At 46.1% G+C, this 576,716-nt stretch overlaps 1 protein-coding gene across 1 annotated transcript; it reads right to left on the bottom strand.

Annotated features, from left to right (window-relative positions):
- Window positions 1–136,891: 136,891 nt before the first annotated feature.
- On the bottom strand, window positions 136,892–480,484 carry LAMC1 (laminin subunit gamma 1). The gene is made up of 28 exons (XM_086955666.1): window positions 479,663–480,484; window positions 326,449–326,753; window positions 304,781–304,911; window positions 301,615–301,781; window positions 301,145–301,333; window positions 294,638–294,755; window positions 285,533–285,631; window positions 274,673–274,809; window positions 263,791–263,913; window positions 263,080–263,269; window positions 248,657–248,769; window positions 247,864–248,085; window positions 247,097–247,285; window positions 235,894–236,139; window positions 235,649–235,802; window positions 234,293–234,435; window positions 232,264–232,442; window positions 225,522–225,678; window positions 195,991–196,196; window positions 185,954–186,033; window positions 185,466–185,603; window positions 184,752–184,896; window positions 183,750–183,899; window positions 183,406–183,520; window positions 172,855–173,054; window positions 172,294–172,452; window positions 147,757–147,856; window positions 136,892–140,504 (listed from the first exon to the last, which is right to left on the bottom strand). Exons 1-28 carry the CDS (start codon window positions 480,030–480,032, stop codon window positions 140,248–140,250), a joined length of 4,782 nt encoding a protein of 1,593 aa, XP_086811792.1. The 5' UTR covers window positions 480,033–480,484; the 3' UTR covers window positions 136,892–140,247.
- Window positions 480,485–576,716: the final 96,232 nt, after the last annotated feature.

Here is a 576,716-nt window from a genome sequence, read left to right as displayed (position 1 = left end):
ACATAGGCAATAAACCCAAACCCATGTCAGTCTGAATCCAGGTCTATATTCATCAGATCATCAAGATGTTGCTGTAGCATCATCCTAGTACTTAGCAGCTCTCTCTGGACAGGTCTCCTCGCACACAAAGTAGCACAGAGGCCACATATAGCAGGAGCACACTGTACACAGAGACAGAACAGGAAAAGGATAGCTAAGATCATCCCAATGACCATCAGAATCTTCCATCCCCACGTGGATTTCAATCCCCAAAACCATCCCATCAACGACCAATCTCCCTCGTCCATATGTACAGACTCGGAGATCTTATGTAGCTTTGAAATGGCCTGGAAGACTGTAGGAGCGTTGTCTGGAATGAAAACGCAGCAGCTCGATTAAATCAGTTTACACACTCCACCTCTGCCTGCAAGTATGACATCAAGAGCAACTCTGTTCTGAAGTGTCATAAGTCGATCCGACTGGAGCTCAGCAGTCAAGTTACTAAGGGCACCGGCAGTTTCGACTATGGTGGACTCAACCACTCTCGTCAACTGGCGAATGTTCCTGCTGTTAGCCATCGGTCCCCAGAATGGCAGAAAACCCTTAAAGAAATCTCCCAACTCTTGCCCTGCGGTATCTTCCTTACTGAAGACACCTCTAGCAACTCTCGTCTTATGGTAATCTGCCGCAGCTGTAAAAGTGGGAGGCAAAAGGAAAGAAACAAAACATGTGCCCGAGAAGTCAGTGGGCAACCATGTGTACGCTTTATCGTAACAGATGAAATAGGTACCCTTAGCAGCTAGGAAAGCTGGGGAAGTCTGAGACGCAAATGCATAAGTCTCAGTGCAGACACTCTTCCCTAACTGAGCTCTCGGATTCTTGCCATTACCTTGCAAACAATATTGACCCTGATGGGGCAATATCCAAATCGGTGGAGAGCTTTTCGCTCGCTGCTTAACACTCAGACTAACTCCATATCCAGTAACGTTCAAACCAATGTATGCTTGTGTCTCATCTCTGGGGATAGTCTCATACAAACTAATTCCTCTAATCATATCGACTATGCCCTTGACCAGAGCACTAGTCTTCGGACTAGCTTTCACGGAACGTTGGGGATAGACACCATGAGCATAAATGAACATCGTTCTATATGCCCAAATAGAACCATTGTAGCTGAAAGGCAAAACCAGGTAAGGAATACCTTTATCGGTCGTATGGGGCATTAGGCCACAAACCCAACAATTTGTCGTGTTCATTACTAGCTGGTGTTGGTGCAGGAGTTGAACAAAGGAATTGTTAGCAAATTCCAGTCTTCTAACGATTTCATGTTCGGGCAGAGGGTGAAAAGAATAAGAAGAAATAGTAGGAGGAGGTATAGGTTGCGTAGTGGGGATGAACGTCACCTGAAAAGAGAATGTCACATATCCAATTAAAAACATCATTAAACTAAGCAACATAAATAAACACAATATTAAAAATCGTTTTCGGGTCATTAATTTACAAATTTTGCTCTTAAAGTTTATTCTTTCAACAGGTCTCTCCATCTCGAAAAACTCCATCCTCTCTAATTGCTGCTCGCGATGCTAGGGTGTTCTATGCATAGGAATGCTTCTGTCAGCCCTGGGCAACTCCCTTAGGCCAACCAGAACCGTCGACCTAACGTCTTCGGCTTGCATTCCAAAGACTTCGGCAACCACGATCCTACAGTTGAACCCGGATGGCGGTTCGAAAAACAAAAATCAAAGTAGTTCCTCGGAGGAGAGTTAACCTGCAAAATCAGAAAAAGAAAACTTTATATTTGTATTTGTCCCGCGATTCTTGGTCGCAAATTATAACGCTCTTTGCCAGGCAATGTCTGTTCTCGGAAAAGTAGCTCAGGTTCAACAGTGTTCAAACGGTTCAATGGAGGCACAGCTTCTTGGAGAAGATCGTCACTTTCTTGCTCAGTGTTCGTTTCAATCAAACGGGCATCGCTGAATGGCAGAAAACGAGGCACGGTCTCAGTCTCAGAATAAGGAAGTCCTTTCTGGACCCACCGGTCGTACGGCATAGGCAAAGGAGCCTTCTTGCAATGTACACCGTGGATCCAGTTCTTTTTACCGTGCACTCGTACTGCAGAACGGGTAGATAACAAAACCAGGTAAGGTCCTGTCCAGCGGGGCTGCTCGTTCTTGGTTCGCTGAAAATTCTTCACGAGCACCCACGCGCCAGGTTCAATGGCGTGCCCTGGAACTTCAGAAGCTTGTGGCAATGAATCGTGAACCTGTTGATGCAAAACACACAATTTAGCCGTCAATTCATACAGGTAGTCAAGCAACACAGGATGTTCTATTTCACTAAATTTTGTCGGCCTCGGCACTCCCCAAACGTTTGCCGGGCGACCAAACACGATCTCATACGGACTCAAACCCATTCGTGAATGCACAGTCATTCTAGTGGACAAAAGGGCTAGAGGCAAGGCATCTGGCCATTGTAAACCAGAGCTCGCTTGAATTTTGGCTAACTTCAATTTTAGAGTGCCATTATAGCACTCGACTAGACCAGCTGATTGGGGGTGATTTGCAGCGTGAAACTTCTGCCGGATACCTAACCCATCACATACTCTCTTCATCACTTGACCCACAAATTCACTCCCATTGTCACTCCAGATCATTCTCGGCAAACCGTACCTAGGGAAGAACTCCTTAATAAGGGCTTTCGCTGTGGTCCTTCAAAGGGTAGGCTTCCACCCATCTAGAAAAAGAGCAAACAACCACTGACACATACTTTAGGTTGTTGCACCTCTCCATGTGGATGAAATCTAGCTGCAAATCCTCAAACGGATACATTGGAGGAGCAAAATGACCAGCTGGAATTGGAATTCCCTTACCAGGATTGTACATCAAACACACCATACAGTTCTTAACCAGATTCTCTGCACACTTAGGAATTCCAGCAGTCTGCCATACCAGAGCTAACAACTTGCAAATCCCTTTCACGCTGATATGAGCCAATCCATGAGCCATTGTAACCACTGGAAGCACATACGCATCGGGTAACAACCATCTTTGATGCTCTGACAGATCAATCCAACAACCATTCAAATCCAATTTACCCTTGCTCTCTCTCCATTCATTCAACTCTTTCTCTGTGGCTTCAGCTTGGATGGATTTCACACTCTCAATCGTATCTTCACACATACTTCCATCTGGAACCCATCTCGCCGGACCTGCAACATACATTCGACTCATCACATTTCTCGCAGTTTCTTTCGCGACCTCATCTGCAAACGCATTACCACGACCAACATCATCCGTAACTTTCTTATGTGCACTGCATTTCACAATTGCTACTTGTAATGGCAAAGTAAGAGATTCAAGAAGTTCATTCACCAACTGACCATGCTGGATCTTAGTCCCATGCGACGTCAGGAAACCACGCTCTCTCTACAAACGTCCAAAACTATGAGCCACACCAAATACATACTGGCTGTCAGTATACAAAGTCACTCGTTTTCCTTTCGCCAACACACACGCTCTCGTTAATGCAATCAACTCTGCTGCTTGCGCTGAATTATGTGGGATACGTGCAGCTTCAACAATCGTATGCAAAGTCGTAACACCATATGCCGCAGTCGTATCACCATTCGGAAGCTTGAAGCACGAACCATCAACCCACAAGGTACCATCACACTCTGGAAGAGGAGTATCCCTAAGATCTATCCTCCCTTTCGTTTCTTCCTCAGTCCTAAGGAAACAATCATGTTGTTCGATATCGTCTGTCTCAATTGAAATCAGCAACAACGTGGCTGGATTCAATGTGTTGCATCTCTTTATATGCACATGACTCGCTAACAAGGTCAATTCGTAACCCGACAACCGAGCACTAGTTAAGTGCTGTGTCTTGGTACGATTCAACAAGGTATCCACTGCATGTGGAACCATCACAATCAGTGTATTATCCATTACTAAACCAGCAGACTGTCGAATCGAAACAGCCGCTGCTGCTGTAGCTCTCAAACAACTCGGCAACGCTCTAGCTACCGGATCCAAAGTCGATGAAAAATAAGCACATGGACGCTGCTTATCGCCTAACTGTTGAGTCAAAACTGACAATGCACATCCCTCTCACTCGTGGACATACAATGTGAAAGGCTTACTGTAGTCGGGGGTACCCAACACAGGAGCTGAACACAACGCATCACGTAATTCTGAAAAGCTCTTCTGACATTCGTCAGTCCAACGAATAGGATTTGGAGTATCCTTAACAGTAAGAGCTATCAAGGGCTTTGCAAGCAACGAAAAATTAGGGATCCACTGTCTACAGTACGACGTAATACCTAAGAAAGCACGTACTTCTCTCTGTGTCGTAGGCACACTCATTTTCGTAATCGCTTTAATTCTTTCTGGGGTTAGTTTCTTTCCCTCCTTCGATAAGAGGTGACCTAAATAGGTAACTTCTTGTCGACCATATTGCAACTTCGAAAGAGAAACCTTATGATGGAAATCAGACAAATGACGTAACAACAACAAAGTAGCCTCTGTACAGATCTCTTCATTGTCAGCGGCAACTAACAGATCGTCAACATATTGAATAAGAGCAGCACCATCAGGTAAAACCAACAAATCAAGTTGCGTCTTCAAAGCTTGGCTATAGATCGATGGACTCGCGCAATAGCCTTGAGGAGCGCTCTTAAAGCGGAAGCTTCGTCCTCCTAAAGAGAAGCCAAAGATATCCCTACTTTCTACGGCAATCGGGATGCTGAAGAAAGCATTCTTCAAGTCAATCACCAAAAACCACGTGGCTGTAGCTGGGATCAAAGTCAGTAAAGCGGTGATATCAGGTACAACAGTAAATTGCGGAACTACAATCTTGTTCACCTCGCGGAGATTGATCACGAACCTATATACAGGAGGCTGTGAAGAATCAGTTCTCTTCAGAACAGGCAAAACCGGACTATTGCACACATTACCTCTTGTTTCCTCAATCACACCCTTTTCAATCAGATCATAGATGATCGCCAGAAGTGCTCTTTCACCATCACTTGAAATGCGATACTGTGGAATGCGTGGCAATCTAGCATTCGCCTTCAACGTCACAACATATGGCGGAATCTCTAAAAGACCCACATCGTTCGGACCAGTAGCCCAAAGAGAGTCAGGGAGAGAAAACAATTCAGGTGGAAGTCGATCTTTAGATAAATACATCGGAGAGATCACTCTCTTACCCAATGTAAGATGTACTCCCGAAGGAGAACAATATAGCGTCGCATATAATCTCTTTAACAAGTCCAATCCCAACAAGTTCTCACCACAACCAGTCGTCAGAATGAGGGGTGCTTCGAATTCACAAGGTCCAACAGAAATAGACAACGGACTAGAAATCGGATTCGTAACCGGGGCTCCAGAAAAACCTACTGAAACATACTTTAAGCCAGACAAAGGTGCGCCAGGGAGTTTAGAGTGCATGATAGAACTCTTCGCAGCACCAGTATCCAACAGAAAAGGCTCTGACACACCTGATGCAATCACTTCGACATAGGGTCCACTCTGATCTACTGGAACTGAAACAACTCCCTCTCTTTGTCTATGGCTGTCCTAGCAATCATTACCATCCACATCCTCACCTTCAACATAGTAATCGTCTGCATAGTACTGTGCCGTTCTACCAGACGCACCATTCTGCTGATCAAAGCTATTCATAGAGTTCTGTGGAGGCAAAGAACGCGTATTCTGACCACGACCTCTACCTCTAGAAGCTTTTTGAACACCTCGACCTCTCACACTAGAAGCACCATTTGTGCGCTGTAACAGAACCGGACAACTACTCTTGAAATGACCCTCTTCTTTGCAATATGCACAATGGTTAGGGCCTACAGGAAAACGCTGTTGAGAAGACTCGAACCTTTGCGAGTTTCTCTGATATTGCTGAGGTCGCTGATAATCGCGCTGATTATTATGAGGCGGATAAGCTTGCTGTAGAAGAACTTTAGTCTTCAATTCCTTAGTCTTCCTATCCGCTTTCTCTATCTCATCCTTGTTCCTTTTTCATAGTACTGGGCAGTAGCCAAATTCTGCGCTGACGTAGAAACAGCCCAAGCACTCTCAGAATCCTTCAGCTTATTGCACAATTCTGGAAGCAAATGATGAACAAATTTGTCAATGAACAACCTTTGACCACCTTCGGTACTCATGTCCTGACCACTGTGGTCTACAAATGTTTCTTCGAACCTAGTGAAAAAGTCGGACACAGTTTCGTCTTTCTTCTGCTTGCATGCAGACAACTTGTCTCAATTAACACGCAAAGCAGGCATTAAAGTCTTCATATAATCAATAATCCTACCAGGTAGTTCAGCAATTATATCTTCAGGCTTAGCACCACCTACTTGTCTAGTATCTGCAGCTCTAAGATTATCCCATGTATCACCTAATTCCTGCGCATGATCCGTGTGATGAATCTTTCCCAAATAGGTTGTGGAACAACATTCCCAAACAACATGTCTATATCTGCTAGATTCATGATACATGAATCCGCAGTTTGAGATAGCTCCTTATAAAACCCTGCTGGATTTTTGCGCGGATCAGGCAAAGTCTGCTGAAGAGCTAAAACTTCTGCACGTTTCCATGGAACATGTACCCAAACAAGTTGAAAGTGTGGCGGAATCGCTAGATTAGAAGCTGCATCACCAGGCCTCCAAACTGGAGGAATCTCACGTATCGGATATTGACACGCCTTTCTCCTAACCGACGGATCAGGATCAAACAATCGCTGAGAAGGAGATTCACTCCCAAACGACAACAACGTTGCAACTGCTTTCTCAACCTCGAGACCCAGAACAGTACCTTTCGCAAACTCAGAACATACACGATACAACTCAGGCAGAGTTTGTCCTACCTCACTATCTTCCCATTGTTTACGAAGAAAAGAACACATCATATCAAAAACATATCTTTGTTTCGGTGCTTCCCATTGATGGAAAACATCCATAACACCCTCAAGATCATAGTGCGAAGGATACGTAACCCATTTACGCGCTAAGTGATCTAACAATGTCCTTTCATTAGCATCAGGCAATTGACTACGCGATTGTCTACGCTCAACAACAGGAGGCATACCCAATGAACCCAACAGAGGAGAAAAAATACTAGCAACCGCATCAGTCATTCTCTGTCGAGCAGAAGGAGAAGGTGACAAAAGAACAGGAGACGGAGCAGAATGAGAGGAAACCAAAGACGGAACAGTAACAGGAGGAGTAAACAAGACAGGCGTAGGCGTAGCAGACGAAGGAGGTAGCAAAGGTGGCGACCCTTGAGAAGGCTGCACCAAAGGAATAGGAGCCAACGTAAGAGGAGCTGGCTGTTGAGGAATCACAGGTGGCAAAGCAACCGGAGGTTGCGCAACTACGACTTGTGGGGGTGCCGTAACATTCTGTGCATAAGGGGGTGGCGAACTCAATAGATGCGACATTAAAGGATCTTTCACAAGAACTTTCTTCTCTTCTTGCTGTTGAGGTGGCAAAGCTGGGTAGCACTTGTCTACCGCTAGTTTACGCTGCCTAAGCATCTGTTCGCATTCTTGTTCTTCTTCATTATCCCTAAACTGTATAGCAGCTTGCGCCATTGACATACCTCGTTCTCGTTTATTTTTCTTCGCTAACTTTCTGTTTGGCTTCCTTTTGTCATATGCGGAAAGAGTCAAACATTGCCGGCCGGGCTTTCTTCTTGAACAGTTTGACTTCGAGATTGTTTAGAATCTCAGTTTCAAAGCTACCATAACAGGGCCACTGTAGGACACCGTCTTTCCTAGTATATTTAACCCACATCTCATTATACGCGATGGGGCCCACTCCATGTTTTACGTAGAGCTCATAGGTCGGAGTTCCAATCGGAGGAACCGGACACGAATCCTCCAATCGGGAATCCATAGTACAACCAAAACCAAATATCTTTCCAAGTCTGCTAAGACCAGGCATCTTCGCTCACTAGTCTAGCTTCAAACTTCAAGGGAAATCTCAAAACTGTAGTCTCGTGAATACACGAGTCCCTCGGCTTTGGGGCCTGCAGGTACTAAATCAAAGCAATCCCGAAGGATACCCAAACAAAACTAAGGACTGGGAGACGCTCCACTCATACTTAACTGAAATGTCGATGGCGTCACCAGAAGACCCGTCTATTGTCTCGCTCTACAAATCATCTAATGGCTCCAAGACAGGACGACAGTCAGGGCAGCAGTCCTTCGTAGCCGTCGGTAAGCGGGGAACCTCGCAGCAAAGACTTTCGGACCATGACGACATACAGGGGTCGATGAAGTGGCAGGCCTTCCTCCAGAATTTCCACACGAAGCTCCTCACGATCTTCGGGCTTGGACCGGTACCGCTGAAGTCGCCCCACGTTGGGCGCCAACTGAAGAACCGGGTTTTAGAACCCAGTGGCGCCAGGGATAACACCCGATGTCTTCGTATTCCCCTGCCTCGGCAAACAGAGACACAGGACACTTCTTGATGACGTCAAAGACCAAATTTATTGGCTGCAACCAGGAACAGAGGTCTACGAAGCACAACACGCGGGGTTCGCTAGAGACTGCACAAATTCATGGAGCGGAGCATCGTCTTTTATGCCAAAAATCACATTCCTGGCTAGCATCAATTACATACAAACTGACCAATGGAACGGTGACATTTCAAACATATCGCATGACGACAATCCCACTTTCCGTTGTCCAGTCCACCAGAAATGACCAAGCAAATTCCAATATTCCTGTTCGATCAGGCCGGACAAACCCATCATAAACATCACATCAAATCATCACAAACCCAAATCAATGATTAAGCCATAAAGGAAGGAACAGAAGCAGATGAGAAGCAAGATAGAAGGGTGTGTGCATGTACCATAAACTCAGCAATGTCCTGCTCTTTGATCTCTATCTGACCAGCTGCTTAACAAGGAACTGGCTCAGCGAGGTCAGCCTCGGGCAAGGGAGTCAGTTCGGCCAGGTCACACAAAAGTCAGTTAAGGTGTACATGTCCCAAAGACTCGTTCGGCCATAGTCATCGGCCTATGTGAGGGCAACCACACAAAATGGCTGCCGCACACAAAATGGAACCAGAGGGTTCAAACGAAATCCCTGAATACGTAGTGTTCCCATTGTTTGGTTATGACAAAAACACTCGTACATTCCGCACTCGTGATTTGCAGTCCGCTGACATCAAAATCGTCTATATCCGACGACCTACATTGATCGGGTTCAGAATCACCGAACCACAGACCCTCAGAGTTATAGGACCACAGAACCACACATGAAAGTCCCTTGTAAAAGGTACCATGGGTACCAAGGGCACTATGACCAGGGAAGGCCTCCAAGGGCTGCAGCACATATTGCGCCACCCTTAGAGGTCCTATACCTAACACACACACTGCCATTGCAGGTTGTGTGTTTTGGTGCAGAGAAAAGTGAAGAGTCGGCATGGCACACAATCCTGTGTGCCATGCCTGCAACCCATTGCCTATAGTATAGGTATAGGTACAACACCCCTCTAGCTAGGTGCACTATACCACTGGTGAAGGTATAGTTGCATGATCACTGTGCCCCTACAGTGTCTATGTTCATTCGTATACATTGTAAGAGCAGTAAAGCCATAAAGAGATTATGATCTGGGAGCTTGTCATTACAAACTCTACAGCACCATAATGGCTTTACTGAATTCTGGGAAGTTTTGTAGCAAACGTCTCTGCATAATAAATCCACACTGATGCCAGTGTGGAATTTATCATACCATGCACTCAGAGGGCATCTTAGAGATGCCCCCTGAAAAACGACCAGCCTCTGGTGGGTATCCTGATCATTGGTAAACACCAGCCTGCCACCACGAGACATGCTTCTGGACCCCTGGGGTGAAAGCCTTCAGTCCCTGAGCCCAGAAACAAAGCCTTTCCTAGGCAGAGCTGGTCAACCCCACCCCCCCCCCTTTGAAGGTCAGGAAGAACCATCTGTGGCAGGGGTGCTTATTTATTTATTTATTTATTTAAGGGCTTATATAGCGCTAATATTGACTCCCGAAGGAGTATCTCTGCACTCAAAACGCTCAAAACGGACGGAGGAGGAGAGGAAATGGATCTAAAAAATTCACAGCTTAAAGGGCTTTGTCACCTATGTAACGAGGCCCCCAGCCTCTCCTGCTATCAGGAGCAGGCCCCATTACTTTCTCACCTCCTTTTTGGCTGGAAGACAGACGGGACAATTTAGAACAGCCCAGAAGGGGGCCCAACTCTGCCAACCCCTCCCCTCAGGCAGGGGAGGCGAGGTGAAGCCCACTCTTTAGTGCCCGCCATCTTGCAGATCAGGATTAGGGATTGTGCCCACTCCCCCACGTGGGGTGAACACACCAAGGGTGTAGTCACACTAAGGTCCGTAGCCCACGGACAATTGACCTTGAGAAGCTTAAAACACCCACTAGAAACAGTATTTAGGGGGCAGCCCTGAACCAAGAAGACACATTTCCGCAACCTACAAAGAAGAAGGATGAAAGAAGATGCCCAGCAGAGGAGACTGCAGGGAAGAACTGGCTTGGCCAAAGCCCTACCAGCCAGTCTGCAGTTTCCAGAGACCCTGCGCCAAGAGTCACCTTGTCCTCCAACCAGAACCTCCAAAACCCCTAGGAGGACAGACTGCCTTCAATGAAGACTGGATCTCCTGTGAACAGCAGCTCTGTTCAAAAGAATCTCCAGAGAAAGACTCAGAGCCTGCTGAGGACAAAGACACCAGACGCCTGGAACCACCAATGCATCCAACGCCCACGGCCGGAGTCTGAGTGGTCCACCAGTCTCAGCAAGTTCCCCCAGCACTGCAGAGTCCGAGACTCCCGTTGGTTTACCCCCTCGGGCTCCCTAACGTCACATGCAGCCTCGGCATGGAGACCCCCCGCCCCCACTAACCGCGAGTGGCCCAGTAAGGTGAAATCCGACCTCAAAAGGCACCCCTGCATCCGGCCGCCCTGCTCCAAGGAGGAAACTACCTGAGGCGTACCTACGTCCCTGAGCCCTCCAACTTACCTGCCCAGCTGTTGGTTTCTCCTGGAAGACTTCCTGGACTGAACCTGCAGCTAAAAAACAAAAAAATGGCAATCTCCATGGAAAAGAACAGGGCACCTGACCCCCTGGCTGCCCCAGTGCCGCTGTGGGTCCTTGTGTGCTAAATAGTATCCCCCTTGCCCTGAGCCTAAGTCCAGGAGCTTTTCTCCCACAACCTTGTTTCCTGCTTGTGAACAGCCTCCAACTGGAGTCTACCATCCCCCAATGGATAACATTGGGCCTCCGCACTGTGCACCCGGCCACCCTAGTGCAGCTGAGGGTGCTTGAAGTGCATCCATGACCCCAGGGGAACCCTGGTTCTAACCCCAGAAAACCAACATCCATACCTAAGTACTTACCGTTAAGTCAATAACATTGTTCTCTCCCATAGGACTGCATTGACTGCTTTCTTGTGAAAATTGTTGGTGTGGTGTTGGTTTGTACAAACCTTAAATTTACAAAAAACTGATTTACTTACCTTTCCTCTAGAAAATGTCCCCGTTTGATATCTAGGCATATAACACTGAGTAGAGAAAGTAACTTGAAAAGTAACTTGAAAATTAATTAGAAAATAAACTGTAAAGTAATTCAAACGGCTTTAAAAACAAATGACTTACCTGTAACCCATCCAATTGCATTCAACTGTACTTAACTGCATTATTCATTCAAAGTGTTACTATACTTACCTGTTCAAGGCCTGGCTTGGTTGTAGAAAATGAAATACAACTAAATAATATTTTTATACAAACAGACTGATCTGAGCTCAGTCTTTGAGCGTGTGACATCATTTCTTGCCTGAGTGTGTACAATAAATGCTTAACACTACACTCTGATAAAGCCTTACTGCTCGCCCACACTACCACAAATAGAGAGTAAGGTATTATTGTTGTTATGTTATTGTTATATGTACTTCTAAAGCGCAACACTCATCCAACAAGGATATCACGGCGCTGAAATTGAGCAGTAAACCATGGGCAATTACCAGAGACTACTGTTTATTCTAATATAGGAAATAATGCAGTTTTTAATTTTTTCTTAAAGGTGATGTAACAATCCGTAAGTCGGAGGTTGATAGGCAGATCATTCCAACACTTGGCAGCAAGGTGCGAAAAGGCATGTCCACCCATCCTGGATAGTTTGATTCGTGTGGTGACTGCTTTGGCTGAGGCTTGTGAACGTAAGTTCCGAGCTGGAGCATAGAGCTTAATTCTATTCCGCAGAATGTAAGGACCAGTATTATGTAAAGTTTTATGAGCAATGCATAACATTTTGAAAGATGCTCTTTGCCTCATAGGCAGCCAGTGTAACGCTCTCAAGCAGTTGGTAGCCGAATCATACTTTCTTTTATTGCAGATAGCTTTAGCTGCCGCATTCTAGACCAATTGTAGTTTTGAGAATAAGTAATCCGCCATACCAACAAATAGCGAATTACCATAGTCCAGCCTACTAACTAGTAGAGACTGGACTAGGATCTGTCTGCATTCCAATGGAATCCAGGGAATGACACGTTTCAGCATTTTTAGTATGGCAAATCCTTTGCCACATATTGTGGTAACATGATGTTTCATAGATAAAGTAGTGTCCATCTGGATTCCCAAGTTTCTGGCGGACGAGGTTGGGTTTGGCGGAGTGCCTAAGGTATTTGGCCACCAAGAATTGTCCCAAAGCTGTTTAGCTCCGCCGAAAAGGTGGATTTCTGACTTGTCAGCATTTAGTTTCAAGTAGTGACCGTGCATCCAATTGGATAGCTCTGACAAGCAGTTATGCAGTCTATTTTTGGCGTCTTCTTCGCCATTTAGGGTTACCATCAGCTGAGTATCGTCAGCGTAAGAGCAGATATTGATACCCCATTTTTTGCCTATAGACGCCAATGAAGAAACATAAACATTGAACAATGTTGGGCTCAATGTTGCTCCTTGAGGCACCCCATATTTGATCTTCCGAGGAGTAGAGGTAAAGTTTCCTAAACAGATGGACTGGGATCTATTCGATAGAAAAGACTCAGCCAGTTCAGGGCTTTACCTTGTATTCCTTTAGCAGCTAGCATATGTATTAGCAGTTTGTGAGAAACGGCATCAAACGCCGCTGATAAATCAAGTAGTATCAGGGCGACCGTTTTGCCTTTATCAACCTGCATTCGAATATCGTCCATCACAGCCAAGAGCGTTGTCTCAGTACTGTTATTTGATCTAAAACCAGTTTGAGAGACGTCCAGCAGGTTATTGATTTCCAGAAAACTTGACAACTGTTTAGTTACCAATCTTTCTAAAACCTTAGATAGGTATGGAAGCTGTGAAATGGGACGGTAATTGGCTGGATCGTTTATATCCGCGCCAGCTTTTTTCAGTAATGGGATTACAGCTGAATTTTTCCAAACTTCTGGGAATACAGCTTGCTCCAGGGAAAGATTAAGAGCTTTTGTAACTGCTGGACAAATTATGGGTGTTAATTGGGAAAAGATATAGTGTGGACAAACATCCCATGGCGAACCTGATTTAATTTCTAACATGGCCTTGCTAACCTCATCTTCAGAAAAACGGCCGAAAGTAGAGCAGCTGGCCTGCAGAGTAGAATCAACATGATACTCTACATGGACCTGGCTGTAAAGGAAGCATATATTTTATCGATTTTTTCACTAAAAAAATCACTAATTTTAGAGCAGTTTTCGTGTGAAGGAGTCAAGTTAGAGGTGAGGCTAGGGGGATTGCAGAGTTCTTTTACTATTTTGAAAAGCTCCTTGGACGAGTTTTTATTCTCTAGTATTTTTTGGGAAAAGTAGTCTTTCTTTGCTTTACGTATGGCTGTATTGTATATTTTCAGTTGATGTTTATAGGTGGCTCTGTCTTCGGGTGTTTTACTTAATCTCCATTTGTGTTCCAGTGTAGTACATTTTCTTTTTTCAATTTTTAGGTCTAAACCATACCATTTCTCAGAGATTTTCCGTCTAGGTCGATCTATTGCGTGGGTCCGTGAACAATGATCCAGCGCTTTCTCTATGTTGCCAAGCAATTGACAAATTTCTTCCTCACATGCGGTTCCAGAGTTGGAATTATGAAAAAACTCTTCTTTAAATTTTTCCACAGAAAACTTACTCCAGCATTTTGTAGAGTTAGTCGACTGAACTAACGGTCTTTTATTTTTTATAGGTAGGTTCAAGGTAAATTCTATCCTATAGTGATCCGTCCAAGTCAAAGGTGTTATATTTGTGATGGTAGTATTTGTTATGTTAGTGAATATAAGATCTAACATGTGCCCCGCTCTATGTGTGAGGTATGCTATTTTCTGCGTCAATTGCATAATTTCCATATCGGTTGCAAGGCGTTTAGTTAGGGGATTGTCATGTAGATCGAAATGAGCATTAAAGTCGCCGAGGTCTATAATGTTTTTATAATTGAGACAAACTGGAAGAATTTGTTCCAGGAGTTGGGTGCTAAAATCAATTGTACTACTAGGAGGATTATAAATGATCGCACCTCCAAGGATCACCTGAGTATTAATAGAGATGGAGAAAATCAGGACTTCATGTTTACTTCATGTTTACTTAACCATCAGTCTGTTTATTATCTACTTTTACCTCTGCCTACTTTTGGGGTTCCACAGGACTCTGTGTAGACTATACCTTACTTTGGTATAGTATATACAGAGCCAGCTTCCTACACTTTCTCCCAGTGCATACATATCACATGTTGTGCAATGGTCTCTATCCTTACACAAAGCAAACCCTTTATAATGGAAAGCATGGATGCAGTCGAGTGGCGAGACAATAGAGAAGGTAGGGATGATATTTAGGGGAACCCCTTAAAAACACACCATCTATCCCACTCTAAAAATGTAACCTTAGATAATTGTGAGAAGAACATCACCTTCTTCAGAGAAGAGCATCACCTTCTTCGGAAAAGAACATTACATTGGCCACGACCCCTAGCCAACAATAGGACTGTCCATAATGGGTGATTCACTGTTGTATGGTCAATCAAGCACCAATGCTGCTCCGTTTCTCTGCTGCACTGTTCCCCCATAAAAACTACCAGCACGGCTTGGAAGTAATTTTGGATGTCTTGCAACTCCAGTCTCCAAAATTGTGGAGTGAGGAACATCAGCATCTTAGCGTTCTGATGGCCTTACTATTTCAAATGAAGTTGCTGATAAACCGCTGAGATACTTAACCATTAAGACAAGGATCGCCACTGTGATTGTTAGGAACAAATAACATAATTTGGGGAGAGCTGATGTACTGATTTCTGTAACCCATACAAGCTGAGAGATAGCCCCTTTTTGGCAGATCTGAAGTTCTTGCTGGACCACTTTGGGAAGCAGGGGTTAATAAAGCTCTACCATTTTGAGTATAGGTGGGGCTAATTGTATGCCCAAATAACTGATGGATTCGTATGTCAACTACAGTGAGGATCCCCTCTTGGCCCTTTGGAGTAGCTAGATTCGAGGCCTCAGTTTTAAAAATGGATTGTGAATCCCAAGGCTTCAATGCACCTTTCTAGGTATGACATAATAGGGGGAAGAGACTCTGAAATGTTCAATTTTTTTAAACTTGTGCTTAAACAAAAGGTTTAAAGACTGAAGAATACGCGAAACCAAAAAGTACCTCTCAAATATTATTTTATATTACAGAAAGCACTAGGTTTGAATAATCAATCTTAAATGAGTGTAAGTTTAAAAGCAGGAAAACACCATTGTGGCAAATAGACTTATGCATTTTGAAAAGTAGAGAGAGTCAACTTACAAACCTTGAGGCAGACTGCATACATTGTTTTAGAAAAAAATATCTTACAGTTCTTGGTTACTGCTGAACTTCTCTGTAGGGCAGTGTTGGGACAAAAAAGTCCCTTGTATAGTGACGGACATGTACCCCTCACTTGAGTGACCCAGTTGTGGTGGTATCTGGATCCTTTGTAATGATTTTTATTCATGAGCAAACACAGATCACTCCTGTTCCTTATGATCTAGGACTGTCTCATGGATTGTGGTCTGCTTAGATCGGGAGGGGCATACAAAGCGTTACGTAGCATGAGCACAATGGGGGAAGCATGCCCTCTTCTTAATAATCAGTAGAGCGAACATGTTGTCTATTTGTGTCACTAGAGTGATGCTTTTTGGCCCACTCCAGTAAAGTTCCACTGCTGTGCACTTAACTCAATCCTTGGCCTGCATTGTATTGCTTGCAGAGCGAGGAAGTAAGTTTACTTGAGAGATGGTTCAATGCAGGAGAAATATCGTAAGTGACTGTGTGTGCACCGGAGTATGTATGTGTGCTTGAGAGATGGCACAGTGCAGGAGAAATAGCGCTGTTTGCTTTTGAAAGGATGCAACTGGTCCAAGGGGACTGGACACATCTAAGAAAGGAGACGGGACGGATACGAGAATCATAATGAGTAGGGATGGGACCCTTTGATTAACTTTTAAAGCACATTTCACTGAGGCCGACTTTCAGATGTGAACTTCTAGGTACTCATGTGGCCTTTGTTTAGAGCTATCACGTTTGGAGACTGTCCTGCTGTGATAGACTGCTCTCTAGAGAAGATCACAACAAAGAAGTGGGCCTTCAAAGTGAGCAACCTCCGGAACACGAATTTTAAATGCAGAGACCCTAAATCACAAGTGTGTCTAGAAATGGATTATAGAAAGGGCACCTTGAGACCCCCAAGTTGTCAAACTGAAACTGTGCATCAGCTTTAAGAAGCTCAGCGCAAACTCTGCCGGTTGTAACCAGGTCTGAGTACTACTGGTGTGCTAATCCCCCATGTTGGGTGAGGAAACATCACCCAGGAGGATCCCTAACACTCGCCTGGAACACCAGCTTCTGCCTGACCCAAGACCAGTGGGCCCTGTGAGGTGCTGGAGATTGTGGGATCCTATTGCATGGATTTTGGGAGCGGAGTGTAAGATTCTTGTCCATCCGGCCACTGCACCGACCGGGTTGTCGATGCACAAAAGTTTGCGACCTCCAGTGAAGAATAAGGGTTACCGCACAACCGTCACTTTGTTTGTGCCGTTCATGACCCCCATATGCCAGGGAGGGGCCACGGTGAATAAAGAGGGCTGCCACCCTTTATGTGCTGAGAGACCCCCACCTGTGTGTCAACATAAAGGAGCACTGAAAGAGGAAGAGGGCTGTTGCACTGCCCTCACGTGCAGGGGAGAAGACACCATGGACCATGACCCATTGAGAGAGAGCGCAACTACTTTAAATCTGCATCCGAGAACATCAGAGATCTGCCCATGAAACCCAGGAGAGATTTACCGCATCAGAGAAGAACCAAGGACAGCAGCCTCTGTGACTGTAGCTTCACCCTGTCTGGACACCATTGAATGAGAAAGGGGTGCCCGGAAACTGTGAACTGCTACTCCATGAGAGCAGGTAATACCGTTGGACAGGTTGTCAGGGTGAACATGCTCTGAATTAACATGCTCCAGCGCAGAGACTCAAGGATCTTGCCAAAGAGCCCCATAGAATGTCTGAGACTAAGACTCATTAGCAGAGCTTAGCTTGGATGTCACCGCACGTTAATGGGAAATAATCATCATCCATAAATGCAGAGGTGGGACTGGAAATCTGACCAGGGTAATACTAGTGGGTTTGCCTCTAGACGGCTGTGTATATTGTTTGCAGTGTGTTGAACTGTACTTTGTAGATAAATACTTATTTTTACATAAAAACATGTATTTGAGTGGACCATCATTTATTGGGGTGGCTGGATGTATGAGTTGTGAGTGTATGCTCATCATACACCTACCTCCTCCCTGAGAGGTCTTGGAATGCTCAAACTGCACTACCACTGCAAGTCATGTGATGTCTGGGTATTTGGCCCAATTGCTAAGAGCCTATAGTAGGCTGGGCCCTGGGACATCAGGAGTAAAAGGCATCAAACATCACAGTAGGGGCCCAGTATTTCCTGCTTGACCCGTAGCCCTATGAACTCGGTTCTCACAGTCTCTCTTATTAATTCTAGATTCAGGGAAACAGAACACCCTAAAAATTCATAGGAAAATTCTCAGCCACGATTTCTATTATTTCTAGTCATGTATAGATCCAGTGGCGGTCTAGCGGGAACCAAAGGGAGAAGCTTCGGGGAGATAATACTTTTGGCCCTTCGCTCACCTGGTAAAAATGTGTAGAATGTATCGCTCCTTAAATAGTAATTACCAATTACATATGAGACACTAAATTTCTGGGTGAGGATGGGACACGGACAGTCTGGGGAGTGCATATCCAGGAGTCTGGTTTGGCTCAAAGTGGCAAATCACCACACAAGACAAGCCATCAACCGATGTAATTCAGGCAACAAATGTCATGAAGAAATATGATCAAGACCTTAAAATGAAAATGTATTTCTCAACATTTCTCAGTGTCTCAATTAATTATATATGAATAAATCACTGAATTTAGTCACATTTATTGAAATTAATATTTTTTTAATAAAAATTTCAAGAACATCTCCATGTTCTGACAAGATTAACATAAATTACCCAAAATGTCCAAAGGACCATACCCGACACACTGAAAACCAGGCAAGTCATCCCCATTCTAAAAAAACCCACTCTGAATCTGGAAACTCCAGATAACTACAGACCCATCTCGAATATCCCTCTTCTCGGGAAAGTACTGGAGAAATGTGTGCAGCTATAACTATGCCAACACATTGCCAATTTCAATCTAATTGACGAATTCCAATATGGGTTCAGGCCTGGGCACAGCACTGAAGAAACTACTCCTCACATTATTGACGATGCTCTCCTAGCCCTTGACCAAGGCAAAACCTGTCTTCTGATCCTTCTGGATCTCTCCTCGGCATTCGACACGGTCAACCACGAGAAACTCCTTGAACGCCTCGAACACAGGAGGGGCTTAGGAGGTAGCGTCATCAAATGGTTTGGTTCCTTCCTCCATAACTGCGCACAGAGATTCCTTGTCAATAACAACCTATCTGCTCCATCCATGATCTCCATCGGGGTCCCGCAAGACTCCACTCTGTCCCCTTCTCTCTTCAATCTCTACCTCGAACCTTTAGCTGAAATTCTCCACTCGGCCAACATCTCCTTCCACATGTATGCTGACGATACCCACATCTACATTAAAATCTCCTCTATTGAGGAGATCACCTATCTAAATGACACCCTGAAACTGACTGTCCATTGGCTTGCTAACAACCAGCTCAAACTGAATGCCAAAAAAACAGAGTTTCTTCTCATCTCACCCCCAAAAAAATCTGCAGAAATCCTAGAATGGACCAACTCCATCACAGCACTAAACGGCTCTCCTACCATTGTCTCTTGGTATTATTTTGGACCACCACCTGAATGTGATGGAACACATACACACAATGGCAAAAACTGCTAGATTTCATCTGAGCTACTTGAGAAAACTAAAACCCTTGCCTGGAACTGCCGACCTAAAAACCGCTGTGCAGGCGTTAGTTATCTCCAGAATTGAATATGGCTGCTCAACACTATCTAGCCTACCTAAGACTTCGACTGCCCCCTTAAAAGCATGCCTCAATGCAGCAGCCAGACTCTTATCCGGTTCAAAACATTTTTACCATATCTCTCTACACCTGAAGGCTTTGAACTGGCTTCCCCTTGAAGGCAGAATTCATCTCAAGCTTGCCTGCATCACTCACAAAGCCTTGTACACAAACTCCCCAGAATATCTCACCCAGAAACTTGTGGTATCTGGGAGATCCAGAAACTCCAGATCTGCTAGAGACTGCGTGCTCCTGTCAAACCCCTTCTGCAAGGCAAAAACATACAATTGAGCATTCTCCAGAGCAGCACCAAGAATCTGGAACTCGCTTCCTTCCTGTATCAGAAAAATACTGTCTCTGGCGCTCTTCAAAAAAGAATCTAAAACCTTCTTAATGAGCAAATTCCTCCAATAACGCCCCCTTTGTGCACTTTCGTGTGACCTGCTACCTGTAACGACTCTTACTCCTTCCAATGCTCCCTGTTCCTGTTTTTGTACATACCTTTCTCATCCTATTGTAATCAAATCGCTTGCCAATCTTGGAACTGTATTGACCCTTGTATATTTCCACAGCTTGTCCTACTTTTGTAATTTCCCCAACCCCCATCCTTGTATTCTGCCCACGCCACCCTGTACTTGGAACTGTACCATTTATTGTATACATCTCCTCCTTTTGCCTTATTGTACTCAAGTCATCGCGAATTGTGGAACTGTATTGACTCTTGTATATAGCCACAGCTTTGTCCCACTATTGACTTTTCCCTATCCCCCATCCCTGCACTTTGCCCTTGCCTTCTTGTACGTATCATATCTTTCCTTGTAAAGCGCTCTGATACCCTAACGGGTCATGTTCGCGCAATATAAAACTTCAAATAAAGAAATAAAATCACACCTTAAATAAAACTTACCCTATACACACACATTCATGCACGTAGTCCTAAGATGCATCTGTGTTTCGAATGTTTTCACAGATACTAAACATCAAACACAGTTGAAGATCATGCCTGTCTGAAACCGTGAAGCACTTCACACGCCCATTCTTGAAGAGCTGTTACCTAAGAAGTAAACTCTGTGGGGGCTCTGAGACCTATTTATTTTTTGCTAATAAATTAATTTCACTTATTGAGATCCTTAAATATGCTCTCGCCTCAGCTGTGCCAGACATAACATTAACATTGATTAGCATTTCCTGCCTTGCCTTTCTCTGCTGGCTTCTCTTGCTTGACAATCCAACCGATTTTAGGACAGGGTCAAAAACCTCACTGACTGCAACTAATTAATAAATAAAGAGGTCATAGGGACCCCAGAGAATTTGCTCTGCAGGTTACAGAACTTCAAAGGAGACTTCGGTGAGATATTCTTCTACTGTTTAAAAATGGGTTTGCACTTAACAATGCAGGGGGGGGTATTGTCCTCTTCATCCCCATTCCAAAATCTGGGGGGATGTATCCCCTCTATCCCTCACGGTCCTAATGCCTATACTAACCACTACCAAATGCTCATGGAAGTAGGGTATCTGTCTAGGGCTCAGCGGTAAGAGTCGCCAGGACTGAACTGGAAATAGAGAGAAGACGAAATTATAATAGTAGGAAAGGAAATAAATGAACAAGAGGCAGCCAAAGAAGAGACTATGGCAAAGACAATAATTCTAGTTTATAACTAAAAGTGTCTCTTTCTTGATTTGTGAGTTTGTGGGTGTAATGCTAGAAATGTGGGTGGCTGCAAGAATGAGTCAATGGGTGACTGAATAAATGAATGAATAAGAGCGAGGATGAGTGCACAGTACACAGATGATGAGTGAGTGAGTGCCTAAACTCACCAATTAATGAAGGGGCACTTCCAGTTTAGGCCAGACCTAATGGCTTTGGCATTGCTTGTTTACGGGCTGATGATTCAGTGCAGCACTTTGGGGAAAACACCTCAAAGTGGGGTGAATATAGTTACTGCTAGGAGGGCTGGATGACGTTTTTTCCGAGGTACCTCAATGTCATGTCAGCCAATGGGGAGATGGAGTAGATGCTACCTTTTCATTGTCTGCAATTAAAAAGGAGAAGGCATAATGTGAAAGAGTATGAGAGAAGAAGGAGCCTGTGGGGGTGGGATGATTGACTTTACCTGTGAAGGATGTGATGAACCACTTTACATGTGAAGGGTGTGACGGTCCACTTTACCTGTGAAGGGTGTGATGAATCACTTTACTTTTGATAGGAGTGAGCTGGATTCGATCACCATATACCAGCCACTCTACTTTCATCTTGTTCAGCACACTGCACTGCTGCTTTCAGTGTACTATACTGAGGGCCCTAGTTATCAAGGGGTTGCATCGCTGTTGCCCCATGCAACATGGCGCATGCATGATGCAACCGCAAAATGCAATTTACCAAGCCACACAAGTCTACTTTGCGTGACCCTGAGTAGCTTAATAAATCAGGAGTAACGCAGCGCAAATCGCTGTATTGCGTTACTCTGTGCCTGGGAGACGTTCCATGGGCGTTGCGTGGGTGTTCCCGTGCAACACCCATGGATATTGACGCATCCTCAGATTTACCATTATTGGTAGATCTGGGAATGCACCAAAATGCAATACCGTCCCAGAGGAGGCTTAACAAGGAAAAATATCTTTATTTCTCCTCGTCACTTCCTCTTTCTATGTGTGCTGCATTGTGCAGCACTCATAGAGGAAAATGCCTGGCTGTGGGGATTGTTTATGTGCAGGAAGTTGCCCCTTCCTGCATAAAAACAATCCTGCAAGCAACATAGGCACCCTCACACCATGTTGCAAGGGTGCCTGCATTGGCGCTATGCAGTGCATTGTGCGCCAGGGCTGGGAAAAGGCAGGAATGTACCTAATTGTGATAAATACGACGTATTCCTGCTCTTTCGCTGTAATGCGATGAGACCCACTAATGGAAAGCAATGTGTAGACTCCAAGTCCAGTAGTCCACGGTAAGCGAACAATAGTCTTGGAACAGACAGGGCATGTGATGTCGAGTGGACACGACCGAAAAAAATCGACTGTGTACCCACCGACAATCAGAAAATCGTAGCAGTCTATAAAAATGGACATTTCATTTGTATCTGTTTTATTACCTACCCAGGTTTTGAGCTCTTAAAGAAGGTTAAACTCTATCAATAACAAACAAAACATTTAGTTATGTGTAAAGACTTGACCTCTAACATATGCATCGGCTACCTCTGGCTGTTGCCATTGTGGTTTTGTGCTTTATAACATCATTAAATATTTATTGCAAAATGTGTGCTCAGTCTGATCTGATTTCCACAAGGCGGCCATATTCCGCCTTAGGGGAGAGGTTGGCATTCTTCCTAAATGGACGCCATCCATTGGAACCATATTGTTAAGATCACCTGTGTCACTTCTTCATTGCTGGGTGTGTGGCGCTGGACTGATGGGAAGGACAGGAGGGGTCGTGGCATGGATGCTTCACCATCTGCCAGCAGAGAGAGTCTCACTGCTCTGCTGGGGTTAAAATGTGCCATATTAATTCCTATGCATTGAATGATTTAAACATAGACCCCTATTGCCCAACCATGGGCCACCTAAAAGACCTGCCCAGCAGAGCCAATCAATGAATCATTTATAAAGCGCTGCAAATTACCCATGAGGGTTTCGAGGCGCTGGAGTTTCTCTCTGCTGCATGGTGATCTGTTCGTTCAAACAGCCAGCTCCTGAGTCCTTTCCTGAATTCCCGAAGCGATGAGGTGGTCCTGGGGTGCAGGGGAAAGTGGTTCCAAGCGTTGGCCCTGTGTGGAGGCGTGTGCCTCAATATGCTTTATTTGCTGCAACAGACGCGAATGACAGGAGCAATGTGTGTTTTTATCGATGCTCCAAGTGGGCCTTAGACCTGGTCGGGCAGGATGGCCTGATGTATACTGCCATCCTGAATAGAAGAGGCAGTTGCTGAAGTGGTGCAGGCAGGACCTGCCACACACCCGGAGTGGGGGTAAAGGTGACTTTGACAGTAGCAATATGTCAGCACAAATAGAACCTTGTTCACTGACCTATGTGGCATTCTGTATTTTTTCGGTAGGACGCAACCTAAGGGGCTTATTAGCTGGATGGGCTGCCATGAAGTCATGAAAGTCACGATTGCATTATCCTCTACATATCCTGCCAAGCGGGGCTGGTTTGAAGATTTTTGTCAGGCCAATTTTGTTTTCCAATCCAGCACTAAGCACTAACCTGTTTTGAGATTTAGATAAGGCATCAGCTCGCATAGGATTCAGGACAGTAGTGCCGTGATTGCACAGCACCATCTAGTGGCTAAGTTGAGATATGCATCAAATAAAACCACCAGAGAAGGTATGAGGAGCTGAGCCACCAGTATGTATCAATACTAAATAACAGAGACATGTCAGGCTCACATAGGGGTCTATTTACAAAATGTATTTTGTTGTACTTTTAATAGTACTACAGTACTGCTACTCATGAACTACATGGGCTCTTTCTTGGACGAAGAAGTGCTCTTGCAAAATGCAAATTGGAATATCCCGCCGCAAGGGAAACCTCAATCATGCAAACAAGCCAAGACTGGACAAATGACCCTGGAGGATTTGGAATATCTCAATTTGAGAGCTCTAAATGGCAGACTGCCCGAAGATAACCCTCCTGTAACCACATACAGCTCCACAAAAACAAGCTCAAGTCTGGACTACACTTTTGTCTCACTAGGGCTTTTCCAACAAATTGCATCTTTCCAGCTGGGCAATAAAGGCGATAGTGACCATCGGCTCAAGAAATAGAATTGAGAACAGTCATCCCAACATTCGAACGCTGTCGGGAGCTTCAAGGACTAATCGCCACCATCAACCTAAGACAATTCAAATTCAAAACTGCCGCAGGCAGCGAGATGCTGGAAACCGCAAAACAACATTTCGCTGAGAGGGTCGGAGATGGTGAAGTTGAGAAATGGAAAAACTTCCTATCAGTGATGGAATCATACGCGACTAAGACCAAACCACTAAACCAGCAAAGATTTAGTGACATGAAGCCCATATCACACTCTGCAAAAAAATAAATTAAGCGCGCAAAAAAAAAAGGATTTACCAACTACTGAGACACCTCCGGTATAGGCCCAGCGACATAATACAACTACAAGCACTACGGAAACAAAGGGCAGTCCTCAAAAAACTAAAAAGGGATGCGAACAGAGCTATGGAGGAAGACCTCTGGGCCAAACTTCATGCCGACGCCAAACATAATAACAGCACCAGATTCTGGAGCACCATAAATCGATTTATCCACAACAATCACGATGACATCTCATCGAACATCTCAGAGGAAGTCTGGGTAAATCACCTCAGGTCCCACTTCCATCAAGACACAGACTGTAGAGCACAGGGTTAAGCATGCCAAAATGAAGCACTAAGCCATACGACACCTAAGCCCTGGTCCAAAAACAACCCTGCAGACTCTGGGAAACCAATGTCAGACTTACCAACTGAGGACTTCCGAACTAATCACATAGGAGCCATACAACGGCAGATAGAAAAAGGGAGAAGAGAAGGTGCTCCTGGCCCAAATGGAATACCTCCAGTACATTACAAACAGGAGGCAATCTTCTGGGCAGAAGCACTGGACCCTCTCTTCAGAGAAATTAGATTGTTGAATACCCTGCCTAGTTCTTGGAGAGGTTCAATCATTTCATAAATCCGGTGGGAAGTCGGAACCAAAAAACTACCGATTGGTGGCAGTATTCGATAACGAAGCTAAATTTTTTGCCGGCCTGTTACTAGAGGAACTTCAGGCATGGGTGGAAGAAAAATCTGCAATTCCCCTACAACAGACTGGCTTCGCAAAATCGGTCAGGACAATGACTAACATTTTAAGCATGGCTATGCTTATGGACAAGGCTGAGGGCACACGGTAGTCTCTACATCTATGCTTTATTGATTATAAAGCTGCCTTTGACCAAGTAAATCGCACCAGACTCTGGTCTAAATTGCACAGCTGGGGGCTGCTTCAGCCCTTACTAAAACTAATAATAAATTTACACACAAATACGTGGCTACAGGTGAAGCTGGGCAACGGCACGCACCTGTCAAGGTGTATCCCCACAGAAAAAGGGCTGAAACAGGGTTGTGTTTTAGCACCCACTCTTTTTAATCTGTATATTGCTGATCTAGCCCCGTTGCTAACTAGCTGCAACACACACGCCCCGAAACTAGGAGTCACCTTACTTCCCTGTCTCCTCTATGCGGATGACATAGTCCTGATTAGCAAAACAAACGGACGGCTACAACATCTTTTAAACACAACATGGGATTTCTCCGAAGCTAATGACCTAACGATCAATTTGGACAAAACAAGAACAATGACAGTTGTGAAATAAAGGCGGCAAACCGCTGCCTGGTTTTGGGGAGAAACTAAAGTAGAGGGCACAACCGAATACAAAAATGTGTGTGTGAAGTTGGACACTGGAGGCCGTTTTGTGGCACAGAAGAACAGCATAAGGCACAAAGGTCTAGCACTAGCAATCTCCCTAAAAACATTAAACTCTAAACTAACGGGCCCATCGATCCTGCCGCTCGTGGAGGTGGTTCGGGCAAAACTTTTGCCAACAATCACCTACGGTAGCGAGGTACAGAAAGGCAGGGACCCGAACATACTCCATGCCACAGTAACAGCGGCATATAGGGTTATTTTTGGGCTCCCAAAATATACTTCACCTGCGCACTCAGACTTGAATTTGGCGTTTTGAAACAATCACTGGCTAGACAAGGGGCTTTATCATTGCATGGGACAAAGTGCGAAAAGCCGAACAGGGTACGCTAAATGAACAGCTGTGGAAGGAGTTACAAATGCACCCCACACTACCAGCTGCGGAATATCTACATAGCAGTCTACACAAATTGCAGCTAAACCAACTTTGGGAAACACAGACAACTACCCCAACTCTTAAAAAATGAGTGTGGAAGACAGTGAAACTCCTCTCATGGCTGGAGGACAAGGACGCACTCTCAAAGAGAGCCCACGGTTGGATGACCCTGAACACATATATGAAGCCGGGCGCTCAAGCCTACTTCAACCTGGGATACAATAAAAACATTAAAATTGCTTTCATGAAACATAGATTTGGATTGCTCCCCTGCGCCCAGCATCTCTCTCCCTGGCTTCGCAACAAAGCAGGCTCTGTGTGCCACTTATGTTGATCGGATCAAGAAGACATGCTGTATCTACTACGCTCCTGTAAAGAACTCACAACAGCACGAAAGAAATTTCTGAAACAACCTTTCAATCAACGAGGGATCCGCACCAGGAGGCAAGCTCTGTTTGCATGCTTTGTACCCAGTGATCCACAATTGAACTGCAGAACAGTAAAATATTCGAGATTATGCAGAAGCAAAATGACAGAAATGCAGACAATAGGAACCTAGTCAGATAAAATATGTGCAAACGTGCAGGGGTATGAGGACAATTCGAACATATAATCCAAGTTAGCAAAACTAACTAGATATTTATTTTACTACATTTGCACAAAATTAGAAAGCTCTTTCAGCACGGTTTTAGATATAAGAGTTTTATATATGTACGTGATAGTTTTTAATTGAACATACTTTTTGTACTGCAATAGTTTTAAATAACTATGCAAATAAAATTACTTGACTACTACTACTCAAGAACTACATAATGCTATTCACAAACCAACGCACCGAGACCTCCAGTACAGCCTTTTCCATCTTTCCTATACAAAGAGCTCCACCACAACTTTACAGATCTCCACAGATGTAGGTCCACATTTTAGTAGTAAATGTGGAAGGGTGGGGGAGTGGCTAGAAAATAGGGCATACTTACACCTAAATGGAAGGGATTTAGTGAGGGGCATGCAAAACAAAGCACCCACCTCCTCAAGAGTCAGCTCATTGCTATTCTTAATCTGCACTCCTAAATTCACACAGCCAAAAAGATCCCAAAAGAGTTGTACACATGCTCCCGCCATCCTTGGAGTCTGTCAAGCACCACACATGGCCATCCACAGGCACCTAACATATTCCCACAGAAAATAATGGAGACAGAGATTTAAAATAGCAGCCCTATAGGGAATAATGTTACAAATACAATTGTTTTGAATTGAAAACAGTAATATAGAACTTTTGTTTAATTTGAACAATTATTATATTATCAAAAAATCAATACACTTCTTCTAATAATAAAATGGTAATAAACTTGAAAACTTTTGGTAAAAATTATTAGTAGCTAGCAATAATTCTATAAATAATCTCAAATAAATTTCAGTTTTAATTACATTTATAAAAGGAAAATCTAGGAGGGTTTGCTCTTAAATGTATTCTTTACAGATACTTTTTAAATTAAATATATTTTAACTTATTCATTATTTAATACACAATTTAAATGTGCTGTAACATTTTAGTTTATTACTTCCAGATTTAAAGTAAATATATACAATTATTTCCCATTCATCTTTAATAATAAAATGATTTTATTATTTTTTTAAAGTTTGATCAACTTCAATACATTTGCAGATTCTTTACCAAGGGCAAGTCTTCAAACCAGTGGGGGAGACTTCTGCCTGTGTGTGAATAGTTACAAGCAGCAACGTTGCACTCTCAAATCCTGTTCCAGGAGAACCAGTCCAGTAGGTGCGCACTCAGGAGTACCTTTACACTCCGAAATGGGAAGTAGCAAAAAAGTGTAAAGTCAGTACTTGGTGTGGTGATAGATGTACAAATTAGTAAACGTGTATGTGGACATTTACCTTTGTGAGTAGGGCCCTTACTTTTCAATATCCCAGCAGCCCCTGTAGAGGTGCTGCGGGCAGATGAACATGAAAGCAAACTTCACTGGTCTGCTCAGTGGAACAGTAAGAGCACCCGGTGGCTTCCTACTTCTATCGCAATCAACATGTCATGCACATTTTGGACTGCTTTTTGTTCTCGGACTGTTCCTTTCATCTGCCAGCCAGTCAGTCTAAGATGAGCCAGGTGGTAGAACGATGGTTGGGCTCCAGCCTAATAGAAAACGATGTCCTTTAGAGAAAGTTGCTATTAGAATGGAGAAGCTGATCGCTCATGGAAAGCAAGAGCAAGAAAAGGGCTTTGTGTGAGGATCAAATAAAAAGTAATATTCACAAGACAGCAGCCTGTGAGGGTCCTGCCTCAACAGAATGGTGACTGCTTCTTCAAACAAGCATTGGCAAAGCCAAAAGGTCTCGCCCTGCACAGCTTTGCATAAACATGCATGCGCGCACTTACAGAATGGCATGGCCAGGGCCTGCCTTTGACTTGGGTGAGCAGGGTCCAGGGCGCCTAATTTCAGAGGGGCGTATTGAGTTTCCCTTTATCCTGCTTTTTTACAATTCATTTAATTCTAAAGTCACCGGGGCCTTGCTGCATAAAATCTACTCAAATCCGTTAGTTCCGGTCGCTTCTCCTCTCCTTCTCACTCACACTCCTTACTAGGGCCCCTCAATTCTTAATTAGTATCTAAATAGGCAATTCATTTGAAGGGAGAAAGAGGGGAGCACCTTACTTATGAACATAGTGGTGAGAGATTCACCTGAGAGCTCTGCACCGAAGAAAACAATAATGTAAAGAAAGAGTAAGTGGTCCTAAGCGTGCAGCGTCACTCACATTACCTGCCACTGGTTTTATGTATCCTTTAAAAACAAAAGTGTGCGTTGTACAGTGTCCTGTGAACATCCGGATCATGTGCAAAGTATCACACTTCTGAGGCAGAGTCATCACTTAAACGCTCCTCTCGCCCCCTTTTTTATATGTCTTCAGTGTTGCAGGTTTCTGGTACCGGTCCTCCAATCCCTTGAACCAGAAAATCCTCTTTAAAAAGGTGTTGAAATGTCGAGGACTACTGTTCTTTATGCCCATAAAATAAGCAAACTGCAGCAGGTAGTCTGCACTTTAAATTGGTCATTTTGTTTAAGAGGGATCCCAACTGTGTGGCACACATGTTTTCAACCCCAGAAGGATTAAGGGATGAGTTGGCCATGCAGTGGATTGAAACTGTTGTGCTCAACCTAGTGAGCTACCTTGCATACTTTTCTTAAGTGCTTACACAGGTTTATTAAAATGGATGCACCCTTCCACATTGACCAAAGAAGGAAGAGCCTGAGCAACTTAGGCTCATCTAATCCAGTGTTTGGAAGGTCGGAATGCGTTGTGCGGGACTAGTTGGCTAACAGACTACTAGAAACGTATTTAATGGAATAAATAGACATTTCAAAAGAGACGTGCGTTGGTTTTGACAGTAACTGTTGAGGGCACCTGCCTATAGCAAGGGATTGTGTAATGTCCACCTATTGATTTACATGATCAAAATTTACTTGAAGGGGCAGGTGGAAAAACATTAAGGCTATAAATGTGCCCTATACAGTTTTATGAGAGATAGACCATGTGAAATTCGGAGCCTAAGTATCACTATTGCTTCAAAGCGGGCCTGGTGCAGGCACTGAAAACAGTGTAGTGCAATAGTGGCCTAATGTTGCAAGTGGACCACATCAGCTGTGAAAATGGGCCACGACCTCTTAACAAATGTTGAGCAATTGCACCTATTTGGTTATTTATTTATCACAAATTACCCACTGAGCCCCGTTATATACAGCACTTAGAAAAGGTTACAGGGAAAACCTTGGGGAGAGAGGAGGAGTAGCAAGAAGAACGCTATCTTAGCAAAGGCCGGCCCTGGAATCTGACTCAGATTTTTTCTGTTTACTGAACTGAAGAGGGGTGGACGTCAAGATGGTTGTGGAAGTGCTCGTAGAAACGTTGGAGGTGTTGTTTAGGGTGGTAGTGAGCAAAAGAGGAGGTGTGCGTGCCTACTAATCGGATTCCAATGTACTAACCTGTAAGTAATCGCGCCAGTTGCTATGACCTATGGGGCAGATTTACAAGCCCCTTGCGCCACTTTTGCGTTTATGGTTTTAGTACTACTGAGGGCGATAACTCTTATATACGGAAGTACATAACTATATATAATTCCACGGCGAACCATAGGTCAGCCCTTTCTTAATTACCTCTTATCTGCCTAAGAAAAGCAGTTCACTAATTGAGTTGTTTTCAATTCGTGGGATTTAAGCTGAGGATCATGCTTGAGGTGAGATTGTTTTCTTGCCTCTGTTGCCGGGATACTAGTGGTACAGTTATCTAGGAAATAGCCAAGTTTTCAACTGTCTTGGGAAGTGTATATGGTCCTTTGTGTTTCTAATAATGACTGATAGTGAGTTCCAGAGCTTGGTGGCTTGTACTGAGAAAGCAGTGCCTTCTCAGATTTCTTATTGTAAGGTGGTATGATAATATGTGGTACAAGTCTGGAGTGCAGTGTTCTGTTTGGTTTGTATTGCTTTAATTTAACTTGTAGTATGTGCTTGTGCACTAAGCATCTCTCACCAGCAACCCGTTCCAATTTGCATTCTTTTTTCAACAATCAATTGTGCTTTGGCAGTGGGTCTCAGATGCATCCTATTGGCTTTGCCAACGTTTGCTTTATTTAGCCACTGTTTAGTATAGTGTTATTTCCAGCACCAGTCATCGTCCTTGCTTCTCTCCCGAGCAAGGTATACCAATTTATACTTCTAGGTGACAGCGCCAAGTCACTAACACTCCCACTTGCACGCTGATGTGGCAATACATAAATAATCATCTATGGCTGGTGAGAGCTACTCGCCAAACCGGCCCTGGGTTTTTTTACATTCCAGGTTGGCGAGTACATGGCCGTTAGGCATGGGCGGAAAATCCGTTCCGCTCGCGGATTTTGCGGATTTTCGGGAAATCCGCAATCCGCGAGATTCGCGAATCTCCCGCAAAATCCGCAAATCCGCGAGCAGCGGATTTTGCTCGCACTGCTCGCACTGTTCGCGTGAGTTCGCGCCCCGCGAATAAGTGCAAAATTGCAGAAATACGATCTTAGCAAAACTGAAAGTAACTACTTACCAGGTTCAAAAGTTCAGGCTCATCATTAGTAGCCATTTCCTGTAGTGCTTCCTGAGGGGCCCCTCCAGAGTTCAAATGCCAGTTGAAACTGTTATGTGACCCTGCTCTGAACCTCAGAATAGTTACACATATGCCACAAAGGTCCTGAATTACAGCTAAGGGAGACAAGCAGGAGCCAGGCTGGAAGTTAAAATCCATTAATCAGCCCCTAATTCATTATTGTCAGTTGGGGCAGGGCAGGTGTTGTAACTAATTTTGCAACAATGAAAGCATTTAGCAAGTGCAAAAGATCACTAATCAGGGCGCACTAAGGAAGCAGGTGCCAGCTAAAAAAATATTCTGTGACACATTAATCAGCCCCAAATTAATTCAGGTCACTTGAGGCAGGGAAGGTGTGCTTTGCTTTGCCGAAAATAATGTACACTGGACAACCAGAGGGTGTGGTGATGAAACAGAGGGTGGCATGGGTGGGCCAGAGGGTGGCATGAGTAGTCAGAGAGTGGCAGTGGTGACAGAGAGTGGCAGTGATGAAGAAGAGTGTCCCAAACAGGCTGGACACGTAGAAACAACAAGTTCGCAAAACTTGCGACCCGACAGGTAAGTTCGCAAATTGCGAAATTGTGAAAAACCCTCGCGAACTGGCAGAAACACGGGCGAACACAAAAAAAAAAAATCCGCAAATTCGCGGGAATTCGCGGATTTTGCGGATTGCGAATCCGCAAATCCGCAAAATTCGCGAACGCGAGATCCGCAAAATTCGCTCATGCTTAATGGCCGTGCAGTTTGGACTGGAGTGTTCCTATTGGACGGATTTGCATATGGCTGGGCCAAAATTGAGGTGCCATGGTGAGGGAAAGAGAACGATGGGTCGGAATGCTAACTCGAGCGATTGCCACTGGTCACACTCATTACAAGCATTCTTCCCATCACCTTTTGTGTCTGATGTGGTGCCCTAAGTGGTAAGGGTATGCTCAGATGTCTGTCCTCTGCTCACTATGCAACTGACACCATGCTACACCCTACTGATGAGCCCCAATCTGAGTGAAACCGGCCTTGGGTTACTTATGTTCCAGTTCGGTGACAACATTACCTGTTAGTTTGGGCTGCACTGTTCCTAAAGGAGTTGGATCAAGACTTATTTGCATATGGCTGTGTTCAAAATGATCTGGCATGGTGGGTGAAAGAAAGATGGTTGGAATGCTACCCAAAGTGATTGCCAGTGGTTAGACTTATTGCAAGCATTCCTCCTATCAGGTTTTGTGTCTGGTGTTTTTCAGAACAGATTTGGCAATGATGTGCCTTCCCGCAGTAAGAGCAGAAAGATAGAGAATAGTTTTGTCTTGATATCCCTTCCTAGAACACTAGTGCATCTCTGGTTGACAGTCCAGAGTCAGAAGGTGTTGTGGGTTTCTAAATCATTGGGTAAGGCTTCTGCTGCGTCCATTGCATTTTCTCAAGCATTGGATTCCTGCATCACAGGTCTTCAACAGTTTCATTCATTCCAGCGGCTTGTTTCTCTATCCATGCTTCTTCAACGATCGTTCAAGCTGGATTCTCTGGCATGGGATCTACCCCTTCATCCTGGATGTGCATTGTTGGTTAAGTACAGATACCAGCTCAAGGATCGGGAGTGACTCTACAAGATCCGTCTGTTCAGAGAAGAAAGAGATCAAGAGATAGTCTTCTCTCTTCAAACTAGAGGGAGGTATCTGACATTTTTGGGCTTCATAACATTTTTAGTCTCATCAGGATGATCAAAGATTCAGACAGAAAATATAGAGACTATGAACTATATAAGTCGGCAGAGAGGGACACGATCCAGGTCTCTCAGTTTGGTAGCAATACAGCTAGGATCCTGGGTAGAGCTTCAACTGGTTTGCTTGAATGCGGTTTGTTAGATTTGGGGGTCTCTAGTTGGCATAGGTAGGTACCTGTGACAAATCGTGACCCTTTTGTCTAGTCAGAGTAAGGGGGTCCACTCCTAAAATAACCCCTGCTCACCCCCTTGGTAGCTTGGTACGAGCAGACGGGCTTATCTCAGACGCAGTGTGTAAAGCATTTGTGAACACATACAGTAACCAAGTGACAACACTACAGATGGACACCACACAAGTTGTATATTAAAAATAAGTATCTTTTATATAGATTTAACACAAGACCAAAAACGCCAAAAATCCACAATACTGTACTTATAATGGTAGAATTAGCTTAGTTCTCTTTAGATCTTAAAATGCACTTTGAGTCAATGTACCTTAAGATGCTTAATGCAATACAACGAAAGTGTTGCAGGGGACGGTGATGCGTCGGTTCTACTCTGCGAGGGGAGGTGATGAGTTGGTTTCTTACTGCGCTTCCGTGGCGATGCGGCCCATAACGCCGTGATGTGATGAAGGTCTGGTGCAAAGAAACAAAGATGGCGTCGTCTTCTTAGTGCGACACAATGCGGACAGCGACAGGCCCTGCGACACGCTTCCCGGTGATGCGGCGGCGTCTGCTGCGACACCGATCCTCTTCTCCGGCAATGCGCAGTGCTTCGACAATGATGCGAGCCGCGATAGGCCCTGCGACACGCTTCCCAGTGATGCAGCGCCATCTGCGGCGACGTCGATCCTCTTCTCCGGTGATGCGAGGGCGCTTTCGCATTGTGAAGCGACAGCGGCAGTTCGGCATCACGCTTCTTGTTCGCGAGTCGGGCTTCCGGCTCCTTGCGACATGCAGTTCCTCAGAAAGCCTAGCACAACTGCAAGCACTTACAAAGAACTCTTGGGTAGCTGGTGGGTGAAGTCTGTTGTCCCTGAGACTTCAGCAGGAGGCAAGCTCTTTTTTCACGCCCTTGGAGATCCTTCACAAGTTGATAAAAATACACACAAAGTTCCCCTCTCCTTTCTTTGGCCGTCAGGCAACCACTGCAGGCCAATCCCCCACGCAGCACTTCAGCTTAGGGATAGTCTCTCCTCAGTCTCTCTGGTTCCTCTCCTCAGCAAAGGTTTCTACTTGTTTACCAAAAGTGATCTAAAGTTCTGGGTCCCCTCTTTTATACACAGTTTCTCTTTGTTCTCTGAAGGCAGAGAGGCCTTTGCCTAGTCCAAACCAGTTCTGGTCAGTCCTGGAGCACTGTTTAAATAACTCCTTCTTTCCTTTCACAGTGCAGGGCAGAGACATCAGATGCACCACATGAGGTGGAGCCAGCATTGTGGAGGGAAGGCACAGCCCTATTCAGGTCCCAGGTGCAACTCCTCCCTCCCATCTAGATGCAGATCTCTCTATTCAGCACTGTGCTGACTCACCCTGTCTCCTGGAATCCCCCAGCCCCTGTCACTGAAACTCCAGAGAAGGAATACATAACCTAGCAGAGGCAGGCTTGGATAGTTAGACAAGAAAATACCTACTTTCTAAAAGTGGTATTTTCAAACACAGAATGTTAAAACCAACTTCACTAAAAGATGTATTTTATCATTCTGAGTTCAGACATACTAAACTCTAATTCCTACCTAGTTCCCTGAGTCAGTTAGGATTATAAAATGTAATAATCTAACTGCCCATTCTGGCCTTTGGGGAATTGGTAGCCTTGCAATAGTGAAAAACGAAAATGGCTGTAATTCACTATTAACCTCATAGCTGCTATTACACATTCCTCCCCAGTGCTGCGCTGTCCATTAGAACTAGTGCTGAATGGACGTTCAATGGTCGTGCGCAGCACTGGGGAGGTAGCGCTGCTGACGACCATTGGCCGTCAGCAGCACTTAAGGGGTTAGGACATGCCACACACATCAGGGCTTGTCGTACCTTATACTTACAATACACCCTGCCCTTGGGCCTACCATAGGGGTGTCTGATATGAAGAAAAGGGAAGATTTAGGGACTGGCAAGTGGGTGCACTTGCTCAGTCATCATGGCAGTACCAGACTGCACACAGGCTCTGCAATGGCAGACCTGAGACACACTTTTACAGGCTGCTTCTGTGAGTGGCACAACCAGTGCTGCAAGCCCACCAGCAGCATTTGGTTTACAAGCCCTGGGCACACTCAGTGCACTGTACTAGGGTCTGACAAGCAAATCAAACCAGCCAATCATGGATTCGCTAATCCATACATTAATTTACAATAGGGAGCACTTGCACTGGGCAGCAGTGGTACGGTGCCCAAAGCATCTAACACCAGCAAAAACACATGAGGCAACAGCAAAAATGGAAGGGAGACCCACGCCAAGGTGCCAAGTCTAACACATGTCCCCTCCAGCTGAAATGTGTAGAGAACTACCCGACCTCCTGGGAGTTTTTATCACTAAGGCGGAAAAATCTGGACAGACCATCAGCATTGGCGTGTTCTGTACCAGGGCGTTGTTCCACCGTGAAGTCCATCACCTCTAGGGAAATAGACCACCTCAGCAGCTTTGGATTCTCAACCCTCATTAGCATCAGCCATCTGATGGGTCTGTGGTCTGTCTGAACCCAGAAGTGAGTTCCAAACAGGTATGGTTTCGCTTCTTCAGTGCCCAGACCACAGCAAATGCCTCACGTTCAATAGCACTCCACCTCTGTTACTGTGGAAGTAACCTCCAACTGATGAAGGCTACGGGTTGATCTAGGCCCTCCTCATTCATCTGTGAAAAGACAGCCCCCACACCATGGTCTGAAGCGTCTGTCTGAATGATAAATTCTCTGGAGAAGTTGGGTGCCAGGAGCATGGGCACCGTGCACATGCCAGCTTTCAGGGTCTCAAAATCTTTCTGACAGGTGTCAGTCCAAATCACTTTCCTGGGCTGCTTCCTGGAAGTCAGCTCTGTCAAGGGGGCAAAAAAAATGTTGCCATACCCCTCAACAAACCTCATGTAATACCCAGGGTGTCCTAAAAAAGGCTCACACCTCTGTCTGGGTTTTGGGGGGTTCCCAAGGCAGGCTGGTTTCAATCTTGGGCTGTAGGGGCGCCACCTGGCTGATCCCAACCTGGTGTCCCAAGTACACAACTGAACTCTGCCCGATCTGACACTTACTCGCCTTGATCATGAGGCCTGCCTTCCGTAACGCCATCAACATTTCCCAGAGATGGCGCAGGTGTTCTTCCCAACTGGTGCTGAACACTGCAATGTTATCCAGGTAGGCCGCACTGAACTCTTCCAGTCCAGCCAACACCTGGTTGACCAACCTCTGAAAGGTGGCAGGGGCATTCTTCATCCCAAAGGGCATAACCCGGAACTGGTAGAGCCCCTCCGGTGTGGAGAATGCTGACCTCTCTTTTGCCTCATCAGTAAAGGCGATCTGCCAGTACCCAGACGTTAGGTCAAACGTGCTGAGGTACCGTGCAGCCCCTAGCCTATCAATGAGCTCATCAGCTCTGGGGATGGGGTGCCCGTCAGTCCTCGTGACTGAATTGAGCCCTTGGTAGTCCACACAGAACCAGAGTTCTGGCGTGGCACCCGGTGCGGCAGCCTTTGGGACCAAGACCACTGGGCTGGCCCAAAGACTGTTAGAAGACTCAATCACCCCTAGCGCAAGCATCTTTAAGACCTCCTCTTTGATGCAAGCTCTCACCCTGTCAGTCACCCTATAAGTTTTGTGCTTCACAGGAATAGTATACCCAGTATCTACATCATAGATGCACCAATCAGTGACAACAGGAACCAGGGAGAACAGATGAGAAAACTGTCCCAGCTATGGGCGGCAGTCATTCTGTTGCTCAGGGGACAGGGTGGAAGAGAGATTCACACCATCTATTGACAAATATTGCTCTGTTGAAGACAGTAGGTCATGAAGAGGCTCGGTCTCCTCCTCCATTCCAGCATCTGTTGCTAGGAGCATGCCCACTTCAGACCTCTCCAAGTGGGGCTTCAGGCGGTTGACATGCAGGACTCGCACAGGATTCCTGGGAGACCGCAAGTCTACCAAGTAGGTAACAGGACTTTTGTGCTCCACCACCTCAAATGGTCCGGTCCACTTATCCTGGTGCGTGCAGGGCTTCACCGGGGCCATGACCCACACTTTCTGACCAGGCTAAGCTCTACCAGAGTGGCATTCTGGTCGTACCACTACTTCATCTCCTCCTGGCTGGCTTCCAGCTGTACCTCAGCGAGTAGTCTGAAATGCATAGTCTGGTTCCTGAAGGCCAGCATGTAGCTATATACATCCTGGGGTTCCTGGGAGATTGCTCCCAGCCTTCCTTGACCAGACTCAGAGGTCCTCTCACTGGGTGACCATAGAGAGCCTCAAAGGGACTGAATCCTAGAGATTTTTGAGGCACCTCTTTTTTTTCCCCTTTTTTTTATTGCAACTCATAGAGAAAAAGATGCACATTGTTACAAAAAAAAGGTACCAAATATAACAGAACGAAAAATTATTTTCAATAAAAATAAAAGAAAAAATTCCATCAATCTAAATCTTAGCTAAATACATATAACACACTGAATGTTGCAGAAACGGAAGACTGCTTTAAACACATAATAACCTCCACTTACTTAATTAAAGTTTGCTGTGGAACATTAACAGAATGAATATCAAGTAAAATTAACGGTGCTGTTAAACGAGGGGAACAAATCAATTTAAGTTTCATAATTTTGTCCAGAGCCGACCAATTTCTGATAACATAGGACATACAAATAGCATATGTACCAAATCCGCAGCAAATAGTGCACACTTGGGGCATTTAGTTTGTTCAGTATATACGGCATTTGTGGACCATTTGGATATTTTTTCTGGAGTTTGGTAAAGCATACAAGTGGTTTTAAACTGCTGAAGCCTTAAACTAGAAGAGGAAGTGGAGTTATAACTGTTACGAAGTGATAAGTTGATCAAATTCGGGGTGATATGAATTCCTAACATTTGACTCCATTTTCCCGCTAGTTTAGAACAATCACTAACTTTATCTAAATTAAAACATTTATACCCGATACTAATTAAAGATTTATTCTTATCAGAATACAAACAATCCCAGATATCCGAATTCACAAGCTCAAAAAGTTTCATCTTACGAATGAGAAAATCATACAGTTGTATATATTTAAACCTCATTAATTATGTAGCCTTATATAAAATCTTGAGCGACTCAAAACTAAAAAAAACTTTCGCCCCATATAAGTCCCCCAGTGTTTTTATACCACATGTGGACCAGCTATTACAGGCACCATCGTTAAAAATTCCAGGGAGCCCAGGATTTCCCCATAGTAGAAGTTTAGGATGATAAAAAGAGGTATGGCAAAAAGCCAAAATATTGCGCCAAATTTTAACTAAATCCCTGGTGGTCTTGAATCTCACCCTTTTGAAAAAGTTAGGATCGTGTACCCTAAGCAAAAACAAGTTGGAATCCGTATTTAACATGAAAGTAAAAAAGTAAAGTTGGTTATCTGTGTTAAGTAGGCCCCGTAAGCGTCCCAAAAAGGTCGCCCAGAAATACAACTTAAAATCGTGGAAATTCAATCCCCCATTATCCGGTGCGGCCTTGAGCAACTCCATAGAACGCCGGGCTTTGGGGTAGCCCCAGATAAAGCTGCTAAATATTCCGTCCAATTTTTTTTAAAAGGAGTTACTAAGAGACAAGGGAATAGAGCGAAATAAATAAAGAAATTTGGGTAATATTTTCATTCTAATCAAGTTAATCTTACCAATAATATTAAGGGGAATTTTATGCCATTTTTTTTTAACAATGTTGTAGTAGCTTTCACTAAAACATCATAATTTACAGTTTTTATTTGTTTAATTTTAGCCGAAATTTTCACCTCTAAATATGTAGCCGTCCGGCATAGTCCAGATATCGCCACCTCTGGTTTATAGTTAACAATTATTTGGGTTTTATTTAAATTTAATTTATAGCCAGAGACATCACCAAATCTACTGGCTTCACCAATAATTCCTTTAACTGCATTTACAACATCAGTAGAATAAAGGGCGATATCATCGGCATATGCCGTTATCTTCAATAAATGAGGGCCCCTCTTAAAAGGAATAATATCTGATTGCATCTGTAAAGCATAAAGAAAAGGTTCAATGGATAAAGCGAACAAAAGTGGTGAAAGGGGGCACCCCTGACGAGTGCCCCGAGATATATAGAAACTAGTTGATGTCAGACCTGCATAGCTAACTTTCGCCGTAGGGTTGTCATACAAGGACTGAATCCAACTTAAAAATCTGCCACTAAAGCCTAAGTTAATCATTACCTGCCGAAGATAATCCCACCCCACTCGGTCAAAAGCCTTTTCTGCATCCAGCAAAAACATACCGAGTGGGGTGGATTCTATCTCTGCGATGTCAAAGGCAGCAACAGCCATATTGATTTGAACAGTAGTATCCCTACCAATTACAAACCCATGTTGTTGCAGGTTAACAATTTTGGGTATTAGCAGCTGTACTCCAATACATGTCTCCTTTGATTATCGGTAATAAAATCCCCACTTCTTTGGCACAATACCCAAATATTTTTGAACTTGTATTGGGCACCGAAGCTAATCACCATCTGTTAAAAATAATAGAACCAAGCTACTATAAAAAAACAAAATTTAAGATTCTAACAGCAGCATACAAAGCTTGGCGAATTATCAAAAAAGTGGTAGGTATCAGAAAAGTTACAAGATACACTCCATTAAATTCAATTCACTGTTTCCCTTCTATATTTAGAGACCAGGTGATGAAAAAATGAAACACTAAGGGGATTCTTTTTCTCTCTGACTTATATACAAATAACTATGATTCATTACTTTCTTTTGGTGAACTTCAAAATAATTTCAAAATTCCTTCTCATGATTATTTTAAATATTTACAGATTCATAGCTCTTTACACTCACCCTCTAATATAGCAAGGCAGGATTTAATGCCAAATTTGCTTATAGATAGTCTAACCAATCATAAAAGAATAGGATATTATTATAAAATGTTAATGACTTACCTCCCGGATGACTTTAACAATCTGTGCGATAAATGGGAAAAGAAATTAGGTACAAAGGATCTATTTTTAAAAGATTCAATTAAAATGGCTACCTCTATCCTATTTTCTGGGCGTACTCGTACTCAACATTATATGATTCTGTGTGACCTTTATTATACACCTGCAAAAGTTTTGAAATGGGGGTCTATTGCTGGAACTAACTGTAATCCGTGTAATATGAGAGGGGCTGACACAATACATATGTTTCATTCTTGTATAAAGCTTGCTAGGTTAATTTCTGATATTCATAAATTCATCGAAAACATTTTCTGTAAAACTATTGCTATATCACCTGAACTAATATTATTTGGCGTCTCCAAAGACTCAATAGACCTAGAACAAATCAATTTATTATTTATCATGATGTCTGAATTACGCGCATGTATCACACAGGATTGGATCAGCCCAGAACCGCCGTCGTTCTCTACATGGAGGGGCCGTCTTCTAGCTAGATACAAACTTGAAATGGCAATATATGCTACTAAGGGAAGAAAAAGGAAACTACTTGGCATAAAAATTTGGACACCAATTCAAAAATGGACTGATGGAGTAACAACTTAATAAGATCTTTTCTTCTTCCTTTTATTATTTTCTTTATTCTGTATTTCTTTTGAATATATATTTTACAATATGTATATGAATACTTTGAATAAGAGAAGGATATGTCATAATCTGTATAAACTTGCAACTCAAATATCAATAAAAAAAACAAAAAAAAACAATTTTGGGTATGAGAGGGACCAATCGAGTAGCTAATACTTTAGCAAACATCTTGGCGTCAGCATTAACTAACGAAATAGGGCGGTATGAACCACAGTCCTCCGCCGGTTTATCTTTTTTTTAAAAGAAAACCAGTTTGACAACATTGCAGGAATGAGGAGCCTTTCCATTATCTCCAATAAAGTTAATAAATTGATAGAGAAGAGGTAATAACTCTTCAATACAGATCTTATAAATTTCCACAGGTATGGCATCTTCCCCAGTCGCTTTTCCCGATAGTAAAGCAAGAATCGCCTGTCTAATCTCTAACTGGTTAATATGGTTAGATAGCTGTCCAAGCTCAGGTAAATCTAAATTTCCTAGAATATTGTCATCTAAGTAATCCTGAATATTAGTCAATGTCGGATAACCTTCTGGGGTATATAGTTTGTTGTAGAATTTAGCAAATTGATCCAGTATCTGTATTGGTTGTTCATATGTGATATTATTTGGTCCAATCAGTTTTTTAATCAAGGTATTAGCTCTCTCATCCGCTGCTTTGTAAGCTAATAGTTTCCCAATGTTATCCCTGCTCTCATATTGAGTAACATGATACTTATGCAGTTGAATGCTTCTTTTATCCCAGAAAATTGTCTTAAGGGTCGTTTTTAGCCTCCCTAGCTGTAGTCCCAATTCCAACACATTAGGAGACCGAACCCAGAGAGCCTCAGCCAGCAAAAATTCAGCCGACAGAATCTCATTGATCAACAGCTTATCTTTTTTACGCCGTTCAAAATTCTGTCGGAGGATAAATTGCTGAGTGAACTCCTGGATGCTTGCCTTACAAGCATCCCAGACAGTTATACATGAAGTGGAATTCAGATTAAATTTGATGAAATCTAAAATGTGTAATTTAAGTTGAGAAGTGAATAAGGTATTTGTAAACAAATGCCTGGGAAAAGAAAATGCCCGAGGTGTTGGATAATTACGTTCTATATTAAATGAGAATGGGATAAGATTATGATCGGCTGTAACACGAGGGAAAAGTTCTATAAAGCAAGAATTCATGAGATTATCGATGTCCAAACCATATTAATATGAGAACACAATCTGTGAGGGGCCGAATAATATGTGTAACCAGGTATATCAGGATAGATATTAAGCCAGACATCTTTGATGTTATGAATTTGTCCTAATTCTAAAATAGCCGCCCGAGTTCTCCGCATGCGTTGGAAAGCATCTCGCCTAGTGGTGTCCAATCGGTAATTCATTATGCAATTGAAATCGCCCATAAAAACTAATTCTCCTTCCCATCCCAACAGTTCCATGTTCAATTGATAAAAAATTAAAGCATCATCAGTATTAGATCCATAAACCACAGAATAAACAAATTTACATTTCTCAATCATTAATTGCACAATAGCCCATCGGCCCTTCTTGTCACATGCGGTTTTACAAATATCAGTCTTGAAACGTTCGTCTTTGAGAATAGCAACTCCCCTTATGGAGGCGTTAAAATTAGAGCAGATTATTACCTCACACCCCAGCTGCCCCAAGACCTTTTTATCTTTATATGCAATATGTGTTTCAGACAAAAAAACAAAATGGGGATTATACAGTACTAATTCTTCCCTTACCAAGCGTCTTTTACTTTTGTTATTAAGTTCTGCAACATTCCATGCTAAACATCTTAACGGTAATGACATTTAAAAATAGAATTCAAATTAATCTTTTCATTCTGTAGCCATGCTTCATGCAGCCTTCCCTGAATCAGATTCGAAAAATCTTTCCTCCTGAGTTGCTTTTTCCAAAAAAAAAACCAACCTCCCACCTCCCCACCCCCCTCTCCCTCTCCCCCAACCTCCTCTCCTCCCTCAGAAGGGAGCACCCCCCAACAACTGCTGCCGAAGTTTTAGCAGCTAGCTAGCGAAGCAGCAGTCAGCTCAACCTACCTTTACCCAGCAAAAAAAAAAAAAAGGGAAGACCCAAAATAAGGAAAACCAATCACCCCCCCAAAGAAGTATAAAAACTATAAAGGGCTAATTTTCATAACCCTTTAAATTAGAAGAGTGTGGCTAATACCCTCTCGGCTTCCTTTACATCAGTAAAAAAATATGTGCGTCCTCCCTTGATAACTTTCTAAGCGAGCAGGCTCCTGAAGGAACACCTGTCAGCCTAGAGATTTAAACGGATCTATGAGTTTGAGCAATTGCCACCGCCTATCCATAGTGGCCTTACTAAGATCCGATCTTACAAAAAAGGACCAATTTCCTACAGTGTCAGGAGAGTTTGGTTTAGCTTTAAATGAAACTGCCTGTCTCAAAAGGAAGGTACCAAACTGAATAAGGAATGGTCGGGGGGAATTTACTTTGTTTATTCCTCTGAACAAGAGGCAACCTATGGACTCTCTGGAGTTGGGAATCCCAATCCCAATCAGAAAGATCTGTAAAGGCCTTCTGGAATAAACTCGCGACAAATGCCCTAGGGTCTTCCCCTTCAATTCCCTTGGGTATACCAAAAAGTCTCAGATTGGATTGCCGTTGGCGATTTTCCAAATCTTCAACTTTTAATTGTAAAGCTAAGAGCTGTAAATCGTGTTGGCTAATAACAGATTCGGTTCGAGCTAACCCCTCTTCTACCTTAACCACCCGCTGCTGTAGCTCATCCATCTCTTTTGACAATCCCCCTATCTTAAGGGCGATATCCTGTAAGCAGCTATGTAGCTTGGTAATATCGTCCCGTAATACCAAAGTGTTCCTGGGCTTCTTTCCGTTGATTAGACAGTGTCTGCAAGATCATATCCAAAGAAGAGTTAGCGGATGCCAGTTCTCCTGTTGATATTAATCAGGTCGAATTTACAAGTGTAGAAGCTCTTGAAGAGGGTGATAACCCAGATGAAATTGAAGACATTACATCAACAGAGTGTGTAAAAGCTTTAGCCAATAAAATATTTGATGGGACTACCCAGATAGGAGTGCCAGTTTCAAGATGAACAGCATCAAAAGTCATTTCCGGGGATGCCACTATAGGAACCGGCTCTTCAACGGGGATGTATGGTATATCTGTAGTTGGTAAAAAATCTTCTGATAGTCAATCAGAGACCTGGGCCCCTTCGTGATCAATCGGGCTCGTGCCGGATAATCTCAATGTCATACCAATGAGACCGAGACCAAGCCCCTTTCCCTTCTTGCTTTTGTTCTTTGACTTAGCCTTAGCCTTGTCTCTCCTGGTTATCAAACATTTTGCAGTGTCCAGTGGGGAGCCGGTCTCTGTAAGATCTTCATATTCATCATTTGAAATCTCCTCCCCCCCTACTGCTTCCCCCTCCAATTGAGGACAGACAGTAATGGCATTGGCTGCCCCTATATTCAAGTCCAGTAAACCCTCACGGGTTCCAGCTTCGGTAATAAAAATAACATCCTCCATCACGGCATCAGAGGGAGCCAAAACTGTATTATCCCCGTCCCTTGAGGAGCCACCACGGAGGGAAGAGACTCTGCAAGAACTAGTATGTGCATTTCACAAGCCCGGGGGTCTTCCGGAAGTAAGGCCTTAGTGGGGGCAGTGCTTCTCGGCGCTTCTTCTACTGCCTCCCCTAAGTTAATTTTAGCAGTCTTGTCGTTTATAGAGATAGCAGAGGAGGCAACAGTAATATTAGAGGTAAGCACTACCAGTACTGGGGGCCGAAGAACTTGCTTACCGGCGCCAGATACAGCTGGCTCACCACCTAGAGAAGGAGGTACCTCCCTTACAGCTGTCGATTTAGAAGTCCCTGCGGCAGCCTGCGGAGTTGCTACACTCCCGGAGACCGAGGCCCCCACAGCCCCCAAGGCCATATCCAACGCGATATTTTTGTTTGCCCGCGTTGACCTCGGTGCGTTCTTGGGCGCCATCATCCATGCGGCGGCTACCGCAGAGCCCTTCACTTTCGGCTCCGAGCACCCCTGTGCAGTAGCAGACAGAAACCGAAGACCAAACCAGCCAAACACCGAGCCCCCGATCCACCGCGGGATGGCGCGCCGGGTGATCAAGGAGCAAGTCCGTAGCAACCGCAGCATCAGTTCCCCTCTCCGCTCTTCGCTACTCCCCGGAACAGGTAAGATCGTCGAGCCTCCTGAGTAGATCACAAGGTAGATGGTCAGAAGTAAAGCAAAATCTCCCGGTCCGATAAAGGTAGGGAGCACCACCTAGCTGCTGCTACTCCGTGGCGTCCTTAGTCCGCCATCTACAATTTTTGTGGCACCTCACGGTGTGCAAACAACTGGCATGGTAAGAGGATGTCCCACTTCAATCAATCAATCAATCAATCAGAGTACTTGTAAAGCGCGCTACTTACCCGTGAGGGTCTCAAGGCGCTGAGGAGAGGGGGGTCGCTGCTACTGTTCGAAGAGCCAGGTCTTGAGGAGTCTTCTGAAGGCGAGTAGGACTTGGGTCTGCCGTATGTGTGTAGGGAGGGTGTTGCAGGTCTTGGAGGAGAGGTAGGAGAAGGATCTGCAGCGGAAGGTCGTACATTGGATGTGGGGGACAGCAGCGAGGGTGAGGCTGGCAGAGCGGAGCTGGTGGGTGGGGGTGTGGAAGCTGAGTCTGCTGTTCAGATAGGCTGGTCCGGTGTTGTGGAGTGCTTTGTGTGCGTGGGTGAGGAGCTTGAAGGTGATCCTCTTGTCGACAGGGAGCCAGTGTAGGTTTATCAGGTGGGGATGATGTGGCTGCGGCGGGGGACGTTGACGATCAGTCGGACGGAGGCATTTTGGATGCGTGGTAGTCGTCGTAGGTGTTTAGCTGGGATTCCTGCGTAGAGTGCATTGCCATAGTCCAGTCTGCTGCTGACCAGGCTGACCAGGGCATGTGTCACCATTCTTCTTGTTTCGATCAGGATCCACTTGTAGGTCCTGCGGAGCATTCAGAGGGTGTTTCAGCAGGAGGAGGAGACGGCGTGGACCTGTTTAGACATAGAGAGGGAGGAGTCGAGGATGAATCCTAGGTTGCGTGCATGGTCGGTGGGTGTTGGTGCTGTTCCCATTGTGGTCGGCTACCAGGAGTCGTCCCAGGCAGAGGGGGTGGATCCGAGGATGAGGACCTACGTCTTGTCCGAGTTTAGTTTCAGACGACCGCTCCTCATCCACTCGGCGACGGCCTTCATTCCATCGTGGAGGTTGGTTTTGGCGGTGTGCGGGTCCTTAGTGAGGGAGAGGATGAGCTGAGTTTCGTCGGCGTAAGAGATGATGTTGAGGTCGTGATGGCGGGCCACTTGTGCGAGGGGGGCCATGTAGACGTTGAACAGCGTCGGGCTGAGGGATGAGCCCTGGGGGACGCCGCAGATGATGTCAGTGGCTTCGAATCAGAAGGGTGGGAGTCGGACTCTCTGGGTTCTGCCTGAGAGGAAGGACGTGGTTCAATCAAGGGCCTTCTCTTGGATTCCGGCTTCTAGGAGGCGTATCTTTAGAGTGCAATGGCATACCGTGTCGAAGGCGGCTGACAGGTCCAGGAGGATGAGGGCTGGTGTTTCGCTATTGTCTAGTTGGTGCCTGATGTCGTCCGTGGCGGCGATGAGGGCTGTCTCGGTGCTGTGGTTGCGTCTGAATCTGGACTGGGACGGGTCTAAGTTGTTGTTGTCTTCCAGATGGCTGGCCAATTGCATGTTGACGATTTTCTCAATGACCTTTGCCGGGAACGGGAGCAGGGAGATGGGCCGCAAGTTCTTGAGGTCCTTGGGGTCCGCTTTGGGCTTCTTGAGGAGGGTGTTGATTTCGGCGTGCTTCTAGCTTTCAGGGAATGTCGCTGTTTCGAAGGAGATGTTGATGACCTTCCGTATTTGGGGTGCGATGGCTGCGACTGCTTTGTTGAATACGTGGTGTGGGCATGGGTCTGATGGAGATCCTGAGTGGATGGAGTTCATGACCTTGCGTGTCTCGCCGTCGTTGATGTTGGACCAGGCGGTTGGCTCTGGTCTTGTTCACAGGGGAGGTGGCGTCTGGCGTAGTCGGGCGCTCGTGGTGTTGAACCTGTCGTGGATGTCAGCGATCTTGCAGTGGAAGAAGATGGCTAGTGAGTCACAAAGTTCTTGTGAGGGCGGGATGTCGTTGGTGTTAGCGCAGGGGTTGGAGAGTTCCATTACGATGCTGAAGAGTTCTTTGCTGTCGTGTGTGTTCTTCTCCGAGTGGTTTTTGAAAGAGGATCTCTAGGCTAGTCTGATGAGGTGGTGATGTCTGCGGGTGGCGTCCTTGTGGGCTGCTTGGTTGTCCGGTGTGCGTTCGTGAAGCCATGTCTTCTCCAGTTTCCGGCATGCGCATTCGGAGGTCTGGAGCTTGTCAGTGAACCAGGTGGCTCTCTTGCTGGTGTGGCTGTTGGAGGGTTTCTTGAGCGGAGCAAGGGTGTTGGTGCAGTCATCGATCCACTGTCCGAGTTTGGGGCTGCGGCGTCTGGGTTGGTGGGGTCGGTGGGTGGGTTCTGGGCGAGGGAGGTGATCAACTGGTTGTCGGTGACTTTGCTCCAGTAGCTGCGAGGTAGCTGTTGGGTGCGGTGGTGTGTGGTTGGTTTCTTGAAGTTGAAATGGATGCAGCGGGGTCGGTCCAGTGGAGTTCCGTGGTGTGGTCGAAGGTGTCGTGGGAGCCTGTGGAGAAGATGGGGTCCAGCATGTGGCCGGCGGCGTGGGTGGGTGCAGTGACGAGTTGTCTGAGGCTGAGGTTGGCGAGGTTGTCGATCAGGGTTGCGGAGTTGGCGTTGTTGTTGTTGTTCTCGAGGTGTAAGTTCAGGTCCCTAAAGAGGATGTAGTCCTTGGAGGCGAGTGCGTGGATGCTGGCGAGGTCGGCGATGGAGTTGCTGCACTGAGCCCAGAGGGTCTGTAGATGAGTGTTCCTCTGAGGGTGGTGTTGGGGTCGGTGTGGATACGGAAGTGCAGGTGTTCGGCGGTGTTGAGGGTGTCGTCTGCGTGGGTGGTGCCCTTGAGGGTGGACTTGTGGACGATGGCTATTCCTCCTCCGATTCCGTTGACGCGAACCCTGCGGGTGATCTTGTAGCCGTTCAGGATGGCTATGGTGATGTCGGGCGCCGAGGAGTCGTTCCACCAGGTCTCGGTCAGGAAGGCCACGTCTGGGGCGGAGGTGTCCCTGGGACTTCAGCAGGAGGCAAGCTCTTTTCTCAAGCCCTTGGAGATCCTTCACAAGTTGATCAAAGTATACACAAAGTTCCTCTCTCCTTTCTTTGGCAGTCAGGCAACCACTGCAGGCCAATCCCCCAAGCAGCACTTCAGCTTAGGGATAGTCTCTCCTCAGTCTCTCTGGTTCCTCTCCTCAGCAAAGGTTTCTTCTTGTTTCCCAAAGTGATCTAGAGTTCTGGGGTCTGGGTCCACTCTTTTATACACAGTTTCTCTTTGTTCTCTGAAGCGCAGAGAGGCCTTTGCCTAGTCCAAACCAGTTCTGGTCAGTCCTGGAGCACTCTGTTTACATGACTCCTTCTTTCCTTTCACAGTGCAGGGCAGAGACATCAGACGCACCACAGGAAGTGAAACCAGCATTATGGAGGGAAGGCACAGACCTACTCAGGTCCCAGGTGCAACTCCTCCCTCCCATCTAGATGCAGATCTCTCTATTCAGCGCTGTGCTGACTCACCCTGTCTCCTGGAATTCCCCAGCCCCTGTCACTCAAATTCCAGGCAAGGAATACACAACCTAGCAGAGGGAGGCTTGGATAGTTAGACAAGAAAATACCTACTTTCTAAAAGTGGTATTTTAGACACAGAATGTTAAAACCAACTTCACTAAAAGATGTATTTTATCAGTTCAGGCATACTAAACTCGAATTTCTACCTAGTTCCCGAGTCAGTTAGGATGATAAGATGTAATAATCTAACTGCCCATTCTGGCCTATGGGGAGTAGGTAGCCTTGCAATAGTGAAAAACGAAAATTGCTGTAATTCACTATTAGGACATGCCACACACATCAGGGCTTGTCCTACCTTATACTTACAATGCGCCATGCCCTTGGGCCTACCATAGGGGTGTCAGATATGAAGAAAAGGAAAGGTTTAGGGACTGCCAAGTGGGTGCCCTTGCACAGTCAGCATGGCATTATCAGACTGCACACAGGCTCTGCAATGGCAGACCTGAGACACACTTTTACAGGCTGCTTCTGTGGGTGGCACAACCAGTGCTGCATGCCCACCAGCAGCATTTGGTTTACAAGCCCTGGGCACACTCAGTGCACTGTAATAGGGTCTGACAAGCAAACAAAACCAGCCAATCATGGAATCACTAATCCATACATTAATTTACAGTAGGGAGCACTTGCATTGTGGCACTGGACAGCAGTGGCACAGTGCCCAAAGCATCTAACACCAGCAAAAACACACGAGGCAACAGCAAAAATGGAAAGGAGACCCATGTCAAAGTTGCAGGTCTAACACTGTTCATTTTAGAGGTCAGAGCAATCTTCAAGCAGACTAAGCAGAATATTTTCTTACTCAAAAAGATCTGTCCTTCTCGTCAGAGACATGCAGATCCATTTGCCAACGGTAGGCAAGACCATTTCTAGATCAATTTGCTCCCCATAAAATACACAATTCCCCAGATTTGTCTCTTGTTTTCCTGTTCCAGGGTCCCTAGAAGGATGCTGTATACACACATTTTCTCAAATTCATTTTATTCATCGTCTCCTTCACATTCAGGGAAAGGCAGCAGAAGTGACAGACGTTCCTCCTTTCTGGAATCGCCGAGGATGGTTTCCTCTCTTGGAATCTATAAGTGTCTCCAGCTTGCATCATTCCTTTGGTTCCCTTTCTTCTTTGGGCCCCAGCTTGTCTTCCCATTCAATACCTGTCTCAGTGGGTCGGGAGGTTGAGAGGGCCGGTTTAAAGACCAGAGGCTCCCAAGTCACCTTGCTGATGCCATCCAGGATCTAGATGCCGTTCGACCACAAACGTATTTTCCGTGCACTGAGGGAACATTCAAACCTGCTGTACATTTAAACATTTGTCTCTTGTTCGGTGTGATCTTTCTTCTATTTGTCAGTTTCAGAGACACCTCACAGATTTACTTAAAAAATTCAGTGGGCAGCAATTGCGCCATTCTGTGGACCTTAAGGAGCATTTGGTGAAGATGACTTTTTTTATTGCTAGAATTTTGAAGGGTTTGCCTACTTCCAGATATTTAGTGAATCCATCTCTTCATCCACATCCTAGGGTCTTGCCTCTTGATTTGTAGTCTCTTCGGGGCTCTCCTTTTCAGCCTTCAGGTTGCAGATGTTAAATGTTTAACAACCAAATTAGTTTTACTTGTAGCTATAAAGTTTCCCCAAAGAATTTGTAAATTCGGGTCTCTTCTGTGTTGCATCCATTCCTCAGAAATGTGGATGATGCTATAATTTTGAAACTTGATTGAGTTCCTTACATAAAGGTGCATCCATGGCTCATAGGAATCAAGAAATTGTGTTACCTATATTTTTCCCACTCCTTCGCGGTCATCAAGGGATATTGATTTATTTAGCTAGGTCCAAATCTTTCCAAATATCAGCTCACCTTTTTGGGGCTTTTGGATTATTGAGGGCACGGTTGCAAGGATACCTCCTTTTCCCTTAGGAGATGGATTCATTTTGTGATCTCTCTGGACTATTCTTTGTCTGAAACCCCTCTTTCAGTAGATGTTTAAGGTAGATTCACCAAGGAGATGGCTGTGTCCTGGGCAGAGACTACCCGAAGTTTCTCTGCCTAACTTTTGTATTTGTAGGGCAGCCATTTCTGATTCGCCTCATATGCTGCCAACCACTACCGATTAAGTGGTCAGGCTTGGAAGGGTGTTCTTTGGACAGGGGGTATTGCGTTCTATCCTGTCTTAAATCCGCATGAATTTTTTTATAAAATGTTTTTTGGTTCACTAATATATTCGTTTCTTGCAGTATTACCAGCCTCTTGTATATTTATTACTTTTTTTATTAGCTTCGAAGACAACTGTGCTTTTAGTATACTTTTTAAGTAATGACTGAGATAAGGACGATGGGTTGTTGGGATAACGTCTTAATTCCTTACCGGTAATCTTCGTTATCCTTAGTCCTAATTGTCATTGTCAGAGTCGTTACAACGACACTGGCCTTCCCCACACAGAGGGCCTTCAAGTGGGCTTGCTAATGTCAAGAAATAGTCAGGGTAAGTTATCTCTTAGTGCGCTCTTTGATGAGTGGAGTCAGTTAGCTTCATGCTTCATCGTCATTTGCTACAGTCTAGAGGTGAAATCATGACTGTGATGTTAACAATTATTACTATTGATAATGAATATCACCGACAAGTATCGAAGGATACTTGCATGTTTTTCCCTGGTCCTCATATTTTTTTTAAATCCCCTCCCTCTTTTTGCTTTCTCGCATCCCCATTCCCCAGCTCCTCTTTTTGTCCAGCGCCTCCACCCTTCCCCATGTGCTCTACATACAACACCCTCTGTCTGCTCATCCCTTACTCTCCGGTCTGACGCCACATCCTGCGCTCCGCTTTTAATATTTTGTTTTTATTTTTTACAAGGGCCCGGCTAGCAGCTGCAATATGCTACCAGGTCGCTTGTGTCCATTTATTGTGCTTCCCTGCACTCTGTTTTAATTTTTATTTATCATTGGAAACAAGCTGTTGGCCATGTTGCAATGCCAAATTCAAAATGCCAAAATGGCCCCCATGTCTTACAATGCATCCGTCACCACTCATATGGACGATATCTTGGAAAAGCTTTTCTTTAAGAGAAAACCCATTCCAAGGTGGCTCGCATGAACGTGTCATGACACACTAACATTCATTTTGGCATTAGCTAGAGCAAGTAAAAACAACCATTGATAAAGCCAATGGCTCATCTTTTTACAGCCAAGACCTGTTGGCTTTGCCAACACTAGATGGTAGAGTTATGAATCGGAAAAAAACATTTAAAAAAATCTTTTTAATATACTTTCTTAACTCTGCTGGACTGAAGATATTAAATTACACAGTGAGTGAGAACATGCTCTAATTTTCGAAGACATGCCTTGAATGACACAACATCATGTCCTCAAACTTTTTAATTCACATTTGTCAGTATCACTTGGATCTCATACCAGATATGTGATCAGGTGGATAGGGGAGAGAATGTGGGGTCACGGCTAGAGCTGCCAACTTTGTAATCGGTGAGCCAGGTGTGAATTTCGGCAACGGCGCAACATCCTGTGATTCTGGGCACATCAATTAACCTCCTCGTGTCTCAAAAAAAAAACAAGCATTTACAATGCAATGGTTTTGCCTTTGTTAAAGTTAGAGCTATTGGCATTGCTCTTGACATTATTTTTATTTATGTTTTTTTAACATAAATAAATGGCATTATCATTTACAATGCCACTAGCTTTATCTCTCGCAAATGACACACACAAACACACATAGAGCCCCCCCACACACACACCCACACAGAGCCCCCCACACATACAGCCACACAAAGCCCCCCACACACACAGCCACACAAAGCTTCCTACACACAAAGCCACACAAAGCTTCCCACACACACAGCCACACAGAGCCCTCCACACACACCCACACAGCACAAGCAGGCAACAGGGGCACACGGAGGCACAAGCAGGCAACAGGGGCACACGGAGGCACAAGCAGGCAACAGGGGCACACGGAGGCACAAGCAGGCAACAGGGGCCCACGGAGGCACAAGCAGGCAACAGGGGCACACGGGGGCACATGCAGGCAACAGGGGCACATGTGGTATAAAAGTAGGAGCCCTGCTCCTTGTAAATTAGATCCTGCTTGTGAACCAAGACGCCCCTCTGCCTGAGGAGAATGACCCAAGGAAGCTGAAGGAGAGAGCCTGTCCCTATCCTAGGGGACTAAACCTGCAGTGGGAACCTTGCTACCAAAGGAGGAGAAGACCCCTTTTTGAAAGACTTTACTTTAATTTTACTTTCAACAAGCTCTTGTGCTTACTCGCTGACCTCCAAGGGCCTGGAAGTGAGCTGGCCCCCTGACCTGAGCCCCAGGACCATTGGGCTCTTCCCCCCTGCCTTCGCTGAAGAGTGCTGACCTGCCTGTGTCCCCGCCGCTGGAGCCGTCGCTGAATGCGCCTCAAAGACCTGCCCTGTGAATCTAGCCCGTGCTGTGCCGCCTGACTCTGTGTGGCCCCGCTCCTCCTCGAGCCGGAGTCCGCACCGTAGCCTAATTTGGGCCGCCTTGCACTGTGCTACCCATTTTTTCCCCCACGAGCTGCATTGCCACTGACTTCAAGCCGCCCGGACTCGCCAGCCTGTGACCTGCACTCTCCAGCCCCCGAAGTTGCCCTGTACCGCCGTACGCTCAGTCCGCTTGAAGCGTACACTTTGGCAAGGTGCCGCAGTACGCCCCGTACGCTCCGTACGCTTGAAGCGTACACTTTGGCAAGGTGTCGCAGTACGCTCCGTACGCTTGAAGCGTACACTTTGGCAAGGTGTCGCAGTACGTTCTGAGCGTACTCCTGAAGCGTACGCCTGTGCTCTGGGCTTGCACGCCTCGTGGAAACAAGCGTCCCCCAAGAAGACACGGCTCATACGCCGCCATCGCCAGCCTTTCCTTTTGGCCCAGCCCAGTACGGTGCGTACCTGGAAGACGTACTGCACCGAACTGCTCTCCCCGTGCTGCTTTGAGAGCCGTCCTGTACCTTTGACCCCGTACAGGCCGCTCCGTGCCACCTCCCTGCTCTGGAGCCACTGAGCCCCCAAAGGATCGCCTGTGCCCGGACCCTCCGCTGCGCCCCCCTCGAGGTCCCGCCTAGACGCCCGGCACCGCGGCGCCTCTCTACGGCCGGATCTCCACGGACAGCCCGCCGAGGAACGTCTTCTTTTGCCCCGCAGCTATTCTTCAAGAAAACAGGTACTTTGCGCATCTAATCCCCGGGGCCCACCGTGGACGGTGACCAGAGAGTCCGTTTTTGTTTTTGACAAACCTCCTGCCTGTTAATCAGTAGAGGCCCCACCCGGGAGTCAGAGCCGATCCTGAAAAGCATCATACTTTCACCAGTGTCTTCCGATGCTGTACACCGCTTCACAGTTAAAAGGGCAGCTCAGCCTCAGGGACACAGCAAAACGTTGCGCACCCGTTCAAAGCACGGCCTGTGCAGGAAGGCGTGTGCCTTCAATGCCGGACCAGATTCGGGGGCGTTCCCGAGACTGACGTCGCCAAAAGCCAAAAATTCTCGGGAACGCCCCCGAATCTGGTCCTGGATTGACGGACAGAGCCCTCTCCCAATGGCTAGCCTCCATTTATGGAGCTAGCCAATGGGAGGAGGGGGCGTATACCCGACCCACACACACAAATCATAAGGTTTTTTGGCGCATGCGCACTACGTGCGCATCGCCAGTCAAAACCTAAAAATGATGTGGCCTTGTGTAATGTCATTAGTGCTTATGTAAAGAGCAGCACCTTCGGGGCGAGTTTGCGCTATCATAAAACTGGGGAAAATACTGCGTTTCTCCTGTGGGCATCTCCAGCACTTCAACATCTAGACTGGTAAATTCACTGATATAATTATCTGTTTAGTTAAGCAGGCCTTACATCTGCCACCTCTTGTTCCGACTCTATTTAAACCCCCCCACTCCTGGGTCGGATTGGGATCACAATTTGGCCCGGGCACTGACGAAAAAAGTGGCCAACATTCACGGGGCATGGCCCACATTCGCGGCTGTGCCCTTTCATGAAACACACAAGGAATGTAAGGGGGAGGATATTGTTCATGGGAAGGACACAGGGCCAAGGTGACAATGTCCTACAAGCTGAGCACCTGAAAAACAGCCAGGCCCTTTCTATTACCAAATTATTCTCAGCCCTCCAGCGCAGGAACATCTGAAAAAAGCAAAGCCCCTTTCTCTTAAAATATTATACCCCAGCCCTCCAGTGCATAAGCATCTGAAAACAGTGAGGCCCCTTTCTATTACAAAAGTATTCCTTAGCCCTCCAGCGCAGGAGCACCTGAAAACAGCGAGGCCCCTTTCTCTTAAAAAATGATTCCCCAGCCCTCCAGTGCAGGATCACCTGAAAACAGTGAGGCCCCTTTCACTTGAAAAATTGTTCCCCAGCCCTCCAGTGCAGGAGCACCTGAAAACAGTGAGGCCCCTTTCACTTGAAAAATGATTCCCCAGCCCTCCAGCGCAGGAGCACCTGAAAACAGCAGGCCCCTTTCTATTAAAACATTATTCCCCATCCCTCCAGCGCAGGAGCACCTGAAAACTGCGAGGCCCCTTTCACTTGAAAAATTATTCCCCAACCCTCCAGCGCAGGAGCACCTGAAAAACAGCGAGGCCCCAGCTATTTGTAAATTACTCAGCCCTCCCCACCCCTTCAGTGCCTCAGGGCAATGGCGTGGCAGGAGAGGGGCTAAAGCAAAAACACAGCTTCTGGGCCATCCATGGGGGTGGGGGGGAGGACAGTTGAAGATGGTGCGAGTTCCCCAAATCACCAGACCCCCATAGTGAGACCCATTCTTCTCACCCACTATGCCCTGAATGAGAAGGGCTGTGGGCGAGGACTAATGCAAGCTCTGTTTCTGGGCTGTGTGGGTCCCAGGGGGGCATAGGTGAAAATGGCTCATAGGCCTGAGCACTACCTGGACCCCTGGGAGGCCGATTCTGGCACACAATCACCCCTCCCCAGCCCACCATCAGCATGATTGCTTGGCAGGGCAGGGGGTCAAGGAGAGGCCACAGCTGATCATCGCTGAACGGCCAGCCGCACAGCGAAGCCTATCAGTGCTCTCTGTGGACTGGTAAAGGGGAAAAAAACGGCCCACAAATTGCACTGAGACACCAGCCCTTTGGCCCATGCCCGAGTGCCTGCAGTGCCAATCCGCCCCTGTCCCACCCCCCAGAAGTGTGAGGGAACTTCTCATGTTACCAAATCGATGCACACCTTTTTGCCCCCAAAAAACTTACCTTAAATATGCAGAGACAATCAAACACGATAGCGTTCAAAGATGCGAAATGTATACACAAGCAACGCCTTGCACACCGCTTCTGCAGTTCAAAGATAGAGCCAGTCAAACATGTCTGCCGGCCTCCACGGACTGCACGCTTCCGGATTTGGCAAGGAAGGGTGTTGTTATATGGGTGACTGCTGTTTTACCTGCAGGATGCACTACGTAAGCACGTAGCCTGGTGGAGGACTTTTTTGCCTACGAGGAACAAAAATGTGAAAGCCCAAAACTGGCCAAATGGCCGTACCCCAGAGCAGGTGTCCTGCCCCCCGGTGAGTAAACCTTAACAAGGTCTGTGTGGCGAGATACAGGCAGCGGCGAAGGGATTCCACCAGCAAGTACAGGCCAAGTCCTGCACAGTCAGCACACCCTTCCCGTGAGGGAGCCACACACCTCTCACTGGACCACATCTCCACGGGACAGGGCTACACCGCTTCAGGAATAGGTCTTGCCTTTGATCAAGTAAAGCTATTTGCTTTGCTAATGGTATTGTATAGCAAAGCATGGCTTTAACTTAATCAAAGGCAAGACCTATTGCATTTTCAATGCTTGTTTTATTTGTATCTTTTAACAGCATACAGCAGTCACTTTCTCTCTAGACGGCTTCGCAATGGTTATATTTCTTGTCAAAACTCTTTTTTTTTTCCAAATGCAAGTGAAAAAGGGACATTAATTCAAAACACGTGAAAAAATTGCATGATTTGCGTTTGGTAAAACTATAATGTTATGAAGACCTACCTTTCTACCCCACTCTTTCCTCGATTTCAAAGGCAGTGCCATTTAACTGTAAGCGGTTAGATAAATCCCTCTCAGTACCAGTCAAGAGAAACTAACTGTTGTCGAGGAGATTGACGGGGTTGCCTCTGTTGTATCGCTCCTGTATATGACTGACCTGCCTCCTTCACACAGACGCTTCCCCTCCCAGTCATCTATTGGTTTTATAAATGTGAGTCATTTTACTTAATGCATATAATTAATTGACACCCAGGCTAGCCTGGATAGCCGCTGGATTTGGTCTTTTTAATCCTTATTTCACTGCAGTTTCCCTGTCCTCTGATGTTCCACTCCTTCTGAGCTCCCTTGTCTTTACCACAGTCAGACCCTGCACGACTTATTGGTAACCACCCTTTCGACCTATTACAAAGTTCTCATAAGAAAAATATGGATCGTTTTGACCATAACTGATTAATTTATTATTTTCTGTCCAGATTGTCTGCCCCACCTGGTTCTCCACCGTCCTGATGAAGACCCTCTAGTAAGGTCGTATTAAGTACCTACAACGATTTTGGGTCGAAACGTCGACGCACCTCCCCTTTCCTCAGCTTCTGCCATTATTTGTCATTTTTGCCTTTTCCGTTGAAGCATGAGATTGTATTGATTTGTGAACCGTTGGTCCTGTGCCATTTTTATGTATGAAGGCTAAACTGACCATTAATTTGTCACTTGTCTAGTTCTCCCACACTTTTCCATCACTACCCTGGCCCTTCCATTCCTCTAGGGGCACTAATTGTGTATACATATTTATGTATTTTATGGATTACATGCAAATTGACTGCATCTGCTTGTTGTGATTAAAAACAATGTTGCTAATTTCTAGTGAATTCAGTTTATAACCTATTGATATTGCTTTGCATTGTTCTTCATTGTTCTGGGACCACTTTGTCTGTATCATTTAACTGTAAGCGGTTAGATAAATCCCTCTCAGGACCAGTGAAGAGAAACTAACTGTTGTCGAGGAGATTATTTCCCGTTAACAACTATGTGGTAATACCGCCCCATTAGAATGTGAGAAACACATCTGGCACACTCATGCCCCCTACAACTCCCGGACCCTAACTTTACAATGCTACTAAAAACGTTGCCCGGATTGGTGTTGCGCTTTATCATGTTTGGGAAAAAATGTCACGACACTGGTAACCTCCACTGTTACAAAGCAAGCCCTCCATATTAAAGAGAAGTGGTCAAAATGCGACTGCGCCTTTTTCTTATGTTGCACGCAGCTCAAAATTGACACTCTACACTTACTTCAACTTAAAGAACAATCTTTCCACAGAAATTGATCAACAGAGGCTTCTCTCAGTCTCTTCATGCACTATAGAAGTTGCTGTGTTGCAGCCGGGTCAGAACCACATCTTCTCCCGCAGACCTCCAGGACGACTACAGCATCGTCCACACCCAGCATGCCAGGCACGCATCATACAGCATTGGCCTGGTGTCAGGAGATGAACCAGACGCCCGAAAATGTTGGTTTTATTGAAGAGATGCCTTTGGCACCTTAGAACGACTTTCAGTGCATGCTCCTGTGAGTGCTGAGAGGGCGGTGCCAAGGGCAGGGAGGGGCGAGGGCCTGCCCAGGTTTGTGGATTGAGGGCAGTAGACATCTCGCAGCCTGCCCAAGGACACAGATAGTATTGTAAATAATACCTATGAGTAAGCATTTGGGGAATTTCTAATTTTCTCCTTAAAATATTTAAGGACAGGAGGTATAACAGTAAAGTAGGCCCACATTTACCAACAAGTACCTTCCCCGGAAGAAGGTCTAGGCAGCCTACCGGCCGCCAAGCCGGGGGAGAAGCTATGCAGTGTCGGTGGGAGTAACAGCTTCAAGCCTGCCGCCAATAGGAGCAGCAGCAGCGGCGGCTGTTCCAAGGGCTGTCCACATGGGCCGTCGGAAAAGTGGACGCCAATGAGGAAAAGTGTCCTCCTTGTCTGCATTTATTTTGTATCAAGACTCCATTATTTTCGCATTGCCATTTTGTGTCACATACCTCTGCACGACCCTCCTGGTCATTTCAGCTGATGTCTGATGAAATTCTAACTTTCACGACCTCCCTGCCCTTCCTGCTTCTTGTGGTTTAATTTGGCCAATTTAGAAAAAGGGAACAAAGAATTGGCCTCACCACCCTCGGACTGAACTCCTGCACACATCCATCCTGTTTCGCAAGACTTGGTCACACCACCGTCCCAGAACTTGTTTCTTTCACATATCCTGTTGTTCAAGATCTGTCTGTTCTCTCACGTACATATCCTGTTTTGCAAGACCTGTCCGTAACCTTTGTACCATCTGTTGAAGCCCCCGTCCTGCCTGAACAAAGAATGGTGTAACTGCATTTTGACTTGGGGGGCTCCAGGCCCCACCCAAACTGGTTTCTTAAGGTGGGAAATGTGTATATAAGGCCTGTAAGCTGCTGAGTGAAGCAGCAGCCTCCTCGGTCTTGTCTCCGACGAGCTGGGGACTGTGCTTTTAGTATACTTTTTAAGTAATGACTGAGATAAGGACGATGGGTTGTTGGGATAACGTCTTAATTCCTTACCGGTAATCTTCGTTATCCTTAGTCCTAATTGTCATTGTCAGAGTCGTTACAACGACACTGGCCTTCCCCACACAGAGGGCCTTCAAGTGGGCTTGCTAATGTCAAGAAATAGTCAGGGTAAGTTATCTCTTAGTGCGCTCTTTGATGAGTGGAGTCAGTTAGCTTCATGCTTCATCGTCATTTGCTACAGTCTAGAGGTGAAATCATGACTGTGATGTTAACAATTAATACTATTGATAATGAATATCACCGACAAGTATCGAAGGATACTTGCATGTTTTTCCCTGGTCCTCATATTTTTTTTAAATCCCCTCCCTCTTTTTGCTTTCTCGCAACCCCATTCCCCAGCTCCTCTTTTTGTCCAGCGCCTCCACCCTTCCCCGTGTGCTCTACATACAACACCCTCTGTCTGCTCATCCCTTACTCTCCGGTCTGACGCCACATCCTGCGCTCCGCTTTTAATATTTTGTTTTTATTTTTTACAAGGGCCCGGCAAGCAGCTGCAATATGCTACCAGGTCGCTTGTGTCCATTTATTGTGCTTCCCTGCACTCTGTTTTAATTTTTATTTATCATTGGAAACAAGCTGTTGGCCATGTTGCAATGCCAAATTCAAAATGCCAAAATGGCCCCCATGTCTTACAATGCATCCGTCACCACTCATATGGACGATATCTTGGAAAAGCTTTTCTTTAAGAGAAAACCCATTCCAAGGTGGCTCGCATGAACGTGTCATGACACACTAACATTCATTTTGGCATTAGCTAGAGCAAGTACAAACAACCATTGATAAAGCCAATGGTTCATCTTTTTACAGCCAAGACCTGTTGGCTTTGCCAACACTAGATGGTAGAGTTATGAATCGGAAAAAAACATTTAAAAAAATCTTTTTAATATACTTTCTTAACTCTGCTGGACTGAAGATATTAAATTACACAGTGAGTGAGAACATGCTCTAATTTTCGAAGACATGCCTTGAATGACACAACATCATGTCCTCAAACTTTTCAATTCACATTTGTCAGTATCACTTGGATCTCATACCAGATATGTGATCAGGTGGATAGGGGAGAGAATGTGGCGTCACGGCTAGAGCTGCCAACTTTGTAATCGGTGAGCCAGGTGTGAATTTCAGCAACGGCGCAACATCCTGTGATTCTGGGCACATCACTTAACCTCCTCGTGTCTCAAAAAAAAAACAAGCATTTACAATGCAATGGTTTTGCCTTTATTAAAGTTAGAGCTATTGGCATTGCTCTTGACATTATTTTTATTTATGTTTTTTTAACATAAATAAATGGCATTATCATTTACAATGCCACTACCTTTATCTCTCGCAAATGACACACACAGAGCCCCCCCACACACACACCCACACAGAGCCCTCCACACACACCCACACAGCACAAGCAGGCAACAGGGGCACATGGAGGCACAAGCAGGCAACAGGGGCACACGGAGGCACAAGCAGGCAACAGGGGCACACGGAGGCACAAGCAGGCAACAGGGGCACACGGAGGCACAAGCAGGCAACAGGGGCACACGGGGGCACACGCAGGCAACAGGGGCACATGTGGTATAAAAGTAGGAGCCCTGCTCCTTGTAAATTAGATCCTGCTTGTGAACCAAGACGCCCCTCTGCCTGAGGAGAAGGACCCAAGGAAGCTGAAGGAGAGAGCCTGTCCCTATCCTGGGGGACTAAACCTGCAGTGGGAACCTTGCTACCAAAGGAGAGGAAGACCCCTTTTTGAAAGACTTTACTTTTATTTTACTTTCAACAAGCTCTTGTGCTTACTCGCTGACCTCCAAGGGCCTGGAAGTGAGCTGGCCCCCTGACCTGAGCCCCAGGACCATTGGGCTCTTCCCCCCCTGCCTTCGCTGAAGAGTGCTGACCTGCCTGTGTCCCCGCCGCTGGAGCCGTCGCTGAATGCGCCTCAAAGACCTGCCCTGTGAATCTAGCCCGTGCTGTGCCGCCTGACTCCGTGTGGCCCCGCTCCTCCTCAAAGCCGGAGTCCGCACCGTAGCCTAATTTGGGCCGCCTTGCACTGTGCTACACATTTTTTCCCCCACGAGCCGCATTGCCACTGACTTCAAGCCGCCGGACCCGCCAGCCTGTGACCTGCACTCTCCAGCCCCCGAAGTTGCCCTGTACCGCCGTACGCTCAGTCCGCTTGAAGCGTACACTTTGGCAAGGTGCCGCAGTACGCCCCGTACGCTCCGTACGCTTGAAGCGTACACTTTGGCAAGGTGTCGCAGTACGCTCCGTACGCTTGAAGCGTACACTTTGGCAAGGTGTCGCAGTACGTTCTGAGCGTACTCCTGAAGCGTACGCCTGTGCTCTGGGCTTGCACGCCTCGTGGAAACAAGCATCCCCCAAGAAGACACGGCTCGTACGTCGCCATCGCCAGCCTTTCCTTTTGGCCCAGCCCAGTACGGTGCGTACCTGGAAGACGTACTGCACCGAACTGCTCTCCCCGGAGCCGTGCTGCTTTGAGAGCCGTCCTGTACCTTTGACCCCGTACAGGCCGCTCCGTGCCACCTACCTGCTCTGGAGCCACTGAGCCCCCAAAGGATCGCCTGTGCCCGGACCCTCCGCTGCGCCCCCCTCGAGGTCCCGCCTAGACGCCCGGCACCACGGCGCCTCTCTACGGCCGGATCTCCACGGACAGCCCGCCGAGGAACGTCTTCTTTTGCCCCGCAGCTATTCTTCAAGAAAACAGGTACTTTGCGCATCTAATCCCCGGGGCCCACCGTGGACGGTGACCAGAGAGTCCGTTTTTGTTTTTGACAAACCTCCTGCCTGTTAATCAGTAGAGGCCCCACCCGGGAGTCAGAGCCGATCCTGAAAAGCATCATACTTTCACCCGTGTCTTCCGATGCTGTACACCGCTTCACAGTTAAAGGGGAAGCTCAGCCTCAGGGACACAGCAAAACGTTGCGCACCCGTTCAAAGCACGGCCTGTGCAGGAAGGCGTGTGCCTTCAATGCCGGACCAGATTCGGGGGCGTTCCCGAGACTGACGTCGCCAAAAGCCAAAAATTCTCGGGAACGCCCCCGAATCTGGTCCGGGATTGACGGACAGAGCCCTCTCCCAATGGCTAGCCTCCATTTATGGAGCTAGCCAATGGGAGGAGGGGGCGTATACCCGACCCACACACACAAATCATAAGGTTTTTTGGCGCATGCGCACTACGTGCGCATCGCCAGTCACAACCTAAAAATGACGTGGCCTTGTGTAATGTCATTAGTGCTTATGTAAAGAGCAGCACCTTCGGGGCGAGTTTGCGCTATCATAATACTGGGGAAAATACTGCGTTTCTCCTGTGGGCATCTCCAGCACTTCAACATCTAGACTGGTAAATTCACTGATATAATTATCTGTTTAGTTAAGCAGGCCTTACATCTGCCACCTCTTGTTCCGACTCCATTTAAACCCCCCCCACTCCTGGGTTGGATTGGGATCACAATTTGGCCCGGGCACTGACGAAAAAAGAGGCCAACATTCACGGGGCATGGCCCACATTCGCGGCTGTGCCCTTTCATGAAACACACAAGGAATGTAAGGGGGAGGATATTGTTCATGGGAAGGACACAGGGCCAAGGTGACAATGTCCTACAAGCTGAGCACCTGAAAAACAGCCAGGCCCTTTCTATTACCAAATTATTCCCAGCCCTCCAGCGCAGGAACATCTGAAAAAAGCAAAGCCCCTTTCTCTTAAAATATTATACCCCAGCCCTCCAGTGCATAAGCATCTGAAAACAGTGAGGCCCCTTTCTATTACAAAAGTATTCCTTAGCCCTCCAGCGCAGGAGCACCTGAAAACAGCGAGGCCCCTTTCTCTTAAAAAATGATTCCCCAGCCCTCCAGTGCAGGATCACCTGAAAACAGTGAGGCCCCTTTCACTTGAAAAATGGTTCCCCAGCCCTCCAGTGCAGGAGCACCTGAAAACAGTGAGGCCCCTTTCACTTGAAAAATGATTCCCCAGCCCTCCAGCGCAGGAGCACCTGAAAACAGCAGGCCCCTTTCTATTAAAACATTATTCCCCATCCCTCCAGCGCAGGAGCACCTGAAAACTGTGAGGCCCCTTTCACTTGAAAAATTATTCCCCAACCCTCCAGCGCAGGAGCACCTGAAAAACAGCGAGGCCCCAGCTATTTGTAAATTACTCAGCCCTCCCCACCCCTTCAGTGCCTCAGGGCAATGGCGTGGCAGGAGAGGGGCTAAAGCAAAAACACAGCTTCTGGGCCATCCATGGGGGTGGGGGGGGAGGACAGTTGAAGATGGTGCGAGTTCCCCAAATCACCAGACCCCCATAGTGAGACCCATTCTTCTCACCCACTTTGCCCTGAATGAGAAGGGCTGTGGGCGAGGACTAATGCAAGCTCTGTTTCTGGGCTGTGTGGGTCCCAGGGGGGCATAGGTGAAAATGGCTCATAGGCCTGAGCACTACCTGGACCCCTGGGAGGCCGATTCTGGCACACAATCACCCCTCCCCAGCCCACCATCAGCATGATTGCTTGGCAGGGCAGGGGGTCAAGGAGAGGCCACAGCTGATCATCGCTGAACGGCCAGCCGCACAGCGAAGCCTATCAGTGCTCTCTGTGGACTGGTAAAGGGGAAAAAAACGGCCCACAGATTGCACTGAGACACCAGCCCTTCGGCCCATGCCCGAGTGCCTGCAGTGCCAATCCGCCCCTGTCCCACCCCCCAGAAGTGTGAGGGCACTTCTCATGTTACCAAATCGATGCACACCTTTTTCCCCCCCAAAAAATTACCTTAAATATGCAGAGACAATCAAACACGATAGCGTTCAAAGATGCGAAATATATACACAAGCAACGCCTTGCACACCGCTTCTGCAGTTCAAAGATAGAGCCAGTCAAACATGTCTGCCGGCCTCCACGGACTGCACGCTTCCGGATTTGCCAAGGAAGGGTGTTGTTATATGGGTGACTGCTGTATTACCTGCAGGATGCACTACGTAAGCACGTAGCCTGGTGGAGGACTTTTTTGCCTACGAGGAACAAAAATGTGAAAGCCCAAAACTGGCCAAATGGCCGTACCCCAGAGCAGGTGCCCCGCCCCCCGGTGAGTAAACCTTAACAAGGTCTGTGTGGCGAGATACAGGCAGCGGCGAAGGGATTCCACCAGCAAGTGCAGGCCAAGTCCTGCACAGTCAGCACACCCTTCCCGTGAGGGAGCCACACACCTCTCACTGGACCACATCTCCACGGGACAGGGCTACACCGCTTCAGGAATAGGTCTTGCCTTTGATCAAGTAAAGCTATTTGCTTTGCTAATGGTATTGTATAGCAAAGCATGGCTTTAACTTAATCAAAGGCAAGACCTATTGCATTTTCAATGCTTGTTTTATTTGTATCTTTTAACAGCATACAGCAGTCACTTTCTCTCTAGACGGCTTCGCAATGGTTATATTTCTTGTCAAAACTCTTTTTTTTTTTTTCAAATGCAAGTGAAAAAGGGACATTAATTCAAAACACGTGAAAAAATTGCATGATTTGCGTTTGGTAAAACTATAATGTTATGAAGACCTACCTTTCTACCCCACTCTTTCCTCGATTTCAAAGGCAGTGCCATTTAACTGTAAGCGGTTAGATAAATCCCTCTCAGTACCAGTCAAGAGAAACTAACTGTTGTCGAGGAGATTGACGGGGTCCCTCTGTTGTATCGCTCCTGTATATGACTGACCTGCCTCCTTCACACAGACGCTCCCCCTCCCAGTCATCTATTGGTTTTATAAATGTGAGTCATTTTACTTAATGCATATAATTAATTGACACCCAGGCTAGCCTGGATAGCCGCTGGATTTGGTCTTTTAAATCCTTATTTCACTGCAGTTTCCCCGTCCTCTGATGTTCCACGCCTTCTGAGCTCCCTTGTCTTTTCCACAGTCAGACCCTGCACGACTTATTGGTAACCACCCTTTCGACCTATTACAAAGTTCTCATAAGAAAAATATGGATCGTTTTGACCATAACTGATTAATTTATTATTTTCTGTCCAGATTGTCTGCCCCACCTGGTTCTCCACCGTCCTGATGAAGACCCTCTAGTAAGGTCGTATTCAGTACCTACAACGATTTTGGGTCGAAACGTCGACACACCTCCCCTTTCCTCAGCTTCTGCCATTATTTGTCATTTTTGCCTTTTCCGTTGAAGCATGAGATTGTATTGATTTGTGAACCGTTGGTCCTGTGCCATTTTTATGTATGAAGGCTAAACTGACCATTAATTTGTCACTTGTCTAGTTCTCCCACACTTTTCCATCACTACCCTGGCCCTTCCATTCCTCTAGGGGCACTAATTGTGTATACATATTTATGTATTTTATGGATTACATGCAAATTGACTGCATCTGCTTGTTGTGATTAAAAACAAGGTTGCTAATTTCTAGTGAATTCAGTTTATAACCTATTGATATTGCTTTGCATTGTTCTTCATTGTTCTGCGACCACTTTGTCTGTATCATTTAACTGTAAGCGGTTAGATAAATCCCTCTCAGTACCAGTCAAGAGAAACTAACTGTTGTCGAGGAGATTATTTCCCGTTAACAACTATGTGGTAATACCGCCCCATTAGAATGTGAGAAACACATCTGGCACACTCATGCCCCCTACAACTCCCGGACCCTAACTTTACAATGCTACTAACAACGTTGCCCGGATTGGTGTTGCGCTTTATCATGTTTGGGAAAAAATGTCACGACACTGGTAACCTCCACTGTTACAAAGCAAGCCCTCCATATTAAAGAGAAGTGGTCAAAATGCGACTGCGCCTTTTTCTTATGTTGCACGCAGCTCAAAATTGACACTCTACACTTACTTCAACTTAAAGAACAATCTTTCCACAGAAATTGATCAACAGAGGCTTCTCTCAGTCTCTTCATGCACTATAGAAGTTGCTGTGTTGCAGCCGGGTCAGAACCACATCTTCTCCCGCAGACCTCCAGGACGACTACAGCATCGTCAGCACCCAGCATGCCAGGCACGCATCATACAGCATTGGCCTGGTGTCAGGAGATGAACCAGACGCCCGAAAATGTTTGTTTTATTGAAGAGATGCCTTTGGCACCTTAGAACGACTTTCAGTGCATGCTCCTGTGAGTGCTGAGAGGGCGGTGCCAAGGGCAGGGAGGGGCGAGGGCCTGCCCAGGTTTGTGGATTGAGGGCAGTAGACATCTCGCAGCCTGCCCAAGGACACAGATAGTATTGTAAATAATACCTATGAGTAAGCATTTGGTGAATTTCTAATTTTCTCTAAAATATTTAAGGACAGGAGGTATAACAGTAAAGTAGGCCCACATTTACCAACAAGTACCTTCCCCGGAAGAAGGTCTAGGCAGCCTACCGGCCGCCAAGCCGGGGGAGAAGCTGTGCAGTGTCGGTGGGAGTAACAGCTTCAAGCCAGCCGCCAATAGGAGCAGCAGCAGCGGCGGCTGTTCCAAGGGCTGTCCACATGGGCCGTCGGAAAAGTGGACGCCAATGAGGAAAAGTGTCCTCCTTGTCTGCATTTATTTTGTATCAAGACTCCATTATTTTCGCATTGCCATTTTGTGTCAAATACCTCTGCACGACCCTCCTGGTCATTTCAGCTGATGTCTGATGAAATTCTAACTTTCACGACATCCCTGCCCTTCCTGCTTCTTTTGGTTTAATTTGGCCAATTTAGAAAAAGGGAACAAAGAATTGGCCTCACCACCCTCGGACTGAACTCCTGCACACATCCATCCTGTTTCGCAAGACTTGGTCACACCACCGTCCCAGAACTTGTTTCTTTCACATATCCTGTTGTTCAAGATCTGTCTGTTCTCTCACGTACATATCCTGTTTTGCAAGACCTGTCCGTAACCTTTGTACCATCTGTTGCAGCCCCCGTCCTGCCTGAACAAAGAATGGTGTAACTGCATTTTGACTTGGGGGGCTCCAGGCCCCACCCAAACTGGTTTCTTAAGGTGGGATATGTGTATATAAGGCCTGTAAGCTGCTGAGTGAAGCAGCAGCCTCCTCGGTCTTGTCTCCGACGAGCTGGGGACTCTGTTCCATAGGCCGGGCTATTCGAATTAAACTTGGTTCCTCCTGCACAGGAAGGCTCCTTTGTCTATATAAGGAGGGTATGGAAGACTTGGGCGGTTCCCCCACCGCCGAGACCCAATAAGTGGGTATAAACGGTTCATCAAATGGCGCCCAAACAGGTACTCCACGAGCACGACGGTCAGGCCCGGTGGATGTGAGGAGGTGCTCGGAGAGACTCCGACGGAGGTACCCTACCCGAGGAATTCTTGCAGTCCGGTAGCCGAACGACTTGCCCGCTGTTCCTACCCACCCAGTCTGGGCCACGTAACCGCGTCCTCGCTGGAGTCCCCTAACAAAGTGATTTCTGGAACAGGACACAGCCCTACGCAGAAGAGAACTACCCCTGTCTGGTAAGGGTGGACTGATCACCCACTGACTCTGTATGATTCTGCTGTTATTGAGTTTTGCAAAAGCCAAGCCAGCGAGGTGAGTTTTTTAAAACCCGCTGCTGTCTTATCTGTTTACAAGCATGCAGAGCAGTAGTAAGTTTAAGAAATTATGTTGTTGTATGTGTGCGCAGTACTCCCAGCTGTAGGCGGCCTGTCTGCTTCCTCCAGAAGCGACCCCTGGTCACAGCATGTATACTAAACATGGTCCTTCTGCTATAATGTTTCCCCTTTTTCGACCAAATACACTAAATGAAGTAACTCAGAATTACAATGGCCGCCTTTGGGTCTTTTGACCTGCAAATTCTGGCAAATCTAGAGGAACAGCTATTAAAACGGAAGATTTGTCCCTCGATGTTTGAGTCTGTCAGGTTGTGGAGGAAGGAAATTGAGCAGAGAGCAACGAGAGAAAAGGCACTAGAAAGGAAGCCGTAGTGGATGTCAATGGCTGACCATGCTACGGAGGGTACAGAGCAGGAATATCGTCGTAAAAATATCGACTAACATAAATATCGCTGCAAAAATATCTACAGGAAGAAACATCGATGACAAAAATATCGTCTGACCAGAAAATCGACAGACAGGTAAGTAATATCGTTAACATTAATATAGTTGTAATAAATATCGTTTACAAAAACATAGTTTACAATAATATCGTTTTTTAAATAATTATAAGTAATGTAGTGTTTTTAATGATTATTTTTAGTCAAAGTAGTATTTTTAGTAGTATATTATTATTTAATAATGTATTTTCAGTTGAATTCAGTATTAATAGTTCCGTAGCGGGTTGTGGGTTTATAGGGGAGTAGGGTGGGAAGTAATTTAAATATAATGAAATAATACATTAATTAATGTTTTAAATGAATATAAATTGTGTAATAAATAATAGTTAATTAATTTCAATTAGTTAATTGAATAATAATTATGTAATTAATTATGTTAATTTTTTAATTATTTTTAGGTGTGTGTACAGGATTTTTTTAGTGAAAATGGTTTTGGGTAAAGGGGTATTTTTAGGGTTCAGGGTCAGTTTTCAGTTTTTGGGTAAAGGGGTATTTTTTGGGTTCAGGGTCAGTTTTCAGTTTTTGGGTAAAGGGGTATTTTTAGGGTTCAGGGTCAGTTTTCAGTTTTTGGGTAAAGGGGTATTTTTAGGGTTCAGGGTCAGTTTTTAGTTTTTGGGTAAAGGGGTATTTTTTGGGTTCAGGGTCAGTTTTCAGTTTTTGGGTAAAAGGGTATTTTTAGGGTTCAGGGTCAGTTTTCAGTTTTTGGGTAAAGGGGTATTTTTAGGGTTCAGGGTCAGTTTTCAGTTTTTGGGTAAAGGGGTATTTTTTGGGTTCAGGGTCAGTTTTCAGTTTTTGGGTAAAGGGGTATTTTTAGGGTTCAGGGTCAGTTTTCAGTTTTTGGGTAAAGGGGTATTTTTAGGGTTCAGGGTCAGTTTTTAGTTTTTGGGTAAAGGGGTATTTTTAGGGTTCAGGGTCAGTTTTTAGTTTTTGGGTAAAGGGGTATTTTTTGGGTTCAGGGTCAGTTTTCAGTTTTTGGGTAAAAGGGTATTTTTAGGGTTCAGGGTCAGTTTTCAGTTTTTGGGTAAAGGGGTATTTTTAGGGTTCAGGGTCAGTTTTGGGTTTTTGGGTAAAGGGGTATTTTAATTATATATATGTATTATTGTTGTTATATAAAGTAATGTGTAAAACTAATTTATATGTCCACATTTATTAAGTTTATAATTAAAAAGTGTAGTACATTTTTTTAAAATAGTTAAAAAATAAAAGTAATGTAATGTATTTTGTTAATAGTACTTATATTTATTTATTATTTAATGTAATTTTAATTATTTTAAAAAGTCGATATTTTTTACATCTATATTAATTACAACGATATTTTGGAGTCGATATTTATGTACTTACCTGTTTAAGTATAGGGTGTCGATAGTTTTGTAAACTATATTTTTGCAACGATATTTATGTCAGCTATATTTTTGTTATCGATATTTTAACACCCTACCGCTACGGAGTACTTACAGGACCGAATGGAAAAATCTGTAGAGATAGCTGATAGGGAACATAGGGCACGGGTGCAGAAGTGCTACCCGGCCCGCGAAGAGAAAGGACAAGGCTTTATAGTAGGGGAGAAGAGGGAGACTTCCTGCTCGATACCATGTTGGAAAGTCCTCCTGCTTATGCCCCCATGCACCCTGCGCTGACAGCCCCTGGCCTGCAGGCAGCTGCACCAGCCGGACTGCACACTCCTGTCCCTACTGCCCCTCCTACTGTTCCCCCCGTCACACTACCCCTGTCCTCGCCAAAGGAATGACGAGTCTCCATCCGCACAACCGCTGCGGCTTTACCCCTGCCTGCCCCTTCCCTTCTTTCCCGTGGTCTACGGTTATGCAGGATTTATATAGATTATTGAATCCCCTCCGACTGGCTTCCTTGTACTCTGCAGTCAGCTTTTCGTCCCTTCGAGAGGATGACCTGCAAAAGCAACAGTGTAAATGTTGGATAAATAGCGGGAATATTTATCCATTTAAAGAAATATGGTCCACCTTTTCCCAGTGGACGATTATGGAACCGACCACCTGGGCTGAATACATGTGTACCTTCGTTATGCAGATACCTATCGGATTAGTGGACCTCAGGTCACAAATAGAAAGAGGCGATGTGCAGGGAGAGGGGATGTTTGGCGCTATGTCTGCTTTGATAGCTTACCGTCATATGACCACCTTCCCCAAACCCCCTCTAGAGACAGCTATGCCAATGAGAGAGGCGGCCCCTGTCTTTGTTAACGCACTCACCGATGCTCAAAATCATGGCCGAGGGCCTGTTGAAGCCCACTGGCGTAGGCTATGGGTTCATGTCCCTTGGAAAAGGTCAGAGGTAATGCAGTTGAAAGGGCAGTTACCGGATCCTTGAAAAAATCTGGCTGCCTTTTACAAAGAATTGGGCCAGATAACACCTGCTGGTACACTTATTCTTGAAGACATCAACTTGCTCTTTGGTACAGTCGTTCCTACTGAAATTTGGGATGAAATTCGACATACTGACCATGAAGTAGAGCTGGGAGGTAAATGGGCTAAACTAGAAGCTATGGAAGACGCAAGGGCAGGGGGGGGGGGGCATCCTGATTTTGCCCAGTAAAATAATAACACTTATGAAAACATTTTTGCCAGAAATAGTCATTAACTGGGATAAGATAAATGCCTGTAGCAGCGAAAAGATGAAAGTGTGGCTGACTTCTTTACCCATTTTAAAACAGAATACAAGGGACATAGTGGCTTGGACCCCCGGATCCCAGATTCTAGCCCAGTATTTGTCGATAAGTTTGTCAGCAACTTGCTTCCTGAGATTTCCGCCAGGCTCAAGAAGGTTGAGAGTACATGGTCTGCCCTGACTATGACTGGTATCTTGGCTATGGCACAGTATCACAAGAATAGGGAGAATGAAGATAGAGAAAAGGAAAGTAAGAGGGCTAGGGATCTTAAGACTAAGGTACTTTTACAGCAGGCTTACCCTCCCCAGGGTCCTGATGCCCGCGGGAATTTCAGACCACAGCCCCAACCCCCTCTGAGGGCTCGGCACCCTACCACCTCAGGCCCTCAACGCACGGGAGCCCTCCAAACAGATCAGTGGGCCTATTGTAAAGGGTACGGCTATTGGATAGATGAGGGTCCCGTATTAGCTGAAAACATCCGAACAGGGAAGACTCGGCCTCGTGCTCCTAGGGAGGGGAGGCCAACTAGGGACCGTGGCCCGCCCCGAACACAGAACAAAGAGCATAGAACCAGGGATGACGCCCCTGTCCGGCAACGCCCGGCCAATAGGTTCGATGGATACAAAGCAACACACACTTATTACAATCATGATTATGATGAAGTTGATGAGACAGGGTTCTATCAAGCATAGGACAGCCAGGAAAGGGGTATTACTAGAGTGCAAATTCCAGTGGATCAAAGGGTCCCGTATGTTCATATGTCAGTCGTGGGGAATGATCAGAATTTTCTTCTGGATACTGGGGCCACCAGGTCTTCTATTGCAAGTCTGTCATGAATGTCTCCGTGGGTTTCGCAGGAACACCTGTGACCAGCCCCGTCTCTGAACCCCTCTCTCTCGATATTGGCCTGCACATGTTGACGCTTCCTTGGTCCTCACTAAAGGTTGCAGTGAAAACTTATTAGGCCTGGATTTACTGAAAGCTTTGTATGCGCCCATATCATGTAGTCCGCAAGGTGTATCCCTAACAATTTCCCCCACCAAAGCCTCCTATATGTATCTGTCCAGTCCCCTCCCACCAGAGTTGCAGTCTTTACCTTCCTCCCTCTGGGCATCATCAGACACTGATGTCGGCTGTCTCAATATACCCCCTCATGCGGTGCGTATTCAGCCCGGCACCATCCTTCCCCGTCTTCAACAGTATCGACTGCCCGCGGAAGGAGAAGGGGCCCTTTTAACAATAATATCTGAATTGATGGACAAGGGCGTAGTGGAGGAGACACGTGGTAATATCTGTAACAGTCCCATTATTCCGGTTCTTAAAAATATATAGATTTGTGGTTGACCTGAGAGCCCTTAACAAAATAACGATCTCCCAATACCCTGTTGTCCCCGACATTACAGCCCTCTTGACGATGGTCCCTTCTGACGCCACGCACTTTTCTGTCATAGACCTGCAAAATGCCTTTTTCAGTATTCCTATACATCCTGACAGCAGACATTTTTTTGGTTTCTCCCTTGGTGGGCGTAGCTTTAGATTTTGCCGCGCCCCTCAAGGCTTCACAGAGAGCCCCAGTATCTATAGTAAAGCTCTCAAAAGTCAACTAGATTCCTTGGAACTCCCTGATAATTCCACACTGCTGCAGACTGCTGCAGTATGTTGATGACCTCCTCATTACTGCAAATTCCGCCCGACATGTAAAGAGGCTACCCTCTGTTTGTTACGCCACCTTGCCCTCCATAACCACAAGGTCTCTTTAAAAATGCTTAAATTTTGTCAAGAGAAGGTGACCTATTTAGATCATCTCCTCTCGAAGGAGGGAAGGCAGCTCACCGCTGATCGTGTAGCCGTTATCAATACTATGGTGGCCCCACGGACACAAAAGCAGGTGTGAGCCTTCGTAGGTCTAACCTCATACTGCAGACAGTGGATTTCCAATTTTTCGGCCATAGTCAAACCTCTTCTTGCCCTCACTACTAAAGACATATCAGACAGTTCCTTTCCATGGACTAGAGAGCATATGCAGGCCTTGCAGGAGTTTAAAAGAGCTGTGTGTACTGCTTCAGTCCTCTGTACTCCTGATTATAACAACAACAAAAATTATTTTTGTACATGAGACAGAGGGCTGTGCATGCGCTGTCTTGACCCAGATATTCGGAGGTACCCATCGGCCATGTGCCTATTTTTCAGCCACCTTAGATCCTGTTGCGAGGGCTCTCCCAAGATGCCTACGGGCGACAGCTGCGGCTGCACTCATGGTCCGTCAGAGTGCGAGGATTGTCATGAACTCCCCTGGACTGGTTCCCCGTACTGTGGGTACCCTCCCTAATAACACCAAGACACAGTACCTCACTAGCGCACGACTCACAGGATATGAATTGACACATTAACATCAAGAGATGCACTGTACTGAATCCCGCCACCTTACTCCCACTGGACACTCAAGATGCTTGTTTAGATCCACATGACTGTATATTGAGGACAGACGAGGAGACAAAGGGACGGGTCGACTTACAGGATTCCCCAATAGACCCAGAAGGTACACTGTATGTGGACGGATCATGTCTCAGAGGGCCAGATGGTAACACATCAGCCACCTGCACCCTCACGACATTGGAGCAAGTAGTAGAAACAGCTCAGATGCCGCAGTGTTCTGCTCAGGCTGCAGAATTAGTGGCCCTCACTAGAGCCTGTGAGTTAAGAAAAGGAATAATGGTTAACATCTACACTGACAGCCAGTATGCCTTTGGCTCACAACTTTGTGAGATTGTAGAAAGAAAGTAATTTCCTTACTTCACATGGGACGAAAATTCAACATGGCCCCCTAATTCACCGATTATTAGATTCCCGGACATTTCCCAGAAAGGTAGCTATTATAAAATGTAAAGCACATAAGAAAGTGACGGATGATGTTGGAAAAGGCAATGCCCTGGCTGACCAGACAGCTCTTAAGAAAAAGGAAGGAATGTATGTGGGAGGTCCTGCCAGGTGGGTGGCAGAGGGGGGCATGGTTGAAGATACAGTACAGAGTGTGATCGATATTCAGTCCCATGCTACCCCTGAGGAGCTAAGGATGTGGACGGAGCATTTAGCGGTAAAGGAAATAGAAGGTTGTTGGGCCAGTATCACTATGGAGAGACAATGGATGTTGCCCGACAGTCATGTGCTACCGTAAGTAACGATGGCCCATGGCCCTGCACACATAAGTGCGAAAGGGATATGTAAGTTGCTGGAACCCACCTGGTATAACTCAAAGATACCAACATATGCTGAGAGGATGGTCAAAACATGCATGATTTGCATTATGTACAACCCGGGAAAAGGTACAGTAACCTCTGGAGGAGGATTCTCCCCCCCTACCTTTCCTTTCGAAGCCCTCCAGATAGATTTTATCCAGATGGACAGATGTAACAATTTAAAATACGTCCTGGTGGTTGTCTGTACCTTCAGCCGATGGGCGGAGGCCTACCCTGTCAAAGACTGCACCGCTATCACTACTGCCAAAATACTATTGAAAGAATACTTCCCACAATTTGGTTTGCCCTGTTTGGTCTGGAGTGACAACGGGACATACTTTACAGCTCAAATAATGGAGTATGTCTGTTCAGCACTGGGTATGAAACATAAATTTCATGCAGCTAACCCCCCCCAGTCAGCAGGTCTCGTGGAGGTGTATAATGGCATCCTAAAGACTAAAATGGCCAAGAGTGTACTCGAGATAGGTGTCACTTGGGTTGATGCTCTGCCCCTGGCTCTGATGACTGTCAGGACAACGGCCCATACCAGGATAGGACTGCCTCCCAATAAAATTGTGTTCGGTAGGCCTGCCAATGTGTGGGGTGTTCCACGGCCCCAGAAACTGTCTGATGTTGAATACCCTGTGTTGACTGATTATCTATACAGTTTGACTAACACCTTTTGTACTCTTTACCACCAGGTGCATGAGGCCATACCTAATAAAAGCGAGAGCCCAGGACACGTTATCCAACCTGACAACTGGGTTCTGATTCGCAACTTTGAACGTACTAAGAGCCTCGAGCCCCGCTTGACACAGCCCCGTCAGGTGTTACTGGCCACCCGCACTGCCGGGAAAGTTGAAGGTCGGAAGAACTGGATCCATGCGACGCACTGCAGACGAGTGCCTCTGCCTCTCCCCTATGATCAGTGGGTGTGAGAAGGACGAGGAGACTCAGACAGAAATAGTCATGACTTTTGTTCCATTCAGCGATGCAAGATTACATTTCACATCTACGGAAGCAGAGAGTGGCAGTATACTAAAGGGAAAGGTGGAACACTCCCCTCACTCTGCTCAGCATCATGAACAATTATTCCCTGACCATACTGATCCTACTTCTACCCGATATAACTTGGGTTCCAGAAGGAAGGCTTACCCTTGAATTCGCTCAGGTACCTATAGGCTGTGATCTCCCGGTGCTGGTATGTTAGACTAAGGTACGCCCCTAGGGCTCTTGGCACCTGCATCCAGTGAAACCACCAATCACAGACAGCCGCTACAGGTCCCTGGCTTAGTACAGTGGCAGCCGTCCAATACACCCAAGTCCAGAAACGATATGTCAGTCTCCTACATGGCAAGTGCTTCATGGCCCACGTGGTGACACTGTTTGTCTCAATCATCTTGTCTATCATCGGTTGCATGTTACTGATCTATTATCCTGTTACCCAACCAACTCCTACCCCGACTCCTGCAGAGCATCAGTATTTCACGATACCCGCCCACAAATTACCCCACTGTGCAGAATTTTTCAATAACACCTTTGTCCAGATGTTACATCATCATCAGCTGATCATAAATACTTCCAACTGTTGGGTATGTGGACTGATGCAGCATGCTATAACACAACCTGTCCCATTCTTTCCTTATCCTTTTTCCATTTCTGGGTCCTGTCTTGCATGGTGGATGTTGATGCAGGAGGCCTATACTATCAATGGTACTGCCAATTCTGTCCTTGGAACATTTCGAGATGACTTCTGGCGAAACAGGTCTGGCAATACTAACACCCCTTTTTGCCCGACCGGCTCATCAACATTGCTATTACCAACGGATGAACGCGGTCAGATGGTGGTATTTAACTCAACTTCTCGACAAACATTTACTAATTTTTGAGCCAGAAGGCTACTACCTGATGTACGAAACACTCTGAATGTTATAAATGTGCGGGGCCGTGTCTGCATCCATGGCTTAGGAACTAAGAAAGTTGCTACTAGTATCTGTGAAATCATTAAAACTTTAAACTCTACGTCTCCTCCAGAGTTGGTGGCGTCCCCCCAACACTTATTTTGTCTGTGGCACAGCAGCCTACACTTAGCTCCCCCATAACTGGTCTGGTACCTGCTATCTGGCCTTCCTCCTTCCACCAACGTATTCTACCCATAGAGATTACCACCTGTTGATGAAGGGCACTTTGCGCTGCTCACCTAGGGGTGTTATATCGGCTGAGGATACAGTAGGCCGGGTAGCCAACGACTTCTTTAAGGGTTTCCTCCCATTCTGGGGCCCAATGGCTAACAGTCGGGCTATACGAGGACTGACCAGGGTCCTTGAGGCCACCATCACAGAAACAGCTGGTGCCCTCTCCAACATCACTACAGAGCTGCAGGCAAACTGCCTTGTAACACTTCAAAATCGTATGGTCCTTGACATCATCCTCGCTGATCGTGGTGGTGTGTGTAAATTGATTGGCTCCAGCTGCTGTGTGTGTATTCCAGATCACGCACCCACAGTTTATGATGCCATCCAACGTCTGCATCCCATTTCCTCTGAAATTCATCAGGATGAAGGCAACTGCTCCCTCACAGGCTGGATCTGGGGCTTCCTTTCCCAATGGGGATGGAGGGTCCTCATCTTCCTTGCCTTGGGAATGGCTGCCCTAGTCTCATACTGTTTGTGCATTCAGTGCCTGCCAATGCTCTGTGCAACGTGTATTCAAGCTCTCAAGCCTCAACCCTCTAATATTCACGACACCAATATGAAAATGATGCTCCAACAAGAAACCGATGATCTCATGAATATCGACGTTTCCTAGAGTATTTGCCACTTAATGGCAAAAGGAGGGTCTGAGGAAAAGTGTCCTTCTTGTCTGCATTTATTTTGTCTATCAAAAAAGGGAGCTCAGAGGGAAAAACCAGACAGGGTTGCCCTCCACTCAAAAACTGATCAACGACAAAAACCCTGTCTTGAGGATGATAGTTTTTCCTTTAGTTTTAAAGACTTTGGACCTAGTGCAGTGAAACGTCCCCTTAACAGTTATCAGTAATAATTGACTGTTCTGTTATAATATTAACTGACATAATTCACGTCCTCAAGACAGGGTTTTTGTTGTTGATCGGCATTTATTTTGTCTCAGGACTCAATTATTTTTGCATTGCCATTTCGTGTCAAACACCTCTGCACGGCCCTCCTGGTCATTTCTGTTGATGTCTGATGAAATTCTAACTGTCACGACCAACCTGCCCTTCCTGCTCCTTGTGGTTGAGCCAATTTCGAAAAAGGGAACAAAGAATTGGCCTCACCGCCCTCGGACTGAACTCCTGCACACATCAATCCTGTTTCGCAAGACTTGGTCACACCGCCGTCCCAGAACTTGTTTCTTTCACATATCCTGTTCAAGATCGGTCTGTTCTCCCACGTACATATCCTGTTTTGCAAGACCGGTCTGTGATCTTTGTACCATCTGTTGCAGCCCCGTCCTGCCTTAACAAAGAATGGTGTAACTGCATTTTGACTCTGGGGTGCCAGGCCCCCACCTAAACTGGTTTCTTAAGGTGGGAAATGTGTCTATGAGGCCTGTAAGCTGCGGAGTGAAGCAGCAGCCTCCTCGGACTGGTCTCTGACGAGCTTGGGACGCTGTTCCATAGACCGGGCTATTCGAATAAAACTTGGTTCCTCCTGCAGACGAAGGCACTTGTGTCTCCTTTTTCTATATAAGGAGGGTATGGAAGACTTCGGTGGTTCCCCCACCGCCGAGACCCAGTAAGTGGGTATAAACGGTTCTTCATCGGGAACGTTGACGAGAGTGCGCAAGTCCATTTAAAGTGAAAAAAAGATGGTGTTGGGCTGTCTAGGCGAGTGTGTGTGTGTGTGTGTGTGTGTGCACATCGGTCTGTCCGTGCACCTGCATTTTTTGTCCCTCCTTATGCCTGCACATCTAGCTTGAATCGATTATAAAAGGCCTTTGCATGGCGAGAGCACGCTGTGCGCTAACTCCAGGCGAGACCTAAAAACGACAGTACGCGGGGCTTCCACTCACCACCAAAGGTGGAAGAAAGGGGTTCGAATGACATCAGTGAAACAAGTTCTCCACAAAGCTCCCCTTTGATCTCATATGTAGAGAACAATTTGATGAATGGATAGGAGTGCTCGTGTGTGTGTGTGGGAGGGGGGAGTGGATTTGGGGAGGTTACTGTGAAAACAGCTTATCCGAGTCATGTGATGGGCACGTATTAACACATTCATGAAAGAGAAGGAGGCCCTGGTGTTTTTCTGTAAGCCGAAAGTGCACCTTGATAGACTGTATGACAGGCCCTTTATTGGCATGGTAAAATATGCAATTCTTACGTCCTCTTCCCCATTCATTGTGGTTTTACTTGCCATCTAGTTGGAATCAGAAACTGCTTTCATAAATGTTTTAATACCAGAGGAGATCCAAGCTCACAAGACAACCAGGCTCTTAAAACAAAGCCTGGAGGATGCCAGGAATGGGATGTTGATATAAATAGACTTCGGCTAATACCCACAAAACCTGCCATTAACCTGTTCATGTTGGTGAGTTTTCTGGTAAATCTAGAAGCAGAAGCCCTATCCTGCTGAATGAGCAGTTCCTATTGCTCAGCTATTCGGCGGGCCATGCCCCTATTGCCAATCTCCTGGTGGTTCGGCATCCACTGGTAAATAAGTTGCTTTATAGCTTTAAATTTGTTTCACACCCTCAACCTTCTACCTAACCACTCTGTCAACAATACATTGATATGTATTATTTAGATGAAACTATTCTCTTCATCTATCCCCTCCCTTAGGTGTATTATGTTTTGCATATAATTTTGCTGAAACTTTTGTCTCTTACTCTATCTACTCCTTCATTGCGTAAAGTCATTGTTGGATGGATGAGTTTGTATTCATTTAAGTTTGCATATATAGTTTTCTCCTTTCCTGAGATTCAGTGTTTGTATTTTGTGACCAAATGCTGTTGAGCATAATCCTTAATATTTTACATAAATTCATTATTAACCTTACCAAGAGTCTGTGATTATTTTATTTACTATCTGTTGGTAAGGTAGTAGCTATCATTGCCATCAACTATTTAACTAATTGGTCCATCCACCAAGTGGAAGGAAAGTTGATGTAAAAGTTAGTTATGATGTCTCATTTAAATAAATGAATAGGAAAGAATTGAACATACATATAAATTGACCCCAGCGCATCAGGGATTCAGGGTGAATCTGTATGGGCCATTGTAATATGATGTCATTGTCAGTCAGTCAGTCAGTCAAAGAAACTTTATTCGGTTATTTAAAACCACAAAAGCAAGACATAGTATACAAAGCAAGTTTAAAATTCAATTAAACATGTATGAAAAAGACATTACTACACCTTCATAAAAGCACAGAAAAGAATTTTGTTTAAAATAAGTGTCTATGTCAACAAAGTTAAATGATGTCCAACAAGATTGTACAAATGTCAAATTTGGTTATTTAGAATAGCAGCCGTTCTTAATTTATTTTGTCTAGCAGCTGCTGCCAGAAAACAAGCTACCCCATATGTTGTCTGTATCAAATTCAGCATCTGTAGATATAATAATGCTGGCCGTACCTGGACAAAGTTCAAATCTTTCAGAATAGGTATCAGGAATTTTTTGCGAGCCACCAGGTAATGTTCACAAAGCATAACTAAGTGAAAGGTGTCCTGTATAGAGAAACAATCGCAGGTACAGGGGGGTAAGTTTTCTGGTAAGCCCCACTTTGATTGTGAGCCGAGCACAAGGTGTATTAGATTAAACCTGAACCTTATAAGTAGAAAGCGATGGTAAGGCTTGGTAACATATTTCAAATAAGGTTCCATGGCTAAAGTTGAGGAAAGTTGGAAAAGTGAACGTACCATTGGTTTACCTAATTCAACCGTTTCCCTTTCAGACTCCAACAGGTTTTGGAAATGCAGCTTGACCCACTTTACATCCTCTTTTTTTAAATTGTGTGGCAGAGAGTATATTTCTGGACGCCCTAGCCTCGCGCATGCCGCTCTAACATACGCCAGCCACGGGATGTTATTGGCTTTATCCAGAGACAAACAATCTTTGAGGATACAATGATTTAGACTAATTTCCTCGTTTGTCCAGGTTTTAACCCAGTATATCACTGGGGCCATTTTTAAGAGGTCAGTAACATGGCCCAAGCCTAATTCATTATGAATTGTATGTATAGGAGAAGATTTAGGGAGTGATAATATGGCTCGTAAAAAGTTATTTTCTGCAATCTGAATACCTGGGCATGAGACATAGCCCCATATGGCAGCCCCGTAAGAGGCAATTGCCAAACATTTAGCTTTATAGATACGGGTCATAGCTTCCATGGGTCTTGAGCCCAGTTTTTTAGAGAAGTGCAGGAGGGCTGTAGTGGATCTAATGACTCCATTCTGTTTTAATCTCATTTGTACACCCCATGTTCCTTTCTCGTCGAAGGTGACACCCAAATAACAAAAAAAAGGGACCCTGGAAATTGGTGAACTATTACAGCTAAAAGACCTGATCTTCGTGTGTTGTTTACGTGAACCAGTAACCATAACATGAGATTTGTTCGAGTTAATCTTAAGATCGAGTGCTTCCATAAAAAGGCCAAAATGATTTAATAGTTTTTGAAGGCCTGTACCAGTCCGAGCTAAGAGGACGGCATCGTCCGCGTATAGGAGGACCGGAATAGGTACCCCCCCCATACGCGGAATGTCTGGGGTGACTGAGTTCAATGAATTGCCCAAGGAGTTGATGTACAGTGTGAAAAGGAGAGGTGCCAGGATGCAGCCTTGTCTGACACCTCTCCCGGACTTAAACTTCGCTGTGCACCTTCCATCCCTGTTCACCCTAACAGATGCAAATAAATTTAAATGGAGGTCGTGCAGAAAATTAACCAAAATTGTGTCCAAACCCATATTACGCAAAGTAGTCCACAGTTTTGAACGATTGACCAAATCAAAAGCGGATGATAAGTCCATAAATCCCAAATAAAGGAGTCCCCCCTTCACCACAGTGTACTTGCTGATAATTAGGTGAAGGTTAAGACATTGGTCCATAGTCCCTCTATGTGCTCTGAAACCATACTGTAACTCCGAGAGGATCCTGTTCTCTCCAAGCAAATCCTCAAGCCTCTGCAGGATGACTCTGCCCAAGATCTTAACGGCAGAGTCTAGCAGGGAGATTGGCCTGTAGCAAGCCGGGTCCCCCCTGTTCCCTTTCTTGAATATGGGGACAATAATAGAGGTGGACCAAGAGGAAGGAAAACCAGCTGTGGGTATTACATTAAAAACATTTGTTAGTATCTTCGACCAAAATTGTGGGTATTGGATGTAGAGATCTGCAGGGACCCCGTCAGGGCCCGGGGCTTTGTGTTTACTTGTGTCTCTGATCGCCCTTTCAACCTCCAAACTACTAAATTCCATAACCAGGTTGGAGGGTTTATGGACGTTATCAGTTAAACCAGATGCTGTGGATTCATAGATCTTTTCGAAGTGGCCTACCCATCTGCCATCTTCTATCACACAGTCCATATCGGTCTTCCCATCATTGGAGAAGAAAGGCTGGTTCACAATGGCCCAAAACTTTTTGCTATCTCTCAATACGTCCGTAGATAATTGGCTCTCCCAGGCTTCCTCCTTAATTCCAGATTTGCGTTTGAGAACTGCAGTTTTGTAATCCTTCCTTAGATTGGCCACTAAAGTCCTGTCCCTAGGTTTTTGTTTTAGAGCTTTCATCAGAGCGCTATGTTTCTGCGAGCATTCTTTATTGAACCATTTCTGGGGTTTCTTGATCCTTTGCCCGGTAGACCTTAACTCCAAGTTCTTAGCAATCCTTCCGCATATCTCCTCATATGCGACTACTACATCCGGGCCTCGAGCAGTTGAGTCCAGACATACTGCCATATCAGCCTCTGACTCTTGGGCAAGTAAATGAAAGAGTTGTTCAGGGACTATCTGTTCCCATTTTAGGCGCCTTCCCTGGTCTTTAGCTATCAAGTCCCTTGGGGCTGCCACATCTGTTGGATTATGGGTCCGGAAACAGTCTAGGTCCAGCATCAGGAGAACAGGATTGTGATCACTGAAACTAGCAGTGACCACCATGTACTCGCGTGCCTTAGCTAGTACCCCAGATGAAACAAAAATGAAATCTATAATGGTATTGGCGTCTTTCCCCACGAAGGTTGGGGCTCTAGGATCATTCTTACTTTGAGCAAATTCAAATAAATTTAAAGTCGCCAGGAAGGACTCAAGACACTCACCCTCAATTGTATGCACAAAGTGGGGAATGGCTTCCGTCGGTGAGCCCCCATAACTATCATTGAGGCAATCATCCTCACAGGGGTGAATATTAAAATCACCCAGAATAATCATCTCTGGGGGGGAGGTGCAGTCGTTTCTATGGGCTGACAAAAATTGTAATAAGGAAGTCAGATGTTCATTAACAGATGTAGACTCCCTGGAATTATAGAAATTAACTACTAAAAAAGTTTGGGAGCCAGGTAAGGTCCACTCCACGACTAGCGTGTTTGCGGGTGCAGATTCTATTTGTTTGAATGCCCCTACCAGCTCCAAGGAACACAGTGTAAGTAGGCCTCCTTTTGCTCTTCCTCTTGCACTAGAAGCTGCGGGGGTAAAAAAACTAGAAAAGCCATCTAGTGCAAAATTGGTTGTGGTGTCCCAGGTTTCTTGCAAACCCACTATGTCGTATTGTTTTACAAACTCTTGCCATATGGGATCTAGCGCCTTTGCATTTAAACCTGCCACATTCCAAGTAAGAAATTTACAAAGCGGCAGGAGTGCGGCTGGGAGAAAAGATGGTGTGCTCCGGCTCTTCGCCTCCAACAAGCTATCAAGGGGAGTAGAAAGAGGTTTATCCATAATCAAAGCCGCAGTTGCCACTTCCTTACAAGGGAAAATTAAACTGGTCTGAGGTCCCCTTCCCTTTGGAGGGCCCTGCATATGTCAGTCCACCCAGTCTGTATTTGAGAGGCATTCAAAACGATTCGCCATTGGGAAGTACAGAGCATTGGCAGGTCCATTTCGCTGTTGGGGGTAATGATATAGTTGAGAAGGATGCGAGCCAAAGAAAGGGCCGCCTTGCGGTGGTCTGCCTCCTCTATTCCCAACCAAGTTCCATCCCCCATCCCATTCCTCCTCCCAGCCAGGGGTTTGTGGCGCCCAGGGAAAATTGGGTCTCTGTCTGGGTTTACGATCATGAGGGCCCTTAAGCCAGCTCCATCGGTTGTCGGCTTGATTTTCTGGGAGGTAAAAATATGAGAGAGGTCTAGCAGTTACTGTGCTCGCCTGGTATCTCGGGGCCCTTCTGCTGCAAATAAATTCTACTACCTCAGTGTTCTCGAAAGTAACCACTACACAATCCCCTGGAAGGTTTTTCCTATTATCTCCTACCCATGGAGCTCTCTCTATCATCAGAATATTACAGGGAATGTTTGGCGGAAGGGGATAGTTGTTGGCTAACCAATGGCATACTTTATTTTTTAGAGTCTGGTACGATTCTTGTTCGGTTGCAGGTATTTCAGTGACCCCGGTAAGTATAACAACATAGGGACAGATGGATATTTTTCCGGGCCTTACATTTAACTTTATCAAGTGCTTCAGGGATTACGGGTTGGGATAGACCATCCCTAGAAGTAGCCTGAGGAGTTAAATTTGAATTGTTTTTGGAGGGTATATGGACAGGATCAGTTTTCTTGGTTCCCTCTACTGTAGGGGGCTTATTGTTAGGGATAGTCTGGATTGGAGTATTACTACGATTCTTTGGCGCCCCTTTAATTGTCTCCAATGTTTTATTAGGGATCGCCTGGGGTTTTAGTGATTTAGACTGATTAGAAGTCTGGACAGTTTTATTGTTTAAGGAGAAACTGGGAGCACTTATGTCCTTGTGTATGTTTTTTAGGACAGTTTCAAGACAACGTAGTCTTACCTCTATAGGTTCTAACAGTGATTTCAACATATTGAAAATCACAGAATTATTAATAGTTAAACCAACCTCCTCCTGTGATGGCACTATAGGAGGAGGATTACCAGCGTCTACACTAAACTGTAAGATTTCCTCCAGACTTTGATCGATTAAGGTGTCGTCTGGTAGATTTAGGGGTAAACCAACCTTATTTAGAAGTGTCCCCCCTGTTGAGCTAGATGGAGCATCTGACAGCTTCTCACGGTTAGGGGGGTTGGGGTTGGGGTATGTCAGGCCCTTCTTTCGTTTGAAGGTGGTTTGTTTGTTACCCTTCTGTTTCTGCTTAGGAATAGCCCCTTCAATCCTGCCCCTCTCAGTGTTAACGTTAGTAGTATCACAGGTGTTTAACTCTTGCGGTTGTGTTCCACTCAGAGTTAGAATATTAAGGTTAGGTGAAGCCTCCAAGTCCTGGTCGGTATCAATGTTAGTATTAGAGGCATCCATGGCCCCAATGTCGCCGTGGCTATGTACTAGAGCCTGGGTTTCTGGACGACAAACAGTAGTAGGTGTTTGGGCCTGCGCAATCAGACCCAGTGATGAGCGTTTGGCCATGGCCAGGTCTTGTGAAACTCTCCTGTCCATTAGTGTAATTCCCTCGTCAATTAATGCGTGTGTGCGGGTAATGAAATCGTCCAAGGTCCCAGTAAGTTTTTTAGCACTAGCAACAGCCATGCTTCTAGTTTTACGAGTGGACATAACCAGTATGCCCTAGGGATACAAAGCGCAAGTAGGATAGATGCAATCAACCAGGGTCAGTAGCCCAGCCCGGCCTCCTCTGGCCTCTGAGGGCCACAGAGGGCCCGCCCTTTGCCCGGGCTTAGCCCCGGGCGCTCCCGCGCAGCGGGGTTCGTCACTACTTATGGGCGTTGATAGGGGAGATGGGATTAGGGGACGGGGCGGTCAGGGAGAGCGGGCCAGGTGACTTGGCCTCGGGGTTGCCGGGACTCCTGGGAAAGTTAGTCCCGGTCCCCGCGCTCGCAGCCCTGTCGCTCGCGCACTCACCCTGCAGAGGCCAACCCTTGGATGGGCAGACAAAGGCGAAGCGGGACCCGCGAAGCGGGTTCCGCGAGGTGCAGCAGGAATCCTTCCCTTGATGCAGAGACAGTCGATCCCTCCTTCTGGCAGCACGGAAAAAGTTTATTTGGCGTCCCAAACAGCAGCGCAGGCGGAGTCCTTTTCTTCGGCAATGCGGGGCGGGGCGGTCAGGGAGAGCGGGCCAGGTGACTTGGCCTCGGGGTTGCCGGGACTCCTGGGAAAGTGAGTCTCGGTCCCCGCGCTCGCAGCCCTGTCGCTCGCGCACTCACCCTGCAGAGGCCAACCCTTGGATGGGCAGACAAAGGCGAAGCGGGACCCGCGAAGCGGGTTCCGCGAGGTGCAGCAGGAATCCTTCCCTTGATGCAGAGGCAGTCAATCCCTCCTTCTGGCAGCACGGAAAAAGTTTATTTGGCGTCCCAAACAGCAGCGCAGGCGGAGTCCTTTTCTTCGACAATGCGGGGCGGTCAGGGAGAGCGGGCCAGGTGACTTGGCCTCGGGGTTGCCGGGACTCCTGGGAAAGTGAGTTCCGGTCCCCGCGCTCGCAGCCCTGTCGCTCGCGCACTCACCCTGCAGAGGCCAACCCTTGGATGGGCAGACAAAGGCGAAGCGGGACCCGCGAAGCGGGTTCCGCGAGGTGCAGCAGGAATCCTTCCCTTGATGCAGAGGCAGTCAATCCCTCCTTCTGGCAGCACAGAAAAAGTTTATTTGGCGTCCCCAATGTCAGTTATTACTTTTGAATGCTCTCTGCTGGATCGCAATGGAGGTTTCAGCTGTCCTATAGGCTAGTCCTGGGAAAAGCCTCAAGCGTTGCTCCTTGTTGTGTCTCTCTCAGGCTGGCGTCTTCACAACCGTCTATGCTCATTGAGTATTGATCCCACATCAATTATTGGTGTCACGCTGGATCACATGCAGATCACAAGGTGCACGTAATTTAATAGGTCAGTGGGTTACTGCTTTTGTCAGAGACCCTATTGTTACTTGCAGTTAATAAGATAAAATCATAACATAGAACAGTTAGGTATTAACTGCCATGCAAGAGCTGCATGTAAACTGCAATGTATCAATTAGAGGGTTATGGTTTTTCCCCAGTCTTTGATGATCCTAATGTTGCAAAAAAGGGTTCATTTGGGTAGAAATCAATTCTGATTATTAAAGAGAACCCCCAACCATGGTATTACGTTTTAAATCTGAGTATGTGTTTCTCCAGACCAATCACTATTTAACTATGCTGCCTACTAGTATGGTTGTCATGTGACTCCTACACCATGTAGTCCTTTGTCTTATGTAACATTTCCTAAACAGTGATTTGCACAAGTATGATTGATTGTCACTGTGTAATATGTACAGCTCTGCCCAGAATCATGTTCCCTCCACAGCCATTATTTATTAAATGTATCTGCTTTAGCTGTATATCTATTTATTAGTCTTCAATTGGAGTGTTTGTATTTACTTATCGTTATATTGTACCCTAGAACTTTTTCTGTAATTCTTATTTTTGCACATTGAATTGTGTTGTTTTTTTAACACTGTTATTCTGTGCCCTTGAACAACTCCTGTAATCCTGTCTCTGCACATGTAAAGGGCTCTGATACTCCGGGTCTAGCCACCGCTATATAAAACCTTTCAAATAAAAAATAAATACAAATTTTTCTTCAGAATAAGTTCATTGCTCCTAGATTTTTCCAAGCTGGACCTCACAATAAGGCCTTGTCCAGAAAACAGCTATTAGTTAAGTTGACCAAGCTTCTGTGCCTGGCTTTCAGTAGAGAAGGATATCTGACGTGACAGCTTGGATCAAGCAGTCAGACTTTATGCACCTAAGGGTGTCACGTTTGTTTTGTCACAGAGGAAAAAGTCTGAGCCCAGCCAACTTCCTAGTCTAGTTTTTTCGGGGATGTGATGCTTTGCGTAGTGATTCGCTTACAGGTGTAGGGGACAATGTAGATCCTCTCCTTCTGGCCAGCTCTTGATCTCATTTGTATGATCATATGCACCAGTTTCTTTGGTTACTTTAGCCAGGTGGATCTTGTCAGAAGCTGGAATTGATGTCGCCAATTTCAGAGCTGATTCCGTCAAAGGTGCCACTGTCTATAAATCTCACTCTATGGCATAATGCTGTAGGACATAATGTGAATAGCTAACTGGTCCACAGACTACGTCTTTAAGGAGTTCTGATATAACCCGGTAAGCATTTCGTTTTCTACTGTGACTGATGAGCTTTAAACTTGCATAATGGGAGCCTTCAGTCTTGATATAGAATCAGAAATTTTCTAGTATACGTGAACAAGAATTTTCAAATGAAACTGCCCGGGCTCCAGTCCTGGCCAGAAGAACCCCAGTGCTCAGTTTGGGTAAACCATTGAGAAATGCCCACAGTATACCTGTACAATTGTTATATTCCATATAGGTACTACATTACAGCCTCAGTAAACTAGTAACCCTTCACCTATATTCTCTCCCTACATTACACTTGTCACAGTATACAGGGACTGACCTTTTACCAAGATATTAAACTGCATTCAGAACGGGGGTTTTCCCTAGTTCGAAATCACATACAATATGCATGAGGGTTCTTTGAAGCACAGCATGACAGCCATTCCCTGTATACAATCTATGTACAAAGTTCATGCTTAAGCCAACACAGTAATACAGCAAGGTAGGACCCCTAGGGGGACCTATGGGTATATATACATCATATCATGCTAAGATAGCTAGAAGACATTGAGACTTCCTGGCCAATACACTGACCAGAGACGCTGAGGTTCCTGCATGCAGACGCTCCAGCTCGCCGTGGTTCAACATCCATCGCGGGGTGTCCAGCTTGAGACCAGGACGGGGTCTCATAGTCTCACTTCAGGTAATGGGGTTGACTGAATCCTAGAGGAATTCTTGGCTTAACACCTACACCCATGCTAGGTAAACTCAGGAACATCTAGTTAGGGAGGCATCGTAGGAGTACACATCTTCTATCATGCATTTTATATACTTGAATGTATTCATGATTTTAGTAAGATGGTAGAACTATACCATCCTTTTACCTTTATAGTACTGTGAATCATTTACATCTTATACTGTCTAACAGCTGTTGCAGCACATCTAGTCTGCACCAGAATAACAACTGTTCAATAAATGATTATTGAACACGCCCAGCTTGTTTTATTCGGTGTATCTCTCTCAGACAGACTAAGTTAGCACGAGTGACTGAGCGGAAGGTAGTATATTGTTTCCATGGTCCTGAGAGATCAGGGTTGTCATGTTCGATGGTTGCAGAGAACTATTCTCTCCTTTGTAAGAGGAGATTCTAGTGGCACTGTGAGCTAGTTGGTACAAGAAGGCCAACATACCTGGTGGGGGTGATCAGAGTTCGTCTGACATCAATCCTACAGTGTATGTTGTCTAAACGTGTAGACCCTGTATACTTTTATAGGAACTACATGACATGGAGCCGCCAACAATGGTTGGGCACTTATTTAACCGTAGAATCTAAGTAGTTCAGTGGTGCTATTCTCAGAAATCCCTATTCACAAAACACCAGAGACGTCTGGAGTGGGTAGGCTAAAACTCCGCCATAGCGGAGTAGGCGAAAAATCCTATATATTAGCTGTTGGTTAATCAAGCTTGAAGGACACAAAGTTCCTAAAATTGTGATTGTGCAAAACACCTTATCATAGTTTCCTTTAAATGTTATTTTGTGTTCTAAACACAGTGACTAACCAGGACATAGACCCACTAGAGCAAGCAATACCCCTCTCAGAAGACGAGGAAGATGCAAACGCAATACAAAATGTGGCAAACATTAGAAATGCAGTCACCCTGAAACTGCTTGCGCATGGTCCAACACCTGGGGGTGGCTTAGTAGCTTTCACGACTGAGGCACACAGATCGTACAGAACAGAGGTATTTTAATCATGGGTTACATTCCCAGCAGCAAATGCAAGAACAAAAACATTTCACACCTACACAGAAGGTGATGCACCAATGCAATACTGTCTGAGGACACTGAGGTTCCACTCACGTACCAGGCACACTTATACTGGTTTAAAGGCGCCCTACCACATATATGAATAAGTGTAAAACTTGGTCCACACTGAAGAGAAGGAGCGACATGGCCAATATTAGCATCCTACACACCACATCCGGACATTGAAACAATCCCAGGACCAGACTTACTCATACTTCACAACGAATTAATAAAACTTTACAGAAACATGACGCAATAAGTCATGAGGACATTTACAATCTACTCATCAATGGCAACAAGAAATACAGCTCAAGTTCAAAATACAGAGACTAAAATTACACCATAAATGTTCCACGCAGTAATGGACAAGATGCCCGCAAAATATGAACTAATGCCATTCTGGATAGCTCAGAAAATAACACAGCTAGAGGCAGTGTTTCCAAATACTAGCGCTTATGAAAAACACAGAATGCTCAAAATCTACTTTCCCATAGGGATAACACCACAGATAGAGGATTTTACCTAGTGGGGTAAAGTTTTTGCTGCCATATATACCAGAACTCATGGTATCCCGTCATTAGCAGTACTACCATGCGTATTAAGACAAATACAAAATGAGTATGGAGCAGAGCCTGCTCTGAACTTGGGGATGAAGTTACTAGGTAATTATGCCCAGGTATCAGCCATAATATTAGGAAATATTAAAGGGGAGGCAGCATCAGTGGTCATCTGCCAACACCTAAGAGAGATCAGTCTTTTACAAAATGAGCACAAACGACCCAAAAGAATTGAAACTGCGTATTTAAAATTAGGAAGGGACAGTTTGGGTGGAAAAGCGTTAAAACCACAACTAATGGGTAGTCAAGAGGAGGAGATATTCCAGCAGACACCTACTTCTTCTCAAGTGAGGCAATAACAAAAAAACAAACATTAAGGAAAATAGATCTCAATCCTGAGGTAGATCCTCCTCCACAGGAGGAATAGGGATAACATTAGGAAATCTGACAGGTATCAGGATACTGATACACGTTCCTCTCGTTCCTTTCAGGGTTCATCGAAAAGCTCAGAGAGGGAAGGATGGTCAAACAGACAAGAAGAGCATTCAAAGTCCAGAGACAAGCAGAACGCTCAAGACTATACTTCCAAAAACGAAGATTAAGCCAAACCAAAACCACAATTCAAAAAGAAGAAGATTGCATGTCTAAAGATCAGACATGCCCATAATTCTGTGGACTCGACTACTGAACGGGCAATGGGCTCCGACAATGCTAGACAGTGCAGCAGAAGTAAAAATAGCTTGAAGAAACTGATGGAATTTCAGGTGACTGCGGACTTGAATGATTATATCACGGTGGAAAGACGTGATACTAGGGTAAGTGTCCCACATAAATTGTATGAAATAACACTCCAGATGGAGGGGGACAAATGTGGGACAGTTAGAGGTCTCTTTTGGGAGAACCTGACGTTTGGCTATGACAAAATTGGCCGCCAGCATTCGTCATGGATTGCCCTAGGGGAGAAACTGTAATTTTACCAGCATTTTCTGACCACGTTCCAAAATATTTAAAATATACATATGCGCAGGAGTGGGCGGAAGCCCAGGCTTCAGCATTATACGAAAACCATATTGGATGGGAGGAAGATTCAACCTACCACATTATTCCACAAAAAAATACTCCAACAGGACAATGGCTGTATCCTATAAAGCAAGAAGCTAAGAAACAAGTAAGGGAGATCTTGGATCAACTTGAATATCAAGGGGTGATTGAAACTTGTACCTCTCAAATGAACAACCCTTTGTTTCCAGTATCGAAACCAGACAATTCATATCGTTTCGTTTTAGATTACAAACATTTAAACACTTGCACTGAGACATTTGCAGTTCAAAATGCACACAGTGCTTCATTAAGGAATAACATTGTGCGGAGAAAATTGATATTTTAGATGAAAGGCTCCACATTAATACGTCCAGTGCAGATAGCCATAATATAGCACCTGAGAACAGATATTTGACAGCATTCTCAGCACTAGGGTCCCAGAGGCAATTCTGTCCACTCCCCCAGGGGTATAAGAACAGCCCGGGGTTATCAGTCAGAGAAACTGAATTACTTCAAAATCTGGACGAGGAGGCATTGTCCTATGTGGATATTTATCCAACAGACGGTGACCTGGAGGAACATTTGAACAGAGTGAATACCATAATTTTGGGATTTGCCTCTGAGGGTTATAAATTTAACTTTAAAAAAAATTTGAAAATAGCAGACTTTCACATCCTATTTCTAGCATATGAGCTTTCAAGTGAAGGGAAAACCTGGCAGCTATTTTTTTTTAAAGTGTGCGCTGCTCCAACTTCCAAAATCATTCAAACTTACAATCAATCTTGGGATTCTTGAACTTTAACAGAACATACATTTTGGATTACGCAGAAAGTGTAAAACCTTTCTACGATTTAATAAAACCTGATTTTTCAGTTGTGACAATGGACATAGGAACACACAGATACACTTTGTTCCTTACAAACTGACATGATAGCTTCAAAACACTTACAGACACCCGTAAACGTACGCAACCTGGTGATCCAAATAGTTGCGGGTCAATCTGGGTACACCTATCTAACATATAAAGAAGGTGAAATGGTACCAATATCATACAAATCTCATTTGTAGACTGCTGTAGTTGGAGAAAGAGCCCTGGCTCAAGGCAAATGTGTAATAGTAGTTACACCAGTTCCAGCCTTAGACGTGGCAACAAAGCAAGCGTTCCCAATGCTAAAGCCTTACATCCAAGATGGATACAATGGGCTAATTCTCTCACTGCAACAGATGTAGATTACAGGTACGACCCAAATTTAAAAACACAAGCATTTCTGCAATATGAACAAGAATATCCTCTACCAAATGAAATAATGTCTCTAGATCAGTATGAATACATTATTTGCACTGACGGTTCTGCGTAACCGGCGATAGGGAGTACAGCAATACAGCGCTGCATGTGCTATCATTAAAGGACGGATGCGGGATGGAAACTTTCATCCAAATTGCACAAAAACACTGTTTCTTGGTGAGTGCATAACACAGATGGCACAACTAAAAGTACTTATACTGGCAAATACGGATCGAGAATTCCCCACACTAATCGTGTGCGTTTCCTTTTACTGTGTACAGTCATACAGTGAATATTTACATCACTGGGGACAGAATGGGTTTAAAGATGCAAAAGGTAACACATATAACCACAAAACGCATTGGGAATAGGTATTGGAGTTGAAAAACGAACTACCAGGAGCTCATGTGATAGATACGCTGAGTCAACAACATGATGGCATTCACGTTAAAGGAAATTCATTGGCTGGCGAAGCTGCAAAGGGGGCTGTAAGCACGGCTTCCCTAGCTGTAATCACTCGTTTTAAAAAAGAGGATAGACTGTGAGATAATGGTTGTAATTATTGCCACGCGCAATAACACAGCAGTACCAAAAAGATTACCACTCAAGTACTCATACAAGTTAGAAGCAAGCAAAGTTCAATTTGCTCAAATTCCCGGAGTGGGGGATAGAGTAATACCAAATATGGATGGGAGGTTAGGAATAATTCTAGCAGCGCACAAGGGTATAGGTTCTGCACACGCAGGAGTTTCTGCAACTGTTTCTCTATTGAAACAAAACTACTGGTGGCCTGGACTAAGAAGGCAGACTAAGGACTATGTCTTAAAATGTGACATCTTATAGCAGATGAAAGGCTCCACATTAACACGTCCAGTGCAGACACCATTACTAATATCAGACAAACCACCCACGTGTGTTTATTTGGATCACTGGGGCCCCTTACAATCTGATGGGGCTTACAAGTATATCATGGTTGCAGTGTATTCCTGCTCTAGGTTCCTATGGGTGTGGCCCCAGCGCTCTGCTGACGCTCGAAATGTTAAATAAAGATTTACGAGTCTTTATTGGGACATACATAATCGGCACACTACATTCTGACCATGGCCCTGCGTTTAGCTCTAGGGCTTACAAGGAAGCTAGTATTAGGCTCAGGTGGAAATTGGGTAAAACATCTGTATGTAGTCCAGAGGGCATTAAACAATCGGCCAATAAGCTCTCTAAGGGCGTCATTCCTTATGAGGTCCTATTTGGCATGAGAATGTGGGTACCTGATCTTGATTGTGAAAACACAGTGGCAGATGACAAACCTTTCGACATCCATAAACATTTGGCTGTTTTAGAGGACCTGAACGAAACCAGTGCACTACAGAGTAATGTCAATATAAAGAAGAACGCCACTGGGGAAGTAAAAAGTGTCATGGCAAGACCTGTCTAGATCCCTAAAGTCCGGGATCTGGTCAGAGAGAAAATAGCGGACAAAAAAGAATTTGGACCATCATACAGAAAGCCAGTACCTGTCTTGGCAGGTGATGGAACAAGAACTGTACTTCTGCCACCTCTTGCTGGTAAAAAGGAGAAATGATTTGTCTCAATTGACCTAATCAAACAACACTATGTGACCTATACTGAGCATGTAGGCCACGTGGAATCCTAAGTAACAGACACCCTCCTCTCATAACTATACAAGAAGTTCAAACAGAAAGACATATCATGTTTGAAGGGTCACCTACACGTAATGAAGGACTAAGCAACAATGCAATGGAACTCGTTACTCTTGATACTGAAGTTCAAAATGAGAACTCCACTGAAAGACACATTTCAATTCGACCAAACATGGATATCTACGTCAACATACCCCAACAAGAGCAAGCTACAGTTCCCACAAAACCTCCAGAACTACAGAAAATTGATCAAACTGCATCTGGCTATTTCATTGACTTTGACACCTTTTCATTAGATCCAAGCGAACCAGAAACTATGCCAACCCAAAAAAACTAATTTACAGTGCTTTAAGGATTTTCTGAACTTTTTTAAAAAGACTTACCTGGTATCACCTTGGGTAGAACTCTGGGTATCTACAGGAATACTTTTATTTCTCTTCTGGATTGGCCTGGTAATTGTTTTTAGTATGCTTATTAAAGGAACTAATCTTCGAGAAAGCTCTGCGGAACAAAAAATGAATGTGATCTTGAAACCGCATCTATCAACATCATGTAAAAAGAGACTTGTCATCAAAAAACATTACAGCAGTTCCTATACCTGATGGTATAGTATGGGACATGGTTGATTACAATATAATTGGCCCGACTGAACTTTCAAAATACCACATTTATTTAAAATATCATTGAATGACATCATTACCTCCAGTATGTTTTCCAATGATTGGGATTATTTAACTGTAAATATTGTTGTCTGATTTAGAGAAATCTGCTGCCTTTTCTAATAATGAAATGTTAGGATGCACATCAGACTTTGAGAAAATATATTGCTACCAACATTATGGTCATCACTTTCTGCATAAATCTGATTACGCTAGGAATGTTTTCACATATCACCAATGGGAACATTGCCCAACACCTTCAAAAAGCAGTTCAAAGACATTTGCACAAAAATTTTCAGGGTTTAGCATGTCAGACCCAGCTTCATATTACTGTAAGGTTGCCCCTACACCGGCACAGAAAAAAATGCTGATAAACACCAAACGGAAGAGTTACTTACCTTCGGTAACAATATATCTGGTAGAGACACAGTCTAGCCGCAGATTCCTTATCTTAGAATATCTCCTCAGGTGTCAGACTGGATCTGGAAAATCCTTTTCCCCCCCAGCAATATCTCTGCACGTCGGGAGGTGGCGTCGCCCGGCTCTGTCTTGACGTCGTCCATGGAAGTGACATCAATAGAGACATATAAGCCCCTCCCGGAGTACTGACGTCAGTTTTCTACAGGAAACTTTTCCACGTCACAATGCGAAGCCATGCAAAAAACTGCGATAGCATAGGAACAGTGTGAGTTACAAAAGAGCAACATTGATGGAAAAAAACAATGATACGTAACGTGAAAATGAGAGTCAAATCATTTGGAATGAGAAACGATAAGAAGCAGAAAAAGCGCCCACTAACCAGAGGGACTGAAGGGAGCTCACAGAGCACTTGCTGCAAGCAAGGGCTCAACAGATTGCCAAGTGGTGTCCCACTTCGAGAGGGTAACGGCTGCCGCACAAAATATATGACAAGCCAGGCCAAGCATGTCACCACCGGAGGGAAATTAAAAGAATCACAATATGGAATCAACATGTTGCAAGACAAGTGACTAGAAGTGAACGACCACCAGAAAGTTCACTACACACACCCTCCAGAGAGTGAATGACTGTAGCACCAAAAAGAACCCAACGACTGCCATAGAAAGAAGGAGGCACAGGTGTGGGCGATGGGAAGGAATAAAAAACAGAATAACTCCATGCGTGAAGAACACAGGTGGAGCAACATGAGAAGGGCGTGAAAGTAAAGATCTTAACCACCTAAAAACGTGGACGGCCTCATGGTTAAACGATGATCTTAAGAAGTCCAAGAAACTCTGCCGCTCCCTCGAAAAGGCCTGGAAAAAAGACCCAACTACTAGCACCAAGGACGCCTTCAAAAACGCCACCCGCACTCACCACCAACTAATCCGAAAGGCCAAGAAAACAGCATTCAAGGATCGACTAGACAACAACGCCCACAACAGCAAGGAACTTTTCAACATCGTCAAGGAATTTTCCAATCCCTCGGCCAACTCTAACGACATCACCCCCTCTCAAGCCCTCTGCGACTCCCTAGCCTCATTCTTCCACAACAAGATTGCAGACATCCACAACAGCTTCGACAACCAACCCGGAAACCAACCCACCCTACCTTGTGCTGAACATTCTCCCCCCGTGAACACCCTTAACGACTGGAACCCAATCTCCACTGAGGACACAATCCGCCTGATGAATTCCATCCACTCAGGATCCCCCACAGACCCATGTCCTCACCACATCTTCAACAAAGCAGACTCCGTCATAGCACCGCACCTCCGAGACGTCATCAACAGCTCCCTCAACTCCGCCACCTTCCCGGAAGACTGGAAACACGCTGAACTCACCGCCCTTCTGAAGAAACCCACAGCGGACCCCACCGAACTCAAAAATTACCGCCCCATCTCGCTCCTTCCATTCCCGGCCAAAGTCATCGAGAAAGCTGTCAACAACCAACTCGCCGCCTTCCTCGAAGCCAACAAATCCCTCGACTCCTCACAATCTGGCTTCCGAGCAAAACACAGCACTGAGACCGCCCTCATCGCAGCAACAGACGACATTCGAACTCTACTGGACAATGGAGACACAGTCGCCCTCATCCTCCTCGACCTCTCTGCAGCATTTGACACAGTCTGCCACAGCACCCTTTTACAACGCCTCAATAACATCGGAATCCAAGGAAAAGCACTTGAATGGATCACCTCGTTCCTCACCGGAAGAACTCAGAAAGTCCGCCTCCCACCATTCAAGTCCGAGGCCACTGAAGTCATCTGTGGCGTACCACAAGGATCCTCACTCAGCCCCACCCTCTTCAACGTATACATGAGCCCCCTCGCGACCATCGCCCGCCAACACAACCTCAACATCATCTCCTATGCGGATGACACTCAACTAATCCTTTCTCTCACCAATGACCCCAGCACCGCCAAAACTAACCTACACGAAGGAATGAAAGAAGTTGCCGAATGGATGAAACAAAGCCGTCTGAAACTGAACTCAGACAAAACAGAAGTCCTCATCTTAGGTACATCCCCCTCTGCATGGGACGACTCCTGGTGGCCGGAAGCCCTCGGAAAGGCACCCATCCCGACAGACCACGCACGAAACTTAGGCATCATACTGGACTCTTCACTCTCAATGAATAGACAAGTCAGCGCCGTATCCTCTTCCTGCTTCAACATTCTTCGCATGCTGAGAAAAACATTTCGCTGGATCCCCACCGAAACAAGGAAAACAGTCACCCATGCTCTGGTCACGAGCCGACTGGACTACGGAAACACCCTCTACGCAGGCATTACCGCTAAACTCCAGAAGAAACTCCAACGAATCCAAAACGCCTCAGCCAGGATCATATTAGACATCCCACGCAACGAACACATCTCCGGTCACCTTAAAGACCTCCACTGGCTACCCGTCAATAAGAGGATCACTTTCCGACTGCTAACCCACGCACACAAATCACTCTACGACATCGGACCAGAATGCCTCAACTCACGACTGTCCTTCTACACCCCCTCCCGCCAACTACGTTCTTCCAGCCAAGCCCTCGCCACTGTACCTCGCATCAACAAGACCACCATGGGCGGCAGATCCTTCTCATACCTGGCTGCTAAAACATGGAACTCACTCCCCGCTTACCTTCGCCTTACCCAGAACCACCTAGCATTCAGAAAGCAGCTTAAAACGTGGATATTTGACAAGTAATCTTCCTCCCCTCTCTAAGCGCCTTGGGACCCTCTGGGTATGTAGTGCGCTATATAAATTCTCTGACTTGACTTGACTTGACAGGTGTTAAGGAATCTGCGGCTAGACTGTCTCTACCAGATATATCGTTACTGAAGGTAACTAACTCTTCCATCTGATAGAGATATCTAGCCGCAGATTCCTTAACTCAGAATAGATACCAAAGCCATACCCCATAGGAGGAGGGTCTGCAAAACAACCACCAAGTTCCAGGAGAACATATTTGTCAAAAGGCTGACAAAACACGGTGGGAACCGCAATGCCAGGGCAACTGACATTAAACCCAGGGAACTCCATAAGAAACATGAACAAGGGATGGCAAAGACACCAAAATCTGATGAGGGACGGTGTAAGAACTCGCTTGCCCAGACTGGGACGAAAGATCAGTGCCAATGTAAGAACCAATGCAGTGACCCCATCAAAGAAGGATCCCAGCACCGGTCCTTATGATCCCTGAGGAACGAAGCTTTAAAGAGGCAAAACAACATGACAATGGTAGAGCATACCGTCGAACATACACCACAGTGGATACCAAAATGAAACAGGGGATAGTCCGTAGACTGTCCGGCCAAGAACAGGTGCCATAACAGGAGGCCCGTGTGTGTAAGAAAAAACACAGATCAAATGTGCACCCCCTAGGACATGCAACAACAGTGGCAGGGCCAGACCCAGTCAAGTCAAGTCAGCGAATTTATATAGCGCGCTACATACCCAGAGGGTCTCAAGGCGCTTGAGGAGGGGTGGGGAATTACTTGTCAAATATCCACGTTTTAAGTTGCTTTCTGAATGCTAGATGGTTCTGGGTAAGGCGAAGGTAAGTGGGAAGTGAGTTCCAGGTTTTAGCTGCCAGGTAGGAGAAGGATCTACCTCCCATGGTGGTTTTGTTGATGCGAGGTACAGTGGCAAGGGCTTGGTTGGATGATCGTAGCTGGCGGGAGGGGGTGTAGAAGGACAGTCGTGTGTTGAGGCATTCTGGTCCGATTTTGTAGAGTGCTTTGTGTGCGTGGGTTAGGAGCCGGAAAGTGATCCTCTTATTGACGGGAAGCCAGTGGAGGTTTTTCAGGTGACCAGAGATATGTTCTTTACACGGGATGTCTAATATGAGCCTGGCTGAGGCGTTTTGGATTCGTTGGAGTTTTTTCTGGAGTTTAGCGGTAGTACCGGCGTAGAGGGTGTTTCCATAGTCCAGTCGGCTCGTGACCAGAGCGTGGGTGACCGTTTTCCTAGTTTCGGTGGGGATCCAACGAAATGTTTTTTTGAGCATGCGAAGTATGTTGAAGCAGGATGAAGAGACGGCGTTGACTTGTCTGTTCATCGAAAGTGAGGAATCCAGGATGACGCCCAGGTTCCGTGCGTGGTCTGTCGGGATGGGTGCTTTTCCAAGGGCTTCTGGCCACCAAGAGTCGTCCCAGGCGGAGGGAGAATTACCTAAGATGAGGACTTCTGTTTTGTCTGAGTTTAGTTTGAGACGGCTGAGCTTCATCCATTCGGCTACTTCTTTCATTCCTTTATGTAGGTTGGTTTTGGCGGTGTTTGGGTCTTTGGTGAGGGAGAGGATTAGTTGAGTGTCATCAGCGTAGGAGATGATGTTGAGGTTGTGTTGGTGTGCGATGGCTGCGAGGGGGCTCATGTATACGTTGAAAAGGGTGGGGCTGAGTGAAGATCCTTGTGGTACGCCGCAGATGACTTCAGTGGCCTCTGACTTGAATGGTGGAAGACGGACTCTCTGTGTTCTTCCGGTGAGGAACGAGGTGATCCATTCTAGTGCTTTTCCTTGGATTCCGATGTTTCTGAGGCGCTGTAGAAGGGTGCTATGGCAGACTGTGTCGAAGGCTGCGGAGAGGTCGAGGAGGATGAGGGCGACTGTGTCTCCATTGTCCAGTAGAGTTCGAATGTCGTCTGTTGCTGCAATGAGGGCGGTCTCAGTGCTGTGTTTTGCTCGGAAGCCGGACTGTGAGGAGTCGAGGGATTTGTTGGCTTCGAGGAAGGCGGCGAGCTGGTTGTTGACAGCTTTCTGGATGACTTTGGCCGGGAATGGAAGGAGCGAGATGGGGCGGTAGTTTTTGAGTTCGGTGGGGTCCGCTGTGGGTTTTTTCAGAAGGGCGCTGAGTTCAGCGTGTTTCCAGCTTTCCGGGAAGGTGGCGGAGTTGAAGGAGCAGTTGATGACGTCTCGGAGGTGCGGTGCTATGAAGGAGTCTGCTTTGTTGAAGATGTGGTGAGGGCATGGGTCTGTGGGGGATCCTGAGTGGATGGAGTTCATCAGGCGGATGGTGTCCTCAGTGGAGATTGGGTTCCAGTCATTAAGGATGTTCGAGGGGGGTGAAGGTCCAGCAGATGGTTGGGTGGGTTGGTCTCCGGGTTGGTTGTCAAAGCTGTTGTGGAGGTCTGCAATTTTGTTGTGGAAGAATGAGGCTAGGGAGTCGCAAAGGGCTTGAGAGGGGGTGATGTCGTTAGAGTTGGCCGAGGGATTGGTAAATTCCTTGACGATGTTGAAAAGTTCCTTGCTGTTGTGGGCGTTGTTATCTAGTCAGTCCTTGAAGGCGGTTTTCTTGGCCTTTCGGATCAGTTGGTGGTGTATACGGGTGGCGTTTTTGAAGGCGTCCTTGGTGCTGGTGGTTGGGTCTTTTTTCCAGGCCTTCTCAAGGGAGCGGCAGAGTTTCTTGGATTTCTTAAGATCATCGTTGAACCAGGAGGCCTTCTTGCTGCCAAGTTTGCTTTGTCTTTTTTTCAGTGGTGCAAGGATGTCTGCGCTGTTGGATAAACATAGGGTGAGGTTGGTGGCGGCTTGGTCGGGGTTTGAGGAGAGGGCTGGGGGGTTTAGAAGAAGCGATGAGGAGATCTGGTCGATGGTGATTTTGTTCCAGTTTCTTTGCAGAGTTGGTTGGGGGTGGTTGTTGGGTTTGGGCTTGTTGTAGGTAAAGTGAACGCAGCTGTGGTCAGTCCAGAGGAGAGCCGTAGTGTGGCTGAAGGAGACATGATTGCTGGAGGTGAAGATAGGGTCGAGTGTGTGACCTGCGATGTGGGTGGAGGTGGTGACAAGTTGTTTAAGTCCGAGGTTGGCGAGGTTGTCCAAAAGGGTGGTGGAGTTGTGGTCGTTGTTCTTTTCAAGGTGAAAATTGAGGTCTCCCAGGAGGATGTAATCTTTGGAGGGGAGCGCTTGTGGAGTGATGAAGTCCGTGATGTCCTCACTAAATTGTGCGCGGGTCCTGGTGGTCTGTAAAGGAGGGTGCCTCTGAGTGTGGTCTTGGGGTCGATGTGGATCTGGAAGTGAAGGTGTTCAGAGTTGGCGAGATTGACGTCAGAGCTGGTTGAGATGTGGATGGATTTCTTATGGACGATAGCGATTCCTCCTCCTGTGTGGCCGGTGCGGTCCTTGCGTATGATTTTATACTCTTCTGGGATGGCAATGGTGATGTCTGGGGCGGAGGAGGCGTTCATCCATGTTTCTGTTAGGAAGGCGACGTCCGGAGAGATGGTGTCTAGTAGATTCCAGAGGTCGATGGCGTGCCTGTGGACCTAGTATGCAAGCACCTCTGCAGCGCCCAGAACAAAGAGACAGGAATGTTGCCACATACACGTGAAGTGACGAAACCCTAAACAGGGGAGTCGCCTAATCGGTAGTACAGTACCAGTGTGTGGCATAATAGTCACAGAACGCAGAAAAAACAGTCCGCCGCGCCCCGCCTTGGTCTGCAGTGAGGCAGGCGGAAACATAGACCACAATACTGCCAGTAAAGGATTGAGAAAAGGCACAGACCAAAGCCTGTCGCCAAAAAGAATACACCACCAAAAACTGACACAGTCTACCAACAAGGAGAATGTCGAGAATAATACATGCACAGTAATGCCACCTAGAGAAGCAACTGGAATGGGAGTAAGAACCCACACCTCGAGAATAGCTGGGGTGGAGCATTGATCCAGTGGCAGAAAGTTATAGACAAGAGCCACTCCTTGAAGAACTAAGAAATAGGAGGCAACACACAGCAGAGACAGAGCCGGTGGGAACTCCCCGTACCCTAGGCAAGAAGCCAGACAGTGCTTGAGCCACAAGAAAAGACGTAGAGCACAACCTTAATGCACCAATATAGCAAGTATTCACAGAATACAGAAGAGACTGTTCCGGACAGAACAGTGCCCCCCAGGGGCGCATGTCCACCTGTAGAAAGGTAAGATGGGCACAGCAAGGCTGCAAGAACACACCAGAAAAGAACAGGCGTTACAAAACCCCCAATGAAAAAGCAGAGAAGGAGGCTCTCACGGAGGCGGGGATGTATTACGGACCAACCGTAGATAACCAATTGTAACCCCTGTAGAGAAACCAACTCCATGGATCTTACCAGAGGACACATCCTACAACAGTAGGAAGAGTCAACTTGCGTCTAAAATTCCTGGGTAAGGAAGAGTAGCAATATAATCGCCAACAAACACCCCACATAGGGTAAGGCACAACCCTTCAAAAGAAAGGGTAACACAGCTATCCAGCTGCACCAGAATAAGGAAATAACACGACTGAACAGCCACCCAATCCAGAGCAACTTGAACCCTTATTGGGTAACAGAAAAAAAAGTGACAACACCATCAAGAAACCAGAAATCCCCCACGAGGATTAAAACCTGGAAAGACAATCAAACATAGACGGGAGGAGCCTGACCGCCGAATGAGCATGGTCGTCAAAAAGAGTGACCCCATCAAATGGTAGATCTTTAGGCCGCTCCTGAATATGCTCTGGAAAAACACCATCACGCAACCATGCATGGCGGCGCAGGACAACCGACCTGGCTATAGCACAACCCACAGATTCAGTGGTGTCCAAGGCAGACTGAATCGAAATGTGCGCCATATAATGGCCATCACAGATTAGGCGGGCCAGATCTGCAAAAGAGCTCTCCGGCAAGGAGGGTAGGAGCTGCTCGACAGAGTCCCAACGGGCAAATGTAGCCCGAACAAACACACACAACGAGTTTAGGGACCGGAGTTCCTAGTTGGTGGATGCAAACACATCAGGGCCACATGATTCCAATCACAGAGACTCCCGAGTGGGAGGATGCAACGGAACAGAAGTTGTAGAGAGAGCTGTCTGAAGCACAAGTCCTCCAGTTCCAGGATAGAGGCTCAAACAGGAGGGGTCATTGGGAGCTGGGCGATGGTGATGTGCCACAGCACAATCCACGGGGTCCCCCGAAGAGGGCATCGCCCATGTCCCGAGAAGGATGTCAAATAATGAGTCCGCAAATGGAAACAATGGCTCAATGTCCACTGCGCCCTGGTGGAGAAGATCCAGCAAAGGCTCCGAAGGTCGAGAGACTGAGGGCGGCTGCATCCTCAAAATGTCTGCAGCCCTGCAACAGCCCTGACAAATGTCCCACTAGCCTCCGTAGTCCCGTGAGGCTGTGACAGCAAGTCATCAGTAGTTGACAGAAGCAAGCTTATCCAGCCACCTAACAGAGGCTCAGCATAAGGATGAGTAGGCCAATGCCCCACTGGCGCCCGCTCCGGAGAGCGTTGAAATGATTGAGGGGGTGGGGAATCCACTGGAACCATATCCTCCACCATTAAAGCCGGAGAAGGTACCAGCATCAAGGCGACGTCGAGTCGGCATCTGCGACCTCCGAAAAGGCCTCGACTGGCTGAGTCGAGCAAGCATCGACGACCTCCGAAAAAGGCTCGACCGGCTGGAGTGGGACCGGCGTCAACTCAACATACCCTGAGGTGCAAACCTGCGGGGAGAGAGTGCGCCGAAGCAATGTCATGCACTGCGCCGCAGCCACCTCCAGCGACGCCGCAGGGAGCCTTGGAAGGCTGTGCGAAGACACTGTTGAAAGGATAGATAACGTTGCAGCGACTCCAGAGTCGGAGGCAGGGCACTCCGTCGGAGCCAAGGGTAAACCCACTGGCGGAGTCCCTACCCCCCTGTGGGGCCCGAAGGCGCACCAAGGAAGAAGGAAAAGCAAGATAGGCCTGCAGGGCCCTGCAGTAGTCCTCCATCTGAAGTCGAGTCGCCCCAACACCCGGAAAAGGGGGATATGCGGGGTCAGACTCCTGGAGACCAGTGTCCGGCAAAGACCGGGAACTGTGGGCCCCCTGACATGATGTTGACGTGAAGCCGACAACTTCTGCGACTTCCGTTTGTGCTTATCTGAAATAGGCAAATGACGCCAACCGTCCCGGGACCTGCCCGGAACAGGAGCGTCCTCAACAAATAATGTTCTTGAATGAAACAGTTCAACAAACAACTTGTCTTGGATTAGCCAGGAATGAAGATTTGAATACACCTCGGGCGCCAGCACCATCACACACTGAGGATAACATAACATCAGAAAAAAAGCTTACAGTAGATGACATTTTGAAAAGCAATAGATCAGACCCCGATTGGAAGGAATAGTTGGTTTGGCCAGTAGACACTAATAACTGTCAAGAAAGATTATTGGGTAAAACTAAAGGATTTAGTATTAATAGGCCAGATCTATGTTCTGTGCAAAGACAACACCCAGGTGTAGTGACATCAAACAGTGTTGGGAAGTTATGCCTCGATTGGCTACAAACCGCAACACTCACACAGAACAACAACACTTATCCTTACTTACAGGGGATGTGGACCTACGGGATTTTTTATTATGTCCTAGGAAACCATGTCGCAAACGTTTCTAGTATGCTATCTACAATGAGATTTGGAAGATTTCGCAGAAGGCCACGGAAAGATTAAGAGAAATAGATCGTATAAATCTAGAGAAAGCTCTAGCAGTGGTCGATAATGGGTTAACAACATTAACCTCCAGGATATAGTCACTGAGCAACATTATATCTTCTGCTATCAAGTTTCTATTGTGCTATCTACAATGAGATTTGGAAGATTTCACAACTGGAGGCCCCGGAAAGATTACGAGAAATTGATCGTATTAATCTAGTGAAAGCTCTAGCGGTGTTCGATAATGGGTTAACAACTAACATCCAGGATATATTCGCTGGGCAACATTGTATCTTCTGCCATCGATGTACTAGAACAAGATTTGTCTATATTACAACACGGGCACTCACAATTATGTTCTATTATGTTACTAAGCTGGACACTGCAATCTTTGCGCGCAGGCTATGATGCATGGTGTTTCATAAACAGCACCTCCCTGTTTTCCTCATACAATCTGACAAAAAAAACGATAGAAATGGCACAGAGAGGAGCATAATATACCATGCTGCGCATTGAAAAACTGGACAGAATAGCATTCACAGTGGCAGAATCACCGTCCACAGAATGGTTAATCCATGGCCACATAACTCTTTCGGTCACAACCTTTCAATTCTAATATTGCCTAGAACGAATGCAGGAAGGCAGATATGAAGAAATGGATAGGGAATTCATCAAGGAATCTTGGAAATTACCATACAGATTTGAATGCCAGAGTGGGGAAAAAGAAGTGTTACTAAGCGGTACTAACTACGAGAATACCTTAAGTGGATCACTTATATGCCAGGATATAATGCTTAATGGGGCCTGTAATGGTTCAGTAGCAAATTTGTCCTGTCACTCAGAGAGTGCCCCAGCTGCTGTGATCACTCCAGTATTCAGACTATTTTCGAATTCAGACTACTGTTGGAGGACTGCCGCTGATCCATTTTTTCTAATAGCAGGTATCCTGACTGTCGTGTTTCTGCTATGCAATGGACGTCCCAGTCACCAAGGAGATGGAAACAGTACTCTTGGAGAGAAAATACTGTGATCGCATTGGTACAACTTCTAGGCACACCTCGCATAAGGGAACAAAGTGCTTCTTGGTTCTTGTCGTTTACACTAGTCTGGATGGACTGCATCTTACCTGTTGTCCCATGCCTGTTTTGTGGAGAAGAATGCGTGTTTAATCTCTGTCTGACACTCCCATCATGTGCGCGACTAGATGTTGCCGCTTTACTGGACCCAATAACGGCCCATGTTTTGCAGTGTCCCCAGCATTTTCCCTTGTTGATGTCGGCATTCTTAGAGCCACCGCAGGTAACATCAGCGCCTGTTGGTATAGACACTGGCTCCTCTTCTGACACCCAGGCCTTGGATTGGCACAGGCTGCCCCAGCACTGGCTGTGGACAATACGGAAATCATCTGTGTTCAATAGACATAATCTGTGAGGTGTTATAGTGACCACCAACTGCGGAAGCAAGCAATGAGAATGTCGCGTCTACCAGCCAGGACACAAACATTTGACTCATTTGGCCCGTCATGTGCTGGGAAGAAATTCGGCTTTTGAAAAACAAACCAGAAAAATTTAAACTATCAAAAATGGACATTCCTTTCACGCCTGTATGGCTTTCAAAATGCTTGTAGTAGTTCGGACTATACCTACGGACATACTAGAGCAGTAGCCTATCTGTCAATTTTTAATACTTTCCCTTTTTAAGAATTTTCTTTTTAGATTTTTAGGGAAAACATTTTTAAAGACGTTTTGAACACAATAAGAAACTAATGTTTATATATTTGCGTACGAGTATCTAGAACACCTAGTAGTGCGTGCAGAATTTCAAACTATGTCATCCATTCGGAAGAGGAGTGGGTGTTATATTCCATATAGGTACTATAATATAGGCCTTAGTAAACTTGTTTTGCTTTTACTTAACTCCTGAGGCTTGAGCCGGGAGGTTGTTTGTTTTAATATTGTGCTCCCCCTTTGTCACGAATTTCCCGTGTGTCCTCTCCCTCCCCCCTGCACTGAATCAATAGTGTTTGTTGGTTTTAATGACACACTAGCGCCGAACTTTGAAATTATTATTTGCTGAACTCTAGCAAATAAACTGCATACTTGCCTGCCCTGGGGACGCGGTCGACTCTATGACCGGTATCAGGCAGGACTAGGATAGTTGGAGAGTCAGGCAGCGGCCATCTTTGTGAGAGCTCGCGCTGCACGTCGCGCTACCGAGCGCTTAAAGCCAGGACAGGTTCGCGGAAATCCCTGATTGCTTTTACTTAACTCCTGAGGCTTGAGCCGGGAGGTTGTTTGTTTTAATATTGTGCTCCGCGTTTGTCACAAATTTCCCGTGTGTCCTCTCCCTCCCCCCTGCACTGAATCAATAGTGTTTGTTGGTTTTAATGACACACTAGCGCCGAACTTTGAAATTATTATTTGCTGAACTCTAGCAAATAAACTGCATACTTGCCTGCCCTGGGGACGCGGTCGACTCTATGACCGGTATCAGGCAGGACTAGGATAGTTGGAGAGTCAGGCAGCGGCCATCTTTGTGAGGGCTCGCGCTGCACGTCGCGCTACCGAACGCTTAAAACCAGACGTTCATGGCTCCGCGCAGCGGACGCGCATTGCGGGCGCGCCGATCGCGCGCCGGAGTCAAGCCAGAGTTCTGCCCGTCTGCGCCCGTCCGCGATCGACCGGGACGCGGGGCAGGACACCCTGGACCCAATTACTTAGCTCTTGTAACTAACAGGACAAACTCTCAACAGCGAATCCATTACACACGCGCTACTCTACTAGAAATAGGTAAGACCCCTATCAAACCATGTTGGCACTCCGCGGACCCTAACGCGCTACCACCACAATGCACCACATGTAATCATCCATTGCAGACTGTCCCCAACTGCAATTCCCACGTGCCTAATCTAAAACTGATGCTATTAAACTGCAGATCCATGATAAAACATAAATTGGAACTAAGTGATCTACTACAGAAACAAGACTTTGACGTTCTGTTTCTTACTGAAACTTGGTTAGAGGAATCATCATCCCCCGATATACTAGAGACAGTTCCGTTGAATTACAGCTTACTGAGAATCGACAGACCCAAACAGCGGGGCGGAGGTCTTGCAATGATTTTCAAAAAGGAATTGGAATGCACCCTCACTAATAAAGCCATTATTAATAGTGAAAGTGGAACATTCTCTATAAAAGTGAATCCGTCAATGACCATTATTGGTCTTCTCATTTATCGGCCCCCGGGCAATGCTACCCCTTTCTGTAACCAGCTCATAGAAACAGCCACGCAATTAGCCATAAAATATAACAACTTTATGATTCTAGGTGACCTGAATCTTCATTTCGAAGACACTAATGCTAAGGAAGCCCAATTACTCAAGACAGCTCTCCACGCACTGGGAATAACACTGCTTTCTACTTTTCCCACACATCAACATGGTCACCTTTTGGACCCTGTCTTTGCCACCTGGGAAGGTGTCGAAATACATCCCCCGTCCCAATAATTTGGTCTGATCACTACATGATTACTTTTAACATACCTACTAATAAGACTACGAATAGTGTGAACAAACCCTTGTACACTAAGCGTCGTAACTGGAAAAATTACACCCCTGAACGTTTTATCAACGAATTAAAAACTCATCCCCCACCAACAGGACAATCCCTACAAGATACCTGGAACAATTATGAACTATGGCTGAGCATGGCACTAGACAAAATTGCCCCATGGACTTCCAAGCCCCCAGTCAGGAGAACAAAATCTGAACCTTGGTTCTCAGAAAAATTAAAAACAGCCAAAGCCCGCTGCAAAGCGATTGAAAGAAAATGGAGAAAAAATTATTCTACTGAACTTAAGGAAACCTATAAACTGGAACTAAAATCTTACCAGAGATTAATAAGAGAGGAAAAAAGTCTCTTTTATCAGAGCAGAATCGAAGAAGCCACCAATCCAACAAAAGAACTATTCCGGATCTATAAGGAACTTACAGATACCTCTAGATTAGAGACCCAGGACACATACTCAAACAATTTATGCGAACAAATAGCGGATTTCTTTGTCAAAAAAGTAGAGAAAATTCACGCCACCTTTCCCATCCCCTCTACATCCGGAAAGGAAACGTCCCCCTCTCAAAAAACCTTCCTCACCCAATTTAACACACCTGACAAAGAAATCCTGTCTAGCATAATCAATAGTATCCACTCTGGCTCCCCTAATGATGTGTGTCCTCTAGAAAAAAGCAAGGACATCATGGACCATACCCTCATGGATCAAATAAGTCAGATGATAACCCTCTCTTTTAAAGAATGCTATGTTCCGGAAGCTTGGAAAACTGCTCAAGTTATCCCTCTCAAAAAAAAACCCAACATCCCGGTTACCCAATTTCAAAATCTTTGGCCAATCTCCCTCTTGCCACAATGTGCCAAGATAATCGAAAAAGTAATAAATAAACAACTGATGGCTTTTTTAGAATCAGAAAACGTACTCCATCCTACTCAATCCGGCTTTAGATCTAACTATTCCACGGAATCAGCTGTTTTGTATTCCACGGAATACATCCGCAAGATGGTGGACGAGGGTGAGACAGCAGCGTTGGTCATGCTAGACTTAAGCGCAGCTTTTGACACTGTGCTACATGCCACGCTGCTGTCCCGACTCTCAGACATCGGAGTAAAAGACCATGCTCTGGCGTGGATTAAATCTTTCCTTACGAAAAGATCTTTTCAGATACACTGCCCACCCTTTAAATCATCTTCTCGCGACGTGAGCTATGGGGTTCCACAGGGCTCCAGTTTGAGCCCCACACTGTTCAATATCTATATGGAGCCCCTGGCTCAGGTCGTAGAGAACTTTGGGGTGGGCATTGTCAGCTACGCCGATGACACCCAGCTCATGTTTAAGCTCACTCCTGACACCGAGAAATATGCCTCCAATTTCTCGGAATGCATGGCTGCTGTCGCCAGGTGGATGGATAACAACTGCCTCCGGCTGAATGGAGATAAAACAGAGGTGTTGGTAGTAGGAAATAAAACCTCTCTATGGTCGCAGGCGTGGTGGCCCACAACATTGGGCGATTTTCCACACCCTGTTGAAAAGGTGAAAAACCTTGGGATTATGATCGACTCTGATTTGTCAGGAAAATCCGAAGTTAACAAAATAATAGGCAAATGCATCGGTACGCTAAGAATCTTAAGAAAAATCATTGATCTCATCCCTACTGAAGCTAGAAAAACTATCGTACATGCGCTTATTACACCTCATTTGGACTATGGGAATGTTCTCCTATTAGGACTGAACCAAAAACATCTTCACCAGCTTCAATGCTTACAAAATGCGGCCGCTCGCATGGTACTGGGCCTTCCCAAAAGAACATCTGCCAAGGGGGCCTTGTCCAAATTGCACTGGCTCCCTGTTAGGGAAATAATCAAATTCAAGAGCCTTTGCTATGCCCATAAAATTGCCCATAACAAAGGTCCCACCTATCTAAGAGATCTTCTGACTATCCATCGCCCAACCAGAGACCTTAGGTCCTCAGGAATGTCACAATTTAAAATCCCACGTGTCCACAGAGCGAAAGTAGGCGGCCGTTCTTTTCGCTACCTTGGAGTAAAACATTGGAATGCTCTACCTGTTCATTTAAGAATGGAACCCTCAGAGACTCTTTTCAGAACCAAACTAAAAACCCACCTCTTTCCTCAATAATTGTTTTCTCTGACCGCCCCTTATCTATTCTCTGTGAGTTTTGTTGGCAATTAGCGCGGGGATACACAGTTGTGCAGCCATGCGCTTTACAAATCTTTTATTATTATTATTATTATTATGTTACCCTTCACTTATATTCTCTTCCTACATTACACTTGTCACGGTTTACAGGGACTGACTTTTTACCTAGATATTACTCGATTCAGAACGCAGGCTTTCTCTAGTTCGAAATCTCCTACATTATGCATGAGGGTTCTTGGAAGCACAGCAGGACTGCCATCTCCTGTATAAAAATCTAAGTACAAAGTTAATACCGGACATCATCCTTAGGCCGAGACAGTAATACAGCAAGGTAGGACCCCTGGGGAGACCTATGGGTATATATACATCACATCATGCTAAGATAGCTAGAGGAGATAGAGACTTCCCGGCCGACACACTGACCAGAGACGCTGAGGTTCCTGCATGCAGACTCTCCAGCTCGCAGTGGTCTAACACCCCTTGCGGGGTGTCCAGCTCAAGACCAGAACGGGGTCCCACAGTCTCACTTCAGGTAATGGGGCTGACTGAATCCCAGAGGAATTCTTGGCTTAACTGCTACACCCATGCTAGGTACAATCAGGTACATCTAGTTAGGGAGGCATCGTAGGAGTATGCATCTTTTATCAGTTGTTTTAAATACTTGAATATATTCATGATTTTAGTAAGATGGTAGAACTATACCATCCTTTTACCTTTATAATACTGTTAATCATTTACATCTTATACTGTTTAACGGTTGTTGCAGCACATCTATTCTACGCCAGAATAACAACTGTTCAATAAATGATTATTGAAATCGACTAGCTTGTTTAATTCGGTGTATCTCTCTGAGACAGCCTAAGTAAGCACGAGTGACTGAGCGAAAGGCAGTATAGTGTTTCCACGGGCCTGAAGGATCAGGGTTGTCATGTTCGATGGTGCCATAAACTATTCTCCCCTGTATACTTTTTATAGGAACTACACAGCACAATGTCACATTCTTATGGTCAACCGCTATGTCCAATCACTGAAGTGCAATGAAAGCATGCCATCAATCTCTTTATAAATATGTGGATTTGTCTCAAGCATACACCTCATCACAAACAAACAGAAGTGCTGTCATGCCCGGCAGTGGTAAGCACGCTCTCTAAAGCTGGTCAATTCTGATCCATAGGGAGTACTTTGCAGCTGATAAAGGTCACCAGATAGTCCTTCAGCTGAGAGGGAAGGAGCATGTAGGGGTGTTCATACCCAGGGGTCTTCAGAACAGGTGCTTTGCCTAGTGCCTGTTTTGGATATTCAAATACCTTTGGTTAGTCCTCAAGACAAATAACTTTCTTTGACTGCTTTTGGAGGTTAGCGCTGTCAAGAAGACAGCTATCATACCTTAGTTGGTCTACATGTCCCAGCAGTGAATCGGCCACATTACAACGCATGCAATACATCGAATGCCATTCCAACGCGGTCATTACAACAACCATGTTGTTACATCGCATGTCATTCCAACGCATGTCGTTGCAACGACTTGCTGTAGGGGGGGTGCTGGATTTTGGAATAGTAAAATTTACTATTCCAACACCAGTCTGTGCAACATTAGGGAAGGTGTTGGATTTTAAATCCACTACTTTCTGCCCCCTACAACAAGTCGTTCTAACAACTTGCATTGTAATGGTATGCGATGTAACAACGCAGTTGTTGTAATAACCACGTTGTAATGGCATACAATTCATCGCATACATTGTAAACAATGTTTCCCCCCAGCAGTAACAAATGCGACCAATGAAGTGTTTCACCTGAGTTTTGGTAGTGGGAACCCCCACCCACAAATCCAGCACTGCTTTGATTTTCCCCTCCATGTGCCTAACCTAATACCAGATGGACCAAGAAGATCTGACCAGTCTGACCCTTGACTGCCTTGTCAGTATGCACCCCATGCTTCACAGACAAGAGTTTAAAGGTGTGTTGCATGACCTTCTTGCATTGCTCAATACATCAGTATCATCGAGGTAATCCAGATAAAAGGCCTGTAAGCCAGGTAGCACATGTACCCCAGTCTCTACAAGGTAACTGATGCATTCTTCAACCCTAAGGACATTACTTTAAATTGGTAGAGGTCACAGTAACATGGCCTTTTTTTGCTACAGAAGTTAGGGCGACTTGTCAGCTGCCACTGGTAAAATTAAAATGCCTGAAGTAACTATGCTGCCTACTAGTATGGTTGTCATGCGACTCCTACACCTTGTAGTCCTTTGTCTTATGTAAGATTTCCTATACAGTGATTTGCACAAGTATGATTGATTGTCTCTGTGTAATATGTACAGCTCTGCCCAGAATCCTGTTCCCACCACAGCCACTATGTATATAAATGTATCTGCTTTAGCTGTATATATATTTATTAGTCTTCAATTGGAGTGTTTGTATTTACTTATCGTTATATTGTACCCTAGAACTTTTTCTGTAATTCTTGTTTTTGCACATTGAATTGGAGTGTTGTTTTTTTATCACTGTTAAACTGTGCCCTTTAACAACTCCTGTAATCCTGTCTCTGCACATGTAAAGCGCTCGATACCTCTCGCAGGAAGGAGAGGACGCCACGGATCCCAACACCATGGCCCTGGACACGGGTCGTGGCTTAAGGCGAGTATCTAAGGGGATCATTTTGGTGGGGGTGGTGGGGAGGCGCGGGGATATAGTGCATACGTGTGTTGTTTTGTCTTTGTACCTCTGTGATTCCCTCATGCCTTTTTTCTCCCTCATGTCCCGTCATCCGGTGGTGGTTGCACCCATCTAAAAGAGTCCATAGAAAACCAGCGTTAATCCCAGACATGTTATTTTTCCTTTCTTTTTCCTTCTGTTGATTCTACCCTGCAACCCAGGACGAGAGAGAAGCCATGTAATCCCTGCTACCTCAAGACCCTGAGAGGCCAAAAAAAGAGCCCGAAGAAACAGTGAAGGGACTTGTTCTAAGCCCACTGGTTGTTTCTTTTCTTAAGACATTTATGTTGCCTTGGTCAAGACTGCTGTTCACCCAAAACGGGATCAAAAAGACAGGATGAAAAAAGCATTTAAAACCTGTTCTTGACGTGTCCCTTGGTCCCTTCTGCCCCACAGTCCACCCCAAACCCTTACACACTCGTTATTCAGAAATTAGTGTGTGCTTTTGCCTGAAAAGTTAAGGCCATGACCACAGGGCCCAGAAGGGACCAGTTTCAATGTACATTGCTTGCATCCTTAAGAAACATAAGCAGTATGGTTTAAAAAGACCACATTCGTGAATACACAGCCGCTGTACACATTTTGTTTTCCAATTCCCTCATAACGTAGGTATTTCAGTACCCCCATGAATAGGGCACTTTCCCACCCAGGGAAAGCAATGCTGTTCAAAGAAAGACAAGAAAACAAAAGTAGAGCTTCACTGGTAAACACTGTAAAGTGGCTCTAATATGTTTAGGCATGAATAAATCAATCTGGCACCTTGCAACCACTCTGTCTTGCTTTAGTTATTTTCCATATTTTTAATGTTTTATTTCTCTCCACCTCGAGGCTGCACTTAGAAATTGAAAAATGTCATAAAAAATTCCAGCAAAAGTGTTTTTCTTCATTGGATCCATTTCACAGGGGAGCAAATAAACAAAAGGAGGAAAGAGAAGGTAATACCTGTTTCTTGAAGCCTGTTTTCACTAAATGAGGACAAGCAAGACAGAAAGAGAGGGAATAGGGGGAACAAAGAGAGGGGGCTGGGCAGCAGCCAGCGGCAGGAGAACTGGACACTGTCCTAGTCTACTCTGGGCATGAAGGAAAAGACAGAGTCCTGCCTTTTCAGTCTCTGCCTGGTCCGCCAGTCCACAAAAGCGGAGCCTTAACTAGTGACCTTGGTGATTTCTGCCGTTCGGGTGGCATTTTAAAAATAAGAAAGTAGGGGAACGGTCTCTATGAGATTTAAGAAGTTGGGCCACGCTGTACCCAGTCAATCCCGCCCACTTCGACCACTGGTGCAGCCTTTAGGGCTGTAAGGCCTGCTAGAGGGGTGACAACCATGCCACAGGAAGTGTTGGTGGGCATGGCACACAGAAATGCGTGCCATGTTGACTTTTTAGTTTGGTCTGCATTGTCAGGGTGGGGGTGTTATGGTGAGGCGTCTCCGAGGGTGGCATAATACATGCTGCAGCCCTCAGAGGCCCTCTCTGGCCGCAAGGTCCGTGGTACCAGGGGTTCCTTTCACAAGGGACTTGCATGTGTCCCCAAACTGTGCCAATTGTGGAGACAAAGGTAGTGTTGGGAAAGAACACAGGCACTGGAAATTAGCAGGGACCCAGGGCACCCTCAGTCAAGTTGGCATCATGTATCGGGCAAAAATTTAGGTGATAACCATGCAAAAAAAAAGGACACTTTCTTACAAGTACCATTCATTGTTCAGACTCCTGACTCATATCAGTGAGGAACACATCATGTACATGAAGGGCCTATAATATAATGGGTGACTCTTGTTATATGAATTCTAAGAGACACAGATTCCCCATGAGCCCACTGAAAGGAGAAAACTAATTCAATCCCATCTGTTCCTGCCACAGTAAATTATCAGCCTCACTTCTAGGATATTATTATTACTTTTAGGCTTGTCTTGGGGTACCTTATTTTGGTTCCCTGTGTTTTTATCTGAAATAACGTTTCTTCAGGTACAGGACACCTTCGGGGTCTGTACTAGAATGCCAAAAATATTGCAAATATCTTGCTGCCTTCCTTCAAACACATATCATGCTGTATTACTGGGGAGAACCCCTGCCCCTTCTCTACAGGTTGTCCCTCGTGGCTATGCAGCACTGTACTATTTTTATTCATGGAGGAATATCTACTAACACCTCACACACTCTTCAGATTCGCAACCAAGGATCTGGACGTGCTCAGGGTAAAGTCAATTGACACACGCAATTCGCTGTCCCTTTGCCTAGCTGTCAGCCTCATCAACGGATGCCGCAGGCTTAGCCGTTCCTCCTTAAAGGCACCTTGCAGATTTCTTGAATCTGGGATTTAAGGAGCCGGGTGTCTGACTTATTCAGAGTGAGGCTTGCCAGTGCAGATCAAAAATGACCGCCTCTTTACCACGTAAGGATTCACACACATCTGACCCAGTCCTGCCACTACTCCTGTACTGGTTCTCTGTGATCTAACAGGGATACATGTGAACAGTCCCGAAGGGACAGTCTGGGGCAGAAGAGATGAACTCCTGGCTGGCTGAGCCACAAATGTTCTCGAAATAAAGAAAAGACGACAGTTTTAATTGGCAATAAAGCGCGGAGTTTAATACACTTGCTAGCAAGTTAAGGGTCAGACAGCTCGCAGACCTGTAAGCTGAACCTCAGAATACAATGGAACGGGCAGATTTTTATATACCTTTTAAAGGCAAATACGTCACATGCATAAATATTGATAGATCATTCTAGCATGGAATCATTGGCAAAAAAGGTAATACTATTCTATAAAAATAACTGATCACATGACTACTGCATGCAGCTTATCTACACATGTGGTTTGACTCATTTCTACAATAGCTTGGTGTTCTTGGCTTGTCTGGTTTTGAAGAATTAAAGTACAACTCCAACTGTCCACTGCTTTCTGAAGCCGAATATCCGGTCTGTCCTGCATGTGTATTCAGCTTTCTCGGCATATTTTCTTAAACACGTGTTCCCCCCAATATGGGCAGGTGGCCACTGCGGTGATGTCTAAACATATTTCCGTTGTCTACAAAAACATGCATCTGCGTTCTTCCCTCCAAATCTTAACCCTTTTTATTCTGCTATTGTAATAAGACTGGGCCGGTATCTCTCCTTTACTATGTACATGTGTAGACATTTTCCTCCTGATGTTTTCATGGACAGGTACACTTTCTTTATTTTATACACGAGGGCCCAAAATCCACATGAGCACATTGCAAAACGTGGTCTGTTTTCAGTGAGAAATGTGATGTGTGCATGACGCGTTTTGGGTTGTTTCCTGTTGCAGGCACTAGGCCTAACCACGCAAGTGAGGTACCATTTTTATCAGCAGACTAAGAGGAATACAGAATAGCAGAACAATTACCAATTGTCTTTCTCTGCATTTGTGCCTTCCAAATGTAAGAAAGTGTGTAAGAAAAGTCATTTTGGAAAAAACCCTCTAATTCACATGCTAGCATTTGGGCCCACAAATTCAGAGATGTGCAAATAACCAGTGCTTCTAAACTACATATCTTGTTCCCATTTCAGAAATACACAGGTTTCCTTGATACCTATTTTTCACTCTATATTCTACCAAATGAATTGCTTTATACCCAGTACATAATGAAAAACCATTGCAAGTTGCAGCTCAGTTATTGGCTCTGGGTACCTCAGGTTCCTGGTGAAGCTAAAAGAGATATATATATATATATATATATATATATATCCCGCAACCAGAAGGGTTCAGAGGAGGACCCCATGCTTGATTCACCCCCAAATAGCCAAAAACAGACTCAGCGGGTGTGGGGGAAGCTGGTGCCATTGGCAAATCATCTCTTTCCTATTTTGATTGCTCCTGTTTCGATATTGATGCATCTTTTCCTTGACTGTCCCTCCATGTCTTGGATTTTTCGGGGGTCTTTACCTCTGTGGTGTCCTTCTCGATGGATCCGAGGGTACTCTTTTCTCTGGGCACAGCGGCGGTCTCTTCCGTGCTTTGACACCAAGACTCCCTTTGAGTTCTGATTTTCGAGACACTCCTAAGTTTTTCGAGGACAATGATTCTCCTGCCTCTTGAGATGTCTTCTTACTCCCTTTTGTTTCAACTTGTATGATCTGGATGTCGGTCTGTCTCTCTCCCACTGGTCCTTCGGTGACATTCTCCTCCTCGTCACTTGAGAGGCCCAAGTCTCAGAGATGGTGGTAGATGTTGGCCGTGCATGTTATGGTGGGCTCTTCTCTACCTCGCCCTCACCCTCAGAATCTAATTTGGTGTGAACACCGAGCACACGTTACAGTCTTCATTACGGTTGTCTACCGGCAGGCAGAGTTTGCAGGCTGGGTTTTGCTCTTTCTGGGGAAACTTGTGATGTCAATTAATGCAGAACTGGAACTGTGTTTTCTATATCACAATGCACAGGGAGCCCCTGCATGTGCAGTCTCTAGATTCAAGGAGTGTGCTCCCTTTACTGGAAAAGGTTTTGCCGGTGCCTTCTCTTGACATTTCCTTCACTCTGGTTGACTATCAATGTGTATTTTTTGTGGTATTTTTCCTTCCAGCTGTTGGAGCGCCTTCATCATACATTTTTATTTATTTTATTTAATGCTATTTTCTATAGCACAAACTTTACCCGAAGGTGTCAGAACACTTTACATAAGAACCAGTTGAAAAACATAAGGACTTAGAATTACATGTGTTACATAAAAGATACAAACAGAAAAAATTGCAAATGTACAAGACGTAAAGTCACACGGAGGAGATACAAACAGAAAGGATTATTGCAAATGTACAAGTAGTAAAGTCACTCAAGGAAGACATACGAATGGATATACTCTAAGAGTCACATAGGAATAGTAGAGAGTACAAAGGTCTACTGCATATACTAGTGATTAGAGTTATCTCTATATACACATAGTAGATTTTCTCAGGGGGGAAAAAAAAAGCAGAGTTCCATTAAGTGGGTTCCGTAGGGGGATGAAGTCACGGCACCAAGGGAGGGTGGGAGGGATACAAGGGTATGGAGAAAAGGTAAATCCGAAAAGGGAAGAAACATTTGAGGATCGTCATGGGGAAACGAGGGAAAAGGGTAAAAGGGTAAAAGACGAGGGAACGGACAAGATGTTGGGTCGGGGTCCAAAGAAAAGCGGCCGAGAGCAGCAGCAAAATGGCGGCCAGGACAAAAGCAAAAGTAAAGAAGTCCATGAGAGTGTGGCAGGAAGGAGACCATTGTAGGAGAGTAGGGTCTGCTATCCTATGGTCACCCCAAATGTTTGCTTTTTGCTTCACTGGTTTACGACTTAATGTGGCTGTGGGCCTGCTAATCAGACCCACAGCCTGCTGTTCTCCCTCTAAATTAATACCAATGCACCCTAGGTGCATTACCAATTGGAACTGGTTCACCTTATTGCCCCCTGTAACAGTGTACCCTAGGTACCCAGGGAATAGGTGTTTCCAAGGCCTACCAGGGGTTGCAGCATGTATTGTGCCACCCCTGGCCTGGCCTCCATATTTGACACAACTGGCTGATCACTCAGCTGGGGTAAGTTGGTGTAATCACCTCTTACTTACATGTAGTATATCTATATCTAACATATATGGACACATGGTGACCTATAAGTCACTCCTATGGAAAGCCTTAACAATCCTGGAGGCAGAGTGCTTGGTTTTATGGGAGATGGTGCTCTAGCATGAGCTGAGCTTGTCTGCAGCTGTCGGGAACAACTCCCTTAGCTGTTCCGGGATATTGCCATACCATATACTCTTAAGTGCATTATAATCCTTGCGGTTACTTGCTAACTTTGGTTTGGCTTTATCAAAACATGTCGAGTAAGGTGTCATACGAATTGGAATACTACCGCCTCGCCAGTTCTGGCGACGGGGGTAGCATTCCACCCTTCTAGAGGGACACGACATGTACATAACCTGAAACCCAGATAAAGTTAAACATGAGCCTCAGCATCACAAAAGGGATGCTGCCACCACAGACACGAGTCTGACCTCCTGCTGCTGGGAGTTCTTCCAGCTTGGGAGGCTTGGACAAAGGGTTTCCTGTCAGGGGAGGTGCTTGCACCGTCCCAGACAGGATTTTGTGTAGTGGGTTTGGGAGGGCTGAATAGAATGAGACATGCCTGGGGCACACAAGGTGTCCCTGTGCATAAGCCAGTTCAAACAAGTGCTGGGGCTTTCCAGCCCCAGTCCTGGCGCGGAACTGGACAAAGGAAAGGGGGTGTAACCACCTCCCCTTCCTGGTCCCACCCAGAGGAGGGACCTAGCAGGTGATCCGGCCCCTAGATTTGAAATAAGAGTAGGAGCTGTGTCCCAAGACTTCAGATCATCCTGAACTCGACTTGAAACTAAGAAGAAAACTGGACTTCAACATTCTGCTGCACAGAAGACTGAAGAGCATCTCCCTTGGGGCCAAGGTGTGACCACCCTGTGAATACAGGCACCACCCAGCAACGCAACGTCTGCTTTGCCGCCGCCTCCCGCCGGAGCCCGAGCCCAGAGCCCGACAAGACCTGGATTCCCAGACATCTCAGAGCCCGATCCACAGTCCCTGAAAAGAAGAGACCCGTGGAGGCACCGAGAGACGTGGGACCGGTCATCTTGGAAGATCCACGAGAAGCTGACTGCGCAGCACCCGAGGCACCCTCGATGCCGTGCTTTGGGGTTTGAGAAGCCCCACCACCGAGCAGCACCTGCACCGAAGATCAGCCCCCCAGCATCTCCACAATCTGCGTGGGGCCCTTTTGCATTTTGTCACTTGCCGCGTCATCCCAGTTACTAGCCCATTGGCTGGTGGCCATTTTGGCGACGAAATCTACCATCAACACCACTGGTCTGGTTGCTCCAGACTGGCCCTCGCTCTTCTGAAAAGGAGCACCTGCTCTGACCTTGCTGGTCCGAGTAAGAAGCGATCTTCGAATCCTGCGTGGGTTGCACTTGCCAATGTTGGTTTGCTCCAATCCGGAAGCCGACACCGCCGACAGCGAGAGCCTTCATGGGACAGCTCGTGGTCCACTCCTGGACATCCTCGGTGCCCCAGAGTCCATGTGGCTGCGGAGACAAGCTTCTCGACAACCACCTGATTGCGCCCGACATTGCCTGGTTCCTTCCTGGTTTCATCCTGGTTTCACCCTGGTCACTGCTGAGTGACCCAGACTCTGTCCTCTCTGCTTTCAGGTACTCTACATCTTCGATCCACCCATGGATCAAACCGGACACTTCTCTTCTGGATGCCTGCAGCATCTTCATCTCCAGGCACCATCGAACTGCGTGACGAAAGCAGACACACTTTGGCACCTAGGCACCCGCTTCCTGTGAGTGAGGTAACTCATGAACGCCGGTGCTCCTGTATTGGTAAACACCTCTAGTGTCCAAGTCTAAGGTTTGGTAATCCTAGTCCAGTCGGAAGACTCCTAAAACTGTAACTCGATAACTTTTACGCACCATTGACTTTGCATTGGTGCATGCGTGTGCTTTAAGCGCTGCACCAGAGTCCCGCGGGCCTTTCCCGACTTCATCACTGCCTGTCCCGAATAGCCCCAGCGATTCCCAAGGCCCTAGGCCTTCTTCCTTTTCGATTAGTGATACTTATACCACTATTTTAGTACATGGTTTGAGTAGCCACCAGGGCCTATCCATTTTGTGCAACTTTTGTATATTTAAACAGTGTTTTGTTTTACCACATTTGCTTCTGTGCTCATAAAGAGCATAGGGGATACTTGTAGTAAATACATATATATATATTTTCAATATATATCTGTGTGGTGTCCTTTCATTTGGTATTCAAGGAGAGTGTATATGGTAAAACAGCTGGCTTCACATGCCCCTTGAGTTAAGCCTTTAAGGCTGCTTAGTCCATGCTACCCTTAGGATATCTTGCCTATAAGGTTGACTTACAACCATCAGCATAAGGGATTGTTTGGACTGATACAAGGTGCCCCCAGAATTGGAGACATCATATATCAGGCCAACTTCTCACAACCAGCTCCAAAAATGGCTGGATGCACAAAAGTCACCAAAGTCAAGAGTCCAATGAGGAACAAAAGAATCAGAAGATGGTGACCAAATGTGGGCGCTTCTGGAGGAAGCATGCCACCATCACAAGGGGACACCAAATGAAGGTCCGTCGACACCCAAAAACAAAAAGATTAGAAGGACAAAGAATTTTAAGGAGAATTCCAGACCCAAGCACTAGTAGGCAGAATAATGCACAGCATGTGAATCCAGAAAAGATTCATGCAGTAAAACCTAGGGTGGCATTGAGAGAATTTCCCGAAAGTCATCCGTTCCATTCCCATCTGAGCCTCCAGATTATCCACGGTCTAATAACGAAGGAGCTCAAATCCCTTGAAAGGTGTGGGTTATGAGACTGGTACTTGACAGAAGTCAAACATTGAACGGCATGAGGGCCAGTAGTAAAGAACGTGGAATAGGTCAAGTCCTGGAGCCCCATCGGTACATGTCCGAACCAGATGGCTGAGAAAAACAATCTAACAATGGAGTTGGTACTCATTCACATTCCAAAATAAGGGAGGAGTAGCAAGGTACCACAGTGCAGAAAAGAGCTGTGCCAGGGAGGGGTTTAGCTATACAGCTCGGTCTCCTCCTCTGTTTTCTCATGCTCCTAGGTTGCTGTGTATAACAGTATCCCCCTGACGTTAGCTGTGTGCTAGTGCGTTACAAGTTTAGGCGATTGCCTGTTGCAAAATGGTATTTTTGATAGTATTTTGTTTTTATGTTTTAACTACCATACTTCTTAGCAGAGTGCATAAGTGTGACACAATTGATTTCAGCACTGTAGCGCACATTACAATGGACTGTACATGCCCACTGCCACCCTCCCCTGTCACTCGACGGGGAAAACCCAGATAAATCCTAGACATTCACTGGCTATGGCTCCCATTAAAATAGGAACATGGAACGTGTGGGGCATCCACAGCCCGGAATGCCGTTATCTCATATATTCTTACCTGAAGCGCCATCACGTACAAATAGCACTTCTTCAGGAGACACATTTAGTTCAAACAGAAATTGCTTGACTCCATAGGCGATGGAGGGGGCAACTATATGCGACATGCTACTCTGCATATGCAAGGGGAGTCTTGGTGTGCGTGAGGCCAGGGACTCCGTTTAAAGTGATAGATGCTCTGATAGACAGGGAAGGCAGATATGTCATAGTTAAAGGGGTCCTCAATGGAAAACAAGTAGTAGTGGCATCACTCTATGCACCCAATACTGAGCAGGCCGCCTTCTTAGATCACATATCACATAAACTGTCCATATGGCATGAACTCCCTGTGATTTTAGGTGGTGACTATAACTGTGTGCTGGACGTCTCCCTGGATCGGTTTTTCTCCCCATTGCCTGGTACAACCAAACGCGCAGCTGCGAAAGTGCTAGGACATTGGGCACTATAGTGGTGTTTCTCCGATGTATGGCACCACAGACACCCACAGGACAGGGTATACTCATATTCTGGGGTGCATAGGTTACACGTACGATTGGATCATTTCACGGTATCAAACGATCTCCTGCCATGTATCTCAGACTTCACATACACGGGGCGTACACACTCTGATCACAATCCACATTTTCTGGAGTTACAGTGGGAGGCTGAGTTGCCACCGGTTCCTATTTGGCGCCTTCAACCAGATGCTCCTCTGGATGCGTCCTTCCGGGATTTACTGGCCATCACTATGGCACAATATTTTGAGGAAAATGCGGGCACAGCTTTGTCTCCGCTGGTGGAGTGTGACGCCCTTAAGGTGGTTGTTAGGGGACACTGTTTGGGGGCACAAGCAGGTATGAGCACACAGCTGGATAGGGAAGTCGTAGCTTTGGAGCTCAGGCTGGACGATGTAGAGCAGGCGGCTACAGACGACGCCCAGGGGCGGCTAGGTTCTCTTCAGGAGGAGTATGCACGCTTGCTGGAGCGACCGAGATGCCTCAATTATGCCGCGCCTTCGGCGAGGACCCATCATATAGGCAATAAAGCAGGTAAGCTGCTCTCGTAGCTCATTCGGCAGAATGAGTCGTCAACGCCCATAGTGTATTGCATATACACAACAGGACATCCATAGTGCGTTTGTGACACACTACCAGGATTTGTATAAATCGCGCGTACAAGGTCATGCCCCTGGAGATAAAGACGTATCTGGACGGACTAGACTTGCTGCCGCTGACACGTGCACAAAGCGAGGAACTGAATGCCCCTCTCCATTCAGATGAACAGTATATTTTTTTTCCCTGTCCAACAGGAAGTCCCCAGGGCCAGACAGACTGCTGACTGAATATTACCAAGCATATACACACATCCTAGCACCACAACTGTTAAAGGTGTATGAAACAACGCTAGAAGACACCACCCTTACTGGTACGTAAAACGAGGCCCTGTTGGTTTCCCTTCTCAAACCTGACAAGAATCCTGACCTCTTAGGCTCCTATCGCCGGCTAGCGCTCCTCAACACGGATTATAAATGCTTTGCCTCTCTCTTAGCTAAAAGGCTTTCGCCCCTTGTTAAGACGCTGGTTCACCCAGATCAGAACGGTTTTGTGCCAGCGCGCTGTACTTCCCTAAACATATGGAGATTCTTTAGAGTGCAACAGTATGCCACATATGTCTGGCCTCGGTCGGGCTACCTGGAACTGGATCTGGAGAAGGCCTTTGATTCTATGGAATGGCCCCATCGTGTCTGTTCTGGGCAAATATGAGTTGAGGGAATACTATTTGGTTCGCCTTTTTTACCAGAGGCCCTCAGTCTGGGTACGCACCGGTAAGTTAATTTCCGATTGTATTAGGGTAAGGCGGGGGACCAGTCAGGGCTGTCCACTGTCGTCGTTGCTATTTTCCCTGGCCATGGAGCCTTTAGCGATGTTGCTCCGGAGAGACGGCGAGGAGTGGGGTATACAGTTGGGTGATGGGATACATGCTGTTTCCCTTTACGAGGACGATCTGTTGTTGGATATTCGGGATGTCACTGCAATACCGGCGTCTGTAGCAGACATACTTAGGTCATTTGAGGAGCAGTCTGGACTCCGGGTGAATTGGGCTAAATCAGGGATTTACTCGATCCGTGTCACTGTACCAGAAGTAACTGACTCTTTGCAGGATGTGCCCCTTACTTGTTACACTACCACATTCAGGTATATTGACATTTTCATTCCTGCTCACCGGAAGACCTAATGCATGGTAATTTGATGAGAGCGATGTCAGCCTTACGAGCCCAAAGGCAGTTCTGGAAGACACTTCCGTTAACTGTGATGGGCCGCATTGCCTTGCTGAACAGGATAGTCCTCTCTAAACTGCTGTACTATTTTTCAAACCTCCCCCTTTACATTCCACCCAAAACATTTCGAGACCTGGAGCGACTATCCCGGGACCTGATATGGAACAAAGGAAGGCCGCGTACAGCGCTATGGAAAATGTATGCTCCAATTAGCCACGGCGGATAGTCTGTCCCTAATATGGAATTGTACTATTTGGCTGCCCAGCTGCATTGAGCAACAAAGTGGCTGAATGACAGGTGCCTGGAGGATACAACTACCATGCACCGACCCTGGACCCATTCTCAAGTCTGTCACCTGTTCCACCCCATAGCCAAGCTCCCTCGGCCATTACAGTTACACTTGGGTTTGGCCCATAAATGCTACAAAAGAAGATTATATCTCACCCGTACGACACCTCTTATGCTCAGACTCTGCCATTGCTGGGGACGCCAAGAAGCAGGTTGGGCACCCCAGAGGCGGCCCTGGCAGCCTGGCATGCAGCGGAGCATGACACATTGGGCGACTTATACAGGGATGGGGCATTAATACCATTGGAGGCGCTAGTCGAGCACAATGACTTGCCAGCAGATCAATTTCTACTACACTCTTCCCTCCTGAAGGCTCCGCCAGCTGTTTGGGTTGACCTGACGATTGAGCTGCCAACGCATTAGTACAATACCTACACGTAATGGGTGCGGTGTCACACGTTGTACACTAGCTGGCGGAGGCGCTTCTTACACACATGCAGAGGCTGATGCAGCAACTCAGAATCGGATGGGAGGGTGACAGGGGTCAGCCTTGGACAGACAAGGAACGGGATGCCATATTAGCAGGCGCCTGGAATATACCCAGGAACTTGAAATTCAAACTAATTCAAACGTACATCATACAAAGGGCATATATCTCACCGGACAAGATAAATCTGTATTTCCACATCGCCACTTCCGCATGTCCACGCTGTCAGCGGATGCAGATTTGCTGCACATGCTGTGGACTTGTGCATCACTCCACAACTATTGGCGAGTAGTAGTCACATTAGCCACATGTACAAACATGGTGATGCTGCTGGCATAGGAGGTTTGCCTTTTAGGGCTTTACACCAGATCCAAGAAGTCTAAAGTCACCTCCAGGTTCCGAGATTTGGGCCCCATCACGGCTAAACGTCTCATAACTAAAAAATGACCAAATATCGCCCCACCGGAGACACTCAGATGGAAGCGTTTATTCGCAATATGGGCACAAACTGAAAGTACGGCATTACATAAGGAGGAGACAGCATGACTTTGTAAATTGCCCATTGCACAGAGCTGGGACACACTGGTGGCTGTCTTGCAGACTTGCAACCAGATAGCGGCTGACACTACATTATCTGCAAATCAATGAAGCACCCCTGAGACCCACATCTCTTGATCAGGGAGTGGCAGCACAACCCAAACACCATAGACTGGGCAGGTGTTGTTTACCCCACCCTGATATGGATAGTCACTAGCATCTCACCCGCCTCAAAGCATGGTAGTCCTAGTAGCTGGCAAACTAATATTCCTTGATGTGTTCAATATTTCACTTATTCGCCATACTTGTGGCTAGGCGGAAATGTACTGATAATATTTTTTTGGGGTAATTTAATGATGCACTAGCAATATTATTTGTATTTCATGGATGGCAGATATGTTTTATAGGTTTTAAGTTTCAGTTTATATCTAATATTTGTTGAAAATGTGATTTATTGTTGTTAATGGGTGACTATTACCTATGCTCTATCCTCACATTAGACCCTTCTCCTATTAAACAGGGAATAGATGAGAAGGTCCGATTGTGACAGTCTGTAGGTATACAGCGCGTATGCGCGAAACCAGGCCAGGACTGCTTCGATGAGTTGTGTCTAGTGAACATGGTGAACAACAACAACACTATTTGATAAAAGTATGATGCAATCACACTGTGAGCAATGGCATGCAGAGGTATTGGTAAATGTTCTCATGTGAGATATAACTGTTTGTAGTGGTGTACAGCATATTGTGTTTACATATTACTGTGCGATATACTACTACTCTGACCATGGGTTTGCATTTCTGGTCTGATTCCAAACATATCTGTACGAATTGACAATGACAGTCATGTTAATGTAAAATACCAATAAAGATATTTAAACAAAAATTGGTAATTGGCTATACTGAAAATCTTGCATGGATTTGGCACTCCTGGAACCTACATTGTGGAAGCACCATAGGTCAATGAAAGTTCCCCTACAAAATCTCCAAATCCTAGTCTAGATTCAAAACTTGATGTCAGGCCTGTTTCGGCCTGTTTCGATTATAGAGACCAGTTAGGACACCTCCACCATTAAAGGGTAATTATGCATTTAATTTGCCCCTAAATCTTGGAGTTTTTTTCGTAATTAAGACTAGGAATTCACTGATGACAAACTTGTGGGTTCGGGGCCAGATTTTACACAAGCATTTCACCTATGCTCCTCAAAGCAACTGCAAACTTCATGTTGATCTATACAAAGGAACACTTTTTTTTTAAGTCTCTCAAACACCTCTCTTGGGTAGGTCACAATCTGCAAAACGTTTACACTTAAATTTGCAGATTGATATTAAAAAAGGTGCTACGTCTAGCAATCATTAATTATGCTGCCTTGATTTTTTTCATTTTCTCCCAAAAATTATGTTTATGCACTGCAAAGTAGCAACCAAACCAAATGTGGGAAAAACTAAAAGGCACAGCAACATCTCAACCTAGGATAGGTTTCTTACTACAGGCACGGACCAGCTTACATTCAACTTGTTCAAAAAACATTTCAAAGACAACTACTGTAAGAATTTCCAACCTAACCACTAGATACCACAAAATGCACAGCATGTGAATCCGACCTGCATACATAATGCAAAATTGATTAAAATCTGATAGAGACGTCCAACCACAGATTCCTTACCTAAGAATTATCCCCAGGCATCAGAGTGGATCCAGAAACTTTTTGTGAGCAGTACTCCTGTGTGCTGTAGGTGGCGTTCTGCTCTGCGTGACGTATTCCACATCGGAGTGACATACACAAAGCCTATATAGGCACCATCCCAGTGCGCTGTCAGTTCATTTCTTTTCATGCTAGTCAAAGCAGATACAGAGACAGCTACCCCTAAGTCTTGTGATGACTAACAAAATAGTTACTTACCAGTAGTAGCTTTGCAGCTTGAAGAGTTTTCTGGATTCACAAGCTGTGCATTATTCTGCCATCTAGTTGTTGGGCCCGGAATACTCAATAGTTGGGGTTTGGTTGGGGCGTCGACCACCATTTGGTGCTAGGTCCATCTCTTGTGCAATGTCAGACAGCACCCCTTAGTTCCTCTGCATGATAGCCATCTTCAAATTCTTTTCCCCCTTTTTTCTCCAGGGTATGTCTTAAATCCTGTCATTTTTAGATGTTAGTTCTTTGATTTAAGTGATCTTTACCCACCTGTTTGTATTTCTCCTCTGAGGGGAGGTGGGTGGGTCGCAAGTGAATCCAGAAAACTCTTCAAGCTGCAACACTACTCCTACTGGTAACTATTTAATTTTGCAGCATGAATCCTTTTCTTGATCCACATGCTGTGCATTAGATTATGTAGCAGTTTCCCCTTTCTTGGGGTGGTAGTGGTAAGATGAGGAAGACTTTGCAAACCAGTGTTGAAGTACCTTTTGTCCCACTTGCGTTTCCTTAGTCATTTGTATATCCACGCAGTAATGTTTGGTAAAGGTGTGTGGGAATGCCCATGTTGCCGCAGCACATATAGTGTCTATTGGCACATTGGCCATGAAGGCTAAGGTTGCCCCTTTTTTGCAAGTTGAGTGGGCTTCTGGCCACGTGTTTAGTCTTTACTGTTCAGGCATAGCATACTTGAATTGCCTCTACAATCCAACGTGCAATAGTCCCATTTGACAAGGGTGCTCTCTTATTGGACTGAGTGAGAGATGAACATTGATTGCCTTTACGGAATTGTTTTGTCTCCTGTAGATCGTATAGTACAGCCCTTCTTAGGTCCAGGGTATGAAGGCTTCTTTCTAGTCATGTATGTTGGTTTTTGAAGAAGACTGCTAGCTGTATGCTTTGGTTCATGTGGAATTTGCTTACTACCTTAGGTAGGAATTGAGGGGTTGTACTTCGGATAACCTGGTGGATTTGCATGTATGCTTCCTCAATTGTTAATGCCTGTAGTTCACTTACTCTCCATGGAGATGTTATAGCTTTTTGAAAGGCATTCTTTATAGTAAGACATCTGAGTTCTGCTTTGTGTATGTGCTTTAATGGTTCTGTCATTGGTTGTGTTAGGACTGTGTTTAAGCTCCACATTGGGGCTGGAGCCTTTCTTGGGAGTGCAATCTTCTTGGACCCTTTCAGGAATCGTATGATGACTGGTGCAGTGAAGAAACATTTACATTAACCTCCCCTGGTGTAGGCTACAATTGCTGCCAGGTGCACCTTGAGGCTTGAGTAGTTGATGTTACTATGAAGCAAGTGTTTAAGATATACGAGCACGGTTTCCGGTCTGGAATTCAAAGTTAGGGTATTGTTTTCTGTACACCATATGGTGTACCGTTTCCACTTAGCTTTGTAGCATATTCTTGTGGTCTGTTCTCCTGCCTCCTTTAGTATTTCCATTGTTCTTTGCAGTAAATTCAAATGTCTGAACTTTAAGTATTCAGGCGCCAGGCTGCTAGGCTGAGTGTCGCCGGTTCTCAGTGAAACATTTGACCCCTTTGCATTATGAGAAGGCCCTTGTCTGCCTTGCATTTGATCATCTGTCCCCTGGACAGTTCGAATAGGCTCGAGTACCAAGTTTGTCTTGCCCATTGAGGGGCTAGATTTGTTCCCGGTTGTCTGGCTTTCCCCAATGCTCTTTGCAGTAGGGGAATCGGAGAAAAAGCGCATGGAAATGTCCTAGACCAGTTTAGTGACTGTGCATTCCCTTTTGATAGGTGGTGTTGAAACCTGGGGGCGAAGGATTGGCATTTTGTGTTTCTCCATTGTTGCGAATAGGTCTATTTCTGTAGTCCCCCCAGTGGTTGAAGACCTGTTGCAGGATCCTTTGCTTTATCTCTTATTCGTGTGAGCTGCTGATCTGTCTGCAATTCAGTGTTGTCCTTTCCTGGCAGGTGAATTGTCTGTAGGCTGATTCTCCTTTAATTGGCCCATTTCTACATTACCTAAGCCAGCTTGCTTAGGGTAAATGATTTAGTTCCTCTCAGTTTGTTGAGGTAAAACATCGTCGTGGTATTGTCCGTCTGGATCAATATTGTCTTCCTTCCTATGTGGGTTTGGAATGCCTTTAGTGCCAGGAACACCGTCTTCAACTCTAGGAATTTGATGTGCTTTATGGTGTCTACATCATTCCACTAACCCCATACCTGATTTCCTGAATGTGCTCCCCAACCCTTGTGGGACACATCTGTTGTGATGGTCACCGAGGGAGTAGGTAATTTGAAAGGTCTGCCTAGTGTTCTGTTCTTGGATGCCCACTATTTTATCTCTGTCTGAACCTTTTCTGTTACAACAAGATCCTCCCAACTCCCTGTAGTTTGTGACCAACTGTTGCATAGCCACTCCTATAGAGAGTGCATGTGGAGGTGTGCATGACTGATGAGGGGAATGCATGATGTTATCATGCCCATGAGTTTCATGACAGTTCTCACTGTCAGACTGAACCTTCTCGTAGAGGCGAGTTTGACGGATAGTTTGCATTCTCTTCTGGGTCAGGTATGCCAGTGCAACCTTGGAGTTTAGTCTTGCTCCTAGGAAGGTCTTTTCTTGTTCTGGCTTTGTTGATGACTTCTTGTGGTTTATTGAAAAACACAATTTTTGCGGTGTAGTGATCACCAACGTGTGACATCTTTGCTTTGAATTTGCCTTCACCTCCCAGTCGTCTAGGTAGGGATTGATGTGGATTCCTCTCCTCCTTAGGGATGCTGCAACCGCTGCTAGACACGTTGTGAAGACTCTTGGTGCTGATTTTATCCATAAGGGCAGGACCTGAAATTGGTAGTGAGTGTCCTCGCGAAAGAACCAGAGGTATTTCTTGTGAGATTGGTTCATGGGGATGTGCCGATAGGCGTCCTTTAGAGCTAATGTTGCCATGAAATCTCCTGTTTGTAGCTGTGGGATTACTTCCTGTAGGGTTGACATTTTGAAATGCTGTGTGCAAATGAATTTGTTAATGAATCGGAGGTCTAAGGTAGGTCTTTGCGTGAGATCTTGCTTTGGTGCCAAGAAATATGTGAATAGTTTCCTTTGTTGTGTTCACTCCTTGGTACAATCCGTATTACTTGTTTTTGTAGGAGTTCCTTTATTTCCTGTCTTAATTGTAAGAGCTCTGTTCCTTGGAACCTATTCTTTTTTGGTGGGTTTGGTGGGGGGTTTGTTTGTTAGTTCTATACAAAATAGCTGTGGCATACAACATTTAAAGTCAAACTGTCAGTGGGAAGGTTTTTGCATTGATGTAGGTGGGGCGCTATTCAGCCTCCCACTACTGTTGTTTAGGGGTCTTCTGCTGTGGCTAATTCACTTTTTGAGTTTGTCCTTCCCCTCTCGAGGCTTGTCCCCTAGCTCTTCCTCGGTCCTGAAAGGACTGCCTTCGTTGTTTGTGCCAAGCTTGGTATCTGGACTGTTGGCTTGATTGCGGTCTGCTGTCCTGTGTTTGATATTGTTGTTGACCTGTTGAGAAGACTCCCCTTCCTGTGACTCTTCTGAGATTAAATCCTACTCTCTTGAAGGTGCCCGCTGGCTGTCCTCATTGTCCTCCTTTATTTGTTGAAGGGGTTCATCTACCTCACTTCCAAACAGGTAGTCTACTTTGAAGGGTTTGTTAATGATTGAGGTATGGACCTCTTGCTTGAAGCCTGAGATTCAGAGCCAGGTGTGCCTTCTTAACGCTGTGCCTGTGCACATTTGTCTGCTGGCTGTATCGGCTGCGTTTAGAGTTGATTTCAGGCAGCGGTTAGGTTTCTTCCCTCCTGTATGATGGATTTTGCTCTTTTCTTATCCTCTTCTGGGAGCTTGTTCATCAGTTCTTCAATGTCGTCCCATTGTTGTTGGCCATACCTGTTGAAGGTATCATCTGCTTTCTTGATGAGGCTGTTGTAGAAGACTATGTCGGCTGATGGCGAAGCCTTCGAGGATAGCTACAGACCTCTTCTTCTGGGTCTGTGTCGAGGTTGTTCCATTCTTCCTCGAACATTCCAGAGGCTTCCTCCTCTTCTGGAGGATGAGGTTCCTTTTTGATGTCCTCTTCGTGAGATTTGGGGTTTGGCAGAGCTTCAAAGGTATTTTCTGTGGCCTCTCCAGAGTCGTCTTCGTCGCTAAAGAGGCCCAAGTCCCTCAGCGATGGTTGTTTCTGGCTTTGGAGCATGGCTGCGTAATCGTTCTCCCTCGGATTTCAACATGCCTTGAGCGTCTTCGACACGAACACCACGCAGGCCTCGCAGTCTTTATCCTTGTGACCCCTCGGCAGGTAGAGGTTAAAAATGTCATTTGGATCGAGTTGTGCAAACTTGTGGTGGGAATTTGGGCAAAATTTGAAAGTGGTATTTTGCATGGTCCTTACCTTGCCCTCTTTCGATCCATCTGCGCCGTTGCTCTTTGAGGTCCCCTGACGGGGAAACGTGTCCAGAGGTCTCGCTTCCTCTCCGGTGTCTTCAGTCAATGACCAATGGTTTCTCACTCTAAGTCCTTAAGTCTTTCGGGGATTTCGTTCAAACCTTCGGAGTGCCTTCTGTTGCTTACAGACCAAACGGTAGAAAAAAGAATCTGAAGGGGGCTACCACACTTAGCAACTTCCGGGGTGCCATCTGGTGTCACATAAGGGATGGACCTAGCACCAAATGGTGGTCAACGACAACCCAAAAAACAAAGACAATTCCGGACCCAACCCCTAGATGGTAGAATAATGCACAGCATGTGAATCCAGAAAAGGATTCATGCTGCAAAACCTTTTCATCGACTTTTGTTGAAGTTTTTTTTAAAGATCTTTCTCTTGGTGTGCCAGGGATGTCCACGAGGAAAACTGGCTTGAAGCCCTGCGCAGCCTGCCAATGACAGACGTCGGTGACAGACCCATAATCTTGTTTGCCTCTGGTGCTTGGAGCACGATCACGATGCAAAGAACTGTGTCAACTGCCGTGCCATACTCTCCAAGGCTTGAGGGAGCGGTCCCTCAAGCTCCTTGCTGCTCAACGTACTGTGAGCCAACGGTCTAGATCCCGGTTAAGAAGGTTCCAGGACTGATTGAGGAGCCATCGATCTTAGTCACAGTTAAATAGCGGATTCAGTCCGATACAGGGTTTTTATGTTTTTACAGATAAGCTTTTTGAAAGACATAACAATACTTGTAGGATAAGGTTACAAATATTCACTTTATTATAAATAAGAAATACTGTTTTATACATACAAAACTGCAAGTGTTGTGTTTTCCTTCTCCCCTTCCCCGGACAGCAGCGACCACAAGTTAAGGCATAGGGATTTAGTCCAGGAACACAGAATGGGCTCACAGCACCTTGTGCTGGGACTCGGATCTCATATCCACCATCATGCTGACCCAGGGACCTCCCTGGTAAAAATAAAAGCTTCAAGGAAGGTAGCTGGCCACTGTGAGACTTATTAAAACAAAGGATGCTGAATCAAAACTAGATCCATTAGACAGTAAAAGTGACTACGGAAGCCTCAATTTTTTTTTTAAAAAACATAAAACTGCTGCTAAATGTATTGCACCATTACATGAGAGCAGAGTAAGGTACTGAACATAAATTTTCCCTATGAAGTATTTTGAATTCTTGTAAAAAGTAAGACAAATTGCTAGAGAAAGTGAGGCAGAAGCCAAAAAAAAGTTATACCTCCACTCAAGTCCAGTAGCTATGGTGTCTTGCCCATTACTTAAAGGCACGGCTCTGCGGTCATCAGCCTTTTGACAGACTCCAGTACTGATGTGTAGCACCTATTGTATCTATGGGAGGCCTGAAGGCACAAGAATACTCTGTAACAAACTCCCCATGTCTGCATGGTCACCACTCCAGCACAAAATGTGCAGGGTTCACACACAACCAGTGGCATTGCCATGTTTGGGGTCAGATAACACTGGGTTCAGAAAAGGACACCCAAGCAGTCAGGTGGAGTGTACAGACACTGTAAATATAGCATAAAATATATATCAAACACAAAGAGGTGACTGAATAAGGGCATGAAATGTTACTTGAGCTTCAGCGCCAAGGAATAATAAAACATCAGTTGTTCTCTAATCAGGACTGATTGCTACAGATTCACATGCTTGGTAGAATATCCGTACCAATGTTGCCAGTATGAGTCAACTACCCCCATGAAGTCAGTAAGACTAGAACCCAAACACCACTGTAATTTTTCTTCTCATGTAAAACCAGACCACATTATTATATATATATTTTTTACAACAGTTAACAGTGGTAAGGTTTTAGTATTATATAGCAGACTTAAGTGAAGCTGGCCCAATTCACTCCAAGGAGGGAATCACGGTAATCTATAGAAGATGACCATTCCAGAAAGCCTTTGTTAATGGAAAGGATTTATGTTAGGAATAAAGAGAACTAAAGTCAAAATGCACACTAACAAATGGATAAGGGCACTGAAGAATTCAATTTGACATGGAGGTTTTTATTTGAACTGAGTGGCCTACTCCATTCTGGAGCTTGTGTCCCTACAGGAATGACTTCCCAAAACAAGTGATCCCCAGGTCATTCCATCCGAATGTATGAGAGCCAGCACTCTTGATAACAACAGCATAGTACAGATGTTCAACATGAGTGCACCGCTTGACAAAGAATATTGGGAACTTAAAGATAAACAAATTACTAATCTGTGACATGGTATTTCAGCATATATTTCAAACTTCTTTCCCACAAATACTGATTCCAGATACTTTCTTTTCCTTCACTGATTTTACATTCCATAAATGTCAAATGCCAACAGATTGTTTAACATCACTTTTAGGCAGGCGCTGCCCCTAAAAGAGCGAATCTCAGCTCATGCAAAGCATAGGATTCATGAAGTAGTGCATCATGAGTTATATATTACTCATGATTTTTAATAGGTTCTAAGCACAGGGAGGTTGGTTGGGCCACCGGAAACTAAAGAGGATGCTCATGCTTGAGGATCACTCTTTATTCAGTGCAGTATCTCGCAGATGCCTATGCTTTATAGACGACAAAGTGATTACTGCAATTTGAAAGAAAGCATTGCAAGTGGTTATCCTGCCCTAACGGAACAGGGTAAGAAACTTGGTCCCATCAGCACATCCTTCTACGTGCCCAAATCCATAATATAATATTGTAAATGGCCATCAGTGTGAAACATGGAATGACATCTGTTATTCACTGCTGTGCTGGTAGAGAATTTAAAACATTGTTATCAAACGATTGTTTCAAATGCTGTGAAAGCACAAAGAAGAGGCTATTGCTATACACTAGACAGACCTTCAAAGCATAGAATGACAGGCCAAGACAAAGGGCCCCATTTGGACACAACAGATCAGAAAGTGGAAAGAGACGGTCCACTGAAGTCTTCCCTGCATAGCTCACCTCTACCAGTTCTGCACAGACCAAAGGGAGCAAAACCCCTTCCCAATAACACTAAATAGTCAAATGCCATTTCATGCCACCAAACATAAAAACCATCTCCACTTTAACAATATAACACTCTAGTGGTCACTTAAATTCTTCCATAAAAATTGGAAGAACTGAATACTAGGATGTTCAACTGAAACTGAAAATACATGCTTTGATTCAGGGACATGCAACTTTAATGGCCTTCCCTTTGCAAAATTCTAAATAGGAGATCTACCATGTGAAGTAAATACATTTGGGCAATACTGTCAACGTAATTACTCTTTAGACCACACCTGTACAGTGTGTCCATGGAGCTTGGATAAAGTATGGTAACTGTTGTAAGCTACAACTTGTATAATATTCAGCATCCCATAAGGATTAGATGAGACCCATCTAGAATAAGCTTACCAAAATGCATTGGTTGGTGATCACTTTCTAGCCCCATATACTAGATCTGTCAGCATATGTTTCTGTTCTACATTCAGGATGTAGATCTGTATCTCAGGTGCGCTACAGATTCAATAGGCAAAGCTGAATTTCTATGGTCCACCAAAAGACATTCGCTGGGCTTAGCCATTCACAGAATTTGAAGGTCAAAAACATACTTCGCTATGAGTAGAATTGTATTTTAGTGACCAGCTCGATTCTGATCTGGCCATGGAAATGTGTTTGACTACCCTCAACTTCTCGACCTCAGACCATGTAGAGAAGGGGCCAGATCCTTAACAGGATCCAAGGATGCCCACAACATAAAATGAATATAAACAGAACTAATTTACAGTCGGGGAATTCACATGAACATCTAACATGCATCTGATGCCAAATCCAATGCACAAAGACAAGCACTCTAATGGTTGAAGGCCAAAAATTTATTTCCTAAGAGGTGTAAACGTTGAGCTGTTAGAGTATAAAAAATGCACAAGAAAAAAAGAAACTGTTCTTCAGTAAGCAGTATAGGTGCTGCGTAATTCATGAAAAATATTTGCTCTTGAATTTTGAAATTCGAACACCTTCTCTGGCCTACTCGGATGTATTTGCACAGATCACCCAATTGTCTAGGTAAGAAATTATCAAGAGGTTTTGTTTCAGAAGGAAAAGACCTGCAGAAGGCAGACACTAAGGAAGAAAAAAACTGGATGGAAAAACTGGTGATGATTCGGTCCCATCACAAATCTCATTTTCATGAGATGTCAAAACTGGGTGCGAATCAGATGCCACAAGAAGTTAAATGGCCATCAGTAATGGCACCCTATGCTTACATTTCCCCTTGAGGAGTTTGTAAAGCCACAGAAGACTGTGTAGCCCATTCTTTGTCTAATGAAAAGATAGGAAGCTGCTTGACCCGTTCAGGGACTTATTTTATAGCATCCAGGAGCCGTGAGGATCTTGCTGTAATAGCCGAGAACGTTGTGAAGACATTTTTGGAGGAGTAATTTGGGTATGGTTTCAACAAATTGTTGAGCATGGCAGTGATTGATGGAATTTAAAACAACTTATTTGAGAAAATGTGGACAGGTGATAGCATTCCTTAAAGTGCGCCTATTGTTGGCGAAAAGGTTTTACTTGATCTGCCTGTTTATCATCTAACCTAACTAACATTCATTGTTTATCCTTGAATTTTCTGACTGCAGCCATTCAAAGAGAGGGATTCCTTTGCTAGGCAAGTCATAGGTTTACTGCTGAACCTTAATCGGAGTCAAGATCAGCACTACACTTTGTGCTATATCACTAGTGGCACGTCTGACGAGACACTATAGAACATATAGGAAGGTTGGATAACCAACAGTACTCTAGGACCATGATGAAACCTACACTAAGATTGGACTATAAAGTGCCTAAGAAGACATTGTCAAAAATATGACACTGTATTTTAAGGATTTTTTGTAAGGAGCAAAGATCAAAGATGGTTGCCCAGTTGGCAACTCCAACAAATATTTTCCTCCGTCTGGGAAAGTGTAGGTTAAAAAAGGGCACTGGTAAAACTGAATAAAATGTTGGTGTGGTAGAGGAATAAACCACACAGTCTTCAAACCCCAAAGCAAAGGTCCTCTGTATCATGCTACCACCAGGTATTTCTCTTATGGGAAACAGGAACGATGATCCAGGAGGTGGAGCGTGTGCTGTAATAAAATAATGAACATTCTCAAATCTTTAAAAATGCATCTTTTAAAAAACACTAAAAAGCACTTACTATGAGTCAACTGCCTTGAACCTGGGAACCCTTTATCCAAATAGAAAATGGGGTTAAATGCTTCTAACTCCTTGTGGTAGCAGAGAGCATTTTGATGCTCAACTAGACCTCTCAGGATCCATTTTACCTACCCTCCTGAATGGGCTCCATTTGTTTATTTAACCATCAAAGGTGCTCATGGAATAAAAAATGTTATTTCTCGAAGAACTCATCTTAAAATACATTCACCTGAATGAATATCGAAAACTAAAAGTTGAAGTAAGATTAGCTTACTGATCTTGTTGTACAGAGCCATGTTTGTGCTGGCTACTAAGAAGTCCCTCAAACGGAAGCGTTGCAATTTCAAATCAAGTTATTGGTCGGGCACTGCGACCTTCAAGATGAAGGTACAAAGGAGTCTAACTAAATAGACTGTCAGTCACATGATTCAGCCAAGCTATCACAGGTCAGCTACAAACCATTCTGCGAGATGTGGAGAAATGTACTTTATCCCACCTACATAAAGATGGCATGCCGCCCTCTTTCTCAGGACACAGAGGTATCAAGGGGATCACTGGGTGTCAGAGGGTACATTCAAGTTGCATGTCCACTGTCCTTCCGCCACACATCTGCTGCACGTCTTGAAAATCAGATCCCTAGCTCGAAGAAGTTCACAACTCAAAGTTGTATACATCTTAAGGCAAAGAATTCCTTTCAAAAAGGCGCCACAAAAAATTAACGTGGCTAAGACTTGAGTTTTTTTTAGGCAAATCAAGCTACAAGAATAAAGCAAGAGAAAATCAGTGAAAAGGCATGAGGTAAATTAGGTGTTTTGCATTCTAGCAACATCGTACACAGGATTCAAAAGATGCCCTCTAGTATGGCAGCTCTGTCTGGAACACAAACATGTTTTAACCCCAAGGTGGTGGTCTTGTACTTGGTCACAGTAGGATTATATTCTACATGAAGTCTACTGGCTGAGCCTAAGATCGACGCAAATGTAAACTTTTATTTAATTGTTGAAAATATTCCTGGAACCAAAAACTAGGTGGCCGAATAATGCACACCATGTGAACCTAGAATAGGTTCATGCAGCAAAAATAAATAAATAAATAAATTGCGTTTTGAAAACATCCTCTTAGAATTCTATAAGGGTACAGGGAAGAATACTTAAGCAAATTAAATTTGAGGACGAGGTCTAATGAAGAAAAAGTCTAAATTACATTGACTTCAGAATCTGAATTTCCAACCCAGCACACTTTCCTAGCCGAAGTGGCAGGAAGGATAGAAGAGTACCTCTAACCACCACCTGTCCCAGATCTGAACATCGAAGCCAAATCTACCTAGCGCCGCAGACCAAAAGGCTCTCATTGTGCTTCCCTATTATCGAATTCAATGATTTTTTTTTAGACAATCCAAGTGATCGAATGTTTAGCAGAACAAAGATTTTCCTGATTTATGGAGGGAGGGGGTGGTGTGACTGAAAGAAAAATATGTAGTCAGAACTCAGGATAACTGAAGACTTGCTGTCCCGTCCAGCCTGATTTCTTTTTCCCCATAACAGCATTAGCTGGCTTTAACTAAGTCTATACAAAAGGCCTTTTCCCGTGCTTATCACACAGTCTTTTAGTCTACTGAGAGAGCGCAATAGAAGCTTGGAATATGCCACTATTTGGAAAGTATATTTAATTTTGTTCTTCATAATTGATTGGGTTTGTGACAAAGGTCCCAGAGAACAGGAACATAAAACAGTGCTCGGACTTTGTGCCCAGTTTGGGGGATAGCGCCCTCTTTTTTCATAATAATGTTTTTTGGCTACAAGAAACGCTTAAACGTAGCTCTCTAACACTCGGAAGGGGATATTTAAGCAAGCATGTGAATCTATGAAACACCCCATGCTACAGAATCAACATACGCTGGTGTGCTTAGACGGTGAATGAGCAGCAGATTATTAGGTGTAAGGAAGAAACAGGTATATTTACAGAGAAAGAAAATCGACTTTTCCACACATCAGGGATACAAAAAGAGAAAAACATTCACACAAAAATATAAATTTGAAATAATGTATAGCACCAGTGTGTCAGATGATGTTTCCACTTCGCTCCTAAATGGACTCCACTTCCTCCCTCAAACCATAGCACCCTCCTCCCTCAAAAAAACACTTTTTTTCCACATTTCAGCAACCCAGGAGCACCAATGTGTGAATTAATGAGGAAATAAGGTCACTACCGGAGGCACCTCTGTTGTACCCACCCCTGGATTATTAACTAGGAGTGCAGCAGCCTAGCCTGAAATGGACACCGTCGTTGGTGTCAACTGTTAGCACTGGAGGCAGGTGCAAGACGGCCTGGTGTTAATACTATATACAGGCATCACTCAGACAACCTTACGAGAGTGGACGTGCCATTAGGAGAGTGGTGGCCGGTTTACTAGCAAAAAAGTATAAAAATACTGACTATGGACTTCAGATGAAACTCAACTTTGACAACCAGGTTCCATGAGGATGGCAAAAAGCACATCAATGGGTTGAGAATGAAACACAGACAACCATGAACATCATATGGAGGAAATAAATGAGTTAAAAACTGATCTTGATAAAACTGAGGAGGCAGCATCCTATCAGGCAGTGCTAGATTTTAGCAGGACGCATTGGAGTGCCTGCAGCTCGGTCCAGAAAGCCTATCTTGTTAATAAAGTTAAGAGGACCCTCTAGGTAAGTATATCTACCTCAGCAGGGCCAGTCTCCACTTGGCCAACGCTCCCAACTAGCTGAGTCCCTTCAAAGTTTTAGCATGTGCAATGCATCTGATGTCTTCCATATGACTGCTGCGATAATACAGGCATCACTGGTTGCCTACATCCTGGTTTACCAGCACTTCTATACACATACACTCCCACCCATCAGCGTGAAGGTATCTGTGCAGCACATATACTAATAAGACTGGGCCTGAAGCCTTCAAGGCAATTTGCTCAACCACGCATTCTATGCTGCCAATTGTTATCACGTATTAGCTATTTGTAGGATGGTCCAAGAGTGAGAATGCTTGTACTGGCCTTCACCATTCAAGTGCTCTCCTTCATATATACCCTCTGGGACTGTCTGGATGGACAGAGGGTAGGCCTGAGGAACAATCACCAGTACCCTAGCAATGAACACATTCGTGAGGACAGGTAGGGTAGGTTACATGGTCACAATCACACTTAAGTCCAGAGGGTTTCCAACCTCCATGCAAACAACGGATTGGGGGAGGCAAAGGAGCGTGGAGTGTTCAAAGAGGACATTTTTGTTAACCCACAATTTATGATTCACGGAACCCGGAGCAATTTTCTTCTTTAAAATGTGCAACCCTTTTCCAGATTTCAAAAACAATTATTGTAGCATTTATAATAGACTGTGAAGAAACAAGTGAATCCGGCTTGGAAAAGGGCATCAACTCGGTGTATTGCTCCACAATCACAGCTGTTGAGCTGAGTGCTGGGGGATATATTCCCCAAGGAGGCTGCAGGCCGGTGGCTCTAGGGTTTCTCTATAGTTGGCGTGTTGAAGCAGCCGGAGGGTAGTGTTTTCTTAATGTCCTCCAAATTGCTAATGTCCTTGATTATGTCACTGATGTCCCTTTGGTATGAAAGGATGGAATCGTTTTGGAGGCGGGCAGCCTCTTCCAGCTCTGTGACTTTCCGGTCCAGGTCACTGTCTTTCAATTGATCTTTTGCACCTTTCAGTTTGTCCTCAATCTCCGAAAGCTTGCTCAGATCCACAGGATCCAACTGCCCTGTATGGGAAGAAGCAATGATGAATGAGAGGAGGGTTTTAAATGGATGATTTAAGTGCTTCAAAACTCCTTCACCACCTCACCCCCCCAGTCCCTCAGCATTATCTGATAATACATTGGCTCAATAACTTCCTTAACACCAAATTGATCACAGAAGGAAAATGTTACTTACTCTGTAATGATCTGTTCATGGCATGTAGTGCTATAGATTCATATGCTGTGCATACTTACCAACTAGTGTTGGGCCCGTATGTGAGCAAGTTATTTTTCTTTGAAGAAGTCTATCAAGTCACGAGGTACTGAGACTCCTCTCTGCAATAACACACATGGTAGTCACCTCCATTGTTTGATTGTTTTCCTGCATGGCGGTTGTGGATGGAATGTGAAATGAAGTGAAATATAAAGAGATGTATAAAGAGTTGTCCATGAATAAGAGAAAAATTAGATAATAAGAGACTGCAACAGCCACAGCCGTCTGGGGAGGAGGGTGAGTGCATGTGAATCTACAGCACTACATGCCACGAATAGATGCTTAAAGATAAGTAACATTTTCCATTCAAGGTATGTGTGGCTGTAGATACACATGCTGAGCATAGACGATAAAGCAGCCATCACAAAAAGTGGTGGCTAGCCTGTTGGTGTTGCAGTACATTGAAAGAGCGTACAAAGAATTTCCTGGCCAACATTTGCTTTTTGGCAGGCTGGGACATCCACACAGTACTGCTTTGTTAAAGTGTGTGTTGTGGACCAAGTAGCTGCTTTGCATATATCAGCAATAGGGATGTTCCCCAGCAAGGCCACAGAGGCTTCTTTCTTCAGAATGGAGTGTGCTCTAGAAGGAGTGTATAGAGTTCTCTTTGTTTTAGCATAGCATGCCTGGATGCATTCAACTATCCGTATGGCAATGCCTGACTTGGATATAAAAAAAGTGGCACAAAAGGGGGTGGTAATTGACGGAGCATCTGAATCAATCAAACACTCACACCCAGTCAAAAGATCTGGGTTTAATCCATCACCATTCTTTAGCCCACTCTGCCACCCCAGTTCAGACATGACTATATGCAAATCAGTCTGACCCTGTGCCTCATGGGAACGGTCCAGCCCGAACTGCCAAGCCATGTCTTCCCTGGACCGGAAACAAGCTTCCGAGGACCGGTTTCTGGCATTCCATCCGTCTTCAGCCCGGCTTGCGGCCATAAGTGGGGTGGCAGAGTGGGCTAAAGAACGGTCATGGATTAAACCCAGATCTTCTGACTGGGTGTGAGTGTTTGATTGATTCAGATGCTCCGTCCATTACCACCCCCTTTTGTACCGCTTTTGGCCGCCATAAGTGTGGCAGGGTATACTCAGACGTGAGTCCCTTGCTCACTTTGCCACTGGATTCAAGCAAGCCGGGCTGAAGACAGCTGGAATGCCAGAAACCGGTCCTCGGAAGCTTTTTCCGGTCCAGGGAAGACATGGCTTGGCAGTTCGGGCTGGACTGTTCCCATGAGGCACAGGGTCAGACTGATTTGCATATAGCCATGTCTGAACTGGGGTGGCAGAGTGGGCTAAAGAACGGTGATGAATTAAACCCAGATCTTTTGACTGGGTGTGAGTGTTTGATTGATTCAGATGCTCCGTCCATTACCACCCCCTTTTGTACCTGACTTGGATATAGTCTTCCCTTTTTGGAGTTCGGAGAAAGCAACGAAGTACATGAGATCTTGTTTTACATCCAAAGTATGGAGAGCCTGCTCCGTAACTGAATCAGGTTTGGAGAAAAAACAGGAAGGTCAATGGACTGATTAAGGAGGAAGTGAGGAACTAACTACCTTAGGGAGGAATGTGGGGTTGGTGCAGAGGACAACACTATCACTATATACTTAAAAGAAAGGTTCTTCCAGGGTTTAGGCCTGAAGCTCACTGACAAGTCTGAGTGCGTTGAAAGCAACTAGAAATGCCACCTTCCAGCAGAGGAACTGAAGGGGACAGGTGTGGAGGGGCTTAAATAAAGGAACCATAAGTTGTACAAATACAATATTTAAATTCCATGATGGGTGCTGGTGGGACCTGGGGAGGAATTACCTTTTTGAGACCCTCCATGAAAGCTTTAATGATCAGTATCCTGAAGCGAGAGAGAGATGTGTTGTCCATTCTGAAGGTAGGCAGCAACGGCACTTAGATGTAATCATATGGAGGTAAAGGCTAGTTCGGAAACCAGCAAGTGAAGAAAGTAACAGACAATATCTTTTACTTTCGAAGGGTCAATTTCTTCTGAGGGACAGCACTAGGCAAATCTCTTCCACCTGGCCGCATAGAAGGCACGGGTGGTAAGTCTGCATGCTTCTTTGAGAATGCTCATGCATTTAGGCAGAAGATTATGGTATCCAAATTCTATGATCTCAGGAGCAATATCCAAAGGTTGATGAACCTGTGATCTGGGCGCCTGATTTCCCCATGGTTCTGCATGAGAATGTCTGGCTGTTGGGGAGCCTCTTGTGCAAAATAAGTGAGGGTTTGAGCAGAATCGTGAACCAGGGCTGGCCAGCCCGTGTGGGTTCCACCATGATGAGCATGAGGGACATCTGCTGAAGCCTCTAAACCACAAGAGAGAGAACGAAAAGCGTTAGTCAATACCCCTTGTAGGAAACTTGGTTTTTGTTGCAGTAGCTCTTCCACTTTTTGCCTAGTTTTTAATGCAACTTTGATTCAAGTGCACTTGGTTCCAGCTAAAAAAGTCCCCAGTGCTCTTTCCCCCAAAACAAGGTAACTGGTCAATTGATCCCCAATTGACCTGGCCTTTAGCAGCTCTGCAAGTCACTGGTAAGTGGTACCCCTGGTACCTAGGGCATAGGTACTAAAGAGAGTCCCTAAGAGCTGCAGCATATATTGTGCCACTCTAAGGGACCCAGCACCTAACTCTACCAGACTGCCACTGCAGGCTGTGTGACACAAGGTGCTCTAAAAAGTGAAAACACAACATGGCACATATCCCCTAAACACTGCACCTAATATTTATGTCACCATTACAGCAGGCTTTGCATCCCTAAGGCAGGGTGCATTATATTACAAGTGATAACATATCTGCATGTACAGATATGTTCCTGTGCTGGTCAATTCCATTACTGACACCAAAATGGAACAGGGAAGCCATCTTAACCCCATGCATGCGGTGCACTTTCCCGCTGTGTGCTAAGGAAAGCAGAATCCCATTGTTCATGACAAGCTCACCTCGTCATGAGCACACGACCAGTGTGCTGCATGAGGAGCTGAGCTCGTCATGAGCAGCGAAGGGGTTAAGGTATGTACACAGCACTGGTCAAAATGAGTTACCAAGCTGCGTAATGTATTCACTGAAACCTATGGTACTGGGTATTCAACATCTCGTATTAATAAACCCACCCTTATTCCAGTGATGCATTTATTACATGCAGCCAGCGGCACCTTAGAGGTACCCCTGAAAACCTACTGACTACAAGTGTACTGGCTGAATGGTGCTGAGCAGCCTGCTGCTAGCACGGACGGGTTTCTGACCACTGCAGGCGAGAGCCTGCGCTCTCCGAGGGTCAGGGTTATGCCCATGTCTGACAGAAAGTAGTCATATAGAGGGTGTAGACATCCCAAATATAAGTAGCCCATTGGCTACTAACTGTCACTTCTTAGCACCACTAAATTAAGTATTTATGAGGCACCCCTGATGCCAGGAAATCAGATTCGATGGATCCAGAAGAAGAGGACAAAGAAGAGCCGCAAGACAACAAGAACTGAAGACTGCTGTGGACGTTTGGCACCAAACGCTACCTGTACGAGTCTTGACAATTGTAACTGAGTGAGTCATCCTGCAGCTGAGCAACTACCAAGAACCCCGGTAGTCTGCCCGTGCTTCGCAAATTGTCAGCAATTGGAGTACAGGAGCTACTCCCCTGCAGTCTGCAGGCACCTAAGAAGCAGACCCAGTTTACTGTGTTGCCGCTCTCCAGCCAGTCTGAAGCAGCAGCAGCACCCTAGGAAGAGGTACCTGTGCTCCTGAAGGTCAGATCGGTCCCTCCACTGAGTGAGAGGACCAATATCTGGGGTACTGGACCCTTGCAGGAGCCAAGGCCTGTTTAAGTCCAGTCGGGCTCTTAACAGCGCTGAGACTGAGCAGCCATAGAGGGACGTCAGCACCGCAGACACACACTTGCAGAGTGGCCCAGTAGTCCTGTTTTTGCACCCTCAACCAGCGAGACAGACAACTGCAAGGCCATAGGACCCACAGAGCCCAGCTGACATTTCCACTCTGCACCCAAGCACCCCAGCCCAGGTACCGACAAACCGGCTGTGCCCTATTGTTCCCAGGACCCTAGTGACCTGAGCCCCCTCCCCTGCTGGGAGCTCCGGACTGGTCCCCAAGTCCCCCTTTGCAGAATGTTTCTAAATGGCCTCCTTTCTTTCCACTAGCCTAGTGCACAAAGCTACCAACCAGACCATCACCCCTGCACCTGGACGCCCCAGGGTAGGTAATGAATTACTGCTGGTGGTACTTTGGGCCTATGCCCCTTACAACCCTATGTTCGGAAAGAGACCCTGCCCCCAAGAAACCGACCTCAAATAACTGAATGCAACATATGTCTTTTCTGCCACATGGAAGAATTGCTGTGCAAAGACGTGTTTAAATGAACTGTTTACCTACTAACTGTATTTAAAAAAGTACTTGCTTGATAATTAAGCCCCGGTATCAAAATGTATATAAAAATGTATTTTTCTAAATTGGTCTCGGATTTATTCTTGAGTGTATGTTTCACTTATTTCCTCTACGAGCACAACAAATGCTTAGCACTACCCTCTGATGAGCCTAAACTGCTTGCCCACAATACCATGAAAGGGAGCTTTTAGTGTTCTAATTTTTGCCTCCTTAAACCAATAAGAGTTGCCTGGACTCTTTACACAGTGTACCTCATATTCGTCAACTATATAAAGAGCCAGCTTCCTACAGCCACCCAAAGGGACCCACACTAAACCTGCAGGCAGACTGCCTCTGCAGGATGTCGGAAATGGTGCAAGCCATTTAGAAAAACATAACATTGCCCACTCTCAGGATGCAATGCCTGTGTACACTGCATTTACTATATGTAAGTCACCCCTACAGCAGGCCACAAGAGCACTCAGTCATGGTGGGTTATATTACATGTATGGGTACATCTGCATGGGTAGATATGCACCTTTGATGCATATATCCATTGCTAGACATTCCAAGTGTTCAGAAAGCCATTCTGATGACGTACTGAGCACTGGCCATTATGAGTTACCCAGCTACATAATGGCTTCATTGAAAGTACTGGCGTTTGGTATCAAACACCTTGTCCTAGTACATCTATACTGATGTATCAGATTTATTAGGACCTGCACACAGAGGGCACCTTAGAGGAACCCCTTGTAGTCCTACTAGTCTTTTAATGTGTCGGCTGACTGGTACCTTCCAGCCTGCCGCCACAGACGGAGTTCTGACACACTTCAAGGAAGAGCCCATGCTCTCAGAGGTCAGGAACAATGCCTGCTCAGCAGCAGAAGTTGTTCTCACCTCTTCCAGCAGGATGGCTAACAATTTAGCACTTCAAAGCCTTTGCATCTTTGAAATGCAACCCTGGCTTCTCCCAAGACCTGGGAATGCCACCCCTGCCCGGGGGCGCATTTGGTACCAGAGAAGGCAGGAAATTAGTTATTCAGGAGGAGTGTTGCACCCACAGGACATCCATACCCCTAAGGTGGGCTACCTTAAGTAAATAGCCAGAGAAGGGTTTCACCATTTTGTTTTTGGTGAAATAGGGACTTCTGGGTCAGGATTATACCCATCCACACAGGAAGTGGTCATGTAGTGGATGTAGCCACCCTAGGGGTAGGTAGCCTATTATCTACTACTTCGTACTCCCCTAAATTGAGCATTTCAAGTCCCTTTGGCATCAACAGTGAAGCGCTCTAGGCTACCATCACGACCAGCATTTCTACACCCGGACACCTGAGGGAAGGTAAAACACACCTACTGGTGGTACTTTAGACCTTGGCCCCCGTAGCACCTTAAGTCCCAAATGGCACCTCAAAACACCGCTTGCAAGAACCGGTTTGCTATCTGTGTTTTCTCCAAAAGGACAACATTGTAGCGTTCGAGGCTAATGCCTCAAAAACGTTATGAGTATTTTTGTATTTTTTTCTAAAATCGATATCTCCACTTGTACTGAAGTTATTCTAAAGATCGTGGTGTATAAATTACAAAAATGTACTGTATTTTTATTAATTGGTTTTGGATTTCTTATGGAGTATGTGAACCATTTACTGACAGTGTGTATGAACTTTTACTGATTGTGTGTGTGCGCAACAAATACTTAACACTTCTCTCTAATAAGCCTAAGCGGCTCAAGCACACTACAACAAATAGAGCACTCAGGATTATTAAAGTAAGCCTTGGAAACCAATAAGAGTTGTCTGGACGTTTTGCATGGTGTGCCCTTTCATTGGCGTCACTACATAAAAAGGAAGCTTCCTACACCTTTCCTATCGGGTGAGGTAGGAAAGCCTTCAAAACTAGGTGAATGGCTAGAAGTTCCAGGTAGTTGATGAGGAAGTCCTGAATCTTCAAATCATGCTTTATTCAGGTGTGTTTGAAACCATGAGAGCACAGTATTTAGAAGTCATACATACAATAATCAGTCAAACGCAAGAATACATTTATAAAACATAAAAGAATCAATCTTAACATACCTCAATCTCATCAGCTTGTAAAAAACAGGCAACATTAAAAATTACCTATGAGAATAGCTGTACAAGCATGAAAGCAGCACATACTTGTGAAAATGCCATAGCTTTCAATAAACGAAACAAGGTTTTTCTTGGCCCACCAAAAAACCTACAGAACATCGTAAAATGCATTGTATCTTGGAGACAAGGCCCAGTGAAACAACCACATGCCATCCACTTGGGAATGCTAGCGATACATGCAATAGATTGAGTCTAAATCTGGTAAGCAAAAAGTATTTCAAGTTATTTTCACAATTGTTTAATAATGCTCAATCAACTGGTCGTATTCAACAAGACACCGCTGTACTGTTGGTTTTAACAATTCCTACTGTTGTCTAGCCACCTTTCTTCATTTTAAAAAGTGATCCTTCACCCATTTCCGATCATCCTTTAGCACATCTCTAGGGATAGAAAATAGTTCAACCCTCCCCATGATTTGAAGCAACTCTGCTGCAATTTCATAATAATAAGATTAGAAAAATAAAATACAGATTTATACCTAGCTGCTTGAGAAGATCGTCAATGATAGTCAGAACTCCATTCACAGAACTCTTGGCTTTCCTTGCATTTTCTTCAGCTTCTTGGGCTGCCTGTGAAGCCTGATTAAAAAAAATATATATATTCACACATTTAATCTTAAAATGGTCAGGATAAACAATTACGCAAGCAGAAACAGGAGGTAAATTAAGATGTTCTTTCAGAAATAGCACTGATTGTTTAGTTGGCTTATTCAAGGATTTATGTGAACCTCAGGAGAACCTGCTGGGCCCAAGATTAAAGTTGAGATAATTCAATGGTACTAACGCTGCATCAAGCAATTTCACAACTTAAGAGAACAGGAGACAAACCAAAATAATACATTTGAACCCTTATCCCAGTGGTGTCTGAAGTCCTGGATACCTCTGATCAAAATGGCAGAGTTCCTGACACTGAGAGGAGTAAATGCCATGCACTCTACTGAGAAACACACTAGCATAGCACAATATATTCAGAAATGACTGTCTTACTTCTAACCTACTGTGCTTCAGTATGACCTGAATAACAAAAGAGAGTGCCAGTACTGATAAACTTAACTTAGAGGTGAGAGTAATCCTCCACAGACAGAAAATCAAATTCTAGAAAGGGAATGCTTCTTAATCGCAATTTTATTATATAAGAAAATTCAACAATGTTTTATAAAAGTCATTTTACATTTGAGGGAAAAGAATTTTTAGGAAAAAGTCAAAACTGAGAACGGACACATACAAGTACAATCACCTGGGATGAACCACCATTCAAAACTACAATCATATCACATTCGCCACACATTCAACACATACAAACTTAGCGCAAAGATACCATATATACATTATCTACAGGGGAAAAAATATATGTACAACTGGAACTGCCTTCATTAAACAAAACCATTCACAATTGATTAGAAGATAGTACAATACCAAAGAATTTTCCAATTTCAAACAGTCTTTGCAAAATGAATGAAAAATAGGTAATGTACAACAAATGGCAAAGAGTCTCTACAGGGACGTGGCCCTTAAATCAAAATGGCAGACCAGCGAAGAGATGGCCCATCTCTTCGCTGGTCTGCCATTTTGATTGTACTTGTATGTGTCCGTTCTCAGTTTTGACTTTTTCCTAAAAATTCTTTTCCCTCAAATGAAAAATGACTTTTATAAAACATTGTTGAATTTTCTTATATAATTAAATTGCGATTAAGAAGCATTCCCTTTCTAGAATTTGATTTACTCTCTTTTGTTATTTATGTTATAGGCTCAGCCTTGCTGATTAGAGCCAACCCGATTCTGTCAGTATGGTCTGGACAGTACAATTCCTGAACCACTAGAGAAGTATTTTAGATCCCATTCCATCCTTCTGCATAAAAGGTAGAGACTATCACAACGGAAATAAAAATGTATGTAATTATGACCCTTAAATACAGGCATGCAGCCCAGATGATGCAATCAGTGATTTTGTGATCATCAATCCTAAAGGGTGAACAAATATTTTACCCCAGCTGTTAAGGAGCATGACAGTCTACCATGAAAAAGCAAATCCTGACAGGCAATTATTGATCTGTAATTTAAAAAGTGATGAGACTAAACAGACAGCATGCCAATTGTCATCTTAGCTGCATACATACCCCTTAGGCTTTTGAGAAATTGGCTGTCAAATATTGGGAAGTGCTGTATAAATACTACTCACTTGCCAATTTAATTCCTCTAACTAGTGGCTGGAAAATATTTTTTTTTAAGATAAAAAGTACGTTTTGACAGACCTGTCAAAAAGGAATCACTAGGACATCAACTAGAGGCCTACAATGGCACCGACTTTGAAAGCACATTCAGTTATTTTGCACTGGCACAGTCATAACGGAGTTAAGTATGCATGGTCAAATATATAGACTAACAATTCTCATGTGGGAACCCTTCCACAACATGGCGACGATGGTTAATCATATGCAAATATGTAAAAACAAACTTTTTACTTACTGGATGGTGTAGATTTGCAACTTGAAAGTCTCCTTTTTACCCTGTGGCCACCAACCATTTTTGGTTTAAACCCCTCCTCATGTGATGTCAGAAATACGCCCCAGAAATTACTTGACACAGCCACCATCTTAAGATTCTTCGATCTCTCTCTCTGGTTGACAGTATCCTCTTAAGTTGAGTTTGTATATACACCTATACTGCTTGAGGTGGAGAGGTTGCATGTGAATTTAGAAAATGCTTCAAGCTGCAAAACTACTCCTACTGGTAAGTAACCATAGCATTTTGCAGTGTGAATCTGGTCCGGATTCACATGCTATGCATTGACTACAGAGCAGTTTTCCTCAATGTGGGTCGGTTGGGGTCTTTACAGTGTGTATTTACAAACAAATGCTTCAGTATTCATTGTCTCACTTCTTCTACCCTATTGATCTGAATGCCCATGCAGTAGTGTTTTGTGAAGGTATATATTAATGGCCATGTAGCAGCTGCACAAAAGTCATCTAGCACTACACTGCTTAGTAAGGAGAGTGTTGCTCCTTTCTTTCACGTTGAATACGCTTTTGGCTTTTCTGTCAGGGTTACTCCAGTCTTGTGACAATATTGTATTATTTGTACTATCCACAATGAATTTGTTCTTTTGCTGACAAAGTCCTTTCTTCCCATGTGTGAAGGATACAAAGAATTGTTCTCCTTTCCTGATGTTCCTTTGTTCTCTCTGAATGATACACAATAGCCCTTTGTACATCCAACGTGTGAATTGCTCTCTCCGCTTGCATTTTAGGTTATTGATTAGAGGTTGGAGGTCAATTGCTTGATTGACTTGGAAATTTGATAGCAACTTTGGTACAAATCTTGGGATTGCTCTCATACCCACCTTGTCTCTCTGTAAATGGAGGTATAGCTCTTAGGTGGTGAGCAGTTGTATCTCACCGTAGCAAGGTGATCGTGTTGAGAAAGGCAATTTTGAGGGTTAGAAACCTCAGTTGTGCATTCCTCCTGGTTCAGCTGGGCAAGGCCCACATTAACACCATCCCTGCTGATTGAATTCTCCTCCTGTGCTGGCCCTTATTAAAGTGGGTGTGGTCGTGACGGAACCATTCCGTCATCAGCACAGACCAACCGTGACTGATGACGGAATGGTTCCGTCACAAGCATCGAAGGGGTTAAAATTTGATGTAGGCATTGGCACGCTTCTTGGGGGTGCTACTTTCTTTACCCCTTCTAGGAAGAGGTTCACCAGTGGTGTGGTGAAGACACTTCTAACAAGCATTAAAAATGCAACAGGTCTCGCCTTTCATTAACTTAAAGCCGTTTGCTTTGCTATACAATACCATTAGCAAAGCAAATGGCTTTAACTTAATTATAGGCGAGACCTATTGCATTTTCAATGCTGGTCCTTCTGGTCTTCCTTTGCCTTTTTCTAATAATCTTTCCATTTCCTTTCTCCTAACCGTTTTCCCAACAGCTCCTCTAGTACTTCATCTTTTCTATGTTCCTTCCTTCTTTTTCCTCCCTCCCCCCATACGTCTTCTGGTCTTCATTCCTTCCTCCATTTCTTAAACGTTCACTCTGGCTTTCTTTATTTACTTCTGTTTTTTTTTGTTATATTCCTCATTTTCTTGACCTATACAGGCATATCATAATTAGAATTGGCATTCCTTCCACCAGATCCAGTACTGGAATTTTGTCGGAAGGTAGAGAAATAGAAGGGCTAAACGTTGCGTGGGGCTTGATCAGTAAAGAATAAAAGAAAAGCGGAGGAGGGAAGAGGCTAGAGAGGGAAAAAAATAGAGACCGCGGATGGCAGGAGCAGTTAAGAATAAAGAGATAAAGACGAGAAGGCGGGGAAGATGAGGCGGAAAACAGGGAAGTATTCAGATAACCAGAGAGGAAGAGGTTCGAAGAGAGAACAGACTGACATATGTGGCTTTTAAACATGGAAACCTATAAAGCCGACCCGCAGTGGCCATCGAGCCGGGTTAACAACTGTTTGAAAAAGACCAGACTACTACATCACATCTCCAGTCTCAACGTCATGTTGACCATCATACTAAACAGTACTGTAGTGTGGGCGATATACACTTGGTGAAGTCCGCACGTAGGATCGAGCATGCAACACAGTAGCCCACTCTAAGGCCCATGGGAGCTGGTTCTCAGCCACACATTGTAGAACTCCTTGCACTGCTTTCAGTGTCTCTAACATGGCGTCAGACTCCGGGACACTGTTCCAGAACTCACACAGCCTCTCTCTGCAGGAAGGGAGCACCCACTCACAGTTCGCCCGCTCAAGGGCGTTCTCAGGTCGCTGGAAGTACACAGGCATGGTGACTTACTACGAAGGGCTCCCCTGGTCCGGCGGAAATCAGAGGGCACGTGGCGGCAACAGCAGGATGTCCCGGCCTGAGGAGGAAGAGAGGGCGGTTGGGGTTGCTGACGCATCCACAGGGCCGAGGCGCAGAAGCATTACAAAAAGGAAACAGAAGCCTCCATGAAATGGGTAACACAGAGAAGGGCGCTAAAATAACCATCATGGCCTTTCCCACGGTGTACGATTCAAAGCAGTTTCGTAGCATAACAGGCATGTGATTAGAATAAAAGTGGAACTTGTGTAAAAAAGATTGTCATGGGCATTCATTTCACCTCTTTGGGGGGGGGGGGGGGGGGGGGGGGGGAGGAGAGATAAGATGTGGCGTAATGGCCAGTGCTACCGACTTGGTGGTCGGGAATGCTGCAGGTTCTAGTCTCAGAGTGCGTCCAAAGTCATTAAATTCCACCGTGCCTAAAAACATGTATGTGGCGTACATGGTGATCATGTAAAGCTCGAGTTGGTGCTATATAAAATTGCAATCACGACCGCATCCTCCCCGCACTGGACGACCTGCCAGACCCACTTGTCAGATTAGGGGCTCCTCCGATGTCTCAGGGATGCATCTCCCCATATGTGGATCATGTCATTGAATGATTTATGACAGACCCCGGGGGCTACAAGTGTATACGATGGAGCGGTATGCCACACAGTTGTATGTGAGCACAGCCCTAGGGCTGTACGCGACGGGACCAGAGGTGGATTCAGCTGCAGGGGGTATATGTGGGCGGCCAGGATATATATGGGGTGGTCGGGGTATATGTGTCAGGTCACAGCTGCTGCCCCCCCTGATATTAGTTTGAGTATTTCAGAAGCTCTGGTCGCCTACTAAAAAGCAGCGGTGTCCGTGTCCCCAGAATGTGCATGTGGTGATGGACAGCAAGGACCGGATGTGGTGACAGACAAGCGGAAGCCCAAGAGGGGGACATTTTATAAATGGGCTACTCAGCCTTTTGCCACGGTTTCCTTCCTAGTGCAGGGGACGAGTGCCTTCCAACAGCAGCAGGTCAGCCTGGTGTACAGTGGACACAATCAGCCTGCGCAGTTATACCTGCATGCTCCTATATGTATACATCAACCCTCACAAATACACACCTCCACACACAGATGACTACACTACAGACCTCTGGCACCCACTCCATACCGGCCAAGCACATGTATGCACACAATCCACCCACCCACAAGCCCAGTTAGGACATCCACGTGCACGCACATCAAACAGCCCCCCCAAACAAGCAGGCAATCGCACATCAACATCGTGCCCGAAGCATACAACGGTAGCAACGTCCCTAGACCACACCAGAGGCATTGCATTGGTGTTCACTGCCGTGCCCGACAACACCGCACCTGCCAGCCTGCCAACCGCACGGGCCACTTAGTGTCTGGCAGCACGCCGGCTGCAAGGCAAAGAGGGGCAGGCAACAGTGTTTCCATCGCTCCCCGCCGCGATTAAGCTCCATGAAGCCACGAGCTACAAAAGAAACTGGTCGGGATCACAGAGTCGCCAAGCTAAGTCGAAGAGAAAAGCACCCTTGCGGCGGGGAAGGCAATAACAAAAATGGAAGCGTCTGGAACTTCATATGTCCTATAGCGAAGCGAGAAAGAAACCTTGCCAGTAACATCTGTGCCGACCAATGGCCGCCCGACAAGAAAAGTCAGCGAGAGCGGGCCGTGGTGACAGGGTGCCCAGCGCAACAAGCAAAGTATCGGAGCAGCCGCAGACAGCAGAACTGAAGGTCAATAACGGCAGGCATAATAGTGAAGACATTATTCCGGCCCCAGCCGAACCACAGTAAAAGCTTCCCAGCACGGTACAGGCGGCCTTACTCGCCACAACGTAGTTTTCTGTTTTTCTGCCGTCCCACTTGGACGGCCTCGGCCTGCTTTACTTTGGTTTTTATCTTTATGGGGCCATCTGTTTCACTCCATAAAGATAATAAAGCTTTTACGGCTGAAGGAAGTCAGGACAGTCCGTCCAAGTGGGACGGCAGAAATAGAGAAACGTGTACGTCACCACAAGCTCTTCCCCAATGGCCGGCCACCGTTTAATATAAGTGGTGACACCGGCTAATGGGAACAAGCATTTGCAATGCAATAGGTCTCGCATTATTTAAGTTTGAGCTATTAGTACTGTAAATGGCAATGTTTTTATTTATGCGCTATTTTAATTTTCTTTGCATAAAAAGGTACATACAAAATATGTGTTGTAGAAAAGTCATTTATGCAGTATTTAAATTTTCTTTGCATAAAAAAAGTACATATACAATATGGGTGACCGTAGTGGGCACCGGGGCACTCACCTATATTGAAGCCAGGCTCTGGGTGATAGGGTCATAATGGGCTTGGGGGGCTCTCTCAATTAAAATAAGATACGGCCTCGGGGATGGGAATACCGGGGCCTACTGAGGCCATGCAGCCTCCCTCGTGATGAGTCGTCCGTCACCCATGGAACTGGGAAACCTGACAAGACTAATTGTTTCGAGTATTTTCAGACCTCTCAAATTTCAAGGAAAAATCGTGAATAGCGCATGCCGTCTAGGTGTTTGATTTACTTTATGGGACTTGTATTCCTGCTTATCGCCTTATTAAATCTGGACACCTCCCACAATGCAGAGCCTCAATATCTGGACTGACGGGCTTTTACTCAGAACGGACCTATATAAGGGCTCTGCATTTTGGATCGAGGCATCAACAATGGTTTATGCATACTACGGTTTATGCAATAAGCATGAAGCTCGCGCACAGTGAGCTTGGTTGCTTTTATTTGAGGGAAAAAAGCTGAATGAAGCCTTTGCCTCACTGTGTTGAACAGGTGGCAGCTGAGCCGTCGTGCCCCTGCCAGAGACGCCATGGCAGTGCGTTCTTGCTTCCTTGGAGAGCCGTGGCTCAGGAGCGCCCGCCGGCGGGAGGACGCTGCCGGCTTTGGTACTGGCGCCGCGGCTTCCCTGCCCCTAGTTACGACCGAGGAGTCTGTCAGAAATGGACAGGAAGAGCGGAGTTCACTCACAGAGGGAGTGAGTAAGCGCCGCTGCTCAGCTGTTTCCGTTGCTGGGGATGGGTTTTATTGGAAGCCGACGAGCAGAATTTAAGGAACGCGCCTTTCTCCCTGTCTGGTCTCCGCTCCGTATCAGATCATTGCGTGGCATGGGGCGCCAGATGTAAATGTCCACCGTCGGTCCGTGTTGTATGGTGATTTGTAGGGACATACAATGAACCAGGGAATTTTTCTTGGAGTGCTGATTTCAGTTTATTGTTTTCATTGATCTCTACTGAGGACCAACAATTGTTAGGTTGCATTCGTAAGTAGCTTATCCAGGCCAGGTTTTTTCTTTGCCTCCTGATTGTAGTCACTGCTTGGGTCATTAATTCAAGACTGCGTGTACCATAATGCACAGAACACAACTCGACTGGATAAGATTCAGAATTTACCAGGGGAGACGTTCTGAAGCAAATGTGCTGATGCATGCTGTCTCTTGTACTGGGCCGAAGATGCCGGGCTGAATACAGATTTACATTTACATTACATAGCTATTTAACATGTTCTCAATTGAGATAAAAGTACATATATATTTGATGCTATAATTCACATTTCAGGAAAAATGCAGCCCAAGTTAATTAGTATTAAAACTTCTTACTTTCACTTTAAGGCATAGCTGGGAAGTGGCTGCAGGTCATGCGTGACGCCGCCTTCCCGTGGCGTGATCGCTTTTCAGCCATCACTTTACACGCAGGGATTTATAATGGAAATATATGATGCTAAACCACTGCAAAGCTGCTCTTGCCGAAAAGGCCACATGCCATGGAGGAGCTTGTCAGTTATGCACTCTTAAAATAAAAAAAAGAAACAAATATATCCTCTTTAGGCGAAAATGGAATGTATAAAGATGAGCAATCCGAGGCGAATCATATCTGCAAAGGTCTCTTAAGACCATCCGTGCCCAAAGTTGGAAGGGGCCAATGTGTCTAGCTGTCTAATGACATTTGACACGTTAGAAAAATTGATATATGTACAAAACGATTCATGTTGGGCCTCGCATGATAGTGCAGAGAGAGATGCTATTTAAGATGTACGCTACTGGCCAATTTGGAAGAAACCGTTGCCAGTCTCCAGAAAAACCCCTGCTTAAGGGCGTGCTGCAGTCCGCCGCCGGCCTGCAACCAGGAAGTCAGGCAGGCCGGGCGGGACAACCGGAAACAGGAAGTAGGAGGGCGGGAGCCTACCCCGCCTCCCACGGAAGAGCCGCGATTGTTTGGAGCACCGGAGCAGGCAGGAGCCTACCCTGCGCCCCGGTGCCGAAGAAGGGAGGAAGAGTCCTGCTGCCGGTGAGAGCCGCTGCACCAAGGAAGCCGGTGAGTGGGGCTTCGCCTTGTTGCTGGGCTGCGAGGGCGGGGGGCATGTGTGTGTGCGCGCGCGGCGGCGGGCTGTGTATGTGTGAACGTGCGTGTGTGTGTGTGTGTGTGTCTTGGAGTCTGTGTGTATGCGTGCGTGTGTGTGACTGTGGGGGGGGTTGCCTGTCTGGGTGCCTGCGTGTCTGTGTAAGTGTAAGTGCGTGTGCGCGTGTGTGTGCATGCATGCATGCGCGTTAGGCTGACTTGCTGGGAGTATGGGAGGGAAGTGCGCGGCGCAGGACGGAACGTGCGCGTTCGCGCACCCAAATCTGCTCGTGACAGTTTCTTGTCCTCCATTCCCCCGTGTCCGATAGCTATAAGTCTCCGACCCTGGACGCATCCTTCGGATGCGAATTCCAGGGCGAGACCTAAAAAGGGGCGGGGCTTAAAGCCCATTACTGAAACCTCGTGAAAACAATAAATATCGCCAGCGAGACTGCGCATGTGCCTGCTCTAGCCTTCGACCTAAAAAGGGGTCCCTTTTCACCTGAAATATTTATACACAATGTTATCAGAAACCAGTAGTAAACAGCACTTCCTATTTTTTTTAACTGATCAAAAATAAAAAATAAAAGATTCAACATATATATATATTTATAAATGTATCCGTTTTGATGTGTTTAATGGCTTTCTAGGGTTTTAAAAGAAAGATTTTAAATTTATGTTCACTTGTATTTTAATCCTTCTTACAATTTAAGTAGGTCTATTAAGAATAATTGGTTTTTCATCTGGCCCTTGATTTACAGGTGGGTCCTGTTAACCCCCGGTTTCCGATAAAGAATGTATCAATATTTCAGGTGAAAGGAAAACACTTTTTGTTTTTTGTTTAGAAACCCTGTCCATTTTCTTTGAAATAGGGTGACTCCCTTGTGGTTTGTGGTGAAGGAACCTCTAACCAGTATGCCTTTGTGTATACAACCAGTAGCGTCCGGCAGGGGTGGAGAGGTAGGGGAGAGGGAAAGGGGGCAACATTTTATTTTAAAAACTTGCCTCCTGCCCGCATCCCATCTCTCCACTCCTCCTCCAACCGGAACATGAAGGACCCCAGAAACACCCAGGATCCCCTGAGCCAATCACAACACTGCAATGCAGCATTGCGATTGGTCTGAGCGCCGTGGTTTGGCGCTCAGATGGGAAATGGGGGCCTGGGCATGTTCTCCATCCAGGCTGTAATGCAGCCTGGGTGGAGAGCATGCTATGTGCACATGAATGTTTGGCCAGCCCGAGACGGCTGGCCAAACATTCATGCACATGAAGGGAGTGAAAATGAATAGTTTCTTACCCGTCGGTGTAGTTTTGCAGCTTGAAGATCTTTCTGGATTCACTATGCTGTGCATTATTCCGCGGTCTAGTGGTTGGGTCTGGAATCGTAGTCTTTTCTTTTTCTTTTTTCGTAGCCCAGGTGGGCACAGACGTCCCACCTTCTGGTGTACTTCCTGTGACGTCGGCATACTTCCTGCGGAAGCTCCCACCTTTGGGCGCCATCTTCGGATTCTTTTTTTTGTTGTTTTTGTGGTCGGTTCATGAATCCTTGGCAATGCTTTAAATTCTTCCTTAAAGGAAATGATTTTCCACTTTGTCTCTCAGAGTGTCGGTTTGTATTTTATTCCTTGTATTTCCACCTTCTTCTCCTGCCTCATCTTTCTGGCGGAGGTGGGTGGGTTCGCTAAGGAATCCAGAAAGATCTTCAAGTTGCAAAACTACACCGACAGGTAAGAAACTATTCGTTTTGCAGCTTGAATCTTTCTGGATTCACTATGCTGTGCATAGACTTTGTAGCGGTTTGTTACGTTTGTGGCGGCTGGGTGGAAGATGAGCGTTGGTTGTTAAATATATGTTGAAACACTCTGTCCTACTTGTGCTTCCTTGTTCATCTGTATATCCACGCAGTAGTGCTTAGTGAACGTGTGCACTGAGGCCCATGTTGCCGCCAGGCATATGTTTTGAATCGGTGTGTTAGCCAGGAAGGCTATTGTTGCTCTCTTTTTCCTGGTAGAGTGAGCTTGTGCCCCCTCTGTTAGTTCTTGGCCTGCCTGCTTGTGGCAGAATTGTATTGTTTGTGCGATCCATCGTGCAATGGTGCCCTTTGTTACTAGTCTACCCAGGAAACTGCTTGCGAAGGACACAAATAACTGTTTTGTTTTCCTGTGCTCTTTAGTTCTTTCCATGTAATGCATTACTGCCCTTCTAGTGTGCAGTGCCCTCTCTGCGCTTGTGGATGGTTTCTGAAAGAAGCTTGGTATTTGTATCGTCTGGTTCATGTGAAACCTTGACACCACCTTTGGCATAAAGCGTGTGTCAGTTCGCATTACCACCCTATCATTGTGTATTTGAATGTAGGGTTCCTGCAGTGTTAGCGCTTGCAGTTCGCCTACCCTGCGTAACGAGGTGATTGCCACTAGAAAGGCTGTCTTCATTGTGAGCATTTGTTGTGATGCCTTATGAATGGGTTAGAAAGGTGCCTTCATAAGCTCTGTTAGGACTAAATTAAGGTTCCATGGCAGTGGTGGCATCCTCTTGGGTGGTGCTATTCTTTTAGCCCCTTCCAGGAATCTTTTTACTACTTGTGATGTAAAGAAGCTCTTTCCTGTCTCTCCTCTTGTGTAGGCTACTATCACTGTTAGGTGTACCCTCAGCAAGGTGAAACTTGGGTTTGATTTGAGTAGGTGAGTTAAATATTTTAGCACCGTTGATTCCCTTGTCATCTTCTTGTGCAGTTTCTCCTTAATACACCATTCTGTGAATCTTTTCCATTTTGCCACTCAGCACCTCTGTGTGGTAGGCCTTCTTGCCTCTCATAGCACCTGCAGTGTGCTCTCCGGCAGTTTCAGATGTGCAAACTCTATGAGGCTCTCTGGCTCTGGGTGGAGTACCTCTCCGTTTTGCATGGTGAGTAAGTCCTTTCTTTTCCCGAATTTGTCTGGCGGTCCCTGCGCCATCTCCACGATTTGTGAGAACCATGACTGCCTGGCCCACTGTGCTGCCACTAAAATCAGCGTCATGTTGCTGGTTCTGCATTTGCTGAGCACCCTGTGCATCAGTGGTATCAGGGGAAAAGCATAGGCAAATATTTTCGACCAGCTTATCCAAAGGGCATTCCCTTGTGATTGTTATCTGGTTGCCTGGAAGCACAGTATCAGCATTTTGCATTCTGGTGTGTTGCAAATAGGTCTATTGTCAGAGTCCCCCACTTCTTGAATAGCCTTTGCGTTTCTTGTGCATTGAGCTCCCACTCGTGGGATGCTGATGCCTGTCTGCTGATTCAGTCTGCCTCCACGTTGTCCTTCCCTGGTAGGTGTATAGCTAAGAGGTCTATTCTGAGTGAGATGGCCCATCTCCATATGTCCTGCGCTAGGTTGGATAGTGCGACTGATTGTGTTCCTCCCGGTTTGTTGCTGTAGAACATTGTTGTGGTGTTGTCAGTCTGTATCAACACTCTTTGCCCATACAGTTGTTTCTAGAAGGCTTTTAGGGCGAGGAACACAGTCTTCAGTTCCAGGTAGTTGATGTGCCTAATCGCATCTGTTGGAATCCACAGGCCCGCACCTTGAGTTGGTTCATGTGTGCTCCCCATCCCTTCTGGGATGAGTCTGTGGTGATGGTCACTGTTGGGTTTCGTGGTGTCAAAGGCTTCCGCTCTGTTATGTTCTCCTTGTTCCACCACGCTATCTCCTCTTGCACTGCGTCCGTTACAACCACTAGATCTTCCTAACTCCCTGTAGGTTGTGACCATTGTTGTTGCAGCCATTCCTGGAATGGTCTCATGTGTAGCAGTATATTGAGGACCAGGTGTATGCAGGACGCCATCATCCCCATTATCTTGCTCGCTGTCCTCACTGTCAGAGCTCGCCCCTTCTGCTACTGACGTGTCTCCTTCAGCAGGGCAAGTGTTCTCTTGTCGCTGAGGAACACTTTGCTCTGTATGGTGTTGATATGTGCGCCGAAGAAGATCTTCACATGCTCTGGTTCCATTAAGGATTTCCCCCAGTGTATTGAGAATCCCAGTTCCGTTTGCGTTTGTGACCCATTGTGCATGTTTCTTGCATTGTTTGTAGTAACTTGCTTTTATGAGCCAGTCGTCGAGGCAGGGGTATACATGGATCCCTTCCCTCCTCAGGTGCGCTGCCACAGCAGCGAGGCACTTGGTGAAGACCCTTGGTGCGGATTTTAGTCCGAAGGCCAGGGAGGTGAACTGATAGTGTGCTTTGTTGATGGCAAATCTCAGTAGATATTTGTGCTGTCTGTTCATGAGAATGTGTAGGTAGGCGTCCTTTAAGTCTATTGTGGACAAAGTCTCCGTCCCTCATCTGAGGAATGACTTCTTGAAGAGATGTCATCTTGAATTGTTGTGTTCTTATGTATTGGTTTAGGAACCGAAGGTCCAGGATTGGTCTTAGTGTTTCGTCCACCTTTGGTACGAGGAAGTAGTTGGAGTACACTCCCTGGTTTCTTTCTTTGAATGGTACTGTTTCTATGGCTTCTTTGTGGAGGAGTTCTTGAGCTTCCTCTGTGAGTAGCGCTAGTTATTTTGCGGAGTGCGTTTTTTCTTTTCGGTTTCCTCTTTGGTCGTTTCTTTTCCAGTTCTATGCAGTATCCGAACTGTATGATGTTCAGTATCCATTTGTCTGTTGTTTTCTTCCATTCCTGTAAGAAGTGTTTTAGCCTGCCTCCTACTGGTGTTACATGTTCGTTGATCTTTTGTCCGCCTGACCCTTTTTTGCAGACTTTGTTGTGCCCCTCCCCTACAGGTGTCATGTGGGTGGGCACGGTTGGTGGTGAGGAGTCACTTTGAAGTGGGTTGCTGGCCCCCCCTTCTTGTTTGCCCTCGTCCATTCGCCCTCCCGCGAAAGGACTGGCCCCGAGGCTGGTATTGGCAGGTTTGTTTTTGCTGGCCCTGCTTTGCTTGGTTGTCGCCCTGGTAGCCCTGATGGGATGTCTGATGTGACGTTCCCGGCTGGTTTCCCCCTCTTCAGTTTGGCCGCCGTGGCGGTGTACCTCTCCTCATTCCTCTGAATTGCAAGGCCCCCACGGACCTTGCAGTTTCATTTTCCTTTGAGTTGGGTGAGTTTCTCATCCACTGGTGCTCTGAACAGCGTTTCACCATTGAAGGGGGTGTTCAGGATGTTATTCTGTACTTCCGGCTTGAAGCCTGATATTCTCAGCCAGCATGCCTTCTCTCTGTGACCTCTAACATCATGAGCCTGATAGACGTGTCTGCCACATCCAGGGCTGATTTTAGGCATGAGTTGGCTATATTCTTGCCCTCCTCCACCAGGTGTGTTGCCCTCCGTTGGTATTGCTCAGGGAGGTGTTTGAGCAGTTGTCCGACCTCGTCCCAATGCTGGTATGTATGCCTGTTGAGTAGGGCATTAGAGTAGGCAATGCGCCAGTGTACTGCTGCATTCCTCTCCATCTTCCTTCCAGTGAGGTCCATCCTCTTACTCTCCTTGCCAGGTGGTGGGCCTGAGTTTGTGGGGACGTTGGCCCATTTTCTGGCTGTTGCTGCAATGATGGAGTCAGCTGTGACGGATCCCTGGATGTAGAGAGGATCCTTAGAGGAGTGTTTGTATTTTTTCTGTGTCCTGGGTGTGACAGACCTGCAGCTTGCTGGTTCTTTGAATGCCTCTCTCCCCTGGTCCAGGACACTTGGTAGCATGGGGAGGAATGAACTCCTGGTTTGAGTGGGGAGCAGGCTCTCTAGGAGGAAGCAGGCTTTTGTGTTTTCTTCCTCCAGTTTCACTTCATAAGCTGCTGCCACATTCCTGATGACCATGTTGTAGATCCCAATGTCATCTGGCGGCGAATGCCTCGAAGTGTACATCTCCACGGCCTCTTCCGGGCTTTCAGCGTCGAGGACCTGCCAATCAAGGTCCTGCGCCACCGAGGATGCAGAGTCCAAACTCGTTCGCTGGTCTTCTTCGCCTTCCTCGAAATAGTATAGGCCCTCTTCCTCTTGGTGTTCCTGGGGCTCGGAAGTTTTCGGCGGCTCTTCGGCGTCGAACTCCTCCTCTTCCTTAACTTCGACGATAGTCATTGCCGGCTTCGCTGGGATGGTGAACCTCTTCATCCGCTCGTCTAATTCTCTTTTTCTTTGCAGGATGTTATCCATTTCGGCCTCAAGCCTTCTCTTTTTCCTTTCCATCTCGGCAGCCTGTTCGGCATTGAGTGATTCGGACGATCTCTTCGACGTAGACGTCTACTTCGAAGAAGCCTTCGGGTCCTTTTCCTTCGGCGTCGAGTGCTCCTTTTCGGGTGCGTGCTTCGATGACCTAGGCTTTTTGTGTGTCTTCGCCACCTGGGAATCCTTTGAGGGATCCGCTGGGCTGTTTGTCCCTGGATGCAGCTGCAGCCGTCAAAATTTTCGGCGCCAGTGCTCCTTTTGTGGACTTAGACTCTGTTTTTCGAGAGTCTGACTCAGGCTTTCGAGAGTCTGTTGGGGCTTTAGGGGTTGACGTCTCCTACCTCTTTTGCAGTTTTCTTATCGGTCTCTACGACCGTGAAGTCATCTGGTCCATCAGCGAGGTTGTCCTCTTCGTCACTGGAGAGGCCCAAGTCCCGAAGCGACGGAGTTTGGCCTTTTCCTTGCATGCTGTGGTTGGCTATCCTCTGCCTCTCTCTAATCCTGAGAGTCTTCAGCTTGAAGACGGAGCAGGCGTTGCCATCCTTGATTTCGTGGTCGACCGGCAGGCAGAGGTTGCAAACCGGGTGCTGGTCCTTCTGCACATACTTGTGGTGGCAATTGCGGCAGAATTTGAACGGGGTCTTGTCCATTCCTGCGCTCAGGGGGCCCCCTGTGTGCGCATTCTCAGTTTGACCTCGAAGTATTCGAAGTTCTTCTCCTTCTTTGTCGTCCCGGCGGTCTTATTCCTGGATGTATTCTCCAAACTTTTTCGGTACATTTCAGCTTTTTCCTTCTTTTCTCCAAAAACTCTGGAACCTCTTGGTGATGATCCAGACCCAACGGAGGAAAAAACAATCTGAAGATGGCGCCAAAGGTGGGAGCTTCCGCAGGAAACGTGCCGACGTCACAGGAAGTACACCAGAAGGTGGGACGTCGACGTCCACCTGGGCTACGAAAAAAAAAAGAAAGAAAAGACTACGATTCCAGACCCAACCACTAGACCGCGGAGTAATGCACAGCATAGTGAATCCAGAAATATTCACGCTGCAAAACCACTCCTCCCCTCCCGCAGAGCAGCCTGCCCCTCACCCTTAAAGCTGCTGTGCTTGCATCTAGAAAACATGACAATAACATTGAGTTATTATAATTTTCTTTTTTCTTAAACTGCCGAATAGCAGTAGGGAAACGTTCCTCTGCCTTTGTGAAGGAGCCGCCACAGTATACTACCATGGCTGCTAAGTGGAATTTGATAGAAGCATAGGCGAGCTGTTGGTCTAGATGTATCAGGTATCTAATGACTGTAGCCTCGTGTCCAATCTATTTTTTTCTGGTCTGTTACACCAAAGGTAGAATCTTTCCCATTTGCTGCTGCAACGTTTCCTTGTTGTTGGTCAACTTGTCTCCTTTAGAATCTTCATTGGCCTTCTTGGCAACTTGAGGTGCACAAATACTAAGTCTCAAGGAGACATACTGCCTGGTTGAGGGTATTTTGTTCCGGTTGCCACACATGCCCCCCCCCGTTAATTGATAACAGGTCTCGGTGTGCTGAGAGTGATATGTACTCATTTGGGATGTTTCCATGAGGTCTGAGAACAATGTCTGTTGAGCCCATTGTAGGGCTATCTGGATCAAGTTGACTTGCTCCTGTCTGCACTTTTGGATCACCTTCAGTATCACTGGAATTGGTTGAAAAGCATAAGCAAATCTACCTGACCAATACATCAACAGGGCATTCCCAAGTGACTTTTTAAAAAAAACTTTCTTTATTGGCATTTTCAGTAATACGGTACAGACATCAGTTAATTTACACATTTTGTCATAGCTACTTATCTTAGAAAGTAAAAGAAAACAACAAATCAGACGTTCTACACTCTGTTTTCCATACATCACATACCTACGACAGTATTCTGGCATGTTATTCATATCATCATATTTTATTCTCTCTAACATACATCCTGTAGTTTTGTGTTATCCCTCGACGTGGTACACGGGTCATTCTTTACACACAGTCCTGGCATAAAAGTCTTACCCACAAATCTACATTCATTATTTTTAACTAACATTCAGTTGTCGAATATCTATTTTTCATCTTCATCACTTCCGATACTCTGTAGGTAACTCGAAGGGTTCCCATATGTCTTGGGCCTGGAGCTAGGTGGGAGTAACTCCGCATATATATTATTTTGCTCATGATAGGATTCCCCAGTGACTCTGGGTGGTAAACGTGGATGAGAAGCTTTGGCATTTCGTGTTTTTGTGTGTTGCGACGAGGTCTACTTGCAGAGTCCCCCAGATCTGGAAGATCTGCCTTGACACTTCTTGTTTTAGTTCCCACCTGTGTGGTATTTGCTTTTCTGCTTAGCCGGTCAGCCTCTGTTTTTTTTTTCCCAGGTAGGTATATTGCTACTACTGATAGCTAGTTCACTATCACGCATTCCCATATCCCTTGAGCCAACGATGATAGTGGGTTGGATCTTGTCCTGCGCTGTTTGCTCAAGTAGTGCATTGCCATTGAGTTTTCCGTTTGAAGACCACACTCCCTGTAAAATGTTTCTGGAAGGCCTTAAGTGTCAGAAAAATATTCAGCTCCCGCATGTGTTGCACTGCTTTCTTAAGGACAAGATACCGCCGACGTTCAGCTTGCTCATGTAAGCTCCCCATCCCTTGTGACGGTCATGAAAGGAGTTGGTGGTTGCAATGGTTTCTGTTGTAATGTTACTGCATACTTTTCCTGGAATGCTATCACCCCTGACATTACATTAGTTCACAATCAATTCATATTGAGTTTGTGTGTGTTCTATTTTTGCAGACAGTTGCCTGCTGACTGGCAAAGGGGGTACCAGGTTTGGGAGTTCTAGACGTGATTTATAAAAGCCTTCATTTAATGCTTTGGTGTAAGACTTATTTGGCAACGATGTGCAAGTTATGCAGGTGCTGGGATGACTTAACAGTGGATGTATATTACGCCCCTGTCAATGCATTTTATGTGTTCAAGTGTTGGGGCCAGAGTGCTCCTGGATAAATAAGTGCCTGCTGCTAGAGTGTTGCCATTTAATGCTTTATTCCTTTAGGTCGAGACTGAGCAGGGGCGGAGTTTCAGTGGTGGGATTTTTATTCAAAGGCTGCGTACAGTTTATTATGGCAGCATTCAAAGTCTTCGCTGAGCGCACACCGCTTCATTGTATCGGAGACCCACATTTCCTTGAGAACCACTGATCACTGCGAGCGTGACCATGAACTTCCTGCTGGAGCTGGAACATGCTCTGCAGGAAGAATCATTGTGCGTCATTATCTCCATTGTGTAGGCCGCTTCTCACTGGCAAGCGAGGATTCATGTTGAGCATTCCTGTCTTCAGTGTTCAATGATGGCTCAAGCATTCAGCAGCACTGTCAGAGTAACGTAGAGTCAATTTCTGGGCAGAGTCTTTTATTTCATGGTATTACCAACAACGTTCACGGAATTTGAAGAAACCAGTTTCAACTCCTTTTCCTTTGGATTACGTTTAGGGTCTCAGCTATTAGAAAATATTGTTGTAACTGTACGGTGTAACTGTTTACTACTGCCTGGAATTTAGTGCGACTGTGGTGTTCGAGCGATATTTCAACTTAGTTTGCACTTATTTATTTGGGCTTTGCCACCGGGGTATCTGCTGCATCAGTCATGGAGTTGATCAGCCATAACTCCACCACCATTATTCCTCTCTCAGCCTGGTACCCCATCTATAGAACAGGAGGAGTGGGTGGATATTGTTAACAATTACCTGGCAGCCCTAGATGTCTGGAATGTTCCTATAGTAGGAAAAGGACCATGTTACTAAGCACTCTTGTGAAAAAGGGGCCGCACATATTTAAATAGTTACCCAAAGAAGCTGGTCAAGCAGGACACATGTGAGAAAGTGCCTCTTTTGCATGGTTAGCCCCCCACTTTCTGCCTGGTATTGATGTGGTTTCAAATTAAGTGCACAAACCCCAATTGGTACTTCTGCCCCCTGTAAGTCCTTAGTAAATGGTACCTAGGCCCTGCAAGCTGAAGAGGGTCCATTGGGACTCCTCTCCTGCTAACTGGGACAATGCCACTGTGAGGGAAAAAACAAAGTCAACATGGCACCATGGGTGCCATGTCAGCTAGCCCTGCCTGACAGTATGGGTAAGTCACCCCTCAAGCAGGCTTCACAGCCCTAAAGCAAGGTGCACTATAATCCAGGTGAGGGCACATCTGCATGAGCAGATGTACCCCTACAAATTTGGGAACCATTTCCCAATATTGTAAGTGCCAGTGAAGCCATAGAGAGTACATGGGTTGGGAACTCAACAACTCGAGTTCCACTACACCATGATGGCTTTACTGCATATAAGAGTGTTTGGTACCAAACTACTTCTTTCAATAAATCCACACTGATGCCACTGACCTCAGAGGTGCCCCCTGAATCCCTACCAACCCTGGTGTGGTCTCTGACCAGCTGTAGGCAGTCAGCCAACACCAGACATGGTTCAGGACCCCTGGCTGGAAAGCCCCTGCTTACTGGGACCAGAAACTATACACATCCTGGGCAGAGGTGTCATGCCTCCTCCCCCTTGGATGGTCCAGTGCTAGAAGATAGAAGCTTCAAAGGCCTGCTGCCTTTGTAACATAACATAACAGGTGTATTTGCAAAGCGCATGATTACCCGAAGGTGTCCTGGTGCTGAATAACAGATGTTTATTGTTACCCAACTCAATGGTACTCATTTTATCGACTTCAAATGGATAGAAGGCTGAGTGGACCCGCCGGGATTTGAACCTGTTACCATGAGGTCTAACACAGGCCCCTGAAGTGGCTGCTTCAATACTCTGAGCCACCAGACCCGGTTATGCGACCCCCAGCCTCAGCTGCTAGCAGCAGATAGCAGCCCCTGGTTTACATCCCCATTTTGGGCAGGAAAACCAGCAAAAAGATAGGCGGTGTGCCCATCTCTGCCAACCCCACCCCTAAGGTGAGGGGGAAGCGAGGTGAAGCATAACTTTCAATCCGTGCCATCTTGAAGAGGGGGGAACCCCTCTAATCAGGGTTAGGTGTATGCTACCTTCCATAAGAGGCTGGCATAATAGAGGGTGTAGCCACCCCAGGTAAGGTGCAGATAGGCCCTACCTGCTACTCCCCTAAACCGCCTCCTAAATTTTGTATTTAGGTGGCTCCCCCAGACCTGACCCTCAGATCTGTGTCAATCTAAGAAGAGAAGACACCCTGCAGCAGACGACTATAACTGCCTTGGCCCTGCCCTACCGGCCTGTCAACAGCTTCGGCGACCTGTCTTGCAACAATGACCCCGAAAACCCCTGGCAGGACTGCTGCCTGTCCGGAAGAAACAGACTCCAAAGACTCTGGATCCAGGAGGATCAGCTTCTCCAGCCCCCGGCCCGAGTGAGTGACCTGTGCAGTGAAGTCTCCCCTGTGACCCTGACCTCGTGTCCAGAGTTGGCTGGCCTCTACTGCCCTCCATGACGGCACCTCCAGTGTGAATCTAGAGGTTCTCCGCGACCGGCTCCAGTAAGAAAACTCAGATGTCCAAAAGCATCCCAGCACCCTAAGCCCCTGTGCCTTGGTTAGTGGAACCGACGGTGCCCCTACGACCTACTACATCCCAACTTACCTCGCTGTCGCTGGTCTACCTCCTGCAACCTCCGGTGCCACGAGTGCAGCCTCTATACCATCAATAAGATCCTCACAAAAAAGCATTGGGTGCCAGACGTTAAATTTGCACCCTGCACCCGGCCACCCCTGTGCAGCTAGTGGTATATGTTTGGTGCTTTGTGTGCCCCCCCCAATGCTTACCTAACCACCAATGCTTGGCCCCGGTGTAGGAAGCTGCTCCTTTTTGCATGGGTGACCCCCACGTTTTGTCTGATATTTGATGCTCCTTGATTAAGTGGGCCCTGGGTTCCTGCTAATCAAGTCCCCAGGGCTAGTATTCTTTCCCTAAAACAGTACCTTGTACCCCCAATTGGCACCTCTCTGGCCACATGTAAGTCCCTTGTAAAAGGTACCATGGGTACCAAGGGTAGTGGGATCAGGGAAGGCCTCTAAGGACTGAAGCAGATATTGTGCCACCCTTAAAGTCCCTGTACTTTAACACACACACACTGCAGGCTAATACCTGTCCCAAGATGCACTAGGCATAAGCCACAAGTGTGGATCAATCACAAATGTCAAGATAGTTCTTGTTTGAAAACAATGTTTTTGCTTCAATAATTGCACTGACATTGTTAGAGAGAAGTGATTTTATATTATCATTATTTGTTAATCAATTATTAACAAGGAATAAATGTTTAAATACATCACATGAATGTGTTCCCAAGTTGTTAAATATTAAGATACATCCCTTTAGTACTGCACACCTTGTCTAAGCCTTCTCAGGGGCTTGGCCTTGTTCTTTTACACATACCTGTGTGCCATGCCTACAACCCACTGCCCATGGTATAGTTAAGAAACCCCTCTTGCTGGGTGCACTATACGACTGGCAAGGGTACATTTGCATGAGCGCTGTACCCCTACAGTGACTAAGTCCAGTCTTAGAAATTGTAAGTGGAGTAAAGCCATAAAGGTTATATGGTCTGAGAGTTTGTCATTACGAACTCCACAGCACCATAATGACTGTACTGAATTCTGGGAAGTTTGGCATCAAACTTCTCAGCCCATTAAACCCACACTCATGCCAGTGTTGGATTTAAGGCCAAATGCACTCAGAGGGCATCTTAGAGATGCCCCTTGAAAAACAACCTAACTAGTGTCCTGGCTGCCACCCCAAGACATGTTTTTGGACCCCTGGGTCGAAAGCATCCTGTTCTCGGGTTCCTGAAACAAAGCACATCCTGGGCAGAGGTGCCAAGCTTCCTCGTCCAGGATGGGCAGGGTCCACAAAGAGGAAGTGTCATATTCTTGCCGCCTTTGTAAGCTGACTCAGCCATTTGCTGCTCCCAACAACTGGCCCCCACTGGTTCTAGCCCCCAATTTGGGAGGGAGAATCAGCAGGAAAACCAAGATAGGAGGAGAGGTGTGCCCACCTTTGCCAACTCCGCCCCTCAGGTGTAGGAGGTGAAGCACAACTCTGAGTCCCCACCATCTGGAAGGGGAGGAGCCAGCCAACCAGAGAGAGGATTTATGCCCCCCTCCCACTGGAGGGTGGCATAATAGGGGGTGTACCCTATCCAGTGAAGGGACCCATTGTTACTGACCTTTGTCTACCTGAAACACCCCTACATTTAGTATTTAGGGGCAACCCCAAACCTTGCCTCCTCAGACAAGCAAGAAGAAGGACCGAAGAGCCGTTGTGAAGGAAGAAGAGGACACCAACTGACTTGTCCTCAGCCCTACCGGCCTGTTCCAACCTCAAAAGGCTCCAGCGGAATCAAGGTGGTCCTGCAGCCAGCAGCTTCCGGAACCCAGAGGACCTGCCCTGCCTTCATTGCAAAGACGTTCTCCTGTGAGCACTGGACTTGGCCAAGAACCAGACTCTGGGTCCGAGCGAATCCACGAGTCTGCACCACTCTGCAGCCGATGCCTACGGCTCAACACCACGAGGAGGTCCCACCCCAGCGAACCTGACCCGGGATCTGGCGATACCTGACCTACCTCAAGCCTCCCGATGACGCCTGCAGCCTCGGTCTGGAGGGTCCCCCCGACCACGACAAAAGCTGGTAAGGATACCAGACGCCTAAAGACACCTGTGCAAACGCCCCACAGCCTTGGGTGGCCCAACCAACAGTGTCCAGGCAACTCCCTGCATCCCAACTTACCTCTCCAACCAGTGGTCGCCTCCAGGAAGTCGGTGGTTGTCTCCAGGAAGTCTCCTTGCCCGAACCTGCATCTTTGTTCTGACCGGAGGACTCCCATTGAAAACAGGGCATCCAATGCCGACCCTGCACCCGGCCACCTCTGTGCCGCTGTGGGTGCACCTTGTGTGCTAACTTAGATCCTTCTTTACCCTGAGCTTAACCATAGGAGCTTTGCTCCCTCAACCCAGTGGCTTGCCCATGAGCAGCCACCAACCAACACCCCCATAGCCTAACATTGGGCCTCAGCATTCCCAGTGCTGCGGAGGGTGCTTTTTGAGTGCATCCTTGACCTTGGGGGAACCCTTCTTCTAACCCCAAAAACACAACCCTAAAGACCGTTTACTTACCTGCAAACCAATAACCCCCTTTTCTCCATAGGATTGCATTGACTGTTTTCCTCTGAAAAACTTTTAAGTGTTGAGGGTGTTTGTATGGAAACATGAATAACTGTTTTAATGAAAACTGTTTTACTTACCTTTTATCTAGGAAATGTCCCAATGTGATATCTAGGCATATCACACAGAGTAGTAAAAGTAATCCAAAAGTAATTTCAACTGTATTGGAATATTTTACAAACCTGTAACAAAAGTCATTTTCATCCAGCTTGCTTGTTGTTCAATCTGTCTTGAAAAGTACAATTCTATTTACCTGTACCAAGTCCTGCTTGGTTTTCAAAATAAAATACAACTAAAGAAATATTTTTTATACAAAAAATTGGAGTGAGTTCAGTCTGAGTGTGTGACATCATTTCTTGCCTGCGTGTACAATAAATGCTTAACACTAACCAACCTCTGATAAAGCCTTACGGCTCGCCCACACTAGCACAAATAGAGTAAGGTATTATCTATTTTTCCCTCCGTAAGCCTTTGGGGATGCACTAAACTCTGTGCAAACTATACCTTACTTTGGTATAGTATATACAGAGCCAGCTTCCTACAGCATCTGCTTCCTGGCAGGGTAACTGGACTGCCAATTACCACCGACTTGGACATAATAACTCTGAAAGTACCCTGAACAGCACTATTTACTTTTGTGGAATCCCTTATTTTTGACTGGTGGGTTTTAACCCACAGAGCTGCATCTAGACTCAGCAGTGATTATAACAGAGGGCTAGGCTCACCATGGCTAAAATAAAAGAAACATCCCCAAGTGTTGTAAAAACTGTATCTTTTTATGTCATTAAGCCCTATTCTTATTTGCAGAAATTGCAGACAGGACACAGTTTATGGAATACTATTTACTATGTTGTGCCGTATCTTTTTGTAAACACTACCACCTCCTAGTCTAAGCACTGTCTGCTCGATTTCAATACCCTAACATAGATAGTACACAAAGTGAACAACCTGGCAGTCCATTTGGAGAGCAAATGTACTGGTGGGCTTGAGCACCAGTAGTAAATGACAGTACATGCACAGGATACTACAAGGGGCCATTCCCTGCCTCAACAAAGAGGTCTCTCCTTATGAATACCTTCTAAAGAATTAATCCTGCCAGATATTCAGTCTTTTGGGTGCATCTACACACTTAAAAGCAATTGTTAATTTCTTTCCAGCACAAATGTGTGGGGTGTCTGACTATGGTGATCCTGGAACAGGGTTTTCATTTGTTTCACAAGTGGGATTCCACCTAGCCACTGTGGTACAGGATGGAGTGCGGATGTCAGAAGGGAAAGGTGGACATCGTCGTATGCTTTCCCATGATGGTAAATATTTTACAGCAAGTAACCTTTTTCAGGATCTACTGATGGAGAGGTTGCCAGCCTTAATAAAGGGTTCTGGAGAACCTCAAAAACACGGCGACTGATATAAGGAGATACTGACCCAATATCTCTTTTCAATCATAGCCAAAATGAAGTTCACATACCATCCCTGCCATCATCATGTCCTGGTCTGCTTCTGCCTGCTTCTTCTTGAGCTCCTTCTCTGCACCTTCTAGCTGCGTGAGCATATCCCCAACTTCCTTGTCCAAGTCAATTGCATCAGAGAAGGTCTGGTTGGCATCAGACTTGGTTTTGGCAGCATTCTAAAAAAAAAACAGACAGGCATAAATCAACAGCAAAAACCTTCAACAGTAACACTCTATATAGTCCCTCTCTCTACAGTGTTCAACTTTTATAACGGGAAGTAGAAACCCAGTGTCAAAGAGAGCGAACGACTATGGTGAATAAATTCAACAACCAGAAGGTAAACGCTGTATTGTTACAGGTCTCTGTTGAGTTTAAACCTGAACAGAAGGTGAAATAGGTGTCTTGTTTCCATTGAGGACCCTCTGACCACACAACAAAGCAATTTGTCACACCATTCTTACCAGCAACATATTAACAGATGCACAAATTTTAGATGGCAGTCAAAAGCTGGTGTCTTTCGTTAGCAGCATGGACAACACACAAGATACTGCCTATTATTTCTACATCTGCAACTTTACCTTTTGGACAGAGTTTGCAATCTTTTCTGCATCTTCAGCCCTCTTTTTGGCCTCTCTGGCATCGGCAGCAGCATTTCCCAGTGCGGTCTCTGCTTGTTTGGTCTTATTATTGGCATCTGCAATCGTCTGGCTGATGGCTGGGATCTTTTTCAAAGCCTCTTCGGCTGCAGTCTTGTTATCGTTTACACGCTGATCAAAATCTGCGGAATAAAAGCCACAATTATTTCCTCCCAATAAAACTGTTAAAACCAAGATCATACAAGTGAAAAAAAAATCACGGAGTTAAAGGAAAACGTTTCTTACAATGTAAGCATCGTTTGTGGCATGTAGTGATGTAGATCCACATGCTATGCATACTGGTGCCATCTAGCGTTGGGCCCAGATGTGTGCAAGAAGTCTTTAGAGACAAGTGGTACAGCAACTCATTCTCTTGTTGGTAATGGTCATCAACTCCATTGTTAAGATTGTTTTCCCGCACAGCGGGTGAGGATGGAAAGTAAAGCGAACCGATGTATAGAGATGTTCACGCAAAAGAAAGAAAAGGCATAGTAAAGGACACTGCAATGGACACAGGAGTCTGGGGAGGAGGATGGGCAGAAGTAAATCTACAGCACTACATTCCGCGATCAGATGCTAACAGGGTAACATTTTCTAATCAAGGGATGTTGGTTGTAAATACACATGCTTTGGATAGACTAAAGCAGTCCACTCAAAAGTGGCGACTAGTCTGTGGGTGTGCCAGTAGAGTAAAAGTGTACGGAGTGCCACCTGGTCGATATTGACTTGTTGGCGAGCTAGCACAGCCACACTGCAATGTAAAAGTGTGTGGTGTGGACCAGGTAGCTGCTTTGTATGTCAACTATTGGAATATTCCCCAGGAAGGCATTTCAAGTGGAATGGGCTCTTGGAGGAATGGGCTAAGTCCACTAACCTTTATCATAGCAAGAGAGGAACTGAAGGAGGCAGAAGTGGAGGGGCTCAAATGGAGGACCCATGATTTTTGTCAGTACATGGTTGAGGTTCAATGTTGGGGCCAGTGGGACAAAAAAGGGAATGATTCTCTTGAGGCCCTCAATGAAAGCCTTAATGGCTGAAATTCTGAAGAGAGGTCTCTTGTCTGTACTGAAGAGAGGCGACCCCAGGAGGCAGGTGTAGCTGCATGGAGGAGAAGGCTAATCCACAAATCAGCAAGTAAAGTAGGTAGCAGACAAGGTGCTATACTGTGACCGTTAAAGGGTCAATGTGTGTTGGGTGACAGTAGTACACAAACCTCTTCCAGTTCGCTGCATAGCAGGCAAGAGTGGTAGGTTTGTGTGCTTTCTTGAGCATGCTGAAGCAATCAGGTGGATTATTAACCCCTTGCGTGCGGGGCGTATTTTCCGCCTGTGCTGACTCCGCCTTGCGCGGGCGGAGTCATGACGGAACGGTTCCGTCATCAGCACAGCTCAACCGATGCTGATGACGGAACCGTTCTGTCATCAGCACGCAAGGGGTTAAGGTATCCAAATACTAGGACCTCAAGAGCCAGATTGCAAGGTTGATGGACCAGAGATCTGGGCTCCAGATTTTGCCATGGTTCTGCATGAGAATGTCCAGCTTGTTGGAGAGCCTCTTGTGCAGACCAGTGAGAGTTTCAGCAGAGTTATGAACTAGGGCTGGCTGGCCCATGTAGATGCCTGTAGGAAAGTGCCCCTTTTTGCATAGTTACCCCCTAACTTTTTTCCGTATACCTGATGCCAACTTGACTAAGTGTGTGCTGAGACCCTGCTAACCAAGCCCCAGATCCTGTGTTCTTTGCCAAAACTGCATCTTTGTTTAAACAACTGGGACACCTCTGGGCCACATGTAAGTTCCCTTTAAAAGGACTTCTGGTACCAAAGGCCTTTGACCAGAGAGGATCTCTGAAGGATGTGACATTTATTATGCCACCCTCAGAAACCCCTCACCTCAACACCAACACATTGCCATTGTAGGTTGCGTGTTTTGGTGCAGACTAAACTGAAGAGTCGACATGGCACACATCCATGGGTACAATATCTACCCACCACTTCCTGTGGCACCCTTCTGGCAGGCTTTACAGCCCTAAGGCAGGTTGCACCATACCACAGGTGAGGGCATATTACCGCCCCATCTCACTCCTTCCTTTCCCTCGAGAAAGCCATCAACAATCAGCTCGCCGCCTTCCTCGAATCCAACAAATCCCTCGACCCTTCACAATCCGGCTTCCGAGCCAAACACAGCACGGAGACCGCCCTCATCGCAGCAACTGACGACATTCGGACACTACTGGACAATGGAGAAACAACCGCACTCATCCTACTTGACCTCTCCGCAGCATTCGACACAGTCTGCCATACCACCCTTATCAAACGCCTTAGCAACGTCGGGATACAAGGTAAAGCACTAGACTGGATAGTCTCGTTCCTCGCCGGAAGAACTCAGAGAGTCCGCCTCCCCCCCTTCAGATCAGAGGCCACCGAAGTCATCTGTGGTGTACCACAAGGATCTTCACTCAGCCCCACCCTCTTCAACGTATACATGAGTCCCCTCGCATCCATCGCACGCAAACACAACCTCAACATCATCAGCATCTCCTACGCAGATGACACACAGCTCATCCTCTCCCTCACCAACGATCCCAGTACCGCCAAAACCAACCTACACGAAGGAATGAAAGAAGTAGCCGAATGGATGAAAGACAGCCGTCTAAAACTGAACTCGGACAAAACTGAAGTCCTCATCTTAGGCTCATCCCCCTCCGCCTGGGACGATTCTTGGTGGCCACCGGCCCTGGGAATTGCACCCACACCTGCTGACCACGCACGTAACCTGGGTTTCATCCTAGACTCCTCCCTCTCAATGACCAGACAAGTCAACGCCTTCACCTCATCTTGCTTCAACATCCTACGCATGCTTAAAAAAATCTTCCACTGGATCCCCACCGAAACAAGAAAAACGGTCACCCACGCACTGGTTACCAGCCGACTGGACTACGGAAACACCCTCTACGCCGGAACCGCCGCCAAACTCCAGAAAAAACTCCAACGCATCCAAAACGCCTCAGCCAGACTTATACTGGACCTCCCCCGCCGAGCTCACATCTCCGGGCACCTGAAAGACCTCCACTGGCTTCCTGTCAACAAGAGAATAACGTTCCGCCTCCTTACCCACGCACACAAAGCCCTCTACGACCTAGGACCCGACTGCCTCAACACACGCCTGTCCTTTTACACCCCCCCCCCCCGCCAACTGCGATCATCCACACAAGCCCTCGCCGCAATCCCACGCATCCATAAATCCACCATGGGAGGAAGATCCTTCTCCTACTTAGTGGCCAAAACCTGGAACTCTCTCCCCACCCATCTCCGCCTTACCCAGAACTACCTCACCTTCAGAAAACAACTAAAAACTTGGATATTCGACAAATAAACTTCCCCTTCCCCCAAGCGCCTTGAGACCCTCTGGGTATATAGGGCGCTATACAAATTTCAAACTTGAACTTTGAACTTGAAGTAATTGACTAGACAGCACAGGGGCATATCTGCTCATGCAGATATGCCCTCACATATAATAAAATGCACCCTGCCTTGAGCTATAAGGGCTGCAGTAGGGTTGACATACGTATTGCCCATGACAAAAAGGGGCACTTTGCCATACTGGAATCTGGAGATTTGCTGATTGGACATGACACAGCTTCTGAATGGCTGGTAGGTTTAGGTAGTGACAACCACTTATGTATTAGGTATAGGAAAAGTCACAAACGTTGATGGCTTAAGTACATGATTCAATGGCCTGTACAGTTATGCAATCTTTTCACACAGCACATTCTTATATGGCATACCATATGTTCAAGGTTAGATCGAGTTCAGCTAATGTGCATTGAATTCCTTGCCTCTAGAGCTTTTACTTTCAACTAGTGTTGGTACCACCTTTAGTTTCTGCTCCTCACAACACTGTGGCGTCCGTCAGGGTTCCATTATATCCTCTCTGCTATTCAACAGATACCTAACCCCTTTACCGAACCGGATTAAATCAATCAACTTCACTACTATGCAGATGACCCACAATCATTTTAAAAATAGGTGGTCTGGACGACCTCTACAAATTAAGACTTGATGACCACCTTTGGGCTACAAATGACGAATAGCCATGTGAAGCTAAATACTGCAAAGAGATTATAATCAGTGGAAATTGTCACAAAACCAAGCCTACCGCCATATGGCTTCAGGAACAGGAGGCACCTTCAGCAATATCAAGAGAAGTCAGAAACCTATTGGTAACCATGGATTCAGACCTATGTTTGATACTACATGTTAACAATGTCAGAGTGCCTTTCTACGCAGTGGAAACACTACATTGCACACTCCCCTAATGTGGACACCAACAGAAACTGCAAGCCATACTCAACTTCAATGTCCAAGCCGGACTATGCCAATAGCCTATACCTTGGCGTACCAGCATTCATCATAATACCATACAACATTTTGCTGCAAGACTTCTTCACTGCCTTCACCCAAGAAAACACATGACTCCAGTATAGCAATCACTCCACATGCTACCTATAGCTAGAACAGCAATAATCAAGGACCTGTGCATTACCCACAGAGCCTCCAATGAAATGTATTGCTAAACCGATGAGCTAAATTCAAGCAATATAAACTAAACAGGACACTGCACTCCAGGGTTGCACCACTTATCCCACCTTACTATAAGACATGTGTAGGAGGCACTCCTTTCTCAGTACAATCCCCCAAGGTCTGGAACAAACTACTAGTCAGAACTCGAAGCATCCAGGTGCATACACATCAGAAGACAGTTTAAAACATGGCTTTTTCTAAGATAATTACACCACCACACATTTTGGCTACAGAACCCTGAAATACAATCATTCTCAAGCTAAATCTTCTGTTTACAATCCACAGATTGTAAACAACCCAATTAAGTAAACTACTTTCGGTAGACAGGTAAGTTAACCCCTTCGATGATGACGAGCTCAGCTCGTCATCAGCCACGGGGGGCGTGTGCGGATGACGAGCTGAGCTCGTCATCTAACGCGGCTTTTACAAAAAAGCCGCGTAGCGGAAAAATCACCTCCGCAGCGATGCGGTTAAGGAGTGCCAACCTATTGTTTGATGGGGTATTATTTAGTTCTGCAAATTCATAGATAAAATTTCTGGCCAACACGTATACCAGTACAACAGTACTGTTGCAGCAAACTGTAAATTACACCTCATACACTGACATAAGAGATCTGCTATTAGGGTTGCACTGGTGATAAACAATCCTGGTCTCATAAAGGTGTGACTGATTTAGCATTGTTGTACTCTTCTTGAAGTCTGGGAGACCATTTCTGTGGCTATCTCACCATAACCAGTCAATCGTATAAGATGCGCTGTTCCTACCACAAGTGTTTTAGTGAAGAACCTGACTGTGGATTTTATGCCTAAGGGTAGGATTTTTACTTGGTAAAGGACTCCCTTCATGAACCTACGAAATCTAAACAGGGTTTATAGGGATGCCCTTTCTAGCAGCGGTATTACCTCTTGCAAGGTTGTCATTTGGAAGCATTGCATTTTTTAAAACCTGCTCACAAACCTCGATCTGGGATAAGTCGCAGTCAAGTCTTGCCTGGGTACTAGGAATAAATCAAAGTATACACATACATTTCTTTTTTTGAGAGGGACAATGTCTATGGCATTCTTCAGCAGCAGTTAACACTTCTGCTTGTAGGATTTGCAATTCTTTCTTGTATAACCGGTGATTTAGTGGTCTTTTCTGAAGTTTCTGTTCAAAGTCTATACAATAGAAGACTTAATATGTTGAACACTCATTTGTCTCTGGTAATTGGCCTTTATCCTCCCTTACAGTTGCTGCGTGCGTGTGCTGGGGGTTGGGAGTGGGAGGGGTAAATAAGGGAGGGGTCATGAATGATTGACTTGGATGAGTCTGAAGCAGCTCCTCTGCAGTAGTATCTTGGTTTTACTTTGCCTCAAAAGTGGGCTACAAGAATAGACTCCCTGTGATTTGCCTTTGGACCGGTGTACCATAGGCTGGCCTACCCTCACCCTCATGTCAGATCCCCCTTTTAAAAAGGAGAGTCTTTGTGGCTTTGGTAGACGTTTGCTGCCTTCACTGCCTCAAGAGTTTGTCCTAAACATGTACCAAACAGGTGGTTTCCTATGAGGGGCATATCTACAATATTTGCCTGCACCTCTGGTTTGAACCCGGAGATGTGCAACTAGGCATGCAGACTCTGGACTGTGCCAGTGGTAAGTCTGCTTGCAGTATATGCCGAGTCTAAGGCAGATTTTAGGTATGAGTTGGCTATGTTCTTGCCTGGTTCAACAATTTTTATAGCACTCTTGTGATATTCCTCTGGAAGGTGTGACATAGGATCTAACACGTCCTTCCAGTGTGGGGGGTCCTTGCCTCTTTAGAGGAGCGCTGGAGTTGATATCTGCCATTGAGTGGCAGATGCTCTGGCCATCTTCCTATCCACTACCTCCACCTCTTACACTCTTTGGCTGGTGGAGGTCCCATAGATACAGAATACATGGCAATATTACTCATTTTCGAAACAATTAGTAAGTCTGCCTCAACATCTACCTGAATATAATTTGTGTCTTTTGAACACGTTCTATACTTTCTCTAAGTGAGGATTCAGGTAAGTGTAGTCCTTCCTTTTTAGTGGGACTAGAGGTCAGGTAGACAGTGAGAGTAATGCAGTGAAAAATTAGACAATTAAACCTTGATCCTAGGAACCAGGTGCCCAGAAAAATAAGGTAAAAGGAGAATGAACTGATAGCCTACATCTCACCAAGTCACTGAGCCGAGGTAAGCGCAATCAAGAACAGTCATTAAAGAAGGAACCACAAAGACCAACTTTGCAAAGGCTCAAGCAAATAACCTGTGCAACAAGTTACAGTCCCACTGAGGCATAACAAAGGGAGAAAGGGCAAACAAGTAAGTCAAACTAGTTAAATGTGTACATATAGGTTTAAACAAAAATACCTGCTATGGTACACAAAGAAAAGTCAAAACGACAGTTAAAAGCCTTGCAAGGCCAAAGAAAGGGCCCAACACATCAGATAAGCACGTCTTGAAGAGGCTGAATTTCTTCTCAGCCCAACAGGAAACAAAATAGGACTAATAGAATTGAAAAAATATTTTGGCCCGAGGTGACGGGTTAAGAAGATTACATACACCACCTCAACAGGCAGATGATAGGAACTGACTGTCAAAAGTGCCCATGCCCCTAAGAGCAGAGAAGGGCATGGACAGGCAGAGCAGATCAGAGAACCACTCCCTTCAAGATCACTCCAGCACTACTAAGATCAAATGCACACAATCCTGATTGATCTTCCTCAAAGCCTGAGTAAAGAGAAGCATTGGAGAAAATGTGTAGAGCAAATTGAAGTCCCAGGAACGAGTCTCCCAGGGCACCCTGCAGAAGAACCCCGAGGTGCAGAACTCTGGGCACCACTTGTTATAACAGTGGCAAAAAGGTCCACTAAAAGAGTGTCTAATACCCTCAAGACAGAATGGACTGCTTGAATATGAAAGAGGCACTCCGTCAGTAAAATGGCAATAAGTCATCAGACCACATGTTCAGCAAGTACATCAGATGGTTCATAACCAGCAATACATTGTGAGCCTGAGCCCATCACCTGAGTGCCTACAGACACAGGGGGTACTATCGCCACAACACAGTGTTCATAGGTGCACCACATTGGGGCTCTTATCAGTCATGACTGGCAGCCATTAAATGCGTCTGGATGACAGGAATGCCTCAAGGGAAAGTCAGATCAACCAAAGCTCAACCTGGTTTATATACCGGTTTATACCCGGTTTAGCCTTGCCAGACAACTTTCAGGACTCAATAGTGTGATGTGAAGCCCTGCAAGCAAGACAAATGATTACGCAATTGCCCCATTCAAGGGCAGATAGAAGTGGTTTGGGCAGGAAGAGGAGGACTGTTGCTGCTGTCCACAACGGCGTCTCGAACCGCCATGCCGCAAGTAGCTTCAAAAGAGCTCATTGGGCTGCTGCACAGGCTGCAAGCACTGGCACTGGTGAGAGCACTTCTCAGAAATATCCCCTGAACTGGCAGTACTATTGATGGGGTAAACTTTCTTGCTGAAAAGACATGCTTCGAAGGGTATGTCGATAATGGTTGCCTGGTCACACGATAACCCAGCAGAGCATATCAAAGTGTGGTGGTGGAAGAGTATGGTATAGCCCACGGACCTAGTCACTGAATTCACTTGGTCCAAGGGAGAGTAGAGGATTTGTTTCGGCTAGAATGACTTCATGAGGTGTCACAGCAGGTGTGCAGTTTGAGCTGGTGGAAGTGCCTAATTGGGGGCAATGAAGGCGCCTTGGGGGCCATGAGGGGCAGAAGAGGGAATCTGAGCAGACTTACTTCCTGAAGGCCGCAATTTGCAGGGGGAAGGTTTCAGGGGTCAGGAAAGCAAGACGCAGTCCAAAGCTTTTGCGCCCAGAATCTGCGCTGGCTTGGAATCAGGCATCAACGTTCTCTCCATCAAGTCAATCAAAATAGACACCGGGATATGAAGTTGCTGAATCCAAGATGTAGAGCGGGAAACTAGTCAGGAAAGTGAAGAGTCACTCTTGTACACTCTTTTGGAGGACTTCATCTTTTATTCGGGGAGGCTCGTTTAAAGGAAGTGCAAGCCTACGATGAGCCAGAGTGGGACCTGGAGGCGGAATGACACCCCCTACCCCGGTGTTCGTCTTGAGCACTGACATTTTGGTTCCCGCTCCTTTATGATCTTTGTGTGCATACAGCCACACTTCTCAACACTTAGGATTCAGGTTTGGAGCCCACACACCATAAGCAGACAATTTGTGGGTCACTGAACTTCCTCTGCCTGCCACACAAGTAGCACTGATAACACCCTTACAATTTGGGGGGATATATTATTTTTATTTAAAATTGCAAAAAAACTATTTATTGAAAAACATTTCCAAGAGAACAACTCCAGATCTCCGTGTTGAGCGATGAAAAATAATGGATGCCAGTATGGCACTCTGTGTGACTGTGATGTTATGTTGGATACTGGAGCCGAGCCAGAGCTGTGGAGTCATTTACTGGCACATGAGAGCTATTTTAAGTTTCCAGATACAGTCATATACTTTGGGAATGTCAAACTGAAAGGGATGTGCACAACGTAATATCCATAAGAAGTTAGGCCCTTACAGTTTGATTTCTGCCCTTATTAAAGTCCAGAGTGACTGAAGTTTTTCTTGCTCACCCTGGCTGGGTGTTGTGCTCGTGCCCCGTTGACTGTGGCTCATCTTTACCCAGAACTGCTTGAAACATCTCTCTAGTGCTTACTGTCATGGTAATTACAGTGTGTGTGGAGGGCACAACTGGACACCAGCTCAATATTCCAACTACTAGAATGGAATTTTGAAGTGGGCCCAGTGTTTGCCCCTGGTAACTCAAAATCTTGACAGCGGCCAACCAGTTTTGCTTTATTGGTGTTGGCCCACTCAAGCTTTTATTCTCTTTGAAAACTTTACACATTTTGTGAGATAAGTTGGGTCTTTGGATTCAGCACTTTTGAACTGTGTTTCATTAAACTCTATGCAGCTATGGTAACCCCGACACCAGGACACTAATTCACAGCTGCCACCCAGAACACATTTTCAAACATGGTTTCCTTGATCATGTGCACACTTTTCCCTATTTAATGGGATCAGAAGCTAGGTATACAAGCACCACAGAATGCAACCAATCTTCAAGCTCCAATACCTCAAAGTAAAGAAATGTGGTTTATCATCACAGACTAATTTATAACTTTCCTTATGGCTCTTCTGGGCCAATATTTTTCCCTTCAGTGTTGTAGTATCTCAGTTTGTAACCCCTACAATCACAACTGATTTGCCTCGTGTTCAACCTCAAGATGGTTGTGTCCTGGGATAGCTGCATACACATTTTATTCAGTACCCTATATCAATGTGGGATGGGGGGGGACGGGGGGGGGACGAGGTGGGGGTCATCCATCAACATAAAACACTCATGTGTCAAAAACTGTTTGAAGAGAAAAATCATGACAAGCTACATTTGAAATAAACCCCACACTTGACTACTGAGTCCCCCTTGCCACACCAAGCCACTGTTATATCTGCAATCCAGAGGGGGGGGGGGGCGAGGTGGGGGTCATCCATCAACATAAAACACTCATGTGTCAAAAACTGTTTGAAGAGACAAATCATGACAAGCTACATTTGAAATAAACCCCACACTTGACTACTGAGTCCCCCTTGCCACACCAAGCCACTGTTATATCTGCAATCCAGATCGCAGAAACAAAAATCTAGAGAGGATGCTCTGCCTAAGAGCACTGGGGACACTTCACTTGTGAGCAAGTAAGTTACTTTTTAAATCTGTTTGCAAAGTTCCAAACCATTATGAATCTACCCACACGATGTCTGAAAAAATGCCTTCCGATAGGGTAAATAAATCCTGCTTAATCTCTCATTTAAGGGGCACAAGCTTTCCCTTTCTAAGCATTATTTCCATACCTCTCAGGTTGTTAAGAATATCACGGGCCTCTTGAAGGGTAGCCTTTCCTTTCTTTGCAGCCTCTTCTGCAAGTGCCTTGGCAGCATCTGCTCGAGCCAGCAACTGATCTGCAGTCTGAAACCAGATAAAAGATGTCATTGCAGACAACCGGACACTCCTGAGATTTTCTCAGTGCATGCACTGCAAGATGTCTCATCCTTTGAGACTGTGTGGCAGGAGGTTAAATAAAGGCCATGGGTAGTTTCAAAGGGTGCTACATGAAAGCTTGGAATTGTTTTTAAACTTAAATATATGTCAGAGAAACAAATCTAAGAAAACAAAAATAATAAAACAAAACACTTACCTGCTGCTCAGTCTTTCCTTTCTCCAGAAGATTTTTCACTTCCAGTTCTTTCCCCTTCATATCCTCTCTCAACTCATCATAATCTTTAAGCTTCCTGGTAATCAGCTGATCCAAGTCATCTGCCTCCTTCTTGATCTTGTTTGCCTCATTCTGCATGTCAAGAGAAAGGAGTACACATTCAGGAACTTATAGAATGTATAGAGTGCAGTACGATTCCAAAACAAATCAGTTTAGTGTATGAAAAGCTCTCATTGGGGTAGGCATGCCAGGGGCCACACAAGATGGCTCCCTCTAGAAGTCAATTCCTAAGAGGCGAGGTTAGAGTTGTCTTATGATTATTTGTATCTAGTAAAAGTTAGGACAGTAAACGGTACATAGGGGACTTTGTAATATTCTTAGTGGATCACTGAAAGGGCAGCTGAGAACCAAGAACAGTACTGATGTGGTAGACAATTAAAGTCATCCAACGGAGAGCTGGCAGATTGCCATAGAGGGAGATAGACTTTGGAAAACTTATGAATAGGTTGATGAGGATATCCCTAACGAATGAGATGTAAAACACCATACTTACATTGTAATTATCTATTCATAGCTTTCAGTGCACGGTACACAATGCTGCTTTCACTTGCCACTCCATATACACCCTCACCCACTGTGTGGAAAACAATCTAACATGTTGGTGCCCATGCACATTTGCCACTTAGAATGAAGTTAAAATGCAACCTGCGACTCTGAACTTCTTCAAAGAAAAACAAAATGCAAACATCTCAGCCCAACACTAGATTGCAGTAGTAAGCAGAGCATGTGTATCTTGAACAACACAGATACAAACAGTATGTTTCCCAACCTCCACCATGAATGGGATATCCTTTGACATTATAGACCCACTGACCCCATGGCAATCGAGAAACTGCCATTTGGAAGCTTTCGACAACTATGAGGTATAAAAGGGTGAGCAAGCCAAGAAACTTCTAGCCCATGCTGTCAAAACAAGAGTTTTACCTCCAACACTTTCGTATCTACAACAGGTAGGCTGGTCAAATTAGCATAAATCTCCAGAGCCTTGTTGCCAGCTTCTTCAGCCTCAGCATGCACTTTATTAGCTTGCTTCTCCAAATCCCGTGAAATGTTTTTTGCTTGATTGTACCTAACAGAAAAATCAGAGCATACCATCAGCTATAATAAAATAAAAACACACAAATTTATTAGAAGGAGAGTTACTCTTTGTAATATTTCCAGATTACAAACATTAGTAGTCCTGACAAATGAGGCTAGGTTTGTTCCTTAGGATGAATACATTACTAAAGCATTGAGGGGTGTGAAGTCTAAGAATGGAGTGGGCCACAACAGGAAAGGGCAGTACAGACTAGAAAAAAAGAAAGAAAAAGCATAAACCGCATCGCTGCGGCAGTTATTTTTCCCCTACGCAGCTTTTTTCCAAAAGCCGAGTTAGATGACGAGCTCAGCTCGTCATCCGCACATGACCCCCCCCGTGGCGGATGACGAGCTGAGCTCGTAATCAGCATCGAAGGGGTTAATAAGGGAAACAGATCTTTAGGTGACAGATTATTCGGTGCGAACAGTGGAGGATTTCAAGTTTAAGCAAACTGTTTTGGCTTGGTATGTTTGAAGCAAGATGGAGTTTTCAGCTAAGTGCAAAAGAAGCATGGGAATAGAAAACCTACAACATGGCAATAAAACTGGCAGAAGACTCACTTCCTGGTGAGCTCTTCAATTTCGATGGAAGTTTGGTTCTCTGCAGCAAGTGCCTTCAGCAACAGCTTATACGCCTCTGTGGATGTGTCATTGGCTTCCTTAGCAACACGCTCAATATCTCGTGCCTCTTGTCTGTGTCTGAAAGTAGAATGAATGTTTCATTAGCCTCACACGTCAAACTGTTTTCTTTGTTTCATCACAGAATATACTGTACAGAGACTGCATGTTCAAGTAGCACAGTTATGCTCATAGCAATGTACAACAGACAGTTAAGGCCTGCACACCAAGGTTTCGCGAAGCAGCACCTAACTAGTGATGTGTACTAGAGCAGGGCGATTTCATAGATCAGTGCACGTCAGCTGTAGCTTACAAATAATGCAACCAAGTTACCATATATCAAGCTCTGTGGTGCTTTATGGACTGAATTATTCACTTTCGTTACATTCAAGGATAACACTACGCTTCAGTGCCTGCCTCATTGATCTTACCTATCAGCGAGCCTCCGTGCTTCCTCTGCTAGTTGAGTCATGTTATTGGGATCACTGGGAGATTCTGGTGACGTGATTGACTAAAAGACATAAAACAATATATGCTCAGAATATGAACACTCTCCTCCAGGCATCACCATATTGGTAGGTCATTTTCAGAAATGTTAGACACTAAGTAGCCTCTTTATTCTGTAAACTATTAAGTGAATCATGTGTTGTCGATATACAAATGGGAATGAGGAGTAAAGGTGAGAGGGCAGAAAGGAGGTACTTTAAGAACGTCTATAACCTCCACAATACATTTTGGAACCTTCTATAAGTAGCACGAGCTGCAGCAGACTCATGTCATGTTGGGAATGGCACAACTAGCCAAATGAAAAAAGCTACTTACCCGTTAATGCAGTTCTCCAGAGTTGGTATCTTTCATATGTTCTCATGTATGAATTATTCCCCGAAGTGAAAGTCTCTCTGTAACAATAACCTAGTAGTGCAAGGCACTGCCTGGCGAGCTAGGCCAAACAGTGCCCCTTTATTAGCACATTGACTTAATTGTAAAAGGCCTAAACTTCAGCCAGTGAGGTAGAGGTGTTCCTTGTCTCACCCCTCTCAGAGGTCTTCACACCTCAGATTTCTTAACACAGGTGGATTATAAAAAGAAATGAAATGTTTGAGGTGAGACTTTATTTGGAGAGAAGGGCAGAAAGCTTGTGAATCTATGAAAGATGACCATGATAAGTAAGTAAGTGAGAGGCTTATAAAGCGCACGAATGCTGAGGCATCTTGGATCTGGAGGAAGCAAGAAGATGCTTAAGTCAGGAGGTGCTTGATCACTATTGGGAGGGAAAAGCCAGGTTAAAACCTGGCTCCTAAACTGGGACCTGGATGATAAAAGCCTAATATTGAGTGGAAGTGCATTCCAGAGCTTAGATGCCAGGAAAGAGCAACATCTGCCTCCCCATCTGGTCTTCTTAACTCTAGGGACATAGACCAAAGCTTTACTGGCAGATCTTAACATCCGGCGAGGGCAGGCCATTGGAATAGGCTGCAGTAGTCATTAGGCCCCCCGCATATAGGGTTTTATGAACCAGGCAAAGTGCCTTAAACTCAGTTTGTTGTTTTACTGGAAGCCAATGCAGATTTCTAATGGCACCAGAAATAGGACTATATTTTGGCATGCTAGCAGGGTGTGTGCAGCCGTGTTCTGTAGGGTTTGAAGTTTAGACAACTGTCATTTGTCAACGCCTAGGTACAGGGCGTTACAATAACCTAGGCAAGATAGAATAAGAGCCACCACAATCATTTTCCTCAGCTTCATTAGGTAGAAAAGGTAGGATTTTGCATAGCATTTTTAAAAGGAAGTAACAGGCTGATGTCAACTGATTGATCTGCTCTGAGAAGTTTAGCTGGGCATCACATAAGAAACCAAGGTTTCTCACTTTGGTAGCAGGGAGAGGGCAGACTCCTGCCGCTGCTGGCCACCATGATTGGGTCCAGATAGGAGGATCATTTCCAAATTCCATGACCTCGGTCTTGTTTGTGTTTAATTTTAAATAGTTCTAATGTATCCATTTCATGATGTGGCCAAGACAGCTAATAAATCTGTCTGCCACCGAATCGGTCATTGATGAAATGGAGATAATAATTTGAGTATCGTCAGCATACGATACTATTGAGAAGCCATGGTCCCTGATTAGTTTGGCCAATGGGGTTACATATATGTTAAACAACGTTGGAGAAGTGCTGACCCTTGTGGCACTCTCCCAGGAAGAGAACATTTGCCAGATTCCAGGGTGTCCCAGTACAACCTCTGTTCTCTAGCTGAGAGGAAAGAGGTGAGAAGGGTGAGTGCGGTGCCTCCAATTCCCACTGCCTCCAGCCGTCGCTTAAGTACAGTATGATTAACTGTATCGAACGCGGCTGATAGGTCAGGAAGGATCAGGATAGCTCTACCACCCCTGCCAATTTGCCATCGTATTTCCTCAGTGGCCATGATTAATGCAGACTCTGTGGAGTAGCCCAATCGAAAGCCATGTTGCATTGAGTCGAAGAGATTGTTAGTGTCTAGGTATTCTGTGAGCTCTGAGATAATGGCTTTTTCCAGGACTTTGGCTGCTAGGGGCAGACACGAGATAAAGGGGAGGGGAAGTGCAGTTACAGTAAACTTTCTTCTCTAGCATTGTATCCTTCATAGATTCACATGCTTGATTCAGAAGAGCAAGCAGTATTAACAATTTAGATATATACATATAAGAGCTAGAGGATAAAATAGATAAGCTTACCTTTTTTGAAAAGATGTCGAAGAACACATTGCCCCAACGTTGTCTCTTTGTCCGCTACTGCCTCCAAGCAATACTACTTTGTGATGGTATGCTTATTTCTCCATGTTGCTGCTCAGCAAATGTCCTCAAGCAGCACACCATTGCAGATTGCTGACGAGGTCACCATATTTCTTGTGAAATATGTCTCTACAGGGCCAGTCTCAGATCTTCAGAAATTCATGGCATTCAGGAGACAAGCTGTCAACCTACAAGATGAACAATTGTTACTTACCTGTAAACAGGTGGTTCTCCAGTATTGGTGTTTTTCATAGATTCACATGCTTGAAAATTCCCCGTCGTCGAAGTGGGAGTCCCACGGTAAATAAAATGGCAATAACATACCAATAACATATGTATGTAAATACATAACACATGAAATAATACTAGAAAGTACATAATAAATACTCAAAATCAATTCCTACATAGGAATACATGGTAGAGAAAAAAACACTTGTAACATATTCCTGTCATTATGTCAGTCCAAACTACAGCCAATCAGGCGCCAGCACCCTTCCAGAACCTTCTCCTCAAAGCTCAGACCCTCAGATTTTCGTAGCACAAGAGTGACAAAAGAGTCGATGAGGAGAAGCGAGCCTCTGAGGGGAGGTGGGTGGGTCGCATGTGAATCTATGAAAGACACCAATACTGGAGAACCACCAGTTTACAAGTAAGTAACAATTGTTCTTCTCCAGTATCAGGGTGTCTTTTATAGATTCACATGCTTGAATAGAATAGAGAGCAGTAACAGCCGAAGAGGCCCGATTGCTATGTAACAGCATGAAGAAACCAATGAGACAATAATAATACAGTCATGTAAGTACTGATAGCAATCATATAAAACCATAGAGGAAGAGGGAAGACAGAGGCTCACCTTAGTTAAAAAGATGACGAAGTACTGCCTGCCCCACTGCTGTATCCGCCTCTTTGATGGCATCCAGGCAGTAGTGCTTCATGAACGTGTGCCTGTTGGACCACGTGGCTGTTCGGCAGATCTGATGAAGCGGCACACCAGCAAACAGGGCGGTAGAGGATGACATCGCCCCGGTGGAATGAGCCCTCACTGAAGATTGTAGAGGCTTGCAGGCTTGTTGATGGCAGAAGACAATGGCTGAAGAAATCAAACGTGGAATAGTTGGCTTGATAACAGGGCGCCCTTTACGCATGTGTCCATAGTCCATGAACAGCTGATCGGAACGGTGAAAAGGGGCTGTCCTACTGAGGTAAATTTTAAGGCATCGTTTGATGTCCAAAGAGAGCAATCGCTGCTCTGCCGGAGATTGAGGATTGGTAAATAAAGTCTTTAAGAAAACAGGTTCATTTAGTTGGAAATCCGTAGGCACCTTCGGCAGGAAAGTTGAGTTGGTGCGAAGCACCACACAGTCAGGCTTGAATTGGAGAAAAGGAGGTTTAACAGTGAAAGCGTGAAGATCAATCACGCGACGAGATGTCAGAGCAAGGAGAAGAGCTACCTTCCAGGTAATAAACTTTAAGTCCGCCCTATGGATAGGCTCGACTGGCGCCTTCATTAGCTGGGCTAAGACGACATTGAGATGCCAAGTGGGAGGAGGATGCCGAAGAGGTGGGAACTTCCGGAACAGTCCTTTGAAAAACTGACAAATAACTCTGGAAGAGCAGAGAGAGGAGGAGCCATCCTGCCGGAAACGAGAGATTGCCGCCAAGAAAACTCTCAAAGTAGCATGGGAAAGCCCTGATTGAGCCAGGTGCAAAAAGAACGGACGTAGCTGCTCCGGAGTGGAATGGATAGGATGGATATTAGTAGCCACGCACAAATGGCAGAACTTCTTCCATTTGAGCTTGTAAGTCTTAATGGTAGACGGGGCTCTGGCCTGAGCGAGAATGTCTCTGCATTCCGGCGAGATATTTAAAAGCGCAAATTCAAGGTGCTCAGGTTCCAGGCCGACAATTGTAGAGAGGAGGGGTTCGGATGGCAAATCTGACCATTGTCCATTGTGAGGAGGTCCGGTCGAGGATGGAGGAGGATGGGCTCGCACTGGGACAGAAGGAGCAACTCCGAGAACCACGCCTGTCGGGGCCATCTGGGGGCGATCAGGGGAATGTGGCAGGGCTGCCTCCGCATCTTCCACAGCACACGAGGCACCAACGGAATCGGAGGAAAAGCGTAGGCGAATAGATCGCACCAATTCATCAAAAGGGCATTTCCGCACGACCCTTGGTGGGGATGACAACTTGCGTAAGATGCGCATTTCCGGTTCTCCGGGGTTGCAAAGAGATCCAGAGACGGACGACCCCATCGTTGAAAAACGAGGTCGAGAGTTGGTTGATGCAACTCCCACTCATGTGTCGATGAATTGGACCTGCTAAGGGAATCCGCTAGGATGTTGGAGACGCCCGGCAGATGCACCGCCGCCAGGGTAACTTGATTACGGATTGCCCAATCCCAGATTGACTGAGCCAGCCAAGACAAGAGTGGAGACCTGGTTCCGCCCTGCTTGTTGACAGTGCATACTGGTGGTATTGTCCGTCTGAATGAGCAACGATTCCCCTTGAATCACAGGAAGGAACGACTTGAGTGCCAGAAAAATTGCCATCAACTCCAGCCTGTTGATGTGCCAGGAACGTTAAAGCAGAGACCATTTGCTCTTGATTGAGAGGCCTTAAAGGTGAGCACCCCAGCCTTCTAATGAGGAGTTAGTTGTGAGAGTGAGTTTTGGAGTGGTGGAGAGGAAAGAAGTTCCTGTCGCAAGGTTGGACTGTTGCGCCTACCATTGGAGAGCGGGATCAGTGCAATACAAGACGATGCCATCCCCAGAAATGACTTTAAGATCCGGACTGAAACGGACAGTCTTGCCCGAATCAGACACCAAGCGGAGGATCTTTTGTTGACGCACTTGGGACACGAATGCCTTTGCAAGCATTGTGTCTAAAGTAGCTCCCAGAAAATTCCTGCGGGGAGCCAGTTCGACCTGAGACTTGTCGGCATTGATGGCTAGGCCGAGAGATCGAAACACGTCCTGACAAAGACGAGTGTGTTGAAGCAGCTGTCTGCGAGACTGACTTGAGGAGGAAGTCGTTTAGATATGGAAAGATTTGGACGCCTTGGAGATGCAGGTAAGCCACTACCGGAGCAAATACTTTCGTGAAGACACGAGGGGCGGACCGGAGGCCGAAGGGCAACACCTTGAACTGGAAGTCTCTCCGTCCCACCCGGAAGCGCAAGTACTTCCGATGCTTTTGAAGAATTGGAACATGGAAGTAAGCATCCTGAAGGTCGATGGTGGTCATGAACACGCCCATGGAGAGAAGACGCAGGATCTCCACTAGGGTAAGCATGCAGAAGGATTGGCTCTTGAGGTACCTGTTGAGCGCTCGCAAATCCAGAATCGGTCGCCAATCTCCCGTCTTCTTGAGTATTAAGAAGAAACTGGAATAGAAACCCTTTCCCCTCTGAGACTTGGGAACCACTTCGACTGCACCTTTCTGAATTTAAAGACTAACTTGATGGAAAAAGCTCCTTGAGGTGGGGAGGAAGCGGGCCAGACGGTGACGTGGGAGGAGGAATCTTGATGAACTCTAGAGCATGGCCCTTTGCCACAATGTCCAGAACCCAGGGGTCCAAGGTGATGGAGGACCACTGAGAAAAGAACAGAGATTCGACCTCTAACACTGGGGGGATACACAAGTCATTGTCGTTTGGGAGTGGATCCTCTATATGAGGATTTTCCCCTGTAGGGTTTGGACGACTGCTGTCGGGTGGACTGCTGTTGGTTGGAGGAGTAACGTTGGTTACCCTAGTGGTAGGAGCGATATTGAGTGTTTCCTCCACGAAAAGTTGAGGAGGTGCTGCGTCCACCACGAAATGGCTGCTTTCGAAACTGTAAAGTCCCCAATGAGTGAGCAGTATCAGTGTCCTTTTTAATGGACTGCAAAGCCTCATCTATGTGTGCTCCAAAAAGCGACTCACCGTCGTACGGCATATCCAGGATCTTGGTTTGTACTTCCTGGTGGAAAGAGGTGGACCGTAACCAACCCTGCCTCCGGAAGACTGCTGCCCCAGGAAGCTGACGAAAGCCAGTGCATGCAATGTCAACTGCGCAATCAATAATTTCTTCCGATGTCCTCTCTCCGGCCAGCAGAATCTTTAAAGCTTCCGCCTTGGAAGCGTCAGGGATGAGGTTCACCAGGGCAGACCAGTCTGACCACATCTGGCGGTCGTAGCGGCCTAAGATAGCTAAAGCATTAGCCGCCCTCACCGTAGTGGATGCCATAGTGGAGAATTTGCGTCCAATAGCGTCCAGTCGACAAGCTGAAATTGGAGATGCCGGATTACGGGAACGACGTTGTGCAGCTTGAGTGACCACTGAGTCAGGCTTTGGATGAGCGACAAGGCACGCTGGAGAACCTATGGGCACCTTGTATTTTTTCTCAAGGCGAGGCAGTTGAGTTGGCAGCGAATTTGGAGTTTGCATGAGTTTCACCCCTTAAGTCAAAATAAAGTCTTTGATGGGTATAGTGTGGACTTGCTTGAATGGATGATTTTTAAAATTATAGAGGAAACAGTCCTCCCTCTGGACAGCTTGAAGCGCTGGGCCGCTCTATCCATCAGCTGATGGAAACTTGCAATGTCCACCGGAGGCGAATCCCCGGGCTCTACCGGAGGAGGGGAAGGCGTCTGGATTTGGTAGTCGTCCCATTCTGCCATGTGGGTGGCGGAGTCATCATCATCCTCATCGTGGACTTCTCCATCTTCCCGTTCTGGAATGACGTCATCATCAACCGCGTACACCGTAGTGTGTATCTTCACTGACTTCTGAACCTGTGGAGAAGGCGTTGGTGGCGGAACAGGGACAGGAGCCGCTGCAGGCACATGAGGAATAGGCGAACCCTGTGAAGAAGGCAGGAAACGTCGGTTGTAGTCGTCCAACATATGTTGGAGATTTGAGATGAGCGACAAAGGCAGTGTCGCAGTTGGAACTTGTACAGAATGTTCTTCTGCCTGAGAATGCTGGTCGTCGTCATCATCATCACCGCAATCCTGGCACTTAATAATCAAATCCGAAGGACTGCGTGCCACTCTGAAGGAATCACCCACATCATTGTCAGATTCAGAATCCTGCTCAGAGCCAGTGGCAAAAATGGGCGAGGGAGGCTGCGGATCTGGGATGGATAGCTGGTCAACTAGCCGTTGACGATGGTGCAAGGGTCGGCGGCGGAAGAGCCAGACCCGGTGGAAGACAAGGGCACCAAAGGCAATGAAGCAACACTGAAGGAACCACCGTCGACTGTCGTTGACTTGACGACGACGTCGTTGGCTGAGGTGTCGACAAAGTTGCTGCAGAAAGATCCACCGTCGGAACCATCGTGTAAGGTCATGGACGAAGTCGTCGGCGTTGATGAAGCTGCCGTCAACGGGACAGACGACGAAGAAGATTTCCTGTGAGCTTTCGTCGACGATGATTTTGCTGACGACTAAGCAGATATCGTTGACGAGATAGTCTTTAAGCTAAGCGATACCTTAGTCGACATGGAAGGCGTCGACGTAGCAGTCGACGACGATCCGGAGGCTGACGTCGTCGTCACTGTCGCCGTCGATGACGTTGTCCTACTACCTCTACGCCCACGAGACCTGGCTCTCAGACTTAGTATACCACGATTAGATTAGCCGCCATTCAATTCGTATGTTCCACCACTAATACATAGCCATCCTCTATCAGCAAAGGATTATTACATCGAACCCCATTTTGCCAAGGTGTTCACCCATTTGATCACAGTGTGTAATTGAAAAATAGGACGTCCCCTCTGCACCTAGAGACACAGCTTTACCTAAAGACGCAGTCACATTCTGAATTCTGCTGAGATTCACTGTCTACCCTCCCTCGTCTTTTTGACAACCACAGATTCTTTGCCCCTCACCTCCTCGTTTCACCGTCCTGATGAAGACCCTCTAGCAAGGTCATAACCATACCTGCATCTACTTGGGTCGAAACGTCGACACTCCTTCTGTTCAGCCTCTTCCCGGACATATCATTTGTGATTCTATTTTTTTGAGGCATGTTTGTATAATTGACTGATTAATTTTTCTCCATTGTGTTTCTTAATTACAATGTTTGGTTTACTTAGATCCAATTGATTTGTACTAGAATTCCTATACCCTCACCATCCCAACACTTCCCTTCCCTGTCCTACCCTGTAGGGGCATTGTATATGATTGAACTGTGCATCTATTTTTATGAATAATTTTATATGACACGCTGTGATTAAAAACAATGTTGCTATAATTTTCATTGTATTTTTGTAAGTGTTTTCTGACTGATTTACTTTCTGGGACCACTCTGTTTGTACCAACCATTACCCAGGTCCCAGGGACTTGCTGGGTTCACCCGTGTTTTTACAGCACATAATTGTCTGGCTACGGCGGCGCTGTCAAACCAGACCACAAAAAGGGAGCCTGCAGAGAGAGCACCATCTTGTGCACCCATGCAACACAGACCGCACCTACACAATTCCAACAAAATTTTAGGTTAAAGCTGGTTGCCTATTATGGCAACAGCACCAGCCCGTAAATGGAAGAAGCGGTGGACAGTCTCCTGGCAGGTGTACTTCCAGGCTCAACCACTGAATGGGAGTAAGGGGCAATACTCCAAAGGGGCAAAAGCCACACTTGGTGTGGGCCAGGATTCACACTAAAGGGGATTTCCTCCAATAACAAAGCTAGCTCTCTGCCAATGAATAGTAAAGCAGAAATGTGGAAGACCTCCAGCAGGACCTGAGAACTTACTTCCGGAACAAAGCTGGCTATAACATTTACATTATAGGTGAGCACAGCATTCCAAATCCATTAATTGAACTTTCTTTCCAACATTGGCAAAATTATGCAGAGCACTTTGATGCATTACCAAATAATATACACTGGAGCGCTAAAGATTTTTAATTAAGAAGTGTATAGCAATTGACAATCTGGTGTTCAAAATACAAACTCAGCAGAAAGATGGCCTGAGGGCCACTTGTTAAAGTAGTGCCCCATCGGCTGGCTAAGCAGAGTTTTGCCTGAAAGGCACAGTGCAGTTGTGTGTCTGAAGCTGCACATATTCTTTCTTGGTCTTAAAAATGGAAAGCCAAAATTTCAAGCCTCCAATGAACTTTCTGTGAAATTTAAACATTTATTAATATTAGAGATATCATAATTAGGAACTACAGTAAGCTACAATTGAGCATGCAAAGTGCATACCCACGAGTCTCCATAGTAGTCATATACATCGCAGCCTGGCCGACAAACCCCTAGATCGTTAATTCAATTCTCTACTGGAAAACAGCCTTCATCTCTTTCATGGCAACCATGACTGATGAGACAGCACCAACCACACAATATTCAAAACCGTCCCACTTATACACGGCTACTGAAAGGAATGTAAAAGTATCATCTCAAGAAGAAACATCCCCTGGAAAACTGGGGCATTTAGTAAATGCCCTCCCTTTAGGGACTGGTTAATTTACTTTGTGATTACGCAATAATTGTTCCACTTATCCAATTAACAGAATTGTGCAAGACATGAAAAATCTAGTCCAATTAGAAGTGGAAAGGCTAAGGTTAATGTTCTGTGTGCAAAGATTTAGAATAGAGTTTAAATATTTATGTTCTCCCTCAATGAATCTAAAGAGTAATCCGCATTCGGCCTACAATCTGAACAGTGCAGGAATCCAAAACTGTGTTTGATAGTCTGGTGATATATTACTACTCACCACATTAGCAATGGCAGCCTTTGCTCTCTCCAGCTCTTCACGGGCCGTCTCTATCAGAGTCCCTGTGTTCTCTACCCGGACGCGAGCCTCTTGCGCAATGTCTTCTGTGTCCCCCACAGTCTTACGGATATTCTCAAGCCGCCCAAGCTGGCTCGTCAAGGTGTTGTTTATTTCAGCCAAACGGTCCACTAGGCCCTGGTCTACATCTGGAATCAAACAAAAACATACATGCAGCATAAGGAAGTTGGCATGAAGGCTCAACAAATTGACAATGTGCTGCTATCATGTGGTATGACCTACCAGTCACAAGTGTGAATACCAGCAGGGCCACATCAGTCTCATCCTCCTAGCATCAATAAACTGGGCACCATGAACCTGGCTAATGACCAAACTGCAGTATTAACCAAATACAAAACATTTTTTTAAGTGTCACAATGCAACATCATTCTTGCAAATACATGGATAGACTCACGATGGGCAAAAATGATGAATGCAAAAATAATAATTGATGGACGGAATGCTGCACAATGTCAAACATTCATCCCCAGAACAGAGCTCTAGACCTAAATCCATCATTTTTTTGTTCACCATGGCATTCCAGTATGGACCCAGCCATATGCAAATCAGTCTTGACCATGCTCCCCATTTGAACAGTCCAGCCTGAACTGCCAGGCCAGGTTCACCCTGGACTGGAAACAAGCATTCTGGGACTGGTTTCAGGCAATCACCCCTCATCAGCCAGGCTAGCTTGACTCCAGTGGCATGGTGAGCACAGCAATCAGTCCATCAGCTGTTCCTTTTGCTTTTGTCACACTAAGAAGGAAGGGTATGCCCAGGAGTGGCTCCCGTGCTCACTGCGCCATTGGTTTCAAGAGAGCCTGACGGAATGAGGGGTGATACCCTAAAACTGGTCCCCTGGGATGGTTGCTCCGGTCCAGGGAGGACCAGGCTTGGCAGTTCAGGCTGAACTGTTTCCATAAGGAGCAGGGTTAAGACTGATTTGAATTACGGCGTGTCTATACTGGGGTGGCAAGGTGGGCACCTCTCGCCCTGGGAGAAGGAACTGGCCTTCAACGGGCAGTAATCTAGATGAGGGGATATGTGTATTCCTTTTCTTCTTAAGTATGCCAATAATGTGGCTAGACATTTTGTAAACTCTCTGGGTGCCGCTGACTTGATCTCAAAGGGAAGCACCCTGAAATGGTAATGATGTTTGTTTATGATGAAGCATAGAAACCTTTTGTGCCTGTGGTTCAATATAATGTGCAAGTAAGCATACTTCCCGACTATAGCTCCATCTTCCTGTTTGCCGTCTCATGGGGGTTGCCTCTTCACTGGTGGCCTCGAAATTGCAGTGCCCCCATGGCCTATGCTATGTCCTTGTCCTTCGGTGTGGCAGTTGTTGATACACAGCAGTAAATAAACAGGTGTTCTCCTGTGACGGGCGTATTAATAATGTTCATGTGTACTTCATTCTTAAAGTGCGACACCAGCAGGTTGTCCCTATGACCAGCTGCTTGCTTGCCATATATGCGGTCAAGTGCAGACTTCAGACATGTGTAAGCGTTGATCTTTCCCGCCTCTTTGATGGTGGCAGTTTTCTTTAAGTACTGCTTCTGGAGGTGTTTAATCAGCTCACCCACATCCTCCCAATGCCGGTGGCGTATCTGTTTAAGAGGGTGTTGGAGTTGGCATTCCTACACTGCGTTGCTGCTCCACTTTCCACCTTTCATCCTACCATCTCTATCTTCTTGCTCTGTTCCAGAGGGAGACCAGTGAATGAGGAGTCTCCAGCTGATAAACAAAGGGTCCTTGGATGAGTGTTTGTATTTTTTATCCACCCTTGGAGTAACAGATTGTAAGGCAGTTTGCTCTCTAAATGCATTCATTCTATGATATAGAATGCTGGGCGGCATTGGGAGGTATGCTGCTGCTGTTCTGTGAGGCTAGAGTCTGTTGTAGAAAGCAGAAATGTGCTTTCTCCTTCCCAAGTTGGACCCAGTACTTATTCACTGCCCTCTTTACCACTGTATTATACACTGTGATGTCATCCAGTGGAAAAGGTCTCTGGTATGTGTTGACTCCCTCCCTCTGGTGAGTCTGTGTCGAGGAGGTCGTGCCACTGTTTTTTTCTACTTTTATCCGGAGGTGTTTTCGGTGTTCTCCCACCTTGTTGTGGTTCATCCGGCTCTATCTAGGGCTCTTTGGCACTGAATTCTTCTGCCTGTGACACATCTGTGCTGAAACTGTTCTCTTTGCTCAAAAACCCGAGTTCCCCCAACAAAGAGTTTCCCTTGTCCTGTGCCTGTATAATGGCTTAATGTGTTGGTCTCTGCTTTGCTGTGGATCCTAGCATCTTCTATTGGAGCCAGGCGCATGCTCTGCAACCTTTGAAACTGTGGTCTTTAGGCAAGCAAAGGTTACATAGCGAATGATTTCCGTCCAGGTGAATTTATGGTGGCACTTGGGACAGAATCTAAAGGGCAAGCTTTTTATTTCCCTTGACAGTTCTAGCCTCTTGTCCGTGCATTCTCTGACCATGTGCTCAGTTTCCCACGTAGTCCACCTACTGGTAGGTGATCTTCAGTAATTTTTCTCTGTTCTCACTATACAGATGTTCTATGTAGTTTGTCTATTCTCTATTTTCTCCACAATCCGCTGTAGTCCTTGGCCATCCTTTTTGGTGCCCACAGAGCTACAGTGGATGCTTCTATACCAGTTGGCAAAAAAAACAGCTTCCAGCACGCACATCTGCTGTCACAAGGGATCGACATAGCACCAAATGGTGTATAATTCGTTTTTTTTTACAAAAAAGTAAAAGCTGATTAAAAAAGGTATTCCAGACCCAACCACTAGATCGCTGAATGATGCACAGCATGTGAATCAAGAAAAGATTCACATGCAAAATTATAGTTAGATACGGAAACGTCTTTGTCCCTTTCTTACGTTCCTTTGCCAATGCTTTTGCTCTTGAACTTAATTCTGGCTTAACAGCACAGCTGCCTATATATCCTATTGTGAGCACCTCTAATATAAACAAGTAGGCCTGGTCTCTGGGCAATGGATATTTCTCTCACCTCATTTTATTAGCTATTTGTTTTATCCTTTCTACACCTATGGAGTGTTCAAATTTATTTGGTGTGCATGAGGTATTATTTCACATCTCACAAGTACACTGAATATAACAAAATTCTTTATTGAATAGATGCAGGTTTGCGAGTTTGTCGTTTTTTTACATGGTGTCAGACTTCTTTTAAATATTTGAGACAGCACTCAATGAAATTCAGACCAACTGGATTTGCCAAGATGCTTTCAAGGAGTTTTTCACCTGATATTTTTTTGCCCAGATATCTTTATCTGGATGTTATCACATATCACCAGAAAAAGGGCTATGTGGAAATTGAGTGATGTTTTGAAAACCTAGCTTAACTCTGCTGTCTGCCCTTAAACATATACAATAATTACAGATTTTAATTAGAAGAATGCTAAACGAGAAAGCAGCTAATCTGAATGCTTTCTCTAGTGAATGCTGTCTGAAATTAGGAAGTTTTATCAATTCTTAAACAAAGACAATTTAAAGAAAGGAAAGTACTGCTTACAGTTTGTAATAAAGCAATGTAATGATCTATTTGCGGCAAGTACTGCTGTAAATTAACATGCTCTGCACACTCCTGTAATCTAATGTTAGGTGTGGAGTTGCAAATAATTTCTCTCTCAAGATGAGGTTTCGGTTTTGAGGTAACTTGCGATACCGCCCCTGAAAGCCACAATGCACCAGAACACATTTCACTTTAGCTTATGTTTCACCCCTATGCAAAACAGTAAGTAGGCATAGAGATGTGAAGCAGTAAAGGGTTTGTGAACTAGAAGAGAAAATGTATTTAGAAAGATATTGCTAATTAAACATTTCACCATAAACGTGCATCCATGGGAGGATGCATGTAAATCTACAGCACTGCAAGATGCAAGATGATTGCTAAGTAACATTTTCAGTTTGGCGAAGTGCAGCTTTGATAACGTGCACAGACTGTAAAGCAGCACCAATGCACCCGAAAGATGCAGCTTGCAGACAGCAGTGGAAGAAGTTTGGAATAAGGTTTTAAGAAAGCTTTGTCCAACTTGGGCTACTTGTCGGGCATGAAGGCCCCAAGAGTAGTGCTTAGTGAATGTGTGGAAAGTAGACCATGTTGCAGCATTGCAGATGTCTGCAAGTGGGATGTTACCTAGTAAAGCCATAGATGCTTCTTTCTGAAGAGATTGTAGTGTGCGGGGGGGGGGGGGGGGGGGGGGGGCTACGTGTAAACAAATGTCCCTCACCAACTGATCAATAGTACATTGCCCATGGACTATGGGTACCACAAGGCATGGCTAAGGCATTTTGTGTTCTACCAAGAAGAAGGAAAATGCTACTTACCAGTATGCATCTGTTCTTGGCATGTAGAGCTGCAGAATCCTAGCAATAGATCGCACCTGGTGTTGGGCTCGGATGATTGCAGGTTGTCGTCTTCTTGGAAGAAGTCTTTGTAGTCACGAGATAGGTGACTCCTCCCTTGGACAAAACAGCGCATGGTCATCGACTCCATTCTCCATTCTCAGATTGTTTTTCGCCATGATGGGAAATGATGGAGTTAGTAGAAGTAAAGAGAAAGGATGTCCAAGCTTGTGCATCTAAGTAAGATGAGTACTGGAACGGATACAAGCCCCGGGGAGGCGGGAGGGCATGTAGGATTCTGCAGCTCTACATTCCAAGAACAGATGCATACTGGTAAGTAGCATTTTCCGTTCGAGGCATATGAGCTGCAGATCCTACATTTAGCAACGATTGTGCAGCAGTGTCTCCCCTAGCGGTGGTCTCTTGTATCCGTTGCAGAATACTGAAATAGTGTTTTAATAACAGCTTGGCCTACTGCAGCTTGCTGCTTGGCTTGCACATCAACACAATAGTGTTTAGTGAAGGTGTGTATTGTAGACCATGTTGCTGCCTTGCATATGTCCTCTAGTGGTATGTTTCCTAAGAAAGCCATAGAGGCTCCTAGTTTGCGAGTGGAGTGTGCTCTAGGAGGAACTGTTAGTGTATGTTTAGCCTTGTGATAGCATATTTGAATACACTTTACAATCCATCTAGCAATTCCTCCTTTAGAGATGGGATTGCCTTTGTGTGGGGGAGAGAAAGATACAAATAGTTGTTTTGTCTTTCTGAAGGATTTAGTCCTGTCTGTGTAATATAGTAGAGCTCTTCTAACATCTAAGGTGTGTAAAGCTCTTTCTGCAACAGAGTCCGGTTTTTGAAAAAACACTAGTAACTCTACTGAGTGGTTTAGGTGAAAAGGAGTAATCACTTTTGGTAGGAATTTAGGATTGGGTCTAAGAACCACTTTGTTAGGATGTATTTGAAAAAATGGTTCTTCTATTGTGAATGCTTGTATTTCACTAACTCTTCTGAGAGGTGATGGCAACAAGGAAAGCAGTTTTCCATGTTAGGAATTGCAGTTCACACGTATGTAACAGCACAAAAGGGGGTCCCATTAGTCTTCTAAGGACCACATTTAGGTTCCATACTGGAGCAGGTGGTAACGTAGGTGGGATTATTCTTTTTAATCCTTTCATAAATGCTTTTATTGCAGGTACTCTAAAGAGAGATAGATGTTGTCTATTTTATAAATACGCTGCAATTGCTGCTAGATGCAGGCGTATGGAAGAATAAGCCAAATTGGACCTTTGTAAATGTAGAAGGTAGCAAATGATATTTTGGATGGAAACATCCAAAGGATCAATATGATTGTTGTTACAGTATATTGCAAATCGTTTCCACTTAGCAGCATAGCATGCTCTGGTAGTGGGTCTTCTAGCTTCTTTAATTATATTCATACAGTCTGGTGGTAAGTTTAAGTAACCAAACTCTAGGACTTCAGGAGCCAGATCGCCAAATTCAGTTACTTGGTTCTGGGTGCCTTATTTCTCCATGGTTCCATGTTAACAGGGATGGCATGAGCCGTAATTTCTGATGTGGAACCAATGACAGATCTAGTAGCGTGGTGAACCACGGCTTACGTGCCCATGTGGGGGCCACTAGTATTAGTTTGAGAGACTGTTGTCTGAGCTTGCGTACTACTAGTGGAATGAGTGGGAGAGGCGGAAAAGCGTACGCAAATTGGCCTGACCAGTTCATCCATATTGCATTCCCCTCAGACCGTGGGTGTGGAAACCTGGCGGCGAAGGTTGGGCATTTTGAGTTCTTGTGGGTGGCAAACAGGTCGCCAGGGAGTCCTTCTGAGAGGACCCGCTGGGCCTGGAAGCTGCTGCGGTCGCCGAAGTTCTCGGCGTCGGCACTTTCGGGGGCTTGGCCTCGTTTTTTCGAGAGTCTTGTGTGGACTGTCGAGAGTCTTTCGGGCCTTTTTGGGTCGTCGATTCTCCTACCTTATCAGTAGTCTTCTTATTATCGGTCTCTGCGACCATGTAGCCGATGTCTTCTTCGGTGACGTAATCCTCCTCGTCGGTCGAGAGTCCCAAGTCTCGAAGGGACGGAGGTTGGCTCTTGCCTCGCATGGTGTAGTTTGCGATCCTTTGCCTCTCTCTCACTCGAAGGGTCTTCGGGGTGAATGCGGAGCAGGCGTTGCAATCTCTGCTTTCGTGGTCGACCGGCAGGCAGAGGTTACAGACTGGGTGTTGGTCCTTCTGCGGGTACTTATGATGGCAGTTTCGGCAGAATTTGAATGGTGTGTTGTCCATGTCCTGCGTACAGGGTGTCCCCTGATTGCGCATTCTCCTCTGGACGTCGAGGAATCTCGAAAAATTTCCCCTTCTTCGTCGTCCTTTCGATGGTGTAGTCTTCCTTAGTCTTTTCCAACGTTTTTTCTCCCCAAACTCGAGTCTTGCTTCTTCTTTTCTCCAAATCTCTGGAGCCCTCTCGGGAACGATCCAGACCCAACGACGGAAAAAAGAATCTGAAGATGGCGCCCAAGGGTGGGAGCTTCCGCAGGAAGCATGCCGACGTCACAGGGCGGACACCAAAAGGTGGGACGTCGACGCCCACCTGGGCTACGAAAAAAAAAAAACCCCCAAAGAAAAGACTACGATTCCGGACCCAACCACTAGACCGCGGAATAATGAATAATGCACAGCATAGTGAATCCAGAAAGATTCACGCTTCAAAACTTGTGGGTGCAACTCCCATTCGTGAATCTGTTGTGACTGGAGACTCAACAGATCTGCTATCTGGTTGTGGATCCCTGGAAGGTGTTCTACTGTCAGATGTAGGTTTTGAGGGATGGCCCATCTCCAAATGTTCTGTGCAAGTTGGGACAGTTGCAGAGAGTGTGTCCCCCCCTGTTTTTGTACATAATACATGGCTGTCATATTGTCCGTCCGGATTAGGACAGCTTTGTTTTGGATTTGTACTTGAAGTCTTGAGAGCTAGGAAAATTGCTAGCAGCTCTAAATGGTTGATGTGGAACTGTTTCTGTTGATTATTCCACTGACCTTGTTTGGTATAATGTAAGAGATGGGCTCCCCATCCTGTGAGGGATGCATCTGTCGTGAGCACTATCTGTGGAACTGGATCTAGGAACGGCCGTCCCTTTGTCAAATTTTTGGTGTTCCGCCATTGCAGAGTGCGATATGTACGGCTGTCTACCAACACCAGGCCTGTGAGCTGACCTTGAGCCTGATTCCACTGTTGTGCTAGACATTCTTGTAGTGGGCGCATCTGCAGTCTTGCGTGAGGAACTATAAAGATGCAAGACGCCATCATGCCTATTAGTTTCATGAACACTCTGGCTTGTAGAGAGTGCTGGCATTGAAAAAGGGAGACCAAGTTCTGAATACTTTGAATCCTGGCTTGACTGGGATACGCTAGAGCTACCGATGTGTTTATACTAGCTCCTAGATATTGATGAACGTGCGAAGGCTCTAGGTGCGACTTGGTGTAGTTTATCGTAAACCCTAAGTTGTGCAGTGTCTGAATTGTTTGTTTTGTGTGTTGTGCACACTGGTTGTACGATCTTGCTTTTATGAGCCAATCGTCGAGGTAGGGGAAGACATGTATTTGTTGTCTTCTGAGATGTGCTGCCACTACTGCTAAGCACTTTGTAAACACTCGTGGTGCTGTTGTGATCCCGAACGGAATGACTTTGAACTGATAGTGTTGTCCTTGTATGACAAACCTTAAATACTTCCTGTGCGCAGGATGAATTGGAATGTGAAAGTAGGGGTCCTTTAGGTCTAGTGTGGACAGAAAATCTCCCTGTTGTAGTAATGGGAGTACCTGTTGTAAAGTGATCATGTGAAAATGATCTGATTGTATGTAGTGGTTGAGGGGCCGGAGGTCGAGAATTTGTCTTAATGTCCCGTCATTTTTTGGAATTAGGAAATACAGGGAATAAACTCCTGTTCCTTGTTCCTTTAACGCAACTACTTGAATAGCATCTTTTTGTAGAAGTGCTAGAACTTCCTGTTGAAGCAGAGTTATGTGTTCTGCAGACATTGGACGCTGCCTCGGTGGTATGTTTGGGGGGGTTGCTGCGAGTTCTAGGCAGTAGCCATGTTGGATAATTTGTCTTACCCACCTGTCTGTTGTGATGGAGTTCCAGACAGGTAGGAACTGTGAAAGTCTGCCCCCCACAGGAGTGGAATGCTGTAGGGGAGGCAGAGGGAAGTCACTGCTTAGGGGTGGAAGAGGAGCGGCTGTTGTTACTACCTCTACCTCTTCCCTTGTTGTTATTGCCTCTGTATCCTCCTCTAAAATAGCCTTTATTAGAGGAGGTCTGTGTGTGTGCTTTAAAAGATGATGTTGTGTCTGCGCCGGTCTGCTTGGAGCCTCCTCTATAAGAGGAGCGGCGAAAAGAACCTCTAGTTTGGGTGGATTGTAATGCCCCCATAGACTTAGCGGTGTCTGTGTCTTTCTTCATCTTTTCTAATGTATTATCTACTTCCGGCCCTGAACAATTGGTTCTGATTAAAGGGCTGGTTTAGGATGGTAGTTTGTACCTCTGCCTTAAAACCCGAAATGCGTAACCATGCGTGACGCCTGAGAATAACACTAGTGTTCACTGCTCTGGATGCTGTGTTAGCTACATCTAGTGCGCATTTAATTGAGGCATTAGATATTAATTTGCCTTCCTGTAAAGGTTCTGCTGCCAGATCCTTGTGTTGATCTGGTAGGTGTTCCATTAACTTTTCTAGTTGATCGTAATGAGCCCTGTTGTAGCGTGAGAGTAAAGCCTGTGTGTTTGCTATGCGCCATATGTTTTTTGCTTGTGCAGCAATTCGTTTCCCTGACGCATCAATCATTTTGGACTCTTTGTCAGGCGGGGGGGTGTCCCCAGAAGTTTGAGAATTGGCCTTCTTGCGTGCATTTGACACTACCAAGGAGTCTAATGGCAGATGACCCTTAATGTATACTGGATCAGCTGGTGCTGGCCTATACTTTTTCTCTATTCTAGGGTTTAGCACCCTACACCGTAATGGATCTTTAAAAATCTCTGGAGCATGTTTAATGACTCCCTTGATCATTGGTAATATTTGAGTAGACCTTTGTGACTGTTCGAAAGTGTCTCACAAAAAATCCTCTTCAATGGCATCAGAGTGCATAGGACCCCCATGGTAAAGTGCAGCTCTGTTTAATAAATGATTAAACCCAAGACTATCCTCTGTAGGGGAAGGTTTTGTTGGGTAGTACTGAGGATCAGGGATGTCTGGTGCATTATTTGGTGCAAAATTATATGTATCATCATCCTTGGGATATTCTGTGTTGATATACTCATCTAAAGGGTATGTGTGTGGCTCTGGAACATCATCCCCTCCCACCTAAATCATACTCCTCGTCAGTGTGGTGTGATGATGCAGGAGATTGAATAGGAGAAGTTATTGGTTCCACATATGGAGTAGTAGGAGAGGAAGAAGGTGAAGGAGAGGAAGGGTGCATTGGGGAAGTTGCACAGTCCTTTTTTGCAGGAACCACAGGTGTAAGTGGTGTGTCTGCTGGTCTCTTTTTATAAGGAATTGCTTCCACATGTCCAGTCTTTGGATTAATATGGACCTTTTTTTGTCTAGGATCTGGTCGATTTTTTCAGAGCCGATAGAGGTTGTTTAGTGTTTTTTTCCTTAGAAGGAGTAACTGAGTCTTTTGGCAATGTTTTCGGTGCCGAAGGTTGTTTAGTCTTATCTGGGGTCTTTGGTACCGATATTAGAGGTTTTGGCATGGAGACAGGTTTTGCTGGGCCTGTGGCGCCGGAAATTGACTTCCCCTCTTTATTTTTTGAACCGGAAGGTTTCGGAGTCGAAGCTTTCGGGTCTGGTACAGGTTTTGGCTTTGGCACCGATGGTACGGGTGCTGAAGTGTCCTTGTCTTTGGTCACCGAAGGGTGTTTTGTTTACGGTGCAGATGAGTCCTTCGGTGTCTAAGGATGTTTCGGTGCCAATGGAGGAGGTGTAACTGGCACATGGTGTTTCTTCGGTGCCGAGGCACCGGAAGGGTATTCTCTCTCCTCGGAGCCGGGCCCGAAGGCAGGGCGTTAGAGGGTAAATTTCGGTCTCGAGTGCTGACCGTTGCCTTTTGTTTGGGTAATGTCTGTCGTGCAGGGGCACATGTACTCACGGGTTGTCGAGATGGAATCGAATCGTCCGAATCCTCTGCCCCCGATATAATCTGGAGATCAGGCGAGTCCAACTCTGCGCCGAGTGGAGCCTCGTCCTCGGAGATATCTTCGATTGGATATTCGTCCTCGGAGACGTCTTCTTCTACGATCTCCTCTTCAAAGATGGCCTCCGGTGCTGATCTCCTCATTTTGTGTCGACGGGCCCTTCGATCCCGGATGGTCTTCTTCGATCGGAAGGAGGCACAGGCTGTGCAGGTCGACTTGTCGTGTTCTGGCGAGAGACAGAGGTTGCAAACCTCGTGATGGTCGCTATGAGGAAATTCTGCTCGACATACCGGGCATCTCTTGAATGGAGTTATGTCCATGAGGCGTAGGCCGCACGGCGCCGATGGGCCCAACGGCCCGCGTCGACGCACCAGAATGTAGCTGGTGATGTCGAAAGTCTATTCGATGTCGAAAGAAGTTTGTTTGAAGTTTCTCGCTTCGAAAAAAGCAGAAAAAAGTATTTTCTAGCCGGAGCGGAAAACTTTCATCCGAACCCAGTGGCGGAAAAAAACAATCTGAGGATGGAGTTGATGACCATGCGCAGTATTGTCCAAGGGAGGAGTCACCTATCTCATGACTACAAAGACTTCTTCCAAGAAGACAACAACCTGCAATCATCCGAGCGCAACACCAGGTGGCGATCTATTGCTAAATGTAGGATCTGCAGCTTATATGCCTCGAACAATAGGTTTGCAATGTCGTTGTCCACTCCTGGAAGCTGTTTCGCTAGGAAAAGGACTTGGCGACAAATGTCTCCATGTCAAACAGATTGCAATAGCTTGGAGAACTGCAATGAGTACGTACCCCATTGTTTATCCAAGTAATACAGGGTAGTCATGTTGTCAGTACAAATTAGGACACTTTTGTGAATAAGAAATGCGGGCAACACTAATTAAATGTCATAGATTCCAGTAACTGAACCATTATTTTTTCCAGAAAGAAAATAACATGGGACAAAGAGGTGTTCATTCACCACCAAAGAGCAAGCTAATAAGGTGTTGTTACACCTCAGGTCAGAGTGAACTCACTGTAAAGCCAGGTATGCTAGCGGAGTAGAACGCTTGTGATGGTTCACCTGAAAGCAGTATCAAAAGCATCTAAGGCATACCTGTTCTTTGCGATTCAGATTATATTGCTTTTTTCTTTACCTTGTTTTATGTAAGCACTGATAAGGTGCTGTATTTTCTCTCACTATTTATTTTATTTATTTTTAAAGTTCTATATAGCGCGAACAAGTTCTTTGCAGATATCAGAGCGCTTTACAGAAACAGTAGGTAGGATAAACAAGACTCTTGAATCAATATGAGATTCCGTAGACAGTGAGTTGCAAAAATAGGGTATCAATCATACAAGAGTATACAGAGTAATAATCAAGAAACAATAATAATATGGAAGCAGTACAATGTCTAAACGGATAAGATTATAGCACCCCAGAGGGTGAGTAAACACAATGTTGAAAGCAGAGTAGTAGTCAGTAGTGGGTGCGTTGCAGGTTATTGAGGCACTCAAGTCCTAGTGTACAACCCAATAAACAAGTTGGAAATCAATAGTATAGCATCTGTGCAATGAATTAGATCCAGAAGCAGACAAACAATGGACTAACATAGATAAGTATTCAGACAGCCGATAATGTAAGAGCCAAATACTGTCATTGTTCCAGTATCAATAATGTTCAGGTGCCCTTCGTATCTAGAGATCAGGCCAATGGAGGTGGTGTTTTGCCACTCCCAAACAGCCCACATAGCTAACAGTTTGCCTGCGGCCTGCACAAACACTCTTTCCCGTATTGTGGACCACTACAAAATTAGGTCAAACATATCAGGGAATTTAGACGGGGCCTTGTGGCGTGACTTAATAATTTTTCTCCACCCTGGGAATGGCCACCCATGCCTTTAAAGTTCTCCGTCAAGCATTAGTGCATGCTCTTTGGCATTGGTTAGAAGTGGGCAGACGTAAGAGGAAGGCATCTCCCTCTTGAAACACATGATGCTTGACGTTGTGGTAGTCTGCTGCTCATTGCATGATCATGTGGCATGTGGTTGTGCCATCAAGTTGTTTGAGTACAGCTCTAAAGACTGGTCATCTTGGGTGTACACGATGTAGTCAGGCCAAGGGTTGTCGGAGTGATCGGTGGTCACTCGGTCCTCATGGGGCTGGCAGAGCAGCAAGCAGGTCCTAATCTGAGTCCATGTATATGAACAGAGCTGTAATTGTGAACTTTAGGGGGACCTTGGGGGTGGGGCAGGTGGCTTCCCTTTGCTGCTTCTTTTTAGGTAAGGGGTAAATCCGAAGCTTCTCTGAAATAGCCTCTTTGAAAGTAAAGCAGCTTTCTTTGTATGGAGCTGGCTAGTTGGAGCAAACCATGCAAGAATGTGGGCAGAGAATGGATCTATATAGATTCCCCACTGGTATGTACATCAAGTTGCTTAACTTAGTCTTCTTCACAAAGGGGCTTGTTCCGAGTCAAGGCTGGCTTCAAAGTTATCAGTGGCAAGGCCAATTTCGGTTCTAAGCCCAGCTTGCTGGCCAAGGCTGGCTGATATGGCATTGAGGGTTGTTCTACAGTCTCCAGTCCAGAAGTTGTCTTTTGGGACCAAGGCATGTTTCCTTTGGGCTCTTCCTTTCCTGGAGCAGAGGCTCTGATAGAAGCTGAAACCTGGAGAGAAGATCCTCTGAGTCTGGTGTTTGTGAAACCCTAAGCGTGGCCTTTGTCCTGGGTATGGGTTTCATCTAGTGCCTTCTAGAAGAATGGATCTGAAGACAGTTATTTGAGCACATGCATTCTGGAAACTGTTCTACATGAGTCACCCGTCTAGTGGAAGGCCCTCCACTTTTGCCATCAGAGTATGTTCATTTGATGGCTTTCATGTTGCTCTGGAGCCACGTTGCATCCTATAGTGTGGCTGCTATTGCTTTGACTCCAAATTTTTTTTTTTGCAAAGACTGGCAGCTAGATTCATTGTGGCCCCTTGGGAGGAAGAGTTCAGATCAGTATCTGGTCTTTGTTCATAGAAACTTAATATTCAACGTTTAGATGGTCTGTTCTTCATACCTTCACTTAAAAAGGCCTTTTTGAACCTGATCACTGGCTTCTCAATCCTATTCAGATCATAAGCAGTCAGTAGATACTTATTTTAAATTGGTGTTACAGTCAAAGTATCACTTTTCGGCTTCTTAGCGGGACTTTACTAAAGCACTCAAAAAGACTGCCAAACTAGATGGCAGAAAAAAATAATCTAACATGGGTTCAAGGTCCTTGAGTATTGTGGATTTCATGGGAGGTATCAAAAGTCACCATGAAAGCTCTTCGACAAAATACAAACTGCAATATCTACATGCAACCCTGAATGTCCAGAGTATGCGCATGATCTTATGTACAGCAGCACATATAGAAAATAGATAACTTAGTTCGACTTTCATAAGCCAATGGCAGTTATAATTTCACACTATACATCACAATCATGTCACCTAGCAACTTCATGAGTGTAGGAAATTTCCCTTTTTGACATGGTCAACCCCTCTTTTTGCCCGCTGGTACTGATGATCTTGACGGGATGTGCACTAGGTCCTGGCTAATTAAGTGCCAGTGCTCTTTCCCTACAAACTGTACATGTGTTCAATTGTAGTACAATTGGCAAAGACTTTAGCACCCCTGTAAGTCCCTAGTAAATGGTATCCAGGGCATGGGTATTAAAGAGAGTCCCTACGGCTGCAGTATGTATTATGCCATCCAAAGGGACCCCCACAAAAACTGCATGCAGACTGCCTTTGCAGAACGCATGAAAGGGTGCAAACCTTTCTGAAAACACAACATTGCACACTCCCTGTGTGCAATGTCCAAATACACTGCATATGTTATATGTAAGTCACCCCTACAGGAGGCCTTAGAGCCCTAAGGCAGGGTGCATTATAATATATGTAAGGGCATATCTGCATGAGCAGGTATGCCCCTATGATGCCTAGTTCCATTACTAGGGTACTGGAAGTGCTCAGGCAGCCATTTTACAGATATGTACTGGGCACTGATCATTACGAGTTAACCAGCTACATAATGGCTGCACTGAAAACAATGGTGTTTGGTTGGAAATACCTTGTCTCAATAAATATATACTGATGTCAGTATCAGATTTATTGTGACATGCACCCAGAGGTTCCCTTAGAAGTGCCCCCCCGAAAGCCTACTAGTCCTCTAGTGTGATGGCCGTCTAGTATCACCCAGGATGCCCCCCTGTAGGTGAGAGCCCGTTCTCTTGGAGGCCAGAAACAATGTCTGCCTTGGAGGAATATGTTCACATCTCCTCCAGTGGGATGGCTACTGATTTAGCATATCAAGGCCAGAGGCTTCAAAGACTCTGCTGCCTTTGATATGTGACCCTGGGTTCCAGTTAGACCTGGGGAATGCCATTGCCTGTCCTGGGGCCCATTTGGCACCAGAGCAGGAGGTAAATTAGTTAGTAAGGAAAGTAGCACTTTCAGGTTATGCACACCCCTAAGGTGGGCCACCTGAAGTGGAGAGTCGTAGAAGGGTTTCACCATCTTGGATTTGGTGAAACTAGGAACTCTGGGTCAGGATTATGCCCACTCTCCACATGAAGTTGTCATATCGGCGGTGTAGTCACCCCAGGGGTAAGGAGCCCATTGGCTACTTCCCTACGCACCCGTAAATTCAGTATTTAGGGGTCTCTTACACCAGGAACTCAGATGCATCTACCTGGGAACAGAAGAAAGACAGAAGAGAGCAGTCACTGCGAGAACGGTGGACGTAACCTTAACTTGGCACCAAACCCTGCCTTGCAGCTGGTACCTCAAAAATTGCACTGAACAAGCTTGTCCAAAAGCTGTGCATCTTCCCCAGCCCCTTGGAGGACCGTTCAGCGCTTCAACAACTCCCTTGGGGTGAAGGAGCCATCCCTCTGCACCTGCAGACACCTACCAGATCTGCCCAGTCCATCATGTTGCTGGCATTCGGTCCCACAGAGGGATGGAGCAATCAATCAGGAGAAGGTCTTTGTGGCTCTAGGTCGTCAGTTCCGTCTCCCTGCAGAGTTTGGAAACGCCAGGCCCTCCAGGCAGCTACCCAGCTCCAATATCATGGGTACCGGAGCATTTGTCACAACCAAGGCTTTGAGTGTCCAGCCAGGACCACAGATGCCAAAGCCAACCTCTGGAGAGGGACTTTAGGATCAACAAGGCTTGCACTGAGAGTGGCCCTACTGCTCTGTTTACTTCCCCTCTCCAGGTCAACCAAGTAAAGGTTAAGAAATTAAGAAAAAACATTGATGATGCATTTTTAATCAAAGGCACTTAGGTCTCCTTATTGAACGCAATACAAAGGATAGCGCCTCAACACCATGAAAATTTGAAAACTTGTTTTATATAATGTGATTAGCTAATCAAAAATTGGATTGACTAGACTGATTGAGTGATTATTCTTATGTGCGACTCAGGGGGGTTGTAGGGCAGCTCGACCCTTTGAGTCTAAGCACCGAATAAATTGAAATGGAATAGTTTCTTACCTGTCGGTGTAGTTTTGCAGGGCAAAGCATTTTATGGATTCACTATGCTGTACATTATTCCACCATCTAGTGGTAGGGTCCGGAATTGTAGTATTTCTTTTTTATTTTTGCTGTTGGTGGGCGTCGACGACATAGTACCATTTGGTGCCCTTCTGTGACGTAGAAGGGATTCCTCCTGAAGTTCCCACCTTTGGTAGCCATCTTTGGATTCTTTTTTTTTCTCTTTTCTTTGTCCTTTCCTTTTCTTATAGTTCTCTTCCTTGGCGGAGGAGGGTGGGTTCACTAGTGAATCCAGAAAATTCTTCAAGGTGCAAAACTACACCGACACGTAAGAAACTACTAGTTTTGCAGCGTGAATCTTTCCTGGATTCACTATGCTGTGCATAGACTTTGTAGCGGTTTGCTAGTCTTGTGGTGGCTGGTTGGAAGATGAACTTTGGTTTGTAAATAGATGCTGTAAGACCTTTTGTCCTACTTGTGCTTCCTTGTTCATTTGAACGTCCACACAGTAAGGCAGAGGTCTTCAATCTGTGGGGCGCGACCCCCAGGGGGGTCGTAGAGTCCTGGGAAAGGGGTCGCAGATTCTGTTGGAGCGTGCAGCAGTTCCTGGCGTCAGGCTGATTGAGGCCGGGTGATCACGGTGGAGGCCTAATTCACGCCTCATTAACAAGTAAAGGTCTTCTGAAGACCTGTGAAGTACTCAGGTGTGCCTTTCTGTGTGACCCGAAGCTGTTTCAGCCGGCTCACTTACACGTGCTGGGGAGTGGGGGGGATCTGGGGGAGGAGGCTGTAGCCCCTTGAGTTCAATCAATGGACTTAGCTGTGGGGTTTATTTTTATTTTTAACATTTTATATAGCGCTAGCTTAACCCGTAGGTATCAGAGCGCTTTACAAACACACATAGCAAACAGCAGAAGGACATTACAGTCATTGGTTCAAGTCCCACATACCTGGCGCCTGTGCAGGAGAAATGTGCCTGAAACTGTTCTTCACCGTGAGGTGTTTATACAGCCTGTCTGCCCCCCCCCCCCCCATGAGAGAGGAAGAAGGAAGAAGACACAGAGAGATACTGACCCCACCCCCATGTGAGAGGCACAGAAAAGGTGGGTGGATGAAGGATGAATGTATGTGTGGATGGAAGGATGAAGGGTGGATGGATGGATGGATGGAAGGAAGGATGAAGGATGGATGGATGGGTGGATGTAAGGATGAATAGATGGATGTGTGAAAAGGTGGGTGGATGAATGATGAGTGGATGGATGTAAAGATGAAAGGGTAGATGGATGGATGAAGGATGAATGGATGGATGTGTGAAAAGGTGGGTGGATGAATGATGAGTGGATGGATGTAAAGATGAAAGGGTGGATGGATGAAGGATGGATGGATGTGTGAAAAGGTGGGTGGATGGATGAAAGGGTGGGTGGGTGAATGATGAGTGGATGGATGTAAAGATGAAAGGGTGGATGGATGGATGAAGGATGAATGGATGTGTGAAAAGGTGGGTGGATGGATGGATGAAAGGGTGGGTGGATGAATGATGAGTGGATGGATGTAAAGATGAAAGGGTGGGTGGATGGATGGATGAAGGAAGGATGGATGGATGTGTGAAAAGGTGGGGGGATGGATGGATGAAAGGGTGGATGGATGAAGGATGTATGGATGGATGTGTGAAAAGGTGGGGGATGAATGATGGGTGGATGGGGGTGGATGGATGGATGGATGGATGAAAGGGTAGGTGGATGGATGAAGGATGGATGGATGAAAGGGTGGATGGATGAAGGATGTATGTATGGATGGAAGGACAAAAAGGTAGATGGATGAATGATGGATGTATGGGTGGATGGAAGGATGAAGGGTGGGTGGATGGATGGAAGGATGAAGGATGGATGGGTGGATGTAAGGATGAATAGATGGATGTGTGAAAAGGTGGGTGGATGAATGATGAGTGGATGGATGTAAAGATGAAAGGGTGGATGGATGGATGAAGGATGGATGGATGTGTGAAAAGGTGGGTGGATGGATGGATGAAAGGGTGGGTGGATGAATGATGAGTGGATGGATGTAAAGATGAAAGGGTGGATGGATGGATGAAGGATGGATGGATGTGTGAAAAGGTGGGTGGATGGATGGATGAAAGGGTGGATGGATGAAGGATGTATGTATGGATGGATGGATGTGTGAAAAAGTGGGGGATGAATGATGGGTAGATGGATGGATGGATGGATGAAAGGGTAGGTGGATGGATGAAGGATGGATGGATGGATGAAAGGGTGGATGGATGAAGGATGTATGTATGGATGGAAGGACAAAAAGGTAGATGGATGAAGGATGGATGTATGGGTGGATAAAAGGTTGCATGGATGAATGATGGATGCATGGATGGATGTGTGAAAAGGTGGGGGGATGAATGATGGGTGGATGGATGAAAGGGTGGGTGGATGAAGGATGGATGTATGGATGAAAGGGTGGATGGATGTATGGATGGAATAATGAAAGGGTGGATGGATGAAGGATGGATAGGTGAAATGGTGGATGTATGGATGGAAGGATGAAAGGGTGGATGGATGAAGGATGGATGTATGGATGGATGGGTAAAAGGTTGCATGGATGAATGATGGATGGATGGATGTGTGAAAAGGTGGGTGGATGAATAGATGGGTGGATAGGTAAAGGATGGACGTATGGATGGAAGGATGAAAGGGTGGATGGATGTGTGAAAGTGTGGGTGGATGAATGATGGATGGATGGATGTGATGAGGTCTAACAGGCGCATTTATGGTCGTCGATAGTTGTTGATGATGAGGAGTACCAGTTTCTAGAATCTTTTGTTGTAAGGGGGTCCTTACGCCTAAAAAGGTTTTACAAGGGGGTCTCGGCATCAAAAAGTTTGAAGACCTCTGCAGTAAGGTTTGGTGAATGTGTGTACAGAAGACCATAATGCAGCCATGCAAATATCTTGGACTGAAATGTTAGCAAGAAATGCAATAGTTGCTACTTTCTTCCTTTTTGAATGCGCCTGTGGCGCCCCTTGTAAAGTTTGCCCTGCTTGTTTGTGGCACAATTGTATGGCTTGTGCTATCCATCTTGTGATTGTGCTCTTGGTTACTGGTCTTCCAAGAAAACTTTTTAGACCGAAAGCAAGTACTTTGAGTTAGTAGTGCTTGTTCACAACAAATCTTAACATTGCTTTGCGTTTTCTATTTATTGGGATGTGTGAATACACATCCTTTAAGTCTGTTGTTGCCATGTAATCTCCCCTTTGCAACTGAGGTAACACCTCTTGCAGTGTGGTCATCTTGAATACCTGCGTCTTTATAAACTTGTTTAGAAACCTTAGATTTAATATTGGCCGCAATGTTCAATCCACTTTTGGAATTAGGAAGTATGTTGAATATACTTAGTTGTTCTTTTCTCCGTGTGGTACATGTTCTATTGCATGTTTTCCCTGAAGTTCTTTCACCTCTTTGACTAGGTGAGATCATTCTTATTTTGAAAGTGTCCTTTGCTTTGACCTCCTGTGTGGAGGTTGTTTTGTTAACTCTATACTGTAAATGTACTGTATTATATTTAGAATCCACTTGTCTGGGGTTATTTCTTTCCACTTTTGTTGGTAAAGTTCTAGTCTGCCTCCTACAGGAGTGGTATGTTGGAGGAACTGTAAATTGGTTCTTTTGTTTTGGTAAATTCTTCATTTTTGTGTGTACTCTCACTGCTGTTTGTGAGTCAACCTCCTTGTGAGTGCAGCACTTGGTATAGGGTTCTTGCCCCCCTCTTTTGTGGCTGACCTCTGCTATGGGTGCGCCCTTGAAAGGTTCCCCTTCCTTGATAATGCCAGCTTTGTTGCTGACCCTGTTGTGTGCCCTGGTTTCCAGCTTGTCATGTTTGCTGGTAACCTTAATGTGAGGTAGTAGGTTTGTGTGTACCTCTTCCTGCGGGACTTCTTGGTGTGCCTCTACGCATACCTCTGAACTGCAGAGCCCCCATGGATCTTGCGGTTTTGTTACCTTTCTTTAGTTGATTTAACTTTTCATCAAGCACCGTTCCAAACGATTGTTCTCCCTTGAATGGTGAATTAATGATGTTGCTTTGCACTTCTGGCTTGAAGCCTGAGATTTTAAGCCATGTGTTCCTCCGTTCCGTTATGCCAATCATCATTTGTCTGCTAGACATTTTAGGAGCATCAAGGGGTGATTTTAAACATGTATTAATGTTTTTCCCTCTTTCACCAGGTGGCTAGCTCTTTTCTGGAACTGTTCTGGTACGTTTTGCAACAGTTCTCCTACCTCCTCCCAATGTTGGCACGCATGCCTGTTCAGCAATGTATTTGAATTTGCTATGCGCCACTGATTCGCTGCGCTTCTTTCCACCTTCCTTGCTACGAGGTCCATCCTCTTGCTTTCCTTGTCTGGACATGGTCCTACTGCAGTAAGTACATTTGCTCTTTTTCTTGATGAGTCCGCTGGCATTGATCCCCTGATGTATACAGAGTCTAAGCTGTTGACTGTATCCCTCGAGCCGGAAGCCGGGAGGTTATGTTCCTGCCATTTTCGTGACTTTTGTGTTTTAAATTCTTCACTGTGATAACGCTTGATTTAATAAGCTTCTAATTCCTCCCCTCACCTCCCTGTTGACTGGGCCTGCTATTATCGGGACTGTTGTGTTTTTAAATACTTTCAAATACTTGACAGTGATAACGCTTGATGCAATAAGCTTTTAATTCCTCCCCTCACCTCCCTGCTGCCTGGGCCACTCTCAGCCGAGCATTGACGCTGACGAGTCGGTCCCGGGCACTAATTCACGGCAGACATATTGGGTGTGTTTTGGCGCTCTGACGCGCTCTAGTCGCGCAGATAGGGGGACGGGCATGCTTCCGCGCAGCGGACGCGGGCAGCGAACGCACCGGACCTGCGCCGAAGTCGTGCCAGAGTCCTACCCGTCTGCGCCCGTCCGCACCTGTACATCGCCCCTCGCCAAAAACCATGGTGACATGAGGAAGGGCATGCCAACCTACTCAAGGCAAGAGTTACTAGCTCTAAAATGTTCGGAAAGCGAGTGTGTCAAACTTAACCTTTCACGCAGTAGAGGCCTTCCCACATGCTCCTGTGGCTTCTCCCTTCCGACTCCCTCCCTACCACCGTCCCTTACAAAAGCTAAACCACAACAAATTAGAGTGGGCCAGCTTAATGTTAGATCCATGCAGAAACACTACTCGGAAATTCATTAATTACTTTCCAATTACTCCCTAGATATTTTATTCCTGACAGAAACCTGGCTTCAGGATGACATGGACTCGGTTATCAACCTTGCCATCCCTATGGGGTACACCACATACACTCTGAATAGGCACTCCAGTGTAGGGGGGATAGCAATGATGGCGAAATCTTACTTCACCTGCCAGCTATCAAGATTAGAGATTAAAGAAAGTGAAAGTGCATGTTACAACATAAAAATCAACTCTCAACTTAACCTTGTGGGTCTCTAGATCTATAGGCCCCCGGGAGCAATTACGAGCTTTACAACCTCGTTCCTTGAGAATATATGCTCTCTGATTACCGAAACTGCGAATTTTACTATTATGGGAGATTTGAACATTCACTTTGATCTTACTACAGACACTAAGATCAATACCCTGTTAGCCGACCGTGCCGCCCTTCAGCTCTGCCAACTTGTGAGGGGACCCACTCAAAGTGGTGGCCATCTCTTAGACCCCATCCTTACGATTACAACCATCGTGAGTGTTGAACCCCCTATCCCTATGACCTGGACTGACCAGTGTCTAGTGATTATGACTATACCTCTCAGAGAGGACCCCAATATAAAACCCGCCCAGCAGGTTTTGAAAAGACCGTGGAGGAAGTTTCGTCTTGAAGACTTCCACGCGCTTCTCACAACCAATCCCCTGCAACAGAGCGAGGACGCTGACCAAGGCTATGACCTATTTTGCGAGTGGATTAGCAAAGCTCTGGGCACCTTGATACCAGCCAAATGGATCAAGGCGCGCTGCCACGAATTTAGCCCTTGGTTCAATGAAGAGCTCTCCTCACAAAAAAAAAAAAGAGTGTAAAAAAGCTGAACGTAGATGGAGGAGAGAATATGACCCGGCACTTAAGACCCTCTATGTCCAGTTACATAAAAGGTACCACCGCAATATTTGTAGGACTCGAGCAGCGTACTACACTACTGAGATTAAGAACAGTCATAATGCCTCCAAAACCATTTTTAGAATTCTAAAAGAGCTCAGCGCTAAGAAAACGATGGCCAATCCCAATACTTCATCTACACTTTGGGACAATATGGCGTCTTTCTTTATGGACAAAATTAAGAAAATATACAATACTTTTCCGGCGACTCCCCACCTCACTCCATCAGTCGACCCGAACAAACCCAATCTTTCTAATATTCCGTCACTCAGCCAAGAAGACTTCCTCAAACTTTGTAACAAAATTAAGTCAGGCTCACCGGCAGACCCCCTTAAACCTGAATTATTTAGAGAGGCAGACTGGACTGTACTTGGCCCCCTTAGAGAGATTGTAAACCTATCCTTCTCTACTGCCAGCATACCCACAAAATGGAAGCAAGCCTGGGTTTCACCCATTATAAAAAAAGCCCACACTAGACCCTACCTTACCTGAAAACTTTAGACCCATATCACTCCTCCCTTGGCCAGCCAAAGTAGCGGAGGCCCATGTCAATTCCACCCTGACCAAGTACCTGACATCTAATTCCATTCTAGACAGGTCACAACATGGTTTCTGCGTCGGACATAGTACAGAGACAGCCCTCTTAAGTGTGACTGAACATCTCCGTACTATATTAGACACTGGCGGAACGGCAGCACTGATTCTTTTAGACCTCAGTGCTGCCTTCGACACGGTGTCACACGAGGTACTACTGTTCAGGCTGGAGGAGGCAGGGGTCACAGGGTTGGCCCTCAGCTGGTTTAAAGCTTTCTTATCAGGCAGATCGTTTAGAGTCTCCACACCTTTTCTTTCTAAAGAATGCCCCATTGAGCAGGGTGTGCCCCAGGGGTCGGCCCTCAGCCCTACCCTATTTAATGTGTACGTCCAACCTCTGGCAGAAGTAGCCAGGAGACATGGACTGTCACTTGTCTACCGCCAACGACACCCAGCTGGTGGTGGCACTGAAAAATGAAAATGGTCTTAGCACACAGAATTTTAAGCAGACTCTCGTCGACATCACCAGTTGGATGACTGTGAACTACCTCCAGCTCAACACCGGCAAAACTGAGGTTTTGCTGGTGGGCAAAGAGACTACTGCTTGGGGGAACAGCTGGTGGACAGAGTCCCTCGGCCAACCACCTGAGCCTAAAGACTGTGTAAAAAACCTGGGAGTCTGGGAGGACTCTGCCCTGAACTTCACTCACCATACTAAAAAAGTGGCCGCCACCTGTTTCGGAATTTTACGAAATCTCATGCTATGTCCACTCCTCTCATCTTACATTCCCCGACGCACTCTGCGCTCGGAGGGACAGAATCTAGCTGTAGTGCCTCGAATTAAACTTGCCAGGATGGGCGGCCGCTCTTTCAGATACCTTGCGGCAAAACTCTGAAACGAACTCCCTACCCAAATACGGGGAATGGAGGATCTGTTACTCTTCAGGAAAGCCATATACACTTATCTCTTCTGTTAATTTGTAATATTCCCAATTTCCTTCTTCAGCATTTCCTTTCCGTTCAGTCTTATACAGTTAGCGCCGGGACGCCCCTTGACTGGGGCAGCCGTGCGCTTTATAAGTCCATATAACATTAACATTAACATTTAGAGGAGTGTTTATACTTTTTCTCTGCCCTTGGTGTTATAGCCTTGCATGTAGCAGGCTCTTTGAATGCCCCTTAGCCCTGGTCCAAGACACTAGGCAGCATTGGCAGGAATGAGTTCCTTGATTGTGTAGGCATCAGGGTCTCTAATACAAAAACATGACTGAGGTTTTCCTTCCTCTAGCTGAACCCCATAAGTTTCTGTAGCCTTTTTTAATCACCTGATTATACATGCCAATGTCATCTGGGGGTGATGGCCTCGAAGGATATGATAGCACCACCTCCTCCAGTGATTCTGCGTCAAGATATTGCCATTGGGAGCTCTCGATTCTCCGAATTCGGCGATTCTGGGTATGCTTGATCGTCTTCTTCGGCATCTTCCTGAAGAATGAACCTTCCTCTTCGATCTGTTCAGGGGTTCTTGGCGTTATTGGTTCTTCAGCAAACCTTTCGGCTTCCATTTCCTTGGTTTTCGGCAGTACCTTGAATTGCTTCAAGCTTTCAAAATCTTTTTTGCTTGAAGGATATTTGCCATTTCGGCTTTGAGCCTTCTTCTCTTTTTGTCAATCTCAGCCTTGTGTGTTGCGACGTCAAGATTTTCAATTTCCGATTTTTGGCTGACTACGCCGAACTGGTTGTCGAGATTTGTTTGTCTCTTCGGCACCGAAGCGTCCTTTTCAAGACTGTCTTTCGACGTCTTCGATCTTTCGAGGACCTTTGCTGGTCCGTTGTCCTTATCCAAGGATCCTACAGTCTGTTTTTGCTTGGATGCAGCTACGGTCTGCGAATGCTTCGATGCCGAGGATCCCTTTGGGGGTCTAGAGTCTGATTTTAAAGACAATTCTAGTTTTTTCGAGGTCGACAACTCTTACCTCCTTCGAAGTCTTCTTCTCAGCTTCCACAACCAAGACTTCACTTTCCTCGTCGCCTTCTGGTCCTTCGGAATGTTATCTTCTTCCTCACTGTAGAGGCCCAGGTCTCGCAGCGATGGTGGTGGTCCTTGGCCCTGCATGTTGTAATTGGCTCGTCGCTGCCTTTCGCTTACCCTCGACGTTTTCGGGGTGAAGACCGAGCAGGCGTTACAGTCGTCGCTTCAATGATCCAGCGGCGGGCACAGGTTACAGACCGGGTGCTGATCCTTTTGTGCATGTTTGCAGTGGCAGTTCTTAGAGAACTTGAACAGCGTCTTGTCCATTACCGCACCCAGGAAGCCCCATGTATGCACATTCTCCAATCGTCTACGAAGTTCTCGTTTTTTTCCCCCTCTTCGAACTGCGGTCGTCGTAGATTTAGAATTGAAAGTGGAGGACACCGTTCGACCGATTTTTCTCTGATTTTCCACAATTGTTCTCTCCAAACTTGGGAGATTCTCTGCATCAATCCAGACCCAACGGTGGAAAAAAAGAATCTGAAGATGGCTTCCAAAGGTGGGAGCTTCTGGAGGAAGTCAGTCGACCTCACAGAAGGGCACCAAATGGTACTACGTAGTCCACGCCCACCAACAGCAAAAAAAAAAAAAAAAGAAATACTACATTTCCAGACCCAACCACTATATGGCAGAATAATGCGCAGCATAGTGAATCCAGAAGAGATTCATGCTGCAAAAGTCTTAGTTTATACTTGTACTGGGTAGTGGAGCCATATCTGCCTAGGGCGTTTTGATGCTGAATGTGTGCAATTCATTTGGAGGTGTTTACTTTTTGTTGTGCTACAAAAATAAACAGGACATCTTATAAACAGCCTTTCCTTTTATATACATGTACCCCAGCAAGACTGTCACATAATTCACTTTACTTCATCTGACTGCAAAATGAGAGAAGTTTCTAAACACCAACTTGACAGAACACATAGCCTGACATTTGTCCTCTATCTTCTAGCATAGCAATTGTGACACGATAAACATAAAAATAAAAGACATCTTTATTACTTAGACTTTCAGAATCCACCAAAAAATGGGCTCATGACCCACCAGTGGGTTGCAACCCAGTTTCTAAAATAATTATGTCGCAATTTCATGTACTGTTGATGCATACAATGGGATACCATGTACTAATATTTAGCATGCACTTGCACTAGTGAAGTCATCCAGAACATCATACTAACGATGCATTAATATCACAATCTGTATTCAGACCCGGAAAAAAAACACAGTTGAAATACTATGTTACAATTAAGGACTGTTAGACAAAGAAATATATTCCGGTATTTTATACGCAGTAGTATGGCACATCAAACGAGGGTCAATCACAATACCCGAAAATACATTTGCCATTATCAACTGCAGCAATAACTCCTTAGCTAAGATCAAACTACTAAATTTGGTACCAGGAGCACAGAAGAGAACCACAAATCCCATTTCGATTTCCACAAGTCTTGTTTAGGTCTAAGCTTCAATTATATCTGAGATTTAGCAAATCAAAATGGCCGTTTTGCAAGATTTGCCCAAGGCGCATCACCGTCAATGCTATTGTTGGTAACTAAGGAATACAATTACTCCTCATCTAGGACCTCATCTACAAAAGGGATGGTTATAAAGGTAATATTCTTTGATCCTGAACTTTTTATACTGCCGGAAATTACTAACTCACTAAGACAGGGGAGTCAAACTGTCAGTAGGAACCCTTTATGTAAAAGTGGGACGGGAGTTTAGTGCACTAGTACCGCAGCTGCCAATTGGAAACGGATATAGGTTACTATAAGCCATGCTTCACAATCCCAGCCTGGAAGCCCTGAAACCTACCATAACCCTTTGGGATTTTAAAGGTCTATGCACAAATTCATGGCCTTCATACTGAGTTCATGGAGGGCATCTGAAACTAGCATTGGCATAGCCAACAGGTCTCACCTTTGGGACCTTTTAAGTGATTAGCTATGCAGTTCGTAAATACATGGCCTGGCCAATCGCAGCCCAAAGAAAGGACAGGTTTTCACGCTAATGGATGGTGAATTGTACGTTTATATTTTAAAGTTATGAAAAACGTGGGAGTCATAGAGGTGCTGAAGACAACCGATTCTTGTTTAACTGCAAGGGTTACAAAGCTTGCAAAAAATAGTCTGACTGCACAAACAGGTTTCCTGTTTTTTCCTACCTCTGTGACTCAGTTGTAAATATTCCTGTAGTACTGAGGGCTAAAGAAAATTCATTTTTAGGTGCTGCAAATATTAGGAACCCTCTCAAATGGTCAGTTAGCCCCCCACAGCATTGCAAACCCTGAGCTTCACGCTGCATGCTGAGCTCTGTAGTATGTGCATTAACCTAGTGGCTAGGAGTCATGATTCAGGCAGGTCCTTTGTCATTTGAGGTTCAGGTACTAAGCCTGCGGTAGCTGGCCTGAGTACACGGAAGGGGTCATGGTGAGAGAACCACACAGGTGGGCTGCTGCCTGCATTGGGCATAGTTGTATTTTATATGTTGTCAGCAAAAATATAGCTTGACAGAAATATTGTGTCTGAAACATCATTTGCAAAATGACCCATCGCTCAGGTTGTAGGTTTTTTATCATTTACTGCAATGGAAAGATCTTTTAAGACTAAGTAGTATGCAAGCTTCTCTGAGACTATATGTGGTTAAAGTAATTTGTGCACCACACCAGAGAGCTGTACTGGAGAACAGCATCACAGAGACATCCTCTGGCAGTAATATGGCGTCCTTAATATCGTTCATAAACTAATTAAGTTAGTGGTGCGAGCTTGTCTTGCTTCCCCTAATAGGTGTACCAAAAACCCATCTGCTCCAAAATGTAGCAGCACATTCCCTTTCATCTGAGCTAAATATAGAATTTACTCCCACTATCCATGCAGTCATGTAAAAACCTCCTGTTTTTCTGAAAAAATCTTTATATTCGCAAGCGTTATGGCATTAATTCCATTGAAGTGCCACAACAACCGATAAGGGATTTAATTTAGAGAAGTGCTATAATAATGCACAGTTCAAACAATCAAATAATGGCAGATTGTTTGTGGGTAGAGTGATGACACATGGTTTGCCATGAAACCAAACTAGAGATCAGAAATGAATGATCGCATAAAAGTTAAAGGGTCTTTAAATACTCAATCGCCCACATTGTTTAGCGTCCACTATAACACTGCTTTGTCGGCCTTCAAGACAAAATTCAGTTGGGGGGGGGGGGGACAGCACGTGCACTATTGAAGAGGATATGCTGCCAGAGCAAATACCTGATGCGATAGTTTACAGTACAATGTCTGGGGGCTTTACAGTCGGGGCGTGGGGGGTGTCTGAGTATGGAAGCCAGTGGCGCGCGCTGAAAGTGGAGGAGGCGAGAACACAGTGGAGTGAGAAGTAACGTAACGAGGGGGAAGTGGAGTGGTGGGGGCGGGGGGAGGGGTCAGTGCGGGGGGACAGTCTCTTCTGTGACAGAAACGCAGGAACTGGTTGAGACAGCACCAACGGCGACACACGCCAGCTCAGTAAACAAACTATAATGTTGGTCTGCCACGGCAGGGGTGTAAGTGCTCGGGACAAGAAGTGACCTAATGGCCAGAGCTGCCTTTTGTACTCTGGGGAACCAGGTTCTAATTCCGGCGTCGGTTCAACATCCTGTAACTTTTACAGACAAGCTCAGGTTTGGAGCAGTTTCAGGAAATGGAAATATAATTAGGCTGAACCGTGCATCGCTCTGTCATTACAGGCAGTGTAGGGCACCGCACCAGCTCTATGGCAAGGAGGAAGCCCGGGGAGTGAACGGTACAAAGAGCTACCGTCCCACAGAGGGAAGGGCAGGGGTTGCCTTCTAAAATCCCCTGGGCACTCGCTGGCGCTGCAGCCCATCTGGGCTCTTTACGAGAGGGCAGAATTTATCGGACACAGGGGTAGCACGCTTTGTGGCGGACAAAGGGTCCAGCGGCAACAGAGGGCCTTTTGATCTTGACACAGCATGTCGGGCTTGTCACAGAACAGGTGAAGGGGAGGGAGCCAAACACTGCAACACTCGCAGCCACAAGCCCCTGAACACTGCTCCACAGCCCCCTTTGTTAACTAAAATACAAACCGACGCAGCTCTGTCCCGATTTTATGAGTGGCTGCAGTATTGCATAATGTGATGTGCTTAATCCTGGGAAAAACAATGCCGAACCCTGTGTGGCGTTAAACGCCCCGGGCGGCGCTCAGGGCACCCTCGGTCGGCACAAAAACCTTGTAATGATCAAGAAGGGCAGCTAGATTGAAAGTTTAGAAGCCTTTAACCGAATGCTGTCGGAGTTTAGAAACCTTAACCGAATGCTGTCGGACGCTGGGCACCCTGTAACTTTCACAGCCGCGAAAGTGAAAGTAATAGGGAGCGATGCAGAGGAAGAGATAAGAAAGGCAAATGGTTGATGCACGTGTGCGTGCACGCAAGCTTGAGGCCAGCAAAAGCTTGTGGGTAGCACTTTGAAAACCCACTTACTAAAAGTCTAGAAACAGCGCATACGCTGCTCTAGGCTCAACCTAAAAAGGAATATTAATCTGAACCGCTTTTCTCCACCGTACAATTTGGACACTGTCTTTGTGAGGTAAAAGCAGTTAATTTGTAAGACCCTGCCTACAGGATGCTCATTCTACCACCAGACCCTCATTAGAATGCACACATTGCAGGTACCTTTGCTTTCCTGAGCATCACGGAGTAGGTCCATGATGGCCATCTCTGCATCTTTCAATCGCTCCTCAAACGCCTGATCAGTCACAGTTTCTTCACCTGTCCCCAAGTTAGCAATAAGGTTTTCCAGATCTTGTAGCTTTTCTCTTTGCTCCATAACCTGTAGAAGAGAAGAAGAATCAAAGTGTATCAACACTAAAACCTATTGCTAGTGTGCAGCAAGTCCAGAAACTTGTTACTTGTCTTTATTGCACTAATAAAGAATGATCATGTACTTGTGCCTGCTAGGCAGTAGCCGCTGCTGGTACTGTTCACCACTGGTTTGCCAGGGCACCAATACTCCTGCACTCCAATTGGATAAACATTTTAATTCCTTTTGGAATTTAGATTTTAGTAAGTGAGTGAGAGTTGTTAAGGCTCACCTAAGGACGTTGTAGAGTTTAGAAACACATACAGCATGACAGTGAATAAATCTCAGTGTTGATCCAGAAGTTAAAAAAAATCAAATATTTATTTTAATATGAGGTAGGCAAATCACAAAGTTTAAACTGGGATCTAAAAATATTATCCAAAGGGACAGTATTCAAGTCAAATCAGGATCTTCAGCACTCATTAGGTCTCTTAATAAACAATTTTTTCCTCAAGGGATTTGGATTTGTGCAAAGGGTATATAGATGCTGTACTGCAATAACCCAAGCACGGATTTACAAAACTAAATCTCAGTCCAATGAGATCACGGGGGTTTCAGGAAACAAATATCAAGTAATTTAGCAGTTCACAATCCTGGTATCACGAAAACAGTTCAGGACCCACTTTTCTATGTTCTCAACGAGACAGATGTAGAGGACTATGAATATCCAAGGTTTAAAGAAGTTGAAACATTTCTCAAACCCTGGATACATACGTGCCTCCAAAGTTTGACCAGTTTTTCATGGAAGACTCCAAATACAAATACATCCGGGCTAGACCACTAGATGGCGGAATTATGCTCAGCATGTGAATAAAGGCAGTTTACACTACAAAAGTTAGTAAAAAATTACCCCTTCGAATTATTTTCCTTCGACAAGGAAAAATAGTACCATTAGTATAAGTCATAAGTCAAAATCATAAGTCAAATGCTCTTGTATAGCGCACAAATCACCAAAAGGTCTCGATAACATGCAACTCGTATGTTGACCAATAATCCAACCATGAGGTGAATTTGCTCCGATCTCTACTCTCCCTGGAAGCTACCACATTCTGAAGCTGCCTTTGCTATATCTTTTTTATCATCTGTTGTAGGGAGTCATCCGCTGCCGCTACACACACTCCCCCCACCAGCCCCTATAGAAAGGGATGTTAATAATGGATACCTGAACTTACTGCTTAAACTCAGACACTCAACTAGGAGTGACTTCTAAGTTTGGTGCCGGAGCACATCTGCCTGCTGTCTGTGTCACCTATGTCGACGGCAGATTTCAACAGGTATTCATTATTGTTTTTCCCTACAGCAGAACTGCTTTAGACCTCTTTTCGTACTGTCCGGAAGGTGCTACATCAGAATCTTTATTTTCTCTGATTGTTGATGCCCAATCTGTTAAGGGGGGTGCCTGAGTTACCAGTTTGAGTAAACTATTTGCCGTAATAGCAGCAGATTGGCACATCTTTCCAGCCACAATTTGTTCTTTCTCTGGGTGGTTGACTGTTAGATGCCAGGGCATTGGCTCTCTTTATTACTGTGGAGACTAGGATGTAGTCTACTGGAGCAATGGTTTTTATATATAGAAGATCCTTTGCTGAATGATTATGTTTTTCCTTCACATTGGGTTTTACAGTGAATCCGGTCTGTCCTTTTTAGGTCGAGCTTAGGCAGCGCATGCGCTGTAAGGCATTCTGTATTCTATCACGTACTTGAAGCTCCGCCTACTCTCCACCCATATTTTTCAGTGGCTTGTGTCATTGTCCTTTGTAAATGCTGGCTTCTGATTCGTTAATAGGCTTGTTAGTCCCTCCTTAGTACCGCCGTGTCTTCATTTGTAACCTCCCATGAGGACTGGCCCTTTTACTTCTGTTACATGGTATGTCTTATTTAGTCTATAAGCACTATTTTCTTTAATGAGTTTCTCCTACTGCAGGCACGACATACTTTCCTGCAACTTTCAGCGCGCCATGCGTGCGTTCACTACGCAGAAGCCTGGGACAAAGGTGGCCACTTTTTTTAAATTAAATAGGTCTCGTATTTACAAGAGTTTGAGCTATTGGCATTATAAATGAGAATGCTGTTTATTTATGTGTTAATTATCAAAACAGATCAATAAAAGGCATTGTAATTTACAATGCTAATAGCTTAAACTCTCGCAAATGCGAGACCTTTGCATTGTAAATGCTTGTTTTTCTCTCTCTTTTGGGCATCAACCACCATTTGGTGGCATGTCGAGCCCCTTTGTGACATCAGACGTGCTCTCCATCTTTTGATTTTTTTTCCCCTTGGCGACTTTAGTAGTTGGAAACTTCCTATTTCTTTAAGTGGTGTTCACCTCACCAGTTTGTTCCCAAACACTTCTGGAGAGTTGGCTGGGTCATATGTGAATCCAGAAAAGCTTTCAAGCGCAAAACTACTCTGACTGGCAAGTAATCATTTCGTTTTTGCAGCATGAATCCTTCCTGGATTCACATACTGTGCATGGATTAAGTAGTGGTATAAGTCTTCTTGGGGAGGATGGGTTGATGCTTGAGTTAGCAAATGTGGGTTGTAACACTCTGTCCCACCTGTGAGTCCTTGTCTTATCTAGATGTCCACATAGTAGCGTTTTTTGAAGGGGTGTGTGGATGACCATGTTGCAGCTATTTAGATGTCACTGATGGGCATGTTTTCCAAGAATGCAAGGGTTGCACTCTTATTTCTCACTGTAGGCAAAGTTTTCTCTGCCCTTGTGTAGCAAGTTTGAGTTGTCTGTAGGTTTCTTGGGGACAGAGCTGCTGTCCTCGGGAGTCTCTGATCTTTGTCGAAGAGCAGGCAGTCTTCCTCAGGTTCTGGAAGTCGCTTGCTGTAGGACAGACGTTCACTTCCTCACAGGTCTTTGAAGCTAGGGACAGACCGGTAGGACTGGGGCCAAGTCAGTAGTCGTTTTTAGGCTTCGCTGCACAGAGTCTTCCTTGTTCTTCTTTGGTCGGCAGGAAACTACTTTCAAGGTCTGAGGGAGCCTCCTAAATACCAGATTTAGGGGGTGTTTTAAGGGATTAACAGGCAGGGTCAATGGGCACCTCACTTAGAGTGACTACACCCTCTATTATGCCCCCTCCCACAGCTCTGATTGGAAGAGTCCCCTCATCTTCAAGACTGAGGTATAGGAAGCTGGGTTTCTGGTGCAGTTAACTCCCCCCCCACCCACCCCCTCCCCCCACCATCACTTTTTGCCAGATGCACTTTGACTTGATGCGCCCTGGGTCCCTCCAAATCAGGTTCCCAGGGCATGTAACCCCAATCGACCCTTATCTGGCCACATGCAAGTCCCTTTTAATAGGTACCATGGGTACCAAGGGCAATGTGAACAGGGAAGGCGTCTAAGGGCTGCAGCACATATTGTGCCACCTATAGAGGTCCTGTACCTTAACATACATACACTGCCATTGCAGGCTGCATGTTTTGGAGCAGAGAAAAGTGAAGAGAAGACATGGCACACATACCTGTGTGTCAAGCCTGCAAACCACTGTCTATGGTATAGGTAAGTATGTAAGTATGTAAGACACCCCTTTAGCTGGGTGCACTATACAACTGGTGAGGGTACAGTTACATGAGCACTGTGCCCCTACAGTGTCTAAGTCCATTCTTAGACATTATAAGTGTAGTAAAGCCATGAAAGAGTATACGGTCTGGGAGTTTATCATTACTAACTCCACAACACCATAATGGCTTTACTGAATTCTGGGACGTTTGGTATCAAAGTTCTCAACTTTAACAAACCCACACTGATGCCAGTGTGGGATTTATTATACAATGCACTCAGAGGGCTTATTTGAGATGCCTCCGGAAAAACGAACAGCCTCTGGTGTGTTCCCTGACTGGTACACACAAGCCTGCCACCACAAGACACATTTCTGGAATTCTGGGGTGGGAGGATTCCTTCGTTGAGACCAAAAATAAAGCCTTTCCAGGGTGGAGGTGGTCACACCTTCCCCAGGCCTTGAAGAGCTATCTGTGGCAGGGGAGCTTCAATGGCCTTGCCGCCTTTGCAATGTGACCCCCAGCCTCTCCTGCTATCAGCAGCAGCCCCCCTGTCTCCCCTCCTTTTCAGCAGGAAGATAGGCGGGAAACATTAGAGCAGCCCAGATGTGCCCACCTCTGCCAACTCCACCCCTCAGGTGGGGGCGGTGAGATGAATCGCACTCTTCAGTGCCCTCCATCTTGCAGATGGCAGGCTCTCTCCAATACGAATTAGAGATTGTTCCTTCTCCCCCACATGGGGTGTGCACACCAAGGGTGTAGTCACCCCAAGGACAGTAGCCCAATGGCTACTGACCTTGAGACCCTTTAAACGCCCTCTCAATACAGTATATAGGGGGCAGCCCTGAACCAAGAAGACAGATTCCTGCAACCTACGAAGGATGAAAGAAGATGCCCAGCAGAGGAGACTGCTAAGAAGAACTGACTTATCCCCAACGCTACTGGCCCGTCTGCAATTTTCAGAGATCCTGTGCAAAAAGTCACCTTGCCCTGCAGCCAACGACTTCCAGAACCCTGGGAGGACTGAATGCCTTCAACAAAGACTGCATCTCCTGTGAACAGCAGCTCTGTTCAAATGAAACTCCAAATACAGACTCTGAGCCTGCTGAGGACAAAGAAACCAGACACCTGGAACCATCACTTCACCAGATGCCTACTGCCCGAATCCAGGTGGCCCATCGGTCCAATCGAGGTACCCAGTGCTCCAGAAACAGAGTCCACCTAGACATATGAAGATGGCATACGGTCACTCCCTGAATGGAAGCATACTATTTTGCTGCATTATTAATAATAAAGGTTTTACAATTTCAATCAATCTGGGATATTTAATAATTATTTTAGGATGGCTTAAAACTTGGGAATTTCCCTTATTCAGGTACTCAAACCCCTCAGTCAGGACTCCAAAATTGGTAAGGTATTACATATTGACTATTTTCTGCCAAAAGCAGCAGTAGTTGTGGTGATGGTTCAAGATTCCTGACATCCACGCAGAAACCCTCTTAAATACATATGTCTGGAAGCTTGGTCAAAAGAGAGAAACAGAAAAAATGCCATCTCTGGAAAGTAGGGGACTGGTTCATTAATGATAATCTAGATTCATGGCAAGCAATACAGCTTAAGCCTCAATCAGCATAGACTCAAAATAAGCTTACCTACTTTCAAACAGTCACCCCAGTCAAAAAAAATCTGCAGCTTCATACTGAATCTACAAGGGAGGTAGTTCAGGCTCTAGATGGCCCTTTAGCAATCAGGGTATGTTAAGCCATTAGGTACCCTAGTTACGGGTCTTGCAGAACAACTCTGAAGACCAGTTTTGTGCTCTAAAAAGTAAATGGTCAAAAGAAACAAAGGTGACACAAGATGAACGGATAGAAACCTCCCAACGTAAACTGCAGAGGGCTGGTAGGATCCAATTTAAGGAGAATGCAGTTGAATTCTCAGTGGATTGTCCAATTTATCTCATCAGTATCCCAGGTATACATAGTGTGGAAACTTGGTTCATTTGATCTGGAGATTTAATAGGCTAAGAACATTTTGGGGAGGAGTCTGGACAAGCATGTAGGTTTCACTGGGTGGGTGAGATTGCTCTGGGTGGGAACTCTATTCTTCTTGGTAGCTCTAAGAATTTGGGAATTCGACCAAGAGATGCACGTTTCTGGTGGTTCATTGCAATACAGTTCGCACATTCTGCGATTGCTACTTGTTGGAGATCACCTAAACCACCCGAATTTCGATTGTAACTGGAGACGTAAAGTAGAGTTTGCATCGAAAACTATTTGTATGCAAGAGGTTGGGGGGAGTGTGGGGGGGGGGGGGGGGGGGAGAACCTTTTCTAAAATTTGGAAACTCTCTATACACCTTATAATTCAATAATATGCTTGTTATATTAAAATTTGGTGAAGGTTTTTAAATATGGAGGATTTATAATTGATATATTTGTCGTGGAATTGAACTGAATGAATTTTTTGCTAAACTATATTTTTAGCACCAATTTAACTTTGTATGTAATATTTCAAGATATATATATATATATATATATATATATAATTTTTTTTTTTTACTGAGAGACCACATTTCCACTGCATGGAACAGGAACCAGTTATAAATAAATGACTGAAAATTCCAGATAGACTCAGCTGGTGTACCGGTGCAGGCCAAAAACTGCATTCTCCGAGCATCCTCACCAGGTACTTAAACTGTGCCCCATCATATCTTCAGGAATTGCTGGATGTCAGTACGGACAGGTTTTCTAATGCCCAGAGTACTCTACTACGCTAGGCCTGCTGAAGCAGAAAGGTGCTCAGCCCAACTGACCGGAGCTTCAAAGAAAAAAATAAATTTCAATAACAAAAACATAAAACCAAAAAATTCTGAATACATCTTACATCATACATCTTACAGACAAATGGAAATCTAGATCCCTTAGTGACACCAGGGAATATTTTTCATGAGGGACAATATGCAGGAAAGGTTAATCAAGAAGCTTACATTTTGGTCATCTCGCTTCACTAATGTTTTTTAAAAAGTATACCCCGTAATTACCTTGTCCTTTACAAGCCTGTAGCACGCAGGACACTCTTGACAGCCTGGAGAGGATCGATTGTAGAAATAATTCTCTTCACACTGATCACAGAGGTTTCCCACGAAACCCTCTTTACACTCACAACGACCATCGTCCTTACACTGTAAGGATCGAGAGCCCTCTGGGTCACAGTCGCATGCTGAAGAGGGGTGAAGAGACAAAGTGTTTAGACTAGTAAAATGTGCATAGGATACGATCAAACCAAATGAGTCAACTGTCTATAATAAGTGACATGCAATAATCCAGACATGCCAACGTAATAAGGTTTTTACCATAATTAAAAGACTTGATTCAAAAACAAAAGTTTTGGTTAAACACAAATAAGTCCTCCTTTCCGAATCCAAGCATTAAATGACATGTTACCTGTTAAATCCATAAAAAAGGTACAGGCTGTAAAAATTATGTTTCTAATATGCAGAACAGTTTTATGAATATGTTTTCACTAATAATTTCTTTATACAATTTCCCCCCCAAAATGAAAACTACACTCAATAGTGCTCCCAATTTGATGCACATGTTCCGATAGCAAGTCTTTCTCCTAGTTTAATATTCATAACTGGCCCAGGTTGCCCACTCTGGATAATTGGAGTGTCAAGCCTCCTAGTTCGTTAGCCCTACTTTGCAACCATTACCCCCGCCTACAGAAGTACTGCACACTGCCTTTGGTAGTGGGCTATGCATTGGGCACCCACCTTGGTCTTTGGTCACATTATGTGCCTAGTTCATCTATTCAGAGAACCACATTTGGCATAAACGATTATTTCAGATTTAACACCTCCATGCCTCTTTCCACAATGGACCCGTTTCAGAATGTAGTATGTGAGAATGCACTTTTAGCACCTTTGACCTGCATGTACTCATTGCAACTACTTCCAAGATTTAACATCTCACGGAACTCAAACAAGCATGCTTTTCATCTTTGACTTACTGTGTCCCAAAACTATTTTGAACCACTCTTGGAAATCATGTGAGTGGCCAGACACTTGTGACCATGGAGACCATGTTTGTCTAAAGGACCTTATGGTATGCCTTAGTTTTCCTTAACTGAGCTCTTCATAGATATTATCCTTCCTTTTCATAACTGAAAACAATGCTTAGCAATGAAAAAGTCCAATGCCTGCAGGTCAATAAAGGGCGAAATGCATGTTGTCTGGATCTACAAAGCACACTGACTATTAACGAACCTGAATAGTGAACGACTCATGAAAAAAGCTTTTCGAAAAAACCTCTAAGATACTGTATTCTATACTAGAATGCAATATGTTGTTTAATACACAGAAGTGCACTTTTGAAATCTTGGGAGTGTAACACTCGCCCTCCCTTCTGGAGTCATTATTTGAAAGGGAAATAGATCCATCCTAATGTGGTGCTTCATCTTTCACAATTGTGGTCTGTGACACAGTAAGGCAAAGGATAAAAAACAGACTTGCTTGGATGCCTCAAGGATGGCAGATGACGGTCACAGTTTCTATGGGTGCATGTAGGCCAAAGATGCTAAGGATGCACTCTCATATTCTACATTCTGAAGTGGGACCATCACACTGAGTGAGGAAGGAGGCATCTGCACAGCCCACCAGCAGACAGCAAGGTGAAGAGGTCACTCTGTAGAAATTTCAACTTTTCTTCTTTCCGCTGTAGGCAATAACCATCACAGACTGTTCGAATGCAAACACCCTGGCACTAACTCTTCCCTGAACTTTTAAGCAAGCATAAAGTAGCAACAAACCTATACATCCTGATTAGAGGTATAGTACCACATCAATATGCAGTGTAGCATTATGTATGGCTTACAATGAATTATGTACGGCCACTCACCAGCTCACTATCTGCTTAACAGATTAGACAGATAGTTACGGAAGGGACGTTTTAACCACTAAATTATGAAGGTGGCTGACAGTGGCTGAAAAATAATGTTTAGAATGGGCCTAATGTGGTAGTGTTGGCAAGAGCACTAGTTGCTATACTGTGTGAACGGCTGCTTCTACTTACGTTTGCATCCATCAGGTCCAAATCCAAAGTGATTAACTTCACATCGCTCACAACGACGGCCAGTAATGCCAGGCTGACATTCGCACTGACCTGATTGGATATCACACTGCCCATTGGTGGAGCCCAGCGCATGGCATTCACACCTATGATAAATGAGATTAGAGATAGCTACACTTGTATGGATAATCAACAATCGATACATCTACAGATGCACCTTGAGTGGCACTCCAATGAAATGTCCTTACAATAAGCAACACAATTTCAATGCTATGTCCAGTTAACCACTACTACAACATTTTAATGCATTTGAGATAATACCCCAAATGAAGTGGTTACAACTAAGCATGTCGGAGTGAAATAGACACAAGTACAATACACAATGTAAAAGAAAGGTGGTTTAGTAACTAAACACATGCATCAAGTTAGTCAAGGAAGGACTTACAACAACACGAGAGGATGTGCTTATGACAAGTACAGAAAAGAAGTAGACTGACAAAAAACAAATTGCATTAACCAGACGGAATGGCTACACCAACCGCCAACTGCCAAGATGCACCAACATGCATAACGTTTTTCCAGCATACAGATATACCTCCTTTTGAGGCAAACACAGATCATGGCCTATTCAAAGACGCTAAATGAATCATTTTAGTAACATGTGACAAACATTTCCCCAAGTAAAGTCCAGTTGACACCACCACTACTCAACAAAACAGCCACTGACAAACTAAACACAAAAACACTGAAGAACACACTAACTTATAAAAGGCATACCTATATGTAATTGCTAGGATACAGTGGCACTAAGTTTCACCTGCTTTGTATTACTGCCAGTAAGAAAATAAGGACATATGCAGTACATCATTTTAACTGCCATGAAGTGGGTTTTGCTTTCTATAGCTACAGGGTGAACTTCGACAGAATGCAGCAAGGGATACACCATAGTTGCGAATTGTAGGTGTTTTTTTACATATGGTAAAACCAACCCCATATGATGCAATTAACGGCACCTGGGACCATCTACTTTCTCAAACACACACACTCTTCAATAACCAATGGTTATGTGCAAAGACGTCTGATGTACCAGGTCTATCCTACACCGTCAAACTTTATTCAATTCCACCAAAGGTTCCCTTATATGGCAAACTACAACCAACACCTTTTCCACCAGTTTCCTCCTAAGGGCACCGAGGAAACTGGAGCAAATCTGAGCACTTCTGCCTCATCTGATGTACGAAGCACTATATAAATTATGCAAACTGAAACGATACTTATATAACCATCCAGTAAGGGTTTTGGGGTATTAAAGGGTAGGAAAGCAGTAAACAAATATTAGTCAAACATCAAGCGTCTCACCTATCACAACCAAGTGAACTTTGGAGGTTATAGAATCCTAGCTCGCAGGCGCCACAATCCCTTCCTGTGACATGTGGGAGGCATTCACACTGCCCTGTAACCTGGTTACAACTGGTCTGCTGGTTGACAGTACCATAAGGATTGCAACTGCAGGCTGGAAGACAGAAGTAAGGCATATGGTGGGTTTAACAGTTATAGGTGAACCATGAGAATTAGCAGACCAACTAAGGAAAGATTACCATTACCTTTGCATTTCTCTTCAGAAATAGGAGCCAGAGGGTTTCCAAAGAAGCCATCTCGACAACGGTCGCAGTAGAAACCAGCAGTGTTGTAGATGCATTTTAGACATTCGCCAGTTAGACGATCACAGTTCCCAACAGCATTTGTGTCTATATTTTCATTGCAGTTACAAGTTCGGCACACTCTTGCAGGGCCACTTTCACCAAGTGGATCACCAAAGAAGCCATCATCGCAGAGTTCACACCGTTTACCTGGAAGGAGTAATGAGACATATCTTGTTTTCTGTTCCAGTAGAAACTGCTCGTATGATACAATTATGTGCATTACTTAATGTAAATAGCAGAAATCAGAAATATTAGTTCAAGTTAGTAGATTATATGGCTGATTACGCATGCTACATTTGTTATGCTTTGTTCAATTTTGATTCTTGCTATTTTTTGGTCTGGCTTCTGAGCACAGGTGTCAAAGAGAAAAAGAACAATAAGAAACACTACTGAAAGATAGGCCTGTGGCACTACCAACATTGATGTCCTTCAAAACATGTTGCGTGCTTGAGCTGAAAAAGAGTGCTTGCCTTGTGGAAACACTCATTCATGTTCAATTTATGGCTGAGGTTGGTTGCGGTACCAATGCAATGATCAAGGCATCTGTTTTTATTTAAAATTATGACAAAGGCAGTAGGTTTGGCATATTTAATGTGAAATTCTTATGTTAAAGCCAATAGGCTTTTAATGGTAGATTGATATTACACTGTATTAAAACCTGTACAGAGATATTTTGTTACATGAACTCTCAGACTATAGTAGTAGGCATGTTCTGTGGTACTGGTTAACTTCACTTACAACCCCTGGATTTAGAAGGTTTGAACCATGATAATTCTGGTTAGATACTCTTTGGAGGACTGTACTTTGTTTAGCCAACCGTAGTTGTGTCTTCATTTGTAATTCTATGACTGTATGCCTGATGGTTGCCTTGCATGAAAGCTTATGCCAACTACAGTAGGCCTGAGTTGGTTAAGGTGCCAAGTCAGTGATAAAGACAATCAGTCTCACTGGCTTACTGGGAAAAAATAAGTTCTCTGCCACGGGTCTGATAGGTTTATTAGGAAATGTTATGGCAAAGGCAATAAGTCTGGCTTACTTATTGTGAAAGCATCTGCTAAAGCAAATAGACCTTCAGGGTGGACAGATATTACATGTGCTAAAGGCTGTAGACCGTTTTTTCTGTTACATAGGATCACACAGATTACCATGGTAGTAAAGGGCTTTTTGGTTGGCAACCCTCCACTGACAAAACCCTGGGTGGTAGAATAGGTTCACTGTGAATATTCTTGTTAACCCCTCTTAGGAGAGGTTGGATTATTTAACAACAGTAATGTTATATTTGTAAGTTTATGACTGTTTGCCTCATCGTTGCCTTGTAGAAATACTTATAAACAATACAGTTGGCTGGAGGAGTTTAGAATGAGAACTAAAATGGATACTTTAAGTTTAGCAGCTTGAAGAATTTTGTGGATTCACATATTGTGCATTACTCCAGCATCGGGGCGGGAGCCTTCCTTGGGGGTGCAATTCTCTTGGAACCTACCAGGAATCTTATGACACCTGGTGATGTGAAAAGACTTTTACATGAAGCTACCCTGGTGTAAGCTACAATCGATGCCAGGTGCATCGTGAGGCTTGAGTAGTTAATTTTGCTGTCTAGTAAGTGCGTAGGATATATGAGCACTGTTTTAAGTATGGATATTGAATTTAGGGTATTGTTCTCCGTATACCATACAATGTACCGTTTCCACTTAGATGCCAGGATTGGTATACAGACTGCTGGTTTGAATGCGGTTGGTTGATGAGGTTGTCCTGTTGAGGAGACCTCTCCTCCTGTGGGTCATCAGAGGTTAAATCCTCCTCTTTTGAAGGCACTCCTTTAGTGCAGGCCCCCCATAGACCTGGCTGTCTCATTGTTTTTCTTTATTTGTTGTAGGGATTCATTTACCTCACTTCCAAACAGGGTGTCTCCTGTGAAGGGTTTATTGTTTATGGACATATGTACTTCTTGTTTCAAGCCTAATATTCAGAGCCAGGCGTGCCTTCTTTACGCTGTGCCTGTGCACATTTTTCTGCTGGCTGTATCGGCTGCGCCTAGAGCTGATTTCAGACTGGTGTTAAGCAATGTTATTTCTCTCTTGTATGATGGATTTTGCTCTCTTTATTTTCTTCTGGGAGCTTGTTCATTAGTTCATCAATGTCGTCCCACTGCTGGTGGCCATACCTATTGAGGAGGGCATTAGAGTTTGCAATGTGCCATTGAGTTGCTGTCTTCTTCTCCATCTTTCTCCCCACCATGTCCTTTCTCCTAATTTTCCTTTCTGGATGTGGGCCAGTGGAGGAATGAGCGTTGCTCATACTTCTTGCTGTGGTAACAATGATGGAGTCCGCCACGGTGTTCCCTTGAATGTAATAAGGGTCCCTTGTGGAGGGATCATATTTTTTCTCCACCCATGGGGTTACTTTACTCCCTTTGATGAGACCCTGGTCCAGATGGTTGGTGCTAATGTTTCTAGGGGAAAACATGAGTCTCCTTTCTCCTCGTCTAAGGAGACCACAAAGTTATCAGCTGATCTCTTGATGAGGCACTGGTAGAAGGCTATGTCTTCTGGTGGCGAGGCCTTCGAGGGATAGCCACAGACCTCTTCTTCAGGGCTTTCTGTGTCGAGGTTGTTCCACTCTTCCTCAAAAGTTCTTGTCGCTTCCTCCTCTTCAGGAAATTGCGGTTCCTTTTCAACGTCCTCCTCTTGAGGTTCAGGGGTTGCCAGAGCTTCGAGGGTATCCTCTTCTTTCTCTGTGGTAGTGAAGAGCTTAGCGGGAATCCTGTACTCGTTTAGCACTTTTCATTGGAGTACCGCCATTCTGCCTCCAGGAGTCTTTTCTTCTCTATCCCGAGTGCCCTTTCGGCGTCTGAAGCCAGGGATGGGGGGGGGTTCCTCTTTTTGGGTGTGGTGGATTCTACCTCTGAAGGTACGGTCTTGTCCTTCGCGGCCTCTAGTCTGGCACCTTTCTTAGATGATTGACGTTTTTCCCTCGTCGCTATCCCTGGAATGGGAACCTAGGGGTTCTTTCGGCCGTGGTTGACCCTCGGTCATCGTTTTCGTCTACACCTGGGCTGCCATTCGAACTTTTTTTTTTCCTAGGCCCTTGGTATCAGGTGAGGGGTTTTTGTTACCTTGTCAGTTTTCTTCTTTATGTCTTTGGCCATCCTTGTTGAAGTACTTTTCCTCTCGACGTCCCTTTTAAGGATCTCGACGTCTGACCCTCCGTGTGTCGATTCTGTGGTCACCCCCTGTTCATCTTCATCAATTGAGAGGCCCAAATCCCTCAGCGATACCCATTGTTTCTGTCTGACGAGAATGGCCTTCCTCTGCTTGTGACGGGCCTTGAGAGTCTTCGACACGTATACAGAGCAGGCCTTGCAGTCCTAATCCTTGTGATCCCTCGGCAGGCAGAGGTTTCAGACATCGTGTGGATAGCCTTGTGCAAATTTTTGGTGGCAGTAAGGGCAACATTTGACAGTTGAATTTTCCATGGCCCCTACCTTGCCTCATTTCGGTACATCGGTGTTGTTGTTGCTCCGTCGGAATCCCCAACAGGGAAAGGTGTCCGGCGGGCTCTCTCCTTCTCCGGTGTCTTCTCAATTGATGAATGACTGTTTTTCCTCTTAAATTCCTAAATTTATTTGTGGATTTTATCCAAAACTTCAGAGTGTCTCCACTTGCTTCCAGACCCAACGGCAGAAAAAACTTGAAGATAGCTACTACGCACAGGAACTTTCGGGGCGCCGTCGGACGTCACACAAGGGATGCACCTAGCACCAAGGGGTGGTCGACGCCCCATGAAAAAGAAAAGAAAAAAAAAACTTTGTGGCCCAACCGCAAGATGACGGAATAAATGCACAGCATGTGAATTTAGGGAAGGATTTATGCTGCAAAACTGTGGGTTTGCAGTCAGTACAACTCTGTTCTTGTGTAAGGATACAGGCTTTTGCAGGTTTATCCCCACTTTTTGCCCCCCCATTTTGGCTATTAGGTACAGCTGTAATGGCAAGGAAATGCCCCAAGCCATGTTGAACAGGCTTCATTGCATGTGCACTGACCCTTAAAATGGAGCATGTGTAATTGACTTGTCCTCAATTGGAATAGCCTGACTTACTTGCAAGTCCCTAGTATACGGTACCCAGGGTCTGTAAGTTAGAGTGTACCCCAGGGACTTACTGACTTGTGTCAACCTGAGTGGCACAGGTAAAATATGGCTCCCGGTCTACCACTGCAGACTGGAAAGGCAGTTTGCCATTTGACGTAATGGCAAAGCCCAAACGTCCCTTTTTAATATATATAGGTCTAACGAGCCCTGAGGCAGGGTGCTGTATGTAAAAAAGTAAAACATGCACTTTTACATGTTCCAGCAGTAAAAAATGTATACTGTTTTTACTGTGGAAAGGCTGGCAGCCCCATTGGCAAATACAGAGTTACAGGCTGACACCTCAGCCCTGTTAACTTCTGAATGGGACTACTAAAGTTGGTTGGTACTGTAAGGTATCAAAAGAATCAATGCAATAAATCCGATTTAATGGCTAAACTGAATTCAAAGTCACTGGTGGTGAAAGTGCAACCTAAGAAGTTGCCACTTTAGTTGTCCAGGAATAAAAGTGCCCGTTTACTGTTCTACTTGGGGTCTGGCCTGCAGAAAGCTTTCTGCCCTCCTGAAGAGACTTGCTAACAACTTCCAGGAAAGGAGAACTGTCACCGGAGAAGGTGTTATCTACCGCGGGCAGGAAACCACATAGGGGTTAGCCCAAAAAGTGAGCTTCAACTGAGAAGTCGCCTTTGAAGGGCAAACGGAGGAACACTTGGGAGAGGGGCTACTCTGTTGATTAGGTAGACAGGCTGGCACAGGAGACTGCGAAGGGGAGGCCATTTTCAAACCAGTTTCTCAGGGGCATGTAGGACAACAGGTAAAATGAAAAAACTTAAGCTGTGCCTCGATCAGAGGAAGGACGGCAATGAAGCTGAAGCAATCAGTACTTGGTTCATGCACCAGTCAAAGAAGAGAAACTGAAGACTGCTTCAGCTGGCCAGATAGAAGGAAGCAAATAAGTGATAAGAAAGCCAACAAATATTAAGCAATGGGTGGGCTGCAAGCCCTTGGTGTATACAATCTCTTGCACCCAAGAGCTCATGCAGTGCATACCCTGTTGCAAGCTAGACCCAACAAGGACTACCAAGAGATTTCTGGACACAACAATTAGATGGTGGAATAAGATACAGGATGTGAATCCAGAAAATATTCACGCTGCAAAACCAACGATAAAGGCAAGAGGTTTGAGTTGGTTCACTGGCGAAAATTATATCAGAAGCCAGGAGTCAGATCTGTTTACTCTGAAGAGTCACACAATACAACAAAGCAATGGGCCTGACCTATTAATTGTGAAGGTGCACCACTGCTTATTGTCTGGTTATTGCATCAATATAGCAAATCCATGGTTATTAATTCCTACTGTAGCTGCAAAAACAAGTGACATAAGTGAGTACAGTGTGCAAGTGCTATTTACAAAATATACAATCTATGGGCTGATATTTGATACAACTTCAAAAAGGCAAAATCAGAGAGCAATGTGTTGATCATTTCCATCAATATCAGTCCACTAGTAGTAACTATGCTTAGACCACAAGATCGTAGTTACATGGTAACCTTTGGGCCAAACGTGGTAGCAATCTATATAATAGACGGAACCCTTTGTCACCATTTACCCCGACATTCCTTAATGGTGTGAGGTGCTGCAACAGCTGGGGTTATCGCTGGATGGTAAACGGACCAAGGTTTCTGGCACGGGAAGCAGACGGGCTCAACTATGGTGCAGGTCCTGGGAAGGGGGAGGAACGCAGGGTGCCGTGGTGACATTTCCTCTGCTGGTGGGTGTTGGGAAATGAAGTCTATGCTATGTCCCAGTCCTCACCCAAAGGAGACCCAGATCTGGTCACTAATAAAGCCAATCTTGCCACCACTGAGCCACACTGCACTTCTGTTGAAGGGTGCAGCTAGCCTAAAACTGAAAGCTCCTAGAACTTCACTCAAATTTCCCTTCAACACTTCGGGAGAAAACCTCTTTCTGCAACTGTTTGCAAGCTCAATAGAAGAACCAACTGAAGGAGCAATTGCGGCTCAGGATGGCATATGAAAATCACCACACTACAAGCCCCAGGAAGTGCTACAGTTCTAGACTTATATCACTTCCTGGAGCTCTGGACTATGCATCCAAGCAAAACAGCAGGGGGAAAAATAATCTAAAGATGGCGACCATTAATAATGACATGGTAACACTCACTTTAGTTAAAAGTCCTTAGCATTTACCATTGTTGGCGCAGCCAGTGCTGTGCCTCTATAGACCTATTTCACAGTATTTGCCCTTCTTCAGAATAGAGTAGGGGGTGCTGGCAATGCTGTTCCAAGTCTTAAAGTTTCTGTGCCACTCCCAGAGAGCGAATACTGAAGAAGGACAAATATCCTGAAACATGTGTCAAGAGATGTACAGCACTGGCTGTGCCAAAATGGTTACTAGTAAAAGACTTTCAGCTAAAGTGAGTCTTATCATGCATTACATTTACCACAGTGTATCTGGGAGAAGCATGTGACTGTATGCCAGGCAGTGCACCCTCTCCAGTTTTGAGATTGGCACCTTGTTGAGTTTTTAGGCTGAAGAGCTCTGGGATGCATTTGCACTCTGGTAGTAGTACAGAAAAACGATGGTGCAGCATTGCCAGCACCCCCAAATTTAAATTATTCATATGCTAGACCCAGACAAAAGTGGATCACGCCCATATGCAGAAGTCTGAACATCAGGAGCTACTTAGAGTTCCTTAGAATTTTAAAAACTGATAGTGCCCATTTTATTGTATTTGGCATTAGTAAGGAATATGCTACTTACCAGTATGCATCTGCTCTTGGCATAGAGGGCTGCAGAGTGGTACATTTATGAATAGATCGCCATCTGGTGTTGGGCTCGGATTATTGCACTTTGTTTTTCTCTTGGAGAGTCTTTTGTAGCTTGGTGACTCCTCCTTTGGTTGGTAGTGCGCATGGGAATCGGCTCCATCCTTAGATTGTTTTGCCATAGTAGGGTTAGATGGAGTAGTATGATAGAATACAGATAGAAATGCCCATGTAAGTGTATCTAAATAAGATATTGTTGGAACAGACACAGGTTTCCTGGGAGGGCATGTACCACTCTGCAGCCCTCTATGCCAAGAACAGATGCATACTGGTAAGTAGCATATTCCGTTCGAGGCATATGGGCTGCAGATGGTACATTTATGAATAGACTATACAGCAGTTATCTCCCTAGCGGTGGTCACCAGTGTCTGTTGCAACAGTCTGAAATAAAGTTTTTAGTACAGCTTGTCCCACTCTAGCCTGTTGTTTTACCTGCACATCGACACAGTAGTGTTTTGAGAAGGTATGCGGTGTAACCCAGGTAGCTGCTTTGCATACGTCATCTAGAGGAATGTTTCCTAAGACTGCCATAGATGCTCCTAGTTTACGTGTAGAGTGAGCTCTAAGAGGAACAGTTAATGCCCTTTTTGCTTTTAAGTAACATATTTGTATAAATGTTACAATCCACCTGGCAATGCCTGCTTTAGAGATAGGATTGCCCTTATGTGTAGGAGAAAACGCTACAAATAGTTGTTTTGTCTTTCTGAAAGTTTGTGTTCTTTCTATGTAGTACAATATCGCCTTTTGACATTAATGTATGTAGGGCCCTTTCTGCTACCGTCTGTGGTTTTGGTAAGAAGACTGGTAGTTCCACTAGCTGATTGATGTAGAATGCTGAAATTACTTTAGGCAAGAATTTTGGGTTTGTTCTAAGAACCACTTTATTTTGGTGTAACTGCAGGAATGGTTCTTGTATTGTGAATGCTTGCAATTCACTTACTCTTCTGAGTGAAGTAATAGCTATAAGAAAAGCCACCTTCCATGTGAGGAATTGTATTTCACACCTATGCATAGGTTCGAAAGGTGGTCCCATTAGTCTGGTAAGTACTATGTTGAGATTCCAGACTGGGGAAGGCGGTGGTCTTGGTGGAATGATTCTTTAGAGGCCTTCCATGAAAGCTTTAATTGCTGGCACTTCAAACAGGGAAAGATGTTGTCTGTTTTGCAGGTAAGCCGCTATAGCTGCAAGATGTACTCTAATAGAGGTATAAGCAAGGTTACATTGCTGCAAGTGTAGTAAATATCAAATAATCCCTTTAGTGGATGCGTCCAGACGGTTGATGTTGTTACTGTTACAGTATACAGCAAACCTTTTCCACTTTGCTGCATAGCATGCTCTGGTGGTATGACGTCTTGCTTGTTTAATGATTTTCATATTTATTTATTTATGTTCTTGTAAAGCGCAGGACTCGACCCCCGTAGGGGTATCTCAGCGCTTGTGCTTCTACCAGATAGAACCCAAAGTGTTTACGCTGGGATATAGCTGAACTTTTCTTTTAGGATGTAGAGAATAGGTGGGTTTTTAAGAACTTCCTAAAAGACAGAAAGTTGGTGGTTTGTTTCAGAGTGAGAGGGAGTGAATTCCACAGAAAGGGGCCTTTATAAAAGAGGGCTTGGCCTCCTTGTCTAGCTCTCTTGACTCTGGGAACCTCTAGTAGCTGCTGACTGCTGGAACGCAGGGAGCGTCCTGGGCGGTAGAGGTTGAATTTTTCGGTCAGATATTTGGGGCCTGTGCCAAACAAACACCTATGTATAGTGCAGCAGATTTTGAATTAGACACGTTGTCTAATCGGCAGCCAGTGGAGTTTGGTCAGAAGTGGACGTGATGGGGTCCTTGGTTGGGCATTGAGAACAAGTCTCGCCGCAGTATTTTGCACGACTTGTAATGTGCTTGGTTGTTCCTCATTGGCCGAGATGTACAGGCCATTACAATAATCAAGTCTACTGATGACTAGGGTCTAAACCAGTGTCTTCCTGTAGTTGTCAGGTAAATCTGTAGTTTGGAGGTAAATCTAAGTATCCAAATTCTATGACCTCAGGACCCAGATCGCTAGGTTCAATTGTTTGGGATCTGCGTGCATTATTTCTCCATTTATTTCAACACAAGGTTCTGAGATTCCTGTACAGCGGAATTTTACACACGAGGAGCCACTCCTAAAAAAAGAAAAGGGTCTTGCCACTCTATAAATTTAAATAATACGGTACACTGCTACCACCGGAGTCCAACACGCACAATGAGGGCACACTTGATGCACCCCCTCCAGGACACCGTACATTATCATGGACCGGAATAGGCCTTTTAGTGCACACTAGGAGTATGAAGTGAAACCCACCCATAAAAAAGAGGAGACCTCAGCAATGTTTGGAGGAGCGTGAGGGGGCAAGTTCAATCACATAAGTGCTGGCCCACTGTCAAGTGCACTGGTCAACTTGCCTTCCAGAATGAGAAGAACCTCATTAAAGCAACTGGTCTGCTAAATGGTCCAAGCCAACTCCGGTATTGAACCTCACTTGGGAGACCAGACATTATCCTGGGAAGCAATCCTTCACACCGCTGTCCATCCCTTAGCACAAAGACAGGGCAAAGAGATCCAGAAGCAGCACTGAAAATATACCTACTTCTAGTGCCATAGCCCTAGGCCTTACAGTGAAAGGTCCTCAACGCATGACTGAATAAGTGATATACCAGACCCGATAGGCAGAAGAACAGGCTCCTGGAGGCCTGCATTTTAGTTCAAAAGACACACAATTGATGAACGGAATGCAGAACAAAGCAAAACATTCACCCCAAGTCAAGAGATCTGGGTTAAATCCATAATTCTTTTGCTCACCATGCCACCTCAGTTTAGACCTGGCCATGTGCAAATCAGTCTTGATCCTGTGCCTCATGGGAACAGTCCAGCCCGAACTACCAAGCCAGGTCCTCCATGGATCGGAAACAAGTATCCTAGGACCAGTGTCGGGTTTTCACCCTTCATCAGCCAGGATAACTTCTCTGTACTGAGTTGAATGTATGACATTGTTCTGCATTCTGTCCATCAATTGTTCTTTTTGCATTTGTCACCCTGAGTGGGACGGGTATGCCCAGAATTGGCTCCAGTGCTTTCCATGTCACTGGAGTCGAGCTAGCCTAGCTAGTGAGGGGTGAAACCATGAAACTGGTCCTAGGATGCTTGTTTCCAGTCCAGGAAGGACCTGGCCTGGTAGTTCGGACTAAACATCTGAAACACGCAGATGACCAAACGATGTGGACACCTTCTCAGGCAAATAGAAGACTCTAATCTGTTTCATCACATATATGCTCATGGTTTTATGCTGCATTGACTAAGGCCACAACATAATCCTACTGAGATGTGGGTTGCGGGGTCACCTTAAAATTTTGGAACTTGTAAGTCTTTAACTATTGTTTACTAATAGTTTACTAATGGTTCTCAATAGCTCTCATATGATTCAGTCAATGAGAAAGTGGCCCCAGACACAAATGATACAATGTTGCAACCTTCCTGCCATGTGGATGGCCCTTCTGCTACTCAACTGTTCACAAAGCCCCAATCTTCTTTGAGGATAAACTACTCACCTCCAAGTTTGTGCCTTATTCACTACATTATGTTGCATCTGTGTATATAACCGACTACAAAAATGTTAACTACTCAACTTCATTACCACTGGAGATTTAAATGCCAAAAGGCAGTAAACCATTTACCCAATTGCAACACAGCTCCACCCAGAGTGGCTTACATTTTTTTTTAAACATTACCCACCACAGATATTTATGAGAAAGCACTGACCGCCCTAAAACCCAAAAAACTGAAGGAATAAGGTATACTAACATGTAGAGTTAGGAATTTCAGTCGTACCTTAAAAGGTTAAGGATAAAATAAAATGCCTGGGGATTGATTAAGAAAGAGTAATAGGTGTTACACTAGTAGAACTCTGATCTATTTACCAAGTACTGCTGTTGGCAGCGTCTCGAGATCTAGGAGTTCAGTGGAGTAGAACAGAAAACCTATTGGCCTAATTAGATCTGGTACTAACCAGGGAGTGTTTTAAAAATGTTAACTGCTTTCTAGTATTTGGAAGGTGACGAAAAGCGAAATATCACAATTTTAAACAAATTTGGGAAGTTTGACTACCATATGTAGCAGAGGGGTTCACGCGCAGGACTTACCGGTGGTGCCAGCTGGGCAGTTGGTGCAGACAACCTCCTTTGTTCTTGGAACGACAGCACAGCTGGTGCCTCCCGGACACGGACAAGGTTGGCAATCTGATGAGGTGCCCGCTGTTGAATCCCCATAATATCCTTCACTGCATCGCTCACAATGGGGGCCTGCGGTGTTGTCTCTACAGTCACACACGCCTGTAAAGAAGAGTTGATACGTTTTCTCACTGTCGCAAAACGGGTTGCGCTGTTATTTTGGGCTATTACAAAAAATGCATTCTCAAGTTACATCTACAGAGATGTCCTGCAAGCCATAGCTTTAGGAATAGGCTCTCTAATCTCTAGGAGACTTTGGACAATTTTTTGAATATGTCTGCTTTTTTCTCACATTTCACAACCTCCTCTGTTATACAGATGCTGTTGTCTCACGCTTACAGAAGTGTAATACAATAAGTCTGCTGCTCCTCCGATGCAGAGGTATAGTTTAATTTTAGGAAGCAGGCAGTGACCTTTCCTTCTGGAGCAACAGAAGTTGAAGCATTTTTTTTCATATTCAAAACAGCATCTCTGTTTTTTTGGCATGGGCTCCTGACAAGCATGCTCTAGCTCAGCCGTGGCACTGCTGTCTTCTATAATAACGTTGTAGTGCAATTTTTTAGTTAATACTTCACTTCATCCTGCTGCTGGCAGACCCCCTAAAATACCTTGTGAAAGTGTGGGGAAGGTTTTTTTTGTTTTTTTTAAGCATTTTATCCCATTTTCACAAGCTGTCTTACCAGATTCAGGATTGCAGGTCTCGCTGTGTCCGTTGCAGGTACACAGAACACACGGGCTGTAAGGTCCCAAGCTAGGGGACTCCCTTCTGTATCCTGGAGCACAACTTTCACAGAATTGTCCAAGGTATCCTTGGGGACAAGTGCAGGTTTCCACCCAGGATGCAGGCTCACCAGGCCCAGCACGTGCAGTCACAATAGTGACATCGTCTAGATATCCAGCACCTGTGGATAAGAACATAGGAATGTAAATATTTCACAGAGTCACTTGGAATTAAAAAACATTTGTGCAGAAATAGTATTGAAGGTGGCCAACCTCTGCAACCCCTCAAAAATCAGAATTAATCCAAGAGGGGGTGCAGCATAGGGACAAATACTTAAAAGTAACTCTATCCAACCATAGGTATCGTCATCATATACACAACCAACCCACCCGTAACACCTGCCACATTAGGACAAACGTTTGGTATCCTTCATTGGGCGCAGAGACTTGGCCAGGTGAAGGGAATTACGGGTGCTCACTCTAAGTCAAACTTAAAGCGGCAGAATAAATTCCCCAATGAAGTACTTGGGAAATGGGTTCTAAAATGGGATTACAATAATATGTTTTTTCATTAAAATACATTTTGAAAAAGAGTCCAGTGTTGCACACACCATGTAGGAAACGCCTAACGGTAAGGAAAAATGTGGACGCGGAAAGATTGCTAGAAACTGAAAGGTTTTGTCAATTGTAAGCTGAGTTTGTGAACAAAATTCCCAGCACCTCAACTATAAACAGTACATATGAGGGATTTACTTCTCTCGCTGTATGTTCCACGTATCTTGATAGAGGTGAGATTGTAAAGCATTTTTTGAAATTCAAAAGGGGTTAAAGTTGGCCTCCAAGGGTAGTCTGTTGCTTCGTGTAACCTGTGGGGAAGAAAAACATTTTTTAAAGTTAAAATGCTTATTTAAGCAGGAGCGTAGAACCAATGCCAGCTACCAAAAACGAACTGCTTATTTTGTTACAAATTCACAAAACTCAAAAGAAGTCAAAAGACGGTTTACCGGCATTACAATCAACTATCTGCAGGGATGGCTTTTTTGGGAGTTCTGGGGCAGTGAATAATTATTGGACAGTACACTAAGCAGGTATTTTTTATCAGTGGTGTTTTTAATACTATCACATTTCATACATCTACTTTTCTACCTTTTGGGCTCTTAACTCAAGACTAGCAAGATCCATCATTCAAGGTTTCATTTAGCAGGTTGTAGGAGTAGTTAAAGAGCTGGGGACAGCCCAAAAAAATATACAAATTGTATGTTCAATCGTTGCCATCACTTCTAAGATAATTACACTTAACAGGGTAGTAAAATAGGACGCAATCAAACACAAGGGACACATCACCTTCTGAGCCAGAGACAACCTGAAAATGCATTTAGAACATTTAATGGCATGTCAGGACAGAAGCCAAATGAACATGAAGTGTGTCTGGAGGGTGCAATCGAGGACAAGGACAACCAGCAAGAAAATCACCATCTTGTGTTAACTTCACATAATCTATAATGGACACCTGTGGCATTATACAGACACCTAATGTTGCATGTGAAACACCACACGACAGGAAAAGATTCTAGTCACTGGAGAACAGTTGGACCTACACGTGGGAGGGACAGCAAGCAGACTCCCCAACTAGAGTGCAGCCATGAGCACGCTTTAGTCACCCGCGGTGTTGTACTTTTTGGGCTTAACTCATTTCTGTAAAAGTGGGCTCTGTTTTATTGAATTATTAATAAGCAATGATGGAGGTCCATCTGGTGGGCACACAAACTGGCTAGTCAACTTGAAGGAAACCAAAGCAGATGATGGAAAATAAACAGAATGTCACAACCTCTTAACACCATGCAAAAGACTCGTCCCTACATACATTACCTGCTCGGTGTCCCGAGACTGCTTGCACATTTTCTTTTTTTTTAATCAGCATATGAAAGTCTCACATTATAGCCATCATGTTACTAGTTTTACATGATGAGAAGAGGAAGGTGTTTCTCATTCCAAAAGGTGACATTGGAAAGGAATCATACGTCTTCAGAACTTGTCAATGCAGGTGAAAATTGTTTTGTGTAATAATCGATGTAAGTCACTCCTTTAGCAGATGTGGGTGATTGGACAGTAAACTGGGCGGCAGCTGTCATCAACCTCTGGTGTTCCAAGGCCCCAAAAACATTATTCCCCAATTGAATAGCTAGGTTACTTCTCTTTCGGCACTTCACTCTTTCTAGGCAGTGAGGGCACACATTCAAGGTTTACTCTATGAGGTGATAATGCAAATGCTACTTACCAGTATGCATCTGTTCTTGGCATGTAGGGCTGCTGACATTCATATCTGTGCATAGATCGCCGCCTAGTGTTGGGTCCGGATGATTGCACATTGTTGTCCTGGAAGAGTCTTCGAAGTATCACGAGATAGGTGGCTCCTCCCCTGGACTACAGTGCGCATGGGCATCGCCTCCATCCCCAGATTGTTTTTAGCCATTGTGGCCGAGATGGAGAGAACTATGTGAGTGATGACCATGCTATGAGCATATATATGAATACTGCAGCTGCTACAGGCGCCGGGGAGGAGGGCGGGCGATATGAATGTCAGCAGCCCTACATGCCAAGAACAGATGCATACTGGTAAGTAGCATTTGCAGTTCGAGGCATGTGGGCTGCTGAATTCATATCTGTGCATAGAATACATAGCAGTCCCCCATTATCGGCGGCCGCCCGTGCCAGCTGCAGCAGTTTGGAAAAGTGTCTTGAGAACAGCCTGACCTACAGCTGCCTGCTGTTTAGAGTGCACGTCTACACAGTAATGTTTAGTAAATGTATGTGTGGTAGACCATGTGGCTGCTCTACATATATCCTCTAAGGGAATGTTCCCAAGGAAAGCCATTGAGGCCCCCAACTTTCTGGTGGAGTGGGCTCTTGGTGGAATTGTAAGAGTGCGTTTAGCCTTAGCGTAACAGATCTGAATACATTTCACGATCCACCTAGCAATACCAGCCTTGGAAATAGCGTTACCCTTGTGGTGTGATGCAAAGGCAATGAAAAGCTGCTTAGTCTTTCGAAAATCCTTCGTCCTGTCAATGTAATACATTAGGGCCCTTTTAACGTCAAGGGTGTGGAGCATCCGCTCCGCCAGCGACTCAGGATTCTGAAAAAACACCGGCAACTCGATTGTTTGGTTTATGTGGAATTGAGACACAACCTTGGGTAGAAATTTAGGGTTAGTGCGGAGCACCACCCTGTTAGCATGGACTTGGAAAAAAGGCTCTTGGATGGTGAGGGCCTGCAACTCGCTAACCCTCCGTAGCGATGTAATTGCTACTAAGAAAGCCACTTTCCAAGTCAGAAACTGAAGCTCACAAGAGTGTAGTGGCTCAAAAGGAGGACCCATCAGCCTTGTGAGAACCACATTGAGGTTCCATTCTGGAGCTGGTGGTGTCCGTGGTGGAATGACCCTTTTGAGTCCTTCCAGAAATGCCTTAATAGCAGGCACCTTGAAAAGTGAAAGGTGTTGCCTATTCTGGAGGCATGCGGCCATCGCAGACAGGTGAATGCGGATGGAAGAATACGCCAAATTGCATTGGTACAGATGAAACAGGTAACAGATGATGTTCTGAATGGAAGCATCCAGCGGGTTAATGTCGTGGTTCGCACAATAAATGACAAACCGCTTCCATTTAGCCGCATAACATGCTCTAGTAGTGAGCTTTCTTGCCTCCCGAATGATGTCCATGCAATCCGGGGGAAGATTGAGGTAGCCAAACTCTAGGACTTCAGGAGCCAGATCGCCAGGTTGAGCTGTTGCGGATCTGGGTGCTGAATGTCGCCATGGCTCTGCGTCAGAAGGCTGGGCATGAGATGAAGCCTTTGATGCGGTACCACGGAAAGTTCCAGAAACGTGGTGTACCATGGTTGGCGAGCCCACGTTGGAGCAACCAGGATGAGAGTCATCGAGTGCTGCCTGAGCTTGCGCGCCACCAGCGGTATCAGAGGTGCTGGGGGAAAAGCGTACGCAAATCTGCCTGACCAGTTCATCCATATCGCATTGCCCTGCGATTGCGGGTGTGGGAACCTGGCGGCGAAGCTTTGGCATTTGGCGTTCTCCCGTGTGGCGAACAGGTCTATCTCTGGATGACCCCACCTTTGGAAGTACGGTCGGAGTACTGATGGATGTATCTCCCACTCGTGCATTTGGTGGCTGTGCCTGCTGAGCAAGTCCGCCATCTGATTGTCTTTGCCTGGGAGATGTTCTGCCATTAGGAAAATGTTCCTTTGAATGGCCCACTTCCACATGCTCTGAGCCAGATGAGACAGCTGCGGAGAGTGTGTGCCCCCCTGTTTCTGAATGTAGTACATGGCCGTCATGTTGTCCGTCCGGATCAACACGACCTTGTTGCACAGATGTACTTTGAATGCCTTTAAGGCCATGAAGATTGCCATCAGTTCTAATACATTGATGTGCATCTTCCTTTGCTGTAGTGTCCATAGTCCCTGCACTATGTAGTGGAGTACATGCGCTCCCCATCCCTGGAGAGAAGCGTCCGTCGTCAGGATAATCTGTGGCACAGGCTCTTGGAACTGTCGGCCCTTGCAAAGGTTTTGTGGATTCCACCAATGCAGAGAGTTGTACGCCCGACCGCTCACCAACACTAGGTCTGTTAGTTGCCCATGAGCCTGAGTCCACTGACGTGCTAGGCACTCCTGAAGCGGACGCATATGTAACCTCGCGTGCGGGACAATGGAGATGCAGGAGGCCATCATGCCTATCAACTGCATGAACACCTTCGCTGGCAGCGAGTGCTGAGGGCTGAATCGTTGGATCAGCGTCTGAATACTGGCGACTCTCACTGAATTCGGCTGCGCAGTGGCCGCCAGAGTGTTTGTCGCGCCCAGATACTGCCGTATGTGGGCGGGCTGGAGATGAGATTTTGGGTAATTCAGTGAGAATCCCAGATCGTGCAGGAGATGAATGGTGCGGGACACGTGGTCGGCGCACTTGTTCCGACTGCCTGAATGAGCCAGTCGTCCAGATAGGGGTAGACGTGGATGCTTTGACGTCTGAGATGCGCCGCCACAGTCGCGAGGCACTTCGTAAAGACCCTGGGCGCTGTGGTGACCCCAAAAGGCAGAACCCTGAACTGGTAGTGCTGGTCTTGAATGGTGAACCTTAGGTACTTCCTGTGTGAAGGATGCAGGGGAATGTGAAAGTATGCATCCTTGAGATCCAGAGTAGCCAGGAAGTCCCCCTGTCGAAGCAGGGGGAGAACCTGCTGCAACGTGAGCATATGGAAGTGTTCTGACAGAATGTACCAGTTGAGGGGCCTGAGGTCCAGGATGGGCCTGAGAGATCCGTCCTTTTTGGGGATTAGAAAGTACAGGGAGTAAACCCCTGTTCCCCTTTCTTGCAGTGGAACGAGCTCTATTGCCCCTTTTTGCAGCATGACTTGGACTTCCTGCTGCAACAAGTGCAAGTGCTCGCCGGACATAGGACGGCTTCTTGGAGGTATGTTTGGTGGAGTGGAAGTGAGTTCCAGACAATAGCCGTATTGGATAAGAGATTTGACCCACCTGTCCGTGGTGATGGATTTCCACGCGGGAAGGAACTGCTGGAGTCTCCCCCCGACTGGTGTTGTGTGGTCGGGGGGCAGTGACAAGGCGTCACTGTTTGCTGGCGGTGGAGGACCTGGAGCTGTTATTTCCACGTCCTCTGCCTATGACGTTGTTGCCCCAGTAACCCCCTCTATCCTTGTTGGTGTATGAGGATTGGGTGTTGCTTTTATAGTACTGCGTGGATTGTGATGCCTGACCCCTTGAGGTGCCTCTGTTATTGGAGCGGCGAAAGGAACCACCCCGAAACTGCTGGGACTGTAGGGCACCCATAGACTTAGCAGTGTCAGTGTCTTTTTTCATCTTTTCAAGGGCTGCATCCACTTCTGGCCCAAACAGGTGGTCTGGATTAACTGTTTGGTTTAAGATGGTAGTCTGTATGTCTGGTTTAAAGCCTGATATTCTAAGCCATGCATGCCTACGCAGTAGCACGCTAGTGTTTATAGCCCTGGAGGCAGTATCAGCCACGTCCAGTGCGCACTTAATTGAAGCATTGGTGATAAGCTTCCCCTCCTGAATCAACATTTCAGCTCCCTCCTTGTACTGATCAGGTAAGTGCTGTAGAAGGGTTTCTAGGGTGTCACAGTGTGCCCTATCGTAGCGTGCAAGTAGGGCTTGCGTGTTCAAAATGCGCCAAATATTAGCTGCCTGCGCAGCAATACGTTTCCCTGAGGCTTCAAAGACCTTCGATTCTTTGTCTGGGGGAGGAGCATCACCCGTGGTCTGAGTTTGCCCGCTTACGTGCGTTGGAGACAACCAAAGAGTCCAGTGGCAACTGTCCCTTGATGTACGTTGGGTCAGTGGGCGCTGCCTTGTATTTTTTGTCAATACGAGGATTGACGACTCTTGCCCGGGTGGGCTCCTTGAAAACCTCAGGCGCATGCTTTAGCACTCCTTTGAGCATTGGCAATGTCTTGACAGTTTTTTCAGCCACCGAGAAAGTGTCAAACAGAAAATCGACATCCACTGGGTCGGCATGGAGGTCGACATCATGATTGGCCGCCGCTCTCTCAATTAGAGCGTTGAAGGCTGCAGAGTCCTCTGTTGGGGAAGTTTTTGCAGCAAAAAGCTGCGGCTCGTGTCCTGACTGAGGGTCCTCAGGGTCGCCTCCAGCAGTCCATGGCTCATTGACCTCCTCTGGATCAGAGTACGCTGGATAATTGTACTCCTCCTCCTCGTCCCAGTCACCCTCCCCAGCGTCAGAGTGAGTGGGTGAGAGTTCCAGACCTTGTGGAGATGCAGGCTCCATAGGGGCAGGAGTACCCGCAGAGTCCAACTTCTTTTTAAGTGGAATGTGAAAATGCTCCAACACAGGCTCCGGGGTGATCTTCCTTTTAAGGAGAGAGAGCTTGCCTGTGTTGGCGTCGATGACAACCTCTCGATGCTCCTCGTCCGCTAGTGGTTGATGCCGTGGCTTCGGCACTACCAAGGATGCTTTAGGCGTAGACACCAGCTTCAAGGGCACCCCGGCCCCATGTTTCGGCGCGAAAGCCTTCGGCGCCGTCTTTGGCGGGAGCGTGAAGTGGATCGGCGTTTGCGCCTTCGCCGGTTTCTGCGGAGGCTTCGGCGCCACATCCTTCGGCTCGAGAGCCGCTGCTTCCTTCCGGATACGCTGAAGGGACTCCATGACCTTTTTGGTAAAGGAGGGGGAGGGCTGGACCGGTTCGAGCGAGTCCTCCGAGTCCGGATTCGGGTCGGCGACCAAAGGCGCAGTCTTCGGAGCCGACACAGCACCTCCCTTGGCTTTGTCGACCGGGATCGGCGCAGCCAGAGACTTGGGGTCATCCTGACGCTTTTGTGAGGCTTTCTTAGGGTCATCGACCTTCTTGGCGCCGACGCAGCCGCGTTGGGCGTTTTCGCCTTCGGCTTCGACACGGGGGTCTTCGGGTCGGCCATTCTGGTGTGGCTCTTGATCTCGGCGGCCATTTTGGATTTCTTCGGCGCCGAGGCCTCTGGAGCCTTTGATCCCACCAGTGCGACTTGCACTTTCGGTTTCGATACTGATGGTGCGGATCCCGATGGCTTCACTTTCGGTTTCTGTACCGGGAGTGGCGCATCACCAATGTCCGTGGCCGGGCCCGGAGGCAGGGCCGTGGGACGAGTATTGAGGTCTTGGGTAAGGCCCGAAGGCGATCCCTCGACCTGGGCCTTATGCTGGGGTTCTGCCCCGGAGTCAGTATGAGGATGCTCTTCCTCCGAGCTATCCTCCACGGTGGCAATGGCCCCGTCGTCGTCCCCTACCTCCTCGACGACTTCCTCGAACTCTTCATCTCCCGCGTCGTAGTTTTCATCCTCCGACGCCGGGTTAGAGTCCGAAACCTGTAGGACGGTGTCGTCTTCAACATCCTCCTCAAAGATGTTGGCTGGTGGGGGTGCCGATAACTGGGCCTGCAGTCTTGCGGCCCGACGTAGTTTGAGAGTCTTCTTCGACCGGAACTTGGAGCAGGCCATACACCTGGCCTCGTCGTGGTTCGGCGACAAGCATCTGTTGCACACAGGGTGCACGTCGAGGTGTGAATACTTAGAGGCACACATTGGGCACCTCTTAAACGGAGTTCGTTCCATGTTGAAGTAGTCTGGAGCGTCGGTAGGCCCGTCCGCGCCGACAGCACGCGGAAGGGCAGCAAGTGTTCGGAGCCGATGAATAAACCAACCCGAACGATAGACAATACCGACACGAGTCCTAAAGACCTTTTGGTCTCAAGTAAGGAAAGTTAAACAACTATCGATTCCGACAGAGGGAACCGAAACACATCCGAACCCAATGGCGGAAAAAAACAATCTGGGGATGGAGGCGATGCCCATGCGCACTGTAGTCCAGGGGAGGAGCCACCTATCTCGTGATACTTCGAAGACTCTTCCAGGACAACAATGTGCAATCATCCGGACCCAACACTAGGCGGCGATCTATGAACAGATATGAATTCAGCAGCCCACATGCCTCGAACTGTTTAAAACTCACGGTACAGCATGACACCAAGTAAAGTCAAAGCTCAATCGGGTCCCTTGCTTTACAAAAAGAACGGATGTTTACTAATAGGGAGGTAAGGAGATCAGGTATAAACTGGGTACATAGAAGAAAAGAAAAGCAACCCCAACTGTTACAGTATTGACCCTAGCCGGCAAAGTTATCTTTTGGGGCTGCGCTCAGGTCTACTCACTGAATTTCAAGGTTTTTCAGGTTTTGATAGTCTCTTGTGCAAATGTTCATGCCTCCGGTCTTTTGGAAGGGCCTTTTTCTTGCAAAGGATATGAAGAAATTTGGATCCAACTCTGGTACTGATTCAAAGTGGGCTGAAACTTCAGCCGCTTGTGTTGTAGCAACCCAAAGTGTTTCAAGCAATATCCATGCCTAAACACCCACCACTCAAACTACAATACTTCCACCACAAAAATCACTGGATCTTCCACAAATCTGGTCATTAAGCAAAAGGTAACGAATAGTTTCTTACCTGTCGGTGTAGTTTTGCAGCTTGAAGATCTTTCTGGATTCACTATGCTGTGCATAATCCGCGGTCTTGTGGTTGGGTCCGGATTCGTAGTCTTTTCTTTGTTTTTTTTTTGTTTGTTTTTTTGTAGCCCTTGTGGGCGTCGGCGTCACACCTCCTCGGGCGCATTTCCGGTGACGTCGGCATGCTTCCTGCGGAAGCTCCCACTCTTGGGCGCCATCTTCGGATTCTTTTTTCCGTGTTTCCTTCTTTTCCGAAGCCATGGCAATGTTCTATTCAAGGTGATAATTTCTTTACCACATGTCCTTATATTCTGTTACTTCATCTCCTATCACCTTTTTTTTTTTTTTTGACCACCTCTTCTCTCTCCAGCCTCATCTTTCTGGCGGAGGTGGGTGGGTTCGCTAGTGAATCCAGAAAGATCTTCAAGCTGCAAAACTACACCGACAGGTAAGAAACTATTCGTTTTGCAGCGTGAATCTTTCTGGATTCACTATGCTGTGCATAGATTTCGTAGCGGTTTCTCACTTCCGTGGTGGCTGGGTGGAAGATGAGCTCTGGTTTCTGAATATATGCTGGAGCACCCTTTGTCCGACTGGTGCTTCCTTGTTCATCTGAACATCCACGCAATAGTGCTTCGTGAATGTGTGCACCGAAGCCCATGTTGCCGCCAGGCATATGTCTTGTATGGGTGTATTGGCCAGGAAAGCTATTGTAGCCCCCTTCTTCCTAGTGGAGTGGGCACGTGCCCCCTCCGCCAGTTCTTCTCCCGCCCTTTTGTGGCAGAGTTGGATAGTTTGCGCGATCCATCGTGCAATAGTGTTCTTAGTTACCGCCTTGCCCATGTAACTGTTGGCGAACGACACAAAGAACTGTTTCGTTTTCCTGTGTCCTTTTGTCCTTTCGATGTAATGAATGACCGCCCTTCTGGCGTCCAGGGTATGCAGGGCTCGCTCTGCGCTAGTGGTTGGTTTTTGGAAAAAACTCGGTATCTGAATGGACTGGTTCATGTGGAACCTGGACACCACCTTTGGCATGAAATGTGGGTCGGTCCTCATCACCACCCTGTCATTGTGTATTTGTAAGTATGGCTCCTGTAGCGTCAACGCTTGCAGTTCGCTCACTCTGCGTAAGGATGTAATTGCAACCAGGAAAGCAGTTTTCATAGTTAGCATCTTCAAAGAGGCCTTGTGAAGCGGCTCGAAGGGCTCCTTCATGAGTTCCGTCAGGACCACGTTTAAGTTCCATGCCGGCGGTGGCACCCGCTTGGGTGGTGCAATCCTTTTTGCTCCTTCGAGGAACCTCTTTACAACTTGTGATGTGAAGAAGCTTCTGCCCATCTCACCCCTTGTGTATGCCACTATAGCCGCCAGGTGAACTCTCAAGGAGGACGAGCTGAGCTTTTTGTCCAGCAAGTGTGTCAGGTACTTCAGTACTGTGGAGTCCTTCTTCATTTTATTGTGAAGTCTCTCCCTCCTGCACCACATCGTGAACCTTTTCCACTTTGCGACATAGCACTTCCTTGTGCTGGGCCTTCGTGCCTCCCGAAGGACCCTGAGGGTGTTCTCTGGTAGTTTCAAATGTGCGAATTAGATGTCCTCAGGAGCCATGCTACTAGGCTCAGGCTCTCTGGTTCTGGGTGCAGCACCTCTCCGTTCTGCACGGAGAGCAGGTCCTTTCTCCTGCTGAATCTGTGGGGCGCACACTGCGCCATCTCCATGATCTGCGAGTACCATGTCTGCCTCGCCCACTGTGGCGCGACCAGTATCAGGGTCATCGTGCTCGCCCTGCACTTGCTCAGCACTCTGTGAATCAGCGGTATCGGGGGAAAAGCGTATGCAAATTTCCTGGACCAGTCTATCCATAGGGCATTCCCAAGGGACCCCTCTTCGTGTTGTCTGGATGCGAAGTTTCGGCATTTCGCATTCTGGCGTGTTGCAATCAGGTCCACCGATGGTTTCCCCCACCTGTTGAACAGCCTCCTCGTCTCCTGAGCATTGAGCTCCCACTCGTGGGATGCCGAGGTCTGTCTGCTCAGCCAGTCTGCTTGAATGTTCTCCTTGCCTGGTAGGTGTATGGCTATCAAGTCTATCTGGAGAGGGATGGCCCACCTCCATATCTCCTGCGCCAGCGTCGAAAGCGTTGTCGACTGTGTTCCACCCTGTTTGTTGATGTAGAACATCGCCGTGGTGTTGTCTGTCTGTAGCAACACCCTCTGCCTGTACAGTCTTGTCTGGAAGGCTTTCAGTGCAAGGAAGATTGTCTTCAGTTCTAGGTAATTGATGTGTTTTGTTGCATCTGCTGGCGTCCAAAGGCCCCTCACTTTGAGTTCCTCCATGTGAGCGCCCCATCCCTTCAGGGATGCGTCCGTGGTGATGGTCACTGTCGGAGTTGGGAGTGTAAGTGGCTGCCCCCTTGTTAGGTTCTCCAGGGTCCACCATGCCATCTCCTTCTGCACTGCGTGCGTCACCACCACAAGATCCTCCCAACTGCCCGAAGCCTGTGACCATTGTTCCTGCAGCCATTCTTGCATGGGTCTCATGTGGAGCCGCACATTCGGCACTAGGTGGATGCATGATGCCATCATTCCCATGATCTTGCTCGCAGTCCTCACTGTCCGAGCTTGCCCCTTCCGGTATAGGCGAGTTTCCTTGACCAGTGCCCTTGCTCTCTTCTCGCTGGGGAACACTTTGCCCTGTACGGTGTTGATCTCTGCCCCCAGGAAGATCTTCACTTGCTCCGGCTCCATTGATGATTTCTTCCAATGCACGGAGAACCCCAAGTGTATGAGTGTTCTCGTCACTGTATGTGCATGCTGCTTGCACTTCTGGTACGAGCTTGCTTTTACCAGCCAGTCGTCGAGGTAAGGGTATACGTGTATCCCCTGTCTTCGTAAGTGCGCTGAGACAGCCGCGAGGCACTTCGTGAATACCCTCGGTGCTGATTTTAGTCCGAAGGCCAGCGTTGTGAACTGGTAGTGGCCTCCTCCGATAGCGAACCTGAGCATATGCTTGTGCTTGTCGTTCATCGGTATGTGTAAGTAGGCGTCCCTGAGGTCTATCGTGACCATGAAGTCTCCGACCTGCAACTGCGGCAGCACCTCCTGCAAGGAGGTCATTTTGAACTTTTGTGTTCTTATGAATTTGTTGAGGAACCTCAGGTCTAGGATGGGTCTCATTTTGTCGTCGACCTTTGGTACTAGGAAGTACGTGGAGTATATTCCCTTGTTCCTCTCCCTGAAGGGAACTCTTTCTATGGCCTTTTTTTGTAGAAGTTCTTGCACTTCTTCCTGAAGTCTCGCCAGCTGTTCTTTTGCTGGTGGCTTCCCCCTTGGTTTTCTGTCTGTTGGTTTTTTCTCCAACTCCAAGCAGTATCCGAATTGAATGATGTTTAGGATCCATTTGTCTGATGTTATATCTCTCCATTCCTGGAGATAGAACTTTAATCTTCCCCCCACTGGTGTCATGTGGTCGTAGGTCATTAGATTGTCCAGACCCCCTTGTACGTGGTGCCCCCTGGGATCTTTTCTGTGGTCGGGCACCCGGGGGAGTGCGAAGTCACTTCGAGGTGGGCTGCTGCCCCCCTCTTCTATTCTGGCCACGTCCATTTCTCCCTCGAAAGGACTGACCCCTTGGTTGGTATTGCCAGGACTGCTTCTGGTGACCTTGCTGAGCCTGCGAGTCTGCCTGGTGCGTCTGCTGGAAGGCCTGGTGCGATGTACCTGGCTGGTTTCCACCTCTTCCGCCGGGCCTCCGTGCCGGGGTGCCTCTTCTGTTGCCTCTGAACTGCAATGCCCCCATGGATCTTGCAGTCTCGTTATCTTTTTTGAGTTGGCATAGTTTGTCGTCAACCGTTGCTCCGAAAAGTGTTTCGCCGTTGAACGGTGTGTTCAGGATACTGTGTTGCACCTCGGGTTTGAACCCTGAGATCCTGAGCCAGGCGTGTCTCCTCTCCGTGACACCCATCATCATTAGCCTGCTGGCGGTGTCTGCTCCGTCCAGGGCCGTCTTAAGGCAAGAATTTGCCGCGTTCTTCCCTTCTTCGACCAATTTTTCGGCCTTCTGCCTGGCCTCCTGGGGTAGGTCCTTCACCAAGTGCCCCAGTCCCTCCATGATTTGGTACACGTGCCGGTTTAACAGGGCGTTGGAATTCGCCATGCGCCAGTGGGTCGCGGCATTTCGCTCGATCCTTCTCCCCATCAGATCCATCCTCTTGCTCTCCTTATCCGGCGGTGGGCCAGAGGTAGTAGATACGCTCGCCCTCTTCCTAGCTGTGGCCGTGATAATGGAGTCAGCGGAGACCTCGCCTCGAATGTAGGCCGGGTCCTTCGAGGAGTGCTTGTATTTTTTCTCTGTTCTGGGAGTTACTGCCTTGCATGTAGCGGGCTCCTTGAACGCTTCCTTTCCCTGCGCCAAGACGCTCTCGAGCATTGGGAGGAACTGGCTTCTTGTTTGTGTTGGTAGCAAAGTTTCTAGCAGGAAGTCTGCTTTCTGCTTTTCTTCGTCGAGCTTTAACTTGAATGCAGTCGCGGCAGATTGTATCGCCGAGTTGTATGCCCCGATGTCGTCCGGCGGCGAGGGTCTCGAGGGGTACGAGTCGACCGCCTCCTCCGGGCTCTCGGTGTCGACGTCTAGGTAATCCTCCTCGCGTGGGTCAGAGGTGACCGACTCGTCGTCCACTCTACTGCCCTCTTCGTCCTCGTAGCTGTAATCCTCGTAGGGATTCTCTTCAGCTTCCCGGTCGTCGACCATCTCGTCGCTAGGCACATGGTCGTCGACATGTTCCTCTTCCTCGTCGACCAGATCTAGCACGGCGTGCTTTGTCTTGTGTGGAATCGTGAACGCACTCATCTCGGCGGCGACCTCCTTCCTTCGCTGCAAGAGGCTCGCCATCTCGGCTTCCAGCCGACGTCTTTTCCTTTCTACCTCGGCCGCGTTCTCGGCTTCGGAACGTCCGGCTCCTCTCTTCGGCGCCTGGCTCGGCGTCGAGATCTTCGGCGTCGACGGCTTGGACGTCGTACTGGCTTTCGGGTTTTTGGACGTTGCCGAGGCTTTAGGGTCTTTCTCCCTCGACGTCGATCGGTCCTTTTCGGCGACGATCTTCGACGCTTTCTGCTGGTCAACAGCCTTCGGCGCCAGGGACTCCTTCTCCGAGGATCCACTGGGCCTGCTTGTGGTCGCGGACGGCAGATGTCGCTGCGTCGGCGCCTTCGGGCTCTTGGCCTCGAGCTTTCGAGAATCAGGGTCTCTGGTGTTATTATGGGAGGTTGAGTCTCCTACCTTATCAGGGGTCTTCTCGTAATCGGTCTCTGCGACCGTGTAGCCGTCGTCTTCTGCGGCAGCGTTGTCCTCCTCCTCTGAGGACATCCCCAGCTCGTACAGCGATGGCGTCGGGGATTTTCCTCCGAGGGCGGCGTGTGCTACCCTCTGTCTCTTCCTCACTCGGAGGGTCTTCTGGGCGAAGACGGCGCAGGCGTTGCGGTCCTCGCTTCTGTGTTCTACCGGTAGGCAGAGGTTGCAAACCGGGTGCTGGTCTTTTTGTGCGTATTTGTGTCTGCAGTTCGGGCAGAACTTGAACGGCGTGTTGTCCATCCTCATGCGTTCAGGCCTCACTGAGCACGTGGACGTCGACGATCGTCGAAGTTCTCGAGGTTTTCACCTTCTCTCCTCTTCGTCAGTGTTCTGCGAAGTCTTCTCTGGTCTTCTCCTTCCAATATCTACTCCAACTTCCACTCTTTTCAGTACTTTCTCCAAAAATGTCTGGAGCCCAACGGGAACGATCCAGACCCGACCGCGGAAAAAAGAATCTGAAGATGGCGCCCAAGAGTGGGAGCTTCCGCAGGAAGCATGCCGACGTCACCGGAAATGCGCCCGAGGAGGTGTGACGCCGACGCCCACAAGGGCTACAAAAAAAAAACAAAGAAAAGACTTCGAATCCGGACCCAACCACAAGACCGCGGAATATGCACAGCATAGTGAATCCAGAAAGATTCACGCTGCAAAACCAGGGACTCGTCACCTGTCTACGACAAACACATACATACAGGTTTGCCTTCAAACTCGCAGCCCCCCGCCTTCTTTGCCGCTAAAACAAACTTCCACAACATTAACAGTCTCAGCTCATTAGTCTCACCTGAAGACATATTTCAGCATATTCTCACTTGGATAAGAGTTTCCCTGCGCAATGAGAGGCACAGACACACGCAAGCCTGCTCCTTCCAGCACTAGGTCTTCAGCAGACAGTCTAGTATCCCTCCTGTCCACTCTGAAGCTGAAAGTCATGTTCTGTCCATAGCTCAACTGCTGGTTGCCCAAGAACTTGCCTTAAAAGAAAGAAAGATTAGTGGAAACTGAGGTTTTATAACCGCCACACTCAAACACCAAAAATGGTGGCCAACAAATTTTAACTTGCTCTACAATTGCTATACGAAGGCCGGAGCTTTAAAGTTAGGACATTCTCTCCACACCCTTTGTATCTCCAATTCAAGAGAGACGTAATAGTTCTTTATCTGCACAAGAAAGCTCCCGTTTCATCTCAGAACCACTGTGCATTTCAAATCTATTAACACAAATACAACATAGGTCCGAACAGAGATGTTTCAGCGCTCCATTGCAACTGATTTGAGCCAGATATCTGCAGCATTAAGCTGGTTTATAGTAATGCATCAGTTGTATGTGCCTCGAAACGGTAGAATCCTGGTGTATATAAAGCTAGGTTAAAAAATCATTTTACAGAATCCTCATTGTCAAAACCCTGATTTCTACAAATGACACCACCTTTGTGCTATCTGAAATGGTCTGACAACACGTTAGTGCACCATTTATCTGAAACCACGTAACTCACCTGGTGCAATGAAATAAATTGGAAAATAGCTGTCCGAGATCACAGAAATGTCCGAATTCTCAGAGGACCATTGTAATAAAATTTCAGAGCCATCTCTCTGTTCAGCGCGCCAGTCTTCTTCATCTGAAACAGGAAAAAAAACATTATTTGCGGCTATTCAGATATGCTTAGCTCTTGCCTTCCATCTTTTAACTTTCTGAAAAACCTGCTGCAAGGAAGGTTAGGTCAGGTTAGTGCTATAAAACTGCTGTTGCAGTAAAACTGTAAAAGGGTACGTGGTCACCCAGGCATTGAACTCGAAACTCCCCCCTCGAAGACGCAACAACGTGTTCACTGAGTTGTTTAAGATCATACATGGACACAAATAGATGCTATGGAGACCAGTTGTGTGTTCTGAAAAATCAAACGAGGACTATGATGACATGAATCCAGATGATGGTTATGCTGTATAACTATTTCACCTTGTTCTCTGTTACATGCAGGAAATGGAATCAAGCCTACAACACAACCTCCTGGCTAAAAGCCGAGATTTCAAGGTAATTCTTCCTGGGATTACGAAGTGCAAACAAACCTCAGGCACAACCACTGAGAAAGGAACGCAAGTGCAAGGCTTTGATTGAGGTGAAAAATCAAACGGTGTGGAATGTATGTGGATGTCCCCGTGGGATGAGAAAATTTAATGCCCATTGGATCCGATGAGCAACTTGACAAGTTTCATAAACAGGAACAAGAATGTGGCAGTGCTAAGCATCCACTGCAGAAGGCTGCAGCACGCCAGAAATAAAAGAATGGAAAGAAAAGGACTTAATCCAAAAACTCACTCCCTGTCATGCTAAATCTCAGGTTGTGAGTTTCATTGAGTTACATCTAAAGTACAAGTTAGATAAAAACTGCTAATAATGGAAAGTCAAAACTGGAAGCCACGTAGGAGAAAACTGAAGCCTAAACAGTGCATTAAGGTAAAAACCGGACTCTATTTTTTGCTGCCTCGTATAGGCGGAGCATGCAGTGTTGGGGGAAGACTAACTTGCCGCAGATTTCTCCCTTCAGTGACTGCCACAAAAGGATCCCCTGGGCTGCAAGCCTCCTAAACCGCAGTTACACCCTTCAGAGCTCTCCAGAACATAATCTAGTAGTCTAGCCCACCTTCACCGAGGCACTGCCTCGTGTCAGGCCTCTGTTCCCACCGAACCATCCACATTCTCCGCATCTGGATGAATCAGCAGTACACCCACATATTTCCTTCCTGCATGCCATGCTACCATTCATGTACCCCAATCTTGCCCGCACTGCCCCACTACACCATTGTTAATCTCAGATCTTTTCTTAATCCACCAGCACCCATATACATACTGTGATCCAGGCTGCAGCCTTTATTAGTGGGGTTGTGGGTTTCCCGGGTGGTAGGTCTTATTGGGGTGCGATTGTCTTAACCAGGGTTCGAGCCGAGGGTAGACGCCATCTACCCACTATTTTCAGAGTGTTAAAGTCGTCTACCCTTCTGCAAAGCTGCGGTGTGCAACGTTCCTTTCCTACTTCTCCCAGAAATACGCTGAACTTGTCCCGGAGCAATTTTCTGCCACCGGGACACATTCAGCAGCGCATGCACGTTGTCTGCTTTTATTCCGAGCAGCAACGTGAATGCGGGCAAGGGGCTTAACAGATTCCACTCCAGCTTAATTCATAACAAAGTCGGAGTTAATGGTCCATTAGGCCTCTCTTTGGTGGAGTATCCTGCATGGGGGTTAAGGGGGTCCTCACACATAGATGTAATGGAGGGGAAACAAAGGCACACAGCTAGTCACTTAACAGGTGTTTAAGAGAGACATGTTTTTGACTTTGTCCAGTCCCCGTATATAAGAGTTAAGCATGCACTGTTAGAATGTAATCTTCAACTGGGGGGAACTCCCCTTAAGGTCAGTGAGACAGTTTCTGCTGGGTGTGTGTGCGACCTTCATGCAAGGTGTTTATGCATGGCGGGGGCGTCTTAAAGGCGTGCCTACAGGAAAGATACCTGCACAATGTGCACGCAGCACGTTCAGGGGGGTATCCAGCTCCTCGGAAGGAAGGATTACGCTGTACTCGTGTAATCAGCAACGATGCCAGGAACGACAATGGAAGGTAAAAAGCCTAAAGATGCTTGTAGCAGCTGCGGTGCGTCCATTGGGGCGTAGGGGCGTAGCCCCACTAGCCCATGGACCCGCGGCTGGAAGGAAATTATAATTTGTGTCATTTACTTTTATTCGAATCACATGACCCGAACGCCGTCAGGAATGGAATTCGGGCAGCACCCGGCGTATCCGGGAGTCGGGGGAGTGCTCTGCGCGCAGGGGGGCTGGACTGCTGTGCAGCTTGAGTTGAGTGACAGTCCACGTCACTCAGCTGCAGCAGCAGAGGTGTACAGAGGCTCTAGCGCGCAAGTAAAGCTTGGGGCTGAAACTAGCCCAAGCATGCGCATTGTAGTTCTCCTGATAGCGAGTGGCCAGGGGTGTGCTGGGTTTAACCAGGCGACAGCCCCCGGCGATAGAAAGGGCGACAGGGCGAGCACTCAGTGTGCCCCCCTACCAATCCTGGCGCTGCATGCAGCGCCAGGATTGGCCGGTCACCGCACAGCAGGGCAGGGCAATCCATTATTGGATGCCGCGCGTGGGTGGCTCAGCCGCACTGATAATGGCCAATCACTGTCTGACTTCATTGAGTCATGCAGTGATTGGCCATTACGCGGCGCTGCGGACGTTGATCCTGTTCTCTATACTCTGTCTGACTCTCGCCTCGTGGTGTGTGCATCAGCCAGCCTGTGCTCTCCAGTAGCGACCCGTCGTCATCACAGTGAAGTGACCACTACTTCAACTTCAGTAGTTCAGCACTAGTGTCCGAGTCTCTTTTTTTAGTGAGTATATTGTATTCTGATTGATATAGAGTACAAGTAGACTAAGTTGTTGTTTGTTGTTTTTCTATCTAATATAATCTGGAGTCGAGAACTACATCGCTGCCAAGCTGGGCCTTGTGCTGCAGCCAGAGAGTCCTAGGCCAGGGCAAGGCTGTTTGTCTTGAGGAGCTGAGCCGAGTAGTTATGGAATGTGACAACGTGATAGGGAGGGGGGCGTGTGAGGAAGAAGGGCTGAGAGCGGCGATGGGGAGAGAAATGGTGACAGAAAGAATGGAAATGAATGAAGGGTAAAGTATGGTAGAGAGAGGACTGAGCGGAGACACGGCAGAGGTGAGGGGGAATGAACAGAGGGAGGACGTGAAGGAGGGTGGAACATTATCCTGACCTATGTTGGTAAAAAAGAAATGATCAAATTTGGTAAAGAAGATACAAGACGACGAGGCAGGATCGGGAATGGATGAAGTAAAGCGGGTGGGGGCTGGCGGGAGGAATCATGATCCTGGTGGGGTATGGGGGGCTGGAGCTTGGCAGGAAGCTGGAGGGAGGGGGGGGTTAGAGTGAAGGAGAATGAGGCGGGAAACATCATTTTATGGAGGGAGGCGGGCAAGAGGCTATTAATGGGGGGGCTGGCAGAAGGAAGCATAACACGGAAGAAGTATGGCAGGGAGTGGAGAGCGGGAGCATGTTAAGAGGTAGGGTCGGGACTCTCGGCAGGAGGGTGTTACCAGTTACCGACCGTATAAGCCTCAGACAGTTAAAAAGTCACCCCTCTGTCCACTCTGCTGCACTGAGAGGTGTGTGTGAGGTTTTCTTCAGTGTGAGGGCAAGGTACGTGTTGTTTTAGTGTAAATGTTGCTGCCGTGCTGTGAATAGGTTTCCTGAAAAGTAACGTTACGTGCGTGCGTTACACATTTAGGAAATGTCTCGACTCTCGCATAGACCGATTGAAAGACATTTTGAGCAGGTGAAAGTTCGAGTCAGCCGGACCCATGTCAGGCAGAGCTGAACAAGAGTGTCTCTGCCCAGCCCCACCTGCCCTTCAAAGGCATGTTGTTGTATTAGTAAGTGCCAGCGTAGCCACTGATGTGCCAACAAGTATGAACCAACCAAGGTACTTCTGAACGGGAGGGGGGGCTACTATGTCTGAGACTGTTCATTTTTTGGGAGGGAAGCTCATGTTGAATTCTTGTTCTTTACACGGAGGTTGACTGGGCGCTGCTGCATACGAGGGTGCACTCTAGGCACTACTGAGCCATGTGAAAAATACACAGGGCAGAGCACTGCCCGATGGGGGCGAAGGGTGCAGCGGCTTTATAACGTTTTACCTGTCGCCTTTCAGGAAACTGTGCTTTTGTAGTCTTTTGACAAGCTACTTGGCATATTTGTTAAGAATGCCTAATTTGTTAACAACTTAGTGTAAGAACACATTCGGTATTTTGTAAGGAACGTACATAAATGATAAATGATGTTTGCTTAGCGCGGACATAGCCACATGGCCGATGGAACATCTCGCCTGCTACTAGAGGACCGGAAACAGCAGTACAACCCCAGTTCATGAAAATAGAGGATATAAGTGGATTGATCGTTTTTTGGCACGCCCTGAAATTGTGAGTTTTCAGTTCTTTCCAGAAGACTTGTTTTGAGCATCACAGACAGCTTTGGACTGTGGAAGTGCGGTCTTCAAATTTGGATGTGTGGAATGTGTGACATGTTGTCCTTCCACTGTGATGGTGCGGCCCTAGTCTGACATGATCATTTCTACTTTCATAATCTTATGACGTCTTAAACAGCAGGTGGGCATGCAGCTTTAGATTAACACAATGACAGCTGTGTACCAATCATCACTGGACATACCCTTCCGTTGCGTTTGGAGGAGGTCCTCTGTGCAGTGCACACTTTGCATACCAGGCACCTACAGTGGCAGAGCGTGGGCCCGATAATACATATTTATGTTTTGAGAGCTGGACATGTGACAATGCACACATGACCTTTCGTACTTTCCAAAGAGCACCAAGCTGGTCTTTTTAAGACCTCTTTGCTATGGATTTTTTTAACATGGGGTCTAGGCACACCCTGGAGAAGCCTTGTGGTTTGTGGGTTAGGCTGAATTTGTATTCCTGGTTTGTTATAACATCTGAGAAACGTGCAAAGTTCCGGCAAGTATAGATGGTAAAGTTGCTGTGCTCTACTGCTGCATCTAGCTTTTAAGTCCGCATGAAACAGTTGTCTACAACAACACCATGGGGAGTGTGTGTGTGTGTATATTATAAAATGTGTGTGTGTTTAGAATGAGATCTCAACGGGCAGCACAAAAGCTGAGATTTCCATGAAAGTCTTATAGTCTGAATTCAGCACCTGAGCATAATAGGACGGAATGTATGAAGCTCTGTGGTTATACTGAATAAGCAGCTACCTATGTTATGCCATCTATTAATGTAATAACTGCACTTTCACAATTGCTTTATTAACCTTCCTGCTTTCTCAAATTTGCTTGAAAATGCACGATTTTTCTTCTTTTTTTCCAAAATTTTCTTGGGGGGGGGGGGGTTACCCCCCCAAACCCACCTTTTGGAGTTCTGCCTCGCTCGCTCGCTATGTTGGATGCAAATCATTTTGCACCCCACCACTTTCAAATGTCACCCACCGCCCCTGGCTTGTAGCACACCGAGCACGAAAGGGACACACGAGACAAGCACTGCACTGGCAGAAAAATTGGAAAATAAAAAATAATTTAAAAAATAATTTAAAAAATAGATATCGGCAAACAAGGTGAAAACAACGATAGAAGAGACTACAGGCCAAAGAACAGAAACTTTAAAAGATGGTAACGATTCTATATCGGTGGACACTTGGAGAGATAGTTTAAACAGATTGGAACATGTTCTCTAAAATGCAAATCACCAGAATCAACACCGCCTCAAACTCCAAACATCAGTCACATGTTCCCAGTTATATAAAAAAAGGTTTATTTTACGATCACATTAATAAAACAAAATATAAATCCTGTGAATGTATTTACGCCAGACAAGTAAATGGATTTACAGAGTAGGTGAGGGCTTATAGGTGTCGAACGTTTTTTGTCCCATAGACTACATTTTTCTAACAATTCCATACCCCCTGTCAGATAACCCTACAACGAGCACAACCGTGTAGATTACAACCTTGTCAGCCAACACTACTTGGGAAACATCCTAACCACACAGACTTTAACACGAAATGCTATTACCACGCAGATTCGTTTACCCCAAATTGGCAAGAACCTTGGCAAGTATATGCAGGTTTTGTTAAGTGTTATTTTTTATTTTTTTAATGACAATGTTAATTATACATATTTATTTCACAATTGCTTCTCTCAAAAGAACTCTTGTTTAATCATCACGAGTAGACTGACGGACACGTTTCGGCAAGCACCTTTATCAATGTTAGTGTGCACACGTCATGAACCACATTTTAAAAACATTTTATTGTTTAACTGCCATACTGCAAAAATAAATGGAGAAAATTGATTCTTAACTTAACAAAATCACGTCATCCACAGCCGCCAGATTATGACAATTTAATTCATCACTGCATCAAAATAAATACTATGTATGATTCACCATGATGTCTGGTGCAAGTCATTCTGTGGCACTCCCAGTGCACAAAACACTCTACAGCTTAATGTGAAGTGTCATAATAGCTGAAAGCACGATGTAAATACAACTGAGCTTGTTATGGCTATCCATTATGATCTCATGGGTCCCGGTGATACATCTATAATGAAACTTACTTTCATCCATAACAGTCAATTTTCGTGAGCTGAGATACCTCATTGAAACACGATAAAGAACTGTATGGGCAGGCGCCTTATTGGAACAGCATATGGAGCGCATTTCCTTCTGTTACAGTTCGGTATTCTATATGTCGTTTCATTGAATATAAAACATTGCATGACGCCAATCACCATAACACTTCACATCTAAACACAATTACGCTCTATACTGGATAAGATTATAAAAAAAGTGTATTTAAATATACAGGAGTTATCTAAGGAACATAATTATTTCATTCCATGATTCAAAATTGCAATGCCTCATGTTGTGTAACGTAAATCTCATAGTAATTATTCGGGGATCATGCCCTGGATGGGCATTGTTTTATGATTTATTCTGTTGTGTTCTGCTGCCTGAAGATAAATGTGCAATTTTTTTCATGCAAATGTTAAAAAAAAATCCAATTTTAATATGATCTATGTAAATATTTTATTTGTTATCCACATTTATTAGCTATTTTAAATTTTAAAAAACTTTCCGGGGTAAAGGTTTGAGTTATAAAAGTCTGCGTATAACAGTATGCATGGTAATGTTCATATAATGTATTTCTATGTATGTTTGTGGTAAAGACATTCATGGTAAGGACGTGCATAGTAGTGGAATATATGCGTGGCAAAGGTATTGTCATACAACCCACTAGGCTCACTGGCAAATAATGGTTGAAAGTTAGCACGACTGGCAGACAAGAAAGGCTGTGTTCCAAAACAGGACATCAAGCTCCTTGGATACCACAACTGGAAACTAAATCATCAGATTATAGGGACACATTTCTCGTAATGAGGGCTGAAGCTATATTTGTTGCCTGTTAATGGACCTTACGAATGTAAACTGAAGAGGCAGTGGTATTTCTAGATCGGTTTACCAATTTCCACACAAACGACCATTTGCTCCTGTTTCTACCCCTTTAGGATCATGGCATTACATGCACACCCCTAAATTAGTTACACGCTCTTGTCCCTGCCTGCTTAAAATCCATATCAATATTAAAATGGGGTTTTCTTTAGGGCGTAGCCATTTTACACCTTTCCAAACCTCCTCTACCCAAACTATCAATGCTCCATGTTTACAGGTGGCCAATTAAGACAACACTCCAATCCACCTTGGTTTGAAGGAGGATGTTAAAACCTAAACGATCATTAGCTTGGCCTTTAGAATTAGCTGCTAGTTAGCAGAAGCCAGCTCCAGTTCTCCAGCAATGCACAGCAGGACCCGCTTCAGCATCAGCAGATTTACATCTCGACAGGCTTCACACTCACAAGCTTCATGGCTCAATTGTTTTAACAGATGCATAAATGCCGCACTATGGAACTTGGTGAAGTAGAAGCGCTCATTGTAATCCGCTGATTGCTAAAGGTGAATTACACATAAAAGAACCATTTATACAAATTATTAGACAGGATTTTCTTATCAATATCCTTGCTTTTCACATAGAATCATCCCCCAGTTTCACTGAAATCAATCTACTGGCTTCCAAAAAAGTTTTATTGAGCATTTGCCTCCTGGAGATGTTAAATGTGCTGTCATTGACAGTATAGACTAGACTAAGGTTTTTCAAAAAATAAAGCAGATGTTTGATGCCTTCGGACAGCCCCATATGGGGATTACTAGTGGGAAAGTACAATGCATATAACTGCAAAAAACAAAATACACCTACAGAAAATCTATCATGCAAAAGCAATTGCTACCATAGTTACATATTCAGAGCAGCAACATGGAGCTCACTATATGTGGTCACAAATATACCCAATACCCAAATATGCAACAGCCCGACCCACGAGAAAGGTTCTACCCTCGACCTGATCATCTCCAAAGAGGACTCTATCTAACTCGAGTCCATCCAACCCTGTGACTGGTCAGATCATCATATTGTCACATTTTTTATCAATGAAAAAGTCAAAGTCAACCCGGCTCAACTCTCCAAGCCCAAAGTCTGGAAAAGACTCGAAAAAGCTCAACCCAGGCTCTTTTCCCTCTAACAGTTGCAATCTCCTACTCCCACCGACAGGCGCTACGGACGTCCAAACTCTGACTGGCCACTATCTCAACGCTATGACCTCTATAATTAATGAGGCTGCACCTATGCAGCTCAAAAGAGTCTCTACTAAAATCTCCAAACCATGGTACGACGGGAGTCTCAATGAGGATAGACGAGACATGCGAATGGCAGAGCGTACCTGGAGATCAGCTCCCTCTGCAATGCACCTAAAAGATCTTAAGACAAAGAGAAACGCCTACTTCAGGAAAATAAAACGCTCAAAATCGGACTTCTTCAGCCTCCAACTCGACCAAGCAAAAAACCGCCCGAGAAAACTGTTTGAGCTAATCAATTCACAATCCAAGGAGCAACCCCAACCACTCAACACTGGGCGTGAGGCACCCTCCTGTGAAGACTTTGCTGCTTTCTTTATCCAAAAAACTGACAAAATAAAAAGCAATCTCCTCATTGACGCAAGCCTCTACTCCAAACCCCAATGCCTAGCACCCATTGAACCAAAAAACAATGCTACATGGTCAACCTTCGGCACATACTTGGAAGAAGAAATTGGCAAACTGCTCAGCACCCTGAAACCATCCAATCACCTCACTGACCCCCTCCCTGCCTCCGCAGTAAAAGACTTTACCCCTTTGCTTCTCCCTCTCTGGACTAAAATTATCAACAGCTCTCTCCAACAAGGAAGCATACCTGACTCCCTCAAAGTTGGTCAAGTCACACCTCTACAAAAGAAACCTACAGCCGACCCCTCTGATCTCAACAATTACCGTCCCATCATCAATATCCCCACTCTCGCCAAAAACTGCTGGAAAAATGCGCACAACTACAATTGACTAAACACATTGAGCAATTTAATCTCCTCAACCCTCACCAGTCAGGCTTCCGAGCAGGACACAGCACAGAAACTGCTATGACTCACATAATTGACGACGCACTTCAAATTCTAGACCAAAACAACACCTGCCTCCTCATCCTTCTTGATCTCTCTTCAGCATTCGACACCGTTAAACATGATAATCTACTAGAACTACTAAACACAAGAATGGGTTTATCTGGAACTGTTCTCAAGTGGTTCACTTCCTTTCTTCACAACAGGTCGCAGAAATTCAAGAGCAACAACCTGATGTCCTCACCAATACCTGTAACGCTAGGCGTCCCCCAAGGATCCTCTCTATCCCCAACTTTGTTCAACCTAGTCATGGAACCTCTCACCACCTTGCTACAAGCATCCAATGTACACTTTCACATGTACGCCGATGACACCCAACTTTACCTCAAATTAAAATCCCCCAATGACTTTAAAATGGATGCATACAATAGGGATCTTCAAGTTTTATGCTACTCAGAATTCTTACGGCACTCAAGTTTTTGCAGCTTACTATTGAACAGATTTGCAAGCGATCCTACGTACTTGAACATATTTCAAACGTATAAAAAATATTCACACACTCAACTGTGACCCGATGAGCTCAATACATGGAGCATTGAGTTTCAGTCAAAGGCATAGTCAGGATTTTGAAACATGCCCCCTTATCTTTACATTATGAAATTTCTAAATACAAGCACTAAACGGAAGCATTGTGCACAAAACTATAAGCTATTGAAAATGTATGCCAAAACGAGCACTGACAAAACCAAGGTATCTACACTGCACTGTGAGGAAGCTCTGCCGAGTTACCCAGGGGCAACCACCTTTGGCAGGAGAGGGCTATGTGAGTGCAGTTAGCAGCACTGAACGCCTCGGATGTGAAGCCCTTGACAGAACTAGCTGCAAGTGCAGCAAGGAAGCAATTTGCCACATCACCAAAGGCATGACAATGTCAATGGCAACTTTTACCCATCTGGTAAATGGTGTGGCCCAATATTGGTCACATGAACAGTCTCTAAAGACAGCTAAGGCACTCTGGTGTAAAACTTTAAAATAGTTATTATTAATAAATCAAGCTAGAGAAAAGATATTACGACAGGACAGACAGATGGGGGGGCATGAAAAAATTCCACATGGATAATATTGTTTTTAAAACTGATTGAGGTGATGGAGGCTTTCAAACCTTTTTTCGGTTAATTACCCCTCACAGTAAGACTGGGTTATAGGAATTCATAAGGAAAAAAATAAGTGCAGTACGGTGTGCATCCATATGAATTGGAGGTTGTGATGAGAACATAACTAAATGGACAACTGCTTACCTATCTGAAAAGTTGAGGAGATGCTGTAAACGCTGTAGCCTTCAGCATTGGTGCACACAGATGAGTGTCCAAAGCAAAAACAGGGGGTGCAGCCACGGGTATTTGCAGAATCCAGATTAAAGAACCCTGGTTTACACCTATGCAAGAAAAAACAGAAATAAGAATCAAAATCGGCCAGTATTTTCTAATTTAAGTGGCAAATACGTTGCACCTAGGCAACCCCAATTTTGATTCACACTTTGGTACATGCTACCGAAAAACAACCTGTAGCAGTTTGGGAGGTAAATACATCTGCATTCTAATTTGAAAGACTACAAGACTTCAAACATCACCACAAAGTCACACAAATACAGAATGCAGGCTGCATAAATGGTTAGCACATATGAATACTCCATCTCCGAGGGAGAGCAATGGAGGTGGATTCTAAAGTATATCCCACCATAAATAAACACTAAACTATTGAAGTATGATGGAGTCACAACTGTTCTATTGCTCTTCAGACTTGTTTGAGCAGGGGGTGAACAAAAGATTTGAGAGGTCGTCTCACCCTTAACGTATCAGGGCATACTTCATCATTTCATGAACTCTCACACTGGGGTAGGAACAATACCACCCTAGTGGACTCAACCGAGGGATACTATGTTATACCCTGAGAGTTTTATAAATTGGCAAGAAAAAGTATAAATATACCTAGAGGTATACTCAAATAATTTCTTTATTAGCGAGTACTCCATGTATAATTAAAAACCTCAACTGTTGGTTCGGAGGTGAAATGCAATGAATCACTTGACCTAAAAAAAAATCCTGTAATTAACATTACCTTTGCTGTTTCGAAAATGGCTATTGGCTCAGAATGCCGAAACATTTTTGAATAGTGGGCAGTACCAATGTTGAGCATTTTCAATGCTAGTTGGTCAGTTAAGGCACAGCATTCTCAGACCACTCCTTAGCATTTTAGGCCCACAACAGTAGAGAGAATGTCCTCATTATGGAGGCGGAGTGTCTTTGAGACAATTCAGCGCGTTATATCATGGTTTTTTCCAATGCCAAAACAAGATTTGAAGAGACCAAGGGCTGAGAAAGCAGCTGAGCAAAATTTACCAGCTCTGAAACTGGTCCCAAGGGAGATGAAATCAGTTGCCCACACAGTCCACAGGTCACCATACCATTTTGCTTCCAGACCGCTTCTAGAGCTCAGAAGCAGGGCTGAGCCGAAGTTGACCTGGTACTGAATTACCAGCTCCTCTGCCTGGACCAGCCTTGGACTTGGAGAAAACAAGGAGAGAAAGCTGGAAAATTAATTTCAGTCTCATATCCGGACCTGGTCCCCCGCAGAATAGCCGAAGCCCGAAAGGATGAGTTCAGCCATGCTCGTGCCCTGGGTAATTTGGGCAGCCTTGGTTCGCCCTGCTCACCTGGACGCCGCACCTGCCCGTTGACTGAGTAGGCTATTGCCTGATCCAGCACGATCAGCTGTTTTTCCCTGACTGCACAAAGCAGCGGAGGTCAACGGTGAGTGAGGGCTTAGTCATTTCAGGTTGGGGAAAGGGTGGTGAGGTTTGCAGCCAGGGTAACAGTGCTAAGGGAGGGGTTGAGCAGGGCTTGAGGGTCTGTAACCAGCTAGAGGCCATTGCCGAGATCGTGACCTTCACATTCTTAGGTGATAACGCAACCAAAACTTGAACTGAATCAGTATGGGAGACTGCTTTTCCCTCAGAGGACTTGCCCCAGCAGGCATCTTCAGTTGTTGTATCCCTGTGCTGCGAACAGGAGGCCAGTCGTAAGGCCCCTGGAGTTTAACTTTGCTGGGCTCTGGAGACCGCTTCTTCCCTGGGCACAGCAGGCACAAGATAACTTGCCCAAGGCAGGGATAGTATCAATGAATTACAAAAGAAGTCTTGAGCAATTATTTACAAAACAAGGTTGAGAGCACATATATAGACCAACAGAGAAACAATCCAATAGAAACAAAAATGGATAAGCTCTGTTTATTATTTTTATAAATAGCAATGCCTCTATAAAGGATTATTTCCAAAAAAGTTAACAATTTTCGGATTGGACAGTTGGACTTCTCTGGACTTGTGCCTGTCCGTTTATTTTACTGTGTTACAAAAGAATGGCTCCTTTTTAGCAACGAAGTTACCCTGCGCCCCACGGCTCATTTTTATTTACAGAATAAGTTTGCCGTCAGAAAAACTATGAAAAATCAAATCCAATACTCCCTTGGTTTTACGCACTGTCAAACATTTTAACTTCTGTATTACGCTTTCTCTTTTACAACATGTTATCATCAAAGTGTTTTCTATTGTTAATATTTTAATTAATTGAATAAAGTTTTACTTCTTCTATATTAATAAAATACATTCCAGTCCTCAGGCATACTCATACTCACATACCCACAAGTACACTCACCCTCAAATGCTTCAAAAATAAATTATAATCATACAGTATGTACATGTATCATAATCAGCACTTCGTTTTGTGTGACTAATATAGCAAAGTTCAATTCAAAATTGTGGCCCAAAAGGAATTCTTTATATTTACATTTTCTAAACATGTTGTAACCTTCTTTGGAAATAATTTATAAAGACAAAACGACATTGCTATTTATAAAAAATAATAATAAACAGGACTGTTTCATTTTTGTATCAATAAGATTGTTTCTCTGTTGGTCTATATATGTGCTCTAAACCATATTTTTAAATTCACGACAGGCACAGTCCCTTCCTTTGCTAGCCACCAGGTGTAGTCTTCTTCGGTGCAGCCTCTCTTTGCTGGTCCCTCTGTGAAACAGGGCAGTCCTCCTTTGGTCCTTCATTCAGTAGATAGAGATCTGAGGGCTGGGTGCCAAGGGCGCCCCTTTTATGATCGGAAACTGCACTCCAGGTAGGATGCAGTTGGTAGCTAATGGGTTACCAGGTTCCCTCCCACATGGTGACTACTTCCTGCAGAGTGTGGCATTTGGCTATCCCAGAATACAACATTCTGCCTACCCCAAATATGGCAAGACACCTCTCTCGGTGTCCAGATCTCCCTATCCCATCACTGGGGTGTGGCTACCTCAGGGTTTACCCCCTGTGGAAAACGGTTTGGCAACAGTTTTCCCAGCTTTACTTTCCGTGCCAGCCTGTCTAAACAATGGGACAGCCCTCTTACCTAGTGTGACAGAACCGCCCTTCAAAGGATGCTTCTCCTTTTAAGTTGGCAGCTATGTAAAAGCTGCACACTACAACAAGTTACACTAATTTCGACTTGCTGGTTCTCAATCCCTTGATTTAACCCCTTGCGTGCTGGGCGTATTTTCCGCCTGTGCTGACTCCGCCATGCGCGGGCGGAGTCATGACGGAACGGTTCCGTCATAAGCACAGCTCAACCGATGCTGATGACGGAACCGTTCTGTCATCAGCATGGAAGGGGTTAAGAGCACCTGCTGTGGAGGCAGAGCTTCAATAGCTGGGTCCAAAACAATGGTATGACCATCTTATCTATCTGCGATGAACAACTGACGCTCTGAAGATCTGCCTCTGCCAGTCAGTGTTTCCTCCTATTGCTTTTTTAGTTGGTCTTCTGTCTTTACGATGTCTAGTTCCAAGGATGTATGTGCTGCGCTCTTCAAAGATTCGACAAATCTTCAGTTCTGAAGTTCTCCTAGACTAACTTTTATAGCTTGTTTCTTGAAATATTTGAAACTATGCATTACAAGGCAGAATGGATGGGCCCAATAAAATACAAATATTATTAGAAGCCATTTTTTCTGCCATATAAAGAACACCTGAAAGGTTATGAGGCCACAAAATCTTCCTTGTAAAACTGAAGAAAAATCAGCTAAGAGGTACATTCACTCTAATCGGGTGACAAAAAAATGTTCAGCTGGTCTTTTACAAATTAAAGAATAAAAAATGGCAAACGCTCCACAGGCCAGGTACGCAAAGCAGATATACTATACTGATCTAATACTCTCAATAAAGTTAAAAGAAGTTGGAAGTATGTTTCCGAGAACTTAAGTGCACACTGTGCAAAATGCATTTAAATTGGCAATATCTGCGATCTAAATTACATTTATCGAGCTGTAGCAGCTAGCATCTTGAATAAAAATGTAACAGAAGGCTGATCACTGCTAAAATATTTTAAATAAAAAACCGTGCGATATGCTGGCCAAGGGAGGTCTTTCGTGCTACAAAATAGGATAAGAAATGCGTTACTTACCTGTAACTGCAGTTATCCAGTATTGGTGTCTTTCATAGATTCACATGCCTGAATCATTCCCCGTCGTCGAGACGGGAGCCTCCGGTATATAAAAAAGTAATGTCCTAAGACATACATATAAAAGATTAGGCCTAAGGGTCTCGCCTTAGTGTCCTATCTAGGTCCTTATGTAGGAAGGACCAAACAGAGTAGGCCCAAGGGTCCCACCTTGGTAGCCTATCTGTGTCCTTTTGTAAAAAAGGACCAAAGTAAAGAGAAACAACCAATCAGCTGCCACCTCCCTCTAGAACCTTCCTGTCAAGAGCCTCAGTCTCTCAGATTTTCGTACGCACCAAGCTAGTTAGGTGTAAACTTGTTAGAGAGAGGTGAGTCCTTCCAGGGGAGGCGGGAGGGTGCATGTGAATCTATGAAAGACACCAATACTGGATAACTGCAGTTACAGGTAAGTAACGCATTTCTTATCCAGTATTTGGGTGTCTTTCATAGATTCACATGCCTGAATCAGAGTAGCAAGCAATACAATATGCACATTCTGTGTTGGTACAGCATACATAAGTCTGCAGATAGGAAACATTTGCGACTGTAAACCAACAACATACAACGTCATGTAGTATCTAGTAATAAAGAGATGTGCCTACCAGTCAAGGATGGTGGGAAGCAAGAAGGCTCACCTCACTGGAATAGATGGCGAAGCACTGCTCTGCCCACTGCTGCGTCTTTCCTTAGCTCAGCATCCAACCAGTAGTGCCTGGTGAAAGTATGCGGGGACTTCCAGGTCGCCGCTCTACAGATGTCCAGGAGTGGCACTCCAGCAAACAGTGCCGCAGATGTGGACATGGCTCTCGTGGAATGGGCTTTGGCCCGCGAGTCCAAAGGCCGCCCAGCCTTGTCATGGCAGAAAGTTATCGCTGAAGAGATCCACCTTGATATACTTTGTTTTGTCAAGGGCATGCCCTTCCTTGGTCTGCTGAATGCGACAAAGAGTTGGGGTGATTTCCTGAATGGTCTTGTTCTGTCAATGTAGAATTTGAGGCATCTCTGAATATCTAAAGAGTGCAGCGTTCTTTCAGCCAAAGTAGATGGGTTTGGAAAGAACGACTTGAGAACCACTGGCTCATTAAGATGGAAGTCCGATGGGACTTTGGGTATGAATCGTGGGTTAGTACGTAGGATGACTCTGTCCTCTTTGAATTGTAAGAAAGGGTCTTGGATGGAGAGGGCTTGCAATTCACCGACCCTTCTGGCTGAGGTTAAGGCCAGGAGGAGGGCCGTCTTCCACGACAGGAATTTGATATCCGTTTTGTGGATAGGCTCGAAGGGATGCTTCATCAGTTGGTGAAGGACCACGTTGAGTTGCCATGACGGAGGGATAGGTTTTGGCCTTGGAAAGGACCTGAATAGGCCCTTCAGGAATTGTTTGATGAGCCTGTCCGCCCACAGGGAAGGACCCTTAGAAGTTCTTGTGAACCTAGATATTGCTGCCAGGTGAACCTTGATGGACGCATGGGCAAGTCCTGACTGCGCCAGGTGTAGCAGATATGGCAGCAGTTGCTGTGGGGTGACATGGAAAGGGTGTAGCACTTCTTTCGCACACCAGACACAGAAGCGTTTCCATTTGAGAGAATAGGTCTTTTTAGTGCTGTCAGCTCTAGCTTTAGCTAGGACATCTCTACACTCCCACTCCTGCGGAATGTTCAGGTGGCTGAATTCGCGGTATTCAGGAGCCAGGCTGATAACTTCAGAGGGCCCAGGTTCGGGTGGAGAACCTGTCCTTGGGACATTGTGAGCAGGGTCGGATGACTGTGTAGGCGAAGAGGTGGTTGGATAGACAGGCGATGAAGTTCCGTGTACCAATGCTGCCTCGGCCAGGATGGGGCGATGAGAATCAGGGTGCAGGGCTCCGATTTCATCTTCCTGATTACCCTGTGTATCAGTGGGAGTGGCGGAAAGGCGTAAGCAAACACGTTTCGCCAAGCTATGGAAAATGCATTCCCTAGTGTTCCTGGTTGGGGAAGCCTGCTTGCGAAGCTTGGGCATTTGGCGTTCTCCCTGGTGGCAAAGAGGTCTATCTGTGGTGTTCCCCACTCCGCAAAGATGTAGTTTATCGCTCCTGCATCCAGCTCCCATTCGTGGGATAGAGACTGTTCTCTGCTCAGGGCGTCCGCTAGGACATTGTCTTTGCCCGGAACGTATTCGGCTTTGAGTGTTATGCCATGCTGGAGGAGCCAGTTCCAGACTCTCTGAGATTCTCGAGAGAGAGAGAGAACGTGTCCCTCCCTGTTTGTTCAGGTAGTGCATCGTCGTGGTGTTGTCTGTCCTGACGAGCACTGGGGAGTTTCGGATGCGTGGGAGGAACGATTGGAGCGCCAGAAAGACTGCCCTTAGCTCCAGAATGTTGATATGGAGTTTGGATTCCTGGGGCGTCCATTTGCCGTTGATCTGTAGTTCTTGCAGGACCGCACCCCAGCCCTCTAAGGATGCGTCCGTGGTGACTACGTGTGGTTGCGCCGGAAGCAGGAACGGCAGTCCCTGCGACAGGTGTGTGGTCGACCTCCACCATTGCAAGTGGTTGACTATAGATTGAGTGACTCGTATGCGGTCTTCGAAGGATCCCGCAGCTTGTGTCCACTGCCTTGTCAGTTCTTCCTGAAGGGGGCGCATTTTTAGACGGCAGTGTGGGATGAGCAGAATGCATGACGACATCATGCCGAGGAGCGACTTGAAGATACGGACAGTCACGAGTCTTTTTGGATGCCACTAACGTGGCTAAGGAGATAAGTTTCGATTTTCTCTCTTGTGATGGGAAGGCTCTTGCGCATTCCGTGTCCAGGGTCGCTCCAAGACAAGTGATGACTGTGCTTGGCTTCAGTGATGACTTCTCTTTGTTGAGGGTCAGGCCTAGTTGGCGGAAAAGATGCAGACAGGCGCTGGAAGACGCGGCTGCGGCTGTTGTCGACGGAGCCTTTACCAGCCAGTCATCCAGGTATGGGAAAACCTGGTGTCCCTGTTGACGAAGAAAGGCTGCGACAGGAGAGAGGCATTTTGTAAATATCCGTGGGGCAGATTTTAGGCCGAACGGGAGAACACGGAATTGGTAGTGGACTCCTGCCACTGCGAATCTGAGGTACTTCCTGTGTCCTTTGAGGATAGGGATGTGATAGTAGGCGTCCTGAAGATCTAGTGATGTCATGTAGTCGCCTTTTCCCAGGAGTCCCAGGATCTCTTGCAGTGTGACCATACGGAACGACTGCTTCTTTAGGAACACATTGAGCGCCCTCAGGTCGAGGATCGGTCTCCATTTCTTGCATTAGGAAGAAGTGGGAATAGAATCCTTCCCCCTTTTGGGCGTATGGAACTTTTTCTATTGCGCCCTTTTGAAGCATGGAAGTTATTTCCTGAAGAAGCAGCCGTATATGTCTGTGAGGGCGCTTGGCAGGTGGTGTCGGTGGGGGATTTGAGAGGAATTCCAGTGAGTGGCCGAATTGGAGAAGTTGTAAAACCCACCGGTCCGTTGTTATTTGTCGCCAATTCTGTAGGAAAAAAGAGAGTTTTCCTCCAAGTCGTAAAGAATGTGATGGTGGAGGGGCTGGCCAATTGAAAGAGTCATTGGCGATTGCCTGCGGGTCTCTTCTGACCTTTTCCTCTGTAGGACGATTTGTTGTAGGAAGTTTGAAGTCCCGACTGGTTTTGACGCTGTTGGAACTGCGTCTTGCCCTGTGAGTACGAATAGGAGGACCTATTTTGGTAGGAACCTCTGTACGAAGATTGTCCTCTCCCTCTGTTGCCACGAAAGGACTGATTTCTAGATTGTAGAGTTCCCAGAGCTCTGGCTGTATCGGTGTCCTTTTTGATTGTGGTGAGGGCTTCGTCGATCTTTTCGCCGAAAAGATGTCCGCCATCATACGGCATATCAATTATTTTAGTTTGGACCTCCTGTCGGAAGGAGGTGGCCTTAAGCCAACCTTGACGTCTTAGAACAGCGGCGCCCGCCAGCTGTCTGAAGCCAGTCATGGCTACGTCGATGGCACAGTCGATCAATTCCGAAGCCGATGTTTGGCCCTCGAGGAGTAGCGAGTGTGCCTCCTCTTTCAAATCCTCTGGAAGGTCAGCGAGGTAGGACGCGATGTCCGCCCAGAGTTGACGGTTGTAGCGGCCCAGAAGTGCGATAGAGTTGGCGATCTTCACCGTCGTCGCAGACGTGGTGGAAAAGCGTTTTCCGATGGCATCCAGCTTCCTGCCTTCTTTATCGGGTGGTGTTGATAAGGGGGATGCTGGGTTTCGCGAATTCTTCTGCGCTGCCTGAGTAACCACGGAGTCTGCCTTGGGGTGACCCGTGAGGCATGCTGGTGCCGATGATGTAGCTTTATATTTTTTGTCAAGTCTAGGCACTACTACCTGCAGAGACGCCGGCGTCTGCATGAGTTGTTTGCCCTGTTTCAGTAGGTAGTCAATGATCGGGATTTTCTTCGTAGGTTCCTTGAAATCATAGAGGAAACATTCAGTCTCCTGTGTTTCCATGGACATATGGAACCTTTTGGCTGCCCTTTCCATGAGGTTATGGAAGCCGCCAATGTCTGCGGGTGGAGACTCCGAAGACTGTGGCTCTTGAGAGGCCGGAGAGTGAGTGACGTAGTCCTGGTCTGCGTCCGGGTCTGTGTCATCGTCGCGGACTTCCCCTTCTTCATGGTCCCTCTCATCATCATCGGACGAGATGGTGTCTTGTGCTGGATCCTGAGTTCTAGGAAGTACCAGCGGAGGGGGCTTATGTCGTGGTACAGGCGCAGGTACCTGCGGAGCCGGAGGAGCAACAGGAGTGGCTTTTACTGGAAACCGCTCTTTATAGTCTTGGATGAGGAATCGCAAGTCCGAAACTAAGGATGCTGGCAGGCACACCATTGGTGTCACTTGTGTGTGTACCTGAGTATGGACAGCTTGGGTCACAGGTTCCTCAACATCTTGCTCCTCATCTGTTCTCTGGCACTTAAGCACCAGTTCCGAAGGGCTAGTGGCCTGGGTAAACGATTCCTCATCCAGTTCTTGGTCTTGTAAGAAGCAGGATGGTGTTAGTTGTTGCACCTTACTAGGTGATGTCATGTCCGGTATAATAGTTTTTTTGGTAATTCTGATTGTGACATGGGACGTCTGGGCATCCATAGCATGTGAGAGCAGCTCAGACTCCTTCCAGGTACCAGTTGCCGTCGACGCCTGTGTCGATGTTGCCACCAAAGAGCTTTCCGTCGTCGACGGAATTTTACCCTTCGTCGACGGTATGTCTGTCGTTGATGTCCTCGTCGACGGTGTCATCGCCAACGGCAACTTTTCCGCCGTCGACGGCTTAGTCGTCGTCGAGCTCCTAGTCGACGATGGAGGTTTCGTCGACGTTGTGGCTTTAGTCGACGGTGTCGTCGTCGATGTCCTCGGCGTTGGCCGTGTCGTCGACGACGTAGTCCTAGTCGTCGAGGGAACAGTAGATGAAAGTGGTCTACTCGTCGACGATGAAGGTGTCGTTTTCGTCGACGAGGAAGACGCCGACGAGGCCGTCGTTGTCGACACTGTCGTCGTCGACGTAGAGACGGTTTTTAGCGCTGAGGAGGCCGTCGACGTTGTAGTCGTCATTGTAATCAGCGACTGCTTCCTGGGGACAGGAAGGTCCTTGTCAGACACAGTTGGCTGCCCTCTGAAGACTTTCTGGCCTTCTTAGGAGGGGTGTCTGAGGGGCCAGGAGAGGAAACCCTAGGCCTCTTCAAGGAAAACTGCGAGGCGCCAGACATGCTCTCACCTTCAGAAACCAAGTCACCTTCTGGCTTGTTTTTAAGTCTGTTCAGCCATATCAGAAGACGTCCTTCCCGGTCCTTCTGGGTTTTATGGGAGAAAGTACGACATATTCTGCAGTCCTTGGCCTGGTGGTGAGGGTTGAGACAGTATAAACAGGTCTCATGTGCATCCTCCACGTGAAGCCTCTTTTTGCCACAAGAAACACAGGCTCGAAAGAGTCCTTTCTTTTTGCTATCAGCCATAGCAAAGAAGTCGAGAAAATATCGAATTTAGATGAAAAGTAAGTTTCCTGAGGAGAACTCAGGTGGAGACTCCCTAGCACAACGTGCGGTAGAAAATCTGAGACTGAGGCTCCTGACAGGAAGGTTCTAGAGGGAGGTGGCAGCTGATTGGTTGTTTCTCTTTACTTTGGTCCTTTTTTACAAAAGGACACAGATAGGCTACCAAGGTGGGACCCTTGGGCCTACTCTGTTTGGTCCTTCCTACATAAGGGCCTAGATAGGACACTAAGGCGAGACCCTTAGGCCTATTCTTTTATATGTATGTCTTAGGACATTACTTTTTTATATACCGGAGGCTCCCGTCTCGACGACAGGGAATGATTCAGGCATGTGAATCTATGAAAGACACCCAAATACTGGATAATAGGATTTAATAATAATAATAGGATATGTGTAATATCATTCATGCTAACTTTTCTTAAACTCTGCATAACAAGGATTTAATCTCAAAGTCTAGCACAAAGATGCCACTTTTTTATTGTTGTGGTTACAAAAAATAATAGCATTAGGAACCAAAATACAGATGCCAAGGACTGTTTGCGTCCATCAAACAAATCAATAGATTTAAAAAACCCAAGTGCCCAGTAAGCGGACTCACCTTTCGCAGCTGAAGCCCTCCACGTTATCTTTGCAGTTACAGCGTCCAGTATCAACATTACACTCATCAGTACTGCCAGCTGGGTTACAGGAGCATGGCCTGCAAAAAAAGAGACAATAGTTAATTAGCAATCAAATCTCAAGGAAAGTTCAATTTAGAAAGCAGATAAGTTGAAACAAAATTCCTCACAATTACACAATCTTTTTTGCTAGGTATTAACATTTCAAGAAGGCTGTAGAACAAATTTGTCCACACAATTCCTGTAACCTAAGTACTCCTAGAGCACGTGTTCACCCGAAAAGCACCAAGGTTCAAGAATTGACTGATGGCCACAGACAAATCAATGAAAAAAAAAGCCACACTGCTTCTAGGTAGTGAAACAGTTGCAGGGGCCAAGATTTGGGCGTTAGGACCAGCCCAACACCAGTGAAAGAACAGGTAAGTCGAGGGTTTCGGGGCGTTGGGAGGGGGGAGGTAGCAGGGGCACTGCTGGTTAAGCTCATCAAAGCCTGGGAGCTGCGGTGCAGGGGTGCATTTCGACGTCGGGAGGACCCTTCAGATTCACTCTGCAGGTGCAGTTGTGGGTGCCAGGAGAGGTCGGTCAATGCTGGATTCTGAGTTCTGGTCATTCTGGAGACTTCACTGGTCAGTTGGGATACACTCCGGCGTCTGATGCAGATTAGGCACGACTGGCGGATCCGCAGGGATCCAGATTCTTTGTTGCAGTTTTCTTCGGGACAGGTCTGCTGTCCATGGGTAATTAAAGCCTTTGTTTAAAGCAGCAGTCCTCCCAGGGATTTCAGAGGTCAGTGGCTGCAAGAAAGGTGGCAAGTTCATCAAAGCTGGAGACAGGCCGGTAGGGCTGGGGACAAGGCAGTTGTCTTCAGTCTTCTCTGCAGGGTCATCATCTTTCTTCGTAGGTCGTCGCAGATCAAGTTTCTAGGATTAGGGGAGCCACCTAAATACTACATTTGGGAAGCGTTGCAGGGGAGTAGCAGGTAAGGCCAATGGGCACCTTACCTGGGGTGACTACACCCACTATTATGCCACTCTCCTGTGGGAGGGGCATACAGCTAGCCCTGATTGGAGGGGTTCCCCTCCATATTCAAGATGACGGGGACTGTAAGTTGTGCTTTATCTCGCCTCCTTCACCTTAGGGGTGGGGTTGGCAAAGGTGGGCACACAGCCTATTCTTTTGCGTTTTTTCTCCCGCTTTCCAGACGAAGGTGGGGGTGTAAACTAGGGGAAGCATCTACTGCTAGTAGCAGAGGCTGGGGGTTCCCTCCTCAGGCCTATCCTGGGGGAGGAGGCATGACACCTCTGCCCAGGATGTGCATTGTTTCTGGTCCCAGTGATCAGGGGTCTCTACTCAGGGGCCAAGAAACATATCTGGTGGTGGCTGGCTACCTACAGCTGGTCAGAGACCACATCAGGTTTGGTAGGTTTTCAGGGGGCACCTCTGAGTTGCCCGATGGGTATACTGTACAATAAATACCACATTGTCATCTGAATGGGTTTATTGAGAGGAGTAGTTTGGTACCAAACATTCCTGGGTTCAAAGCCATCATGATGCTGTGGAATTCCAGTTGTTGAGTTTCCAGCCCATGCACTCTCTATGGCTTCACTGGCACTTACAATATAAGGAAATGGACTTTAATGTTGTAGAGACATATCTGCTCATGCAAAGAAGCCCTCACTTGTGGGATAGTGCACCATGCCTTAGTGCTGTGAAGCCTGGTAGAGGGGTGACTTAGCTATGCCCTCAGACAGTGTTAGCGGGCAAGGCACACAGTCAGGGTGCTGTGTTGACTGTCGTTTTGGCATGGTCCCATTGAGGGGGACCCAGGGGATGCACTTCAGCTCTCAGGCTCGAAGTACTCAGAGTACCATTTACTAGGAACTTATAGGGGGTAGAAGTACCAATTGGGGTTTTGTTTAGAGGGGACCTGATTGGCAGGAAACCTGTGCACTACATTTGAAACAGCAACAGAACCATGAAAAAAGTGGGGGAGAAACATACTGCTTACAATCACTTGTCAACGACTTACTGGACTGTTCTTCTGGACTTAAGGTAAGTATGGGGCAAGGTCCAAGGCAGCACCAACAGGTCACGTCAGTCGGCTTTTGGGGTTCTGGGTGCAGAGGTGCTTACTGGCATCAGGTAGCCCATTTAAGTCAATGGGGGCCGGTCCTGTTAGAAAGTAGCTGCAAGCAGTGACCGGGTGGCCAGTCCAGCTGAAACCAAAGGGAGGATCAAGATTTAAGGGTCTTGGCCATGCAGGGACACCCACCATTGGCCCACTCTTAACTCTGGCAGGGGGACTTGTGTGCAGTGAGGTTTTGTTTGGCGGGTTGTGCTGCTGAAGATGATCGCAGTTCTCGGTTCACTGCAAAGGGGGGCCACAGGTGGTGACTAGGAGATAAGTCTGGCCAAACCCAAGAGTGGGTTCGGCTTTTGAGGGTCTCGGACCCCATTGGCACCACCCGATTCCTCAGACTCAGGCTCGGGTGTAGGGGTGCTTTGAGGCGTCGGGTTGTGGCTTGTGACGGGTTGTGAGGTGTGGCAGTCAGAGACTCACTGTTTATGGTGACCTGGTGAAGAGGGGAAATCGGGAAGCAGGGATACTCTCAGTGATGGCCTGATGCTGATATCCATTGAAGGTAGATCGATCCTTGTGCTGTCGGAGTCCGGATTGGACCACAACAAGCCTTGGTTGCTGCAAATGCTCTGGTACCCAGGGCATGGATGCAGGGCAGCTCCTGGGGTCCTGGCATCTCCAAACGTGTCAAGAAAATTGATCTGACCTCCTGGAGCACCAACACCTTCTCTTGTCGCATTGCTCCTTCAGTGGCCCCAATGGCCAGCAACTAGGTAGGGAGCAGCTCCTCTTCTCTAAGTAAGATCTTTACTTCTTGTTGAGGTGCTGGGCCGTTCTGCAGGGGTTTTGCGAAAGATATCAAGCTCTTGGCTTAGTCCTAGTGATGGTCAAAGTGCAAGCAGCCTGACAGGGTTTTGCAACAATCTTTGGTGGTGCAAGCCTTCAATCTCTTTGGTAGTCCTCCTTTCTTCCTCGGTTTCCAGGAGTATAATCTTATTTCCTGGTGTCAGGGGCCACAGAAATACTCAATTTAGGGGTGTTAAGGGTAATGAAGGGTAGTAGCCAATGGGCTACTTACCATTGGGATCACTACACCCCCGAGATGACCACTTCCTGTGAGGAGTGGGCATCACCCCACCCCCGTGTTCCTAATTCTACCACACTCAATCCTTTCTTTCATGTTCACTTCTGGTTGCCCACTCTAGAGGAGTGTCCAACCTACCCAGTGTTGGAGCCCCCCTCAGGAGAACCTCCTGGAATGTACTGATGTCGTCCACTGGAGACGCTCTGGTCCCTGGGGAGCCCGACAAAGTTGGGGAGTAGGAGCGGGTCCTGGAGGAGTCCGTGCAGGACTTGGTTCCCCTTCTCCTAGATCTGGTGGAGGATCTGCGTCGACTCCTCGATCTTCCTCTCCATCCGGAGCGTGATCGTGACCTCCACGGCCTAGGGCGATCAACCGGTTCCACCGGAGCAGGTGACTTGGGCTTGGCCGGGGCCTTCGGCTTAGGTGTCCCTTTGGGAGGTGTCGGAAGATTAGGCAATGAAGTCGACCTCGGGGGAATCGGAGGCGGCTTCTCTGGCAACCGAGGTCCAGGTTGAGGTGGAGGTAACGGAGGAGGAGTAGGATTCCTCGGAGGGGGACCCATCGGCAATGGAGGAGGTGGAGTCAACTTCCCCAACGGGGTATATACCTCGGAATACACCGAGCCCGGTGAACCGCCTTCTTTACCAGCCTGGGACGTTGGCGAACTTCCCATGGCGTCAGGTCTCCTTCCACTTCTCTTCGACGTCGAAGAACGGCGACCAGACGGCAAGCGGCCCCGTGACCTCGAGCGTTTCCTCGTCGTCGAACGCCTTCGCCTCGACGGCGACCTCATCCGCCTCGACGGCGACCTTCTGCGCCTCAACGGCGATCTTCTGCGCCTCGACGGCGACCTGCGCCTCGACGACGATCCACTCCTCGACGATCCACTCCTCGACGATCCACTCCTCGACGACGATCCACTCCGACGACGATACACTCCTCGACGACGATACACTCCTCGACGACGATACACTCCTCGACGACGATACACTCCTCGACGACGATACACTCCTCGACGACGATACACTCCTCGACGACGATACACTCCTCGACGACGATACACTCCGACGACAATCCACTCCTCGACGACAATCCACTCCTCGACGACAATCCACTCCTCGACGACAATCCACTCCTCGACGACAATCCACTCCTCGACGACAATCCACTCCTCGACGACGATCCACTCCTCGACGACGATCCACTCCTCGACGACGATCCACTCCTCGACGACGATCCACTCCTCGACGACGATCCACTCCTCGACGACGATCCACTCCTCGACGACGATCCACTCCTCTTCGCCAACGGCGCCGACGCCTTGACGGCGAGCGCCGACGCCTCGACGCCGAGCGCCGACGCCTCGACGCCGAGCGCCGACGCCTGGCCTGTCGACGTCCATCGCTAGACGATGACGTCGCCGACGACGAAATAGTCACCGGGGACTTCGATGGTTTTGTAACATCCTTTGACGCCGAGCGTCGACGTCGTTCGCCCCCGACGGGGAACAGACCGTAGTCATCCCTCCCGACGTCGTAGTCGGTGCAATCAACCCAGACGGAGAATGGTGACGTTTGCTGGTCTTCCTGCCCCTGGGGAGCACCCCAGAGGCCTCGGCATGGGCAGATGAAGCCCCTACAGACCCACCTTGTGCCTTCATTCTTCTTTCTTAGAGGCCCTGAAGTCTGATGATCTTTCTGTCCTTCAGGGTCCTGCCAGAGAAGCCTTGACAGATCACACACTCCTCTGGGACCTGGGAAGATGGAAGGCAGAGGATACACACCTCATGGGGATCGGATTAGCCCTTCTTCCTGGAGCACTCCGGGCATTTATCGAATAATGCAGGCATATTCGACAAAAAACAGAGTGCAACAACCAAGGGGAAAGGCACCAAAGTACTACAAAGTAATTAACTTTGAAAAAAGCTGTGAAAAATCACCAAAAACCCTTAAAAAGGGAGAGCTCAATGCTCCAGGGTCCTGCTTGCAGGAGCCGGAAAAAAGAACTGAAAGTAAAAGGGACCTACAGTGCATTCTGGGATACTGTGAAGTTCTGGAAAGTTCTCTTAAAGGCACAGTATCCTATTTTGAGCAACATAATGGCAGCCTATGGGGCTTGTCTGTCCATGTCTTCCTCTTTATCATTCCAGAGGGGGTTTGCTGTTAAGGCAAGGGAAATCTGGACAGACTTTGCTGTTTGTGGATTTTTGGTGGAATTTCTAGTTGAAGTACTGGACAGTGTAGCCTGTTTATAGGCTGCATTATCTGTCTTTAAATTCTCTCTTAAGTGTCTGTGCAGTTCTGCATTTTTTCGACATTTAAGAGATTATTTTTGATTGCTCCGGGGTCCACGCACATGGGCGGGACTATTCACTAGATTATGACTATACACAGAGATCCCCTACTACAGAAGCAAGGCTCGCATATCAAAGGCAGTGGGCTGTATGAAGCCCCCTGCCGTGACATGCTAATTTACTACGGTACAAAATGGGGTGGTGATGGACGGAGCATCTGAATCAATCAAACACTCACACCCAATCAAAAGATCTGGGTTTAATCCATCACCGTTCTTTAGCCCACTCTGCCACCCCAGTTCAGACATGGCTATATGCAAATCAGTCTGACCCTGTGCCTCATGGGAACAATCCAGCCCGAACTGCCAAGCCATGTCTTCCCTGGACCGGAAACAAGCTACCGAGGACCGGTTTCTGGCATTCCAGCCGTCTTCAGCCCGGCTTGCTTGAATCCAGTGGCAAAGTGAGCAAGGGACTCACGTCTGAGCATACCCTGCCACATTTATGGCGGCCAAAAGCGGTACAAAAGGGGGTGGTGATGGACGGAGCATCTGAATCAATCAAACACTCACACCCAGTCAAAAGATCTGGGTTTAATCCATCACCGTTCTTAAGCCCACTCTGCTACCCCAGTTCAGACATTGCTATATGCTAGCCATCCCATGTGGAGGAGGTGTAAACACCTCCTGTCCGAGAAGGCTTTTTTTCCTTTTTGTTTTTACCTCTGAGAGCAGGGCCCTCACTTCCTAGTGGTCAGAAACTAGTCTGTGGCGGTAGGCTGGGCAGGACTAGTCAGCCAGCACACTAGCGGACTACAAGGGAACAGGGGGTACCTGTAAAGGTGCATGTATTATAAAAACTCATCAAATTATTAATAGAAGTTGTTTGATACCAAACACCTTAGGTTTCCGTGAAGCAATTATGTAGCTGGAAAATTATTTTTTACCAGTACATACCTTATGTTTGCTTCCCTGCTCACTTGTAATATCCAGCAATGAAACTAGACATTACAGGGACACATCTGCTCATGCAGATATATCCTTTACATAGTATAACACAGCCTGTCTTAGGGCGCCAAGGCCTGCTGCAGGGGTGAATTACACATCACCAATGCAGTGTATTTGGCATGGCACAACCATGTCATGTTTTCAGACATGGTTTGCACCATTTCACACACACTGCAATGGCAGTCTGCGTGGAATTGGATTGTGGGTCCCTTAAGCTAGCATAAGATATGCTGTAGCCCTTCGGGACCCTCTTAGGTACTAGGAAGGCTTTGAGGCTGATGCTGCGGGAGTGGATGTGGACTGACCAGGCCTCTGTTCCCCTGCACCGCCACGGCAGTTCCGAAGTCCGCGACCGCGTTGAGGTTGGTTCTGTGGCCTATGGCTGGACGAAAGTGAGGGGGCGCCCCTTCCTTTGCCAGGAAAGGGGCAAAAAGCAGACGTCTGCTAGCGCTGGCCCGACAGGCCCAAGGACTTGGCCGTAGCCCTGGAGTCCTTGAAATGCTCAAGCGCACTGTCTGCTTTGTCGCTAAAAAGGCGACGGCCTTCGAAGGGCATGTCCTTGAGCGTGGACTGGACATCCCCTGAAAAATTGGCGGATCTCAGCCAGGCGTGGCGAGTGATCGCCACAGTCGTGGCAATCGATTTGGCCAGCGAGTCTGTGCTATAAAGTCCACCTCTGATGGGATAACGTGCTGCATCCCGCCCCTCAGCAAGTGCTTGGGCGAGCCGTGCCTGGGCCTCCTCCGGACACTGGGGTAGCACGTCCGCAACCGTGTCCAACAAGGAGTGGGTGTAACGGCCCAAAAGGCAAGCAGTGTTGATAGACCGCAACCTCAGACTCAGTGCCAAGAACAATTTCTTTCCAAACTGGTCAAACCTTTTGGGTTCCCGATATGGAGGGCATTCGGGAATACGGTCTGGGACGTAGAGGCCTGGATCACCAGGTTCTCGGGGTGGGGTATACGGACAGAAAGCAGGGGTTGCCCAGAACCGGGCGGTGGCGTCAGGCCACGTTTCGATCCACAGGGGGACCTGTGGAGGACTTGGACCAAGTGCCCATCAGAACGTCCGTGAGGGCCTCATTGAACGGTAGCAGAGACTCTGAAGAGCTTACTGGCAGTCGAAGCACCTCGGTGAGGAGCTTCGTCCTCACGGCCGCAGCAGGGAGCTCAAGAGCCAAGGCCTTTGCTGCCCTGCGCAACACCATACCATACGTAGCACCTTCCTCCGCAGGAGAGATGAATCCAGTGCCAGGCGATGTGTCCAGACCACTGGCCTCCCCCAGCTCATCTGACCAGTCCTGACTTACCTGGCACTGTTGTGCACGAGGATCCTCAGACCCCTCCCACTCCTCCCCTTCATCTGTGTCCTGATAAACAGGCAGAAATGACGGAGCAGGGTCATAGGTGAATTGCTCACCTACCAGCGCTGCTCCGACGCTGGACCCGGACCGGGGCTGAAACCGGGGGCGGCGGCGTCCAGAGGAGTCATGAGGTCAACTGTCGTCGACCGGGATCCTGGTCTGGATCCCCAGGGGCCTTGCGGCATTGGGACTAAAGTCGACGACAGCGCCAGGGCCGAAGCGGTCGGCTCGCTAGGGCCCCCCAAATCTGCGGGACCCGAAGGCGCGCGGCAGACCTCGACGAAGGGAAGTAAATTCTCATGGCCACGAGGAAATCACGTATCTCCTCCGGCGTCGCATGCAGTCCAGGGACCGGAGGGTATGGGACTGGATACGACGCCTGCGGCTCCGGCGTAGCCGTGCGGGTTGCGTCACCCGAACCCTCGGCCGCAGCGGGCAATGGGAGTCAGAAGAGCGACGCCGCTTCTTCGACTTCTTTTTAGAGTACCTCGACTTACCTGAATGCAAGGACTTGGAGCCTGACGAACGGTGTGGGCTCTGGCTCAGCGACTGGTCCCTCGTCTTCCTCCTCGAGCGGCGAGGAGTAGACTCCGGATCTCGAGGGGCTTGCGGGGCGCTCCCGCCAGCTTTCGAGGTCAAGGCCCGGCATTTGGGGCGCAGTTTGTCATCGTGGCCGGCCTCGAGGCTGTAGAGACACCGGCGGTGGGCGGCGGTCACAGTCATCAGGCGGGTGACAGGCGTCGCACGGTTTGAATCCAGACATCCCTACCGGCACCAGGAGTCGAATCTACTAAAAAAAGATGGCTAAAATAGGCCAAAAAGTTAGTCAAAAAGTGACACAGGTACTCTCCCTTCCTGGATCTGCGCTTGCTGGAGCGGAAAAAAGAAGAACGGACGTCAGCGCGCAAGGGCGGCATCTAAGTACTCCGACGACATCATCCCGGCGATCACGATGACGGACGCGGAGACGCAGATGACGCCTACCGACGCGTAAGGGTACTGCTGACGAAAACTTTCCGGATCCAGTCCAACGCCTGGGGATATTCTAAGATAAGGAATCTAACAATAACGTGTTTCTTTCAGATCTGCCGTTTTTCTGGTTAAACAATGGAGACTAGGCTCACGTTAGATCCACATCCAGCAGGGTAGGAGAACAGTTCTTAGGAGGATGACATATTCTGTGAATGAGTTCTTGGGACGATTCCCGCCCTACTTTTGTGAATACCTTAATACAAAAACAATTAAAGTAATCTACTTGCCTGCAGCCAGCTTCTGTAAGAGAATGGAATCCGGGCTGGCATCGGTCACATTTTTCACCCATCACTCCTGGTTTACAGCTACATCGCCCGTAGTTATCACACTGTGTGCTGAGAGACCCTGTGCAGACAGAGATAAAAGAGCTCATCAACAGACATTTGAGGTACTCAGACGGGTAACCATGATGGGTTATTTACAACAGGGCAATAAATCTAGGATCTGCCACCGAAATCAGCTTACGCTGCACGTGTACTTATGACGAGCCCCCTCTATTCACTGCATATTAAGGAAGGTGCTGGAATAAGGTTGCCACGTGTGTTTCTCAGAAAAAAGGCACACGCAGTAAAGTATAGAAAGGCGTGCAGGCATTTATTGTGGCAGGAGCAATCAATCACTGGTTACCAAAAATGCAACCCATTGGTTCTGCCACTCCACACAGTTCTTATCCCTGCTTACCCCGGCAGTGTGCGCAAATACTCTGGAAGCTATCCCTCCACTGAAGGGCATAAAGAAGGCGGAAATGAAGCGGAGTAAATTCATGGTCACAAGCATGATGCTAATGTTCACAGAATTCCCCTGTGTCCCTACAATCCTCGTTCATTAAATCTTCTGTTCTTCCCATTTTGCAGTTTCAGCAAAACGCAAGTGTAGGAGGTGCTAACACTGCGCTTCTATCCAAGTTGCTCTTTTTCCCCCGCTGTGCCACCACCGCTTTCTCACGCTATCAGTTATATTGGTGCTTTAAACGAAATGGTTTTAGGGTATCCGTATTTGGATTTGCAAAGAAGGCAACACTGAATGTCAGATTGAATATTCTTGGTTTTTATTGGGTCCTTTGAACATGAAAATACGAACAGTACCCATGATATACTCATAACAAGACCATCAGCATTAACAGGGTGCACAATTGATCAATAAATTCAGCACCTGTCTAAAAAAATAACCTTATTTTTAAGAACCACTTTCGCCATCAATAGAAATCCTGGATATTTTATGTAGAATTTTGAATTAAATGGCAAATGTGTTTGCATGTTCAAAAATTCCTCTCACTTTTCACTGCTCCGGGTCCTTTTTATTTGGTTACCTTTGCCTACTCAGCAGGACACCATTCTTTCAGCCCTGACTGTGTGACAAGTAGCACTGTGGAAATGTTAGTCACAGGTGACCTCCAAAGAACCAGCTGAGATGATGAACAGGACGTGTGTTGGCTTTTCTAAAGGTCCTGGGGAAATCGTTGGCTACTAATCAATATCCAAATTGGGAAATATTAACCACTGGTGTTCCAAAGGCCACCAACAAGATTCACTCCAATTGCATATCTAAGTTACTCCCTTTCGGCACCTGACTCTCTAGATAGCAAGAGCATGCAGTCAAAACTTACTATAGGAGGTGGTAGAGGTTAGAAACTCGGACAGAGCATGGCAGAATAAATGCCAATGCTATGATAAACAAAAATAACAATTGTACTTGCAGAGCAATTAAAATATGACCCCAAAGCCCAATGGACTAACATGCTGGAATTTGTAACTGATGTTTTGATCCTGGGCAGCACATGCGCTGCTCTGCGAGGCATGCTGTACTAGATTATGCACCTGAAGCTCCGCCCACTCTCCGCCCACATTTTTCATTGGCGTGTCTCTGACCTTTGTAAATGCTGGCTTCTGTTTCGGTAATCGGCTTGTTAGTCCCTTCTTAGCTCTGCCTTGTCTTCATTTGTAACATCCCATGAGGACTGGCCCTTTTACTTCGGTTGTTACACCGTCTGTGTGTTATTTACTCTGTAAGCACTATTTTATTTCATGGGTTTTGCCCTACTGCAGGCACAACGTGCTTTCCTTACATTCAGCAAACCATACGCGCTTCTCTTTCCAAGCAGACGGCACAATGGCGGCTGCTTGTTTGCAATGCCATAAGTCTTGCACTTAGGAGAGTTTGAGCTATTGTCATTGTAAATTACAATAGCTTAAATTCTTGCAAAAGCGACACCTATTGCTTTACAAATATTTTTGTGGTGGGTTGTTTCCAAGCACCCCATGCCGCGTTAGCTCTTACTAGAGGCCACGCCCCTTTCTTTAAACACGGTTCGTCTAAAGAAAAGGGCGTGGTCTCTATTAAGTGCAAGCGCGGTATGGGGCGCTTGGAAACAATATTTGCAATTCAATAGGTCACATATTTGCGAGAATTTAAGCTATTGACATTTACATTGCCAATAGCTCAAAGTCTCGTAAATGCGAAACCTATTACATTGCAAATGCTTGTTCTAGTAATGTTTCCCTGGCCCTCCACTATTTTATAGCCACCGACAATTTTGTGGCTCACTTTAGAAGTATTTATGGTTTTATGGCCCCCGATGGATTGAGAGAGGAGTCTCACTGTTTTGGACTACTTTAACCTTAGGTTAAAATAATGGGAAGTCAGGGATGTGATTGGGTGGATTAGCAGACATAATGCCCTTAGCCCTGATGGGGTTCCCTCTGATTTATTCAAGTTGAATTCTAATCTGTGGGCACCTCTTCCCACTAGGATTTTGAGTGCCTTAGTTAAAACTGGGATCCCCTTCTTATGGCCGCACTCTGATTATTCCTATCTTTAAAAAGGGAGTCAAGTCAGACCTAAAGTTTTTTAGGCTAATATCATTACTGGATTCAACTCTCAAGGTTGTTGGGAGAGTCATCTTAGTCATTCTTCAAGAGGGGACGGAGCAGAATCTTACTCTTTGATATTCAATATGGTTTTAGACCAAGGAAAAGCCCTATTCAGGCTTTGAACTTAAATCGTCTAATCAATAAGTTCACTGTGGCTACGCCAAGCTCTATCCAAATGATGTTTATGGGTCTTCTGTGTTTGAAAGTGTGGATAGAAACAAACTTTGGCCTTTGAGGATCGCCTTGGGATTTATCGTTTATATCTTTTATTTCCTGGCTGACCTGCTTTTGAATATGTCTGTATGCGTTAGGTATGGTGGAAATAGGGATCGTACAGAATGCTTTGCCATCACTCGCGGTGGGAGGGGGGGGGGGGGGTTCCGTTTGATCAGAAAGGATCCTGGTCACCTCTGATTTTGGTTAACCTGTAACTTTTTAGGAGGACAGTGAGTGCACTCTTCGATTTTGCAATCAGGCTTGTGAACAACCCAATTCAAACCTTACTGAAGATTTTTTTATGCCAACTGTGGGTCTGCAGTCTTTTACGGTATTTATTACTTGTATGTTCATTGGATATTGTTTTCCTAAATAAATATTTATGATTAACTAATTGGGCACTATCTTGTTGCAAATTTGCTATGAAAATCATGCAGGGCTATTTGCTATACCTTTAACCACTTAACCACTGCACACTGATGTGATGGAGCCGCTCCTTTCTAGACCATTAGCCTTGAGTTGCTACGGTGATCATGCGGGCTCCTGTACCCATGAGTCTCCTGATAGTCACTTGAGGCAGCGGGTCAAGAAGCAACCTGCCCACTAACTTTTTTTTAATCCACCATTTAAGTTTGTGCTGAACTTTTGGCTCCACCAACATTAAATCCTCTTAGTATGTCTAGGAGCATGTCACCTCTTACAAATAATGCATCTTCTTGTGTGGGTTTGAGTTCCATATTCAGGGCAATATTACCCTGGATTTCAGCGGCTTTAACGTTTTCTTCAGCACGGCCTTTAACATTAGTAAAAATCAGGTAGTAAGTTGTGTTTTAAATGGTTTAAGCTCCTTATGAGTTTGGCTCAAAGAAGGAGTCTTCTTGGTGATAAACTCTGCAATTGTGTCGAGCATCACCCTGCTGAACAGTAAATGCGATTTACCAGAAATTGTAAATGTGCAATGGTCTGCATTTATATATTGGTCTGAGTTGCTAAATACAGGTGGTGTGGGTTGCTCGCCTGTTTGTGACTTATGTGGTTTGCCGCTACAAGCTTTCTCTTACGAATAGAATAAACCTCAATATCCAGAGATATAGCTTCCTCAAATGTTAGCCTATGCTGGTTGTGAGTTGGAGTGGTGCTGGAACGGGGACATTATACTATGTGCTCAGTTTTAGAAAATAACTCAACGGTCCTCTGTCTCGGATCTGGACTGCAGCCTTCTTTGGTTCCTGGGGTAGGAGGTGCTGAGGCCAGTTTGTTGCAGTCTTGGCTTTGAGGCTTTATGTCTTTGATTTGAGGTTCCTCTGGGACAGAGTGTTTTTTCAACATCTAACAGTTTTCAGATGATGTCGTAGGCACCTAAAGGGGCTCCTCCTTTTTCAGCAAAGGAATGGTGCTCTTGAAAGAGCAGACGTCACTCCGCAGAGGGCATCTCCTCTTGTCTGTCACCTCAGTCTTTTCAAGGCCGAGGGAGCTTTGGTTGGTCCTCTGTATCTGTCCCAGAACATCGAAGTGTTAGCCATGTTGTGGGTGCAGATGCAGATTTTGGGAGGGGCCCTGGAGACTGATCACTTCTAGAGTAATGGGAGGCAACATGCAAGGGACTTCTCTTCTGATGGACATCCAGACTACCAAAAGGACCTACCTTTTCATCATCAGAACTGAGTTCTTTTACACCCTCGCCGACTGCGCCAGATGGAGACTCAATCCTGGCTTTGCATCATGGAGTAATGCACCCAGTGTGTGCTCCTTCAGTGGCACATGTTTTCCCCCCATTCAAAAGGCGTTAAATGCCATATAGGCAGCCTTATCGTGGTCCATAGGTAGGAAGAAGTTTCAGACTTGATGCTGATTCGGCCACATGAATTTACTAGAACAGGAAGGGTATACATTTAAATGTGTTTTTAATACCCTCTTCACAGAAGTCATCGTTATAGGTTCTGGCTATAAGCTCATCACACAGTTCAGCTACGGTTAGGGGAAAGAAGGAATGATTCTTTGATTTTCTCAGTCAAATGCTCAATGTCTATTTGGTTTGAGGTGCTCTAGTTATTCAGCACCATGATTAATATATTTTAATGTGCAGCGGTATTGGGGCCGTGAAAAGACGCCTGAACCGAATGGCTGAAAAACAAAGCTGAGGTGGCATTTGTGCCCAAGGTCAATGGGTTTCAGGGGTGACATCATAAGTCACCTCAAAACCAAAACTACAACTTTGGGGTGAAAGAAACTTGAAACGTCCAAGCCAATACTTGATACCAATAGTGTGCACAGCACATTATCAAACATGACAAAAACTATCCCAGTCACTGCATAGTAATCACATTTGTCCCAAGACCCCAAAAAAATTAGCACCTGCTTCATCCCTAAGTGACCCCAAAGTGCTGTGATATCCCAATGCCACAGTCATCACCGTCATTGGCTAGACATTTATTACAGTATAGAAATGCACATTTTCAGAGTTGGTTAGCTTCCTCAGACAGTGGCAGACACTGGATGAAATGCCAACGCCTGACATACATATCACTGGATCACTTTGCCTCCACTGAACCGCACTGGTCATAAAATTGCATTATTTCTCAAGGAAGGACATAAGAAGACTAACAAGTAAAAATCTGATAGATCAGTCCATCATTGCTCGTGAATAATTCTGATGATTGCCAAATGCACTGCTGAAGGTCACTAAATGAAAATTACTTTCAAAATTACTTTCAAAATTGGAAAGATTGAGTAAGTTACTTTGGTCTAATGTGTTGAAAAGATAAAACACTATAGGAGTGGGAACCTACAAAGACCCCCACATCTGTATGTGACAGAAGATCAAGTCCATACTCAAATCAGGGCGTCATATGTCCCAGGGGGTAAATCAGTGGCGGCTGCCTCCGAACGGGGGTGGCGAGGCGGTGGCAGGGTGAGTGCTTGCAGATCTGCTGCAAGCACCTGAAGCACCTAGCCTTCCAGACTCTCCCAGCAAATCACGGCGCTGCATGAGCAGCGTCATGACTGGTCTGAGAGACCCGTTTGGCTGCTATGGCAGTGCCTGGAAGGCTGGGTATGTTCTCCACGGGGCTGTGCAACACAGCCCCATGGTTAACATGCTAAGTGCACATGACGTTTGGGCCAGCCCAAAAGGGGCCAGCAAAATCATCATGCACAATACAGTAGAAACCACTGCTCACTCTGTTGTGTCGCCACAGAGCCCACCACTACCCCATAGTGCTGCACAGAAAAATAAAATAAAGTCCAATTATCATTTTATTTCTATTTTATGCACTGCTGAAATAACAGTGGGAAGACGCTCCTGCGCCTTAGTGGAGGAGCCGCCACTGGTGTAAATGCAAGTCACACTGTAAGGAACCCCGAATTCTTAAACACTGGATTAGGCTCTGCCTAAACATGGAACTTTAAAGCAGTGCTCTTTGTTTCATCATCGTGGATTTTATTTTTTTAACTTTTAGGAAAAGAGAACTTACTCTTTCGAATATTTTAAAACAATCCTGACATCTAATTAGCAATGGGAGAAGATAAGTGCAAGTATAGGTACATGAGGGTATTTCTACACTGGGAATATTCAAGGTCATTTACTTATCAGAAATACTAAACACAACTGCAGACAGTATTCAGACTATCCTTAATATCTTTTCTTACCAATGGGGTTACAGTTGCATGGAAGACAGGGTTCTTCGCTTGCCTGGCGGTAGTGGTTCTCACGACATCTCTCACAGTTTGCGCCGTCAGTGTTGTCAATGCAGCCACTGCAATGCCCTCCATGGCCGGTAGCACGGTACAGCTCTGGGTCAAAATAGCATTCTCCTGATCGACCATTACAGTTGCAAGCTGAATGGGAGTTAAATCACAAGCCAATTTAGAAAGCTAGATTGAGCACCCTATAAATCAAATCCCCATGGACCATATAGGAACCCACCCATTAAGCCTCCCCTTTATGTTAGCACCCTTTCCCTCGAGAAAATTTCTAGTGCTAAACCAAGAGCATTTCTTTGTAGTGTGTGGCAGTGACTGATCTGCATTCAAGTCCCAAATATAGCTTTTACAGTAAGGCAGCATTCCCCATACACAATTAAATAAGTCGAAAATGGGGAGGAGACAGTGCTATATACCCAGGCATTCGTTGGGACTATCGGCAGTTGCTCTCCTCCAAGGACGGTCGTTGTAAAACGGGAGACACTTGTCGCAGTCTGCGCCAGCGGTGTTGTGACTACACAAGCAGACCAGCTTCTCGAACTCGTTCTTTACACACTCACTGGCATGACCGTTGCACTTACACCTAAAGATGGGAGGAGAAAGGAGAAGCAGGGGATCAGCAGACTGTCTAGAACACACAAAAAGATGATGCATCCGTGACATCAGTTTTGCAGATTAAACAGTTACAGGATAGCATCCTTTGCACATAACACAGTGGGCGATGGAAGATTGAGTAATATAATGGGGCAGTCAACAATGGCTGTCTTCAAATATTTTTTTTTACACCTCGCAGTGAATGGAAATTAGCATAATGGAAAGCCTATTTAGTGCACCTCCAAGGAAGTTGAGTGAGATACATTTTAATATGTAACAGTTTACATTTCAAAGTTATTTTCACAGGAAAAAAAGCTCGGTTTGTATCAATCTTTGGGAAACTGTCCCAGGTACATTATGCAGGAAAGAAGCAGCATTCTAAACGAGAGGTGTGGTAGGGTTCCCTCCTTCCACAAACGGGGTAATCTTCAGAAGTAAACCGGTTTCACTAATGGCTAAACTGTAGGCAGCATGGCCAAAGTTTCAAGAAAAATCCTATTGAAACCGCGTAAGCAACAAGCTACAAACACGATCCATATATTGCCTTTCCCACAATGAAACCAAAAAGTTAAGCATTTTAGAAAAATGACGAGATACATACTGAATAAGGCATTTACAACTATAATGCAATTTTACTCAGCTGGAAAATAACAATAAGAGCTTAAAACGGTTTTGGGCAAAGGGAAAACACCTTACATGAAGACAGCAGGGCAACGAGGATGTCAAGCAGGTACTCTCAGCCATCTAGCCCTCACAGGGACTGCTGTGGAGTCTTCCTTCAGTACCCACAAATGTGCAAACCTACAAAAACATTTCTTCTCATAACATTCTTAGGGATCACTTTCTCAAAATCTGGTTCCTCACTAGGACACCAGTCTAGCAGCACCAAAGTTCCAATCTGTTCTTGCTTATACACCAGTGCACAAGATGCTTTAAGCCTACCAGTGGAGGGGCTCATCCAGCGGCTGACACATTTCCCCCTGGTAGGCGCTTCTCAGCTTCTGGACTCTTTAGGGACCAGCAGTCCTCAGTATACAAATCCTCTCCTCACAACTTGTACCAGAGTGTCCACCTTTCTACCACATACAAGGAGCGTTCACAGTCATAACTGCATTTATTGAATAATTACAATCCTGTTAATACACAGAAAGGAATAATTGGAAAAGTACAAACTACATATTATCGAGCTTAGCTTTTGACAACGGCGCTGGTTGTGCCAATCACTAATTATGATCAGGCTCATGATTCACTTTGTTCACAAGTCTTCATCATTTTGACAAACCCAATCACCAGTGGGCTATCTAAGCAAATAAAACAGAAGCAACTTGTATCCTTACAGTCCCGGATCCCTAGCCTGCAAAGAGAGGGTAATAAATGCATTTATTGTTCACAAGCAAAAGCTGGGCAACAACAATACGACGTGAGATAGAATTTTGTAATGGCATAAAAGACATCCAATATTTAGTCCATTATCTTTGCAGTACTGCAGTATCTCACCTACATCAAAAAGAACAAATCTCAGGCGCACGTAGTGTAGTTTCAAGTCTCGGGACCCTCAAACAACTTTGGAACACTCCACAGATCCACAGAGCAGCAGCTTCCATTGGGTCTAGGACCCTATTAGTGTTTTGCATAAGGATGCAGTTTGAAACTACTGAGAAGTGAGTGACCAACACCAGACCAACATGGCTTATGGCATCCAAGTCATGGGCATGAATGTGTGTTTCCAAAAAGGCTTGGTCAAAAATCCCAATGGGGCACTCCTTTAGTGATCACAAAATGAGCTTCAAGTTCAATCGTAAATTGAATTTTATTCATTCAATAATTTTTGAGATTTCTTGAGAATCAAAGTTCAATTTCATTTTTCAACCATATATTCTCTCTTTTCAATTATTTCAAATAGGCGAAAATTTCCACTTCAAACATAATCAGTTCTCCAATGCATTTCGAGCAGTAAACCTGCTCTTCATCAGGGAGTCATTTCTAAAAATGATAATAAAATGCAACCAATGAACTATAATCCAAAACAAAGGTTTAACACAATTACATAATGCATGCCATGTTAAATCGAAATTGAAGAGACTCAGTGCAAAAGACCCATAACCCTCGTGAAAGTTTTGTGTGAGTGATCGTGCCTCTTGGTATAATTACTAAAACGACTCCCGTTTCCATAATAACGTAGACAAATTTAATCTGTGGGGACAAAAACCGTCGGTTATACACTTACACGAGGTAATTAATGAAGTGTATACAGTTGAGACTGGAAAGCAGTGAGACGGCGTTTTGGTCTAGGCTCAAAACCCTTCTGTACTCTTTGTAGGGACGGGGGTTATGAATGAGGTCTGGGTGTGCTATTAGCTCCACCAGCGCGGGGACATGCCGTGATGGCGTTACTGTGCGCTTTATAAGCTCTTTATTATTATTATTATTACTCACACTCCAAAACGGCAACAGACACCTAAAGATACTTGCTTGCAAAGCAGTTATGTCAACTACACAAATGTCAATAAAACCAGAAGGTCCTAGGGTTGCAGCCTCACTCGTTGACAGCCTTTGACTGTCAAGCTCGATAGAAGAATCATCACCAACATCAATGGATGGGTCTGTTACTTACAGCACAATTTAAATATAGGATTTGAAACATGCTATATGACCAAAATATTCTTCAAAACAGAATACAAGGGTATCCTCTGCATGAAAGCCTTACACAATTAGTTTACATCAATTCAATGGGACGTACAACACAACGTGACTCCCAGCATCCAGTTGAGGTAATATCTCAAGCTCATTCTGGAGTCCTATCTCCGCAGAATGACTAGGAATATGCCTGGATACCCGGAACTAAACACCATTTGCAGACACACTGAACAGGGCGGCCAAGATGAGACATGTCTTGTTTGGATTACTCCACATCCATAGGTGTGCAGACCAGTCACCAAACTCATTGACAAAGTCCTGAACTAGTTTCCAGCTTTCTGGGAAACCTACCTGCCACCAACAGCGAAGTCCGAGATCGCATAATAGTACGACTTCAATACTTTCGGATCATTAAACACTTCATCGCCAAAGGTGTTCAGTCTGTTCAATGTCACTCGAATGTCTGTTGCAGTCACCCATTCCTGTGATCAAGAAGAAGAAAAGTATTCAAATTAGTTTACATTTCGTTCTCTATCAGAGTAAGTGCACTGCATGAATCAACGCATGCTAGGCAATCCTGCGACCCTCTCAAATAAAAAAACTTCCTAAGTCACCCATTACCTTATAAATGAAGGGGAAAAGCACTATGGGTTGTGGTACAACATGCAATAAGACTAGAAGAGGGTTTCTATATATAGCAGTCTATGCACTTTGTAACTGTTGATGTTTATTGAGATGCTAATAAAGAAGTGGTCAGTCACCAAGAACTTTATCAGTTTGGAAATGCACTCCTTTCAGCACACATACACAACATGAATGATATGGTATATTTAAGCGTATGAAATTACTTAAACTAGAGTTAAAAAGAGGCTTATTAAAGGGCCCTTTCACATGCTGTTATCAGAAAACTATCCCAAGCACTATTTTGTGTCTTTATTCCATATGCGTTTACAAAATAGCATTAAAACTAACACTATTATGGTAAGGTAAAATATGGTCAGCACTAAACATATGTAATAAAACTAAATCAACTCAAAAAGATTACCAAACACTGTTCTGTCACAAGGAGGGGAGTGTTATAGATCTCCACTGAATGTTGAACACTCAAGCTGTGATCCCACAACAAAATGCAGTGTTTTATAAAATGGGGACTTAAACTCCCTTGTACAATTTGCATAAAAATGACAAAGCATTTTTATTTCTTAAAATTTTGGAAATAGTAAGATCCGGGTGCCAGGGTGTCCCAACATGAGGGCAGGAAGGGCAAAGGAGAGGTGGTGGGTTTGTGGGGCGAAAGTAGCAAGCAGGCAAAGGGGTGTGGGGTGAATCAATTCTTGCTGTACACAGATTTGTGGACACTAAAACAAGGGGCATGGGTGCAAGAAGTAGCTCCAACAGTGACAGGAGTAGCCAGCGACTCAATCAACTTAAGGGACATGTAACAGAAGAGAGTATAGACTTGATTTTTTTTTATTTCTTCGTTACCACTCATCTGACATTGGCACCTCCAAAAACGTTGCTTAGAGCCTGCAACTTATGCCTCGGAAGCCCATACACAGGTGTAGGTCAGTAGTTTCAGTATTATAAACTCAATACTCCTCAGCTGTGTTTCCCAGATATAGGTAATCACAAGGCAACATGGGCTGGGGGACGAGCAAGGGTTGGTTATTGGAGAGGGGGCTGTAATGGCCTCCTAGAGTCTTATGTCTGTTTATACAGTGTTCAAGATAGCACGAAACCTCAGTGAATTCAATGTTTTCGGCTAACATGTTGTGATCCACAGTTCATATTTTTAATCACAGAAGGGCCAAGAAAGAATGTTGCCCGTCCACTGTTAGTACACAGAGTACCAAGAAGTTGAGTGATAGCAAAACCTGTTCTTTCCAAAGTTTTGAAACATCAAGCGTGGTTCTACTCGTTATAGAATAAAGATTTTTAAAACAAAAGTGCCTTATCTAATAAAAAAATGAATAACACCCTCACACACAAGAGCTGTCCAAATTATACCAAGCCACTCACACTTGGTTTGACCTATAGCCACTTGGTGCGCTTTTATCCAGCAGAACAGACTACATAGAAAGACGATAATCGAACAACCAAACTTTAAATATTAGCTTTTTGGCTGAGCTCGGAACATGTATTATCCAGTTTCTGAACTTCAATTAAGCATGTGCATTAGCAACTACATCATGAAGAACTACCAGTACAGGAGATGTTTTGGCCTCATTTTCAAGAAAGACTATATCCATCCAATCACACATTGCACCAACCTGCCCCCCCCCCCCAAAAAAAAACTCCCACTTTCCCAGGATGCAACTTGCACAGGAAACACAATGCTGCATCACCCAAACATAGCTTAGCCAACATAACGATGTCCAATCAATGGATTCTGAGAATTACTCTTAGCTAACAGTATCACAACGTATTATCAACTTCACTTAAGAGGCTTCCACAAATTTCTCTCCACTACTTTTCACCTAGGTTGTATTCAAGGTCCTCTGTCTATTTAATCCTACAGGAATCCTCTTCAAAGGAGCCAACAGAACCCATAAGACACTTCTAAATCACTGCAGTCAGACTTAAGACACAAAGTAACCAACAGTATAACACTGGCATCCCCCTAGGATCAGCCTACTAACTAAATAACTTAACTTCTTTAGCTTGTCATATTGCTCATTCTACTATCAAGTTTACATTTAAGAAATTCAAAGTCAACCTATTAACTTCCAGACTAAAACGGGCAAAGAGTAAAACACCTCTACCAATATCCATTGCTATATTTTTCATTAATAGGTTACCTCAAATAAAACTTTTCTACATATTATTTTTAGGTCCCTGTAGCATACTTCGCAGCCTCCTTACAAGTAAATGATTACGCCACACATGGAGTTTTGTATTACACGTCTTTATTCCTCAGCGTGTAACTGTGAATTCAACCTTCTTAATCATGAATTCTATTAACCACACCCGAAAACTTGCATCCCAGTTCTAAGGAGTTCGTCAGGGACCAAAAGGATCAAGTGATCTGACTCACAAGACACTACATCTTCTCCTTTGTTAAATAAAAAGTACACATATTACATATATACATCACAACCCTTTGATAAGTCATTGTGGAGTTCGGAACCATTGCCCATAACTTATCATATGAGGCTGTGAGGAGATAGAAGATGTGTCCATGACTGGCACTGGTGATACAGAGGAAGGTGCAGTCAGTGGGCTCTCAGAAGTCTCAATTGAAACAGGCTCGTTTCTGACACCTGGAATTGGCAAATGATGAGGCAGATGCTTAAAAATGCGAAGAAGCTGCAAAATGGACTTTCCAAAACGGTCATCCGTCACCATGTCTCCTTTACTAGTCACAACTTTAAAGGGTTCAGCAATAAATGGAGCATCAGACTTAACATTTTCTCTTTTGTCTTATTAGGAGCCTACTTCCTTCCGTGAACAGCACATCAGCATTTATTTGCGTAGATTTTCATCTTGTACTCGTGACACAAATTTGTGTGGCAACATGATTGTCATGGTTCTCCCAAGCATCAGGGTGGCAGGACTTTCACCCATTGAATGGGGAGTTGACTGGTAGGCACGAAGAGCAGAATGAAGAGCTGCTTTGAGATCAAGCTTCTCCAGTGCAGCACGCTGAACGGTCTTCCTAAGTGTGCTCATAAAATGCTTGGCAACGCCATTTGATTGTGGCCAAAGAGGTGTTCTTTTCTGATGCTTCACATTGGGATGATTAAGAAAGTCTCTGAATTTTCGACTGTCAGACTTGAGAATTGAAGGAGCACCCCATGTAGCAAAAATGTCATCTAACCTCTCAATAACTTTTTCCTGAGTGATCGATGAAAGGTCTTCTACCAAAGGAAAACAGGAGTACTGATCAACGACCACCATCAGGTGATGTCCATTGTTAAGGGGTCCAAATAAGTCAACAGTGATTCTCCCACACATGCTTCGGAAGATCAGATATATTTAATGGATGCTGGGTTAATATAGGAGATAAGCAGTTGCACAAATGACAGGTCTTTACTTTTCTTTTAACTCTCATCAAGATGAGGAAACAAGACTGTCTCGGTGAGCTTGTTTAGTGGAGACAATTCCACAATGTCCTTCATCTGCCACTCCAATTACTTTTTGTCCCAGACTCTCTGGTATGACAATTCTCAAACCTCATAAGGCAATACCTTCCTGAGTAATGAACAGTTCATCTTTCACATTTTTGAATTTATGATATTCACTATCATTTGTTAGAGGCAGAGTGTGCCGTTTCCAGGACTGCTGCACAATAATGTCTAAGTATTAGCATGTCACCATCGGTGCTGGTGGATGTAATGATTTGCTTCAATGAAATAGTAGTGGGTGCACTGGATGTACAATGAAGTTAATGTCTGCTTCAGCCACTTTGGAAGTGGTACCAGGACACTGTACTGGCACTCGTGAAAAATAGTCAGCAGGGTTTGGATCCTTAAGAAAAACCACAGAATGTTGCACTCATACACAAAAAAGTCCAGATTCTTTTGATATATTAGTTATCAACTTTATTGAAATGTTCATGTTTTTTTCATATAAACAGCCAAGGTTACAGCAAAGACATTTTGTTCTACAACACTGAACTTCATTAGGGCTTATTTATATATGTAAGATGAATATCTCCTTCTATAAATGGTTTCACAAGAAGTCCCACCCGGATGACTGCCACCTCATTACCTTGTGGCGCAGTGGTCGCCCATTTTGAGGTGGGGTTAGAATATTCCTCAACCACAATACCCGATTCCACGATTCTCTAAAGACTAAGGAATTCTTCATGGACCACTTGCCCTCAACGCTTGAAGAACTATTTGTCTCAGCAGTGTGATTTAGCCATTTCAGAAATAGGATCTAAAACAGTCATCCCATGGACCTTTACGATAGAAAAATCGAAGCCATAATTTATCACTGATTTAACTCTCTCCGTCTTGAATCTACATCCAAGGTCAGAAAAATAGCATCAATTAAATCACCTCGGGCGTGGCCAAGTAAGCCAGCATGGCGGACGCAGCCTAGACGAGCTTCGTCCCGCCAACATCAGATCCGAGAGACTATCCTGTCCCTCTCCCGCTCAACACTTACCAAGTGTGGCGCCCGAGCCGCCGAAACCAGCGGTGACTCGTGCCAGTGATTTTGAAGCGCGGCGGCGCTCTGGTGACCGAGACTCGGGCCCCGAGACGGAGTGGCCTACACCGAGCCCCGCAGCCGGGACCTCGAGTTTCGCGAGGCCCGGCGGCGGCAGAAGAGCGCCGGATTGCGTAGGCGGGCGGCGCGGGAGCCGCTTGGTGCTGTGTGGTGCCCCGTGGAGCATCTGAGGGTTCCCCGACCCCGCCGTGCGTGGCCTGGTGATCAGGGCCGTGAACATCGGCTGGGCATAGGAGGCATCTGCGGCAGCGCAGCCTACCCAACGGCCCGAAGCCGGGGACTAAATTTGCGGCGCTCCAGCAGAGGTGAGGTGGCAACAGGTGTGGTGCTGTGGGTGAGAATAGCCGCAGGAAAGGAGAGTCAGAGCGGGCTGGTGAGGAGCCGGGAGTGGCATAGACCGAGTGCCTGACAGGTCCGCTGGGCCTCGTAACAGAGCGACATATTGGTGAGGTGGGTCCCCCCCCCCCCAGATAATTTCGCAACAAGGACTGGGAGACACGGGTAGCGGATCCAGGAGTGGGATCTCCAGTCGCAATCAACTATGACCAGAGGCGGGAGCGGTGGGGGAGCTTCGAAACAGGGCACTATAGACAAATTCACCAGGCCCAGTGGGGGCGCCGGGGGCCCAGCAGCCGCCGGGCCTGACAACGCGGCCCTAGTGGCAGCCATCACGCAATCTAGGGATATGCTAGATGCGAAGATCGGGGCAGTTGGGGCAGACGTTTCACTGCTGCGCCAAGACCTGAGGAATGCCGTGGCCCGTATAACTGAGGCGGAGACCAGAGTAACAGGAGTGGAGGACGATGTGGCGACCTTGAAGAAGAAGGTGGCCAGCATGGAAGGGATTCAGAGGAACCTAGCACTCGGGGTGGAGGACGCGGAAGGGCGGGCCCGGTGGAATAACCTGAGATTTGTAGGTTTTCCGGAGGGTTGTGAGAAGGGCAACATGGAGGCATTTCTAACTCGGTGGCTGGAGGGATGGCTTCCGCCTGACTCCCTCTCCCGCTGCTTTGTGATTGAACGTGCACATCGAGCGCTTGTCCAGAAACCGCTGGTTGGCGCTCGCCCCAGACCAGTGATAGCCAAACTATTAAACTACCACGACCGGGACACCATCCTACGGCAAGCGCGAGCGAAGGAGCCTCCGAAGTTCGATAACCAGTCAATCCTGATATTCCCGGACTATACTAGACTAGTACAGCAACAGCGGCAGTCCTTTACAGCGGCCAAGGCACGCCTACGTGGCCTCAAGATCCCCTACGCCTTACTCTATTCAGCTCGCCTGAGAGTAGAATTTCAATCCCACACCCTGTTCTTCACCACTCCGGAGGAGGTGTTCAATAGGACAGATGAAACGGTCAGAATCAGAGTACACACTCCACCGGGTCGGGACTCGGACTCATCCTCCACGACGGCGCCGCCACAGACCCCCCGACGATCACGGAGTAGGAGTAATTGGAGAACCTGACCTATATGTGTTTCACGAGAAACCCTGAGACTTCAGGGTGCGGACTGAACAACATATGAGACTCAATGTTGGAAGTGCCTCGAAGACCTTGGGTTGGCGGTAATGGGATGAGTGGGGGTGGGGAGGGACAGTAGGGAGGGCGGACTCACTCCCCAAGTTCGTAGGAGTTCATACCCTAAGGGGATAGAGTTGGGACTGGGTGGGTAATTCATGGGTATCCATTGGGATAGAGGGTTCTCGACCTCCCGTTGGGGCGTTTCTGAGGTATGGGGGGGGGGGGGGGGGAGAGTTGAGGGGGGAGGGCAGGGTATCTTGAGGGTGGAGGTTGGGAAGGAGGGGAGGGTGGGATTGGAGGGGGGGGGGGGGGGTAAGTGGAGTTGTTTGGCACAATGTCGTTCCTGCTGTGTGCATGCCCATTGCGCCCGCTGTGGGCCCTGTGATGTGTCTGCGGCTGGTTGGCGGTTGAGAGTATTTGATTACAGGCTCCTAAGGCCTCTGTGCGTGTGCTGAGTGGGGATGCGGGACAAAATTAAGAGAGGTGAAGTTCTAAGATTGGGAAAAGGGAGAGAGCTGACATTCTCTTGCTACAGGAGACGCACCTGCTGGGCAACAAAACGCTTAGCCTGCAGAGATACGGATATGATCAGGTTTATCACGCTGGGTTTGTGAGAGGGTCTCGAGGAGTGGCCATATTGGTCCATCGTAGACTGGCCTACGTCCACTCGACAGTGGGTGGACCCACAGGGCCGATATGGGTTTATTAAAGGGATGATTAGTGCAGAAGCCCTGGTGACTGGAAGTGTGTATGCCCCGCCCCCTCTGCAGTGTCACTAGTGGAGAAGTTGTTTACGGTATGGGCGGAGATTCCGGAGGGACTGGCTGTGATTGGGGGCGATTGAAATGATATTATGCACAGCCGCATCAATAGATGTAGACCCGGAGATAGCCAACCGGTAGACACACCTACTAAACTAAGCAATATGGTGCAGGGAATGGGTTGGGTAGACACATGGCGGTATCTACACACCCAGAGACGGGAGTAAACCTATGTCTCAGCGGTCCATAAATCGTTTTCTAGACTCGACTACATATTTGTCCCTACAACAGCGATTGAGAGAGTTGACTCCGCGGCTATCCTGCCGCGGGGACTATCTGATCACTCCCCAGTCACTGTAAACATTACTCTAGACAGAGCGAGACAGTCATTTAGATGGCGCCTCTCAGTATGGAGCCTACAGCAGGAAGACTATCAAACTCACATGGGGGAGGCTATAGCCCATTTTTGGGAAGACAACTTAGGCTCAGTGGCGGATGTAACAACGCTCTGGGAAGCTCTAAAGCCCACGCTCCGCGGAGTAGACATTGCCTGGTATGAGGCGGCTCGTAAGAAGCGCAAGGAAGAGCTGGTGAAGGCCGCTGCGGCGGTCGAACTATTGGAAACACGCTGCGGAGCGACTGGAGATGGTAGGGAGGTGGGGCAGCTACTCTTGGCCCAGCAGTCTTATGCATCCTTACTGCTCGACGGGGCCCGACAGTTGTGGTTGGCGACACGGAGTAAAATCTACCAGTGGGACGACAAGTCGAGCACAATGCTGCATACACTCTGCCAAGCCTCAGCACAGACACCGGTGCTACCGGCTCTTAGAGATGATACTGGGGCCCCGATTTCGTCGCCAAGGGAGCTGCCGAACAGCTTCGCTCAGTACAATGCAGCCCAATTCGCCCCACAGGAACGCCTGTCGGCGCCGGACATAGATCAATTTATCGCAGATCTCCCGCCATGTGCACTCCCCGAGGAGGCGCGGGAGCGCTTAGAGCTCCCATTGTCCGCGGAGGAACTGGGTACGGCCCTGGGGGAACTTAACACCAGCAAGGCTCCGGGACCTAAGGGGTTCCCGAGCGAATTCTTCAAGAAGTACTATCTCCAACTAGGACTCCACTATCAGAGTTCCTTGGAGGCGGCGAGTGAACGAGGACTCCTACCGCCCAATTGGAGACATGCTGAGATTGTAGTGTTTTGCAAACCCGGAAGACCTCCAGACCGACATGAGTCGTATTGCCCGATCTCACTTCTAAATATTGAGGCCAAGATCTTGGCCAAGGCACTCGCGAACCGGCTCCTTCCCCTAATAACAGACCTGATCCACCCAGACCAGGCCGGGTTTATGCCCCACAGGGAGACAAGACATAACATCAGGCGCGCGCATATAGCAGTTGAGACTATTGGGGCATCCGGGCCCAGGCGGCGCTGTTCCTAGCTGATATAGACTGGGCCTTCGATTCCCTGAGCTGGCTTTACCTCTTTGCACTCCTCTCGCACCTTAACCTGGGGCCAAGGTTCATGTCCTACCTGAAGCTACTATATACAGATCTGACGGCCTCAGTGAGAGTGGCCGGGGCTACGTCAGCAGTCTTCATACAACGGGGCACTCGACAGGGATGCCCCCTCTCGCCATACCTCTTCGCTCTTGCCATGGAGCCGCTGGCCGCTTGGGTCCGAATGGACGCACAAATAAGGGGCCTCGAATGGGAGGCGGGTCCGTCGGACAGAATTCCTCTCTATGCGGACGATGTCCTGTTTTTCCTTACAGACCTGAACAGATCGGGACCTCGAATACTGGAAATTATGAGAGTATTTGGCGAAGTATCAGGACTGTACCTAAACCCGCGCAAGTCCACCTTGTGGGTGCTGGGCGACCCTGAGGGACTCGGCTCATGGACCTCGCCACTACAGATGGCTACCAGAGGTCTCATGTACCTGGGAGTCTTTCTGACGACATCACCAGTTATTGCTTGGGAGCGCAACATGGTTCCGGTTTGGGATCGAGTTCGGATGGACATGAGGTCCTGGTCTCATATGCCCCTCAATATCTATGGCAGGTCGGCCTTCTTTAAAATGGTTGCTCTTCCACGCCTGCTGTACCAGCTTCAGAACCATCCATATTTGATCCCGCCACAATGGTTCCGACAAGTAAACTCGGCGCTAAACCAATTCCTGTGTCCGGGGGGAGCCGTGAGAGTGGCCCTACGCACTTTCTTTTTGTCTACGTATTGCGGAGGGCTTGCGACGTCAGATATTCTGTCCTATTACCAAGCGTCCCACCTCCTTATCCTGAATGAATGAATGGGGGTATGGTGATAGAGGAGACCCAGCATATGCCCTTGAGAGATACCTCATGGAACCGAACACGCTGCATACCATTCTATACTCCGCACGGCTGAAGAAGGGGCTAACCAGGGCCACTCAGGTGGTCTTCCAGATTTGGAGGCAGATGCTGCGCCGCGTGGGTTGGTTGGGTAGGCTGACAGAGGAGACCCCGCTCTGGCACAACGGTCTATTGCCGGCACTGGCGGCACTGGAGGGCTTCCGAGGCTGGGACTCCATAGGGATCTCCACTCTGGGCCACGTTCTGAAAGGTACAACACTCATTCCTTTCAAGAACTCAGTGAGGAGTTGCATATGCCCCGAACGCAGTTTTTCAAGTATTTGCAGTTCCGTCATGCCATTACACCTGCTCTGGAGGGCTTGGACTCCATGCCGGAGTTTAGCCCAATAGAGGCCAAACTGTTCATGGGAGACCTGGAAGACAAGAAAATATCCTGCATTTATCAAACCTTAGTCACACATTGTTCCTCTTCACTGCAGAAACTGCGGGATTCTTGGGAAAGAGATGTGGGGGAACTGGAGGAGGATTGGCGAGAAGCCCTTGAGGCCCCAAGAGGGGCGGCGATTGCTGTGCGCCTGCGCTTTATCCAATTTAAGTACCTGCACAGAGCTTACTACACCAGGGAAAGACTCTGGCGTGCTGGATTGATTGAATCCCCTGAATGCTTGCACTGTGGACATGAGCTGGGCACATTCTTACATACGGTATGTTAGCTAGATTCTGGACCGGGGAGTGGGACTGCTTGGCTGAGGTGTTGGGCTGGGACCTTCCTCGCACTCCCAAATTGGGGCTTCTCCACGTCTTTGATGGTGTGGGAGGCAACATCTACAAGAGGCATTTGCTCAAGGCTGGGCCTTGTGGTTGCGAAGAAGGATGTTACTCAGGCCTGGAAAGACCCCCAGGCTCCCAAGATCGGGGTGTGGAAAAAGGGCCTAGATTTTTGCATGGGGGTGGAGCGGCCAATTTTCGAGGCCAGAGGCTGCCCTAGGAAGCATTACAAAATATGAAAGAGGTGGGCAGACTACAGGGCCATATGGCTGGAACCACCAGCACTGCCAAGAGACACTGAAGGACTGTGGTAGAGGGGTTCTAAGGGCGTTGTGCCATGTGCAGCACTGGATATGTAACTCATTTTTTTTGCAGGATGTAGACGACATTGTGCCGGGGGGAAAGGGGGATCCGGGTTGGGGGGGGGGGGAAGAGTAGTGGTGGGTGGGGGTGTAGATGGGTCGCGAGATTAAGGGGTTTGTTTTATGATAAAATATGGATTGCTGTTTCTGATGACAATTACCTGCTTGCAGCTCCTCCGGGGTATGGAGTGCTGCCGATTACTGTCTATGTGCGATCTACCAATAAAAAGAGTTTTGAAGAAAAAAAGTAAATCACCTCTCTGGGTGCCATCTGTCCTTATTTCATGTGGTGCATATGAGGCACAACTTGTCTGAAGATGGATCTTCTACTTCCCTTAACAGGAGTTGTGATTAAAGTATGGCTGCAGGCAGGTTCCACCTTTCTGCATCTACTGCCTGAGGGAATGCTTTAACCCTTGGCATGTTGCTACTGTAGCACTAGGAGGGATTTGGCATGAAAGTGAACAATGATGCATGAACACCAGTAGTGGTCTGCCAGAAAAATTAAATCTTGGCTGACACGACTGCTGTGCTTTAGGCAGGCAATATCACAATTTATAAATGTTGACAAAGTGTAAAAAAAAAAAACAATAAAAAAACAAGGTTTGCACACAATTTACCAATATGCAACAATTTTCAAATTTGAAGAATTTCCTAAGCAAAGATAGGAAAATAAGTTTTTCTTCTGTCAGATTTTTACACCAACGTATTTACAGCTTGTTGCACAACAAAAGTGCTTCTAAACATGCCCTTGATTTAGATATAACTTGGGGTAAATATTTGTCAATGTTCCATTTCATATTTTATCCTAGTACAGCTATGTAAATTCTTTATGCACATTTAGAGCTGATATAGCGAAGTGTCACATTTAATACCTTGAAGCCATTTTTTAGACTTTAGCTGGATTGAGTTATTCCAGAAGTCAAATACCAGATGCCCAGAGTGTAAATATTAATACTAAATTATACGGAAAACCGCAAAAAGAAAACTTTCCTATAATGGCCATCAGCAATATCCCTTTAACATCGTAATATAAATGAAAACATTCTACATCCCTCTAGCTTCTTCGGACATGATAATGATCCCCCCACCATTTTCCTATCACCACTTGACCTGTATAGAACCGATCCATTTTTATGCCTCAATAGCTCATACCTGATCAATGAGTTGTTTTTGTCCTATTGCTTTTTCCTTCTCATTTATTTGCCGTATCTCTTCTATCTTAGTTCATGGCTGGCCTCTGCTTTTTTGTTAGCCTCTCTATCCCGTTGCGCTTTTGTCTTTTTGCCTGCGTTAAACTAACCCTTTTCTCCATGAAAGTTATACACCCCCCTCCATGGTGGAGTCGGGGTTGCCTACAGAGCATTTGCCGTCTTTGGGACCTCCTCTCTGGCATTCAGACATCAAGCACCTCTGACCAGAATTCTCAAGCCTCTTCAAAATGCAGAGTTGCTTATCTAGAGCCGCTGTGTTGGTAGTCCACTTCCTCCAGCAATTAGCCCCCTGCCCTCCCACCACATGAATAGGACCGCATGCCAATGCATGGGCAGCCGCTTCTGCCCTCTCCTCCTAGAGACCTTTAGAGACCATCCATACCCCTTTGCTGTCATTTTTGTCCAGATCTTTATATTACCACTTGATCAGGTAGGAGGAAGAGACTACCCTATAAAAATTAACCACGCAAGACGTTCCATTACCAGGTGTCTATTTTTTATTGGTAGCCGAGGAAAGGGGTGAATCCTCTTTGCCAGCTCCCCTGTTTCAGCACTGGGTCAGAACCACTGCAGTTTTAACACCTCAGCCCTTTATCCCATCAAAACTTCAGAGAAATAGCAGACTTAAAGAACTACTCGAACTGACTCACATTTGCCTTCTCTTCGAGTGGAAGGGCTGGAAATGTACTGCAAATCACAGCACGTCAGTCAACAGCAAGTGGTAAACTTAGTCATCTTATGTAGTACAGAGAACAATTAAGTCAGTCACGTGTGGAAGTAGGACACAGGAAAGAAAGTTGATAAACTAGATCAAACTAAATTTACTTAGAGAATATTTAGAATACTTCACTACTAGGTTTTTCAAAATGTGTAGTTATGAAAAAAGAGTAAGGATAATGGTTTGCCCAGCGTCAAAGAACGTGCACAAATGGAGAACAATTATTTCAGAAACACTACAGCTAAACCCCAAAAATACATCAACAAGACAATATCGCACCAGCTCTCCTACGGAGATCACAATATCTCAAATGCTGCACTTCGGTTTACGTCATGAAACGTGAGAAGAGTCACAAGCTCCCAGCACAAAAGATAGGTGTAATTGCCTCAAGCTTCACATACAATTGTACAAAGACTATGGCACCTTTTAAACTTTTCAGCTGTTATTAGGATAGTCTGGTTCAGGGCACATATCTTTGCAACTGCAAGTTATGCAAACCCCACAAAACTAGGATTCATTTAGGTCTCCATCGCAGAGCTACCTCTAAACGCTGTAAAGAACAGTTACTACAACTGAAAATAATGGATCGGGCCCCATAGAGATATCTGCAAGCCACTCAGACCAGATACGGGTGAAGTGGAGAGCTGAGGTCATACTTCAGAATATATTTGTGTGACTTTGATATTTATGTCATTGGAACAGTAAAAAGCATCCCGATATCTAATACAGGAAGATTTCAAAGTGATAATTTCTCGTACAATAGCTCACCAAGTCGTTTTTCCTTGCACTCTGATGCTTTAATGAGGTTTTTCCTTTTAAGCAGAATATACATAAAAAAAGACATGAAATTACCTGCATACGTCCTAGAAGGGATTACTAATTCTCTTTATAATACGGTAGTGTTCCTGGAAACCGATACACCCAGTGATACATTTGTTTGGTTTATTTTAGCACTCTCAAAGGCAACTGTTCATTTCCATCTAGTCACAAGGAAATTTTTCAATAAACCATTAACATTAATCGAATTAAAATAAAGCTTCTCTTTAGCTTAAAGGTACTATTTACAGTGCACTTGCTGCAGCTGCCTCCATCCCCTAAGCTGTGCACAGAAGAATCAATCACAGTTTGAATGCGGGAGTGAAATAACACCGATTATGTTTTTTCCACTAGCCCTAGCTCGCACTCAAATAAGCAGGACGAATAGCAGCTGGACCTGAGCGGTGAATCTGGTGTTCAGGCCTCTCTGCCCATTCCTGTCCCGGCAGGGCAGAGTCCCACCAGCCACGCCGCCACCACAGGCTTTTTCCCAAGGGAAGATGAAGAGGTCCATGTTCCTACACTTTTGGTCAGCATAACTGACAGAATGTGTGTAAGAGGCAGTGGTTTCCATAACACTTTGTTGTTTCTTGTGAACCCCAGTAGTTTCCATGGCCTGTCGGAGGCACAGACTGAGATGGTGGGGTCTGAAAGAGTGAGAGCGGCCAGAGATTGGTCTGGGTTTCTGGGCTGATCACTCCAGGCTGCCTTCTTGGCTAAGTGGACAATACCGCTTACCACTAATCAGAGCTGCAGGACTACTCATCCTTTAGGCAGCTATGTCACAGCCGAAGTATTTCAGAAGCTAATTATATGTAACAGCTAAATAAATAACAAAACTGAGCTTGTTTTCTTCTGAGGTTTTTGTTGCATGTTTATTGAGCAGGGCTTTGGGTTAACGTATCCTGGGCAGTCATCTACTAGATGACCAAAGCGGACTGCCTCTCTGAATTCAATACTGTCCACAAAGCTTTTTTTTGCCCCTGATGTTGTCTTTTCAGGATTCACCCTGGTTCTGGATACTACGGTTCAGGAAAATTTTGCTTCTGACTCAAGGCTGAGCGATACCATGCCATCTTTATATTTGCTCAGGATTTCAACGGTCCCTCAAGAATAGGGGAGCAATTACTTTCATCCCAAAGCCCAACAGACTCCAGTGTCAATGCCTTACAGTCCCATTTTCGATTCACTAGTTGATTTTGGATTACCCTTAAACTTAATCTGTACCCTTAAATAAAGAAGAGACCAGTGAAAACAGAGACTATCACAGTAATCAATAAATCAAAGAACTATTAATTAAGGAGGAACGTAGAGTGGGTATCGCCCAAAAGAGCTTTGTAAATTCACCCCCTCAACCAAACTGAGCATGTAAGTGACGCTACTAGAGGGATGCCAAAACCAAGGCTGCTTTCCGCTCTCCAACCCGATGTCAGCTGCTGTAAGAAGTGTAGGCGGTGGTTGGGGCCACATACTGTACCATGGGGAGCAACACAGCTGCTGCCCTTTAATGTTGCCATGTATGACATAACTATATGACGTTGTACCCAGGAGCATCTTATTCAACCTTCCTTCTCACCATCCTATTATTTATTTACCAAACTTTGTGAAAATTGGCATGGTTAATGTTACTTTTAATACTGGGTCACTGTCCAGATCTGGTTTGGATAAGGTATTTTACATTTGGAGCCATCCATGAAAATGAGTGCAGCTGGTGGGCTTTAGGTGCTAGACTGTTGAGAAACAGTTTCAAACGCTCAATAATTGTACCTGTGGGCCGACACTGCAGAAACACTCGGAATTGAAGATGTGTCAGAACAAGTTCAGATCATCACTCTTGTTTAGGAAAAAAAATCAAATGTATTGCTTTTTTAATGCTTTTTTAAGAAAGTCTTTATGATGCTTGACTCTTTTACAGAATTCAGAGACATGAACAACTACAACGGATCAAAGATCCATCAATCCAAAAGGTAAAGTAACAGACAACATGTGTGTCGCCCCCTTACAGTGGCTGTCTGGCCTGGAGCTTCCTCAGGACGTGATATAGGGTTAATGGCGGGGTGTGCTCATCTGGTAGGCGCTGCAGAATTAGGATCTTTCAAATGAAGAACGTCCGGTCATTGACTGGTCTTATCTATTGGCATTCAGTAAAAGAATCAAGCATCACAAAGACTTTATTTAAAAAGCAATATATTGGAATTTTTTTCTTTAAAAAGAGTGATCTGAACTTGTTCGGATAAATCTTCAAGCAAATTTTCCAAAGAGGGGTAATGGTCTCCCATTGTCAAGGAAAAGTGAATCACAACTATCTGTGGCTCTATTATCAAGGATTGCAAAGGACTGGGACCCATTACCCTCTAACTTCTGATAGAAATTTTTGGACTGGCAGAAGTTATTTTATTTCAACTTTACAATGGCAGCAGTGGATTTGATTAACCACTTATTCCACTAGTAAAAGCTGTGATGAGAAAACTTTTTTGTACAGAAGCAAACGGAATTTTATTAATGGGTGCTAAATCAGACACGTGCCTTGCTACCATAAGGCTGAAACTTGGATGAAAGGGAGAAAAGAATAATCCCAAAGCACTGTCTATTGAGTCTGGAGCACTCCTGCAGATGACAAAGTGTGAACAAGTAACAGAAATGTGAGCCGCTAAAAATACACAAATGGACACCAAGGTCATTAGTTTGTTTTTCAATCAAAAAATAAAATGTAATGCTTCAGTTTTTGATGGGCAGTCAAAATGACAAAATAAATTGTGTGTACATTATTATGTGAAATATATGGGACAGACCTTTGAAATATTTGTCATATGAAGTTTCAACATTTACAACCGGATGTGTTACAATTTGTCAAGAGTGATCATGGTGAGATGAGAAACAGCCAACACCAGTTTTGTTGATACAACTTTACATATATCAATCTAATTACTCCTTGATATAAATAAAAAAAATCAAATCCAAAGGGATCTTCAAGAATGTGCATCAATGGCTTAAATAATATTGACGGTACGAGGAGTTATTTGTCGAAATCTTGCTGGACCGCAGTATAGCATAAGAGTAAGTTCTCCCAATAATGTCAGGTAAAGTATCTAGATACGATTGGCGGCTGCAGTGACACAGGCAAACACAAAGTTTATGAACTTATCTAGATACTTTCCAGATATTGTTGGGATAACTTACTCTTATGCTGTACTGCGTTCTAAGGCTTCAACAAGTAATTCCTCACACCTTATTAGTGTGTCAAAATTATCTTAAACCATTGATACACTTCTTGAAGACAATCTGAATTTTGATTATTTCTGCAAATATCAATCTAATACATCTCGTTCAAGTAGTATTGCGCCTGCTTTTTCTCATCATGACCACTCGACAACTTGTAAAACATCATTGGGTTGTAAATGTTGAAACATATGATAGACATTTCACAGGACTGTCCGAAACATTTCATATAATACTGTAAGCACAAATCGTGGTATATATTGTAATTATTACCAAAAAAGAAATGAAACAAAAATAAAAGTCAATATTGAAAACTAAACCCCTCAGTTTCCGTTAATGTATTTCTTAAAAGCTCATATGTGTTACTATTTGTTCTCACTTTGTTACTTTGTTGGTGTGCTCCAGACTCAATAGTTACTTTATTTCACACAAAGGGTCTGTTTGCTCTGCTCGAACAGAAATAACACATTGTATTGATTATACTTCAATCTCCAATTCGTGATTGACCAAAATCACTACTTTTAGAAGATTAGCCAGTGTACTTCCGTCCTCGCATTAGAAAGGAGTTTACTGAATGACTGTTGCCAACGACTTTGAAGTGCATTGAAAAAGTCTGCATAGTATTAACAAGCCAGACCGAATCACATAATGGCTGGAAGGAATGGACTAAATCCACAGAAATAAAGATTGACGTAACCATCAGAGCAACTTAACACGCAATCGTTACTTTCATAAATGAATACAAGAGTGTGCTACAAAAGCCAAGTATTTGCACCTGTGCACTTGGTAGGGGGGTCACTCTCAGCCAGGCACCTGCACCTCTGGAGAGCAAACACTCACCAGAGTGCATGAATGTGCAGTCCCGACTGGACCAACCACAGAATTCATTTAAAAATCAAGGAAAAACAATTTATTTATGGTCATAAAGGGTCAACATCTGCTGCTGTGCACTGTGACCTACAGGTCACCAATTATGCACAGCGCTAACAAACTGGGTTTCGTGCTTACTGTAAGATCTGCCTACAAACTACATGGTAAACATCTGAACCTCTGCAGCTAGGAAGGCTGTCAGTCTCTATATCTCTTTAACCTTATCGCTCATATCCCTGTTTGGGCCATAAAATGAGTATGAAAGTATTCTAACAAACATTCATAAAAAAACACGACCAAATTACATTAATCGCGATGATCAAATTTGCTACAAGTTTGTATCATCAGATGGTACTGCAAAGGGACAGAGTTAGCTCTATGATTGGCCAAACTGATGATCTTCTAAGGGTCCTGATGTCTTCCTGAAGGAGAAAAATTCAATAACAAATGGCACCGAGCTGAGAAGGCAGGAAGGCAGCTTGCCTTTACTTGGGATGTTATTGGGTAGGAACTGAGATGGGATTCTGAGGATCTATAGCCTCAAGTACTCTGTACCTTTTGAATCCTTGCCACTGAGGCCAGAGTATAATTGTAAGCAACACCAGACTCACTTGACGGCACTGTAGTGGATGTGAGGGATATACCATCTGAACACTTGGAACTGTTCTGATCATGCGCTAACTGAAGTCTGCCTACACAATACACAAGCACCTATACAGCATTTACTACTATCGCTACTGGTATAAGGCTGAAGTGAAATCTCAGGAACAACTTATCCAAATTTTACACAATTATTTTATTATTGTTTAAATGTTGCCTAAGCTAAAACACGAAATTTAGATATTGCAAGCTTAGCCATGGTTTACGGCCACATTAAAAAATGACAAACAATCCTGTAGAACAGCCGAACGACAATGGAGAACTAAAACCGGCGTAGATCAAATGAAATATAAACAGTCTCACCATACTTACATAAAGAATATCAAACTGGTGAAAAAGCTGTATCTAACACATCGGATAAATAATGCAGCCCACTCTAATAAACAGCTCTACAAAATATTGAAAGAGTTCACCTCTCCCTACGTAGAGCAGTCTTCTCTCACTCCAATGGGTTGACTCTGTATCTTTCTTTTTTGACGACAAAGTTAGAACCCTTTACTCATCATTTCCCCAAGGTGACATAGACCTCCATCAACAGATTAGAAGCCTATGTATGCCATAGTCACAGCTGGAATTCAATGGGGTGCCTCTGCTGTTGGAATTCGAACCCCTAACCGTTGAAGACGTGTTAGGCGGCCTAATCAAGATTAAATCAGGCTCTCCCATGGACCCTCTCCCCCCCTGCCCTTGCATGAAAGTCTTGCCCCATATTGCAACCACACTTACCAAGATTTTTAATATGTCATTGGAACAAGCCAGGGTCCCCACCAGATGGAAAACTGCCCAGGTTAAGCCTATTCTTAAAAAACCCACGTTAGATACCAGTCTTCCAGCCAACTACCGTCCCATCTCATTGTTACCATATTTTGGTAAAGTACTAGAATATTTGGTCAATAAACCACTCACTGCCCACCTTGAGAACCATGGTCTTTTTGACCTTCTCAATCTGGTTTCCGTGCAGCTCATAGCACTGAAACTGCAGTTGTAGAGGTTACTGATAACATCTGGCTTGCACTGGATAAGAGAAAATCAGCAATATTAGTCCTTCTGGACCTATCCGCAGCCTTTGATACCATCTCCCATAGCATTTTCAAACATCGACTCTGAGAGGAGGGAATCAGGGGGAAGGCCCTTGAATGGTTTGAGAACTATCTAATGGACCGGACAACAACCGTCCTCATTGACTATTGCCTCGTGTAGCCGATTAGTAAGCGTAGGTGTCCCACAGGTTTCCATCCTTAGCTCTATGCTTTTAAATCTCTAGTTAACACAGCTGGCTGGCATCATCAGGTCATATGGTTTTGAAACCGTGTCATATGCTGATGACACTCAGCTACTTATCCCCTTTGGTCCAGACTATGCGGACACAAAATCCGGTTTCAAGCACTGTTTGGTCTCTGTTAATGATTGGATGGGCATGGACAAACTACAACTCAACGGCAGGAAGACCGAGATTACTTTTTTGGGTAGAGCGGAGGAACACTGGTCAAATGATTGGTGGCCCTCGGAATGGGTTCTTTGTCATCTCCCAAGCAAGCAATGAGCAACCTTGGTGTAATTATTGATAACACTCTGTCCATGAAAACACATGTTAATACGGTACTCAGTATTTGCTATCATGCGGAATCTCCATGGAATCTTCAGATGGTTACCCATAGAAGCCAGTAAATCTTTGGTGCAAGGTCTTATCAGCCATCTGGATTATGGAAATGCACTACTGGTTGAATTAAATGAAGATCTGCTTTCCAAACTCCAGATTCTTCAGAACCTGGCTACCACACATTTTAAATCATTCATCTAGATCGCCTTCATTCCCCAGCCTTAAAACTCTCCATTGGCTTCCGGTGCGACTGAGAGGCCATTTCAAAATCCTGTGCCTCACACACAAAATTCTGTATGACACCGGCCCTAGATACTTAGCCAAGAAAGTCCAATGGTACAAGCTCAGTAGTCCCTTAAGATCCAGCACTAAATTCAATCTTGGCCTACCACGCATCTGAACGGCCCGAAACGGGGGTCGATCACTTGCTTAACTGGCCCCCAAGCTTTGGAATAAGCTGCCAACTCATCTTCCATCCATAGTTGATCACAAATGCTTTCGAAGAGAATTAAAAACTTGGCTTTTCATTCAGTAATCGGTTTGTCATACTGCCTATCCTGCTGAAGCTCTACTAGCGCCATGAGACCTTCCCCGGTGATATGTGCGCTTAAGAACGTTTGACATTTGAGGGATGAGAAACGGACAATTAAAAAAAAAATAGTAACAAAAGAGGATATTTAAAAAAGCAATTACGTAAATATATAGTTTATATATAGTTTACCATTAATATATTGAATATAGGTGAGCTCTTCAATTATTTTCCTCCAGCACTCAATTCCCTTGTTACATTGTCATATGCTCTGCTAATGCCCTCATGTTTTGGGCCTTGGGCAGTCTGTGGTTACTAGGCAGTATCCATGTGGGCACTTACATATGCTCCGGTGTCCCAGAGCCACAAATACCAGTGCACTCCTGCCGGACAGTACAACTACCCTTCTTCTCCAACCCCCCCACCCCAGATTACTTGAAAGAGGAAAGCAACAGAGTGGTGGTTGAGGATTTAATGGGGGAGAATTAGTACACGAGGGACAGAACAAGAAAAGACTTCCACTCCCATTGAGTGCTATATTTAAAAACAAAATATTTCCTTAAATGCAAGCTGAGAAACACAAGTCATCCTATCGGAACACAGTAAAGAAGACATTCTCCAGAGGCAGAATAAAAGGGATAGGGAGGAAAGCCATGGAATAAGATGCAAGTAAAACGGATGGGCAATAAAGCCCAAAAAAGCAGGGGCTGGCCCAAAGCCCACTAGATGAATACATTTTACTCTTTTACAGACAAAAAGTACTCTACTATAGATAAGTGGATGCGAGACCCTAAATAAAGCAGGAAGCAAAGAAAGATATATATTTGCAATCAGGGGAAAACATGTCGAAAGGCGAAGAAAAAACCTGCATGGTGATCTGGTGTGTTAATTTCTGCAACACCGTAGCACCATTCCCTTTTATGTCCCTTAAATAAAGCTGCTACTACTCTCGCCCAGGTCTAACTGCCACAAGCCACATTAAATACAAAGCTAGTTTTAAAACGTCCACACATTTACAAGTTAACATCTGAATTCGCTCTTCTCCATGTTGGTAATGCCTCGAGGCCAATGTCACTCGATATCAGTCACAAGCTCTTCTCACTCCCAAATTCAGACTTCGCCACATCACTCCCAAAACACCGGCAGTTTTACTCCTTACTAACCATCATATCTCTTAAGGAATAAACAGCTCTGGAATACCAGCTATCTAATCTTTTGACTGGTATTTGCACAGAAATCCTAGATATCGCCCAGTTGAAAATGTGACTTCAAATCAAACCTTAGAGGAACAAGTACTTCACTGGATTAATGAGGTGTAAATTAAAGTGACAGCATGCTAAAGGTTGGACATGTAAAAAAATAATTGTTTCCTCCATTTGCTAATTCTGCATTTATCTATCTTAATATAGGGTCTGTCCACACATTAGCTTAAAAAAAGACCTGTGTCAAATACCTGTAATACATGACTGTTGTCAAAGTTGTAGGCGCTTGGCCGTCCCTCCAATGTCGAGAATGCCACATTGCCCCCAGTGAGTGGGGAGATATCACTGAACTCATCTGTGCACAAGGCCTGCTGCTCATCCTCCCCAGTGCGAATGAAACCTCGGTTTAGCTTCTTGTAGGTGTTCTCACAGGAGCCACTGTAGTATTGGTAAGGGACCCACGGACCATCCTCTCGCGTACGCTTGTAGATGGCAAAGCTCTCCGGACGACTGGTGTGGAACTTCAGACGCACATATGTGATGTCGAAGGATTTACCTGAAATGAAGCAACATGAAAAAATGGTCAATTTGAGGAAGAAGACTGAGAGCAATGCAGACTTAAAATATGTTGTCCAGGGCTATCTCACTCCCTGCTTGCTCTTTAGACACAGACAGACAGAGAGTGCAGCTGATTAAATAGAATTAGATGCTAAACTTCATGCTTTGACTAATTAATTAGGTCTGAAATGATTTGTCTTATGCATTTATTTCTCTTTATGGGAGATTTTTGCCAACTATTTGATTTTTGATTAGCCTTGCAAGACTATTTTTTCTTAGAAACTCCTTAAGAATTTTGAATGACATTTTGCGCCACATTTTCTATCCTATATGTAATGCTTATATGCAGACTGTAATATGTTCTGTATTAATGCTATTTTTCCTGTTTTCCAAATTCTGTAGCCTGATTGATATTTTACTAATGAATAAAGGGTCAGAGAAAAATTAACTTTTGACTAGAAAATAAAACCCTTTAAATACTCAACAACTCTCTTTATTGGCTTAAAATAATAATTGCATTTTTGACTGTTCATGATTATTAAAGTCTCCTGAAGGTAATACATGGTGTGAAGGGCCCAACACCTTTTGAGCGGTAAATTAGAGGTAGCATGAGGGTTTTGCATTGAGAAACTACCAGAGGAAATTACCGCTCCATCAGTCCATTACAGAACCCTACATTGAACAGCAGCAAGGCGAGGCGATTTTCACAACGATGAGGGCTGCATAGTGTTTTTTTTTAAACATATGGAGGTGTTAAGTGTCCTGTAAGGAGAGATCGCATGCATGGACTTACTCTGTAAAAAGAGGAATGTGCCAAAATGTTCTAATGGTTGGATGAAGCTGTACTGCTCCATTGTCACAGCGGGAACTGTATCAAGAAGGCAATCTAGGGATCACCATGTACAAACAATGCTGTGACTTTGGATCCAAGATATTCTGTATATACATTAAAAAAACATATATAAACCACACTGCTCCCAGGGGAGAGCAAAATCGTTGACAAACTGCTTTTGAGAAAACCGGTGTACACGGGCTGCACGAGCGTCAGAGTTAACAAAAGCGAGAGCGAACCAGAGACAAGAGTGAGTCAGCTTAGTGCTACCCAGAGACGAGAACGAGCCAGCAAACATCTGACCGAAAAGACTGCGTACACTGAAAGAAGGAAGACCGCTCCAAGCTACCATACAGAGGGAAAGCCGGATTCAGACAAGGAATTTGATTAACCACTCCACCCTTAGATTGTCAAGACCCGCCAAAAAAAAGCAGGCTACAGTTTAAAATGTTCGTTATTGCGCATCCCAACACCCGTATACAAGAACACTCTTCCAGCACTGACCTGGAAATGAGTCAAGATCTTGCTGCGTGCAGATCATCCCCTTTTCCAGTGTGGATTGCAAGCCATCTCTTCATTCCAAAATACCACAGAAATGAGTTGATACCTAATGCACATTTTATCAGATGTAGACTTCTAGCCTCAGATTCCTTACCTTAGAATTATCCACAGGTGTCAGACTGGAGCCGGAAGTTTAACATGAGCAGTACCTCTGCATGTCAGTAAGTGGAGTCATCCAGCCCCACGTGGCAGCGGCATCCACGACGTAAGTGACATGCGTGGTTCCTATAGAGGCACCACCCCATCACGCTGACATCAGTTCATTTCTTTCTACGCCAGTCAGCGTACATACGGAGAGAGCTACCCCCAGTCATTTTTTGAATGAACTTTTTCGACTTTTTGTTCTTTTTGAGATTTTCTCCTGGTGTTGCAGGATGTTCCACCAAAAAGGCTGGTTTCAAGCCCTGTGGCGCCTGTCACCAATAGATGTTGGTGATGGACCCACGTCCTGTCCATCGCTGATGTCTTGAGCACGACCACAACGAGAAGACCTGCGTCGACTGCCGCGCTACACACCCCAAGGCCTTGAGGGAGTGGTCCCTAAGCTCCTTGGCGCTTGACGGCCTCAATCCTGGTCGAGAGGAAGGTCCTGGTATCAATCGCCAGTCTAAGTCGGCCAGGCGTTTGGGTAAGTCTCACAAAAAGAAAAAGAGTCCAACGTCGAAGAGGTCTTCCACTACCCCCGTCCGAAGTCATCTGGCGAGATGAGGGAGCGTTGTCATTCACGGCCTGGCTCCGTGGTTGCGCCTGGGCCGGTTCCGCACCACCTTGACTTAATGAGAGAGACTCCCGCCCAACTACGCACATTTTATGGGGCAATGCATATCATATTTAGGCGGCCAGTTGCTACTGGCACGCCTTCAGGCCCTGTGAGTTCAGGAGGGGCACCCACTGGATCCCCGCCCGCAAATCCTCTCTCTGCATCAGTTGGGTCTCCTGGACCCACTGATGGATCCAGACCACCGCCGGTTGTACAACCTTGATCTTCCCAATGCCGGATATCACACTCCCAGTGCCATCCCCATTCTCATCTCTGGCTCCAACACAGAGGTGGATGGGCATCATTTGAAACTAATGCCTCCACAGACTGGAGCCATTCCCTCCAGGCCAGTGCCGGAGCCCTGTTCCTATAAGCTAGGACTTGGGGAAGATTGGGACGGGCCACTGGACCCTGACGAATGCCAGCCCCTCGATATTGACATGCACTGGTGTGGGGAATTGGAAGATGCCAGTGGACAAGACATCTCTGGTGATACTGGCATGGTCTCTTCTCCTACTGAGGCTATGGAGAAGAGTGCCACATTTCATATGGTGGGTAGGAAGGTGGCAAAGGTCCTGGACCTTCAACTGCCCTCGATGGATGTCTTGACTGAGGTGCTTCAGCCAGGAGTCACCACTTGGGAACCGCTTCTCCTATTTAATAAAGCTCTCACAGGCATCTAGCCTGGGGGAGGGTCCAAGCCCTGTATAGGAGCTCCAGTGAACAGGACAACTGCTCACCGCCATCGTCGCACCCCAGGGGACCCCTCTTTCCTCATCCAACACCCTACCCTGGAGAGCTTGGTGATCCAAGCTCCCACTTTCCATGTAAATCCTGGCACATTCCCTACCATTCCATCAGATAGGTAATCCAAGAGGCTGGACACCTTTGTTGTGTGGTTGCGGCTTACGGTCCCAGAGGAGGGGTGGACCATACTCTCTCAAGCTATGGCTAATGGGAGAAATGCTGCATAGTCTACAATAAGATGTGGACTCGACATAGACTCACTAAGAAAAGCGGTTTGGTCTTCGGTGGCCTTATGATGCCTCGCCTTGCTGAGGACAATAGCTTTCAGGGGACATGCTAGCTTTGCTTAAGGACATGCCCTTTGATGGCCCCTGTCTCTTCTGGAGCCCTTTAAAGACAGCATGGCTACAGCCAGGTCCTTGGGGCTATCTATGCCCTACCCAGCCAGCCACCAGGGCCCGCAGGCTTCACAGCATCTGCATGGCCGAAGACACTGCACACACATACCTTGTGGGTCAGGCAGCCAGAGATCAACCCAGTCCACCCCCCCTCTCCACCCTCTAGCAGCTGCAACCTCCATGCCCTCCCATTATCAGGGGTAACCAGTGAGTGGCAGGATATGCCATTTCCTGCAACACTGAAGGTCAATAACATCAGACCACTGGGTTCTCCAGATTGTCTCTGTCCCCTTCATGACTACCCCTTCATCCATGCTACCCTCGTACGACAGGCTGACTGAGGACTATCTAGTTTTACTTTGCCAGGAAGTAGCAGCTCTCTTGGTCATGGGAGATATAGAGAAGGTGCCAGCATCAGAAGTAGGTTGTGTTTAGATTCCTGCAACTTTCTGGTGCCCGAGAAGGACTGAGACCTCGGTCCTATCTTAGACCTACCCCCTCAATTTCTTACGGAGCAAGGTGAAATTCAAAATGCTCAAGTTCGTGCAAGTCCTGTTTGCCCTCAACCCGGGAGACTGGTTGATTGCAAAGGATTTGCAGGACATATTTCCATATTCCCGTTTTGACCACCCACAGGCATTACCTGTGGTTCCTGATGGGCCACGACCATTTTCAATTCCCTGTGCTCCTTTTCAGCCTTACCAGCGCCCCTCGGGCTATATGATAGCGGTGATCGCAGCTCATTTGTGAAAACTGGGGTTTCCAGTCTTCCCCTATCTCGACAACTTGCTGTTGAAGCCCGGCTCACCGCAGGCAGTCTTCTCCCACATCCAGACTACAGTGGACCTCCTGCTCTGGGGTTCACTATCAACGTGCCAAAGTCACACCTGACTCTCTCTCAGAAACTCCCTTTCGTCTAAGCTGTTCTGGACATTGAGCAGCTTCGGCTTATCCTCTCAAACTGAGTCCAGGATATTCAGGTTAGGATACCAATGCTTAAGCCTCTATCCTGGGTTTCGGTGAGAATGACTGAGTCTGCTGGGCTTCATGGCATCCTGCCTGTGACATATGCCCGCTGCCATAAGCGGGCTCTGCAGTGGGACCTGAAGTTCCAGTGAGTGCAGCATCAGGGGAATATCTCCAACATGGTCCAGTACTCAGAGGGAACTGCAAAAGACCTGCAGTAGTGGTTAACAGACCACAATTGGAGGGTCAGCGGCAGACCTCTCTCCCTATCCCAAAAAGATCGGACACTGGTGACAGATGAGTCACACCTGGGATGGGGAAGGCATCTGGGAGATGTGGAGAGCAGAGGCCACTGGTCTACCGCAGAATCCAGACTCCACATCGACCTACTGGTGCTCCGGGCAATCTGGCTGGCATTGAAAGCCTTTTTATGCTCCATGAAGGGAAGGCTAGTGCAGGTATTCACCGACAAAAGCACTGCCATGTGGTACTGCAAACAGGTCAGGGTGGAGTTGTGGACCCTTTGTCGAGAGGCCCTGCGCCTGTGGACATGGCTGGAACATTAGGGCATGTCCATGGTGGTGCAACACCTGGCAGGCACTCTAAACGTCAGGGCGGGCAAGCTCAGGAGTTGATGCCTAGCGCATCATAAATGGCGACTCCATTCGGAGGAGGTGAATGGTATCTTTCTGCAGTAGGGGGGGCCTTGGTTAGATCCGCTCGTCAACGCTGAGAAAGCGCAACGTCAGCAGTTCTGCACGCTGAGGTTTCCAAGGCAGCTCTCGCTCGGAGACGCTTTTCTTCTGGAGTGGTGCGCAGGCCTCCTTTTGCCTTTCCACCCATATCATGCCTGCTCAGAGTTCTCAAGAAGATCAAGAATGACTAGGCCCAGGTCATCCTTGTGGCTTTGCACTGGGATGAGAGAGTTTGGTAACCCGAGCTGCTGAGCTTGGCCATCACCCGATCAGGTTGCCTCTTCGGGATCTTCTGTTGCAGGGGAGGGTTTTCCACCCAAACTGAACCGGTCAACGATCCGACTTCATGAGTGGCGATTGAGCGGCGACAGAGGACAGCTTACGATCTTCCGCCCAAATTCAGAAATATTATCTTGGCTGCCAGGCGTCCCTCCACCAAGATGGTATACGCCTACTGCTGGGGCAAGTTTATGACATGGTATACAGAAAAGCAAGATGCCCCCTTTTCTGCTCCCCTTTCTCAGGCCCTTCTATTTATTCTTGCTCTTGCCAGACAGGGCTCTGCTTTGGGTACCTTAAAGAGCTATATTTCTGTCATCTCAGACTGAGAGGTTGTCAGATCAAAATGCACTGTAAGTGTAGAATTGCACTCCAAAATGTAACCTATTATGAATGAGCCAATACTTATACTGTAGTAACAATTGTTGATAAGCGAGCAGTCTAGCTGGGGGAGTTCCTAACCCCCTAATTGAACAACGTACTGTCGAGGCCAGGAAACACCCTGGGCTGAAAGGCTCTCAGGCTATGAGACCTAAGACGGTCTTTTAAACTTCAACAATTTAAATGCAATAATCCTCAAGACTATATATTCAAAATTACTTTAGCAACAAGAAACACATAACAATGCTCTCAATGCTTTCATCTTTGTATTTGAATAGATTATTATTAGAAAGCAGTATTCTGAAAAAATCATGAATGAATTTAACTCATGAATCAATCAATATATCATTGGTACATAAATAAATGGTGAAAATCAAAAACAAAACCCAATGCATTTCGGGTCTATATACGACCCTTCTTCAGGGGAAAAACATTTTCAATATATTATCATGAGTATGTTCAATATCGTATTCACATTGTCCATAGGTCCATAGGGTTTCATCGAGCTGGCTCTGTAAAAATATACATACACCAATTGTTCGCACATTCCGTTGTATATGTCACAATTAAAACAATAGGGTTTGCACATGCGGGACTCTATATACAGTGCTGCATATGGGGACCACCCAAAGAAACACCCAAATAAAAGAAGAAAAGTGCTTGAAGTAAAGAGCCACCGATATGTTCAATATATCAAAAGTTCAGAAAACTCACGTGCTGCATAAATGCTTTTAACTCTGTGAATTGAACTAAAGAACCAAATGAGCCTAACGCTTTCAAGCTAAACTTTCCCAAAGTATAACTATATGCTCAATGTGAGGGGCTTACCGATACTTTCAATGAAACAGTCTTCACATATGTTCAATAGGAAGTGAAAACACCAAGTAAATCAACGGTTCCCAAGTTTCCTCCCCGTCAGGATTCGAGATCTCGTCAATGTGGGTTACTGAATAGGCGTTTGCTAGTGTGAAGCCGTGAAGCAGTAAAAGAGGTTCAATTCTTACCAATGGATAAACAATTAGAATCCTCGCCAATCTACCCGCAGTGAATGAAACCGCTAGCGATAGTAACCGACGTTGCCACATCCGTAAAAGAAGTAAGCTCCGCCTCTCATAGTCACGTGATGTTTGTAAACCTGCCCACACCGGTTCAATGAAACTTTGTTACAAAGACTCTCACACTTTTATTTATGTACCAATATTTTATAATATAAATATTTTATTTATGCGCCTCTGGGGAGTGCAGGTGGAGAGGGGAGTTGTCTCCGATTCTGTACACCTTCATTAGGAGGCTAATTCAGGCATCATTCGATCTAATTTAGGACAATTAGATCTTCAAACAATTCGCTTTCCTGGCTAGCTCTCCTCGCACAGCATTTCATGGCACCAAAGCATTGGAACCTCCCCTTAGCGAGCCCAGCCTTTAGAATATGAATGACCCAACATGCTGAGGGCAAGCCAAGGCCGACGGGAGTCCCAGAGCATTTAATCAATCAGAACTGATATTACAGACACCAAGACAATAACATGTTATGCCTTTTTAGAACAGCTCAGTGGTTGCGTTTGTCTCTCTATGCAGACCTTCCCAATTAGATAGTTTAACAATGATGTGCACACAAGTCGAATGTAAATTTCTAGAATTCTCCTAACACTTATGATTTGGGTGCACTCAATTGATCCCTATGCGTCATCTGGAGACTCCCCTCTAGCTGGACTGGGAGCAAAAGAATTGGAGACAGGAGATGGAGTTCAAAACTTTGACTCAAAGGATGCTTTTGGGTGGTTAACCATACACCCCAAAAATATGAGCTGCTGGTTAAGTTAAGGACAGCGACTGTGCACATCAAACTCATCTGCACCCAAAGTCAAGGGACCTTACATCTATCACTACTTGTTTGCTTGCAAATGGATACCCCTCAGATTGGCACCCTCGCCCGCTGTTTTTCAAAGAGTAATAACTTAGGTCAGGAGTTCACCAAGTTGAGTTGCCTCCATGAAGATTTTCTGATATGCGGGCCAAGCAAATATTTGACAATCTCTGGAATTGTTATTCTTTGAACTAATGAAACAGCATTGGATGATTAAAATGTCACAATGTCAAATTAAGCTGAATGTTTCATATGCGGACCGCACCTTGAGCAAGGCAGGTATTGCTCTAAAAAATAAGTCTGTAAATAGTATAATGTAAGGAGGATTCTGAACATGTTGTTTATTTACGCTCCCATACAACACAATAGGGTGACGTAATGATTTCTAGAAATTTGACTTCACAATTATGCATTTTAAAGGTAAGAAATTTGTAGCACATTATTTGTCTATGTTTTCAATTCACAGGTTTTGGCCTCTCGTGCAGCCAATGGGGGATACAGTAGTCACGCACAGAATAATGTTAGACTAGCAGATTTAGAAATAATATTAGAAAATTATTTGCAACACAATTTTTGAAGATAATGTGTCAAAACGGAACTCAAGCCCATACGTTTTTCAGGGAGTGAATGAAAAAAAAAAAAGATGAAGGAGCAGATGTTGGATGAGGAAATACTTGCACATGGGTGCCTAAAGTCAGATATGGTGCGATAAGGGTGAGAGTTCAACTGAGGTAGGACTGATGAGATGGAACGATGTAGGGCTGCCAATGGGATTCCAAAAGAAAATTAGTCTAGGTCATTGGTACTCTCAAACATTTTTACAGGGGCAAAAGGTTTGCTCTGATGTGGCAGAGGGCCGCATTGATGCCAGCAGCTGGCGATACGAAGGGGGAAGGGTTCCGGGGTTTGGGTTTTAAGGTGGGATTTAAGGGTAGTGAAGCATAAACATTCAATGAGTGAATTGCACAATGTCAAACCAGAAAACCTGGGATTAATTCCGGCTTCTCCACCTTATCAAATTGCGTGATACTATTCAATTGTTTTATTTCACTTTCAATCCTTTTTCGTCACTATCACATACATGAGGAACTCGAAATACATGATTTCAGGATGTGCACTATACATAACCTTCTATGGGGTTTGATTTTATAAACTATGGTAAATTGTTCATGTATAATAGAAAGCCAGGCTACCAAAAGAGGGCAAACATCGGACATGCCTCTAAGTTCACTATTGGCACTGATGTCAGGGTGAGGGGGAGGAAGGGGGTGGGGGGGGGGGGGGTCAGAATGATAGTTTTCAAACATCAATTTAGAAACTATCACTTTAAAAAACAAACTTATTAATGCACGTATATAATCTAATGAACTAAGGTGAAAATGTTCTGCATGTTAATGAAATAAACTTTTAGAATTTTGAAGAGACTATCATATTTTTACAATTTTGCTTCAAGGTGTCTTTAATAAAAATGAAAGTGTTCCAAAAGTTAAGCTGGAAAAATAGGGAGAAAGTAATTTGATTACAGCTTTAATATAATATGTGAAGCAATGGTATAGAAAAGAGATTAACAGGAAGGTTAAGAGTTTAATCTGTCAGTGGAAAGTAATAGGCTGGGCACCAGGAGCGTGATTGCTTAAATGATCCAGGAGAATCATAATATGGTGAATGCTACGACGGGTCCGTTGGTTTTGAAGTGACTGGGAAGGCAGCTAGCACAGACTAAATCCCGGTTGGATGCAAAGAGCAAGAATCTAAACTACTATTATAAAGAGAGAACTTGCACCTTTTGGCCAGGTAAACTCGGGAGCCACAGCCCCAATCTACACACCCAATACATCTATGAAAACGTCAGGGTGTGTAGATGGACATAGGCAACATTAAATAAAAAAAAATCGTAAATTAAAATTTGTGAACAAAGAAGTCCCCTAAAACAAGCGCCGGCCGCGATGCAGCGCTGATCGCGACCTAGACATAACGTAATGACGATATGCGGGGAGGAGCGGTGACTTGCGGTGAGGAGTGGCGGTGAAGAAGTCCGGAGCGGGCGGCTCAGGTAAGGCAAAGGCAGGCGGGAAGCTCAAGGCGCAAGGCGGTAGGCGGTATGGCCAATGTCGGGGCGGGCGGGAGGCTGAAGGCTGAAGGCGGGAGGCGGTATGGCCAATGTCGGGGCGGGAGGCAGGAGGGATGCGGTCTGGTCAATGTCGGGGGGGGGGGGGGGAGGCTTATACTGCTGCCCCCAGCCCCCTTCTGCCCCGGGCAAAGCCGGGGCGGGCTACTAGTGGTTTATATAAAAAAAAAAGACTGAATAGACATGATGAAAAAAAAATTGCTGCAAAAAAGGGTAATGGTGGCGGTTAAGCTAGGTGAATGGGTTCAAGTTAAGTTGACCTGTCAGGGTGGGAGGCAGTCTGCATTTCAAAGACAAAATAGTATGTAACAGTGGATAATATGCATGTGCTAATTAATGCACAGAGCCAAGATAACAGTTAGTGTGCCACATAGTACATGGGATGCCAGTTAGTGTTAAATGTTTGGATCGTATAACTGATGTGTTCAAGTCCTGTAGAACGCTTTTTAGGTCGAGCATAGAGGCTGCAAGCATGCACGGCTCTGCAAGGTATGCTGTATGGAATAGAAGCCCCACCCACTCTCCGCCCATTATTTGTCACTGGCTTGTGTCATTGCCCTTCGTAAATGCTGGCTTCTGATTTGTAAATAGGCGTGTTAGTCCCTCCTTAGTACCACCTTGTCTTCATTTGTAATCTCCAATGGCGACTGGCTCTTACTTTGGTTGTTACACAGTATGTCAGTCTGTAGGCACTATTTTCTTTATTGAGTTTCTTTTACTGAAGGCAGGACATGTACTGCTTCAGCTGGAACCACTTGTGTTTATTTAAGCAGCACAGCTGTGCTTTATCTTATGTGCTTTTAAATTAACATGGGTGCCCGCTTTATCCTTAACACGGACACCCGCTTTCAATCACATAGGCGCCCGCTTTCAATAACACAAGTGCCCACTTTCAATAACACGGGCGCCGGCTTTCACTTTAACCCGGGCGCCCAGCATTATCTCAATACCCCAAACACCCAGTCGGTACTTAATCTCGTTTTACTATCTGCGCGCCTTGCCCGCTTTCACTTTCCTTTTGTTTTAAAAATGGCAGCCACCACCACCTCACCATTCACGAGACGCTGCCCTTGAGGTAAGTGACTATTTCTTCTATTTATTTGTTGTATTGAGAGTGTTTTCACGGGGTCTCTCCCTTGGCCACTTCTCTCGTAGTCTCAGGGTGCCGGGCGGGAGAGTGTTTTTCAGGGTCTCTCCCCACTCTACTCCCACACTGTCTCTTGGTACCAAGCTGGAGAGTTTACTCAGACATGAGTCCCTTTCTCACTGCACCATCAGGATTCAAGCAAGCCGGGCCGAAGACGGCTGAAATGCCAGAAACCGGTCCCCGGTAGCTTGTCTCCTTTCTGGTGAAGAATTGGCTTGGTAGTTTAGTCTGCCCTTTCCCATGATGCACTGGGCCAGGGACAGACTGATTTGCATATAGCCAGGTTCTGAGCTGGGATGGTGCAGTGAGATAAATAACGGTGATGGATCAAGCCCTGATCTTTGGACTGGGTAAGAGTGGTCTGCTTAATTCAGACACTCTGTTCATCACCACCCCCTTTTCTGTATCGGAGAGTTTCCCCGGGTCACTCTCTCCCCCGCCTTCACTCACACTGTCTCTTGGTACGTACCGAGTGGGTGAATTTTTTGCCAGGTCTCTCTCTCGCCCATGTCTGCTCTCGCTCTGTCTCTTAGTACTGAGCGGGAGATTATTTCTTGAGGTCTTGTTCTCTCCTGGCTCCTCCTTCTTTCTCTTGCTGTCGGCCTCTCAGTTTCTTCCCAGGCCGCTCTGCCCCCCGTTTCTCCAAGTAGTGGAACTGTGCAGCGACTTGAAGACCATGGGAACGCAAACAGAAGAAGCCGCAGTTCGGGAAGCACTGGCCGCTGCAGCTTCCTGAGGCTCTGGTGTCTGGGGCACGCAACGCAGTAGCTAGTTCCCTAGAGCCCGTGATGCCTAGAGGGCACAGGTAAACCTTTAATGTCTAGTGAACACAGGCCTTTTTAGAACCTTGAAGCTTGCGCTAAGCAGGGAGCACAGGCCGCTGCAGTTCCTTGAAGCTGCTTTAACCCCTTCCATGCTCATGACGAGCTCAGCTCATCATGAATCACAGTGGAGCTGTGCTCATGACGAGCTGAACTCGTCATAATGGCACGGCCCACCCACGCGCGGTTAATTCTGTGCGGGAGAATTAATCAGTGGGCAGTCTGTGACGAGCCCAGCTGTGAGTCATGACGAGCTGGGCTTGTCACGAGCACAGCAGCGCCGCGGACCGCACCCCCCCCTGCACCATGGGTGGAATTACCCCCGCAGCGAAGGGGTTAAGCAAGGAGCACAAACCTTTGACAGCTCATTGTAGCCCTTGCTGCCCATAAAACATACACCCCTGCAGTTCCTTGAAGTTCTCGTGGGCTAGAGAGCCCAGGCCCCTTAAACCTTGCGGCAAACAGGGAGCACAAGGTGCTGAAGCTCCTTGAAGCTCTTGCTTCCTGGAGAGTGCAAACCACGCAGCTTCTTAAAACCCATGCTGCAGAAAGAGCATAGGCTGCTGGGGCTCTTTGAAGCTCGTGCTGCCTAGAGAGCATAGGATGTGCAGTTCTCTCAAGCTCATGCAGACTTCAGGGCCTAGGCTACACAGCTTCTTGAAGGCCGCGCACCTACGTGAAGTCACGAAGAGAACATAGGCAGCTGCAATTAATTGAAACCATTGCTGCCAAGAAATCACCCTCCGCGGCCAGGCAGTACAGGCCGTTGAAGCCCTTGCTGCCAGGAGAGCACCATTCATGTGCAATGCATTAGGTCTCACATTTGCAAGAGTTTGAGCTATTGGCATTGTAAATGACAATGCCTTCTATTTATGTGTTTTGAAAAATGCGAGTAGTGCGTAAATCCGCACTTAAACACATAAATAAAAGGTATTGTCCTTTACAGTGCCAAAAGCTTGAACTCTCACAAATGCGAGACCTATTGCATATGCTTGCTGTTTTTTATGGGATAATGCGGTCGCCTAAAGCATGCATGTCCTAGAACACTACTCTTTTCTGGGGATCCTGATCTTGAATAAAGAACTACATAATAACATATTTCAATATGGTTTACTTTGCAACACAGGTGCACCAATAAGAGGTTAGTTCTTGCAACTTTCAACCAAAAGCATAAGAGTTATTCAGTATCTATTGTTTTGTGTGGGTTGCGAGTGGGTGTGAACATGTTCTTGTTCCACAGTAGAAGACAAATGAAGTGTCCACGTCGTTGTCCGTCTGTACATTATTCATCTCAGTGTCTATGTAATCAGTTTCGAGAAAATCCCGATCCCTGTAAGCATGATACTTTGTCTAAGTACTTACTGCCCTGCTGTTTGTGGATTCTATATCTTAGTACAACATCACATCTACTAGCATTCCTGTCCCGATCTCTGTCCCCCTGTGAAAAATGACCAAGATGTTTTGTCTTTGGAACACCACGTCATTACTGTGAGTAAATCCATGTTGGCACCCAATTGCTCCATTACCCGCGTCTCCATCTCAAAGACATTTACCCACACTCCTAAATAAAGTACATGCCCTCCCCTTCACAGTGTACAAAGTGCACTATCCTAAACTGTTCCCAATCGTAGTGTAAGAGTGACATACTTAGAAGGAATATTTATGAAGTAGAATGTGAGGCTGTCTGTGTCAGGAGACTGTTTAAAGGGTACTGATTATTTTAAGGGGAGTACGGATACCTGAATGCATGTAGACAACCAAATAGGTGTTTGCCAGGTTTGCATCAGGAGCATGCTGCCACTTAAGGTGCTCGTGGAGTGCGTCCAGGTACCGGATGGAGAGGAGCCAGCAATCTAGACCGCAAGTGATACAGAAAGTAGCTTACCTGACAACTGAGGCGAAGCAGGTCCCACTGAAGAAAATGCAGACATCAGAAGAACAATCCCTTCATTTCAATGAACCTGCATCAGAACCTTAGGCAACAAGGTGGGAAAGGGTCTGTGGGACCACACTGTCCCGATGGAAAACAGTGTATGGTTCTGAAATGCAAAGGCCTTGCAGTTTGCTTATGCATCCATTTGGCATATCAGAAACTTAAGAAAGAAGACTTCTAGGACAGCAGCTTCTGAAGAAGAAAGTGTAAGAGAAAAAAACATTCTAATACTACTCTTGGCTAAAGGCAAGTTTACCAAGTCAAGCATGGAAGGGGTGGAAGGGCCATCCATGGCATGATCATGTGTGACACAAAGATTTGAATATGCTTTTTTTCAAGCAGTTTCCAGTACCGTCACTAGGTGGCAGGATACACCAAGAATGACAAAGCCAGGCCATAGAACCAACGAGAATTTTAATGACCTGCGCAATATCAGAACTACAGACCTAGCAGTGATCTTCCTGCCTCTAGTTATGCAGTACTCCTGGACAAGCAACTCTGAGTTTTTTCACAGATAACAATTAGTGCTACTAATAGGCTACATTTTCTACCAGTAGTGACTTAAAGTCTGTTCTTCTGATACACTAACAATCCTGGTCATGTGAATGCCGAGTGTTCAACAAATCAATCCTTGAACTGCAAAATGCATTCCCTCCCAAAGTGAAAAGCAAAATGCCAGAATAGCGGAGGAGTTGACCTGCCCCTCCCGCGTTCACTGGCACAGCACCAGTTCCCAGGATGGGGCGCGCAGATGCGGAGCAGCTGTGTTATGTTCTGCTTGACTTGGTGGAGGGTTTACGTCAGGGACTCATTACAGAGAGACGATCTGGGGCCAGATTTGGCCAAGCTCTTAAGTCCCAGTGATCTAAAGCAAGAGAACAAATCTCGTCCTCTAAGTAAACAGCTGCTCTTCAGAGACCAAGAGCCTTCGGCCCTTATTTAATATATGTTTGCAGTTAGCAAAAACCAATAGAAATTGTAATACATTGTCTAAATTGCAGAAACTTTTAAGTACAAGTGCCGGGCTTTGCAAAACAAATGCACTTGAGCTGCTCGCTAAACATACTTTTAAACAAATATACGGCAAGATTGTTTTGACAGAATCGTTTAAAATCCTTACAAATGTAGGATCGTGCGCTCTCTCCTCCTTACTGGGAAGAGCAGTGACTAAAGTAGGGTTCCCTTGCCCAGAGCCCCGCTCTACAGCGCACAAATGGTCCTCAAAATGTGCAGCAGGGCCCTGCCTTGCACAAACTAAACTGATTGAACATGCCCCATGTTAACCTCCTGGTAACACGCCTCCTGCAGAATGCTTCAAGTTCAAGAGACCACTGCAATTTGATGTTTAAATGAGTTGAAATCTTCCGACCTTCAATTTCCTTAGTAGTTATTTACTTTTAAAGGCAATGAGTGTGTGGCACAGATGTTAGGAGGTTCGCTTCTTTCATAAAATGCATCTAATGATGTACGGCAGGTACCCTGAAATGCCAGCACGGAGCCCGCAAACACCTATTAATATGGATCCAAGACTGGTAAAAACCCTGACCTAAGCCACACACCTGTAAAGAGCTTCAAATTAAATGCTGAGGGTGCATTTTAACATAAAACAAGCTAATGCAGGATCAACTTTGCCCTAGCGGATTCCTTAAAGACTGGCTCCAAGACAGCTTAGAAAGGCACACAGCAAGCACAGAAATCAGAGCAACCTATATGCATACACTTGAAGTAGGGACCACTGAACCAAAGCCTAGCAGATGAAAATCAACAAGTTGGTCTGTGAAGCTTACAGATTGTGAGGAAATCTGAACTCCTTTATTGGAACTAGGACCCACTGGGAACGCACAAAACTTTCTAGAGGTTCCACCCTAAAAGGCCCAATGGTACCTCTTTTTCGATTTTATGCGGAGCTGCATTCCTTTGTGCCAAGGACTCTTGGTTTATTACAAAATCTGCCCCACCTTGTCCCCCCTAAACACTCCACTCCCACTGTAGGTGTTCTAAAACCATAGCAGAAGCCACAGTAAAGTTGTTGAGCAGCCTTTCAATTGGTATAAGAGTTAACCCATGGGATCTCAAAGCAAACCTGGGGAGGAGCCTTGCTAAGCGAACCAGTCTGACTCAATTTCGAGCTCACATTTCTTTAGATTTCTTAAAGCACTTTATTTGGGGTGCGCGGGGCAGTTATGTTTGAATTTGAAGATACCAGGTAGGTGTGTGCATGCTTTCTTATTATAGGATCATATGCTCCTTTTTTCCTCTGCCCCAGAGATCGGCCGCTGAAAGGGCTGACGCCCACTTTTAATTCCCTTCAACATCATGCATTTGAAAGAAAAATTCACATCTGGGTGATCCCACTATCTGCTAGGGTTTGAAGCTTTAATATGAATAGATGCTTTATTGTACTCCTACTTGTAAATACACTGAAGCTTATAAGCACACGCGATCACATTCTAGTATGCCAAGCGCGGAAAATCGAGACGCGCGCTCTTAGGATCCGGCCCCCCGGGCCCTGCCTCCGGCCTCTTGTGGTTGGGCGGCCGGGTAGTCCAATGGGCAGCCGGCCGCCTTTCACTTCCGGGTCAATGGGTGACGCACTTCCGGAGTGGTGGGGGGGCGGAGACCTGTGGCCTATTTAGGGTCCAAGCCCCGGGGCCTCTGTCCCTGTTATCACTCCAGTCACCCAGACGCCACGCCGGCCCTGAAGCTGGCTTCCGCCCTTCTTCGGAACCCCGACCTTCGAGAACTCCCACCCACCGGTCCCTTAGATTAGTGGTTAGAGGGGCGTGTTGCGGTGAAGAGACCTGCGATCAGTAACAGTGACTAACACAATGGACGGGAGTCTGCCTTGCGTACTCCATTGGCCAGCACCGAGGGGGATATGGTAAGCTCTCCGCTGGGAGGAAGTTACCACCGGCTGGGGAGGCTAGGGCGACAGATTTCGAGCCTCCTGGCTCCCTGGGCAGCCTGGTGGTCGAGGGGTGGGCCCTGGTAATGGCGGACAAGGATCAGAGGTTGGGGCCCACCACTCTAAGGGGCAGGTGCGCGGCACCTGGGTAGGATGCCCAGTTGCGAGATGCGAACCAGATGGGGCTCCTCCCTTGGTGCTGGAGGACATGAGAAGAACCATCATCAATTCGCTATTAAAAGTGTGATTTTGAAATATCAGTTATGCATGTAAATTGCTTGTCATGTTTATGCATTGTTTGTGAATAAACATGGCCGTTTTTTACACCTCGTAAATCTCATGGTGATTTCATTGTGGGCTTGCATGTTAATGTCAGATAGGGGGAGGTGGGGACAATGCTGGGGGGTCCGGGTCCTATGAAGACATTCTCAGGTCCCAAGAATGCCACTTTTCAAGGACAATTACTTTCTAAATGGTAAAAGACTCACACCAGCTGATTAAAGTCTCCTAAACTGAATATGAGGACACTTCATGGAATCTTTTGGCCTCACCACGATCAGTTTTTCATAATCAACACAAAAATGTCTACAAAAACCACTCTTAGTTTTCTCGTTCATCTCCTCTCTTGGCACAAAGTAAACCGCATCACCACCCCACTTCCCTCCATTCCCTAAGCCAACTACTCCGCTTGAAGGGTCTGGGATCCATTGCTTTTCTGCAGTCAGCAACTCAATCAACCTTCTGCCAGAACCTTATCTCGCCTCAGTAGTCTGCATTTCCCCTGGAGGTAAATCCTGCTAACTTTGGCAGACAAGGAAATGCCTAGGCAACACTGGCGAGTAGCTCTCCATTACCAGCCAAGGACTCTCCATCGCTTCCTTCAGTGGAGGATCAGGGGCCAGCTGCGCCCCCAGGCTCCTGACTGCAGTACTTCAATCACTTTTGGTGACCACAAAGGTATCCTTTATATAGTGGGGGAAAGGTGCCTTGAATGGCACCACAGCTCTGCGAGGACGCTCTTCCCCAAACTGGGGCACCGTATGTGGACTGAGGACAGATATCGGGGTCTGGGTCAGGCGTAATGATGCCAGCAGCTCTTTGTTAAAGTCTAACCTCCCCATAGCCAGCATCGTATCCACATCCCTTCCCCTGCATCTTTCCTTTTCATGCAAGTGCCATGCCCAGCCCAGCGACTCGAGACTACCCCCATGTTATGGACAAAGGGCAATGTTTTGTGCAATCTCGGCGATGGTGGGAGGGGGAAAGGCAGGGTATGATGGACAATCTGCTGTGACATGCTTGTTCTGTTTCTATGGTTTGAAAATGCAAATAAAAACAAAAAAAATGTTTGTTTTTTTTAAAAGACTACCCTCATGTTAGACTGTACCCAATTGCTAGTAATGGACTCCTACTGGCTCTTAATAGGACGAAAATCTGACCTACTGATGGCACCAGTTACTCGTTGGTGCGAGAAAGTGACCCAAAGACGCACCAAATTACTGACACAGGCAAGACCTGCAACCATAGGCCTGCCCAACCCAGCAACAAGACCTCGGCGGATCACAGCAGCACTCTGTACACTGTTTTTAGTGACTTCACTACTGTATTTCGCTAGATCCGAAATGACATCCATGGAAACACAAGCACCCCACCAACACCCCACGCCCTTCATACTGAAATAAACTAACCTGCTCATCAAGTACCCAACATTTATTGTTGCACTGAACCGTTAAAAACTCTTTCCAATTGAACAGACTCATGTCTTCGGCAAAATGAAATGCATTAATGGAAAAAGATCTGTTTTAGCTAACTATATCAACTTCCTATATCTGGACCTGCGCCATGATAAAGGCAGCTCTTTCCTTAATCAATACACAGAGCGTGGATTGCCGAAACACAATAAAAGGCCAACGTGCGTGAGGCTGACCGACAGCACGATCAGGGCATAGCGCCTCGGCGGCAGGTTCAGATGTTTGCGAAGAGAAAGCGCCTCTGGGCGGCCCTGCGCGGCTCTGGGAGGCGCCCATTCGCCTCTGGACATGTCTGATTGCTGAGCAGAAACACTGACGGTGAGTCACAGATTTCCATCCGCCATTGAAGAATGTTTACTTTCTGTGAGGAATTCCAAGTCGTCATGTACGGAAGGAAGATAACATTTCTTGGGCGTGCCAAATACAACATTCATGCTCCTGGGTGTACTCGAGTTGCAAGCACTGGGCAGGTCGGGTCGAGACGCTGCTTCAGATCTGCAGCTGGAGCCCAACCTGCTCGGGGCGAGGCAGCTCTCCCAGGCCAGCAGCCATCACACTGCACATGCAACGAGCGCGCAAAGACTGAGCACCTCCACCACCGACTGCCGCATCCTCTCAAAGACTCTGCTGCGGGCGCAGCTAAATGACAAGTTGGCATTTCCCAAGCGCACCTTCCTTAAAGATGACGCGCAGAGAGAAATACTGGTGGGGCCAAATTACCAGTGCTGATGTGGACACGTTTGTGTCCGATTTTAGCACAAATCCGATCAGGGTCCACAAAGCTCTCAAAATCACTAGCATTCCCTTTTAAGAACCCGAAACCATCTCGGAGAATGCCCATCATATTGAAAATCTGCACTGATGGTCACATAGTTCCATGGTCTCATTTAAAAGGAGTACTTCCACGTTTTTGTTTCTCCCCGTCAACACGTCTAACCTAATTTTGTCATATCTCTAGACATCTTTGTATATAAAAGTCAGTCCCTCACCTCTCTCCGTAAAATAGGTTTTTATTTTACCCCTTCCTTTCCTGTGACCCATACTTCAGTACCTCCAATTATGTATACTTTAGCACCTATAAACCTAACAATAACTTTGGACCAGTCCTCCATTCAAACTACAGGTTCTCCACTAGTACATATTCATACCTCCAATATTGCTACCCCTTGCGAGGACTCCATCACCTCCCTAGTACATAGCTAGAGGGTATCCGCTCTAACGCAATGTATACTTTAGAAGCTATACTCCTACCTGTATCTCGGTGCCAGTTTCCTCTACCCTCTGGGTTACAGCTGTCCTGTTTTCCAGTGTTTTGGGTTACTGGGTATCTCCTCAAACAATTTAATACCAGCGGTTGGGAAAAATGTCTACCTCTTCCAATAGTTTTTCTTGCAAGTATCGACAGGAGGCCATTCAAACAAGGGTATAGCGTTTGATGCCAATAGCACTCAAAATGTAGCAAAGATGTTGGCATTACTGTGTAGAGCGACTGTACATTAAAGGTACACCACATTAAAGGTATTTACATTTCCCTCAGTCACCCTGCCTGGCACACGATGCTCACCCCAGCGTGCAAGGAAAGGACTGTATGCAGCACGCAGGAGTGCCTGTCACAGGTGGTGCAGCGGCTGGACCAAGGGCATGCACACATGCCCGACACTTGGGGCCAAGCCAGATTATTCACACAACCAGACCATTTCCTGTTCTATGTCGTCTGAGCCTAAGATTATCAACTAACTTTCACGGTCAGGCAATCGAAACATGAACAGCGGGAAAACGATCTCTTTCACAGTTGGACACATGCACTTGGCACCGTTTCATTGATATAATAACCCCAAAATGAGTTGGCAAGACCGGTAGACCCTTTTTACAAAAATAGTTTGTCCTAGCTCAATTGCACTTCCAGAAGAGGGTAACATCGCACGATCGAAGGTCTCCCAGGTTCTGGGGATCTGCAGGACAAGGCCATCCGGCATCCGCATTTATTTCCATATACTAGACTGGTTTCCGCCACTGGTCATAATATTTTCTAGAAACCGTCACACCCAAGTCCTTTCTGAAAGCTGTCCTGCTTTCATTTGCACTTTGTACCATGTTTATTCGGGTTGTTTAGACATTTCTTCTACTCGACTGTGGCTGGTTAAATAGATGTGCTTGTTTGGTAACAGTCATTGTGCTCCTGGCACCTGGGCGAAGGAATTCTGACGTGACCAAAACGTTATACCATTGAGTATGGGCCACCTAGAACGGTCCCACATCTCTCACTCTTTCTCCACCCCAGGAAAGCAATGCCAGGGGGAGCTATGAGCAGAACTGCCGCGAACGAACGAACCACCCTTTCCCTACAGTATTCTTTGATTTCTGGTGGGTTAGGATGCCTTCAGTGTAAATATCTTTCTGCAGAACTCCGAGGTACCTACCAGTCTACTTTTTCCACTTTTCTTTGTTAGAAAAAAGAATGGCAAATAAATCCGTTCCTCCCCTTTTCTTTCCTGTTTTGCTCATACATTTTTGAAATGAGATAAACGAACGTGAAAACACAGGACTGAAAGGAACCACCTGCAGCCTCGGGAAACTGGAAACAACTCGTTAGTTGATAAGGAAGTGAAGGTTTAGCATTTTTCAATAGAACATTCGGTAGAGGCAGCAATCCAGCAGCGCGAAAGAGCACCAACTTACCAAAAACTTAAGCAGCCAGACGGACATCTCTAACGTGACCTGTGGATGAAAGTACCCAGGAGAGGGGACCTACTATGGTGCATCGGTGCGGTTCATCCACGAGAGGTGGCTTTACACCAGACCCTGTATAACCAGGCTGCACACAGTGCAGACACTGCAGCAAGATGCAGTTGAATCAAACACCAGTACAAAATAAACCAGACACAATTATCGAAATTGGGAAGCAGCAACAGGTCATTGTGAGCAACACAACGAACATGCACATGTTAAATGCAGGTTAAAAGCATCGCATTTGTTATGACTTCCAGGTCCCTCGGCTCCATATAGTTTAATTCTGAGTAGGTGCCTGAAGCTCCTTGTTACTTATGGCTCCCATGAATAAAAATGTTTAAAAAAAATAATCTTGTCAAGTGCAAGACCTGTTAACACTACCAACGAGCTAGGTAATTTGCCAATCTATCTAGAAGCAAAGACATTTTTAGCAGATTTCTTGAAGTTTAAGTAAGGACATACACCCGGTGTCGTTCATTGGTCGACAAAACTCAAGTTAAATCGGATACAAAGCTCTACAGTGAATAGGCGCTGAAGCAGCCTTGCGAGTACGAGCGAGCAGCAGTTTGTAGTCTAAACACTGCCTGGGGAGAGGGGGGGGGGGGGGGGTGAGTTCTGATGTGTTTGTAGTTTCTTAAAATCCCACTTCACAAGAGGGGAACGAGTTGGAAGGGTGGGGGCGGCGGCTAAATAATGAAATTGGGAGGCCAATTAAAACTCCCATTTCAGGAATTAAAGCCGTCTAAGCGGTTCTTTTCTAAAGGGACACGTAGTGCTTGGGAGACCGGAAAGACACAACTTCCGTCCATCCTCCAGGGAAGACTCGCGGTGCACAATGGGAAGCCTTGTAGCGCAGCGTTTGAGAAGAGAAGCGATGGCCTCACCAAGGAGCATCATCGGCCTGACCTTTCCAGCAGATGTGAATGCGGGAAGACTCGGGCACTCTGGGGCTCAAGATCCTGCTCTCGCCCCAACACGATAAAGAAGCCCATGCCTGCGGTACACCATGAGCTCGCCCAATGTTCAGAAGCGGAGGAGATTAACCAGCCCCTTACCATGTACTCACTTGATTGAAGGCTGAGCAAACAGGCTTGCAGGGAGCAAACACCCACGAGCCCCTCAGATCAAAGTATCAACATATCATGCAAAACATTCAGCAAGAGGTGCTTTTATTTAGCCAATAGCACACGGTGTTGTGAGCTTTACAATTTCGTTTTAAGGGCTGTAAGCATGGGGCTAAACAGTTCAAGCATGTAAAACTATAGGGGGTGAAAAGCCAGAACTGTATGAAGGTGGCCAAGCACTTGACAAATGTTGCATCCTTGCTACGACGGACCATTCCATACACCAAACGCATGCGCTACATTAGACATCCTAAATTAAACATAGGCATTTATCCATCGAAAAATTTGATTCTTAAAGCCTTGAGGTGCAGGACGGCTAGGCTATCAACATTCCCACCACTCAGAAGAGCTGTACCGCTAGTCTGACACAGTTTCGTTTGATATACCATCACATAACTAGATACGTTGTTTTGCAATTTATTTTGTGCTTTAGAACCCTGATGAGACATTGATGTACTTTTGGTGGATAGATAAGTTGCTCGGTTGGTTTTGGCCCTTACGGTAGAGCGTACTTGATGAATATGGCCTCTGTATGTGCCCATCTTTTGAACTCTTAAACACAGCCTCGGAGTTCGCCAAACAGCAAATACAGCAGTTTCAGCCACAGTGGTAGTCAGGGGCAGGAGGATAAAGTGGATTAGCATTAAAGATTTTGAAAGGCTACCGTGATTTAACCTGGCATCAGATTTAACAATACGCTTCGATACACCAGGTATACATGCTGATATGTTCGATGCAGACAATGTAAAAGGTTCGCCCTTAAGTGCCACAAAATGTTGCCAATCATTTAAGGACAAGTTTTAAGGCAAATCCTAACAGTCATCCATGTGGGATTGAAAATACAATAGATTTTGCATAATCTGGGATAATACAATTACACCCCACTACCCCCCAAAAAATTGAAAAAAATACACTTAGATTTCACACATCTGGTTTAAGGAACAACCACAATGACTTTTTTTTAGAAAAAAACTGAAGTTAAAGACCATCCAAAACCTTCATGGCAATTAAACGAGTTACCATCAACTCAAAACAGCATGATTTTTCTGTGGGTTTCTCGTCATAGGAGAGACAAGAGGAACATATTGGAAATATAGTCCTAAATTATATTTAAAATTAAAAACACACAAACAACCAAAAAGCTCCACAAAACAGTGACAGTAAAAAGAAACATACCACGCTTGGTAGTGGAACATGAAAATCTCCAGGTTCGTCAATAGAAGACTGAATGAAGTTATGTCACTGCCCTTTAGTTGGATGTACACTTTAATTCCAACAAAAAAATTATAATAATAATAAACTTTATTCGGATTTTAAAGATCCATAAAAGCAGTACAGGTAAAAAATCTTCAGTGAAATATAATTACAGATTACTTAAAAACAGCAAAAAAGAGTTTCGGTAATGTATACAGTACTATTATAATTAAAGGTTTTTCCTGTGTCCGTATATACATTTCAGAAAGTTAAGGACATGGTAACATGTGGCTTCGGTATCCAAAAGCTGCAAGCTCAACATGGCTACTCGGCATTGTCTAAGACCCCAAGATTTTAAAAGAGTTAGTAACCAGAGTTTGCGGTGTTCCTGATAAAATTTGCAGAACAGAACAGTATGAAGGGTGGTTTGACCTGATATCCCATCGCATGGACATGGAAGTGGATTTGGGTCCCAAACGTTTGGCGTTGGGAAAGCTACCAGTTTGTGAAATATGTTCAGTCTGAATCTTATCAGGAGAAATCGTTCAAAGGTACCAATGTCAAGGTTTAAATAGGGCTGCATTAAAAGGGTAGATTGAACCATTATTGCGTGCTGCACCGACTGTTTCCCAGCTTCTATTTGTAGTCTCAGATTGCCCAGATGGTCCAAGGCTCGTTTTTTTAAGTTATTTTTTGAGAGTTCTCCAATTTTTTCGGGGTTTGAATAATATTTTCCTATTCCGAGGTCAAAAAGAAAGGTCCGGATATAGGCCAGCCATTTAATTTTTAAAACGTAGTCCAGAGACATTGCATCCGCCAGTATTGTTTTTGTGATGTCGTTTTTATCTGACGCCCAGATACGTCGCCAAAGGAGGAGTGGTTGAATTTTGGCAAGATCTTCGATATATGGTGCCCCCAATTCTAAGTGGCAGGCGTAAGTCGAGGAACTTTTGGGGGCGGGTAAGAGAAATCTGAAAAACTTGTTTTCTGCAATTTGCAGAGAGGTGACATCCGTATGGCCCCATAGTCCTGCTCCATATAAAGCTGTAGATTGACACTTGGCTTTATATATGGTTATCAATTCCCTGGGCGGACGTTTTCCTAGTTTTTGTGTAAACGACACCAATGCGGCTAATGCTCTTTTAAAACAATGTTTTCTGGCTTCTACTGCTGGTTTCCAGGAGAGTTTATTATCTATCATGACTCCCAGATAGCAGTATTCGTTTGTAGAATCTATTCTTTGGCTGTCAAGGTAGATGGAGTTTTGCTGTTTCCTCCCAACCCCAGCCTTCATTACGAAAGTCTTTTTTACGTTTATATGAAGGTCAAGGGTTCTCATAAACTGCGAATATCTGTTAAGGGACCTTTGGAGTTCACGGGGGGTTTGTGCAAGGAGGACGGCGTCGTCCGCATAGAGTAGGGCGGGGATCGGGCGATGTTTGGCCAGTGGAAGGTCACGGGCACCCTTCAGGAGCTCAACCTCCAAGTTGTTGGTATAGAGGGAGAAAAGGAAGGGTGCCAGGACACATCCTTGTCTGACCCCACGCTCTACTCTAAAAGACGCCGTCAATTCCCCCTTTGTCCCGTAGCGGACTCTTGCGGATGGATTGGAATAGAGTTCCCTTAAAAAGTTCAGGAGTGATGGATCTACCCCCATCTGTGCTAAAAGGGACCACAATTTTGTATGGGAGACGCAGTCGAAAGCCGCGGACAAATCTACGTAGGTCATATAAAGTTTTGCTTTCTTTGCATGCACATATTTTCCAAAGATTATTGATAAATTTAAGGCTTGTTCCACGGTACCTAGTCCTTTTCTAAATCCAAATTGAAGGTCGGATAGGATGCCTCTCTCTTCCGCCCAGTCCTGAAGTCTTTCTAAAATCACTCTTCCTGCTATTTTTCCCAGTGAGTCCAGCAAGGAAATTGGGCGATAGCAGGCAGGGTCCATACGGTTACCTTTTTTAAATATCGGCACCATAATGGACCTTGTCCATGACTCCAGAATTCCTAATTTTGCCGTAGCGGTGCAGACCCTTGTTAAAATCGGTGCCCAAAGTTCTGTTTGATGTTTAAAAAAGTCTGCCGGGACTCCGTCCGGCCCTGGAGCTTTTCCTTTTTTGGTTGAGTTCAATGCCACAAGAATCTCGGGAATTTCAAAATTTATATCTATAGGGTATGGTAGGAATGTTTTTTCCTCTTCTTCCGTCTCTTGGTCAGAGGTTGGTTTTTGGAAGATGCTGGTGAAGTGTGATACCCAAGTTGCAGCGTCTATAGCAGCTTCGATTTTTGGGCAAGTGTCGTCTGCCAAGAAAGGAGTTCTTATAATTCTCCAGAAGGCTTGAGAGTTTTTTTCTTGGGCACTGGTGTGGAGTTCTTGCCACAGCGCTTGCTTCAGTTCCTCTTTCCTCTTTTTCCTTATTTTATGATATTCATTTCTGAGGGTGGCTATTGTGCGGGAATCCCTTTCGTTTTTGTTTAAGGCTAGCTTCAATTTTGTATGAGCCTTAGTGCACTCTTGGTTAAACCAGCCTTTGTGCCGGGATGGACCGAATTTTTGTTTTTTGTGAGTAAAACCTTTAGTTTGTCCATGATTTGGGCAAAGTTATTTAGAAGCTCCGCGTCCTTAGTTGCTATGTCCAAACAAATTTTAATTTGGGGATAGACTGATCTTATTAACTCTTTGGTGAGTTCCTCTGGGTTTATCCTTCCCCATATTATTGAGTACCCGTTTACTTTGTCCATATTGATATTTTCCTGGGTCAATGCATTAGCTATTATTACTGGAGAACATTGTTGATAGTTTAGTGAGACTTCCAAGGTTAATATTGCATGGTCACTTTGGGGGTTCGGTTTGACTTCAAAGTTTTTTATTCTTAGTTGTAAGGATGTTGATATAATTATGAAGTCTACAGTGGTTTTGTAGCCTCTTCCTATATAAGTAGGTGCAAGTGAATTATCCCCATAGTCCAAGGTGTTTACTATCTGGAGATCCAGGTCGGATAGGAGATCATTCATTTGTCTACCCATTTTGTTATGTGAGAAATGGGTGAGTGAGAGGCCATCTTCTGTCACCATGCCAGGACATTTTCTTTTTGGTTGGGTACAGGCGTGAAGATTGAAGTCGCCTGCCCATATTATTGCGGCCGGGCCTCTTTCTCCTTGTTTCATTCTGAGAGTAGTTAATTTTTCGTGAAGGTGGGCCAGGACTCCCTCAAAGTCCAGTTCATCCAGGTTGTTATAAAAATTAATGATAGCCATTGACTCTTTTTTCTGGAGGAAAAGACCAAGGATCTGCAAATTAGATGCCAGTTCTATAACCTTTATTTTAGCGTTTTGGATAGTGTTGGCTACGTAGATGCACAGACCTCCCTTTGGTCTACCTGTGTGTCCCGACTGCGCGAGAGAGGAGTACGTTTTGTACCCCTGCAGGTGATGTTCTTGTAATGACCATGTCTCCTGTATGCATATTACTTGGTGATTATGCGTGTGGTGCATGATTGTCCCATCCTCTATTTTTGTCCTTAATCCAGCGATGTTCCACGAGATCAGACTCAGGATTGTTGGACTGTCCCTTGAGCTTTTTACTCTTTTTGATTCGTTAGGGATCTCTGGGGCTGGAGGAATCTCTGGGTCTGGAGGGACTAATAGGGAGACCGTGGGTTCCAATAGGTCTGTGTGGATTTGGGAGTGTTCTTGTGGTTGTGGTAGTCAATCGACGCACTCCAAGGCGCTATACCTGTTTGCTAATTGAAGGCCATTCCAGCTATCCCAACGTGTGGGGTCACTGTACTTTCTCCAGTGTTCCTGTCCACTCCATTCATCCCTGTCTCTGCCTTGGTGATTAAGGCCTAGTGGGTTGGATGGGGGAAACCGTCCTTGCCGCGGCTGCTGCCATAGGTGAGTGTTGTATTGCGTGGATTGCTGGGGTTGCCACCACTGTTGGGTGGTATGGTATGGGTATTGAGGAGGATGAGCAGGTGGTTGGGTAGCAAGGTGTATGGGTTGAGGAAGTTGGGCGGGTGGTTGCCACTGAAAAACTGGTTGTTGTGAATTTTGTGGGAATCGTGGCGTGTGTGGGTGCTGCTGGTGTTGATACATATTGTATTCAGAGGAGTTTGTAGGCCCGGTGTTTAATGGGAGTACGGGAAAGGGGAAATTTTGCCTTGAGGATGGGGGTAGGAAATAGGACAAGGGAAGGGGGTTTATTTGGGTGGCTGGTCCTCTGTTGGGTGAGTTGCAGATATAATTTGATGCCCCTATCTCCCTGAATTTGATGCTGATGACATCCCCCGCTATTGCCTTCGTGCTTCTGCCAACCCAGTCTCCTCTGCGTGCGGAGAAGATGTCACCCCTGATGTGAGCGGGTAAGGGTTTATGGAGTTGGAGCCACTGGGCGCATTTGTTCCTCAGCTCTGCGAAAGTTTCTCTTACGCCCTCCTTCAGTGGGGGAACAGCTGTTAACACCACCACGAAGGGAGAAGCTTCCGGGGGTAAATTGATTATTTTGGGCCGAGGCTGCTTGGTCTTCAGTTCTGGTGGTTTTTCTTGGGAGGGGGTCTCTGCTGGAATGGTAGAATTTCCTTTTGTTTGTCGGTTGTTTGTTTTAGTTTGACCTGCTGGACCTATTTGTGTGGCAGAGGGGAGATCTACCGCCACCGGAATGACTTGGGAGGCATCTAGATTACTCCCTTTTTTAGCTAGGGGTTGTGTTACTGCCGCTTTTCTGGTTGGTGAAGTGTGAGGCTTGTTTGTTATACCTGTTATTTGTTTGGTACTAGATGGTTTTTTTGGGAGTATTTCCTTTGCCCCCTGCGTTGGGGCGGGACCATTCCCGCTTGCCTTACAACTGCATTTGGTATTGATTAGTGACGTAAGTCTGTCCAACTTTGATATTAGGGGTTTGATCTGTGCTGTAATTTTGGCTTCAAGGTCTGATTTTAGGTCCACAACCATGTTTTCCACCCAACAGGGGATACCTGCCGAGGAGTTTGGGGTGGGCGTGATCAGATTATGGTTCTTTGTTTTTGTTTTAGGTTTTTCCTTGATAATTGGCATAGCCTTAGGGAGGGTGGAGGTGTTTTTCCTTGTTTTTGTTGGTTCTAGGGTCGTTTCTGGATCAGGTAGTAAGGGATTACTGACGGCACTCTGGTCTAATTTTTCAGTCGGTGATTGGCAGGCTTCTAAGTCTGGGGTTGCTTCAAGGTCGACATATGATTGATCAGAGTCAGTTTGGGTTACGGATAAATCTACAGAATTTGAAACAGTCATCGTAGGAACGATGGTTAGTGGCAGTGGTAAAGAGCAATTATTAGCAACCTGGTGAGCAGGGGAATTTGCGGTGGCAAGTGAGCCGAGCGAGGATCGTTTGGCCTGCATGAGGTCCAAGGAGACTCTTTTCTCCAGTAGGATGATACTCTTATCGATGGTGTCGTTTACCCTGGATATGAAAAGGTCTATAGGACCGGTCACTTGTGTCACCAGTGTAGCTTTCTTAGACGTGCTTCTAGTTTTGGGACGCATCGTGATTCTCAGTGATGTTCGTCAGAAGTCGTGGGGGCCTGCGGGAACGAAGTAAAGTACAGGGTGACAGGGCCGGGGCCGTCCTCTGCCGTCCTCGAACGGCCTCAAACGGCCCTGTCTTTGCCCAGTCTTCGCCCGCGCTGCGGGAGTGAGATGTTATTAAGTAGGGGGCGTAAAGGGCAGGGGGCGGGCCAGCAGGGAGAGCGGACCGGAAGCTCTTCCTTGGTCTTGCAGGGACTTCTGGGAAATGAAGTCCCCGCACGCTCGCAGCCCCGCTGGTTCCTCGCGCCCCTTACCGCCTTGCTGCCGGCGTCCTCGCGTTGGTCCTTGGAGATGCTGCCTCTACCAGCACCCACCAGCGAAGCGGCACCCGCGAAGCGGGTGCGGCGAGAGGTGGGCTGGGAGGCCGGTGCGCTGCTGGGCTGATAAGTTACAGCGTGAGTGATGCCTTCCGCTTCAAAAATAAGTAAGTAGGTGTCCCAAAATTATATTTTTAACATGATCTTTCAATTAGGAAAACATTAAAGAGAAGGAGGTCTGCAGCTGCAGTAAAATCATCAGCAGACAACGAAGTTCTGTAGCACAAAGCAATTCTTAAAGAAGGCTCCCTACTACTGGAAGAAAACTCTAGGCAAGTGGTGTTGACTCTAGTAGCAGTTTCAGGTGCTTGAAGCAACGTGGCTTTATCGGACTCTGGTATATCTTTGCAGAAACCTGGAAACTCTTTCAAAGCAGATGCATACATTTTCTAAATCATCTCCGAGGTTGAAAAGATTGTACATTTCGGGAAATTACACAAATCTTTTTGGTTGTCATGTTTTCCACAAATTCCCAAATCTTTCCAAGAGAGATGTAAATCTATTTTTAGGCAATCCATTTGGGTTTCAGACACACTCCCCGATTTTGGCCCAGATAAACCGGAAGACTTCACAAAAATGAACTACCAACCATTCCTACACCCTCTAAACTCAACCGTGAGTGCGTTTCACTTCTTTGTGGAGTCCTTCTACCTCCTGGCTGAAGGCAAATATGAATTTGGGCAGTGAAGACCTGCTCTGCTCTAGTAGTCATATATCCCTATAGGACCCGGATCCCCCAGCATGCCCCACGCCCGCTCACCCACCAAAGAATCATAACCTTGAGAGAAGTGGTGGGTGTAAAAAAGGCCATGTTTAATAGCATCTCATAAACATGACATATGATTATTCAAACATTAAAATTATGAGCAACATTTATCACTTTATTTATTCAAAACATCTTCATCAGCTTGCATAATGTATTATTCAAATTCTCTTTGCTCATAACTTCATCTTCCTTCCCCCAGCACCAAGGGGCCCTCTGGTTCGCATCCCCCCAGGAAAGATGCCCACGCAAGGTGCAACGCACCTGCGCCCCTGAGCGATGGGCCCCAGCCCTCGGGTCCTTGTCCGCCATTTCCAGGGCCCCACATCTCGTCCACCAGGCTGCCTAGGAGGCTCGTACCTGTCACCCTAGCCGGTGGTCTCCATCCCCCTGCGGAGAGCTTACCTTCTCTCCCCTCAGTGCTGGCATAGGGAGTGCGCAAGGCGGACTCCCGTCCATTCTGTCAATCTATTAGTGTTCAAATGTCTCTTTTCCGCAACGCACCCCACTAACTACTGCCTTAAGGGGAAGGGTGGGTGGGAGAATTAAAGAATTAATCGCCAGGCGACTGGCAGTAATGGATCGCGGCGGTGCGGACAGGTCCGGTGCTGGCGGGGAAAGAGTCAGAGTGTAGCGTGATCTTGACCTAAATAGGTCATGGCCTCTGCCCCCACGCCCCCACCGGACGTGCGTCACCCCGCATGACCCGGAAGTACTTCTCCTGGCCGGCCGCCCATAGGGCTGCCGGCCAGGAGATCCCACCAATGAGGGCGCGGCGTGGGCCGGGGGCCGGGCCCTAAAGGCGGGCTCGTCTAGCCTCGCCCTTTGTAATATCACCTGAAAAGTCAGGGATAGGAAATGCCAAGACACTGATGTCAGTCCGACATGCTGGTTGATCTGCTATAATTTGCGTAAAACTTAAAGAGACCTACTGGGCGCTGCCAGAACGACGGCCAATAGAAGAATGTGAAGCCCTCCGGTTTCAAAGTGTTCTTTCTTCTGCCACTACAACGCCTTCCAATTAGCATCGCCTCTGCTTCCCTCTAATCCTAGCGAGAGGCTGTGCCATGTCCTCTCACTGACCCAAAGAAAGCGCTTGCAGAGCACACACACTTCACACGGCTCAGAGGAGGCCCCCATGCCCCCTTCACAAACAGAAGCACGCTCCAGCTTCAACAAGCTGGAAGAGAAGAGACAACCAATGGGACTTATTTCACTTTGTGTCAACAGAATACAAATCGGGCCGCCGCTGGATTTACATCTGTGGAACCTTCACCCAGAGAAACATGAACGAGGCCAACCTGGCGGGGGGCATAACAAGCAGCCCTACTAGGCGCAGATTCCTCACGCCGAACAAAGTGCCAAGAAGTAGCCAGTGCTAAACCACATCCTTAGCAAAAAGGGCGGGAGTTCTAATCCAGTGCACTGTTGTCATATAATACATAATCAAGATGTGCTCAGTACAAAACTCGAGACATCTGAAGGGTGGTTAAGGAAAGCGTGGTTGTCTCATACAGCCCAATGCAGCACATGGCCCATCAAAATGTGCGTGCTTGGATCACACCCAGGCGATTTAACTAATTGTTTGCTTGTGTTGGCCATCCCAATACAGCCACGGTTCCTCCTGGTCATCCTGATCTGCTTTTTTTTATTTAGTAGGCTATCAACATCGTTTTAGGCTTTCAGGCCCCCTTGCACGGAGCAATGCTCTGTTCGGCACCTGCAAAGTGGCAATTTCTGTCTGGTAGCTGCTGAGCTATGCCAATAGCTCTAACAAAAAAAAAATGCGAGACCTATTGCATTTCTAAAGCTTGTTCTTTATTCTGGTTCTTGCAAAGTTTAGCAGTGCCTATAGAGTCTAGCAGTGCTTTCCGGATTGTATTAGTGTTTTATATTTTTCTATAGTTTGTGTGTGGTTTAAAGTTGACTGCAGTGCTGCCTTGATATTTTACCCAGTAATTTTTAAAACATACTTAGTGGGCTTTGTCCGTGCCAGAACAGAATTTCTCTTGCTTCATGCTGTTGGCTTTTAACTAGTACTACCATTGAATGCGCCAGGGACTACATTACATCTGAAAAGTAAATTCAACGATCACTCTTTCCCACAGTTTATACACGTATTTGTATTTTGTGAATAAACCTTTTATAGTGCCTTTTGTAACTAATAACTTGATAAGCATGGTGTAATACACTTTTAATTGAAGTTTGGTACTTTAGTGTATGGTGCAACATGTAAACCATTATGTGTAGGCATGGCTAGCTGGCATGTTAGTATGTAGCAAGGTCTGTGTGAACGATGGGCATCGCAGTAGCTCATTGTGAACTTTTAAACATCTGCTTCTCAGCGCTGCTGTATGACACACACTTTCCTTTCCAACGCGTTTCTTAAAGCAGGCAAAACTGCGAATGCATATGACCCACACATTCCACTTACAACGCAAGCCTTACGGGGGCACTGGACTTTTGAATGGTATAATTTACAATTCCATCTCCAGTCCTTGCAACAGTAGGGAAGGCGTTGGACTTTAAAGTCCAACGCCGCTTTACCTGTCGCTGTAACTACTTTTAAAGATAAAAAAGCCACAAAAAATATTTTTTTGTTCATAATTTCATGGGTCTGCAGATCAACCGCGGGGCTCAGCGCGGCCCCCTGGAGAATCACTATGGGTCAGGGGGCACTACAAATAAATAAAATAAAGGGTGGTGGTGTGGTTGTAAAATAAATGGCCTGGGTCTAACCTCCCCAAAGTGTCTGGCCAAAGGCAGTTTGTGGTGAATAAACTACTGGGTGTTGGGCCATGCCCTGCACCCAAACTCCCACCGTGCATGGGCTGTACGCGGCAGGGGTTTTGGCGTCCACCCCACGCTACACACTGCGAATGGCATCTTACTTAAATTAAGACACTAGAAATTTCACAAAGAAAAATAAAGGTTATAGTAAGGAAGGGATTGTGCCAATATCAAATTTATTTTTTAAAAAACACCTTCAAACTACACTGCAAAAACCTAAGGTTAAAAAATGTCGCACTAAGGTGAAAATGTCAGTTCAAACACACCATTTTAAACAAACAAAACTACTGAAATTCGCCAGCTATAGTTATCTCAAGTAAATAGAACTTACACTTGGGGTGCCGCTCGTATTGAGGTTCTGACTGAGTGTTCCACCTTGTTACCTGCATCACGCTACAGGAGTAGCTCTTCATTTGCCCAAAGCATCGTACCACCAGAGGGAGGAGGAAGCCTTCGCGAGGCCGCAGAGGAGGTGAGAGGCGCGGCCCCGGGACTGCGAGGAACAGCGTCAAGTCCATCAGCTGTTTCCTCTTCCCGCGTGAGCCGCGCCCCCTCCCAGTGCCCGCCCCCATCAAGGAGTTTAAAACCTCTCGCGGCCCCCGCTGCGCGGGGGCCGCTCGTATTGAGGTTCTGACTGAGTGCTCCACCTTGTTACCTGCATCACGCTACAGGAGTAGCTCTTCATTTGCCCAAAGCATCGTACCACCAGAGGGAGGAGGAAGCCTTCGCGAGGCCGCAGAGGAGGTGAGAGGCGCGGCCCCGGGACTGCGAGGAACAGCGTCAAGTCTTCCCGCGTGAGCCGCGCCCCCTCCCAGTGCCACGCCCCCTTTCACTCCTTACTGATTTAAACGAGGCCAGCAACGCGCATCGCGGGACGCGCGCGGGCCGCAGCCCGGGGCGAAGCCCGGGCCAAGGGCGGGCCCGTTGTTGCCCGTTAGTGCCCGATAGAGACCGGTCCGGGCCACCCCTCTTTCATTACTGAACCCGCAATTAGGTAACCATCATGCCACCAAAAACAAGGAGCTCCACCAAGCCAAAATCCAAACACGCACAGGAGGTAGCTCAAGTTACAGGTCCTATCGACCTATTTATCTCGCGGGTCAACGAGACAATAAACCAGAGTATAGCTCTGATGGAAAAGAGTATCACTAGATCTCATGAGTGCTAATGCGAAGCGCTCCTCTCTAGGCGCTATAGCAAACGCCACCACTCCGATCCATCTCAACACACAAAACTGTTCACTTCCAATGTCTCTGTCAGTACCAGACACAAACACAGTCCCGTCGGTAGTAAACCTTTCCGTCACACAGTCCGAGTCAGATCTCTCCATTACGTTTGATGATCTGGAAACAACCCCTGATCTAGCTGTCTGTCATACCCAGGGGGACGCCCAACCACACAATAACCCGCTTCAACAAGGGGAAAGGGAAGGAGCAATCTCAAAAACTCACCCAGCAATCACTGAAGAACTAGCAACCAATGCCCCGTGTTCAGAACACGCGCCAATCCATTCAAACCCCACAGCGTTCCATAGCATACTATTTCCCCCAGTAACTAATCAACCCCACAAGGCAATTTCCAACAACCATTTAGAAAACCAATGCAAAACTTGCAGAGTTACCTCACAAATCCTCACCACAACAAAAGATCTGTTATTTCAATACCTAAAGCCCATTCAACTCAGTATCAGGAATCTCGAAGCTCAGCTAACCATTATCTCGGCTACCCTTCTAGACACAAACACCCGTATAGAAACAAAGGGTCAGCGTAACATGTCGCAGCCGCCTAAAAAACAGCATCAAGCACACATACAGAAAACAGCCAATCACACAAATCCAACGTCTTTAGCACAGAAAAACCACAAACAAAACACCACATTACCTAAATCTGCAGCTAAAACGCCCCAACCTCAGAAAGAGAAACCTCTTGCTATATCCATTCAGCAAACAGTAAACACAGATCCAGTCATGATAGACACCCCAGGTCCAGCGACAAACAGACAGCAGTAGAGCTGGCTCAGGAAAAAGGCCCGAAACTTTTCCTTCGAAACCACTGCCCTCTCAAACGACCCCTAAAAACACATCCAAAAAACCTTCAGCAGCTAGACGCCCTGCCCACTTGCCTCCGGAAGCCACTCCTTACACAATAGTTCTCACAGGTGTACCAGAGCTAACCGATGACACACCCGAAACCGCATGGTCCCTCAAAAACAAGGCCATGCAGTGGTTAAGCATCAATAGACCGCTCGAATCCCACCTATCCGGAGGGATCACAACAGCCCGTAGGGTAGCCTGGATAGGCAAAACGACAAAGACAATCCGCCGAGACTGCATCATTGTAACATGCAGAGATCCCTCAACAGTGGACTACATCTGTGCCTGGCCTCAGCTTGATAAAAAAGGGGGGATTGACACCCGTCATCTCTCCTTTTTTTATCCGCCAGCAAAACATCAACGTAACCCTCCACCCTGGTCATGGCACCAGCTCCCCAAAGAACCATGGAACCAGGAGCCATGGTACCAAGTGCCATGGAAACAGATGGAATACTCATATGACTATGTAGGTAGGGGTGGACCGAGAGAAAGGCCCAGAGAACGCCAGAGGCCCTACTGGCAAGAAAGACCCTATCAAACCTATGAAGGATGGCAGGGCCTCTCAACCCAAAACCGTTTTGATTGTCTCGAAATGGTTGATTGACCATTCAGGGACAAATCGAGACATCTTAAACCCGATACTACATTGCAATCACTGAACGCTAAGCAGTATCCAATATTCCCAGAGTCTCCACATGTGAGTCACGAAATCACATCGCAGGAATCATATAATATTTCCCTCACCAAAACTGAAAAACTTACACATACCTGTCAGGGATTACCTAACGCTCCAAACAAGGCTCCGACTATTATCCCCTCAACAGAAGCTGATACTAATTCGGGATTGTGTCTTCAGCAACCCGTAGCCTTTAATAAGAACCCGACAAAACCACCACACACCGTGACGGAATCCTCAACCCTGACTTTGACTATCGCTTATTGGAATGTCGCAGGCCTAACTACAAAAATAACCTCTTCCTTATGGCTCGACACAGCAAAGAGCCATCAAATTCTGTGCCTGCAAGAGACCTGGTGTACAACTCCACTTCATTTAGTGGGCTATAAAACATTTTTTACTCAAGCAGTATCTACTAGTATGGGCAGACCAAAAGGCGGGCTTACGACCTTCATTTCAAATACCCTTCCACTCACTGTGAAACTGTTAAAGGAAACACCCTTCTTCCAAATCATACAAATCACACAGTTAACAGTAACGAAAGGAGATTTACATATATACATAAATTACTACAATAACTCAGGCACTGTGGAATGCTGCTCACACCTAGATGAAATAGTCGCATACTTATTCTCATTCCAAAAAACAAACAATAAATCCACAATCTACCTTATCTGGGGTGGGGATTTTAATCTCACACTGTGCCCAAAGCACAAAAATGGGAACTGTGGGCTCCAGAACGAACTTGGAAACCCCATCCCTCACTTAGTGCACACGCCAGGGGGCAATAAATTAAACGAAATCCTCTTCACCCTAGACCTTGACTTTGTCAACGAACTAGTCAATCCGGAGCAGGTCTTTCTACCCACCTTTCACGGGCGAGGCTGTCTGTCAACCATCGACTATATTTTAGCCTCAAACTCTTACAAAGGGCAACTAAGTAACTATAAAATTGGGTCCAACCCAATCAGCGACCACTATCCACTCAGTGTGGAAATCCACATGAAGCAAGCTGGGATACCCTCTTCAAAAGCTAGTTCTCTAGACCAACAATCGCTTGCCATGAAGAAGCTGAACGGGTATTCAATTAAATGGACAAAGATCGATCCGGATGAGATGACACAGAGGGTTCTCAAAAAAACACAGCTCTGGCTAACCAACTGTCTGTCCCCCGAGGCACCCCCAGAATTAATAGTCACCTCTTTCCAAAACATCCAGGAAGTAAGGGACAAGCTATTCATTAACCCAAAAAACAAGCGAAAACTCCCTACCACGAGATGGTTCGATACCGCCTGTCGGAAGGCCCTTACGTCTCTCAAAGAAACCTTACGACAGCAACCGAGAGACCCTCAAAAAATTTCCCAGTTAAGGAAAACCTACAATACTGCCCGAAAAAATCGTAAAAAACAGATAAAGCAAGATCTATGGCTTCGACTACATGATAGTGCACTAAGGAAAGACAGTACTGTTTTTTGGCAGACCATAAGATCACCTCTCCTGGCCAACATCAGCGACCCTGACCATCTCGATGTGGCAATAACTGAGGATGACTGGGTCTCCCATTTTTCAAAAATCTTCAGAATACCATCGGATGCCACACCAACAATCCAAATACAGGAACCTGAACGGGTAAAGAGCAACATCTATCCAATCAACCTACGCTTTACTCTAAATGAGGTCAGAAAGGCAATCAAGGCCTCAAAAACAGGCAAGGCCCCCGGCCCAGACGGGGTCCCTATGGACTTGTTCCTACACGACGTCGACTATTGGTCGAAAATAATTACATGTGTCATGGCTGCAGTCGTCTCAATCGGTCTCTTCCCTTCATGGTCAACATCGACACTATTGCCCATCTTCAAAAAAGGGGACCGTAACGACCCAGCGTGCTACAGGCCGATTTCCCTTCTGGACTCCATGGGCAAGATTGCAGGTCGAATACTCCTGGACCGACTACAATCTTGGGCCCGGGAGAACAACATCATTACTGACCTGCAATATGGTTTCCAGAAGGGGCTCGGAACGGTCGAACAGGCCCTAAATCTTGTCCTCCTGGCTGGAAAGTACGCGCGCGCTAAAGGAGGCAACATCTTCCTGGTCTATGTAGACTTAAGCGCGGCGTTCGACTGCGTACAGCACGCAAAGCTATGGCAGATCCTAGAACACCTCGGAGTGGACCCACCCATATTAGCCTTCCTAAGAGAGTTATACACCAACGCAGAAGGCCGAGTTCGATTTGGCACCGGCGGTGAACTATCACGACCCTTTAAAGTCTCAAGAGGAGTAAGACAGGGATGTGTACTGGCTCCCTTCCTGTTCAACCTATACACAAATGGGCTTGAACAGGCTATGCTGGAAGGGAGCCAGGACCTCCAGCAGATAGACCACCGCCCGATACCCATTCTCCTGTATGCCAACGACTCCGTCATTCTGGCACGGACTTCGAACCAACTCCAACGGCAACTCAACAAATATGTGACCTTCATGGACTCACTAGGCCTTAAAGTCAACATCAAAAAAACTTTTACAATGAACATCGGCCCAAGGCAAAGAGTCTCCAAGCCCATACTTATTAACAACAGCACACTAGAAAAAACATTGGTGTACCCATACCTGGGCATTCTAGTGGATGATACAATGACTTGGCGTAAGGCAGTGGAAGCCAGAAATCTTAACCTCCGCCGTGCTACATCAGCACTAACTGCTTTTTCAAGGAAACTAGGCAAACCAGCCCCAGCGGAACTGTTAACCATATACTATGCGAAATGCCACAGTGTGGCTACTTACGGAGCAGGTATCTGGGGCTATGGATGTATCGACCAACTCCAGGTCACCGAAAACGCCTTCACCAAATACATCCTAGCCCTTCCCCAAAGTTCCCCGATTTCAGCCTCACACCGGGAGCTTGGTATGGAATATATTATCGACACCATACGATGCCAGCCTATCCTACTGTGGCAGCGTATATGGTGCAACCCCGAAAGTCATATTACCCGTTCCCTCATCACAGACTGTCTTGGCCTAGCGCACTGGCGGAAAATTCCGTGGCTTACCTACATCCATAAATTCTTTGTAGATCTTGACTGTGAGCACTACTTCCTCGAACCACCCTCTATTGAAGACATCTCGAAGAGACAGCTGAAGCAAATCTGTATGGGCCATCTAAGGGAACTCCGCAACCAAGCTGAGATCACTAAAGCACAAAATGAAAAAATTTGCACATTGCAGACAGGGAAATTCATTCAGCCCTACCTGACATACTTTTTGTCGAACTACGAAAAATTTTTAATCACAAGATTCCGGTTCGATCTTTTTCACCGTTTGGTCTCATTCCCGGAAATGAAGAACTGGTCCCGAAATCTGATAAGCTGTCCTTGTGATGGAGTTTCTCTACAATCCACGATCCATGTCCTCCTTTTTTGCAAATACTACAGATCAGCAAGAAAAACATGGATTCTCCCTATCCTCCGATCTAGCGGACTAAGACAATCGTATCCAGCACTTTCCCACTTACAATCCCCGAAATCTCCGCATGAAGCAAAATTGATAGCAATCTTTCTTAAAACAGTAATATCAACCCGTCGCAAAGTCTCTATCTAAACCTGTATTCTCTCATCTTCGCAGAAACAGTATCACCATTTCGAAACTCCTTTCTTCACAGTGATTCAAGTTTTGTGATCCTTTGTCTATTGATTTTAATCTTTGATTTATGTTTAAAAATTTCCTCATTTTAAAAAATGTACTTTTTATGATTATACAAACCTATAATCGAATAAAAGTTGATGAAATGGAACTTACACTTTAAATTAACTAGGACCTGCACCCTCGTCATGCACTGCTAATTACCCAACGTGTTTGATGACTACATTGACACAATCACTGCAACAATAGAAATTACATCACTGATGACAACACTGTGCATAGCGGGGGTACACGTAATAGCGATTTGTTATCACTAACTGGTGAGTTTGTTTAAAATTGCTTGTTTATGCAACAGTTACAAATAACCATATCGCCCCTTTAACATACACACAAATATATATATATATATATATATATATATATATATATATATATATATACATACACACACACACACACATATATATATATATATATATATATATACACATATATACATATGGAATATGCTACTTACCAGTATGCATCTGTTCTTGGCATAGAGGGCTGCAGAGTGGTACATTATGAATAGATCGCCATCTGGTGTTGGGCTCGGATGATTGCACTTTGTTTTTCTCTTGGAGAGTCTTTTGTATCTTGGTGACTCCTCCCTTGGTTGGTAGTGCGCATGGGCATCGGCTCCATCCTTAGATTGTTTTGCCATAGTAGGGTTAGATGGAGTAGTATAGTAGAATACAGATAAGAATGCCCATGTAAGTGTATCTAAATAAGATAATGTTGGAACAGACACAGGTTTCCGGGGAGGCTGGGAGGGCATGTACCACTCTGCAGCCCTCTATGCCAAGAACAGATGCATACTGGTAAGTAGCATATTCCGTTCGAGGCATATGGGCTGCAGATGGTACATTATGAATAGACTATACAGCAGTTCTCTCCCTAGCGGTGGTCGCCCGTGTCTGTTGCAACTGTCTGAAATAAGGTTTTTAATACTGCTTGTCCCACTCTAGCTTGTTGTGTTGTGTGCACATCTACACAATAGTGTTTTGTGAAGGTGTGCGGTGTAACCCAGGTAGCTGCTTTGCATAGGTCATCTAGTGGAATGTTTCCCAAAAATGCCATAGATGCTCCTAGTTTACGTGTAGAGTGAGCTCTAGGAGGAACAGTTAATGTTCTCTTTGCCTTTAAGTAGCATATTTGAATGCATTTTACAATCCACCTGGCAATGCCCGCTTTGGAGATGGGATTGCCTTTATGTGTAGGAGAAAACGCAACAAATAGCTGTTTTGTCCTACTGAAAGTTTGTGTTCTTTCTATATAGTACAATATGGCCCTTCTAACATCCAATGTATGTAGGGCTCTTTCTGCTACTGTTTGTGGTTTTGGAAAGAAAACCGGTAATTCCACTGACTGATTGATGTGGAATGCTGAAATTACCTTTGGTAAGAATTTTGGGTTTGTTCTAAGAACCACTTTATTTTGGTGTAACTGCATAAATGGTTCTTGAATCGTAAAAGCCTGCAGTTCACTTACTCTTCTAAGTGACGTGATAGCTATGAGGAAGGCCACCTTCCATGTGAGGAATTGTATTTCGCACCTATGCATAGGTTCAAAAGGTGGCCCCATCAGTCTGGTAAGTACTATGTTGAGATTCCAGACTGGGGAAGGTGGTCTTTTTGGTGGAATGACTCTTTTGAGTCCTTCCATGAAAGCTTTAATTGCTGTTACTTTAAACAGTGAAAGATGTTGCCCGTTTTGTAGGTACGCCGCTATGGCTGCGAGATGAACTCTGATAGAGGTATATGCTAAGTTACATTGCTGCAAGTGTAGTAAATAGCAAATGATTTGTTTAGTGGATGCGTCCAGAGGGTTGATGTGCTTACTGTTACAGTGTATAGCAAACCTCTTCCATTTTGCTGCATAGCATGCTCTGGTGGTAGGACGTCTTGCTTGTTTAATGATTTCCATGCATTCTGGTAGTAAATCTAAATATCCAAACTCTATGACCTCAGGAGCCAGATCGCTAGGTTCAGTTGTTTGGGATCTGGGTGCATTATTTCTCCATGGTTCTGTGTAAGATGCATGGGTAATAATTTCAGCTTTTGATGTGGTACTTGTGAGAGTTGTAGCAGCGTGGTGAACCACGGCTGTCTTGCCCACGTGGGTGCCACTAGTATCATTGTCATTGAGTGTTGCTGCAGTTTCCGAACCAGTAACGGAATTAGTGGTAGAGGAGGGAACGCGTAAGCAAATTTGTTGGACCAATTTATCCATAGTGCATTGCCCTGGGACCGCTGGTGTGGGTACCTGGATGCGAAGTTTTTGCATTTTGCGTTCTGATGATTGGCGAACAGATCTATCTCTGGTTGCCCCCATTTTTGGAAGAATGGCTGCAGTATTTGGTCGTGCAGCTCCCATTCGTGTACTTGTTCTGACTGTCTTCTTAGGATGTCTGCTATCTGAATTTGAACTCCTGGTAGGTGTTCCGCTAACAGGTAGATCTTTTGAGGAATGGCCCATCTCCATATGTCCTGTGCTAGTTTGGATAGTTGGAGAGAGTGTGTCCCCCCCTGTTTTTGAATATAATACATTGCAGTCATGTTGTCTGTTCTGATCAGGACTGCTTTGCCTGTTATTTGCATTTGGAAAGCTTTTAGTGCTAGAAATACTGCTAATAGTTCTAGGTAGTTGATGTGCAGTTTCTTTTGCTGCACACTCCACTTCCCCTGCACTGTGTATTTGTCTATATGCGCTCCCCATCCGGAGAGCGATGCGTCCGCTGTTATTATCACTTGTGGAATTGGCTCTAGGAACGACCGTCCCTTGGAAATGTTTTCTGTGTTCCACCACTTCAGAGAGCGATACGTCCGGTCGTTTACCAACACCAGATCTGTAATCTGACCTTGAGCCTGATTCCACTGTGTCGCTAGACACTCCTGTAGTGGGCGCATTTGTAGCCTGGCATGTGGTATTAGCAGTATGCAGGAGGACATCATGCCTAATAGTTGCATAAACACTCGTGCTGGTAGTGAGTGTTGTGGTTGAAATCTTTGTATTAACCCGACCATTGTCTGTATCCTGATTGGGTTGGGGTATGCTATTGCCTTTTCTGTGTCTATCGTAGCCCCCAGGTATTGCTGAATCTGGTTTGGTTGCAGGTGTGATTTTTTGTAGTTCACCGTAAACCCTAGGTGGTGCAGCAATTGAATTGTCTTCTGTGTGTTGTGAAGACATTCCTCTTTTGACTTGGCCTTTATTAGCCAGTCGTCCAAGTATGGGAAGACATGTATTTGTTGTCTTCTTAGGTGTGCCGCCACCACAGCTAGGCATTTTGTGAACACTCTCGGTGCTGTTGTGACACCGAACGGAAGGACTTTGAACTGATAGTGTTGTCCTTCTAAAACAAACCTTAGGTATTTTCTGTGGGCTTTGTGAATTGGGATATGAAAGTAAGCGTCTTTTAGATCCAGTGTAGAAAGAAAGTCCCCTTTCTTCAGTAAAGGGAGTACTTGTTGGAGCGTGACCATGTGGAAATGCTCCGAATTTATGTAAGCATTGAGAGGTCTGAGGTCTAATATTGGTCTTAGGGACCCGTCTTTTTTGGGGATTAGGAAGTATAGAGAGTATACTCCTGTTCCCTGTTGATCTTTTGGGACCTTCTCTATTGCATGCTTTTGCAGAAGTGCTAGTACTTCTTCTCTTAATAATGTCAGATGATCTTGACTCATTGGACGCTGTTTGGGGGGGATGTTTGGTGGGGTAGCTGTGAGTTCCAGGCAATAACCATGTTGGATAATTTGTCTCACCCACTTGTCTGATGTGATGTTTTCCCAGACAGGTAGGAACTGTGCTAGACGTCCCCCGACCGGTGTTATGTGGTCTGGGGGGAGTTCTATGAAGTCACTGTTTTGGGGTTGAGGCGTTGCGGTTGTTATTATTTCCGCGGCCTCTACCCTTGTTGTTGTTACCTCTGTAACTTCCTCTTGAATTACCTCTGGGTGATGTTGGTGTGAAAGAGGTGGATTGCTGATTTGTTCCTGTATTCTTTGAGCCCCCTCTATAGGTGGATCTACGAAAGGAACCTCTTTGTGTTGGCTGTTGCAATGCTCCCATTGACTTAGCCGTTTCTGTATCTTTCTTCATTTTCTCTAAGGTCTCATCTGTGCTTGAACAAAACAGTGTTTTTTGATCAAATGGTTTGTTCAGTAGTGCCGTTTGTACTTCCTGTTTGAATCCTGAGATTCTAAGCCATGCATGTCTCCTCAACATTACACTGGTGTTTATGGATCTTGCTGCAGTGTCTGCTGCGTCTAGGGCGCACTTAATGGAAGTATTAGTTATTATTTTACCTTCCTGTATTAACTGATCTGCCTTTTTCTGATGTTCTTTGGGGAGATGAACTGATCTGCCTTTTTCTGATGTTCTTTGGGGAGATGTGTGATGAGTTTTTCTAATTCATCATAATGTGCCCTGTCATAACGTGCGAGTAGTGCTTGTGTATTGGCTATACGCCAGCTATTTGCCGCCTGTGATGCTACTCTCTTGCCTGATGCATCTATTAATTTTGACTCTTTATCAGGTGGAGGAGCCTCTCCTGTAGATAATGAGTTTGCTCTTTTACGAGCGTTTGAGACCACCAGCGAGTCCAGGGGTACATGCCCTTTAATAAAGATTGGATCCTTTGGAGCCGCCTTATATTTTTTATCAATTCTTGGGTTTAACACCCTAGCCCTCACTGGGTCTTTGAATATTTCTTCTGTGTGACTGAGAAGACCCTTCAACATAGGAAGAGTACCTGATGTTCTTTGTGCATTAGGTAGAGTCTCTAACAGGAAATCCTCTATTTGGGGTTCTGTATGTATATCTACCTTATGATATTTTGCTGCCCTATTAATGAGCTGCGCAAACCCTGTGTTATCATCATGTGGTGAAGGCTTTGAGGGATATAACTCTGGGTCGTTGTCTTCATCTGACCCTACGTCATAATTTTCCCATGGGTCATCCTCATCTGGGATGGTTTCGTCATCCCCTTGAGGTTCTCCCTCCCCTAGATCACTGTCTACATCAGACTGAGGTGTAGATGGTCCTGGTGTGGAAGGTGTAGGAATATTTGGCATAGTGTGAGGAATAGGAGAAGAGGGTGTGACTTTATGTCTAGGAGAAGTAGGAGGAGTATTTGTCCCCAGTGTTCTCTTTTTTGAAGGAAGAGATTTATCTTCTGTCTGTTCATTCTTTCTCTTCTTCGTCACTACTTTGCCAGTTTGCGGATCGATAAACAAGATCTTTTGTTTGGGATCTGTCTGTTGCTCCTGAATCGGTACCGAAGGCCCTGGTTCCGAAAGGTGCTTATGTTTTCGATCGTCAGTGTTCGGTGCTTTCTGCACCGAGTGTCTACTCGATTCCGACTTCCTGGGTATCGAGTGAATCTTGGACTACGAACCATGTTTATGTTTCGACATGGAATGTTTCGATACCGAGCTTTCCCTTGTATGTAGCCTCGGTGTCGAAGTCGATGTCGCCCTTTTCTCGGATCCGACATGGTGGGAGTCCGAGTGTTTCGGTTTCAGTTTCGGTTTCGTTGCCGGGCCCGAGGGCGGGGCGTCGGAAACTTTTTTCTGCGGTTTGACCGGGCTCGAAGGCGGGGTCGTTACCGCACGGGGTCGGTTTTTCAGTAAGGGGACGTCGTCACTCACGGTTTGTTGCTCGTTGAGTTCTTCAACCTCCGACTGGTCCCCTTCCGACCCCGACTGATCCTCTTCTTCTTCCATTTGCTCGTCTCCGAACAGCTCCGGGATCGCCTCCGACTGCATTCTTGAAACCTCGTGTCTTCGAGCTCGACGATTTCTAATCGTTAGCTTGGAGGAGAATGCTGCGCAGGCTTCGCAGTCCCTGGATTCGTGTTCCGGCGATAGACAGAGGTTGCACACCTCGAGTAGGTCCTTGTGTGGGAACTTAGCACCACACGTTGGACATTTCTTGAATGGAGTCCTTTCCATGGACTCCGGGCTTGACTGCGTCGAGAAAGGTCTCCTGTTCGTCGACGTTGGTCTAAGTTTTTTCTTCGATTTTGAATTTGCAACGCGTCAGAATGGAAATGAAACGCGTTCGATAACAATACCGTCGAATTGGAAAGGGAATACGCGCCGATAAATCACTTTTCTCTGAAGTTGATCTGGAGCGTCTCGATCCTCATCCGAACCCGATGGCGGAAAAAAACAATCTAAGGATGGAGCCGATGCCCATGCGCACTACCAACCAAGGGAGGAGTCACCAAGATACAAAAGACTCTCCAAGAGAAAAACAAAGTGCAATCATCCGAGCCCAACACCAGATGGCGATCTATTCATAATGTACCATCTGCGGCCCATATGCCTCGAACATATACATACATACATATATACATACATATATATTCAAACTGGATTTCCTTCCTCGACATCCCAACGGCGAAGAAGAAGGCGCGAACTCCACTTGGATTTGGCACGAGAATCTTTTATTGCTGCTCACTTACAAAGTACACATACATATAGTTAGACCGAGCAGTTTTCGATTGGCAAGGACGTGTCAAAGCCAGTCCGAATCCACTGCTCTAGATACTAGTACTATACATGTGTCCGATAACCTGTGCTCGGCCTTAGCTAGCTTGGGACCGAGCAGTCAGGCTTATTATTATCAGGGCCCAAGTGTAAAGTTTTAGCACACCACCATCCTCGCAACACATTGCGTCCGCAATAAAAAGGCCTCCACACCATATGTACACACACTGAAATAAAAACAAGATACCGTCATGAGCGTCGGTTGGCCTGTGCTCATGACGGAACCATTCCGTCATGAGTCCATAAGCCCAATGGAACGTTCAGCACAGCGCACGAATTTGCGCCGCTCTGATGAGGTTAAACTACACCAGCCAGCGATATACGCGGCCCCTGCAAGTGCCCCACTGACAAGACAGTCGGAATCACTTAACACGAAAGGAACAGTTTTGCCCATCCAGATTAGACCTCCAAGCGACCGACGGCACTTGCATGAGTGCTAATCCCGACCCCCATGTAGACAAAAGGCTGTGACCCAGAAAGCTGGTGCACTTCCTAGTCTGGAGAAATGTTTCCACTGAGGCGGAAGTGTGAAATGCCATTGACCACGGCAGTCAGCTGCAGGTGCCCACAAAGAACACAAAACCCCTTAGGCTTCTCACAAGGTTCTAAACAACCAAGTACCTTATGGCATGACATGCCCCAGGTCACAACAAGTATGTGGACAGTCCAGTTGAAGTCCCGCCTGCCCTAATGATCCCTCAATTCACTGTCCAAGCATTGAACCAGCATAGTATTGTCCCAAATTTAAAAGCATCTCTAACAGCAGAGGCCACAGCCCCAATAGTTCTGCCATCAATGGCCTTTAAAGGTACAATCCGTTCAAGAGGGCACCTTTGAAATGCACGGGCCCTCTCTAAACTCTGTCCTGCCGGCCATCCTACACTGGGAGGTAAGATCGCTATCTTTAGTGGGGCAAAGACCCTGCCCCTTGAAATGCAGGCACCAATTCCACCCCCACATCACCATCACAGAAAGACAGCTCAGAGTCAGAGTTCTGCAGTTTCCTTTGAGCCCCTAGTTTGTGGCCTTGAATCAGGAATCCACAGATATAGCGGTCACCCTAGCAGCCAGATGTGAATTGGAGACAGGCTGACAAGCATACAGAGCAATGAGCCTCGAAATACCTACTTTCACAAAAGTGACATTTCCACAAACGTAATGTTGGATCCACTCGCACCAACGGAGAGGATTCACCATTACAAACTCATTGATATCAAACACAATACTGCTACTACTCTGCCCATAGGAAATACTGCTCAATAGCCTTTTCCTACATTCCCTCAATCTAATCCAATACTGGAAGCAGGTCTCGTCGGACCCAACACACCACCCGGTGCCATTTACGACCCTTGCATTAAATGCACACATGCAATTGCCCTACCTCTTCCCATTACCGCACCCTGCCCCCAGGGAGAACGGATATAGGATGAGACCAGCAGAAGCTTGGTACATAGTTTTTTAAATGCCAACTTGAGTAATAGTAACCTCTGCACACATACCTGCCCACGGCAAACCTGTGGCACAATCGATAAGCTACCTCTGTGGACGCAAAACCAGTGATGCATGCCCTGCTTATACATCTTACCCACAACAAGGGACTTACAGCTAACTCGAATCAGCCAATCATGTATAGGACTAGTATGGCGCTCCAGCACTGAATGGCAATGTCAAACGTGCTTAAAGTCCTACGGCTAGCTTCCAGATCTGCGCAAAACCTGGAAAAAGAAAACCAAAAAGTCAAAGGAAAGCACCCTAGATATATATATATATATCTATCTCCAATACCTCAGCCGGGGTAAGAAAGAATCGGCAACTTCAGGATCACAATCATCGAGTTTATTGTAAACGCTGCACTGGCCAGTGTATTGGAGGAATTTATCAAGGATCCTGAGCCCAACACAAGGCACTGGCACAAATGTGGTAGTCCGTTTCAGCAAGAGTGTTTTTAGATACAGATATATCCTGGATTGCACCATTGACTTTTGAAAGAAGTTTTAAATGCATTGCATTGGAGTAAGCGCCCTGCAAGGACACCTACATTGCTATCTGTATTAAAACATTGACGTAAAATAAAAAGTCAAATAATAAGACCACCAAAGCTCTTACTGGGTTGCTAACTGGAACAATATGAAAATGAAATAAGACCCCTATACTATTGATGCCAATAGTAAGCCCAAACAAGTGTACACATATTAAATGCATGGATCAAGATAATCATCAAAGTCGACTCTCTTCAAAGAAAAGGGTGCATGTGCAGGATTTGAAAATAGTAAATTAATACAAAATACATCAAAAGTCTATCATCACGTCTAAAATCCATGTATTCTTTGGTTAGGTGTTATCCATTACATCACCTACAGAATCAGCAGATACAGTAAACGCATCAAGGCTGACTTTCTAGATGAATATAATATACAGTGGGTTCTGTTGGGTGAAACAATTGCTTAGCAAACCAAATTAATGATTAACGGTATCTAACCTAAATGACACTAAATGCTGAAGAATGGTCTAGAAATGCGTAAATAGGTTAAGAGACTAGGGACATGAGCAGATCAAGGACTTCATTGATCTGCTCATGTCCCTAAACTCTTCACTCAATTACTACGAAGGCAGTCCAAAGGGTGTCGATAGAACTGTATCTACCTGAAAAGGGACGGACCTATGTAGTATATATATGTATCTAGTTTATGTATATTGTGGTTATTTTTCATAACCCTGCATGCACTTCATGTCACTTGTTTACCAAAAGTCACGTTCTTTATGTTGTTTGTTCTGCCATTTGTGTATGTTACAGCCATATACAAATGTTACCATTATAAATAATATATACATCTTTTGAAAAAAACTGATCTTTTGTTTGTGGTGTGTTTTGACATCAATTCCCGGCTAGAATTATTACTACACCATTCGACATTTAGTGTCCTTTAGGTAAGATATGGTGAATCATTAATTAGGTTTGCTAAGTAATTGTTTCACCCAACAGAACTATTGCTCATACCCAGGTTCTCAGGGACACAGGGTTTGCCCCATTATCTTTAATGGACTTTGTAGATGAGGCTTCTTATTCTATTAAATGAAAACACTATTCATTCCCAACTCAAGCACCCTCTTTCTGTACACTGCTGCAATTTACACGCAAGGAGACATCACTATTCACAAGTTCAGCAAATAGGTTTGAGGCTACAGAGTCAAAGCGCCTAAATCAGAGCAGGATCAGTGGAATGACACTAAAAGACCTCAATCAGTACTTGGTCCATCCTCCATCAAGAAACAAACACAAAGAAAGAATGTGAAACTGACACATGCTGATCTACGAGAAGCAAGGAAATGGGTGACAAATGCAACCAATGGTAAGAAATGGGAAGGCTCTAATCCCCATTTAAGTTAACAAAAGATCTTGCAGGCGTCAGCACATACACGATCTCAGACGAGACCTTAAAACTGTCAACTGTGCACTTCTATCCTGACATACCTGTTGCAAAGTCATCCTGTGACCTGGGCACCCACCAACTGTTTGCTGACTGGAACTGGGGGTAACGGACTCTAACTGAACCTGGGCTCTGTTTAACCAGGGCCAGTGCCAAGCTAAAAGGAACACATTAGAATACAGTTAAGACACCAAACATACACTAGGGTACACTATGATATGGTGGGGTACCCCTGTAATTGGCAAGACCTACCACCTAAGCCCCTAGTGTGTAATAGGGCAGGGGATTGAAACTACCTAGAAGTCTCCAGTATCCTGAGGCATGGCAGTTTAGAGGCCAGCAGATTCTCTGCACCAGCATGTGTGCAGTGCTGAAGCCTGAGCTCAGTTTAAAAGCTGCACTGGCGGCCAGGACAGCTTTTAAACCTTAAATTGTGCCCAAACCCGACTTTGGGGGTAGGGGCCCTTAAAAGCCTAATATGTTTTTGCATATTAGGGTCACCCCTAGGTATCCCAGGGGTGGGGGGTCATTTATCTATAAGGAGCGCGCTTATAAAATGAGTTTTTATATGCCTGGGTAAAGCGAAATTTTACATTTCACTCCCCACATTGTATTTAAGAGCTGCTCAAATTCGACTTTGATGCTAGAAGGATTGGGTAAGGATGATCTGCAATATTTCTGCAGATTCAGAACCCCTGAAGTCTCCCCTAGTTGCACAGGGGAGGGGGGTCCTATAGAAATTAGGGAAATGCTTATTAAATATGGTTTTATAAGCCCTGGTTCTTGAAAAGTGGCCCAGGTCATTTTCCCTATTGCAAACCCCATGGCCCATAGGTGAACATGGTAGGAAGTGATTGGTTAATAAATATTGATAGGAGAGGACTAGCCGGACCATTCAAAGACTCCCAAGAATGGTAGTAGTCTGCCCCGATTGGTCAGAGTTAAGTGGATTAGCCAGGTTGCTGGGAGGGCAGTGTGCTGTTCTATAGGAATGCCAGGCCAGGAGGTGGCATTGTAAACTATGCTCTTCAAAGGCAGAAGGGAGGCCTGGGTTTCCGTCCACTATGACAGTCTTGACCCAGAGTCAGGACTAGGCTTAAGGAAGGTATGTGCAGATGGTAGGGGGAAGAGTCCATGGAAATAAGATATCCCAGGGGGTGTGTTTAGCCAGGTCTTACCTCCTTGCTGGAAAATCAGCTATTATGGATTTGGAATAATGATGCACTCTGTGACAAACTAGTGCCACACTCTACAGGATGTGGTCATAACTATGAGGAGTTGCCCTGCTCTCATTGGTCAGCAGTGACCTGGTGCTTGACCCAGAGAATTTTGAATAAGTATCTGAGAGGGGCAGAGCCCTCCAGATCTGCTGCTTGAAACTGAATGAAGCAAGTGCCCTGCTGAAGATTTTGCTGTGTGCAAGGAACTCAAAGGCCTGACCTATGAAGACTGTACCATCTGAAACTACAGCCCTGTGGATTACCTTGCTGCCAAAAGACTCAAGAGTGGAAACTCCCGGCAAGCTACAGGTTAACAGAGCTCACCTGGACAGCCCCACATAGAATTCAAAGCCTGGAGTACCACTGAATTTGTCAGGGTTTTGTTCAAGTGGATTGCGGAATTGAAGTTTCACATTTTCAAGGACCCTCTTGGAGATTCCAGAACGAATAGTTTCTTACCTGTCGGTGTAGTTTTGCAGCGTGAATCTTTCTGGATTCACTATGCTGTGCATATTCCGCAATCTGGTGCTTGGGTCCGGAATCGTAGTCTTTTTTCTCATTTTTTTTTTTGTAGCCCAGGTGGGCGTCGACGTCCCACCATTTGGTGTACCTTCGGTGACGTCGGCATGCTTCCGGCGGAAGCTACCACCCTTGGGCGCCATCTTCAGATTCTTTTTTCCGCTGTTGGGTCTGGATCGTCGCATGAATCTCCAGAAGTTTTGGAGGAAAAAAGGAGAAAATAAAACTACTATTCGACGGTAAAGACCGGAAAAGTTGAGGAGAAGAAGACCATCAGAGAGGAGACGACGAAGAAAGAGAGGAGACAACGAAGAAAGAGAAGAACTTCGAGATCTTCGACGTCCTTGGAGGAATGCGCATACAGGGGGCCCCTGAGCGCAGGGATGTACAAGACTCCGTTTAAATTCTGCAAAAACTGCCACCACAAGTTCGCGCAGAAGGACCAACACCCGGTCTGCAACCTCTGCCTACCTGTCGACCACGAGAGCAGAGACTGCAGCCCTGCTCCGTCTTCAAGCCGAAGACACTCCGAGTTCGAGAGAAGCAGAGGATAGCTCATCGCACGATGCAGGGCAAGGGCCAGGCCCCGACGCTTTACGAACTGGGCCTCTCCACCGACGACGAGGACAACATCGCCGAAGGTCCAGAAGACTTCACGGTCGCAGAGACCGATAAGAAAACGCCTGATAAGGTAGGAGAGTCTACGACCCCGAAAACCCCCTCAGGGCTTCGAAAAACAGAGGCGGACCCTCGAAAGACAGAGTCCAAAGCCTCGAAAGGAGCAACGGCGCTGAAAAGTTCGAAGCTGCATCCTCTGAAAAAGAGCCCAGCGGATCCTTCTACAAGGACTCCCGGAGGCAGAAGACCGGCGAAAAGCAGAGGTCGTCGAAGCAAGCCCCCGAAAAATGGTCTTCGACTTCAAAGAAAAAGGAGCTGAAGAAAGCTTCGACATAGACGTCGACGCCGACGCCGAAAAGAGCAGCCGAAACGCTCGGCGACGACCAGGCCGCAGAGATGCTGAGAAAGAAAAGAAGGCTCGAGGCCGAGATGGAGAACATCCTCCAGAGAAAGAAAGACTTCGACGACAAAATGAAAAGTTACAAGATCCCCTCGAGGCCGGCAACGTCCGTCGCGGAGGTGGTACAACAGGAGGAGTTCGACGTCGAAGATCCGCCGAAAACTACGGGGCTCTCGGAGCACGAAGAGGAAGAGGACCTCTATTATAATGAAGAGGATTACGGGGACCAGCAGTCAAGCTACGGCTCGGGTTCCTCGACGGACCAGGACCAGGAATGGCAGGACATCGAGGCCGAAAACCCGGAGGAGGCGGTGGAGACATATCCGTCGAGGCCTTCGCCACCGGACGACATCGGGGCATACAACGAGGTCGTAAGGAAGGCAGCAGCAGCTTATGGGGTGAAGCTAGAGGAGGAAAAGCCAAAAGCAGATTTCCTACAAGAAACATTACTCCCCACACAAACAAGAAGCAAATTCCTTCCCATGCTGAAAAGCATCACAGACCAGGGGAAGGAAGCCTTCAAGGACCCGGCTTTGAAATTGTGTTTTTAAATGCTTTACATACCTGTCTTTGAAGTTAAGCCAGTCTGCTCACAGCCATGTTACCAAGGGTTGAGCAAAGGAATACTTTCTAAGACCTATGCTGAGTCCTATCTTGTGTTAGTGGCCTTATTACCAGTGCCAGACCTACATTTGCCCCTACCAATAACCCACTTTCCAACAATACCTAACTCCCTCAGTTATTTTCCCCCACCCAGTTCTGGCTATGCCCTTCACTAAACTGAAAACCCAAAACTTCACCCAACACCTGACCCACAGGGAATGAATCCTCCGGATGATGCATCCACTTCACCATTCCCTCTAGCTCCACCTTTATAGACAGCAGCACATAGCTTTGTAACCAGGTTTGCGCTGGTAAATCCATCAACATCACCGCATTTCTGTAGACATCATAATTGCCTTCCGGATTTTTACATCCTGCGATTTGCTAAAGCTGAAAATAACTAGAGACATTTAACAAAGCCATTCAGTCCCACCAGCCTACCCTGCTTAACTCCGGGGACGTGCCAAAAGTGGGCTACATGGATTAATAGTTAATTATGAGCCTAGGAAGAGATGGATGTGGGGGAGGGGCTTGAGCATAGAGTTGATGCTGCATGGCTGGGTGGCTTGGAGCCAGGCAACTAGGCTCTTCAGCAGCCCTCACAGAGAACAGGAAAGAGGAGGCATTGGGAAACAGGAGGAAAATGACAGCAAGCAGGAGCCCTGAGAGCATGCATGCACAATTTATTGTAGGATGGAAAATAAACCGCCCGTAGGAAGCCAGAGCTGCCAAGCTTATGGTATGTAGGGTAGCGATGGACACCATTCAAAAACCTCCCTGAGTCAAAGGCCTGCACCATCCACATGTATTCTAATGGTGCATATTCCATCAATGCCCATAACTAAGGCAGAATAATGGCACAGAGAACACACATGGATAAAGTGCACGGACAAGATATTTACTCCCCATAAATATTCTATGGCTGCGACTCGTCGTACCTTCTCAGGTACATCCTCCGAGGCCGAGACTGCAGCCCTATAACAGAAACAGCGTGGAATGCATTGAAGTCCTAGCAACGAGAAGGGAGAGGCAAAGAGACATTTTTTAACTTGGAATTTCTGATTCAAGAACATTGAAGGAGTTGAAACGATGCGTTTTGGCAGAGGAGGGGGCAGGGGAGGAGAAGAAAGCCTCGAAGACTATCGCAAGGTTATCGCTGAAGAATGCATATAGAATGTCTCCAAACAAAACACATTCCTGCCTTTCAGATACTGGCACAAGTTAAAACTCAGAGCAGCGCCCGTATCACCCGCCCGAAGCATCGCTGTCAAGAATCCAAGTCGAGAGCAGAGCTTTCCTATCAGTTATATACATGTATTAAGTATGTACAATTCCATGTATATAGGTTTATAGGACATATAAATACTTATTCATTCTCTCTCCCCCCCCTCTCGAGATCTCTATTGGCCAGGCCCCAGATTCCTGCGTTCTGGGTTTAGAATTAGGACTAGCGTAGTCCCTGCAGGCAATGCCCTTACACTGAAACATACAGGCTCCCCAAATTACTGACATCCGGGCCTCTAGGGCAGCAAATTCCGTTTCCTTGAAGGAGCCATTTAACTGTGTCCCTGGCTAGGCTTTAACTGCTTCATTGAGCTTCAAAACAATACAGCACGACATTTCTAACGCGAGTCCAATCCCAGAGTGACAGAAGGTACTAGGACAACTGCAGACTATTCCTGAAGAATATAAGACACCACACTCCTAGTGCCATTTGGGGATAAAAACTAAACCCAGTCAGTTAAAATTATTTAATTCGGCATATACACAGCAATAAAATACACATAAAAACAAACTATAAGAAAAATAACTGATAACAAAAAATGCAAGAGATTAGATTTATCGAATAGCAGAAACTCCCACCCTGCAAGAAACCCATGCAATATGCACATAAAACATAATGTGGCAGCCCATACCTGCTCTAAGAAGGGATAGTACATCCTATTACCCATCCATGGATCTACCCCATCTTACAGTGGCTTTTAAAAAAGCACAGATCTCATTGACAAACTTCGCAAGAAATTATCAAAAGGAGGTGAAACAGTGCATCCTTATCCTTTCTTAAGCCTAAGAATTTGAAAAGCGGTTTTTAAAAAGCTTTAAAAATGTATCTGAAAACGCACACAAAAAAACCCCAAATGCATCAAGGATTGCTCCGAATGACCGTCATGGAGACAGGCGCCAGATGTGCGCCTCCACCCGGGGAAACCGAGAAGCAGCAGCACCATGGTGCCGGCCCTAAGACAGAAACGGAGAGATATATCCACCATGGCAAAAGTAAGGTGAGATCCAGGATATCATTTTCAAATTCATGGGAAGCAAAACACAGTTTAACTGTTCTTATTATTCATGTCACTTACAAGTCTTTGGGAGAGACATTGGTCTAAAAACAGCAATTGGTCTTTTCCTTCTCCGATTTCAGAATTTCGTCCGGTGAATCAAACAGAATTGATAGGTTCTAGACATCACATATTTTACTTACATAGGCTAACCACGAGATGGCAAGTCCATTATCAAAATTCAAGCAGCCCATAATAATATCCCTGTTTACTTTTGCCTTGCGTTTAGACCAAATGCTAATCCATAATAAACATGGAACCAGCTTGCCGAGGCCAGTAATATACAAAAGTTTGAGATCCGTGTGCAGGATGAAATGCCAGCTTGAGGGGTAAGTTTATTATACACTTGCAAATACTTTTTTTCTTTGGACTGTAAGGCGACAGTATTACCAAAGCCCCAGATCCCAGCCCCATAGAGAGCACGTGGAGACACACTGATCATCATACATGTTAAGAATTTGGGAGACGGCGTCCCTACCAGCAACAAATTGTAAATTTAGAATGCTCCAGCTGCTCTGCTAAGCTTTAGGCATGCATTTCTGATCTGTGTGTGCCAAGTCCCTGCACTGCTAAAGGTAACCCCTAAATAGTTGCAATCGTTTATACCACCCTGGGGATTTCCCTTCACCATTATATTATCCAGGGGATTCTTTCCTCTGTCCACAAGCCATTATATGTGACTTGCTGTCATTAGTGACCAGATTCTATTCACTGAAAGGAAACAAAGGCTTCTACGAGTAAACGAAGGCACCCGGGGTCCGTTCCATTAGAACCCCATCATCTGCGTAGAGCAGTGCTAGCACAAAAGCATTGTTTTGTGGGATGCTGGTGACTGTAGCCAAAGTGGAACACAAGTTGCTAGTGTAAACCACAAAAGGCAGAGGGACCACAATACAGCCCTGGCACACCCAGAGCAAGTGAGTCGGATTCCTCCCCAGCTTTAACAAACTGAACCCTGGCAGTCAGATTCTCATGAAGGGAATATAAAACAGGTATGTTACACAGAAAGAATGAGAGAAATTATCCTAGTTACCTTCTCCCACATAAAACTGCTAGAATCAAAATTGGTAACTTGGCAGAAAGGTGAACAAAGGAAGAGACCACTATCAAAGTTTACCGTAGACATTCAAAAAATTGGAATAGAAGCATCACCCACTAATAGTGGCATGCTTCATCATCGGCGCCTATGCACACCCTGGTAAAATAACACCAGGGCAGACTCAACCAGAAGTGGGAGTTCTTAAATAAAGTATCTTACTGGATAGAAACAGGGATCCAGAATCGGATAAAAGGAAACTGTAAAAAAAAAAAAATAATAATACCACCTCCTGGTATACTATTTTTAGGTCTCACCTGAGACAGCGCATGCTGTCTGTTCGAGACATTTAGTAAGAGGCTTTTAAAAAAGAGCCACCAGAGGCATTTGCTGGCTTCCAGCTTGGGTTCATGAGCGCGTGCACAGCTGCCATCTGTGTTTTTATTGCTGTAATCACGCTCCTCTGCTTGCACCACCCCGCTCTATTCTCCCCCTCGCTCTTCGTCAGTTTCATTTGGGTCTTCTATGCTGTTAATGCTCCTCTGCTCGCACTCCCCCCTCCCTTCTCACTCTCACTCGGTTTCATTTAAGTCTTCTATTGCTGTGAATGCTCTTGCTTCCGCCAGGCGCGCACATACACCATCACTCAGTGCACGCTTCCACCAGGCACACTTCCCCCAGGCACACTTCCCCCAGGCATACACACCACCAGCCATCAGTGCATGCTTTCGCACCAGGCACACACACCACCAGCCGTCAGTGCACGCTTCTACCAGGCACACACACCACCAGCCGTCAGTGCACGCTTCCACCAGGCACACACACCATCAGCCGTCAGTGCACGCTTCTACCAGGTACACACACCACCAGCCGTCAGTGCACGCTTCCACCAGGCACACACACCACCAGCCGTCAGTGCATGCTTCCACCAGGCACACACACCACCAGCCGTCAGTGCACGCTTTCACCAGGCACACACACCACCAGCCGTCAGTGCAACAGGCAGGCTCTTCTCAGAGTTTCTTGGTATATATGTTTGATGCCTGGGAGGAAGTGGGTCAAGTTTCCTTAACCCCTTCCACGCTCATGACGAGCTGGGCTCGTCCTGGTGTAGCCCAGCTCGTCATGTAACATGGGTTTTTTAAAATCTCAGCATACAGCCGTAATTACAATAGCGCCCATGAGGTTAAACCATGCTGAGTATGCAGGTGCATTGCATGAACTCCTGTGTGAGTAAGTCGTGCTGCCTGGGGCTCACTCACTCCACACTTGTAAATTGCGCCTGCACCAGGCTTTTTCCCATTTGCAAAGTTCGGCACATGGGCATAGCTAGGCAGCCCCCACACCCCCGGGAATGACTTCTTCTAACAACCAGAATGGAAACAACATTCAGACCAATGAAAACAAGTTCATTTGATACAAAGAACTGTTAACAAAAACCATGTCCAGCTATTGTAGAACTGGCAACTTAAACAAAACAGCAACAAAAAAAACAAGCATTGGCTTAGCCAATAGGTCTCGTTTTTTGGACCCTATACATATTTAGTTATGCAGCAGAATATCCTTGGTGCAACACCAACTGTTGCATGGCTCAACACTTATAAGGTCCCAAATGCGAGACCTATTGGCTATGCCAATGCTGGTTATTTAGGGTGCCTCGAGTATAGATAAAAACATAAATCTAGGTTTCTAAAGGGTACATGCGTAGACAGGCTGGGACAGTTAATCCTGACAAAGACCCCAGTCCCGGATGGGCTCTATGCGAGGGCTGAAACAACTTAACTAAAAGTAAAAAATTAAACTGTGGTGCTCTTCCACAGCCAAAGCGCTTGTGGGTGGAAGCATCTATAGAAGACAAAGCTTGAGTATCACCACACACAGTACTTACTCTGCTCAGCCTCTCGCCTCAGCTTGACAAACGCTTCATTATACAGGAGCCACAAACCCAACAAGGCAGGATCCCCATCAAAAGCAGCATTGCAGGATGAGCCACATTTCTTTCTAGCAGCTAAAAGAAACTCTCCATTGTATCGATGGAGGGCGTGGTGGAGAAGGGCAATAGAAACAAACCCCTTTTTACAAGGCAAATAGCACCCCTCCTCCAAAAGTCCTAAAAGGCTGAGACACCCGCTCAAACTAGCTATGAAGCATTAGCGTTGTGATTCACATATCATTACTTATGGAATCAGGCACACTAGATCACTCTTGCCAGTGTGCCTCATGGAAACAGTCCATCCTGAATTACCAAGCCAGGTCTTCCCTGGATCAGAAACAAGCATCCTGTGACTGGTTTCGGGCTAAAAGCCCCCATCAGCCAGGCTAGCTTGAATCTAGTGGCAAAGTGAGCAAGGGGTCCACGTCTGGGCATACCCTGCCAACTTAGGGCGAACAAAGCAAACACAAGCATATGATGGACGGAGCGCTGAAACTTTTCAGACACTCACCCCCAGTCACCGATCTGGGTTTCAACAGCATGGAAAGACCTGGTTACCGGGCTCAAGGAGGGACCAATGTATTAATGCTGAAGTGACTATTTAGGGGTCTGCAAATGAAAGTTTTCAGTCCGGTGGAAATTTGGCAGAACTGCTTATCGGATGCAGTTTGCAATATTCTCAGGAAGTGAGTGGTGACTGCCAGCCTCTGACGTCAGCTCAAAGCTTAAGAATACCACTTTCATCTGCAAAATATTCACTGACGACACACCTGGAGCCGCCATTCTTCCAAAGGCAAACAAGTGGTGGTCTGAGTTAATAAAAACCAGAGGATGTAACGAAGTGTGGAGACCCATCTCCCAGATGTAAAGGAGCTCGATGTAAGAAGAACTGCAGAATTTCCCACCCAAAAGCACTCGTGTTGTAGGCAAATAACTTAAAAGTTAAGGGTGGAAAAATGACAAGTGGTCCTCTTTTTACTGTTCTAGCATCATCATAAGCTCTAGTAGTTAGTCTGACAATTTTGCAGCAGGAAGTGGGAAAACTGCGCAAGCAAAACCCAAATTATGAAACTGCAAAATAGGCAACCACGGGCCATTGGTCATGGAAATCCTTGTAAAAACACATTCTCAAAAAAAAGTCAGCACCCCCAACACAATGAGGGCTTCATATGATGAATACTTTAAGACGGAAACACACAACTGAACTTCCATTTAATGAAGCCAACAGAAAAAGAGGATAGAGAGAGACATGCTTTCCTTCAAACGCTGTTAACTATGGGCGCTCAACTCAGGGCCGCAAAGTAAAATGGTAGACCCATTTAGATCCCATTTTTGCTCACTAAGTCAATATGCCTTTTGAAAGCCAAAGACAAAAATTCTGTTAATCACATAAAAATGAATTCAGGCCGAAAAATGGATTGATTGAACCAAAAATGAAATGTCAGGTTTTGAATCCACTAAGATATATATAGATGGATAACCGTGCCTGCCTTCATTTTCAGCCAGTAGCCCATGATGAAGTGCAGAGGGGCACGAAACGCGTCGGGCTGTCCTGGAGCTGGCAAGAACAGTCAGCTTTTGTTTCCACGGCATCTTTCAATAAAGAAACAGCAATACTTACCTCCTTGTGTGGGCCCCCCTCATTGCAGGCAACTCTTTTTTTGGAATCGGAATATCTATATCTATATATATATATATATCTATATATATATATCTATATATCTATCTATCTATCTATCTATATATATATATATATATATATATATATATACACATACATACATACATACATACCGGGGGCAAGTCCAAACGATTTATTTAAGGACTCACGGTGAACAAACCAGAAGCGTTTCAGCAATCGCTTTTGTCAATGGTGATGCGGTATGTACGAAACTGCCCTCTTATGTCTTTTACATTTCCTTAAGATCGAAAACGGCATTTGCAAACGACATGGCAGACATCTTGGAATATGTTATTTCATTATCAACCATACTTTTTACCATGAACCCAATACATAAATTGCATTGTACTCGTTTGCCATTACTGCACATCCGTGCCTGGACCACTTATACTTAATTGTATAAATTACATAGTTCATTGCATTACAGACATTTTTGACGCGCGGGTCTCTAAGGAACTACAATTCCCAAGATTCCCCCGGTCCTACGTCACAGCCCACTATCACATATCGAGCCCACTGATGGGCCTAGTTTTGTAACACCAGTTGATATATTGCCCTGTATGGGCTAATGCAAATCTTGAACACATGCATTAAATAAAATGCCTACTTCAAAACAGCAAAAAAAAACACTCAATTTCATTAAAGGTTTACAGAAATCCATCAAACTAAGACTAAACGGTTATCAAATATCATTATGGTTAAAAATATCAGATCTAAAATTATTCATCAGAGTCCTTAAATTTAAACTTGTTTGTACACACCTTCAGCTTAACAAATCATGATTTCGAAAACCTTCATTCTTACTCCCGTAACAGTTACTCTCCCAAATGCACAGCTAATTCCTCGTGAGAATTTAGACCTCCGGGTGCTTTCGTCTGCAAATCAATAATAAATCTTGATTCTAGTCTCCTCAGACTACTCACCCTGTCACCACCTCGTGGATTTATTGGGACGTGGTCTAATGCAAAAAATCTTAGCTGTGTTCTATCCCCTTTGTGTGCTGCCTTAAAGTGGCGAGCCCCTGGGTAAGTCATGTCACCATTCATGATCGCTCTTGAGTGTTCTAGCACTCGTACCTTAGTCTGGTGAATAGTGCTCCTGATATACTTAAGCCCACACGGGCAGACAAGACAATAAACGGTGTACGGTGTACTGCAGGTTAGAAATGTGTTCATAATTTTCGGCTTCTTAACCCCCGGTACTTGATATATCAGGACCTTTTTACCTCCCATGCAGGCCTTACATTTCCCACAGGTTTCAGCCACGTTATGGTTAGAAATTAGTATTTAAAAAACCTTAGAAATTCACTGAAAAAAACCATAGGTTTAACACACGTTATAGTTAGGAATTCGCATTTAAAAACCTTGCAAATTCATTTTAAAAACCATAGGTTTCACACATGTTATAGTTAGCTGGACATTTCACTCATACAAAACCTTTGAAATTCCCCCCCGTTATAGTTAGTTCAGCTAACTATAACTCACGCGCCCGCAATGCACTGCTGATGAGGTCACATGTTACATCACTCATGCAGGGGCTGCGTTGCAGAGAGGTGTAAAAAGGGGCGTGGCCTCATTACACCTCTCTGCAAGGGAGCCCCCTGGCCCATACTGGAGGCTCCTGGTGGGCTAGTTGGTCCCCAGGGACCCCCAGTATTCAAGTGGAATTAGTTCCACCTCTGCAAACGCGCCAGGGGGCGCGTTTGCAGAGAGGTGCAGGGAGGGGGCCACGCCCCCTCCCGATTCCGTTTTTTTTAAAACAAAAATACTTTTAAGAAGGGGGGCTGTGTAGCCCCCCTTCTTTTTGGCCCTGGGGACCCCATCCCCCAGGGCCTGCCCCCAATTTTTTTTTTTTTTACTTTTTAACGGGAAGGGGGCCACGTGGCCCCGGATAGGTGGCGGTCCCTGGGGCGTGTGGGGGGCTCGAGCCCCCACACAGGTTTTTTAAAATGTTTTTTATTGGAAGCCTCGGGGGTGGTGGTCCCCAGGGCTGGGGGGTCCATAACGGACCCCCCTGTTTTAAATATTAGTGCCCCGGGGAGGTGGCGGTCCCTGGGGAGTGTGGGGGGGGCTTGTGCCCCCCACACATGTTTTTTAAATTTATTTAATTGGAAGCCCCAGGGGTGGCGGTCCCCGGGGCTCGGGGGCCTTAGAGGCCCCCCATCATTAATATCAAAGCCCTGGGGGTGGCGGTCCCCGGGGCTGCGGGGGGAATTGGCCCCCCCCCCACCTTTTTATCATAATGCCCCCGGGATTTGGTCCCCCCCCGGGGGCTAATTTCAAAACAAGCAGACCAGAATTTTTTTTTTTTTTTTTACGGGGTACACATACCTACGTGTACCCCGCGATTAAAAAAAAATGTTGGGGCCTTGGGGGTCCTTGCGGGACTCCCTGAGCAGGCCTAGGGGGTCAGGGTGTTTCTACCCTGCCCCCTTTGCGTGTTTTCCACCTTAGTTTCACAGCTTTCTTATGCCTCGGTTCTACCGAGGCACAAGATGGCTGCCAACACTTCCTGGTTTGGAGTGTTGACAGACAATTGACAGCCAATAAGCATGCAGCTCGGGAAGGTAAACTTCACAGTATGCTTACAGTACGCGTACGGTAAGCGCCTATAGATATATCTATGATTTTACTTTTGATTTTCTCAGAAACTACTAAACGGATTTAGACTATTTAACAAAAAGGGTAATCTGCGAACCGAACTCTACCTTTTTGCCAAATTTGATGTAAGTCCGTTCGGGCTGTAGCCCTGGCTAAAGGTCCTATGGAAAATTGCATGGGGAAACCACGTTTTGGGACACCCCTTATTTCTCAGCCCCTACTTGACGAATCACCCCCAGGAGCGGAGCAGGACATTTTCTTGAAGAAATTCACGAAGATTCGTCCACCGGTGCTAAAGTTATTCCAAATAGAATGTTGCGGATTTTCTATGGAAACTAGGTCCTAACTATAACTACCTACTGACGATCTCCAGTAGGTAATATATACATATATACACACACACACACACACACACACACACACACACATACAAACATTTATTTTAAGCTACCCAAGATAAACACTCTGACCAAGACTCTGTTTAGTCTAAACATGTTATCTACTGTCATTTGCCCTTAAATAAATTGCTATCTTTAGCACAACTCCGGAGTGGCTGGCTTTTTCCCGGGATCGTTTGGGGATGGAAAGAAATAAATATTTATGTTTTTTACTGGAGATAAACAATCTGGTTCCAGACTACCATCCTCATCATTCGCATCACCACACCGTAGCATGCCAGAACAGGAGTACTCCCATGTGCCCCCTTGTGTGCGACCACAATTAAGTTATAACAGACAAGTCAATGTATTCTCTCCTGCATTTGTAGCCAGTGGAGGGCGCGTAGTACTGGCTTTGCCGAGCAACGATTGTGGGTTCCCATGAGCAGTCTTGAAATGAACGCAAATGTAGCCAAACTGGGCCATTAAATATAACAATCTCTCCGTTACTATGATTAATCAATCAATCAGTCATTTGTTAAGCGCACTACATACCCGCGAGGGTCTAAAGGCGCTACTGAGTAACAGTAAGTCTTGTTAATAATTTTTAAGTGTACATTCCCACGAGGACTTGCTATAGAAGAATACGCAAAATGCTACCAATAGTCCATTTATTTTGAGGGTCTGCCCGCCTCGCAGAAACTTGAGAGCAACTCCTAAGTCAATGATTAATGTAAGTCGGTCGTCAAACGTCGATCCTCCAGGTTTCACCCACTGATGCACGATCTGCCCTCTGTTTGCTCATATCCAAGCTGGGCGCCAGGCTGTTGACATTATCCAGTCTGAGGTTCCGCATCACATCAGAGTGCCAAAAAGATGATTGCCTCCAAATTAATTTTCCGAGAAAACAGATCTATTTAGAACAAAAAAAGTTGAGGAAATAACTTTAGTTGGTCCCAAACGAATAGTAAACGAGCAAAAAAAAAAAGGTATTTTCTTAATGAAAGCGCTTGCGCTGAGCTCCTTGCTCAACAAACCATTGGAGACATTTTAATACTTAAAAAAATGAAGCTTCTGGCTGACAGTACACAAGTATCCGAGGAGGGTTGTGGAAGTTGTGACACAAGGAGGCCAATGACTGGGGTAACTAGGTCAAACGTTGCCCACAATAGCTAACAGGTGCCCATGGATGCGTGCTGGAGTTTCTCTTTACTACTCTGCGCATTTACATTCCACTAAAAACCCACAACAACCTGCTCTGCAGCTTTCAATTAACCTCCCAACCCCAAGAATGTAAAGATTAACTTGAAAGGTGAACAAAAGGCTGACTGAACAGTAACCACCGCACCCCTCCCCCTCCTCCTCCTCCCTCCCCGTGCAAGGTACAGGCGGGGATTGTTCGGAATCACCGCTCCCCTCTCCATCCGACCGGCCCTCGGCCCTGAGAGCCTCTGCACGAGTGGCGAAGAGGCCCTTTCCATGGCCTGAGGGTGCAAGAGTGGAGCACGTGAAGCCCCTGCAGCTAGACCGAGAGCCAGAGGAGGGAAGGCCCAAGCGCTGCAGCAGGGGCAACGAGTGAGAACCCGACGGGGGGGGGGGGGGGGGGAAAGTCGTGATAGCGGGCGGGCTGGGAGGGGGGTTTGGCTTACAAGAAGGGCCAGAGAATTCGAAATCGGAGGGAGATACGGGGCTATGCACATTTTAACGCGTGCAAAGCCTGGCAACATCGCCCTTCGGAAAGGCGGGTGAAGTTCCCACACTCTGCCCGAAGCGAAAGGCTGCTCAGGATCGATTCCCTAACACCCAACGTTACACCAAACAAGAGCTGAAGTCAGACTGCACGGGATTGCGCTATGTGTTAGTGGGGAAAAAACCTGATGCAGCTATCTATATTCCATCCGTCCCACCCACAAGAAGTCCCACCCTAAGGGGTTGTCGGTGAGAGACTGCAAGCATTACCAGCCAGCTCGAGGTCCTGGTTAGCAGGAGGCCATTGTCACACTGTTGTGCAAGACCCCATTTGTTCATCCGTCTCTGCACCATTCAACATACTGCCCCCCTTTCTAGGTTTTGCCTGAGACTGTTGCAACATTTTTTGTAAACGAACAAAAAAAAAAAAGCCTAAAATGGGCTTGGAGCACGCACCTTACTAGCCATTGGTTGGTTTTGACGGCACTCCTTTCCCTTCTTCTCAGTTATCAGCACTTCCTGCTTCCACTTTGTGTCTTCCACAGAGCATGGAATAAGTAAAGTTACCTGTATGTTGTCAGTGCTCTTCCACAGTTCGCACGCTTACAGCTGTACTTTTATTTTTTACTTTTAATCTAGCCCTCTATAAGACTGCATGTGTTTGCAGGTCCTCTGTAACTCTCACAGTCACTCTCGCCCCCTCTGCCCTCATTACTTGCTCCAGACACTCCCAGCCCTTCCACATCCTTGTTGCTTGTCCCAGTCTATCCTGTCTACCACAAACTTGTTGCTTACCACATTCCCTCCACCCCCTTCCACATCCTCCTTTCTTGCCCCACCACCTGGTCAGGTAAAAATTAGCTATGGTGCAGATAGCGCTGTCCGAGTCTTAATGCTTTTTTTTAATTCTTTACTTTAAGCCATTTGCTGCACATGTGCAACATGTCTACAAAAAAATAATGACAAAGCCTATAGATCAGTCTTCAAAATATTACTCCGCACCCCACCCAGTAGGAAAAACAAATCGCCTCTTCAGTATTTCACACTTTTTCTATTAAATTGGCAATGTTTAAAAAGGTCTATTTAAAAATTGCAGTTATATTACCATTTAAAAAATGCAATCAAATACATGATTGCCAAACATAAGATATTTGTTGAAATCAATCCTAAACGTTTTAAGAATTCGCACCTGCAGGCAGGCGGTCACTAGCTGGTTGGGCGCATCATCGAACATCCTTCTATGCCGTGGAGTAAAATTCTTGACTCTGGTAGAGACTTTACTCGTGAAAAGTGAAACAGATTAAACTCGGGCGATCTTTTTAGGATTTGTAAATTTTATGAATACAAATGTTATCTTGTTTTTATACCGATGGTCATTTTTATACATGTGTAGTACTTTAAGGTTGTGATGAACCAAATAAAGTTAATTTTTGACTTGATTGCCAAACATACTATTCTAGTCAGGCAGGCCTTACTAACATGTACAAGTATCCACAGTGCGATTGTTAAAAATGGGTGTTGAAGTTTTAAAGAATATTTGGAGTCCCTTCACTTTTGACACTCCCAACTGGAATATAAATAACAAAAGATTTAAGTGACATTACAGAGCAGCCGTTTGGCTAAAGCACTGTTGTCAGCATAATGCTACTTTTGGCCAGAGCCTGGAGTCCCCCAGTTTGAAAACACCTGCTATATAGATCATGCACAGGGAAAACCTATTGGCTTTGGCAATGCTTGTTCTAAATGCCTTGACTCTGGGAAATTGATGAAAATGTACATTTAAATAAAGTGTGAATTTCCATAGTATTTGACGTTGCACACACTGAAGTGTGGAGTACTGCAAAAGCAGAAGACAGATGGATAACTAGTACAGGGGGGTGGTGAAGGAACAGGGATTTTCATAGGGCTGTTATGACATGGGAGAGGGTTTACTGACTAGGTTGGAGACGCTTTACACCAGGGGTCTCCAACCTTTTCTGTAGTGAGAGCTACTTCTGATCAATGAAAATCGTCGTGAGCTACTAAAGCCGAAGCATCATGCACATTTTTTCGCTGAACCCCTCCGCACACCAAGTTTCATGGACTTTAAGTCTAATTTCTTTGGAGCCCATACTGTGGTGTGAACAAAATACTTAAAAAGTTTCCTAGAATATACTCTCATGTTTCTAATTTTACTCTAGGGCACATTAAACGCTTAAAAAGGTCTGCTTTATTTCAATGATTTCATAGTACTCATCCCATCTCCGATTACTAACACATCACAAGTCACCCACACATTCAAGCTGTACATGCCATTATGATACTGTCTCTGAAGAGCACTCTCTAGTTGAGCTACAAACAAAGCAGAGAGTGTTGTAAGGGAAAGGAAAACACCTGAATGCTGTTATAAATGAACATAAGCTACTCCCTGACTAGACTGGGCAGCTGAGTATGGGGTTCTGATCCCTGGCAATGGGAAGATGGAGGCTGGTACTGAAGGTGTCTCAGTATTCCCACATTGAGTTTAATGTGCTCTCAAAAACAATACCTTGGAGCACAGCACTTATTCAACAGCAGGAAAAACAGGGTTTTCCATGTACCTCACATACACAGCCTCATGCATGCCTCTCCGCTTTGCACATGTACCTCTGTACCTACACCTCACATTTACTGTCATGTAAATTTGTTCCCTGCACCTCACATGCAGTGTTATATTTGCTTGTTTTTTACACCTCGCATGCACATCTTCATGTGTGCAAGCCCCTCAGGTAGAGCTTCTTGGGTGAACCCCTCCCTGTGCCCTACATTCGCAGTATCAGTATGTTCCCTACACCTCACATATCCTCATGTTTATCTGTCCCTTCACCTCACACACGTGCACACCTTCACTCAATATTTCACACACGACTCAACATGCCACACCATTGTTGAATATTTCACACATGACTCAACATGTCACACAAGTGCAGCACGCACACCCTCACTCAATATTTCACGCATGAATAAACATGTCACACAAGTGCAGCACACACAGTTACTCAATAGTTCACTTCCCTGGCGTGCCCTTACTTCTCCTGGCCCTGTCCTCTCTACCTCTGTCCTAAAGGTGTGATGGAGGGAGTGAGAGGAGCAGATGCAGTGCAGTTTACTTAAAATACTCTGCACTCCTTGTGCCCCCCTCAGTTCTACAGCATGAGCAACAAATTAGGACATTATTGAAGGGTAGAAGGGTTAAGGGCTGGACCAGGCCGAAGTTCAACCTGCGAAGTCATCAACACTCAAAAAGTTGCCTGATGCGACTTCTCTCCCAGGGATTATGTTAAGTCGACATCCATACTTACACCTTTAAGAATAAACTGTGCCGAGTATGTTTACTCTTAGTGTGTTTTTGTCCATTTAATTTTTATCTCATCCGACCTTCCACGTTCTCCTCAAATGCAGTAAGGCCCGTGTCCCGGAGGCGCCTCGAAGCTCTCCTGTGAAAAAGCGCCTTCTTGCAGCCTGTTTTCAGTCGGCCATCACCACGGGCCCTCGGGCAGCTCAACCCTCTCCTTTGAGGCCTGATTCTCGCCCACCTGGCTGCTCCTATTTTTTAGAAACAAACCCTCCAGGCTGCTGCTAGAGCCCAACTATTTGCATTTTGTGATGTGTGACCTAATCAAAAGAGGAAGCCGCTCCGTTTCACCCAGCCCACCTGTTCGCATCTAAATAAAATCACGAGTGCATTATTGATCTCTTCTTCCCCTCCTCACGGCATGCCCTCTTGACTGTGGCTCTGGGCAAGAATATTTTTGGCGCCTAGGGCTTAGAAAGACGAAGGATAGGGCAGGGGCTAACAATTACTCGACAATTAATTCAGTGGCCAGGGCTCAGCAACTAGTTCAGGTCAGGACTTAACTAGTGAAAGACTCTGAGTCGGACTGGAAAAGGCAAGTTGCGCGGGCACTGATAGAGCGGTAGGAGTTCAATACTGCCTGTTCCACGCCACTTGCACACCAACAAGCTTTTCGGGCCCTGCTGCTCTGCACCTGCAGTACACACGTCGCGCAGGATGTCAGTAAGCGCTGTGCAGGGCTCCTGAAGGCAGTAGGAGCAGCTCCATTTCAGTAGTGCACACGTTGCGCACGGTGAGAGCGTGGTGCCAGGCTCTTGATGGTAGGGGGGGGGGGGGGGCAGAGTTGCGCACGGTGAGAGCGTGGTGCCAGGCTCTTTATGGTAGGGGGGGGGGGGGCAGATGGGTGATGCTACGACGATGCAAATGACGTCATCCTCTTCAGCCCGCCCCGGCTAAGCTTAGGCCTATCAGAGCACCTGGTTAAGGTATGGGCGGCCAACAGCTCTTAAAAAAAGGCCCAAAAAATGATAAAGACTATGAAGGGCTAAACAATTAAAATGCGATCGCGAGCTACTCAAGGGGCCTCGGCGAGCTACAGGTAGCTCGCGATCGACCGGTTGGAGACCCCTGCTTTACACAAAGAGGAAGTAGTCAAGAATGTTCATTTCTAGTGATCCATACCACGGGTGGAAGGGGGCGGTGGAGGGGGGGGAGGTGGGGGTGTTAGTCTCCTGGAGGTCTTCATTGTTGGAGAATGTTTCCACAGCTCACCCATGAGCTCGCTCTGCCTTTCACTGCTTCCTAAAATGTTTGCTTAAGCAACAAGGGCGCGACCACCTCCCAGACCTGCCCTGCCACAGAACCCTGCGCTCATTCAGCCTAGGAATCCTCTTGTTCATGCTGCAAATACAAAGGCCCTCCCATTCCTCTTCTTTTAAAGGAACATTCAACTCAAACGGACATGCATCAAACAATGAAAGAGCTGCAAACAAAGGGTAGGGATTTATGGAACATGGTGCAGCAAAGGGCACAGAAAGGAGGCCAAAAGGAGGTAAGCGACATGGAGCAAACGTGAATGATTGCTGCCTTTCCTCAAAACATCAGGTGTATTTTGAAGCGGCATAATGCACAGCAAAATTCTAAAGAAATGACGCTGAATATGCATGTTTGCGGGCTAGGAAGGACCGAGCCTGGCAGTTCGGCTGAACTGTTTCCACGTGGAGCAGGGTCAAGACTGATGTGAATATGGCGGGGTCCAAACTGGGGAAGCATAGTGAGCAAAAGAATGATGGATTTAACACAGATCTGTGACTAGGGGTGAGTGTCTGAAAAGTTTCAGCACTCGGTCCATCATCTGGTTGTGTTTGCTGAAGATAAAAACATTCCTTTAATAAACTCTGAGATGATTTCCCAAACATGAAATACACACAAGCCCTTTCTGTGGCTACCGCTTCCAGCACACACAAAAATACTTCACTCAAGTGTACTTATTACCCATTGCAAGTTTAGTGTTAAAGTGTAAGCATGAAAGGTGCCCCCACAATCACTGTACTCGCACGCATATTACTTTTTCTATAAGGCGGACAACATGCTCAGTAGAAGAACACCACATTTTTGCTTACCTGGCACTGTGGCCAATACCATGTACAAAATTAGTTATCCACACTACAAGCCAGCAGCAGCAGAACATGGAACAGCACTCCCAGGCGCCCGCAGTCCCAAGACACGTCCAGCTGCCACGCCCGGCGCTTTAGAGATGTATCTATGACTGCATGGGTCTACGTTAAATAAAGGGACTCCTCTCACCCAACAGATAAAAGGAGTACCTGTGAGGGATTAATATGAAGACTAATGTACTAATCCCCTGACCACACATCTAAGCAGAACTGAATCAGACTCCAGTCTGCAATAAAAACGTTTGGAAAGTTATACCTCGGACTATGGAAAGGCACAGCAAGCCATGCCGCAAGTGCTAATGAGCAATAATAAACTTAGCCAGGTTATCAGTCAACAGAGCCAAGATACCACTTGGGGCGAACAGGAGCTCCAGCTAGCACCTAATGTCATTTCACTGACACGACTGAAAGAGTAAAAAAAAAAACAGCTCAAAGGCCAACCCGCAAAACCACTAAACCGACAACCTCAAAGTGGCCACAAGCAGACATGAAAATATGTTTTGAAATACAAGCTACAGCTCTTTTACATACATTGTCCGAAAATGTACACGCATGCATTCCATTCTACTTTATGGTTGCTAATGGACTGCAGACCTATTCTGCAATCACTGAAAACTCTAGCAATAATGCATTGTTCCGTTCTTTCTTAAACCGCACCAGGTGTATCAAAAGCCTTGTGACAAAATATGGCCACAGATTGTGCACTTAGTTTTTGCAATCAATCTTTAATTTTGCAATGCGACCTATGTACTGTGGTAATAGGTCCAATCGAAAAATGTCCAGTCCTAGAACAAGCTGAAATTTTGCAAGGCGTTATGACCCCCTGTGGTTGGCTACAAACACAAGAGTGGTGGCCCCCAAGGAACAACAGATCAAGAGCTCTGAGTGTATATTCTCAAAAGTGTGTCTTTTGTGAAAACTGCAGATGAGTGGGAAGGAGGGGGGGCGCGGTCTTAGGAAGTCAAAGCCTTCGCCATGAGTTCGTAAATCCATTTTAGGAGTCAGAAACTTTGCATTTCATAGGATTGGCAGTCCAGAAACTACTTTACACATCTCGGTCACAATGTCAAACATGGTTTGGAGCAGTACAAAAAGTAAGTCACAGATGGTGCACTATGTGCTGACAGGTAATTGGTTAAGAAAAGGAAACAGGAATGTGACACCCAAGCGAGTGAAGGAAAGTTCGCTTCACTTCAAGTCCAAAAGGCTATTATTTTAGAGAGTAAGATTTCCGGTTTGTGGTGAATCAGACTGTTGCAAAGAAAAGCAGGCTCAAGCACAAGGACATTGTGCTTTATCTGAGCTGAAGGGAATGTGCCAGCACAGCTGATTCAAAACGAAACTATTTTAAGACGACGTGAAAGAAAACCATGTAACAACAAGCTTTGGTAAAGACAATAGATCTCGTCTATGGGACCTACTAACTTTGGTAATGCCTTGTAGCCATGCTGTACAGAATTGCGAACAAGTGTTGTTTTTTTTAAAGTGTGGTAACTCGGGTCTGTCATTTTGTAGTTCTATATATGTGTTCTATTACACATGCAAGCCTACAAAAAGTAGTGACTAACCACAAGGGCGAACCTAGAACAAGAACCAGGGGTAACAACCAAAATATTCCAAACAATGGTTCTTGAGCAATATAGTCAAGAAGGGAAAAACCCACCCGAAGAATAAGAAAAATTAAAAGGTAAAAAGCCTATGAGTCTCACAATGTCACAAAAAACCTTACATAAATCAGTGCTCAAAAAATATTTAATGTAATCAGATGAAAACAAGGGCGCTCAAACAATTACACTCACAATTACTACTTTAAAAAAATGATACATATAAAATCGAAAAACAGTGGCAGAGAATAATAAACAAACCACAATATACACGATACCTTCCAGATAAGAACTTTGACAAAAAGTGTCCAAACCGGTCATTCAACAATCACGTGGACAATCGCCAGAGAGCATTAAATGATTTCATTCATTTATGGGTAAAGGTCAGACGATCGAGTTTTGCACCAAAGACACCATCGTCTTTGGTGCAAAGTTCTTATCTGGAAGACTTGCCTAGTTCTGGCTACTCTGCATTCTGCCAGGTTCCCTGTTGGAATACAATTGGTACAACAGGTGAAAATTTTCTCGGCGTGTAGAAAGACCGCCAAGAAAGTCCATCAAGTGGTCGTTTCCGCTCCTGAAACTAATTTGTCCTGATGATGACCCTTAAAGAATTTTTGGATTGAAAAGCAGTCGTCGCTTTGTACATGGCACAAATCAAGATCACATTATTTGTCTATTGTGTATATTGTGATTTGTTTATTATTCTCTGCCACTGTTTTTTGATTTATATGTTTGTTTTTGGACTGTAGAAATTGTGAGTGTAATTGTTTGAGCGCCCTTGTTTTCATCTGATTACATTAAATATTTTTGAGCACTGATTTATGTAATGTTTTTTGTGACATTGTGACACTCATAGGCTTTTTTCCTTTTAATTTTTCTTATTCTTCGGCTGGGTTTGTTTCCCTTCTTGACTATATTACTTAAGAACCATTGTTTGGAATATATTACAAAAAGAAGTGGGCACCATTCATGTGGTGGGGGAGCGGGGCACAGGATTTCAGATTGGCAAGTCAAAAAACTAATACCACAGGTAAGAGGCAGGGGAAGCAGCACTCTAAAAGAAGAGCAAGTGGGTGGGGATGAAAAAGTGGCACAAAAGTGAGAACACAACTTCAGGAGAGACACAGACAAGGTTAAGCCCAACATGGAGGGCCGGGAAAGAAACACATCGTCGAGCAAGGGCAACATGGTGAATTGTAGAGGGAGGTAGAGAAGTACAAGTGGGAGACCTCAGTAAATCACCCTCGGGAAGATTTAACCAAAAAGAAGTGCCTGAAAAGTAAGCATTGGAAAAACAAGTAACAAGGCTGTGCTCCAGGGGGAGGGAGAAACACAAAGAGGAAGGAAAGTTCACACAAGCTAACAAATAAAAAGGAAGCAAATGCCAACTGATGTCACGGAGGAGCAGTAGTGTGTGACTCAAACTTCAGTAAACCGGACCATTGGGGCAGGCCACAAGCCAGTGAACAACAGTATAGGGGTTCTTAGCCCTCGCATAGTTGCAGTATCAGCAGCACTCTGCTGGTGGAGTGCAGTCCGGACTTCAGGGTAATCATTCCAGAAGTGGTCTGTGATCGCCCCCTCTAGGTGTTCTGCATGCAGCCCTCGCTTGCTCTAAGCATCAATGCTGTATGTTCCCATTTGCGAACAGGATAGGAGAACTACACATTCCCTGGAAACGTCATGCTGTTAACATTTGTAATCAAAGTCAACGTGGAAGACTAATGTGTTTAAAGGGAAGCCAATAATCCAGTCCACTCTGGTTTAAGATGGGAATTGCAGATGAAAAGAGGAAGAAGGGACCTGAGGTGCTTTATATCCCTGTGGGATCAAACAGGCCATGACTAAAATAAATAAACAAGCCTAGATCAGATATATTGACTTGGTCAGTATTTTTTTTGCCATGTTGTACAGCAGCACTATGCACCGTCCGTGTACTGCACCTGTACCTCCCTGGTACCTCTGCTGCCTCTGCCAGTCTACCCTCTGTACCCCCACTGAATAACTCAGCACTGTGCAATGACACCAATCACGTGGTTCTAGGGAGATGTGGCATTTATAACTCCAGTTCACAAGTGAGCCACTTTAAAAAATGAGGCCTTTGATACACTCTGATATCTCTCCTCTGAACCCTCACTTCACTGCATCTCTTCCCTCTGTGCACTGGATCGCTACCCTCGGACATCTCTGCCTCCACAGCCTCGTGGCGTTGCATCTCTACCCTGTAACTTCTCAGCCTCTGCACCCTGAGGGAACTGCATCTCTACTGAATAACCTCGCTGCCTCCTCACCCTCAAGTCATTTGATCTCTACCAGAAGGCTGCTTGCATTACGCACCCTGTATAGGTTTAGGACGTGATTCCAAGCTCTGGGATGCCCACTGGTCAACTGCTTCTATAGTCTGTTTATCAACTCTGGGAACTGTAGCTACAAAGAACTAGTGAGTCTGTCATCAGTCTTGCCTGAGCTCTTGCATAACGATTTGGCTTTCAACTGCATGTTCAAAATACAGTTTGGTACAGCATCAATTAAAGTTCAATAGAGGTATATGGGAAGTTGTGGTGCCGTAATTTTTTGCAGTTTTATATAAGCGTGAAGTCGGTCCAAAATGATTGGAGAGCATTACATGAGCACCAGTTACATTACACAAAGGCAGCAGCTCTGGCCGTTTCGCTACATCGGTTCCCCTTCAGTGTGCTTCGTGCAGGGGCGCCGGAAGGGCACTCACTTATGTTATAGTTGCAGAGGTTCCTCGCTGGACCCTGAATCTGACTGGCACTGGGGGCAACCCCTGCTTCTTGCAGGAGCTCTTCTCTGCCCCCTCAGAATTGTACGGCTCTTCGTTTTACGTCCTGCTGTCTGCGCCGGTAAAAAAGAACGGGAAAGCCAGAACAAACTGCGCGTTTTCAAGGGCTCTCCTTACTTCCTGCCGCACAGCGACCTCTTCCCCACGCAAAGCGAACTGCCAAGTGTCATCACACGTTGTTCTGCTATGGTCGCTGCCGGTGTGAAATCGCCATAGTGTAAACATGTACCACAGTGTCGAAATGCGATGCTTGCTCATATGACTTTTTTGTGATCTGAAATGACAACCTGATGCAGTGAGTACCAGTACTCTCCTTGTTAATGGAGAAGTTCCGGTACTCTGGAGGGGGGGGGGGGGGGGGTGCTGGTACATTTAAAGGGTAAAGCACTTAATATACTATAAATGCCCCAATACATTAATTTCTTTTCTACTCTAATGCTGCAGTAAGAGAACTTCTCATGAGAGGTTCTGTACATTTAATTGCAACCCCCCTGGCGTCTGATAAAGTTTTATTCTCACTGTTTGACTACTTCTAGCGCTATATAAAAGACCAAATAATATATAAAAGACAAAATAAATTGGTATTTGAATAGATCCATCACCAAAGAGAAATGTAGTATAAGAGCAAGGCGAATCGGTGGTACGCGCCATTATTGTTCCATTCTACATCTCTGCCCTAAGCTCGTGCTTTCCTTCTGTAAAAGATGCAGCCCTCCTAATGTTTTACAACACTAAATGCGGTTGGCGGTGGGGGTGGCACCAGAGGCCGACTGCAGAACTGTGGGACAAGGTTCGAATCTCAATTCAACATCCTGCGATTCTAGGCAAATCACTATACCCCCCCCCCCCCCGCCTATAACAATTAATTTGAACTTGTGTAATGTAATCGGAGCTCGTGTAAAGCCCCCCAATAGCTTCCAGTTGGGACCTTCTACTTAAAAATGTAAAAAAAAATGGTATCTAAAATAACAGCAGGTGCTGTAGACGGACACTAATAAAATTTAAAAAACCTGTACTTGGGCCAAGCTCCACACAAAGATCATGCAGTAACGTGTGGTGTGGCACGTGCTGACGCATTTTTTTTTTTTTTTTTTTTTTTAGATACCCCCGGCTCGTCACCAAGGGATAGCGCATGCACGCTGCCTGAAGGCGAGACCTAAAAATTGATTCCCACCAGAAGAGACTTTTTCAGAAGTAGTTCCAACATCCCTAACCCAGATCAGATCTTCTGGTGCCTGCCCTGCAGAACAAGTAGCCGCCGGCGGGCGTCAGGCGTCCTAAAATTAAACAGGAAATAGAAACCCAACATGCCAGTGTGAGACCACAAAGCAAGGGTGGTCACTGCAGAGACAGGCGGGTGTTACTCAGAGGATTGACTTGCAGTAAACTGACACTCTCAACTATTTCCGACTTTGAGCGGGGTTAAAATGCAGATAAGTGGAGGGAGCTGGGGGCCGGGGGAGACAGAACCAGGGGCAAGGGAATGAAAGGTCACACGCAAAATAGCACACAGCAAGTGGACAATAAAAAGTAATGTTCTCACTAAAATGGCTTCCAAATTGAGGTGAAGCTTTGTGGCAGGGAGGGTGGCTTAAGGCTTTAACTTGGGTTTGTTAACCGCACCAAGGCGTATCATTAATCAGTGTGCACCCAGACAAATCCCGGTGACACCAAAGGACTTCAGCCGCCCAGCATCTGTCTGGTGTGGAGAGAGAAAAAACCGAACCGAAGGCATTTGAAGAAGAGGCAGTGTCTTATCTCCCTTCACAAGCTTCACAAAGACTCGAGCTCCCCTCTGCTAGAATACTTTACAGGTGAAGTATTTTGATCCGATATTATAACTGTGGGATAGGAAGTCTACAAAATCATATATCGGCCTGTTTTGTTGGAAAATGGTGGCTACCGCCAAACTCTGCGTAACATGCTCCGCAAGCGTGGCAGGTTGAATTGCGCTTCCAAACGCAAGAAACACCAAAGGAAAGGATGGGGAGCAGCACAAAGACACAACACGGGAAACAGAAATGATGGCGGCTGAAAGGAGAGGAAGAGAAGGAGCATGAGGGAGGGGAGCAGAAAGTCACAACAAAGCCACACAGATCAACTTTACACTTATCTGCACGTCTGTCTGGAAAGCACAGAAAGACCCTGGGGCAGTTTCCAGACATTAAAGAGAAGGGGGCACCCAAGGCTGAGTAAGAAAAAGAACAAACTAAAATGCTCGAACAGAAGGTGTGAGAGCGCACGAGACAGAGGTGGAAGAGGCTGCAGTTTCAAGGATAAGGAATGCCTCAAGAAACAGGAAGCAGGTACAGCCCAGGTTTCACAGGCGAATCATAAACTAAACACAGGAAGCTGTAAGTATTGCCACAAATCTGGAGAAGATACCTACAACTTTACAAGATGAGGGAGCTTTAACGAAACTGAAAATACATAGTGGCAATGCAACCTATAATGTGGGCAAGATGTTTATTTATGATACGTTTTATACTACGCAGACTACATCCACAGGGTGTCAAAGAGCTTCACATAAACGGATACATTATGCACGCCATTTAGATTACCTACATTACATTCTGCAGCAGACAGACCAAGTTGCAAATTACTTTCGCTGCTAAGCTTTTACCTACTAGAATGCTACACCATTTTCTGGCTATTTGGGGAATACACTCTTAGGCCTTTATAACTTTCCGCACAAGGTATCCACGCAAAAAAATGTGAGTTTTTTCTACCCAATATCCTGGGAATACTAAAGTTATTCCAGGTTTGCAGATTGCTTTGTAGGTTGCCAAAAACGAAAGGCAGGTTATAGCTACATTTAGTTTTTTTGTTGGGACACGTGGGGCCCGGTGGGGGGGGGAGGGGGGAGGGGTAGAGTGCTCATTGTTTTTTGCCCTACACATGGCACCATCAAAAGGTTTCCTGTGTCAAAATCACCATCTTCCCAGCTTTCAGGAACACAGAACTTCATCAAAAAAAAATTTTTTTACCACACCACAGTTTTGGCGTTTTTCTAAGAGGTGGCCTAATTGTCTGAATTTTTATGCTTTCAGACTACTTCCAGTTTGTGGCGGAAATAAGTGTGAAACCCATGGTGGTTACCGTAAACCTAAACATATCTGAAAAATAGACAAAACTGAATTCAGCAAGGGTCATTTGCGTAGAATCTTCAAGAAACTGCTGAAATAAAAAAAATACAGAAAATGAGTAGAAAACAGCCATTTGAGACATTTTAAACTAATTTCTTGTCACAGTGGCAGATTAACAAAAGTCATACCATTATGTTCACTAAATGCATCAATTCAAGACAGAAGTAGGATGATATAGGGACTTCACCCAACTTGGATACCCATATGTTTTTGTTTTTTTAAAAAGGGAAAAAAGCAAACATCAAAAATAATCTAAATTTACCCGCTTACATTAGGGATGGGAATGTTTTAGTCCTCGGGGGCAGAAAGACCCTATTGCACATTCCTGGGTGGCAGCATTTGCTTCATGCCAAAATAAGTCCCTCTAGCATTTTGTTTGTTCTGGCGCCATGTTGAAATCCCAGGTGTCTAGTGGATTTTCTGTCTCCCTGGGGCAGTTTTTGGGTAAACAAACCTAAATCAAGGTGGGAGAGTTACAATCACAATACTGAATTTATTGAAAGGGCCATCCAGTACACAACACTTCTCAAAACACCAGCTGACATCAAACAAAGAAACAGGCTAGAATGCCTATTGCTGGAGATAGTTAGAGATGCAGAACTGGGTAAAGAAAACGTTATTGTTCCTCTACACTGCAGGGCCACTTTAAACAATGGAGCCCACAAACAGACATGTTCGACACCCCTTGATAGCCAATTACCATTCTCCTAAAAACACCACTATAGAAGTTAAAGTGCTTAAGTGTAAATTCAAGCAGTGATAGTAGGTGCTATGCTAAGTGGACAGTGGTTTTCAATAGAATATGGGACCCAAGTACGAGACTGCGCCTTAAAGCCAATGAGGATCACAAATTATTTGAATAACCTGTAATTAATACATATCAAAACATATCCCGTGGGGGATATAAAGAGACACGCACTGCCAAATATGGTTCTCAAGGAAAATATTTTAGTATAAACGTTGTTGTGAATTAATTCACAATTTATGAATAGCTGTCCAGAACAAAAAAACACAAGACTATGTATACATTTAGTGATCAGGTCAGGACTGGTGACAAGGTGATGTACAAAGTTAAAACAAATGACAAATAATCATACATATAGACAAAAAATAAAAATTATGAATGTCCACTTTAAATACAATTGTCACAACTGGATGAACTATTCACTCTACGCGTCGCCCTGAATGGACGCGTATACAGACGTGGACGTCCTCACTTCTTCACAAAGTGACCGCTACAGTGACAGCTCCCTCCCCCCCCCACCCCCCCACCCCCCGATCGTTCACCGGCTGGTGTAGAAGATCGATTAATACAAAGACATAGAATCCATTTCTCCAAGAATTACTATTGAGTCTGTCGGCTGACATTCTCCCTCCCCTTGAAGGACAGACCCAAGGAAGTATATACGCATATTCAGGCTGTCCTACCTCTCCCTTTTAGTTCTGATGAAGACCAGACACAGATGCATACAAATCTGCACATTTATATAGGGTCGAAACGTCGATGTTCTTTTCGTGTATCCGTCCACACAGAGTCTCAACAAAACAAGGGAATAATTCATCCAGTTGTGACAATTATATTCAAAAGAGTACATTCATGATTTAATGTTTTGTCTATATGTATAATTGTAATTTTTTTTTTACTTTGTACAGCACCTTGTCACAAGTCATGACCTGATCACTAAATGTATACATAGTCTATGTGTTTCTTTGTTCTGGACAGCTATTCATAAATTGAGAATTAATTCACGACAAGGTTTACACTAAAAAAATTTACCTTGGGAACCATATTTGGCAGTGTGTGGCTCCTTCTATCCCGCACGGGATATGTTGTTTTGATATGTATTAATTACAAGTTGTTCAAATTGTTTGTGATCCCCAATAGAACCATTGCTATTATTCAGCTTCCATACCCAGGTTCTGAGAGTTACTGGGTTACCCCATTACTTCTAATGGCATTAAAGCCAATGAGCAAGACGGACGTGCCAAGTTAAATAAAATGTTGTCCCTAACAAGACGAGATATGGAACTGCCACTAAAGGGACCCTAGCAGTGAGAAATTAGAAGCACTGCCATTTCTCGTTCACATAAAACATTGCTATGGGCGATAAAGTGCTTGCGTGCAAATTCAGACACCAGAAATAGGTGCTAAACTAAGTGGACAATGGTTTTCAATCAAGTACGGTACCTATATATAGGACTATGCTTTGATGCTGAGCCAATATACAAGACAAAAGGTTCAATGTGGAGTAAATTAATACCTAATTTCTGAATTACTTTCTCCACACTCATAGTCCAGAAAATATGAAGCAAATACTCACTAGAGTCTCTTTTCTGCTGCAAAACTTTTCAAAAGCATTCATATTCTTACAGTACTAGACAGTCGGTCACATGATATTCAATACACACAAGACTGGCGGGGACAAGTTACACGTTTTGTTAACCCCTTCACTGCGGCGGCTATTCCGCCGCAGTGCTAAAGGAGGAGGGCGGCCGAGCGGCGGGCGCATGCTGGTGACGGAACCGGTCAGTCACCAGCGTCTGTTGCGCTGTGCTTATGACGGAGCGGTTCAGTCATGGCCCCGCCCGCTCAATAGAACGCCCAGCGCAGGCGCAGAATCCGCGCTGCGCAGACACGTCGGGCGGGCCATGACGGAACCGCTCCGTCATCAGCACAGCGCCACTGCGGCCGATGACGGAGCGGTTCTGTCATCAGCAGGGGAGGGGTTAAAGAGGGCTAGTAAGCGAAACCTAGAATCACCAGGCAACAGGCGACCAAACAAAACCCTGGAAGCAAACACCTTTGGTCAAAACCAGTGGCCTCTGGGTACTGAGACAGCAACAGGTGAGACACCCGACAGTACTAGTCACAAGGCGTCTAACAGAGACCCATGTTAAGTGAAATTTGCAAGGGATGGTAACCTGGCTCAAGGATGCCCATACTTATTAATACTCAATTTAGTACCCTCAAAGGCAAAGACTACAAGCAATAAGAATCTAATACAAGTCCAGTTGCACTACTCCTTTGAAAAGGAGCGAGAAACTGGCAACAAATAAAGGCTCAACCCAAGGAAAGCAAAAAAAGGAAAAGCAAAGTAGAGAAATCCCGGGTGTTGCCATTCTTTCTTGGCCCACATCCACAGAGCGGCACGCAGATTCCACAAACGGCTCCTCCATCAGTAGAACATAACCTGTTTAAAAGATCCCTTTACCATAAACAGTGGAGCCAGATAACCATGGAAAAAAACTGAAAAAAACAATAGATTTCACCTACGCAAGATAAATTTGCTTTTGTCAAGTTTTTTGTTTTTTAAAAAGACATGTTGCACAGTATTGCAGGAGCAGTTACAGTGGAGGGAGAATTGACTACAGAGACATGCACTCTTAAGAGTGCATGACAAAGGTTTTGTTTGTGTAATGTACCCACAGAAGCCCAAGGCCAGTGAAGAACACTGGCCTCCGAGAGAAAGCTGTACTTGGTCCATGCTCCGTGGCAGGGACACACCCGGTGCCCCAGGACGACGCATTGGTAAGGAAGGGCTCGGACCAATAAGCAGCAGGGAAACGAGTGACGTCGGAACCAACCAATGGTAGAAATGGTAAGTAATAGGCGGGCTCTAAGCAGTCAACTCTTTTCTGTTTAGAGTAGATTTCTCATGCACAGCGCAAGTACTGTGCAGGTTAACCCTAATAGGAAAATTTGAGGCTGAATTGTTAATCTGCTTCCTATAAAAAAAAAAAAAAAAGGAAGATCAATAGCATTTTGGAATATGGGACATAAAAAAACTCTACTACTTCTTTCTTTCAGCATTTGCGGATAGAGAGGATCTCAGCGTATGATGCTGCCAGTAGCAAAGAACACCTGTGCCATAGCTTCCGTCGCAGACGCATAAACACTGGGGTCTTTCACCAGCCAACAATACAGTCATGACAGACAGATCCCTCCCACCTTCCTCAATTCACATCTGGGCAAACAAGCGTACTCGCGGCTGGGAGCAGCCCCCTCACCCTCACCCCCACCCCCGCGGAACTGCAGACAAGGGATCATAAATAGTCTCGAGCCGCTGGTCCATTTTTGGTAGCAAGCAAGGACAGTGCGCCTCCCTGGCGGAGCTTGGGAAAGACACTGATAACGGTAAAGAAAGATTCGACTTCTAGAACACTTTACACTGCCGTTGGAGAAACCGCATGGGGAACGGACAAAAAAAACGGAATGTGCCGCAATCCCTAAATATTCAAATACCCCTATCCCGGACACACCGCCCTGAAACCGACATATGACGTCTTACACTATCAGTGGTAACACGTCTAGGTTCCTGTGTAGGAGTAGAGCTCTCAGTCTGGATATCAAAGCTGTAACGTGCATGAAAAAGCAATGGTTAGTGGACTTAAGAAATGCCAGGACGAAGCTGCGCAATCTCTCGGGTGTAAAGTGAGGCAAGTGAGTGCTGCTGTATAGTGACAACTCAGAAGGCAGAAGAGACAGCTGGCAGCTTAGCGTTCGAAAATGAAAGCTGAAGAAGACTTTGTAGAGATGCTTGCAGAGAAAACAGTATCGTAATGGTTTCTAATATCAATCAACTTGATCTGAAAAAAATGTGGTGTTAACGTGCAAATTTTCAGAAACGTATGCTTCTGAAAGGAAAACAACTTTAACTCCTCATGCTACGAGTCTGTAATGATATTGTGTTGGCAGTTATGATTCATATATTAAATTGTAGGCAAGACCTATTAGCTTTTTTTCTAGCAGTAGTATTTACAGGAGAAATGCCTGAATCCTGGCTGTATTTCTAAGTAAAAATCAGCCAAAGTGAATTGGTGGGCTTTGTTTAATCTCTTGATCATGCTGCAGTTTTGAATTTGAGCAGTGGCGCGTGGGGGGACTTGTCTTGGTTGTATTTCAGCCTTTCATCTCTTTAACCAAATGTACTTTGTCTAGGGTTTTTCCAACACTTCAGACCGGCTAGGTGTAGCCCACTCCGTGTAGCAAACCATATTCCACATTATAAAGTTGATAATAGCACTACACATCTAGGGCTCGAGTGTAAATTAATGTAAACGTTTGAAGTATATTTGTTGCAACTTGATTTTATATAAGTACAGTGAATAGCTATGTATCAATTTTTATGAAAGATGAAAATAATGATGGATAAAAAATAAAAAAAACAAATGTGTAAAAAACGAGTTGGGAAGGGGTTTGATCTTTTCACGCTGGCCGTAATGTTGACATGTAAACGTAAGTTGTGGTGTCTTTTATGTATCAATGTCTTATTGCTGCTGCCCACTGTGCGATGTTCTGGAGCATGTTTTTACAATAAAAAGATTTTTTTTTTTTTTAAAACGAATCTCATAATAGCAGGAGCTATGAACGCACGTTGCCAGCATTTAACTGCAAACCGTAAGCACGACTCCTAAACTGAGGAAAAAAAACCCTCACCGGATCCAACACATCAAACGCCCATTTCATGCATCCGGTTTGTATGGAGTGCCCAAGGAGGCGTTAAACAATCAAAGGCAACACGTTCTAAAGATAACTGCACTCTGGACAACCGCCAAACCGGGGTTGGACCAGGTAACTGCAGCCCGAGGGCTTCAGATGCGAGATGGAAAGGAGCCCTTGCTGTTGACTGGCTCCAGAACAAGACATGGAGCAGGAAGAGAAAAGAAACCGCTTGTACAGCTCATCCAGGCTTCAAAACGGATATGGAAATCTTGAAGAAAGTACCATTAAAAGTCGTCATAAAAATCCAACACAGGAGTTTCCTTTTAATGCTAAGCGCTCTCTTTTGTGAATAAAATAGGTTTAAACACCAGAAAATTAAGCAAGAATGATATGCCTACTTAATAACAAGACAGGCCAACTATAGCAGTGATAAACTAGGCACATAAAATAAATTTAAAAATTCCCGACTTACCACTAAGACTCAGCCGGGTAACCCTGACGTCAAAGCACACAGAACTAGTGGCTTGCGGTTGAGGGATTTCAGCGATGGTCGGTGCTACATTTTCGTTGTTAAGTCAGATGTAAGACAAGCCAGTTAGATTAGGTTCTAAAATACATGGTACTTTCAACATCGGTATGTATTTGTAATGTTTGCTTTGGGCATTGCCCACCCATCCTGTACCTTGGAAAACGAATAATATTTGTTTTGAAAAAAAAATACATTTAAAAACTGTGGGCTTAGAGGGAGAGGCGCTCCAGCAGTCAGCCTAGCAGGATAGAAGACCACTAATCCGAGTCAATCATTCATGACCTAGGATTCAATTTGGTGATCTCCAACTCCATCTCAAAATATAGTCAGAAAACGCTGCAGCTGCCAAAGTGAAGGCAGGTTACATGAATGGCCTTTGGCCACAGCAGCTAATCAAGACTGATACTTCAAATTATCATCCACACCCTTCTCCTTTCTAATAAAGTCCCAGGGCATCCCCTGCCCAGGCATCCAAGGGAAAAGTTGAAAAAAGGCAGTGGGGTTGCCAGGTTGGTCCAGGACCAGATCCTTTGCTTTTGTCTATATGCACCTGTTGGAAAACGAGGCAGCATCTGCGAGGCCTTCACAAATAACATGACTGCATTTGTCCTTCACTGGGAACCAAACACCCAATTATAGCGCCTGACTCTAAGGGTAGCGTTGCAGAGCAGTCTGAGGCTTACTCAAGGGAGGTGGTGTGGGCTAGTAATCGCCGTTTGCAAGTGCGCAGGAATAACACTCAATTGATTGTCCAGTCTGTACTTTGCTTTATAAGAGTACATTTATTAAACATACACACTACTCAAAACTATGCACCAATTTACAAATATACATAAGCTGTTGGAATTACTTTGTGACATTGCATAACATCTCCACCCCTCCCGCATGGGGGTGGGGTCTAGTACCACCACTCACTCCCTTGTATGCACATCATCTTGTCCCCCAATGCAATTAGCTGAACATAACCTGGAGCGAGGGCCCTGCGCACGGACACCATCCCAGTGTCCCCCCACCCCATTACATCAACAAGCATTAAACAGGAGTACACCTGCCTTGGTGACAACATGACCCTGACTGACCATCTCCTACTGACCATAAAGTATGTACCTCTACATCTTAAGGGCTAACAGTCTGGGTTCTTCACCTAAGGGCAGCAGCAAGAATACAGGTTTACGCGCACTTTAGAATGACAGTACTCATAACATTTGGAGATCATTAAAAATGCATTGCAATTTCAGCCCCTAAAGGCATCACAGATGAAATCACAGAATTATGCATACACAGCCAGACACCCTAGCAGGAATGTCTGACAACATAACCCCACATGGCTTATGACATCACCTTACACCAGCACTTCACATTTCACAACATGTGACTTTCAGTCCCTCTAAAAGTAATAACCTTTAGTAAATGCATTTCTGGTGCAATTACACTCTTGACCTCTAGGGGATGCCCTTCTCCAGACACCCTTAACTCAGCCTTTCACTCCTTGATGCACTTTTAAATCCTTTTCCAGGTGTAGAACAGAAGTTCCAGCCAAAGAGGAGATGAACCGGTGACTGAGCCCCTCAGGGGCTCAATCCTTTTTAAGTCCCCATGACGCTTAGGGTGGGACTTTTTTTCTTTGGGCTGGGGGAAGCTGTGTTGCTCCTGCAGCTCCCCCTGTCCCTCCTTTAACAAATGAGGGTGACCCCCCTCCTCTGGGGGACACCAGCATCCAAAACAGCAGAGTTCCTAATGCCTTTCAAGGCATTCTGGGGCGCTTCATGCCAATTTCCCCGCATATTAAATGAGTGGCACTCCTGCTGTGCCGGGGAGAGCTGCGACGTGTGCTCTACGTCGCTTCGGATGTTTGTGGCAGGGTCCGGTCCCACCCGGACCCCCCGGCTTCATTCGGCTTGGGGAGCCCACCCCCGGTCGATCTGCCGATTTTTGGGGGCCGTGGCACCTCTCGCTCCTCTTAGGGGGCCCGGTCCCCTCCGGGACCCCCGCACGCAGACTCGTTGGAGGGCAGCCTGGGGAGCCCACCCCCGTCTGCCCCCACCGGCTCCCCGCCCGGCCAGCACCCTCGCGCGCTGCAGAGGGAGCCGGCTCTGCAGGTGTGTTCAGCCCGCGCCGGCGGGCCGACACAGAAGCGTGTTCCTGCCTCAGGGGAGTGCAACGGCACTCCTCCCTCCTCCGGCCACACTTCAGGGCCCGGGGATGGGGTCCCGGGCCCTTAAGCCAACCTCAAGGGGGGGATGCGTCTGCACTCATTCCAGACTTCCGCATTCCTGCTGGGGTCCCGGGCCCAGTCTCCTCTTCGCCGGGGGCCAGGGTGGGCTCCTTGCACCCCGTAGGGGTAAATCTTCATGGGGCTTTGACGGTGCACCCCCGCCTCCTTGTCCCTCTGCAGATTTTCTCGGGGGTGTGACGGTGCTCCCCAGCCTCAGGTTCGGCAGGGGCCAGGGTGGGCTCCTGGCACCCCGACTTTGCTTCTGCTGGGGGCAGCCCCAGGGACCTGACCCACCCCGGGGGCATCTTTGAGACCGGCGGCAGAGCCCCACAAGCTTCATCGCCGGTCTTCTCAGGGGTCATAGGTCGCCTACCTTCCGGGGTTGAAAAATCCGGGCAGCCCCTAGTGTCAGAACCACCTTCTGACAGCACCCAAACAAATAATGCATTCATCTCTCAAGCACCAGCAAAAAGGTTAACTGCTCACTACACCCACTCACTTCCACCACTCAACAATCCAAAACACAATGGCAACACAGAAGCACACTAACACAATATCAGGATGCCACAAAAGGATAATCTTCAACAGGCCCTCCAAAGAAGACCAATCGTGCCTGCTCAGCTACGTAAAGGCTACCTTCTATGAAGACATTGATTTCTCCTCTGTAACAAGGCAAAAAGTGTGCCTCAGTCATTACCTATGGCATCCTTCCAAGTTCTCTCTAACCGGGGCAGATAGTGGACAGAACTTGGTAGCAACAGCTTGTGGTACTCAGCAGACCTCAGGCAAGACCTCTGAAACAATGAAACACCCGGACAGCTGTTTGGTGATGGATAAATGAGCGACTAGCCAGAGTGTTGGGGAGAGAAAAGAAGAGGAAGAACCATTTCAAATGAGTGGTGACACAGTAACAGACAGCACCAGTAGTGTGCCAAGGGGCACTGCACTTACCTTTCAGTCGATGGGCAGTTGTACTTTCCAAAAACTCTCCCTTGTCACTCCCCCACCACTCCTCCAAACTTCCTCCGAAGGAGGGTGGCGGATAGTCATCAGTGGTGTGCAGTGAAGGGGACTCACTGAGAGGACTTGGGAAGGCAGGACTTCATGACACTAGCACAGGAAAAGGGGGGAATATTGCCAGCTAGGGGAACTTGTCAAAGGGACAGAACCACATGATGGCATTCTCAGACAGAAGGCTGGTGACACTAAAGACAACAAGCATTTGAATAGCCAATATGTCTCGCCGTTGTGTCCCTCTAAGTTTTAAACTATGCAGCACATTATCCCTGGTGTTACAACATTTCCTGTTAGTTTATGTTCCACTGGTGAAGGGCCAGACATACCGAAGGTTGTGCATTGGTGCTATTTTTTGTTCACTGGAAATGCAATTGATGGCTTGATGGGGTAAGTATGTAACCTAAAGGAATGTAAGCGTTGAATTAAAAAAAAAATAATGCGATCACTAAAATCACCAGTTGGTGATGCAATTAAAACAAACCTATATTGATTAATGGCAGGAGTGACATGATATATGTTACTGGATTATTTTTGCTGTTTCCCAGCAAGTAAATACGAGATGAATTTGTGTGAATCTAGCATGAACATGCTCAATGTAATTTTGCAAGTGTTTAATAGTTATTAATCTGATTTTATTACGTGTAGTACTTGGTGGCTATGTGGGCAGCGTTAGGGAGATTACAAGAAAAACAGGATCGATCCTCAACTGGAAGGTTCAGTGTCTGCCTAGGGTATGTATGGTTCTCCCCGTGAGCAGAAAGGAGTTATTAAAATGACAAAGACATGAGATTGTTGTCAGCACTTTGAGGCATTATGTTTCTGTGGTTTAAAAGTGCACATTGTCTAAACAGTGTACTTGTAAGTTAATTTATGTGTACGTGCTGCATTAGTCTGTTTTCTGATTGTACTCCTGTAAATCAGGAACATGCACACAATAGGCCACAGTAGGTCCTTGCATAGTTTATCAAAACAGCTGTAATTAGGACTACTTTGGTTAAGCGAATAACCTTGCACCTACGATATGGCACCTTAGTAAACGAGTTTACGTGCAACTATAAATGTGAATGTTTGAATAAAGATATAGAAACATTTTCATAACACAACTGTAACTCCAATAAAAATACTGTACATGTACGGAGCAAATGTCGGAGCGAGAATGCTCTGCAAAAAAATAGCGCCTGTAATCTACTAGAAGTTATGGAGTGGACTTGGAACCCAAGCAGAAAACAAAGTAAGCCTAAAATCATCCTAGTAACGAAAGAAAACAGAGAACCAGAAGCAGCACCAAATTCGAAGCGGAGCACAAAAGCAACTATAAATGTTAACGTTTTTTCATGACACACAAACGTGACACACAAAAGAATCAATAAATGTCATTGTTTAACTAAACGCTCAGATATACTGCAAACTGCAAGCCTGTTTACAAATACTGAGCTAATGTTGGACCGAGAATGTTCAACGATAATGAAAGTCGGCAGGCAGAGAGAGTGCCAAGTGCGGAGTTCAAACATGAGTTGGAAAGTACGCGCCGATAATGAAATAAAAAAAGTCTCCTCAAAATTAATACAAATAGAGGTGGGCGAGCCATACTGCAGAACAAAGGAAAGGCGCAGCTGCCATACTTAAAGAGAGCACAGCATGCCGCGCTGATCACATGACTGCAACTTTGGCTATCACAGCTAAATTAATTAAAACAAAAAAAATAAAATGGGATTGTACTGTAACTAAACATATGGTCAATAACGAAAGGGGAAGAGGTGTGGCGCAGCGGCCAGTTTGCTGACTCCGGAGCACGGGGGCTAAGGGTTAGATCCCCGGCATCGGTGGCAGGTTAGCCCAGCACCATGTGACTCTGGGCAATAGCTCACTTAATCTTCCTGACGGCCCCCAACGCCTTGACACCCTCGGGTAATTGTTTGAGCTTTACAAATACTGGTATTATTATCCATGTAGCAGGAACAGTCTCCAGGGAGGGAACTTAACAGTCAAAAGGTAGGATAAATGTAAACATTCACCAACAGCAGCAAAGGAATTTCGAAAGCCAGAGGAAACAACCAATAAACAAGCATTGGAAATGCAATAGGTCTCGCAGCATTAGAGTTAGTGCTTTTAGAATTGTTTATGGGTTTTTTTGTAAATCTTTAGCATTTTTGTTTCCTGTAGCCAATGCTAAAGAATTACAAATAAAAAAAGCCATAAACAATTCTAAAAGCTCTAACTCAAATGCTCCGATACCTATTGCACTGTGTGAGGGTGAGGGGTTGAGGGTGAGTGAGGGTGAGGGTGAGTGAGGGTGAGGCTGGGTGAGGGTGAGTGAGGGGTTGAGGGTGAGTGAGAGTGAGGGTGAGTGAGAGTGAGGGTGAGTGAGAGTGAGGGTGAGTGAGAGTGAGGGTGAGTGAGGGTGAGTGAGAGTGAGGGTGAGTGAGAGTGAGGGTGAGTGAGAGTGAGAGTGAGAGTGAGAGTGAGGGAGTGAGAGTGAGGGAGTGAGAGTGAGAGTGAGGGAGTGAGGGTGAGTGAGTGAGGGAGTGAGGGCGAGTGAGGGAGTGAGGGTGAGTGAGGGTGAGTGAGTGAGGGTGAGGGTGAGTGAGGGTGAGTGAGTGAGTGAGGGTGAGTGAGGGTGAGTGAGGGTGAGTGAGGGTGAGTGAGGGTGAGTGAGGGTGAGTGAGGGTGAGTGAGGGTGAGTGAGGGTGAGTGAGGGTGAGTGAGGGTGAGTGAGGGTGAGTGAGGGTGAGTGAGGGTGAGTGAGGGTGAGTGAGGGTGAGTGAGGGTGAGTGAGGGTGAGTGAGGGTGAGTGAGTGAGTGAGGGTGAGTGAGGGTGAGTGAGGGTGAGTGAGTGAGGGTGAGTGAGGGTGAGTGAGGGTGAGTGAGGGTGGGTGAGTGAGGGTGAGTGAGGGTGAGGGGTTGAGGGTGAGTGAGGGTGGGTGAGTGAGGGTGAGTGAGGGTGAGTGTGGGTGAGGGTGAGTGAGGGTGAGTGAGGGTGAGTGAGGGTGAGTGAGGGTGAGTGAGGGTGAGTGAGGGTGAGTGAGGGTGAGTGAGGGTGGGTGAGGGTGAGTGAGGGTGGGTGAGGGGTTGAGGGTGAGTGAGGGTGAGGGTGAGTGAGGGTGAGTGAGAGTGAGGGTGAGTGAGGGTGAGTGAGGGTGAGTGAGGGTGAGTGAGGGTGAGTGAGGGTGAGTGAGGGTGAGTGAGGGTGAGGGTGAGTGAGGGTGAGTGAGAGTGAGGGTGAGTGAGGGTGAGTGAGGGTGAGTGAGAGTGAGGGTGAGTGAGGGTGAGTGAGGGTGAGTGAGGGTGAGTGAGGGTGAGTGAGGGTGAGTGAGGGTGAGTGAGGGTGAGTGAGGGTGAGTGAGGGTGAGTGAGGGTGAGTGAGAGTGAGGGTGAGTGAGGGTGAGTGAGGGTGAGTGAGGGTGAGTGAGGGTGAGTGAGGGTGAGTGAGGGTGAGTGAGGGTGAGTGAGGGTGAGTGAGGGTGAGTGAGGGTGAGCGAGGGTGAGCGAGGGTGAGGGTGAGTGAGGGTGAGTGAGGGTGAGTGAGGGTGAGTGAGGGTGAGTGAGGGTGAGTGAGGGTGAGTGAGGGTGAGTGAGGGTGAGTGAGGGTGAGTGAGGGTGAGTGAGGGTGAGTGAGGGTGAGTGAGGGTGAGTGAGGGGTTGAGGGTGGGTGAGGGGTTGAGGGTGAGTGAGGGTGAGGGTGAGTGAGGGTGAGTGTGGGTGAGGGTGATTGAGGGTTGAGGGTGAGTGAGGGTGAGTGAGGGTGAGTGAGGGTGAGTGAGGGTGAGTGAGGGTGAGTGAGGGTGAGTGAGGGTGAGAGAGTGAGGGTGGGTGAGGGGTTGAGGGTGAGTGAGGGTGAGGGTGAGTGAGGGTGAGTGAGGGTGAGTGTGGGTGAGTGTGGGTGAGTGAGGGTGAGTGAGGGTGAGTGTGGGTGATTGAGGGTTGAGGGTGAGTGAGGGTGAGTGAGGGTGAGTGAGGGTGAGTGAGGGTGAGTGAGGGTGAGTGAGGGTGAGTGAGGGTGAGTGAGGGTGAGTGAGGGTGAGGGTGGGTGAGGGTGGGTGAGGGGTTGAGGGTGAGTGAGGGGTTGAGGGTGAGTGAGGGGTTGAGGGTGAGTGAGGGGTTGAGGGTGAGTGAGGGTGAGGCATTGAGGGTGAGTGAGGGTGAGGCATTGAGGGTGAGTGAGGGTGAGGGTGAGTGAGGGTGAGTGAGGGTTGAGGGTGAGTGAGGGTGAGTGAGGGTGAGTGAGGGTGAGTGAGGGTGAGTGAGGGTGAGTGTGGGTGAGGGTGGGTGAGGGTGGGTGAGGGTGGGTGAGGGGTTGAGGGGTTGAGGGTGAGTGAGGGTGTGTGAGGATGAGGGGGTGAGGATGTGGTGAGGGTGGGTGAGGGTGAGTGAGGGTGAGGGGTTGAGGGTGAGTGAGGGTGAGGGTGAGGGTGAGTGAGGGTGAGGGGTTGAGGGTGAGTGAGGGTGAGTGAGGGTGAGTGTGGGTGAGTGTGGGTGAGTGTGGGTGAGTGTGGGTGAGTGAGGGTTGAGGGTGAGTGAGGGTGAGTGAGGGTGAGTGAGGATGAGGGGGTGAGGATGTGGTGAGGGTGGGTGAGGGTGAGTGAGGGTGAGTGAGGGTGAGTGAGGGTGAGGGGTTGAGGGTGAGTGAGGGTGAGTGAGGGTGAGGGGTTGAGGGTGAGTGAGGGTGAGTGAGGGTGAGGGGTTGAGGGTGAGTGAGGGTGAGTGAGGGTGAGGGGTTGAGGGTGAGTGAGGGTGAGTGAGGGTGAGGGTGAGTGAGGGTGAGTGTGGGTGAGGGTGAGTGAGGGTTGAGGGTGAGTGAGGGTTGAGGGTGAGTGAGGGTTGAGGGTGAGTGAGGGTTGAGGGTGAGTGAGGGTTGAGGGTAAGTGAGGGTGGGTGAGGGTGAGTGAGGGTGAGTGAGGGTGAGTGAGGGTTGAGGGTAAGTGTGGGTGAGGGTGGGTGAGTGTGGGTGAGGGTGAGTGAGGGTGAGTGAGAGGTTGAGGGTGAGTGAGGGTGAGTGAGAGGTTGAGGGTGAGTGAGGGTGAGGCATTGAGGGTGAGTGAGGGTGAGTGTGGGTGAGGGTGAGGGAGGGTTGAGGGTGAGTGAGGGTGAGTGAGGGTGAGTGAGGGTGAGTGAGAGTGAGGGTGAGAGTGAGTGAGGGTGAGGGTGAGGGTGGGTGAGGGTGAGTGAGGGTGAGTGAGGGTGAGTGAGGGTGAGGGTGAGGGTGAGGGTGAGTGAGGGTGAGTGAGGGTGAGGGGTTGATGTTGAGGGTGAGTGAGGGTGAGTGAGGGGTTGAGGGTGAGTGAGGGGTTGAGGGTGAGTGAGGGTGAGGGTGAGTGAGGGTGAGGGTGAGTGAGGGTGAGGGTGAGTGAGGGTGAGGGTGAGTGAGGGTGAGGGTGAGTGAGGGTGAGGGTGAGTTAGGGTGAGGGTGAGTGAGGGTGAGTGAGGGTGAGTGAGGGTGAGTGAGGGTGAGTGAGGGTGAGTGAGGGTGAGTGAGGGTGAGTGAGGGTGAGTGAGGGTGAGTGAGGGTGAGTGAGGGTGAGTGAGGGTGAGTGAGTGAGGGTGAGGGGTTGAGGGTGAGGGTGAGTGAGGGGTTGAGGGTGAGGGGTTGAGGGTGAGTGAGGGTGGGTGAGGGGTTGAGGGTGAGTGAGGGTGAGGGGGAGTGAGGAGTGAGAGTGAGGGTGAGTGAGGGGTTGAGGGTACAATGGCTGGCATAAATTTGTACAGGCCTAATGTAAGGAAGTTGAAAACCGTCAGGCAGCCTTGAGTGATTGGTTCGCACACTGCACTCCTCAGTACAAAGTAATAATGTCCCTGGGCCTCTCTCGAGAAGGGAGGGTGTGGCACTGGGGACAAAGCACTCCCACTGGGTGAGGGTGAGGGTGAGGGTGGGTGAGGGTGAGTGAGGGTGAGTGAGTGAGGGTGAGTGAGTGAGGGTGAGTGAGGGTGAGTGAGGGTGAGTGAGGGTGAGTGAGGGTGAGTGAGGGTGAGGGTGAGTGAGGGTGAGGGTGAGGGGTTGATGTTGAGGGGTTGAGGGTGACTGAGGGTGAGTGAGGGGTTGAGTGAGGGTGAGTGAGGGTGAGGGGTTGAGGGTGAGGGTGAGGGGTTGAGGGTGAGTGAGAGTGAGGGTGAGTGAGGATGAGTGAGGGTGAGTGAGGATGAGTGAGGGTGAGTGAGGGTGAGTGAGGGTGAGTGAGGGTGAGTGAGGGTGAGTGAGGGTGAGTGAGGGTGAGTGAGGGTGAGTGAGGGTGAGTGAGGGTGAGTGAGGGTGAGGGGTTGAGGGTGAGTGAGGGTGAGTGAGGGGTTGAGGGTGAGGGGTTGAGGGTGAGTGAGGGTGAGTGAGGGTGAGGGGTTGAGGGTGAGTGAGGGTGAGGGGTTGAGGGTGAGTGAGGGTGAGGGGGAGTGAGAGTGAGGGTGAGTGAGGGGTTGAGGGTACAATGGCTGGCATAAATTTGTACAGGCCTAATGTAAGGAAGTTGAAAACCGTCAGGCAGCCTTGAGTGATTGGTTCGCACACTGCACTCCTCAGTACAAAGTAATAATGTCCCTGGGCCTCTCTCGAGAAGGGAGGGTGTGGCACTGGGGACAAAGCACTCCCACTGGGTGAGGGTGAGGGTGAGTGAGGGTGAGGGTGAGTGAGGGTGAGTGAGTGAGGGTGAGTGAGTGAGGGTGAGTGAGTGAGTGAGGGTGAGTGAGGGTGAGTGAGGGTGAGTGAGGGTGAGTGAGGGTGAGTGAGGGTGAGTGAGGGTGAGGGTGAGGGGTTGATGTTGAGGGGTTGAGGGTGAGTGAGGGTGAGTGAGGGGTTGAGTGAGGGTGAGTGAGGGTGAGGGGTTGAGGGTGAGTGAGGGTGAGGGGTTGAGGGTGAGTGAGGATGAGTGAGGGGTTGAGTGAGGGTGAGTGAGGGTGAGGGGTTGAGGGTGAGTGAGGGTGAGTGAGGGGTTGAGTGAGGGTGAGTGAGGGTGAGGGGTTGAGGGTGAGTGAGGGTGAGTGAGGGGTTGAGTGAGGGTGAGTGAGGGTGAGGGGTTGAGGGTGAGTGAGGGTGAGGGGTTGAGGGTGAGTGAGGATGAGTGAGAGTGAGGGTGAGTGAGGGTGAGTGAGGGTGAGTGAGGGTGAGTGAGGGTGAGTGAGGGTGAGTGAGTGAGGGTGAGTGAGGGTGAGTGAGGGTGAGTGAGGGTGAGTGAGGGTGAGTGAGGGTGAGTGAGGGTGAGTGAGGGTGAGTGAGGGTGAGTGAGGGTGAGTGAGGGTGAGTGAGGGTGAGTGAGGGTGAGTGAGGGAGTGAGGGTGAGGGGTTGAGGGTGAGTGAGGGTGAGTGAGGGTGAGGGGTTGAGGGTGAGTGAGGGTGAGTGAGGGTGAGGGTGAGTGAGGGTGAGGGGGAGTGAGAGTGAGAGTGAGGGTGAGTGAGGGGTTGAGGGTACAATGGCTGGCATAAATTTGTACAGGCCTAATGTAAGGAAGTTGAAAACCGTCAGGCAGCCTTGAGTGATTGGTTCGCACACTGCACTCCTCAGTACAAAGTAATAATGTCCCTGGGCCTCTCTCGAGAAGGGAGGGTGTGGCACTGGGGACAAAGCACTCCCACTGGGGGAGGGGTAAATGTGTTACAAGATAGACCACAGTGCAGACAATGACTTTTACAGATGATGAGCCTCAGTTCCCAGGTAGAGCACGTTCTATCACGACTGAAAATGGTGAAAAGGACTACATTTCCTTTGCTCACTTTCTACTTTTGAATGTGTATGCATTCTAAAGAGAACTTTCATTACTTTCTGCTTGTTCGTGCCATCAAGCAGGGGTGGAGACCGTATTAAGTGTAATGTCTAACCGGCAGCAATGCATTAAAACACGTTTATCCTGAGAAGCTTGCCGTCTTTATCATTTGTGTTTTGGAAAGCGGATTTGACACTGCATAACGTTGAAGGAGCTCCCATTTCCCATTGAAGGATAGCTGCAACCTGTCATATCCTTCATCTTTTTGCCTGTCAGCTGCCGGTTTCATTCAGCTGCCACTCCTGTTTAATATGGTAGCAAGTTTTATATGTTGTGTTTGCTGGCGGCTTTTCTGACTAGATGGCTATGGAAGAAAAGCACACGGACTTCAGGTCTATGATCAGTCTGTCAGTAACCCTTTCCTTGGAGTTGTGATGTAAGGGTTCAGGAAACTCACCTCAGTGAAATGCTACAGCTGTGTCTCTTGGAAGAGCATTGTATGCAAAAAGCATTGACAAAGCCAGTAGATCTCGCCCTTGGGAGAGCTTTTGGCATTGGCCTCAGGTGGGGGGTGGCAGACAGTGAAGGCGGGGTGCATAACCGGATAATTTGAAGGAGCACTATGAAGAGGCCAATGCTGGCCGCTTAATAGCGCTTTTTAGATTGAGATTACAGAGATTGGGGCAGGTGAGCGGAAGGAGGACGAAAAAAAGTACAAGAGAGGGAAATGAGACCATGGGAAGGAGAGGAAACGGTAAGAGAGGAGAAGAAGAGAAAGACTAAGGGTGATGATGTAAAGGGAAAAATCGAGAGAGAGTGGAACAGTGTATCAAAGAAAACAAAATTATGAGGTAACGAAAGCATTAGAGTGTGGCATGGGAACAAAGCAATAAATAAAAATTCTAACAGCAACATCATGAAAATACACTGATACACGGCGGGTTGGATGCGAGAGAAGAAACGGACGATATAGAGCTGGCGAGAGAAAAGGCAACAGTGAAGGAGAAAAACACAAGAGGCAGGAGAGAAAGAAAACAAGACGGACGGACGGAAGAGAGGGGAGGAGAAATGCGACACGGCGGGAAGGGGAGGGGGCGGAGCAGGTTAAATTAAACAAAGAAAACAAAATTATGAGGTAACGAAAGCATTAGAGTGGGGCATGGGAACAAAGCAATAAATAATAAAAAATTCTAACAGCAACATCATGAAAATACACTGATACACGGCGGGTTGGATGCGAGAGAAGAAACGGACGATATAGAGCTGGCGAGAGAAAGGGCAACAGTGAAGGAGAAAAACACAAGAGGCAGGAGAGAAAGAAAACAAGACGGACGGACGGAAGAGAGGGGAGGGGGAGGAGAAATGCGACACGGCGGGAAGGGGAGGGGGCGGAGCGGGTGAGCTGCGCGAGGGACGCAAACCGCGTGGAGTCTTACCGGGGGAGGGGGGGGGCTTGGAGGAGGGAGACAATCAGAGCAGATCGCCGGGGTTATTCTTGGCGGCTCTTAGGGAGGTCCGGTTATTTTGTGTGCCGATGAGAATCTAGGCGCAGTTGTGCATGCACAAGGCTATTCCTGAGGATGAAGGAAAGGGTTAGCCTTAGTGTTTGAAAAGACGAGTGATGTGACCGTTGCGGCGGTGTTACGCGGAAGGAAGTTAGACGGCGTTAGACGGAAGGAAGAGAGGGGAGGGGGAGGAGAAATGCGACACGGCGGGAAGGGGAGGGGCGGAGCGGGTAAACAAAGACGGACGTGCACGCGCACGCGCTTTTAAGGTCAATGCGCATGCGCATAAGCTCAATGCGCATGCGCATTGACCTTAAAAGTCACGGGCACTGCAAGGAATCGCCACGATTCCTTGCAGTGTGGATAAAGAGTGGATAAGTCTCAATACTCTCGCTTGCTCGATGCGCATGCGCATCGACAGGCGAGACCTAAAAATGCTGGGCGTGTTCAAAGCCCATAGATTAAATACTAAGTCTCAAAGACCGTGCATGCAAGCTGCCTAGGCTACGTCTAGAGGGAGACATTGTTCTATGTGTTTTTGGTATATTTTCCCCTTTTTCCTCCTTGACCTATAGTTTTTCCTAGAGGGGGGTGGTCCCTTTTCTAGAACGCTGCCCAGGCTTGACCTAAAAACACACAACAAAAAATTTAAACTTAGTAGGAAATCAAGGAAGTCTTAAAAAGGTGTTGTACACTGAGACCTCGGTAAAATCTCTGAAGCTTTAAATGTAGAAATAGGGGACTTGGAGGTCAGTCAGTGTTCATTTCAGAGCTTCAAGATCTCTAGGAATTTCAGACATACCAAGTGTAATGCCAACACTAGAAAGCATGATGAATCAGATGAAAATGCTGCAAGAGTAGGATAAGAGTGCTGGGGTTTCCCTTTTAAAGAAAAATGCAAACACATTATCCCTCCGGAACATCAGGCCCTCAACCAGCTGACAGCAGTACCATCACTGTGATCGTGAATATTCCTGCACTCCAAATCCTGTTGTAAGGAATGCAGGGATTGAAACGAGTGTATGGCAAAATATATTAATTCCCCCTTATTAGTATCAAATGTGTGCAAATCCTGTAGACTTTCCGATGAACCATGCAAAGTTGAAAGCACAAGTCAAAGCACAGTTTGTCCTGAACGATAAACTAAAAAGGGATGCAACAAGTAGCAAAACCCATCCTTGGTGACCTGACACGATTTAATGGTTTTCAAGCACAGCTCTTTGTGATGGAATTAGAGACGTGACTGAGACCATTTGGGGTGGCAATCTTAAAAAGAATTACACGCACAGGGAAATACAATTCATATCCTCATCAGTAATAACATTATTGGGCACACTGAAAGACTTGAATCACTGGATTGAATACAAAAGCAAAGAATTATCCCCGTTGGAAAATAACAGATAAATGGAAATCGTGTTTTTGTTTTTTAATGTGCATGTTATATGTGAAGATTTTGATTCACTGGATCCAATGGGAAAGTTGTAACTATTCAGGTTGGAGACAGACTAATAGAGCATCTTCTGAATAAGGAGACTTTGTGTGTGGATTTCTAAGAAGAAAATAAATGAACAGTTCTTTTAAGCATGTTAAATCTAATAAAATAACGAAAATGTACTCTGTTCCATACTCTGTTGTAAAAGCATTCATGATCAAGGAATACATTTTGTGATCAATGTTTGCCTAAACTCTATCCAGTTTCTCCCCAGCATGGGTGGGGGAGGTGCGAAAATGGGGTGCAGCCAAAGAAGGTGTTGTGAGACGAGGAAGTGAAGGGAATGCGCAAACACCTAATATCCCTGGAGTGGGCACAGATATTACACCAATTTAAACACAAAACAACACCAGAGGAAGCGCCTGAAGCCTCCCAACCCCAGACACCACACGTATTCTCAATCGGACCCGACAGTAGTACACAATATTCTGAGCCCAAGGACCTAAGATGGTCGCCCTACCCGAGCAAACCCAGTAGGCCCTATACACTGCACCAACACCGCCCGTAACTGCCCGAGACGGTCCTCCCATGTATGCACGATCACAAGGTGATGTCACACTACGACCAGCTACATATCGGATTTCAGCAATACATATCCCCGTTCACCCTCCTTACAGCATTCCCAGTTCACCCCCTCAAGTTTTAAGTTCATACTATCCATCGGCAGTTCCATAGTCGGTGATCATCAACAGGGAATGTATCCCTTACCTATTAAACTACATAGCACCCATGCATCTGTAGCAGGGATTCTGCTCCTACACAGAACTGTGCATAGAGACTTGGAACCTCAGTGAATTAGGGTGTGCCAAAAATCACCTTAGTACCCAACATCCCCTACCAGACTAGCATCAGGGTCTCATTGGCTCTACCAAAACACCAATGATTAGACAACCCAGAACATGGAACTTAGATTACCTCAGGCAATGTGGAACTCATGAACACTTTTTCGTTATACTCTCCTACCAGTCCAAAACAGGGAGTAAAATGAAGACACAAGCAAGTTTGAAATATTTATTTCTAACGCAGTGTTCTCATGCGCAGTATCTTAGCTAATACAAGCAGACATATTATAAGACACAAGATTATCAGCATAGTTACTATTCCATAAAATACAAAAAGGGAGAAAGCATGCTACAATGCTAAATGGAAACGGGTTTAAAATATTCCTATATTTTACCCTCCCTTGCTAGTAAGGTTATTTTATATCTACAGAAGGTCTCTTGGGATTACAAGGGCGGCCCCATACCTCTGGTCCTAGCAGAAATGGTTCACATCAGATTCTGCACCAGCTCTCAGCATGTGAATGTTCTCCAAGTGTGTGTGTGATAATGCCTACGCAGTGCATTATTAAACGCGCCAAAATCAGAGGTGGCCTCAGCTGAGAAGTGTGGCTCGATGGTTAGAGCGGCAGACCCTAATGTAGAGGTCTGGCCCGGGACCAGGGTTCAATTCCAGACTCGGTGGGTCTTAGGCTCAATTTCCTCGGACCTGATAATTCTCGCCTCGGTGCCTATTCTAATCATGAGTCCAAATCTGCAACTCTGGGCGATAGCTTGCTTAATCTCCACAACGGCCCCAACAGCGCTGGGATGCCTGGCTTCACCATGGGGGTGCCTAGAAGTGGACATTTCACAGGGAAAAGCCAGGAAGGTTCCACAGAGGTATGCGTACAGCGCTAGGAAAACCCGGTTGGGGTATAAGTGCGCTTTACAAGTACAAATTCATTTCATTTTATATATGTTCTGACTAGAGCGTGCACTGATCAGTCCGAACAACCACTGTGTTGAAATAACCTTGAAGACCTCAGCACTCACTGGTCAGACAAAGCTTACCAAGCATGGTTGCTAATATAGAAAAACATTATTCTCGTGTGAAGCAAAACACTCTGCTAACTCTAAACATTTATAATAATGTGTGCCGTGTTCAAAAGGCAGCAGAAAGGAAAAATGGCGTTTAAACTTATAACAAGCTCATGTCAACTTAACACAGTGTAAATGCAAGGCTCAGCCCCACGACATCAGTATGGGGATAGGCATAACTCAGGACTCCCAGGAACTGCTTCCAACCAGGCTATTGCACGTCTCTTAAAATATTCGGACCTACCGAATAGGTAGCACCCAGTCTATACCACCGAGAAATGTTACTTGTACACTGTATGAACAGTTATTGCAAACGATCATCAGTAGATGTTTCCTTCTTTGTCCGCATTACGAACACGTATCGCTCTATTAGGACTGTACTATGCCAATCTGCTATGTATGATGTTAAAAACCAATAAACAAATGTAAACTAAAAAAAAAAAAACGATCCTGTTTCTCCCCATTAGGAGAAATGATTAAGTTGAAGGTAGTGCTGTCGGGTAATGTGGTTTCTTGCACAATGATGAACTGCAAAGTCTTGTCGACAGCATAACGGGCAATGTGCATGAAGCATAATCTTCATCAAATGCTGCAGAGATAGACATTGGAAGCTCAAGGCATGGACACTGCTTGAGAACTTATTTGTCACTGGCAGATGCGGGGAGGAGATTTATCATGGTAAAGGTTCTTTCTTTGGACCACCGTTACCCCCTGTAGCTCCAGCATCCCTCCTTTTTGTATTTTCCCTTCTTTTCCTCCATCTTTCACTGTAACCCCCCTTTTTTTTTACTTGCATACTCAATCCCACCTGAAATGCTTTATTGTTCAGAGAAGTTCCTGTTTTATTGTCTGTGCTGGTCACATATAAAATTTAAATTTTGGGGCAAATACTATTGCCTCACAAGTGAAGCGGAGGTGGTTATACCTAGATAGACAATACTTGAATTAACCTGAACGTGTAAAGGACTACCTCTTTGCAAGTATGAATGAGCTCAAACCTTTGAAGACAAAATTAGTGTTAACCGCCAACTCAGAGTGCAAATTTGGGTCACAGTCAAATCTCGGGAGCTTCACTACAAATATTGTCAAACACCCTGAATCCCTGAGATTATCTGTAGATCCCAATCTCATCTTCACAAAAAACTACACTATAATGTAATGTAATGTAATGTAAAGGGCTCTTGTATAGCGCAGACTACACTCCAGGGAGCATCTTGGCGCTTTAGAGAGGAACAAACAGGAGGCCATGTTCATGTAGTGAGATAGGTTGGTAGGTTTAGATTAAGTTTTTACATTGTGAGTCAGATAAGGTGTAAATCCACGTTTTGAGGGCCTTTCTGAAAGCTGTTTCTGTGGTGATTTGACGGAGGGTTGGTGGGAGTATGTTCCAGGCTTTGGAGCCCAAGACTGCCAGAGCTTTTCCTCCTCTAGTTTTAAGTCTGAATTTGGGGATGGTGAGGAGGTTGGCATTTTGGGATCTCAGACATCGCGAGGGAGTGCAGTGTTGGAACATACTCTGAATGTAGCTGGGTCCGTTTCCATTGAAGGCCCAGAAAGTAATTAGGGCGATTTTAAAAAGCACCCGCTTGTGGATTGGCAGCCAGTGCAGAATGTCAATTGCTGCTGTGGCCCTTCTTTTCCATCCTAGCACCAGTCTAGCCGCTACATGTTGCACCATTTGCAGTTTGTGGCAGACTGCTCTGTTAGTGCCTGCATATAGGCTGTTGCAGTAGTCGAGGCGTGATGTTATAAGTGCTACTGCAACCATTTTTCTTGCTGAGAAGGGGATAAGGTCGAAAACCTTTCTGAGCCCTTTTATTATGCCAAAGCCGGTCCCTGCTACGGCCACTGCTTGCCGTTTGAAACTCAGGGAGGGGTCGAATTTAATCCCTAGGTTTCGGGCAGAGAGAGCAGTGTTTGTGGGGACGATGGCGTCCTCCGGCCACCATAGTGTGGGGTTGAACATGTTCCCTTTTCCAAAGGGTAGGATCTCGGTTTTCCCAGAGTTGCATTTGAGATGGTTCATGTTCATCCATTGGAACGTGGCTTTAAGGCAGTCTTTAAGCTGGACTTCAGCTTCACAGGCATCGTCCTCCATTACCAGGATGAGCTGTGTATCATCCGCATATGAGATGGTATTTATGCCAAAGGATGATATGAGGGCAATCAGGGGGGCCATATAAACATTGAAGAGCGTCGGGCTCAGACAGGAGCCCTGGGGCACTCCTGAGTTGAGTAGTTTTCTTCTGACCTGAACTGGCCTAGGATGACCACTTGTCGCCTATTTGCTAGGAAACTTTTCAGCCAGCCCAGTACACTTCCGGCTATTCCTGCCGCGGCTAGACGGTCTACCAAGATGGTATGGGACATCGTGTCAAAAGCCGTGGACAGGTCTAGGAGTACCAGAACTGCTTTCTTTCCCTGGTCCATTGCGGCTCTGAGTGTTTCGGAGCTAAAGATTAGAGCGGACTCGGTTGAGTGCTGAGCTCTAAAACCTGCTTGGTTGGGGTGCCAGATGTTATTGGCCTCCAGGAAGGCAGTTAGCTGTTTATTTACTGATTTTTCTGTTAGTTTACAGAAGGTAGGAAGTAGGGAAATGGGTCGCAGATTTGTGAAAGTAGTGGGGTCTGGTAACCGTTTTTTTTTGCAGGGGCTTAACTGCTGCAAGTTTCCATTCTTCAGGGACTAAGCCTAAATTGAGTGAGGAGTTTATGATACTGTTGACGATGGGATTTGCAATCTTCACCAATGTGTGGAGAACAAACAGGGCAGGGGTCGAACGGTGAGCCTGATTTTATCTTAAAGATTTCTGTCCGGGATTCCTCTAAGCTAACAGGTTGGAAAGAGGACATGAGGTCCATCGTTATGTTGGCACTTTTTATTAAAATCTCCTCTTGAAGTAGAGGGTGGGGGAAATCTTTAGTGAGCATTAGAATTTTATTCTCAAAAAAGTCTGCAATGGTGTTGCATAGAGTTTGAGAGGGGGGGAATGTCTCTCTGCATAGTTTTGGGGTTAATGAAGGTGTTGACAGTATTAAAGATTTTTTTCTGTTTATTGTTACTTTTTGTTATGGCTTCCGTGTAATATTCATTTTTGGCCGTTTTTATCATCCCATGATAGAGGCGGCGGGCAATTTTATACTGATTCTGGTCAGATTCCGTATAATTAATCCGCCATATCCGCTCAAGAGCCCTGACCTTCCTTTGCTCTTCTTTCAGGGTTGGGGAAAACCAAGGGGCAGAAGGTCTGTTTCCTACTGACCCTCGGCTTTGGTGCAGCATAGCCTTTTCCTGTGCTTAGGGCAGTCATCCATTCCCTAAAGGCCTGACTGTCCTTGGCCGGGTATCCAATCAGAGATGGCATGGATCCTACTGCTCTGGTCAGAATCTCCAGTTGTCCTATCAAATCTTTCCAGCAGGGTTCCCCCTGGAGCAGACAAGACTTCCTACCGACTATAAAACAATTGCCAGTCACCAACTCTTTGCTCCACAACATCGAGGCATATCTTCTGGAATCTGACTTCAGACTCACTGTCCAACCTCTAATCCAGTCACACCTTCATGGAATCAAATTATCTTCCAGTTATAATACCCCATCAATAATCCAACAAAAAGGCATACACAGTACCACGTCTACCAGAATTAAATTAAAAAAAATAGGACAAAATTACTCTCAGTCCAAGAATTCAACTGGATCCCTGTATCTGAAGTAGGGTCTACAAAAACCTGCTGTAACTTCCACAAAAGACTAAACTCCATAACCTTGCAAAATCCAGAAAGCAAGCTCAACGGTCATGCAACACCTGGAGTAGCATCACATGGCTTGAAACAAGAAAGTGCAAGATAGAGAGGATGAGCCATCAGGCCTTCTCCTATTAAATAATCTGGATCCACAACTGAATCCTAACTCCGATTCAACCGGCTTTCTCACCAATCCACTTCCAGAAAAGCTGAATGCATGTTGCTTTGTAGGTATTTGAAACTATGAAACACACAGAAGGGGATGGGGCTACTACCTGCAATAAGTGTAGCCACAGGCAATCACTCGGGGTAGCACTCCAAACCATCGTTTTTTTGCTTCTACATGCCACCTCAGTTTGGACCCAGTCATACGCAAATCAGTCTTGAGCCTGCTCCTCATGGGAACAGTCCAGCCCAAAGTGCCGAGCCAGGTCCACCCTGAACTGGAACACAAGCAACCAGGTGCACTCTAGTTATGGGCTCAGCAGACAGATACAGCTTGGTGACAGTGACACAGTGAGCATGGGACCCACATCTGGGCAAAGCCGCACTTGGAGGTCAACTGCAACATCAAGTTGATTGATGGAAGGCTTGAATTAATCTCTGCCACTAGCAATCGCTCGGGACCGCATACAAAACCATTATTTTTCACCCACTATGCCACCTCAGTATGGACGCAGACATATGCAAATCAGTCTTGACCCAGCTCCAATAACAACAGTCCTGGCCGAACTGCCAAGTCAGGTCCTTACTGAACCAGAACACAAGCAACCCAGGATCAGTTTCACCCTAGTTATGGGCTTGTCAACCAGGTGCAGCTCAGTTCCAGTATCCAGGATGGGACACACATGTGGGTATACCCATGCCACTAAGGGCGGTACATTAAAAACTATAAATACAGGACCTTCAGTGGTAGGCCAATCTTACATCTCTCATATCAAGGGCATCCCAAATGTTCACTTTAAAAAGCTGCCCTTTTAGCAGTTTCTTCAAACTCTTTATACCCATTCCTTACTTGTCGCAAGGCTTATGCCTACGTCGTCCACGGTTGACTGCGCTGTGATCCAGAACTCTAAAGCAACTTTGTGGCACTGTGTAAGTCAAAAATAAGGCCACGATAAACAGCTTTGCTAAATACACCAAGGAGGCTTACCCATAGAAAAATCACAAAGTTCTGCCTATACTATGGCCTTTGTTATGGGTAGTTGTGCAACTATCATGGGGCCACAAACTCCTACTATGAGATCCACAGTAACCCGGCGGATCTGTGGCAGCTCACCAGGAGGCTCCACTCAACGCACATGCAGGTCGAGTCCATGGCAGAAAAAAAAACAGGTCAAAATGAGGAATTACTGCTTTTCCTAGTAATCCTCATTTGCTTGCAGACCCGTAGGGCCTCACTCGTAATCGGCAGTTTAAGGCACTTAAATACCACCCCCACCAACCACCACACCCTATACCAAGGGCAACAAGTACCACCTAACTAAATAGCAATGGATCACACAGGAATGGATCAGTGTGTAGAGGAAGAGAGGGGTCTATACTGGCAGAAGTTCCCCGAGGAAGATTAACCGGGTTCGAGACAGCATTCCGCGGCTGGAGAGTGTTGTCGGTAGCCGGCAATTCCTTTGCTGTGAATCGAAGATAGAAACCTGGTGTCCTGCTCATCCCAGAATACAAAAAAAAATCGGGAGATAGTCAAGTTCAAAATAAAGATGCTTAAACTCGAAGAAGTCATCGAGCCCACCAGCCGGGGTCACGTGCACATGACACCAGCCTTCAACTAACACAACAGCAGCAGCTCTAGTGGCAGAGCAAGGAGTCCCCATCGGCCAACAAGGTAGAGTCCGGGCACAGCACGGGCTGATAAAACACATTGTAGTGGAAGCTACAAATAGGCACAATGCCCAAGTTCCCAGGATACAGCACCTGGTCACGGGGCCATGGGCGTAGGAGACACTAAATTTCTGGGGGGGACAGGGACAACCTTGTGGACTTTCCAGTGACCCTATACAAATCGCCCATTGTGCGAGACCGTACGCGTGTTAAACGTATACAATCGCATAGTTATGAAGAGAAATATTGAGAAAGGCAGGCAAGTAGTCATAGTCTGCAAGTATGCTTTATTTTTATTTACATTCACAATAAAGACCAAATGGGAAAAAAATATGTATATGAATCTTGCATCTTCATGCACCAAGAAAACAAAGGCGGGACAAAAAAAGGAATAATAAACTAAACGCTCTTAGCGACATTCCTACATCTCAAAATGCAATCGGACAAATTAGAAATTGTTTTTCTTGCTGCAGGAATCTGTTTTAAAATTATGAACTTTATTTTGAAAAGCCAAATAATTTCTTGCACCGTTCATTGCAGAGTCCATCATCTCTCTTATGTTGCTGCAAAGTGGAGGGCCCTTTCCAAAGGTTGACTGGTCACCTTTCTCATTGCTGCATTTGTATGTTACACTGGTACTAACGAGGCAAAATCTTTGCAGAGACTGGAGGTATGTGTAAAAACGTCAAAATTCACTGGAAGTAACTTATTCCTTAAATTATTAATTGTTCCCCTAAATTAAGAATTTTAACCAAAACTAAAGTCATGTGTTTTTCACATGTCTTATAAAAACACATGTAATGTGTGTCACAGAACATATCCAATCACAACAGGATTTTGGTTTTCTGGATCATTCTATTTTTTCATGTCAGCTGATTTCATTGCTGTTTTAGTAGTAGTAATTCGCCCCCCCCCCCTTCCCGGACGATGTCACTGTCATGTCATACCTGTGAAATAAGACCAATTAAGTACGGAATGGCAAGTTTCACTGTTGTCTAAGCTGCATGCCAATACATTTAGTTCACAGCAGCACCAACCCACTTGTCTGGGCTTCACCTTTGAGGCTTTTGGATTCAACGCAAGGGTGGGCAAAGGGACTAAAGTGATGAGCTCAAGAAAAAGGTCAGATACCAAGGAACAGGAAAAAGTGGCTGAATGCCAGCACAGTCCCACTTTCCTTTGCAGTGTAGGGTGTTGCAGTGACGAACAGCCTACAATAACACCAGTGTCTGTGGGGTGCTGCTTGCATTCTTGGGTCTGTGCTGAGCACCCCCAGCTGCTCAGAGGCCCCAGCTGACGTGGTGTTATGTACTGGAGTCTGTCACCAGGCAATGTAGGCCCTAGACAGGCTGAAAGACATGAAACCTATTGAGTGAAGTGCATTGAAGGATGAGTGATGTCTGTGTGAGTGCAGGGTGAGCAGTGTGCCTGTGTGAGTCCAGGGTGTGTGATGTCTGTGTGAGTATAGGGTGAGCAGTGTGCCTGTGTGAGTCCTGGGTGAGTGATGTCTGTATGAGCGCAGGGTCAGCAGTGTGCCTGTGTGAGTGATGTCTGTGACAGTGCAGGGTCGGTGATGTCTGTGTGAGCGCAGGGTGAGCAGTGTGCCTGTGTGAGTCCAGGGTGAGTGATGTCTGTGTGAGTATAGGGTGAGCAGTGTGCCTGTGTGATTCCTGGGTGAGTGATGTCTGTGTGAGCGCAGGGTCAGCAGTGTGCCTGTGTGAGTGATGTCTGTGACAGTGCAGGGTCGGTGATGTCTGTGTGAGTGCAGGGTGAGCAGTGTGCCTGTGTGAGTCCAGGGTGAGTGATGTCTGTGTGAGTATAGGGTGAGCAGTGTGCCTGTGTGATTCCTGGGTGAGTGATGTCTGTGTGAGCGCAGGGTCAGCAGTGTGCCTGTGTGAGTGATGTCTGTGACAGTGCAGGGTTGGTGATGTCTGTGTAAGCGCAGGGTGAGTGATGTGCCTGTGTGAGTCCAGGGTGAGTGATGTGCCTGTGTGAGTCCAGGGTGAGTGATGTGCCTGTGTGAGTCCAGGGTGAGTGATGTCTGTGTGAGTGCAGGGTGAGCAGTGTGCCTGTGTGAGTCCTGGGTGAGTGATGTCTGTGTGAGCGCAGGGTCAGCAGTGTGCCTGTGTGAGTGATGTCTGTGACAGTGCAGGGTCGGTGATGTCTGTGTGAGTGCAGGGTGAGCAGTGTGCCTGTGTGAGTCCAGGGTGAGTGATGTCTGTGTGAGTATAGGGTGAGCAGTGTGCCTGTGTGATTCCTGGGTGAGTGATGTCTGTGTGAGCGCAGGGTCAGCAGTGTGCCTGTGTGAGTGATGTCTGTGACAGTGCAGGGTTGGTGATGTCTGTGTAAGCGCAGGGTGAGTGATGTGCCTGTGTGAGTCCAGGGTGAGTGATGTGCCTGTGTGAGTTCAGGGTGAGTGATGTGCCTGTGTGAGTCCAGGGTGAGTGATGTCTGTGTGAGTGCAGGGTGAGCAGTGTGCCTGTGTGAGTCCAGAGTGAGTGATGTGGATGGGTGAATGCTGGCTTAGTGATGTGTCAGGGAAGGGTGAGTAATGGGTCTATGAGTGCAGGGTGACTGTGCCTATGCGAATGCAGGGAGAGAGATGTATCTGTGCAAGTGCAAAGAGACTTGTCTGGCTACTCCCAGAGATGTATTGGCCAAGATACCTCTTTCTCAAATGTGCTTAAGAATGCACTATTTGCCCACTCTTTTTTCAAAATGTTCTCGTGGGAGAACCCCTGAATCCCCCATAGGTGGTTGGGCCTTGCTCGCTGCGCGCGCTCGTCACAGTGCAGTATTTACGGCCTACCACTTTCAAATGTCACCAGCCGCCCCTGCCTTTTAAATGAAAATACACTATGAAAATTACAGTGTAGGCATAAGGTGATCACATATCATTTCACACACTGACAAATCGGAATACACAATGTAATACAGCAATGTCTAGCACCATCCCCTAAATGAATATAAAAAAAAACCTTTTGACCTAATGTCAGATGTGTCAGTACGAATCTAGTTATACTGAAAAAATTCACAGTCTTAACTATCACAGTAGTTTAAGGAAGAAAGTCTTGAAAATTTCCAAAAGGCTTCCTCAGAGTTCTTAAAGAACACTACAGCACGTCAACACAGAGCATTATATAAGTGTCCAATCTGCGGCTGTGCTGCGCCACGCCGGGCCCGAGAAGAGACCTGCACCTGGTGTGCCCAGAGAACCAAATGTGTGTGCGGAGCTGCGGCTGTGTGAGGTGACCTGGGGCTGCGATGTATACACTCACTGCACTGACTGCATGCCAAGAACAACGGTGCGGGACGCTGCTCAGAAATGGACAGTGACAAGAATGACAGAACAGAAGGTAGCGCTAGCAACCCTAGTCTATGCGTTAAAAACACACGAATGTCCATTTTCGCACAACAATCTCCAAAATCTTTCCCCATCTTCCTACCTCGCAGATATTTCATTCACCCCTTGAAAGCCTTGTAAGCAGCCGTCTGATTAATTCCCAGTCCTTATGAGGTTAGATTTCTCACGTCCGCGCTCATAAAACTAAATCTACTTTGTAAGCCTCATTCAGATAATTAGAAAAGTATCACATGTAAGCAAGAATATTGAGCCACAATGCCTGTGAATAGCCGAATTTAGAGACCAGCCTACAAACACTAGTCCACGGTGAAATTTACACAATTCCAATTTATTAATTACAGAAACACGACGTGAAAGGGCCCTTTGTTATCGGGAGTTATTCAAAGTGCGGAATTAGGACAGAACATACATGGGCACAATTTAAACTAAATGCGACGAGGAGAGGGCTTTCACGCACTATAAATAAAATAAATAAATAAGCAGCACTGGCAGCAGAGGTGAGGGCGAGGCAGAGCTGAGGCTCAGGCTGCACTCCAGACTGCACTCAGTCACAACTTGTAAACCCCACACCCCCACCACTTTCAGTGGCGTAAAAAAACTGGAGGGGGCCCCCCTGCAAAGTACATAGAGGGGGCCTCCCACGCATCACTGCCAAGGTGCTAGGTTGCTTATGTGTGACATTTCAATGGCTGAAGTGTGCTTATGCGTGACTTTGCAGTGCCTTATGTGTGACACGTTGAGTGACACTTTATCGCAGGTCAAAGTAGCTGTGCCTGTGTAATAATGTTAATTTCAGAATGTCCTGAGAAACCTTGAAAGAGTGGAGTAAAGGCGTATGTAGGTAGGAATGTGCTTGTTTCCTGCAAAAGGGACAAAGCCTGGTGAGTGTTGCATGTGTCCCAGTCTAAATTATAAAAAATATAAGAGAATACCCCAAGTAGCAGGCTGGCTACACAGGGATTTTGCCAGGATACAACATCTGTAGTAAGCTCTGGTGTCACCATGTGCTGAGTTCAGCCACACATACCTGCAGTAAAAAAAACGCAGCAAGGCTGAGACTGTAACAGCTAGGGGATGGTATGACCAAGACATTACAAACACAAGGAGATGATGGACAGAGCACTGAAACATTTCAGACACTCACCCCCAGTCACAGATCTGGGTTGAATCCATCATCGTTCTTTAGCACACTTCACCACCCCAGTTCAGAGCCAGCCATATGCAAATCAGTCAAATTTGTGTGTCTTGGGAACTGTCCAGACCGAACTGCCAAGTCAGGTCTTTCCTGGACCGGAATCAAGCATCCTGGGAACGGTTTCGGGGTATCACCCATCATCCGCTAGGTTATCTTGAATCCAGTGACAAAGTGAGCAAGTGACCCACGTCTGGGCATACCCTGCCGGCTGAGGGCAAACAAAGCAAACACAAGGAGATGATGGACGGAGCACTGAACATTTCAGACACAAACCCATAGTCACAGATCTAGGTTGAATCCATTAGGGTTCTTTAGCTCACTTCGCTACCCCAGTTCAGACCCCGCAATATGCAAATCAGTCTTGACCATGTGCCTCATCGGAACAGTCAAGACCAAACTGCCAAGCCAGGTATTCCTTGGACCGGAATCAAGCATCCTGGGACCGATTTCAGGGTAACACCCCTCATCAGCCAGGCTAGCTTGAATCCAGTGGCAAAGTGAGCAAAGGACCCACGTCTTGGCATACCCGTCCCATTCGGGGGGGACAAATACAAAAAGAACAATTGATGGACAGAATACAGAAACAATGTCAGATGTGGGTCCCATGCTCTCCATGCCACTGGAGTTAAGCTATCCTGGCTGAAGGGGGGGGTGAAACCCCGAAACTGGTCCTAGGTTGCTTGTTTCCAGTCCTAGGAATCCACCCACTGTCATCTCTCATTCACAAACAAATTGGTTGTATTAATAATGACGTCTTTTTTCAGGCAATGCAGTTAAATATATAAGGGTAGCACTATAACTGCCTTTCCACTTTCTGCCTCCTTTCCCACCACATACTGGAAGTCATCCATCACCATCCATATCTGGGCTCCCCATCCTCTCTCTCCTCCAGCGAGTCTGTATCTTCATGCCCAGTGTGTCAGCCATTCAGACCTGGTGCTTTGGTGAGGAGTCAGCACTTTTATCACATAAACAAAGTAAATAAACTCTTGAATCTTGCCTCTACAAAGTTGATTGGGGAGACCGAGCCAAAGGGACAGAAAAAAACAGAGGCACTCCATGAAGGACTACAAATCCTAGTGTGTGAGTGAATTCTATGTTTGATCCTTTTTCTATCATTTCTTGTTGCCTCAACGAACACATTAAACAAAATAGTAAACAAAATCTAGCAATAATTGGGGGTACATTGGTCCAATCACAGGCTTTTGCCCCAGTGCAACAGCATCCGCTGCACTGATTATCGATGGGCCTGCTCCTTCCTGCAGAATCCAATGATACTGGCCTACGGCCTAGTTGTGTGCGATACAAGTGATATTTGGCAACACTAAGAGAACCCTCATCCCGTGATTTCGGAAACCTTAACCCCTCCTGCCCAGATATCGGATCATTTCTGTCCATTTCATTGGCGCTCTTTTTGACTCACCCTCAAATGCAATAAATAAATTGAAGTTTCATTAAAACAACTAGGAGTTTCCCTCAAAACTAGAAAGCCCAGAAGGGTTTGTCGTATGTTTGTGACATGGGTTATTACATCAATGTATTTTGTGGTTTCCCTCTCTGCCACAGCACTTTACAGAATGTATTTTACACACGTCATGGTTACAGAGCAGTCCTGGATGTTATCGGCTTGATGAGGATGAGTAGCAGAGACAGCCCTGCTGACATCTGAGCCTGTTTATTGTACATTTTATAAAAAATATCCACAAAAGGCACGCACGGTCCTGCATCACCACAGTCCTCCCTACCCCACAAACACCCATTGGAGTTTACAGATACAACATGCAGAATCTTTGTGTTTTCCCAAAGGCACTGACTCCATTGGTTGTTCTGCAAGGGCTGGGTGACCTGTGTTCATCTGACAGCCTTTCCAGATTTTTAAGGCTCATAGGCTATTTTAGGGGCAGATACAGAACCTTTAACTTTTCACCTAACACAATTCATTGGCCATCCTACAAATATTTGCCAGCTACCTTTACAGGAACCTTTCACATATGAAAATAAAAAATGTTCAATAAAAAAAAAGCTGTGCAATATTGTAGGGGGTGCCTGTTTTGAATTGGGGTGGGAAGCTGTGAAGTATTTCCTTTGCAAATTTCTCAATTCCTGAGAAAACTATCATTATTACCAATTGTAGTTGAATGTTGGTTTTCAAGTTAAAATAAGACATTTGTCAACCAATTAAGTTGCTTAATGGAAAATTAATCGACATGCAATGCACCTTAATTTTTAGTTCCAACTACTACTTTCAAAGAAATGTTTCCGTTTTGTGGGTAAAATGACACCACTAAACGTTAATGAAAGAAGAACCTCCTAGTTGGGCAAGAAGGCCAATAATCTGAATCAACGAAGACTTTGCTCATGTAATAAAAAATGCGCTACCCGTGCTTTGATGTGCCTGAATAAAATATCAGGGAATTCTGATATCCAATACTGTCAGTATACAAGAGAATTTCGTTTCAGGCTTTTGCTTACTTGAAATTTTACAGTGTTCTGCTGCTGATTTTCAGCAGAGCCCACTGTGCACATGCTCTGGGAGCTGCGACTGCTGACCTGCCTAGTTCCTGCTGCTGCAATCTGGGTGTTCAGTCCAGGCTGCCAACATGTGCCCTATGCTCAGAGTTCACCCAACCCTGGAGAAAGGGCTGAGCAGAGTTCTGGGCGCAGCGCTTACCTTCTCACTTAAGAGCTGGCTCTCAACATGCTACTGATGCTGAGACCGCCGTCCCTGCATCTGGTACACGTGGTCGCCCGGGTGTGGCAGTGACACTCCTGTTAAGTTTCTGGGCTCTCAAGGCACCACCCATTACATCCTGTTCCGTCAGACAGCACGATTCAATCACAGCAGCACAGGGGTCCGGGATTCGAACAAGATGTGACAAAAGGCATGATAGAAATAAAATTGTAACAATCCAGGCCCAGAGACGAATTCCATGGCAAACATAGTAATCTGTCTCTGGGCCGGCTTGTACACCCCTGGAAACATTTAAATGTGTAAACAGATGAGCTCTGACTGCGCACTTGCCGGAATGACTCTCCAAAGCTCCTTTACAAAGGGACAGGGGCCCAAATGCGTGAATATTTTTTTTTATTGCAGTGATTCGGGACGTGACTTCAAATGCCTTAGGCATGATGCTTGGCAGGGCTGGCCCACGCTGCCTACCCAGTCTGGTGCTCTTGGGCCTTCCTGTGCACAGTGCTGAAGGGGGCCCCCCTCGAGCTCAGCACCCCCCCCCCCCCCCCCCCGCACTGCATGGTCTGCGGGGGTTATTGTTACGCCCCTGACCACTTTCAAATGTCACCAGGCGCCCCTGGCACTGCAGTGTAACAGCCCTTGCCCCTACTTACAAGTTAACCGAGCCTTCAGCCCTTCTGTCTTCAAGTTTGCAACAGAGAAGTCCGACGACGAGGTCAGGTCAGCCAGCAAATCAACCAGAGCACTGGCTACAGGCAGCTGATGTGAGAACTAAATCATTCCTGGAGCCTCAGGGGTGCTGAGCCACACAAAGAGTTCAAAAGGGCAGTGGTAGGGGGGCGAGTGGCCTCTGACGTCACCTTATGCTGTGACTATCGGATCATTGGCGGCTCACAGACCGGTAACTGGAGAGGCGCCAGGTCAAGTGCAGGGCCATTGATTCGATAGTCACAGCATAAGGTGACGTCAGAGGCCATTCGCCCCCCTGCCACTGCCCTTTTGAACTCTCTCAGCGCTGATGGCCTGCCAATCTCCCTCTCAGGAGGTAGAGGGGAAATTTGTTTGACCCCTCGTCCCCCCCACCCTTGTCCCCTGTGTCCCCCCCACTCCAAAATCTGGGGGGGATATGTCCCCCGCGTCCCCCACAGTTCCTACGCCCATGCACGGGGCAGTTGCTGCTGCCGCCACGTGCCTGTCTGCTGGGAGGCCAGCAGCAGCTCCACAGGGAACGCCTCTTAAGTTGACTTCCGAGGTGCGCTCCGACGAAAGGTGGAATGCGTGGCTTCGGGCACAGCCACAGCCATCACAAGGAGGGGCGGCAGGGCCACGCTCCCAAGAACCGGCGGGGAAACAGCAGCAAGGGGAAGCCCTCAGCAGTGGGGGGACCGAGAAGGGCGAGTCGTCTGGCAGACCGAGTGCTATTAACCACCACAGGGGAAAACTAGACCAGGGCCGGCATTTAGCCATGTGCGAGCTGGGCCCAAGCCCAGGGCGCCAATCTTCTGAGGGGCGCAAAGCGGTGTGCATTTTCACCCATGTCCCTGCCTGTTATTTTCTGTCAGTTTAAAGTGGTTTTATTCTTCATTATTATACATCGGGAGAGGTTTTAACACCCCCTTTAGCTCCCTTCCTTGCACTCCCTTCACCCTCTGACCCCTGCTGACACGTCAACAAAATCATCTGCGTGAGACACCCGAGCTTTCAGGTGATTTAAGCGAGCTGAGGGAGGTCCGGGGATGTTTGTGTTCAGGGGCCAGTCCCTGCTCCTCAGGGTAATGACCTGTAAACACAAAAGGGGCCCCCTGCTAACTCATTTAATTCACCACACAAGTGCGCCACATTTCTCTCCTCTCACGCCCGGGGCGCAATATTACCAAATGCTGGCTCTGAAGCAAGTATTGGCAGCGTTGCTAAATCAATTTTTCGTTTTATCAAAGCTTTCTTTTATCATGGCCTTTTTGTTAGGGACGCTGTTGTGCCATCAATATAATAAATGGTTTGCAAGCGAACATTTGTGGATCTCTAAAAGCATACAATGGCATAGTAGTCCCCAACCACAAAGAATCATTCTTGTGCACACGTGCCCCTGGTGTAAGAGGACAATGCTCTCACAGTGAAGTTAGCCAATGGCTTATGTGGGCAGACACAGTGACCGATAATGTATGGTGTGTAGTGGGCGGAAAAAAAATGTTAACATCAAAAGAACAATGGATGAAAATGCTGGCTGAAAGCAATATAATTTTACTAAAATCAAAAGGTCTGATGTAACGGCAGTCCTAATGAAAAGCATGACCAGAGTTAAAAAATCACTCGGCCTCAGTCAAGTAAAAACTCGTTTCAGAAATACTTCAGCAGAACGCAATCACTCAACTCGGTTATTTTTCCATACTTTCAGGCTGGAATGGTTCCGTGCATTTAGTGGCACCAAATTGTTGACCCACTTTCGAGTAATCGAGGAATATTTGTATTTCTGTCGAGGCCCTTGGTGGGGAGCTCTGCTCGCATCACCGCAGCACAAAGGGTGCCAGGGGCACGCAAAGGGAGGGGCGGGCTGTGCAGCAAAGCCGGAGCTGCGGCTGAAGTCATGGTTGTGTTTTCTGTCACTTCCAGGTCACCCCAGTCCGCCTGTGGACAGGGCATGTGCCAGGGATAGCCTGCACATCAACTTTGACGCTTCTCACGAGCCTGAAGCGCTGAGTATTTTTGCTGCAGCGCTCTTCTGGCGAGGAGCTGTTATTCTAACCGCTGGAAGACCAATTGTTCCTAGTGTGGGAAGCGAAGTCACACGCGGTCATGGCTGCCAGCGGCAGGAAAGCTGCGAAGCCGGGTGGCGATGGCGGAAACGCAGCATTTGGATACCTCGTTAGAGAGCAGTTCAGCTCTAGGGCAGCGTGAGGCGCCCCCCCCCCCCCCTTCCCCCTACGCTGCTGGTCTCTTCTCCAGTGGGCACTAAACATCAAATGTGGGGTACAAAGTTTCGCCCCCATAGCTTGAAGTGTGAGGGACGCGGATCACACCACTCTGACGTGCGCTCCAGGGAGCATAAGTCATACAGGCGTCAACTAGCCTTACAATGACGTGTGTGAAAGCAGGGGTGTCCATCTCACTGAATTCCTCGAATGGAGCGCCCAATAGAGTGGACAATCGGGGCCAGGGCCGCTCTCCGCAAACAAAGTCACAGCAGCGTTTAAGCACACAGAGGTGGTCACTAGCTGCACACCCTGGGCACATCACTCATGTCCAATTAGAACATAAGGAAAGTAAAACACAGGTGCATGCAACGTCACTTACTGTTGAAAAACTTTATCTAGCCATATAACCTACCCCCGGGTGCTCGATTTCTTACTTTCGCTTTCGAAAGCTCCGCTTTCTGGGCGTTTTAAAAACTTGCTGGTCTGATACAAACCAGCGTCACTGCGCACACGAGATTAGTGGCCTCTGCCGAGCTGCAAATTTCTTTTGTTTCCGCCTGTGTCCCACAGGCTGCATTTCACGGCAGTGTTAACTTGCCGTTCACTTGCATGTGGAGTTCACACCGCGCAACCGATACTGTATGATTTCAGGGGGTCCCAATTGGATTTCGAAGGGTCGCCACATTCCAAGGGGAGTCAGTAGATGACGCGCCTCAAGAAGACTCCTTGGGTGGCTTTAATAAACTGTAGAGTATTATGGCTACAGTCTGCCTCCTGGCACTAGATAAACTCTTGTGTGTGCTGGGTTTCCCTCACCAGGAGATGCCGCCCTGTGGGAACTGCGTGTCACCCACTGCAGCAGCCTGGCGACATTTATCGACCTGGTTCAAGTCTGTCCGGCCCCGCGAGGTGCCAGCCAGACACATAGGGCACAGGCGCCACCGTGGGCACAGAGACAGGAGACTTAAACAAATAACGCCGATCCGTGCACAAACGCAGCCATTGTGCGTGCCAGCGCCGAGTGTGAGAGCCGCTCTCATTTCCAGCAGGGGAGTGCGCGAGCGACGGGGCGCGCCACGCTCGACCTGCTGTGACTCTGGCACCTCGGGCCTTGGGAATCAGTCACCGGGCGGAGCAGACCGGAGGGCGGCCCTGGGCGGTAGAACTGCGCAAGGCTTCCGCCTCACAACCGGAACACGAGCAGCGGGGGCTCCAGCAGCATAAACACGTTACCAATACCAACTATACACAATAGCAGCCAAGAAGCAAAGAACCTCTGCCTTCCAAAAAGGGCCACGAACAACGTCAATTAACACGCATGCACCGTCAAACCGGGACCTGTTCCTGGACGTCAGCGGGCTTCAGCTCGGCTAGAAAAGGCCCTGGTCTCCCGCGCGGTCCGCCGCCGCACGCAAGTGCCAAGCACACATCAGGCCCTCAAGCCATGGGACACCTCAGGGCACCTCCCCTGAAGTTAGCATACGGTGAAAGGTACCACCGTGGGATCTGCCCGACTCACCCGACCCGCCCCCCCACCTACTAGACGAACACAGGGCCCACCCCGACTTCAAACTCCGCGTGTTCCTCATCCACTGCACACTCAGCTGGGCTGCTGAAAACAGCACTAACCGCACCAATAAAACTAACCAAATCACCCCAATCCGAACACCATCTCATACCCATAAAGAGGTCAACTCCCGCGACAAACGGGCCCCTTCACATCGAAAGTGCTGAAAACGCATTTGCCCAGACTTTCTCTAGCTCCACTGGAGGAACAAAGCCACCCATCACACCAAACAGAGGGGGTCAACGGTACTGGCGACACCAACAGACATGTCAGGTCTGCAGCCGCAACATAGAATGAACCGACACACAGAAGAGGCCTCTAATCACTTCAGAGACATGTGCCAATTTGGGCCTTGGTAAACTAGGAATCTGGTTATTTTACAACTAAGAGAGAACTGTATTACTAATAGAAGTAAGCCCACACAGCTAACATTTCTTTAGAAACGAGAACAAAAAAAATCAGTCGACATTAATTTGATGAAGACGAAATGACAAAGTAAAGTGTGTCTATTTTATGCTTCTACGGCACAACATTGAAGAAAGTGAGGAAACCACTTAACTATCCAAAATCATAGGAGACCTAAAACTGCCAGTGAACATGGAGTGTTTGCAGATTCCTCTGGCCATCAGTGAGACATTTTATTAAACATACGTAGCAAGGCATATACCCTCACAGATCTCCTAAATAGTTAAAACCCAAGCATTTCAACTTTATTTAGGACTTCTTAGAACCGAGGTGCCAAACGAAACTGGCATGGTAGAATTGATTTCTTATCACTTACACAAGAGTTGGATTACATGCAATTTTTATGTGACCTACCTCTTCACAAATGTGTGGGGGAACATCTGTAGCAATACCAACTTGAAGAAAATGGCACGATGGGACTTTACCTAGACCTGCTCTAGAAAACAGATTTGTCTGAAGATGACCTCCTTTACAGTGAAACCTAGGCATAGAGTTGCAGCCCGTGAAAGCATAATATACAATGGACGGATAGGAAAGTACATAGGCCAAATAAAAACAAGGTCTAGAAGAGAGTGAAAATCTGGTATGGCCATGCAGAAAAGGCTAATTTGCCAAGGCCATCTTACATTTTCCCCAATAGAAAACCACCTCGAATGCTACATTCACAAATTATAGCACACAAGAGGAAAAGGTAGCTAATCAAAATTGCATGCAAGGATGACAAATTAAAAGTATTCCCTATGACTAACAAATAGCAATGTGCTCCGAGCAAGCAGTGATGGAAAAGTCCAGACTTCCAGAAAATTATCCAACTCATTTTGACTGAAGTATAATTGCCAGTCCCGCACTATTCAAAGGGAATGGCAAAAAAAAACAGCTTTTTACAATAACCACAATGTAGGTTCTATGATTGCATAACAACGGTCCCCTTCCTCAGCCACTTCCACAAAAGGCATCATCCCTGGCTGAATTTTCCACCGTCACCAAAACCTGCCCCAGTCACAGCGGTCTATCCAACAGTCCACTAGGATTCAAGTTATCTGCTACTCTGGCTCTCCTTCGGGAGGTCAATCGAGATAGTAGGACCAGATGAGTTGAAAGTAAAGTATAGCTTTGCCAGATTCAGGCTTGTAGGAAAGTAGAATCTGCTTTCATGGTTACCCCCACTTTTTTGTGGGTGTCAGTATGTTTTTTTGACTGGTCTGACTGGGATTCTGATAAATCAGGACCCCAGTCGCTGTGTTTCCTTCCTAAATTTGACATGGTAAGTACTTTTGTACCTCCACAATTGGCTACTGGTGTACCCTGGTAAGTCCCTAGTACGTGGTACTGAGGTAACTAGGGCATAGGTACACCAGGGGTCTCCCATAGGCTGCAGGTATTATGCCACCCATAAGAGACCACTCAAACTGACTACAGGCCTGCCATTGCAGCTTGGGTAAGCTGGTGCTAGCACCACGTACAATAGATATAAGTTTCCTTAGATCTGAGGTCACTAAACTTAAAACCTATGTCACCCCTAAATAAATAAGGAAATTACTTTCAGTCCCGAAGGCAGGGTACTGGGTTATAAGTGTGAGGGTGCCACTGTACACTGCATGAACAGGACACCCCTACAAAGCCCAGAGTCAATTCTCCAGCTTATGTAAGTGCCGCCAGCTATTTTGATAAAATAGTGGCAGTCCGTCATCATGCAAAAGCTAACTATATAGTGGCTGTGCCGACCCTGGGTATGTTTGTTATCAAACATGTTGGAATCATACCCCAACATCGTAACAGGTGTTGGGGTAAGATTGCATGCACTGGGGGGCTGCTCCGGGAAGCCCCCAATACTCCTGGTAAAAATCTGAGGGTCTGCTAGCAAGCTAGTGATGCTGCAGACCCCAGACACGATTCTAGCCTCCTGTGCTGAGCTGAGCTCGAGCAATAGAAAGTAGAACATTAGGTGTCCTATCACAGGGAGGTGTGATCACCTCCCAGACAGGACTTAGTACATTGGGCTGGGGGTACTTGCCAGCGCCACTGGACTGCTTTGAAGGGCACATTTGGTGCCCTCCTTGCGTACTCCGGTTTGAGACAGTTCAGGGAGTCGTTGGCTCCAACTTTGGCGCAAAACTGTATAAAGCACATGGTGGTATCCTCCACTATGTTCAGCCCCTCATATGGGAGGGATCCCAGAGTCATCCTAACCCTTTTCTTAGGGTACCAAAGGGCTTACCTGTGGGTGGGTCCTCCGATTCGTCATGGGACAAGACTCGAGCCTGAAACCACGTCACTCTTCGACCATCTGTACACTTGGACTTCGCCTGGAACCAAGACTGCATCAAGGAAGACTCCTGCTGCTCCTGGTCTCGCTGTTCTGAAAGTCTTCTTTGCAGTCTGTGCTTCTTCCAGGATCTTCAACAGACCTGTGGGCATCAAGGACACCCAAAGTAATCTCCCTTGGAGTGAAGGAGTCACTCCGCTGCATCTGCAGTTGCTGCATCTGCAGTTGCCGCAACAAAGCTGACCGTCTACTTCTTCTGAAGTCCCACAGATTTTGAAAGGCCCAACAACACAGATGGTGGTTCTTCAAGTCCCTCAAGGCCTGACCTGCCATCTCTGCAATTTTGAGGTCAGTATCCCTCGTCAGAACCGCTGGGACCGGAACCCTGTGCACTGCGTCGACTTGCCGTTGCAAAGGCTTGTTGGCTCTGCACTACAGGGATCTGCGGGCTACAGGAAGCTCCACCATCTCTTTCTGCCAATATCATCCTCACCACATCCTCTACAGGGTCGCCCTTCATCTTTGGTGAGCTGCTAAAGGTCCTCTTGCGACTCCTGTGCCTTTGGCGTGTGGTTCCTCTCAAGAGTCTTCTCCTGCTTCAGTGGGCTCCCCTGCTTGCTCAGGGCCTGCTATGACTCTCCTGCGCTTAGTGAGTCCTTTAGACCTTGCTGGTCCCAACGTTGCCTATTTGTTTACCAGGTCTGTTGCTGCTGCCAAGGCTTGTTGGTGCTCCTACCAAACACCGATCCCCAACTTCCAACGTGGGACAGCTCGTGCACAGCTCATGGTCTTCCTCAGTGATGCCTGGTCCTCATAGCTGCAGCAACAAGGTCACAGTTATCACTCCTGCATCGTCCATCATCGGTGGGCACTGCTCTTCCATGCCTCTTGGTCACCTCTGAGTGGCATAGACTCTGGACCCTCTGCTTGCAGGTTATTCTTTTAAAGATCCACCCTTAGATTCCACTTGACTCTTGCACACTCTTTGCCAGCGACATCTTTATTGAAGTCCTCCATTGTGGTCTATGGCGGTTTGGGATGTCACTTCACACCTATTCACCCGGCTTACCTAGTGTAGGGATCCTGGGGTATCCATGGGTCGGGTGACTCTCCAGCCTTCCGTCTTCCACTAGGTTTCTTCAGGGTACTCTGGGAAGGGTCCATGCACAACCCAGATAAGAAGACTTGCCGTTTGCACATACCCGTGCCATACTTTCATCGTAAGCACGCTGATTAGGACATACTCGTCCTGAGACGTGCCCTCATTTTTCATTTCTGCACCAAGGGAGTTACCTTTTCCCCCCGTCACCACCATACCCCGGCCTCCAACCACGCTAGGCGCCCTGATGAGTCATTACCCGTACACGGTGTGAAAACCACGTGTCGGCTACTTGCTCTTGTATGTACTGATCCATTCTGAACGATTAAATAATTATCACTCCACACGGATGGATTCTGAAATCATTTGTTGAAGGTTTACTAAAACTTTGGGTTCTCACCTGAGAACTACGTTTGAGAGATACGTGTGCACAGGACACTCTTTGCATTTCATTTGGCAGGGGATACGTCTCTCTGTCTTCGCAGGGGCTGTTTTTCTGCTGGTTTTGTTCCCCTGACCGGTTTGCACCGGACAAACTTATTCTACTACCACCTACATACTGGGTACCCGCTGAGCGCCAAATCTTCCTGACACCCTTCAAAACCATTTCTCTCCTATGTTACTCTGGGAAGGGTCCTCCGTCTCCGAAACTGCAACTGTGACCTTCCCATTGACTTCTATTGAATACGCAGCTGTGTTTCCACTCTGCACACAGCCTCTGTGGGGTTCCTGGGTACTTACCATGGGTGGTTTCTTGTGCCCCCAGCTCTTCTGAGTCTACAGGTCCAAGTCCCGACTTCAGTAGCAGTTTGCATTTCACTTTTAGTATATGGTTTGGTCTTGTGTATTTGTGTTGATATCTCCGAGTGGGAGATATACCAATGTGTTAGTAAGTGTTGTGTAATAGACATATTTCTATGACTACACTGTGTGGTTCTTTTACATTTAACAACCTAAACGGTCTATAATTAGATCTGGTAAAACAAGCTGCACAAAACTCCTTCTGGACTAAGCCTGAAGGCTGCTCCCCAAAGCTACCACTAAGAGAGCTTTCTATGGTTGTCAAAGACCACTAAAGTCACCATAAGGGTTGTCTGGATTAGCACAGGGTGCTTCCCTTTAAGTGTGCACCATATACTAAGCCAGCCTTATACAAGGCTTCCATGAATTTGTTCTCAGTTTTAGTGCGGTTTCGACTTACTACCTTAATGAAGCTCATAGCAGAACTTCACAGCTTGCCTCCGAAGCACAGCTCCCCATCAGCATAGAAGACGCCGAATGGTTTCTCAGACTGCTCTCTCTCACTGGTCCACCATGGCCAGCCTCACTGCAGTTCCTCTAGTTCACTCAGATGCGGGGGATGTTATGTTCTTGTAACCAGCACCCAAACACCAACGCAACCCCTTCATGTGAGTACACAAGGTTTTTGTACTTTTAATAGAATTCATAAAATACTGTCTAAAGCGCCTTGTGAATCCTCAGACTTTAATGGGAATCACATTTAGAATCGGAATAAACTAAATGCATCAATTTGCAAGAATCTGCTGAACCCGTTGGTAAATCTAAAAGCTCTTTTGCACAGAGTTCCATTGGAAAGGTGTGCAGCAGCAGGGGTGTGACTGAACAAAGCTGGACTCTTGTGGTTGCGGATACCTGCAACAGACAACAACAAAGCCAGGGGTACTCACTGTGCTCCCAATACGAGACAAAATACTAGCAATACACTACGCAGGGAGAAAAAAAAGAATCCAAACGACAACGGTACCAAAAACCTTACATACCATTCTCCTCTGCAGCTATCGGGGGCAAAGCATGAAGAGGAAATCCATTGTCACCCAGTCCGCAGGACAAAAGTGATGTTCTTGATGAGAATCAAGCCATGTGCGTGTCAGTGTGCATGCAAAGTCAGTCCGCTGAAAAAGCTGAAGAAAGGCGACTAATGTAATGACCACATTGTATGTATATTTGTACACGGAGTGCTCGAATAATCGGGAGGAAGCAGGGCAAACCATTCTACATGGATGAAAAAGCAGCGAAACAGGAAGAGATGGGCACAGAGTGGAGGAGGAAACGTAAATGAAACATTAAAAGGAGACCAAAGAACGCAAGCAGAATGGAAGAGGATAATCGGGTAACTGGACCATTAACTTTTGGGCGTACGAGAAACCAAACTACGCTTTTCTTAATGTTATATTTCAAACGAATGGCAAACTAAAGAATCTCGCTGAACTACTAAGCAGTTCGGGGCTCAGAAAGGTGACATCACTGCATTTCTACGAGATTCTGATTTGGGATTTGAAGGATGTTGATAGTGTTCATTTATATCCATGAGTCACTTCTTTTGAATTACAGGGCACTGTTCCAACAAAACTTAGCCTACAATGAAATATCATTTCATGCGCAAGATAGCAGAAAAGCATACAGAAGCAATCACTGTACACCTGCCAACTCATGCCGTCGCCACTGAGACTAACAACAAAATAACATTAGAACAAGCGTATGGCTGTGGAAAGAAAATATGACAAAGTCAACAAGCTGGGCCTAGGGAAGCTGTTCATTTTTTTATTGCAAGCATCTGTCACAAAAAGAAAAAAAACATGCTACTGCATAAACTTGGTGGCCATATGCTTGCAATACAAAAAAAAAAATCACAATTAACCATAGCAACAGCACAGGTGCTTCCTAGCAGGAGGGTGTACATACAACCTGTGGAAAAACCCTTGGCCCATAACAGGAAAATATGACTCACTGGTGCAAACAAAAGTTTTATTGACTTCAAGTTGGTGTAACCTGAAATCAGTTTAAAAACAAAAAGAATGACAAAAAGCATGAATAGTTAAAAAAAACAATTGTCGGCCAATTAAAGTATTGGCACACTGACCATATCCCCCAAATTAAGCTACTTTTTAGGTGGTTGTACACATGGTGAACTAAATGTCATCAATCACAGTGCAAGAGAGCCAACGGCTGACGTGGGCTGACCCACTGCCTCATGTATGCTGTGGCAAGTGAAAACAAAATCTGAACAGTTAGAACTGACCAATGGATAAAGTGAGCCTACAAAGCCCATTCACGTATATGTAGTCATGAACATATATTTTGAATATATTCATTTTGTTTCTTACGCAAGTATGGTTAAACAGCTAACACTTTCTGTAGACCAACCCTAAATAGAATGATAGGACAAAGGAAAAAGAAAAAACCCACAAGCATTGCCGAAGCCAACAGATTTCACATTTTTGCCACAGCTTTGTGTGGACAACATAAATGGCTTTTCCAATATTGGATACTTTTATAACGCACTGCAATTGGCCAAGTCAAATGAAGCAAATGATCATGTTTAAAGTATAGATAACGGTTTTATATGTTTTCAGGATTGGCTGCCACACTGCAGCACTGAACACTAAAACATAACCCAATGGCCGCCTGTAAAATATATAAAACTTGGATTTAATTACTTTTTAAACTCTCATATTAGTTGCAAAAGAGCATTACATTGTGAAAATGTTAAAAGCACAACAAGTAGGGCAACAAAGGAGAAGGTGGGTGGGGAGGGAAAATAAAGTGCAGAGGCAAATGGTAGGTGTTCTAACAAATTAGCAGAAACGGGTGGGTTGGGGAGATCAGATGGGGTTAGAGAGCAACACAGCACATGTGTAGGGGCATGAAGGGAAAATCAGCACACAGGGGTGAGAGCAATAAAATACATGCACTCCCAGGGAGCGCTAAATGCACAGATAAAAGATGATCCCAGCGTCTAAGCTGTGGAAGGATACAAGTCATCCAATCAAAAAGATGGTAAATAACTATGCTCCTGGGGAGGTACAAACACAAGAAGAGAAAGGAAAGTGATATGAAGCAACCAAATGATACTGACAGAGCCAACCAATAATATGCAATAGGTTGACCCATATCCCACTGAAGTCTTAGTATTTGTCAGCAATAGGGTCAGAAATAGGTCTTTCAACACCATACAGCTATAAGCTGCTGCTGCAAAAAATATTGACAGCGAGTCTGGCTTCTAAATCACAGTGCAACAAGGCCTATTGGCTTTGTTGGCTTTACCAATGCTGTTTCAAGTCTCTCTTACAGACTATTTGTAAGAGTATAAGAGGGCACTATAAACAGCATTGGCAAATTCAATAGGTCTGGTTCGCATGGTGTTTTTCAATTTATTTATTGAAACCAGACCCACTTGCTTCGCAGGTGTTGGACTCTCGTATGTTTAACACCAGTAGTAGGGCTCCTCCAGGTGCTCTCGCTCACTGAGCAGTGACCACAGCAGGATCTTAGGAGAGCCACCACAGCAGGCAGAGACGTCCCTGAAGCACACAGCTGTAGCAGGGGATAAGACCCTTGGGGTGAGACTTGCACTTCGGTCTTGACAAAAACGACCACAAATCTCTCATGCAGAAGCCAATTTAAAAACATTGTTTCGGTTAAAGCAGCAGCGTACAACATGCCACTAAATGTATTTTTAAGGAACGTATATTTCAGAAGAGTTTCCCAATCAACAGTATAATTAAGTTTGCTGGGCATACAGACTCTGGCAGGGCTTGGGGGTTAACTGCAGGACTTTTTAACTCTGAGTGCACAGATGTTGTGATATCACAGGTTCAAGGTTTACACCACTCCGCCACACCACACCCAAAGAGTCTCACGTGTTGCCACTTCTTAATAGAAAAGAAAACAAGGTTGTCTAAAATGTGGAGGAGCATTTTATAGGCACAAGGGGTTCATGACTTGTCATTCATTCAAACACATTTGTAAGAACCACAAATGTCATTCCTGGCCGTGTAGACTGCCCTCCTTTATCAGTGCAGCAGGTGAGGCTGCTTTTGATACGTACACTGTTTTGTTTTAAGACCATATCGGACAAATGAACACAGCCCTGCCACATTTTTTTTGAAGAATCATACAGGTCTATACAATCAGTTATGATGGCACTTTGCTCCCCTTGATAAAAGCAATCCTGCTATTCGATGTGTAAGGAGATTTTGAGGGGAGGCGACTCCGTAGTCTTCTCAGAAGGAAGTTGAAATCCACAAATAGTCACAAATGTAGGTAATAGGGCTGTTTTTAATCACAGACGGGGATTTCAAGCGATTTTGACTTATCATAGGTAAATTTAATTATAACTATTATTTTGTATTGATCGCATGATTTTAATCACAAATTGTATTGTTACCTTTACTATCAGTTAGAGTGAGCGCTGCAGTACAGTACTTCTGTGCAGAAAATTCCTTTTACTCCTCTGTTCTTGTTGAATCATTACATTGAAAACTCTTTGAGAGCAAATGTGGAAAAAACAGCTGCAGGAAACCAAGGCCAAGCAACGTGGCAAGAAAGAACCATCATCTGGCGGTGTGGTCAATAAGGTAGCTCATGACAGACTTAAGTTCTAGACAATGCAGGGCTGTAGAGAACAGCTCCACACTCAAATTATGTCTTTCATGACAATAGTGCCCTAGTTGACACAAAAAGAAACAATTATTCTTCCACAGGTCAACCGTCATTTAAGTATAGTCAAATCCAAACTGTTATAAAACAACTAGAAATAAAACATTTACAATGAGACACATGTAAAATTCAGTTAAACAACAAGCAGCCCCAAAATATGGTCAAACTGTGCACCCCACAGAATGAAAGTAAACAAATTAAGAGCACCCAGCATGGCAATAAAAACGTTAGAACTGAAAGGGCAAATATTAGACATTCATCCAGAAAATAGGTACAAAACTTTAGCTAGAGGTTTTCATGTACATTTTAAAAGGTACTACTATTATCAGGTTATAAACTTTAATAAGTAGGGAGGAAGACTCTTGTACAATACCGGATTGTTGACCTACGCCTGTTTGTGGAGGATTTTAATGTATTCATGATTGTATATATACCTTCTTTGTAAGAGAAACAATAAAGATACTGTTCCTCGTCACTGGTACTACAGACATCCCAGTGTCACCTACAACAAAACAATAACAGATCTAAAGCAGCATGTTCAAACGGCCTCATCATGAGCAAACCGCTTGTGGGAACGGCTTCAAACCCACGATGTGAACAAAGAGTCATTTCTTCCAATAATACGCAACACATGCTTTTTTTTTAGTTTTTCTACCAGTGGTTACCAAAACAGGGGGGCAAATCAGGGGCTTGTACCTGGCTTGGCCGTTCGGTCTGGGCTGTTCCCATGAGGCACAGGGTCAAGTCTGTTATGCATATGGCTGGGTCCAAGCAGGGGTGGCGTAGTGGGCAAAACAACAATGGATTTAACCCAGATCTCGACTGAGGGAGAATGTTTGAATCATTCAGTATCCCGTCCATCATTTGTTGCAGTTACACATAGAGAGGGGCAAACACAAGGAAATCCCACACAAGATAATAAAAAAAGAAGCAAATGATAAGTACAATAAAGCGATCTAATTATCACCAAGGGCTGGATCGAAGCTCACAGTAAGCTAACAATAAGTTCTTTCGCTGCCAGACTGTTGTGGGAGAGGGTTGTGCTCAACAAAGGCAAACTCTGATTTCTGCATCACTGCGCGGTGCCTCAGGGAGGCTGTCACCTTTGAATGGGTTGACTTACTAGTGGAGGTGAGGACCTCGGCTTGGGACTGGCCTGGACGGAGGTGGGCACATCTCCCTCCAGGTCCGCAGTATGAGCAGTCCGGTTGGCAAGCCCTACACAAAGTTGGATACAGGATGATATCAAAGAAATACACACACATTTTCACTCGATTAATGTCTATGTCATGCGAGTCACTCCAATCTAACATGGAGGTTTGGATCTGCTTTATCTTCCAACAACTTTGTGACACTCGAAGGCAAAAAAATGTTATATTCTACATTTGAATCTTGGGAGTTAAAGATAACATGGGTACAGATGTCTCAAATTTAATAAAGCGAAGCATATCGACTGCAAACTAAACCAGGTTTAAAAAGAAAAGCGTTTGGGTGGCTTTTCTTTCACCTATAATCCCATACCTTAAATAGTGTCCGGTAAAGAAGGTGGAAAAAGACTCTTCCTTTTGCCCACGTTTGTGCTACAACCGACTGTGCTAGGTCTGCCACAACCATAAAGGGTTCAGCTGTAATTGGTGATTTTTTTTTCATTATAAAAGGTATTTGAAAGTGCCCTCTGATAATTAACCTCTTGCAGGTCGTAAAAGACCGCTTCATAATTAACGCCTCCATGTTTATTATTTGTAACTTATGGTTTTTTAAATGGGGCAGTAGCTGCAAGTCTGGAATAAAAAATAGAAGGAACCCGCTTTGCGTGATAGAGTTGTGTTGCATCTAAATCTTCAAAAGCTAAACTGGATTCTAAAACTATGATTTTCTGCATTGACGCTGCTTGGGCTCTCGAGAAGTAGGCCTTCCACATTTTGCAGTAGACTAATATGGTTTAACTGGAGAAAAAAAAAACATCACAACAATTCGCTTGGCATCGTCCGGTCAAGGGCGTCACTATAGCCAGTTTAATGTGCACAGAAGCTCCTGCCTCAGACATTTCCGAAAGAGTAATGGCATACCAAGCAGCTCTGATGTCGTTTGCCAAAATTAATGTTCGAGTGGCATTCGTCTACTGAGGCGCTGAAAGGCGCCCCCGGGGCTCTCATGCCAGTATTCTGCTCGCAGGGTTCGCTAGTGCTCTGTATTTAGATTAAGCATGTTCTGAGCATTATTAGTACCACAGGACGCCATACCGCTGTCGGTGGATTTAAGTTTGGCACGTCCCGGCTCTTAACATTTTAACAATAGGTGGATACTGGGGCCAGAATAACCGCTTCTTTCTCCTGCCGCTCTACGACTTCCTTTAGCCCCCGGCTGCAGTAACAGGGCGGCCTGGCAAGTAAGGACACGGCCCTGCAGCCTGCCAGCCACCGACGAGCTGGCTACCTGCCCGACCTGCGATCAGACGCTGTGTTTCCGTCCCAGGCAGCTGCCAAACACGGAAGAGGATCGGCCTCCAGAGCCCAGTCCTGGGCACTGGTGGCACCCATTACAGCCGAGATGTGCCCACCTGCGTCCACCCCAGTCCCAAGCCGAGGTCTCAACCCCAACTAGCCAAGTCAACCCGTTCTAAAGCGACTGACGCCCTGAGGCACTGCGCAGAGATGCAGAAATCCAAGTTTGCCTTTGTTGAGCACCACTATACAACCCTCTCCCAAAACAGCATGACACAACTGCAAGGCCCTCCCCCATCCTCGCTCCCCCCGCACCGCTAAGGGCACTGCACAAATAGCCGGCACCGCTCGCATCGCAGAGCCACACGATCCCAACCCCCAAAATAAACGCCGCGCCGCTGCACCGGGATATTCCTGCCGGACCGTCACCACGGGGGAGATGAGCAAGAGGGTGGTGTGTTGGAGCCAGACAGGGGAGGGCACTGCAGTCTGGAGTTAAAAGGCAAAAAATGAAAGGGTTCTGAGCGTTAAAGCAGATTTAAGCATAAGCCGGAGTTCTGAACAACTGATGACTATTAAAAAAAAATGCCTCCCAAGCATTTCGTGTTGCAACCTGCAAGCATGTAAATCAAGTCCTTTGTGAGACTCGCTGGAACTGAGCGCCCCGGGGCTCTGCAAAATACCAGCCGCAGAGGTAGGGGCGGCTGCTTCTGCTCTGGAGGTGGGGGGCGGTAATAAGACAGGGCATTTACAGTGGGCCCCCGCTTCTTCCAAAGGCCCATGCCGTGCCAAGCCGCACTCGTGCAGAGCACCCCCCCTGTTAGTTCCAAACTTCAGCAGACACCATCCCCAGCCCCAGATGGCTTCGGCAGAGACCACCCAAGACCCATCTGAAGGCACCCAGAGAGCCCTCCCACCCGGGGCTGGAGGAGATAGTCCGATCTGCATATTCCAATACAACTTTTGCGCTGGCATTTTAAAGCGGGTAGCCCTAGATACGAAGTCTAATGACCGCGAAGGTGCTCGTGCAGTTATATCTCCGTGGCCCTACCCGAAAAATATATTTTTTTACAACTCTTGGTGTTCACTCATCTCGAGGAAAACAGGCCACGTGGACAGCTCCAAAGCCTCCTGCAAATGTGCGCTGATCAGCGATCTATTTCGGTCAACTGCTTTGTGGAGCTAAAATGCAGGCTAACCAAGAAAATCTACATCGAATTGTGCTCAATTTACCAATACTTTGCTGTGATTTAATCCAGTAGTACTTCTGGATTACCACTGGAGCTCAGTAGCAAATCACGTATATACCACAAAAGACACTCTGACAGCAACACCGGGGTTGGCGTTTCCAAAATCAACAGTGGGGTGTTCATTTTGTGGAGTTTAACCCCTTCGAGGCTATTGACGAGCTGGGCTCGTCATCGCGCTTACCTGTCCTGCGCGGATGACAAGGCCAGCTCGTCACGTAACGCGGTAATTTCGAATTTGCCGCGCACAGCGGGAAAAGCCGCCGCAGCGATGCGGTTAACGAACACAAAACACTGGTAAATACTAGCTCCTATATGCCGGGTACTTAGGCAACAGAATACAAAACAGCAAGAACCCAGAATATAAGCATTGGCAAATTAAATAGTTCTTGCCTATGCGAAAGCTAGTTCACTTGCAAGTGTCTTTTAGACACGTTGCATAGCAGAATGGCTATAAATTCATTAAACAAGCATTTGCAATGCAATAGGTCTCGCATTTGCAAGAGTTTGAGCTATTGGCATTGTAAATGACAATGCCTTTTATATATGCATTTTGAAAATCTGCTAAATTTGCCATCTGCTATGCAACTTTTTTTTTTAATACAGCACAACTGCTCGCCAAGTTCAAAGGCTTTGCTAATGCAGTCTTTACTCAAATGTTTAACACATGAGAAAACTGTCCTACTGGCACTAGTGCAGCTTATTAACAAAAGTAGCATCATTTTTCTACTACAATATCAGCAATGCGCTGGGTAGGCATGGAGAGGAAACAATGAGATTTATTTCCCCGGGGCCATTACGCCGGTAAAGGATGAGCCCCTCAGCTTCTGTGCATTTATACTTTTTTTGCAGTTTTATACAGCACTATCCTTTTTCATATTTCCCTATACTATTTCTCCACTAATCCGTTTAGGGTTCCGATGAAGCACTTTGATGCCTCATCACGGGTAGTAAGCGCTATATAAATTCAATTACAATAGCACAAACTCTACCTGAAGGTATTGGAGCACTTAACATGAGCACAAGGTCCATTATATAATGATATATTCATATTTTTAAGGCACTGGAAGAGTAAGTGATTTGCTCAGAATCACAAGATGTGTTGAGTGGGTGCCGAGCCTCGAATCGAGTTTCCCACTTTCATAGTAGGCAGCTCTGGCCACATCGCCACATCCTCTCCCCATTCACAGACTTAAGCAGGGCACAGTGTGCTCTCGGTGTCCATAAGCAGAACCTTTGTTTGGGCTTCATGGCCCCCTTTAAGCCCACATCCCAGCACCTGAGATTATTACAAAGCGAGCTGCAAGAGAGATTAAGGCTCGGTTCAGCTCTTCCTGGTAGGTAACCATCCCTTCCACCCCTACTGCCAGCACAAGAACGGAGATCAGATAACATTGGAATTAAACAGAGCAGAGGGAAGGCGAGTAAGGGATCCCAGTGACAAAGGACAAAGTGACGGAAAATTAGGCAGCAACTGGGGCGATGGAAACATTACCCCATGTCCTGGTTGGGCAAGATCGCTGCGATCAAAATGACCGTTCTTCCTCAGATTTTAGATTTGTTCCGCACTATCCCTCTCCGTCCACCGACAGGCTGGATAAAGCAAACTCAATCGGAATTGGCCCCGTTTATATGAAATGGGCAAAAGCCACATCTAAAACTAAGGCTAGCGACCCTCCTACCTGAAGGAGGGGGGACTTGGAATGCCGGACCTTATGCTTCACTTCCAAGTGGCCCAACTACGCCTCCTGGTGGAGTGGAGTAGGTGGGAGTCCAAGAAGCATTGGTTATTTCAAGATCAAGCGGTGGCTGGCCGACCTTTACAGGAAATTCAGTATCTCCGAAAGCAGCATTGGCCCCCTAATCGCATCATGCATAACCAGGGTCCCCATGGAGGTTTGGGACCAAACCAATGTCAAACACGAACTCACCACTTTCCCATCCCTGCTCAACCCTTTGGTGGATAACCCCGACTTCCCGCCGGGTACAGATTCGGTGGCATATGCGGGGTGGCGGTCGGCTGGTTGCCGATACCTCTTCCATATGTATACACCGGAGGGAGGGATCCCCCTTCACGCAGTTTAGTCAAACATATGGGTTGCCGGAGTCGGAGAGGCTGCGATACCTCCAACTGCAACATTGGGCACTTAGCGGACAGGTATGCCCGGTGGCCGATAGACACCTTCTGCCCTATGAGCACTGGCTGATTACACGCACAACAGACAAAAAACTAATCTCTGGTTTATATAAAATGCTGCTGGCTAGGAATGCTCACACTTATAGTGCTGGCGAGGCGCACTGGGAGAAAGAGCTAGGCAGGACACTCAGCCATAAAGAAAGGGAGGGAGTATATTATAGAGCGAGGCATTCAGCGTATCACATGGGACTCACTGACACTCTCACTAAGATCGCGACCTATTGGTACTATACCCCTGAACGTCTCAACGCAATGGATCACACCAAAGAAGCGACATGCTGGCGGGGTTGCGGTCAGGTGGGTACTCTGGTCCACTTGCTGTGGGACGTGATCATCTTCAGGCGTATTGGAAGATAAGATTGGATGAGATAGATGCACACCTTGAGACATCCCTCATATGTCCTCCTGGGTCTTCCTAATCCCCGGGCATATCCACTGCGCTCCCGCAGAGGCCGCTTGATTGCCATCGCACTGGGTTCTGCAATGCAGAATATACTCACACACTGGCGGACTGCACAGGTTCCCACATTCAATGGCTGGCTCCATCACTTATGGCATGTGCTTGGGATGGAGAAGCTTTCACTGACTCTGGCGGGGGAGGAATCCAGATAAGCAAAGCTGTGGCAGCCCTTCTTGTCCCTATTGGCCTCAGAATTCCGAGAGGTCACATGCCCTCGATACCTCCGGCTATTACGCCTCTCTGATCCCGAACATCAGAGAGCAGACTAGGGTCACAGACATTGTAGGCGGTGGACTTGGGACACGGTGGGGCAAGGGTAGGGTGAAGGGGTGTTTAGTTTATTATTTTATTTTTCTTCTACCAATATGATGGATGCAAAGCCTGTTTTGCAGTAGATCAGATTCGCATCACCATGGTTGGACTTACTGAGACACTTTGATCTCTTGTCTCTGCTATAGGATTATGATGTGATGGCTGTAGTAGACGATCTTGTTTGTATGTGCTGCAATTCTTCCATAAAAAACATTTAATAATAAACACTTTTATAACTTGAATTCAGAGTCACACCTGAACCCGGATCATTAGAAAATGTAAATATCACAGATTTTAAACTAAAATCCTCTCTTTACGGTACTTCAAACCAACAATCACTGAAAGATGGCGCACACAAAACTGAACTGGATCTTAGAACAGTCAAATTCAACAGCTTTTAAAACCTATAATTTAAAAAAAGCAAGACCAAAAAGTGACAGAAAAGACATCCTTCAATTGCCCAAACACGCCCTGCCCACAACCCGCATCCCCACCAGTCCAGTTCATCGCGATCTGACACCTGCACAAGGAAATCTCCAAAATAGAGCACAGCTATGGTGCAATAAATAACTGCTCTCGTTAAACAGGCCAAGAGTCAAAATATAAACGTAATCATGACCTCAAAATAAGTTATTCAAGGTCCCTCCGAGTGACTGGAACAGATACCTTCCAGGCGCAATACTCTAACCACATACATAAGCAACTGCAACCAGTGCCAACATGTTTTCCTTCCAAGGCCATGATGGTAGAAGGAGGCATTCCAGCATTGCATTCAGGGGGTTCTACAAATGTCTACCAAGATGCGATTCGCCCAGGCGCCCTCAATAGATAATATATACAGCAAAGAGAACAAGGCAAACAGATGGATGAATGTGCAATTGCACTGCCCTCAGCGAACAAGGCACGCTGCACGCCCTGCTGCTGTAGTACTTATTCCAGTCCCTCGTGCGTGTTGAACAATAGAAGGCTACAAGTTTAATTAGGGGAAACTAAGAGACAATGCTAACGTTGTTAATTGCAGACTTGCATTGGACTGAAGCCTCGGAAACCGGCAGAACATCCAAGCAACCCCGCCCTCATAAAAGAAATAAAAACGCCCCAGACAAAGTAGCGATTGAAAGGTTTGCTTGCAGGCATGGACCCCTTCGACTGCCAGGAAATAACCTACCGCTCTTCCAAGATCGATCAAAGTAAAGCGTAATTTCACTTCAGTAAATCAGGACAAAACAGGTTACAGTGCTTAGTTGACAATGCAACCATCAGACAATGCGCCAGATGTACGACCATTTTTAGCGGTCACAAAAGGAAAATCGGGCCGTTTAAGACAGCTAAAAGGGGTTTTAGGATGTACAAACCGTATTTTGCGAGTCTGTAACCTATTACTGACTTGCAAAATAGGGTTTGCAAGTCGCTGTTAGGAAGGGGCATGCCAAGGGCATCCCACTCTAATAGCGAGTCACAGGGGGGTGACTGAATGTTTTGTAACGGCAAATGTGGTCGCAAAATAATTGCAGTTACCACCAATTTCAAATTGGTGGTAAGCCAGTCACAAACAGGAAGGGGTCCCCTGGGGGCACTTTCCCTTCGTGTTTAGCAGCGGAAATATTCCCATGGACCACTTCCTGACCTTGAAAACTGAAAAGAAAACTTTTCATTTTTTCCCTTTCAAATGCATTCCATTTTCCTTTAAGGAAAACGGTCAGTATTTGGAAAAAAAAAAGCATTTATGCTTTTAATCATACTGGGTCGAAAGAGTATGTACATGGTAGGTTTATATCTTAACTGGTAAAGAACAAAAAATGGAAGAAAATGCTAAGGCCGCCTGGGAGGTCGAGGGAAGCCGGAGTACTCCCCGAGGAGAATGTTACTCATCATAATTCACCTAAAGGTAGGAGCTCTGGTGTCTGGACACAATCTAGCACTGCCAGCCACATGTACATTCTACAGGCTATCCTAGCTCTGGTATGGTTTGCTACATCCCAAACTAATTTGGAGGGGTCTGGCAGTTCCCAGATGCTCCTGAATGACACACAAAACATCGCTGGGGGGGGGGGGGGGGGGGGGGGGGGGAAAGACAGATCCAATTCCAGACACAGTTAACAAACTGCCACAATCAACCTGGTCCCTCAAAACTGGCCAATAAATCCAGCTGTCAGGCCAGCTCTCCAAGTGCAGGGGTGTCTCTAGGGCAGTTAGCCAATCATTGTAAAGAGTACTGCCTCTGTCCTTGGAAGCGTAGGAATCAGGTCCCACTGCAGGTTTACCGAATTGCCAAGTACCTCCTCTTTATGCTGTGACCTAACTCAAGGCTTACTCTTTCAAGGTGGTTTGGGGAAGAACAATCAGGTAGCACTAGTTCTCTGCATAATAAATATAATGTGCAAACAGTGTTAATAATTTCAAGAGATTTAAGAATTAGGATTCAGTCACTTAGTAACTAAAGACGTTTTGGGGCATTTATTTAATTTGTGCAATAGTGAATGTACTACAACAATTCTGCGCCCACCAAAGAAAAAAGGAGGGTTAGGCATGTGAAGGGAAAACAGGGTTACAATCACACTAGTATTTTCCCCAAAATTTGCCATACACTGCATCTGCTAAGGGAACACAGGTTTGTGCAGTAAGTAAGTAAAGTAAGCTTTATTCGATTTTTCAAGTAAAATCATAAAAGCACTACAAAAACATTTATACATACAACGATTAAAAGTATTGTATGCATAATCAATACAAAATAGACGCTCACTTAATCATTGAGAATATTTAATGAAAAACAGAATAAAAAAACGTAAAATACAAACATTTCATTAGGCAGGCGACGATGAACCACAGGGAGAAAATTTAACACAAAGATTTTCTGTACCTTATTACCTTTTAAAAAACATGAGACGGCGTAAATGGTATGATCTAACTAACATTTTTTGATATGCTGGTCTACATTTTCGTAACCCCCATCGTTTTAATAACGGCATCAAAAATTGTTTTCTGGGGTTCGTATATAGTTGGCAAAAAAACATGATATGAATGTTAGATTGCACCGAGATGTTATCGCAAGGGCATATTAATTTGTTAGAGGACCAGTCATTAACATTAGGTAGGGTAACCATGCGGAAAAAAATGCCCAGACGCAAGCGAGTCAACAACATTCGAAGGTATGGGCTCTGTACCAGAACGAGGTAAGTTTGCAAACCCTCAGTTGGTGTGATTTCCTGGTAATTTAATACTGTGCGCCTTGATTTTTCGCTGTTCCATCTAACAGTTTCTAGGTGGATGGTTATCATTTTTTTCAAGGCTGATCTTGATAGTCCATCCAAGGTTCTAGGGTTATTAAAGTACTCTGGGTGGCCCAGATCAGTAAGCGTGGATCTCACGTAAGATAACCATTTAACATTGGCTGCCCCGTCTAAGGCCAGACAGTCTTTGATAAGATCTCTATTGAAACTAGCTTCATGTGTAACCCACACTTTGTGCCAAAGCAAAATGGGGGACATCTTAATGATGTCATTGAGATATGTAACTCCTACCTCGATATGTGACATGTACGTGGAGGTACTTTTGTCCACTCCCAGAAGGTAGCAAATGAATGGTTTTCGCAGCTCTGTAGGGAGTGGTCTTTCTCAATACCCCATATGCCCGCGCCATAGGTGGCCGTAGAGACGCATTTAGCCCGATAAATCTGGATCAGCTCCTTAATAGGCTTGCCGCCAGTTCTATCGGAAAAAACACGCAAGGTGCCTATTGTGCGGCTATAGGCCAGCTTCCTAGCGGCTATCGCTGCCTGCCAGCGGCATCGTCTATCGAACAAAACGCCTAGATAACAAAATGTATCTGTAGTTACAATTTTTTGGTTATCTAGGAATATGGGACAAGGAGCTCTATTCTTCCGTGTACAGGGCATTGTGAATGTTTTCGAGATGTTAACTCCAAGTCCTCTATCCCTCATATAGCACGCAAATTTGGTTACCGCCCTTTGTAGACCAACTTTGGTCTGGGACATTATAGCCGCATCGTCGGCATATAATAAAATTGGGACCGGTGAGCCTTTAACAGTTGGATAATCATTAGGTAGGGTTGAAAGGTGCTGTCCGATTGAAGTAGTGAAGTAGTGTGGCTCACTGGTTAGAGGCGGCAGACCCGAGAGCAGAGGACGGCCCGGGACCAGGGTTCGATTCCTGGCGCGGCAGGTTTCTGGACCAGGGTCAGCGGACTCGATAATTCTCTCGCCTCGGTGCCCACTCTGATCAGCGATCACACTCGGCAACTCTGGGCATTAGCTTGCCTCATCTTCACTAACGGCCCCACCAGACCGCCGGGGATGCCTGGTCTCACCCTGGAGATACCCATTAAGGGACCATCTCTCAGGGAAGCCAGGAAGGGTTTCGCAGCGGTCGAAGCGCCTTGGGACCCTACGGGTAAGTAGTGCGCTATATAAATGCCTATACATATACAATTAATATAGTATGTGAAGAGCAGCGGGGCCAGAATACAGCCTTGTCTCACCCCTCTAGTAATCGGGAATTTCTCTGTACATTCCCCCTGTTTACCATACCTAACTCTTGCCCCTGCATCTTTATAGAGCTCTTTAATGAAAGTAATGATGCGGTTATCAATGCCCAGTGCACCCAGTGTTGCCCACAGCAATACATGATCAACACAGTCAAACGCGGAGCTGAGATCGATAAAAGTTATAAAAAGAGCTCTGCGTTTGGCGTGAGTATACTTGGAGACGAGGAGGGACAAATTTAGGCACTGTTCAATTGTCCCTATTCCTTTTCTGAACCCGTACTGTAAGTGGGAAACAACATTATGGTCTTCCTCCCAAAGTTGTATTCTCTTTACGATAATTCTTCCAGCCACCTTCATTAGTCCATCCAGTAGGGATATCGGCCTATAACAGGTGGGATCATCCCTGTTACCTTTTTTAAATATAGGGACCACGATAGCATCAGTCCAGGTATCAATGAACCCACTCTGATTTCCCTTATTTAAAACATTTGTGAGCAAGGGGGCCCAGAAGTCCGGCTCTGCTTTATAGACATCTACCGGCATACAATCTGGTCCTGCGGCTTTGCCTGTTGCACTTTCCCTAATGGCATCATAAACTTCCTCCATGGTAAATATTAAGTCTATAGGGAATGGATGGACTGGGGGATATTCTGAGCCACTGTTATGTACTCCCTTTTCTGTAGATGGGCACACCCCTGATGGTGTTATACTGTCTCCAGAGATTTTGTGGTTGTACAATTGTCTAAAATGGCTTAACCACCTTTCACCCGTTATGGCTAAATCCATAGTGTTAACACTATCCCTTGGCTGGTATAAAGATTTTACCGCCCTCCAAAAAAGATAACTGTTCTTCTGCCTTGATGCCTCCATTAATGGTTTGTGCATATATTTTGCTGTGCAGGTGTTCAAGGTTTTTATAAAGTGTTCAGTGCTGTGGTCAGCCGATGACACAAGGCTTGTTGCTGTCAGACGACCATGGGGTGGTGCACGCTCTCTTTGGGTTCCTGCACCGCTAGAAGGACAAACTTTAGCAGGCTGCAGAATTCTGTGACAGTTCTCATTGAAGACAAGCATCAGATTGGGAGGATGCTGGGAAAACAATGCTTTTTCTAGTTTCCTGTTTTCAGGTAGGATGAAGCCTCTTGGTCAGACGCTCTGGATGGGGTGCAGGGGTCACGAAATGGTAGTACAACTCCGGCTGCTGCAGAGCTAGCGGGTGGAGTAGTGAAGGGTGTCAGCAGAAGTAAAGGATGGAGGAGATGTGGCATAGCAGACAGAACTGACATTGGAACCCGGGGACCTTTGTTCAAACCCCAGCCTATGTGTTTAACTCCACATCATGTGATTCTAGACAAATCCCTTAAACTCCCTGTGCCTAAAAATGTTAAATGGAATTTATGAATTATACTCGTGTAATACCCACTTGATGCACATGATCTTGCATATTGCCTCCCATTCCTCCAATTAATATACAGAGCTCTGTTGCTTCCTAGCTTGTCTCAACTATATAAATACAAACAAACATAATATACTTCCCAGCTAGGTTTGCATTATATAAATGTCAAAACATACATACATACATGGGGAGCCTTCACACTACCAATGCATTGGCTCACTGCTGTTACAGGTTGTCACTCTGAATGTCATATCGCAGTCACATATTGGTCTCATGCCGGTTCTTAAAGCAGGTCACTCAGTTTCTTCAGTTTGCATGGAGCATTGTCCCGAGTCTTGATATGACTTAGGACTAGGTACAAAAGAACATCGGAGCACACCACCAAGTCTCAAATCTAAGCGAAACAAGAGAGACAGTACATGCACATGGTAGTCTACTTCCTTCTAGGAGTGAACAGCAGCCAGGATACCCTATTCAGCCCCAAGTATATAGTCCTTATCCCTTAAAAAGAAAACAGGTAAAGTTTCTTGTTCTAGTCCTCTCCATTCTCTACACAGAAGTGCTACACATATAATGATAAACAATGGATATTCCAGATGGGACATCTTATATCCCCTCACCAGGGACAGTGGGCCTAAGCCACCTGTCCAATCAGGTGTGAAATTAGACCTAAACTTGTTGGGGAAGAAACAGAGTAGAGCACACTTTCAGGGAGTCACAGCTCCACAATATAGATCTTTAGGTCCAACCTGCCACTTTGCTTGTGGGTTCCAGGCAGTTGCTGCCACACAAACTAGAAGATGGAGAGGGGGGACATGTCCTTCAATAAGGGGTGTGCTTCTTAGCCTAGATTCCAGCACACATCAGCTATTTGTGTGTTGCTCAGGCTAGGTTCTAGTCTCTTTTTTCCTCCCTTTCGTACTTGGCTACACAAGCAGTTGGGGTCTAGGAGTCATTGGGAAAATATAAGCAGCAGTGCCAGAAGCAATACAGGGAAAGGGGAGCCAGCTAACTGGACTATCACTAACCATATAAGGAATCTTTCAACGCATAGGCAATATACACACACAGGAGTAACCCCACCTCTCATGTACCGGAGAACATAGAAACACATGTAACAAACACAAATATACATACACAAACGGTGGGATAAGGGACGCCATCATAGCATGCTATACAGATTTACCAGCAAGAGCTGGTAGATGCCTTTCCCAACCGGAGATAAGGCAAAAGCACTTGCACTCCACTATACTAATCAGCTGCTATCAACCATTGGTTGATTCATGGCCTGGTCATGGGAGCTGTAGAGCCCCATATTAAAGCAACATAACAGAGTCACTCACTCTTTCGCAACATACCAACATATACAAAACTTCTCAGGAGGCCTGTGCCATGGATCTTCTGTACAAGAAAAGCTGGCAGGTCTGCCAAAATGACAAACCAAGGAAAAGGTTGTCATTTGAACACTCCACCATGGAACCTTTGATCCCAACACCAATGAAGCAAACGCCCTCACAAGCGCATTGAAGTAATGGTATGTTTGTGGGTCTTCAATATGTCCTGACATGCACAGTGACCATGCCAGAGGACTCTTGTACAACACCATCAACCAAAGAAAAAGTGGCACACCACATATTGACCATTAAGACAAATTGGAAAGTGGAAGGAGTCTGCACAATATGGGTCGGGTCACAAGACACTGTTCTGGGAGCCAAATGCCATGAACACTGGGTGTTCTAGTGAAGTAGGGCTGAAAACAAAAGTGAATCGAACCGGATAAGTTAACAAGCCCTCTTCCTGAGGCAGCTGGCCACAAGGTTTTCATTATGTCCATCAAGGTAATCACCAAAAAAGCAATATCAATTTGGAGGCATAAATGGCCAACTAATCGAGTCAACTGTCAATCCACATGTAGGAAGAATATGAAAACAGAGAAGCATCAACAATGAGACCTCCTAGACCCTGCAACTATACCTATCGGAAGCAGATGAAAGTCCTGCGGCACCAACAACCAGTCACACCAGGTAAACCGAGCTTCTTATGTGCACGAAAGCAGGGGAAGTAGGGGTAACCAAGGCTGGGTATGCAATTATATTTAATGTTGCTATCCTTGATGGAAAAAAGGCAACTACTAGGTCCGATTGGCTTCCAGGGATATCTGTTTAACATTAAGTACACCAGGAAGAACTCAATTTCATGTTACCTGCCCACAGAAATCAGAAACAGGGGTGTGGAATGTAATAAAATATCTACTTGCCCATGGAGCAGGTTGCTTCACTAATCTACTTGTCCTGTAACAAAATCCAAATATCCCTTTTGTGCCATGTAATGCGGCAACAAACTATGGCAGCAATCTCATTATACAAGATCTCTGATATAGCCTCTCTGATTATGCCGGGCTCATACCATAGTAGGGCTTGAATACTGGCCATTCCCGTATGTTGCCACGTTTCCACAAATCTACATACTGGGGCTGATAGTAGTGGTAAGCAATAGTTCCAGGGTTGGAATGCCCCTCTGAGTCTGTGCAAACCTACTAACTTGCATGTTTTAAGGATTTTCACCAACTTTTCTCTAATCTTTTCCCATACTTAGAAAGATTGGAACTGAACTCCTGACCATGGCAGATGTGAAACTTCTTCCAGGGTTGGGAAAAAAGTGGTTGGAAGGAAAGTGAACGTGCAAACACTCAGATTCGCATAAGGAAATCTACAAATGCATATTTGCTCATGCTAAAATACAGTTCACAAATATTTTCTAGGAGTTATATTTCTTGGCCTACTTCTGTAATTTGTTGTGAATTCACGAAAGTTGTATGTATATCTCTACACTTAATACAAGGACATATACCATGGGTGCACTTTTTTGACTTTCTTTAATAATTGGGTCCCTAATTAGGCCTGGCGTTAACCATGGCCTTTTGCGTTTATTAAAATTCTCTCTCTCTCTATCAGCTGGCTTCACTGTGAGTGGCAGCATTCTGCTCTATCACAAGGAGCATATAGGCACACAAAGTAGGTAGGTTTAGTGCCAGGAACTACTGGGGCAATGTGTGCTTTTTGAGGTCAAAAACTATTTTTGCAAATGGTAAGGGCCCGGCAGCTCCCACACCAATTTGATTGTACAAATACCATGCCAAACCAAGTCAGACATTGACAAAACCAAAACGCTGACCATCAATTTCAGACCTGTTGGCTTTAACAAAGCATATTTATTTTTATGTTTCCCACACTCTTATTGAAGCTGATTACACTTCTTTTCCATTAAGAATATCTTTGGGGTATGCTAGCATTTTACTAAATGATGTTACAAATAAATGTTACTTCAAGTTTTACAGTAGTTAAGCCAAATGTTTTTTCCTACTAGCATTTTTTTATGAATATTTCATTTTGAAAGCAAAAACTCCCCAAGCCTGCTTTCAAGCCTCTGCAAATATTTGCATCTTATCTATCACATAGCATTCTGGGGGCATTATACATAGCCTCATATTGCTAAACTTTGAAATTGTGTGTGCACTTTTTACTAGAACCACTGTCAGTAGTACAGTCTGAGCTTACATTTACTTAGAGCGCTCACCCTAATAAAGGCTTTGCATTAAGGAACCATAAATACAAGTTTGCACAGCATTAACACATGGACACAAATATTACGTTAACTGCAGACACTGCTCTTCCCTGGTCCATAATGTGTTACTGTAAACTGGCAGCCAAGGAGTTTGTGCTGTGAGGGGGTTAGGCCTACTTGTCCCAAGGACAAAATACACATTAAAACTTGTTGCCCTTGACCCCAAACAATATGTTCTGGGAGTCTGGCTATAGTAATTCCACATCCCTGCAGACAAGAAAAAACGTTCACAAGCCTCTAGATTTTCACAGTAGATGGCTTATTTACAAACGTGTAGGTGGCGTAATGTTATCTTGATAGACAAGACAAGCAAAAAAAAAAAAACAATTCGCTATAGGGCTGCCAAAAGTCGCATCTTGAAATATTAAGTTGTACCGGAGAAGAGACTGGGATGCTAAACAAAGTAGATAAGCGGGAACTCATCCGGCAGTAAAGAGAAAGGTAAAAGGCTTCCTTTTGGCAGTGGGTTATATTACGACCTCGAGGGGAAGGTGTGAGGGAGCTAAAGGAAATGAGGTCACTGCATTCCAATCTAGGAAAAAAAAAACAGTGGAAACTTGAAGAATGCAGGTTTATTTCTTTTCGAAGCCTTCGATGTGGGAGCGGTCTAAAATTTAAAGGGGAATGACGGACTACAAATTGCAGGCAACTTCCTGCAAAACATTTTGGAAATAAGGACAAACTCTTTAGAAACAGAGTTAATGTAGGCAACATTTCTTCCGGTCTCTCTCCATCTATACAATAGCAACTGCCATTAAATACTCCTCAGTAGTCCAGTACATTTTCTTTAAGTCGTTAGTTCTCGTGGCAAGAGACATGAATGGGCATAGAGGATGTCTAATAAAGATTAACCATAAACCACAAAAAAAAATATATATATAAATGCACGAGTGGTAATCTTTCGGGGGAACATATCGGATGCATTTGTCCCATCTAAGTGAACAAGAAAGTTTCCCAAACAGCAAGTAACATTTGGGGCAGATGTTAAGTGGGGCAGAATTCTGAATCCCACAAATCTGTGCCCTGTTCACACATCAATCAATAAATCACGGGTGTGTACCCTGTGGGTCTCAAGGCGCTGAGGGGGGGCTGCTGATCTGCTTGGGGGTGGAGGTTCAGTGGAAGAGCCAGGTGTTGAGATCCTTCCTGAATTGAGTCAGGGACGGGGAATGCCTGCGGGGTAGGGTGTTCCAGGTCTTGGGGCGAGGTAGGAGAAGGATCTTCCTCCGGTTCGGATCTTATGAACCAATGGAACAGTGGCCAGGGCAAGTTGGGCAGAACAAAGTGTTCTGGCGGGTACGTGGAATGAGAGGCGTGGTTTCACAATGCTGGTCCTGCATCGTGGAGAACTGTGTATGCGTGTGTGAGAAGCTTGAAGGTGATTCTCTTGTGGACTGGGAGCCAGTGGAGTTGTTGGTGTTGAGTGATGTGGCTGCGGCAGGGGATGTCGAGTACCAGTCTGGCTGCAGTGTTTGGGAAGTTCTGTAGTTTTCTGAGCTGTTTAAGGGTGATGCAGATGTAGAGTGCGTTGACTTAGTACAGTCTGCTGGTGATGAGTGTGTGGGTGACAGTCATTCTGGATTCTGTGTGGATCCATCTGAATGTCTTTCGGAGCAGGCAGAACGTCTGTTAATGCAGCACAGCATGCGACAGCGGTGTTGCCGTAACTTCCCACAACACCCTGTCACATGCTGTACTGCATTAATCTGCAGATCCCAATTGGGAGAAACTACCCGTTTAATGGCTCAATCATGTTGGTTAATCCCAACTCCAGAGAATTCTTTCATCATCATGATAAACCCTAATTGGGGGACACTGCCCGCTCTATGCCATATTTCTACAGATTCTACCCAGTTGTAAAGAAATTGTAAATGATTACGAAAACCCTGATGAAGTCCTTTACAAGACGAAATGATTTGTCTGGGCTGAAGCGCGGACTATTGATGAACACATTAATACGTTCTCACTAGAAATGCGTAGCTCCCTTCTCTTATGAGGACTAAAAGAAGAAATTGATTGACTTAATTGTACATTAATCTGAATCTTTAGATTCAAATTGTGTAAAAACACTTTAAATGTTCCTTCTTCAGTAGAATTTTGTATATATGTTTAAGAGGTCCCCGGCAGTGGAACCACAAGGGGCTTAACACTATTATTGGATATATCCAACAAAAGCACTAGTGCAGTCGTTCTAGGGCCAACACGGTTTTGCTGTTTTGTGCTGAAAATTAATACCACTGTTCAAAATTTTGGGAGGTGGGGGATGCTTAGCTCTGAGTTTAACGACTCCGTATGAGGGAAGTGTGTGGTAATATTGTTATTACAGCCAATGCGGCTGGTGAAAGTCAGAATGGGGTTGTAAAAGGTCACTGTGCGCATTCAGTGTATTCAAGGGTGGTTTTAGAACACCCAGGACCCTGCCTTGGCAAATTCCACCTCCTTACAACTGAGGGCATTCTCTAACTCGTTTTTGCAACCGAAAAAGCCGCTTAAACAGTTGAGCACAGGCTGTGTGTGACATTTCCCAGCCTCGACACATTCGGATACGTTTAGCAGACAGAGGCAGTAAACTTCCTAGTAAAATGGTGAACTTTACTTTGTTCATCAAGTTTTACATTTCAGGCAACTTGCTGTGTAACATTTACGAGGTGGCATTTTCTGCAATTTCGGGACGGGGACGTTCGGCTAGAACGATAAACAAGACCCGCTGCGCAGGACTACATAAATGTTTGCCGGATCCGCGGGTCTAAAGCAAGCCTCGTTTTAGGAGCGCTCTTTCCGTCAGACCTGCCAGGAAAGAATGCGCCGGCTCTCTGGAAATAGCACCGGGCCTTGCCAAGGGCCTCGAAAGCTGGGAGCTCCTGCTGCAATTGTTCTGAATGGACAATTCTTTTTGCGCTGGGTTCCCAATTTAAACAATCGGTCAACGTACAATGTATGCAGGCTGCATGCACCTTTCTAGCTTTCTGCACAAGGTGCCAACCTATCCCTTAGCGAAATCCCGTCAGGTGTTCCGGCTGGCACGATTTCCCGGCAGGAGATTGCCCGGCGGCGCTTGGCTTTGTCTCCAGCTGTAACTGAAGTAAGGATGCCAGAGACGGGCCAGGTGGTGCATGGATTGTGGCCCTCAAGGAAACATTCACTGTCAAGTGTGTCTGTTCACTTAGACGTGTAGTAGAGGCGCTGATTTACAACATGCCTAAGCAGAGGTCACGTCCATGTTGAAAATCCCTACTCCACACATCACAAACACCCAAAGACAGCAGAGAGGTTGGCACAGGTATCACGCCACAGCGATAAACATACCACATCACAGCTGGTAACACTAAGGAGCTAACATTCGCGAGGGACTATTTCAAACAAGCACTACATACCAAAGCGGTCAAAAATATTAAAGGTAAACTGGCCACCATGACAGAAACGGATTATTGACTAATAGGCAGAGCTCGAAGGCAGATCCTGGAATTTGCATAAAAGGCAGCCAAGATGAAGACTACTGCCTGACTAAATGGATATCCGAGTGGGCTACGGCATCAGTCGCGTGCTCCACTGTTGCCTACTAGGGCACACGAAACTTACCCACTCGAAAAAACTAAAATGGCTCTTTAACAAAGGGAGTGGGCTGGGGGTAGGTAATGTACTATACCATCGTGCGCAAAGTGTTCAGATGCTCGTCGTGGAAGAAGTGTTAACTCCCGCGCAGCCAGCATACCTTAATTAACTCATTTAGATTAGACGGTCAGGCCCTGAAACCAGCAAGTACATTCTTGACCGGAGGGCAGGAAGGCCCGAGCAAAGCGCCCCTGCAAGTGGACCGCCTGCACCCAGACACCACTGCCTTTGTCTCCAGGCCACGGATTAAACACTGCCCGGGCTTTGTGGCCTTAATTAAGTTCGGACGTCACAGAGCTGCGATTTAGTCCACCCCGAAGGGCCCCAGCCCCCGATAGTGCATTAACAATCCTGCTACACATGGAGCGGCGACGTCAAACCCCCTCCCAAACAAAAGTGTCTTTCTGCACGTCTCGCGGCTTCCAGCCTGCCCTTTCTCTCCCCGACCATTCTCGGCGTTCCCAGGAAGTGAGCACAGTTTTACCCGGAATGAAGCAGTCAAGGGGAAGGAGGCCGCTGCCGCGCCCTAAGAAGGCATCTGAAGACCCGGCGCAGGCCGGGCAGGAGGACGGAAGTAATTCTTCTGTGCACTGGGCAGAAGCAGCAAGCAATAGAGCTTTGACACCCGAAACTTACGAAGCACTATAGGGTCCAGGGGCCGAGGCATCTTCAAAGGAAGGCGTCACGCCTCAAAGGCACTCACCGGCCCCTCTGGCCTGCCTGCTATCAGGCTGACCATCGCCAGTTCAGTCCGACCCCTGACAAGACCTTATCGGACCACTCGCTCCTGCTGGTTGATGGGACAGAGAACACATCTACGGACAAGACGCTCTGTATGCTCTTCCCACCCTCACTCCAAGCAGTGATGAATCTGGAGGCTGTTTATTCTGAACCACGCATGAACCCCAGATAACGCATGCTCTGATGGGCACTTCTGATTCCCACAGCAGAACTGGTACCGCCCTTGTAATCCGCGAGTTCATTGCACACCCCGCTTGTAGCCTTCTAGACATCACCCGCGCTTCCAAATGTGACAGACGCACTCTTGACACTTCACCAAAATGTTTGCAAGAGCGATGGTGTAAAGTGAATATCACACTAGTACTGTACTTCTAGAAGATTATTCGGCCGAATTCCAGGTTTTACCACCAGAAATACCACGAAAGGTTTCTGTAAACCTTTTTTATCAAACAGTATTCCAATGTCCACAATGTTTTGTTCTTGCAAATTCCTCGAGGTATTGCTTGCAGGAAACTGCAATATGCAAAAACGAAGGTGAAAGCACCACCTGCGTGAAAGCCGCGATTCCACACCCGAAGCAAATACAGTGAGACTTGAAAGAAGGTTACAGCAGCTCTGGAATGAGGCAGAGTGCAGTGATGACATCACTTCCTCGACAATACAGATTTTCTGCAGTGCCTGTAAATAATGACAAACAGGATGTGCACTGCGATAGCACAAACATGTGATATATGGAAGACATTAATTAGTCTCAGCAACTCTATTTACTCTGAGGCATTCCATGATTTTAGGGTCTCAGCTACAGGCAGCTTTGCTTTCGCTCGAAGGCCTCCTGTGCGCTTTCCAATGTATATGGGCTCTTATTAGAAGTGGTAAGGTTAATGTCGATAATACGACAAATGCTGATACCATACAACGCAATTATGAGTTTTAGTATAAATACAGGCAGGTCAAAGCTGCAACTACTTGTCAGGGGAAAACACTTGGTATTTAGAAGATCATGCAGCTTTTTGTGCAGAAAGTATCAAAATCCACATTATTGAACAGAACACTAGTAAATGGGTGCCATTTATTACACTTGATAAACTCATCACACCAAATACCTGGCCACTCGTAATGATGGCAACAGAATGGGCTTTGAGTCAGCCCTTGCTCATGACTGGATCACTTTCTTGACCATCTATGCACTTCCCTTTCTTATACCAAGCAGTGCTTAATTTGAGCCCCTGGTTTCCGGCGATTGGCGCGGGCACTTCACTGCTATCACCGGCACTTATGACAGTCTGCCATGGTGGCGCTGCTTGTTTCATTTGGAGATGAACATAACAGTTTTTATTAATTAAATATACGTTAAAATAACATACCTGCCACCCAAGCCATTCTCAGAGCTTTGGGGAGTCTGAATAATCTGAAGTGTCACTCTTGTAGGCGAATGATGGTTAGTCTGTGTTTTTGTACCGTCATCAGCAGTACTGTCTGGGGCAATGGGTGGTGCAAGCTCCAGTGGCCTCTTGATGAGGGCCCTGGGCACTTATTTTTTTTTAACAAATGAAGCCCCATTTTCATGGATTTCCTCACTATTCTTGTTTATGTCGCACCTCTGGAAAACTGCTGCTTTCTGACTGAATACGTTCATCCTTCTTATGTTGACTATGGAAACTATTTGTTTCAGTACTTATAGGAGACCATCACTTTCCTCCAAGAGCACAGTTGGGGACTTCCATTGCCCCTGGTTTGTTCAATTCCTGTTGTGAGCACCTGGCCCAGCCATACAGGCGGGAAAAGTGTTAATTGCGACACGTGGGGTAAATGCTGGGTGGTAGGAAGTTTGTCCCTGAAATGCAAGGAAAATGTGTGACTAGGCAAGGTTTCAGGTTTACAAGGAATAACTGGTTAGAAAGAATTGCTAGCTCCATGCAAGCCACACCACTCTGAATTCCCCAGTGTGTCTAGTTTGGAAAAATACCTAGATTTGGTAACTTTCTCTAGGTGGCAGCCAGTCGGGATCCAAATCTGCAGCTACCCATATTTTTGATGTTTCCAAATTGCGTTGTGTGGTCTTGTGTTGCAGGCTCTGAGCTAAGCCACATAAAAGGGGTAGCGTATTTATTGGGAGGAACTTTAAGTCACAGTCATGTGAGGAAAAGTAGTGATTTTAGGCAAAGTTTAAGGTTTACAGGGCACGGAGGGTCGGACAACATGAGAGACACACACAGCACACCATCATGGACCCCCCCATGTCTAGATTTCAGAAGAGTGGGTTTGGTAGGTTTGCCAAGTGGAAGCCAAGCCGCAGCCCCATCAGTGCAGCAATTCAGCATGGCAAGCTGGACGATACTGGGATTTCATACCACTCTGCTGGCCCATTTGTAAAAACAACACCCCCCAAAAAAAGTCAAAATGTACTCTTGCCTGCCTAAAGATGCTTTAGTCCCAGGTGAGCAGAAATATTGTTGAGGCTCTGGGGGTGGGTCCAGATATCAGGGTGGAATAGAAGCCATTATTTTACAACATATTCCTGGCAGCCAGTGGTACAGACACACACAGAGACACACACACCTGAAGAAGCAAATTCGGACAACCCTCCCCTCGGTAGGGCAAGAGCCCTTTTACTTTATTCAAATGTACAATCTCTGGTGTTCAGTTTGCCTTCTACCACTCCAGGGGCAAATTATGGAAAACCTTACAATTCAGGACAAATCTATTTGCTTCCGGAGATGGGTGCAGGAATACTGTAATGCCCTATCCGAGGTGGGGTATGATGACCTGGTACCACTGTGGGCCACCCAATCTTTGTTTCTTTTGGAACCTTTTAGAAATTGTGGGGGCTAGTGTGCTTTCTGCAACCCCTTACCCTGTGCAAAGGCACTCCCTGTCCCCTCAAGGTGGTACAATTACTAGTTTGCCCCAGGTGGGGTCATGGCCCTACGCTAGGATGGGCGGCTCCATCCCTTTGTTTTTGATAAATTCCTGGCATTTAGTAGGCTTTCTACTGCACTGTGAGCTGCCCAGCCTTCTCTGGTTTCTAACTTTCCCTGATGACCAGTGAGCTTCATTGGGGGTAACCACCCCCATTCACCCTTGGGGGGTGGTGGGGGGGGGGGGGGGGACAGAAAACTGAAAATGTTAAGGGGGGGGCAGAAAACTGAAAATATTAGGTGAGGCGGGGGAGCCCAAAGGGTAGCTCCCTCTACAAAAAAATCCCATGTCTAGTGGAAGCACAAGGCAATCACATCCCACTGATGATTCATTTGGAGAACCCCCCCCCCCCCCCCCCCAAAGAGCAGGTGTGTCAAACTCCAATCCACGGGTGATTTACAGGGGGCAGGAGGGACACAGGAGCAATACTCACCAGCTGTTGCGCTAGTGCCAGGTCTGTAACTCCACAGCACCCAGATGTGAGCGCCATGAACGTGGACCTCATTGCATCCATAGCACCAGAAGGGTTACAAGAATTTAAAAAAAAACTCCGAGATGGCTGCCTGCCACCAGCACAAACATGCCTGCAACATTGCAGAAGATAGCTCTACATGTCAACTAGCATAAAATTGAAAGTAGCGCATCTTCAGAGTTCAGCAATGCAAATACAACGGCGCTCAAAGTGGCCTTCATGATGAACAGATGCACAAATGTCTTGTCCCATATTTCTACATGGCAGGAGACCAACAGAAGTGCCTACATTACACTAGCTGAGCGCTATCCTAGCGTACTACAGCATATCCTTGTGATAAATCTGGTAAAATCCCTACGCTCTCTCTATGACCTGTATGTTATGTTATGTTATTTTTTGTCTTGTATAGCGCACGGCTACTCATAAGAGTGTCCCGGCGCTTTATTGCAGACCTGTATCACAACACAACAGAGAAAAAAAAAGGCAAACAAGAAGAAAGATCCCTAGCTAGTAATGGAACCTTATCACTACATAGTAAAAAGCCACGTTTTGAGGCCCTTCCTAAACGCCAGTAGATTTGTACCAGCACGACTCACTAATTGAGCAGGTGGACAAAAGTAGTTGGAAGACTAATGTGTGATCCGACTAAAAAAGAAAAAAAGTGCAACACTTATTAATACCAACAAAGTGCTGTACAGAAAAAAAATTGCCGCAGGAGCATCTCAAACATAAGGCATCACACTACTGCTTGAACGTGTATATATGAATCCAGGCTGAAGAGGTGGATCCCTATAACTGCAACACTCACAGCAGCTTTGTTAATTTGTTTCCACGTTTCCAGCTTTTGACAAGAAAATGTCCCTCAAAAACCACACAGAAAGTAACAAAGTACTTCCGACCTCTTAACACCAAGCTGAAAATTCCAATCGATTCTAGTACCGCTCAAAGACGGCGATAGCAGTACCGCAACACAACCCTTATAGGGCAGCCAGCATAGACATCACATAGGAACAGCAGCTGCCAGCAATCGTTTGCCATTTGGTACATCCGCTTTCAAGGTCCATGACAACAGCAGCAAGGCACTGACTGAACCCAGAGCCCAGTGGTCTTTCTGGATTGCATACTGCGTTGCTGTTCTGCCATTCAGCAGTTAATATAATGTCGTTGCGGGGCTATGAAGTCTGACGGCTTTGGGGTTGTCCCTTCAGCTACCCCCGGCATTTAGGTGAAGCAACCTCTTTGGAAGGCAGCTAATTAAACTCAGTATCTGACGTATGGCAGCTCCGGGCAGGACAAATTATTACAAGTGCAGAACCAACCACAGTCTGAACCTTGATAGCACATAAAACATTACAAGTACAGCAGGTTAGCATGACGCACCCACGACTGCAGGAGTTGCTGGGCAGTCAACAGATTGAGAAGGGTGTATCAGAAATGACTGGTCATAATGAGCTCTTAAATGAATGAAGGTTGAGGGCAACTCTTAAAAGTCGGCTGCAGCTACACAGTCCATAGGCAAGGGACATCGAAAACATGCAATTGCATGGCCGTTTTTTAAAGGTAAGCATGAATCTGCTTCAAACTCTCCAACTAGTGCAATATTAGCAAAAATTACCAAAAAAAATTACCCCGGCTGCTTAAAAAATTAAACAGGTTGTGCGTGGGGTACACAAAGCAGCACCTGCCAATTTAGCGGGTGATCTTTCAGACGGATATACTCAAATAGGTAAAATTTTTGCCCAGAGACTACAACGACCACCAACACCCCGATGAAAAAATGGGAGGGTTGAATTTGTGTCGGCAGCTGCAAACAAATACAAAAACACCTGAGAGGATTGTTCTTGTGACACTGCAATTCATTTCAAGTTTATATCACGGGCATAGTTCTCAAAACAGCAGTGCTGCTAAAGAAACTCAACTTATTGCATATTTTTATGGTCTGGAGTGTTAAAATCAAAATTCCCGTCAATAAAAACGTGCATAATATGAAATAGGCACGTCTGTTCTGCTAGACGGGTTCTTAGTGGAAATAGATGCCCCCAGGGGCCTAAAACGTGTAACACAAGGTAAAGTGAGAGACTTAAAGGATATTGAACATAGCTGGAAGGTACAGAATAAATAAAGAGCGTTTATTATTACAAGTGTTTACAATTTGGTTTATGTATTTTGCTGAGCACAACCCCGAATTCACCACACAGCAATATTAATACAAAGGCAGAGTTTAAGGCAGGCTGAATGGCTAGATTTATTACTCTCTGAATCCACCAACAGTGCTTTATTCGAGGTGTATTTAAGCATGCAGTAAGCACTTTCGCAATCCACATTCCTTATGACTGGGGCTAGAACTAAGGTCACCTTGGGTTCGGGAATGAATACGTCCCTCCCCCCACCCCCTCATTTTAAGGACCTGGGAACTTATGCCTCTCCAGACTGTATTTTTAAGTGACAGGAGACTGTGTAAAATATAAGATTGTGTTGGTTGGCGAGTCCTTGTCCCGTAACTAGGGCTGCAGTATAAGGAAGTTTACAAGAGACATCTGCTCTCCGAGAGGGAGGCTTGCTACACGGCCCTGTTAGGATGTTAGATCCTCGGTGCGGAGTTGGGGTGACGTTCCCCTGGCATTGATGTCCGAGGTTGTATTTTGAGTTTACTTGGTAGATCTCTCAAGTGCTGCGTATGGATGATACTACCCGAATACAGAGTTGGGGTGAGTGTGTGTGTGTGGTGGGGGGGGGGGGGGGGGGGGCGATTAACATCTTTCAGGCTGATGTTCGCCCACAGATCCTCTGTACGAAGATATTGGATGTTTTAGTTGTGTCGTTCTTTGGTACTTGCCGAGATGCGACGTTAGTGTGATGCTCCGGTATTACTGCTCCCCGAGACTGTCGAGTTGTGTTGAGATTAGTTGGTAGGTACTCATTCAGGTGCATTGGGATGATTATGCTCCCTGGCCTCTGCACCCGGGTGAATGTCTCTGGACTCACCCGGGTGCAACGTCAAGCAGATGTTGCCCTGGAACTGAGCCCAGTGGTTTAATATTTTTATGTGCTACCCACCCAGGGAGGGGGCTAGTGTGATGCCTCACTGTTACCCCCCCCCCCCCCCAAGGGTGTCTGGGTGGGTTAAGGTTAGTTGGTAGGTTATCGGGTACAAACAAGATAATGAGGGTGCTTTCCCAGTACTCAAACAGGTGCAATGTCAGGGTGATGCTCCCCGAATGGAGTTCTGAGCTTTGGAGTATGCTTGTGATGTAAGAGGGGTTGGGGGTGTTAAGATGTCTCTGCACTCGCACAGCTGCAGTGTCAGGGTGATGCTCCCCGAATGGAGTTCTGAGCTTTGGAGTATGCTTATGATGTAAGAGGGGTTGGGGGTGTTAAGATGTCTCTGTACTCGCACAGCTGCAGTGTCAGGGTGATGCTCCCCGAATGGAGTTCTGAGCTTTGGAGTATGTTTGTGGGTAACGGGGGTTGGGGGTGTTAAGATGTCTGTACTCACCCAGATGCAGCGTCAGGTTGATGCTCGAGGGGTACTGCACTCCTGCCAGCATGCTCTGGCTCTGCCACCAGGTGGTGTCCTGGGGGTTGTTGTAGTCGGTCAGATAGTCAGCACTGTGCCTCAGGGCCGGGGAGCGCGAGTCACACGTGTGGCAGCTCTTGGTGACGCCGGTGACCCCCGTCTGCACGCAGTACTCCTCCGGCGGGGAGCCGCACGTGTTGGTGGCCTCCACCGTCACATTAAAGGCGGCGTTAACGAACTCCGGCATGCAGCGCTGCGGCAGTCCCTCCTCTGCCGTGCATTCGTCCATGGCTGCGCGCCCCCGGGCGCAAAGCAGCCCGAGGCAGAGCAGCAGCAACGGGTGCCACATTCTGCGCCCTCCGGGGCTCCCCACAGCCAGCGGCGGTGGCGCACGCTCCCCCTGCGCCTGGTACTGCAGAGCTCGCGCCCCACGGAACTGCAGGTGATGGGCTCGCGCGCCACCTGAGTTCTGAAAGTTCTTGGGCGGTGCAGCCTGGCGCTGGCTCCCCCGGGCTCGCGCTCCGCTGGCTGCAGGGCGGTGGTCGGGGCTCGCGCTCCGCCGTCTCCAGCTGGTGAGTGAGTTCACGCTCTTGTCGCCGCTTGTCCTGGGGGGTGCACTTCTCGCGTCCCCCTCTTTGCGGTCCGGAGTCCTGGGCTGGCGCTACCCCCACTTGTTGTATTGTACCGGGGCACTCGCGATCCCTACTTTGGAGGCGGCGGCTCGGTTCCAGTGGAGCAGCCCCAAACTTTTCTCAGCTGAGTCCCACAGACGCTTTGCGTCGGGCTGCTCTCTGTGCGAAGAGGGATGGGCCGGGGGACCAGCGGTGCACTCTGGGATCGAAAGCGAGGGCCATGCGCTCGACAATCTTCGGCTTCTTCCGTCTCCCCCTCCCCTTCCCACATTCCAGCCGTGTGGAATGGCTGGTAGACTACGCAGCAGCAGTGTTGCCGTGTGACGACAGAAGTTCCATGCTGACCTTACTCCCAGACCTACTCACTAGCCTCAACCACATGATACCACCCAATTGCCTCATTTGCAACTCACAACCCTACCAACGTCGCATCACCCACTATTTCCTCTCCCCAATTCCCACCTCGCCCGTTTGCCCTTGCAGCGCACAACGTCCGCTGCCCAAGTACTTAATTTGAGCCAATAGTTGTTGGCGGGGTCCGCTGGCCCTCTATTTTTTGGAGCCCAACAGGGCTTTAAATGGGCAGGTACTTACTGTCCGGTACTCAGTATCTGCACACCTTTATTTAGAGATGGAAAGTACCTGCACTTCTCAGCACTGTTCCAATACATTTACTGGGAGAGTACCAGTACTTTTCAGGAGCAATCAGATACTCCAGAATGATTTCATTTAAAGCACCGGGTTCCAGCGCTTAGTTTCTTTATCAGACTTTGACCCAGAGCAAGAAAGAAAAACACAAAGGGAGCAAGAAAATATGGAAAAACAATGGCAAAGAACAAAAGCAAGGGTGAAAACTTGAACATTGAGAAAAAGGGACAGGGATTGTCTGGTGGTGGATGAAAGAGGCATGAGATGGAATCAAGACTACTTAGCCTTAGTATTTGGCAGGGCAACAATCGATTGCGGAGGCCGCGGAGTTCCCTGCAAACATTTGGGCCATGACACTCATTCTTTTACAAATAAGGCACAATTCTGCCACAAAAACCCTACTGACCCACACTTCACTCAATACTCACTACCATCACGCATCACCTACTGCATCGTGAGATGAGTGAATGCTTGAGTGTGGGGCATTTGTGAGTTAACAGGAATGAAGGGGTTGGGTGAGCCAGTGCTAGTGAGTACACAGTGAGGCAGTATCTGTATGTGTATTGCAGTAAGTGAATTCAAGAGGCCTGCAGCGCTGACTTTCCAAAATACCATACGCTAGAGACAATATGGATGTTTATTGTGCTAATTATGCTTTGGCAATCAAAACACAATACCTTTACAGCACATAATCCTTTTTTTAATTTTACAAAACACTGACTCAAGAGCTACCCTTCTTAGCCCATTTCCTCTAATAGCCCAGCAGTCTCCTAACCTTCTCTTCCTTTACTCTTTCACACTGTTACTTTTTCTGGCTCTCATTTCCATTCCTTTTGTGTAGTCTTGACCCTGTCTTTTTTAGGTCAAATCCTACCAGACAGCGCAGCTGTCTGGGCTATTGACATCCTGGGGACATTCAGAAAGCTTCCCTGATAATGCATTCTGCCCGTTGTTTACCATTAGTTTTGTAACTGACATTTGCTTGCTTTCTATTTGTTTTAGGCAGTCCAGCTCAGGTTCGTCCTTTCCCTTGCCCAAACCCTATTTACTGTATTTTTCCACCAGTGCTTGATTTCTGCAAACAGGCCTTTAAATCTTGTTCCTAGCTTGTCACATTTGCTGTGCATTGAAAGAGAAAGGACAAATGGCAGGCTCGCTCTTCCAGGGACCTTGGTGTTTTCTTTTCTTTGACTTCAAAGTGAGAACATTTGTGAAAATCATGCTGGTTCTGGCGAGTGCTTGAGGAAGGCTGTACAATGATATGTTTTTCTAGCTCAGAACACAGTTGAAATGTCTCTAAATGAACTGTGCAGATATTTCAGAATTAGAACAGCCCAAATGAAGCAAATGTTAGAGAATTCTGGAGTGTGGTGGAAAGAAATATTTTAAAACGATCAAAACAAATCAATACACTAGGTGATGACATTTCCACACATTATTGTTTGTGCACTGTATACTTTTATCAGTGAAACTTCATGTCTGTGCACATGTAATGGTGGTTTCAATTGAAGATGTGTTGTCTGTAATGGACCACATCATGCATATTTCACTTTACGTCACTGCACTCTACTCCACTCTGCACTTTTCCATTCTACGCCACTGCACTCTACGCCACTTCACTCGGCACCTCTCTACTCTACTCTGCACCACTCTACTGTATGCCAATGTAGTCTATGCCACTCAACTGTCCACCATTGCACTCTTCGTCAATGCACTCTTCGCCACTGCTCTCTACACCACTCCAATCCAGGTCACTCCACTCTATGTTGCTCCACTCTGTCACTCTGCAACACTTCACTCTATGCCACTGCACTCTATGCCAATGCACTCTACACTGTGCCTTTCCACTCTATGCCCCTGCTCTCTATACCAATCCACTGTATGCCACTCTAATCTACTCTGCACAACTGCACTCTATGCCACTGCACTCTAAACCACTTTACCCCATTACTCTATGCCACTCTACGCCACTGCACTCTACCCTGTACAACTCCACTCAACCCCATCTCAGTCTACCCTGCACCACTCCACTCTACACCACTTCGCTCTACTCTGCAAAAATCTACTCTACGCCACTGCACTCTATGCCTCTGTACTCTACGCCACTGCACTCTACGCCAATGTACTCTACATCACTGCACTTTACTCTGAACCACTGTAGTCTATGCAACTGCTTTCTACACCACTCTACTGTACATCACTGCACCCTATTGAACTCTACGCCACTGCACTCTGACACTCTATTCTGCAACACCCCACTCTATGCCATTCTGCTCTGCACTACTGTACTCTATGCCACTGCACTCTGCAGCACTCCACTCCACTCTAAGCCACGCCACTAAACTCTCTCTGCAGCACTCTATGCCATTGCACTGTACTCTACTCTGCACCACTTTATGCCACTGCACTCAATTCCACTCTAGTCCGCACCTCTCTATACAGCTGCACTGTATGCCACTCTACTGTACACCACTCTACTCTGCACTACAGCACTCTACACCAATGCAGTCTATGTCAACTACTCTGCACCACTCCACTCTACTATGCACCACTCTAATCTATGCCACTGCATTCTACAACACTGCATTGTATGCCACTGAATTCTATGCCACTACACTCTATGCCACAAAGTCTGTAACGCTCTACGTCAATGCACTCTACACCAGTCCACTTTACTCTACTCCATAATAACCCACTTTATGCCATTGCACTCTGCACTACTCTACGTCACTCTGCACTACACTACTGCACTCTACTCTGCACCACTCCACTCTACTCTATACCACAATACTCGACGGCACTGCACTCTACACCACTGAACTCCACGACACGCTACTCATCAGCACTGCACTCTACTCCACTCTACTCTGCACTACTGCATTCTTAGTCAATGCGCACTACACCACTGCTCTCTACGCCACTCTATTTGACATCATTCCACCCTACTGTACCCCACTTCGCTCTACGCCACTTCACTCTGCAGCACTCTACTCTACGCCCCTGTACTGCATGCCACTGCTCTCTGCAGCACTATACTCTACTCTACTCTACGACGCCACTCTACGCCACTCTACTATACACTACTTCACTTTACTATGCAACACTCTAATCTAAGCCACCGCATTCTATGATGCCTCATTGTACACCACTGAGCTCTATGGCACTGCACTGCACTCCATGCCACTTTACTCTGCAAAACTATACTCCAATGCACTCTATACCAGTTCACTCTACTCTACGCCAGTATACTGTAAAATGGCTAGAACACTTTGGCAAAGTAAATTGCTCTTGCATAGGGTAGACCTTTGGCTTTGCCAATACTGGTTATGTATAGCACTGATCACGCCTTGAAGGAGAGAGAACATTGTACTGTAAGGGGAATTGCAACATCTAGGAAGTAGATGCTATGCAATGCAAATATATATTTACAAACTGGCATGTATACTCTTTATTTTATAAGTAAAAGGGACAGAACACAAACTGGTGAACATGATTTGGTGATCTAAGGACAGAGAGACCGGTCCTGGTGAGACCCAGAGTCCAAGGTCTGCAACTATAAAAGTTATATGCAAGAATTAGCATTTTACAGGAGGATGGTGAAATACTGGAACCTGGGTCGGTGCTCTGGCTGTCCTCCTCATAGGGAATTGCCGGACCCAGAAGTAGGCAAGTGTCGGTGAGAGAACGTAGCTGATGTAGTTTGCTGTTGAAGCGGACTATGAGGCGAAATGGGTGACCCCACGAGTACTGGATCCCTAGTTGCCTGAGATGATCCGTCACTGGGCGGAATTGGCGGCTGCGTTGCAAGGTGACTAGGGCCAGATCCTGGTAAAGGACTGGGGTATGACCCTTGTAGGAAATAGGATGAAGAGTTCTCGCTTTGGAGAGGATGGCCTCCTTTGTCTTAAAGTCTTCTAGGCACACAAAGATGTCCGCCAAGGGGGGGGGGGCATTGGGCGCACATGGGGGGCCCACTCGATGTGCTCTGTCAAGAACAATGTCTATGCTGTCAGGTACCCCCAGAATATGTTGGAACAAGCCCGCACTGAAGGAAAAAAGATCTGTGGTGTCGTATGATGCTTTCACCCCCTCGATCCTGATGTTGTGCCTGCGAGATCTATTTTCCAAATCCTCCACATGTTCCTGAGTGTCTAAGTGCTGATCTTGCAGTCGGATGATTTCCTGTTGGAGCATGTTCATCTCGGTCGCCGTGGTATCGCTATTATCTTCCAAAGTGGCCACTCTCTCCCCCACATTGTCGACATCTCGGCGAATCTCTTTTAACTCAAACTCAACCTTCACCGCCTGTATGTCTGATCTGAGCGTGTTGAAGAGCGACTCCAAGAGGACCTTAGTGATAGGCTCATCGGTAGGGCCGTAAGCTTGCTGAGAGGACGCCATCTTGGGTGCCACAATGGCCTGGCTGGAGGCGGGTTGAGCTCTACCAGAAATATCTGTCAAGGCCCTCTGTTTCCTCATTCTGGATGAGGACATACTCGTGCGGGCTCTGGCATGCGGGCACCCCCAAGGGGCGTGAGGGATCTCATAGGGGGAGATGAGACACCTCTGCTAGCAGCGTCATTCACCACCGCCTCTCACCGAATGCGCTAAGCAGAAGAAGGCCCCCGCGTGCCTAGTTTAGGGGCCGCCTGCCTAGACTGAGGGGCATGCAGGGAATCGCCTAGCATGGGATGTGAGGATTTGTCGCCTCCCACAGGGTCTTTGTACAGTCAGTGGCTATAGGTATCTGCCCAGTACCGCGGGTCCCCGCTTCAGGAGTGTGGACAATCAGTGGCGGCCCCTGAGCTCGGCCCAGGCCCCCCTTATGCACCCAAACGTCACTCAAGCCTCTCTGCGCTGGGAAAGTCCTAAAGAAGCACTCACCGCTTTTCACCGACTGCAGACCTGTGCTACTTCAAGTGAGGTTCCGTGACAATCGTAAGTGGTGTTTTCGACTCGCACGAATATGGTCGAGTCTGGTATCTATGAACCGCAAATGACGAGTTTAGTAAGTGTGCGCAGTTTCGCTGTGCTAACTTAAACCGTTCGTTTGTTATGTGGGTTTTTCATCTGTACCCACGGGTTCCATCTTAGATACGGCATCCATTTTGTCTCTTGCCCTCAAGTAGCCAGCGAACGGACGCTGTCCGCTTCGCGACCCTGGGACTCCCAAGATATTTGCGGAAGACACATGTTCTTTGTAAGTGTCTTTATGACGAGGGGGATGCTACTGTAAGGCAGATGGCGCCGCTCGAGGCTCATCTTGCCGCACGGGCTTATTGTCTCAGCCGTGCATCTCATTAGGCGCGTCCCTTTGATGCCTGTATCTCGTGTTTCTCGATACCTCCCCTTTTACACCCTTTCCGATCTCCCCACTGTCTCCGTCTTCCTTTGCACCTGTCTTTGTTCCTATTTCGATCTACTTTACTGCTGATTGGAATTTGCTAATGGTGGGAAGATGGGTTTTTACAGTTGGGAACCGCCAAATGTTTCCGTACTTATGTTCCGGACCTTGTGTGTTTCAAAGTGACCAAAGCGACCCCTCTGGGGGCTAATTGTGGGAACCGGGTTGTAAACTTTTGTGCTCAATGTTATCCTATGGGTAAAAACTGTATAAAAGGAGCGATCCACAGAACCAATTTGAAGCAGTCTCCCCGAACTACACTCGATGTACTTCCTGTGACTTCTGTGTTCCCTGCAGCAAATAAACCTTGAATCTTTGACGCCGAAGGAAGTGTCCCGTGTCTCTGTGACTTGTACGCCGGAGCAGGTTACCCACGAAGGTTTCAGGTGTTGTGCCCTGGCACCGCTGGGCCCAAAAGAACCCAGTCCTTCAGTTGGCGCCCGACGTGGGGCTGCATCAGTGGTACCGGTCCAAGCCCGACGATCGTGAGGAACTTCGTGTGAAATCTCCGAGGGAAGGTGCACCCCGCTTCATCGATCTTGTTGTCGAAATAAGTGGCCCGAAGACTTTTCCCGCGAAGATTCCCGCCTCCTGACGGCTGCGACGGACTGCTGCCCTGACTGTAGACCTGTTTTGGCGCCTGGCGTAGACCTTGGTATAGCGAGACAACTGACGGGCCTTCCTGGTGACGCCATCGATCTTTGAGTTAAGTATTTGTGGGTCGCTCCCAGAGTTCTTGGTTGTTGACACTTTAGCGAGTGTCTTTGTTGTAAACGCTGTGTGAGTGTTTTTGTCGGTGACACTTTGCTAGCGTACTTTGTTGTTGTATTATTTGACGACTGCAGCCGCCAAAAACCAAGGGTTTTGTTCTTTGCTGGGACTTGGTAAATCCCGTCACCCTTGAAGTTTGTGAAACTCGGCTAGTGTGCAAGATGCCTGGTCGCAGTACTTTGTTTAGTTGTTTCAGACCTTGTGGTGCGGATTCCCTGCTGGAGGACTCGTGTCCGATACCTCCAGTTGGAACTCCTACTTATGATTTATATAGCAAACATGGGCTAGGCCCGATTGCTTTTAACGATTATTGGATTAAATATACAAAGAAAGACGGCGACCTTCGTTGGCCACCTCACGGTAGCTTCGAGGCGTCGATCTTAGATAATTTGGAAATAAAGTTGTTCGAACGTAAATCTAGGCCGGCCATGTTTGATGCCTTTCGGTTGTGGCGCAAAGAAGCCCGACAGAAAGAAATCAGACAGACTAAACGTAGTCAGCGAGATAATGTTGCTACTATAGTGAAGAAAGCTGAGCAGTTTCAGCGTGATAAGGAGGATAAGGATAAGGAAGTGTTTGAGAGGCTACAGCGTATGGCCATAGATAAATGCTATCCTGCTTTGCCTACGGAGTCGGATAAGAAGGAAGAGGCAGTTGAGGATCCTTTAATGTCCTATCTTATGAAGTCGCCACCTCCGTACGTACAGGGTACCGCGGCTCCTGTGGTCCCTGCCGTACCTGTTCTTCCACCTATTGTTCCTCCACCAGTTCCTCAACCTGCACCCGCTCTTCCGACTGTTCCTGCTCCTTTATCTGTTTCTATTCCTACTGCTCCTCCGCTTCCACATACTCCTGCTCCCGCTACTGCTCCTGTGTTGTTAACCCCTGTTGTTGCTACTGTCTCTACTCCTTCTCTTGTTAGTCCTGTGTCTTACTCTTCTCCCTCTACTCGTAATCGTAACTCTCCCCTTGCGACAAACTTCTTTCAGTCGCTCGGACCTGTTTTTGGGTCTGCTGGTTCCGATGGTCCTCAGAGACGTAGTCAGCTTCCTGGAAACAGAGAACGCGTTGCGCTGTATAATATGGCGATGGGTTGGATGGTCAATCCTCAGAGAAGTCCACCCCGCGTTGTCCTCGAAACGTTTAGTCAATTCAACATACCAACTCAGAGATATGTGTTTGATGAAATGTGCAAGTTCCTGCATGATCAGATAGCGGCCGATGCGCCTGACGAGGTGCTGACCGCCCTGTCTGAGCTTCGGCTTCAGTTCGCAACTGGTCTGATAGTAGATACTAATGTCCGACGTGCTATTGAGCGGTTGCTATCTCTTCGTCCCGCTCCTATTCCTCATGCATTGTTCGTTGAGGACATTGAAAGACAATCAGACGAGTCTGGCCAATATCCTATGCGTGAAGTGCCGCCAGTTTGGATGCCAGGTAATCCTGGGGCAAACCCCCCGGTTCCGCCATTCTTCCAGAGAGTATGGATACACCTCCCATGGAAAAGATCGGAAGTATTACAGGTGAAGCAATCTTTGCCTGACCCTCGCAAAAATCCTGCAGGGTATTACAAAGAATTATCGCAGCTCGTAGATGCTACGGTAATGAATCTCGCTGATATCGACATGTTGTTTGGCAATGTCGTACCGCAACCGGTATGGGCTAAGATTCGTCAGGAAAATCACACAAACGAACTGGGTGGTGATTGGGCGGCCATTGTAGCGGCAGATGGGTTGCAAGTTGGTGGCGCTAAACCCGATCAGTTGATTGCTGCTCTCCCCCAGCGAATCATTGCATTAATGAAAACGCTTATGCCAGCTATGAGGGTAAATTGGGACAAGTTGTCAGCCTGTAAGCAGAAGAAAGATGAGAGTGTTTCAGACTTCTTTACGAGGTTCGAGGAAGCATTCATTGATCATAGTGGACAGGATATGGGTACTGAGGGTGGACAAAGGTTGTTTGTGGATAAATTCGTGTCGAACTTGTTGCCCGATCTGAGCAATAAATTAAAGAATTCAGAGAGTGCATGGGCCGTTTCTACCTCAGCTCAGATATTGGCTACGGCACAATATTACGAGAATAGAGAGAAAGAGGAAAATGACCGTGCTGATAAAAAGACGAAAGAGCTAAAAACTAAAGTGTTGTTACAACAAGCGTATCCGCCGCGTTCTAATCTGAATGCGCCTCAGCAGAATAGATCACAGTCGCAATCGAATCGATCGCAGTCGCGTAATGATTCTTCTTTCCAAAGATCTTCATTAGGGTACAATCAATGTGCTTATTGTAGACAGGAGGGACACATTAAATTCAATTGTCCTGCTTTAAATGAACGTAATAGTGGTAATTCGTCTAAAGGAGGCCGTGGTGGTTCACAGCACGCATCACGTGGTAGAGGTCGTGGTGCTCAGAATGATCGCTCTGACCATTCATCAAATTCTAATAACTGTTTCGATCAACGTGGATCATCGCAAGGACGATCTGCGCAGTACAATGTAGACGATTATTACGTCGATCAGGGGACTGACGATAGTAATTACTAGGACAGCCAAAGACAAGGAGAGGGAGTGGTATCAGTTCCGGTTGATCAGAGAGGGCCTTACGTCGCAGTTGCTACATCGGGCGTCGTTGAGCCTTTTCTGTTGGACACTGGTGCAGCGAAAAGTTCTATCATGCGTTCGAAACTCCCTGGCGCACCTTTGTCTGGCTTAACAAATGTTTCCGTTGGATTCTCTGGCGCCCCCGTTAGCAATCCAGTTTCACGCCCTTTGCCCCTTCAAATTGGGCCACGTGAGCTAGAGGCTCCGTTGATTTTAACCACAGGTTGTGGCGAAAATCTTTTGGGTCTGGATTTGCTTAAACGTTTGTATGCAACTTTGTATTGTTCTCCTGCGGGTGTAAAGCTTACGTTAGGAGAGAGGGTAGTCTCTCCCATGTATTTGTCTCTCGATAAGCTTCCACCGGAATTGAGTTCTCTTCCTGCGTCTTTGTGGGCGACGGGTCCAAATGATGTGGGCCTGCTTGATATCTCCCCTTATGTTGTTCAGTTGAAATCTAATGTGCGATTGCCACGTATTCCCCAATACCGTATCTCCCTTGATGGTGAACGAGCTCTGTTAGCGATCATCTATGACTTGATCGAGAAAGATGTCATCGAAGAAACTCGGGGAAACGTGTGCAATAGCCCTGTACTGCCCATTCTTAAACGTACTGATCCTACCAAACCGCCTGTTTATCGTTTTGTTATCGATTTACGGGAGGTAAATAAAATTGTGGTTCCTCAATTCCCTGTTGTGCCTGATATCACGGCGCTACTGACTCTGATTCCAGCTACTGCTTCATGGTTTTCGGTGGTTGATTTGAAAAATGCATTTTTCAGCATCCCGATTGCCGAAGAGAGCAGGGACCTTTTCGGTTTCTCTCTTGGTGGACGTAGCTTCCGGTTCAAACGCGCTCCTCAGGGCTACTGTGAAAGTCCATCGATTTACAGTCAAGCCTTGAAGGGTCAACTGGATGCGTTTAGGTTGCCGGTTGGTGCGGCTTTAATCCAATACGTCGACGACTTATTGGTGGCTGCTGATACTCAGGACATTTGCAAAATTGCTACAGTGTCGTTGCTGCAACATCTCTGTGAGTTAAATCACAAGGTGTCACCTTCTAAACTCCAATATTGTTGTCAAGAAGTAACCTATCTAGGTCACTTATTGTCAAAGGAGGGAAGAAGATTGACCCCAGAGAGAATTGCAGCGATTGCGCGAATGGCTGTGCCACAAACCCAAAGAGATGTGCGTGCCTTTCTAGGTATCACGTCGTACTGCAGGCAGTGGATTCCTAATTTTTCATTGCTAGCGAAACCATTGGTGGCTCTTACGTGCAAGGATGTTTCAACTCCTTTACCATGGACGGAAGAATGTCAGAAAAGTTTTTCTGAATTACGTGATTCATTGTGTTCAGCTCCTGTGTTAGGTACCCCTGATTACAGCAAGCCGTTCACGTTATATGTTCACGAGAGGGAAGGTTGTGCTTTGAGTGTTCTAACGCAACCTTTTGGTGGTAAGCAACGTCCATGTGCATATTTTTCCTCGACCTTAGACCCAGTAGCTAGAGCATTGCCGAGTTGTTTGAGAGCAACTGCGGCAGCTGCGGTCTCCATCCGACAATCAGCAGGATTGGTCATGGATAATATGCTTACAGTGATGGTTCCGCACGCAGTCGATACTCTTTTGAATCGAACGAAAACTCAGCACTTGACGAGTGCGAGGTTATCTGGGTACGAATTGACGCTCTTGGCAAGCCACATTCAGATAAAACGTTGTAATGTCCTAAATCCGGCAACTTTGTTACCAATTAGTGCAGAGTCAGATGAAGTAGCAGAACATGACTGCTACTTGCGGACAGAAGAGGAAACAAAAGGTCGTGTGGACCTTAAAAACACCCCATTGGAAGACCCGGATGGCACTCTGTATGTGGATGGGTCATGTTTTAAGTTGCCGAATGGCGATGTGACTACTGCTTATGCTGTTGTAACATTGAATACTGTTGTTGAGACTGCAAGATTGAATCAGAATTCTGCCCAAGCTGCAGAGCTGATCGCTCTTACTAGAGCATGTGTGTTAGCAAAAGGTAAACGTGTGAATGTGTACACCGATAGCCAGTACGCTTTCGGTGTAGCGCATAGTTTTGGACGATTGTGGCGAGAGCGTGGTTTCTTGACGTCGCATGGCACGAAAATCCAGCATGGCCAGCTTGTGAACGATCTTTTGGATGCATTGACTTTGCCTGCGCAAGTTGCAATTGTTAAGTGTAGTGCGCATTGTAAAGTGACGGATGATGTTGGTCGTGGTAATGCGTTTGCAGACGAGATTGCTAAGGAGACTGCCCGGAACCTTAGCACTCGAATGTATGTGACGAGTTCGGTTAGGTGGCCTGCAGAATCAAGTATGTGTGAAAATACCATAGAGAGCGTGAAAGCAATTCAGAATGAGGCCACCGACACTGAAAAGATGAAGTGGAAAGAAAGTACGGGAAAGTTGGATGTGAATGGTTGCTGGATTGATTTGTCGGACCAGAAAAGATGGATGTTGCCTGATGCGTATGTGCTGGCCGTTGTGACAATGGCACATGGGTTAGCACATATTAGCGCGAAAGGCATTTGCAAGTTGTTGGCTGCTGTGTGGAAGAATGATGGCATTACGAAATGTGCTGAACGTTTGGTGAAGAATTGTATGGTGTGTATAATGTACAATCCTGGCAAAGGAACCCCAACTCCCCCTGGCAGTTTTGCTCCTCCTTCGTATCCCTTTGAGGTGATTCAATTGGACTTCATCCATATGGAGCGATGCAATAACCTGAAATACGTTTTGGTTGTGGTTTGCGCATTCTCCCGATGGATCGAGGCCTATCCCCTCAAAGACAATACTGCTTTGTCTACTGCGAAAATCCTACTGAAGGAATACTTTCCTCGGTATGGAATGCCTAGAGTCGTGTGGTCAGATAACGGAAGTGAGTTTGTTGGAAGTGTGATGAAGAGTGTGTGTAAGGGCCTTGGAATAAATCAGAAATTCCACAGTGCCAATCATCCCCAGTCAGCTGGATTGGTTGAGGGGTACAATGGCACCCTTAAACTAAAGCTAGCAAAGATTCAGGCTACGACTGGACTTTCGTGGCCTGATGCTTTGCCTCTAGCATTACTGTCAACTAGGGCGACTGTACACTCCCGAATAGGGCTTAGTCCCTATGAGATAGTGTTCGGCCGTCCTGCGAATGTGTGGGGGGTTCCTAGGCCAGGAATATTCTCTGATCTTGAGTATCCGATGTTGATTGACTACTTACATGACTTGACTGCTAAACTGAGGTTAATTCACCAACAGGTTTACGACGCCTTACCGACGCAGACGGAGGGTCCAGGCCACCAGCTCCAGCCCGGGGACTGGGTGGTTACTCGTAACTTCTCACGCAAGAACAATCTGGACCCCCGATTTACCGGACCTTACCAGGTACTCCTGGCCACGAGGACTGCCGTTCGTCTTGAGGGGCGGAAAAATTGGGTACATGCTACCCATTGTAAGCGAGTCCCTATTCCTTTGCCGGCAGACCCGTGGGTAAGGAAAGGCATTGCGTCAACAGAAACAGAAACATTGCCGGCGTTTGTACCTTTTAGCGACGCACAGCTTGTTGGAGAACCCTCAGTACAGCAGAAAGCCACTGTTGAACACTTGTCAGCAAAAGACTCAAGACCAGATCAACCAACTGATCAGCAGGACGCTGTCTCTTCAATGGATCCTTTGTTCGACGAGCAGACACGTCCCGGGAAACATCGATATTCTCTGCGATCTCACACTAAGGACAAATAAAATTTTCTTGCTTTGCTGAAATTGACAACTGCAATATCCTCGTTTCCCGTGATCAGTTTTGAACATTCGTATCACTGTGATTTGTGTACATATATATACATATATTGAGTTCCTTCCTTGTATCTTTTTCCTTCCACAGCTGAGAGACATTGTGCTAATATATATACATATTGTGTATTGAAGGCCGTAGGGCCGCGCGCGTACTTCCTTCTGGACAGTAGGTCTTGACGCTAGGTTAAAGGCCGTCGGTTCCTAGGAACTCCTGGGGATTGACTATTGCTGCACAGAACGAAGTGCGTCAAGAAACGTTGCGGACGGTCGTAGGGAATGGCATTTTCGAAGCTGAATGATTTGGAAGGAGCTCAGGCGTACAGATTCAAGCTGCAGCAACTCAGTCGTACCAAATGCTTTATATTCCAACTGTTTGTATTATTTTTGACTGCTTCTGCATTTTTGACGGGTGGGGTGTATTACACTATGTCTTACTTCTTACTTGCTACCCCTACTCCTACTCCTTACCCTAACCTTACTTCGACTGTTTCTCCTCATTCCTTTCATATGTTACCGGAACACGAGCAGGCTAGACGTGTAGAATTCCGCAACAATTCCTTTATTCAGCTCCTCCATCAGCATCAGTTAGTGGTTAACACTACTAATTGTTGGGTGTGTGGGTTGATGCCACATACTACGGGTAAGGGAATTCCATATCTGGTATTACCGTATAGTTCCCAAGGGTCAGCTCGAGCATTCCAAACAATGTTTCGAAGCGCACTGGGTTTCCACCCCACTCAAGAACAACGTTCCCCCTACTCTGGTCCTACCTCGTATCAGAGGCTGCTATCGATGGCAATAGAGGATATGGAAGATGAGATCCATGATCCTTTTCTTATCCCTGAAGAAGAGGTACAAATCTATAGGGTCCTAAGTAGAGGGGAATATAGTATGTTCACTAGTGAAAAGCAGCTTAAAAGCTCGCCTCCAATATGGGTCGTACCCCACACTGGTAATCTTTGTCTTATGGGTCGTGGTTCGCAAGCCCCACTTGGAGCAAGTGCTTGCACTGAAAATTACATTCTGCCAATGTTCTCGTCCCCTGTGTTTCTGGCTGCCAAGGGTACCTACTTTATCTGTTATGATCGTGCATACACATGGTTGCCCGCAGACTTCATGGGCTCATGTTTCATTGCAAATTTGTTGCCTCCGACGTTCACTGTAGATGCCGATTATCATAAGACTAGAGTTGTACGAGGCGTAATTAGCGAAGAGGATACTGCCGGTCAAGAGGCAGGAGACTTTTTCAAGGGTTTCCTCCCGTTTTGGGGACCTATGGTTAATAGTAGGAACCTGAGACAGTTGACTCGAGTGGTAGAATCGACAGCTAATATTACTGCCAGTGCCCTTGGTAATATCACCACAGAACTTCAGGCGGAGAGACTTATGACGTTACAAAACCGTATGGTTTTAGATGTCGTCTTAGCAGATCGCGGTGGGGTATGTAAGGTGATCCATTCGAGCTGCTGCATTTTCATTCCAGATAATGCTCCTACTGTCTATCAAGCCATCTCGAAGTTACATAAGATCTCCGAATCCATACACGTGGATGTAGGGGATTGGACGCTACTTGGATGGTTTTGGGGCCTGATGTCGACTTGGGGTTGGAAAATTCTGATGATCATCGGGGTTGTGGTAGTGTTCCTGTTCACGTGTTGCCTTTGCGTGCAGTGTGGTCCTGCCTTATGTGGCCTCTGTGCTACAACGTGTATGAGACAACCATCTGTTACCAAGGGGACTCGGTTGGACAGAGCTATGCTACAACAACATCTTGATGGTCTGATGAATATCGAATATGATTCCGACTAGTGCTTGCCTACATGAGGGCAAAAGGAGCGTCTGAGGTTCCGTGACAATCGTAAGTGGTGTTTTCGACTCGCACGAATATGGTCGAGTCTGGTATCTATGAACCGCAAATGACGAGTTTAGTAAGTGTGCGCAGTTTCGCTGTGCTAACTTAAACCGTTCGTTTGTTATGTGGGTTTTTCATCTGTACCCACGGGTTCCATCTTAGATACGGCATCCATTTTGTCTCTTGCCCTCAAGTAGCCAGCGAACGGACGCTGTCCGCTTCGCGACCCTGGGACTCCCAAGATATTTGCGGAAGACACATGTTCTTTGTAAGTGTCTTTATGACGAGGGGGATGCTACTGTAAGGCAGATGGCGCCGCTCGAGGCTCATCTTGCCGCACGGGCTTATTGTCTCAGCCGTGCATCTCATTAGGCGCGTCCCTTTGATGCCTGTATCTCGTGTTTCTCGATACCTCCCCTTTTACACCCTTTCCGATCTCCCCACTGTCTCCGTCTTCCTTTGCACCTGTCTTTGTTCCTATTTCGATCTACTTTACTGCTGATTGGAATTTGCTAATGGTGGGAAGATGGGTTTTTACAGTTGGGAACCGCCAAATGTTTCCGTACTTATGTTCCGGACCTTGTGTGTTTCAAAGTGACCAAAGCGACCCCTCTGGGGGCTAATTGTGGGAACCGGGTTGTAAACTTTTGTGCTCAATGTTATCCTATGGGTAAAAACTGTATAAAAGGAGCGATCCACAGAACCAATTTGAAGCAGTCTCCCCGAACTACACTCGATGTACTTCCTGTGACTTCTGTGTTCCCTGCAGCAAATAAACCTTGAATCTTTGACGCCGAAGGAAGTGTCCCGTGTCTCTGTGACTTGTACGCCGGAGCAGGTTACCCACGAAGGTTTCAGGTGTTGTGCCCTGGCACCGCTGGGCCCAAAAGAACCCAGTCCTTCACAAGGAGCGAAGGCGGACTATTGCAACTTCAGGCCAGTGGTGTGTGCCATCTCCAAAGGATTTGGGCCGGAGGTTCAGTGTTGTGTCTGCATTCACGTGGGAGAATTTGGCTGCCAAATCAAGTCTCCAGGTGCACCTGCACGATCTCAGGAGTCCCCTGTGCAGGAGTAGTCTAGATCTAGGCACCTCATATGGCCATCAACTATTTCTGGTGCCTCGGAGTGCTGTGTGTATGGCCTCTACCCCCTTCGGGTCTTTCAGCTGTAAAAGGTCCGGCCGCCTAGCACACAACCAGTGCCGCAGCCGCGCCCCAACCTGGTTGCACTGGCTTGTCGAGGAGGGCATCGGTGGGTCCCCACCCGCCGGCGCTGCCACGCTCCTCCTCAGCGCTTGCTCACTGTGCTCATCTAAGCTGCACTGCCAACCTCCCAGACGGAGCTCAGGTTGTGCTGCTCCCGGACACCAGGCAACACCACTAGCTAGCGTAGTCTCCGCTGGCCGCACAGGAGCCTCCGCAGTGCCAGTCCCCCACCTGCTCTGCCACTTTTCACCTGTGCCAGGAATTCAGGGCTGGGCACGGCTGCCCCCCACGCCTGCACCACACCGCCGGTCCGTCACTCTCCACTTGGGGTCTCTGCTGTCTGTGCTCAGCAGGTGGGCCGCCCGTCCCCAGCGCCGCTCCAGTGCCTGCGAGGATGATGACCCTCATGATACCAGCTCCAGAAGATCCCCAGGTAGGTGGCGCCGACCTCCGTATAGGGCTGTGCGGCCCACATGCCCACCGGGTTCAGCAGCGCGGCCTCTGTGCCTGTAGCCGGCCTTGGCGACCCTTGGCACGGGCCGCCCCTAACCCGCACTCTTTCGCTCACACCTTTGTCGCTGCTGCTGAATGTCTGCAGCCACCCACCGCAGGTGTACGGGGTGCAGAGGACGCAGGGAAGTCTCCCGGGACTGCAGTAGGCTGGCCGGACTCCTCCAAAAGCTATTAGGCGCTAATGTCGGTGGACGGCGGGAAGGAGCTCTGGGAAAAGCGTCCTACCTCGCTGCCTTCTTGGCCACGCCCCCCACAAGCACTTTCAAAGTCTCTATAACCATAACCCAAGTATGAACCAGTAGCTGGAGGAGCACTGGGAACAGGTCACACTCACATTAAGATTCTCATTGGAAGAGGTAAAAATTGGAATTGGAGGCCTAACCAGGAATAAGGCCTCGGGCCCGGATGGGATTCCACCCGACCTTTTCATCAGTAAAGCGGATCTTTGGGCGCCAATCCTGACGAGGGTCATAAACGCAGCAGTGAACACTGTAATGCCAGTATCTTGGACTACTGCTATGATTGTCCCTATTTTTAAAAACGCAATAAGGATAGTCTGCAGTGTTATCGCCCAATTTCCCTTATTGATGTGTCAGCGAAGGTGATAGGACGGGTGGTTTAAAACCGGCTGATTGACTGGGCAGAGGAGCATCGGGTCATAACTGACCTCCAATTTGGTTTTAGACCTGGAAAAATCTACCACCGACCAATGCCTTAATCTGTGCCTTATTTCAGCTAAATATACAATAGTATTGGGCATTCATGGACCTGACTGCGGCCTTTGATAGAGTTAATCGAGGGAAACTGTGGGCTATTATGGGTGAGCTTGGTGTGGACCCAGGGCTCATTAACATTTTAAAATGCCTGCATTCGCACACCACGGCAGTGGTCAGATACAGTCAGGAGGGGAAAACAACAAAACCCTTTCTGTGCTCCAGTGGGGTCAGACAGGGTCGCATACTATCTCCCTTTCTGTTCACACTATGTATAAATGGTGTGGACCATTAATTAAGCAGGTTACTGGTGGACACCCCAGGAATAGGCACTCGGGGAGCCCTGTTCTGCTTTATGCAGATGATGCAGTACTTTTAGCTCGCACCCCTAAAAGCTTGCAGCTTTTAATTGATGGGTTTGTGTCATTTATGGAGAATCTGGATTTATCACCCAACCTGGCAAAGTCATATGTAATGGAAGTGGGGAAAAAAACGGGTAAATCCTATATGTACACAATCTGATCGTATCACCTAGGTAAGGTACAGTCCTTTTCATACCTGGGGATTTTATTTGACCACCTACTAAATTTGAAACACCTGATAGAAGAAAAGCGCCAGGCTATGACCAGTTGTACCTGGTCCATAATGAGTTTTGCGCACAGGTTAGGACGCTGTTCCCCTGAGCAGATGTTGAGATTATATAATGCTATGTGCTGCACCAAAGTGCTGAATGGAAGCGAGATGTGGGGTTTTATTCAGGCCACACAGCTACAAACTGAAGAGAATAAGTATCTTCGGTGCCTGCTAAAAGTTCCTCAGAGTACGCCAGCCCACATTGTTCATGAAGAACTGGGTGTCCGATATATCAAGGACAGCATTGCAGTCAAACCCTTAGTCTGTTGGTTAAAGATCTGGGCAAGGAGGCGGCTTTCAGCAGGCAGGTTATAGAAGACTGTCTTTCCCTTGATCACGGGCAACAAATTCCTTAGCTCAAATAGGTGAAGGTGACTTTCGAGAAAATTGGTTTTGTTGACCTATTTGCCAACCCCTCTAAAGCAGGATTGAAAGATAAGGCACTAGTTAAGGAGTGGTTCTTTAATTATGCATCAATGCTCCGTGAAGACACAGAGCTAGCTAAGCCGTCGGTGAGGGAACACCTAGTAGTTAGGTCCGCCAGAGGCATTGAACCATACCTGTCTTGTATAAACAGTGCACATGATAGATTCTTAATGACTCGGTTTAGGCTGAATCTCTTGCATCATGTTTTAGCGGACCCGACAGGGTTCACATCTTCTACAGAGATGAAGGGACCCTGTGGCTGTGATCATAGATCTCCTCAGGACACCCTCCATTTCATCCTACTATGCCCTTTATTCTCTTATTCTAGGAGACTCTTCCTGAAGGGAATTTGAAAGAAAGCCAGATTCAAACAGGCACGGGTGGCACTGTTATTTTTAAAATCGGTTCCAGATGCTTTTACACTTTTTGTATCATTAACTTTTTAAGGGCTGCATTCAGATTAAGGAATGCAAGGGGCAGCGGTAACCTGTAGATTCCTTGTCCTAATTACCTATTAGTTTTAAAAATTGTCCCATTGACTGTAGATGTATTGGTTGGAGGGGGATAGGTGCAATGTAATCTTTTAATCCTTTGACTGAAATTGTATGATATGGTTTTAAACTGATGGGTTATCAACTCTTTTTATGTTTGTACCTGTAACCTGTTTTGGATAATTTGTTGCTTTTATGGTATTTTTACATATCGAATAAATTTGTCTAATAATAATGAAATTCGTATAGACACTAAAAGCTTCACCTACAGAAGACTCCATTTCAGATTATCTTTCTTTGATTGAAAAATCTTGATACTCATTTGAGTTTTGATGTATGGGAGCTTGATATTTCACTGAACGAATTACACACTGCATTACTCACTCTTAAAAAAGATAAAGCCCCAGGCCTAGATGGCTTAACTGTTGAATTTTTCTTACACTTTTCCCACCTACTTCTTCCTAAATTACATAACCTTCTAAATTCCTTTTTGCAAGTGGGAACTTCTCGGGTTCCTTTTTAAAGGCCCTAATCTGCCTTATACCCAAAGAGGACAAATATCCAGGTTTATGTAAGAATTATAGACCAATCTCATCAGTAGATATAGATGATAAGATCTTCTCAAAATCCCTGGCTCTAAGATTAGAATAATTTCTCCCTGGTCTTTTAAGTAAGGAACAGTCAGGTTTTGTAAAGGGTTGTTTCCTGACAGACAATACTCGACTATTTTTTTGACCTACTCTCTAAATCCTCTCACTCTTCCAATTCTTTAGCGTCTATTGCTTTAGATGCGGAGAAAGCATTTGACAGAGTCATTGGCCTTTTATTTTTTCAGCACTCAAATGGTTTGGTTTTGGTCCTAAAATTGTTAGTTTAATTATATTCAAATCCGAAAGCGGCAATATTCGCAAATGGCCTTACCTCCTCTTATTTTAGTTTGGGAAGAGGTGTTAGGCACTGAAGTGGAACTCGGGATGTGAGCTCCGCAGGCTTGAGATCCTATTGTGTACTTTATCCCAGTACAGCCTCAGTATGCGAGATGAATATGTAGATGAAAAGAAACAAGAAGAAACTGGTAATTAAAGAAACTGGATTTAACTACTCACGCTCTGGAAGTCGTCTGTGTAGGAGCGGAGCACTGGAGCCTGGAGGGGGCTACGAGAGGAGAATGTCTGCTTCCCTGCATGCCGCTTTGGAAGTCGTCTGTGTAGGAGCGGAACACTGGAGCCTGGAGGGGGCTACAAGAGGAGAACGTCTGCCTCCCTGCATGTCGCTCCCTCCCTGCATCAGGGCTGTGCACTGAAAGTCGGGGAGGGTAAAGCTGTGCGAGGCGGAGGGAAGTTTCTTCGCAGGCGGGCTCATCCGGTGGAGTTTATCCTGGAAGGGATCGTCCGTGTCTGCCGCAGCAAGGAGGATCGAAGGAGCGCCCGTGTCTGCCACTGCAAGGAGGAACGAAGGAGCGCCAAGGAAGTGCTAGCAGAGAACGTTCCCTGCACCACGAGGCACCAGTAATGTCGGCGTCCATTGCGGGATAAGGTGGAAGCCTCCACCGAAAGCCGCAGGCACTGCGAGAGAAGGAGCACGTCGTGTGGAGGAAATGCACCTCAGCCCTACGCGTCCCTCGCTAGTGTTAGCGGGGTCCGCTGATCCGGTTGCAGAGAGGAAAACAGCGCAGAGACCTTCAGGCTTCTGCAGCAGCAGGAGCACGTTTTAGTGGCTGCATTGTGCTAAATGTCATAACGGCTGGCTCGCCCCTCCTTTCTACGCGTGTCTTGCTAATGAGAAGCAGGACAACGCGGGAGAGGGACAGGGACAGGGTCACGCCGGGGAGCAGGAGGCAACAGCTTTTTGCAGCGCAGAGGCAGGGGACTTGGGAAGAGATGGCCATCACCTGCAAAATCCACAGTGAGGCGCTTTTGCTAGACCTACTGGAAGAGGTGAGGTGAATTGGTTTGTCACTGTGGGAGTGGTGCAAGAGAGGGGCTATTTTCCACCACACCTTCTCACTGCAAAGGGCTAATTACATACAAGATATCCCCATTTACGTTCCATTTGGGCTCCATTTCAGGTCATTGAAGGGATGCCACCATTTTGGGGGGTCTGACTAATTGTTGGTATGAAACTTTATCTAGTAAAGTGCAAAATGGCGTTGGACTAAAATAGAGACTAGGACTAGCGCAATTAGTAAATTCCAGTGAATTGCTTCAAGGGTTTTGCAGAATAGGAGTAAACAGAGGACTTAATCTAATGAAGAATGAGTGGAAACTAAAAGAGGACTGTTTCCTCAAGGAATCTGGTCCATTACCAGTGACAAAGGACTACACTCCTGTCTGTTGCTATAGGGGCAGCCATCTTGGTAGGGGCAGAACATTGCTAATAACAAATATTCTGCTTTCTAAACCATGGCAGGGCATCATCTTAAACCTCAAGGAATGAATTCATTCTCAATAATTTACCCTCCTAGACTTACTAAAAATGCATCCAAAGCTTTTAAACAAAACCTTCTCAGATCTAATCCAAAAATGCTAATACTAGATCCTTCCTTCAACTTAAAAAAAAGGTATGATTTTTAATTACCTTATCTTCTTTACTACTAAAATGGCAAAATGGAGAAAAACTTTAAATAACTCGCTGAAAGTACAGGAATCAAAAACATTCCCTATGGAATGAAGTTGCTCATTACACCTTCCCGAAAACTAAGAGCAACATTAAATATAACATGTTATAAAAATGGCACGATTCTCATCCAAGCTGTCAACAAAGATCTGGAACGCTTTAGCAAATTTTTCGCTACATTAAAAAACCTTGTACGCAGCGGCCCCACCTCAGGAAGTAACCAACCTAGTGTGAACTATCAAGTCATTGCCGGACAGGGGAACCAACCGGCTGTGTCGGAATTAGGCAGTGCTAGGGATCCCCAACAGTCTAATCAAACTATATCACTGGATTGACATTAACACCAATGAAGAGCCCCATCCATTGAATCAGGTAGATAGGAAAGGGCAGGATAATACAAATGGAAGAGATTGGGCGTTAGGTTACATAAACCCCAATGTTGAACGCCAATTGCTACTGGAAGTCATTGCCCCGATCGATGGCGAAACAGGAACTGCCAGGACGATTGAATCCCAACAAACGGTTCATGAGATGGCATTAAAAGGCATTTCCACTAAGGATGAGCCCCAGCAATTGAATCATGAAACCAATAAGCCAGAAGACAGGGGCCTCAACACTTAGCTAGCATTAGTTACTTCAGCCATAGATTCTAGCTCCCCTACAACGCCTGACTTTAAACCTGACCAGCTGACAGGATCTGTAAGCAGGTCGGAAAACACACAAGTCAAACAAGTTAACTGGAGACGAACACATGTGACCTGCACAGGGAATTGTAGATCTATTTCCAGTCTCAATAAACCTGGCACAGATCCATCAGAGATGTGCAAAGCTAGCCCCCTAATACGGACGAAACCTACAACCACTATACATAATAGTCTTGACTCGGAAAAGACTAGAACCACACAAACAAATGGGGATCTTAATTATCTCAGTTCACAAAGCCATGCTTTCCGCCATCAGAGATATGAAGAACCTGCTGTGCTTATCAAAAAATTTGGAGGCTCTTCAGTCTTCCTCTTTTGTATCAAATGTTAATCGCTGTTCCACCCCGATGGCGGCGTCAAACAGAATCTGCCGCCCATTCACGCAACTCAACTATCTAACAGACAGTGAGTTAGCATCCATTCTGTCTACATATGATCCTATTCACACATCGCAAACTAAGATAGGCGAAAACGTTATCCAAACCATTGTATCGAATACGGATAGAGCGTCCCAGGCTAACAATAGAAGAACTAATGCTAGCAACCTAAAGATGGTGACAGCAATGCCTGAAATGTCTGCTCCGCCAATGACCAACTCCCATAAACTCTTTCGTTGCATATTACTCAACTGTCGCTCAGCAAACAAACACGCGGTGGACATAGCTGACCTCATACTAAAACATGAAATTGACGTAACCATCTTATCTGAAACCTGGCTTTCCGACTCGTCTTCCCCATGCTTAGACCTGTTAGTCCCCCCGAACTACCAAATTATGAGACTGGACAGACAAGACAGATTGGGTGGAGGCATCGCTTGCATACATAGGTATTACCATTCTTGGGAGCGACCACTGTGCCCTCGGCCTGGTCGCCCCCACGCTCCTCTCTTCCTCTGCCTCAGAGCCTCACCTGCTGCCTGCTCGCCTGATCGCCTGATCGCTCCCGGCGCCCCAGCCGCCACAGGGCCGCTCGCCAAGCCCGCACAGATTTCCCGCCGCTGCCTGCCTGTGGCCCCGCCCCCGCGAGCCGATTGGCTCCCACACTCCCGCCCCCAGCGAACCCTCCCTCCCGGCTCCCCTCTTATGACGCCCCCAGAGCGACCGCGCAGCGGACGCGCGCAGCGGGAGCACCGACTGAGCGCCGAAGGTGCGCCAAAGGTAAGCCCGTCTGCGCCCGTCCGCGCCTGGACCGTGCCCAGTGCCAGGACCCCTGGCCCCCGCAGACCCCAGCCCACCCGCCGGACGTACGACGCCGCCACCCTCAACGCACTCAACACCGGCCGAATCCCGGGATGCTACCGAGCCACCCCGAGATGAACCCACGGACCCGTCAGCTGCCACACCTGCAAGTTCACCTGCATCCGGACCTGTTCCGCACCAACACCCGCCAAGCCGAACACCAGCAGCAACCACCTGAAGTGCATCCTCCTCAACACCCGCTCCGTCCACAGACACGCCATCGAACTCTGGAACCTCCTCGACACCACAGCTCCTGACGTCGCCTTCCTCACGGAAACCTGGATGAACGACTCCACAGCGCCCGACATCGCCATCGCCATCCCAGAGGGCTACAAGATCACCCGAAGAGACCGCGACAACCAGACTGGAGGAGGCATCGCCATCATCTACAGGGACACCATCCGCATCAAGACCAACACCGACGACACCCTGACAACCGCCGAACACCTGCACTTCCAGATCCACACGGACCCCAAAACCACCCTCAGAGGCACCCTGATCTACCGACCCCCGGGACCACGCACACAATTCAGCGAGGACATCACCGACTTCATCAGCCCGCATGCCCTCCCCTCCGCTGACTACATCCTCCTGGGGGGCATCAACTTCCACCTGGAGAACAACAACGACCGCAACACCATCACCCTGCTCGACAACCTCGCCAACCTCGGTCTCAAGCAGCTGGTGTCCACCCCCACCCACCTCGCCGGACACACACTCGACGCCGTCTTCTCATCCTGCAAAGACATCGCCTTCAGCCACGCCACCGGTTTCCACTGGACGGACCACAGCTGCGTCCACTTCACCTTCAAAAGAACGACGATCCACCACCACCAGCAACAGGTTGCTCGAAGAAGCTGGAACAAGATCACAGCCGACCAGCTCGCCGCTTCCCTGAGCCAGGACCCTCCCGCCAGCTCAGCGAACCCCAGCCAGGCCGCCGACAACCTCACGAAGTGGATCAGCAACTGCCCGGACGAACTCGCCCCACTGAGGACCCCGCCCAGCAGACCCGGCAGCAAGAAGGCCCCATGGTTCACCGACGAACTCAAGAGCTCCAAGAAGAACTGCCGAGCCCTCGAGAAAGCCTGGAGAAGGGAACCTACACCGGACAACATGGCCACCCTCAAGCTTGCCACCCGGAAGCACCACCAACTGATCCACGCCACCAAGAAAACAGCATTCAAGGAACGACTGGACAACAACGCACACAACTGCAAGGAATTCTTCAACATCGTGAAAGAGCTCTCCAACCCCAACGCCGGAAACAACGACATCACCCCATCGCAAGACCTCTGCAACTCCCTCGCCTCCTACTCCCACAACAAGATCGCGGACATACACAACAGCTTCAGCACTCAACCGACGCACGCCACGACCGAACCACCGCCCCCCACCACCTCCCTCCGCGCCTGGACTCCGATCAACACCGAAGACACCGTCCGCATGATGAACTCCATCCACTCCGGATCTCCAACCGACCCCTGCCCTCACCACGTCTTCAACAAGGCCGACGCTGTCATCGCACCCCACCTGCGGGACATCATCAACACCTCCTTCGACACCGCCACCTTCCCGGAGAGCTGGAAGCATGCCGAACTCAGCGCCCTACTCAAGAAACCTACAGCGGACCCCACCGAATTACCGCCCCATCTCGCTCCTCCCGTTTCCAGCCAAAGTCATCGAGAAGACCGTCAACAAGCAGCTGGCCGCATTCCTCGAGACAAATGGATCCCTCGACCCCTCACAGTCTGGCTTCCGAGCCAACCACAGCACCGAGACCGCCCTCATCGCTGCCACCGATGACATCCGAGCCCTGATGGCCAACTGAGAAACAGCGGCCCTCATCCTCCTAGACCTCTCCGCGGCATTCGACACTGTCTGCCACCGCACCTAGTGCAGCGCCTCAGCAACGTCGGAATCCAGGAGAGGGCACTGGAGTGGATCATCTCCTTCCTCGACGGAAGAACACAGAGAGTCCGACTACCACCGTACAAGTCAGAGGCCACCAAAGTCATCTGCGGCGTCCCTCAAGGATCCTCGCTGAGCCCCACCCTCTTCAACGTCTACATGAGCCCCCTTGCGGCCATCGCAAGCTAGCACAACCTCAACATCATCTCCTACGCTGACGACACCCAGCTGATCCTCTCCCTGACCAACGACCCCGCCGCCGCCAGAGCCGACCTCCACGAAGGGATGAAAGACGTAGCCGAGTGGATGACGACCAGCCGCCTGAAACTGAACTCAGACAAGACGGAAGTCCTCATCCTGGGCTCCTCGCCCTCCGCCTGGGATGACTCCTGGTGGCCCCCCGCCCTGGGCACCGCACCCAAAACAACAGACCACGCACGCAACCTGGGCGTCATCCTGGACTCCTCCCTCTCCATGACCAGACAAGTCAACGCCGTCTCCTCGTCGTGCTTCAACATCCTGCACATGCTACGGAAGATCTTCCGGTGGATCCCCACCGAGACCAGGAAGACGGTCACCCAGGCCCTCGTCACCAGCCGACTGGACTACGGCAACGCCCTCTACGCCGGAACCACCGCCAAGCTCCAGAAGAGACTCCAGCGGATCCAGAACACCTCAGCCAGACTCATCCTCGACATCCCACGTCACAGCCACATATCCGGACATCTGAGAGACCTGCACTGGCTCCCCGTCAACAAAAGAATCACCTTCCGTCTCCTCACCCACGCACACAAAGCCCTACACGATCAAGGCCCGAGCTACCTCAACAACCGCATCAACTTCTACGCTCCCAAACGCCATCTCCGATCAGCCAGTCACGCCCTCGCCGCCGTCCCCCGCATCCAAAGAACGACAACAGGAGGAAGGTCCTTCTCCTACCTGGCCGCCAAGACCTGGAACTCCCTTCCTCCCGACCTGTGCCTGACCCAAGACCACCTCTCCTTCAGGAAAAAGCTCAAGACCTGGCTGTTCGAGCAGTAGCAGCACCCCCCACCCCCTCCCCAAGCGCCTTGAGACCCTCCGGGTAAGTAGTGCGCTCTACAAATGTCTTTGATTGATTGATTGATTGATTGATTGACCATTACTAAAATTCATTCTGACCCTTTAGAGTCTTGCGAATATCCAGGCATGTCTTTAAGATCAGCAGACAACCAAAACTGTAAACTTCATGCATTCTACCACCCGCCTGGTACAAAGACCAAGTTTCTAGACCAGTTGTTGAAAATCATTACCGTCAACTCTAGTCTTCAGTCAAATGATATCTTCTTAGGTGACTTTAATATTCACTGGGATGATCAGGCTGACAATAAAATCACCCTCCTTAAAACCTTCCTGGAAGAACAATCTTTAGTCCAAGGATGTCATCTCCCCACCCACTCCAAAGGTTCAACCTTAGACTGGATCATAGCCAAAGAAAAAGCAATCGAGAATATTATAATCACACCATGCGATTGGTCTGATCATCACATAATTACATTAGAAATTCCCCTGAGAAAAACAAAATCGACCTCACAAGCTATTAAGCCAAAAAAATGGACCAGGTACACTAGAGTAATCAATATGGAAAACGTAGCAACTCGCTGTGAAAGAGAGTTGCAGCCACCCAAGAACATGGTTGACGTCAGTGACCTCACTTTGCACTATAACAAGTCCATGTCAAGAATTATTGAGGAATTAGCCCCTCTAAAACTAAAAAGGATCTCTGACAAAGACAAAAATCCATGGTTCAGTAGTTCCCTAAATGAGGAAAGACGATCACTCAGACTATCAGAGCGCAAATAGCGTCAATTCCCTACCTCACCCCACTTAATCCAACTGAGACAATCCAGGAAAGCTTATAACAAAATCATCCTTAAATCTAAAAAATACATTTTTAGGAAAGAATTAGACAATGCAATAAATAGGCCAAGGAAACTATTCGATATACTCAAAGAACAATCGAATACATCTGCCAAATCAGCACCAGTCATGGCCAAAGCAAGCTTAAATAGTGAGGATTTCTCCTTATTCTTTACAGACAAAGCTAAAGCACTGGAGAGGGAACTCAAAAAATCAGCTGAAGACTTTGAAAGGGAGAAGGGTTCCTCAGATGAACCACAGTCCCAACAAGAATTGGACAAACCAAAAAACAATGCTCGATGGTCAGTGTTTAAACCAATCAGTGAATTAGACATCTCAAAGACCATGTCATCCACTAAACCTAAGAACCACTATAACGACCCCCTACCAGCAAAGTGCTGGTCTTCTCTAAACCACCTGCTAATCCCGTCTTGGACTAAGATCATAAATGCCTCGTTATCGCAAGGCCAAATACCTGACTGCCTAAAAACAGGGCAAGTCATTCCTCTCTTAACAAAAACAACAGAGAACCCTTCTGATCCAAGCAACTTCAGACCTGTAACTAACATTCCCATGCTAGCCAAAGTTCTGGAAAAATGTGTCCAACAACAATTGAGTCTTAACATTTCGGATTTCAATCTACTTAATGATTGCCAATATGGGTTCAGACCGAATCATAGTACAGAAACTGCAATCCTGAAAATAGTAGATGACGCTTTACTGGCTCTCGACCACAACGATACATGTCTCCTAATATTGTTGGACTTGTCGTCTGCTTTCGACACGGTAAACCATGCCAAAATTCTGGATAGGTTGAAAAACAGAATGGGGCTAGATGGTACAGTCCTAAAGTGGTTCACCTCCTTCCTAGAGAATAGATCACAAAAAATCATTGTCAACCAAACCCTATCAGGTTCTACCAGAAATGCAATTGGAGTTTCACAAGGTTCAACGTTATCCCCAGTGCTTTTCAATCTTTATGTAGAACCACTAACGGTTATACTACAAAAAGCGAACATTTCATTCCATATGTACGCGGATGACACGCAGCTGTATATCAAGGTGGCATCAACAGGAGATATAAAGACTATGAACCAAGCCCTAATGAGAACCCGCCAATGGCTAACCATGAATCACCTGAAGCTAAATCCACATAAAACTGAATTCTTACTGATTACACCTCAGAAAAGTACATTTAAGCTAGCAGAATGGTCCAACCTTATCACTGCTATAAAATGTACCCCGAATATTGTCGACTCCGCTAAATCTTTGGAAATTACTCTTGACAAAAATCTGAACATGATTTACATATCAACACAATGGCAAAGAACGCCCGTTTCCATCTAAGCTAACTGCGGAAACTAAAACCATTCCTAAATAAAACAGATCTTAAAACAGCAGTCCAGGAAATGGTCATATCCAGGATCGAATATGGGTGCACTACACTGGCTGGGTTTCCCAAGGTCACAACAGCCCCATTGAAATCATGTCTTAATGCAGCCACAAGACTGATATCGGGATCCCAAAAATTCGACCATATCTCCCCTCACGTGAAAGTGCTCAACTGGCTACCCTTCGAAGCAAGAATTCACTTCAAGTTAGCTTTCACCACTCATAAAGCATTGCATCAGAAAACGCCAGTTTACCTTGCACAGAAACTCATGCTTTCAGGAGGACACTGATTCTCCAGGTGCAAAGAAGATCTACTTCTGAAACCAGCTCGTATTTGTAAGAAAAGAACTTATGACCGAGCATTCTCCGGGGCAGCACCAAGAATTTGGAACGCACCCCCCCCCCTAGCATTAGAAGAATTCCATCCATCGCAGCATTAAAAAAAGGAGCAAAATCGTTTTATATCAGAATTTCTACCATACAGCAGTACCAATGAATGGCTACAAACTTTCCATGTCTGCTTCCATGCACCCGCCAGCCTTTCACTTCCCACATATGAGAGTGTATATATGTAGTACATGTGGTGGTGTGTTTTTATGCGCTTTGACATTAACTCAAATTGTTGATTGGTATATATGTTTATACGCTTTCCTGAAGTTTACTGTTGTAAAGATTTAGTGATTTGCTGTCTATAATGTTCTAGTGTTGAAATACTTCTGTAAAGCGCTCTGATACCCTTTGCAGGGTCATGTACGCACTATAGAAAACACTAAATAAAATAAAATAAATAAAAATCCCCCTTTTTGTTCAATTTAGCTTTAGAACCTTTTCTATCTAAAATTCGCCAAAACTCAGAGATCTTTGGTTTTGTCTCTGAAAATACACATATTAAGTTGGCAGCATAGGCGGATGATATTTTATTTCTCTCGAAGCCACAATCTTCCCTGCCTACTTTTCTTCATGAAACAAAGGCTTACTTTTCTGTCTCTGGTTATAAATGTAATAATGATAAATGTGAAATTTTTCCCTTGACTAAATTTCCTTTAAAGATGATTTTAAAAGAACTAATTTGAAATGGAACACCAAACATAAAAAAAATACCTAGGTATGTACTTTTCAGCATCAATCAAATCGTCAATATCCGTTAACTTGGATAAATGTTCCTTAAAAATATCTTCCCTGATTGACAAGTGACACCCTTTATACCTCTCTTGGTGGGGAAGGTTAGACACAATAAAGATGATGCTTTCCCTGATTGTTCTTTTTACTATTGGTAATATTCCAGTTTCCATACCTCAAACAAAAAAATTACAAAATGAATTCCTTATTATCTTCTTTTCTTTGGCATAACAAAAAGGCCTGTATGTCATTAACAAGACTTATTCACCCTAAATCGGAAGGTGGAGTCAACTTTCCAGATTTTACAACCTACCATAAAGCTTTCAATCTGCGTCAATCATCTTATTGGCTAATAGATTCCTCGCTGGATTTATACATCATTCCCTTCTCTTTTCAAGAATATCTGTCATTTACCCGGAAACCTCAGAAGTTACCCACTCCTATTGTTAAATACATAAATTAATTATTAAGTACATTCATATCAGATTACTCTGCTGACATGGGTTCACTTTTACAGTCCTCCATAAGGCATAATAATCGCATATTGATTAAAGGTAAACCCATTTATTGGAAATCATGGAGGCAGAAAGGTCTTCTTTGGGTTCATCAGTTAATCCAAAATGATAAAATCATATCCTTTCATCAAGCTAGTACTATTTTTGCTTTTCCTATCTAATTTTCCACGAAATATGAATTGCTACACATTGCTTTAAGTCTTGCTATTAATCAGGCTGCTCTCACTCCTGTTTCGTCCAATATTACTTCCATCATCACTCATGCTTTTCTAAGCTCATGTCCCAAAGTATCAATTATTTATACCTGTTTACGCAAGTTAAAATCTCCTAGGGAAAAGACTAAAGTGGAAATCGAATGGGAATGTGATTTAGAAGTTGACTGGTGCATCCAGCTATGGAACAAAATTTGGCTTAAGGTAAGAAAATCCTCTAGAGCAGCTAATGCCACACAGACGCATTTTTGATTTATAATAGATTACTTCTTTCCCCCATATTTCTTCATAAGATATATGCTGATACACCTGAATCTTGCTGGTCCTGTACCTCCACAAGTGCAGACTTAAAACATTTAATTTTTACCTGCCCTTTTGTACATGATTTCTCGAAATGTGTTTGGAAACAAATCATCCAAATCTTTAAATCTATGGTGTCCTTCTCATTTGCTAATATTTTTCTGGGCTCTCTTTCTGATGATTGGTCTCAAAGTTCTTTAAATATGCAAGCTTTGGATTTACTGTTGGGAGTAGCATTTCAGCAGATTACCAAACATTGGAAAAATCTATCTGCTCTCTCTTTCCAGGCTTGGTGGTACGCTGTATGTCACAACCATAGATTGGACACTGCTCATGTATATCCTGTGTCTCTGGCTGTAAAACATTTACATTTATGGGCCCCAGTTATGAAATTTATTGATTGTCATACTAAACTTTCACATGTATGCACGACTTAGGAACAAGAGGTTTTAAAACCTTCTTGACATTCTGTTTTTCTGCTTTCAGCATTGTTTATACAGATTTAATAGAATTATGTTGTTATACTCCTGATAAGTGACCAAACCTGTTTTACATTTTACATTTTTGTATTTTCCTCTACCTCATCTTTAAATTTTTATTGATAACTAGCTTACCCGTCACGCGTTGCTGCGATCTCAGAAGAAAGGAAATTCAAGGAAACTCCTTATGATAACCTTAAATTTACATTGTGTCATTGTTATTGAAACGTATTCATTTTATTTTTGAAAACATTTCCAAGTGTGGCTTGAGCAGTGCGTCCTCGATTGGCTTCCAATCTTGATTCTGGTTGCTCTCCTGTTTCATTTGAGCGGGCTTGAGCAGTGCGTAATTGATCGTTTTCCAATCTTGATTCTCGTTGCTCTCCTGTTTCATTCGAGCAGGCTATGCTTGTTCGTTTGAGAAGAACGGGCTTGAGCAGTGCGTACTCGATCGGCTTCCAATCTTGATTCTCGTTGCTCGTTCGTTTGAGAATTACGGTCTTGAGCAGTTTGTATTCGACCAGCTTCTAATCTTGCATCCCGTTGCTTGTCTGTTTCTGAATCTCGTAATGCCTTTTTCTTTCGTGCTTCTGATGTAGATTGACCAATCGATTTCCGTTTGGGGGTCAAAACTGTCGACGATGCTCGCAAATTTGCTGTCTATTTCAGTATTCGAAAGATTATGAAGGCCCTGGGGAGGCGATTAAAAAAAAAAACAATTTGACAGAAACCTTCGCGGGAGTGTACTCAACAACTTCCCAAAGTTTCATGGCGATCGGATGAATGGTGTAGTAATGCATAAAGGACAAACAGGCAGACAGACATACTTTCATTTTTATATATATAGATGTAAACATACATTCATGTGCAACCATATGTTCTCATATATTGTATATGTACTCTTAGTGTATTTTCTTTTTCTGTCTTTTACTTGAAAAAACTTTATTTTTTGAAACTTAAAAAGCCAGAAACTGGACAGTTGCACTAATTCCCCCTGGAACTGTTTAATAATAGCAGGATGGCTAGAACTGGATTGGCGGTGAAAACTATTGCATGATCAGCATGCGGCTTCCCTTTCCCCATAGTCCCTGCGAAGGAACTTTATAAGTAAACGTTCCATGTTTAAGTCATAAAAGCTGGGGGTCTGAGGGCAAACCAGTTTTGATCCGTCCTTATTCTAAGTCGAAATTTTAACCTTTGGCAGTGATTTTTGTGTTCAGTTGCTAATTCAAGACGCACACGCATTTAATACATCTTTGCCCAATGATTTTCTTTTCCAAGATGTCCCAGAGGAAAACTCTGGGAACGCTCCTCAAACTCCATTTATGCATCTAAAAGCAATACAGGATCTCAGCCCAAACCCACAGAAACACTGCCAGCTTTGTTTACAAATAAATCTATTCTCTTTATCTAGAACCATGTTGTCAATGAGCAATTAAAATGGGTATCTATTTTGGGAAGTGTATTGCGAAGAGCTTGACATATTCCTTTAGATCTTTGCATCAACATTTAAAAGGTGGCTAGGTCATTGTGACCTACAGTCACAGAGGATCTTGCCATTGCCACATGAAGATGGCAGTTCTCATGTCATCCCATAAAGGGGGCCTCAACCTATTGGAAGATATTCTTGTACAACTTTGAGAGAAAACCTGAAAAGGGTTCCATTGGGCACAATAAAGTCCTCCTGGTAACTCTAGGCCTCTCAGTGACGTCTCGGGATATAAGATTAGTGTCTGGCATATTCCTAGCTGGCACATATGATTAACTCTTATGTGATGTATATATGTGTTGGTATCTGTAGTGAGTGAGCCTAGCTTGAGAGCAACAGAACTACTACAGGAAGGCACAATCATCTGGGAAGGTCAAGAGCAGACTGTCAAGTTAGGAGTAGTACTCTTTGAAGAGGTGTGTCTCCCGTTTTGCTTTAATTGTAGGTGAATCCATGCTTGTATGATGTCAATGGGGGTACTGTTCCAGATCTTGGAAGTTTGCTCTCTGTTTTTTTCTTTCATGCATTTATTTGTCTTTAGTCTGGCAATATCCAGGCTAATATCCAGGCTTCTGGTCTGGCACTGTCCCCAGTCATGGCAAGTTTGTTTGGTGGGGAAGCTGGGGTGTTGTGGTTGAGGGCTTTATAAGTGAAGCACCTGGTCTTCAAGATAATCGGGCTGGAAAAGGGAGCATAGTAGGCCTTTTAATGGAGGTGTAATATGATCAGATTTCTTTGAGCCCTTGATGAGCCACGCAGCTGAATGTAGATACCTTTCAGTAGTCCTAAGGTAGTATAAAAGAGGAACAAAGGTTGTGCAGTTGTTCTGAATTCGTCTTCTGTGAGAAACCCCTTCAACTTTTTCAAGAGGTGAGTTGAACCAAGCTGTCTTGGTTTTCCTGGTGGTGAATTAGTGGTCTTAGTCAAAGGTAAATCCCAGAGATTTTGCATGCTCTGTCAGCTGGGCAGTGAAGCCTGTAGGTTTAAGTTAGAGAGCCAGGCTTGAATCCGGGGATGCTTGGTCCTATTGGCAAACGGGAAGTATTCTGTCTTTGTAGAGAGTTAGCTTCCGCAAGTTTGTTGACATCCAAGATTGGGTATGTGTGAAGCCAGATTTGAATCTCTAACTATTGTTTGATGAGGTTATTTTTAGGCAAAGTTAGGTATCATCTGCATATTGATGGCTATTGATGGTGCTGTCTCCAATAATGGATCCCCATGGCTCCATAGAGAGGATAAATGTTGCTCTGCTGCTCCAATTTACTGTCCAGGGAATGTGCTGGCAATACCATGAATGTGGGGGTTTAAGGATTTTCCAAGCCACACCTGCAAAGGCAGAGCCATGAATAGTTTCAAAGAAATTTGATACTTGCTTCGCAAGCAGTGAAATTAAATAAATATCTTTCAGGAGAGCCTTCTCAAATGACCAAAAACTATGAAGAAATACCTCACCTATTAAGCACAATGAGCAAAGATGACAAACCACAGAGTCATGAATTTCAGAATGGCAGTAGGTGGACTGCATGACTGGGACAAGAAAAAAGTCAGACCTCTGATATTGATTGAGGGGCATGGACAAATTAACATATCCTCCGTCATGCCGAGTCATTCACCTGCATAAATCTAGCACATCAAAGGAGCTTGTGAGTGACTGAACAGATAGTCTAGTCTGGTTAAGTCTACCATTATATCAGCAGTTTGATGTTGCCAACTGAGTCTTCAAATGCCATTAGAGCGCGCAAAAACAACAGTGCCATCCCATCCTACCAACTATACTCCCAGATTAATAAAAAGTGTGAGTTATCACGGTTCAGGCCATAAAAATAACAGATAGTCCATGCAAAAGTAGGCTCTTGAATATAAGTAATAAAGCAATTACCTGAGAGGGACAGGTTATATTGAAAATATAGCATGGGCTGTTTTTTTAATTTGGGAATGCATACACAGTGATGATGGTTTGTTGTGCCTTGCAGACCACCATCCCTGTCTCCAAAGAATCCTACAGTTTGCCATGTACATTATGGAAGTTGTGGTGATTTCATGAGTTATCTGCCCCATATAAAAATGTACAATCTTGTAAGAGGAGCTAGGCTTTGTCTTGAAGCCCTGGAAGTCAGTGATTACTGGCTAGTGTTACCTAAGTGATTACTGCAGTTTGCCAATGGTGTCCCATGGTCAATAATGATTTAGTTTTTTACTTAGGCAAACAAGTTACTCCCTTATGGCTCTTGATTTTTCCAGGGGTAGCAAAGTTGAATAGTCAAGAAATACTGATAAAGATGGAAGGGGTTAGAGACTCAATCTATAGCATGACTAAGTAAATAACACATCACTAATTGAAGTCAGTGCTATGACATCAAAGAAGATTAGGAATGTATTTATAGGATGCTTGTACTTAGCCTATGATTGTACACGCGGCGTGACGGGAAGAGAGGTGAATAAATACTCGCATTTTGAACAGGGTCACACACTTTCTCCGTTTTAAGGCCGGAATCAGTTGTTTTGCTGCATTATCGTCAGTGCCATGTAGCGCGTAATAATACACAACGAAAAAGATTAGACTCACCTTGAAGAGAAATCATTATCGTCGTTAACAAGCTACCGAGTATCAAACCCGCTAACTGAAACCTCCCACTCAGCTGAATAACTAAATACATCAAGATATTGAAAAATGTCAGTGAAACCCAAATACAAGCATCAATTTATTTAAATATGTGCAATAGACGGCTACCTGATGAAGGCACGTATGCCGAAACACGCGTAGTTGACACCTGCCGCACTGCCTCCATCATCTTTACGTCTATCGTATATTATGGATGTACAACTATACTGCTTTAAATGAAATATGAAAACAACAAAAGTTAAAATATGAGTTATATACAAAACAATAAAATGAAATATGTTTTGATATATATATATATATATACATGAGTGCATAGCCATTCTGTTATAATATGGTGGTTTTGTCTGTTCTAAGTCACTTTCACTTCAGAGAAATATATTATTGATCTACTGTTGAATTAATGCCTAGCTAAATTCTTTCTTATTGTATATTTTCCCTATGTTTAGCTAGTCGTTATATAGGGGTCCCTTGTTTCCTAAAAAATGTATAGGTATCTGCAACAGGACAGTTAAAAGTATGAAATGTCCCAAAAAGTAAGATGCTTCTGGGTCAAGCTATGACTCCAAAAGTAATTATAGCATTTATGTCCTAGGAGCTATAAAATCACGCAACATCGATTCCTAAAACCTATTTCCTGTTAACCAAAGGGCGACTCATCACGCAGGGTCACTATGCTAATATCAATGGCTTGAGGCTCAAGGTCTCGTTCTAGAGATTCTACAACAGTGTTTATTATTTATTAATCTCAGTCAATGGGGTAACGGTATCCGATCAGGAGTTGGCACACATACGGATGGCTATGTCATACCTCTGCCCTAGCTTTTTGGCTATTTAGTGCAAAAGTGTGCTACTCAGAAGATATGAGACCCTAGAGCTTAGTTTCCAGCAAAAATAGACAAAAATCCCTCAACCCTAAAAACTCTATTCCAGAAAGAGGAACAATAGTTCTGCCAAAATTCAAAAGATACATTTTGGGCACCAGCACAAGTTCTTTAGAGTCTCTGTGCTCAGTCAACGAGACGGCTGAGGATCCAGTTGTCAGTTTCAAATCGGATGCAATATAGTGTAAGGCCCAGCTGGTCTTTCAATAGGATTCAACGTAGTATAGGCTGATATCCACAAAAGCGCCCCAAAAGGCACCACATTTTTATCGTACATCTTAATACTGGCTGGTCATGGTCAAGATTTCTGGTTGGCAGGGGCACCCACTTGAATGTGCAGGCTTCACCAGTAACACATGGGAACTGTGATGGTTGTGTTGGGATCCAACCACATGTTTGGATGAAGATATCTCCAAAAATATAATGATGATACAAAGAATTGAAATGTTTTTGTATTCAGTACAACCAGCAGATGCCACAAACACACCCAAAGAGCAAAGAAGCAATTTCAGGCACCTGTGTGTATCAGCTAAGTCAGTGACAGGTCAGGCCCATCACAAATGTTTTCCTATTAAGCTAATTGACTTCTAACATTGCCTGTCCTCTTCTTAACGATTGTAGATATGTGGGCTGCAAGGGTTTTGTATGTTTTGGGCAGATTACTCTCTCGAGGCAATCTTCATGAAAATCTGCCGCCAACTGGGCCTTTGGTGATATCTAGACCAGGGGTTCTTAACCTTTTGACTTTTGTTGACCCTCACTGAAACATTACTAGAATCTGGGAACCCCCACTGAGTTAATATTTCAAGTCATGGACCCCTGACCTAAAAATAAGTATAAAGCAAAAAATGCTCAAATATTGAAATATTTTTTGTTTAATTCACAATCAAATATAGAAAACGGTTTCAAATTGTTAGTTTTTGTTCGTTATTTGCATATACTTTATTCATTTTAATTGATTCATGTTAATCATATTTAATTTTGTAAACTAGTCACAGACCCCCTGAGTAGGCCTCGCAGATTCCCAGGGGTCTTCTGACCACAAATTAAGCACTTCTATTCTAGACAGTGGCCTATCTGTACTGACTATTCAGCTTCCAACTTTTGGTGAGGTCACAGAATTAAGTATTTCTCCTGACTCCAGGGGCCTTGTTCCTAGATCTTGCAGTTGACAGGTACCAGCGAAGGTCCTGTCTGTGGCAAAGGTCCAGATGAAGTACACAGTCCTTGGCTCGGAGTGTGATTGATTATCCATTCATCTTTGAAGACACTGAGGGAAAACGAGAGCCAAATAAAGTCCTAGCTTTTTCAGAAAATGGGTAGTCTGTTTCTGGTCTGGAGAAAGTGCATTTCCTTCTTTGATTTGCCCATTCTTGGCTTTTCCAGGCATGAATTGTCAAACTAGTAAAAAAAAATTACGTTCATTTGTGGATTTATACTGGATTGTTTGAGCCAACGTCCTTGAGTTATCAAGCGGTTGTCAGCAAAACACACGAACAAGGGACTGGTGAGTTTCAGTAGAGACGAGAGAAAACTGACCTGACAACTCCAGTACTGGAGGGGGTTGTGGGATTTTGAACAGAGAAAATGCTGTATGTTACATTCACCATGAAGAAGGCATGCCAACAGCGAAACCACCAAATTGTTCAGTTCACATACTGTGGACTTGATTTAAATGTCGGTGGACGGTGTTAGCACCTTTGCAATGGCAGAATACTTTACTTTAAGATGTCTGCTGGCCCAGCATTTGTGATGGGCCTGACCTGTCACTGACTTAGCTGATACACACAGGTGCCTGAAATTGCCTCTTAGCTGCAGTTTTGGGTGTGTTTGTGGCATTTACAGGTACTGGTGTAAGGGTGTTTCCTGTAAATTCAATGAAAGTGTGATTTTGTTTTTTAAAATAAAAATAACAATGACCCTTGCCATTGGAGTGTTCTCCATGGAGTGGGGGTGGGGGCGGGTGTAATGTAAAAGGTTTTATTTTTACATACCGTCATGTTTTAGGTGGTGGTTTGTAAAAGTAAAAACTGTCTAATTGTCTGTCCACTCTAAATTGGTCCCCTTTACGCTAACTCTAAATCAGGCCCTATGTCCCAAATTAGCACCACATTAAACATCATTCATCTGGAAAGGGAAGGTAAGGGCCGCAAATATGGTGGACTGGTCAATCTATAAAGGAATGTGCCAGAACACAACATTCCCACTAATAAAGCACGTGGAAAGGCCTATAACTCTAAATATTTGCCTCCTACCTCAGTCGAAGTGGGCAATACAGTGGCGGCTCCTCCTCTAAGGTGGAGGAGTGTCGCCCCACTGCTTCGCAGCAGTAAAGTAAACATAAAATGATTATAACTTGTGTTATTATAATTTTATGTTTTCTTTTGCTGCAGCTTTGTATTTAGAGTGTGGCTGCTCTGAGGCACAGAGGAGCAGAGGAGTGGTCTGCCCACTCCTAAGTGCACATTCCTGTTCATCTCATGCTGGCCAAACATTCATGCACAATTCACATCTTCTCCATGCAGGCTGCATTACAACCTGAGTGGAGAACGTGCCTAGGCCCCTATTCCCAGGCTGAGCGCTGATCTACGGCGCTCAGATCAATCACAAAACTGCATTGGAGAGTTGTGATTGGCCATCGGAAGGTAGGGAGCCAGATGCTTCCTGCTGCTGTCAGGGCACAGCACAAAGGTGGGTACATTCTCTCATACAGTCTTGGGTATGTTCTCTCACACTGACAGAGTATATATACACCTTGTGTCAGATAGGATTACCAGGTCCATCCAGTCTACACATTTGCCCTAGATACACTACCTAGATACCAATGCTTTCCTAATATTGTTTCCATCTCTTTCTTGGTCCTTTCTTTGAAATTCCAATTACTGCATTGGTTTCTATCATGTCCTCTGGGTGTAGCCTTATGTATTTTGATTACCTTTCTGTAAATAACATAACTAAACCCCTCGCCATCCGTCACATCTGTTTGTATGAACTTGTATATTGCATTATATTGTCATCTTTGGTTTGGTCTTCTGTTGGTGCATGTTAGTTTGTGTGAGGAAACAAGCCCAGAATCCTTATACTCACCACAGGAATGCCCCTGCAACAGCCAAGTTGACCATCTTAATTACCGCAACACCTGAGAAAGAAACAAATAAAGGGTTAAACCAGGAAGGCTAACGAGAACTACCCATCAAAAAATGGACTACTATCTCTTTAAACAGGGAGGCGGGATGACCAGGGATGGAGCCAATCCGGTAAGCCCCAAGGAGGAGGAGAGGGGCCGTCATCAAGCAGGAAGTGTGCGCAAGGAGGACGGCGAGGCCAGAGGAAGGTGGACGCTGTGTGCCAGAGAAGAACCACTAAACATTAGAGAAACCTACGAGGATGCTGTAGACCAGTAGGAAAGCGCAACAGCCTGGAGCCAGAAGGAGTGGTCACCTCCAGAGAAAGCTGATGAGCCGCCACAACTCAGAAGAGTTACGGCGCTATGGGTGAGTACCTAGGAGAGGGAGGAGGTTTTGTGGGGTGAGGGAAGGGCACGGGTGATGGTGGTTTCTTCTTTTGTTGGTTATTAATAAACGCTATTTGCTGGAGACATCTTGTGTGTTTTGCTGTTGACCCTATGTGGGAAGGGTATGCCCAGACGTGGGTCCCGTGCTCAATACGCCACTGGAGTCAAGCTATCCTGGCTGAAGACGGCTGATAGCCAGAAACCGGTCCTAGGGTGCTTGATTCCGGTCCAGGAAAGACATGGCTTGGCAGTTCGGGCTGGACTGTTCCCATGAGGCACAGGGTCAAGACTGATTTGCATATGGCCATGTCTGAACTGGGGTGGCTTGGTGAGCAAAATAATGATGGATTAAACCCAGATCTGTGACTGGGGGTGAATGTTTTGCCATTGTGCAACATTCCGTCCATCATCTTGTGTGTTTTGCTGTTCACCCTATGTGGGAAGGGTATGCCCAGACGTGGGTCCCGTGCTCACTACGCCACTGGAGTCAAGCTATCCTGGCTGAAGACGGCTGATAGCCAGAAACTGGTCCTAGGATGCTTGATTCCGGTCCAGGGAAGACATGGCTTGGCAGTTCGGGCTGGACTGTTCCCATGAGGTACAGTGTCAAGACTGATTTGCATATGGCCATGTCTGAACTGGGGTAGCTTGGTGAGCAAAATAATGATGGATTAAACCCAGATCTGTGACTGGGGGTGAATGTTTTGCCATTGTGCAACATTCCGTCCATCATCTTGTGTGTTTTATTGTTCACCCTATGTGGGAAGGGTATGCCCAGACGTGGGTCCCGTGCTCACTACGCCACTGGAGTCAAGCTATCCTGGCTGATGACGGCTGATAGCCAGAAACCGGTCCTAGGATGCTTGATTTCGGTCCAGGGAAGACATGACTTGGCAGTTCAGGCTGGACTGTTCCCATGAGGCACAGGGTCAAGACTGATTTGCATATGGCCATGTCTGAACTGGGGTGGCTTGGTGAGCAAAATAATGATGGATTACACCCAGATCTGTGACTGGGGGTGAATGTTTTGCCATTGTGCAACATTCCGTCTATCATCTTGTGTGCTTTGCTGTTCACCCTATGTGGGAAGGGTATGCCCAGACGTGGGTCCCGTGCTCACTACGCCACTAGAGTCAAGCTATCCTGGCTGAAGATGGCTGATAGCCAGAAACCGGTCCTAGGATGCTTGATTCCGGTCCAGGGAAGACATGGCTTGGCAGTTCGGGCTGGACTGTTCCCATGAGGCACAGGGTCAAGACTGATTTGCATATGGCCATGTCTGAACTGGGGTGGCTTGGTGAGCAAAATAATGATGGATTCAACCCAGATCTGTGACTGGGGGTGAATGTTTTGCCATTGTGCAACATTCCGTCCATCTTCTCGTGTATTTTGCTGTTCACCCTATGTGGGAAGGGTATGCCCAGACGTGGGTCCCGTGCTCACTACGCCACTGGAGTCAAGCTATCCTGGCTGAAGACGGCTGATAGCCAGAAACCGGTCCTAGGATACTTGATTCCGGTCCAGGGAAGACATGGCTGGGCAGTTCAGGCTGGACTGTTCCCATGAGGCACAGGGTCAAGACTGATTTGCATATGGCCATGTCTGAACTGGGGTGGCTTGGTGAGCAAAATAATGATGGATTAAACCCAGATCTGTGACGGGGGGTGAATGTTTTGCCATTGTGCAACATTCCGTCCATCATCTTGTGTGTTTTGGAGACATTTTAAAAGCATACTGTGAGCCCCCCAGGCACAAAAACGAAACAGGAGCATATGGTGGTAGAATCATGGTTTTGATAATGCACAAGAACCAGTGTGCTCGCCTTATAGGAACTGCCTCAATCCTTTAATAAGTGTCCTGAAATACGAGGACATAGGTTCTAAGTACCTCCTGAAAGCAAACAGGGCATTTATTCAAAGGCCATCAGATCGTTCCAGGGAACCAGTTAACCAGATCAATAGCCCCTATTATTTATTGGGATTGTTGTTGAAAACCTAACCCATAGCAAATCCCATGGCCTGATTATTAAGGCCTACTTCACGCTAAGGTGAAGTCACCGTAGTAAGAGGTCTAGTTTATCCCCCACCCTACGATAGAGATCCTGGAAAGAAAAAACGGACACACCAGGGTGTAGTGATGGTATACTATATTTTTAAATACCTAACCTCTTACTTACCACTATTCTTCTTTCCTCAAGACTCCGGGCCGGCACCATGCAGGAGAAGGAATCTGAAGGAAGAAAGGAGAAGAAACATCCATAGGTTGGCCCCTTCCTAGCATGCCAAACCACCCTGGGAAATACATCAGAAACCTTTACCTTCTTTGGCATTCTGCATTACCAATAAATCATAATTACTGTACCAATAAATCATAATTGAGAAGAAAACTCAACCTCCTCGTCCATATATCCACCCTTCACTCCTACACGTGGTACCAGAAGTGGGATCCGCGAGTATGGAGGCTGTGGTCAACCAAATGGATAATTTTTTTGTAAACAGTATTTAGAACACATACTTCGGTCAAGAGATATTTTTCCTAAATTTAGTCAGACATACAACCTATGACCTTCCTCTAGTTATGGAAACGTTTTCTGGCTGTCAGTTATCCTTGAGGTTCTGCGTCTTGTATGGTTTGTTATGGTTCCCTTGCATGTCTAGTGTGCCTGTTCTTGTGTTTGTGAGGTAGTCTTCTGTTCATTGCTTTGGGCCCTTGTTGCCACCTTATTCTTCTGCCCTCTAATTGTGTTCCTCTGGAGCATCTCCACTACTCACATTCATGTCTGGAGTGTTCGGTGGGGGTATTTTTAGGTTTTGCCTGGCCATGCGCTTTGCGCATGCGCCAAAAAACCTCTTGAGTTGTGTGTGTGGGTCGGGATACGCCCCCTCCTCCGATTGGCTAGCTCCATAAATGGAGCATAGCCATTGGACGAGGGGCCTGTCCGTCAATGCCGGACCAGATTCGGGGGCGTTCCCGAGATTCTTTGGCTTTTGCCGACGTCACGCGATGTCAGCCAAAAGCCGGGAACGCCCCCGAATCTGGTCCGGCATTGAGCCGGCACCCGCCTTCTTTCCACGCTCCATTATCCAGACAGAAGCACGCCCGCAGTCATCAGCTCTCCATGATTAGAGGTCTTTATTTTAAGACGCACGTTTATTTCCTCTTCTGATTTTTATTTTCCACGTCTAATTCTGTCTCTGAGGTAACCTGTGACATGCAGCCCTTCACCCACTCCGCTCCCGTGGACCTGCTCCTCGGACCTGCTCCTCGGTAAACTGCGTCTTCTCCGGTCTCCTGGAGGACACGCTGGCGCTCACAGGCTGCCTCCCGCAGGCCCGGAGCTGCCGTGGATGGCGTTAAAGCACGCCCAGCGCCGAGAAGCAGCCTGGTCCCGCACTGCTGGCGGGTGTGTCCAGATCCACGCTTTGTGAGCCTAGGATACAGATTTTGTGTCTACTCTTAAGAGGCACAATTGGCAATTTCTGTTTGAGTGGTTGTGCGGGTTGTTGAGTGGGTGAATGCAAAGTGAGTCAAAGGGCAGATGCATGGATCGGTAAGAGACTGAGTGAATGGGTGCCTCGTGCCTGAATTCATATCTGAACAGTTGAGCGAGTGATTGGGTGAAATGATGCTATTATGTTTTGAGCTGTTCACTCACACATGCATCCATTATTCAGCCAGTCAGTCACCCCCTTGATCTATCCACAATTAGCTTCAGAAACCCACTTAAAGCGCTCTGATGCCCCAGGGTCTTGCCAGCGCTATATGAAACTCTTTAAACAAATAAATAAATAACCCAGCATGCAGAGACACCGATTCAAACAGTTCCACACACCAACCTATCCCTCACTTACCAAGCACGTTAAAACACCTGAATGTCTCTTCCTGTTGATTGCAAGAAGAGTGCACCTCGTTGCCTTTTAAGCGTCTGTGTATTGCCCCCACTTAGCTACACGAAGACCAGCCATCATGTTCTTCATGCCCTGGACTTGACACAAGAAGAGATCCCCCCACTTCGCCCCCCCCCTTCGCGCGCTGCCGCCTCCGCAACCTCAAAAATGTTTTTTCCATGCAGCCTGTTCGCTACTTCAGCTGTACAGGATGTTTTACAGGCAGCTCTCACCTGTCCAGGCTGAGGAAGGATCGAACATTCCACAGCGTGGGCGAGCGCGTGCAGTTAAGAGTTTCACTGCACGCCTGTGGTGACTGAGCACCTTCCCATCAGCACGCTGATTGTGCGCCATGACGCCGCTTCCTGGACTGCACTGAACGCACCACCAAATTATGCACTGTAAATAAATCCTGAAACCTGGACGCCATCTGAACTTTATAGGGCTTCAGTGCTATCAGGGAACGACACGACTTAGCAAACCAATTTTCACCCGAAGATGTAATGCTGGGCAAGAAGATTAGACTCCACTAACACGCCTGAATTACGGGAACAGATGCCCACTAGGATTGTAAATGGTTTTTCATCCCCTTTGGAACTCTCTCATTCTCACCTAATGCACTGCAGACTGCACCGTCAGTGAGAGGTCAGAGGTCGCTCCTCTCAGGAGTGGTTCAAACTATACATATGTGACGTATTTTGAAAACAAAGCAGCATGAAAGGCCCCTATATTTTGTACAAACTATTTCCTAAGAAAAGAAAAAAAATGACATTCAGGAATCGATTTCAAAGAGTTTTATTCAGAGTCAGAGTGCAGATTCAGAGTGCAGAATGCAGAATGCAGAATGCAGAGTGCAGAATGCAGAGTGCAGAGTGCAGAGTGCAGAGTGCAGAATGCAGAGTGCAGAGTGCAGAGTGCAGAGTGCAGAGTGCAGAATGCAGAATGCAGAGTGCAGAATGCAGAGTGCAGAATGCAGAGTGCAGAGTGCAGAGTGCAGAGTGCAGAGTGCAGAGTGCAGAGTGCAGAGTGCAGAGTGCAGAGTGCAGAGTCATAGTGCAGAGTCATAGTGCAGAGTCATAGTGCAGATTCAGAGTGCAGATTCAGAGTGCAGAGTGCAGATTCAGAGTGCAGATTCAGAGTGCAGAGTGCAGATTCAGAGTGCAGAGTGCATATTCAGAGTGCAGAGTGCATATTCAGAGTGCAGAGTGCATATTCAGAGTGCAGAGTGCAGATTCAGAGTGCAGAGTGCAGATTCAGAGTGCAGATTCAGATTCAGAGTGCAGATTCAGATTCAGAGTGCAGATTCAGATTCAGAGTGCAGATTCAGAGTGCAGATTCAGAGTGCAGATTCAGAGTGCAGAGTGCAGATTCAGAGTGCAGATTCAGAGTGCAGATTCAGAGTGCAGAGTGCAGATTCAGATTCAGAGTGCAGATTCAGAGTGCAGATTCAGAGTGCAGATTCAGAGTGCAGAGTGCAGATTCAGAGTGCAGATTCAGAGTGCAGATTCAGAGTGCAGAGTGCAGATTCAGAGTGCAGAGTGCAGATTCAGAGTGCATATTCAGAGTGCAGATTCAGAGTGCAGAGTGCAGAGTGCATATTCAGAGTGCAGAGTGCATATTCAGAGTGCAGAGTGCATATTCAGAGTGCAGAGTGCATATTCAGAGTGCAGAGTGCAGATTCAGAATGCAGATTCAGAGTGCAGATTCAGAGTGCATATTCAGAGTGCATATTCAGAGTGCAGAGTGCAGATTCAGAGTGCAGAATGCAGATTCAGAGTGCAGAATGCAGATTCAGAGTGCAGAATGCAGATTCAGAGTGCAGAATGCAGATTCAGAGTGCAGATTCAGAGTGCAGATTCAGAGTGCAGATTCAGAGTGCAGAGTGCAGAGTGCAGATTCAGAGTGCAGATTCAGAGTGCAGATTCAGAGTGCAGATTGTGTGGGTGACTCTATGTGTGTGTGGGTGGCTTTGCGTGTGTGGCTCTGTGTGGGTGTGAAATGCAATAGGTCATGCATTTGCGAGCGATTAAGCTATTGGCATTGTAAATGACAAGGCCATTTATTTAACGATTATGCTATTGGCAATGTAAATGACAATGCCATTTATTTATGATTTAAAAAAAAAAACACCCCAAAAAAAATGTCATGAGCAATGCCAATAGCTCTACCTTTAATATTGCCTAGACCATTGCATTGTAAATGCTTGTTTACACTGTCACCCTGCCTCGGAGACACACATTTCTCAGTCAGTCCCTTCAACGCTCAGTTGGAAGTTGCCAAAAACCATTTTTGAACTTTAGACACGCAAATATCCGGTTGTATATTATTAGATATGTTGAGTAGCCCATCAAGTCTGTTTGTGTTTTTCCTTTTGCTTTTCATGTTAAAAATGCGAACTCGAGCAGCGGAAAACCCAGAAAAAACGTGAGCAGGCGGACTACTTGCTTGTAAAAATCTTTCTGAACTTCCTAGTCAACTGCTATTAAACGCGTAAAGTGTATACATGTTGTATGTGGTCGTTTTTAGGGTGTGCAGGCAAAAATGGGGGTAAAATTGGGGTCTGCAGTGCTACACGGGGAGCTCTCCTAGATATCAAGTGTGTATGTTACTGTTTTAAACACATTTTTGGTCTGGCAATAATTGTCAGTATGGAACTAATTAAGTTCTATCAAGCCCTGTGTGTGGTGAGTAGGGCACCTCAGTGTTACACATGCTTTTACTGAGGTTTAGGGACCTTGTTGCTTCACTGCTGATTGGGCTCTGAGACGACCATCCTGCCTAGTTGCCTGTTGTGAATGGGTATAAACAATAAACGGCCGATTATGGTGCCGGTTGGACCTATCCCCCCTCAAGAACACAAAGAACCTACTGACATTTTCTACCTGCAAATAGACCATCTAATTTGGAAAGACCACCCTGTGTCCTTCCTGATTTTATTTTCACCCAGTCACTAATCTCAAACTTATACTCCTTTCTCTCCATGCTCACATTTGTCCCCTTGCCTCCTACACCATTTCAACCTTTCAGCCATGCAGGGACCAATTTAGTACCAGGTAAGCATCACACATCTATTGAAATGGGGGTCGCAGTGTGTAGGGCTTGCAGTGTGTGGGGGGGGGTCAGAGTGTGTGGGGGGGCTCTGTGTGGGTGTGTGTGGAGGGCTCTGTGTGGGTGTGTGTGGGGGGGCTTTGTGTGGCTGTGTGTGTGGGGGGCTCTGGGTGTGTGTGTGGGGGGCTCTCTGTGGGTGTTTGTGTGTGTCATTTGCGAGAGATAAAGCTAGTTGAGTTGTAAATGACAATGCCATTTATTTATGTTTTAAAAAAAACACATAAATAAAAATAATGTCAAGAGCAATGCCAATAGCTCTAACTTTAACAAAGGCAAAACCATTGCATTGTAAATGCTTGTTTGCAGGTTCTGTCTTCTGATCCTGCCAGCATCATTCCTGTCCTTCGTGGTAGCTATCTTCTGTACTATTGGTCTTCCTGTTAAGTGGATACATTTTCCAGTCTCTTCTTGGCTTTGTTTAAACCCTATGCTTGGTATGGCTGGTAATTTTGGAAAGCGGTGGGACTGTAGGGGGGGGGGGCAGGACTTGTTTTGCCTCCTTGCAGTTTGCCTATTTTGTTTGTTGTAGAGGTCTGGGAGCCTCAGGCTTGATGGTAGCTGGGTCTCCTGTTGTGCCGTTTACTTTTTCGGCATCCATTCCCAGACTGTAGTATGCTGTGGTCCAGGATCCAGCTGCTTGTGGGCTGTAGGGTCTCTGGGTGGTGTACCCAAGTCTTTCTTCTGTCTTGGCTCCTGTGATGGCTTATACAGCTGTCTTCTCTTGGGCTGTACTGTGATTCTGGGGTTCCAGGCTCTGGAATGCTTGGTTTGCGTTGGGGGCTGTCTTGCTTCTTTATCTGGGGGTTGCTGGCTATGGTGTGGTGTTTTTGGCTGTCTTCTGGTTAGCTGTTGTTTGTCTGCTGCATTTTTCTTCTCCTCTAGCCCACTTGTACCCTTGTTCATTTGTGCAGACTAGGCTGTCTGACCTGACTTGGATTGCTCTACCCTCTCTGGTTGTTTGGGTGGTACTTGAATAGCTTGCAGTTTTCTGGCCAGTGACTTCACATTGGTGCAGTTTCATCTGATCTGTGTGCTTCCTTTGTCTTGTGTTATCCTCAGAGCTTTAAGTGGGCCAGGTCGTGTTCTTAAAAGCAGGTGCCGAGACTGGTCCCTACTAGAGTCTCCATTTTTACCTTCAGGGTTGGGAAAAAAATCTTAACTCGCCAATAATACCACCCCTCACTGCTTTTGATGTACCTTCAAAGAACACATTTTTCCGTTTTATATAGCGCAAACATGAGCACCAGTTACATTACACAGGACATATTTGTGTTTTGAATCACAAGCTGTTGAGCCGACGTGAGGATCGACCCTGCTTTCTCAGTTCGAAAATCGGCAGCTCTAGGCACAACCTCGCCCACAAGAACGGGAGCATTTTCAATATGATATACAACAAAGTCAATAGTTGTTGCTTTTTTATCTTATGGTATTTACAACCATTGACAAAGTCAATAGTCCTGGTTTGTTGTAGGTGTAATGTTACTTGTTGTGTTACATATCTGGATGAATTGACAGAAGCAGCAAAATACCAGTGCGGCAGCATGCTATGCAAAGACAGATGTTTAGCTTGTGATTAAGCCACGCCCTTAATAACATCGGCCACGCCCCTTTGAGAGACCCCCCAGTTTATTCATCCCACTTAAAGCCCTTGCTATCCTGTTTTATTACATCCCTTTTCATGACTGTCTTTCTAAAGTGTTGTTCTGCTGGGTGTGCACAGCTATAATCCTGTATGTTCCCTCAGTCTGCTCATGCTTTGCTGTTTTAGAACATCTGTTAATCAAGAGTGGTTCTGGCCTAGTTCCTTTGTCCATAGTGGCATTTTCTGGTCCTTGCCTGGGGCTGTGCCTTTTTGGATTAGGATGGCTTACTGGCAGTGTTCTTGTATTGGGTGCCTGCCTTCCAGCTCCGGTGCCTCCTGTGCCTGGGTTGATTCCTCCTCCACTGGGCTGGCCTCTTTAAGGCAGTCTGCTGGCATCATGATTTTTGACGGATGGCTGTTTCAGCTCTTGCTGAGCCTCTCTTCTGTGCTGGCCCTCAGGATCTGCCTCTTGTGTGAGGTTTTCTTCACTGGCCTTCCTGTGGCCTATCATTCCTCCCAATATATTTCTTGCACCTCTGGTTTGGCTGACTCTGTGGTATTTGGTTCTTGTGACATTCTTCCATGTGGCCTTTTTTAGCCTGTTGGCTGACTGTGCTGTGGAGATCCTGGTCCACGTGTTCTGAGCCCTAGGCCTGTGAAGATTTTGGTTAGGCTGCTCCTGGGTTTCTTGGCTTATCCTAGTACTAGCAGCCCGTCCCGACGTTGTCCGGGTATGAATTGCTGCCGGCCAGTAGTATATTGTTTTGTAGGATTTCGTTTTGATAGCATTTCTCATCTGTGACAGGCCTGAGAAACGCTCCGATTCACGGTGCACTGCTGATGCACTTAAGAGTGCGCGTTCAGTAGTGTGTGAAGTCGAATTTCCCTACTTTATTTTTCCTTGCAATATTATATAGCGCGAACTCGACAACATGGCATGAGCACAATTTACATTACAGAAGAACACATCCATTTGTGGTAGGTACGGGGAGACAAAGCGATTTGCCTGGAATCACAGGATGTTGAGCTGATCCCGATATTCGAACGTAGCTCCCCAGCTCTAAAGTTCGCAATTCTAGAACCTGGGGCAGGAGGTGTGTCTAAAAGTGAATGTCGGTGCTGGCCATCAATGAGAGAGACCTGTGCATTTTTCAAATGGGTGGTGAAAAAATATGAGTATGTTGCTGGAGATGTGGGCCGCCGTACCACCATGTACTTACCGGGGGAGGGTAAACACACATTATTCCGCAACTTTCTTTCCACATACCATCACTCCGCATACTTTCATTACGAAAGTACCATGACTCCGCAATGCCATTATAACGCATGGCATTACATTTGATATGCTTTTACCACGCATACATTTACAACGAAATTCGTTGTAAATGCATGAATGGTAAAAGCATGTTTTTTTAATGTTTGGATAAGGTAAGTATGGTTATAGGGGTATATGTTTTGGGGTACTGAGGTATATGTTTTGGGGTGTTTGGGTATTTTAAGGGTTCAGATATAGTTTTGGGTTATGGGGTACAGGGGTAGTTTTAGGGTTTTAGGATAGGTATGGGTTTTGGTGTACAGGGGTATTTTTAAGGTTCAGGACTAGGTTTGGGTTTTGGGGTATAAGGGTATTTTTAGGGTTCAGGGGTAGGTTTGGGTTTTGGGGTACAGGGGTATTTTAAGGGTTCAGGGCTAGGTTTTGGGTTTTGAGTACAGGGGTATTTTTAGGGTTCAGGGCTAGGTTTGGGTTTTGGGGTACAGGGGTATTTTAGGGTTCAGGGGTAGGTTTAGGTTTTGGGGTACAGGGGTATTTTAGGGTTCAGGGGTAGGTTTGGGTTTTGGGATACAGGGGTATTTTTAGGGTTCAGGGCTAGGTTTGGGTTTTGGGGTACAGGGGTATTTTTAGGGTTCAGGGGTAGGTTTGGGTTTTGAGGTACAGGGGTATTTATAGGGTTCAGGGCTAGGTTTGGGTTTTGGGGTACAGGGGTATTAGGGTTTAGGGATAGGTTTGGATTTTGGGGTACAGGGTATATATATAGGGTTAAGATGGGCTAGTGTTTAAGGGTGTTGGGGTATTTTAAGGAGTAAGGGTGGGTTATGATTATGGGGTGGAGGGGTATTTAAAGGGAGCAGGGTGGAATTAGTTTTTAGGGTGTAAAGGGGGGCGCGGGGCAAGCACACCCGGAGCTGGAATGTACAGAATCTGGGAAGAAAAAACAATGAAATATTGGGCACAACGCTCGCTTTTTTTTCCGTAATCCCGCGACCCGCACACGCCCACAGCAAACGATATGAGACATGGCATGAAGGGCGGAACGTACGACACGCCCCAGCATTTGTCACACCCCCAGCACACGCCCACAGCACAACGCAGACACGCCCACAATGGACTACTTTGCTGGCACGGTTCTTTTACCTTTTAAATGTATATGGCGGGCGTCTGCATAGCCTATGTCCTTCTGCTGCAACTGCCCTTTCCAACGCTGTATTGGGTGTTGTGATTGGTGCTGTGATTCCTGAGATTACCCGCCTCAAAGGTTTGGGCTCTCTCTTTATTATATTAGTATGGATAATTTCATCCTTGATTTTGGAGTGTTTCTAGTGTGTTGCATTTGCAGTCATCTGGTGGGGTAGTTCAGCTTTCCTTTGTACCCTGTATCACTGACCCACTGCTCTGTTCTCTTTAGCTGGGTTCCTGGACTCTCCCTTCCCGCCTTCTTGCATCCATGCTAGAATGGTCCTCTCATGCTTTGTTTTCCTCTTTGGTTAGGCTTTTGTCTGGGGTCTTGTTGGTCTGTGTGTGGGGATGCTCCCTCACTTTGTCTAAAACCTTGTGTTTGCAGTGGGGGCTGGGGTGTTCCTGGCTCAATACACTTGTAGTTGCTGTCTTGGTTGTTTTTCCTCTTATAATGCCGAGTACCTCTTTTTGAATGTTTTATTTAATTTATTTATTTATAAAGTATTTTATAGTGCGAACTTGATCCAGAGGGATATCAGAGCGCTTGACAATTTGAAGGAAAGGAAGGTAACAGTTAAGTGCCTGAGTCAAAAGGGGAATACACACAGACAATGAATCAAATAGGGCTCACATAACAGGCCATCTACAATCCTGGGGTCAGCAATGAATGGGCTAGTCGCTGATACATATCGACATAGAAGGGGAGCAAATGAGACAACAAGAGAGGAAGGAGAGGAAAATAAAAAAAAAATACTAATACACAAGATTAACAACAAGTTCTGGAGTATGTCCAATGCAATTAGAGCAGACAGTCGCAAGTCATATTAAGGTAAGAACTTATTCATGAGGAATCTTTTTATTTCCTGTTTGAAAGCAACCTTGGAGGAGATTCTCCGAATTTCAGGTGGAAGAAGGCTCCAGATTTTTGGTGCAGAGCCGGAGAAGGCTCGTTGGCATGTTCTCTTTTTGCGAAAGATCTGAGGTTTCAGGAGGAGAGTGTTGGCACTCCTAGATGGTCTACCCCTCCGGATAGTTCTAGCTTTTGCGCTAGCTAGTTGGGGGTTTTGAAGTGGAGGGCTTTGTGAGATAAGCTGGCTATCTTTAGCTGATTTCTAGCTTCATAGGGCAGCCAGTTTAGAGATTTTGAGACGGGGGGATGTGGGCACTTCGCTTGGTGCCCCTAACCAATCTGGCCGCCGCGTTCAATGATGCCCTTAGTGGGGCCAAGGTATATTTGGGGGGCCACAAAGCATAGCACTGTCATAGTCAAGCCTCGGAAAAACACGTGGACCACTTACTTGAAATCCACTTGAGGCAGGAAAGGTTTGAGAGTCCTCAGAAGGTGGTTAGTTCCCTTGCACACATTGCTGATATGAGCCTTTATATTCAAGTGCTTGTCCAGGGTGATTCCTAGAGATTTAGTTGAGTCAATAATGCGGGGGGAGCAGTTGGAGGCTGTGAGTTGGTTCAGCCAGAGGTCAATTTTAGGAGTGTGTTTCGGGGGAGAAATGAGGAGGAATTCTGTTTTGGAGGTGTTTAGCTGGAGGTGGTTCTATAGAGTTGGGTGTTGTCTGCATACATATGGAAGAGAATGTCCATGGATTTTAGTTCATAAGCTAAAGGTTCCAGGAACAGGTTGAAGAGAATGGGAGATAAAGTGGACCCTTGGGGAACCCCCATGGTGACTGATGATGGCTGGGAGAGAGAGTAGTTTGACTTAACTCTTTGGGATTTGTGCTGGAGGAAGGACGAGAACCATTGCAGCACCTGACCAGAGAGGCCCATCCTATGCTCCAGAATGACTAGGAGATTGTCGTGATTGACAACGTCAAATGCAGAGGAAAGGTCAAGGATTCTAAGGAGGCAGGATTCATTTCGGTCAAGCATTATTAAAATGTCATGCATCACGTGAGTGAGAGCTGATTTAGTGCTGTGCCCACTACGAAAGTCAGATTGGTGTTGGTCCAGGAGATGGAAATGGAAATGGAAATTTTAATTATGCGCACATAGTTGTTACTGGGCACATCTTTCAAGGAGTTTGGCTAGTGTAGGAATGCTGGAGCTAGGGCGGAAGTTGTTAAGATCAGCGCTGTCTGCTGTAGTTTTTTTAAAATATAGGTGTTACCTGAGCTGCTTTTAAGCATTCTGAAATCATGTTTGTGACGAGGATCCATTGACAATCTTTGTCCAGATGGGAGAGATGGCATCCTTAATTTCTTTGGAGATGGAGGGTGGTAATGGGTCACTGAAGTGATTAGATGGGTTGATACTCTGAAGAACCTTTTTGATGTCACTTTCATTGAGGGGGGGGTAAAGGTGTCCCAGGATGCATTGTTCTTGATACCCCGGCTACTCGGTTCAGACTTGTCTAGTAAGGCTGGAGGGGGGGGGGGTGGTGCAGACCCATTGGGTAGCAATAGAGCCCATTCTGGTTTCCAGATCAATGTTAATGAGTCGAGAGTTCTCTGTAAAGAAAGCAGGCAAATCATCACATGAGGGAGGGCTGACTTCAGAATCAGATCGGTTAGGGGCTTCCAGCGATTGTTGTTTAACCAGTTCAAAAAGTTTCTTGGGACGATTTGCAGCTTGGTTAAGTTGGGATCTGAAATATTCTGCCTTAACTGTCTTGATTTGTTTGTTATAAGAGCTTCTACCTAATCTGAGGATTTTTAGCTGGTCCGCGGATGGAGTGGATCTCCAGGAACGTTCAATAACCCTTAAATTGCGACGTTCCGAGTTTAGTTTGCCTTTGAACCATGGTTTGGATATTTTTGTAGGTGCATTTTTTTGTTGGAGTGGGGCCATGGAATCCATGATGTTAGAGATAGAAGAGTTGTAGAAGTCTGTGAATGCATGGACCTCGTACATGTCCACTTGGGAAGAGAGGGCACACTTACAACAGGTTGCTAGATCAGCTGTGTTGATATCTCTCAGGCCCCTTTTCCAAATCTTTGGTTTTGTTCTTTGAGCCTTACTCAGAGACACCTCAAAGTTGATATGGAAGGAAATGATGTGATGGTCAGATCAATCGCAGGGTATCATGGAATCCATTGCGATGGTGTGTCCTTTGGTGATGATGAGGTCTAGTGTTTCCCCTATAATTGTAGTGTAGTTCCTAGTTTCCCACTAGGCCCTGCGCATTGGAATAACATAAACAGTAGTATCGACGTGGAACTGCGGATATTCCAGGCCTCTACTGACTATGCTAAACTTAATTGGGTTGTGTTACCAACTAGCTCAGAGGTCACTGGAAACTTTCTTCTCTGCATAGGAAGTGATCAGCTTCCTTGGCACAGACAAGAAGGGATTCAGTTTTCCAACAACCGTGCAACATGACAACTTTGCTCCTCAGATCAAGAGTCAATCTCTAGGGTCGTGTGAAACAATAGACATGTATTTCACTCAGTCAGTCTAGTGCAGTTTACTTTCACGAGATGTAGAGAATAGAGAGACGGGCGTTTGTCAATAAAGGGTTAACATTTATTGAACAGTCTTTCTTCTCGTGCAAGAGAAATGTATTGCCACAATTGCAATAATTGTTATTATAAAAAGTACGTACAGTAAGATAAGTATTGCGAAATAGAACTGTAAAAGCATTGATATGGTTTCTTAGCCATACAATGGTTTAAAAGTAATAAAACATATATACAGTCATATATACATTAGGCTAACATACTCAACTGGTGCTTCTAACTAAGCCTACCCCAGTGTGCCTGACCTAAGCCTAACACGTGAAAGGGGAGTAAGTAAGTAGCTTTAAGTTAAGTTGGTTTTGCCAAGGTTTGTTTCAAGAATTCTCGTCTAAGGGTTTAGTCAACACCATACCTCTGAATAGAATGATGGAGGATTGGTATCTCCTTCAGGGGTCTTTCTCGATATCCCAGTCACCCGCGAGGGTAAACCGGAAGCGCCGGGACTGGATTTCTCTGCACGAGAAATGCAGCGGCTTCTCTTCAGCGCGTCGAGGAAGGAGGGGGGACAGCGTCTGCGGGCAGCTGGAATCTGCTGGATGTCTTCGCAGAGGACGGCTGTTCAGCTCCTTAAACGTACTGCACCATAGTTCGCGCTGTAGCGGCGATAATGGTAATCAGCAGCTTCACCACCACAGGATAGCAGGCTGCTGCGACAGAGTGCTAGATTTACCAACACAGGGTCATGCAGGCAGCTGGCATCAGCAACAGGCAACGAACATTGCTTAAGGCAACGTTGGTAATATTTATACCTGACAGGTGCTGGGTTTGACGCAAGTTTGCTGGACATAAGACGTCAATTAAAGATGTCACTAGGAAGTGATAGTTATCAGTTGCTCATTAGAGTTCCATTACTAATCAAAACATAGCAAGCGGGGATTTCCAGGTTTGCTAAGTTTTTATCTTGTTGAAGAACTCGGAGTGTTATCTAGGAATATCAGATAGGGACTGCTGCACTGTCATTGCACTAATTGGTCGCAAAGGAAGTAGCAGAGAGTCATGCTGGAATGTGGCTCTGTTCGTGTGAGGCCAGAGATGACTTTTCAGAAAATCGCACTTGAACGGTTATGCCAATATAGGGAATAAATGGAGTTATAGCCGAATAGGGGCATAAGGTCACAGTATCGATCAGGAACCTAGATAAACACGCAACACCCACTCCACGGGTTAATGTCCATCAAAATTACTAAAACTAAAGCAATTAGATGCATGTGTAACATTGCCCACCCCAAAATACATAAATGCATTCGAAATAGGCGTACTTGTAATACATGAATTTTAGGTACTGTACGTTTTTTAAAGCATAGTAATCATTCAAAAAATTATTGCATATGAAATCAATGAACGATTATGCAAAAGGAATTACACATGAAGTATCTCTGACAGAAGAAAGGCGAGATAAATCATCACATAAAAATGCATTGTAATAACATGTGTGCTAGAGGCTGGTGTTATGTTGTTATGTCTCTAGATGTGTTTAGAAATAGAAGTGTGAAGCTTCTGTTCTCTAAGAATAGTTTTTACGTTAAGCAAAGAATTGTTCGTGCCAAAAATGGTCAATATTAGAAAAATTGTCCAATTCAAAGAAAATAGATTTCCAAAGCTCTTGGCAGTTTTTGTTGATCAAAACTGAAGGCCGAATTCAGAGTTCATGGGAACGCTGTGTGTCGGAAAGCTTCTCAAAAGTTATTGTTTCTCTGTGGGTGAGAACATCGTATCAGACAGGCTCTCAAAGAATTGGTCTACAAAATCAGGTGATAGTTCAACCAAATTAGATAGCGCTGTAACTTGGCAGGTGTGAGAATGATTGCTGTCATCGAAGGCAGGACCAGCAATGCTCACAGAACGTTGTACCTGGATGATGTTGCTTTTGTCACTCGCTCCACTGTTACCACTTGGCTGTAGTACAGGAGTCTCCACGAATGCCGTCATCAGGATTGGTAGCCGCTGGGGACAACACAATGCGTGAGCCGTTATTGGACTGAGCAAAGTATCGACGTCCATTGGTACTGCTGATGGAAGTGAAAGACAGATGTCCAACACGCATTCATCGCCGCAAAGCATACACCGTAGCACAGGTAAAATGCAATTTTGCCATATCGGTCTGAATGAAAGGAACCAGGTCATGTTTAGATCTCTCAGCCTGGCCAATCCGAGGACGTTAGTTATCCTGTCCCGGTAGCGCATTGCTAGGATTGTCTCTTCCATTCCCATGGGAGCTATGTCTGAGCCGAGGCTTGCCATAACGTAGCAGGAGGGTCAAAAATAGAATCCCTGCAACGAGTCCCAAAAATAATGGTATGCCGCCAAAAATGGAGTGCACAAAATTAGGAAAGATTCCCAAAATTGCCTGGAAGGGTGTTAGCAGTCCCGTAAAGACTGTCTTAAATATGCCTGGGATGCTTGTAGCACTAGACATGTTAAGGAGTTGGCTGAACATTTCTACGAAATGCACGGGGCAATTTGTTGATAAAAGGTCATGAACCTCAGTAGCCGTCCTTGCGACTAGAAGATCATACGTCTCTTTAGATGACGTTATAGGCACTGTTGTCTGTAAAAGTACAGATTTCATTTTGCTTAATGTATCAATTCGTATAGAATAGAGATTCAGACGAGGCCAGAGGGGAGTCACTATGTCTGGAGGCCCGCTCGGGAACAATGCTTGCATACAACATTTGACCATGGACGTTACTTGTACTAGATAACTTTTCCCTGGCGTCAGGCCACAACATCTGTGATCCGTTCTAAGAATGTAACTCCCGTTTGCGAGTTGCATAAAGAAGGACTCTATCTGAGTTGCAGGTGTGACTAGCTGGTGGCATGAAAGGTTGTTTGAATTTCCATCACATGCTCCGTGTAAATTAATACCCTGACACAAAAGTATACCGCTTAGTGAATGTTTACAGTTCTCACCACTAAGAAATACATTTTTGTCACTGTCACTATAGCAAGAATGAGTGTATGGTAATTTCCATTCGGATTTAACATATCCTTTACCCAATTGTTCATACTGGCCAGCAGGTATGTACTCAAGGCACTTTTTAAATCGGAAAGTTGTTATCGGAATTGTGATAATTCCGTGTATTATCCATTCAATGACAGGACTCTCTGACATTGTCAATGGTAATCTCTCGAGTTTTTCGATGCTCAGGATTGTATAGTCTGCTCCTTTTTGTGCCAAACTGATCTGTTTATCAGTAAGGTTAAAACTGGAAAATAATGACGTTGTGTTGATTAAACGCCAAGGCACATAGCCTGAACGAAGATTTTGCAGCGTCCAGCCTAATTCTATAATAGAGCGTAATTGAGACTGGCCATGTTGTAACATTAGCAAATCTATGTCTATCACATCAAAGGCAGAGGATACAATATTGTCCAAAGAATATATTCTGGAAGACAGAGTCGTTAACCCATTGTCTACCACAGAAAGTGATTTCTCCAAATTAATACGATCAATTTCTCGTATTTTTTCAGCAGTTTCAATTTGCTTTACTTTCCAAGCCTCGTTGTAAGCAGCATAGATACTGGTCGCTATGAAACGCTTTTGACGCTGTTTGCGTGGTCCAAGAATGAAGTCGCGCAAATCAAGTGTTGCTTAATTTCAGCCAGTGTGGACGAAGTTAGCCATTCTAGGCAGAGTTTCCCTACACTGTATGTTGTTATAATCCCTGGATGTTGTCTCTGGGAGTATCTCGAGTCTAATCTGGTCATTTTTAACCCCTGTGTTTTATTCAGGAACCTATCTTGACAGCTATTTGTGTCTGTAGGCCAGATTAACCACTTTTTCCAATCAGGATGTGTTCTGTTGAAATGTAAAATGTGTGACACGTCTAACTCAATATCAGCGGTTGCATTTTCAGGTATTGGCTTTGGTATAGACGGTGTTTTAAGGTCTTTGATCTTAGCTAGGCCAAGACAAGATGTTTGGTGTATTGTGTCATTTAAAAATAACATTTGTTCTGGTATCATGCAGGTTCTAAATAGTGCTTCAATGCCTTGCACCTGCCAATCTTTTGTACCCCAAATTGTTTTCGTTTCAATATTATTTTTCCAATAATCAAAACCAAATGTCATCATTTTGTCATAAAATGCTTCTGAATATATCAATTTAGAATTTGTCAGCATTGTTTTCATTCCTGATTTATCTAACAGTTTGTAATAAAACGTTTCTGCATTACTGGTGTTAAACCCTGAGAAGTATTTGAATTTCTCAAAGAATGCTTTAGAACTGCTTTTAGGTGGTGTAGAACAATGTTCCCATTGATTATACATAAAAACATTTCTAGGCTGTGCAGATTTATGCAAGTAATGATCCCCATAGTGGATGTAACAGAATAATTGCTCATAACTAGATGAACCTTGTAAATAATCATGATCTGTGAATCTAGCTGACATTACTAAATCAGACATCATGTCATTAATACTGTTAAAGTCCCAATCATCAGAGAATGTACTAGGTGTCACAAAGTCACTTAAGGAAACCTTTAGTTGATGAGGATACTTCAGGATTTCGACCGGACCATAGATCTCATAGTCTGTTTTCTCCCATACTACCCCACCAGGTATCGGAATTGCTGTGACATTTACTGTTGACGGTTCTCTTTTCTTCACGTGGGATGATCTGTGTGGTTTCAGGACTAGGTTGATGTTCTGACTTGCTGTGTCCATTGTAATATATTTTCCTTCAATGAATTTTCCCAAACACAGTACCATGATGAGCCAAAGCAGGAGGAAAAATACACCTAGACCGAACCAGAACTCTAGCCAAGGGGAAATAAGGTAGATTTCCTTCAGTTGATAAAAGAGTTCCGTTGCTTTTTCTTTAAAAGACTTTTTTGTTTCTGGCATCACTTCGGGGTCGTTTAAATCTTCAGAGAAGTTGTCGAAGTTGATGAAATAACCAGAGGCAGTTCTGTCAATTGATGGGATTGTTCTTTCAATCTGTCTTTCGGTAGCACTTTCTGATGCCACATCATTGTAGACTGGTGTTGTTTCTTGACGAACTGTTTCAATCTGTGTTTCAAGAGGCACGAGTTCCATGGCATTATTGCATAGTCCTTCATTGTGCACTGCAGGCTGATCGAATGTGATGAGTCTTTCAGTTTGAACCTCTTGGATTGTTGCAAGTTTGGGTATTCTGTTGTTTCTTGGGAGTCCACTGGGCCTACTGTTGATTATAGGCCACATGCTTGTGGTTTTACCAGATCGATAGACACGACTCTGTTCTCCTTTTTACCAGCAAGGGGCGGTAGCACAACTGATCTTGTTCCGGTGACTGCCAAGACAGGTACTGCTTTTCTGTAAGAAGGCCCAAATTCCTTCTTCACCGCGATCTTTTCTCTGACTAGATCCCCAATCTTTGGAATCCAGACAGGCCTTGCTGGGGCTGTTGCGGGTGGTGCCTCGTCAGTGGTACTTGGCTGTTGCTTTAACATTATGTTGCTTAATGATTTTCTTGTTTTATTCAGTTCCTGTAAAACAGCCAAACGGTCTTTTACATCAAAGTGTGTTGTTTCTTCTTGTACCACTGACATCTGACTATCGAGGTCCTGAACGCGCATTCTAATTCCGAACAATAGTTCGTATGGGCTGAAACCTTTTAGAGAATTTCTTGGCATGTTGTTAAGACTAGTTTGGACACTTATTAAATGTTTGACCCACCCAGCGCCTGAACCTAATACCTTCGCTGTTATAGATTGCTTTATGTCACGGTTTTTTCTTTCTACCACACTATTCCCTTCGGGGTGCGACGGACAAGAATACCGCAACCCAATTCCCATGCTGGCCATGGCCTCCTTATAAGCTCGAGAGCTGAAAGCAGGACCCTGGTCAGAATGGAACGTGGTAATTGCGTATGTGCCGATATTGACTCGCAAATCTTTTATAACCGTTCTAGCGTCAGCCGAGCGCTGGAGGCCTCATTATTTTAAGTGCTTTTTGTCTTAACTGTTAATAGGACGCAGGATGGGGTGTAGGCAGCGTTACGCTTTTTCTGACTGGTAGCCGGTAGCAAGGTTCCTTACTGCGATCCCTATTACAGTTTTCACAGTTGTTTGCATATATTTGGTGTTCTACACTCATTCCCGGCCACCAGAATACTGATTGTAATTCAGTCAGTGATTCCTTGATCTCTCTGTGCCTTAGACCCAAACCCATGTGTGCGTCTGCTATTAAAAATATTCTCCTGTTCATGTTTGGAATTACTCTGTCCCCCACTCCAGGGATTCGAGCAAAAGGAACGGAGTTTGCATCGATTATGTATGCATAATTGAGTGGATAGTTTACGGGTAGTGCTGCACAGTCGCCTTTTACGGTCGTTCTTACTGCCAGCATGGTTTCCCCGTCTATGTACTTATCTGTACACTTTTTTGTGGCTACGGAAGCCGGTTTAGTTGCTTCCGCAGTGGCTGTAGTAGCCAATGAATTCCCTGCAACGTGAACGCCATCACGTTGAAGACTCTGTGCGTGAATCACGTGAGTCTTTTGTAGTTCTTTGTGTAAAAGAGCTACCTGTTTCCAGAGCAATTTATGCTTTATTGTGGCACCTGTGTCATCTTTGTAGTCGTTTTCGATCCAACTCTGCAGTTTATTGTTGTAAGAGTTGACGCAAAAATGAGAATCGCACACTATAAGTGTCGGGAATTCACGTTCTGCATTTTCGAGCGCCATCTTTAAAGATCTGATTTCAGTTCTTTGAACCGAACAGTTTCTTACAGATTCAGTTTTTGTTACTTTCTGTCTGAATTTACCGCACAGCCAACGACCTTTAATGATCGCACATGCTGCATCGTAAGATTTTCTCTCTACGTTGAAATGCTGTACAAAGCTATCTGTATAGATTATACAGGCATATTGTGGGAGAGGCAGTATTTCGATTGGCAGAGGATATTCTTCTTCATATTCTAAATCATTCAGTTCTTCAAATTGCGGGGTGAAATAGTATTTCACATCTTCCGCTCCTAGAGAATCTATGCACTGTATCCATTTCGGATCCAGTGACACTGTAGGCAGGTTTACTGGGCTGAATAGCGCCTCGAAGGCGGATTTCGCTGTAAGGATATTAATCCGTTTGCCGTGTGCTAGTTCTCGTTCATTTGCTAATGCGATTTGCACTGCGTTCACAGTTCTTTCTGCGCGACTGAATGCTTTTTCTGCTTGTGTGTACAAGTGAGATTTAATTGAAATTGGTACCTTTTCTCCCTCATTAGAGGTTAGGTACGTGAATCCGCATCTTCCTGGGATGACTCGGATTACAAGATCGATCGTGTTGTCACGTGTATCTAATTTTGTTTTTGCTAACATGTCTGTTTGCAGTGATCTCAAAATTTCTGTGTGTTTTTGAGTCCAATTGATTTGTTTTAAATCAGGTTTTATTAGTTGGTAGAGAGGTTTAACCCTCTCTGCGTAATTTAGAATGTAAGTTCTTCCGAAATTCAGAAAACCTAGTATTGATTGTAAATTCTTCAGCGTTTTTGGAGCTTGGAGTACAGCGCACTTCTCTAAGAAGTTGTCCGCTAGGCTTTTCCCTTCACTTGATAATTCGTACCCTAAGAATAGTACTGTCAGATGGGCAATTCGGGACTTTTTAAAGTTGAATTTGTAACCCTCTGCTGCGAACCCAAGTATAATGGTGTTCACTCTTTTCAAGTGAGTATCCAAGTCGTCGTCTGTGACATAAATATCATCTACGTAAGACAATGCTTCATCATCATAGATTTGTAGTAACTCTGTTACCCTAGCTGAGAATAGTCCTGGGCTGTTCTTGAACCCCTGTGGGAGTCGACAGAATTTTTTCTGCGACCCAAATGCAGAGAAAGCGGTCAAATATCTGCTTTCTGGTGCAATGTTTTGACAAAAGAAACCATTAGATATGTCTAATGTCGTTTTGTATTTTTTCCTAACTATGTTATTCATTAGGGCTGCACTATGCGAGTTTTGTACTGCAAAGGTTTTGCAACATGTATTAAGGTGTCTGTAGTCCAAAACTAGACGATATGAATTGTCTGGCTTGGAGACAGGAAACAAAGGATTGTTCATTTGAGAGGTGCATGTTTCAATCACCCCCTGGTACTCAAGTTGATCTAAGATCTCCCTGACTTGTTTTTTAGCTTCTTGCTTTATGGGATACTGCCGTTGGGCAGTTGGTTCACTTTTTAATTGGATTTTGTGAGGTGGTGAATCCTCATCCCATCCTACATGATTTTTATATAATGCAGGTGCCTGGGCTACTGCCCATTTCCTTGCATATGTATATTTTTTGTGAATCGGAATGTGATTCGAGAAGGCAGGCATAATCACTTCTTCGCCACGAGGGCACTCCCTGACAAACTCCGGGGGCCAATCTTTTTCAGCTAACAGAATATCATAGCCTTTTGAGAGCTTATCCCAAAATAGACCCTTAATTTTCCTAGTCTTATCACCCTCTATACGCAATGTTATTTCGTATATTTTATGGGGCTCGCTAAGCCTGGCGTCGGCAGTTTCAACTTGAATGTATTCATTCGTGTCCACTGTCTCCAGATGACTCATCAAGATCTTGCGCGCTATACTGATTTCTGCTGCACTGTCCAACATTGTCAATGCCCACTCCCCGTTTTTCAACTGTGTCCTCAGTATTCTCGGCATGGTTGATTACTCTAATACTGGCTACCTTCTTTTTCTGAAATTGAGATTTTTTACTCTGAGCAGGTTCCTTGTCTTTGGACTTGGTGTGCTCTCCTGGGTCTGACCGTCCTCTTCTTTCCGAATTCTGTGGAAGAGATCGAGAGGGACGTGTATCAATACTTTGATATCTATCAGGTTTTTTCAGATTATCCCTATTTCTTAGGTTATATCTTTTCTCAGAGGGCTCCCGTTGGGGAGACTGGCGTTCTCGAGTCGGAGTTCTTTCCCTCCGTCGAGGAGACCTTCCTCTGGACTGGAAAACTTTTTCCTTGGGAGTGGATTGTTTATTTCCATCCTAGCTCTTTTTAGGAGTGTTTAAATTATTTGTAATAAATAATTTTTCAGGATTTTCGAGCAGTTGGGGCTTTACCGGTTTCCCACCCAAGCTGTCTCTACCTAATTCTTCATAGCATTTTTCTATGATTTTTGCAAGCTCAACAGGATCTTTTATATCTGTTTCCCTCAACTTCTGGCGGATCGCCACAGATGCTGCTTCTCCCTTTATGTTGGCTAATAATATAGCCGTGACCTGCTTGAAGTCTTTCAGTAATTTCATACCTAGATTTAAAGCGGGCTCTGGACCGAATTCATTTTGAATCTGTTTTAGCACTTCTGGTATTACCGCCATAGACGGAACACCGTGTGTTTTTGTGTAAATGGAAGCAAAGACTGTACCCCAAGTGTCACAGTCCTCCACGTGTGGTGCGACTCCCATAGGAAGGCAGATGGTCAAGATTCTGTGTTTCTCAATAGGGGTAGTATCAGGAAATACTGCCTCTATTTGAGTGATTTTCTGGGCTAACCAGAAAGGAATTTGTTCCCGTTTTACGGGTGTTTTACCAAGACATGACTGTATGTTCTGTGGTGTAATTTTATTTGTGTTCCCCTGATGTGGGGTCAGCTGTGGTACATTAACAGCTGGTTGGACTGTTGCAGTCCGCATTACATATTGGACTAATTGCCTATGTATTTTTATTAATGTTTTTAGCTGTACTAACAGCTCTTCTCTAGACATTTTTGCAATGTCAGGATGTGGTGTGTAGCTGGCTAGAACCGGCCACGTGGCTCCTGGTCTACCTAGTGGACCGAGCCTAGTTATTTGATCAGTGTGTTTTAGGGCGCCATTAAACCAGAGCAGGTGCTCTTGAAATTTAAGTGGAATTTCAATCTCCTCGAAAGGAGCGTACTCTTCCGGAGGTTTCTCTATTTTGTAATAGTGAAACTCTTTTGTTCCAGCGTTTACAGCTGGAAAGTTTATCCATGAATAGAATACCTCTGTCTGCCGATACTCGTGAGCCTCTATCACGAAAATTACTGTACCACCTTGAGGTGTCAGTCCGTTTTCTATAAGTTTTGAAGTTATAGATTTTCTTAAATGTGCCGGGATGATTATTGCATCCGGGTCTGTGTATTCGGGACCTTGCTGAGTCGCATCTGCTGCGGCCCCAGTGGTTCCGTTTTCTGGCATTGTAAAAATGCGAGGTTTGCAGAGTAGGTCTCCAAGGAGACAAAGATTAGGTGCACAATATTTTGGAACACTGTATCCTTCAACGTTGAATAAACCAGAGCTTTACATAGGAATCTCTTCCTACTAAGGTCGGGCGGATTTTAACCTTTCACCCACTCCAGACGTCTATTGGAGTATTTACGGGAGAAAGGGGTGTGAAATATGCACGACTGAGTTACTCTAAAAGTCTTGTGTTAGTTTATCGCCTTACCAAACGTTTGGGCGCCATGTAGTGTAGTTCCTAGTTTCCCACTAGGCCCTGCGCATTGGAATAACATAAACAGTAGTATCGACGTGGAACTGCGGATATTCCAGGCCTCTACTGACTATGCTAAACTTAATTGGGTTGTGTTACCAACTAGCTCAGAGGTCACTGGAAACTTTCTTCTCTGCATAGGAAGTGATCAGCTTCCTTGGCACAGACAAGAAGGGATTCAGTTTTCCAACAACCGTGCAACATGACAACTTTGCTCCTCAGATCAAGAGTCAATCTCTAGGGTCGTGTGAAACAATAGACATGTATTTCACTCAGTCAGTCTAGTGCAGTTTACTTTCACGAGATGTAGAGAATAGAGAGACGGGCGTTTGTCAATAAAGGGTTAACATTTATTGAACAGTCTTTCTTCTCGTACAAGAGAAATGTATTGCCACAATTGCAATAATTGTTATTATAAAAAGTACGTACAGTAAGATAAGTATTGCGAAATAGAACTGTAAAAGCATTGATATGGTTTCTTAGCCATACAATGGTTTAAAAGTAATAAAACATATATACAGTCATATATACATTAGGCTAACATACTCAACTGGTGCTTCTAACTAAGCCTACCCCAGTGTGCCTGACCTAAGCCTAACACGTGAAAGGGGAGTAAGTAAGTAGCTTTAAGTTAAGTTGGTTTTGCCAAGGTTTGTTTCAAGAATTCTCGTCTAAGGGTTTAGTCAACACCATACCTCTGAATAGAATGATGGAGGATTGGTATCTCCTTCAGGGGTCTTTCTCGATATCCCAGTCACCCGCGAGGGTAAACCGGAAGCGCCGGGACTGGATTTCTCTGCACGAGAAATGCAGCGGCTTCTCTTCAGCGCGTCGAGGAAGGAGGGGGGACAGCGTCCGCGGGCAGCTGGAATCTGCTGGATGTCTTCGCAGAGGACGGCTGTTCAGCTCCTTAAGCGTACTGCACCATAGTTCGCGCTGTAGCGGCGATAATGGTAATCAGCAGCTTCACCACCACAGGATAGCAGGCTGCTGCGACAGAGTGCTAGATTTACCAACACAGGGTCATGCAGGCAGCTGGCATCAGCAACAGGCAACGAACATTGCTTAAGGCAACGTTGGTAATATTTATACCTGACAGGTGCCGGGTTTGACGCAAGTTTGCTGGACATAAGACGTCAATTAAAGATGTCACTAGGAAGTGATAGTTATCAGTTGCTCATTAGAGTTCCATTACTAATCAAAACATAGCAAGCGGGGATTTCCAGGTTTGCTAAGTTTTTATCTTGTTGAAGAACTCGGAGTGTTATCTAGGAATATCAGATAGGGACTGCTGCACTGTCATTGCACTAATTGGTCGCAAAGGAAGTAGCAGAGAGTCATGCTGGAATGTGGCTCTGTTCGTGTGAGGCCAGAGATGACTTTTCAGAAAATCGCCCTTGAACGGTTATGCCAATATAGGGAATAAATGGAGTTATAGCCGAATAGGGGCATAAGGTCACAGTATCGATCAGGAACCTAGATAAACACGCAACATAATATGGGTAGGCTGGTCACAATGTTAATTTTTTTATAATTCTTTTTATTAACCAACATCGGTAAATTATACAATACAGAGGATCGGACACATTTGATATCACAATACATATGGAAGGAAGAACTCCCACAAGTTACACAAGAAATGGACTTCACGGGGAACTAGGGTCATTTTGCTCAATGCTGTGAGTGGGGTACAAATGTTGCCTCTGTAACTATTCCATAAGCCCCAGACATGTGACCATTTCCTGGGGCGCCCCCTTGCCAGATACACTGTCTTCTCTCTGAACATACACCAATAAACATTACCTTCTCAGGCCTCCAGGGTGGGTGGATCTATGGCCCCCCATAATTGAGCTATATTTCTTTTAGCCAACATGAACCCCAAAGTGGCCCCTTGTGTCTGTGAGGCATTCAAATCAGTGGGCTCCCCTATGTTTAGAAGGGATCTTCTGGCCTCTGCACGGAGTGTGATGCTTAACACCTTGCTGAAGCCAGTAAGAGCTGATGTATGTACACTCCCAGATAGTGTGCATAAAAGTGCCAGAGAGGCCACAACACCGTTTACATTCTCTTGAGTCGGCCCACCCCATGCTCACCAAATGAGGCCCTGTCATGTAAGTTCTGTGAAGGATTTTCAATTGAACCAGTCTTAAATGCGTGGGAATAGTGACAACCCTGGGGGAGGATACCGCTGACTGCCAGTCCTCATTTTTTAATTCTATCCCATCTTGCACCCATTTGTCCCTCAGTGTCTGCAGAGGGTCTGTCATATGGTTAATTCGCTTTTTATATATCAGTGAGATCGCCTTTTCGGGGAGACGACCATCTAAAACTCTGTCTTCTAGCGGGGAGATCTCAGGGGGTTCAGTTCCCATGGGTAGCGAGGACAGGAGTGAGTGTCGGGCCTGCAAATAGCGGAAGTATTCTGAATCTGCCATTTCGTACTCAGTTTGAAGCTCCTTGAAGGACTTGACCCCTCCCTTCCTCCACATATCTTTAATGGCTGAAATTCCTATAAGATCCCACCAGTCGAAGCCCTTCGTGTTCATGAGGTCACCCAGCTTCTGTGCGTTCCAAAGGGGGGTAGCTAGTGTTAACTTATGTCTCCAACCCAGGGAGCAGGTGGCACTGTGCCAGATTTGTACTGAGTGCTTTGTGGGGCCTGTTTACAAGAAACGATTGGGTCTGGAGTAAACAGCCCTGTAGTAGTTCCCGCCCGGAAGGAGCCACCGATCCATGGCGTAGCCCGGGTTGTCTGCACGACCGAATTTGCCATGGTTGATAGCTGCAAGCTGGGAGGCCCAATAATGCTTCCTGATATCCGGGAGACTGATGCCCCCGTCTTACCAGTTCAGAGTTAGTTTGTTTAAAGCAATTCAAGGTCTTCCGTCCCATAAAAACTCTCTTTGCAGGCCCTCAATTTCCCTAAAGTAGGATGCTGGCACTATTTCTAAGGTATTTTGCAGGACGTAGAGGAATCTTGGCAGGGCCATCATTTTAAAGAGGGCAGCCCTACCCAGAAGTGAGATAGGGAGCTTTATCCAATTGTTAATGTCACTTTTGAGTTGCTGGAGAGGGGGAAGGAGATTCTGGGTGTACCAAACCGAAGGGTCAAGGGAGATGAAAAACCCCAAGTACTTAAATCCGTCATTGTTACTTTGTATGTGGCAATCTCTTGGAGGCGTAAGAGGGCTCCCCCTCAAAACGAACACCAGGGATTTCCCTCAATTAATGGTGAGGCCCGAAAACCTTCAGAAAATTGTCAGAATGTCTAAAACTACTATGAGGGACTTCTGGGGCAAGGCCATATAAAGCAAGATGTTGTCTGCGTACAGCGATATGCGGTCCTCCCATCCAGGAGACCACCTCAATCCCCTTATCATCGGATCTCAGCAAATCCAGGCAGCCAGGGGTTCCAAGGCACGGGAAAAAAGTAAGAGGGACAACGGGCATCCCTGACGTGTACCACAACTAAGCTGGAATGAGGCTGAAACCTTATTGTTTACTACCACTTGTGTCAGAGGCGCCGCATATAGTAGACGTACTCATCGAATGAACTCTGGACCAAACCCAAATTTAGCCAGAACTGCCCACAAACAGCCATAGTTGTGTCCAATGACACAATCACTGCTGATTCTCAAAGGGTGTGTGCTCTATCGATAACTTCATGTACCCTGTGCAGATTAAGGGCCATATTCCTATGGGGCATGAAGCCAGATTGATCGGGATGTATTAGGTAGGTGATCACTTTTATCAAACGGTTGGCTAGGAGCTTAGCCAAGATTTTGGGCTCTGCGTTTAAAAGGGAGATGGGCCTGTAGGGTCACCCCCTGCCCCGGGGGAAGTATCCCTGCTTCTTTAGCTTCCTCATACATTGTCTTCAAGTGGGGGGCGAGTTTATCAGGCCTGAGTTTGTAGAGCTCGATAGGGAGTCCATTTGGGCCTGGCGCTTTCTCTGAATTTAATGAGCTAATTGCTTGGGCAATTTCCTCCGGTGCAAGGGGGCCATCAACGCAACTCCGATCTCCCAAGGAGAGACAAGGAAGTTTAATGTGGCAAAGCAACTACTGCGAATCCTCCTCCGAAGAGGAGGACTTAGTTGTACAGACTGCTTGAAAGTGCTCAGCGAAGCTATCCACAATTTCTTGCGGGTCCGTGATTGGGACATCTCTTCATGTTCTGAGCTCAGGTACCAGGCGGCTCGCCCACTCCTTTCTGTCCAACCACGCAATGAGTTTCCCGGACTTGTCTCCCAGATCATATAGCCTACCCTGCTGCTCTCTGCTAAGGGCCTTAGCCCTGTCAGTGACTAGTGTTTTGTAGTTGTGCTGTTTTAGGCCTAGTAGATGAAGCTTATCCGGCGTCATCCCCTTCTCCAGGTCACCCTCCAGTCTATAAATTTCGGTCTCAAGCTCAAGAACCTCTTTTTGTTTGTCCTTCTTAGTGTCAGCAATTAACGATAGTGCCTGTCCCCGGACTACTGTCTTGAACGCTTCCCAAAAAGATCGGGAAGAGGATACTGACCCCACATTATTAGTAAAGTATTCGTCTATAGTCTTAATGAGATCTTTATGGATTTTTGGGTTACGCAGGTACCAGGGATTAATTGAGGCCAGTTTCCCAGCTTTTCCCCGTGCCAGAAATAGGCTGATCCAGAGTGGTGAGTTATCAGAAACACCTCTGGGTAAATGTTTAATTTCACTTATATAGGTGGCTTGCGCGGCCGGTACCAGACAGTAGTCTAGTCTAGAGAGACTGTGATGGGCTCCCGAATGAAAGGTGTGCTATATCTGGTCTGGGTGATAGAGCCTCCAACCATCGACCAGGCCCATAGCTTCCAAGACGTTGGGCAGCCAACGGGTGGCCCGCCCCATCTCCCGTGGAGGAAACCTATCCAAAGTGCCCGAAACAACCACGTTAAAGTCGCCTCCCAGTATCAGAAGGCCATCTGGGACCGCGAGCAAGACTGCACCTAAATCGGCAAATGTGGTTCCCTGCAGGCCCAGGGGGACATAGATGGACATGAAGGTGGTAGAACGGCCCTCTCACATACCTGTCACACCAACATACCTGCCTCGATCATCCATCCATGTGGACCTCACTGACAATGGGAATGCGTTTCTCGTCATGATGCCCACCCCCCTAGACCCCGAAGTAAACCTCACGTGTGCAATCATCTTATACCCCCCTCTGTGCATTGCTTTCTATAGGTTTTCGATCAAGTGCGTCTCTTAATATATTGGAGTACGATACTCCGTTTGATTTTATCCCCTAACCCATTCACATTCCATCTCAGAATCTTTATATCCTTATCCCCCATCATCTTTGGTATGACTATGGATATGCCAACAATCTTTTGCGGTTACTTTTGCAGTAGATCTTCCGCCGATAACCTCATATACTGTGCCGATTATACACAAAAAATGTGAAACAAACCAACTTGATATCCCAACCCAACAACCTCCCTCCCTGCTGCCCTGCACTCTGGGCTTGAAACTGCCCATTAAGGTACTTGCAGAGTGCTTGTCGCCCTAACAAATTTCTAAGGAAAAAAAAAAAACAGGGGGAAGTAGCGGGCTCCGTGTCCCTGCCCTAGGCAATAACTTTGTTACACCATTAATTGCGATATTAGTTTAAAACAATAGAAATTCACCAGTCCCATTCGAGTAAAGCACCGGTGTCATCCACCCCCCAACCCGCCCAACTGTTCCATTATATACTATAGAAAGTTGCCTGCATGGAAAGTCCATCATCAGAGCGTCCGAGCGTCCCCTGTGTCCCCGGTTCCACGGTCCGCCGGGCTCCTTGCATGTCTCTACTCGATCCACTCCGTCACTGCCTCCGGCTGGTCGAAGTACTACGCTTTCCCGTCAGCCTCAACCCGGAGGCACGCTGGGAATAACATTGAATATTTTAGGCCTATATCTCTCAGGTCACGCTTCACAAGTAGAAATGACCTCCTTTGCCTCTGTACTCATTGAGTAAAGTCCGGGAAGAAGGAAATGTCTGCATTTTCATAGCAGAGGGGGCTCCAACCCCGGAGTTTTGGAGAATAATGTCCATAGCTCGGAAGTTTAGGACCCGAGCCAACAGAGGTCATGGGAGAGCGCCCGGTTTGGGACGGCCGCCCGGGATCCTGTGAGCTCGCTCAATCAGAAAAAACGTACTGAGGCCTTTGGGTTTCAAATGGTTGAGAATGAGTTTCACAACAAATAGGTCAGGGGTTTGCCCCTCAGCTTTCTCCAGAACTCCTAGGATGCGTAAGTTGTTACGTCGAAGTTGGCCTTCATAGTCATCAAGCTTAAGGTCTGTAGAGTTACGAGAGTCTTGGAGTTCACAGACCTCCCTCTGAAGCTGTGCAACGCCTTCCACCAGACTGGCAGCTGTTATTTCTACCTGCTTGATTTTTTTATTTAGTTTCCCCATATCTGCCCTGATAAGGTTGATGTCAATGGCCTTGGTGTCCATTTTGTGTTTCAAGGAGGTCTTAACGCCAGTAATGGCCTCCATGACGTCCTTGAGGGAAAGTTCCTGCTCCTCTTCCCCTGGGCCCCCATGTGCAGTCTCTTCCGACAATCGGCCCGCTGCGTCTCCTTGGTGACCCTGTATCTGTCCAGTTTGTTGAGTTGAATCGATTTTGGCCCCCGGGACACAGATCCCTTAATGCGCTCCATTGTAGCCTTCAAGGCGAGCGTCGGGCCAGCTGGCGGTGAGGTATGGGTGAAGGGGGGCACCACAGCATGACACTGCAGCCCGCTCCAATCCGACCCCGATGCGTGGCTCACCGCTAGTCCCGATCTCAGGTCTGTGCTCTGCAGATGGTGGGGACTTTGAGGCCGTTTACGATACCACGCCACCCCAGGGCCGCAGCAAGGAGAGCAGGCTGGAGGGCGATGTTCAAGGGGCGATTGGTGGTGTCAAGTGGTGAGGCGTGCTGAGCCCTAGGAATGCAGACGTCAGCCCTCCCGGCCATGAGTCCTCCAACTAACAAGGCTTCCCGGGGCACCACACGTTCAGAGTGGGGGTTTTCCCCAGAGCCCCAGGGAATCCACTTTGTGCCGGTAATACGGCCTCCCGCTGTTGGCAAGTATAAGAAGTATTTAAGCCCATGTAGTTCACCACCAGAAGGGGCGACAAATGCTCAGGTGGTGGAGTCCCTAGAGCCCCGTGGTGCGTGCTCTGCACATCAAAGACAGCCGCCGCACTCATTGGCCCCGCGGCCGGCACACTTACCGCAGTGTGATGCGTTCAACTATGCACCCTGCTCCGGTACACCTCAGCAGGTCGGTCGTGACGTTTTTACCGGACTGATGGGCAGCGTCTCACAGCCGGAGGGTCAATCGTCCAACTTCAGTGTGGCATCCGGCAGAAGAGGACACGCAGTAGAAACGCGCCACCACCATTTCAGTGCAGCGCGGCTGGCGCGTTGAATTGGACCCGATGCAGATTTCAGAGGGGGTGGGGGTGTTCAGGGATGCCAGCGGGTCTTCAGTGAGGCCACTGCCCCAGGTCAAGGAGGCTTCACGGGCTGCTCCAGCTGCAAGGAGGACCACGGCGGCACCCCAGACAGCAGCACTACCTCTGATACTCCCAGAGCCAGCCGAGGCGTTCCCGCGGCAGGCTGAAGCACCGTGGGCCCTGGCTCCAGGCTCCAATGCAGGCTGCAGCTCTCACAGGACAGGATTTCGGGCGTCTGGTACAATCACGGCGTCAGAGCAGGCGAGTTGGGGTCCACTGGCGCTCCGGTGTTAAAAACTGGCAATTGGTATCACGGATAGTCGCTCAGGATAGACATGGGCTAAGAAGGGTGACGGAACTCACCCACTACGCAGCCATCTTCTCTCCGCGCTTGTCCACGCCCCCTGCTGGTCACACTGTTGAATCAACTTGTGTTCATTGAAGAAAGAATTGAGGCATTCGACTGCTTGGTCATTAGGGTTCGACCAGTGCAGGTTGAAGTCCCCAAGGTAGATGTGGTACTGCGCGGAATCCACATTGCCAGAGATGATTTCCATTAATTGTTCGATGAAGGGAAGGTTGACGCCGGGGGGGTGATAGAATGTGTGTGGTTTGAATACCAGATGATTGTTACTAGAGATGTTGAGACAAAGGTATTCACATGTTACTGGCGAAGAGGACTCTGAGAGGGAGACCGCAAGCATGCTCCGATGTATACAAGCTAGGCCCAATCCCACCTTTTTAACTCTGTCTAGACTAATTATTTCATGGGTAGGGGACACCAGGAGTTCTAGCATAGGAGTGGACGAGGGATTGAGCCAAGTTTCTGTGAGGATAATGATGTCTATCTCATTGTGTTGTATGAGGTGGAAGATATCGGAGGTGTGTTTGTTGGCTGACCTGCAATTGAGTAGTACGCATTTGAGTAGTGCCGGTGTTTGGGGGGAGGAGTCTGAATGATGTTCACTCTCGTGAGGTTGTCATTATATAAGACTCTGAGGTTGTGATGGGGTTCTCTGTTCGGGTTAGGGTGAATGGCTTGAATTATTCCATTCGGAATCATGTTGGTGTCTGCGCTGGACGAGTAAGACTTGAGAAGGCTGACAATTTCGTTGGGCGCAAGAGATGTTGAGACAAAGGTATTGGCATGTTACTGGCGGAGAGGATTCTGAGAGGAACACAGCGAGCGTGCTCCGATGTATACAAGCTAGGCCATCTCCAGGGCTGGACTGGCCATAGTGGGCACCGGGTGTTTCCTCCTTGGCTGCTAGGGTGGGGGGGGCGTTTTTGGGCCCCTGGGCGGCCATTTTTGTTACCGGGGGTCACGCAATATCGCCCCCCTGTAACAAAATCGGCCAAAACCAGCCGTTGCAAGCTGCTCGGCTGCACTCCCCCTCACCCCAGGGGGTCCAGCTGAGCAGTTTGCCAGGACCGGTTTCTGTTCCCAGTCCGGCCCTGGCCATCTCCCACCTTCTTAACTCTGCCTAGACAAATTATGTCATGGGTAGGGGCACCAGGAGGTCTAGCATAGGAGTGGACAAGGGATTGAGCCAAGTTTCTGTGAGGATAATGATGTCTATCTCATTGTGGTGTATGATGTCGAAGATATCAGAGGCGTGTTTGTTGGATGACCTGAAATTGAGTAGTACGCATTTGAGTAGTGCCGGTGTATGGGGGGAGGAGTCTGAATGATGTTCACTCTCGTGAGGTTATCATTATTTATGACTCTGAGGTTGTGATGGGATTCTCTATTCGGGTTAGGGTGAATGGCTTGAATTATTCCCTTCAGAATCATGTTGGTGTCTGCGCTAGACGAGTAAGACTTGAGAAGGCTGTCAATTTCGTTGGGGGCAAGAGATGTTGAAACAAAGGTATTCGCATGTTACTGGCGAAGAGAATTCTGAGAGGAAGACCGCAAGCGTGCTCCGATGTATACAAGCTAGGCCATCCCCAGGGCTGAACTGGCCATAGGCTGTCAATTTCGTTGGGCGCAAGACAGGTCAACGAGCTTCTTAGGCGAGAGGCTGCGTTAGGTAGGGGTACGGCTTTAGAGATAGTGGGGAATGATAGTTGGTCAAGGTGAGCTCTAGCACTGTCGCTGGCGGGGGCTCTGGGCAGATTCGGATGAGAGAGGAGGGAGCTCATCAAGGAGAGATATTCAAGTGAGAGGGCTTGCAAATCGTGGAGTTTGAGGGAGAGAAGGTGCAGCTGGAGGGAAATATCGTCCAGGCGTGCCACCAAGTCTGGGTGTTGGGAAAGGGGAGGAAGTTGAGTTTGGAGATCTGGAGAGGGTTTCAATGTGTGCTAGAGGTGTCAGAGCTGGCAAAGGGAGGTTCCGGGGGGTGGGTTGGTCACTGAGTATTAGCGGTGTTCCAGAATGCTTTGCTAAGGAGGTTGGTAAAGGTGATAGGGTTAATGGCCGCAAAATGTGTGGTTCGATCAGTTTAGAACCCAGCAGGGTCTAGGGAAGGGTGGTGGGTGAGGAGAGAGGTGAATCTGAGGAGGAAATGGGAGCATCGCTTTGGGGTGTCCTTGAGGTGACTAGTGCTAGATCTTGTCGCACAGGTGTTGAATTGTTAGCCCCGAGTTTTTGATATTCACAAAGAGTTTGTTGAACTGCTCTAGGTTTCGTTTGGATTCTCGAGTGAGAACGATACGGTTGTTGTAGATAGTAATGGTGAGATCTACAATGAGGATAGGAGAGGAAGTAACAGAAAGACTAAATCCATGAGGTGTTTTCCTGATCTGTTTTACCTGGAAAAATGATATGAGGATTTTTCTCCATTGGGCTCTTCTGCTCGTGAAGAAGATTAGGTCATACATGATGTTGCCATTAGACATACAGCAATAAGTATCTGATATAAGTGTTTCCGGGTGTGTTTTGATTATGTTTTGTGGTTGAATTTTGTTTATGCATTCGAAGTGAGGTTAGGGGGATAAGTAATCTTAAAAGCACTGAGGCCCACTTGAGAGAGTGAGCCTTCAGTCGGGCTAATGGTAGAGGCAGCCATGGTGGGGGGAGGGCACAATCTGAGGAGATGGTGGAGACAAGGGACAATTCTGGTCACTCACAAATTGGCTAGGGCGTGTAATTAATAAGTAATTCCCTGTACTAATCCCGAGCCATCTGGTCTATCATCAGGTCTTGCTTTGTTTCAGGCATTTCACTAGTGTTTCTGGATCAGATCATGGCCTTACTGCTAAGGTATATTCTCAATGACATTGGACAATGACGTGGAGAGGTGTGGCTCACTGGTTAGAGGCGGCAGACCCGAGTGCAGAGAACGGCCCGGGACCAGGGTTCGATTCCCGACGCGGCAGGGTCTTGGACCAGGATCAGCGGACTGATAATTCTCGCATCGGTGCCTACTCTGACCGGGGAGCACACTCGGCAACTCTGGGCATTAGCTTGCCTCATCTCCACAACGGCCCCACACAAACGCCGGGGATGCCTGGTTTCACCTTGGAGACCCCCAGGAGGGACTATCTCACAGGGAAAGCCAGGACGGGTTCCCCAGCGGTCTATAGCGCTACGAGGCCTCCGGGTAGCAGTGCGCTTTACAAGACACAACAATTTACAATTTACATTAGAATTGGACAAAGAAGTATTGAAGAGGTAAATCACCAATTACTTGCAAGTATTCTTTATTATTCTGACTATCCTCCTCGTCCTGGTACTAATAGACCACCCTCTACCCAGGTGATACTCTACCACAATACCTAGTGCTTGGTCGTTTCAGGTGTCGGTGTGGGACTGACATCACTTATAGTCTCTCCTGCTGTGAGGAGCCTCGGGAGGAGCTGAAGGGTATAGGTCAGCATTAACATCATTTAGGGTTTATTACTGTAACCCATCCCTTGCCCCTTGTGACCTCTGGCACTTCATTTGTGATCCCTGCAGAATCATTGGCAAGAACAAAAGGGCTATTCATCCTTATGAGTTTTGTGTCTCCAGCCTCCTTTTTTTCTGCTCATTTTGTTTAATAATCTATTATTTACTATAGGTGTAATAAAAAAAAATGGAGGACCAGGAGCCGAAATTAGACCTCCGATGATAGCAGAGGAAAGTTCAAATATTTTTTTAAATGTATGTTGTGAGCTGTTTTGTTCGTGAGAATTTGTTTGTGTAAGAGAGCATGTGAAGGTGTAAGTATGTGTGTGAGCGTGTGTATGTGAGTGAGAGTCAATGACAGGTAGTGAGTGAGAATGAGTGAAACCATTGACAATGAGTATGAGTAAGCCGGATTGTGTGAGAATGAGTGAGGCTAAGTTTGACTGAAAATTAGTGAGAGTGGGTGAGTGTGAATAAATAAGAAAGAGAGTGAAGGAGTGTTTGAGAGTGCGAATGAAAATAAGAGTGCGTGCAAGTAAGTTTGTATGAGAAAGTTAGAGTAATAATGAATGGGAATGAATAAGAATGACTGAATGTAAGGTCGCACAAGTGACATTGCTTGTGAGTTTGCTGTTGGCATTAGAATACTCAAGGTAATTCTTGCCTTATAGAGACACACATTTCAAAATGCTGGTGCGGACATACTGGAGGCAACTCTAACCATGACAGGCACCTTTGACAAAATACTGGCACAAGAATACAGGAAGTAATTCTTGGAGTAATAGGCATCCATGATAAAATACGGATACTGCCATACCAGAGGTAATTTGTGGCATGTGTTCATCTGTAGAATAAAATCTGGTGCTGGCATACTTGAGGAAATTCTTGGCACATGGAGCACTTGTGGCAAAATGCTTGTGATAGCTTATTCGGGGTAATTCCTTTTGTTTAAAACTCGTTTTACTAAGTAGGTAACCAGCATGTGGCATTGCGTTAATCAAATACAATTCCATACTTTCATATTGTTATCATCTCCACATCCCTGTCTCTTGTTTCGTGCAGCTTAAATCATGGCATAAATACCTGTCTTGGCACAGTACATTTTGATACAGAATATTTCCCCCATATTACACCCTTGACTCATAGCTCCCCCGCTATTTCAAAGGCCGCAATATTGCGTCCATTTCCCCCAAATTTTGTCCCATTTTTTCGGGCAACCCCTCCCCTGGAACACCACCTTTTTGGCGCATTCGGGGTAATTCTTGACATATGGTGGGCATCCATGACAAAATACTGATCCTGACATACTTACGTAATTTAATTTTTGACATAAGGGTCACCTATGGATTATGGGCCCCATTAATTGAAAAATGTTAACACTAGCATATTGTATGTCATTTTTGACATTAAGGAGCACACACGGCATGGGAGCCGGGGGGGGGGGGGGCACACAGTGACAAGATGCTGGCCTTGGCACAATGGAGGTTATATTTGATACATTGAAGCCTCCGTAGCTCATTAACTCCTGAAGTGCACCAAATGTTGTTGGAGCAGCATGGACCATCTCTCCCCTGCATCCACCACACCACCACCGGTAGAAGAAGAACGCAATGGTGTCAGGATGAACACAAGGGAAAGGGGTTTGGGAACAAACATCAAACTAAAATAAAAAGCTAAAGTAAAAGACTAAAACAATTTGCCAAAATAAAATTCCTTTACCCTCCAGAGTTCCCACTTGGACCAATAGAACGGGTAATCATAAGGAAAATGTTAGTACAGATAGCAGTAAAGATATCTCACACAAAACAGAAACTGATAGATGCTACGTACAGGGAACTTAGCATTTCCTAAAGGGAGCAAACAAGATACTGCGCCTACTAATCAAGCACACTGGAGGTGGAGCATCACGCTATGACCTCACGATGGTGTACACAAACAAGAATATCATATGCGTACATGCATTACTTGTCACAGCTCAATATTAGGTACATTTCTCCCATAACTCACACCAGGCTACAATAAGACTATTCTGAGTTCGGCAGACAGCCGGTCGATCCACTGCAGTCTGCTTTTTAAGTAGACCTCCGTAAGATAAGACAGTTGGGTCTGTCTAAAGGGATGTCTACAGTCAAGTAACTTGAAGAATGTATATTTGTTTTAAAGTAGTGATAGAGCGAGCTTTAGAAATATTTTATTTAAGCTTGTGATGTCATACTCTCATAATTTGAATTAATATATTAATAAGTGTTTGCATGATTTGTTTGATTAATCCAACCTAGATTAAGTTTGCACCACACATGAACACGCGGGAAACTAATTATATGTGCTCTTGTTGCACTTGCAAGTCTGTTTTTGTAACACATTATTAATATTGTCCTGTTTGTTATGTCTGTCCTATTGTCTTTGTCACTATTAACATGCAGCTGATCATTCATGGCATGTGCCTTTATATGTGCTTATATGTATGTCCTATGTTGTGTTTGTCTGTCTGTGTATTATTTAATCATCTTTTTACTCTTTCAGAAACATAAAGCTGGATTACATGAAGAATGGTAGTTATTATATGTGTTGCTTTATTTGTTTGCTTCTGCTAGTTGTCATTTATTAATGGGTTAATTACTAGCAGGGAAAGGGGTGGGTAACAGAAGGGTTTGTTTTACCTGAATTAATTATTCTTTTGTGTTTGTTTAAATAATAGTTTTCTGGAAAGTGGCGCAGGGTCGCAAGCAAAAAGTGGCGCAGAAAATTGACGCCTTCTAAAAGAGGCCTACTGATGCTAAGCCACAGGAGAAAGTTATTTTGAAAAAAAAGATGACAAGCCTACAAACTTTTATTTTGAAAGCTTCAAAAAATGAACTGCTAAAGTCAACTCTGTGGAGTGGGTTTGGATGTGCCACGAAAGCTCAGAACGGTCAGCCTCAAGGCTAAAAGGAAGAGACGTGACAAGATTTCCTATTGCTTGAACATTTTTGCTACAAATTGTAGCGGACTATGGAACTATTGCCAGGATTCTGTGCATGAACAATGACTTTGTGTAAAGCCTGGTCTCGTGGTGGAAGATGTCACAGTTTACTGTGGCGTGAGGTGATTCAGCCAATGGAGAGCCAGAATTCAGCTGTTGGAATGTGAAAAATAGTTAGCTCAGCTTATTTCAGAGTATAAGAATAGGCGTTAGTTGCAAACTTTTGGCTTACGCTCTTGATTCCAGAAGGACGTGTTCTGCTGCCCGATGATTACACGTAAGAAATGTAACTTTTAAGACTTTGTTTTCAGGCGATGAGGGTAGCGTCAGTGAGATAGTTAGGTTTTGGAAATGCTCTTCCTTTTCACTTATTTCTGCTAATGAATAATATTATCTCTTTATTAAATGCTGAATAAAACTTATATGACTTTTTCTAATGCTTGCTTAATAAAGTTCCAAACCTAAGTTTTCTTAAATATGTTTTAATAAACTTTTTAAAATGACAAGCTGGTCTTGTTTATTGTAGATAGTTTATTGCAAAGAGTCATTAATAACATATGATCCATTCACCTCACTCACTATGTTTATGGGCCTGGTATTGATTTGTAAGTGTGATAGTGGATTATGACATCATTTATAAAGAATTTTAGTTTTTAGGCTCCATCAGTAGCAATATTATAACCATCGTAGACAGCTAGGATATCAGGAGTGGACCTTTTTCTGGTTCAGAAGATTTTTTATGGCATGTTTTACTTTTACCTAATGATTTCCTTATTCTTCAATGAGTTGCAGGTTGGACATGGGTTAGCATCTGCCAATACTATTGAACAGGTTTTTACGCTTGTGGTTAAAGAAATGAATATCCTCTGATTGTAAAGGGATGATGATCTAAAGCGCTCTGACACCCTTGGGTCTTGTTCGCGCTAAGCTGCACAGATATATAACCTTAGCACTGAACTATTTGGCTTCATTTGATCCAAAATGTTCAAGGTAGAAATCCCAAAACCCCCATAGAAGAAGTCTGGCTCCTTCACTTCACTTAACTCACTCACTCACTACAATACAAGGACTGTATTGTGCCACACCACTTTAGAAGATCATGTCAGCACCATAATATGGGTGGAATCTAAAACAAAGTTTATCCGAGTTGTGGTATGTTAATCATGCAGTTACATACTTTGTAACTTCAGTGATGTCAATGATTAAGATTTATTCAGGGTTAAGGTCATGTGACGTCACTCCATGGGGCTATTTGGGATCAAACGTCATATGATGTCACTTCCTGTGATGTCATTATTGTTAAAGGGTGGGTGATGTCACTTTTGTTGCCTCTGGCATTTTGGTGAATTGCCTGTGGGGAAGCTGACCTACCATAACGACGTTAGTACTTGGATGAGGACCGGTATTCGGAAGAATGAACATTTCCGGTAGGTGATAGTATCCTTTTACACCTACTTACACAAGGAACTGGTGAGCTGTTACCCAGGCTGAAAAACATATACTTGTCACTGCTAGGCCACATCATCAACCCCCATTTGCTATCAAAAACTCAGATTTGAGTTCTTTTAGCTTTCACCAGGGTTGTAGCACAGGGGCCAGGCCAGACTATATTGTTGTGTGTCTCTCTAAAAATGTTCAGTCTTGTGCTATGTAGAGTTGCCACATTTAAATTTGCTACAGACAGGGCTCTATATAATCATGCATGCTGAGGCATACCATGAGTGGACCTGGGGCTCAGGTGGGAAGAGAATTATGGGGCCGCACACCCAAGGTTTATCAGCTCAGAAACCAAAAATGAAAGTGAGGGCTGAAGTTGCTGAACCTGTGCTCACCGGTACTCATCTTTCCTTGTGAACAAATCAACACCTTCAGCACAGTCAACGCCGCTCCCCCCTCTGTAGCAGTGCCACAGAGTCAATATATATACTGCTGCTGGGCAAGCCACCAGCTTCTGTTCCTGCTTATCCCTAGCACTGTCCACATGCAGAGTGGTCATTCAAATGCAAGCAGCTGGGCTCCACATTTACTTTGCAGCGTATGCAGTCACCTTTCTTCACAGCTGTGCCAAGCTGTCAGCATCACAAGCACAAATATACTGCAACTTGGTACGGGCTCCTGAATTCCCTTCACTTCTTTTGTTTTAAAGAAAGCTGACTTGTTAAGTATTTATTTAGCACAGTGTACAATGTAGCTCTTGTGAAAAGTATGGTCCTTTGCTGTCAAATGTGCTCTAGAAGGAGATAGTGGCTGAATTGCACAGTCCCTTACCAGGAAAACAGTTTCAGTCTTGAATAAATAGTGCGACCTTAGTCACATCTTTGACCAGCTCCTAAAGTGTCAAAACGCAGAATGGGCATGGTGATAGTCCTGCTTCTAATGCAGCTATCTGCCCCCACATTTGCGGCATGTGCCGCTGCCTTCCACCCTAGCTTGTGCCATCAGGAAGGGCATGAGCAATCAATCCGTCCTCTGATCACCAACATCACCTGCACAGTGAGACTGGTATCAGCTCCTGACTTCCTATAACTTTGTACTTTATTTAAAAGAAAGATGTCTTGCGTATGATTAATTTACCATGTGATCAGTGCATTTATTTGATGCAGTGCACTTTTGAAATCTTGGCAGAATTAAACACAATCACTGTTCTTTGAGAAGAAATGCAACATGCAAGAAAATATCAATTCAAAAAGAGTTTCAAGACGTCAGACCATTGCTGAGATCCATGAATGCCCACTATTGTCTCATTCATCCATGCTTCTTCAAAGTAACATATAAAAACAGAACTTTCACTTTTGAGGATCCTAATGAGCTTAGGAAATTCATTCAAGTTCATAAAGAAGAAGCTATGGAACTGAGCAAAACTTAATTGTCCTCTAATATGTTCTCTCTCTTGTTTCATAGGTTTTCCCTCGCAACTTGTTGGTGCTGACGTCCTTATCTGCATTATCCATCTGTTTTGTTGTGTAGGCTTCACTCTGTTGCATTGTTTTTCCAATGTTTGGTAAGTTCCCTTCCATTGTGTTGCTTAGGTTTATCGTTTCTAGACTATCATTTTCTATTTTCACCCTTCTGGTATCAGTAAACCTGTTCTTTATCGGTGTTCCTCCTTGGGGTGGCCTCTGTTCTTTTCGCCCCTGTTAGACGGACCGGGAGGGTCGGCCGAGTATAAGGGGAGAGGTCTCCAGGGAGAGCCGTCTCCAGCGATCGTACAGACAAGTAACTTCCCCCCCACAGACGGACACCACACAAGGATAAGGTTAAATGATATTTTATCAGCAATTCTTCGAGTACGGTCAAATGATACAAGGAGGTCTGGACTCAGGGGTCCCCTCGGTTCGGGTCTCTGGTGGGGAAAAGGGGTAGCGGGACAGTCTTGTTACCAATTGGATGGATAGCTCTCAATCCTCGAGCTCGGCGTTCTAGATGATCGGGCCGCGGCGGAGCCAGCAGGTCCCGAGATGGTTGAAGGTAGCGACGGTCCGCGGCGGAGCCAGCAGGTCCCGATGAAGATGGTGGTACAAACGGTCCGCGGCCACGCCAGCAGGTCCCGACGACGATGAAGGTTTACGGAGGTTGCGGCAGCGCCAGCAGGCAGGACGATAGTTCACAAGGTAGGGCTACGGCAGCGCCAGTAGTCCGTCAAGGATGAGTTCTTCTCTGCGTCTCTCGACTCCAGGATACAACTGCCTTCCTGCTCTGGAGCTGCCTCAGTTATAGGGCTGTTGCCCTTTGATGTCCGGACCCTCGCACTTGGAGGTCGGGGGGTCCAGGATGAGGGAGTCCAGACACCCAGCAGGGGGGTGGAGCCAGCGCCCGGGGGGGCTGGGGGCGAGCGGTACCTGGCGGGGGAGAGCCATCGACACCTCTTTCTCCCATTGACCTGCCAAGTAGTCCGCTCACCTCCTGGGTGGATGGTGGTGCCGGGATGTCTGAGGCCTGGCCAGGCCCAGGGTTAGGGTCGATCGGAGGCCACGCGGCCTCGTGGTGCAGTGTCCAAGATGGCGCCCAGGTCGGGCGCGCGGGCCAGTAGTGGATCGGGCCCAAGAGGTCGAGATGTTCAGAGGCAGGGGTCCCGGAGGGGACGGAAAACGTGAAGTGGGGGTGTGTAACACTTGAGGGACCGGGCTCGGGCCTGGTCGGGCAGAGGGGGAGCGGGCCCTTCATGTGGCCTGTCCAACATGCGTCCCCCCCAGCTGAAGGCGGGGAGAGTCACCCATCCTCTTGGGGACTCTCCTCGTCGAGGCGGAAAAAGCGTGACAGGCCATCCGCGTTGGCGTGGTCTTGTCCAGGTCGATGTTCCACAGTGAAGTCCATCCCCTGTAGGGAGATGGACCAACGTAGTAGTTTTGGGTTCTCCCCCCGCATCTGCATCAGCCACTGCAGGGGTCGATGGTCGGTCTGTACCCGAAAGTGTGTGCCAAAGAGATAGGGCCGGAGCTTTTTGAGTGCCCATACCACGGCGAAGGCCTCCCTCTCGATGGTGCTCCAGCGTTGTTCTCGAGGCAGGAGTCGCCTGCTGATGAAGGCCACTGGCTGATCAAGGCCTTCGGGGTTCAATTGAGACTGGACCGCCCCAATGCCGTGGTCGGAGGCATCCGTCTGGACGACGAATTCCCGGCTGTAGTCGGGGGCCTGGAGCACAGGGGCGGAGCACATGGCGGCCTTCAGTTGTTCGAAGGCTGTTTGACAATCTGGGGTCCAGTTGACCTTCTTTGGTTGATTTTTGGACGTGAGTTCTGTGAGGGGCCCCACTATGCTTCCATAGTCCTTCACGAACCGTCGGTAATAGCCCGTGAGTCCCAGAAAGGCGCGTACCTCGGTCTGGGTGATGGGGGGCTGCCAGGACTGGATGGCGGCGATCTTGAGCTGCAGAGGGGCCACCAGGCCGCTTCCCACCTGGTGTCCGAGGTAGGTCACGGACCCCTGACCAATCTGGCATTTGCTGGCCTTGATCGTGAGGCCAGCTCGCTGAAGGGCCTGTAGCACCTCTCGGAGGTGGTGGAGGTGGTCGGACCAGTGGTGGCTGTATACAGCGATGTCGTCTAGGTAGGCGGCACTGAATCCTTCGAGTCCGGTCAAGACCTGATTAACGAGTCGCTGAAACGTTGCTGGGGCATTCTTCATGCCGAAGGGCATGACCTTGAAATGATAATGGCCGTCAGGAGTGGAAAACGCAGATCGTTCTTGGGCCCGGGGTGTGAGGCCGATCTGCCAGTAGCCCGCCGTCAGGTCGAAAATGCTGAGGTAGCGGGCAGCTCCCATGCGGTCGATTAGTTCATCTGCCCGGGGGATGGGATGTGCGTCTGTTCTGGTGACCGCATTCAAGCCCCGGTAGTCGACGCAGAACCGGAGTTCCGGTGTGGTGCCGGGGGTGGCTGCTTTGGGGACCAGTACTACTGGGCTGGCCCAGGGGCTGTCTGAGGGCTCAATGACCCCGAGCGTGAGCATCTTGGTTACTTCTTCTTGGATGCAGGCCCGTACCCGATCTGGTACGCGGTAGGCCCGGTGGCGGATAGGGGGGCTGTCCCCCGTGTCCACGTCGTGCACACACCAGGAGGTGACACCTGGGGTGAGGGAGAACAGGCTGGCGAACTGCAGCAGAAGGTCTCGACATTCTTGGCGTTGTTCCAGGGTGAGGGCCTCCGAGAGTCGGACCCCGTCCACGGAGCCGTCTTTCTCCCGAGTCTGTAGGAGGTCAGGGAGGGGTTCGGAGTCTTCTTCGGCTCCATTGTCTGTGGCCATCAGGAGGCTGAGTTCTGACCGCACGAAATGGGGTTTCAGTCTATTAGCGTGGAGGACCCGGAGGGGGTTCCGTGAGGATTCCATGTCGATGAGATAGGTGACAGGGCCCTTGCGCTCGACTACTTTGAAGGGCCCCGTCCACTTGTCTTGCAGGGCGCATGGTTCGGTGGGGGACATCACCCATACTTGTTGGCCGGGTTCAAATTCGATGGAGGAGGCATTTTGGTCATACCACTTTTTCATGTCCTCTTGACTGGCCTCCAAGTTTGCTTTTGCCAGCTCTCTGAACCGTCGGGTCTGGTTGCGGAGGGTTAGGAGGTATTTGAAGACATCTGGAGGGTTCTTTAGAGGGGGCATTTCCCAGCCTTCCTTGACTAGGCTGAGCGGCCCCCGTACGGGGTGTCCATACAACAGTTCAAACGGGCTGAAGCCGAGGGACTTCTGGGGGACTTCTCGATATGCGAAGAGGAGGCACGGCAGTAGCACATCCCACTGGCGACGGAGGGGCTCTTCCAACCCCCCAATCATCCCTTTGAGCGTGCGGTTGAACCGCTCAACGAGTCCGTTTCCTTGAGGGTGATAGGGGGTCGTGAATCGGTAGGTGACCCCACACTGTTGCCAGAGGGACTTCATATATTTTGAAATAAAGTTCGTGCCTCTGTCGCTGACGACTTCTCGGGGGAAGCCCACACGGGAGAAGATCCCCATCAGGGCCCGGCCGACTACCGGGGCTGTCACAGTTCGCAGGGGAACAGCCTCGGGGTAGCGGGTGGCGTGGTCCACCAGTACCAGGATGAACCGATGTCCTTGTGCTGTACGGGGGTCCAGGGGCCCCACAATGTCTATCCCGACCCTCTCGAACGGGGTGGTGACCACTGGAAATGGTTGCAGGGGGGCTTTTAGTTTGCGGCCGCTCTTCCCACTGGCTTGGCACGTGGGGCAAGATCGGCAATGCTGGAGTACATCATTCCTCATTTTAGGCCAGAAGAAGTGGGTCACTAGGCGGCTGTAAGTTTTATCCTGACCCAGGTGTCCAGCCAGGGGGACATCGTGGGCCAGATTTAGCAAGAAGTCTCTAAAACGGAGGGGCACCACTAGCACTCGACTGGCCCCCAACTCCGCGATCTTTTGTTCACTGTATAGCAGATCATTGTCCCAATAGACCCAATGTGTTCCGGAGGTATCCCCTGCGCTCTGGGCGAGGGCTTGTTGGCGGAGTCCCTCGAGGGAAGGACAGGTCTTCTGCTCTTGGCGAAACTGCTCCTGTGTGGGTCCCCCCTCTTGATGCCACTGGTCGAGGCCAGAGAGGTCCGGAGGTTGAGCTGGTTCTGGGGGGACGGCACGGTCGGCGTCTTCGACTGGAGCGACCGGGGGAGGAGGCGCCGGCCATTCAGGCTCCTCGGGTCGGAGATTGGCACGGGCGGCCATGGACCGGGTGGTGACGCACGCCCAGTCCGGGATGCCTAACATCCCCAGGTGTTCTCTTCGTTCTACGGCTGCCCACGGAGAGCTTTCAAGGTCATTCCCCAGGAGGCAGTCTACGGGGGCATCATCTCGGACCGTCACCTTCAACATGCCGGAGACTCCTCCCCATTCGAAAGGGACGCAGGCCATCTGACACAGACTCTCCGAGTTATCGGCTGAACGGACAGGGCAGAGAATATTTGGTAGGAACTGTTCTGGGGTCACCAGGTGACAGCGGACGGCTGTTACACTGGCCCCGGTGTCACGGAGGGCTTCGGCCCGGCGTCCATTGATGCTCACCCATTGGCTGTACTTCCGGGTGTTTGCGGGTAGGGGGACCCGCGGGACCATGTCTTTCCCCCCTAAGCAGGCTAGAGCCATGGCGGCTGGCTCCCATTCTTGATGTTCTTGCTCATATTCTTCTTGTTCCTCGGAGATCTGTTCTTCCCCCAGGGCAGCGGCAGCCACCTGGCGGGGTCTCGGGCTCTGGTTCTGTGGGCAATTTGGGTCGTTTGCGTAGTGGCCGACTCGCTGGCATCGGTGACACGTGACATTGGCCCTATATCCCGGTCGTGCCGGGGTGCTGCCCCGGTTGGCCGGGGGAGTGGTGCTGGCAGCGGGGGCGGCCGGAGTGCTGTCTCTTCCTCTTCCTTGGCCCCCTCCTCCTCGGGGACGGTGCTGACCGTGGTGGTTTCGGTTCTGTTCATAGGACCCATTTCGGCCGACTCTGGTGATTTCCCACCGGTCAGCTTCGGCTGCGAGCTGCCGTGGATCAGACAATTTGCTGTCGAGGAGGTGCTGCCGGAGCTCGATGAAGCAATTGTTTGACAGATGCTCCCACACCATGAGATTGAAGAGCTGTTCGTAAGTTGTGACATTGCTTCCTTTGATCCAACCCTCGAAGGCTCTGCTGAAATAGTTAACGTACTCCACCCAAGTTGTACCCGGGATGCGGGTGCAGTCTCTGAACCTCTGGCGGTACATCTCGGGTGTGAGCCCATATCGGGTGAGGAGGGCCGCTTTCATGTGGTCATAGGAGGTCATCAGATGGTCCGGGAGCTGTAGTAGGGCATCGCGGCCCTCATTGAGGAATCTCCCCCATAGACCGGCTCCCCAGTCGCTTCGATCGATCCGGTGGGAGGTCATAGCTATTTCGTAGGCCTTGAACCATTGTTGGATGTCGTCCTCTCGGAAGTATTCTCGAACGACATCCTTGGGGATGTGTACCTTCTTATCTGTTGCTCCCGGGGTGCGGGGTTGCTCGGTCGCCCCTGATTCCTTGTTCTGCTTGCGTAAGTCTATCTCAGCTAATTTGCGCTCATGTTCATATGCCAGTCTTTTTTCCTCGAGCTCTCTTTGTCTCTGTTTTTCCTCTCTTTCCTCTCGGAGCCTCAGATGTTCTAAGTTCAGTTTCTGTTCGGCCAACTTGAGTTCACCATCCATTTTGAGCCGGGCCATTTCTAGTTCATGTAGTCTTGTTCTTTCTCGTTCCTGGATCTCGTCTTGCGAGAGGCCCGTTCTTCGCTCCTCGGGAGCCGCGGTGTCTTTTTCTACTGCTGCGATATTTTGGTCCGGGGGTCTGACGGCCCCGGTTTCTGCCCAAGACTCCAGGGCCTGTTTGAAATCATCTTTGGTACTTAGACCGGTGGTAGCGATACCTAGTTCGATGCAGAACTGTTTTAATTCACAATGGCTGTATTCTTCCAATTTCTCCATCTGAAATTTCTCGGTGGATCCGCTTTCTTTGGTTGTCATCGTGATTTCGTCGTGGGGTGAGCTACTCTCTGTACGATTATGCGGTGATTCGGATCGCGCCGCTGGCCACCAATGTTAGACGGACCGGGAGGGTCGGCCGAGTATAAGGGGAGAGGTCTCCAGGGAGAGCCGTCTCCAGCGATCGTACAGACAAGTAACTTCCCCCCCACAGACGGACACCACACAAGGATAAGGTTAAATGATATTTTATCAGCAATTCTTCGAGTACGGTCAAATGATACAAGGAGGTCTGGACTCAGGGGTCCCCTCGGTTCGGGTCTCTGGTGGGGAAAAGGGGTAGCGGGACAGTCTTGTTACCAATTGGATGGATGGATAGCTCTCAATCCTCGAGCTCGGCGTTCTAGATGATCGGGCCGCGGCGGAGCCAGCAGGTCCCGAGATGGTTGAAGGTAGCGACGGTCCGCGGCGGAGCCAGCAGGTCCCGATGAAGATGGTGGTACAAACGGTCCGCGGCCACGCCAGCAGGTCCCGACGACGATGAAGGTTTACAGAGGTTGTGGCAGCGCCAGCAGGCAGGACGATAGTTCACAAGGTAGGGCTATGGCAGCGCCAGTAGTCCGTCAAGGATGAGTTCTTCTCTGCGTCTCTCGACTCCAGGATACAACTGCCTTCCTGCTCTGGAGCTGCCTCAGTTATAGGGCTGTTGCCCTTTGATGTCCGGACCCTCGCACTTGGAGGTCGGGGGGTCCAGGATGAGGGAGTCCAGACACCCAGCAGGGGGGTGGAGCCAGCGCCCGGGGGGGCTGGGGGCGAGCGGTACCTGGCGGGGGAGAGCCATCGACACCTCTTTCTCCCATTGACCTGCCAAGTAGTCCGCTCACCTCCTGGGTGGATGGTGGTGCCGGGATGTCTGAGGCCTGGCCAGGCCCAGGGTTAGGGTCGATCGGAGGCCACGCAGCCTCGTGGTGCAGTGTCCAAGATGGCGCCCAGGTCGGGCGCGCGGGCCAGTAGTGGATCGGGCCCAAGAGGTCGAGATGTTCAGAGGCAGGGGTCCCGGAGGGGACGGAAAACGTGAAGTGGGGGTGTGTAACACTTGAGGGACCGGGCTCGGGCCTGGTCGGGCAGAGGGGGAGCGGGCCCTTCATGTGGCCTGTCCAACAGCCCCCCTCCTCTATTAATATTCTTCTTGTCTGTGATTATTATGACTAAAGTCTTCTGACTTTTTTTCATCTTTTCTTTGGTTACATTCCCAGGGTGACTGTGTTCCCCTTTTGCTTCTTCCTTCTAACTCCTTTATCTTCTACTTCTCTCCCACTCTTTTCCTTTCGTCTTTGCCCTCCATTTAATTGCAGTTTCTCTCTATTTCTACTTTTGTGTGGTATTCTACTATTTTCAACCTGGCATGTTTGATTGGGTACATCAAGCTAGCTGTTTTACTTTCCTTTCTATTTTTCAATTCTTGTCTTTCCTTTTCTCTCGGCCTTTGCATGTTCCTCTCTTCTCTGGCGTTGTTTCCTTTCAGTACTTGTGCCACTCATTGTCACTCTGCCTCTTGCAACTCTCTTACTACACTCTCTTTAAGTTTAATGTATTTTGTATGCTTAATTTTGAATAGGTTTTTTGGATGAGTGGACTTCGTATGATCTCATGGAATGTTAAGGGTATCCGCAATCCAGTTAAAAAGCTGCGAATATTATCTCACCTTGCTAAATTCAAATGTCATGTAGCATTATTGCAAGAAACGCATCTTAAATTGCAAGATTTGTCTTCCTTGCGCAAATTATGGGTTGGAGATGTTTTTTGTTCCTCAGCAGTAAACAACAAGAAAGGTGTAGTAATTTTGTTTCATAAGTCACTAAATGTTCTTTTGCAAAATGAGGTCAAAGACACAAACATTAGATGGCTTTTATTGAATGTTAAAATTAACAATACCCAATTCTCTATTTGTAATGTGTAGGGTCCCAAAAGTATTGATTTAGTATTTTGGAATTATTTCTCCACTCTTATCTCTTCTCATGTCTCCGAAAATGTAATCTTGGGTGGTGATTGCAATCAACTAATGGACACCTTTTTAGACTGGAAATCCCAAAACAAATTCATCCCCAGTAAAGTGCAAAAGACTTTCTACAAGGCTATCACATCTAGAGGGCTGTTGGATGCATGGAGAATTTCCCATCCTGATGTCTTGTCATTTTCCTTTTTCTCCCATATTCACAGGTCTCACTCCTGCATAGATTATATCTTTCTCACCCAATCATCTCTTCAATTCATGACAAATGCTGAGATTGGCTCCATTCTCATTTCCAACCCTGCCCCTGTCATTTTAAACATGTATTATCCCACACCTGCACCTCCTTCACGCCGTTGAGGTTTTAATAATGCCCTTCTGCTGGACTCTCAATTTGTCAAACAATTTACACAGTTTATGCAGGAATTTTTTAACAATAATCTTTCCTCTGCTTCACAATTTTATTTTATTTGGGATTCTTCCAAAGCTATTGCTAGAGGTTATATAATAGACTTTGTTTTTGGCCCTAGAGCACAAATACTTTACCACAAATTGCTCTGATACACTGTCCAATCTCATTACAGCCAAAATGCAATACAATAAATAATCCTGGGACAATGCTTGTAACAATCTCCTTAAATTGAATGCCAAGATGTACCGCAGCCGGAATAAAGCAGGCAAATCCCTAGCTAATTATCTTAAAATTAAAAAACAAACATCCAAAACTGCTGCCATCACAGCGCAGGAATCAGACACATTACAGATGCTAAGATTCTTGATTGTTTCCCTGAATATTATGCTTCCCTCTACACCTCCGAGCTGGGCCGGACTGGCCGTAGTGGGCACCGGGTATTTACCCCACGGGCCGCCAGGGTTGGGGGCCAGTTTGGGGCCCCTGGGGGCTGATTTTGTTACAGAGCCGTTTTTGCAGCATAGCTGTATTATCGGCCGCTGTAACGAAATCAGCTGAAACCAGCCGTGGCAAACAGCTTCAATGCACAACCAACCCCCTTTGGGGGCCGCGGAGCACTTTGCAAGGGCCAGTTTTGGTTCCCAATCCGGCCCTGTCCCCAAGTAGACTCCTTCCACTGATCAAATTGATTCTTTCTTTCAAACCATTCCCAACCCCCTGAGAGCAACATTGACCTCACATCCCTGGATAGTCCAATATTAGAACAAGAAATCACAAATGCCAATAATCTGCTACCCTAAGACAAAACACCAGGTGCAGAAGGTTTTCCTTCACTTCAAACTATTTCTGGTCCCACAGCTGTTAGGCCTGATAAATCACTTTCTAACCACTGATGAAACACAGGGGTCTTTTACTCAGGCAATGCTTTGTTTGATCCCAAAAAAAGATAAAGGCCCTCCTCGTTGTAAAAATGAAAGACCCATCTCCCCAATTATTATGGATCATAAGATCTTTGCTAAACTACTTGCTCTTCGTATTAATCAGGTAATCCCGGACCTTAATAATATATATCAATCAGGGTTTGTAAAAGTGTTTTCTATCACAGATAACTCTAGGACTTTCTTTAATATTATTCATTTAGCCTTGAAGGCAGAGTCACCAGTTGCTGCAATTATATTAGATGCTGAAAAAGCCTTTGACAGAGTAAACTGGGAATTAATTTTTGGTTCATTGAAATGGCATGGCTTTAGCCCCCCTATTATCAGATACATCCAGTTGTTATATTTTGCACCCTCCACAACTATTTGGGCGAATGGATGTCAATCTTACTACTTTCTTATCCATAGGGAAACTAGACAAGGGTGCCCTTTATCCCCACTTTTATTTATTCTTGCCCTATAACCCTTTTTGGAAAAACGTAGACATTCCCCACATTATACGGGTTTCCAATTTTACCACACAGATATTACATTTACTGCGTGTGTGGACGATATTTTGCTATACCTCTCTAATCCCACTACCTCTTTGCCTGCGTTTTTTTCCTTGCTAAAAGAATACTCTCTGGTTACAGACTGAATATTGGTAATTCCGTGGTCATGCCATTAAATAAACATTGTTTTCCATATATGTTTTATGATACGGAATTCAAATGGAACTCCAGGAGTATTAAGTGCTTATGTATCCTCTACACTCATAGTATTAAAGAAACCGTTAAAATCAATCTGCAGACATACTTAAAAAACTTTCTGCACTTATTGATAGTTGGTCCCCACTTTTTTGTCTTGGTGAGGTAGACTAGCTACAATTAAAATGATGTTGCTTTCAATCAACAATTTTTATCTCTCTATGCTCCTGGTCACTCGCCCACTTTCTTTTTTTAGTATTAACCGCTCCTTCACCAAATTTCTGTGGAACAACCGTAAGACTAGGATTTCACTTATTCATCTTCAGCAGCCCAATGATTTAGGAGAGGTTAGTCTTCCTACTCTTAGACGTTACCATTCTGCATTCACCCTGGAATAAGTTTGGACCTTTTTATCTGATTCTGCACATACACCTTTAATGGGTTGGAGCTCTTTAGAACAAGCCCAATACGCACCATTCTCTTTTACTGCACCCGCTCGTTTATCCCAGCCCCTAGACGTTTCTCATCACCTACTTTCACCCATTCTACAGCAGTAGTAACTTCCTTGCTTAAAATGTACCTTTCTCACTCAGATAATTTTGCACACACCTGTCTGGTACAGCAAACACTTAAAGATTAAAAACAGAGCTTTTTTTGGAAGGAATGCATTGATAAAGGCATTATTACACTTGAACATCTATTAAAAGATGGGTCTCTTATGGACTTCACAGAGATCCAAAGGAAGTATGGTATATCTCTCCTACATGCTCCTCATTACTCTCTTCTCCGATAATCTATAATTCACCTTCACTCTCTGAACTCTTCCTTAGTCTCACTCGATCAGACATCCCCTCTCCCACTAGATTTCTCTACTCAGCTCAAAGCATCTGCTATATACAAGATATTATCTTGCCCCACTGATCCTAGAACCAAATCCAATTTAGAACTTTTCTGCGAAAAAGACACAGGAATTTTCATTTCAGACTTGGGGCTCCATCTTTGCCAAAAATTCACACCTCCTCACGGTCAGCTAGTACAACGCAGACTTTATACTATTTCTATAATAGGCTTTTTCTCACCCCTACAGATCTGCATAAATTCAACTTGTTGCAGTCCACAAAATGATGGTCTTGCCCTCATGTAAACAGTGACTTTTCCTTTTCACATTGTGCATGTGTTTCTGGGTGGCTCCTCTTCTATATGGGACACCCAGGGAAATGTGCATAAATTTATTGATCTATTTATAGTAGCTATTACTTTTCAGATCATCACTACCAATTTGAAGGATGCAACAAAAATTTCCCTCCCCGCCTCTTTTAAAAAAGAAATCCAAAATGCTAAATTGCATTTATCTAAGTACAGGTTTAGAAAGTTCAATTGTTTTTGTTCATATACCTATCCCTCTTTTATAGTTATTAAACCTCAATTCGGGTATTTTTACTGACTGACCTTTGTTTATGTAATTTGTACTGATGTTTTACTTTGTTTACTGTTTCAATAAAGCATTCTAAACTTTAAAAAATGAATACCCAGCTAGTGGGATGACCTGGGGGAATATGAAGAGCAAATCATTGTTTATAAAGCACAGGAGAATGGAGGAGTAATAAAGAGAGAACACTGATTCCAAGGTCTTTATTTTATTCTGCAAAGGATTTTTTGTCTGCGGAATGTCAAGCCTTGTCAACTACAGCTTTCAAAGCTTTAGTCTTCCTTATGTTTTCATGCAATTCTAAGTATTTAGTACCTTTTTCTGACATGGCATTTCACCTACAGGATTGTCTTCATCAGTTCCTAGGTCTGTCCATATGTGTTTTTCTCTATCGTGTTCATGGGCTATTACTGTGCGTTCGGCGTGGTCTGGTTTTTCAGTTTTCTTTTTATTATCACAAGGCTTTATGAGAGGGTGATATTTTTGCCCTTACCATGACGTATCTTGAAGATTGTGTACCATAGAAATAGAGCCTCACTCACATGAAAGGTGATTTGAGCGTGTGTTGTTGAAGTGGGATTGAATGTGAATGGGTACCATGACTCAAAATATTCAGTGACATGAGAATCCATCTGCTCTACTCTCAACTAACTTCAGTAATTGGGGGCTGCAGTCCTGTAGTGCTAAAAGTTCGAATTCATCATTAAGAACCTACATAATGGTAGACACTCTGAACCAGGAGATTTCAACAATTCATGCTATATTTCAGCAAGCCACCCCAATGCATCCAGTCTCCTGGCTAAATTTTCCTGTATGGAATTTAATGCGTAACAGTTCACACTCAGCTTTTTATCCCTCTAAGAATAATAATTTGAGTATAGTTGAATTGTAAAATAGTAACATCAGATATTTATAACATTTTCAATTTGAAACTACAAATTAGAAAGTGGATTGTTTGTTAGTTGGGGTGGATGGTAGTCCACTACGAGTAATAATGTCACTGTTTTAGATAGGCCCAGTAAAGGTTTCAGTAATATAAACCTGAGCTCAACCCCTGGTGGCTATGACACACAGAACACAATACAAATCTCACTTTAATTTTTAAACATGAAGAATAATTTAATTAACAAAATGATACCAGAATGGCAAATTTCTAATAAGGGAAACCGGAGATGTGAATTCTTTTTTTTTAATATAAATAGTGTGAAAAAGCACCAACCGGCAATAACCGATTGTGTTAGACAGGGACGATGATAAGTTTTCACTCTGACTATAATAGTGTGTGGGTCGGATGCAATGATCTGGTTCCTCCCTGTTAAACAGTTACCTCCCAACGTCAACAGCCTACAATGAAAGCACGGAGAAGGGTCTTGACCTTGACTGTTTCCGTCGTCAAGATGGAGCCTCAGCGAAATCACTGGTTTATGGAAGAAACTCTCTGGAGAGGGAAGTTCAACCTTTTGCACCACATAGGTCTTTGGCATTGATCAGGTCTCCTTTAACAGCAGTGCAGATGAAGCTAGAATTGGGAACCGAGGAGGGCTTGGCGTTGACAGCTTCCAGAGTCAATAGGAGAATTTAGCAGGAGTTGTAGCAAAATAAGAATCACCATCTATTCACCCTCGGTGGATGAGCTGCCATGGTGGACCAGGTCACTTGACGGTTCGTCTGGCAAAAAGTTAACAATAAGTTTCTAAGTCCCCATCTTTTACTGCTAAGCAATAGGAGTACACTCTCACAAAAGCCAAGTTTTCCAGGACCTCAGGAAGAACACTTCTGTGTCAGGACTCACCCCACAGGAGCCATCAGAAGAGTCCAGGGTAGGTCCATTTAAAACTGGCCAGCTTGGCTTTTCCAATAAAGTGGGCTTCTTACCGCTTTTGTGTCCCTGTAGCTTAACAGGTGTCAGCCAACTGACTCTTGGAGTTCACTTGTTTGTCATGGGTACAGCTGGGAGCAAGCCCGGCCCTAAGAGTTCTTCTCACAGGTCTCAATAGCAGGTGTAGCCTTCCTTCTGTCTTCCACAGGTCCAGTAGCGTTCTGCAGAGGGGTGCTCGGTGTTGTCACATTTTTCCTGGTACTATCTTGTGGGTGGGGTGACTCCTTGCTCCTCCTTAACCACTAGGGAAAAGATTCCGAAGGGGTTACCCTACCCTTTATAGCAGTGTCGTGTGTGCTCTTCTGCAAATGCACCTCATTACCAAAATCAAACCTGGCAGAACCCTCCTTCCCCTGTGCAGAGTTCCTATGTCCACCCTAGAGGTGGGGGGAAGACAGCAAATCCTTTTCTTTGGTCACTCAGAACCAGTTCTGGGGGCAACTCCTCTCCCACTGGGATTAGTGCATGTCTGACTTAATCAGAGAAAGGTAACAACCCGGACAGCCAAGACCATGTCTCATCTCTGGGAACAAATTTACATCTCATCAAATGGGCTATATAGCTCCTGGGTGACATTTGGAAGCTGGTGCAAATGGGCTTCCAGAAGTGTTGGACAGGAAAAAGGTGACATTTTAAAAGTATCTTTTGTACAATGTTTAGTGCAATTTCAACATTACTAATTGATTTGGTTTGCAATAAATATTTTTAAAAGTACATCAATTCACCTTTTAGCTGCTTACTAAGCAGAGATAACTTTATTACCTTGAATAGTGCAGACTAATGTTTTCCTATGGAACAGCTAACCATGCTACAGAGAAAATAGCTCTTATGGCATTGTCACTGTAGAGACTTGTTCAACATTTGCCTTTTACATGTCCTAAATGTAAATACAATATTCCTGCCCTATGGGCATTTATAGCCGGAGTCGGAGAAAAGGTGGGTAAACTGTAGTGAGGAGATAGTCTTTTTATAAAGAGATGAATTGCAAACTGGAATGCCT

The sequence above is a fragment of the Lissotriton vulgaris genome, chromosome 1_1 (assembly GCF_964263255.1).
Source record: "Lissotriton vulgaris chromosome 1_1, aLisVul1.2, whole genome shotgun sequence".
NCBI classification, from domain to species: Eukaryota; Metazoa; Chordata; class Amphibia; order Caudata; family Salamandridae; genus Lissotriton; species Lissotriton vulgaris.
The sequence above is the reverse complement of the archived record's forward strand: the minus strand, read 5'-3'. Positions and strand labels throughout refer to the sequence as shown.

What these genes read in the sequence shown, in the direction of transcription:
- LAMC1 (XM_086955666.1), bottom strand. Translation starts at nt 480,032, where the DNA reads ATGTGGCACCCGTTGCTGCTGCTCTGCCTCGGGCTGCTTTGCGCCCGG. An exon ending in CAACCTGACGCTGCATCTGG is followed by an intron (nt 326,754 to 479,662) that starts GTGAGTACAGAC and finishes GCTTCATTTCAG; the next exon opens with GTAAATCCTTCGACATCACA. An exon ending in TGATGCTCAGGAAAGCAAAG is followed by an intron (nt 196,197 to 225,521) that starts GTACCTGCAATG and finishes GTTTGATTCCAG; the next exon opens with ATGTAGACCAGGGCCTAGTG.